Source organism: Trachypithecus francoisi, unplaced genomic scaffold (genome assembly GCF_009764315.1).
Source record: "Trachypithecus francoisi isolate TF-2019V2 unplaced genomic scaffold, Tfra_2.0 Lachesis_group17, whole genome shotgun sequence".
NCBI classification, from domain to species: Eukaryota; Metazoa; Chordata; class Mammalia; order Primates; family Cercopithecidae; genus Trachypithecus; species Trachypithecus francoisi.
In genome coordinates, this window is record NW_022681462.1 from 91,897,177 (window position 1) to 92,473,892 (window position 576,716).

Genomic DNA, 576,716 nt, shown 5'->3' on the forward strand with positions numbered 1-576,716 from the left:
GGTCTTAGCCTGTGTGATAAGATAAGAAAAATAAATTAAGAGGAATAAGAATTTGAAAGACAAAGTAACAGCTACACTTACCTGCAATTAATGTGACTGTCTACATTAAGGGTTGAAAAATTGTATCTGTGAAAAACCAGAAGTAAATATGTTTGACTTTTTAGGACATACATTCTCTATCACAACTACTCAGCTCTGCCACTGAAGCATAAAAACAGTCATAGACCAGCCTGGGCGACAGAGCAAGACTCCGCCTCAAAAAAAAAAAAAAAAAAAAAAAAAAAAAAAAAACAGTCATAGATCATAAACAAATGAATTAATTTAGCTATGCTCCAATATAACTTTATTTATAAAAACATATGGGCTACATTTGATCCAAAGGTCATAATCTGCAAACTTCTGATTTATACAGGAAAAAAAAGAAAAACACTGAAAATCAATAAAAGAGTTCATCAGGATTGCTGCAAATAAAGTAACAATATATAAATCAATAACTTTTTACATGTTGGCAATAACTAACTAAAACTCCCTTATTCACAATATCAAAATGATCCATTCACAATAGCAATAAAAATTATAAAGTGCCTAAATTAAATCTAAAGACTATAAGCAATACTGTTACAAACAAAATTACTAAAAATTATTATTTAAAAGAAAAACAATAAATGAGAATATATGTTAATACTATGTTCATAGAAGGAACTATAAGATATCATAATTATGTCAGTTCACCCTATGTTAATTGAAAAAATACCAAAACATTCTCATCAAAAAGCCAGTATGTATTCATGTGAAGTGTCTATATATACACACACATTAATATATATGTATGACTATTTGCATGTGAACATATATATATATATATATGTATTCTTAAGCCCATATCAAAAAGAAAATTTTAAAGAAAGCCAATAAATTTGTATAAAAATCAGGAAAAAATCACTTCTCAGCCTTTTGGCTAAGATCAAATATAAAAATCAGGGAAAAAAGTGGGCACATTAAATATCACAGATGAAGATGTATTATAAAAATAGATTAATCAGAACAATGTAGTATGTGAACAGGGATAAATGTGAACTTGGTCTACATTAGAAGAGGTATTAGAAAACAAAATGTAAAAGATGGGGTTGGCACAAATGGCTTTTTCTAAAAGAAAATAATTAAATCCCTTTCTTATACTATTTTCTCAAACATATTTTATACATGTCAAAGTGAAAAATAAACTTTAACATTAAATGTAAACATTGAAAAAATATATTTTTGACTTTTGGTCAGAAAAAGCTTCTTTAAAGAAGAAACAAACAAACAAACAAAAACAGGAAGTATAAAAGGTTGTAATTTGGCTTCAACAAAATTAAGCCCTTCTATATGATAAAAGATGCCACAAAGTGAAAAGGAAAGCCACAGATTAGATAAATTAGCAACACATATAGTAAGTGATTAATTAATATTTAGAAAATATGTGACTTTCATAAATAATAATAAACTATAAAATTATAAATTATAAAAGACACAATAACTATAATTATAAAGGATAGGTTTAGATATTTTTCAGAAAAGAAAACCTGAAAAATCAGTAAACATATGAAAAGATGCTCAGTTTTCAGTCTCTCATTAGTAATTAAGAAAATGTCAATGAAAACAATAAAATTACATCTCACAAATAAAAAACATCAGAAAATTTGACAACAGAAATATTGGAATATATGTGGAGACATCAATATGCTGGTGCATTGTTACTGTGAGTAATGAAATGGTAGAACCATTTTAAAGAGGAATTTGTCACTATCTGGTAAAACTGAATATGTATATAGTCTACAGAATCATATAGTCATCATGAAGGAGCATTCTAAAAGCCCTTACTGTTGAGTGAAGAAACAAAAGAACCATAATATTACATGATAGCATTTACATCAACTTTAAAACCATGCACTATATTAAGTGTATATAGCTGTTTAAGGAATGTGCAGATAGTGTGAATGGAAAGATTCCCAACAAATTCAAGATAGTTTTTGTCTCCGGAAGGAGAGAATGGCAATGGGGCTGGAAGATGCATCAGCTGGGTTAAGTACGGTTATAATAACTCCAACATACTACAGGAGGGGTACAAGTTGTTGAAGCATCTTACATTGCTCACATTCCCAGTTAAGGCTTCCAACCCAGCAGTGATTTATGACTGCCCACAAACCAGTGGTCAGAACTGATCACATGACCCTGCAAAGGTGGCAGGGAAATGTATCTTCTCAGTGCTCCTAAAAAGAGAACAACCAGAAGTGACTTGGCATTGATTTTTAATTTTCAGTTGAACATTAATCTTATTACTTAAGAGGAAACATTGAAGCGCAAATAACAAAATGTTAATATTCTGGGTGACAAGAACATAGATGTTTGTTATATTAAGGTTTGTCAATATATTCCTTAGAATGAGGTAAGCACCTCTCAATCATTATTCCTTAGTGTGAATTAGATTATCAGTGCTTGGATCAAGACAAAAAATAAAAAAGAAATGAAAGCATGCTGAAATCACACTTTAGTTACTGGCACATTCCCCCATCACTTTCAACAACTAGTAGAATCTCCTTAGAAAGTCAGAAAATTTATCTATAATGGCCACTCTCTAAATCTCCCATCATTTCAGTCAACCTGAAGTATTCATAATGTTCTGAGTAAACTCACATCTGGGTACATTGGTTGTTATTTCTAACTTTCTCCCCTTTTCCCTCTGGGTCAGTTCTACTCAGCCTAAATATGTAAAAATATAAAATGTATTCCAAACGTCAGTGACATTTGGTAGGAAAAAAAAAAAAACCCTTGACCACCTGCAGGAAATGAGCATCAAATTAGTATGCATGCCACTTTGGCAATAAACAAAACCAACATATTCTGCTGTGCTTCTTCTACTACGTGAAATAATGATTTTTCGTTTTGCTTTTCGCAGTCCTTTCACTTCTGTCACTTTATATGATTCTTTCAACACTCTTATGAGGTTGGCAGGACAGGCATTTATTATACAGAGTGAACAAATAAAGATATCAAGACAAGAGAAGTTTGCTGACCCATCCAAAATCATACAAGGAATTCCCCACCACCAAGGCTGAAGACTGCAAGCTCTTCCCACTAGATCACTCTGCCTGTTTAGAAGGGCAGTTTCTGATTTTTGTCCACGTATTAGGCCAGGGCCTTCCACTATATACACTCATCCTTCTTGGAGACAAGACTTAATGGAAGCCAATGGAATCCATGAGAAATTGTGGAGGAACTCAATAATTTACAAACAGAAGAAGAGCATCCTAGATATGCAACATTCTGCAAACTTCAGTGCTCATATCAGAAGGCGGGGTGAATGTTCAGTATCAGGGACACCCAAAAACAGCAGCCTGGAAGCAGCACATGATTGCTGTGGTTTTGAATCCCACCTCTGCCACTTACTTGCCTTATGACTTTGGGAAATCATCTTCCCTCTCTGGGCCTCAGTTTCTCTGTCTGTCAAATGAATAAATAGGTTTAGATTGTGTCTAAAGCCCCTTCTCCTCTGAGATTCTAAGAGCCGGAGATGATTAACTATGTATACTGAAAGGTAATATTCCTTTTTTCTTTCTAGAAAAAAAACCCACCTTAAGTGGATTCACTGAAATCTAGGTATAGATGAAACATAGAAATCAGAAAATTAACAGCATTTATATACATAAACATAAAAAACACCAGATTTTCTAAAATTTTCCATTTTCTCTCCCACTAACAGATGGGAAGCAGTTTGATGGAGTTTATCAGAGGAAGCAGCTGCCATCCTACATGAGTGACACTAATGAGACAGGTGAAATATTCAAGAGCCCAAGACTGTCTTCAAGAAACTACTGCAGCTCTGCCAGGGTCATATTGGGCATGCCTGGAGGTTTGTCTTCTGCTCTAAAAATAGACTGTGTAAATACTATTTTTTTATAACGATGATGACTATTATTTAGAGCTTGCCCCAGCCTCCAGGCAAATGTCCCAAGAAGAACAAAAGGACGCTTAGTATAATTAAAACAAAGAAAATGTAGAGGTGTTGGCATGTGAGAAAAGGAAGTGTTTCGACATCAGAAGCCAAGAACTATTTGTTGGATTTGATTAATAATCACTAATGTGGATTTTATTTTAAGATCATACAACAGTGTGGAGTTTTGCTTTATTTATATGCACACAAAAGCAGTCAAACAGCTCTCTTTATGAAAAAGTTATTACATTGCCCTTCCAGGCTTGATTGTACTTTTCCAGAAATAATTTGAAAGGGCAATTTTTCTAACCTCTGGATCTTGAGGATTCAGTGTAATTCAGATCAACTCAGAGTGGATATGAATTAAGTTTATGGTAGATGTCAATATTAAGTTTCAGTTATGTTAAGTTTATATTAGATATTTAGATGTCAAATATCGTGTGTTTTTGTGTGTATGTATAATTTCCAATTTTCAGGAGCCCAGGAAGCAATGGACAGAATTAAAACACTGTGAGATGCATTCTAGGAAGAGGAAATAATAGGAATAAAAACAGATAGAAGTGATATAATATTTCGAGTTAAAGAGTGGAGAGAAATGCAGCAAGAGAGAAAGAACAAGTAAAAGCAGGTTATAATTTGGCCATATGAGTTCTGCAGGGAATGTAAGACTCTGGTCTACTGTAATGGGGAGCCACTGAAGAGTTTCAATAAAGGGATTCCATGATCATAGTTGTCTTTTAGAAAGGTCACTTGGGCTTCAGGGTGGACAGTGAATTAGATAGGCTAAATATGAAGGAGGGGAGACCAACCAGAAACCTGTTGAAATAACTGTGGTGAAAATTGATAAGGGGTTGATCTGGGCAGTGACTGAAGGGGGGATAATAAAGAAGATACAATAAATATGACTTCTAAAGATAGCAAGTTTTCTCCAATTATCACTATTCTAAGACATTTCTCAAGTAGTTACAGGGTTAAAAGGCAAACACAATAGGCTGAAAACCATGAATATAGCCATTTATGTAGCTGTCGCATGTAGTAATGAGCATTTAAACATAAAATATTAATATAGTATTAGCATAGCTTACGAAGAAGCTCTACAGAGTCAACCATTCTGTTTGATGATAGTTTTAACACTGTGTTAGTACTGAAATTGTATTTTTCAGCTGCCAAAGATTAGGATCAACTGACCTTTGAAAAAGTATCACTGGATCTGGACTTGAAACAGAAGTCATTTGTTGAAACTTTTCAAATAAGACAGAAAGAGAAATAGAGACAGTGGATAGTAAGAGAGAATCCTGGCCTATGTCTGAATCAAACCTGCCCACTTGCTCACTAATGTATTTTCTGAAAAGCAAAGACAGTATTTGCAAAGAAAAGGAAGAAGATTTGGTTGTCCAAATAATTCAAGAGTTGGCCCTAAACTATGAGTCATGACACTCGTGTTTTAATTTCTTGGCTGTGGCTGTAACTCAGTTGATGACTTGAACAAGCTACATCAAGCCTTAATTTCCAGGCTATAAATGGGTATAGTCATAAGTGACCCCTACTTACCTGTTTGTGTAGCTGAATGGATGACTAGGATGTGCTTGTTAAATGCTCTAAGCCTCTGCTCAAAGGCTTCCATATAGGTGTCATGACTTCATTGGTAGTGATTTTGGAGACTGTGAGCTTTGAAGGTGGTGAGTTTGAGTCCCCTAAAGGGGCAGACTCATTTTGTCAAAGGTGCCAACAATAGATGCAATCAGCAATTTCTGGGTTTACCTGGCCAGCCAAAGAATGAGGTCAACTGACCTGTAAAAAAGTATCAGAAGATTTGGACTTAGAGGAAACATGTTGAGAGTTTGCAAATCAGAGAGATAGAAAAGAGACAGAAATAAATTTTTTTAAAAAAAGTTTGCAGGTGAAAATAACTATAATCACTTTTTAAACTTGGTAGCTGGGTGAGGTGATTTGAATCTGTGTCTCCACCAAATCTCATGTCGAATTGTAATCTCCAGTGTTGGAGGTGAGGCCTGGTGAGAGGTGATTAGTTCATGGGGAGTGGGCTCTATGAATGGTTTAGCACCATCCCCTCTGTGCTGTTCCCATGATAGTGAGTGCATAACTTCTCAGGAGATCTGGATGTTTTAAAAGTGGGTAATACCTCCTTCACTTTCTCTCTTACTTTTTCTCTGGCCATGTAAGACATGCCTGCCCCCCCTTCACCTTCAGCCATGGTTGTAAGTTTGCTGAGGCCTCCGCAGAAGCTGGGCGGATGGCCAACATCATGCTTCCTGTACAGCCTGCAGAACTGTGAGCCAGTTAAATCTCTTTTCTTTATAAATTACCCAGTCTCAGGTATTTGTTTGTAGCAATGTGAAAACAAACTAATACACTGGGTTACATCAGGCACTGGGCTAGCTACTCATTAATTGTCTGCACATTGATGATCTTATTAACATTTCTGTCTAGCACACAGTAGGCCCTCAATAAACATTAGCTGCATAAACAACTCCTTGTGGCAAGTCCTGTTACAACATTTTATTTATGAATGTGAGAAACAAGACTGAGGGCAATTAAATAACCTGCTCAAAGTCATACTGCTGTTAGGTGTGAGGAGGGTGCTCAGATTTATATCTGGACCACAATGCAAAGTTCCTACATGGTTCCTCTAACTTCCCTGCCTCCACTTTCCTTCCCTACTCTCACTGTGTCACCAGCGACCCTTAAAGTTCCTGGGCTATGTAATTTTTCTTCATTGTTGGCTATCATTTGACTCTATTTTTCCAGATCCTGAGAATTCATGCCCCACTTCTCTTTTTGGGGGAGAAAGGTGGATGGTGCTGTTTATACTCTTCCCCACTTTGGAAGTCAACATATGTATTATCCAGATTTGTTACATATGAGAAATCTACTCTAAATAGAATGCTCTTTACATCCAGAATTGTCAAACAACTGGCAGGAACCAAGTCAGGTCTTTGATATTCATATGGGAAAAGAACCTGCAACATTCTTTCTGCTTTATTAATGTAAGTTTATAAATTGTTGGTAAAAACCTAAAGAAATGCAAGGCCAGATGAAATGATTCACTCATTCAATTGGCATTTGTTAAATATTAATTTTTTTAATGTATCAGGTGCTCTTCCAGGTGTTGAGGAGATACAAAGACCAATAATAAAGCATAAATCCTGGCCTCGAAGAGCTCATAGTCTATTCGGGAGGCACATAGAGTTGCTGTTCATTCTTAGGAGATTCTATATTTGTGATATTGCCTACTTGTGAAAATGTATTAGTAACCACAAATCAATATTCTCATTGCTTTTGTGATCTATATATAGACATGCACCAAACATGAAACACTTGAGGCACCCAGACATGCATGTTCTGAGCTGAGGTCCAACAAGACCGTATTCTGCCTTCTTGTTTCAGCTTTCATACAGTGTGCTTTTTGTGATCTATTTAGTGCTACACTTCTTTCACATTTTTGTACTTGTTGACAGTGATTTCACTGTTTAAAATGACCTCTGGGGGCCCCGCGCGGTGGTGCACACCTGTAATTCCAGAACTTTGGGAGGCCGAGGCAGGCAGATTACAAGGTCAAGAGATCGAGACCATCCTGGCCAACATGGTGAAACCCCATCTCTACCAAAAATAGAAAAAAATTAGCTGGGCGTGGTGGTGCGCGCCTGTAGTCCCAGCTACTCAGGAGACTGAGGCAGTAGAATCACTTGAACCTGGGAGGCAGAGGTTGCAGTGAGCCGAGATTCCACCACTGCACTCCAGCCTGGCAACAGAGTGAGACTCCATCTCAAAGAAAAGACCTCTGAGCACAGTGCTGAAGTGTCATCTAGTGTTTCTAAGCACAAGAAGGCTGTGAGGTTCCTTACAGAGAAAATACATGTGTTAAATAAACTTCGTTCAGGCATGAGTTATAGTGCTGTTGACCATGAGTTCAATATTAATGAATCAATATTGTATATTAAATAAAGTATCTTTGTTTTTTGTTTTGTTTTGTTTTGTTTTGTTTTTTTGAGATAGAGTTTAGCTCTGTCGCCCAGGCTGGAGTGCAGTGGTGTGATCTCGGCTCACTGCCAGCTCCGCCTCCCAAGTTCACGCCATTCTCCTCCCTCAGCCTCCCGAGTAGCTGGGACTACAGGTGCCCGCCATCACACCCAGCTAATTTTTTATATTTTTAGTAGAGATGGGGTTTCACCATGTTAGCCAGGATGGTCTCGATCTCCTGACCTCGTGATCCGCCCACTTTGACCTCCCAAAGTGCTGGGATTACAGATGTAAGCCACCATGCCCAGCCTAAATAAAGTGTGCTTAAACATAAACACACATAAAGCAAGGTTATGTGTTGATTAGTTGACAATTATGTGACCAAAGGCTTGCAGGAACTTAACCCTACATATCTCCTGGAAGCTATCGCTCAGCATTTATTCAGTGTTTAAGATGATTTCATAGAATATAGCTACTGTACATAAAATGAATCGACTGTTTAGAAACTGATCCAATCATCATAGCTTGGTGAGTGCTCCTGTAGAGGTGTGAGTGCTATTCTATGGAAGCACACAGGAAAGAACAGTTGACTTGGTCTTGGAGAGTTGAAGGAGTCATTATAGAGGGGTTGCTTTTGAATCGGGTTTCAAAATAATGAGTAGAAACTCAAAGAATGGACCAGGTTGAAAGGTCATTCAAGACAGTGGTGAATCATGTGCGAAGGAAGGAAGGTCTGAAAGAGCTTGACACGTTCAGTGATTAAAAAGCAAGTAAAGTCAGAGCTCTTAAGTCGTGTGCTCCAACTCAGCCACAGGCAAGGATTTCCAGCCATTACAAAGTTTCTCTACACAGTTTGGGCTGTGATTTTTGCAGTAAGGAAGTGTGCAGCATGTCAGCTGTGAAAATTGGCTCAATGTTCATAATCAAGTCTATTATGCTCCCTCTGAAGCCTAGTCCATGTTTCCGTAGAAACCCCTAGTTAGATAAAGGGACCCCGGCCAGCAATTGGCAAGAAAACCCACCACCTTTGTAAGCCATTATAGTAATGCCAGGGGGAAAACATTATATAATTTCTGCTGGAGGTTAGTGGGCTTGGAGGGCAAAAATAAAGATTCATTCCTTGCAGAGTAGTAAGCAGAGAGTGCTTCAGGGCCTCACGACACAGGATCCCTCCGTCTCCCCACCACATCCTTATCTATGAATTAACCCACTAGCCAGTGGGTTCTTTCCTGTGCTTATTAACGCTCTGGCTAGTGGGTTAATAAGCACTTTCACAGTTTGTAATGAGCACTTCCTACATGCTCAGTCCAATTCAAGGCACCACAAGGCCACACACACACATACACACACACACACCACTTTACATATTTTTTCTTTCACAGCTACAAAGCGGTTTATAATAGCCTTCACATCAACCTTCCCAGGTAGATTGTATTACTCCAATTTTATGGAAGAGGAAACAAAAGCACCAAATGATAAAGTATCCAGTAAGTGGCAGAATTAGGATTTATGCTCGGCTTTGACTTCAAATCTACGATTTCATCCGTGTCTCAGAAAAAAAAAAAAAAAAAAAATTCCCTGTCCTTGAGAAAGTTGTGTATGTGAAAAGTCCTGCATGCCACTCCTGAGAAAGAGCTGTCACACATGATGTATCAGAGGAGTAAGTGGTTCAGACTGTCAGTTTTATAGAAATATTCAGAGGACAGAAGTTTTAGCCCAAAGTATCACACTGTCCCCAAGGTGCATCACTAGCACTGGAAGAGATAAGTTTTGATAGCTGACATGGCAGAGGTAGGTATGTCAGCAAAAGTCCACAAGCAGAAAGGATCCTTTCAAGAGACAAGGGAGTCAGGTGGTAAAGGGAAATCTAAGTTGTTGAGGGATTTAGAGGGAATGTTTCACATCCCCTTGGATAGGTCTCAGTGGGTGGAGAGGCGCCCTGGTTAGAATCAGCCGTGTGGGGTTTACCATTTTCACGGCTGCCTCCTCTTCCTTCTTCATTCATTGTTGCTAAGGACCTTAACCTATCATCAGTCTCCTTATTAGGGGCTCTGGTTAAGGCCACTCAGTCCCCAGGTGCTCCCAGGATCAGGTGCAGATTCTCAGGCTGATGTTCTAGCTCTCCACTCTCTGTCCCATGTTGCGGGATCTGCCTGGTACGTTGGCCACCCCAGACCCCTTTTCACACAGGCCTCCACTTTGTCTCTCTACTTGGAGTGTCTTTGTCCCCATTGCCTGCCTATTGAAGTCTAACTTCCCACCTCAAATTTTAGCTTAAAACTGCCCTTTTCAAGAATCTGCTCTCAGTTTCCCCCAATCACAAAGAATCCTTTCTTTTCCTGGGTCCGCACGGCAAATATCTCTATGTTAGCCTTTTTCCACAGGCAACCTGCCTGTGTCCTCCTCAAGACCAGGGAACTGCGTCCTTGTTTCGTAACTTAGCACAGTGCCTGGCACTTTGTCCATGCTCCATCACTCTCTTTTTAAAAATAAATACATGAAAAACATGTCCTTGAAACTAGAACAGCTCAGTTTACATTTAATTTAATTAAGATATTAAGGTTCGTTTTAGCAAACACATTGTGAGCAACAACCATCTAAAATTCAATCTCAACTTACCTGCCTCCTAAATGGCAGTTTAATTTCACTATAATCTTTGTTATAATAACCTTTAAACTTGTTATTAGTATTACTGATAAAGTTAAAAAGACTTTCATCTGGTAATTGCGTCTTAGGAAACATTCAATTATTAAATTCCACACTGATCATTAGAAAACCCTATCATTTCATAATAGGCTGGGCAATAGCATGAAGGTATCTCTCAATTATTGAAACAGAAGCCATCTCTAAGGGTGTGGAAGTGAAATCTCACACATCAAATCGTCTACTCACAAACTTAAGCTGTATCACTACAGACAGATGGGTGTAAAGTGAAAAGTCCTCTCATGGTCTGAAATGATAGTGTTTTATGGGGATGAATGGTGTTTGTGGCTGATTAGTTCTCACTCTTCCCAAAACCTGGCCAAGCTCAAGGTGGACAGATTAAGCCAGAAAATATTAGGGGTGTGTGTAGTAATAGTAGTAGTAGTAGTAGTAGTAGTAGTAGTAGTAGCAGCAGCAGACATGGTTTACCTCATGGCAAGAAGGCTTTTCTCATAGAGCTACTCACAGATAAAACACCTTTGCCAGGCACAGTGGCTCACGCCTGTAATCCCAGCACTTTGGGAGGCCAAGGCGGGTGGATCACGAGGTCAAGAGTTCAAGACCAGCCTGACAAAGATGGTGAAACCCCATCTCTACTAAAAATACAAAATACAAAAATTAGCCAGGTGCGGTGGCAGGTGCCTGTAATCCCAGCTACTCAGGAGGCTGAGGTAGGAGAATTGCTTGAACCCCAGGGGATGGAGGTTGCAGTAAGCCGAGATCGCCTCACTGCACTCCAGCCTGGGCGACTGAGTGAGATTTCTCAAAAAACAAAAACAAAAAAACACCTTTGCAGGAATTGACAACAGAGGCTGGTCTAGGGCATAGGGAGAACTCAAAAAGATAATGGGAAAGTGTTTCTTCTGGTCCTAAGGATCCCTTCCAAGTGAGAAACTATTTCACTCTAACTAGACAGTGCCTTCCTGCTCTCTGAATTTTTGCCAAAAAACAGACCAAGAGCCTCTGTGGCCAGCTCAGGAGAGCCTTTCAGAGCGCAAAGGAAGCTTGGGCAGCAAGTCCTCCCAGGGGAAACACCCTGGATCTCAGAAAGGAGAGGGGCCTGACCACGTTCTCCTGATGCTTCCCACCTCCTGTGATCCCAACCCACACAGGGCCCCAACCCATTCAGCTTCGGGCACATACCTTGGCACACTATGCGGATTTAACACGTGTTTCATGATGTTCTGGCTGATGGACTGGGAAAGGAAGCAGCCGAAGCCGGGGTCCCCAGGAGCTCTCCCTCCCCTCAACAGGAGCTCTGACTCACAACCTGTTTGGCACTGCTGAGTTCTCTCTGGTTTCCTGAATCTCCCTCTCTCTAATGCAAAAAGCCTCCATGGCAGATGTTTTAGAACAATGATCACGTCAATGATGCTGTAACCCACTACTTTCTTTTTGCATCATAGAATTTTGTAAGTGTTTTTGCAGACTTACTCTTTAAGGTTAATTACATTTTTTTTGATTGAGCCTTTGGGAAGACTTTACGGTGGTCCCATCAGATAACTGCAGCCCCTAAGGCTGGATATCTGTTAATGGGATGGGCAGAAAGGGACTGGGAGCGAGGCTGGGTTCAGAATCTCAAGTAATTTGGGAGTGTGCCTAGGGACTGGGACGAATTGGCTGGGCATTAATTTGAAGGTGAATATACGTCTAGAGATTGCGGGGACTTCTCCTTTTTCTTGGAGGGCAACCGTGGGTGTGGAGGAATTCGGTGTGCAGAAACAAAAAGGTCTGGTTCAGGCTTCCCCTGGGAAGGCAAGGCCAAGAGGCCAAGGCTGAGAAGGGGCAGGAGCGACCCTGCTGGGGCGGGTCCGCACCAGCTCCTAGGAGCAAAGGGCAGAGCCGGGCAAGGACATGGGGTTGTCCAGGCGAGGGTGAGGACGTGGTCGGTGACAGCGCGGGTGGGGATCCCCGGGGGCCGGGGCGGGGCGGCTGCCGCGAGCCGGGCTGGGGGCGGGGCGGGGCGGGGCGGGGCGGGGCTCCGGGGCCGTCTCGCAGGCTGCGGCGGCCGCGGGAGAGGCGTCCACGGCGGCGGCGGAGCGGGCGGCCGAGCAGGGCGGCGGCGACTCGGTGAGCGCGGCGCGGCTGGGGGCGCGGCAGGGGCGCGAGCGGGGATCTGCGGGCGCGGGGCTCAGGCTGCGCAGGGCACCGCGGGGCACCGCGGGGCGGGGCGGGCGCCTCCCGGCTATCCTTCTCCTCCCGGACGCCCCTGCAGCCTTCGGGAGGGAGGGAGAGCGGAGGACACCGTCCAGGAGCCCTTCTCCAGCGGTCGCCGGCCAGAAGTCCGGCTTTGTGCCCCGTTGCCCTCTTTCTGCGTGTTCCTGATTGTGTTCCTTTCCCAGACCACCCTCCCTCGTCCCTCACTCACTTACTCCCCACCCCAGGTATCCATAAGCTCCATTCTTGCAGGGGACCCCTAACCCTCCCCTTCCCACCACCTGAGGCCCCGGGCTCCTGTGTACTCTCTACAGCCCCAAAGGGAGGGATGACCCCCTCCCCAGCCCCTGCACACCTGGATCCTTCTGCTGCCACCTGCCACAGACGTTCTTAGCCAGTCAGAAAGCTGCTGTGCCTAGGACCCAGCACTCCTTGCCGTCACCCTCTCTCCTCCCCCAGAACCCAGAACCCCAGTCTGGCAAAAGGCGCTTTTCCAATACTGAGCTTTGGGAACAATTTGACCCACTTCCCAAAATGCTGGTCCCAGGCCAGCCATGCTTTTTGGTGGAGACACCTGCCTTGTCTGCCAGGAGATATTCTCTGTCAAAACAGACCAGCCCGTCCGTGGGTCCTCCTCCAAGCTGCTCCTACTCTCTAGCCAATGTCCTCAGAGACCAGTGCCAAGATCTTTGTCATTTAAGGCCTCCAAAGCTATTTCCCCACCCATCCCCAGAATTCCCCCAGCCACTGTTTTGGGAGTGCCAGGTCCAGAACTGATGGAGCAAGCTTTCTGGGTACAGGGCCTCATGTCCTCTCCCACACCCTTGTTTACCTGCCTGCTCCCCAGGGAACCCAAGACAGGGTCATGGGGCTGGAGGTTAGGGCCCTGATCTCCCCTGAAGCTCTGTGACCCTCCTTTTCTCCCTGTTAGAAACTTTCCTCTCTGCACCAGTCACTACCTCCTCTGGATGGGACCTTGGCCATCTGCACAGTATCGAGTCCCCAGGGCACAGAATGCTGATCTGGGACCCTGGAAGGCTGGGACTTGTACTGGGGCAGCAGGGGGAGAGTGGCTGCTAGCCAGGTCTGGGCTTGGGTACCAGGGTTCTTTGGGTGGATCCTTGTCGGCTTTCACTGATCTCCGGTTGGGGTTCGAGGGCTTGCTTTGCAGTGGAGACAGGAGGCAGAGCAGGGGCTGTTTTCCCTGCATGCTTCTGACTGTCTTGTGTTGCTATGGTGACAATTTTGCCTGTCTTCCTCCTTCTGACTCTTCTGGGAGCTGGTTTTTATTGGTCCGTTGTCCTGTCTTTCATGGCTCTAATTTCTCCTTTCTACTTGCTCTGAAATAAACAGTCATAAACATGGGCGCTGGGCCCAGGCTGGGGGCTGGCAGAACTTCACCTCCTGCTGGCCCTGGGTTCCTGTGAGGGGAGAGTGGGAAAGCGAGGTGGAAACAGACCTGCCCACATTCCCTCCTGCCTCTGGGCTCTGACTCTGGGAAGGAGGCAGCAGCAGCATCACGGGTTTGGGCATATAGTGGGCGCATACTGCCTTGGTGCTAAAAATAGGTACCAAATGTGGCGAAGGACCTCACTGGTGTTACTTCCTTTCACCTTCACAATAGCCCCGTGGGGCAGGGGCTCTTTCCACTTTGCAGATGAGGAAACTAAGCTCAGAGCAAGTGAGTTATTTCCCTAAGGTGACATTGATTTGAGCACACAGTCAGCCCTCAGTTTTGGTTGAATGAATGGAAAAGTGATGAAGCTGACATACACGCATCCCTGTTGGACTCCCTGGTCCTGTCCCAGAGGGGTCACAGGGACTTCCTTAGTCCAGCTGCCTAAACCCACACTACAGGAGGCTCTTTGGAAGGTGTCTCCACTTTTTCTGTCCCTGCTGGACTACTGTGGAGGGAGCTGCCAGGAAGCTGTCTGGAGTGTCCCAAGTGTACCCTTGACCTGAACTGTTGAGGACCCCAGCTGAGAGCAGAGCAAAGCCACTTGTGACTTCCTGTTTTTACTCAGCACCAAGAAGAATTCAGTTTGCGTTTACTCCCAGGCCTAGATGCAACTGGATAAGTCAGGGATCCAGAGTCAAGTAGACCCTTCCAAGCCAGCCCTAGGCAAGGAGTTCATAGCTCCCCAGGGCCATAAGGGCACCCACTGTCAGCTGTCAGTGACACTCTCCAGTGAGGGAGGCTGTTCCTTCCCTTCCCTGGTGTTTTTTTTCTTCAGTACACTCTCTTCTTTTCCATTCCCTGCCACTCCCTTCACATTGCCATGCTCTAGGTTTGTTAAAAATAAGCTGAGCATGTATTATGGTAGCACGAAAAAAACAGAGAATCAGCAGCTTCAGTGTCAAATGTTGGCCCTGAGAAAGTCAGTTCTCTCATATAGCCTCAGTTTCTCTGTCTTTAAAATGGGGTTGACAGTATCTATCCTACTGGCCACATTGTCTTGTTCTTTTAGGATGGCATAGAATAGCCTACAGGGAGCGTTTTGAACACTTTGAAAGGTGGAAGGACCCCTAATGTCCTAGTTCTATTGGGAGATCTCAATCTTAAAGAGAGCCCTGGACCACTGTCCAGAAATTGAAAACCAATTTAGGAGTAATTAAGCTGTAAAATCTCAGGGTTAGAGGCATCCTCTAGAGGCATTTTGCCCAGCCTTGATGTTGAATCCTTTAATTTATTTATGTACCTTACATTTATTGAGTATCTGCTCTGTACCAAATATGGTTTTGGGAACTAGGGATTCAAAAAATGAACAGTATTTCTGTTTTCAAAAAACAACTTAGTCATGGAAAAAGATCCTTGTAATACAGTTAGAGAGGTGGTAGGATAAAAGGAAGGTCAGGCCCAGAGATGGCCACTTGACTAGGTCACCCATGAGGGTTAAATCAGGTGATTTGTGCTTTGGGGCTGAAATACATTTGTCCTTCCACTGCTCACTTGAGGAGCAATGGAGTGATGGTTGGAGAGCCACACATCAGCCCTTGTGAGCAGGGTAGGGGGGAGAAGCATGGCCGGGAGCCAGGGCTGCCTTTCTCACTGAGTTTTGACTCATCCTGTCATAGAAGCCTCCGGTTCCCACTTCATCGCGGTTAAAATCTTGTCTCAGGAGCTGCATGAATTACCTGACAAGGCATCATGGTGATTGGAAAGAAAGTGGTCTTAAGAGTCAGGCATGAGTTCAAACCCCACTACTGCTTTGTCTTAACTGTGGTTGAAGGTACATCTAACCTCTCTGGGTCTCAGTTCTTACATCTGAGAAATTGCAATGATTATACTTGCCTTCTAAGATTTAAATGATCTTATGTATTTAAAGGGTCTGGCATGGTGCCCGCCTCACAGTAGACTTGCTGTTATTTAGTTATATTGATTAGAAAAGCGTTCTCAGTTACTGGACCTCTGGGTCCCCTTAAAACCATGGTACAAAACTCTTTGGATGAATTCTAGCCTTTGGAGATCCATTCATTATCTGAGAAGGTTGAAAATTGCCCATTCTCAGGCTCCTAGCATTGCTGGTTAATTTTCAAGTTATCTCTCACTAGATAAGCTATGTTCTGCAATACCACAACAATGCACGAATCACCAACACTTTTTTTTTCAAAGGAGAACAAATTTGAAGTGGCAACAAACACCCTGTGTTTTAGAAACATATTCTGTGAGAATACTTTAAAATGAATGCCTCATATTTTTTACTCTGAGCACTTTGAACGTCTTTTTTTTAAAGTTACTATAAACATTAATATACATTTTTCTCAATTATCACTACAATTCTGTGACATTAGTATTATTGTCCCCATTTTACAGTTAAGAAAATGGGGAAAGGTAAAGTCCCTTGCCTCGTGTCTAGAAGCTAGGAAGTGGCAGGACCAGAATTTAAAGCTAGGTTCTACTTGCTCTTTGTGCTGTAGTACACAGTCTTGTCATTTCCTTGGCTGGCATGTCAGTGACCTAAAATAATTGTGTTTGGAGAATGCAGGCAGATTTTAACAAGGGTGGAACCGGTCAGTGTTGTAACTCAGTCTCTTAGTAAATATTTAGAGTTTATTTGCTCTCACCACAGCCTTAAGAATTGCTTCTGCAGTTGGCTGAGATTTTATTTCTATAAGTGATGAATAGAAGAGGAGTTTGACACATCTGAGTTAAGGGAAAATGTTTGATGATGCTAGAAGTAGCTTCCTTTGCACGAGAATGGATTGCTGATTTGTCACTGAAATAAACTGAACCTTTAAGCAGGCCAAGATTTTATGATTGAACTTATGAAGGGAAAGCATAAGAGTTGCTTTCCAGGGATACAGAGACAGGAGAAACAAGGTCAGAACATGTGGGTGGATGGCTCTTCAAATACAAAGGTGATTTGGATTCAGTTTATTTATTTTTTCTTTTTTTGAGACAGGGTCTCGCTCTGTCACTCAGGCTAGAGTGCAGGGGTGCCATCGTGGCTCACTACAGCCTCGACCTCCTCAGCTCAAGTGATTCTCCCACCCCAGCCTCCCGAGTAGCTGGAACCATAGGTGTGCACCACCAAGATCTTTTCATTTTTTTGTAGAGGTGGGTTTTGCCATGTTGCCCAGGCTGGTCTTGAACTCCTGGGCTCAAGTAGTCCTTCCACTTTAGCCTCCCAGATTGCTGGGATTCAGTCTGTCAGTATAGCTTTCACCTAGGAAGTTGGAGGGATTGAAAAGCAGTTATAGAATTGCTCATTAGCCTTTCTTGGGTAATTTAGAATCCTAATTTCCCTGGCTTAAGAACCCCATTTGCCCCACGAATCCAAGTGCTGAAAATGGGTGCCATGTTTCCCAGCAGTGTGTTTACCAGGTCCAGCTGAGCACTGCAGTCAGATGCGTTTCTATTTGCAATTATCTCAGGGCCTGAGTCTGGTGTCTGCTTATTTAATGACTTCACTTTCTAATAAAAATTCTGTATGGCATAGATAATTAGATTTTTTAAATGAAACTGGGGAAATGGAGTGCCCCAAAGAGTTTAATTGAAGTTTTATGATGGATCAAGCGTAAATGAGATTATTCATTTGACAAATATGTACAGGGTGGGTTCCTGCCCTGTGCTGTGCTAGGATACAGTGATCAACATGACGTTACCCCTGCCCTCAGGTAGCTCTCCCTCTATGGGAGAATCAGGGTAGGAAACACATGGCCAAGTGGAACGTGGTCAGTGTTATACAGAGTGTAGTGTGCCGGGGGAAGAGGGAAGCATTGTTTTGACTCTTACTGCAATAGAGTCAATTTCCCTCCACATAGGCGCTCTCCGTGGAGCACCTGAATTACACCTGATGTTGCACGGAGAGGGAGTACGAAACAGAAACATGCATGTCCTGGAAGGCTGCCCACCTAAACTCAGTTGTCAGCTGCAGTCCTCACTTCCTCATAAGGGAGGAGCAGGTCTCTCTGCTTCAGTTTCGCTGCTGGTGGAATCGGAAGGCTGGATTTGATGACTTGAAAGTGCCTTTCCACATCTAGCCTGATGATTCTAATAAGCTCATGGTCTCATTTCCTCTACTGACAGGTGAAGAGGCAAAATCTAGCTGTTTTAGTTAGCAGGGTTGCCAAGAGAGAGCTGGGATACAGAGAACCAAGTGTGTTTTCAAGGAATCCTCTTAAGGAGGTGAGAAGCCCTGTTTTCCTTCCCAGAAAGGAAACCACTTTCTGGCTGAGCATCCCGATAAAAGGCTGATGACAGTGGGAAGAGACAAGGAGAGACACAGGAGTGGCACAGAGGCACAAGCTTACTCCCGTATTCCAGAGCCTTCACCACAGTGAATGCAGAAGAAGGTTGACCTCACAGATGCCTTGGTTACTGCAATGTGCTCTTCTGTTTTAAGTTAATGTTGTTTTTTAAAAATCATTATTTAAGTTTGATGATTCCTGAGTTTCAAAATTAAATTCACAATCATTTTTTGATCATGAGGAACAATGAGTGACACACGCTTATCCCAACACTCTTCAAGTTCTCTCCTTCGCATTGGCAACCAGATGCAGGTCTTTCCAGCCACAACGATGAGGCTGGCTCCCAGTCACCTCATGTGAGAAGCTTCGTGCTGTGGTCGGGGCAAGAGCAAGTGGAGAGTCCAGGAAGACCCGGGGTCTCCTGAGTCTTGTGTTCCTACTGAGCCATGTAGGGTATTGTCAGCAGGACAACGATAAACATTTTGTACCCACTTTTAGCAATCTTCTGAAGAACTTTTGAAACAGATATTATCCCCATTTTATGGGTGGGGAAATGGAAGTCCAGAGGTGTTAAGGAATTTGCAGAATGTCACCTCATTAGAAAGGTGACATAGCTGGTATCTGAAACCACATCTGTGTGCCTTCAAAGCCTGATCTCTCTGTACCGCCCACACTATAAATAAGAGCTATCCATATGTGAGGAGCGTGGAGTTAATTAGCGTGTGTCTTGGGTAGAACACTCATCTCAAAGAGGTGGTAAGTTTCTGCTAGCTAGAGGAGCCTCCATACCTTAAAACTGAATGAAATATAGCTTGCGTTTCAAGTGCTTCCCTGTGGCTGGTGTGTCTGTGTTTGGCTGACGTCCTTCAGGGTGTCCTTCACTCAGCCCACCTCCACGGAGGATGCCACCCAGAAGTAATGAGCTGAGCCTGCAGTGAGTGCAGCTTCTGGCCTTGCTGAGCTGTGGATGGCTCCCAGTCGAGGCAGGTGGTATCCAACTTACTTCTCAGGCCCTTCCTTGGGACAGCTTGCAGTCCTGGGAAGGAACACAAGATAACTATGTTCTCAGCTTACAGAGTGACAGGCATGCACGCTGGTGAATACCCCTGCTCTTTCTCCTCTATTCCACAGAAACTGAGGGATTAGATAGGTAGGTAGATGGATGGAATTAAGAGAAAAGGAAAGGAGGAAGGAAAAGAAAAAAAGGAGAGGAAAGAAAGGGAAAGACAGGAAAAGAGGAAGAAAGAGAAACTGAGACCAGTGACTTTTCCAAGGCTGAGACAAGAACTCAGCTACCACAACTCTTTGAAATCCAGACAAGTGACATCTGCTCCTTGAAGTCCTGGAGCGAGTGTTTGGAAGCAAACAGACCTGGGTTGGATGGAATCTTGGCCCTTTCCTTGGACAAATTCCTTAAGCTTGCTAAGTTTTCCAGTTTGTGAACTAAAGTTAATAATGTTTGTGTCTCAGGAATATTGTGAGGAATATGTGAATTAAATATACATCCATCTTCCTTTTTGCCTGACCTTTGAATAAAATTTGTCTGTAAAGTTTTTGCTATGTCCTCTAGGTTCCTCTTTATTTGTTTTTCTGGGTGGGAAATGACATGAAACTTCTCCTTTCTCTGACAACACATTCCTGAATTGTCCCTGAAAAAGCCCCACTTAGTCAACCCCTCTAGACTTCTGTTTCTAGCTTTTGAGCTTTCAATTTATGCCTGAAGAGAAACTAGCCACATTATTTCCTAGATTGTAGCAAGTGTAATGATTCTCTCATCAGTACCAAGCACTGTACGTGAACTATATGATCAATCTCCTTATCCTAAGTCTTTTTCTTATTTTTTAAAAGTGTATTTTTTTCTGGAATCTTGCAGTTTTGAATCCAGGTCCTTGAATATCTTCAGAAGTAATAAATGGGGTCATAAGCTATTTTTTTTGACACATGCACATTCGCTTATTTTTAACTCCAAAATCCAAAAAGCTCTGAAAATGGGAAGTTTATTTCATCATGCATTTGAAAGCAAAAGCTGGCCCAGAGACTCTATAACTTTTATGTATTACACTCAAGATGAATGAGGTTTTCAGCACAAAGATGAGTGTCCCAGACCCTGCTGGGCACGTACGTAATATATGGCTTATGCACTCTTCACCTTTCTAAAAGATGTTTCTGAATTTGGAAGCACATCTGAGTAAAGAGTCTCAAAGAAGGGTTTGTGGATCTTGCAAAAGGCCTAAAAGAACTGACTGTGTCGGCAAAATCCAGATGATACAAGTGAACATCCTACCTTTGGATATCAGAGGGTATGGTGACATGGCCCATCTCATGCTTATCAAAGACATTAGTGGCCATTTTTATATTTTGTCAATTAACTGAATTAAATGACCATGCTTGGCATAAAAACAAAACAAGAGCCAAAAAAAAAAAAAAAATTAAAAAACATGGGCTCTCAAATTTCACTGGAACAAAGTCATTTAAAAAAGAAAATTTCCTGAGAAGTAAAAATAAGCTGGGAATTTTTTATTGAGTGTGGCTTATAATTAAGTTTCGGTTTTGGCCTTGTGGGGGCATGGTAGAGGGAATTTTTAAATCTTACTCATCATTTTACCCATGTGAGGAAGAGCCAGGGCTAGAAGAGTGAACATGGGGAAGTGAAAAGCCTCAGCTGAGTGTGAGAACGTTTTGGTTCTTATTTTGGGTCTGCTTTGGGGTTGTTAAGTGAGCCTGAGCTTGTCACTTCCCTTCCTTGGCCCCTAGGAACTGAGTGTCTAAGTAAATTACTTCTTCCTTTGTCTCTCTGAGAATTAAGACATGGAAGCTAGGACATCAAAAGAGGAGGAGAGTGGGAAGCACTGAGCTCTCTGGCTGGCTGTACTGGTAACTTCTGCCAGCCCCAGGCTGACCTCTGAGGGATGTAGAAAGTTGCCCTGTGCTCTACTGGGTTCCCTCCTGGGTCTTCCTTTACTTCTTCCACAGCTCTAGTGTTTCTGCCCTTTGGCTGGTTTGCATCAGATGTATTTTGGCCCTGGTGCCTCTACTGCCATTCATACCACTGATGCTCACGAGGTCTTGTTGGCTGCTTGACCAAGCATGGCCGTTGGCCGTGGCCTTAATGGCAATGGCCATTCCAGCGATTGCTCTGCATTTCTCTCCTGTGTTCTCTTTCTTTATATCTTTGTCTTTGAGTTTATTATTAATGTATCATAATTGTGACATTTCCCAGATCAAAAGCTTAGCATTTCTTTTAGAATCTGATGATGCTTAAAAATCAGCAGCTCCTCCTCTCTGAGGACCCACTGTGCCCTTCTGGAGGAGGGTCTCACCCACTCATAACCAGTGATAGCCATGTGGCTTCCACCATGGAGGAGTGACCTTAACAGGCAGGATCCTGAAGGCCTTTGGTTTGCATCGACTATTGGAACCACTAGGGAGCTGTAAATATGGTTCACATCAGGGCACATGGAGAAGAGGTGCCTCTGGGGATGGCTGGCCCTTAGAAACTAGAGAGGCCGGCCGGGCGCGGTGGCTCAAGCCTGTAATCCCAGCACTTTGGGAGGCCGAGACGGGCGGATCGCGAGGTCAGGAGATCGAGACCATCCTGGCTAACACGGTGAAACCCCGTCTCTACTAAAAATACAAAAACTAGCCGGGCGAGATGGCAGGCGCCTGTAGTCCCAGCTACTCGGGAGGCTGAGGCTGGAGAATGGCGTAAACCCGGGAGGGGGAGCTTGCAGTGAGCTGAGATCCGGCCACTGCACTCCAGTCCGGGCAACAGAGCGAGACTCCGCCTCAAAAAAAAAAAAAAAAAAAAGAAAAAAAAAAAGAAACTAGAGAGGCCTGGACTTGTGAATGTGTAAGTGTGATGTGTGTGGTTTGAATGTATGTGTGTTTATGTGTGTCTTGTGAGTGGGTGGGTGGGTGTGGATATGTGGATGTTTATAGCTGTGTGTGTATAGGTATGTGTGGGTGTGGGTGGTGTGAATATGGGTGTGTGTGTGTGGTTTGTGAGTGGGTGTGTGGGGGTGAATATGTGGATGTGTACAGGTGTATGTGTAAGCGCGTACATGTGCATTGGGGGAATCCTTTTAGTTCCAAGGAAGTGATGCAGAGGGCAGGAATCTGCCAGGCGCTCTCTGGACAAGGCTCTGCCCTGGCCTTTGTGTAGCTCACAGGTGGAACTGACTACTCAGATGCCCCTGCAAGCCAAGGGACCTTTTGTCTTTCAAGGACCAGTGACCAACAAGAAAGGCAATTCTGACATTAACTGGCAGAAAGCAACTGAATTACATTTCTTAGGGAGAAATATCCAATTCTACTGCTTCAGAAACATAGAACCCTGTAAATCCTATGCTACACATTTTAAAAACACCCAAATCATTTGCACATGCGACTTTAGAAATAAAAATAAGTGAAAGAAAAACCCAATACAGGTTAAAAAAAAAAAAAAAAAAGGACCAAGAACGCATTCAATTTTATGTAATAGTCAGTTGGAGAAAGTAGGAAAAAGATTATGAAAGAGAAAAGAAAGGGAGGGGGCAGGAGAAGCACTGAGGGAGAAGCCGCGCTGCAGCTGTCTGAGCCCCTGTGTGACCAGGCCGTGCTCCAGCTGCCGCACATTTGCAACTCCTTCAGGTTCAAGTTCTTTAGGGTTAAACCCAAGCAGGGCTTAGCAGAGTTGAGACACTGGATGTGAGGGAGAAGGAACAGAAGAGGATGTGAAAGACTGTTGCAGTTTTGCTTACCAAACTGGAGGATCCGGAAGACCATGTGGGCAGTGGAGCGAGCACTGTCCAAGGACTCCCCTGGGTATAAGCCTAGCTCTGCCACTGACCCCCTGCCTAACTTGTTGTAAGCCCCCCCCCTCCCTGAGCCTCAGTTCCTCCATTTTTAACAAGTGTGTTTGACTAGATGAAGTTTAAAGCCATTCCTGGGTTGGTGAGGCAAGCCCACACACTGGGCCCCACACTCCAGGCCCAGAGGCATTCTCGAGATGGAGAGGAGATTGTTCAGCTCTGGCTTGCAATTACTGAAGCCAAGAGCCCTCTTCCCCATGGTTCTGAATTGGGGTTTCCTCTTTCATCACTCGGGGCGAGCGAGTGAGCTTGTGCGGGTGTGGATGAAATGCTAAGTGCATATCTCCTATTTTTTCTCCCTTTAAAACATCTGTGTGTCAAGGCCTCATCCCTCTTTCTCCTTTTCACACTGCATGTCCAGTAACCTGCTAGTAAGGTCATGGGTTGTGTAAATTTATCTGTTAAACCTCAGATTCAGGAAATAGATCGAGTAGCTCATAGAAACTAAAATAGCTACAGTGTGATCGTTATTTGTGGTATATGAATGTGAGTTTTTTTTTTCTAACCAGTGACTTATAGGTTGCCCAGTCCAGACATGACCCTTAATTTTTCATAGTATTCCCAAATTTTTAATTATGTTAACAACAGTGAATTAGGCTATTCAGCATACATTTAGCACCTATTCATCCTAACTATTTGGATAGTATTTTTGTATACATTTTTTCATCCCACAGGCACCTTCTAAGGTGATATTTTCATTTCTCTTTTAAAGATAAAGACAATGAAGCTAAGAAGGTTTTTTAAAATTTGCTTTAAGACATAGGACTGAAAAGGGCTGAAAATGGGGCACCAGGATTTGGTTGAAGTCTGCCTGGCTCTAAAACTTCTACACGTTTCCATACCACACAGCTCACACTGCTTCCAGGCCACAATTTTATTTCATTTTTTAAGAAAATAAAATCCTTTTTCCTGCCATGACTGGAGTCTCTTAAGCCTCAGAAAATATGATCATAGCTTGATTTCTTATCCTTTTTCCAGAATGGAGCCCCATGGCACTCCCTACCTTAATGTAAATTTCATTCAAATAGTATATGGTGTTTCTGCTTAACAAACTTTGACCATGTATTCCCAAAGTGCCAGACCGTTTTCTGGATACTTCCAGATGTGTCATTCAATGGAAGAAGAAGTTGTGCTCTTTATTAGATAGAGAGCAAAACCAAGACTCGGAGAGATGCAAACATTGTGGCTTGCTTGGTGAATCAGTGATTCACAGGCTGCAGTTTTATAGAGTGCTTAGAGTTTTGCCTTGCCCTGGGACAGAAACACTCCTTGTTGAACCAGGAGATCAAGCTGACTCACCAGCTCCCACCTCACAGGGCCGGGCTTCCCCAGTATCTGTCTGCTGGTCGTAACTCAATCTGCTGGCTGTGGAGAAAGGCAACTTCCTCTTGTTTCTTCCCATGTTGTTTCAGCCTGCCCCACTATTGGCTCAGTTTAGCTCACCCAAAGTCCTTTTTCAGTTTCATGGTTCATCACAGACTTGCAAATACTATGCATTAGCTTCGTATTACAGAAGAGAAAATGGTAATGTGATTTACCCAGAATCACACATGAGCTACATCCTCTTTTCAAAATGCCCTTTCTTTGCTTGGACAGACCCTTTGAGATTCGCTTCTGGTATAACATTCACCAAAACCTTCCCCTGGTCCCCATCAAATTCATCCATCCATCCATCCATCCATCTATCCATCCATCCATCCATCCCTCCATCCACTTATTCAACAGATATGTATTGAGCACCTACAATGAGTTGCACACTTCTCTGGGTCTGTTTCTGGGGATTTAGCAGTAAACCAAACACACAAAACTCCCTAACCCATGGAGCTTATATTTTGTTGGGGAAAGATGAACCATAAACACATAAACGAGTAAAATGTATATCATGTTAGATGGTGATAAGTTCCATGAAGAAAAACGAAGCAGGGATGAGTATACAGAAGGATGGGTGGTTGACGGGAAGTTTGGGGAAAGACTTGCCATTTTAAATAGGGTTGTCAGAGAAGGTGAGGATTGAGTGAAGGCCTGAAAGATGTAAGAGAATAATCCATGTGGATAATCGGGGGAAACTGTTCCAGTCTGAACCTCAGCGAGGGCCAAACCAGAGTAGAGTGTGCCTAGCCAGGTGAAGAAACTGCAGGGAGGCCAGGGCCGAGGCTGAGTGGACAAGTGACCGGTTGCAGGCCATGGGGTCATGGAGACATCACAGGCCAGTCTGTGATTTCAAGGCCCTCCTGGTGCTCCCTCTGACCCAGAACGTTTTTGCTGTCTCCAGTTCACTGGCCTGTTCTCACGCTGGCCTGTGCACCATGCAGGGCAGGCCTAGGCTTGTCTTCAATCTTCACATCCCCAGCACATAGTACAGGATCTGGGATAGAAAGAGAGCCCAGCTTTTACGAAGACCTCTGCTCCTATTTATTTTTTTTAAGTCCAAGAGTCCTAGTTAAATATTATTTGTGATTTTTTAAAAATAAACATTGGAACTTTGAAGAAACGCTGGCTCTAAATCCCCATTAATCAGCTGGACCACCATCAGATGGGCAGGATTGCTAAGGAAAGGATAAGGTGCCGGGAGAAAGCTGGAAGTGAAAGCTGTGGAGAGGAGAGTGTTAATTGGAGTCCAGGGGAAGAGGGCTTCTTCAGAATCCCCAGGGATGAACTGCTTGTCCAGTCTCTGCTGGGGACTGGTGTTTATAAAAAGTGACCAAAGACTGGAACAGGGAGGCTCTCGAGAAACTCTCAAAGTGTGTCAGGATCTCAGCCAAGACTTTCCACTCCCCACTTTGCTGGCGCAGGAGGTAGCAGGGGGAGCCTGTGGGACCTGGAAGACTTTGTTGCTGCAGACCTTTCCAGAAGGAAAAGAACCTCCCCTGGCAGGGCCTTTCCCTTCACAGAGCAAAATGCCAGTCTATGAGAAGTCTGAGTTTCTTCAAATGCAGGGAAAAATCCTAGCAAATGTAATGGGGCTAAAGCAAGGGGAGAGAGGAGGGCTAAGGAAAGCATTTGGCCCCAGTGAGGCTTGGGGACCTCTGGAGGCTGCCATCTCCCACCTCATATCCTCTCCGCATCTGAATCCTGCTCCTCAGGACAAAAAGTGGCTTACAACAACTTGGACCAACTTAGAGCAAGTGGAACATGTAGCTCAATAGGGTTAGAGTGTGAGGGGGGTGGGTAGAGCTCAGTCTTGAAGATGTGGGAAGCTGTTAGGGAATTTTCACAAAGGAGCGATGGAGATGGATTTCCAACCAGAGGTATCTGTGGGTGTCAAATGATGGACCCCATAGTTACAAAGTTGTGGAGTGTCCATTAATGAGAGCTGGGGAGGGAAGATTGCTTTCAGCTGCTGGATCAGGTAGTAGGTTTGCTTAAAAATATTAAAAAGGGAAAAAGCAAAGACTTGCATTTTCCTTTTTCAACAGCTGTTTTTTTGAGAACTGAGTGTGCTTAGGTGCTGGGGTTGTTCCAACAGATAAACCCTGCCCTCATGGAACCCATTCCAAGCGGCCTCCTTGAAGAAGCTTACTTGAAGGTACTTGAGATAAGATGACTGGAATTTGCTGCATTCAACCGCATATTACAAGTTTTTTAAATGGGGAAATTAAAAAAAAAATCATGGCACCTAATATTAAAATAATAAAAAGTTAATTCTTGGTCTGCCAATGACCTGCTCAAAGTGGGTGGACAGCCTCCCTGGGTCTTCATCTCCTCATCCTCCAGTGGAGCTAATCTTCCCTCCTGTCTCCCTCTCAGGAATATTTTGAAGATAACAAGCTTTGAAAACAAGTTGAAAGCTCTGTACAAATTGCAGGGTGTGACTCACATCCTTGTGAGAGACCCATGTTCACAAGGTGCTACCTGGTGAGAGGTTTTGGATGAAGGATAGAGTCTGTTCACAGACCACTTTTTATCAACTTTACTTCTCCAGGTTTGTCTGCAACTGTTTGGGGATGTTTTGCAGCTGTCAGAAATACTTTTCCTGAGTTTATATTAATATTTGACTTCTGCACTGCAGTGCAGTGCTTTACAATCATGCACATGTATATGTTTACCTAATTGCTCTAGGATGATAATTTAATGTAGTTGATATGACAGTATAAGAAGGCAAAGGGCAGGATTGTTGCTCCAGGTCTGAGGAGGCTTGAAAACAGCATCTGTGGGTATACAGGAGTGGGAGGTGCCAGAAGTCAGCCTAGCTTGGGTCAGGGTAGGAAACCAAGGGTGTGAATTGTCATGAAAAGCCACATGAAAGGTGCCAACCCTCCCAGACCCCCCAGAAATAGCTGTTGAAAATTGGGCTTTCTGGTGAAAAGATCAGCTGCTGCAGAATGCCTTCCGTATATGTCAGCAAGTGGGACCGGATAGCATAGAGCGAGCCTGAAATGTGTCTAAATAAATGATTATGGTGACTCACTCGCCCCCATTGAATGGAATGTTTTTTTTAAAGTGAAAGTAAGAGAGAAAGAAGATAACAAAGCAAAGAAAAAGAACAATAAGGTTTGAATTTAAAACAATATGAGCAAAAAATTGAATTAGTCACTCATGTCAAATCCTGTGAGCCTCTGTCCTGAATCGCTACCTTCCTCCTTGACTTCCCTTAAGGTCACGGTCTTTCTGTTTGAATTTCCTGGTGAAATAACACACCCTCTGATTGTTGCCATTCCCAGTGCCAGTTGTAGGCATGTAATGGGCATTCTGGGATATTTGTCACAGAGCCACTACAGAGCTTATCTGTTGAGCCCAGAAGGCCTTTCCATGGCCAGAGAGGAGCATCCAGTCTCTCTGAGATGTTTACGGTTGCTTTGTGGAGCCTCTGGGTGTGAGAGCTGGGGCTGCCAGCCCATGAAGCTTAACGGAGAAGATTCTGCATTTATTCTATTGTAGGCCTCTTGGTCTGTTGTTGCGTCATCCCTGATATTAGGAACTGGCCCAGAGACCAGTGAAACCTTTATGATTTGCTAGTGTTTTAATCGATCTGCAGTTTGCAGAGATGTTTACGTTAAAGTGAGTCAGTCTTGTTTTATACTGTGTACTCATTCAGCTGAGTATATAGCTTTGCTCCTCTTTTTGGTTGATTTCTGGGTCATTGCTTAACCACTCTTACGCCTTAGGGATCTCATCCATAAAATGGACCTAATTTCTTCTTCAGACCCCAACATAATACCTATGAACATAAAATTATTTAATCTGGAAAAAATGTGGAGTATGTCACTTTTGCTGTAGTCAGAAATAACCCCCAAATCTTAGTGGCTGATGGCGACGACTGTCTTATTGTGCCCCGAGTCAGAGGCTGCAGGTTGGTTTTTGTGGCACTAGTGTACATTTCTTCTCATTCTGGAACCTGGTTTGAGGAGGTGTCTGCTTCTTGGAATGTGTCATGCTCATGACAGAGCGATCGAGCAAGGTGGCAGAAACTTGAGACTCTTCTTGAATAAATAGAATAAAGAAAGAAATAGAATAAAGAAAGCCACATCTTCTACTGGGATGTGGCTTTCTTTATTCTATTCTCACTCCATTTGGTAAACAAGGCAAATGTCCAAGTCCTATGCCAATTGTAACCTCCTCCCAGGGAGGGGAAGTGGTACGTCCAAGTTATCTGGCAACCAGCAAGACTATACTGTACAACCGTGCCCTGTACTGTACAACCATCCCTTCTACTATATAACCATGCCCTACACTGTACGACCATGCCCTGTACTGTATAACTGTCCCCTGTACTGTACAACCATGTCCTGTACTGTACAACTCTCCTCTGTGCTGTACTACCCATGCCCTGTACTATACAACTGTCTCCTGTACTGTACAACCATGCCCTGTACTGTACAACCGTCTCCTGTACTGTACAACCATGCCCTGTACTGTACAACCGTCTTCTGTACTGTATAACCATGACCTGTACTGTACAACCATCTCCTGTACTGTACAACCATGCCCTGTACTGTACAACTGTCCACTGTACTGTATAAACATGCCCTGTATTGTACAACTAACTGTCCTCTGCACAGTACAACCATGCCCTGTACTGTACAACTGTCCCCTATACTGTATAACCATGTCCTGTACTGTATAACTGTCCCCTGTACTATATAACCATGTCTTGTACTGTACAACTGTCCCCTGTACTGTATAACCATGTCCTGTACTGTACAACTAACTGTCCCCCACACTGTGTAACCATGCCTTGTACTGTACAACCATCCCCTGTACTGTATAACTGTCCCCTGTAGTGTACAACCATCCCCTGTAGTGTACAACCATCCCCTATACTGTACAACCATCCCCTGTGCTGTATATCCTTCCCCTGTACTATAATCATCCCTGGGAGAGAGACGACCCCTCTCCCAAGATACTGAAATCTGCAGATGATCAAGTCCCTTATATAAAATGACATAGTATAGTATTTGCATATAACCTATGTATCTCCTCCTATATACTTTCAATAATCTCTAGATTACAATAGCTAATACAATGTAAATGCGAAGTAAATAGTTGTTATACTATGTTGTTTTTTAAATTTTTATTATGCTTTATTGTTGTTTTTTTTTTATTTTTTTTTTCTGAGTATTTTCCAACCTTGGTTGGTTGAATTCCAAGGATGTGGAACTGTGGATATGAAAGGCTGACTATAAAATCTTTTACAATTGAGGAAATAATACAGTGTAACAAGTACATTGTAAGCTTATTAAACATGGTATGAACATTATGTTCTTAGTAAAATACTATTTGACTGAATACTAAGAATGGAGCTTATGTCTGGTATCAATCTTTATTGGGAAGTATCATGCTAGAATGTAGTGGTCTATGATGGAGGAAATTTTGTGTCAGCCACCCCTACATTTTAAAAGCAAGGCCTAGACTGTCTTCTTATCGTATAGTAGGTATTCAGTACATACTAGTCGTTCTGAGTAAATTCATGAGATCCCAGCTGCTCAATACTCTGGGAACCCAAGACAGTAAAATATAATTCAAGTCTCTGAAGTCTATTTAAGATTAGAAAACAGCAAAGCCAAATTTTCAACTGCATGCTAGAGAGATAAACAGGTTTATCAATTTATTTCTTAAATTCAAGTGTAATCACATTGGCAAAGCCTTTTGCTGAAATTCCCCTTTTGATGAAACTCATGTCATCACATCAAATAACTCCAGTGGCACAGACTTAACTCCAGGTCCCCAGCGTTGTTGATGGGCAGTAACCTTGACAGGGAGGGTATTGACATAATGCTTTTGATCATTGTTGTGTCTTTCTTTGGGGCCGTCCCAAATGCTTACTGTTCATTACATTCTTTTTGTTGCTGTTGTTGTTGTTGTTCCTACCCTGTCTTCCTGGGAGCAATGGTAACCTCTTAAATTTAGAAACAACAGAACCAAGGCCACAACATGTGAAGGCAGGGCCAGGCTATGCAGTGGGTGTGGCAGAGACTCCATCCCTCCTGGCTGAGTTTCTCCCATATAGATAAGACCAGCTGGGACACTTCTCCATTCACTAGCTGTGTGACTTTAGGCAAATTACTTAACCTTTCTGTGCCTCATTAGTCAGAGTAATAGAATGAAGATAATAATAGTAGCATTTTCTCTTAGGGGTGCTGCGAGGATTTAATGAAGTGATACATGTAAAGTGTTTAGAGCCCAGGAGGTCAGGGGGATGAGATGAGCATCCTGGTTGGACAGGACCATGGGCCTCAGACTATGTAGTGGTGGTTCCAACAGGAACTTCTCAAAGTAATGCTCATTGGAAGCACAAAGGCCATTCACAGGGACATTATCATTCACCTCGATATGAGTGGGTCAGGGAAGGCAGTCTGATGAACAGACATCTGGAAGAAGTGTTTGAACTGCAGGGTTGTGGGGGTTGGGTGAGCCATGCCAGAATCTGAAGGAAAACTGTGGATTGTACAAGGCAGAGGAGAAAGAACGTGGGGAGAGCCCAAGATGAGAGTGTGCTTTACTAATTCAAAGAAAAGCAAGAGGTCAGTATATATGGCAAGGAGTAAATGAAGATAGCAGTGATAGGGTCAAGAGGGAGACTGGGCCTGCAGGGCCTTGTAGTATGGGTTTTGATCAAGGAGAAAGGAAACTAGCACTTACTGAGGACACATCGTGTGCTAAGCTCTGGGCTGGATCTAATCTTTTTAATAATTCTGCAAGAGCAACTGGTACAGATGAGAAAGAGGAGCTTACATTCTTGCATATAATCAATCAGGTGGCTCACACATGGCAAAACCAGAATGTAGACAAGCTCTTTTGGATTTCAGAGCATGCTCCAGACCTGCTTCAAATTTAGGCATTTGTTAATTATCTAGTATTTGAATATACTTGTTCATTTCTTTGCTTCAAGTCAACTGAGATGATACAAGAAAGCTAAATTTCAACTCCCTATTTTGCATGAACACAATTAATGACTGTAAAAAATCTTTTTGGAAGGAAGATTGTACCAGGTGTAGTTTCATTGCCTGAGCAAATTAACACATCCCTGTTACCTGGTATGCATTAACCGGGACTCTTCATAGAAACAGAACCAGTAGGAGATAGACACAGATATGGATGTGGCTACAGATATAAAGAGATTTATTTAAGTAATTAACCAACATGGTTATGGGGGCTATGATGTCCCAAGATCTGCATCTGGCAAGCTGGAGAGCGGGTCATATAGTTCCAGCCTAAGTCAGAAAGGCTGAGAACCAGGAGAGCTAATGGTGTAAGTCTGGTTCAAGTCTGAATCCAAATGCAGGAGAAGATTCATCTTCTAGCTTAAAGACATAGAGGCAAGGAGAGAAAATCCCCCCCTATAATTCACCTTTTGTTCTAATCAGGCCTTTAAGGGAGCTGTTGAGGCCCATCCATCTTAAAGAGTGCCACCTGCTTTACTCTTTCTACTGATTTAAATGTTAATTTCTTCCAGAGATACCGTCACAGCAACAAACAGAATAATGTTTAAACAAATACCTGGGTACCCTGTGCTCCAGTCAAGTTGATACATAAAATTAACCATCACAAAGACCATTTTTTATGAATGTAAGTACAATTAAAGAAAATGTCAAGTTGCAACAAGGAGACTCCCACACTGCACATGGCTTCTCCGGTCTTGCAGGGAGGCCTGAGCTTGGCGTGTCCCAGAGCCCCATTTTTCCTTGCCGCTTCTCTAGATTCCTGAGACTTTTTTTGCCTATACAAGTCCTCTCCATTTTCAAAAGCTCTGCCTCATAGGTCAACTAAACAGGCAGCATTCTTTAAGATAATCCTGATCAGGGATTTTCAAAATGTGCTATGTCATGGCTGCATGGAAACTGGTCCTCTTTGTACAGCACACAGAAGAAATGGATGAAGCTGCTTATAGCCACAGAGGAGTGGCCTGGTGGGGGAGGAGGAATTCTAGACACCTGATTCTACCAACTGTGCCCCTAGACCACAAGTGTACCTTTGCTACATGGTTGGAAAAATCTGATTTAAATCAAGCCATCTATCTTATAGGTGGGAATACTGAGGCCCAGAGAGGGAAAGACCAGGGTAGAGTCACCTGGTTTTCTCCTGGGACCTGCCTGCGCAGTTCTGGTCATACTGCATTGCCTGCCTGATCCTTTTCTGCCTCCTCATTTCTGAATTATTCATTGGGCATTTGTCACAGACTGTCAGGGACAGCTGACTTGTGTGGGTGTGTGGGTGCGCGCGTGTATAAGCACATATGATCTTTACCCAATTAGATAAAAAATCATCTGGGGACAGGGTCTTTGTCGTGTTCTCTTTCTTTTCTTACACCCTACAAATTACCAGGCATATCAGATCGTACTTTTCTATGTATTAAAGTATAAATGAATAATCATCCACCATTAGCCTTTAAAATAAACTATAGCATCCTCCTACTTCAAATGCCTTTTCTTCCAGAAAGTATTTGCTGATACCTAGCTGTCAATGATCTCTGGTTTGTCTCACCTTGCAAAGCATTTTCTTTGTGACATCATAGAGTTTTTACCACTTTCCACCTTATATTAGAGTCATAGGTAGAAATATCCCGTCTTCTTTTCCAATGACGTGACCACCTTGAAGGTAGAATACATGTGGCTCGTGTAAGACAGTGGTGTTTACTTCACAGGCATTCAATTCTAACTCCACATTTTAAAATGTCTGTTACATATCAGATACTGCACTAGCTGTGTCATTGCAGGAGCTCATTTAAACTCCGCAGCAGCTATACAAGGTGCATATCAGCTTCGTTTTTATTATATAAGGAAACTGATGTTCAAAGAGGGGAGGTACCTAGTTCCAGACTGAGGTGAAGCCAAACCTCTGGTTCCAAATGCCATACCCTTGTTTTAGCCCAGGATAGTTGCCTGCTTACCTTAGCAAACGTTTGTGGAATAAATATGCAAGCCAAGAATAGGTGAGTTAATTCATTTGAAGGCTAGCAAATGCTGAACATATGTCATTTGTGGCTTTTGGAAATAGTTGTGAAAATACCTTTATACTGTATAAAATGAAAAGAACGTCGATTCTCAAGGATCAGTTCTGCTCGCCTACAGATCGTCCCTGAAACATCTGCAAGTTCAATTGAAATATGACTTTCAGATGAAAGAATGCTATCACTTTCCCAAGGCTTTCTTTCCTGATTTCTACAAACATCAAAGCTGAAGTTTATACTTTTTCATTTTGATGATAATCGGTTTCCTTAATAAGTCTTGTCTTTAAGAGGTAAATTCAATCAGCTGCTGTCTGCTACAAGACTGAGTGGTTGTGGCTCCCTGTGTTGGGGGTTGGTGGGTCAGGGCTGTCTTTAGTTTTCTGCTCTATTTTCTTCTTATTTCCCATAGCAACAATTGACCCCCTTGCACGTTAAAGACTCCCGCAAAGGTAGAAGAAGCATCATATGCCGTGATGCTGGAATCGTCTTCCATGTGATTATCTAAGTGTGGCCTCCAAGGAAGTTACTTCTAGAGCCCAGTTAATTTCTGACTTAATCAGAGCCTGGAAGCCCCAATCATGCTTCTGAATTTGGTAATGACAAGTGTCTTTGCAAACATCTGGGAAGAAAACAAGCTTAGAGGAAGCTTTGACAGACAACAGTAGTTAAGCCCCAACAACAGTGTGACAGATGCCGGTTGAGCAGTGTGATAGGCTCCAGCTCATGGGTGGACGTGGCAAGGACTGTCCAGAGGAGAAATGGTCACCTGAGACTGGAATGTAACAAGGGCAGTCTTCCAGTATGACTAAACACTGAAGTTTTGATGACTCAGCCCATCCACCAAAGGGACTGATCTTAAGAGTTTCAGTCCTAACCTCCCTGTGTGATGGGACAGACACATCAACTAAGTGGGATGTGTGACTTCACTCACATTGGCTCTCTACCTGGGGTCAAACCAGGCATTCAATTCTAACTCTGCATTTTAAATGTCTATTACATATCAAATACTGCACTAGCTGTGTCATCGTAGGAGCTCGTTTAAACTCCACAGCAGCTATATAAGTGCATATCAGCTTTGTTTTATTATATAAGGAAATTGATACTCAAAGAGGGGAGGTACCTAGTTCCAGACTGACTTGAAGTCAAACCAAGTCAAACCTCTGGCTTGGCAGCAGGGTAGAGAGCACTGAGTTGCTGGCACAGAGAGTTGAGGAGTCGCTTTTATTATGCCCAGGCCTGCAGGTAGATGAGCTTGATCTTCAGTCAACAGATAGTTAAAGAATGTCTGCAGGCACTGTGCTTGGCACTGGGGCTAATCATGGTTAATGCATTTTCTGCCCATAGGTGAAGTCTAGTGGAATGCTGTTTCTCAGAATATATTCTTGCGTCATGGAACTTGTCCTAGCAGGAGATGCTCAGAAGGCATTCATTCATCTCTTCATTTATTGAACAAAGGCTTTAAAACAGTATGTCTGGGTGGGCTCTCGGAACATAACAGTGGGCAACACTGATGTGAGTCTGGCCCTGGAAGCCTGCAGGGTGTCTAATTATGGGCGAATGCAGATAGAACTGGGGATACAGTCTTTGTAATCATTTTTAAAGATGTGAATATATGTGTAATGCAAAGAAAATTGTAGAGGGAACGTGTACACAATTATTGACTAACTTTAGTGTGTTTCATTTTCATCGTGACTATATGTCTTAAAAGTTTTTTTAAAAAGCATTGCTGCATATCGAAGTCTCTCGAAACTGTCCATGGCAGGTTTGGGCTCAGCAGTGCTTCTCTAGTGGTGTCCTTTAATTTAGGCAGGCTTGTGCAACACTGTCCCATCTTGAAGTATTGAAGAAGACTGTATCTCCAGGCCCTGGCTCCTCAAGCTCCGCCAGCCTACAGGAGCCTTTCAGCTGCCTTTCTCTGTGGCTCAATGTCATTCATTGTTTAAACTACAGTTCAAGGATGAACGACTAAAGTGATTCATTCCGGCATTTGACAGATATTTATTGAATGCCTACTTCATGCCAGGCATAGCTCTAGGCAGTAAGGATGTGACATACCGGTTAAGGAAAAAAAAGTAAGTAATAAATAATAACTTTAATAATGTTAAAGTAATAATAATAGTATTTTATTATGGTAATAATAACATTAAGAAAAAAGTACTAAAGTAATGTATTATCTTATTTAAGTAACAATTATATTTTATATATAGTATACTATTATAAATAATAATAATAACTTTAAGGTAAGGTAATAAAGGAATATTTATTGCCTTCTAGTGTATTAGTAGGTCAAAAGGTCAGTGGGAAAAATGGAGCCGAACCAAGGAGATTATGGCTGCTGCAGGGAAGGCCATTGTAGTTGAAAAGGGAAGTCAGGATGGTTCTCATTGAGAAAATGACATTTGAACAAAAACTATTAAAAGGTGAAGGAGTGAGCACACATATATCTGGGAGAAATGTGTTCTAGGCAAAGAGAAATGGCATTGGGGCTGATAAATTTGAGGAGAAGCTAGGAGGTCAATGTGGTGGACCTGATAGAACAAAGGAAGAAGAGTAGCTGTGGATGAGGTCAGCAAGGTCCTGGGGAGGCGAGGCCTTCCACCCTGAGTCTGACGAAGGGCGCTCCTGGAGAGCATGTACTAGCAGAGGGTCCCAGTGGGACTCACATTTTAGTGGCATCACTCTGGCTGCTCTATGGCAAGTAAACCACAGGGTATCAGGGATGGAATCGGGGGACCCTGGTGGCAGCATGTTCTTGATGGACTAGTATGGAAGGTATGCAGGGATGCCAGATGTATTTTCAAGGTAAAGGCAAAAGAATTTTCTGAAAGATTGAATTTGGGGCGTGAAATAAAGAGGAGGCTCAGATGACTCAGCATTTTTGTCCTAGCAACTGGAAGGATGGAATTGTCATTAGCTGGCGTGAGAAATAACGTGGGTAGAGCAGGATTGGGAAGAAAGAGGAGGAGTTCTGTTTTGGGCCACGCTGAGTTTGAGTGAGGCATCGGAGTATAGCTTCTGAGTAGACTGCTGGTTATTGCTGGCAAGGGAGAGGTCAAAGCTGGAAATATAAATATGGTATTTATCAAAATAGAGATGATATTTAAAGGTGTGAAACTAAGGCAAGATCACTAAAGGAGTGAGTCCTGGTAGAGTAGAGAGGCTGAAGGGCCGAGTCCTGTGAAGTGCCAATGTTAAGAATTTAGAAAAAGAGAAAGAAGCAACCAAAAAGACTGAGAAGGAGCAGACATTGACTAGGAGGAAAATTAAGAGCCCTTGACCTCCTAGTGGTCAAGTAAATAAAGACTTTCTAAAAGGGATGATAACTCAATTGTATTGATTATTACTAATGGGTTTAATAACGATGAAGACAGAATTGACCATTGGCTTCAGCATCGTGGAGATCATCGTGTCCTCTGCTCTCACCCCCAGCCCACCCAGCCCACCTCCTTTGTATGCTGTCATGGCATGATCTGCTTATGTAGCTGCATCTCCTGCAAAATATTTTTCTCTCTGCCATCCTGCAATCACGCTCACTTGTGTGCTTATGCAACATTGGTGAGCACCTCCCATGTATCAGGAACTGTGCTAGATGGAATGAGTATGCAGAGTTAAACTTGGTATTTTTCTACCCTCAGATGTCTTACAGCCTAAGGAGAAAAGCAAGGTGTCTAGAATCTGTTACAGCAGAAGAAAGAGATTGAGGGATAGTAAAATTACGAGAGTTCAGAGGACAAAGAAACTTTCTCTGGGAGTCAAGGTTGAGTCCATGGCTGAAGTGGCCTTTAAATTTGGCCTTGAATGCTGGATAGGATTTAGATTTAAAGAAATGGAGGAGAAAAGAATATTTTAGAAAAAGGGGTGTATAGGAGTAAGGGCATGCAGGTGGGAAGGCTGGAAAGGGGACCCTGGACTGAAGGCATGGCATAGGGAGGAGAAGGAGGAGTGGAGAATGAGGCTAGGATTTGGGCCGGGGACCCAATGAAGAGGGCCTTAGAAAATAGAGGCTGGGCTTTATTTCTTAGTCAATGGAGGAATCATTAAAGGTTTTTGAGCCATAGAGTGATGCAATAATAGCCGTGCTGCTTTGGGAAGAGTCATCTGGCTGTATGTGCAGAACTGTCCAGGAGAAAGATAATAAGGGCCTAAATTAGGGCAGCAGAAGTGGGAGCAGAGGAGGGGGCGGATGTGAGGCACTGCAGGAGCAGAGTTCACGGGCTCAGCACTCCAGAGGGATGGGCACATGGTGTGGATCTGGGGCCCTGGGCCCTCCCTGAGAAACTCATCGGCCTTTTGAGGTTAGTGGCCTTGGCTGTCCCTCGTGCTTGTCATCCCCACCCCCACCCCATCCTCTTCCAAGCCCATGTGTGCTCAAGCTTCACCTCATTAATGAAATGAAGCTGCTTGTTTTTGGAACTCTGTGATTAACACAGTTGCTGTGTTTAGGAAACAAAAGAACCCTGTGCCTTTTTCAGGACTCTCTACCTGCACTGTGTCCACCTAAAAAGGTGAGAGCTGGCGCATCCTGGTCATCTCTGGCCTCCAATCTCTGATCTTCTGTTGCACCTGATCTGTTCCATTGCATGCAGCATTGCCAGTCATTGTTGAGCAAAAGCAGCTCTGGAGGCCTAGAGAGGGCGATACACAGTGCCACCCGACCAGCAGCACCATAGAAAAGGTCAAGCAACCAGATGGGGCTCTCCACTCTGCCTCCATAAAGCTAGGCAGGCTACTTGCCCATTTTCCCTAGAAAAACAGCCTAGTCGTTTGGCCAATTGTGCCAGAGAATGGAAGCCCTCTCAATGCCCTGCGGTTCTCCCAGCCCCCAGCTGGGGCTGGCAGGCTACGGCCCCCAGTGGTATCATCACTGATTTCAGGAGGCTAGAACCCTAGCGCTGTGGGGGAAGGGCTGGCCTGCTGCCAGTCCCAGCATCCCAATTCCTATGGTAGTTCAGGGGGAAGAGCCTCTGTGGGGGCGAGGCTGGCTTCCTCCTGAATCTGCCCATAAAAGGATAAAAGTGCTGCTATCTGGTCGGCATTGGTAGGATTGCTGATGATAAATTTTTTAAAAGTGTGGATTTTTCCCCCTTTTTGCAAGGATATGTGTGTGTATGCATGCAGGCGCACACGTTCGGGTGTGCCTGCGTTCACACAGTTTGCAGCCTGTATGTGCTAACAGATGGATTCAGCCTCATCTTTTATCCGGTGTTACAGAAGATAAAACTGAAACTGGATGATATGCTGCCTCTTCAATTTAAAAGAGAAAAAATAAAATAAAAAGCTCTTAAAGGGGAGCCCTTATGGTAGAAAAGAATGGTCCAAAATATTGTCAGGCTTTGCTCAAAAGGCAAAGAACAGCAGAGCCATTTGAAAGTAATTTTTCCTTCCTCCTCCCTCTTTGACTTCTCCAAAATATATCATCTATGTGTCAGAAGTAGGGCAAGCTTTAAGGCTATTATGAATTATATATCAAGGGACATCATTTCCCAGGAGTCTTGAACAAATGCCCAATGGTTTAAATTTTACAGACATGCTCTTCCCCCCAGTGGCAACAATTTCTGTCACTGCAGTCTTCCTGAGATGGAATGGGAAAGTGTTTTGCAAAATGTACAATGAGACATTATGCTAATAAAGGTAATTGTGCAGTGGTTGGAAACTATTCCTTCCTGAAAGAGGCTTTTATCCTCCACAGACTGCCCCACACTGCAGGTACTTAGGCAGCAGGCTGCTTCCACTGGTCTTGCCTTCTTTTAGCTGGAGTCAAATAAGTCCAGGGTGAGGACAGATTGAAAGAGCGAAACTGAAATCAACTGGGCATTTCTGTGCCCATCGCGTAAGACAAAGACCTTGCCATTTCATTTGACTATCAGATATGCTTTGCCTATCTATTTATTGTTCTGTAAGATTCAGGAAGAGCTTTGTGAAAGTCATTCTTTTATCTAAAATTGGAAACATACATTCATTGGCTAAATAAGAAAGGTGGGTTTGAGGGTCTTGGTATTTTGCTTCCTTACCACTATTGGATGGATCAGAAAGTTAGCCCAGAACACGGGAGCAGAGGATGAGCAATTGTCAGAGTGCATTGCTGGGCAGGGCCTTCCAGACAGTGACAGCGACAGCTGCAGGAAGTGGCCTTCTCTGCTCCGTACTTCATACTCTCCCTCCCAATTTATTCTTTTGAAGTGGATATTTTAAAGTTCTGAGCTTTACTGTATGTGGCCTTGAGAGAATCCAGATATAATTATTTATATAAGTTTGTTGATTTCTTAATCTTTAATAATTATTTATTAGTTACCTCACTTTATTCTTACAACACTTTTGAGATATGGAGGGCCCATCATGTTTTTCCCATTTGAGAGAGAAAATAACTGAAGGAGGGGTGAAGTCACTTGACCACGGGTGCTACTGCCAGAGGAGTGATATTACGTAGATCTAGATCTAGATCTACACACACAACACTCCACACTCACACGGTATAAAATACAAACCTGACAACAGCACCCTGTCTCTGCGAAATAATAAAAGGTAAAACCCTACATTCAAAATCCTTTACAAGGATTTGCTGGGCCCTCTGATCCTCCCAGCCCCTGCCTCACACATGGTGCAAGCCTCCCTCCCACTCTATCCCATCAATTTCTTATGCTCCAGTCACACCCCTTCACGCAGAGTTCCTCACATGAGGAGCTTCATCACTTGTTCATTTTCAAGGCCCATGCTCTCTGTCTGAACACCCTATTCCCACTTCACATCCTCACTGCCTCCCTTAGTGGTATATGGAATTCTCACTCTGATTAGGCCCCAGCCCCTCCAGGAAGCTTTTCCCGGCCAGATCCCGTCGCACAGGTGGAGTCGGGTGCCCACCACGGATACTTCCACACCAGCCCGTGCAACTGCCACACTGTACTTAATCATCATTTCCTGTGTTTAAATTTCCTGGAAGCTTATGGGCTGTTAGCAAACAAGATGGAGGTACCATACCTTGTTCTCTGAATCTTCATCCCCAGGGATGGAAGAAATCCAGGAAGCCAGTGACAGCCTGCAGGGAGGGCTCCAATGAGATTCCTTCTCCTTCTCACTGCCCCTCTGTCTGAATGCACCTCAAAGCCTTTACTAACAGGTAGGCTTCGGGAACTGTGTGCCATTCAGGTGTGTGACTCCTTCCAAACCCCAAGATGAGATCACTACTGCCACCCCACCCATCACCCTCTATTACCCAGACCCTCAGCACCATGCTCAGCAGACATGTTAATGAAAGATACTGATTTCCAGGGTCTGTGGCATCTGATTGGTCCCTAAGTGGACACAGTCCCTGGTGAAGGACACAGAGTTCAGGATCAGACACCCTTCTGCCGTTGACTGGCTGTGTGATCTCAGAAATTTCACCTGAGCACTCTGGATCTTTGTCTCTGCATCAGTAAAATGAGAGTGGTAGATGCTACTTGAAGCTATTTTGTTAATGAGAAATTATTTTGTATAATGAAAAGTACATAAATCATATGCATAAGTATTAGCCATTATTAGCATGAAAAAATTCAAGTTTGCAATCCAATATATTAGGAGTTTACTAATAATATATGGTAAAATTATTTTGTCATTACTGAAGAAGTCATTGGCTTAGTCAGTTCAGGATCCTGTAAGAGATTACATAGACTGGAGTACTTAAATAACAGAAATACATTTCTCACAGTTCTGGAGGCTGTAAAGTCCAAGTTCTGGAGGCTGTGAAGTCCAAGATCAAGGTGTGGGCAGATCCAGTGTCTGGTGAGGGCTGGCTTCCTGGCTTGCAGATGGCTGTTTCCTCATTGCATCCTCATATGGTGAAGAGAGAAAAACATCATCTCTGTAGTGTCTCTTTTGGGAAGGCCGCTAATCTCATTCACAAAGCTCCATCCTCATGACCTGATTCTTCCCAAAGAATCTTCCCTCACCTCCAAATACCATTACATTGGGAATTTAGGCTCCAACATATGAATTTAGGGGGATACAAACACTCAGTCCCTAGAAGTCATCTTGTTGCTGCTTTAGATGTTACAACTTTTAAGTTAAAAAGAAAAGAGTTTGATGAGCGTTGCATCAAAGAAATCCATTAGTTGTTTGGCCAAGCAGATTTCTTTATCTCACTTAGCCTGGGCATCAGAAGACCCACTGTGCTGGGATGTGGATGTGAGGAATGAATGACAGAGGAGTGATGGAAGGGGCCAAGCTCAGCCCAGCAGATAGCCAGCTCCTGGTATGTGGGGGTTCTGGAAATTTCTTTTCTATTTTTTGTTGTTTGAAATGGGGTCTTGCTGTGTCACCCAGGCTGGAGTACAGAGGCATGATCATGGCTCACCACAGCCTCACCTTCCCAGGCTCAGGTGATTCTACCACCTCAGCCTTCCTCGTAGCTGGGACTACAGGCACATGCCACCATGCCCAGCTAATGTTTTGTATTTCTTTTTTTTTTTTTTTTTTTTTTTTTGGCAAGGGGTTAGGGGAGAGATAGGATCTTACTATGTTACCCAGGCAGGGGTAATTCTTTCCCTGAAGTTGTCCTACTTCCAACCTGTGACCCTAGGTCCCAGATGGATTGTAACCAGCTTGTCTTGAGTTCTGAGTAAGCCTTGCAGAGGGAGTATAGAGACCTCAACAAAAACATTTTCTCCGAATAGGTAGGTGACTCAGCACTGGACACCAAGAAAGCTGCATTTTGCTGAAAGTCAGTAAGAAACTCGGGACCAGGTCTGGGGCAGTCAGCCTCCTATCCTGGACCATGGTCTCCTCATCCGCAAAGCAAGGGGCTGGGCAGAGAGTTGCCCAGGTGGCTTCCAGCTCTGGCATTCAGTGCATCTAATTTATAGTTGAGTGAGTTGTCATTTATAGACCAGGAAGGGTGAAATTATCCCCATTAATCTGCTCACAGTTCTGGTGCTTGAGAAACTACTGGGTCTTGCCACATCTCGAATTAGCTCTAGGCCCTTGGGCTTTTAATTAAAGGGCTTTGTGAGTCAGATGGTTTATGGTCAGATTGACATCTTCAGGGAGACACAGAGGGAGGTCCTCTGTTCTGTCATCGCTTGTTTAGAAATCAGCTACCTCTCTCAGTGTGAGAACTCAGAATCCAGAGTCTTGCAAGGGACTTCCAGGAACGGCTTGTGGTTACGACTCACCCCTGACTTTCGCTGACTCCAGGCCCCAGAGGCTGGGGGACAGCAGATATGCTGCCTGCCATTGCCTCTTTCCTTGTGTGTGTCTGAGTGGTGCCAGCCTGATCAGATTCTGTTGCAGTTCCCCGTGCTTGCCACAACGTCGGTCGCGTTTCTTACCCAACTCTGCTTCCGCTTCTGGTGGTTTGTGCTAAATGCATTTTCAATCCCAAGCGGTACAGAGAATAAAAGGATTGTCTTTAAAAAGTGGCTTTGAATGTGTCAAAAGTAAGGTTGCCTGCTGTGTGTTTTTGACAATTGCTTCCCCAGAGGAGCCTTTGAAAACCTCACTTTTCAAGATGCTTCAACTCCTATTAGAAAATGACTTAAATAAAATTGCTCTTCTGACCATCGCTCCTCTGGATGCCAGGCTAGTGATTATTTGTCTAACTTGAATCTCCAGGGCTGGAACTTCACACCGTGTCTTTTCACTACCCTCCCAGAGAAGGGGAGAGGAGGTGAATAGACACTTGTCAGATTCTTCTGCCTGGTGTCACTGTAGGGGATGCACACACACTGGAGTACAGGCTTGCTAAAGAGAGACTGCGTTGTTATTTCAACTAGACACATTTGCTTTTTCCGCAGGTGATTACTGAGCACCTATGGTGTGCCCGGCGCCATGTTAGGTCAAGACATCTACCTCATCCTTGCATTGTAAATCTGTAGCATCCGTGGCAATGTTTTGCACCACTGCCCTCCCAGGGTTCCTGCCAGCTGACTCCAGTTCATTTTATTTTCCTTCTGCATGCTGATGGGTTCAAGGTATTTCAATGGGCTACTGTGAGACTATCTCCCTGTCAGGATCTCTCAACCTTGGCACTAGTAAGAGAGTCTGGGGCAAAGTAGGTCTCTGTTAAGGGAGGAGGAGTGGTGTTCCTGTGTGTGGTCGGATGCTTAGCAGCATCTCTGTCCAGTAGCACCACATCTACCTCAGTTGTGACAACCAAAAATGTCTGCAGGCATTGCCAAATGTCTCCTCCCTGTTTTACATTTACCAAAGTGCTGTTTATGTCCTTTACAGTTAAGGAAACTTAGGTGCCAGGAAGAAACTTGCCCAAGTCAAACAGTGAGTTAGCGGTAGAGCTTTAGCTACAATTTAAGTCTTGTCTTCCCAACCCAGTGTTCATCTTGTGGATCCATTCATTGGTGTGCTCCTAAATGTTTAATAACAAATTCTCTGGGATAAACAAAAGCCAAACAAACTTGCTGGGAGCATGGGACAATTTCCATGGTGTAAATACTTCCACCATGGCTGGTTTCAAGCTACTTCCATGGCCTCACTGAATGTGAAGTTGGGAAGGGATCTGTACAGTTGGCCCTGGTGAGCTAGTGCCAGCCGGCTCAGAATGCTCCTGGGTCCATGTGTGCTGCTCATCACATGTTAGTCTTGCTCTCCTCTGGACCTTGTTCTGCCACCCCCAGACACATGCGCTTATCACTGTGATGTCCTGGGGAGAAAGCAGTCGCCTGGTAAGAGTTTTTGATAACTTCTCTGGATAAACATAAAGCAGTTAGAGTGGAGTTTTCCCTCTCTTCTGTTAAATGAAAGTTTCTTTTCACAGTCTTTCCATTGAAGAAGTTGGAAAAGTCATGGGATAGCTCTGGTCTTTGAGCAGAAATGAAGTTCCCCAGAAGGGGGTCTTGGACAGAATGGTGTCTTGGGCAGAGACTAGATGCTGTTACTTGCCATCAGATGTGTCTACTGTAAGATGCTTGGGAGGCATCAAAGTGGTGACAGTGGGGGGATGTTGGATTTTACCATTCTGGAATATAAGAGAAGGGGTGTGGCTGGTGTTTTAGTCCCGATAGCAGCTATGACCACTGGGAGTCTCATTTTCCACACCTACAAAAGGAGAAATAGTGATCCCCTTCCCACTGTTGATGAAAGAGCAGATGAACCTCTGCCTGAGTCTCAGACGCCTACTGCCCACTTGGTTGCTTGGTGGATCGGCTGGCTATCGACAGTGTAAGCTTATCAAGCCTAAAGACTTAGTAGGTCTTGACTTTCTCACCTTGACCATGACTCAGTGTCATGTGCTCCTAGTCATCCTGTCTGTGGTCCAACGTTAGCCTGGGAAGTACCAGGGACTGAGGGAAGAACCCTCAGCTAGTCATCAGGCGATCCAGGTTCTCCTCCTGCCTTTGATATCACCTCATTACATAACCTTGGGAAACACTTTGGTGTGACTAGAACGTGGATACTCCCAGGAGAAGGGTAGGAGCATGGTAGGGCATTTGGACTTTATCATGAAGGTGGTAGGAAATACTTGAAGGGTTTTAAGCAGGGATGACACATCATCAAATGTGTGTTTTGAAAAGTTGTTTCTGCAGAGGACAGGGCCACAGCCCAAGCAGGATCAAACCAGTTAGGGGATTGGTGTAACAGTCCTGTCAGAAAGTGATGAGGTAGCTGGGTGAGGTGACCCACGCCTGTAATCCCAGCACTGTAGGAGGCTGAGGCTGGCAGATAGTTCGAGACCAGCCCTTCGCAACATGGTGAAACTCCCTTTCTACAAAAAAAAAAAAAAAAAAAAAGTCAGAGATGGTGACCTGCATCTATAATCCCAACTATTCAAGGTGGAGGTTGCAGTGAGCCGAGATCACTCCCCTGAATTCCAGCCTCAGTGACAGAATGAAACCCTGTCTCAAAAATGAATAAATAAATAAATAAAAGTCATGAGACAACTCATAGGCACTAAATGCTGAGTGGCACAGACAGAAGGTTCTATGAGAGTTCAGAAAAGGGAGAGGTCAGGATGGATTGCGGTCTTAGGTGGGTGTCAGAGAACACTTCATGGAGGAAGTAAGACTCAATGCTGCTGGCCTTGAAGGATAGTAGAGAGGGTGGGGGGTGAAAGTCTAGGCTGCAGGGCAGGGCAAGAGAGTACAAAGCTGCAGTAAATCACATTTGGGCTTAAGCTGGGAGTTTACATAAAGGATGGCTCTAATTAGTATGCAGTCATTTATGGAAGAACTTGTACCCTCGGCTAAGGAATATGGATTTTGTTAGAGGTGGTGATTCTCACATGGAAACTGCATTTTCCTGTAGTCAATTTCTGTGGGGATCTTATCCTTATCCATTATTCTATCCACTGCTCCCCTGATTGGGATGGGGGGTGTGCACCCCCCTCCTGTAGCCCTGTGCTGTTGGGGAAGGCAGAATCCCTTTGCGTCTTGGGGACAAATGCAATGCTGAATACTGATCATATGACCCCTGCTTTGCCTCACAGCAGGGAGCCCAGGAACAAGAGCAGCTGTGCTATTGTCTGGAGCGCGATTGCCAGTGTTTGTCTGCTGAGGCCAGGGGTGACCCTTGCCAGCATCGTAGATAAGCCGGCTCCCAGCTGTCATGGGTACATTCTCAATCAGTCCTCATCCTATGGATTCTGACTCTCTCCTGCTTCCCAAGAATGATGGAAGTTTTTCATTTTCCCCTGTGCCTGCTTTGTGAAAGTGTGTCTGGCTCTGCCCACAAAAATGAAGGATGATCGACCTCAGAGTATCCCAATAAAATGAGATTTGTATTTTCTGTGAGGTGTTAAGAAACAGTTTGCTAGAAAATAGTATGAGCGATATATTGTTGCCTCTGAGGCTCACATGAGGAGATTGAGGCTCATCGGTGTGTAATGATTCACATGAGGTAGCACAGACAGGAATTGGTCAGGCGGAAACTAGAAACCAGGGACCCTCTGAACTTCAGCATATTCCTGTTGGGTTTGAACAGGAGCATTCTATAGAAGGGGCTTCATTGTCAGGGTAGTTTTAGCAGAGGTTTGCCTGATAAGAACATGACTTTCTCGAATGGCAGTGCATATCTTAGGTTAAGCTCTTACAGAAACACTCCACTGAAGGGCACTTCCACACATTGAGAGTCCCAAGACTGTTCAGCCACTGTGCACAGGGCAAGTCACTTGCCATGTAGAACTGGAACCCAAATCTCCTGCTTCTTAGCCCAGAGTGCTGTGCCTCCTAGTCGGCCTTATGGCATCAGTGGTCTCTACAGAACACCCAACAGAAGCCACCTAACAGTGTCCCTTGTAGATAGTGCTGTAGGCTGGGGCACTGGGAAGCTTTGAGGTGGTCTATGGGACTCAGGGTGTGTTTGCCATGTGACACCATGTGGCCTTTGGGTACACGAGGGCTGTAGATGTTCACAGGATATGCCGGAGCATACCAGGATTGCTGGAAACTTGGACAGCACATGACTCTAGTCAGACTGACTCTAGACTCTAGATTGTCCTCACTGCAGTATGGCCATGGTACCATTGCTTAGTTTCTCACTCCAAGGCATCACTGGCCTAGAACCTCTGTAACATGCCTTTACACCTGATAGTCAAGGTCAACTTGACCTCACTCATTTAGGGCAGTAGTATTTGCTGAAATTCAAATAGATGCCAAATACCGCACTGGTCACTTTAAATACTAGGTACCCCTAATGACCCTGGAATAAACCTGTTATTCTCATTTTGCAGATAAGGCAACTAAGGCTCAGCTCCAAAGACCGGAGACTGAGGTTCATGATTGCTGGGCTTGAGACCCCAGGCTCTTTCCACAGCACCATCCTCCACTAATGCTTACTAAAGCATTTGGGATATCAGCTTACCATCCAGCTACAGATGAAATGTAGAAGCATTGGTATGTGTAAAGTCCTCCACAGCCTGACAACAGCCTCTTTTTCCACTCACTGTATCTCTGCCACCTCTTTCCTTCATCCCCAGCTATGCTGGGCTGTTCACTGCCCTCAGAGAAGCTGAATTTTACAAATTCAACCATCAACTCCTCATTTGTGCAGGGCTCTGGGCTAGTTACAATCGTTTGTAAAGATGAATGAGACATGACCTCTCCTATTAAGTAACTTTCCACCCAATGGTGGAGATAAAACATGAACAAAAATGTAATAGCTCATTTGGTTTTCAAAGTAGTCCAAAGAGGCTTGCTGATATATATCTCCATATGATCTGCATTTAACAGGTGTTGTATCTGAGGATCTGACCATAGTGACTGACTAAACGTCACACAGCCCAGCCAAGGCCAAGTTAGGGGTAGACCCAGGTCAAGACTAAGTTAAAGCATTCTCCTGGCTTGCATCACCTGGGGGTGGTCAGGCTCAGACTCCACAGCCCAGACTGCTGGTTTTTGTCTTATTGCTGCCTTCCTGATGGAGACAAGGCAGGCTGTCAGCTGCTGACATCTCAAACCTGCTTAAGGTGTGCCCCTTACCCCTCCCGAATGGTGATGCTCCTATAGTTGGAGCCCTGGATGGGAAGAGGGGAGGTAAAAATGCCCCTTTATCTGGCATCCAATTGTGTTATTGGTTGTCAGAGAAGAGGAAGCTGGTCTCCTTGGGTTTCTAATGTGTCTCCCACTTCCTCACTCAGAGGAGACCTGGTGTAACTGACATTCTGAAATGCAGTCTCAAGGAGAAGGAACCCATCCCAGTGGTTGTGTTCAGGCAGTGCAATGTGAACTCATCGAAAAGCTTGGTGGAGTTTCCTGAATGCTGCAGCCAGTTTGGCAGGTGTTCTCCTGCCCTGAACATGGGTGCACTCACCTTAATGGCTATTCAGGTGTTACAAAGACCACAGAGAGATGTTAAACCACAGCCTTGGGAAATGGAACTAATGTGAGCCCAGGAGTAGAGATCTGGGCTCTCGTTCTGGTTCTGATACCAGCTGGGAGCTGGCAGGCTTCTCTGGGGCCTCTGAAAATCCCTGACCTCGAGGCCCTGTGATGCTCCACGATTAAACATATGCCAGAAACGGTCCCTTCAGAGAACAGACAAATTCCCTCTGCTTTCTCATTGGCACTGCACTTTACCTGTATTGATGGGAGAGTTTGTTAAGACTGAGTTCCTGCCTTGCATCCCAGGGATGAAGCCCACTTGATCATGGTGGATAAGCTTTTTGATGTGCTGCTGAATCCGGTTTGCCAGTATTTTATTGAGGATTTTTGCATCGATGTTCATCAGGGATATTGGTCTAAAATTTTCTTTTTTTGTTGTGTCTCTGCCAGGCTTTGGTATCAGGATGATGTTGGCCTCATAAAATGAGTGAGGGAGGATTCCCTCTTTTTCAATTGATTGGAATAGTTTCAGAAGGAATGGTACCAGCTCCTCCTTGTACCTCTGGTAGAATTCAGCTGTGAATCCGTCTGGTCCTGGACTTTTTTTGGTTGGTAGGCTATTAATTATTGCCTCAATTTCAGAGCCTGCTATTGGTCTATTCGGGGATTCAACTTCTTCCTGGTTTAGTCTTGGAAGAGTGTAAGTGTCCAGGAAATTATCCATTTCTTCTAGATTTTCTAGTTGATTTGCGTAGAGGTGTTTATAGTATTCTCTGATGGTAGTTTGTATTTCTGTGGGGTCCGTGGTGATATCCCCTTTATCATTTTTTATTGCGTCTATTTGATTCTTCTCTCTTTTCTTCTTTATTAGTCTTGCTAGCGGTCTGTCAATTTTGTTGATTTTTTCAAAAAACCAACTCCTGGATTCATTGATTTTTTGGAGGTTTTTTGTGTCTCTATCTCCTTCAGTTCTGCTCTGATCTTAGTTATTTCTTGCCTTCTGCTAGCTTTTGAATGTGTTTGCTCTTGCTTCTCCAGTTCTTTTAATTGTGATGTTAGGGTGTCAATTTTAGATCTTTCCAGCTTTCTCTTGTGAGCATTTAGTGCTATAGATTTCCCTCTACACACTGCTTTAAATGTGTCCCAGAGATTCTGGTATGTTGTATCTTTGTTCTCATTGGTTTCAAAGAACATCTTTATTTCTGCCTTCATTTCATTATGTACCCAGTAGTCATTCGGGAGCAGGTTGTTCAGTTTCCATGTAGTTGAGTGGTTTTGATTGAGTTTCTTAGTCCTGAGTTCTAGTTTGATTGCACTGTGGTCTGAGAGACAGTTTGTTATAATTTCTGTTCTTTTACATTTGCTAAGGAGTGCTTTACTTCCACTTATGTGGTCAATTTTGGAATAAGTGCGATGTGGTGCTGAGAAGAATGTATATTCTCTTGATTTGGGGTGGAGAGTTCTATAGATGTCTATTAGGTCCGCTTGGTGCAGAGATGAGTTCAATTCCTGGATATCCTTGTTAACCTTCTGTCTCGTTGATCTGTCTAATGTTGACAGTGGAGTGTTGAAGTCTAAACGTAATCCAGCATATAAACAGAACCAAAGACAGGAACCACATGATTATCTCAATAGATGCAGAAAAGGCTTTTGACAAAATTCAACAGCCCTTCATGCTAAAAACGCTCAATAAATTCGGTATTGATGGAACGTACCTCAAAATAATAAGAGCTATTTATGACAAACCCACAGCCAATATCATACTGAATGGGCAAAAACTGGAAAAATTCCCTTTGAAAACTGGCACAAGACAGGGATGCCCTCTCTCACCACTCCTATTCAACATAGTGTTGGAAGTTCTGGCTAGGGCAATCAGGCAAGAGAAAGAAATCAAGGGTATCCAGTTAGGAAAAGAAGAAGTCAAATTGTCCCTGTTTGCAGATGACATGATTGTATATTTAGAAAACCCCATTGTCTCAGCCCAAAATCTCCTTAAGCTGATAAGCAACTTCAGCAAAGTCTCAAGATACAAAATTAATGTGCAAAAATCACAAGCATTCTTATACACCAGTAACAGACAAACAGAGAGCCAAATCAGGAATGAACTTCCATTCACAATTGCTTCAAAGAGAATAAAATACCTAGGAATCCAACTTACAAGAGATGTAAAGGACCTCTTCAAGGAGAACTACAAACCACTGCTCAGTGAAATAAAAGAGGACACTAACAAATGGAAGAACATACCATGCTCATGGATAGGAAGAATCAATATCGTGAAAATGGCCATACTGCCCAAGGTTATTTATAGATTCAATGCCATCCCCATCAAGCTACCAATGACTTTCTTCACAGAATTGGAAAAAATGGCTTTAAAGTTCATATGGAACCAAAAAAGAGCCCGCATTGCCAAGACAATACTATGTCATAAGAACAAAGCTGGAGGCATCACGCTACCTGACTTCAAACTATACTACAAGGCTACAGTAACCAAAACAGCATGGTACTGGTACCAAAACAGAGATATAGACCAATGGAACAGAACAGAGTCCTCAGAAATAATACCACACATCTACAGCCATCTGATCTTTGACAAACCTGAGAGAAACAAGAAATGGGGAAAGGATTCCCTATTTAATAAATGGTGCTGAGAGAATTGGCTAGCCATAAGTAGAAAGCTGAAACTGGATCCTTTCCTTACTCCTTATACAAAAATTAATTCAAGATAGATTAGAGACTTAAATGTTAGACCTAATACCATAAAAACCCTAGAAGAAAATCTAGGTAGTACCATTCAGGACATAGGCATGGGCAAGGACTTCATGTCTAAAACACCAAAAGCAATGGCAGCAAAAGCCAAAATTGACAAATGGGATCTAATTAAACTAAAGAGCTTCTGCACAGCAAAAGAAACTACCATCAGAGTGAACAGGCAACCTATAGAATGGGAGAACATTTTTGCAATCTACTCATCTGACAAAGGGCTAATATCTAGAATCTACAAAGAACTCAAACAAATTTACAAGAAAAAAACAAACAACCCCATCAAAAAGTGGGGAAAGGATATGAACAGACATTTCTCAAAAGAAGACATTCATACAGCCAACAGACACATGAAAAAATGCTCATCATCACTGGCCATCAGAGAAATGCAAATCAAAACCACAATGAGATACCATCTCATACCAGTTAGAATGGCAATCATTAAAAAGTCAGACAACAACAGGTGCTGGAGAGAATGTGGAGAAATAGGAACACTTTTACACTGTTGGTGGGACCGTAAACTAGTTCAACAATTATGGAAAACAGTATGGCGGTTCCTCAAGGATCTAGAACTAGATGTACCATATGACCCAGCCATCCCACTACTGGGTATATACCCAAAGGATTATAAATCATGCTGCTATAAAGACACATGCACACGTATGTTTATTGCGGCACTATTCACAATAGCAAAGACTTGGAATCAACCCAAATGTCCATCTGTGACAGACTGGATTAAGAAAATGTGGCACATATACACCATGGAATACTATGCAGCCATAGAAAAGGATGAGTTTGTGTCCTTTGTAGGGACATGGATGCAGCTGGAAACCATCATTCTTAGCAAACTACCACAAGAACAGAAAACCAAACACTGCATGTTCTCACCATAGGTGGGAACTGAACAATGAGATCACTTGGACTCGGGAAGGGGAACATCACACATCGGGGCCTATCATGGGGAGGGGGGAGGGGGAAGGGATTGCATTGGGAGTTATACCTGATATAAATGACGAATTGATGGGTGCTGACGAGTTGATGGGTGCAGCACACCAGCATGGCACAAGTATACATATGTAACAAACCTGCACGTTATGCACATGTACCCTAGAACTTAAAGTATAATACATAAATAAATAAATAAATAAATATATAAATAAATAAAAGACTGAGTTCCTGGCTTCAAAAAAACAGCAGATTCTTCCTTCCTCTTGGTCAGAGGTTCCTAAGAAGGCAGATTCTTAGGGAAAGAGCAAAACAAAAACAAGCTTTAAATGCCACCTCCTTCCCCACTGGGCCCAGTCAGGGGGAAAGGGGAAGATCTCTCACCAGGCTAGAGCTGCTCACCCCCAGGCATGATCGGTGCCTGCTGGCAGCAGAAAAAGGCCAGGCCTTGTCTCAGAGATGTGCCTGTCCCCCGAGGACCCCAGGTCTGTGTCCTCCCAGTAGACTGCGGTTTCTCCAGCAGGCCCAATACTGGTGGCAGCTGTACTCCTGTGCTGGTTTCCCGTCTGCTTGCCTCAGGCAGTCCTCAGTGGGAGAGCCACAGAGCCCTCACACTTAAGGGACTTGACTGGCTGCTTATCAGAACATCTGGGTATTCGGGTTCCGGGCTGCCAGGGCACAAGGAACCCACCAGTCTCTTTAAATACACTGTTTCAATTAGTGACACCCTCCCTTCTCAAACCATAGCATGTCTGCTTTATAACCAAGTGGCATCAGTCTGTTTCTCTATAAGGCCAACGAGCTCCATGAATTCCGAAGACAGGCAGGTGAACACAGGGAGAGTGAATTATTGCAAAGAAGTATTTGTGTGGATTGGGAAGCAAGGCATTGTCTGGGAGAGTTCTCTACCAACACAACTGGATATAAAAGTAACCAGCCACGGGAGGCTGAGGCAGGAGAATGGTGTGAACCCGGGAGGCGGAGCTTGTAGTGAGCTGAGATCCGGCCACTGCACTCCAGCCTGGGCGACAGAGCGAGACTCCGTCTCAAAAAAAAAAAAAAAAAAAAAAAAAAGTAACCAGCCTGTGGGAGTGTGGACTGTATTCAGGTGACCGCTTGTTCTTACATGCCTAGGACAGTCCTGGTGTCTGCCTGTTGTCCCAGCAATATTATTAAAAGGGCCCCCTTTCACTCTCAGAGGTATCCTGGTTTGGATGATAAACCATTAAGTCACCCCAATTGTTTGTCTGTGTATATAAAAGTGGTTAGCAGCACTTAGTGTGGATGTGTAGTGTAGGGAGTATGCGGACGTAAAAGCCTGTGCCCATGTGCTCTGACAGCCCAGAAGCTGGCTGTGGGTTAGCACGGCTGCACGGTCGTGGGCAAGTCACTTAACCATTTCACAGCACACACGGCTTTGAGGTGAGATCAGGGGCCTCACAGTCCGATAAATGGTGGTTCAGGTCCTTTCTCATAGCCTGCTAGCTTTGACCTTTGCAGAATTACTTAGCTTTTCTCAACTGTAAATTAAGAATAATCATATGGACCTCTCAGAGTCGTTATTGTTTTTATATAATCTATATACAGCATCTAGCATATTTACTGACAAATCATAACCTGCCAACAAATGGTGACTGCTGTTATTGTTGTTATTGTTCTAGGGCTGTGATGGTTTTTGGCTTTAGTCTCTTCATGGGGGAAATGGTAAGAGATGACCCCTGTCTTTCCTGGCTTCCCAGGCTTCATGGGGCTGAAACCCAGTGGCATCCCCGAAGCCTGGTGTCCCGGGCCCTGCTGGTGCTGGGGATGCACAAAGGGAGTTGCCTGCCTGCCCAGCTGCTCCATCCCTCTGGGACATAGGAATTAGATTCCCAAAGCATCATCCCCTCCACCCATCCTGGTGACTCTCCCATCTCAGGCCCTCCCTTTGTCCCCTCCCTGGCCCAGCCACTCGCTCCTCCCACAGTGTTGCTGTATAAACACGAAGACCAGGATGTCATTTACTGGTGTTGGCTGACATTGGTCAGCTGCTACCCAGAGGGGACTAGGGACTAAATTCCTAATTCTGCCTGCACAACGTCTCTCAGTCTTTCCTGCCTGGAGAGTCTCCTGTCTTCCTTCTCTCCTTTTGAAGGAAGGTGTCGTCTGTTCCTAGTGTATTTGCTTTATTCTCTTTCTTTCCGCTATTTGACTTTGCAGAATTTGAGCCAGACTGCCTACATTCACACCTTGACTCTATCACTCAAAAGCTAAATCCCATGGACAAGTAACTTAATCATTCTGTGCCTCAGTTACCTCATCTGTAAAAGGGGACAATAATAATGCCTATGTAGTTTGGTTGCCATGAGGTTTCAGGGAGTCACTATATGTACGGTGCTAAACAAAGCCCAATACGCAGTAAGTACTTGATCAATGTTAGCCATTTTTATTATCTAAACACCTGCCCCTTCTGGTTTCTCAGTGTTGGTCTGTGCTGCTAGTATTGAGGGACTCAGTCTAAGCTCTGCTGCTGGTAAACTGTGGGCACAAGCATGCCCCACCCTGGGCTTTGGGTCTCTTCACTGCCCACCCCGGAGGGTGAGGATGTGGTCTTTGGGGCTCTTTTGGCCTCTCGTAGTGGATATTGCCTTCCCTTCTGTTGCCCTGCCTTGCTTTTCAATTTCCAGAACCATTCAGAAGGGGAAGGCAGCAGCCATTTGATGCTGTTCTCTAGCCCTACCCTGAATGGGGTGGGGAGGGACAGGACACAGGGAAAGGTCACTAGACTGGAAGACAGGAGATGCCTATTTCAGGCCCTAGTTCTGTTTTGAGACTCTGGATAAGGCACCTCCTGTCTCTGATTTCGGCTTCTCCATTTATAAACTGGGGTGATTACCCCTCAGCTTTGTACCTCTCTCAAAATGAGCAAAGATGAAAAGATATGGGAAAGCATTTTGCCAGCTGCCAGGTGCTACAGAAGGGCAAATTCCTGGTTGTGTTGGGTTGTGTGCATCCCCACCAGGCCAGGCACGGGGCATAGCACTGTGGAAGTAGCCTGGGCCGAGCATGGCTGCTTGGATGGCAGCAAATGCATGCTGGTGTTGCTGGTGATATGTGAGGTTGTGCAGTCTGTGGAGATGAGAGACGAGAGTTTTCAGTTTCTTTCCCGCGCTTGCTCTCTGTTCTCCCTAATGGACACTTGGCCCCGGGGTGACTCACACAGTAAACCATCAGCAATTGCTTCAGAAGGCTTGGAGTCCTCTCAAACATATACTGACTTTTTGTTCTATGTTTGGTTTGGAGGAGTGGGGCAGATCCCTGGGAGGCCATTAGCTGTGGGACCTGGAGTGAGCCCCTTCCCTTGGAGAGCCTTTGTGGTTGCATCTGTAAGCTGGGAGAAGGTGGGGTGAGGGTGAGAACTGAGTTGGGGTCCATGTTAACTGAATGCTAGTCCATGGATCAGAGCCAGATTGGTGACACTAAAACCCTCTGAGAAGATTTTTAACCATACAAGTTTCCTGATCGCTACTCTGGATTGTGTCTGTATTTTTTGTTAGCTTCTTAGATGCATAGCCAGTATGGGGGACCCGCTGGCGTAGGGGGGACCGGTATGTGATGGCTTACCCATAAGGGGGCTCTGCATTCTCTATGCCCTGGTGCCCATCAGAGGTCTATGAATAGTATTAGTATGAGTAGAAGTGGTATTTGATTATTAAGTTATTATTAGGGTCATCTCTATGTGTGGTGTGTGGTTGTTTAAGTTACCAGGTGACTGTCATTCTTTATGATGTGCATTTGGAGTTGGGGAATTTCTGTAAGCCTCAGTAAGTAAATGGAGTGAACAAAATGGATAGGAAAACAAGCAGGAGATGCCTTAGAATCATGATCAGGAGGAAACCCAGTGTTCCGCCTGACTGACCCTCTTGGTTTTGTGGTGGAAGATAGCAGCATTCATGCTGAACCCAGCTGAGTGAATCCGTCCCAGTCATGCACTCTGAAAATGGGTTCAATTTTGAGGACATTTGAGAAAAAAAAAAAGCAGTGAGGATGGGATAGCTCTCCCTGATACCTGATCACTTTCCAGATCCTTTTGTGACACGCCTGTCCCCTCAGCCACAGTCAGGAGGTGAGGAACATGGCCTTCCCCCAGATTCCTTCTTTGGAAATTCATCACCTTCCGTGTCTACACCTGAGTGTATGGAAAACAACCCTGTACCAGGCTGTGCTTGGTGGTGGGAAATGGAATTTGTGGACCCCAACCCTGAGTTCGGAGGAAGTAAACGTCTTGGCCCCGCCCCATTACCATCACAATCCGGTTTCCCAAAATGCAGGGCCCAGTTCCACTAATGTCCACTCAGAAATCACTTTCTCATCAAGCCAAGGACATTTCAGGGTTGCTATGTTTTCTCTATCATTTCCTTCCCTCCTCCCCCACTTCACTTCCTGTTTTTTCTTCCTCTTTCTCCACCCCCACCCCATCTCTCCTGGCATGTCCCTTGTTGTCTGAGAACAGGAACAAAGCCTTGAGCCAGAGAGCATTGATAATTGTGACTTCCTGAGGTGCCCTCTTGCTGCTGGCCCTGCTGCTGAGAGCCAGAACCAGCCCAGCCTCTAGGGGCCTGGGAGCCTGGCAGGAAGTCTTGGATTGTAGACCCCCTCCTTCCCCCACAAGCCCCACCACCATCCCCCACCCCCATCAGAAAGAGAATCTAATAAGAGTAATCTTTCATGCCCTTGTAACAATTTCAGCTTCCAAAGAACTGTCTCATGCATTTGAGCTGAAACACTGGAAAAAACAGGCAACTCTAGTGTTTTGCCCTAGAAACAAACTATAGTTCAGTTTAGATAGCAAAAAGTAGATTTAGGAGGCATGGGTTTATTTCTGGTTCTGCATTGTGTCTCTTTTTGACTCTGCAAATCATTCTAGCTCTTGAAAGACTGATTTCCTACCTCTTTGGAAAAATGGAATTAACGGTATCTCACTGGGATTTTTTAAGGGCAAATTAATAAGAAAGTTTATCTATACAATTCTCATGGTATGCCTGACAGATATTTGCTTAATAAGTGAGAGCTCCCCTCTGTTTTCTGTGATTTGGTTTTCTGCATAAAGGAGTGGCCATTCAAATGCACAGGAGCCAGGAAGAAAACCCTGCAATAAATGATACTCATGGAAAAAGAGTCCATGTCTGTTGCTGTGTTTCTCTGAAACATGGAGAGAGAGGGACAGAGAGAGAGACCTGGGGCCACATACGCTTCTCACTGAAGGGCAGCACTCACTCCCCACTGTGTCACTGTGTTCATGGGTCATGGTATTTTATAACAATATTTTTCTAGTGAGAAGCAGGGAGAACCATCCCAATCACATGCCTGAGGTGGGCTGTTTTACTAATTTAGCTCCCAGGGGTGAAACTACAAAAACAGCAATCTGGAAAAAGTGCCACCCCCCTTTTTCAAAATCTGTTCAACAAAAAATAAAAAATAAAAAGACTTCCCATTCAAGGTCAATGACCACGTGTTTGAGAAGTCAACCTCACCATGTGGCTGCATTTAAAAAATATGTCAAAGGCCAGAGAGTCAGAGATATGTTCCAATGTGTATTCGACTCCCAAACTGCTGAGTCCCCGAGTGAGGCTGCTTCTTCTCTGAGCCTCAACCTCCTAATTATAAAATGAAAGAATTAGACAAGATTATCTCTTAGATGTCCTTCAGGCCTGATAATCTATGATCCTGTGACTCTCTGCTCTCCTTAAAAAATATATTGTGACTAGAGGAGAATAGGAAATTGCTTCTCACAGTAACATGACTTGCATTCCCTTTTTAGCAGGGTACCACCATCTTAAAGGACAGAAAAGCTACAGGACTTTAGGAGGCCACCGTCCTGATTTGGGAACCCCAACTTCCTTTGGCCAGACAGCAGCTAAGCTGATTCATCCCATCAGCCTGGATTGGTGAAACTGAATCACAGGAGATATTTCCAGGTAAGAAACAATTGACTTTGGTTATGGCGTGTAGCACAGTGATAACTGTCATTGTACTACAGGAAATATGTCATATGCATGCTTATATTATGAAAGACATGAAAGTATCAAGGAAGGCGTCCAAGGCTCTGGGTTCTATAGCTGTATTCTGAATGGGATCTGTGCTATCTTGAGTCTTTGGGGGTTAAGGAATGAAAGAAGGTAGCTGAGAATTACATGCAGGGGAAGAACAGGTTCGAGCTGTAGATCTAGGTTCCTTTTTCCTTGCTGAACCATTTAGTGTTCCTTTCTGCCCAACTAGATTTAGACAATAGGAGGAGAGGTCCTTTGGTAGCCCATCTGAGATGGAATTTAGATCCCATGTCAGATAACTGACTTGCATCCCACCCGCTACAACATCTTTAGAAACAAATTCAGTTCATGAAGTTTCATCCAAGAGCACTTGCAGCAGACAGGCTGCAGCTAACCACGCTCATCGCCCGCTTCCCTGACCGCCAACACAATGGCTCTGTCTGCTTATTGCTCTTCTCTCTCCCCTCCTCCCAATCACCTATGGATCCTTTCCTTCTTATGTGCAAGGAATGTGGCCACATCTACTAGAATGTCTTCACTGGAACTGCACCTGATGTAGGCTGACATCCCTCCCAGATGACTAAAGTTTGGTCAAGGGTTCAGCTGCCTGGACTGTGGTATATTAACACATCTCCCTTAAGCAGGCCCAGCGTAAGGACTCACGGTTAGGAATCATCAAAAAAAAAAAAAAAAAAAAGCCAACACACTGAGATGGCCACACATCTTCACTCTTGCACTAGTTTTTGGTGTTATCGTCTGCTATCCTCTGTCTTGAAGCTCTTCTTTTTCAGCTAGATACCTTGACTTTTCTTGAAAACTAAAACCAGAAGCGTTTCATAAAGCTAAGCATAGGACAGAAGGTAAGACCAGGTGATATCTAAAGCTTGTTTTGCATTCCCAGGATTGTCTTAACCTAGACTTGTTTCTTATGCCAGACTCTTATTCTTGGGGAACATGTTTATCTCATGCCTGCTTCCTTTCTTCCTCTTGTGGTTTCTTTCTCTATGGTGGTTTCTGAGCTATAGCATAATTCAGAGGAAGGAGAGAAGCTTTGCAACTTAGACACACCTGACTTCAGATCTCAGCTGTGCTATGTGTTGACTCAGTGATTTTGCTTAAATCACCATTTTAAATCCCCAAGCTTCTGTTTCCCCACCTGTAAGGTAGGGATAGTACACTCCATGTTATAAGCTTGTGTTGGGGCTTAAGTGAGATCATGCATGAGCATGGTTTCTTGCTTATAGGAGACCTCAGCAAATACCAGCTCCTTTCCCTACCCACCCTTTTTTAGAGCTACTTAAATAGACCTTTGATCCCATATCTGGATTTCATTTGAGCCTTGTGCCTAAAATCTAGGACAGGCCTTGTCCACAAATACTGTTAAGTCCCAACAATTTAAAAAGGAGAGAAACTGTGAACAGCCTATTTTATTTCAGAGCTCTTCATCCATAGAAGCCTTTTCTCACCTGGATTTTAGCCAGATTGCCTCTCCAACCTGGTCATTGGAAGGTTTTCTCTACCATACCCAAAGTTAGATCCACGACTTTCCTACCCCTTTGTCCCATGAGGTATTAGCTGAAAACTAACTCCCTCCTGGTAGCTTTTCCCCTTCAGACTAGCCTACATCCAAGACCAAGAGTAAGGGTCAATTGATTTGGGGCAGGTGTCCTGGCCTGGCACTCAGCAAGACAGTCAGGGTCCAAGCATATGCTCATTCAGGGCTTTCTTCCTTGCCTGTTACCTTTTCTAAGGCAGTCATTCACCCAGTCATTCATTCAGTCAATAGATGTTCATGGAACATGAACCATGCAGTGGGTGGCTCGCGCTGATCTTGGTGCCAGGGATACAGGACAGAACAAAACCAAGTTCTTGTTCTCAAGGAGCTTGCATTCAAGTAGAGTCAAGGGATCATCAACAAGTAACACACATGCATGTATTACATCAGGCAGTATTAGGTGCTATGAAAAAAGTAAAGCAGAAAAAAATAAAGCTAAATCAGAGAGCTAGAGAGTTGAGGGAAATGGGCATTAGTGTTTTATATACAGTGCCAGGGAACACCTCTGGATAAGGCATTATTTGGGCAGGATCTGGAGAAAGTAAGGGAGCAAGGCTAGAAGGAAGAGCCAGAACTAAAGCTCTGAGCAGGGAATGTGCTTAGGCTTTACCCAAACTTGAGTGACCAGTAAGATTGGAGCAGAAGGAATGAGGAGCCTGTGGAATGAAGCAAGGGCATAAAGGACTTGGGCGTTTATGTTCTGACTGGCTTTTCTGGAGATTCTTCTATGCCTCCTTTCTCTTCCCCAGAGCTCTTACGCAATGTTGTGTTAGTCATTCATTCGAAAATCTTTACTGGGCCCTAGCTACTGAGACTGCAGATTAATGAGTCTGGGTCCCTTTCTTAGGACTCCATGGCCTGGTGCTATCAAGGCTTCTTGAGGAAGTTGCATCAATAAAGTAAGTTGAACTAAACAGTTGTCTTAAGTTGATCATCATAGAGCCAATTTGTTAGAGTAGGAATTTTCCAGTGGAACCTCCCATAGGTCACTTTTACCTGTCCTCTTGGAATTTACTTACATGATAGACATTTGGTCTAGCTTTACAGAGACCTGAGTCTGCTTCTTGCCTTCAGGGTAGAAGGAGGATCATTCATTCAGCAGATATATGAGTGCCTCTTCTATGTGGATGCTGCACCAGGCGCTGGGGATAACTGAGGACGAGGTCAGCCCCTGTGGTTGAGTTGCTTCTGGTTTTACGAGGAGACACGCTAATGGCTAGACAACACACTTTCATCAGTGTTGCAGTAGGAATGGGTGTTTGGGGAGCTCAGAGAAGGAGTCCCCTGACCCAGATAGAGGGGTGCAACCACGGAAGCTTCCTAGGAGTAGGTTATCTGCACTCAGTCCTGGAGATGAGATGTAGCCAGGCAGGTACCAAGCAAGGAGGTCAAGATGCTTCAGGGAAGGGTGTTAGGAATTTCCAGGCTGGGAGATGGAGATACATAGGCAAGAGCTGTGCCTTGGGGAACCCTGTGCACCTTCACCTCCTTCCTGAGACTGTGGAATTTGGAGAGGTGAGTCTGAGAGACCAAGGGACTCACTTAGGGAGGGAGGCGAGGGTATGAATGAGGGATTTTCCAGACCAAGCCGAGTGGTTTGAGTCTATTTTGAGGACAGCTCAGAGATGCTCACAGTTTTAAGCAAAAATGGATGAGTTGATAAGATTGGAGTTTTAAGAGGCAAAGAGCCTAATTTTATTTGAAACCCTGGTTCCTTAAAATGCTTATTTTATACCTCTTTCATATATTATTATAAGATTATATCTTCCTTGGCTGTAAAATAAGTTCACACAGATCAACTGAATGAGATGGCTATGGGTAGTAGATGCAGACAATGACCCTTCCCACCATTGGTGCTGTAGTGAATGTTAAACATCATCATTTCATGCACAGTCTTTAGTACACAAATAACTGTGAAATGGTTAGAACATAAGTTTTGTTTCTCATAGAATTGGCTGGCAAAAACTTAACTATTCTAGTAGAAATGTTGGGATTTAGGTCTTGTTACATTTTCTTCCCATCAGAAAAGGAATGAGTAATATCCATTCCTTAACCATCTCTCCAGTGAATACTAAAATCAGAGTGTTCTTTTAGAAATTACACACTCATTAAACAGGTAATATCTGAGTATCTACCAAGGGCCACACCCTGTGTTGGGCCATGAACATCAGGACAAATGAGACATGGTCAGCACCTCAAGGAGTTTCTAATCACGTGACAAAGACAAAAGCAGCCAACAGTCAGAGGAGCACATGGCAGATAAGAACCCAGACATGAACAAAGCGATGCGGATGCAGAGGATGGAATCTGTTCTCTGCCCAGGACAGTCAGACAAGGCTCCAAAAGGAGCCATATGATTTGGGCATTGAAGGATGAGTAGGAGTTGGGAGCTGGAAGAGAGATACTCAGGTACAGAACTGCACTCTATAAATAAGGGCCAACATTGATTTCTCTGTCATGGGTGAGGAGGAAATAGCCAGCCTGCTCATCATGCTCAGATAATGCCTCAACTCTGCTTTTCAAAAATCCATTAGTAGCCACCTCCTCATCCTCCCACTTTGTTCCCAACAGTGACTAAAAAGAAGCAAATTGACTAATTTGAATTGATCTTTTCTCTGACCCTTTGGAGGTGTTAGTGAGCAGAATAGGGTAAGAGGACCAAGAAAAGAAGTAGACAGAAGAGGAGGAGGAATTCGTCTTTAATATCCAGAAACACTGATTTAACAGCATGGATTGCACCATAGCTCTCTGGTGGTAAAATGCAGCTTTACAGAGACCCGAGTCTGCTTCTACTAAGTGAAAACTGTATTTCCCCTGCTACCTTCTTTTTGGAACTCGGGGTGGAATACGTATATGTGTGTGTGTGTGTATGTATATGTATATGTATACACACACACATAGGGTTTTATGTATGTGTGTATGTACATATGCATGTACGTAAGTGTGTGCATATATGAGTATATGTGTGTATGTATATATGTGTACATTATGTAGAATTTATTCTAGAACCTAGCTCAGAGCATGGTGCAGTTGACTTCCCATCACCCCTGCTGGCTGGAAGATGAATGGATGCACTAGACTTAATCTTTCACCTGCAAACTTTCCCGGATGTGCCAAGATCTCAGCACTTCATGGTATTGGATGTTCACGAGCTCCAGGAGGTAGCCTGGGACCAAGTACAGAAGATGAGACTGAAGCTCAGGGAGGAAATGGCTTGATCAAAGCCCACAGCTATGAGGCCATCAGGATCAAAACTTTTGTCTAATTGTCCCCTCTTGCACTGTTCAGGCTGTGTATCATCCTCTCCACAAGCAGATGGGGCTTCAGGCAGACCAAGGAGGAAACTATGAAACTAAGCATTGTGTTTGGACTTGAGTCTCACCTAAACTCCAAAATGCAGGACTGGGCAAGCAGTGAGGTCAGAGCAGCGTATGTCTAGAAGCCCTCTGAAAGCTATATCTTTCCCTTCGGTGTCCGCTCACACACTTCCAGGAATGGGGAACTCACCACCTTGCAAGGAAGCTGGTTCTAGTTCTAGAGACTGGGCAGTCATCCCTCCTTACAGAATCATCTCTAAACCTAACCATGCCTCAGTCCTAGTTGGCATAAACATCTCAACAGCGAGGGGCTTTTGGGTGAGTGCTTTGCTCTGATGGAATCTTTTGGAGACAAGGGCAGCTCTATGACATGCCCTTTACCGAACTGCATTTACAACCACTTGCCCTCCTTACAGTGAGGCTGTCTGGTTTCTTGTTCTTAGGGGCCCTATTTGTTCTTCCTAACGGACTGGGCTGGAGGCAAGACCTATGACCTGGGTTTCTTCTCTTCTTCCTCTAAGGAAAAGTAGACCTCAACACGTGTTTTCTCTGACCCCATTCTCTCCAAAACCCTGGCTGCAGCCAGGGGGAGTGAGCATTCCTTTGACATCAGGTGACGTTCAAAAGGATAGTTTAAAAAGAGAAAGAAAGAGAAGATGCTGGGAAAAGGGAGTGAGGGCAGTGTTCTTTTCAGAGGCAGCATCCTCCTGCCCCTGCTCCTGCACTGAGGCATGTTCGAGCACACTCTCATCCTGGCCCGGGCTCTGTAGTCCTCCACGTCCTCAGAATCCACACCAAAGACCACCTCCCCAAAGAAGCCTGACTTGATAGCCCAGCCGAAAAGAGTTCCTTTCTCCTTCAAAACCCCACAGTGCTGCCTCTCTGTAGCACTTTCTTGATACAACAGGGATACAGATTTAAAAATAAACAAAAAGGGAGAGCGGAAGAAAAACAAAAAGTGACCATGCTATCTGGGGTTAACGTGGATTCTAGTCCAAACTGCCACTGACTCACCAATTAACCTTGGTCAGCCCTCCTCCCTTCATCATAACTATGAGGGAATTGGGCTTGATCATGCAGCTTCTTCCATCTCTGAACTTGTCTTTAAGACACCCAACTCCCAAAAGAGTCCTTGAGTCCTGTTGAATCCCACATGGCCTGGCAGGACCCTAATGTGGGGTTTGCACTTAAACCACCACCAACAGGAAGCCCCGCTGGAGGGAGATAAATTACCCCTCACCTCTTCATGGCAGGCAGGGCCTCTGTCAGCCCTCAACAGACAACAGCTGATCTAGCTCACAAAGTGAAATGGGGCTAGCTTGTACCCCACTCTCCCAGCTGCAGGCCTGAATGAGGCAGCTACCAGCCCTATGCTGAGAGCTCTGGCACAGCTACAATGTTCAGTTCCTTAGTTTCAGTTCTCTCTCCTTCTTCCAACCCTGTCTTTGTTCCTTCTTTGGGTTGGAATCCAGGAGAACCAGCTTGGCAGGGGCTTTTAGCCTAGGCCTGATGGCAAGCCTGCCTTTTTCTGTTTGGAGCTATAAGCTGGCAGCACACTGGCCCCAGGAGGGACACTGCACTGACCCAGAAGTAGGTAGAGTCCGGGAGTTGGGACCAGGTGCACACTAGCAGAGGAGTTATGAAGAACTGTGACTGCTGAAACCAACTTGGCCAGTGTTTCCTCTAAGATCCCCACTTGGTCATCAGTGCCCCTCTTAGGACCTTCTTTCTCGTACCTCAGCTCTTTCCTGTCTCCAGACCTGAAGGCTTTACTATGCTGCACATCAAGGAAGAAGGGGAACAGCCATCTATCAATTGTCTTCAGTTGCTATAACATGTAATACAAGGAGCCTATAAACTTGATGACATTTGCAGAGGCACACGTACCTAGTCTCAGGACCCCCATATAACAAATATTGTACATGTTAGTGGGCTTCAGGTAAGATTTGCTTTAATTGTGGTCTTGATATAATACTTTGTAGTGCTGCGTTTAAGAGTCCAGGCTCTGGAGCTAGACTGCCTGGATTGGAATCCTCTTCAGCCCCCTACCGGCTGATGCTCTTGGGCAAGTTATCAAACCTCTTCATAGGACAGTTTCTTCATCTCTAAAATGAGAAGACTAATAGCACCAACCTTGTAAGGGTTCTGTGATCTCTACATGAGTTAATACAGGTAAGCATTTAGAAAGGTGCCTGTGGACTCTGTGATTGTGACCGATTTTTATTTTGACTTAAAGCCTCAGTTGAATTTTCTGTTAGAAACAAGCGTCTGCAGTACGAAGTAGGTTCAAACACTTGCTGACCATTTGTGAAGCATCTCCTGGATGATTGAGTTGCAAAGCCGAGGCCAGCATCCTGACAGATATCAGGTTGAACACCCAGCAGACATCCCTAGTGTGTGACACTATCTGTTCCCTTCAGACAACCAACAAAAGGCCTTAGGAGACCAGAGGCGGGGCGGTCCTCTGAGCGATGAGTCCTCTTAGAGGGAGTGAGAGGCCCAGAGTCAGTGTGGAAGCAGGAGCCCGGGGGAGCCAGGGAAGGCTGGAGAGTTGACAAAGGGTGACATAGGAAAGGATGCCATTGTGAATGGGACAGTGGGAAACCAGCCAAAGGGAGAGGAATTGTTCAACAAAGAGTTTTTGGTGCTAGTGTGAGCAGTAAGTTGTGCTTGAAGCCTTTTCAGTGCAAATTCCTGCAGGCCCCAGGAGCAGATCCCTCCACTTTGCCCAGTCCTGGAGTCAGGAGGAGGGGGATGTAGAATGTTCAAGTGGCGGGTTCCCACCATGAAGGATGGAGCAGGCCACCACTCTACGGCCGAGTGAGCACAGGCCTCCTCTGTGTGCAGCCTGAGCCAGGCCGGCCTCGTCCCCTTGAGGGACCTGACAAAGACTGGCTTGTTCTCCCCTGACATCAGGCCTCGCCCTCAGGATTGCTCTGTCCTTCTGGGGCAAGATCTCACACAGTGATAATCGAGTGAAACGGAAGCGAAGAATTGAGTGAAGATGGTCCCAGGCGTCACCATGCCAACCCTGGGCCTGGGGAGGGTGCCTGCCCTGTGTCCTGTCTGCACCTCCCAGTTTGCACCAGGGACATCCCAGTGGTAGAGCTGCTGGTATCGGTTCAGAAAGACCAGCTGCCGGGTCACTGAGCCACCAAATGTTACAGTAACATTCAGTAAGAGCTGCAATAAGTAGGTTGACTGTTTTCTGCTTTTGCATTGCATTTAGCGATGTAGATTTTCTATTATAACAGAGATTTCTGTGGAGAGTTGAACCTTGGAAATTTCATAAGGCTTATTTTTGGAGGGATCTGAGGGATCATTGGGTCTATCTCTGTGCGATCCCATTTGCAGGTGAAGAAGCAGGCTGCGAGAGTGGAGGTAGTGTTGGTTGTGGAAAGAGTGAAGACTTCATAGCCATCTAGTCCAGCTCAAGGACTGCAATATTGTATGTAAAGCACTTAGTACAAAGCCCAGCCTGCAGTGGGGGCTCAGTAAGTCCTATCCCTGGTTACAATGTAAACTTTCATTTGGGCCAAGTGGGACAAATAAAGGGGCCTATTTGTAAAACCAAATGCATACTAAACCGGTAGGAGAGGAACTCCCGATTTAGGGACCAATCCTAAAACAACCACTGGGTACTTGGGGGATGCAGAAAAAAGGGGATATGACACTGGGACTTCAGATCTTTAGTCAAGTGCAGTGGTTCTCAAACTCGAGGCCACTGAGGATTCGATTAAAACAGAGACTTGCGTTCAGCAGTTCTGAGGTGGGGCTTGAGAGACTGCATTTGTAACAGGTGGATGCCAACCTCCAGACCATGCTGAGAGCAGTAACAGCCTAGAACACTCAACGAAAAAAAAAATCCCTTTTGTATTTCATGGTTAGAAACAATTTGTGCAGAATTCATTGCCAGAGCTCCTTTATGGACAAGAACCACTGGCTCCTGTTTGGAGCCGGATTCAGTCCATCTAGTGGAGTCACACAGAAGGCAATGGTCTTCGTGAGTTCCAGAGTCTTGCTGTGCCGCAGTTTCCTTATCTAAAAACACTACTCTGCAGAGAGATTTTAAAGATGAGTAAGAGCCAGCAAAGAGCTTGGCATCTAGTAGGCATTCAAGAAAAGGCAGCCGTGGAGAGGGATGTGGCACCTTGCCAAGGCCATACAGCTGCTACGTGGCAGGTGACCGGTGTGACCACACTCCCTGCTCAGTGTATTTTCCATCCTCCACTGAGCGCCAGAGGACCTGAGGTTATTTTGTGTAGTTGAGCTGGGTTGTCAGATGCTATGAGCTGGGGAGCAACTCACACCTCATGTTGGAATCACAATTTGCTGTCTTCAAGTGGAATGAAGAAATAGCCCAAACAGTGCTTGATCTGTCTGGGAGGCTTGCAAGCTCTCCAGAGGGTGAAAGGCAAAGTGTTCAAATGTAGAGGGCTCTGTGGCTACAGACTGCAGCCTGGGAACCCCGACGACAGGGGAAAGTTTAAATCAGGATAGAGCATGGCTGAGTCATCAGGAGCCGGGCTGGGCTTACACAGAAATTCGGAGATAAACTTTGTGCATTTGTTTGTTTGGTTTAATTGTGGTCTTGGCTTATCAATCTAAACAGGGAAGTTCCACAAGGACTTTGCTCTCTTCTCTTTTGGATTGCAGATTTCCTGCAGGGACATCCTCCATGGGAGCAGCTTATACCTTTGTCCATCTCCCGTCTTTCCAGAAGAGCAGGCTCGGGTATACAGATCATGAATTGAGGGTCGTCAACTATGTGCATGTCCATTTCCAGAGTATTTTCCAGACCCAAAATACAATTTTAAGTGGAGGTTTTGTTTAAATGAGTTATAGAAACTCATCCTGATAAGGTCGAGGTAGGATTCTAACCTTTCTTTTTATCCTTAACTTGAGTGAAGTTGATTCAGCTACAACACAGATGTTTTCCTCAGTGGAAAACGTGACTTAAGAAATTAGTTGAAGGGGCTGGAGAGGATAATTACTAAGCCAAATGGCTAAGTCTATTCATGTTTCTTTCTCAAATGTCATAGCCCCATTTTCTGGCAAAGTGGTCAAAACAGATGCTTTTGAAATGATCTTGAAGCGGGAATTGAGTTACTATATTAGTAAGTATTGGCTACTACAACTGTGAAGTTAAACACTTTTTACAAATGACAGGAATCACGTTTATTCAGGATGTTGAACTTGATACCTCTGCTTTGTCCCTTTTTCACAAATTTCTACATTTATATTAAGTACCTACCTGACCAGGCCTGGCATTTTTAATGTGAGATGATAATGCCCCTTAGTGGATAAAGTACTTAACTGCAAGGTCTTGCATTTGCTCAAAGAAAAGCTCTCCAATTTAGCAGAAATATACAATACAGTAACTCTTCAAACTAACCTACTGGAGGGTAATCGTGAGAATTAAATGACGGCATTTGTGTGTAGCACTTAACATAGTATCGAGTGCAGGGCTGACACTCAGCAGATGGCTGCTGTTAGTATAGTTATTGGATCATGAGAATTTGACTTAGATAAAGGCCTTTTGAAAGCAGGGGAATGAGTCTCCTTGGGATTTCAGTGTCAGGGTCCTCTGTGTCTGCTCTGCTATGCATTAGGAAAAGGGACTGAAGAGAATCATGTCCTCTCCTGGGACAGCACTACCCGCTGGCTCTCCTGCCCAGAGGTGGAGGCAGTAAATATCTGAAAATGCACTCCTAAAAATGCTTGGAAGTCTCCCAGCCTTCAGCGTTCTTCGAAATTCCTTCAGCTGGAATTTTGACTTAAAGGAGTGTATTAGTTCATTCTCTTATAAGCAGCAGTTCATGCTGCTTATAAAGACATACCCAAGACTGGGTAATTTATAAGGGAAAGAGGTTTAATTGACTCACAGTTCCACATGGCTGGGGAGGCCTCACAATCAAGGAGGAAGGTGAATGAGGAGCAAAGTCATGTCTTACATGGCAGCAAGCAAGAAAGCTTGTGCAGGGGAACTCCCATTTATAAAACCATCAGATCTCACGAGACACATGCACTACCATGAGAACAGTATGGGGGAACTGCCACCATGATTCAATTACCTCCCATACAGGCCCCTCCCACGACACGTCGGGATTATGGGACCTACAATTCCAGATGAGATTTTGGGTGGGGATACCATCAAACCATATCAAGGAGCATCCATAAAATGAGCATACACCTCCACTTGGTGGGGAGACATTGTTATTTTGCAACGTCTGTCCTTGAAGTTGGACTTCTCATGCAGCTCAGCCTCCTGCAGCTGATTGGCTGCTTCAGAGGCCAGAGCAGAGATGGTTCTGCAGGCCTCTCATCGTGAAAGTAAGTCTCTGGCCATCACATCCTAGCAGTGGGAGGCAGGCTCTTCTCAAATCCTGCTGTCTTTTTTACAAGTTAATTTGTGCATCATTGAAGACATATTTCACTTTTCTGTTAACTCAAATTGCCTTTCTTTTAACTTTCAAGCGTAGCATGAGATCTTTAGCTATATCTTTATTAAACTGAGTGTCACCATGGTGGAATCATTTTTATTCCTCCCCTCCCTTCATCCCACCCTCTTTTTTCCTCCTTTTCTCTTTCTTCCTTGTTTCCTTCCTTCCTTCTTCCTATCCTCTCACCCTTTCCCCTGCCACCCATCCACATGCCCTCCCTTCCTTCCCTCTTCCTCTCTTTCTAAGTAGTTACCTGGAAGGACCTCAGGCTGCAGGCACTTGGATTCTGATTGTGGCCTTCACACCATCTTTCTTCACTCATTCTTTCATGTATTCAGCCACACACATTTCCTGGGTGGCTTGCTGTGGATTCAATCACAAGTAAGTTCCAGTTCCCATCCAAGGGGTCTTCACATCCTAGGAGGAAAGACAGGCAGGCAAGCGGGAGTGACCAGGAATGTGGAAATGTGGTGGAAGAGAGGATACAGGGGGCTGTGGCACAAGGCGCAGAGGGCCAGGAGTCGCACCTGCAGGACTGGGACAGGCATTGTGGCCTGGCAGGAGACTACTTTCAGAGCAGACTTAAGAGCCACACCGGAAAACAGGTCCCACTGCTTCAACATAGCCAGAAGACCGGGAGCCGCCAGTAGCTTGGCTTTCACAGATCTTAAAGCCATCCCTTTCACAGCTGCCACTCCAGAGACCCCTCATGTCCAACTGCTACCCGCCGCCCAGTACGTGTGATCTCAGCAGATCCCAAAGTAAAGGACACTGGGCTCCCTTCTTCACAGCTCACAGGCTTCTTGGCAGTGGGATGTTCACTCTCCTCCACCTCGAGCTATAATCCCTATCTGCAGGAAACCCTTTCAGACTATTCTAGTCCAGTTGAGGCACCTCTTCTTTCAGACTCCTTTCCCCAAACACTTTGCCTTTACCCAGATCACAGTCCTCACTGGAGTCTTCCTCCCCATTACAGTTATCTTTGAACACAGATTCTTGACCTTACTGGTCCTTACTGCGGGAGCCACGTTTTATTTAGCTCTAGTCTCTAAAAAGAGCAATGCTCATGTATTTATTTCTTTGACTAGTCACCAGATTTTTAATTTTTTAATTTTTTTATTTTTTGAGATGGAGTCTCTCTCTGTCACCAGGCTGGAGTGCGGTGGTGCAATCTCGGCTCACTGCAACCTCCACCTCCTGGGTTCAAGTGATTCTCCTGCCTCAGCCTTCCAAGTAGCTGGGACTACGGGTACATGCCACCACACCCAGCTAACTTTTTGTATTTTTAGTAGAGACATGGTTTCACCATGTTGGCCAGGATGTTCTCGATCTCTTGACCTTGTGACCTGCCTGCCTCAGCCTCCCAAAGTGCTGGGATTTCAGGCGTGAGCCACGGCCCTTGGCTTGGTCACCAGATTTCAACACTGTATTAAGAACTGTGCTAAGTACAGAGGATGGATTGATGATTAACACCTGTCCTTAAGGAGTTCAACAGACAGGTGTGAATATTATATTTTTGATAGAAATATATGCAAGATATACAGGGTGTATATATATATATGGACTAAAAGAAGTAAATCTTACCTTTGGGGCAAGTGTCAAGGATGATGAGGGGTGTTGGATTGAGGGAGGATCAGCAGAATTGAATAAAATGGGAAGTGAAATGTGGGTAGTTAGATAACTAAGCAAAGCCAATATAGTTTTGCCAACTATTCAGAAATTTTGGTTATGCTTATAATTTCTAGAAACTTCACAAAAGTTTATCATGTGTTCCAACTCCATGGTGCAGTGTACATAGGCTGCCGAGGCCTTGGGATTTTTAGTCTCATCTTTATCGTCTGTAACTCAACAGGACTGGGCCACTGGGCTGGATCAGGGACATCAGGGACACTCCTCCCTGTTCCAGCATTCTAGGGTTTTATACAACGAGAATGTCAACAATTCGCAAAAATGTATTCAGGCAACCTAATGCCAAACCATGTGCTAATAAGTTAATTAGGAAGAAGACACAATTTGCTATGAGTTTCCACAGCCCTCTTGCCCTGACCAAAGGCCACAGGCCATGTCTTAAGCCATTTTCTGTTTCCCAAAAACATCTAATAATAGCACAGGAGTATTCTACAAAATAACATAGTGGCTTAGAGTGTGAGTTTTCTGGTATGATGGGTTGTGTTTGAATTCCTGTTCTGCTGGTGATTAACTGAGTTACCTTAGGCAAGTTATTTACTTGCTTCAGTGTTCTCATTTCTAAAAGGGAGATGGTAGTAGCACAGAATCTTGAGTTTGCTTTTGGCATTAAAGATGACACTATATGTATTTAGCACAATGCTTAGCACAGAATATATGCACACTCTGTGGAAGTCGTCATTATTATTCATCTTACTAAGTAAGCAGTAAGTACTCAATTACATTTTTTGTTGGCTGCAAATCAGTACATATTGGCAATATGCTCTGTCTGCCAAAATTCCTCAGTACCATCTTGGGTTACATCAGTAGAGGTTTAGTGTCCAGATGGAAGCGAGATGGAGTCCTTCTGGTCAGACCATACTCAGAGGCCTGGAAACAGTTCTGGATACTACATGGTAGTAAATTCTCTGACCAGTGAGAGTGTGTGAATAAAATATCAGGATGATGTGAGAACCTCTTTTCCCCTGTGATGTGGAGGAAGCAGCTTACGTTTTGTTTTCGGAACAGAAGCGACAGGGGAGTCATGGAAGATGTCTTTATTTATTCCACTCATATGTATGGCATTCCTTCTATGTGTCAGGCCCTATTCTAGGAGTTGAGGATACATAAATAAATTATGATATATACTAAAAAGAAAAGCAGAGTTACTGGGGAGTGGGGGTAAAGTAGTATTTTGGACAGAACAGTTAGGTTGAACTCCACTGAAAAATAAATCCCGAATGAAGACGTAAAGAAAGTCTGTGCAGACTGTGGACAAGCATTCCAGGCAGAAGGACTAGCAAGTGCAAGGGTCCAGTGGTAGAAACATGTGGTCTCCAGTTAGAAGCTGAGGTCTGAACAGGGGTGAGATGACATGCCCAGGGTCTTGTAGTAAATCCATGTTACAACTGAGATGTTGATATTTAAAGTCAGGCTTTTCGGACAGCAAAGCTCATGCCTATTGCACTGTACTCTTTAGACAGGGAAGGGAGAGAAGAGCCTGGGGCCCCAGGGGTTCCCCTTGTGTGCTTTATCCCCTGTATTCCTGGTCTGCAGTTCCAGAGATGACCAGCAGAGGGTACCGTGCACCGGGTTTCCGCAGCCACTGCCTGAAGCCATGTTGAATGAGCAAATGTCTGCAGCCGCCTCTGTGAGATCTAAATGTCTCCTTGGCAGGAAATCCGCGAGGAGCACGGCGGGGTTGTGCAAACAGCCTTACAATGTCCGCTTGTGTATGTGCACTCGCCTTCGCCTGCATCGCCCACAATGCTCTGTGTTTTTTTTTGGATAATGGGGCTCTGTGGACCCATGTGCCTTGTCATGCAAAGGGAGTGACCTGCGTTTGTCATAAATGGGCTCTTGTATGATTAATAGCCATGTGAATGATCCCGTCGCAGCAGCAGTTCAGCACCCAGCTTCACCTCTTCACTGACGTGGTGGTCTGAGTAGGCTTTCTTCTCCAGCTCCAAAGCAACAGTGCAGGATTTATTGCTAAAAGGGCAATGACATGTTTGCACTGTGGTTGCAATGTTTAAAATGCAAGGCAGGGGGCGCAGATACTTATTTGTTCTCGGGACCTACTGCATGCCAGATGCTAACACTAAGAACTTCTACCTGCATTATCTTAGTAACAATACTAAAAAGGAAATATTTTGATTTGGATTTTACTAACAAGGGAAACTCAGATTCAAAAGAGTCCAATGACTCTCCCAACGTCTCCAAAGCTCATGCTGTTTCCATGAAATGATTCCCTTTCCTTTTTAGAGTAACTTAGCCCGTGGTCCACACACTACAAAACGCCGTCCTCATTCCACTTGGCCATCTATAAACTGAAATTTGCGATCTTAAAATAGATGAGGGATTCCCTCGTTTCTGGGCTTCCGTGTATTTATTTTACCTCCTGAAAATATATCAGTCTGCATGTGTGCATTTTTCTGAGAAAGCCAGTTTTCTTTAGACTTTCAAAGTAGTTTGTGGTCCTAAAACAAAAGGACCAATCACCCAAAAGTGTTTATATTTGGGGAAATGCTTATTTTTCTCTGACCTGTTTCTCTCACCAATGACTGTTTTCTCTGCTCAGTCTGTGTGGTTGACATCTTTGTTGTTGTTGCTGGATAGTGATTACTTATCCAGCCCTTTCTGTTCAGTGGCCATAAATGAATAATGTGATGTGTGGGACCCTGCTTGATGGTTGGGCGGGGAGGAGTGAGGAGGAGTGGTTGCAATGGCTAAAACACGGACAGCCAGTCAGAGATAGCCCCTGCAAGAATCCACAACAGCAAAGGTGCTTACTTATGCCTGGGATTTGGGGAGGAGGTTACTAGGAGAAACTATAGGCCGTCTTTAGGTGTTCAAGGCAAAAGGAACAGCATGAGCAAAAAAACAGAGGCAAGGACCGGGCTCTGGCTCACACCTGTAATCCCAGCACTTTGGGAGGCCTAGGCCGGTGGATTACTTGAGGCTAAGAGTTCAAGACCCGCCTGACCAAGATGGTGAAACCCTGTCTCTACTAAAAATATGAAAATTAGCCAGGTGTGGTGGCATGCACCTGTAATCCCAGCTGCTTGGAAGGCTAAGGCAGGAGAATGCTTGAACCCAGGAGGCGGAGGTTGCAGTGCGCCGAGATAGTGCCATTGCACTCTCTCCTGGATGACAGAGCAGACTCCATCTCAACAACAACAAAAAAAAGACAGAAGCAAGGAGGCAGGAGCCCTTCCACTGTCATATTCTGGTGTGGCTTATGTACACAGTGATCAGAGGAGCTTCGGCAGAGGGGCAGAATCTTGAAAGAGAGCTCTAAGCCAGGTTTATAGCCTTGCATACCAAGTAAAAAATTTACCCACCTTTATTTGACAGCCAGCTTAGCAAGCGTTTATGCTAACCATGGCTAACTTCGTCGACCCAGCTAACTCTGTTCTATTTGATCCCTGGATTCTGTCTCAGGAAGTAGCAGCCCCCACACGCCCCTCCCTGCCTGACGGGCCTACCTCCCACCACTCTACAGACTCTCACCTCATCCAGCTTTCCCAGCCTTAGGTTGACTGCCTGCACAGCTTGCTCGGATACCAAGCCAGGGCTTTTATTTTAACGTGTTCGTTTTGTTTGCAATGTTGAGTATGTTGAAACAAGGGCAATTGCTCCTTTCAGAAGCTAGAAACAAAGGCAGAGCCGCACCTGTCTCTGAGATTTCAAGTGAGGTTTTGACACTCTGGACATTCTTGATGCTTGAGATTTCACAGAGCATGCTAATCTTTCTTGGCCTCAAATTCTTCAGGTTTTTTTTGTATGTGATGGCTTTTATTGGATTGTTTTTTTGTTTCGGTACCAAAATAATTTGTTATATCCCCCTGCACTTTTCAAAATAAATTTGATCTAGGAGCAAATTTCCTTTGCTCCTTTGCTTTGACGTGTCAAATCCAAAGCCTCCTTTGGTACCCAGATGAGCTCCAGTTTAAGTAAACTCAACATCTAAAAACCTTCTTAGATGTCAAGTCATCCCATGGTCCTGGGGCCATTGAATTCTGCTAGGCCTTTTACTTGCCAGAAGGACCGTTTACATCAGGACTCACCTCCTGGTCCCTTGACGTGATAGGTTATATTTTATCACTTGCCAGAGAACTATGGAGGCAGATAAACTTCAAGAACAAATGCATAATGCAGTTGCCCGTGGAATGAAAGCTGAGCAGGGAAAAGGAGAAGGCCTCTTTTTCATTTTGTTTTGTTTTTTAGTTATATTGTAAGACAACAGGAATGGAAGAGATTTAATTCCACAGAATTCATTGTATATGTTACATTCTGTGTAGCATGTTCAGAGACTAGTGAATGATCCCAGGGGTCTCAAGTATCCAACATAAGAGTGGGCAAAGGAGAGAGGGAGAGACTGGAGAGAGAGAGGATGAGGACACCAAAGAGAAGGGCATAGGGAAGAGGAATGGATCTAAGGGAGACGTGGAGAGAGTTTGGTAGGAGAGTGGATGAAGGGGTACAGCAGGTAGAGAAATCTCAGGTGGTGCCCAGGGCTCTGGTTATGTCATTGGAAGGATATTAATGCCTTTTGTTGGATGAGGGAGGAGGAGGAGATTTTGGAAAGGGTGGAAAGTGAGGTTTCTATGGCCTTCCCTGAATGGCTATGCTTGTATCACTTGGATTGATGGGCCTGGAGCTGGGGACAGAAGTCCAATATAGAGCCAGAGGTTGAGAGTCATCCGCCTATGGGTGGAAATTAGAGTCAGAAGTGTCTCACCAGGGAGTACGAGAAAAGGCTGAAGAAAGAACATGGAGACCAAGACTTAAAGGCCAGATGGAGAAAGCAGAAAACTTGAGGAGGAACTTCCAGAGAGATGAGAGATGAGGAAGGGGATGGGTCCCAAGCGTCTCAGCAAGGAGGAGTTGATCAGCGGTGCCCATGACAAGCCTTCACCTACAGCTCTGCTCTCAGAGGGTTAGAGGGTCTTGGCTGTTGTTTATTTAAATACTTGAGAACGAATTCTGGAGAAAGGAGGTTTGTAATCCAGAGAACTGACAGCCTATTTAAGTGAATTCACTGTCAGAACAGCCCAAATTTGAGGTAACTTCTAGGCGTTCCCTTTTACTTTCTAGACTGGAGTTGAAGCCAACCAACTTGCTCAACATGACACTAAGTGAATGGTGTCTCCAAGATGAGCACTTGGGTCTCCAGGGCCCCTTGCCCTGCACGGTGTCCCTTTCCCTTTGAAATTAAGCAGAACAGGCCTGGGTGGGCTGAGAGTGCCTGCCTAGGTAAGCAGCAGATGTCTCAAGCAGTTTCCTCATAAGCATGTTCTTGATTTCCCAAGAGAAAGGGGATAGATTCACTAGTGACTTCCCAGTGGTGGCCTGGGCCAGAACTGAGCCCAGTTTGATTGCTCCCATGTCACTAAAGTTTGAAATTGGGGGACACATTGACTTTCTTTCCCTAAAAAAGAATCTGATTTTGCCCTCATTTCTTAGGTACTTTTTGCTGCTGTACTATTGATGTTTATGGAAAAATTAGCTATAATGAGGTAATAGTCTATTTTAGAAAACTGAACTCAGATATTGAAAGAGCTATTTTAAACCTGCACTTAATTGTTCAATTCCATAATGGTTTCATGGTATTTTTTTTAGAATTCCCACGAATTGCCTTACAACTGGACTCTAGCAGCTTGTATTCCATGGGGAATGCCAAGCCCTTTTGAGGGACACCATAGTATTAATGATCGATGAGAATATTCAAGGCATTTTCTCATTTGAGTGCCATTACTTGTAGTGTTAAAACGTTTTGAAAACACATTTTAGCCATTAACTCATTTTTATTGTCAGATGAAAGTGCTTAATAGACTCACTCCACTTCAGTTTTCTTCCTTCATCTTGGAATGAAATCATCTGTTGGATTCTTGGCAATACATTCGGCAATGGAACGGAAAACCTCATGACTTCATTGCAAAAAACGGCAGATGGAGCAGCGATGTGCAGCCCAGCCCTGCCATCTAAAATCGCTAACCTGATTTAGCAAATACAGGCTCCCAGAGTGTATCAACTGAGCTACTTCATTCCACTGGTGCATATTTTTCCCCAGAAAAGCAGCTGCTTCTATCATTTAAGAAATGTACCTTTCGATGAGAAGTATTTTTTAACACCAACTATTTTGTATCTGGCATATTGTAAGCTGATGATTAAATGGAAGTGGGTAGTTTGTTTTGCTTGTAGTTCAAAACAGTCAAGTGGTGTACATATTGTATACGGGCTTCTGTGGTGACCAGGAGAAAGCGTGTCTGAGTCATCTGAATACTAGACATGTCAGGGCTGGGCCCCTTCCTCCTGGGACACCCACTGGATACCAGCCAATGGTTGGGAGAAACCAGAAGTGCTGCTGGCTTTGCAGAGCACTGTGGGACATCTACAAGCCTTTGACGTCATTGACAGCAGTGGCCACCCTGGCTGCCCATCAGGATTTCTCTAACTCTGAACCTTGCTGATCAACGTGAAAGGTAGATTGTCTTAATCGCCCTCCTAAAATCACATCCAGTCTCCAGAAACATTCCTAAATCCAAAACTGGACTGTTTCCCTCTACTCTGTTTTCTTCTACCCTGCTGGGGAAATCTTGGGGCCCCATTGCAGCTAGAAGGTAACACTTACGGTAAAATGAAGCGAGGTAGCAGGTGCAGGTGAAGGCGCTGGCCCGACGACGTGAGAGACCAGGTCGCGCTTGTAGGTCTGCTCCCAGTCCTGCACAAGGCATAGCCCGGGTGCGCGTTCCGAGACTTCAGGATTTCAAAAACCAGTAACGTTTCCAAATAAATCTGGCAAATTTAGGATATAATGACAACATCATTTTCCAAGATAAATAAAAACCTTGTAACATAGAAATGTCTGAATAACTTTCTGAAAGGCTCATGATGTAGGCTTTATTTTTCTCATTTTGCCTTGGAGGGCTTGGGAACCACCAGTCAGAACAATCCCAAGGATTTACTTTTTAGTGCTTACTACATGCCAGGCCTGTCCTTAAGTACTGGGAATACAAGGAGGTGTAAAAGTGGCCCTGCCCCAGGAGACAGGGAGATACAGGAGAAAGTATATGTAATTATGGTTTGCTGTGATAGGCACCATCGCATGGCACACAAGGCATGTTAGGTGAGCAGAAAGGAGGAGCTCACTCACGCGAGTGGCTTTTGTTTTTACTGGTGTAGAATAGAAGGGGAGGGAGGGCTCAGGGGGTCCTTCCAAGGGTCCTCATTTTCACCCTCCTACATGAACGGAGGTGTAGGGGAAGCACTTGCCAAGAGCTGGTGCTTAGATGTCAGGTAGAAGGGGATTCCAGTGACCCTGATCTGTCACTGGTGAAATGCAATAAGTTTCTAAGTCTTTAAGATTCTTTCTTTATCTCTGAAATTGGGATAATAGCAGTAACTATTTCATATGGTTGTCGTAAAAATTAAAAAATGGTAATACATAAAGCACCCTCCTCACTCTGGCCTGCAGATCATTAAGAATGTGAAGCAGACAGAGCAGCGTGTGCAAGGGCCCTGAGGCAGTCAAGAGCAGAGCCACTCTAGGGACAGGATGTGCAGGGCAAGGCTGGAATAAAGGGGGCAGGGTCCAGGCTTTCTGTGCCCAGTGCATGCATTTGAATGCGTTGTATCCAGCAGGCACTGGGAAGCCACAGAAGCATATTAAGCTAGGAAATAACATCTCAGATTTGTGATTAGGAAAATGGCTCTGCCAGCAGCATGGAAATGAGTAGAAGGGACACAAGACTCATGTCAGGAAGATCAAGTTGGAGGCTATTTGCAGGATACTGGCAAGCTCTGCCAAGGGTATGAATCAGGAAAATCGAGTTGAGAAGGAAGGGAAGTGTGCAAATTTATTCTGGACCACCAGTGAGGGTGTCCTTATTAGGGAGCAGAGAGCATTCTGAGTTCATCATGTCTTAGAAAATGAACTTGATGTCCCACTTACTCTTTGTATTAATGGACAGAGCATGAGATTTAGAGCCACAACATCTCTCCTCTAGTCCCTTCTTTGACCCTAATGTGCTGTGGATTATTGGGCCCATCCTTTTTTTGTAAAATGAGAGCTTTAAAAAGATGACCCCAGTTCTAATGTGGAGTGTATTCAGATTAAATTTGGGGATGAAGGGGGCCTGTATATTATGAAGACCAGGACCCATCTGGAGGACCTTGGGAAGGACACTTACTATACCTGGTCATGGAGTTCTTATACCTGCAAAATGGGTCCAATGATAACTTTTCTCCCTTTGACACATGCTCATACTGAAGATAAATGCAGTCAGACACATCTTTGACAAATATGTGAAATTATATAAATATATGGCATTGCTGTATTCATGGTCAGTCTGTAGGTTAAATGCTATGTTGCCAAAAAAATTGGACGAATCAGGACTTCCATATTCCCAAAGTGTTGAGTTATAGGTAATTGAGTCTTTGATTTCTTAAAGTCTTTGCACCAGAGATGCTAAAGATGATAGATTCTGGAAGGTATTGGGTCATTCAAAATGGTAAGAAAATCTACCCCTTCTGATAGAGGTCTTATTCTCTGTTAGAGATGAGTATTCTTGTCTTGGACTTTCAAAAAAGGTTAGAAAATAAATCCTGGTAGGGCTGCTGTGGTATTGATTTATTTTCTCACCTTCTGTTCATTATTGATAAAAAATAGCATTGGCTTAGGAATTCTCCTTTCAAATAGTCGTAACCAAAAAAAGAAATCTCCTAGGAGCTTGTGATCTAATCATGAAGGTTGAGCATTGAAATTTTGGTATACACAGGCAGAGGTCATCATTCACACCCCCGTTCCCTGGGCCTGCTTCCTTTGATATGTCTTATTTATAGAAAACAAATGAATTTCTCCATAAACCATAGTCACTTCTTTTTAAAATAAACCCTGCTTGATTTCATTTGGTTTTATATTCTGGGAGTGCAGCTAATGCTATCAACTTATTTTTTTTCTTCTAAAAAATAATAGGGTTCCAAATAGTGAAAAACAGTGTCCATATATATGAATTCTCTTCTCTTTTTTGAAACTGGAAATGTGACTAGATAATTATTTCTTAAAGAGAGTCATGGTTTTCCACTGAGTAACCTTAAAGCCAACTCTCATAGAAGTGGCTTTGAACTGACAGCCAAGGAAGTGGTCATAGAAAATACCATGAGTACATCCAAAATTGTCACCCCTTAAAGATGAGTGCCTCCCTTGGCAAGAGCATACAGGCGGGCTTTAGAGGCACTGCTGCCACTCCTAAAGTCATAGAGAACACCCTTCCTCTAGACTATTTGGGGGAAAAAAATTGAAGAACCTATTTCAAAATACTAGTGCAGACAATGAATCTTGAGGAAGAAATCTTCTGTTTTTGGAGGATTGAGGAGTCACCCAATGTGTATTCTCTGTTCCCTTCACACTCAGAATCTGTCCCCTAGCTGGAGGGCTTCTCTCAGTCAACCCGGATTCCCAGTATTCTTCGCATCTGGATGGCAGCTTGCTTCTATGGAACAGACTCTTCCAGAAGACTTCACCCACATAGTTTTCTCTTTTCCTTCATTTCCTAAAGAAACGCCTCCCTTCCTGTACATGCTATTGCATAACACTAGTGTAGAGCCAGACCCTTTGGAATCTAACGGAAGCTATGGGCTCTCTCCCCAGAAAAATGAGCATGTTCATTCAACAGTACAACACCCTACACACGCCTTCAGCTGACCACACTCTCTGAAGTCCCCAAGCAGGGGCCTCCTAGGGATGTGGAGCCCCAGGACTTCTACTGTGCAGAAAAGAGCATAGACGTCAGATTCACAGATTTTCAATGTCAAATGTGACTCTTGTATTTTCTTGTAGTATTTGGAAAATTGTTTAGATATTTGAGCCTCCTTTTCATCCCCCCAATCAATGTGAAGATAATTATAGTTACCTGATGTTTGATGTAAGGTTTGAATGAAATAAAGTGTGTGAAGGCTTCAAGTATAGTGCCACACACACAGTGGGCACTCAATAGAATGCTGATGTTCCTGTTTCTCTCATAAATCATAGTATTAATAACTATAATTACTCTGTTACTTAATATGTACTGGGGACATAATGTTATTTTCATATTCAATTAATATCTTTGAGTACTTACAATTTATCAGGAATGTGATATGTGCTTTTAGATAGATTAAATTGTTTAATTAAACTCGTGCTGTTTCCCTAAATAGAATGTGCATCACCTGAATACTGAAGCCATGTCTTCTCTCAGTGCATACACCACCTGTAAGTGCCCTGGGGATTGAGTAATTCTCTCAGAGTAATTGTTAAAGGTAGCATGTTCATTAGAGAACCAAAGGAGGAAGAAGAAACTTGCCACCCAAACTATTATCAGATTGGCTTTTCATGGGATAGGCATTGCTTTTTCCTTTTATTTAGGTAGGTCGCTCTCACCAGGAGAGTCAGTGTTGTGGAAGATAAACCAGATCTCCTAGGACCAGAGCGGGCAGCCACCCCAAGTCCCCCACTTCAGATTGATAGAAAATCTACGTGTTAACTCTTTGTACTTTGGCATTTCATTTCTTTTCAGTAGAAGTATTTATGAACCACTTTGGTTGGGTTTTCTTTGTTAGACATTTATTTTCCTTAGACTTTGTGCTATATGACATGGGGTACACATAGACACAATTATTTGGTTAAAAAGTAAAATCTGGCCAGGCGCGGTGGCTCACGCCTGTAATCCCAGCACTTTGGGAGGCCAAGGCAGGTCGATCACCTGAGGTCAGGAGTTCAAGACCATCCTAGCCAACATGGTGAACCCTCGTCTCTACTAAAAATACAAAAATTAGCTGGGCGTGGTGGCAGGTGCCTGTAATCCCAGCTACTCAGGAAGCTAAGGCAGGAGAATCACTTGGACCTGGGAGGCGGAGGTTGCAGTGAGCCGAGATTGTGCTACTGCACTCCAGCTGGGCAACAGAGTGAGACTCTGTCCCAAAAAAAAAAAAAAGTAAAATCTTTGATGATAATCCTAGTATTATTAAGAGAGTGACCTCACTGTTCATATTCTTAAAAGCATTTGTTTATGTTTGGGAATTTTGCATTGAAAATGGGTTTTAATTTTTGTAGAATTACCTGAAGCCTCTATCACAAACTTATATAAAAATTGTTCTTTTGAAAATTTAGTTGTCTTTCATAAGAATTTATGTTTTTTAATCAGCTTCTACACTTAATTTTAATAATTCTTAGTTTTCCAATCTCTAATAATACATATCTTCCCCCAAGCACCTTTTGAATATGAAATAAGAAAACATATCTAAAATACAGTGTCTTGCATGTAGAAAAGTCTCTTTCAGCTATTAATGCCGCTAAGCATTTACCTGGTTATAGTTTAATGTGGAAAATGTATACATAAAGGACCATGGATCTTAGGACACCAATATTGAAAAATAAAGAAAAATGGAAATCATATGGAATCATACCATGCTGGGGACATTAATCCATTTGTCAGATTCCCTGAATATCTTAAACTATAAGAGGAGTTGTAATGTTGAACAATTATAGGTAATATTTGCCCAGTCCTTTATGGTATACATGGTGCTTTCACACCCAGTTCATTTAGTCCTGACAAGAGTTCCATGCAGGAGATCCTATTATCATACTGTTGTGCAAATGAGGAACCCAAGACTCACAGCTACAATGACTTGCTCTGGAGTAACAGGCAGTTAGATGGTGCCTTATATTTTTGAGGCTCTTTCAAGCACTCTTTTCTATGATGCTATTCGCGTATTACTTACAGTACATACCTTTTGGGGTAAAATTTGGTGTTCAGAAAATACAAACAGGTCAAACTAGAAAAGTACAGCTTTTTTAATGAAAAACAAGGAAAAAGAGTCATGGCTAAGAGAGAGTCAAGACAAAGAGAAACCTCCTCTGGTTTCTAAGAGAAGAAGCTGTTTCGCAGAAGTCATGTTTGAGAATGAGCTGAGTCAACACATTGTATTGTTACTTTGGCCTACTCTGTGCTTCAGATTCTCAAGACTGTGTCTTAATCTCTGTAAGTTAGTCCCAGCTTGCAATGCATGGGAAAATAGACCCAGCCAATGCCAGGGACCCGGTGACCCAGATGCCCAGACACCTTCACTTCATTAGAGAAGGAGCAGAGTCCTGGAAAATCTAAGCAGGGAAGACTGGCACCTCTAAGAGTAAAAGGCCTCCCAGAGAGGACATGGATGAAAGGAGGACCACCTTCCAATGCCACTCTCCAAAGCAGGAAACATCCAAATAAAGGATATTGATTTTCAGGACCCCATCGCTTCACGAGTGCTTATCCAACTGGTATATCCTCTCCTGTCTCTTAATCTGACAGCCAAGACCTTGTATAGGTTGAGTATCCTTTATCTAAAATGCTTGGGGCCAGAAGTGTTTTGAATTTCAGATTTTTTTTATTTTGGAATATTTATATCATACCTCTTGGTTGAACCTTGCAGATACAAAAATCTGGAGTCCAGTGAATATTTCCTTTGAGTGTCATGTGAGTGCTCAAAAAGTTTTAGATTTTGGAGCATTTCAGATTTCAGGTTTTTGAAATTGGGGAATACTCAACCTGTACTCTCTGTTCTTGCTCCACCCCTACCAGACCCTCCCCACAGGAATGAATTTAGATCTGAAAACTTTCATGTGCACCAGTGTAGCTGCATTATGTCCCAGTAGGGCTTCAACTTAGAAATGATTTCTGAACATGCCAAGGGAGTCATTGTGTGTTTGTGTGTGTGTGTGTGTGTACATATTTGTATATGTGTGTCTAAAGTAAGCCTAAACTTTACAGTATACACAACATACTATATTTAAGTAATAAACTCAGATACTCAGATTAAAGTCATCCTAGGGAGCTCAGAGTGCCCGCTGGATTGCTGTATTCCTTCTGATATAAGCTCCTACACCATAGGGAAAGGTGGTAAACTGACGTCCCTTGGGATAGACCCAACAGCAGGTCACATTAGGAGGGTATCCATGGAATCACCAAAATAGAATATAGAAACCAGAGTTCCCAGCCCTTCAGAGTACACCCCAACCAAGCTACTCTGCCACCCATTTGGATGTGTAACCACAGCTCTGCCCGTGGGAGCCCTGAGACTCATCTCGTCCTCAAATATGACTTCCTCTGTGAAACAGCTTCTCCTTTAGAAAACCAAGGAGAGGAGATTTCTCATTGTCTTGACTCTCTGTTAGCCATGACTCTCTCTCTTTTTTATCAATCAAAAAAAAAAAAAAAAAAAGCTATACTTCTCTAGTATAACCTGTTTGTATTTTCTGAGCACCAAATATTGAAGGGGACATTTCTTTGCTTTGTCTATCCAAGGGCAAACGATAAGCCATCTCCAACAAATGTTCTAGATAGGATGGCTTATAATTAATCTACTTCTTGCCTCTACCTTTATGTTACTATTTCACTTTTACTCTCCTACTCCCCCTACTTCCACTGTTTATTTGCATTCTCTAATAGTGCATAATAACCAGTTATTTTATTGAATGAGATAAAATAATAAAAAATAAGCTGTATATGAATTAATTTAGCTATTTCCCGAGTACTGTGGTAATAGCAATATATATATTGTTTTTTTTTTTTTTTTTTTTTTTTTGAGACGGTGTCTGGCTCTGTCGCCCAGGCTGGAGTGCAGTGGCCGGATATCAGCTCACTGCAAGCTCCGCCTCCCGGGTTTACGCCATTCTCCTGCCTCAGCCTCCCGAGTAGCTGGGACTACAGGCGCCCGCCACCTCGCCCGGCTAGTTTTTTGTATTTTTTAGTAGAGACGGGGTTTCACCGTGTTAGCCAGGATGGTCTCGATCTCCTGACCTCGTGATCCACCCGTCTCGGCCTCCCAAAGTGCTGGGATTACAGGCTTGAGCCACCGCGCCCGGCCAGCAATATATATTTTGTATTCACTGACGAGCTGCTTGAAAAATTTGGAGAGTAATCTGTCATGTAGAATATGGATGAGAGGCCTTTCCAAGTGAAACTCTGGGTCCAATTAAAAATAACTGTGGTGTCTACTAGGTGACCATCTGTGTGATGATGGACCAATTCACTTTGCAGGTCCCCCTAAACCAGAAGACACCCGCATGAATTCTTATCAACCTTGGAGTGGGGCAGTAAGCATCATATCATTAGGCCATAATGAGATGAAACACTTGTTTTCTAGGTTCCATGGGACTAGACTTGTACTCTATGTCTACACAGTGTCCACAGTCATTGTTCTAGAGGTCCCTCCTTGAGAGGTGACACATCTAGAATCCTAGGATTTTCAAGTAATTAACTTTTGTTCATGTTAGAATGATGCTCAAAAATATCTGCTGATATCAGTCAATCCACTGAGATAACCTTTTGAAGAGAGAGAATTCCACAGCTAATATTTGGACATACTTTTAGATGTGTTTGTTTCTATCTGTTATGAGTTTCAAAGGCTTGGCATATCTTCTACTCAGGTACTCTGACAGTAAAATCACATACAGGACAGATTTTTAGGGGGAAGCCCAATCCATGCAAGTCTCCTTTGACACATTCATAGCACAAAACTAGGAAAATTAAGAATATTTAACTGGCCGGGCGCGGTGGCTCAAGCCTGTAATCCCAGCACTTTGGGAGGGCGAGACGGGCGGATCACGAGGTCAGGAGTTCGAGACCATCCTGGCTAACACGGTGAAACCCTGTCTCTACTAAAAAATACAAAAAAAGCTAGCCGGGCGAGGTGGCTGGCGCCTGTAGTCCCAGCTACTTGGGAGGCTGAGGCAGGAGGATGGCGTAAACCCGGGAGGCGGAGCTTGCAGTGAGCTGAGATCCGGCCACTGCACTCCAGCCTGGGCGACAGAGCGAGACTCCGTCTCAAAAAAAAAAAAAAAATATTTAACTTCCATTAAAGCACTTTGTATGAAAATCAGTACTCCTAAAAACAGTAAAATCATCTTCTTACAAGAAGTGACTCCAGGCCTAATCTGAAATTGTCCATTAATCTGGAAACAGATCATTTCCTAGAGACCCAGGAGGGGTAGTGAGTGCTGCCCAGTGGCAAGGATGGACTCTACCAGCCCAACCTTTAATTCAGCAGAACCTACTGCACACAAGGTTTTGCTAAAAAATATCTTAAAAGGAAATGTGCATAAAGGCAGGGAAGGAATGGAAGAATGACAGAAAGGACAAAGAATAATTTTTGAGAAGAGAGAAATATGATGTTTGCTTTCCAGCGTGTGTGTATATGTGTGCATGTGCGTGCATGCCCAAATATATTCCTACACCTCAAGGTGGGAGATGTCTAGGATGGGTCCAGTCCAGCCTTCTGCCCCACACATAACTCATTTTTCCAATGATGTTAAGGGCTGATATAGTATTTTTCTACTTAACTATCACCAGCGAGAGAAAACTCACTATCTCACTAGGCAAGTCACTTAATATTCAGACGACTATAATGGTTAGAATATTTTTCTCATCATTTCTCTGTTAGTCTTCTCTTTCCTAGCACAACATACAGCTTATTATAATCCGTCTTTCATAGCCTAATCCTACACAAGCATTTGAAGGCTATTAGGATAATCATGTAGATGACGATGATGATGGTAACTATCATCATCAATAGTAAAAGTACGTATTTTTTCTTGAGCACTTCCTGTAAGTGCTGTGCTAAGCATTTTATACTTTTATCTCATTAAGTCTCACAACTCGATGAAATAGAACCTTTTCAAAAGTTTATTTTACAGATGAGGAAACTGAGGGTTACAGAGATGAAATCTCTTGGCCTGGATAACAGAGGTAGTAGAAAACAGCTGGGATTAGACACCGGCCATCTAACAAAGGATAGACTGCTTAAACAGTCTGTCTTCTGGTTTCATTTAGTGATTTATATCGGGGAGTATGTCTGCAAATCCCAGTGGAGGATTACGGAGACCAGATTCCACCACTTGCTACATATTCTCATGCACAGAGTCATCCTTTTAGTGCATTCTTCTCTCGCCACATCTTGCTTAGAGTGGTGTGTTTTTTAAAATTCCTTGTATCAACATAAATATTGTTAGAAACTATAGCCATAGAAAATTGAAGCCCAGCAGTTTCCTTGCACCAGTTAAGTAATTTTTCAAATTGATCCTTTACAAACTGAGATATCTGAGGCACAAGAGTTCACTTACAGAGAGTTAGAGGAATGTCTTCCCAAGAGCACAGTGCCCAGCATCTAATTGCTCATCTGTAAATATGTGTTGAATGAATGTGTGGATTGGTGACTTCCCTAAGAAGATAGTTTAATGTCTAGAGCTGAGAGCAGTAGAAATTTTCTGTTTATTAAAAAAAAAAAAAACCCTACATGTTAGCTATTCTTTTTGTTAGGCTGCTGATATGTAATAGATTTATATTTTTCTGTTGATTTGACTCACCTTTGCAAATATCTTAGGCTGCAATTTTACGGAGAGTAACTTTTTGGGAATTATGGCTTTTCATTGTTAAGCTTCCAGAAGTATCCAATGTCATTACCATTGAAATATCAGATCACAAGATCCTCTAAGTTGCCAGGGGCCACTCCTCTGAGAAATCTGGCCTCTTATACATGTTAAGAGGAGTTCCTGGCAGTGTAAATCTATGTTTTCTAAACTCTATTCCTCATAAGCTTTCAGGAACTTACTTTTTTGGACAGTTATTTTTGAAATGCCCTCTTTGTTGTCTTGTCCACTGATGTGACATGTTCCACATCTATCTAAAGGAAACAAAGCAAAGCCGAAACTTTTGTTGTAAGGATCCAGGGGATTAGGAAAAGTGGAAGGGAGGCACTCTGGAGAATATTCCTAAACTTTGTCTCCTATAACGAAAATACCAGATTCTTTTCATAGACTATTATTTATGTTTTTTTTAATATGGTGAACGAGATATGGACTGCATGTGTATTCTCAAGAGAGAGCTTGTAACACTTCTATCATTGTCATACTTTGTATGACTTAGGCCACATGTCCCTAAGTTTTAGAGACCCAGCACCTCAGAGATATTTATCTGTCACCAATTCAGAAATGAGTTGCTACGTTATTGCTCAGTCCCTGGGTTGGAGATGCTTCTGGTATTCAAAGGTAGCGATGGGGGGCCCAGAGATATTCATGCAAGTCTGTTTTTTTTTATGTTGCTAATGGTATTTGGTTTCATGTTGCCTTTCCTAGGTGTGCTGGGATGGGAAACCTGCTCAAAGTCCTTACCAGGGAAATTGAAAACTATCCACACTTTTTCCTGGATTTTGAAAGTAAGTTCCAAAAATTATAATAATGGAAACTTTTTTACATTCCTTATAGTTTGTTGATAAGGAAGTTATAACATAAAGATTTTTTATCATAGTTGAATCAAATCCAAAGGTCACTGTATTAGCCTGTTCTCATGCTGCTAATAAAGACATGCCTGGGACTGGATAATTTATAAAGGAAAGAGGTTTAATTGACTCACGATTCCACATGGCTCAGGAGGCCTCACAATCATAGTGGAAGAGCAGGGGACATCTTACATGGCGGCAGGCAAGAGAGAGCTTGTGTAGGGGAACTCCCCTTTATAAAACCATCAGCGTGAAACTCCTATTCACTGTCATGAGAACAGTATGGGAAAGACCCATCTCCATGATTCAGTTACCTCCCATCGGGTCCCTCTCACAACACATGGGAATTATGGGAGCTACAATTCAAGTTGAGATTTGAGTGGGGATACAGCCAAATCATATCAGTCATTATGCATTTTTTTCTGAAATCATTTCTAATGTCATTTTCCTCTTTTTTTCCCCTAATTTTTAAGAAACCCAATGGAAAATGTGTTTAATATACCCATGGTTTTCTTTGATTTTAGAAGTAATCAACTTTTGTAGCTCTAGCATAAACAGAGGACATTTTAGTCTTTGCTTTCCTTTTGAAGGTCGTAAGCCCACAATTATTAAGTACATACAAAAGAAAAAAGATGTGAAGAAAACATCATGTATTTTTCCTTAAAATGTTTATGAATTACTGTATCACGTTCCAAAGAAAATACTAAGGACAGTAATTTACAAAGATTCATATAAAACAAATATTGCTAAATGTGAAAGAAAATCATGATCAATACCAGAAATAAGGCTTACAGAATATTTTTAGTCACTTCCTTTTTTCTTTATGTATTATTTGATTGTACAAACCATTTCAGGATTTTGACATATATGTCTTTTATCCTAAAGGTTATGCTTCTCTTATCAAAAACTTTAATTTTTTTCTCAGGTGAAATGGCTTAAGAATCATGACTGAAAAAAGACAGAGACTTTTTCTTATTTTTTGATTGAATATATTGACAAACGAGAATGAGTACATGAATGAGGAACGTTTATGTCTGCTCAAACTAAGCTCGTGTTTCTTCCATAACTCTCATGTTCACCCCTTTTCAAAATTCCAATTTCACAATAGCAAGCACAGTTAAATGTCTTTTTTACCCAGCGATCAACATCTGTTGCAAACTCTAATGTGCTTTAAACTTTAATTTTTCTTTTTTTTTTGAGATGGAGTCTTGCTCTATCGCCCAGGCTGGTGTGCAGTGGCAGGATCTCGGCTCACTGCAAGCTCTGCCTCCCGGGTTCATGCCATTCTCGTGCCTCAGCCTCCCGAGTAGGTGGGACTACAGACGCCCGCCACCAATTTTGTGTATTTTTACTAGAGATGGGGTTTCACCGTATTAGCCAGGATGGTCTCGATCTTCTGACATCGTGATCCGCCCACCTCGGCCTCTGAAAGTGCTGGGATTACAGGCGTGAGCCACCGCGCCCGGCCTAAACTTTAATTTTTTCAAGTATTTTATCTCTATTAAAAATAATAATTGGAACTTCCTTGCATATAGATTAAACCTTCTAGCAGAATTTTGCTAAGGAAATGCTATAAGACTCTTTGAAGGTGCACTAAACCAAAAGCATAAGCTCTGTATGTGTATTTTTTTTTTTTTTTTTGGTGTCTTTGTCAGGTTTTAAATAGCTACTTGAAAAGGAAAAGTGTCCCCAAAGCTTGTATGTCCTGAAAACACATTTAATCTAGTTTATAGTCAATGAAAGATGCCTTGCTTCTGATTTAACTCAGCGTGCTATGTTGTTGTTATTGTTTGGCTTGGTTTGGTTTGGTAAGGGGTTTAACCAGAGGCAGAGCAAGTTGATGTATCAAACAAATGGGCTTTTTTACTGGTTTACCTTTTGATATTCCTCTAAAAAAAAGTACACACACACATACACATACACAAGATAATTTATATATTTTATATATATGTTTAACACACATATATGTTGTTAAAAATGGTTTATTAAATGTTTTAAAAATTACAAAACAAATTATCTATAATCTTACCACCCTTCTTTTACTATTTACATGTTTAATTGTTCCCCTCCATTTCTTATCAGATGCATTTTACATTGTTGCGTTCAGTGTGTACAAAGGCCAAAATAGTGGTAACATGTCCCATTTATTCACAACTGTGGGTGTGTATAAACGCCTGGGAGTAGGAGACTAATGTGCTTGTTATGTTTTGGAAACCCTAAATTCCATATGCATCTGTGCATGCTCATGTGTACCTCCCAGAATTCAGTGGCCCCACTTGCCTGTTTAGCTGTTCTTGGAGTCTCAGCTTTCCATGCTTCCAGAAAGACCAGTGTTGAATTCTTGGTCAAGTCTAATCTCAAAAGCCTTTAAAGTGATCCAAGTAGAATTTGCAGGTATTTAAAACTGGTTTTCAACTGGTATTCTCCTGAGCATCAGATTTCTGAGTCTGTGTTTGAAAACTCTGTCCCCCACCACCATAGCATGTAGGGAGGCATTGAGAGGGGCTTCTGTGCCCCCCCACCCACTACTACCAGAGTACTCTGCTTTGCCCAGTCTGGTACTTTGAATATTTTCTTAATGTTTTATGTAAAGAAAGGTCATGGTGGCTAAACAGAGCATTTAGAAGTCTCCAATTTTGATGATAGTTTATGGTACTAAAACTCCATTTGTCGATGTAATTTCCTCAAGAAGAAGAAGTGTGGACTGGATTCCCATGCCCGGTGGCTTATTACTGGGACTAGAGCTATAGTATTTAAGGAAGATATAGAACTATAAATTTATAAACATATGTAAAATCCTGCTTATTTTCTCATCAGTCCTATGGAGAAGATTAACTTTATTCCACTGAGACTCTGAGAAGATAAATAAGTAGGGTGAAGTCACACAGGAAATGACTAGGAAATCAAGATGGGAACACGGATCTCTTCGGCTCTCCTCCTCCCCTGGTTTTACTTCCCCTAAGTGCTCACCACCAGCAGCTGCCTAGAAGAGCTACAGCAATCGTTCTATCCCTGACCAGAGAGGGATATCTTAGTTGTCTGCAAACTAAGACATTTCATGGAAAAGAAAATTATCTTGAAAATCCTATTTCCTAAAGAATTTTCAAGAAATGATGATGGGCCAGAGGGGTAGGGGAGGTGGGCTGCTATCATGATTTCTCCTTCAGTCTCTGGATTTCAATTCAGTCCACTAAGGGCATGTTGAGTATGGTTGTGAGTGTACTTGTAAGTTACTCAGTGTTAGGGACACAGAAGTAAACAAGAGCAGTCATTGCCTAATGAAATCTCAGGTTAGAGTGGAGGACAATATAGTCACTCAGATTAAGATGAAATAAATAAAGGACTTACAAAAGCACAGAGTGGCATGAGAGTAAGGAAGGAAAAAGAGCATACATCTAGTTTTGGGAAACAGAAGGCCATGGAAGGAATTGGAGAAATCTTCTTGCAAGAGGTGACATTTGGAATGGGCTTTAAAGAATGAGTGATTTTTCTACGGGCACAGATAGGGAGAGTTTTTTTAGCAGATGGAAACAGTATGATTAAAGGCATGGAAACTGGAATAGGAAGGGCCTGTCTGAAGAACAGCAAGAGGTCCAATTTAGACAAAACACCAAATGCTTGCTGGAGAGAAACGGGGAATGAAATGGAAGGCTGGCTTGGGTTAGACCATGGAAGGCAAGGCTGCCAAGCTTAGGAGCTTAGGGCTAGATGTCCAGGACTGGGGCTCACCTCCAAAGAGAATAGCTGACATCCCTGAGAGAAAACCAGAGAACTGAGAAGATGGGAACATTAGGTGTGCTTATGTTAAAGGGGGCTTGAGCAGTCCGAGAATCTATGAGAGAGGTCAGACTGTAGAAGGAGGACATCTTATTAAATTGAAATTCCTGGAGGCAGGGTCCAGGCCCACTTCAGTTTTGTGACTCAGCACTTAACCCATGAATGAACCTCAATAACAGATGCTGATCCCATGAGGGAACAGAGTGAAGTGGGCTCTATCCAGGCAGTCACGAGAGCACAGGTGATCAAGAAGGAGGGAGTGTAAATGGATTCAATGCTGCAGAGCTGTCAAGAAGAATGAAGTTTGAGAAGGGACTGATAAATTAGGCAGTGAGCTGTCCAGTCACTAGTGGCCACTAGGGGAGGAGATTTCAAATTTGTTGCTTTGAATATAGAGGCTGGGTTGTAAAGAGTTAAGGAGGAAGAGGTGGCGGGAAGGAGGAAGGCTGAATAGCATGTAGTAACAACTTTAATGAATTTGGCACCTCTACTTTGAGTGTTAAATATTCTTTTTGAAGTTAGTGATAGAATATAATTGAACTGGGTCAAATAGATATAATTAAGCTGGGTTAAAACACAATACAAAATTAGACACATCTGTCCTTAGGTTTTCCTGTTGCATAGATCTGATTTAAATTCTCATCTGACCTTTACAATGCATTCTATAAACTTGGTATCCACATTTCTCCACAACCACTTAACTAAATCTTCTTTATTGTTGTTTTTTATCCCTCTACTTCTTTTTGTTCTCTCTCTACTTCCTTGCCATGTCTCCATGTCCAAGTCTTTGAAGTCTGGGAGACAGGGAGGAATTAAAGATTGATGCAGCAAACTAATTTTTCATGAGTGATGACTTCAGTTTACAAGAATAAGTATGTCTGAAGTTCTACTCAAGATTGTGCAATCAGACCCACCATTATGGCGCCCAACATGGGCAGCAGGCATTAACCTTTCAATGAAGTAGTTTCAGTAATTCTAAGGCTGAAATGATCGTTAGAAACATCTGGTGAACCTTCTTTTTATATGGTTACCTGAGACTCACCGAAAAATTCAGAGTCAGTTGTTTAGTCCCAAGAATCCATTTTTCCCACATTTCCAGGTGCTTCTGATGATAAGCTGCTTTGTGAACCATCTTTAATTCATGCATCCAGGTGAGGATACATAGTGTTTACAACAGGAGAGCTAACCCATGCAACTTTTGGAGCTCCAAGATCCAAAGCTTGGAGTGGAAGATCTCCAAGTTAGGTAGAGGTTCAAGTAAATTAAAATCTATGCATTCTCACTTCACATAAACTATTTTATTTTCAATCAGCAAATAACTTGATCTATCAAAGATTTCTTTGGGATCGAGTCGACATTTCTCCAAAGAAAATAAACAAATGGCCAATAAGCACATGAAAAGATGTTCACTATCATTAGTCATGAAGGAAATGCAAATCAAAATGACAATGAGATCGAGTTTCACACCCACTAGGATTGTTCTAATCAAAAAGAGAGATAATAAGTGTTAGTGGGGATGTGAAAAAAAAACAGGATTATCATACACCACTGGTAGGATTGTAAAATTGTACATCTGCTTTGGAAAACAGTCTGAAAATTCTTCAAAAGGTTAAACATAAAGCTACCATATGACCCAGCTATTCCACTCCTAGATATATATGCAAGAAAAATGAAAATATATGTCCACACGAGAAATTGCACATTAATGTTCATAGCAGGATTATTTATAATAGCTGAAAAGTGAGAACAGCCCAAATGCCCATCAGCTGATGAATGGGCAAATAAAATGTTGTGTCAATTCACTGCAATATTATTGATCAATTTAAAAAATGAAGTACTGATAGGTGATATGACATGGATGAACCTTGAAATCATTGTGCTAAGTGAAAGATGCTAGTTACAAAGACCACACACTGTTGATTTCATCTGTATGAAATGTCTAGAATAGGCAAATTTGTCAAGACAGAAAGGTTAGTTGTCTAGACCTGGAGGTGGGGAGAGGGTTGGAGAGCAATGAGAAGTGGCTGCTAATGGGTACAACATCTTTTTGGGGTGTTAATGAAAATGTTCTAAAACTGATTGTAATGATGGTTGAACAACACTAAGAATATATTTTAAACCGTTTATGCACTTTAAATGGGTGAATCATATGGCACATGAATTAAATCTCAACAAAGTCGTAAAATTGTTTTTAAAAAAGGATTCCTTTGGAAGATCCAATTCTTTTCTTCTGGTTAATGCTGACATTATTCCATCTTCACAGAATATATTATTTCTTCTTTTCCTGATAACTCCACTTTTTAAATTTTATTTTCATTAGGACATAATTTACATACACTAAGATGCACTGGATCTAAAATAAACATAAAAATTAAAATAATAATAAACATGCTTATACATACAAAAAAAAAAACTGTGAAAACAGCTTTCCAAATGAGATGTGCTATTTTACATTCCTACCAACAACTAAGCAACTCCAAGTGTTCTCCATCTTCTCCGACTTTTGGTATTGTCAGTCTTTTTCCTGTTAGCTGTTCTAGCAGTGGTGGGGTAGTATCTCATGGTGTTTTTAATTTGCATTTCCATAATAACTGACAGTGTTGCGCTCTTTTACATGTACTTATTGTATAGTTGTTTATCTGTTTAAGCAAATTTCTTGTCATGTCTTTTGCCTAGTTTTAGTTAGGTTGTTTGTCTTCGTATTGGTAAATTGTAGGAGTTCTTTATTGTAGTTTGGATACATGTGTTTTGTGAGATATATCTTGCAAATATTTTTACCTAGTAGGCTTACCTACTTATTTTCTTAATGATATCTTTTCATGAATGGAAGTTTCAAGTTTTGATGAAGTACAGTTTATAATTTTTAAATTTTATGCTAAGCACTTTCTGTATTCTAAGAAATTATGATGTATACCAAGGTCACAAAGATATTTTGCTTTGTCTTCTTCTGAAAGCTGTATTATTTTAAGCTTTACACTTAGATCAGTGACTGATCTTGAACTAATTTTTGTATATGTTGTGAAAAAGCTATTAGGTTTCTTATTTTTTCATAGTCTATAATATTGTAGTAGCACAGGTGGATTGCTTTAATGTCCATTTCATAAATGTGCTAATTGTAGTATGTGTGATACGGGCTACTTCAGGATTCTCTGTTTTCTCTGATTGATCTACCTTCTCACCAATTAATACCAAATATAACAAATAATAGGTCTTAGAGTCAATAAAGAGTAAGTCTTTTAACTCTTTTGCAAGATTGTTTTGGCTATTCTAACTCCTTTACTTTTCTAAATAAATTTTCTAATTAGTCATCAGTTTCTACAATAAAAAATTCTACTGGGATATTGATTATAATTGCATCAAATCTATGGAACAATTAGGGGAGAATTGCCATCTGCATAATATTGATTTTTCCTATCTATGAATATGGCACATCTTTCCTTTTATTTATATATCGTTTAATTTTACTCACTAATATTTTACAGTTTTTAATATAGAAGTGCTGCACATCTTTTGTCAAATACACCCCTAAGCATTTTATATTTTGACTATACCAGCCTTTGTATGGTTAGTGTTTAACATGGCATATATTTTCCCATTCTTTTGCTTTCATCCTGTTTATGTCTTTATCATTATAGTGTGTTTCTTGTAAACAACATATAGCTGGTCCTAGCTTTTTCATCCAGGCTGATAATATCTGCCTTTAGGCTGAGCACAGTGGCTCATACCACCATACCTTTGGGAGGCTGAGGCTGGCAGATTGCAAATTAACACCTTTTCACTTTGTGCTTTTGTTATATATGTTGCTTCTATACATGCCATAAACTTCTCATTGCAATGTGGTTTTTTTTAATTTAAACTGTCAATTATCACTTAAGAGTGTATGTGTGCGTGTGTGTGCACGTGCATGCATGTCATTTTAATAAGGCCTTCATATTTACTTGCATAATTATTTACTTGTTCTGGTGGTCTTCATTCCTTTTCACATAACAAGGTCTCTCTGGTGTCATTTTCCCAAGTCTAAAAAACTTATTTTAATGTTTCTTTTAGTTCAAGTCTACTGGAAACAAATTCTTTGAGTTTTTATCTGTCTAGATATATTGCCATTTAATTTTCATTTTTAAATGATACTTACGTAGAGTTCTAGATCCACAGGTTTGGGGGATTTTGGAGTTGCAGTTATTGTTTGCTTTGTTTTTCTTAAAACACTTGAAAGAAATGATTCCATTGTCTTCTGACTTTCATTGTTTCTGATGAGAAGCCATTTTTATCATTGCTCCCCTAAATGTAATATGCTTTTCTCTGGCTGCTGTTAATCATTTATCTTTATTTTTGTTTTGTAGTAGTTTGACTTTGATGTGCCTGTGTATGTTTTCTTTGTCATTATCCTGTTTATGGTTCTCTAGTTTTCTGGATCTATGAATTAATACCTGTCATTAATTTTGAACATTCTTGCTTTATTATCTTTTCAAATGTCTTTTTCTGTGGTTTTCTTTTTCTTCTGGGACACCAATTATATAAGTAAGGTAATTTGACATTGCTTCACAGATCTCAGATACTCTGTTCTATTTTTTTAATTCTTTTTTTATTTGTATACAGTTTGTATAATTTTTATTGGTGTGTCTTCAAGTTTACTGATACTTTCTACTAATGATAAACTTATCAAGGAGCTTATCATTAGTAGAAACCATCTAATGTGGAATTTTTCATTTTTAGCATTTCTGTTTTCAATGGCAAAAACAGCAATTACTCTTGCACCACCTAATAAATAGTTTCAAAGGATTTTCTGAAATTTTCCATTTTTACACATACATTATTCAACATTATAGATTCTTTAACATATTTTTATAGTTATTTTAGGATCCTAATCTATACATTTCAGCCTCTGGGCTATCTCTAGACTGTATTATTGAATTGTTACTTTTTTAGTGGTATTTTCTTGCTTTGTGTTTGGTAATTTTTTCCTTTGCTTTTTTTTAACAAATGTCAAGCAGCAGAACAGTGATGACTGATGTGAATAATATGTGCACTCAGAAAATCACATGCCTTTTCTTCTGTCAGTCCACTAGTGTGGTTGAGTCCATCCAATCTGGATCTAGGCTACACTATTGCTTGTTATACCTGGTTCACTGTAAATTTCAGATATTGGAGGGAAGGATCAAAGCAAGTCCTTTACCAGAGCTGGGGATCTGAAGAGTTTGTCTCAGTTTTCCTGTCGCATCTTCAGCCTTCAGAAGGCCCTCTAGTGCACCTGCTTCTCAGGATGGCTTTTCTCAACCTCCTTGGCCTCACCAGGCAGACAGTTGTTCTTTACTTACTGGGGACTGCCTGGTGGCTTTCTCTTCATTTTTCTGCTCTGTCTGCCACAGCAGGCCTGGCATGCTGGGCCCTAGAGGGCACCTTCCCAATGCTCCTCCCCTCCCGTGGTCATGCTTCACCCTTAAGTAAGACTGAGAGTGCAGGAGCATTTCTCTTGTGTATCTTCCCCTAACCCAGAGGGTTTCTTTTTTAAAATCTTTTTTCCTTTCTTATTCTCAACTTCTTTTGTTAGCATTTGGTGAAGGTTCATGGAAGAGACTCTGCAGGTTGACATAGACTGTCCTTCTGCCTGGAACTCCCAGGGACTCTCAGCTTTCATGACACTTCACACTCTTCCTTTTACAGTGTGTGAAAATGTCAGCTATTTTCTTGTTACCTGCATTTATGGCAGCTTTCTCCTCTTACCATTTCTCTGTAAAACTTGAAATCACCTGTGGTCTCATATCTCCCAGGAAAGTCTTGTCACCTTATGGATTATAATTCATTAAGGACTTTTGCAACCTCCACTTTCTTATAGTTGAAAATAACAAGGATTTGTAGAGAATCGAACTTGTTCTCTTGTTAGGGCGAGAGCAATATTCTTTGTGAATTTTACCTTTTTTTAAAAAAAATGTGAAAATGTGTTACATATTTATATCTAAATGTGTTACAGATATATATCTAAATCGACATTATTTTGTATCATCTAATATATAGTATGTATAGATATTTCTCCGATTTTCTCAAATGGCATTTAATAGGTTTTTTTTTTTTACTGTAATCAGAACTGAAATGAATTCACACAATATATTGGATTATGTTTCTTTTCTTTTTTATTATGGTAAGAAGACCTACCATGAGATCTACCCTCTGATCAGATTTTAAGTGTATAATACAGTATTTTTAACTATAGGCAAGTTGTTGTAGCATAGATCTCTACAACTTATTTGTCTTGCATAATGGAAACTTTATACCCGTTGATTAGCAACTCTCATTTTCCCTTCCCCATGCCCAGGAAACTACCATTCCACTCTCTGTTTCTATGAATTTGACTCCTTGAAATACCTCATGTAAGTGGAATCATGCAGTTTGTGTTCTGCTGTTAACTTGTTTATTTTGCTTAGCATAATATCCTCAAGGTTCATTCATGTTGTTGCATATGGCAAGATTTCCTTCTTTTTTTAAGACTGAATAATATTCCATTGTATGTATAGTCTACATTTCCTTTATCTGTTTATTGTAAATGGAAACAACTCAATACTTTTGGTTCAATTTTTCACATTATCATAAAAGGGGTATTCTATGTGCTAAGCTTCTGCTAGTTGTGGTGTGAACAGCTGCAAGTTTACACTCTACTGGAGGAGGCAGACATGATGCCCAGCATCAATAATGCAATATTGGTAGATGCTGTAGCAGGGACACGACCTGTGTCCCAGGATTCACAGGAGAGAATAACTAATTTGATCTGAGATAAGACAGAAGAGACAGTTGCAGAACGACAAGTCTGGGAAGATTTCCAAGAAAGGGTGAAATAATAGCTTCAGTGATGCCATATTTTACATCTTCCTTTCTGAGAGACTTTTTTAACTTCCACTTAGGTTGTTCCTGAAAAAAGTCTCTACATTCAATGCCCTTTAGCTCTCACTGCATGATGACTTTTATTATACTGTTTTACTAAATTATTACTGATAGTTTGTACTTTCACTTTAGGATGTCAGTCTTATTTTATCAATTACTTCATCCCCCTCATCACCTGTCACTGTGGCAGGCATATAACAAGTACCCAATAAATGCTTTCTGAATCTCATGATCCTGTCCTTACCCTCCTAAGATCCTTGAGGACAGGAACTTTATTGTTGGATCCATATCTCCCAAAAGCATCTGGCATCATTGGCACTTAATAGTTAATTAGTCCATTTTCACACTGCTGATAAAGTCATACCTGAGACTGGGCAATTTACAAAAGAGAAAGGTTTAATGGACTTACAGTTCCATTTGGCTAGGGAGGCCTCACAATTATGACAGATGGCAAGGAGGAGCAAGTCATGTCTCTTACATGGATGGCAGCAGGCAAAGAGAGAGAGCTTGTTGTGCAGGGGAACTGCTCTTTATAAAACCATCAGATCATGTGAGACTTATTCACTATCACAAGAACAGCTTAGGAAAGACTTACCCCCATGATTTAATTACCTCCCACTAGGTCCCTCCCACAACATGTGGGAATTCAAGATGAGATTTGGGTGGGGGTACAGCCAAATCATATCATTCTACCTCTGGTCCTTCCCAAATCTCATGTCCTCACATTTCAAAACCAATCATGCCTTCCCAACAGTCCCCCAAAGTCTTAACTCATTTCAGCATTAACTCAAAAGTCCAAAGACCAAAGTCTCATCATGGACAAGGCAAGTCCCTTCCACCTATGAACTTGTAAAATCAAAAGCAAGTTAGTTACTTCCTAGACACAATGGGGGTACAGGCATTGGGTAAATACAGCCATTCCAAATGGGAGAAATTGGCCAAAACAGAGGGGCTACAACATGATCTCTTTTGGCTCCATGTCTCACATCCAGGTCACACTGATGCAAGAGGTGCGCTTCCATGGCCTGCCTTTGGCTTTGCAGGGTATAGCACCCTTCCTGGCTACTTTCACAGGCTGCTGTTGAGTGTCTGTGGCTTTTCCAGGCACACAGTGTAAGCTCTTGGTGGATCTGCCATGCTCGGGTCTGGAGGATGGTGGCCCTCTTCTCACAGCTTCACTAGGCAGCACCCCAGTGGGGACTCTGTGTGGGGGTGCCCATCCCACATTTCCCTGCTGCACTGCCCTAGCGGAGATCCTCCATGAGTGCCCCACCCCTGCAGCAAATTTCTGCCTGGACATCCAGGCATTTTCGTACATCCTCTGAAATCTAAGTGGGAGATTCCCAAACCTCAGTTTTTGATTTCTGTGTACCTGCAGACTCAGCACCACATGTGAGCCACCATGGCTTGGGACTTGCACCCTCTGAAGCCACAGTCTGAGCTGTACCTTGGTCCCTTTTAGTCACAGCTAGAGCAGGTTGGATGCACGAAACCAAGTCCCTAGACTGCACACAGCGGAGGGACCATGGGCCTGGCCCACAAAACCATTTTTTCCTCCTAGGCTTCCAGGCCTGTGATGGGGAAGTTCTCTGACATGCCCTGGAGACTTTTTCCCCATTGTTGTCTTGGCGATTAACATTTGGCTCGTAGTTACTTACACATATTTCTGCAGCCCACTTGAATTTCTCCTCAGACAATGGGATTTTCTTTTCTATCACGTTGTCAGGGTGCACATTTTCCAAACTTTTATGCTCTGTTTTCCATTTTAAACTGAATGTCTTTAACAGCTCCCAAGTTGCATCTTGAACGCTTTGCTGCTTAGAAATTTCCTCCACCAGGTACCCTAAATCATCTCTCTCAAGTTCAAAGTTCCACAAATCTCTGGGGTAAGGGCAAAATGCTGCCGGCTTTTTTGCTAAAACATAACAAGAGTCACCTTTGCTCCAGTTCCCAAGTTTTTCATCTCCACCTGAGACCACCTCAGCCTGGATTTCATTGTCCCTATCATTGTCAGCATTTTGGTCAAAGCTATTCAACAAGTCTCTAGGGAGTTCTAAACTTTTTCCACATTTTCCTGTCTTCTGAGTCCTCCAAACTGTTCCAACCTCTGTCTGTTATCCAGTTCCAAAGTTGCTTCCACATTTTCAGGTATCTTTTCAGCCGTGCTCCACTGTACTGGTACCAATTTACCGTATTAGTCTGTTTTCACGAGCTACTGATAAAGACATACCTGAGGTTGGACAATTTACAAAATAAGGAGGTTTAATGGACTTACAGTTCCACATGGCTAGAGAGGCCTCACAATTATGGCAGAAGGCAAAGAGGAGCAAGTCACTTCTTACGTGGATGGCAGCAAAGAGAGGGAGCTTGTGCAGGGGAACTCCTCTTTATAAAACCATCAGATCTCATGAGACTTATTCATTATCACAAGAACAGCATGGGAAAGACTTGCTGTCATGATTCAATTACCTCCCACTGGGTCCCTCCCACAACACGTGGGAAATCAAGATGAGATTTGGGTGGGGACACAACCAAACCGTATCATAGGTGCTCGATAAATATGCTTCATTGATTTTCCTATTATCTCATAATATTCTACTCTCTGTTTTCAATTCTGGATTTTATCTTTCTCTCATACCTTGGCTAGGTACTACTTTGGAAATATAGAATATTTGATCAGTGTGTTAGAATTAATTGCAGGGAGAAGTCATCTGTTAGTGCCAAGAATCAGTCATCTGGTGGTTAATCACCAACTGTCTGAGACACTGTCAGGGATCAAGACTGGGTAGTTTTCTTCTGCAAATGTATGTTTGTCTCCTTACTGGTGTGCACATCCCTGAGGGGAGAATTTAGATGGCATTTTATGCTTATATTATTCTGTGTCTTATTCAGTGTCCAGCCTAGGGCTGAGCATGAAATGTAAGCTGAGGAACACTGACTTTGATTGATAGTTACCAATGAAGAAACTATATGCAGAACATCTCTTGCATTCCTCAGGCAGAAACAGCAGCAGTGGGGTGTGGATTCTTAGTGTGGCAGGGGTCCTGGAGGGATGAGATATAGCACATAAATATAGGGACATTAGAAGAACATGATCTCTTGTTCAAGAAGCATATAATTTTATTAAGGTGATAAGATGTAAGCATATGCAAGAGACAGTAGTACAGGTAGTAGGGAAGAAGTCTGTAACAGAGCAGAGAGCAAGGGATCTGCTAGCCAGAAGTACAGGTTCTAGATTGGACTAAAGAAATGTTTCTTAGAAGATAGTGGCTGAAAAAAATGGTTTTCTTGCAAGACAAACTCACATTAATTAACATAATAGGAATGCCAAGATCAGTAATGGATGTGGTGGGGGCTGGGGTGTAAAGAAAGAAATTCTGAAGTCTTCAAATCATTGTACTCTTAAAAATGCCCTGACTATGTTGACCTATTTGGAATATAGACTCCTACTCTTTAAAACAAGGGTGTTGAGTCAAATCAACCTGTTATCTGGGATTGTTGCTATTGTTGCTAACTCAGACCACTCCCTGCCACTATTGATTTCTTCTTTCATCAGTTCTTCTCTGCTACCCTCCCATCTGCTAAGCTGTTCAGAGGAGGCTTGATAATCTTAGAAGTGGGGAAATGTCAGAAAATATCAGATGTCTTTTGTCTCACTTTACAAAAGGAAACAAACAAAAAGAGAACATACCTGAGAAGCAGTTTATTGATGGCAACACAAAGATTCTGTGACCAAAAAAAAAAAAAAAAACTTCAATTTTTGGCACTTTAGCTTCTTCTTCTTTTTTTTTTTTTTTGACGGAGTCTCACTCTGTCGCCCAGGCTGCAGTGCAGTGGTGTGATCTGGGCTCACTGCAAGCTCCGCCTCCCAGGTTCACACCATTCTCCTGCCTCAGCCTCCCGAGTAGCTGGCACTACAGACATCCGCCATCACGCCTGGCTAATTTTTTGTATTTTTAGTAGAAACGGGGTTTCACCATGTTAACCAAGATGGTCTCAATCTCCTGACCTCGTGATCCGCCCGCCTCAGCCTCCCAAAGTGCTCGGCCTCCCAAAGTACCCGGCCTCCCAAAGTGATTTACAGGCGTGAGCCACTGTGCCTGGCCAGCACTTTTGCTTTTTAAGTACTTTAAATCTATTCCATCATCTTCATTATAACCCTGCAGGTAGGGAGGAAACAGGCTATTCTTAGCTTCCCTCTCTTTTAGCAAGAGTGAATCTGGGCCCAGGGAGATTACTTGACTTACCCTGAGGTCTAATTTGAGTAGCAGTGAAACCTGGTCTCAAAAGCGCCATCCTTGGACTGCTGCCACCACAGTGTCCCACTGCATGTGAAGGAAATAGACAGCCTGCAGGAACTTTGACCCTCATACTCTTTTCAGTCCTACTGTGGTTGTTCCATAGGAAAGGGCTTTGGGCCCTGGTGTAAGATGACTAATGTCCTCTAAGAATAAATATGTCAGACCTGTCACACTTATATTTTCCGGCAGACTTTTGCAATTTTATGCTGTTTTCATAAGCAGTTAGTATTCTGCTATAAATCACTTCATTTTACATCCTCAAATATTAATAACAGATAATTATTTATGCTTCTTAGTTTCTCCTGAAGGGGAGAGAGATTGGAGGAGAGAGAAAGTGGGTGGGAAAGAAGGGCAGAATTTAATTTACTGCTTTGGTGAATCCATTGTGCTGTACTTTTTTACAGTGTTTATACAACAGTCATGGGACACAGAGATAGCTATATATCCTATTGATGAAATGCCAGGGCATCTTTCTAAACCAAAGACATCTCTATGTAAATGGTGTTTTCTACTCACATTATCTTAGGTTAATTTGATTCTCTGTCAAATTGTCCATACAGTCCTAAATAGGTTGTTAGGAAAATGTGTATATGTTCCTGGTGCATTTGGAGACAGTGTAAGTCCTTGGCCGATTTATAAAAATTAGAACACATGGATTTAATAGCACTTCTCCAGTGCAAGCCCTGCTGTTGTGCCCTGTGGCAGGTTCAACAAAGACCTTCCCAACAAACAAAGCACATAGCCACCTTCTTCTCCATTAGCATCAAGGAGTGCCATGCATTGGTTTAAATAAATATCACTGTTCTCCACAATGAAATCTTCCACCGTGCCTCAGGTGACAGCAAAGTATTGACAGCTAATATTCACCATCATTAACAAATGAAGCCCCTGCAAAAAGATGAATCCTGTTTAACTATCTTAATGTATAAGGTACTTACGCTATTGTAAATTCTAGACACTTGGAATTTAGTGAGTTCTTGACATCAAATGTGTATGTGTGTAAGGTCGCAGGGTACATGATACATTTTCATACTCTCCACAGTAGCGAGTCCAGAACAGGACTTTAAATCATCCCCCCCCCCACCCAGATAATGTCCTGGATACACTTGTTCCAGGGCTCCTAGAAGTATTGGTTTCTGAAATTGCCTGTGTAAATCACAGATTCGTAACAGCTTTATTGTTAGACAGGAGTAACCCCAGCTTTATGTAACCATTCTCCTCAATTTCAGTGAAATAATTGGCAATGGTTAGAAGTTTAGAATGTGGTTCTTAGAAGGAACATTACCAAAGAAAACACTGGCTGCAACTAGAGATAAGGACCCCTTTTCACCAATAACATTGTTGGTGTGTGTGTGGTGAGGAGTGTTTGTACCTTTCTTTGACTAAAAGTCAGTCTTTGTGTTAAAAATAGAAAAGCCAAGCTCACAGTTCAGAGTTCCTGTTCACTCAGCAGATGCTTTAAGGGGTTGCTGATAGCTTAAATTTAGTAACCTTTTCAATCACTAATTCTTCAGGGTTCCTTTCAAGATGTCTTTCTATGACATCTGAAAACACAATAAATTTTAAAAACGTGTTCACCACTTGAATCTGAATATGGAGAAGGCCAAGTGCAGACTCCAAAGCCTCTCAAAGGGATTCTCCAGATGGCAAAATGATAACAGTTTTCAGATTAAAAAAGTAAACATAAGTGCAGTTTTTCACTGTGTCAGACTCAACAAATACCCTATTAGTGTGTTAACCACACTGATGAGACATTCAGGCCATAGATCAATAATGGATGATTTGAGAACATAGATGTTAATGAAAGAGTGGATGGCCAATTTGACTGTAGGTAAATACCTACATCTTAACGGTAACCAGGAGAGACGTAACCATACAAGAGCCATTTGACTGCAGTGAGCTATGATGATACCACTGCATTCCAGCCTGGAAAGAGCCAGACCCTGTCATTAAAAAAAATAAAATAAAGTCATTTTGGGAGTAGAGACAGAGGACAGGATCTAAACGTAATAGGACCTTTACTTACTACACTGCTTTCAAGTACCCAGCATTCTATCCCACCTTACCAATTTCTTCATGTATTCATTGATTCATGACACGTTTATTGCCTGTCTCCAATGGCCTTCTCAAAAGATCTCAGAATTCAAAGACAAGTAGAAAAAAAATCACAAAACAGTGTGAGTAGTATATTTAAATTATTTGTTCAACTGTTCAGCAAATTTTTCTTGAACATCTACTATGTGCTAGGCCCTGTGCCAGACCCTAGAAATACAATGTCAAGTGAAACAAATATGACCAGAGTCCTACAGTCTAATGGATAAGATTTTCATTAATTAGCTCTGACTGTATGATCAGTTAGCTGGGGGATGAAAATAGAATGAATCATGGACTTCCATAGGGATTTAGACCAATGTCACATGTCACTGTGGACCACACAGTTCTTTTCCCATTTGAAAAGAGAGACAGACCGACAGATAGAAAGACAGACTGACAGACTAGAGCTTCTCCCAGTTGTCACTCTCTTCCTTGGAAGCTGACACCACTTGTGATTTGAATCCCCTGAGAATCTTACAGCACTCTGGCCCGTAAGGCAGGAACTGTGCTGCCCGTCTATAGCTGGAAGAGGTGACTTCAGTTTCATGACAGGAAAGAAGGAAGAAATTGGGCATCCAATAAAACCAACAAATTTTGGATGAAAATGAGGCAACATATTTCTAAGCCTGGATGAAAGACGGAAATTATGGAGTGGCTTTCTCCTACTGCATCCCACCACTGCTAAACCACATGAGAAATATTTCTAATAGGGACCAGGAAATCTGCCAAAAGAAACAGTTTCTTAGAGAGGGAGGCTGAGGACTGAGGTTCCTGTCTTATAGATCACCTCAGCTGCCAGGAGAGAATTACTGTAGGATGGAAGGTATTTGTTTACCACAGCCCCTGAAGTCCGCCTCCTCTGGGAGAGAAGTGGTACCAGCCCCCTGGTTACTCATGCAACTCTGTGGTCATATAAATGTCAATGTTGATTTGTTGAAAGGACCCCTTCACCTGGGATGGAGAGCGCAGTTTGTCTGTCTCTAGTGCCAGTACCTTTTTCAGGTCACCCTATCAGAAACAGTCTTATTTTTGAAACAGTTAAGAAAGGCCTCTATTTTTAAAGACTGACTTGAAATCTTTCTTTTTTTTTCTGTTTAAGTAATCATCAACAGGATTTAAAAAAAAAAATTTCCAGCTGTCCTCTCTGGCTCACTTAGTTTTAATGCTGTTTTGTCTAAAACTTATCAAGTGGTGACTTGCTAGGGTGGAGCCAGGTGACAGTTGAGATTAGAAGGCTTTCTGTTCTGGCCTCAAAGTGCCTTCTTCTTTCCCATACCATTCTATAATTACATTCAAATAGTCATAGCCCTGAGAATCTTGGTCACAGATTATCTTGCTTTTCTTCTTCTCCAAATAAATACATGTCTAGGAAACTGTCTTTGTTTAGCTTTTGATTTTTCAAAAGGAGAAAGGATTTGAATAGTCAGTGTTTTATTTTTATTTGTTTTCTAGGATCATTGCTTTGCATTTTTCCTTATGTTTTCTTCCCTGACACTTTTCTTATCAGAAACTGCCAGCCTGACCCCAGAATTCTATTCTACCAAAACACTTTCTCCAGTTATGGGCTTCCTAACTTGCGGATTTTTTGGTTTCTGTTTAAAACACTTGCTTCACTTTGAGAAAAGTTTGAGAAAGCAGAAAAAGGTAAAATACAAAGTGATTAATATTGTGAGTAACATCGTATCTGAGAAAACTTACCAGATGTTTTTGGGAAACACTGATAGGCCATAAAAACCTAAAAAAGTTCAGGTTGAATACCCCTTATCCAAAAATGCTTAGGACCTGAAGTGTTGCAGACGTGGGTTTTTTGTTTCAGATTTTGAAACAAAATTGCATTATACTTACCAGTTGAGCATCCCAAATCCAAAAAGCCGAAATGCAAAATATTCCAGTGAGACTTTTCTTTGTGTACCATGTGGGCATTTAAAAACATTTCAGATGGTGGAGCAGTTCAGATTTTTGGATATAGGAAGCTCAACCTGTAATAAATGTCTTTTTCCCTCACTGTCTCCGGTAGATTCTGTTTCCTAACCTAGCAGATTTGTTTGTTTGTTTGTTTGTTTCTTAGCCTCGCTTTCTCCAGCTGCCACACCTTTTTCCAAGCCATACTCTCTTCATGAATATACTCCATTTCACCTTCCATTGCCCCAGCTCAAGTCCTATCCCTTACGTGTAACTGTTTCCACTCTTCCCAGACCACATTCATCTTCTCTTTCTCTGAGTCCTGATGCACATACACTCTAGTACCTCCTTACTTCCCAGTTGAAATGGTCTTATCCTTTGAATGTATAGTTTGCAAGATTTGTGAATAACCTATGAGGACCTATGATCTTTTCTTCAAAGAGAATTGCCATGGCACTGATGATTTTCACTCTTCATTTCTTAGGAAACTCTACCAGTTTCTTAAGTCTTAGGCAGGACCCAGTGAGTCAACTAGTCTAAAAGTCTCCATGGGCTCCAGTCATGGAGAGTTTAGGTAACTGAATCAGGAGCAGCCACCCTGCCTCAATTCCTCCTCTTACCTCGGCATTTGCAAACACCAAGTCAGCATAGCCAGTGCCCCACTTCACCATCACTTACCTTGTGGATTCTGTCTTTTTTTTTTCTTTTTTTTTTGAGATGGAGTCTCGGCTCTGTTGCCAGGCTGGAGTGCATTGATGTGATCTCAGTTCATTGAAACCTCTGCCTCCAGGATTCAGGCAATTCTCCTGCCTCAGCCTCCCAAGTAGCTAGGACTACAGGCACGCACCACCACGCCCAGCTAATTTTTATATATATTTTTTTTTTTTTTTTTTTTTTTTTTTTTGAGACGGAGTCTTGCTCTGCCGCCCAGGCTGGAGTGCAGTGGCCGGGTCTCAGCTCACTGCAAGCTCCGCCTCCCGGGTTTACGCCATTCTCCTGCCTCAGCCTCCCAAGCAGCTGGGACTACAGGCGCCCGCCACGTCGCCCGGCTAGTTTTTTTTGTATTTTTTAGTAGAGACGGGGTTTCACCATGTTAGCCAGGATGGTCTCGATCTCCTGACCTCGTGATCCGCCCGTCTCGGCCTCCAAAAGTGCTGGGAGCCACCGCGCCCGGCGGTGTCTTTTTTTTAACCCCCAGAGAAACACTGGTGCAAAACCCTCTTACAGGATCAGCCCTTTGTACTTCCATAAGGATTAGTTAAAACTGAGATTTGATCTGGGGAGGGTTAGACCAGGTGTAAACTCAGCCTTCACCCTCTGTTAGTGAGGTCTGCTGCAAGTATGCAGTGCCTCAGGATCTTGATATTTGAAAACAGAGTTTTATAAGATAACATCTGTCGCCTCTCCATGAGCAGTGCCTTTGTTTTAGATGGAGAGATGAGCTTCCCTACTAGGCCAGGGAGATAACCTATTGCATAGGAATTGCAAGATAAATAAAACCCAATCTTTCCTACCTCTCCACCACCACCCACCAGCTCCCGTGAAATGCTCGCTGGAACAATACATACTGGCTCCAGGAAGGTAATCAAGTGGGTGCTTCTGCGACTGTTAGAATATTGTTTTCATTATGGAAGCTTCAGTGTGTCACTTATTTTTGTGGGTAACAGTCATGGTCAAGACCAAAGATAAACAGAACATTTGTCTTTAAAATGAACTCCCTGCATGTCTTTGCCAAACCTCCTGAACATGAGATCAGGTTCAATGAGAAGTGCTTTCTACACACCCATGTGTTCAGGAATGGTAAGTCATGATTTGAAGGATTTTAGTTATCCAGTTTTTAAGCATATTTTTAAATATGGAAATACAAGGCGGACTGTTTTTCCCGTCCACACTCAGATTCACATATTTTCAATCAAAGCAGAAATATTTAGTTGCTTCTCCTTTAAAAAGAAGACCAATACAGAGTTTCTGTTTTACAAGATGAAAAGAGTCATGGAGATGGAGTGTAGCGATGGTTGTACAACATTATGAACGTATTTAATATCAATGAACAGTACACTTAAAAGTGGCTAAGATGGTAAATTTTATGTTTTGTGTATTTAACCACAATAAAAATAGTAATTTAAAAAATAATAAAATAATAAAAAGACCAAAAAATGTGGGCTCAAAAACACAATGTTTATTCTTTCTATCACCCAGTACACTGTTTTACGTAGGAGGTGTGCAAAAAAATCGTTCCACATAAATAAGTGACTATAATGATTCCTGTATACTTGTTTTATGACTATAAAAATATCATTGACTATTTTGAACTGAGTAATGGGCAAAAGTTGCATCAGTTTTCCCTTCCTAGCAGCTTATTAGGTTAAAGAGTAAATACCAGAGCAGCAGGAATACGATAGGATTGTCAAGCAGGTAAAACTGAATATCCATCCTCCTCCCAAGCTATTTGTAAACACCAGCACTCTATGTCTCTCGGTTTCCCTGTTTCTTAGATGCTCAGCCTACAGAAGGAGAGAGAGAAATCTGGAACCAGATCAGCGCCGTCCTTCAGGATTCTGAGAGCATCCTTGCAGACCTGCAGGCTTACAAAGGCGCAGGCCCAGAGATCCGAGACGTATGTTAATGATCACACTGAACTGACAGCACCCTAGGAACGGAGGGAAAACCACACATGCACACAGACATACACAGCCAAATTAAGTAATAGCTATAGTATTTCCTAGAGTACCAGGAAGAACAAGGAGGGTAATGTGTCCTTAAAAACAAAATGCATAGGCCGGGCGCAGTGGCTCACACCTGTAATCCCAGTAGCTTGGGAGGCCGAGGGGGTGGATCACCTGAGGTCAGGAGTTCAAGACCAGGCTGGCCAACATGGTGAAACCCCATATCAATTAAAACTACAAAAAAAATTAGCTGGGCATGGTGGCAGGTGCCTGTAATCCCAGCTACTTCGGGAGGCTGAGGCAGGAGAATCACTTGAACCTGGGAGGTGGAGGTTGCAGCGAGCTGAGGTTGCATGTCACACTATTGCACTCCAGCCTGGGCAACAAGAGTGAAACTCTGTCTCAAAAAAAAAAAAAAAAGAGTTAAAAAAAAGCATGAATGGCCCCTTTTATTCTAATGCATTAATCTGCACACACAATGCTATAAATTAACATTACCCATTCTCTTCCTAAACACACAAGTGATATTGCAGGACTCACATTTAAACAATAACGTGTCAATATATTATTTCATTTAAGGGAAACAATGTAAAGTCTGTGAACAACAGTTGAAATATGGACCATGAAGTCTGGGTGGACATGTACTTTCTAGCATTTGGTAATTACTGAGGCAGGTTCCACCAGTGTGATACACAAGAGCCAAAATCACCTTGCTTTCAGTTTGTCATCTTAAATGTCTTAGGAGATTTTCTAAAATTAACAAAAAACAAAACAACAACAAAAACAGAAAAGAAAATCACCACTTTGATTTTTGCAACTTCCCAATACCTTAAAAGCAAGAAACTTCACACTCGTTTTATTTGAAAACATTAGTTTTGTGGCAAAACCAACACATACATATATGCATGCAAATACACACATACACACACACACGTACACATGAACACATGCACACAGTACTGCCACTGCCCCCAGGCTTCTGAAAAGCACACCACCACCACCATTATAATCCTCAAGTTGCTGAAACTCAGACACGGCGGAGTTTCTAAGAAAGTAACAGTCTAGTAAGAGGTGATTTTTCTACTTAGGGGTCACCATTTAATTTAGATAATTTAGGTAACATTACAAACTGGCAGGAATGCAATACCTATTAAAGAGAAAGGAAATGTCTACAGAATTTGCACTTTACAATGAGCACTAATTCCACTTTAGAGGAGTCAAATGGTGATGGAGAGGGCTGAGTTTCTTCCCACTTAGATGTGAATTTTTTGTATTCAAAATAACAGAAACAAGTAAGATGACACAGGATGTAATTGTAGAACCACTTGCGGTGTGTTCAAGTGTTAAAATTTCCATTCAGAATGAGCATGTTGGAGGACAGTCCAATGAAGCGGTGTTGATTTAAGTAGTATACATCAGCAAAGTATAGCGGGGATTGTATTTTAAACTAAATCTTAGGGCATTTTGATGTGGAGCTTACCACTTCTTTTTAAACAGTCAGCTCTACTGTGTTTTTGTAGGCAATTCAAAATCCCAATGACATTCAGCTTCAAGAAAAAGCTTGGAATGCAGTGTGCCCTCTCGTTGTGAGGCTAAAGAGATTTTACGAGTTTTCCATTAGACTAGGTGAGTATGTGTTTGTAGTTTTCATGGCCCACATACTGAGTTCTGCTTTGGTGTTTGAGTAGGTAGTGGGAACAGCTTGGCATATTGGAAAATGTCCCACATCCATCCACTGTGTCAAATGAGAGGCCATGTATGAACAACAACTCTTGTCATGTTCATTTCTTTCAGTCCACCACAAAGTTTCTTCCCCAGAAGTTACTGGCACATTTAGTGTGTCTCTACTAGTGATTTTTCTTCTTAGTCCTGTTCTCATCTGTGTTCAACTCTTAATAGTTTTACTGCAGGCTGATCACATTTCTGAATAACAGAGAAGTTGAAAGATAACAGTTTACCTGCTCACCCAACAAAGAACTTGCTTGTCTGGAGTCATATGATAAATGTAATAGAGTAAAATGTAAGAAAAACAAATATAATATTTTTCCTTAGGCTTTAGAAAACTGTGCAAGTACAGGAAGTACAGGATGGCTTTGTAGATGTTGAGCAATGCCAAATCTGATTGGAAATAAGATCGATATGACCAGCAGTAGGACAGAATCACTCCCCAGGGAGGAGGCTTCATTGGTTAATACAGTATATCTTGAATGAGGAAGGCACGTTCTACTCTGCTTTTGCCATAAAATGAGTGCCACAGATTAAGAGGAAAACAGAGAACTCGAAATACATTGGGGGAGTGATGACCATGATATTGAGAGGACTAGAAGCTAAGATCAAGGGAGGTACTTGAATGAACCAAACTGGTTTTCCAAGAAGAGAAGTTTTCTGATGACTCTCAGATAGAAGAGAGTAGAAAAGAACATAGACTTCTGTGTTTCCTTAAATGGTAGACCCAGTGAATGGAAATTCTGAGGAACCAAACTTTTGCTCAACAGAAGGAGAGCAGGCCAAGGTAGACCTGGCTGCCTCAGAAGAGAGTGTATTCTTATAGATGGAAATACCTCAAAAAGGCCAGAGACATCCCTGTAGAAATGCTGTAAAAGTTATGTAAGAACTATATAGAGCAGATGTCTGCAAACTTTTCTGTAAAGGGCCAAATCATAAATACTTTAGAGTTGTGGGCCATCCTGTCTTTTTTGCAACTACTTGCCTCTCCCACTCTCACGTAAAGGCAACCCTAGTGATTACATAACAGAGTGAGCATGTCTGTGTTTTAATAAAACTTGTGTTTATTTACAAAACACAAGTAATGGACCAGATTTGGCCGATGGGCCATACCTTGCCAATCCCTGCTTTAGAGGATTGGTTAAATGACTCTGTGCTATTAGAAATATATTGGAGAACAAGCTATAAGGGAATGTTTGGAAACAGACAAGTGGGAGTGGTGAAACTGTTGCAAGAACAATAATGGAGGTAGATAAGGCAATGGGTTCATAGAAAAATATTCTTGGGATTGAGTTAGTGTAGATGCAGAGAAAAGTTCAATAGGGGCAGAAGTCTTTTCTTGCAAAACCAGTCATCTAACCCATGTGTTTAGGGCACTGTCTCACCTCATCCTGAATCATGAATGGCTGTCTCATGCACATGACCCAAAAACACATATTTGTGGTTTTCTAACAGTGTCAGAAATTGAGATTACTAAATACGTCCAGGTCCAGCTGAGCGTATAGAGAAATTTACAAAATACTGTGGCCATGGGGGGTTTCCGCAGGGGAGACCCCCTGCCTGGTCATGTGGGATTCCTTCTCTTCCTGGTCCACATGCAGCACACCTCACATAGTTATCGGGAAAGACCCAAGCAGGTGATCTCTGAGATTGTCAACTGAGTCTGGGAATTGTGTTATTTGGACTTTGTTGGGCCACCCCCAATATATCTATTTATCCCTTTGATTTTCAGAAAAAGCTCTTCAGAGTTTATTGGAATCTCTGACTTGTCCACCCTACACACCAACCCAACACCTGGAAAGGGAGCAGGCCCTGGCAAAGGAGTTTGCCGAAATTTTACATTTTACCCTTCGATTCGATGAGCTGAAGGTTAGGCCAAATGTGCTGTGAAAATTTAACGAACTTGTACTGAGTACCTACTGTTTACAGCTGCTCTGTTAGTGCTGTGGGGTGGGTGGGTAGAGAAATGAGTAAAATGTAATTCCTTCCCTAGAGAGACATATAATGTGGTGAGAATTTGCATTCCATGTGGTGAAAGTAATTTAAGATGATGATTTGTATATGGAAATTTTAAATCTGCCAAATGAAATCAGAGAAAACCTTTTCAAGTATCTGTTCCGCATTGAGACCAAATATACTTTCCCTGAAATCTAGCCCACAGGGCATATTTTAAAATAATGAAGTTGTGGGTCCTTATTTTTAACCAAAAGTTGCTTTGGCTCTTATGTAACAAAGAGAAGTACTGGAGTATTATAAAATCCAGTGTCTGGGCTCCCAATGCATATCCCCCAGCTGATACTGAGAGATGACCTTCACTCTTGTCTTCTGAATTTCAGATGAGGAACCCAGCTATTCAGAATGACTTCAGCTACTACAGAAGAACGATCAGTCGCAACCGCATCAACAACATGCACGTGAGTCCCTGGGTCGCCTTGAACTTTGCACCATTCTCCATGGCTCTTTTGATTTCTGCATCAGGCAGAGCACAGAGAGAAGACAATGTCCTTGTCTGTAATTCAGTTTCAGAGAAGAGTATTTGGAGTGTTTGACTTTCTCTTTATAAATCCGTCTTCTCTTCTTATTTTCATCAGCTAGACATTGAGAATGAAGTCAATAATGAAATGGCCAATCGAATGTCCCTCTTCTATGCAGAAGCCACACCAATGCTGAAAACCCTTAGCAATGCCACAATGCACTTTGTCTCAGAAGTAAGTGAAGTTGAGCAACGAGGTTCTTTTTTTCTTAATTCCATACAAGAGCTGCAAGCAGAGCTAATGTACATTTGTGTCTCCCATTTAGAACAAAACCCTGCCAATAGAGAACACCACAGACTGTCTCAGCACAATGACAAGTGTCTGTAAAGTCATGCTGGAAACTCCGTAAGTTAAATCAGAGGTGTATTCATGGTTGAGACTTCATCCAGCCAGTGTCTGTTAAGATGATGATGTTAATGACATGTACCATTTGGGTCAACACCTTAAAGTTTTCATGTATATTATCTGCTTTAATTTCATTAAGAACTCTGGGTGTTAGGTGTCACTATCACTATTGCATAGCTGAAGAAGCTGAGGCCCAAAGTGGTTGACTGACATCCCAAAGACTACATAGCTTGTTAGGTGGCAGAACCAAGGCTCAGATCAAAGATGCTGTAGAAGATGTGTAAGAGCCAAATGGAGAGTGTGTTAAATGATGGGGCATCATGATAAATATATTGTAGAGAAGATGTAAAACCAAGAGTTGACATGATAAGACTGTTTCAAGAGTGAGAATGGAGGTCTCTCTCTCTCTTTCTCTGTCTCTCTCTCTCTCCAAGTTTTTTTTTTTGTACCTGAGCTAGTTACTACTAGTTAGATTTAAAAATTATTGAGACTACTGGGGATGAAGCTGCATGGTAATCTGTGCTCGAAATTCTGAATGCCACTTATGTCTGTAGCCCCTGCTATGCCTGTAAATAACTGGCCTGACTTCCTGAGCCTTGGTTTCCTCATCTAATGAAGTTTCCATAAGGCCATCTACTTTGCAGAGTCTTTAGGAAGACCAAAGGCATCCAAAGTACCTTATAAAATCTGATAGCCTGTTCAAATGTAAGATGACACTAGTTTCAAATATTTCACTTGTACCAAAGTTAAGATTTATTCCAAGGCAGAAATAGTAATCATCTTCATTGCAGAGCTAATTCATAATGAAATAGATGTAAGAAAGCCTCTAGAAAAAAAGCCTCTAGAATTGGCCTGAATTATCTGAATCATCAGTGACCCTGTCAAGGTAAGTGAACAAAATTCAAACTCTACAAATACTCTTGGATGCTCAATGAATGGTACATAATTTTTTTAGGTATTTTTACCAATGCAATACAATCTGCAGCCTGTGTTTTAACAAAGGAAGTTACTCTGACTGGAGACATGATAGCTGCTCCGTAGAAATGAGCCTGATTCTTTTTCTCTGTAATGAAGCCATTACTCTCTATAATCTTGGACAGCCAGAGGGACCTGCTATAAAATATTCAAGATTGATGGGTGGAGGAGTGATGTACATGATGAGCTAGCCTGCTGAAGGGCAGATGAGAAGGGAATTTACTGCCCTTTAATTTACCTTATTTTCACACTGAATTGCTGGTTGAATAGATTCAAGGAGAATTATCATCATAGATTTACTCAGGAACATATTAACTGGTTGTTGCAGGTCTGGGATTGTTCCCAAGAGAGATTGGAGGCATCTAAAGTATCCAGTTGTGGGGCCAAAGAACGCACATGTTCTGACAAGGAAGTGATGCTCCTGCTGTTTCTTCTCTTGCAGGGAGTACAGAAGTAGGTTTACGAGTGAAGAGACCCTGATGTTCTGCATGAGGGTGATGGTGGGAGTCATCATCCTCTATGACCATGTCCACCCTGTGGGAGCTTTCTGCAAGACGTCCAAGATCGATGTAAGAATAGTAGTGAAATGTGCTTTCCAAATAAAGGGCCCGTGAGTGTTGCCAAACAGACCTCGTTTCTCTTCCTCAGGCTCCTCAAGACCACTCCACTGACAGTGATCTTTCTAATATGTACAGCCCATCCTGGCAGCTGTCCTCACAGCAAGATGTCCAGGCTTTTTCATGTGCTTAGGACAAAACACTCAACCTCAAAAGCACAGTAGCAATGCTACAATGCTGATCCCCTCAGCTCTAATGGAGCTGAGCAGCTGGACAGTCACTTAGCTGCACGCAGTCCCTTCATTCACCCAGTGTGCTGTACAAATAGATGGTTTCTATTCTATATGTGTCCTGTTGTGAAGAGTTGGGAGATACTGCATTACAAGACACCATGGTCAAATCCCAGATTACCCTTTCACTTCCTCTCCCTCCACTCCCTACCTGTTGCTCCACTCAAGTCCCATGCCTTTCCTCATCATTTGGATATACATGATATGTGTGAGTCCTTTCTCCTGCCCAGAGAGCCCTTCCTCTTCCTCTCTGATGGGTGGGTTCCTTTCAGGCATGCTTCAAACGTCACCTCATCTAAGAACACATTTTCTGCATGGGATGAGCCTTCCTGCTTCTCTGGCCCCCAGAGCACTCACTGTTTTGTATTTTCTGACTCCCCCACAGACAATTTCTTGACAAGGACAGAGACCATAATCTATACACCTCATGTCTGCTCTATTGCCTCACACAGTACCTGGCACATAGTGGGTGGCACTCAACAGACACCCTGTAGGGGTTTTGATGGATGGATGGATGAATGAATGAATGAATGAATGAAGATAATTGAAAACACATGATTTTGTCACACAGTTGCTTTTCTGTTGATTGTGGCATAAAGCACACCTCCTCTTCATCCAGCACTTGCCTGCAGCACCAACCCAATAGTGTATCCCATGTACTCATTTAAAGCCTTTAAAGTGCAGAATAGCACCTCTTGGTAGTAACTTACTTACTCTAGAATAGCTGAGTCTGGGTGGCACACTGTGTTCACTCATCTCCAGAGAACAATGTCCTGATGCTCTGGCCCTATGCAAGAGAAAGTCTACATGCCCAGGAGGGCCATAAGTCTGAAGAATGCAAGATGATGTATCAATGAAAAATGTAACTTGGGTTACTTATTTTGAGTTTCTGGGTTCATAGTATGGTTAGTCATGTTTCTTCATAGACTCTTTATTATTTTTAATGTAATCATTTCCATTTACCAAGAAAATAAGTATTTATGTTAAAAAATTTTGACATTTAGGAAATTAAGACATAGTAAATTAAATATATCTGTAATAACCTCACCATAGGCGGAGGATCACCATTCATACAGCAGCATACATGTGTACTGTCTTTTAATATAGATGCTTGTGTGAGTGTGTGTGTGGATGTCCTTAACAAATTAGGACCCTGCTTTACACGCTATTTTGAAACATATTTCATTTACATAGAAGTATATTATGGGCATTTTTATACCAATAAATATTTTTACTGTATCCTTTGTGAGGCTTTAACATTTTCATACTATAGATTGAGTATTAATAACTCTATAAATATTATTTGACTATGGATTGAGTTCATTACCTGAGACTCATAAGATATTCTTATTACCATAGCCATTTGTTAACTTGTCACAGAGTCAACAATTAAAAATACACTGGGTAAAATTATGCCTTGTAGCCCTAATCTTTAAAAAGCTTGGCTTTATATGTTATTTACTGAGTCTTTCAGTCGAGGCTGTAAACAGTACATCATGTTAAGTCTTCACACATAGTCTTGATGAAGTTTGCTTTTGTCCATGGAGGTAGTAGTGAGCTACGTAAGGTTTGTTCATATGGACGTTTGCATATACCTCTAAGAAAGTTTCAGGTTTACCAAGCACAATAAACCATTTGAGACTGACCTTTTTTTTTTATGACATATAGGGTCTCCATTCGGATGCTAGTCTGTTTCTAAGTCAGTAGTTATAGGCACTGGGCTTATAAATCATTAGGGCATCAGCATCAACTGTGAAAACCCCAGGATCTCTTTCTGAGGGCCTGGGGGAGGCACTGTGTGTGTACTTACAGAGGGCATGCTTTGGAGTGCAGAATAGACATGCAGTGAGCTCTGGAAAGCCAGGGGAGGGAGAAACTCATGTTGCTGAAGAGCAGAGACAGAGGGTGATGTTTGAGGTGGACCTTGAAGAAGATGTAGGATTTTCCCAGGAGGACAGAGGGAAAGCAGAGTCCTCCAGGTAGGGGGAATCATCAAAGTGGCCGCCAAGGCGGCACAAGCCATTTAGAGAAGAGATGCTAATTGTGGACGTCAGGAAAGGAGGGTTGGGGTGAGGTGGTGTTTTCAATTGATTTCCTTGGAATCTTTTGAAATGGCCCAATAAGGAATCACCTCTTAATCCCTGTCCCCATCTCAGATTTTATCCAGAATTCCAGACCCCATTTCCCATGGACCCCTGAAATATGGCCATCCCCAAACCAGAGATTCCCCCCACCAAACCTGTTCCTTCTGCTGGGTTCCTGTCTCAGGTATTTCATCACCCTCCAACAAGTCTAATCCAGAGCCTAGAATTGTCCCTGAGAATGAGGAATGATTTCTTCACCCCATATCTCATCAGTCACCAAATCCTATGGAGTTGACCTCAGATTAGTCCCTGTCTCTCCCTGCTCCTCCATGCCCACTGCTGCTTCCACACTTCACACCCTCAGGGGCTCTCACTGCCCCTCCTCTCTCTGTTCTTGCTTCCTTCTGGTCCATTTCCATATTAACCGCATCACTAGATTATTTAACACCTATCAAGGATGTTTTCCACAGGTAAAGGCCCCCAACTCCTGAATATGCTGTTGAATTCACACTGCATCTGGCCCCAACTGCATCCTTGACAGCATCTTGTTATTCACACCTACAGTTTTAATCACCCTAAGTGGAACTCCAGATTCCCAAACAGCATTCCCTGCTCTTCCACCCCTTCCACATCTGCGTTCTCACTGCTTCTTAGGCCTGGTTCACAAGAACACTTCTGCACTATGATAATCAACTATGCAAGAGGGACAGAATCTCTGCATCCCTGGGCCTGATGCCATCTCAGACCTGGGGTGGCACATACCTGGCATGCTTGTAGCTTCTCCCAATCCGGTATCCATAACAGACATCTCTCGTTTGCCATGACTTTCTTTTTTGATGAACTTATAGTGATCCTCACATGATTCCCAACCCTGTGTTCTGATAGCTTCCATCAGTCTATCAGGGTCTATCAGGCCTGTAAGATAAAGCTTTTGACATACAAGAAGCACAATGATGGAAAATGTTTCTAAGGGCTGTCATAAAAGGGGCCCTTAGTATAACCAAATCCAATATATAACAGTGTGTGAATAGCTTTGCAGAAAGATTCTTGCCTTGCCAAAAAATACTCCAAGATATGCATGATGAAATGTGATCTCTATAAATTCAGTTTCCATGCACTTCCCAAATTATGGGTCAACTGTATTATACGGACACAAAAAGCTAAGACACTTGCCTAGGTTTGTGAAGATACTAAAAAAACAAGCATGAAGGAAACTCAGGCATTTAGCCTCTGTGAAGTTCACATTCTGAACAGTGGCCCTTCATCAGTGCTCTCAAAGACGATTGAGACATAGACCTGGACCTCCAGGTGCTCCTGGTCTAGTGAAGGAAAGAAGTTAATATGGGCACTAAATTCTCCAAGTTTCTCTGATAAATGACAGAGCAGTTTTGGGAGCACAGAAAGGTGTTGGTTGCTTCTATCTAATGAAGGTAATGAGGTCAGAATACGATTCTAGGGGGTGCTGGTCTTCAACTGGGTATAAAATAAGTGTTAAGGGTTTGCCAGTCAAACAGGTGAAGGACAGAAAACATTCAGGGCAGAAGAATGGCTTAAAATTATTCCGATTTTATTCAGTAAATCTCAACTGAGCACTGAGTGGATGGAAGGCCCTGCATTTGGCTCCATAGTACAAGGCAAGATCAAAGTCTCAAGTCTTTGTCCTTAAAGCCAGACAAGTGAAATGTACAATTACAATATGGTATGAAAGTTGATAATGATTGCAGTCATACAGAATCCTCTAGAAGCCCAGAGGAACTGCTCACCAGCCTGAGGGGGTAGGAAAGCCCGTTGGTCATTTCTGTGTTGAATTTCTATGAGAAGAAATAATGTGACATTATGGGCATGTGTTTTTGTAGGTAGATATTGGCATAGACAGTATTACTAAGATATTAACAAACATTGTGCTTTCTCCTCCTAGATGAAAGGCTGCATAAAAGTTTTGAAGGAGCAGGCCCCAGACAGTGTGGAGGGGCTGCTAAATGCCCTCAGGTGAGCTTCAACCCTGTGCCAGGCTCACAGGGAACAGCCAACATTTCAGGGCTATAGCAAATTTAAATACTGGTGTGGATAGCACCAAACTTAACCCTTGCATATTTTAACACATTGAATCTTCCTCACAATCTTTTGAGGTCAGCACCATTTTTATCATTCCCCTTTTTAAAAATGGAAAAAAATGAGATTTAAGGAAGTCAAATAACTTGCCAAAAGTCACACAGTAAATGGCCAAGCTAGGACCTAAACCCAGGTTTGGGTGACCCCACGAGTCATGGACCTAATTCTCAGCCACACTGCTTTGGGGCTTATAGGGACTCCTCAGAACAAGAGGCTTCCAGGCTCTCACTTTCCACTTTACCAGTGGTTCCCAAACCTGGCTGCACTTGAGGATTATGTGGGTACCCTTTGAAAACATTCCATGTGATTCTGACTGCATGTGACTCAGACCAAATGAATTGGAATCTCTGGGCTAGGGTCTCAGGTATCCATTTTGTGTTTCTTTGTTTATTCTAAAGCTCCCCAGGTGGTTCACATGTGCAGCTACCAGAATTGAGAACCCACTGTCTAGATGCCTGAGTATTTGGCCAGCTGTGGCATGTTTCAGCTTCTCACTGCTAACAAGTGATGCCTACACAACTGTTTTCTTCCCAGGGATGCATGTGCTTCATCCGTTTCAGAGAGGGGATGCTTTTTTTAACTTTGACACATCTACAAGAATTGCTTGAATCCACTGCTATGTAAATCATTCTGATACTAGATTGCAGTCTAGAAGGTTTATGGTCCCTGTTGTCTTATTCATCTTTGATTTCCCTGTGTTCCTCTCAGTGTTGTACATGCAGTAAGTGTTCAATAAGTCTAAGTGGGATGGATCAATAATGCTCTACCTATGTACACAACACTCATGTTTTATACTCCACTTCTAATCACATTGTCTCATTTAATCATCACAAGTTAAAGAAGCAAGGCCGATCTGTTACCCCCACTTAATAAATGAAGAAACTGAGACATACATAAAATGAACAAAATAGACCCTGAGGTTGATGCTGTTTTGCTGAGTTGCTAAGTCATCATCCTTTAGAAGAGACTCAGTATTAATATAAGAGCCTTCCAGAGTCTATGGGAGAAATCAAGGTTTTCTCCTGGTGTCCATTGCACACCAGGATGACTTTTTATACACAGGAATAAAGCTTTAACTTCTGAATGTGTTGAGCTTTCCAGCTTCATTCAATCAAGCAAAACCCTGTACTAGGCCATGAGTCCCATCTGATTTGTTAGAATTTGTGCCTCCTGGAGGCACTGTGATGATGTCAGAGGAGAACAGGCTTTCCAGATAGTAAAATATGGGTTTGAATCAGAAATCACAAATCTCAAATCAGTAACCTTGTGATCTGGAATAGGTCATTTAACCTCTCTGAATCTTAGTTTTCTTTTCTATAAAATGAAGGCAATAACCTTACCTTTACAAAGTTATTGTAACACGAAACTTAACATGGAGTGCCCACGACCTGGCCAAAGTTTTATTACGTGTTATTTCTCTTTTCTTTCTTTTGCATAAATGATTTCTACACCTGGCTATTGGGAGGCTGCAGATTGCACCATTTTTGTGGGTTTGCTTACCTGGATTTGTGCCCTCTTGTGGTGGCAATGAGGTTAATTAAGCATTGCCAGGAAAGTGGAGAACCATAAACATTCAGGTTCTGGGCAATGTTGCTATGCAAATCTCTATTCTGAAATTTGTGAGTCAGCAGGGGCAGCCTCAATGGTCAGGATTCTGCACTCAATCCTGTGAAATCCACCTCCCTGGAAAATGAGACCGCTCATATCTCCTCTGTGTAATTATTTGATTATGTAAAATATCTACTTGGTTTAATAACCATAATACAAAATTCCTTTGGAAGGAAGAATCAAATATTAAATCTGTCTGAGATGACTCTGAGCATTGAAGTGTGGATTTTTGTCCAAAGAAATAAGCCCACATATCAATTGTGTTTCCCAAGGTAAAGTTGGGCCGGAGCTTACACAGAGCACTGTTTGCCGCTAACCTCTACCATTCTGTCTCCGTCCAGGTTCACTACAAAGCACTTGAATGATGAATCGACTTCCAAACAGATTCGAGCAATGCTTCAGTAGAGCTCTGCTCCAAGAAGAGGATCTATGTGCTGACCTCAGAAGATGTATATGTTTACATAATTTAATACAGATTGATGTTAATACTTGTGTATTTACATAACCGTTTCCTTCTTGTCACTGAAATATATGGACCTTAATTTGTATCCTGACTGACTCAACCCAGCAGAGCATAAATTGACTGAGAGCCTTACCTTTGATGTCTGAAATGAAACCCCCTTCTCCAAAGGCAAAATTCAGAGACTTTGATCTTTGCTACTGGAGTCCTTTAACAACACCTGTAACGATAAAAAATTCCTAATTGTTTGTGGTAGTATTTTAATTCTAGACGTGTTATCTCTCTGGGACGTATAGTTTATAGAAACACAAAATATTTGATTTCCTGTGTCGGCTCAGCTACAAGAAACACAACTGTTATCTTGACAGAGGAAGAGGGGAATCCAAGAAAAATGCATGTGAATTAAACCCAAGTGTTCTGAATTCAGCACACCCCCTCTCTGTCCTCAGACTGGAATCCACACGTGCAACTTTTCTGTTTGCACGTGTTTTATTAATCAGCATATTCCTTTTCTGTTTGGATTTATATCCCTCTAATGTTCTCCTTTAATTTCACAAGAAAAAAAAAAACTCCTGTATTTTAATCAGTTAGTAGGAGAGCAGCAGAAATAGATGTGCTGTTGCCACTGGACTGATGAAGGTGGCTGTCTTGGAACTGGGAGACAGGTCCACAGAGGTGCACTCAGGCAACAGGACAGCCATCTCTCTGCTTCAGCCCTCTACCTATAGGGATTAGGGAAATGGAGCTCTGGTTTTGAAGTTATTTGTGAGTTTAGCAACTTCCAGTTACCTGCAGAGTGCTGGGTGCACAGCACCCCCTCATAGGAGCCCTGTTCTCTGAAGACCCTACAAGAACAAAGGTCTAGGGTACTCCATTAGCTGCCAGAATGGTATAGGGGAATTTAGAGGGGGAAAAAAATCCATGTTTTCTGTTTCCCAGGTTTTTAAAAAGTAGCTCTTCCCCAACCCTGTTGCTAGCTTGTTGGAATGTGAAAGCTCTGGTGCACCTGAATTTACTCCTGGCCTTACTAATGATTCGTAGTGTGATCTTGGGAAACGTTTTTAAGCTTTCTGAGTCTTAACCTCCTTGTCTCTAAAATGGGCAATTAAAACAATCTTCAAGAGGCCTGTAAGGTTAACGCCAATAAAACGACTGACTCTGCCCCTCTTCCTTAGGAAGTAGTATCCAGCAAGCATTGCCTCACCTTGTCTTGTTGATGAACAATATTATAAAGCCTGCAGTCATTCTGTCTGTAGATCAGAGCTTAGTTCGAATGGAACCATGAAAATCTTTGATTCTGACCTCCTAAGGAAAATGAAACCCAGAGGGTGTGGTCATACTGGATGGCTCCCATGCGGGCCTAGAACCCAGGATGCTTCACTCTTGACTCCATGCTCTTCCTTTTATACCATATGGCTGTGAATACATACTATGGTATGGGATTCAACCCTTCTAAGTAAATCCTCAGTCTGGTCTATATTGTTACTTGCCTGTTCCCAGTAGAGGGAGCCACCTAGACGTTTAGTGAATGATAATCCTAGAAGTTGAGTCTGAGTACATCAGAGTTTGGCATTATTTGCAACATCCCAGGAATGAGCTGTAAGACACCATTGCTTTCTGGACTTTAGTGACCAGCTGATCTACCCTTGGATCCTCCAAGAAAAGGGAAAAAACACTTGTCTTATGTTGTTCTAGCAAGGGAGTTCAGTCAAGTGGCAGGAAAGATTCCCTGGTCTCCATCTAAACATCAGTCCACAGAGAAGGAAAAGGCTCTTTTACTTGGAGATTTTCAAGTTGAAGAAGTACAGCTGCTTGGATGGAGGGTCTGTCATCAGAATAGAAATATGCTAGATGGTCTTCAAGATGTTTTTGAACCTATGGATTCTAAACCCTAGAGGAAGCTAGAATATGTGATCATATCAGCTGAGGAAAGTTAGGAGATATTCATCTTAAGAGATATTCTATTTGGCAGTCACTTGTTACACTTGAGCAACAATTGTCTAGACTAGAAATATAGAACCACACAATGTTTATCATCATTGGGTCAATTTCTCCCCCTCTATCGAGTGAGGAGATTAAGGCTTGAAGAAAGGAAAGGACTTGCCAACCACCACAGGGCTCATGAGGGACTTGAACCCATGTCGTGTGTCTCTACCACAGCTGACTCTCAGCTGGCTAAAGGAGAAAATGTGAAGAATTACCTGTCAAATTAGATTGAGCTCAGAGTAAATAGATGAGCACATTGATAACTCTAAATTAGACTTTCTATCAAATGGGACCAAACATATGGAAGGAGCTGCTGGCCTGCCTCAATTTAGCCAGGCCACCTTGTCTCAAAGCCAAGACTCAGCAGTACATGGATTCTGAGAAGTCCAGGGTCTGAACTGTCTCTGATTACTGGAAGGACAGGTTAACTGAGTGTCTGTGATCACTAACAGGTGATGGGCTTTGTGCCCACTCCAGAGATATTGTGGGAGACAAATTCTAACAGGCTGTCCTCCCGGCATCAGGAGTCATTGAACAATCATGGATTATTGTGTTTGGGTTTGTTTGTTTGTTTGTTTTTGCTTTTGTTTTGTTTTGTTTTTGCTTTGTTTTTGTTTTTTTGTGTGTATGTGTGTGTGCTGCATGCACATGCGTCCAAGACTTATGGTGGTTTAGGGGAAAGTGCTAGCAACAGTGTCAATGTCATTGTTAACTATATTTCATATTTGAGGTCTCATTGTTTTCAAACAAACAGTGTTTTCCATGACTGAGATATTTATTTTTGGGAAAGCAACAAGGTAAAAATTATGTTTCTCAGATGCACTGCTACTTTGACGTTATGACTCTGTTCTCAGAAACTCTTTGTGCACCACTAGGAATTAGTAGTAAAAAAAAAAAAACAAAAAAAAAAACTGGAAATGGATGTCTTCAAATGTACTAATCATTAGGGGTGGAGTATTAACAACCAGAAAGAAAGGTTTGGATATTACCTTTTAACTACTAGTTAATATCATGCTTGATCAACATTTGTTCCTAGTTATCACCATTAAATTAAGACATTAATGGTAAACTGAGGTTACTGATGCATCATCACATTTAAGTAAAAATAATTTCATGTTTTCCCCAAAGAAAAATTAAGCCTCCCAATCTTGGGATCCAATTGTGCAGTGGAATTCAGAGATTTCTCATTTAATCTTATATCCTGTACAGCTACAAATATTTTTTAAATGTTAGGAATAAACATTGAAATTTTGTCTTAAAGAGTTCAAAACCTTGGAAGCCAGTTTTCTCACTACATCTGTAAGGGCCATTACAGACCCAAAGCTGTTTTGAAGTTTTCATATGTTGTTTGCTGAAGTCATTGTAACTTTTTGCCTGCTTTGCCTCTTTTTGTACAGGAGTTTTGAGTGTGAAATGAAAATTAAAATTTGGTACATATATTTAAAAATGCACCTCTATTTTATATGATGCTGAGGGTTGAGTGGGTGATAAGCACATGATGATTAGTCTACATAGATATTTGCTAGACACGTACTCTGAGAAAACCACACCAGCAGCCCTTCACCTCTTTGTACCTGAATTTCTTTTAGAAAAAAAAAAAAAAAAAACTAAAACCCAAAATGTGCTACTCTTGGTAGCAGCTGTCTTTTGTTCATTTTGGCAAGAGAACCCTGAATAACAGCCAAAAGGCAGAAAATTACAAAAAAGGGCAGAAAATGAACAGAGACATGATTGATATCTAGAGATGCATGAGCCCTACTTGTCCAGAGATGCTAAGAAACACTAATAAATGATCTTGTATGCTTTCTTTTGAGTGCAGTAGTACTTTATGGGTTTGGCAAGATCAGCAAATAACCTGTTTTACACTGAGTATATTTTTCAGACAATGTAAGCCCTGAAATAATTTTTTTAGCTATTCAACTTTGAGGCTTTCCTAGACCATTACTTTTAATCCCTGCACTTCTGAAGCTGATCACCTGAGACCTAATTGTGTGTACTTGCAGTGGTTCAGAATTCCCAAGAGAGACCTTCCATGATGCCCTGTGCAAAAGACAAAGGCACAATTATTAGGATTATTTGTGGCACAAAGTGAAAAAAATAGAAATGGGAATTTTTCTGTAAATTGACAAATGGACAAATTTAAAGAGTCAAAAGCTAGAAGGAAAGAGAAGGAAAAGGGGCCCTGAAGAGTGTGCATATGTGTGTCCCTAATTAAATGAGTGTTGAGAGTCAAAGACATGAATAAATAAGGAAGAGAGAATATGTGTAACTGTCAAGAGAAATACAGATAGTGAGGAACTGATGGATGATGGATGTGCAATTCAGAATAGTCTTTATACCAGCCAGAAAGCTGACTGTTATTCAGGGTTCTCTTGAAAGGATGGGGATGAGAAGCACAGCTAGCCAGATTCGTGAAACCTGGTGAATATTTGCAGTCTGTCTTCACACCTGATTTCACCTTTTGGCTTATCAATGTGTAGATAGAATTTCTAGGTGTTTTCTGTTTGAAAGGTCTATGTTGTATTTGACCATCACAACTTAAGTGACTGATTAAATGATACTGAATTGTATTGATCAATTTATTTAAGGTATTCATATTCTTTAAATACAATAATCCATCCAATACCTAAATCCTGGTGCAGACTGGCCCAATACCATGCTGACCTCACCTTCATAGTGCTTCTTACGTCATAAATAAATTTCTCGGCTATTCTGTGTGCTTCTGCTCAGAAGCCAAACTCTAAAGAAGAGAGGTTTTCTGTGCTGGTCCCATCAGGTTCCTGAGGTTGTGTCTTTGATGCTCTAGTGCTTTCCTTGCCTATTTCTCTTACATAAATGTCTGAAAATTCTGGAACTGTTGGAAATTGATAGTCTGAAAATATGTGCTGCAAAATACCTCCATCAGATTGCCATTTGAAATTCTGCTATGTAGAATTTTAGGTAAATCTCAGAATTTAATTTTAAAAGAGTGTCTTTGGAGACAGTTTTAGAAACTCAACTTAAGAAAATCTTTTCTTGGCAGGGCGCGGTGGCTCCTGCCTGTAATCCCAGCACTTTGGAAGGCTGAGATGGGTGGATCACATGAGGTCAGGAGTTCAAGACCAATCTGGCCAACATAGTGAAACCCCATCTCTATTAAAAATGCAAAAATTAGCTGGGCATGGCTGTGCGCACCTGAAATCCCAGCTACTCGGGAGGCTGAGGCAGAAGAATTGCTTGAATTCAGGGGGCAAAGATTGCAGTGAGCTGAGATCGTGCCATTGTACTCCAAACTGGATGACAAGAGTGAAACTCCATCAAAAAAAAAGAAAAACGGAAAAGAAAAAGAAAAGAAAATCTTTTCTCTATGAAGTCCTCCACTTTCTCCCATCAAATCTCACACTTCCAGATTATTTGTTTTATCTGCCGACATTTCCTGTGTATCTTTAAATGTTTCTTGTTTGCACTATGATGTGCTTTGTTACAAGATGGGAGCTATATTTTATTGGCCATTCTTAAGTCACCCAAGATGTAAAGTTGGCAGTGCTGTGATTTGAGGAACAGAAGTTTTAAGAGGCTCCCTACACCTTGAAGAACATGCCTCTAGAAAATATCAAAAGCACTTGGGCGAGTCCATCAAATTATTTTCTTCCAAATGTCAATATATTTGAAAATATATTCCTTTTATATGAGACAAATAATAAAATAACTGTGGGGAAAGGTACAGTAGCAGTGGGGCTCCATGCAGATGTGAGTGGGAGTATAAGCTAGACTGTGCATAGAGATGATAGGGAGCTCTGGGCTGAACGAAGTGAGTATTTATTATCTCTAGGATGTGTCATGGGCATTTCCACACCTATGGTGCTGTGATTAATGCACACCCTCTTTTTTTGGTCTATATGAAGTCTACTTGTGTACATCAAGGCCCAGGTCATTCTCTACCTCCTTTGTGAAGCTTTCCCTAATTATGTCAGCACATGATAATCTTTCCTTTTCTGGGTCCCTAATGCATTTAATTTATTTAATACTAAATACAGGCCACTTTATAGCACTTGAAATAAGCATTTTCTACTACATTTTGATTTCCTAAGTGTGTCCCTTAGAAGACTGAGCTCAACATAAGCCAGTAGCCAAGAGGCTGCCTGCCAATGGGAAACTTCAGGTTCCTGAGACCTGATACACTAAAACAAACCCTGAGAATTAATTTCTACAGCTCACCAACTATCCACGATAACAAATTATCTGCTCCCTTGGCTGGTCAATTTTATTTCAAGAGGAAATATTTACCTACCTGTCAGGATATTTTCAACTTCTGTGGATGCAGGCTGCAGCTTGTGGTTGCTCTGCCAGGAGTCCAGATGAGAAATCAGGCTGTTGTCTTGATCAAAAGTCAGTCAGCTAGTCCTAGCAAGGGCAGGAAGCCAAAATAGTAGTTAAATTATGTCTTGGGACATCAGTCTGGGACAAGGCTACTACTTTATAAGAGAGCTGAGTTTGACACACTCAGAGGGAGAAAGGCACCAGAAGCAGCGAAGTTCACAGAATCATACAAATTGGTTCAGCACCTTGGAGAGCAACCTAGGTGTCGCGCCCTAACAGCAGTCTTCATACCGCATTCTACATGCCCTATTAGCTGTTTCAACTTTGTCTCTAGAACTCTAATCATCAAAGACAATATGCTCCTTCTAAAAATAAAGTTACTAGGTAGCTAGAAACCCACTTTCTTCTTTGTGGAACTTCTGAATGTCATACAAGACGGGCAGAAAGAAGTTGTTGAAAGGCCGAGGAATCACCTTAAGTGTTCATATTTATGGTGTTTTCAGATTTAAGCCAAACTTATAGGCATGACTCTTCCTTCTTCTTTAGCCCCACACCTCTTAGTCATACATATTTTTTTCAAAAGAGCTCTCAAAATATAGCAACTTCTCCCTAGTTGGTTTGCTTTATTTTCTCAAACCATCATCATCTCCTCCCTAGATCACCCAGCCTTTTCTGTTGCTGCTGCATTTTTTTCTCCACGCAGCCAACACTCATTTTGCTGACACATATCTGACTATACTAATGTCTTTAGAAAGTTTCCTGAAATACGTTCTCAGAGTTGTTAATTGCTTTTCAGTGTGTGAGGTGAGAGGAAGATATCAATTTCCAAGTATTTGTGAAACAAGATTAAATGCATTATTTTATTGTTGTTTTTACTACCGGATTTTTTTTTATATATTGCCAATCTCCATGGAAGGGTATACCATATGATATATATCAATTCTCAAGTCTATTTGTCTAAAGACTCTTGTATATTTTACAAAACATCTATAATTTCTCATGGACATTGGCATTCTGTAAAAACATTACTAAGTCAAACCCAATAGCTTGAGATACAAGGCCTTCTATGAGATAAATTGCTTAATTCTCCTATCTCACTTCTATCAAACATGTATCCCATTTTCCCATGCTACAAAACTGGTCACAGTTTTCTCACATACCATCAAATTTTTCATAATTATATGTTGCTAATAATGCTTCCCCTTCTGCCTGAAATTCTACTTCCTTTCATATGCCTTATAAAATTCTGTTCATTCTTCAAGGCCCTGCTCAAATGTTTCTTCTTCTTTGGACCTTTCTGTGTCCTATCCCAAAAAAGTTTGGACTCTTTTCTGTGGTTCTCATCCCTCTCCTCTCTCTCTCTCTGTCTCTCTCTCTCTCTCTATCTCTCTCTCTATTGATCTGTCTATATACACACACATACATAATACATGTACTTTAATATATATGCAGTTTTATATATAACCTATATATAATATGGTATTTATATTATATTAAAGATGAGTGAGATGGGAGAAATAAGCATATAAAGAGTCAAATATAAATGAAAACATGTTATATACGGATGTTCATCATAATATTTTTCACTTATGTGTTTACTTATGCTTTCTTCCCTGAACAATGGATTCCTTAAAGGCATTGACTATGTCTAATTTCTCTCTTAACCTCTCTATTCACATAATCTAATGGAATGCATAACATTCAATGTCTGCTAAGGGCATATTTAAATGAATTCCCTTATCTCGCTTAGAGCTGAAGCCCAGGCCATCCCACCACTCAAAGTAAGATGATCTTGTGTGCTTTTGCACAAACGCAGTTCTGCCTGCTGATCTCCCTCTGGTGGGAGCTTCACTTTGCCAAAGACACTGGTCCAGAACTGCTATGTAAGATTCAAAATAGATGTCATGGTCATGGATATTGCTCTACTCTCCAAGCCATGATTCTGGCATGGACTGTGCTAGCCTGGAAGAAGGAGCATCTTTTTGTGTTCTCACAAAGCAAGCATGAATGATGACAGCCATGCACCAGGCCATCCAGACACTATTGGCTCCCTGTTACTCCTGTTAGTGTATTTGATACTGCCAGTGTACTCTGCTACTCTCACCTGAATAAATCTCCCCAGGATATGTCAATAAGATGCTGATAGGATTTTCCAACAGGAACATTTCCCCAAGATGTTCATGCTAGAGCAGGTCTCAGATATGGGTTGTTGTTCAATGACACATGTGGGCAAGGAAGAATAACAAAACCTAATCACAAATGTTCATCACTGATCTCTATGGTAATAGTCAAATTTAAGGGTGGTAGCAAGGGTGAGCCACCTTTAATGCTGAAAGCTGACTGTGCCACTCTAAAGTTCTTGGGGTACCAGAATGGATACATCACCACAGATCCAGATATACCACAGAGTTGTATTCCAATGCAATCATACAATATGGACACAGAGACAAGATTACCAGGTGGCATAGCATTTGGGCTGGTTGGCCTAAGAAGGTAGAGATCGTCCTCAACAAGGTGAAGTATAAACATACATATAAGGTGGTAGGCTTCCACTATGGAAGGTGAACTTATTTAGAGAATAGCTCTCTTTGCTGGGTTGTGAAACCCAGTTATCTTCAAAGTTCCTGGGTCAACAACGATGAATGCCTAGGCACTGAGTAAGATGATGGAGGATTAGCCACTGCACTAGGGGAGCGATAACTAAAGCCACTTTCAGGATTGATCCCATCCACTGGCCTACAGTGAAAAGCTTCAGGCTTGATATAAGTGAATTGTAGAAAAATATCTTTAAAACAAATAATGGTTTCCCATAATATGCCATTATTTTAAAACTTTTAATATTTTGGCATATTTTATTTATTATTATTATTGTTTACATGAAATAAAAAATTCTTATTTTCATATAGATTCAAACTACATATAATTATGTGTCTTGACTTTTAATTTAAAATATATAATGAACACCTTTTCAGGCCAGTGAGTGTGTGCATATGAGAGTGGGGCAGGTGTATATATTAGCACACACATACATACACATTATACATACAATTTGTTTTTTTATATAATTAATCCAATTTATTTTCACTTACTTTTTAAACAGACTTATTGAGGCTCAATTGACGAACAGCAGACTGAACCTATTTAATGCATACATTTGTGAGTTTTGACATGTATGCACACTCACACGTAATGTGAAACCATAACCACATTACAATAAACGTGTTCATTATCCTGTTTCCTCATGCCCCTTCTTAATCTTCTTCTCCCATTCCAACCCCTGCCATTCTCAAATGACCATTGATCTGCTTGCGGTCATTATAAGTACATTTTTATTTCCTAGAATTGTTTTAAGTACAATAGTACAATACTTATTCTTTTCTGTTTCATTTTGTTCACTCATCATAAACACTTTTTTTTTTTTTTTTTTTTCGAGACAGAGTTTTGCTCTTGTCACCCAGGCTGGAGTGCAGTGGCATGATCTCAGCTCACTGCAACCTCCGCCTCCTGAGTTCAAGCAACTATCCTGCCTCAGCCTCCTGAGTAGCTGGGATTACAGGCACCTGCCACAACGCCCAGCTAATTTTTGTATTTTTAGTAGAGATGGGGTTTCATCATGTTGTCCAGGTTGGTCTCAAACTCCTGACCTCAAGTAATCCACCCGCCTCGGCCTCCCAAAGTACTGGAATTACCAGCATGAGCCACTGCACCTGGCCACGAATGCTTTTTTTTTTTTTTTTTTTGAGACAGAGTCTCGCTCTGTCGCCCAGGCTGCAGTGCAGTGGCGTGATCTCAGCTCACTGCTGCCTCCGCCACCCCGGTCCACGCCATTCTCCTGCCTCAGCTTCCCGAGTAGCTGGGACTACAGGCGTCTGCCACCGCGACTGGCTAATTTTTTGTATTTTTAGTGGAGACAGGCTTTCTCCGTGTTCGCCAGGATGGTCTCGATCTCCTGACCTTGTGATCCGCCCACCTCGGCCTCCCAAAGTGTTGGGATTACAGGCGTGAGCCACCGCGCCCGGCCTGTTGACTATTATTCTATTGCATGCAGGTAACACAGTTTTTCACACATCCATACATTTAAATTATTTGGCTATCACAAATTAAGATATTATAAACATCCATTTGTAAGTTTTATATGGACATATGCTTTATTTACTTAGGAGTACTATGACTGGACCATATGGCAAAAATATTTAAAGTTCTTGAGAAACTATAAAATTGCTTTTCAAAATGACTGTATCATTTTAAATTCCCACAAGCAGTGTATGAGTGTTTCAGTTGCCAACAAAGCCTCACCAACAATTGGTACCACCAGCCTTTTTAAATTTAGCCATTCTAATAAGTAGGGGTAGTATCTTATTGTGGTTTTAATTTGCATTTCGCTGAAGACGAATGGTGTTTAGATGTACTTCATTTGCTATTCATATGTCTTGTTTGTTTGTTTGGTAAAGAGTCTTTTCATATCTTCTGCTTTTGTTATTGTCTTCATTGTTTTCTTATTATTGGGTTTTCAGACTTATTTATGTGTAATGAATACAAGTCCTTTATCAGATACAAGATTTTCAAATAATTTCTCATAGTCTGTGGTTGTCACTTCATTATCTTTACAGTAGCTTTAGAAAAGCAGTACTTGTTGATTCTGATGAAGTCCAATTTATCAACTCTTTTTCTCTTCTATTGCACTTTTGGAGTTGTATCTAAAAAATCGTGTCTAACCCAATGTCACAAACATAATCTCCTAAGTTTTATTCTAAAAGATTTAACATTTCCAGTTTTACATTTAGGTCCATAATCGATTTGTGTTGGTGTTTGTCTATTTGTGTCTATGGTGTTAGGGACGGTTTGAATTTCATTATTTGCATACAGATTCCAGTAGTTCCTACATAACTGCTAAAGACTGTCCTTTCTCCACTGAATGGCCTTTGCATCTTTGTCAAATACAAATTGACAGTATATATGTGGATCTAATTCCAGTTCCCAGTCAATTCCATTGATCTATTTGTATAACTTAATAACTTAGCATAAATACCCCACTGTCTTGATTAATGTAGCTTGATAATAAATCTTGAACTCAGATAATGGAAATTCTCCAATTTTGTTCATTTTCAAATTAATTTTGGCTGTTCTGGATGCTCTCAATTCCTTTATGAATTTTAGAATTAGCTTGTCAATTCCTGCCAAAAAAATTATCCTCCTGAGACTTTTATTGAGGCTCCTTAGAATATATATATATATTAATTTGGGGAGAATAGACATGTAAACCATATTGAGTTTTCCGATCCATTTTTAAAAAGTAGTAAATCTCTCCATTTGTTTAGGTCTTTAATTTTGTAACATGTTCTACATAGATAATTTTTGAATACATTTTCTTCATCAGTTGGAATCCCTTTTATTTATTTACTTTTTAACTTAGAACACTAACTAAAATCTTTAGCACGATGTTGAATAGAAGTTGCAAGAGTAGACATTCCTATCTAGTTCCTGATCTTAGGGGAATTCATTCAGTCTTTCATCTTAAGAATGACGTTAATTGCAGGTTTTATGTAGACACACTTTATCAACTTGAGAAATTTCCTTTTTATTTTGCTAAGTACTTATCAGGAATGCATACTGGATTGTGTCCGATATTTTTATGAATCTATGAAAATGGCCATATTATTTTTTTCTTTTTAAATCTGTCTAAAATATGGTGAATTATATTAATCGACTTTTGAATGTTAAACCAAACTTGCATTACTGAGGTTAACTCCACTTAGTTATAATTTATTATCTTTTTATACATTTTAATATTGATTTTCTTAAAATTTGTTAATAACTTTTGCATCTGTTTATAAGGAATATTGGTCTGTAGTTTCTTATCTTTGTAATATCGGTCTGGTTTTGGTATCAGAGTAGTGCTGGCCTCATAGAAATGAGTTAGAAAATTTTTCATCCTCTTCAATTTTCTGGAAGATTTGAGTAACAGTCACCCTGCTTCAAACTCCTTAAACTGGAACTCTTCAATCATTTTGCATTAGCTTAAGTATCACTTTCTTGGGACATCTCATCTAGAATTCTTAGGTTTTTTACATCCTTCCTAGTTATGTGTTACCATGATCCACTATATTTTTTCTTTCATTAACGCACACGCCATCTATAAGTGCTTTATTATTATTAATTTTCCCTGCCAGACTTTAAACTTCACGAAGTCAGGGTCCTTTTCTGTGTTGCTCATTGCCTTATTACTATTGTCCAGTAATACCCAGTCCATAGTAAGGCTGGAAAACTTCATAGTTGAGTAAATTAATAATTTTTTGACCAAATGCTCTTAAGTATCTAATGGGAAGATCATTTCCCCCATGAAATAAAATGTAATCAAGAGCAAAATTATGCAAGTTTCTAGTTTCCTAATATATACAATTCATATGTCCTGAAATGAATTCTATACAGTCATACTGTACAATTTTTTACAATACAGTAGTGTATACTTCTGGGTTCCCCTTGGTTTAGTTTTATTTAGCAATTTTATCAGTATTCATATTAATACTAGCATATTATATATGTGTGCACATGTGCAGCTTCACAATCTTTGTTAGAGACTTTAAAAGAATCAGAGATTTATTTTTTCTATCCACTCTAGCATAAAAAAAAAACAAACTATAGAATATACGTTGTTTGAAAATCTGAAACAAGAATACCCTCTCAACCCCATTTTTTTAGGGGAGGAATTCTCAGTCGATATTCTCAATTTCTTCTGCATTTGTGAACCTTGTTCATGTAGTCTATATATTTCTTTTGATTTTCAGTGATTTGTATTTTCACAGAAAATGATACGTTTTATCCACATTTAAAAATATTTAGTAAAAACTTTTACACTTTTTAAAATCTTTGTAATTATTTTCTCTTTACTTGTGGTTATATTCAGTTCCTTGGAACTATTTTCTTTTTTGAATTTTTGTTTTTTGTTTTATTTACCTTGATTAGACAAATATAGTATTTATCTATTTGTGTGTAAGTATTTGTGCACTCTTGGTTGTATGTGTGTGTGTTGTAATAAGTAGCTATTGGACAATAGTAAATGGTTTGAGAGAGAAAGGGATATTTTAAATGCAGACATCCTAGGTTTTTATTTAAGTTTCATGACTTATTAAATGTACACTCTTGGGCAATTTTATTTGTACCTCAATTTAATGGACTGTTAATGTGGACTGTTGGGCTGTTAATTACAAAAATGTAATAAAGGTCTTGTAGGTAGTAACCAATCAATGATTATTAGTTATAATTATTAATATACCTGTTGTAGTAACTTTTATCTTTATTTTCTACCATCTTAAATTTTCTACTCTTATTAACTTTCTTATTTCTTATTTTCATAACTTATTTTGTGGACTATTTCATGCTTTTTTCTCTGTTTATGGGAAATCTCTTTCAGGAAATGCATTTTTCTATGGCAATATATTTAGCTGCATTTCATAATTATTTTTACCAGGCTGTTTTGTACTCTGTATATTTTTTTATCCATTTAAGTGTTATTTAGGAGTGATTTAAAAAATCCAAGTAGTTGAGGATTTTGTTGGGCTTTGCATTCTAATTTTGTCATTAATGTTAGTATTATTGCATCATGATCAGAATGTGTGATCTATACTATCATTACCACTTTGGAATTCACCAAGGTTTTCTGTGTAGCCTAATATAGTGAATTCCCCTGAAAACAGAGTTGGATACCAGGACTTAGGCCCAGATCATTTGCTTGGAAAGAAACCCAGGAAGCAGGGGCAAGAGGACAGAGGGAGTGAGACAGGGAAAGCGGAGCACCTGACAACAGATGCGTTGTTGAGCAAGTTGCTTCTGTGGGAAACTAGCGCTCAGTCCTTTCAAAACCCTCTGAGGAGCCACCTAGGAAACTCTTAAGTATTGTCTTTTCAAAGGACTGATGCTAGGGCATCTATCCACTGTTTCCTAGCCTCCATTAACTGAACTTTGCCTGGGGTGAGGGTGGTATTTGTGCCCTGTCCTTCTGAGATGCACCTGTGCATGGATAGAGTAAGCCTCAAGCCTCTTTGACTTCAGAGAAAGCTGGGAAACTGAACAGCGGAGGCAGATAGTTCAATGTCTGGGTAGGTGTCATAGTTGTTAGGTTGTCATAGGTGTTAAGGTTGCTATAACTGTATGTCATAGATGAGTTCACAAACAACCAAAATTTATTTCTCACAGTTCTGGAAGCAAGTCTGGGATCAAGGTACCAGGCACCAGCAGATTCGTTGTCTGGGCGGGGGCTCAGTTTCTGGTGCATAGACAATGCTTTCTCACTCTATTATCACGTGCTGGAAGGGGAACAGGCGAAGGAGCTCCCTTGGTCCTTTTTTTTTTATAAGGGCACTAATCCCATTTCTCAGGACTCTGCCCTCATGGCTTAATCACCTCCCAAAGGCTCCACTTCTTAACACTATCACATTGAGGGTTAGGATTTCAGTAAAGAGATTTTTGGACAGGACATGTACATTTAGTCTGCAGCAGTAGGCCACTGACAATGCACGTGAACTGTCGACCACAGCTGCAGCTGACATCATGTTTGCCTCAGGGAGTCTGGAGACCTAGATGACAGGTTATGCATAAAGTCACTTGCATTTTCGAAGTGTGCCAATAATAATGTTTTGTTTTATAAGGATGTTTTTGAGGCATAATTTCCAATCTTTGCTTCTAATCTTGCACTGAGGGGAAGTTGAATACATCACAAGGAAGACAATTATATTTTGGTATATATAATAGCATAATCATGCTACGAGAAATAGGAGTATAATTCTGTATCTTCTTATTTAACAAATGATGAATATTTTTCTCATTTATTTGACTAAGTTTATTTATGTAAAACTGGAACTTGAAGAGTAAATAACACTTTGGTATTAATTAAGAATAGATAGAACAGATACATTCTGAAATAATTAACATTAATAATTTCCTGAAAATGTGTTGTCTTCTTTCCTGTTATTACAAATAGTAACACTCACCTGACAGAGCAACTTCTTGTCTAGGCAAAAATGATAACCCTGTAAGAAAATCACATTTGTAATATTATACTATTAGAGGGGAAAACTTGATTGCCTCTCCTAATTATCAGACTTGTTCTTTTTTCTTTGATTTCAATATAAGTTACTATTACATCCTATTCTACTGGAAAGTCATTCTAAAAAATTTTAGACAGTTTCTTAATATGATAAAGTTCATATAACATTAATTATGACAAGTAAAGAGCATACACTTAGAAGAACAGAAAGGGGAGCAAAGTAGAGTATACGAAGAACATCTAAAAATATTTAAGACAGATGATGGATTAACACTGCTACTGGTAATAGGGAATCTTATGTAACATAAGATGTTACAGATGGCAGGAATTACGGATATGAAAGGTTTCACATTGACAGACTTTGCTAGTGTTTTTAATAAATGTCCCATTCTAGCTTTAGACAGAGTTGGGTTGTTTGAGAAGCAGCCATGCATGGTATGTTGACTTCAACTACCTGTTATTAAGTCATTTTGCAGTCTTGAGATAGCAGGACTCTAACTGTGGAATTACAGTTTTCTGTGCACCATTTTTTTCAGAGGATTGTCAGTTTAGCATCCCTGAATTCCTGTTGTTGTACATGAATATCATTGACATGGGATAGAGAGGAAGCTCTCAGTAGAAACAGCCTTCATTTCTTCTCCTGAGCTCAGGCACTTAGGCATTCATTGTAGTGTTACTAAGTTACTTATACTTAGTGTAAGACCAGGTGCTAATTGCCAAGAATATGGTTTATGAAAGTCATACAATTCACATGCTAGTTGTCAGCGGGCGAGGCATAAAAGTATGATTCAATTGGATAAGTATTGTGATAGAGATAAACACAAGTCATTGAACAGGAATAACATGGGAAATCTAACCTAGCCTGGGTGAGGTTGGGGGCAAGTCAAGAAATCTACCCAGGATGTGACAACGGAGCTAAGCTTTGAAGACTGGAGGTTAAAACATCCAAAGAGGGAAGGATGAGGCTGCCTGTCTCTGATAGAGGTCGCAGCATGTGCGACTTCAGTCAGTCCCTGATGTTGGAAGATTGAAGCCAGGTGAGATTTCCGCTGAGAAGAGGTATCAAACTATCACCTCAATCAAAATACAGTTTTTCATGAGAGGGGAAAAAAGAATCCTTTACCAAGTGCATCTGGATATCCTGGCTGGTTAGGAGGACACACTACCCTAGATCGGAATAATACCTCTTGCTGGATTACTAAGTTTGGCTCAGTTTCATGCGGGAGCCAATGTTATCGCATTCACCTGCAGCAAGTCCTGGGCTTTTACTGTTATCTGTTAATGAAGTAATGTTTCCTTTCTTTTCCTTTCTTTTTTTTTTGAAACAGGATCTCCCTCTGTCACCCAGGCTAGAGTGCAGTGGTGCAACCATGGCTCACTGCAGCCTCGATCTCCCATGCTCAAGAGATTCTCCCACCTCCACCTCCAGAGTAGCTGGACTACAAGCATGTGCCACCACACCCAGCTAATTTTTCTAAAAAATTTTTTGTAGAGACTATGTTGCCTGGGGTGGTCTCAAACTCCCAGGCTCAAGCAATCATCCTGCCTCAGTCTCCCCAAGTGCTGGGATTACAGACACGAGCCATCACACCCAACCAGGAACTAATATTTCTAAACTTATTTTACAATCTATGAGGAATGATTAATACACAGTAGCGGCGGAGACAGACATCAAATCATTCTCATTCTTACTCCCCAACTTAACACAGAGTTATCGGCAGCTACACAGAGCAACTCATCCAAATATGGCAGATAATGTCTATAACGCCACCACTGGGGCAATGCCCTTGTAGATGAGGTATTTTATCCTTAGTAAAATGCAAGTGTGTTTGGCACAGAGTGTTTCTTCCCCTGGGTTGAGCCATGGCTGAGCACTGAAGTAGATGATCATCAATGTGTGCAAGGATATTTATTGAGTTCCATCCCTTGTTCTGGATCCTGCCAGCTCTGACATTCAATAGCATGCCTCTTATTTTAAACTACAGTGAGGACACTGTATGAATGAATGAATGAATGAATGAACAAAACAAGGAAAGAATGTTATTCGTTTAAACCTTTATTCTTTTGGGGATTTTATTTGTAACCTACAGGGCAAACCATATTTACTTAACTTTATCAGAATGACATTTACTTCCTTAAATTAAGAATTTTAATTAACTAATGAAGAGTTCATGTGTCTTCTCTTAATGTTCGTATTAGTGTAGGCCATTTTGATGACAACTTTTATAGCTATAATTAAATAGTCCTAATAGATTTAGTTAGAATTTGCAAATAATAAGGAATATTTCATCTGTAATTTATAATTCATGACATGTCCAAATTAGCCTTGCAGTGGTCACCCGGCTTTCTGTGTCTTCCCTTATTCCCTTTCACAAGTCTGTGCTTTACTTAGGGAAAAACCTTGAGGTACTGATAAAACACAGCTGTAATGTCCATGAAATTCAGAGATGGAACCACAAAGGAAGTGTCCTTTCCCTGCTTTGATATGTAGGGTAATGCCACCCCACAAGGCCACCGCACATATATCTCTCACAACTTAATCAGCATTAATCCAGATAGTGACAGCTTGGCATGTGTTCCCTGGGTTCTATGCTGGTCAGAAATGCTCTTTTATGACATTCCTGGGAGAGGGTCATTATGCTGATGTCTTAGTTTCTCAGTGCTGGAGTGTCTATGCCTCTAAAAGAACACTCGTTAATTAACTGTGTGACTTTGACTTTTAATGAGTTTATATTCAGCCAAAATACTTCTTGTTCTTACCTTATACTTGTCTGACTCTGCTGTTTGGATCCATTCATTAATTCATTCAAACATTCATTTACTCTCCATTACATTCCAAGCAGTGGAATGGATATAAACTGGGCCAAACAAAGCAAGGCGACCCTCTGTTCCCAGAGGTCTGAGGACAGTGACTAAGCCCTGTCTACATTTCTTTTCTTTCCTGCATCTTCAATTGTCCCTCACATGGCATGTTGTCTGGCTCTATCATTATCCTGGTCTTTTTCCTTTAGTATGTGGCAATGAACTACTTACTGTGGAGGGTCAGATCCCTGCCTGTTTTCTGCTATCTCCAAAACAACATACCTTTACAATTAACAAAAATATAAATCTGGTCATCCGAGATGAGAATGAAAGGACAATCTCCTTGTGGATGGTCAACTAGACTCCTCATCCATGGTATGTCCCAAGGAGTCCCTCTCCCATAACGCCACTTTGACTCTCCAGCTGGACAGCAGCTCAGCTTCCAGAGGATGGTCCCAGAGTCAGGCTGCATCAGATTCGAATGTACCCCAACTGGGATGCAGACACAACATAATCTGCCTCTTCCCAAGCACATTGCCCTGCAAGGGCTGCAGTACTTTTTATGGTATTTGTGACCAACCAACTACTACCAATGCTCAGAAGCCTAAAATATGACTGGTGCTGTGAAAGTCAGAGTCCAAAAGGAAGAAAAAAGCCCCCAGTTTTTCTTCCCATGCTGATTTGACCTGGGTAATCTCTTCCAAGAAAACTGGGCACCACTCTCCCTAGATTGCTGTTTTCGGATCCTCCAAGAGGGCACTTTGTACACACTGAGCTTTAAAGCACGTGGAACTAGCATCCTAAACTCTCTGAGCTGGAAGGACACTTACAGGTTGTCCAGTGCCAGCCTTTCACCAGCAGGCAGGACAGCATGCTCCCCAAGGGGAAATGATTGTCCAAGGGCTGAGCCACAGGCTTGGCCAGAATTCCTGGTCAAAATACTACTGTATTTGGTCAAAATATTGTCACTAAGAGTTTCAGCCATAGGTGTGAGCGTTGGTCACCTCCCTAAGATTAGGAGTCATCTCTCAAGAAAGGGGCAGACATTCCCATTATAATCACTTCAAATGAGAAGTCTGGTCCTCTGTCAAGAAACTAGAATTTACAAGAAGACAGTTCACTTCCAGCTGTGGTCACTCTTAGTCTTCTGAGGCTTAGTTTTCTTAAATCTAGACACTGATACAGGCAAATGTGGGTGCCTCGGAGTAGAATGCAAAGACAATGCTGATCAAGTGTTAGGAGCAGAAAGGAGACACCACAGCCCTGGGCCTAGGCTGAAGACGATCAGGTTGTGCTTTACACGCTGGTAGTCAGTGCCCTGTCAGGAGCTGGAGCAGCCCTAGGCACCTGTGGGGCTTGTGTCAAGCTCCACTGATCTCATGATCCTGATCTCTAGCCTGGCTTTCACTCTTGATCTAATGCCTGCCTCTTCTGTCACCCACCCCAACTCCACTGTCTTGACCTCCTCAAACACTGGCACCCCTTCAGCTCCAACCAAAGCCCTCTCTTTGCCTTCCAAGGAACACTTTCACCCCTCCATCCCCTATGAGTTTCTCTCACCTGAGGGCCATAGTTCTGGCTGTCTGTGCTGCTTACTTTCTCACTGTTTCAGGGCAACTCCTTTCCTGAGGAATTATTTTTTTTTATTCACTTTTTACTTGGATCTCTGTGTCTTTCTCCCTAGCAGAGCTATAGTCTCCTAGGGATATGGAGATAATGAGACTTATAATTTTCTGTGTCTCCTTACTATGCCAACCCCACATCTCCTGCCAGCTCACAGTTTCCAGGCTGAGGCTCTGTACAAGACAGGGCTTGAAAATGCAGATGCACCAACCGGGACATGAAACTCTGGAGGCTTTTGCATACAGGAAAGTAAAACAAATTGAATCTGTCACTGGCCCACCCTTTCTAGGGATTCTCATGGTGCTCTTGACTCTCTTGGGTTGCCAATGGGATCTTTGAAGCCTGGAAACCAAATTTCTTTTGCTAAAGTATTGTGTTCCTTTATACTCAATTATTTAAAGCCCCATCTGCACTGGATACATCCTCTTTCATGGGCATTCATGTTAGATATAAACAACTTTACAGTCCATGCTGATGCTGGTAAGTCCATTCACATAGCTTTTCCTCTGACTTCCTTGTCAGTTTCTTTCAATCCTGTTTTCTCCAGCAAAACACTAGCAATTGTTTACAAATCAGTGTAGTTCTCACTTCTGGCATCATGGAAATCATGTACTGCTCTATGCTCTACCCACTGGGAGGATTTTCTTCACCACTGTCCTTTAGGGTTGCCCTGAGCAAGGTTGTGTTGCTTCAGCCATCCACTTTTGAGTAGTACTGGCATCTGTAAACCAGTTTTGAATTGTCTCTTCCTGAGTCAGCTGATCAAGAAACACCCCAGGGGTGTTCCTTTCTTAATCCATAGCCATGAATTGAGAGAGAGAAGGTGATACAACAGGAGTCTATTTTGAAAGAGTCTGAGGCACCTGGTCATGCAGCCTACTTGTACCTTCTAGCCTTGTCCAAGCTTTCTCTATGAAATACAATTTGCTATTTGTTGTTAGACCGCTGTTGTGCAAGAACACTTTTATCACTAGGTAAGTCAGAGAATACTTAGTTGAATATGGGAAGCTCAGGTCTCATAGTTGCCTAATAGTCATGGCTGGGTACTCAGATTCTATCAAGTAGAAAGAAACCCAGTAGCAAGCCAGAAGCTATTTCTCAAAAGAACAATAATTGCATGCAGAAGAAGGCAAAGATTTGTACTTGAATTGTAGAAGTCTTTGCTGTAATTCTTCCACAGATGCTTTCCAGATGCTCCATACAGTTCCCCTATTTTCCAAGGCCATTTAAAATATCCACAGATCTGTTGAATGATAAGGAACAAGTGGTAGTGCAACTCTCATTACAAACTGAACTTGCCAGTGAATTTTCTACTGTTTTCTTACTCTCAAATGTGGTGGTCTTACAAGTGACTCTGACAGTAGGTCAACATGGCACACTCAAATGTGATATGTGCTGCCTCCAAAATCCAAAATGCACTTTTAAATTTTGCCCCTCTTTTGTCATCCTAGGTAGTATGAGGTCCATCAACTTCTCTTTCTACCCTGGAGGGAATATTTCCAGATGCTCCATAATAGTTAAAGAAACTTTACTGAGTCTAAGATGGTGGGCCCATGAATTTTTGTGGAGTTTGTCTCTACCCACTAGTTTACATGTCTTACTGAGGCATCAAAAATACTTGTCATTTTCTGCCCATGAGATCTAATCAATACAAAGTTATCAGTATAGGGGACGTGTGTGATACTTTGTGGAATGTCAAATGACTCTGGACAGAAGAATCAACATAGTGTCAAGGCAAGACTGTGATAGCATACTGTTAGCCATGCCAGATAAAAACCAATTGGCTGTTATGGTCCTTGCAAATTAAGGTGGAGATAAATGAATTATCCATATTAATAACATTATACCAAGTATCAAAACCTGCATTGATTTAATCTAATAATAATGCTACATTTGGCATAGCAGCTAAAATTGCAGTTAACATCTGATTAAGTTTACATGATCCAGTTATTCTCTAAGACCTATTTGATTTCAACAGAAGCCAAATTGTTGAGTTAAATGAATAGATAGTAGGTAACACCACTTTTCTTCTTTCAAGTCTTTAATGTTGTCATTAATCTTTGCAATTATGCAGTATAGCTTCTAGTTTACTACCTTGGTAGGAAGAGAAGTTCTGGGTACTTCTACTTAGCCCTCTCTACCATTAACATCCTCATTCCTTGGGTTAGAGAGTCAATGTGAAGATTCTGCCAGTTGCCAAATATGTCTATTCCAACTGTAGATTCAAGAAAGGGAAATACCCACAGGGTGCATCCTGGACCAATTATGCCCACTGAGAGTTAGACTTAGGCTAAGACCCCATCTATCACCTGTCCACCATAAGTACCATTTTTGATTAGTGGGACACAGTGTCTATTAGGGTCCCCAGGAATTAACATCAATTCAGAACAAACACCTAATAATTGCAAAATGTCTGAGTATTTCTACTTCACAAATGCACATGCACTCCTGTAAATGGCCACATTTCCTTTTGGAAATACTTGGAGGAATATTTATGGTATGTACTTGAAGAAATGGTTCAGAGTCTTTTCTCAAGGAGACCTGGTCTCATTTCAATGCATAGTTTCTGTGGTTATGATTTTACTTAACTCTGGAAAGAGTCCTAGAGTGCCCACTTTGGTGATGAAAGTCAAGTTTTTTTTTTCTCTCTCTCTCTTTTTCAATCAGATATAATAGGAGTTTTCCTCTTACACATTCAGCAATAGTTGATATCCTACTAGATCTTTGTCATATGAAAGATCTCTGTGGCCCGAATCAATCCAAGCCCTGGTACTTCCCTGGTGCCCTTCATGATAGAGGCCCCCACTTTGTCCTTAGCAGGTAAGTGCAGTCATTTGGCCTCTTTTTCTACAAGAGTCTTGCATCTTCATTAAAATAAGGAAACACATCATAATGGTGGCATCCCCTACATTCATGACTGATCTGTAAATGACAAGAACCACAATTTTTCAAGGGTAAAGGTGCTCCCCTTAGTAATGCATTTGTCAGTGTCTTAGTGAAGGAATTATACTCCCAGCCTCCTCATGGAACATAGCTGGGAAATGATGTGCAGATTACACATAATTGAGTTCAGTCACAATATCTCCCCAACCATACAGGGAAACTATGTCATTTTATCCTCATTAAATGTAGCCCAGGAGTCAGAAAACTTTTTCTGAAGGGTCACAGAGTAAATCTCTCAGGCTTACAGGCCACATGATCTCTGTCACAATTACTCAACTCTTGTTGTAGCATGAAAACTGTCATAGACAATACTCAAATGATGAAGTATGCCTGTGTTCATGTTCCAATAAAACTTTATTTATGAAATCAGGGAGCTTGCTCACAGTCTGAAGTTTATCAACCCCTAATATAGGCCACTATTGAGACCAAGTTTCAGTCAACCAACCAAGTAAGCTTTTAAAGACCCCTCTAGATGCATGAGCAAACACGTTATCTGGAATATCTAGTAATATCAAAGAACTTGATCCTGTCTATTCTTATATTCTATCCTCCTTAATCTAACACCCATAAAATCAACTTCTTGTCCCTCTGGTTTCTGCCAATTTTTATTTGCACAATTTCAATCCGTTTTGGTGTAAGCTATTCCTATCTGGACATAGAGGGATATGGCTACAGCTATGAGTCTAGTGGCAACAAAGGGTAGTTGTGGTGGGTTTTGAAGAGATTGATTGTCCACCAATAAGGCATTAACACTGGGTAAGGTTATAATAAGGTTTATCAAGGAAAGGGAGGCTAGTCTCCTAAGGCACTGAAAGGCCAACTAATCTCAATGTCAAGGGAAACTCAGAAAAATTTGGAAGTTCAGTGTTATTGGTTTCATCAGGGTCCAATGAGATGTTCTCATTTCAAGTTTTAGTATCCTAACCTTTCCCAATAAGTGTCCTTTTACATGAGAAACTTGTAAAGACTCTGAATGCAACTGTCATTATAATTCAGCAACTTGCACAACAAATTTTGTATCAGATTTTAGCAATATCAGCCCTTTCGCTATAAGAAGTAAGAGCATATTTTAGGACTACCTTGGAAGCTCCTTGATTCCCAATCTGTGACTTGAGCTGATAGTCAAAGAACCAGAACTTGTCATTTTCTTTCTGTGGTTGCTTGAGCACATTTAGAGGAATCCATCCCACACCACAGTCTCTAGAGTCCTTGTGACACTAGAGCTCCCAAGGCATGTCCTCAGTGGGCATTTCATCACATTCAGCCACAGGTGACAGCTCTATCAATCATGATGCCATTGCATGTCATGGATTAGCATCTCACTTCCTATTGCAAAAATAAAAAACAGCACTACACTCAAGGTTAAAAACACAACTAAACCAATCCCCAAATCCCAGCTTTGTGTCTATCTTCCTAGACAACTACTAACAGCAATACTGTATCAGTCAGGGTCCAGTCAGGAAATAGAAACCATAGGGTTATTTGAACAGAGAAAGTTTAACATAAGGGATTCTTATCTATAACAGTTGCAGTTAACCTATAAAGGAGTAAAAAATACTTGAAAGGATTCCGTAAGATTGATGGAGAACATTTAAAAAAGAAACAAACATGGAAGGAAGGGTCTCTTCCCAAAGGATGGACTCCCTTCATTGGGAAGGTGGGGTTTGCACTCTGCTGGGTGGCCAGGAGGTTCCCTAAGTCACCCCACATTAGAGCTAGTCCACAGATACCGGGCTGAGGCTGATGAGCAGGGAACCATGGCTGAACGTGGCAGAAAAAAAAAATACCCCTCTCAGATACAGGTAGGCTGACACAGGTGAGCAGAGACCCACAGAAGGAACTGGAAAGCAAGAAATGCACCTCTGGGGTGCATGTGGGCCACAGTTGGCAGACAGTTACCCACACTATGACTGGTAAACTGGGAACCCGTCATGGTGCAGGCAAGGCCGGGGAGTTAGCCCTAAGTGCCCATAAGAATCACTGGGGATCTGCCACAGGGGTACCACTGAAGATTAATAGAATATGCTCCACAGGGATGCCACCGAAAATTGATGGGGCTGCGAACCAGTGGCTGTCCTCCAAATGCCACGCTCCAAGTGTACACCAGAATCCAGAATCCAGAAGAGAAGCCCTCCTCCTGACATGTTCCTGCAGCGCCCTCTACTGAAGGAGCTAAATATTGCCCAAAGTGGCAAGGCAGACACATTTACAGGGTCCTTCTCCATTATCACAGAGCAAGCAATGAAAGGTGGATACGAAACTATAAAACAATAAATCGCTATTTGCACAACAGCATGAATTATTATGATAGTAACAAACGTTCTACATTTTATCAAATCACTTGTACATTTTTTATTACCTTATTTAATTCCTCGAATTATTAACTTCATTTAAAGGATGGGGAAATTGACTGTCAAAGGTGTTTACTAATTCAGAGTCCCACAGCTGGTAAACACAGGGTTCGAATGAGATTTTTGGATGTAACATGAATTTTTTCTACCAAACTCACTGCCTTCCACTAGGGGGACTAGAAGGAATAGAGAATACGTTGATTTTCCGTAGACAAATATTAAACACACACTCCAAGCCAGGCACCAAGTCAGGTATTGAGAAGCAGAGTAGATAAAAGAGACACAGTCTCTGCTCTCCTGGAGCTTACAGTCTGGAGCAGGATCAGCAAACTTTATCTTCAAATAGGCTGGCGGATCACCTGAGGTAAGGAGTTTAAGACAAGCCAGGAGTAATTTGAGACATGGCCAAACCCCATCTTTAACAAAAAATACAAAAATTAGCCAGGTGTGGTGGCATTCACCTGTAATCCCAGCTACTGGGGAGGCTGAGCAGGAAAATCGCTTGAACTTGGGAGGCGGAGGTTGCATTGAGCCGAGATGCACTCCAGTCTGGGCAACAGAGAGAGACTCTGTTTCAAAAAAAAAAAGATAAACACGAAAATATTTTAGGGCTCATGAAGCAAAGAATCAAAACTGAGGATATGACATAGGTGTTTATATAAATATTTGAAATATAACTACTTAAGATGTAAAAACTATTCTTAACCATTGGCAACTTGGTCTCAGCTAAGCAGTTTATTGCACTAATAGTTTGTTGATTGCTGGTCTAGACAAAGAGATAGATAATGAAATAAATACATACGCTAGTGCAAAATGTAAGAAAGGCACAAACAAAAGGAAATAATTCTATGAGAGAAGTAATGAGTAATTAATTGTGACTAAGAAAGGACATTTGAACCAAGACCTAAAGAGTGAGTTGTTAGCTGGGCAAAGATGGGGAGTTCTGGGCAGAAGCAACAGTTCCAAGAGAGGCAAGAGCTTGGTGCATTCAAGAAGGAATCAGAACACAACATCAACAACAATCAGACATACACACACATGCATGCACACACAAACACACACACACAAAGCAGTGGAGCTGGAGTATGCAGCTCAAGGGAGAAGAACGTGGAACTAATATGAGGAAGGTGGGGCGGTAACCCAGGGTCCGGTGTAGGGACCAGCCTGGAGGTAGCCATGCCTGGGAACAATCAAAAGTGGAGGGGAAGGAAGAAGACAGGAGGGGAGCAAGCGAAGAGCAGAAGCCTGATTCAGCAGCGGGGACCTCACAACCTCCCAGTGGTGCGTGAAATGTCGTTATGTGTGTCAACCTTCAGGGGAGGGCCTGTCTCTTGTGCCCCCAACCCTCACCAGCAACATTCCTTTCAGGTCTGGACTTTGATGCATTCAAGGAGATTTCAAAACATCTTTCTCTTTCATAATTTAATCTGTTGTCCAGGCCAGACAGAAAGCACAGGAAAGCAGCCAACGGCCTCCCCTGTAGAAGTCGGGGCAACTCATGGTCCCAGAGAAGGACCTGGAAGCAGGAGTGAGAAGACCTGGATCTTGGCTCTGGCTCACCCTGGATCTCACCTTTCACCTTTGCATCTGCGTTCTGATTTAATTGGTCACAGAGACAGAATCATGTCATGGTTAAGAGCATAGGCTCCAGAATCAAACACTTAGGTTCAAATCAAGCCTCTATTATCTTCCAACTCCATAATTTGCTCATGTAAACTATATCGCTCATGAATGTCCCTCATCTTGAGAATGAAATCGTTATTGTACCTAAGCGGCAGGACTGCTGTGAGGAGCGAATGGGTTGCATGAAGGATTAGAACATTCGGAAAGTAAGCGCTCAGTAAATGTTTGCTAGAATAACTGTTTCTTCACTCAGTCCTTCAGTAATCACTGATATAGGTAGGGCAGCAATTACTATCCCATTTTATGGGCCATGTACTCAAGGTGCAAAAAGATCATGGCCATTGTGTCACAGCTCATGGCAGAGCTAGTTCTCAAACTCACATCTTCCATACTCTAAGCCTCAAATCCTCCAACACTCAAGTCCCAGCAGTGTCCTTGGGCAAGTCACTGCAGCCGTGTGGGCCTCAGTTTACCCAACAGTAAGATAATGGGGGTGAGAATGGACACGAGCTCCACATTCTCTTTCCATTCTAACCATCCACATGCCTACAATCCCACCCTGGAGACATGATCATTTTCAGACTAATTCTGGTTCTGGTGATGTGCTGTTCCTAGTTTGTCAGAGGGACACTAAGAGCGAGGCCCAGCTCTCTAAGCACCAGCACTTTTCCAGGAAAGGTCTGTGTCAGCTGTCAGCCCCTGCTCTGTGTGCTGCAAGTTCCCTTGTCACATAAAATTCTCCTTCTGACACTGTTTCCCTTTAGAAAGAAAGTAAATCATAACTTTTCACTTAAGCATTTCTGCTTCTAGTCAGACCTGCTTTAGTCTGAAGTTGAAAAAGAGTATGTTTGGTTGGATCACATTTCAACTCAGTCTAATAGATATTTGCTTAAGGGGGAAAGGGGTTGAAGAAAAAAGGGAAATGTCAAAACGGAATAATAAAATGGTCTATAAACAGAAGCAGGTTTTCTGTGATACGTTACCCCGATAAACCCGATAATGGTTCCCAAATGCACTGTCCTGGGCTGATGCCAGGCTGGGCAGTGGGGGGCTCTAGGTTATTTTTAATTTTACTGTAGCCAAACCATGACCTCATCCTGATGGAATTCTCTCCCACCAAAGAGCTGTATCGAGTTATTTGTCGGCCGAAATTCATTTGAATGTGGATTCATCGGAAACATATGTGGCCACAGAAGCAGCCGAGAGGGAAATGTGGGGGAGGCAAGAGTGGGATTTTCAAGGAAACCCTTCCTTTTGTTTGAATGAAACATGCCAGTCCTTGCAGGGCCTCAGGCTTTGATAATGTGGGTCTTGGGCCTGCTGTTCTCTGTGACCGCTCTGTGCCCTCAGCAGCCCCAGATCAGATCCTTGCTCTTCCCCCAGTACAGGAAATGCAGCTGTCCCCAGCACCGACCAGGGGCAGGCCCTGGGCAGCCACCCTGTTCTGTCAGAACAGGCAGCTGACACAGACCTTTCCTGGAAAAGTGCTGGTGCTTAGAGAGCTGGGCCTCGTCTCTTAGTGTCCCTGTGACAAACTAGGAACAGCACATCACCAGAACCAGAATTAGTCTGAAAATGGATGAGGGCAAGAGCCTCAGCCAACACCCAGCAAATTCACAGACAGTAGAGTATACCCGCATAAATAACAAGAGCAATTCCTATTCTATCAAGCGCCTACTGTGTGTACGGTGGAACTGCTTTGCATATGTCAGCTCTGATCTTTACAACAAAGTAGGTGGTATGATCATTCTCCCTTTCACAGATTTAAAAACTGAGGCTCAAGATGTTAACTCAAGAGTACCTGGTTATTTAGTGGCTTAATCAAATTTCAAGGCCAAACCTGTTTTATATAAAACTTCTCCTCTAACCTCAATGCTTTTCCAAACAGAAGTCTTAAAGGGATTTAAAGAAAAATAAGATGGCTTTAGACTGGCAGGTCAAGGAAGGCTTCATACAGGAGTGGCATCTGAGTGAGGTATGAAGAACAGGCAGTAGTATTTGGACAAAGCGAGATATATTCCAGACAGAATAAAAGTCAAGAAGAGACAGGAAGTATCAGGAAAATGTGAGTTGAATCCTACAAGAGTCAAGAGCCTGGTTTGACTCCCAAAGGAGAGAAGTAGGGCGTGAAATGGGAGATGCCCCATGAGCGTGCAGCATAGAGGGTATCTGAGTTTTAGGTGACTGGACAGGCTTGATCAGAAGGATTATGGGGAGTCACTGACAGACATTGAAAAGTAAAGTGCCGTGAACCATCCTCCAGCCTTAGATGAAGAAAAGATGGTGCAGGACATCCAGGGAGGAGAGAGGGAGAAGGAAGGGGCTGAGTAGGGGCAGACCCACCGAGTGCAGAAGAAAGCTCTGGAGGACTTAGTGATTGATGATATGTGGGGAGAAAAGACAGGGAAAGATCCAGAATGAATCCCAGGTCTGGTATGAGTGACTGGGTGGAGTGGAGGGTCACGCACTGAAACAGGAGTGAGTTGTGGGCAAAAGGAGCAGATCAAGCTTTTGAACATGTAGCTTGAGTTATGCTATTTCTGTTGCCTCAGCTGCCATGGGGATGGACTAAATCATGCTCCTCTTTGATTCCTGCAGGCTCCGAGCCTCAGCATGTAGGATCTGCTCAGGGGAAAGCACTGAATGATAGATTGGCACTATCACCCCATTCCCTGTGGCCTAATAGAACTGACCCACCAAGAGAGCTGGATTAGGCAAGACTCAACATCCAGATTGTGCAGCAGCAAAAGCACTGTGTCAGCCAGCAGCTAAAAACTACATTCTCAGTGCAGGCAGAACCAGAGGAGCTGTTTTCTGAGATTGTCACATGGCAGTATTTTGAGTGGGAAGAGATCTGGCATCAGCAAAGGACCCTGCCTGTTGTCAACTTCCATGCAGTGATGGATCCGTGCTACCAGCAAGCCATCATGGCCAAAGATTTCAAAGGACCAGGAAGAAAAGCTTGCTCAGAGCAGATGCGAGGTGGAAACACCTACTTGAGTTTTCAATCAAGCTCTTTTCCTGAACAAAGCAAGCTTGTAGGAAACTGATTATTCTATTTCCTTCTCAGAAGTGCAGACTCCAATGTGAGGGAGAATGGCTTCCTATGAATACTGTAAGTTGTTTCTAGTGTCTTCTGTGATTTATGCACAGAAGGCTTGAAAAACAGGATTGAGTATCTCATCATGTCCCGGTTGGACAGAGGTCTCTCATTGCATGTGGCTCTCCCGTCTTCTGTGTCTAATGGCAGATGGCATGTGGGTTGCTCATTGCATATGGTCTTCTTTCTGAGGGACCATGTTTGCCTGTAAAACCCTATGTAAACCAGAGAGCAAGAACAAGTCCCAATAAGGACACATCTGTTTTGAAATTTTTTGTTTTTAGGACTCTCGATTACTGAGAAGATGTGCTCCGTTTTGAACTTGGGTGTCTCTATTTCGGAAAAGACACAATTACAAGCCTGTGACATGAAGTTTTCCAGATGTTAGCTAGGTAAGGAAAGTAATATGGTGAACCTCCAGGTATCCATCACTCAATTTCAACATCTTCCAGTATTTGCCCATTCTTGCTTCATCTATAACTCTCCACAGACTTTCACTTGCTATGATTCTCCCCGAATTGTGAATTGATTGTGCCAGGGAGCAAGGTACAGTAGAGTCTCAGCAGAATCACAGGAGGCTCCGCTGCTGCTAGGTTAGTAGACCTTGACAGCAAATGTCATGTTTATCTTTGTACCCCTGGGCTTACACAGGACCTAATATGCAGTTGACACTCAAAGAATGACATGACTGCTCCGCACTAGGTGTTTGATTTTGGAAACATCCTTTAATCTCTTCAGCCTTGGAGTTCTTATTTGAAAAGTATAAACAAGAAATCTGCCTGACTGAACAGTGCTGAGCATTAAATCAGACCATGTATGGAAACTGTTTAGCACCATGCTGAGTGGTAGTAAGCTCAGTCATGCTATTCCCTCTTCTTTCTCCATTACTCTTTGACTATTAGAGCCTAGGCCTTCTTAAGACATAGGAATTCAAATGAGTAGGTAGAAAGGAAGAGAAAAAGAAAGGCAGAGTTAAAGTGATGAGGAATAAAGAAGGTGGAGACAAAAGAAGAAAAGCAGAGAACAATGTGGGTTTAATAGAAGGGGAACAAGAGAGAAGGCTCTTCTAGGTATCCTGAAATCCAGCTTCATGACATATCCATGGAAGAATGTGGCATGCCTAAAAACATCTCTCTTGAGTCCCTTATGTCCTCTGTTAAAAGAAAGCCAAAAGGCTTGGCACTGTTTGTCCCCCAGGCAATGCCCCTTTCTCCCCTCACGCTCACCCCAGCCATCTACGGTCCTTGTGTGCTTTTCTCAATTGTCCCTTCAGAACTTGCTCCCTAAAGAGCATCAAAAGAAAGCTCCAAATGGGAGTATGAAGGATGGTGGGTTCTAAGGTGCCCAGGGAGGGGAAAGAGCATGCATTCCCTTCCTTCTGGTCTGTGTGAGGTCCTGCGTGTAGACCGTCAGAGCATGGGGTGATGAAAACTATGGCAGAGCTCAGTTTGCTGAGAGGTCGCTGTAGAGGGATCAAAGTGGTTGGTATACTCACGGTCAGAGAAAGCTTCTCTAGGACAATGGGGGATGTTAAGCTGTGTCTTGAGTGAACGGCAAATGTTTACCCAGTAGAGAAAGCATTTCAGAAGAGGTAAAAGTCCTATATTTGATTAGCCCAAAGGTTAAGCTGATTTTTTTTATTTACATGCACATATTCTCATTGACAGATAAGTATAATATTGCCCCAATATCATGGACCTCAAATTTCTTTTTACTGTCCACCCTAGCTTTGGATAGCCCAAGATTGTTTCCCCCACCCTGGAGACTAATCAACTGAGCTTTAGATTCTTTCCCATTGCCTTACTAGACTACAACTTCTCAAGCTCCAGATCACTAGTTGCCTATGACTAGCTGTTGGGAACCCCTCTGTGAGCCAACCCCTGGATCTAGAACCTTCACCTGGCGCTCTTTGCCTTGGGTAGAATTACCTGTGAACTTGCCGCTCATTCCTCTAGCTTTCAAGTTTCTCCACGATGAGAATCATTAATCTCTCTATCCCCTGCCACCAACACAGACTCTAGTAAAATGTTGGTGTAAACAAATGTTTCTTGAATTTAAAGTAACTGAACCTTAACCCAAGGATAAAAAGTGAAAACTTCAACAGTCACCAGATGGTCTGCATTCTTCTGGCAAACACTGCCATGTGAAGAACACCCAAATATGTAAGCTGGCTTTTGCATATTTCATCCAGATGTTCGGCTTCAGGTAGAAGCAGACGAGGAAATCCTTAATGAACAGACTAGTGTTTCTTAACATGTCTAACCTCCAGACCTCCCTGTTGTCTCCTGTACTAACACTGCAGCTTACTCAACATTCTTAAATGGGCTGCAAAATAAAGTGCCTCGTGTTAGAACCGCAAGCAACGAGAGAAGTGGAGGGAGAGCAGAGGTACCTCCAAAGCCCCGTGGCATGAGTACCCCAGCTGTTGTCTTGGAATCAGGAGGCTCTGTGGCTGGAATAAGGTGGGCAGAGGGCAGGAAAGTGGAGAGCTAGGAGTGGGGTCTGGGCCATGACAGAGCCGGCAGTGCCTTACTAGATTGGGACTCTGAGTGCCCTGAGTGAAATGGTGAGACTCTATAGTTTTGAACAGAGGAATGACATGGTATGAATTACCTTTTCAAAAGAAGATGCTGACTTATTTAAATGAGACTAGCCTGTGAGGTAGGGCAGGGGAAAAGAAGGAAAGTGGGGAGAGCACTTAGGAAGCTACCATGGTCATCCAGGTAAGAAGTGATGGCAACTTGGACTGGGGAGGTCATGGCAGGAGTGGTGAGGAACGGCTGAATTCTGGATGAATTTTGCCTTCTATTTCCCAATTGTCTGTGCTCTGCCTCCAGACAAATACCTATCCAAGAATGCTGCTCTATACTAGAAACCACACAGTAGGGCAATAACATGTTTTATTTTCAGTAAGTGAACAAACAAACAGATACACCAGATCCAATATGATCTAGATGCTGGTTCTCAGAGATACACTCCAAGATATCTCACTTTGGCTTTATCCTGCCTCTTTGAAGGACCCAGAAGCTGAAGGAACAGAAACTGTGAATTATGCCTCCAACTGTGGCATGGGACAAGAAGAACTGTTGCCAGAAGAAAATATATACATATAAAGAGAACTGGTTGAATTTATTTTTTGATGCTTTTCTCACTTTGTGCCAGAAACATAAGCAGAGAGAATAAAAGTGGGAATTTTGATCCCCTGAATGTAATTTAACAGAGAAGTCAATACCTGTAGGGAATGTGAGTGACAATGAGGGACAAAGAAGGCTGGCTGATAGGGACAGAAACCAACAGAGGGAGGAACACTATTGGGAGGAAATGACCAGATGCAGGTCCTCACAGTTAAGGAGTGTGAAAGGTCTGGTCTCAGAAAGACCATTCAGATGAGCTTGTACATCCTGGGCTCCTCAGGGTGGTCTTCTCAGCTTCCCACACTCTGATGCAATGTCAAGCACTGTTTCCTCACCTGGCCAACTTCCAGTGTGAAGAGGCAATTTATTGTGTGCAGTGCACAAGTGGTTCCATCCGCACTCCAATTCAAACCGTGCAGCACCCTGGTGAGGCAGGTTATTTCATCTTACAAAGAAAATAGAGGCCCCAAGTTTGGAAGGGACATACGGAGAATCATGTAGCAAGTAAAAGAGACCCAGTCTGTGAGTCACATTTGAGCCTCCTCTCTTCAGAATTGTCGGGGCTTCCCAGCAGGGCCAGCAGACTATCTCTGTGAGCAGTGTGAAGGAATTTGGATGGGCTAGGGTGAGCAAGATGTCATGGGTAGGTCCAAGCACTGAGTCTCTTAGCCATGGGAGTAGCAATGCCTAACAGTCATTCCTCCAGACAGTCCCATAGCAAGAAGCCAGAGTGCTTGTCCTCTTGCTTCCCTTTTTGGAGAATATGAGCCAGATCCATTTAAATGAGCCATTCTGATGACTGCAAAACTCTTTCTAGAACAATGGCACCTAACCTTGGCTGCACATCAGAATCACCTGGGCAGCTTGAATAAATACTGATACCACTTTTATCCTGACTTTTTCATTTAATTTCTCCAGGGCATTCTAGTGGAGAGTTAAGGTGAAAATAACAGCACATTAGAAAGTCTTCTTTCAGTGTCTATACACATGTTGTCTATGCAAGAATTAGGATAACTAAAATATTTAATTATGCATTTATTCAGCAATATGTAAGCTATTATAAATACTATTGCAATTTTAACATCCAAAAATATAACACTTTCCCCCACTGTTTTGGATTCTCTTGATAGCATAAATTTCCAAGAACAGAATTAGCTTATTGAATTAGCAGAATTAGCTGATTGAAACATATGAACAATTTTAAAGTTCCTGATGCAAATTGACAAATGATCCTCAAAAATTGTGCACCAATTTGTGTTCCCTTAATTTTTGAAAAATAGGAATGCTCATGTCCAGCTTCCCCGTCACCACAGCTTTTCAGTCGTGGAACAGGCTTTCTTAGGAGGTAGGGAGCTTCTCATTATTAGGGATGTTCAAGTGTATCTAAAGGGCAATTTGCTGAATGTGAACTGTATGCAGCCACTCCCCGAGTTTGGGTGGGAAATGCAGGACACACAGAAAGCTCGACTGCAAGACCCCGCCCCTGGTCCTGGCTATTTACTATTTCAGGGAGAGCCTAAATCCACAAGGCTGTTTTCAGGCGATTGATGGGCAGGTCCAGGGTGGAAAGGCAGGTTTACTATGGAAAATGCTCAGAAGAGGCTGGGATCCATCAGTGTTCAGGAAACACTGCTGGAATCAACGTGTGTGAGAATGGCCGAGAGCAAGGTAATGAAGGTGACAAAATGGAAAGGAAGATTGTGAGCTTCCTAAAAGGCTTCCCTGGGCTTACATTATCTTTCAGCAAAGAGGCTCATCCAATATTTCAGGTGGTTTTACCATTGGTTATGACTGACACACATTTGGAGTGGAGGAAAAAATTTGAAATAATTCTAAGATGTGTTGTGCATCTCTCCAAAACAGGCAGCATGGGCTAATAGAAAAATCAGGGTATACAGAGTCAGACAGACCTGGGTTTGAAGGCTCTCCCAGACAGATCCCCTGGACTGTGTACAAGATGCTTGTATTATCTGAGCCCTAGTAAAATGATGGTAATAATGTTCTCTCCATGTTCTTGGGATAACTACCATGCTAATTTGTATGTGAAGCACTAGAAAGAGACTTGGCATATAGTTTATAATCAATAAGAGGGATCCGTTATTGTATTATTAATTAGAACATGCTTACATCCTTCACTTTACACACAGGTAATTAAATGGTGAGAATGATGGCATTCATGATCATTATAATAACAGTTACAAAAGCAACCTCCTATTGGGGACCTAGTATGTGCTAGACATTGCCAATTGTGTAAATACAACCTCTTCTATTTATCTGGTACGTTAATAATTGTCTAAGAAGTTTTATCTTTGTCAAAAAAAGAACTAAATAAATCTTATAAAGTCAGTAGAGACTATACTGTAAATGAAGAATCAAGTGGTTCTGATGATTTGTCTAAGGGAATAGGGAAAGTATGTTAAACATTTTTGGTAAGTAAATTGAATCCTACTCTGCAATCTCTAGGTCCTGTTATTTAAAATATTGTAAAAAAAAAATGTTTTGTAATGTAATTAAGATAAACCTTCACTTTTATCTTATATATCTTATAAAATTTATAATATACAATTATATATTATATTAAGAAAATAAAGCTTGTCTACTGGTGTTTTAATTCCATCTTTATGATTTTTAGAATAAGATCTGATGTCAAAGATACTGTTGGTGCTCCCAGCATCTCTGGTTTTTGGGTCTTCCCCCTTTGCTCCAGGAAGTTTCATTATTGACTCCAGATTCCAGCAAATCCCCAGAGCTCAGGCATTTTACGTGTCTGTGGTAGGGAGAGACAAAGAGCCTGTTTCCCAGGCCAGGTTCTGTTTACACTTCCTTGATCAGGGATAATGATTTGTTTACAGGAGACATTCTGTCTTCATTAAACTCACTTCTGGACAATCAGTGAAGGGACTAAGATGACAGGACACATGTGTGTTTGAAGTTCACACATCCTGCCTTGCTCAAGCAGGACCAAGGCTCAGCCAAGACTTTCTTGTCCTGACACCTAGGATCAGGAAGAAAGGATGACCCTTCCCAAAGGAACATAAATAAAGTCTCAACAAATGATTTTGCTAATTATTATTCTCTGATTCCTGTAACTCAGCGTAGGGCAGATCCTGCCTATTATATTTCACATACAGTGCAGTCTGCCTTCCATTCCTATTTTAAAAATCATACTTTCAGGTGTTCAATAAATTAAAAGCATTTCTGTAATTAAATTAGGTGCTTATCTTTGCAAGCTCTATACAGAGAAGCAGCCACCAACCTTAATTGGCTGATATGCCTTATAAACGGCAAGGCTCATGATTTAATTTGAGATTAAATCAGAATAAAAGAATTTACACTAATCTTTCCTTCAAAAAAGTGGAATATTTTTAACTAGCTAGGCATAATACTTTGTAAAACTTCTTATTTATGAAGATACTTTACAGTGCAAGGTTAAAAAAATAAGCACAATGTAGTTCCTTTGTTATTAATCACTGGTTTGCAATCACTTGTTTGTCTCTTCCTAGTTTTCTTCTCCAAGCTAAAATATAATTCTTCCTTCTAATTTGCCTTAGACCTCCTTATCACATATGTCATTTACCACATTCATTCTCATGGGTGTGTAGTGGTGTCTCATCATGGTTTTAATCTGCATTCGTCAAATGGTGAATGATGCTGAGTATATTTTCGTGAGTTTATTCACCATTCATCATATCCTCTTTGATGACATGTCTATTCACGTCTTTTGCACTTTTTGAGTTATATTATTTGTCTTATATTATTAAATTGTTAAAGTTCTTTGTAAATTCTGGATAAGTCTTTTATTTGATACATATTTTGCAAAAATTTTCTCCCAGTACGTTGCTTTTTTATTTTTTCACTTTCTTGGTATGTTTTTTTGAAGTGCAAAAGTGTTTCATTTTGATTGGGTTAATTTCAGTTTTTTTTTTTTCTTCTATGAACTGTGCTTTTGGTATAGTATCTAAGAAATCTCTGCAGGACTCAAGGTCTCAAACATTTTCTTTTATGTTTTCTTCTAAAAGTTTTTATTGCTTTAGCTCTTACCTTTAATTCTATGATATATTTAGAGTTCAGCTTTGTGCACGGTTTAAGATGAAGGTCTGAGCTCATCTTTTTTAAAATTTTTATTCATTTTTATTTTTTCTTTCAATAGGTTTTGGGAAAACAGGTGGTGTTCTGATACATGCATAAGTTCTTTAGCGATTATTTCTGATACTTTGGTGCACTCCTCACCTGAGCAGTCTACACTATACCTAATGCGTAGTCTTATCCCTCACCCCTTCCCACTCTTTCCCCCAAGCCTCCAAAGTCCGTTGTATCATACTTATGCCTTTGCGACCTGGTAGCTTAGCTCCCACTTACGAGTGTGAGAACATACGATGTTTGGTTTTCTATTCCTGAATTATTTCCTCAGATGATGAGGCTTTACTACTTGAACCCTAAGACTATACTTAGGTCTGACATCCTGTTTCTACTGCATAGCAGGTGAACAGATTGATGCATTAAGAATAGGGAGGATCTTTTCCATGACATGTAGATAGTAGGAAGTATTTAAAGCAATTGCATTGGTCAATAATAACCTGGGGACAAAAGAAAAGCAATTCCATTGAGCTTGTGACCAGCTTGAAAACTCTGCTGAAGCAGCTCTCTGAGGTCTTTCCTCTTCGTGAACAGATTGAATCCTTGTATTAATGAAGGTGTGAAAAATGCATTTATTTGGTTTTTTGTTGTTGTTGTTTTAAAAAAAGGTGTTTCTGAGTGACAGATGAGCATCTCGTGGGTACTCTCCACTCCGCCTAGGCATCACATGAAGGTTGCTCACAGTCTAGAGGACCTCAGAGGTCAATGGCAACAGCTGCAACCAGGACAAGGTGGCAGCCTTTATTTCTGAGAACCATCTTAAGTTTGGACCCACACGTTTTCCTACTGTGAACTGAAAACTGTGGTTTGAAGAATTGTGGCTAAGACTATTATGTGAGTGGTAAATTGGAGTTAGGGTTTTAATTGAAGTCTTTATGACACCAAACGTGAGTCCTTTTTCCCTTGCCATAATTTATCATGAAAAGGCAAGTGGGTTTGAAGTGTGGGGCAAGTTGGGTTCTTGCTCAGCCAGTGCCCAGAGGTCTCAGCTCCTTTGAAGTAGTACCCAGATGTCATTGTTTTTTTCCGAGAAAGAAAGAATTGGAAAGCAGCCTCACCCGTAAAGTTGAAAATCTTAGCACTTCACTCCTGGCCAGAAAAATCACTGGGAATACACAACTCCCTGTTAAGAGATCTGGACCCTAATGCTGGCTCCACTCCCAACCAAGCGACCCTGACTAAGACATTTCAACTACCTAGGCCCCAGTCTCCTTATTTACAAATTTGTGATGTCAATTTGTGGTCTACCTACTTCTTGGTGATAACATGTTTAAAAGATGATATCTGGAGAAGGCAATACTTAATCAAAGAGGCTCTGTGATGCATATAATCTCTTTTTTCTAATCCTAGTTCCGTCAACACTTCTGGCTGGCCATGGAAAACCATCCTCTCTTCCTGGGCCTCTCTTTAACTGTATAATGGAAAGGGTGATCTAAATGCCTTCTGGAGTTCATCTAGCTCTGAAAATTGATGACCCTTGGCCTCTCCTGGGTCCTGGCTTTTTGGCAAGGCCCAGCACATTTTGCCAATTCATCGCACAGGGATGTGGCTGTCTTTCGAAGAAGAGATGAGACAAGTTTTCCCATTGAATCTGTCAGTGCAGAGAAGACAAGGGTCTAATTGCCTTCACTGGAGAACCTGTGGCACTGGCCCAGGTCTGACAAAGGGCACCATGTGGGTATACCTAACCAGGCAGTGTGATGTCATGCCCACCAGAGACCACAGACTTAGCTTGGGGATCAGGGAGCAAAAACAGACCCATTGGCTCTAACACACTTTTACCAGAGTTTGGGCATTTGGGGTTGGGGGAAGAGGAGAGGGGCAACGGTGATATGGCAGGGAAGGGAGCTGTCCTTTAAGTAGTACTGGAAGTAAAAATGCCATGTCTCCCACAGGTTGCAAGTATGGCTCATGCTTGAAACAGAGAAACAACCCCACCAGAAAGAAGAATAATGGGACAAACAGACTTTAGAGCAAGGCAGAGCTGGATTGGAATCCCAGTTCTTTCACCCTCTGGTTGTTGTATGACCTTGTGTAAGGCTCTTAGCCTGGCCGCTGGCAGTTTCCCTCTCTATGGTGACAGAGTATCTGGGAAAGCAAGCTTCATTCTTTGTTTACTTATCTTAGTGAGAGGAATGACAGGTTTTCTCCATCTAGATGGCTCAGGGATCTTCTCTGCTAGGTTGACCAACTAGCTTCCCTTGGTTAGGTAAAACACTAGGAAAGTTGTCATTAATTGCTCTCTAAGAAGGAAGTTTGGGATTTTTTTTCTGGCCTATCAAAGCTGGCCCTTCCTGACACTTTGGTCAGAGTAGTTGATTATTTTAAAAAAAGAACAAACAGTAGACACATTTTCACAAGGGCCAAACAACCTTCTGGAAAGAAAAGCTCCTAACTCCAGTAATAGCAAACCTCAGAAGAGGACTGAAAAGCCTTTCCAGAAAGGGTTCTGATAAGAAAGCCTTCTTAAAGGAAAGGCTCCTCACTCCTATTCTGAGGTTTACTGTTACTAGATCCTCTCTGAGGAAATGAGACAGCCCTTACTATCAGGAGGGCAGAGGATCTTAGTGGTCCAGGCAGAAGGCTAGGTGCACTGTGAGGGAAAGGTGTGATCTTGTAGCACTTGTGGCTGAGGATGGATGGACTGCACCCTAGCAGACTCAGCCTTGGTGGCCCAGGAGACAGCATTTAGCTCAATGACTGAATGTATCAGTAGAAACTGCAAACGCTATAAGCTTGGGAGCACTGTGATCATGGAGGACCAGGGCAACAAGAGCACCACGCAGGGGACTCATCAGTCTCTCCAGGGCCAGTTTTCCATGGAAGTCCACTATAGTGCTGACCAGACTCCAGCTCTCTCTCCATCTGGCATTTGGAAGCAGAACTAATAGTCACTTTGTCCTCAGCAAGACCTAAAGGTTTTTGAGAGGTTGTTGGACAATTGGAGGTGGGACGGGGTTGATTTTGAGAAAGAAAAAAACTTCCTTCTAAGTGGGCAAATGGACTTTGGATGATTAACTGGAAATATTAGACACGTTTTCACATATTCCCAAGCTGGTGAAATAGTTCCTACCAGTCCCATGCATAATAGGATTCATGCACTCTGCCTATACAGATGTGTTGGGACACTTTGTCAGTGCATCATCTGGGTCTGGCAGAACACCTGGCACATAGTATGTCATCAGCCAATGTTTGTGGCCTTAAGCTCCTGAAGTGACATAGATGGAAGGAAGGCTTGATGCCCCCATGTAAACACTGCTATCACTTCAAAAGTGTTTCTAGGAAACTCTCTCTTTGTTGAGACAGGAGTATGTTGGGGTAGGAGTAGGGTTTGCAATACAGAGAGTGGACAGAACTATCTGAGATCTCAAGAGGCTTACGGTTCCTGAGAAACAAGTCTAATCCCTAGGAAGTGGTTCTACGATGAGCAAATGGATGCGGACTCTATTCGTTACTGTTGGATTGTAAGAGATGAAGTGCCTTTGCTTACCTGAAGTGACGGGGATTATTCAGAGCTGATGAGAGTCACAGAAAGGTGTACCCATGACTGGCCCAGCATTTCCCAAGGAGACCTGAATTACACAGCTCATCAAAATCACCTGGCTTTGCAAGAAAGGGATGCAAAAATGTTCCCACAGGTTTTGGCAGCCACAGGTTGACTATCAGGATATCTTTGAGAGAAAGGCACACAAGGATGTTAGGGATGCGAGGAGCAGCCGGGCAGCCTTCGGGAGACGACGGATGCAGGGCAGCTTTGGGGAGGAGGCTATCCGTCATGCCATGCATGTGGCAGCAGGGCTTCTTCATCCATCTGTTTCTGTTGCTTCTTTTGCTAAAACCCAACCACTCTACCCTCTCCCCACATATCCCTTCTTTGCCCTGTACTTTTGCCTACTCATTCACATGTTAGGCCCCTGAGATTTAGAGAGAGCCTTTGAGTTTCTCTGGGTCTTCTCTTTTCCAGAACACACCATCCCACTTTCTTCTTCTTCAGGGCTGCACCCTCCACTGGAGTTCAGTAAACCTTGTGCTTCAGACCATCCGGGATCTCCTGAGGGAGGCCCCCAGCCCAGGAGAGGGAGCTCTGAGCACATTTCACCCAGGATTGCAACTCTGAGAAAGTGCCCAAGTCTCTTTGTGCCTCAATTTTCTCAGCTATAAAACGGAGATAATAACATGGGCTGCAAGCCTCAAAGCCAGGGTCTAAGGGAAATTTGCCTCTGCCTGGGGGTTCTGGAGCTCTGCGCTTGTAAGGGTGATAATTGGACAGGTTTATGGAGCTAACTCTGTCTTCAGAGGCCCTTCCCTCTTGATCCTCACTGTGGCTCACATCCTCTGAAACCTTTTCACGGTTGAGACCTGCCTCCCTGAGAGCCCAGAGGAAGGCAGGCCTTGGGATGATCCCTAAGGTGAAGTGAGTGACACAGCTGAGTTTCAAAGCGGTCCCGTGACTTGATCATACAGAAAGTAGCTAGCAGAGGCCAAGGAGTAGGACAAGCTGTCCCACTGAGTGTGGCCTATCAGGATAAACTGCCCTCTCCCAGGCCGCACAGCCAAGGCGTTACACGCAGATTAGGAGCTCAAATGCACCTGGTTTTGATTCTTGGTTCTGTCCCCAGAACTATATCCATTGGCACAAGTTACTTAACCCCCTCAGAGCCTCAGTTTCCCTCCTTGCCTCTTAGCGACTGTGAAGACGATCAATCCCCTTCATTCAGGGATTAAGACTGTACAAGTGAGGACACCTGACAGGAGTGGCCCCGGTTGTCGCCTTCACACTAATCCTGGAAACCAAGGCCAGAGTTTGGAAACATTTGCCCAGGGCCAGGCAGCGACACACGGATGCCAGCAGAGCGCCCTTCCTGCTGTTGTAGAGCCCCTAGATGGTGCTGGTGCACCGGGCAGCGCCGCCACGCGCCCCGCCCGCCCATGCCCGCTCCCAGGCGGCCGCAGACGCCGCAGCGGCGGGGCAGGGACAAAGGAAGGAGCGGCGTGGGGCGGGCTACCCTGTGGTCCCGTGGGACTCCTGCAATGTAGACCCTCGCTGCTCAGCCGAGGGAGCCCCCGGGCCGGGCGGGAGCGGGCGGGCCTGGGGAGCGGGGAGTGCGGGCCGCCTGGCACCACCCACCCCGCCCGCCACCGCTGCAGGGAGCAGGTGGGCTGAGCGCGCTCGGCTTGCAGGGCTCTGGGAGCCGGGTTGTTGAAGCTTCCTTCGTGCCAGGCCTCACAGTGGGGGGATCTTGGAAAGTCCCTTCGTGTCACTTGCTAACCCAGGTTCCTGTGGCTTTCACCTTTTGCATCATTGACCCAGAGATTCTGGGCTGCAACGGACAAGCCCAGCGCCTGGGGGAAGAAGCAACCGTGGCGAGCCAAGGAGTCCCTCCGCCGCCCACAGCGTCAGTCTCCCCACCTGCAAAGTGGGCGTGATGATGCCCGCCCCGCCTTGTTGACTTCCTCACTTAGCAAACGGTTCCCGCGCTCCTGCTCATGCCCAGCAGCGGCGCCGGGCTCTGGGACATCCCTGAAGAATAAGAGCAGCCTTTCCTCTGAAGGGGGCCCAGTGGACCGGCCAGACAGACAGGAGCTTCAGAGGCACAGATAGAGAGGCTGGTGAGAGGAGAATCTCCAAGGAGGATAAAGAAAGCTTGGAGAAATGCCCTGAGAACCACACCGCTGCTGTGAGAATTATTATTCCAACAAGTTAGGGCGAGTGATTTTAAAGCACTTTTCACCATTGTTCTGAGACTGAGTCTACAGGGTGGGTGTTCCCAGCTCTCACTCCACATTGCTCCTCTCAGGTACCTAACAGGACTGGATGCTGATTAAAGGAAAGCTCGGAGCCAAACTGGATATGAACCTTTGCTCTACCCCACTTGCTAACTAAGTGATGTTGGGCAGGTTAATTCAATTCTCCAAGCCTGGATTTCCTATCTGTAAAATGGAGGTTAAAAAAGGCTATGTTGCTAGATTTTAGGGAGATTTGTAGTAATATGTATTGCTACATTACGTTTAGTTGCTAAGTAATGCAGCAGAGAGACTTGGGAATCAGGAAATATGGATCCTGGTTCCACCAGTGTGACTACCTGGTAGAAGGGTCTGGGAGAAGCCTTTTCTCCTTAGCTATTGGGTTACCCATGCATGCAAGCTAGACGCATGAAGGGCATGAGGCTGTCTGGAGACCAGAGTCCCCTCCAGCCCACTCCCACGGCCTATGTGCTTACAGACAGGCTGGAAGACCACTTTCTTCCATCCCATAAGGGGAAATAGTGTAATGGTGAAGGACATGTACTCTGGGGCAGGACGGCCTGCATAAATTCCAGCTGCACCATGTTCTAGGTGTGACCTTCGGCAAGTTACCAGTGCCTCAGTTTGCTCATCTGTAGGATGATAATAGTAATAGTATAAAATTTGGCTCCAATGGGCTAGGTGGTAGTAACAAGAAAATTCAAGCATGATTATCTCAACATAAAAGAAGTTTATGTCTTAAAATGGGCCAAGGTAGTTTTAGATGAGCAGGGGATTCTGTTCCTTTAATTCAGGGGACTCAGGCTGGCCGTTGTTCTGTCAGCTGTAACACTTGATTTCTAAAGAGGTCCTGAGGGAGAGGAGTATGGAGGGGAGCTCATGGGAGCTCTAAGGCCTGCCACTTTAGGGAGGCACCTGTACCTTCCACTCCCATTCCATTGGCCAGCACCAAGTCACATGACACCCTCCCTCAACCCAGGGCTAGGCTGGGACAGGGAGCCTTGGCTGTGAGCCCAGGAAGAAGATGCCAATGGACTACAAAAACCAGGCAGCAGCCTTTGTCACAGTGACCTATGTCAGAGGGTTATTTTGAGGATAACATTACAGTTTAATGTTTGTAAAGTACTTAGAACAGTGCCTGCCACATGTTGACACTACATAAATATTTGCTATTATTATTTTTATCGCTATTCTTGTCTCTTAAGAATCCACTGAATATATAAACTGGGAAGCCACCTAGAATTCCAGCCAGCACTGCAGAACATTTTTTGGGCAGCCTCAGAACACTCCCCTCTCCCTTGTCAATCTCAGCAAATTCAGGCCATGTGAGCTTCTCGCTAATGCATTTTGTTTCTGTACTGACAGGGAGGCGTGCTGGAAAATATATCTTTCTGGAGGCTCTTTATGTCATTCTGATGCTTGAGGAGAGCCTCTAGCTGTGCTGACTCTGGTCTTCACCTTTAAATGCACATACAGATCCTGGGCGATGTTTGCACACATGCCTCCTCTGCTCTTCAGGTACCAGCTCTCAGGTGCTACCTCTTGCACGGTGCTATAGGAGCAAAAAGACAGGATCACAGAGGTTCCTAAGGACAGCTAACAATTGGATCTGACAAATGTTGGTTATTAAAAGTTACTTAAGGCCCAGTGTGGTGGCTCATGCCTGTAATCCCAGCACTTTGGGAGGCTGAGGTGGGGGGATCACTTGAGATCAGGAGTTCGAGACCAGCCTGGCCGACATGGTAAAACCCCCATCTCTACGAAACATACAAAAAATTAACTGGGCATGGTGGCGGGCACCTGAAATCTGAGATACTCAGGTGACTGAGACAGGAGAATCGCTTGAACTCAGGGGGCGGAGGTTGCAGTGAGCTGAGGTCACTGCACCTCAGTCTAGGAGACAGAGCAAGACTCTGGGTCAAAAAACAAAACAAAAAAAGTCACTTAACACCTTTGCCCCTCAGTTTACTTATCTGTAAAATAAAGTCGAAAACAATAATGGCTGCAGAGAGCTATTTAAAGCTCCCTGCAGGTGACATGAGGTGAAAGTTAATATACATGAAGCCCCAAGCACTGTGTTAGGCATAGAGCACGCTCTTAATACTTAGAGGCAACTTCTGCTCCATCGGTCTTAAACTTTGACTCATTCTTGCCTCTGCATTTATGGAGTGCTTAATGTGCACCACGCAGAGGTAAAATAGGTTGGTGTAAGTGGGCTGCCAGGATCCTAGCCTTTAAAAATGTCCACCTCCTTGTCCTGGTCTGAGGTCTCATGCCTCAGACACCCAAACTTTCAGGAGAGAAAGTCAGAGCTTGACGTACAGGGCACTTCTGTCAGCCTGCTCCCTCCTTTCTGAGCTCTACCCCATGGCTTAAGCACAGTACTGCCAACTTGCGCCATGCTTCTGCCTTGCTAGGTAGGAGTCCTCAATGCCAAAGGCAGTAGTCAGTAATTTTTGTTTGGAGATAAGGAATGAAGTGTGTGTTAGGAAGTGATTTTTAAAAAACAGTATTGGTGAAAAGAATGAGTGCTTTAAAATAACCTTACAACATTATGGAATCTTGACATACAGTCTTCAAATCACTTAACTATAGCATCTACCCTGTGCCGAAAACTGTCTTGACCCATTGTCACCAATGGTGACATTATGTACACGCCTCCATGTACCAGCTCTCCAGGAAAAATATATATGCATATATTTTTATAACTTGCATATAGATATATAAATTGAGTATGAATTTACTAATGTAAAGTATGTATACTATAATTTTAAAATAATAACAAAATAATTTTCTTTATTTTAAATTCCATATAACCAATTTATTCTAATAGAAGTCAATTGCTTTCATTGATTTTTGCCAAACTCTTATATTTGTTGCCAATCTGTGATGGCTATTGAGAATGCATGTAGTTTACACATGAATATTAGTTGATACTCTCATTTTAGTTAAGATGAAAGTGAAATAATGAAGACGTATGTTTGACTCTCATGTGTTCCTCAATGACATGAGCAACTCCTTTGCTAACCCAGAGAATTGTTTTGGAATAGCAAAACAATATTTTCTCAAAAATGTTTTATATTATTCACAATGTAACTGATAAAGATGTAACACACTTTTAAGAGTCTTTATTAAGATTTTATCCATCACTCTTTTACATATATACAACTAACAAATCAATAAACTGAGCCCTGATTTGTAAGGTTTGCTTATTTTCATGGAGTAAATACTTCCGACAATGACAAGTTAAAGCTACTAAGGTCACTTCACTGAACATGAGGTTACTTATATCACTGTATCTGGATGGTGAAAATACTATATCATGGTGTGCATTTATCTTTTCAATTTCATCTGCAGTTTACGATTGGATAATAGCAAACAGTTGTAAAATAATTAGGAAGTGGTGATTTTGAGTATTTGTTACTGTTGATTTCACTATTATTGCATTATAAGTTATATAATTCAATTTTTCGTAATGGCCGTGTTTAACAACCAACTCAGAAAATTTCTAAAAATATAACAATCAACTTGGGAACTGGCTGTTAGCACACCACTGCCAAGAGTCTAATGTTATTTTCACTGGAAACTGGGTCAAAACAGTACTATTTCTCGATACTGTTCAATAAAGGAAAAAAGAGAGACCAAGAAAGCAGGTAGGAGGAAAGGGAGTTGATGGAGATGTTCAGTTTCAACTGACCAGACCTCATCTGTGCCAACAGAAACAAACCATCAGCGTAGGCACTGAACTCTTTGAAAATCCTGCCTCCACAGAAGTCCATTCTATATCCCAATTTTGCTTTTGCCCAGACGTGTATAACAGCTCAGCCTCTGGCTATGGCGGGGCACTCAGCTTCCCCATTCACCAACATTGAGTGCTGGCTGAAAGGCACAGAGTGTCAGCTGCGCGTGCTTCTTCACACCCATCTCTGCCCCCAACGCCATCTCCTGGCTCATTCATTCTCATTCCTAGTGTGAGAGCAGAGGGCCAGGCTGCCAGCATTTGTCCATGGTGCCATGGTCTGAATGTTTGTGTCCCCTCCAAAATTTATCTTGAAACCTAATCCTCAATGCAGTAGCATTAACAGGTATGTCCTTTGGGTGGTAATTAAGCCATGAGAGCTCTACCCTCTTGAATGAAATTAATGCCTTATAAAAGGGATGGAGGGAGCTTTCTTAGGCACTTTTTGATCTCCCATCCCTTCCACCATGTGAGGACACCTAGACGGCACCATCTATTAGAAATGAACCTTCTCCAGACACCTGCTGGAGCCTTGATTTGGACTTCCCAGAATCCAGAGCTGTGAGAAATAAATTTTTGTTGTTTATAAATTACCTAGTGGCTGGTATTTTGTTATAGCAGCACAAATAGACTTATACACATGAGCATTCTGTCTTCTACAAGCAGGCCTCTCTCCGTCTCAATAATGGGGCATCCTATTCCTCAAGCTCTAGGGAAATGTGAATGATGTCATGCGACCCGAAGAAGAAGGCCTTGTCCCAAATTCCCATCTGGTTTCCCCAGAAATTCCCCATAGACATCCTTCTAGGACTTCAACCTTTTGCTTCTGTGTCTTGTACTTTAGAGATGAACAGGAAAGCAATGGAAGAAACATCTAATGAGGAAAGAAAAAAAGGCCAAAAAGACCAGCTGAATCTCTCCCTATTTACTTCTCATTGCTAATCAGCCCACTGGAATTCATTTTCCCCATGTGTTTCCTCTGGATTTGAGATGGAAAGGACTTTGGGGAACACTTATTCCAATAATCCTGGCATATGAGAAAACCCAGACCCTTAGAACACTTCCCAAATGGCCTCCATGCCTTTTCACAGAGTGGGTAGCAAGAAAATTCTTCAGAATCAACTCTTTAAACACCTTGAGATTTTCCTCCTCCTTCTCCTCTTCCTTCCATTTCCAGAAACTCTGAGTGTGCTCTGAGTGTTACAACTTTCCATCAAATCTGTCCCCACCTGCAGCTCACTAGACTCCAACGCCTTCAGTGATATAAACCATGCCCTAGACATCCCTGATGCAGTAGAAAGAGCAAAGGCTTAGAATCCACAAACTTGGAGTTTTAGCCACAGTTCAGCCTAGCTGTGTGGCTTGAGCAAGCTGTTTACCCTTTGCCTCTGAGCTTCAGTCTCCATAACTAGAGATGAGAATGACAATACTTATTACAGGGGTCTTCTGAATATTAAATACAATGATATATATAGACTTCCTAATACTCTGGCTGGCTCCTGGGAGCAACAAAACAAATGTTTCTTTTCATGGTGCCTATATCCTTATATTTCCAGTGGATGTGGGAGAGCCTAGAGGAAAACACTCAGGAAAAGAAACTAAATAAGTGAAGTTATTAAATAATGAAAATTTGTCACCAAACCCCTATAGTTTTTTCTTCAAAACATCCCTATTTTTTCCTTCACCATTCTTCCAGTGATTGTCCTCCTTTGGTCCCAATTTCTCACCTCAACTACTACAGACAATGCATGCCAAGTTTCTGCCTTTAGCCCAACCCATGGTTCTCATCTATCTTATATGAACATCTGAATTACTCTTCCTAAGGCAGAGCTCAAGGTCAGGGTCTGTGTCTTACACATCATCTCTATGATTTCCAAAGGTGTTTGGTGAACATCTGATTGATACAATACACAAAGAAGATACAGCATTATAGATGAAACAATCAAAATATGTATTTTCAATTCTCCTCCTCTTTCGCCTTTCTTCTATCCTTCCAAATTCTTTCTATTATCACTTAAACATTATCTTCAGCATTAGCAAAAGTTTAGCAGGTATGTACTAACAATAATTGCATTTCTGGTACTATACTAAGCGCTGTACAGGCTTTATCTCATTTAATTACGACTGCAGCCCCATAAGGTTGCAGGAAAGATGTCATGTGTGTTCTCAGCATATAAACACTCTTCACAGAGGTTCGGCTAAATGCCGGGCAACAGTGGCAAATGCAGTCTTAATCACTATTTGGTACCCTGAAAATGTGCACTAGAATATGGAGGGGTGAGATAGGAATGGGCAAGAAGATTCCTTTATGGAAACTCTCTTTGTAGTTGTGTGGCCTTGAGCAAGAATATCTACAGTGGCTTTCATTAGCATCTCACAGTTGGTAAAATTTATCACCACCCTCCCTTACATTGTTTAACTGAACTGTAAGTTTCTTGAGACTGGAAGGATGGACATCTTGGTCATTACATGACCACAATCATATGCATAGGGGAGGCTTCAGCAACTTTGGCCCTTGCAAATGTAATAGAGGTGAAATAGCCATTGCCTGTCCACTTTGTGGATGAGAGAAACTGAACCTCAGGTAGGTGAAGCTCCATAGCCAAGATGTGATCACAAAACTCCTGATGTTTACTCAGGCCCTCTTCAGTTCCTTAAAATTATCATTCAAGGACCCTTTGAAAAAACTGCTTATCATTTTAGAAATTATTTGGAAAAATATGTCACAACTTAGGATATAATTTCATAGGCCTTCTGAAACTTTCTATAACTTCACAATTCATTCATTCATTTGAAAAATATTTGTTGAGTTTTTCGTGAGCCAGTCACTGTTTTCAGCACTGGGGATATGGCAATAAAATAAGAACCTCGGCACTTAAAAAACCAGTATTTTAGAGGCTGGCGAGAGTCGATAAAGGAAGGACAGTAAACAGACATACAAATAAATAAATATATCAAGTATTAGCTGGTGATAAGTGCCAGGAAGAAAAATGAATCAGTAAGAGAGGCATTCAGAGTTTCGTGGAGTTATTTTGCATAGGATGCTCAGAGGAACCCTGTCTGATGAGGTGACATTTTAGCACAATTAGAAAGAAAAACAGAAAGAAATTATGTAGGTATTTTGGAGAAAAGAATTCCAGGCAGAAGAAGAAGCAAGGACAAAGGTCCTGGAGTCTAAGCAGGGAGGAGAATGGAAGGAGACCAAAGCCGGATCATAGTGAATCCTGTAGGTCTTGACAAGGACGCATTTTGCTCCCAGTAAGATGGGAAGTCACTAGAAGGAGGGGAAACAGGGTGTGCCTGGTATTCTAAAAGGACCACCTGACTCCACATGGAGCCAGGACAGGGGTGAAAGCAGAGTGAGCAATTTGGGGATTGTTGCAAAAACTCAGGTGAGAAGTGGAGATGAGTACAGGATAGTGGGGTAGGATGGTGTAAGCAATGATCGGTTTGGATACATGATTCAAAAATAGAAGTGACAAGATTTGCCAATATAGTAGGAGAGAAAGGAAGATGAAAGAAAGTAGAATTCCAAGGTTGAAACTGGAGAGCTCAAAATTCTTGCCTTAGAAGAACATAGCATTTGGAGACACACTTGTGTTAAAGCTGATAATCGAAGAGACATTCAACAAGAGTGTGTTTTCTGTGGAAAATGCTGAGAGGAGTAGAGCACTTTGCATGGGCAATGTTGTCTCTGTTTGACCTTCAGTTTGCTTCAATAAGGACTTCTCATCTCCCTGTTGTACTCCAAGCACAGGGCTCAGTGTGGGCGTGAAAGACCCAGTTCCCTAAGGCTGACTGACACAAGCAGAAGGGACTGTCACTAACACTGTTACTAACAAGCAGTGGATAGACAGGACTTAGCCATAGAGAGGAGGTCAACACTTGAACTCAAGGCTCTACAACAATCAACAGACCATGGTCTTTGGTATAAAAAACATGGGTACATGCCGTTTGTGGGATACTTTTGCCAGCTTCAAACTCAGGTCACTTGAGTGACTGTCTCCCAAAGACCCAATGAGAGGTTTTCTATAATGCATGAGAGGAGATCCCCGCCTTGCACTCTGCAGGTCAGAGGGAGGTTTCTGGGCCACCAGGAGGTTTTTAGAAAGGAGTAAAAAACTGTGAGCTCAAGGAATTTGTGTTGTATTCAAACTAGGTGAACTGGTGGTCAAACTCTCGTTTAATGGCCCATTTCTGTTTTGCAATGTTATTGAAGGCAGCTACCAGAAATTTTACCAGATTACATCATAGTCAAGGGGTACTGGAGCCATTTAATCAGCATTCACTTAGCTCCTAGTCTTCTGAGCAGATCCTGGACTCCTCCAGGATCCTCCATCCCAGCGGGGAGGAGGAAAATGTTCCCCGGAGTACGGGCTGAATGTGGGCATGATCAACTTTGGAAATACAGGCAGTGGGAAGTTTGGTGTCCTGAGGACTGTGAAGGTGGGGAAGGCGGAAGAGGACATCAACCTTCTGGCCCAGTGCAGTGGCCCCTGGAGTTCTGCTCAGGGGAATTGAGTCCTCATGAGTCATTGTCATCACTGTTTTTGCATTATTTATTTGTTTATTCACCCAGGAAGTTAGCTTCCTTATTCAGGCCTTTTCTGGTATTTTAACATATCATGGCCCAATCCAGAAAGTCTAGTGTATTCTTGATTCTGGAGAGGTTATGGAGAAAAAAGAATGCTTACACACTGGTTGGGAGTGTAAATTAGCTCAACCATTGTGGAAGACAGTGTGGTGATTCCTCAAAGACCTAAAGACAGAAATACCATTTGACCTAGCAACCTCATTATTGGGTATATACACAAAGGAATATAAATCATTTCATTATAAAGACACATGCACACATATGTTCACTGCAGCACTATCACAGTAGCAAAGACATGGAATCCACTTAAATGCCCATTAATAACAAACTGGATAAAGAAAATGTGGTAATATATACCACAGAATACTACGCATCCATGAAAAAGAACAAGATCATGTCCTTTGCAGGGACGTAGACAGAACTGGAGGCCATTATCCTTAGAAAACTAATGCAGGAGCAGAAAACCAAATACCACCTATTCTTGCTTATAAGTGACAGTTAAATGATGAGAACACATGGACATATAGAGAGGAACAACACACAATGGGGCCTATTGGAGGGTGGAGGGTGGGAGGAGGGAGAGATCAGGAAAAAATACTAATGGGTACTAGGCTTAATACCTGGGTGATGAAATAATCTGTGCAACAAATCCCCATGACACAAATTTACTGATGTAAAAAACCTGCACATATATCCCTGAACTTAAAGTAAAAGTTTAAATAAAAGAAAGTCTAGTGTATTCTTTCTCTGCTTCTGTGTCCTTGGACCTAGAAGAAATTAATTCATTCTGAACTTGTATCCCTCTGGTTTTTCCCTTAGTCAGCAAGTCTTTATGAGTTTTCTGAAAGTTGTCTTTCATCTCCTGTGTCTACCCTTATGCACTAGCAGAAGACAAAGGGAAGGAAGACTGTGATGGTCTCAGGAACAAGGAATGAGGGTGGCAAGGATGGTGGACAAAAGCATCACAGAACCGTTTTGAGAATCACCTCCATTTGCTCCTCCAGTTCGACTTTGTACCCTTCTCATCCCTGCTCTGTGCCCTGGGCAGTGATCTGGATGGACTCCACTATTTGACTTCCTTGCCCTCAAGTTCCAGTTGGGTTTGTCAGGATATTAATGAGCACCCTCACGCCCACCACCCCTACCCTCACCACCTCTGGGCTGCAGGTTTAACAATGCCTGTGTTCCTCTACTCTTGGCCAGAGCAATCCCTGTCCTATCACTACAGCTCTCAGATTGCAGGGGTAACCACTCCTCTTCTTAGGCTTTCAGGCCTACAGATGGTATCAACTTTCCAATCTTGATGGTCTTTGGATGCTTCATCTTCCCTTTCTGAAACTCTTTACCCTTCTTGTACTTATGTAATTATTGCCTTTATAGCCTGCTGGTATAAAACAAGCTACAAATGAAATATTTAATGGAACAGATTATGTGCAAATGCAGAGGAGAAAGGTCATGTACAAGATAATGATAATCCTGGACTTGGAGTCAGGGTATTGAGATCTGGATTCTAGTCTCAGCTCCATCACTAGTGCTACATCACTTTGCTTCTCTAATACATAGTTTCTCTATCTGTGAAATAAATTAGTTGAATCTTTCTGAGATGAAATAGTCAAAGCAAGATCCTACAGAGGAAGACCAGAGCCTGTTAATCTGTGCCGTGCAGTCTGTACACTCTGCTGCCTGAGTCTCAGGTTGTGGTTGGTTGATAGGACAAAGAGATGTAGACGGATTCCATGCAACCAGGCTACTTGTGACTTGATCATCTAGTGGAAACCAGACTAGATAATTGCCCTACTCACTTCTCAGCTCATTTATTTCTCTTTCTTGCCTTCTACATCTAGATCCAGGTACTTCTGCCTAACTGTCAATAGTCCCCAAATCCAACATGCTATGCAATATGTTATCCTACTTGATACTCTACTGAACTGCTGATATCAGTTACTCTGGCCAGTCTTGCCTCACAGCCTTTACTTGAGTGGCCCCCAGCAGGTGGAGAATCTTCTCTTCCCTTACCTTTACTAATCTTGACCTTCTTAGTCTGCAAGAGTTCACCCAAGTACCACCTCTTGCAGGAAGCCTCCCTCCCCTATCTCTTTTAGCCTAGCTTGATCTCTCCTCCCTCTGCTAATGGCCTGTCACTCACTGATCTGTTCCAGTCCATTGGGTGCTAACTTGTACTCTGACCATTTTTGCTGTGCCAGCTTTGCCTCTTCACTCCCTTGAAGGTCCAGCCTTTCATTTGTCACAGTACATGTTGCACAGTGCTGGGTGTATGATAGCATTTAATCAAATCTTGTCAGTTTATAATTTGAGGTAATGTCTCATTCATCTGGCACCTTGGGCTTTTCCAGATAACTGAAGTTGAGCTTGTCAAACACCAAACAAGTATAGTAAGCTCTTTTTAATAGACATCTTTCTGAAATGTATTTGACATTTCCAGAAATTCTGAATTCCCATCTGCCATACATAACTACGTAATTTCAAAACCACTCAGAGATGTCATTCTAAACACCCATTAGCATCCTGAGCAGTAATGCAGATCTGTATCTGGTTTTAAGTCCTTTGTCTCCTCCCTCAGTATCTTGCAATGTCAACTGTGATTTTTCTTAGGACTCACATAACTGTCTCTCCTGAATGCCTTCTTCAACTATTCTTTTCCTAGGTACTGTGTTTCTTTTGCTAAGGTCCAGGAAACCAAATCACTAGAAGTTTCCAGAAAACACTCCCTACACATCAATTTGATGCCAGGGAATAGTGTAAATAAAGCATGACACAGGCATCAACAAGCTTCAACTCTCAACAGCAGAGCCACAATACAGAATGGCAAAGGCCATATGGAAGGTACAACCTAGAAGACGGAGCAACAAACTCTGTAGGCAGCAGGAAGACGTAGTTGTAGCTCAGGGACCAAGGACATTTGAGATAAACTCTGAAAATATGCAGTTCACCTGGAAGAACAAACAGGAATACAATTTCCAGCGGAAGAAACAGCATTCTTGAGTAATTGATGGAAAACAAGAATCTAGATTTCATAAGGCTTTGCAAAAGGGTACGAGCAACAATGCACATAGTCATTAATGCTAGGACTTTCAACAGCTAATGTGGGTACTCAGGGGACTCTTTTGATGAGCTCAGGATCAAAAGGTTCTGAATGAGTCAGGTTTCTGGGAAACGGACCTGTGGATAAATGGCCTCTAACTGTGCTTTGGCATGTTAGCTATTTGGAAGGACCTTGGTCATCGCTGTGGTAAAGAGTAATGTTCTTAAGACCTGCAAATACAATGGTATTTCTGAAATAATTAACATTAGCCAGTGTCAAAAAACATGCCTAGAGAATTTTTTATGGGATTCTAGGATGTCAGAGTTGGAAGGTCTTTTATAACTGATTTCTTTTACCCTCTTTATTGATGAGTTGGTGGTTAATTGAATATGCAGATCAAGCATGGGCCTTGCCTGAATTAACATAGCTGGTGGCAGAGCCCAGGGACCAGCATTCTAGATCTCCTGATGCTGAATCCTCTGTGCTTATTCTCCTATGAATACGTGCCTTTTAAATCAGTGGCTGTATTCACCACTCAATTTAACAAACTTGATTGAGTGTATTCATCACCTAGTTTAACAAACATTTGTGGGCTGGATATGAAAGAACCCAGTCCTTATCTGCAAGTTGCTGACAATACAGTGTGAAGGAAACGTGCTTGGTCATAGCTCCTATAGCAGCAAGGCGTCTCCTGGTGTTGTAGGCATCGGTAACTGCACTGATGATTCATTCACCCTTCCCTGTCATCTTTTGAGTTGCTTCTGCCTCTGAGCCTGTTCTCTCCAGATGCTTCTGGCATTGTCAAATGCCATTATCCCCCTCCTAGGATGATCTCTCTAGGCTGACTCTCCTTTCTCGTTCACTAGGGGTCAGTTCCCAGACCATGGCTTCTCCCCTCAGTGTTTTTGCATCCCATAATACACTGTTCGTGTTCCACCTCTGAACGTACACAATGACTTCTGGTTATCTTTTCTTATACAAGAACTTTGAGCTAAAAGACAAAGAATGGGTCTCTTTAAATTCTAACTTCCCCTTTCCCCTCCTCACCCTCGCTCATTTGAGGACACAGTGAGAGAGCAGTCATCCGTAAGCCAGGCAGAGTCTGGAACAATTACTCATGCAGGATAATAGACACTCAGTGCATATATGAGTGCAACTAAGAGTTGGAAAAGGAGATGAAAGACAAGGGAGCCATACTGCCTTTAGTGGGATGAGGTTCTGAACCAAACTCCTGGGTACGGAGTGGTGCATTGTGCCATCTAAACTTGTAAAGAGCAGTGAATACTTCCAAATGTGTTATTTAATTATGCCTTTAGAAATAATTATTGGAACCCACTAGATGCTGGGGATAGAATAATGAACGAACTCACAAGGCTCCTGTCATCATGGAACTGACATTTCTTGGAAACAGAGGTACTTGCATACACACATAACATACATAAATATTGTGATTTCCACTATATTGTTAGGACACTGGTAAATGCTGAGAAGACAAATGAATAAGAGAAAGAAGATAGAAAGTGACAGGAAGTTCTATTTTAGACACAATGATCAGGGAAGGCCTCCTGAGGAGGTGACATCTAGACAGAGACCTAGATGCAGTGAAGAATTGGTCCATGTGGCCTTGAGGGAAGAGCGTGCCTGGCAGCCAGGAGGGAAGTGCAAAGGCCCTGAGGTGGGAGATTGCTTGGTGTGTCTCAAGAATAGTAAGATTGCCCAAGTAGCTGGGACAGAATGATCAAGGGGAGAGTGTCAGGAGAGGGTCAGACGGGGGTGGGAGCCAGGTCATGAAGAACTGTAAGCTGTAATAGGAGAGTCAAGGATAGAGAAAAGCATCTTTGGACCGGGAAACCAAAGCCTCAGATTATAGTATTTTCTCTGTCACTGACTTCCTGTATGACTGGTCGTCTAATTTCATATCTATATGATAAAGGAACTATAGATGATGACTCTAAGCACCTCCCAGCCTTATGATCTGGAGATCTTGATTCTGCATTTTTGACGTGCCCCTAGGATAGACAGGGAACACTCAAATGGACACACAGCCTTTGGTGTGAATTTGCAAGAGGAATGGCAGCATGGGCTGTCCACACTCCTGAACCATCCAGCAGTCTCGTTACAGGCAGTCAGAGAGGGGGTAGCTTAAGACGCGTAAACTCTTTCAACCACAGACCTTCTTTAACAGTTTGATGCTCATTTGCAGTGAATGTCATCTATCAACAGAAGCTATAAAAACGCTGGAGGCCACCAGCAAACACACTTCTCCTGGTGGGATGTCACTGTATGTCTCTTTTTATAATGGTTTTGAAACCACGTCTTTTGCAACTTGTGCATCATCCATGAAGACTTTCCTTCTCTAATGATCAGCTGTCACTCTGTCTTTGTAAGGTGGGTAATGGAATTATTTTTAAAGCTTTCACTTAACAAGCTTGTATCTTGTAAAAGACCTGCTTGAGAAATGCAAGCATTTGTAGGTAGGGAAGTGACAACTCTCTGACATGAAAAAGATCTCTTTCCTACCTGTCCTATTAAACATGAAAAATCAAATTCCCCTTCTCTGTGACAATGCTTTTGACTTGTGCTATATGTTGTACAGGACACAGCTAGAGTGCATGACTAGGAAGGACACAAGCTAGATCAGGGTTAGGTTTAAAGGCCCTTTAACCAGGCTGTTAAAAAAAAAAAAAAAAAAAAAAAAGGGCTGCCTCTGGAGGTTAGGAGTTTCTCATTACTGGAGATAATCAAGAAAAAACCATTGGGCAGGATATTGTCAATAGAAACTGTGTGTCAGTGGGCAAACTGAACAAGCCGTTGTCAAAAAGCCCTTCCCACTCTAATATCTTTCCCCTTAGCATAATCTTCCCTTAATCTGAATTTTCTATTTTGTAAGAACAGATCAAAAGATTGTCAATGACCTTTTCATTGCCGTGTGCTTTTGCCAATAAGGTCCAGCAAGGTCTCACTGAAAATATGTGCAGCCCCAGAAATGGGTTTGAAGTCGCAGGCAATGATTTAGAGGCTCATGTTACCCATTGGAAGAGAAGAGAGTGAGTGTGTGCACACACTAGTGAATTCCTGTGTGCATGTGTGTGTACATGCATGTGTGACTGACTTCCATCTGTACTTACCAGTGCTGAGTTCTTTGTCTTCTAGGTCTTAATTTTTTATTTTTAAAAATCCCAGGTTTAAATTGATCTCAGTAGTTTGGACTCAGAAATGATTTTGGTACTACAGTTTAACTCTTATCCAAGTGTCGTATTTCTCTGGGATTAAATACTATAAGCTGTATCTTTTTTTTTTTTTTTTGAGACGGAGTCTCACTCTGTTGCCCAGGCTGGAGGTGCAGTGGCCGGATCTCGGCTCACTGCAAGCTCCGCCTCCCGGGTTCAAGCCATTCTCCTGCCTCAGCCTCCCGAGTAGCTGGGAGTACAGGCGCCCGCCACTTCGCCTGGCTAGTTTTTTTTGTATTTTTCAGTAGAGACAGGGTTTCACCGTGTTAGCCAGGATGGTCTCAATCTCCTGACCTCGTGATCCACCCGTCTAGGCCTCTCAAAATAAGCTGTATTTTTTAAATTTCTATTTTAGATTTGGTGGTACATGTGAAGGTTCGTTACATATATAAACACATGCCACAGGGGTTTGTTGTACAGATTACTTCATCACCAGGTACTAAGCCCAGTGCCTAATAGTTATCTCTTCTGCTTCTCTCTTTCCTCCCACCCTCCCCCTTCAAATAGCCCCCAGTGTCTGCTGTTTCCTTCTGTGTGTTCATAAGTTCTTATCATTTAGCTCCCACTTATGAGTGAGAACATGTGGTATTTGGTTTTCTGTTCCTGTATTAGTTTCCTAAGGATAATGGCCCCCAGCTCCATGCATGTTCCCACAAAAGACATGAACTTATTATTTTTTACGCCTGTGTAATATACCATAGTGTACATGTACCACATTTTCTTTATTCAATCTGTCATTGATGGGCATTTGGGTTGACTCTATGTCTTTGTTATTGTGAATAGTGCTGCAATGAACACTTGTGCCCATATGTCTTTATGATAGAGTAGTTTACATTTCCCTAGGTATACATCCAGTAATGGGATTGCGGGATTGAATGGTATTTCTGGTCTTTGAGGAATTGCCATACTGCTTTCTACAATGGTTAAACTAATTTACACTCCCACCAACAGTGTATAAGTGTTCCCTTTTCTCTGTAACCTCACCAGTATCTGTTATTTTTTGATTTTTTAATAACATTAAAAAATTTTTAAATAACATTCTGATTTTTTAATAACATTCTGACTGGTGTGAGATGGTATCTCACTGTGGTTTTGATTTGCATTTCTCTAATGATCAGTGATATTGAGGTTTTTATCATATGCTTGTTGGCCACATGTATATCTTCTTTTGAGAAGTGTCTGTTCATGTCCTTTGCTCACTTTTTGATGGGGTTGTTTGTTTTTCTCTTGTAAATTTGTTTAAGATTGTTATAGATGCTGGCTATTAGACCTTTGTCAGATGCATAGTTTGCAGATATTTTCTCCCATTCTCTAGGTTATCTGTTTACTCTGTTAATGGTTTCTTTCATTGTGCAGAAGCTCTTAAGTTTAATTAGATCCCATTGCCAATTTTTGCTTTTGTTGTGATTGCTTTTGGTGTCTTTGATATGAAATCTTTGCCCATTCTTATGTCCAGGATGATATTGTCAACAGGAAGTTGTTTTCCGGGGTTTCCATAGTTTTTATAACCTGTATTTTAAAATGTTCTTTCCTCATAATAAAATGATTAGAGGTGCTATGGACAGAATTATGTCCCCTCAAAATTCTTATGTTAAAAGCCTAGGCCCCAAAGTGACTATGTCTGCAGATAGGGTCTTTAGGAGGTAATTAAGGTTAACTAGGTCCTAAGGGTGGGGCTCTGGAGTTATAGGAGGCTATCTTTCTCTTCCTCTTTCTCCCTCCCACTCTGCCTCTCCCCCACCCCTCTCATGTGAGTACACAATGAGAAGGCAGCCTTCTGTAAGCCAGGAAAGGAAGAGGCCTTTACCAGGAACCAAATTACCTGGTACCTTGATCTTGGACTTTCCTCCACACTTTGAGAAATAAATTTATGTTGTTTAAGGCACCCAGTCTGTGGTATTTTGCTATGACAGCCTAAGCAGACTAAGACAGAGAACTATGAAAAAAAAATGTCAAAGATTTTATATAATCTCTTCAAAAGTTTACAGTATTTTAAAAAATGATTGGGTGTTTCTTGTTCATAATGGAGACCTGAACATGCATATTGACCTGCAATTTCTTCTCAATTTCTGTTGGAATATAGAAAAATAAACACCAGGGCATAAAACAATAATGTAGAAAAACAAAGTAGGCACACCAAAATACTGGGAAATTCAAGTAACTTCTGAAAGTTGAAAAACAGATTAATTCAAGTAAGTGGCTAATCCATAAGAAAGTAGATAACCAAAAGAGAGAGGAGAAGGCCGTGTGAGAGGCAGGCGCTGGTTTAATTAACAGATCCCTAAACAGGTGCAAAACTTGAAGTTGGTGGGTAAGAAAGGCCAAGAATGAAGGAGTCTTATCTACATTATTTAATCAAAAGTCTCTTTGTGGACCATCTGAACTACTCAACCTATACAGAGCAACCTGTGTGACTTGCCTCTGGGCAGAGCACTCCCTACCACATGCTATAGAAATAGAACAGGTGCCGTGAGTAGTCTTGGGGGCCAAGTGTTAGAGATGTCCTCAGAGTAAAACTCTTATTTGACAGGCTGGTGGGAGGTGGGAAGGTGCAGGCAGGGCAGTCTGCTCCCGAAGTTCAATCTAATACTTGCCAGTCAACACGCGCACACAAACACTCACACATAGTTCACAATCAGTTGCCCCCTTCAGGAGAAGGGCTTGCTGGGCAAACAAATCTGCAGAACATTGAAAGAAACCCAGGGCAGCTATCTGTTTTAATGAAGGAATTCTTCATTCATAAATATGAATGGGCACCTAAGATTTGCTCTACACCTAGATGGTAAGCAAGATAAGAAATGAAAATTACTCATCTCTTGAAGAGGAAATAAAGTTAATCCAGAGAGCAAACGAGAATGTAAAAGTATGATTATTGTTAGATAAATTTTAAATAACTTTAAAATTTTTGCAACAATGAGAATCACTAAAAAAGAACACTTGCTCAATAAGAAAAAATGTATTTGAAATTTATTTTAAAATCATGATTGGTCAAACAGTTTAAAAAGTGTGAAAGATAAAAATCAGGAATTTCTCACAAAAAGTAGAACAAACATCAAAAATAGGTAAATGAAAGAGAAAAAGTAAAAGATAAGACCAATTCAGGGTAACCACAATACAGCTAAGAGATGTTTCAGAAAAGAAGAACAGAAAATAAAAAAGAGAAATGTATCAAATAAATAAAAGAACAAATATTTTCAGAGTCAAAGACCAGCATTCTTTAGGTTGCAAGGTCCACTGAAGCTCAAGCAGAAGGAATGGAACATGATCTACATTCTCATGCATGCATCCTTATAAAAGTTCAGCATGTTAAGAACAAAAAAGACAAGCTTAGGCGCCGAGAAAGAGAGAGAGAGAAAGAGAGAGAGAAAGAGAGAATTAAACAAAAAGAAAAAACAAAAAATTAAGCCAAAAAGTGATCAGTTTCACAACTGACTTCTCATCAACAACATGAGAAACAACCAGAGAAATCCTAAAACATTGTGGAATAAAGACATTTTCATTTACATAAGAACTCAGAAAGTTACTTTTTATCCACTCTTTCTGGTGATAAAATACTGGAGAATATTGCAGCAAAACCATAAACACATACACACTAAAAAGAAAGACATGAGATTCAAGAAACAAGTCCAGGATTGATTTTTATTTAATCTCAGTCAGACAACAATGCAGCAGCTGGGAAAGCAATCAGTCCAAATAGGACCGCTAGATAATTAATATGATTAATTTAAAATATAGATATTATTATAGATATTGTAAATAAGGGATATGTTTCTTTGATAATCAAGAAAAAAGCAACTAGAAATAGTAAGATCAATATAAAACTATATTGTAAATTTAAGAATCAAGCATAAAGCAAACTAAAATGTGTGATGCTTCAAAGTATTAAAGGAAAGAAAAAAATGACTCTGAATATATTGCTTGGATCATTATCTTTTAACATTAAAGTATTAATGACAAATAATTCTATTTTCTTTCCACCTTGGTCAAGATACCATACTTGGTCTAGCACTTACTAGTATTGATATGATCAAATATTTTACAAATCGCTTATTGGTTTCCATGTACAGATCAACCTACAGACATAAAAAAAATCATTTCATTATAGTAGGTGATAAAATGTAATTACGTTGTGAACCTGGACAATGTAAAAGTAATTGTAGAGCTTCCATATTTGACTGTGAAAGTGTTACATGAATAAGAGATGGTGGGTGATAATTTTCTCATTCTATCACATAAGAGAAGAAATTGCCAAAATTTGATAGAATAAAAACTGAAAGTTGAAGTATATTGTTTAAAGTAACTAAGTGAATAAATAAATGAATAAAACCACAATAATAATATTTAGAATTATGGAACTAATGATGAGAATAATAGAAATCAGAAAAGGTTAAAAATGATTATCACTGGGGAAGGGCATTAGGAAGAGAATAATCTTTTTTTTTCATTAACTCTGCATCTTTTTGAAATTTTTATCATGTTCATGAGTTAGTTTTGAAATGATAAAAATAATATTAAAATATTAAATGGTCCTGCTCAAGGAAGGAGGGACACGACATTTATTGAGCCTCTGATATGTTGGAAATAGACACATCGTCTTGGCTTACTATTCATGAAATGCATACAATGTGATTATTATCTTAGCCTGCTTTTTCTCATTGGTCAAATTTAGATGATACATTGGTCAAATAGTTGATAGTGTTAAGGCCAGGGTTTGATGGGAGCCTCGCCATGTGCTCTTTCCACAACTTTGCAAGCCTTCCTCAGTGTGGTCCTCCACACCAACCAATGTGCTGAAGCTAAACAGACTCAAGTTCTAAACCTTTCTGTATGATGTATGCCTTTGAGCACTTCGTGCGTCACCTCGGTGTTCTTTTCTTTTCTTTTTTTTCTTTTATGAAATGAATGACTATGAACAGACAAATGCCTAGGACTTTGTATGTTTTAAATGTAATCTATTATATATACACATACACAGCAAATTACATGCTTTAGAATTAGACTTACTAGTTTTGGAACTTTGGGCAGGCTACTTCACTTCTCGGAGCCTGTTTCTTCACCTACAAAGGGAAGTCAGTAAGTAAACTCTAATTTCTTCATCGTTATTTTCATTTTGCTTTTTTTGTGTGGCCAGTTGGGGGCATTGTCTCCCTTGGCATCGGTCAGCCAATAATTTGTAGTTGTGCAATGCCTGGCATCTGGAAGGAAGACGTAAGAGGCTGCTTGTTACCCAGCTTCTAATTCAAGAGCAGAGCATCCCCTCCTAGGTGACAGGATTGTAATACAAACTGTTCATTTAGTTTCTTAATCAAACACAAAGAAAGACTGTCCTTCCCAGAAAATAATGATTTCATAGTTGCATGAGGTCAAAATTGACAAAGGAACCAAATTGGTGATCTTCTCTCATAGATAGAAAATCGTAGATTGGGCACGGTGGCCCACACCTGTAATCCCAGCACTTTGGGAGGCAGAGGTGGGCGGATCACTTCAGGTCAGGAGTTCGAAACCAGCCCGGCTAACATGGCAAAACTCCATCTCTACTAAAAATACAAAAATTAGCTGGGCGTGGTGGTGTGCACCTGTGATTCCTGCTACTCAGGAGGCTGAGGCACAAGAACTGCTTGAACCCAAGAGGCAAAGGTTGCAGTGAACTGAGATTGCACCACTGCACTCCAGCCTGGGAGACAGAGTGAGACTCTGTCTCAATAAATAGAAACAGAAGAAAGAAAGAAAAGAAAAGAAAAAAGAAAAGAAAGAAAGAAAGAAAGAAAGAAAGAAAGAAAGAAAGAAAGAGAAAGAGAGAAAGAAAGAAAGGGAGAGAGAGAAAGAGAGAGAAAGAAAGAAAAAAGAAAGAAAGAGAAAGAAAGAGGAAGAAAGAAAGAAAAAGAAAGAAAGAAAGAAAGAAAGAAAGAGAAAGAATCTTCAGAGATGTAATTTCAATTGTGTTCAAGGTCTTGGGACTTAAGGAGGTCTGGGCCGCCTGCTCTAGGTATGACAACATACAGAAGTCCCTGAGAATGCAGCCTCCTTGCCAATTGTATTTCCTCACAAAATTGTCATTTGGATTTGTGCACAAATGTCTCAAGACCTTCTTCTTTTCTCTGTTCTCTTAGGCTCAGATCAGACCAAAAAAAGAGGGGGATTTAGTTAAATTTTGTAGGTTAAAGCTCTCCACACCAAAAACTTAGTTAAGAACAGCAAAAGGAATACTATGCAGCCATAAAAAAGGATGAGTTTGCGTCCTTTGTAGGGACATGGATGCAGCTGGAAACCATCATTCTTAGCAAACTATCACAAGAAGAGAAAACCAAACACCGCATGTTCTCACTCATAGGTGGGAACTGAACAATGAGATCACTTGGACTCGGGAAGGGGAACATCACACACTGGGGCCTATCATGGGGAGGGGGGAGGAGGGAGGGATTGCATTGGGGAGTTATACATGATATAAACGTCATGCACATGTACCCTAGAACTTAAAGTATAATAAAAAATAAATAAATAAGTAAATAAATAAAAAGAACAGCAAAAGAGCAATTGGTCCCTCACTGCATTTCTCAATGAGAGTGGAGAAGAAGACTCGTTGGAGGTTTTTGTAACAGTATCAAATAAGCTAATTTCGCCTGGTCTCATATTTATAGATTGCTGTTAAAACTTCCAAAGCTATGGCTAATGAAGCTGGATGATCGAAAGGATGCTTAAATGGTTAATGCGACTTTTCTCTTATACCATATGGTAGACCCTTTTTGCCCACAGTTGGAGGAATGTCATTAGCATTTGAACCCATTAGTCTTTTGAAGTGGAGATAAACAGAACTCCTCCACCTGAGATATTTGGAGTTGAGGTTGTACAAAACATTTGGAATAATGAACAAGCTTTGGATGTATATGAAAGTTTCTTAGTCAAACTCAGAGGCAACATATAAAAATGCTTAGTGAATTACATGCCCATAAGATGACAGAATTTGAAGGGAATTTTGACATCATCTGATCACACTGGCTCATTTTAAAGATGATTAAACTAAGGTTAAAGTAAGTGACATAGTTTGCCCAGGTCCACACATTTTGTATGTGTTGTAAAAGGCCCCAATTAATTCACTTATTCATCTATTTATTAAAGCAATAAATATTTATTGAGCACCTACTTAGTCCTACTCATAATGTCAGGCCATTGCAAAGCAGATAGGGATATGAGATAGTCTTCCACCTTCTAAGAGCTTCTGGTCTGAAGGGGAGACAGGCATGTTTCAGTTCCAGCGCAACCTAAGGACATGTAATAGAGAGATGACAGCCAAGTGTTCTAGAGCACAGCAGAGAACTCTGATGCTTCTGAGGGTCTGGGAAAGTCCTCATAAAGAACATCTTATTTGAGTGTGATCATGCCAGATGAGATGGAGGGGAGAAAAGAAACATTCCAGGTAGAAGAAGCAATATCATCAGTATTTTTATAGGTCAAAGCAATCATAAAGTGTCAGTAACCCAGGTGGGATCCTAGGTAGCATTCCTATCCAGGTAGAAGAAGGGCCCTAGATTGCAAATCTTCTAGGTTAAAAGCACATCATGTCTCAAAAAAAAAAAGAAAGAAAGAAAGAAAGAAAGAAAGAAAGAAAGAAAGAGAAAGAAAAAAAAGAAAAGAAAGAAAGAAAATGTGGAGATGAAAAACTTGGGTGTGAGCCAGTGCATATTTACAATGACTTCATCACATGACAAGAAAATCAGAGCAGATCTTGAAGGTAATGAGAAGAGGCCATTTCAGGGGATCTAATGTTTATAGGAACTTTTGCTCCAAACATGAGCTCTGCCTTCTGCTCTCTAAATCTCTTTAATGGACCCCAAACATTCACAGCTACAATCCCTTAAAAATGGGACTAAAGAGTACATACCCTGGAGGGTAGGAGCCCAGGGACATATAACTTTTTATAAGAAGGCACATCCATTAATATACAGAGCATGTCAGTACCCACACCCAATATTTGAAACAGGAGTATTCTGAAATTATTCCTTTTTAAAAATCTCAGTGGAAGGCATCAAGGAAAAGGACTGTGCATTAATGTACGAAGATCACCATCTTCTGCTTTCCTAGAATTTGAAAGAAAAGATCTTTATTGCTGTGGGGTTATAACCACAACACTAAGCATAGTTGGGAGATACTATTGTGTAGTGACCTAGGAATGGGTCATAGTTGGGAAGTTGTATTGTGTAGTGAGCTTAGTGGCTCTGGAACCAGGCAGCTTTGGTTTAAAACCTGCCTTGGCCATTTATTAGTTTTGTGAACATAGACAAGCTGCCCAACTTTTCAGTGCTTCAGGTATAATAATAATATTTACCTTATAGATGTTTTGCAGTTCCTTACATATGCACTCAGTAATATAAAACCTGGCACATGATATTCACTCAATATTTTTTCTAACATTATTATCATTATTTTATTATTAATTTATTATTCTCTCCAAAGTGCTGCAATGAGTGGTCTCAGTTATGGTTAAATTGATTGGCCAGCCAGTGACCACAAGATTTTGATCTTTCATCAAGCATTCCAATATTATATGCCTTGCGGAAGAATGAGACATAGATTTTGCCTCAAGGAATTTATAATCAGATTCAGAATATTTAATGATCATCTTTCATCCTTAGAAAGTAATGTAAATATGAAAAACATGTATCTCAATGCTCTTGTTCTAGCTGAAATCTCCCATTCTCCTTCCTCTTTGCTTATCCAAATTCTATTCATTCCTCAGTACCCAGTGCAGTAGCTGGGTGTATCAGTCAGGGTCCAATCAGTAGAGGAAAATCACACAGCGATTTAAACAGGGAATATCTAAAATAAGAACTTATCAACTATGATGAGGGACTGGCTAGTCAGAAGTAAAGGGAGCATCAGGGAATATAGGAATAGGAAACACAAAGAGGAGTCACTACACCTAAGGTACAACACCCAAGCAAGAGGTTCCTCAGGACAGAGATCCAGACCTTATTGGAGAGGCCAGCGTTCACAAGACAGAGGAGAAGCCATTGTGCTGCCACACCAGCAAAACTTGCTAGAAACCTGCCCTTTTGGGTACCAGGGGAAGCTGCTCAACGGGAAGTGTTTCATGAGAGACAATGTACTATAAACACATCTGAGGCTGGGAGTACCAGGGGGTGCTAGCCCTGGGTGCTGCTGGCCTCCATGCACTGCAAAAACTTTGCATGCCATAGGAGCCTGCTGCTATGAAAGCCACCCTGGAGGCAGGAGATGGTCCTGGGGAAGCTGTGTGCATGGCACGGACCTACTGAGCAAGCACACAGGGATCAGGAAACAAGACTTTTCTCCTACAGCTCTCTCTACAGCTCTTTAATGGTAAAACCTAGCCTCCATTTCCTTTAACAAAAGATAAATACTTAAAGGGTTCAGCTGCACTTTCACAGAGCAGGCAAAAAATGAGTATTTGGAACTAAGAGACGATAAATTGATAACCAGAACAGTCCACGCTGTGACTGTTCAGCTTCCATATGCAATTCTTTATATCAAGCTGACGTCTGTGCAGCTGTAACTTCCACTGATGCAGTCTTAGAGTTGACCTCCTGGACCTCTGAGAACATGTCTTCTACAACACGTTAATCATGATACTTAAACTTATTGATGAGCACAGAGCTGAGTAGGACCCAGAGAACTTCAGTATAGATGGCATTTCTCTGGTCCTGAAGCATGCTATCATGGTAGGGGCCTTGACTGTTGTATCACATTGGTGATTGGTGACTTTTATTAAGCTTACTTCCAATTAAAACTTTGAGTAATGTTGTTTTAAATCTACACTGCACCCTTTTGTGGCATTTGTGTAGTCTGGGCATTCATTTGTTTAATCAATGAATATTCATCAAATGCCTATTCTTGCTAGGTGAGAAGGGCTGCTTCCTCTCTATCTGTGGAGCTGCTGCCCTGGCTGGGTCCTTAGGTTCTTACCAAAGGCTCCTTGCAAAACTCATCCTTTCCAAACCCTGGAGGCCCACCTCCTACCCTTTGTAAAAACTTACATCTTTATCATTATGGAAAGTGAAGATTTTCCCTTCTCTACCACCTACGTAAGCTTTGAAACCTCTCTGAATAATCATAAGCTACTGTCATTTCCAATTTGATTGGGCCTAAATCCAATGAGATTTATCCTCACACGGGAAAAAGTGTATAAGAGGTTGGAGCAAATTATCTGTGCCTGTGCCCATGCATGCTTTTTCCATTACTTCAAAGTATTGTAAAGATTTCTGGACTTGAGCCAGAGATTTCTCGCCCCAAATTTAAAATCTGCCAGAGGACCAAGAATAGGATCTTTAGTGCTGGAGCAAATACATTTTCACACCATTCTCATGTGGAAGTGGGATTTCAGGAGAGCCAGAAAGGTTCCAGGGTTCAGGAAAGGGGAGAGAGATGGCTCCAGGCAATGGGGCAGAGTGGGAAAAGTGGGAAGGAAGACAGGTGATTGTCAAGGAAGCGGAAAGAGATTTTGACCACTTGAGAGAATTAATACTCTGTGGAGGGAGACAGAAAGTCTAGCATTCAGAAAATATCTTAAGGTAACCTTATCCTTGTTATTTTTCTAACACTGTCTAAATTGTGAACTGTGAAAGTGTGTAGGTGTTTGCCTGAAGAGCAAAATCCCAACCCTCTGTGCTTTTATTTTTTTGTGTCTTCAAGTTTCTTTTAGGGAGCCAGGTGTCTCTCCTTTTTGAAAAGCAGCAATAGCACATAGCAGGACGAATTTCCATTACACCTGGCTGATTCTCCGGGGGCCCACATTTATCCCCTAGAGAGGATGTCATAGAGACCCTGGCCACACTGGGGTCTCTACATCCCAGGCTGCCCATTGCAGCAGCATCTACGGATGCTTGGTTCTTCCCAGTTTCCTGCTCAGCTCTCTGAGATAGGAGTGAACGTTTGTGGTAATTAAAACAGTGTGAAATTTGCAGTGTCAGGAAACACAGCTATTTTTTTCATCTGCCAACCATCATGCTATTTATAGAACCACACTTCACCATTTATTTGCTGGGCAATGACATCGAGAAACAAATATTAAGCAAAGAAGCCAATTTACTCCATAAAAACATCCATTATCTTTATCACCAATAAAGACTGAAAAACAATCAATTAGAATGCTTCACTTGGGAGTGATTAATTGAATTGTTAAATATCTAGTATCGGAGAAGTCATCCTGGGAGCCTAAATATTAATTCATGTAACAGGTGGGACCTATTCTAATGAAACTACAAATTGATACTACTTAGTGCATCAGATCACATTCATCAATGGGCTCAGGTTACAACTCAAAATTCTTTATTCTGAAACTACTGTGTTTGAATCTGAGCATGTTCCATAGGAAGTGCTATCCTTTCATAGAAAATGTGTTCATCATGAAACATTCATCTCTGTTTCCTAAACACTCTGTTATAAGAATATCCCGGACCAGGCATGGCGGCTCATGCCTGTAATCCCAGCACTTTGGGAGGCCAAGGCAGGAGGATCACTTGAGGTCAGGAGTTCAAGACCAGCCTGGCCAACATGGAGAAACCTTGTCTCTACTAAATACACAAAAATTAGCCAGGTGTAGTCGTGGGTGCCTGTAATCCCAGCTACTCGAGAGGTTGAGGCACAAGAATCACTTGAACCTGGGAGGCAGAAGTTGCAGTGAGCTGAGATGGAGCTACTATACTCCAGATCAGGTGACACAGTGAGACTCCATCTCAAAAAAAAAAAAAAGAAATCCCTCAGATAATGTCCATAATTAACACAACCTAAGATGCACAGTTACACAGTCTCATGTGCGCACACACACACACACACGACTCCCAGCTTTTGAATATCTACAAAACTTAGGGAAGCATATTCTTACAGACAGAACTTGCGGCCCAAGTAATATAGTTCAGCCAAAGAGCTGGGAGCAAAAAATTCTTTTCCACTGTTTATCTTAACAGTGAATTTCTTTATTTGATATACTAATATGTATTGCATGCCTAGAACCATAGATTCTTAGGAAATGCAGATGTGAAGGAGATGACTAATAGCCTCAAGGAACCCACAGTACAGTGAGGAAGCTAGGCATAGAGACTGGTCATGACAGCACAGGTTGATGAATGCTATCATAGGGATATGTACAGGCAGCTTTGGGATCAGCAAACAACTGGCATGTTGGGTAAGTCTGGCGGTGGACTTAGTTAAGTGAAAAAGCATGAAAGAAGGGCATTCCAGGCAGAAGCAGTGCCTATTTCAAAAGAGAGAGGTTTGCAAGTGCCGATATATTTGGATAATATATTATGTGCAGAGCATAGAATTTGAGGTGGAATGTAGAGAACTTGAGAAACCGAAGGACTCTGCTTACTGTGCTATGAGCCTTGACCTCCTTCCTGGGAATGCTGGGAAGCTCCTGAAATGTTTTAAGCATAGCAGTAATCTGATGAGATTATAGGGAGATCACTCTGGCCCTAGTCGGGGCAATAAATGGGAGAATGAGGGCGGGACAGAGAATGGGGAAGAGAAGGTGGGAAGAAGCTGGAGAAGAGAAACCAACGAGGATATTTTTGTGAAGAAATGAAGCAGACTGAGCCAGGTGACTGGAAGAAGAGGAGGCAAAGGTGTTAGGAAGAGAGAGCTGACAAGCTGTGCAAGAGGAGGAGGTTGGCACTACCCAGGTTTCTGGGTTGAATCAAGAGGTGCTTCTTAAAGTGATCAACTCAGATGAAGAAGGCAAGAGGAAAATCCATCCTAGGAGAAAAGATGGGTTCTGGAGATGTTGAAGGTGCAATAGATGTGGGTGGATAAATACACATCAGACTGACGAGGTCAGATCCAGGGGATGCATGCGTGCACTTCCTTGAGCCTTCAGACCAGACAAAGCCATCCTGCCTACTTTCCGCGCTTTCACTTCCGATAGAATCCTCTGCTTGGTGATGTGTGGGGTGAAGGAGGGTTCTCTTTCCTACCTACTCTAACTCCTCCTGAAGTAGGTAAACTGAAGACACTTAAACCTGGAGAGGTCACCAATAGGCCCTAGATCCTTTCACGAATCTAAAGTGAAGCGGATGACTCCCCCTTCAAACATCCCACTTTTAGAATAAAGACACTCTTCTCAGGAGGACTGTGTAAATAGAACAGGATACATTACCTCAAAAATCCAGTTGCCTTTTAATCATTTTTAAAATTTGTTTAGGAGGACTCTAATTTTAAAATGCAGAGGTTTCAGAGAATACATTTCTTTTCCTTTTACTCAAACTGTTCTCCTCCTCCTTCTTTCTTCCTCATTAACCTGGGCCATGACCTGTTCTGTGGCCAGGTGGAAGCTCTCCCAGGCCACCCATAGGGAAGGACCTTGGCAGCGATGAACTAACCTGACCTTCCTCCCTACCAAATACCAGTCTTTTTTTTCTCTCTAAGTCAAATGACCTTCAACAGAAATCACCGTTTCAGAACTCAAAGTAAGGACAGGCTGCCTGTGTTTTGCATCTGCATATATCTACCCCGGTAACAGAGAAAGTGAGGTTCTTTTAGCTAAGAACATGAATTCTGTGAAGTTGGTCTTGATTTTATTTTGCTGAGGCTTTCAGTGCTCCCAAAGCACCGGAAAAACACATCCATTCAAATATGGCCCTGGGTCTGGGGTCCCACCATCTCCAGTTTCATTGCATGTTTTTCCAAAGAGAGATTTAAAGTTCTCACCCTCTCACATCAAGAAAGCACACTTTATAAGTAAAAAAGGGGTGGGTGCTGGCACTGAATCCAGTTTCAGTGTTTTGTGTTTTTTTCTGAAATTGAGAAGAAGGAAAAGGCAAACATTAACATAGTCATGAAATAAATTAGGCTAGGATGGTGAAACTGGGAGGCTCTCTTTTAGATCTATGCTAAGCAGCCACTTCTACTCATTCCTTCAAACATGTATTGAAAAACAAAGCCAAGGTCTAAATTTAGAGTCTTAATGTTCTTATACTCTTTTGCCCCAGCAAATTTCAGTTCTGGAATTATATCTTTGAGAAGTAATCATAAAAGTAAGAGAGACTTTTGTATATGGAGATGTTCATCACACTATTGCGTAGGGCAGCAAAAAGGACAGGGAGTAAAATACTGTGGCCAGAAAATATTGTGGCAGGAAAATTATGGCATAACATCAAATAAAGCAAGATTAAAAATGTTTATTCTGTCTGCAATTATGAACTATTAGGAGCAAAAGCTTGAAGGACACATGCCAAAATATCTGAGGTTGGTAGCATTATGGTTTCCAAATCTACAATGAACAACCAAAGAATAGTACGAGAGTATAAGAGTTTTATTTTCTGCAAAAAAAGTTCAACATTAAGAAAATCATCAACACTCTTCAACATTAAAAAATAACTGATCAAAAATAGAATGTGTATACAATGAGGACAGTCAATTTTTTCTGCTTTCAACAGGGTAGAGTCCAGAGGAGTGGAACATTTTGTGATAGTCCCAGAGTATGACATTTTACCATAGTTCTGGAACTACAGGAGATACTCAGTGCATGTACATACCTCTTACCACAAATTGAGCCAGATACTAGGATTATGAGAGGGAGATGAGGGAACTCAGCTATGACTGACTCATAGTCTAAGGTGTTGGGATATTGGTCAAGACTAAAAAAGACCACAATGCAGGAGTCATGAGAGAAATGCAACCCAAGCACTTTAAGGGGAGACCATACTCCATAGGCGTTGATGGATGGAAATGACTTGACTTGAAATATAACTTTTACAAAGAAGAGTGTGATAAATCATGTTTAGCAGTTCTTACACCTTGCCCAATGCCCAGTACAGAGCAGAAACACAATACAAAACGTTTATCAAACTGCTGACCAGCATGTAGAGCTCTGTTGGGTTTGGCTGGACTATAGACATTAAGGGTGAGGATTAGTATTTCATTCTGTAGTCAATGGATACTCACTGGAAAGTGTTTGAGAAGTGAAGGACATGAGCTTTGTTTTAAGATAAGATGTTTATGTCTGTGTCATAACAAGCAGAAGGGATTGGAGGAAGCAGGCTGAAGGTAGATGCTGCAGTGAGAGTGTGGAGAGATGTGAAGGCAACAGCAGGAATAATGATAAGATTGATTGTGAGGTATTGTATAGATGAGATGGATGGGACCAGAGATGCATCTGAGAGCAGGGGGAAAAGGAGAGGAAAATGGTCATGTGGGCGCTAGATAGTACTGCATAACCTCTCCTTTTGAATTTAAGGTACCTGCCAAGAGTAGCTTTTCCATTTCACAACCATCACACTTTCCTGTGAGTTCAGAGTTAATGAAGACATGTGGGTGCAAAAGGAAAACTTGCAGAGCAAAATCATTGCCAAACAGGTGAGTTTCCTCAGGAAATTATGAAGGGGTCTCTTTCAATTTCCACTCCCACCCATCTTTCACCTGGGTTCCTGTCACACGCTGCAAGAACTTTGGCAGAGGGATCTCACAGAGCTTTGATCCTTTTACGAGGCAGCTCGTCGGGACTTGCAGCACCCGCCTCCTCCTTTCCCGGGCCCCCACCTCCTATTCCCATCTACTCTGAGTGTGCTTTAGGAATCCATCACATACTATGTATGTGTAACTTCTGGCCCAGGTGGTCCTCCATGGTACAAACAAACCTGGAATCTCCCTGAATAAAATCAACCCTCAGCTTTATAAATATACAGGGGATATTTTTGCTTGCCTATCTAGAATCTCTTTCTCCCTTCATTCTTGACTTTTATTTTGATATCCACACATCCCCCACCCACTTCTGTGCTTTCTAGATAGCTGACCTTACTCAGTTCCAAGAGTGGGTCTGATTGGTTCAAGTAATTCCCCTGATGGACTCAGAAATTGTAAGGCTACAACTTGATCCAGTGAGACCTGAAACATACTTCCTGATGTTTCTGCAAAAGAAATTTCTTCACTCTAGAAAGCCACCAGAAGAGATGGTGTTTCTCTCTCTCTCTCTGGACAAGGTTTTGCATAGATCAGAGTCCCAGGACTGCTGCAGCCATCTTCCTGGTAGAGGTTGAAACCACTGCACAGGGAAGGCCTGAGAGAAAAATGTAAAATCCCCTTCAAAATTTAAGTCAGTTTGAATTGACCTGAAGATGTTTTTTAATGAGTACCATCTTGAAAAATCAAACACACATTTCTGTTGTCAAAATAATTAGGGGTGGGGGTGCTACTGACATTTAATATATGGAGACCAAGAAGCGAGATAGAATTTGTGGGATAAGTCTGCATGACAAAGAATCTTCCCTCATATTGCACAATTTTTTAATGACCCATTAGACTTCCGGGTAGGTGAAAAATTCCTTTATTACCTGAGCCTAGAGCCAAACTCCATTTTGCACATATGTTAAGTGTTTTTACTTTGTATCCCTTCTGATACACACTGGATTTTCCACCGTTTAAATCAAGGGAAGATTGTGCTTTTGTTTGAAACACTTTCAAGATTTGTTCACCTTTTCAGATAATCATGTTACCAATGGTAATGCCACTTATGAAGCTTGAGTTGCCAACAAAATATGTTTCTATTAGTCTGCATTTATTGTCACATGGTGATTCTATCTCAAGTTCGAAACTCTTGATGACTTAATCATGTGTTCTAGTGCAATTATGAACAACATTTATATGTTAATACATACATGTCTTTCAATTATACATTACTTTCCTTTCATTTCTCCACTATACTACTGTTAGGGCATGATATACTTTTTAATTATATGATGGATGGGTTAAATTATCTATGAGCTCAATTACAGAGTAGTAAAGGAGATATTACAAACTAATTAAAATTAAAAGGTGGTGGGTGTCTGCTGGGGGAGAGGATGAGAGGATAGTCATCCTCCTAAAGAATCCTAACTGATATAAAATTAGGTTTCAAGAAGTGGGAATTTTTAAAAGAAAAGGCCCTACAATGGAGAGTTGGCTCAATTGTGAGAGTGAGTGAAAAAGAATGCTAAGACTCCTCTAGGTCAGGCTGGGATGTTAGAGGTGCCTGGTTGTGCATCTGAAAACCTTTAGTGGTACCAACATTATACTTACTTTGGAATGATGATCATGTACCCATAAAGCAGTAGACTTAGAGGAGGTGGTTTAAAAATTCAGAGAAGTGTTGGCTGTCTTGCAGCATTCTGTCAGGCCTTATAGAAAAGAGAAAAGTCTTCAACTTATTAGTGTGTAAGCAGAGTGAGAAGGGAGGCCTTTACTAAGGGAGGCTTTCTCCCACTGTGGATTATAAAGCCTGGAAATACATAGTCAGCAGAGTTGGAATCAGCAAACACTATCCCAGCTGAAGTATGTGGGCAAAGAAGCAGAAAAATTAGTGTCTTATATGAAGATAAAAGGTGGGTCCAAGCCAAGCACGATCCCCTGAACATCCCCTATTGGACATTCTCAGTCCGACAGGAAGACACCCGTGCTCATGCTGAAGAGGCAGCTGTGATGTAAGCAGTGACAAGGACCCAGTATCAGGACCTTCCCAGCCCCATGTGAAGCTATTGTCTCATCTTGTCCAGGTGTACATAACTTGTGGAGTTCAGATCTAGGAGAAGCCGGGCTAAAAAGAGGTAGATGTTGCTTTTTCATCTAAAGCCTCCCTACCTGGCCCAATTTTTTACCTGATCTTTTATCTAAGGCCTTTCTACCTGATCCAAATTTCTCTTGTTCCTGGGAACTTGGCCGGGCGCGGTGGCTCAAGCCTGTAATCCCAGCACTTTGGGAGGCCGAGACGGGCGGATCACGAGGTCAGGAGATCAAGACCATCCTGGCTAACACGGTGAAACCCCGTCTCTACTAAAAAATACAAAAAACTAGCCGGGCGAGGTGGCGGGCGCCTTTAGTCCCAGCTACTCGGGAGGCTGAGGCAGGAGAATGACATGAACCCGGGAGGCAGAGCTTGCAGTGAGCTGAGATCCGGCCACTGCACTCCAGCCCCGGCGACAGAGTGAGACTCCATCTCAAAAATAAATAAATAAATAAATAAACTTCTAATAGTTTTTATATTTGTCCTCTTCAAATCCCTTGTTGAAATGTGATCCGCAATGTTGGAGACAGGGCTTAGTGGGAAACGTTTGAGTCATGGGGGCGGCTCCCTCATGAATGACTTGTGCTGAAGTAACACATTCTCTTTCTATTAGTTCAGGTGAAAGCTGGTTGTTTCAATAGTGGTACCTTCTACCCTCTCTCTTGCTCCCTCTCTATCTCCATGTGACACACCAGCTCCCGTTGCCTTCTGCTGTGAGTAAAAGCTTCCCGAAGTCCTCACTAGAAGCCAAGGAAGATGCCAGTGCCATGCTTCCTGTACAGGCTGCAGAACCACAAGTCAAATCTCTTTTCCTTACAAATTGCCCAGTCTCAGGTATTCCTTTATCGCAATGCAAAATGGAATAATAGAACTCATCTAGGGAAGACTTACAGGGAAGTCGCTTGGCGTGTGGCCACAATAGGACTCTCATTAGAGTAGGGTAGCCACCCCACTAGTCATCTGAAAGAACCCACACCTCTGGAATAGTAGCTTTTTCATTTTATCAAGCCCAAAGATATGTAAACCTTATCCCTCAGCAATTTAATCGCTGGCATGTACATTAAACAAATGCAAGTCCATGTGTGTAACAGAACATGTACACAAAAAGCTCATAGCCACATTGCTTGTGAAAGCGAAAATGCAAAGTACTCCTTGCCTGGGATTGAGAGGACCCTGAAAACAGGCAGAGGAAGGAATCCCTAGTAATGTTACCAGTCACATCATGCCTCTATTTCAAGTGCAAAATTATTTCATACAGGCTGCATTGCCAGATTTTCCTGATGGTGACCATGATCGTGATTCTTAGAATTTATAAAACACGCGGGTGGTCAGTCTCTAATTTGAGCTTCACTACAATCCAACAGGAGAGAAGCAGGATTGGAGCAGTTTTTCCCTATTTATAGAGGGAGAAAGCATGGCACAGATAGGAAAAGCACAAGAATTTATGGCCAGCAAGTAAGAAAGCATGAACGCCAATCGTTTCTTCTTAATTCAAGGTTACGTATGACTCAATCTTGTGCTTCTCACCTGAAGCTTAGCATTTCAGGTATATTATATCCATGTCTTTTATATGTATATAACCCTATATTTTTATTTGGGATTAAAATGTTTTTACTATATATTAACACTTTCTCTTCTTCTTAGAAGAGATTTTACTTCACATAAACTAATCTTTTCCTGATGTCTCTTGTTTACCATGTGGATATATATTACCATGGTGTGAGGAATCTTAGATCTAGACTTACACTGGACTTTCTTTTGATTTTGTCTTCAAAGTCAGACTATCTATTCTCCAGTGGGGATGGGGTCATCTCCACACTGCATTGTCCTACATTGCTTTGAGCTGAATTTGTAAATAGTTGAACTTGTAAATATTTGCATGCTAAGTAAAAATTACTAAGGTCATCATCTCACATTTTGTACATTCATGTTTTTAGACTCTTTAGAGTACAAAGACATGTTCTTTTAGCATTAACTACTTCAACTAAGCCTTGGCTTTAACTCTTCACAGGTAAACAGGAGGTTTGAGCCCTTTTCCTCTGCGCTGATGCTCCATGAATGAAAATGAATTCACACTCTTTCCTGTCCCCGTCTCACAGACTTATGCCTCTCCTGACTGTTCACACAGGATTAGGCTTGCAGTAAATGTTCCAGTGAGGTGCAGAGGAGCATGGACAAGCACGGGAGTTGGCTGAATTTCTTGCAGCCTTGTGTAAGTCTCTTCACTGCTTTTAGTGTCAGTTTCCCCCTCCATCATATGGTGATGCTATCACATACCTTTCAACATTGGGAGGATGGTGTGTGATTTTGGTAAGACACATAGCTCAGTGCCTAGCAGAGGGTTGGCACTCCCTACCTAATGGTTTTCATTTTCTCTCTCCCTCCCTCCACTCCTTATAAGCACACACTTGTGTTCATATCCCACACCATTTCCCCATTTCCCTTGCATACACACACTGTACACACTATTCCCATGGCTTTTTTATCTTGATGAGATTGTCTTCAAAAGCAGTATCACAAAACTCTACCATCTCTTGTCACAGCAAACAGAATGAGGTCAGATGCGGTGGTCCCCCAATGTTGGCTCAGAGCATCAGTGAGGACAATCTCTCTGGATCCAATCAATCTTACACAGCCGAAATGAAGGCTGCCAACCACTGAGCACGTGCCTTTTGTGGTCCAGCCAAAGCAGTGCTTTATTTACAAAAAATAAATTGAATTAATGAGTATGTCTCTTGGCAATTAATCTTACATTCTTCAATAAAAAAGTAAGAATAATGAAATATTTTGCAGTGAAATTCAAATAATAACCATTTCTGTCCATTTTTATTTTATTTTATTTTGTTTTTTTGAGATGGAGTCTCACTCTGTCACCCAGGCTGGAGTGCAGTGGCGTGATCTCGGCTCACTGCAACCTCCACTTTCTGAGTTCAAGCGATTCTCTTGCCTCAGCCTCTCAAGTAGCTGGAATTACAGGCATGTACCACCACATCCAGCTAATTTAATATTTTTTGTAGAAATGGGGCTTCACCATGTTGGCCAGAGTGGTCTAAAACTCCTGACCTCAGGTGATCCACCCACATCTGCCTCCTAAAGTGCTGGTATTACAGGTGTGAGCCACCATGGTTGGCCTGTCAATGTATTTTTACCACATGGTTTAATAGGTTATTTTGAGCTTAGCAAAGGAGTTAGAAATAAGACACTCAAAGAAATTCCAGAGTCTTTGTCTCCAATTAATTTTTTGGCTAAGAATTCTATTGCAGAATGTTTTGTGGCCTTGTCTTTTTATAAACGAAGTGAGGAAGCGATGGCTGAATAACTTGAAATTCATAGTACTGGCCCCATGGAAGGATTGACCTGCCTTTATGCAATGAAAGAGTCTGGAGTAAGATTCTGTTTTAGTAAGGATTCTCCAGAGAAACACAACCAACAGGATGTCTATTTATCTATCTGTTCACATCCACACACACATATATATACACACATATACACATATATATATATGCACACACATATATCTATATACATATATGGAGATTTGTTATAGGAATTGGCTCATACAGTTATGGAGAACAAGAAGTCCCACAATCTGCTGACTGCAAGCCGGAGAACCAGGAAAGCTGGTGGTGTCATTCAGTTTCAGTCTGAAGACCTGAGAGTCAGGGGCTGATGCTGTAAGTCCTAGTCTGAGTCCATAAGCACTAGAACCAGGGGCACTGATGTCTGAGGGCAGGAGAAGATGAGCATCTCAGATCAAGCACAGACCAAATTTGCCCCTCCTCTGCTTTTTTCTCCTATTCATGTCCTCAACTAATTGGGTGAGAGAAGGTTTCTTTTCTCAGTCTACTGATTCCAGTGCTAACCTTTTCTGGAAACCCTCAGAGACACACCCAGCTTCTTGGCCATTCCTAGCCCAGTCAGGTTAACACACGAAATCAACTCTCACAGATTCCATTGCTGATGTGAGACATGGTTGAATAAAGGAAAGAGTACCTGGCAGTGTCGGTAACAGGCAGATTTGGAACACACCTCCTGCTCTATTACTGGCTGTGTGACATTGGTCAGAATCCTAATCTGAGCTTCCATAGAAGGTAGCTAGCAACTTTTACCTTGTGGATTCACGTGACCATATAAAACACAATCAAAATAAAGCACCTAGTAAAATATCCTACCATCCAATCAGCACTCAAAGTATTGGTTATGTTATTATCATTACAATTATGATTTTTTCATCATTATCACTTTCATGTGGAAATTTTCCCTGGAGTCCAGGTCCTGGCTCTGAAGATGTCTCCTCTAGCATCCTCCTGCTCTGATCCTCTGGACTTCCCCAACACCTATAGGCCAGACGATGCTCATGTCACGTTGCTGGTTTTACATCATTTCTGTGTTGTTTCCCACTGCACTGCATGTTAATGCCATCTCCTTTACTATAAGCTGTTCCACTTAAGAAAAGGGAAACTTCATCTTCTGTCTCCTAGAGTTCCTGGGAGTATGTCAGCACCTGTGCTCAGCCAAGATTTCAACTACACTGTCACAGGCAGAGCTTGCACTTGAAACCAGGAGACCAGACTTGGAATGCAGTGTTCCATCTTCTATGTCACACTACGTTTAGGGAAGAACATCACCAACAGGGATGTCTAGAAAACTCCAGGACTTGGGGATGTTAAGCATGGGCCTTGGGGATCCAGGAAAAGAGCTTCTTTAGAAATAAGCCTTAGCTATAGATAAACTTCCCTTCTTCCCCTAACTGCATAGCCACCCACACCCCATGCACATGAAACAATACACTGGGTCTTTGCACAGTAATGCCATAAGGTCTATTACGCTGGAAAACCTACACTACATGGAAAGTTCAGTGGGGAGAGGATATGTTATAGGAAAGGAAGGTTCAGGAGAAGTAGGAGAGAACAGAATAAGAGGCCCAGATAAGCCAAGGAAAAATCATGGGCCAGCTTCATCCCAAGCCCTTGGAATGGCTCCAACCCACCAAATAACTCATCATAGGGGACACAGAGAGGCCCAGCCATGCTCAGCTGTACCCTGTTTCTGATACTCACCCAGAGAACCTCCTACACATCTTTCCTCCTGCTGTTTCTTTTTCTCATTCTCACTGTCTCTCCCACACCTTGACTGTTATCTGATTCCTCACATAAGCCTCAGGCCCTCCTTGTTTTGACAACCCATTTGGACCTTTTCTCCAGTTTAATTATCCACAGATCTCAACTTGCACATCACCAAACACCTCCCTTCTACAACTGTGGTAGGAGATGCTCTCCCTACTTACCTGAACCCCACAGGACCTTGGTGTTTGCTCAGCCTCCCCTGATAATGGTGGGGAGTTGTCAGGGGAGGTGGAAAAAAAGAGATAGGAGGAGGGAACAGTCTACTTAATTCAGGTGTTACCTGCAGTCAGAAGCTTTAATAATCTCTTTATGGTTTAGAGCTGGCATTGATTTATAGTTGTATGTTAAAATTTTCAAACTCACGACTCTTTTTTTAATTATGTAAGACTTTGTGTTTTTTAAAGCAGGTTTAGCTTCCCAGTATAATTGAGAGGAAGGTACAGAGATTTCCTCTACACTCCCCTATCCCTACATATGCACAGCCTCCCCCCATTATCAACATCCCCCACTAGAGTGATACATTTATTATAATCAATGAGCCTACATTGACACATGTAAATCACCCAAGTCTCTAGTTGACTGTAAGGTTCACTCTTGGTGTTGTACATTCTACAGGTTTGAACATATGTAAAATGACATACATCATGATGGCATTGTACAGTGTATTTGCACTGCCCTAAAATTCCCGCATGCTTTGCCTATTCACCCCAACTTTCCCACTCCCAACCCCTGGCAACCACTGATCCTTTTATCATATCCATAGTTTTTACATTTCCAGAATGTCACACAATATATACCCTTTTCAGATGTGCTTCTTTCACTTAGTAATGTGCATTTAAGTTTCCTCTATGTCTTTTCATGGCTTGCAAACTCATTCCTTTTTAGTGTTGAATAATAATCCATTGTCTGGATGTAGTTTGGTTTACTTATTCATTCACCTACTGAAGGACATCTTGGTTGCTTCCAAGTTCTAGCAACGATAAGCAGAACTGTTATAAACATCCTCGTACAGGTTTTTGTGTTGACATACATTTTCACTTCCTTTGGGTAAATACCAAGGACAATGATTGCTGGATCTTATGGTAAGAATATGTTTAGTTTCATAAGAAACTGCCAAATTGTTGTCCAGGGTGGCTATACCATTTTGCATCTCCACCAACAATGAATGAGAGTTTCTACTGCTCCACATCCTCACCAGCTTTTTTGACGACTTTCAATTCTTAAGAATTTATTTAGTCCTTTCAAGCAAGAAAACATGGTAGAAATTATGTCTTACCATTCTCTCTCTTTGCCCAGGTTGTTTAGCCTGACCTATGAAATGTTGCAAAGAAGGACAATCCCAGTTTCAGGGAAGATGACTTGATAACACCACAGAGCAGGTGTGTAAATTCCACAATAATTTGTGGAAAGGCCAGGTGACCACAGATGCATTTTGCCAAGACATGCAAAAATTTAAAAAGGGAAAGAGTCCAATTCAACTTAGTAATGGTAGGTTCAAACAGTGTCAAATGAAGTAGAGTCTGGAATCGTACAGGATATAGTCTTCAGATTGGCTTTTCAGATCCTCGAAACTGAAAATTCATAGCAGCAGATCATGAACCTGCAGCATTTCTTCCTAAGCAACAGAAAGAGAATTACCTCCAAGATTCAACTTCTAACTTGAACAAAACTGGCTTTTTTTGACAGTGATTTTTCCTAGAAGTTTTGTTTACTGCATTTAGAAATCTATTTCTAATGCACTTTCAATTTTTCCCTAACACCTTATTTTCAGTAAGACCTTTATTCTTCTTGCCAAATAAGGATTTTCAGCCAGTGTTTTTTTGCAGAAATGCCCACAGTTGGTGAGAGGTTATTGTGTGTATGTCCTTCTAAACACTGACCCTGCATTTTAGCTGAGCCTAGATTAGGCCAAATGAGCCAACTGGTTAGGCTGACTGAGCCATAGCGCATACAGTAGGCCCTATGTATATATGAGTACCACATCCACGGATTCAACTAACCTGGAAAGCAAACTATCTTAAGCATCTACAAACTATGGTATCTGAGAAGGTCCTGAAACCTATCCCCTATGGAGACAAAGGGTCTACTGTATACTACATAAGCAATTCAGATTTTGTTTTCTGAAAATAACACTTATTGAGATAAAGCACAATAATTAATGAATACAACATGTGAATATTTCTAGCTTTCATTTCTCCACCTAATTTTACAAAAGGATTTCAGATGATAGCTATTGTTTCACATGTGTGATTAAGAGATATTACAACTTAGAGCAAGATTTTATATTTCCATATGGTGAGAACAATTTGTTCATCCATTCATTTGTTCAACAAATAATTAAGGAATATGTTCTTGGGCTAGGCATTGGTGATACTGTGGTGAAAGTAACACAATCCAACCCCTCAAAAGAGCTGAAAGAATATGAAAATTTAAGATATATGAAAATGTAGATCAAGGATTCCAAGGTTATTACTGTAACCAGAAATGACCTAGTCAGTCTCTTGTTCATCTAGACAGCTTGCCCATCATGATTACATCAAACGGTGTCTTGGCCAAATAAAAGATGGTAGTAAATGGATCAGAGTCATGCTGATTTCAAGCAGAAAGGACCCTTCGAACTCCCCTCCCAGAAACACTGAGGTGGAGAGATAGGGAGTGACTTGTATAAGGTCATGCAGCTTGCAGATCAGAAGATGGAGATGGTTGGGAATCTGCTGGATGTGTGTGCTGGGGAAGGGCAAGGCTTGAGAGGAAGACTGCCTTCCTCTGGATTCAGCACATGCAAATCTGGAAGACAAACATGACATCAATGTCATCACCATTCATGTGCTCTCAGCTTTCTTCCCCTGAGACTTTTCTGAAGAACATTCTTTCCTCTCAAGAATCACTTTCTATTGCTGGTTTCAAAAGACTATAGACTTTGTTTCCACCTCTCTTGTTCTGTTGTTTTTGTTTGCTCTTTGATTTGTGCTGTGATTATTTTATGTTTGCTTCTCTATTTAATATCAATAGTTTCTATTAAAAAAGGAGAAATGTTATTAAATAATTGGAACCCTGAACCCAGAAATAAAATTAAGTAAAGGTGCATAAAAAAGTTTTCCAAACTTTTCACCCTCCATTTCTAAAGAGGCTATATGGCTTGACCTAAGAAATATTGCAGAGAGAATATCCAAGTTTGAGGGCCGATGACTGTAACCACTGCAAAACAGGCCTCTAAGTTTCACAACAGCCTGTGAAAAGGTCAGGGGATAGCAGATGAATTTTAGTCAAATTTGCAAAAATAAAGGAAAATAAAACTGTATTCCTGCCTGTATTTTCTTCTTGACTGGCACCAATGCTCTCAAAGGCAGGTCAGTAAGTCAAGATGCCCAATCTATTTACCAAACCAGGGTAGCTTACCAGACTACACATGGCTCTTCAGCCCAAGTTTTCAAGGCAAACGTATCTTTTATATAAAGTCCTCTGCTACTCAGAGGGGAGATGTGGAGAAAGTAGGGCAACTGTATAACTTATTGTCCAAACCAGAACACTTTTGAAAGTGAAGGGAGCCATAGTAATTATTCCTAGATAGAAGACATGAATTAGAACTAAAAGAGCTTCGGATTTGAGATCAGCCAGACCTGGGATGGAATCTGCACTTGAGACCCTACAGGCTGAATTGGTAGCTGGAGTGCAGTGGCGCAATCTCTGCTCACTGCAAGCTCTGCCTCCCGGGTTCACGCCATTCTCCTGCCTCAGCCTCCCGTGCTCTGCACCACATGCTCTGCAGGGCATTGTTTGAGATTTTCCAGTTATGTATTTAAAGATCCTAGAACACGGTAGGCTTTCAACTAGAGTAGCCATAGCTAACATAGCAAATCTATGAGGTGGGTTATTAGTGTTCAGTTAAAAACTTTAGGAAATGGAGGCACAACAGGTTAAATAAATTGTACATGGCCACAGAGCCAGTCAATGGCAAAACTGGGAAGTGCCAGACTGACTGTTTATCTTCATCATCTGTTCATTTCCCTTCTCCGCTGTCTGGGCTCTTGGTATATGTGAAGTGTGTAATGTGAAATCCATATGTACACAAGTTATGTGTTCAGTCAACCTGGTAGCATGGTCCAGAGTAGTTTGTGGGGAATGTGTCCAGGTGGAGTGAGGGCGGGGAGGGCTGGAAGCATGTGACACTGTGAACTTCTCAGGATCAGGTGTGCTGGACCACAGTCTTGAGCATTGGCAGGACTAGTTTTCTTTCTCCTTTCTCTTTGCAATGCAAAGGTAAGTGCCCTAAGGTTCACTTGCATAGCCATCATGAAAAATCCGTCCTGTTAAGATCAGTTTCATCTGTAAGTGAGGATGTTGTGGGGAATGACACCTCTCGTGCTGCTGTCTGTTCTCCAACACCAACTTCTTCTGTTTCACTTCAGCCTATGAGTCGACTTCTGGTCACGCCTCTGAGGACCTGGAAAGCCTGGCAAGGCCCTGCATTGCCCTGTCTCCCAGGAGGAGTGGGCTTGCCTTCTCCTTATACTGCCCCAGGAAAGAACTAGCATACTGGGTTGTGTGGGTATGGAGCGGATTCCCACACACCCACACCTCGGCCAGCCAGAGAGACTGACCACCCATGCTCAGGCCTGCCTTGGCCACATCAATCGACAGCCTGGGTGGCCTCGTTGTCACTGCAGGCAGAGCTGTCCACCGAGATTAGTGGGACAGCCACAGTGGCTCTTGCCCAGCTCCTGGTTCCTGTGGGTTCTAGTGCAAGGCATTCATCTCACAACTCTTCCGGCAGCTTGTTAGAAAGAAGCTCACTGTGAAAAGCAACAAAATCTCCTTAAGGGGAAATATATCTGTTCTGGCAAGATGTTCTGAGCATGCACGTGAATCAGACTTTGGAAATATCATAAGTAGAAAGCCCCAGAGAGATACCGTAATCATTCTCATTCATTCATTGGTGTATTCAGTAAATGTTTCCTTAACATCTACCATGTGCTGGATACCATACTAGATATCAGAGATTGAAAGATGACTCAGACATGAACTTAAAATCAAAACAAAAATGAAACCTCATAGACATTATAAGAGGAACTATTTTAAAAAGATGATTTCTTTGTAAGTCAAAATGCAGTGATGATATTTATAAGCGATTACGGGACCTCAGAGGGGAAACACTGAAGGCACCTTCGCTGAGGAAGGGTAGAGCACACAATGGCCAGAGATGATTTCTTAAGCAAAAGAAATTCATGACATAGGTCTTATGGTAGAAATCAGATGGGTGAAAGCAAGTTGAGAAAGGGTGATATAGACAGAGATGAGAGACATCTGGGTATGAGCCATATTGATAGGTCTGTGGCATGGTGTATGGAGGAAGGAAGAACAAGAAATGGGGCTGGAGAGGCAGGTGAGTACCAGCTCATGGAGGACCATATGAGCCAGGCTAATAAGTGTGGCCTCTATCTTTTGGGGAATGGGAAGCCATTAAAGTGTTTTAGGTTAGCAGGTGTAACACGGAGGTCTGTGTCATGGAAAGGCCACTCTGGCAGCTGTGCACACACAATGACTCTCAAGGGGGCCTGGAAGCAGAAAAACTAGTAAGGAATCCATGTTTCAACCCACTGCAAGGCAGTGAGTCCCCAGTTGAGTGCAGAGTCACAGAGGGAGAGAGGACTAACAGGACTGACACACAATGCATTAGTCACAGAGCAGAAAGGAGAATTCAATTCTCCTGCTTCCTAAGCCAATGCTTTTCTAGTTCCATAAAGATGCAGTTCTCAAAGGAAAAGAAAAGTTCTAAGGAAGAAAACACTAGACTAATTCTAGACGAGCTCAGCAAACTGGCCCTATGACACTTCCCCAATCAGCTAGACCTTCAGAGGCTCAACTTCCTCATCTGTAAAATGGGATTATTGCCATTATACCCCAGAACTGTTACAAGGACCAGGTGCAACAAGTGCTGAAAAAGGTTTCGTAGAGGAAGATGCAGATCTAAGGGACTAGTTTATCATTTCATGTACAAAATCAGTGTGACATAGATGATTAGGAAAAATACCTAAGAAGCACATGTTTTAGGTTAATGTCTTTGCTCTCATAGTCCTTTGCACCAAGGATGCTGCCTGCATTTTAGGAGTGCCATTCAAATGCTGCGTTTCATATACATACCTTTACCTAAGCCACATCTTCATTGGCAAGCATCTGCATTATAAAATATAAAGCTCCCTATATTGCAAGTTTTTTGTGTTCAAAATGTAATTTAATTTCCAGAAGTACAACTGATAAATATATTCAACAAAACAGCTCTTCTACATAAATTAATATATTCTGAAGTTTTCTCTCAATTTAAAAACATAGATTTGCCCCTAAACAATGCAGAGGAAGCTGTTATCAAACATTCTTCCTTGGCCATTCAGAAAGAACAAGATGGCCCAAGCCCCACAGAGCATTTTTCACTGACAGCTGCCCCTTCATTTGCTCTCTGCACAACTGGCCTGTTCCGTCTTTTGTGATCTAAGCTGTGGCCTTTGCCTCTTGTTACTTTGATTTGGGTGGACTTTTGGGGCTTTACTTAGTCATGAGCTTGCATTTTCTAGGAGCTTTGTTTACATTCCTGCTTTCAGGGTTTCTTTCTGTCTCTAAAGTGAGAAATGGGCTACCTCTATCTTTTGACATCCTAGAGAAAAAAAATGTGACTTGCATGGATGACAGTAGTTACATTTGTGTATAGGTGACAAGTAACATCAGGCTTACATTTATCTGAACACAGATTAGGCCACATGAGCCAATTACATAGGTTGCTTTGATTCCAACTGTTACCCTTGCAATACTCCTCTCGATTTCAGGCATCATACTGAAAAAGCCTTTCCCACACCCACAATTCTGTTACAAGTGGGGTGACAGGTTTGCTCAGTAGCCCTACCAGCACATGAGCATAGGCTGACTTCATTCGGTGCACTGTGAGTGTGACATGTCTGCATGTTCATCTTGGCGAACAATTATCTCTTTTTTTTTTTAATTTTATTTATTTATTTATTTGCTTGTGTCATTTATTTTATTACATACAGTGCAATGTGAGGGCATTTCTACATTACATAAATGAACATAATCATACTTTTCTTACAAAATAGGAATTATATTATTTACTCTTTAAAAAATCACAGGATGATTTTGCTCCTTTTGTTTCAAAACATTTTTTAGGTGGATAAATTTTACTAACTCAGCTCATTTTGAAATATCTGGCTCATATAGCCACTTCTCTTTTTTTACGTTTATATAGGACTTTAAGGTTTATAAAACAGTTTCACATTTTTTCTTTGTTTTTTCAGGTTTCTCACAATGACCTTAAACTACACCTCCATTAGACAGGTAAAAAAAAGCGAGACACAGACAGGAGAAGTGATTCACCCAAATATCCACTATCAGATGGTGCTGGAGCTTGGGCTCAAACCTAGGTCTGTCTGACTCAAAGTCTGCATTGATTCTACATGTAGCCAGCTATTAGAGGGGTTTTGAAGAGAGAATCTACAAAAAGGAAAGTCCTTTGCAGAATGAAAAAGCCCAGATAGGTGAGAGTGTCCAAATGTTCACTCTTGAGAACAAGAATTTTTGAGGAAATCAACACTGTGTCTCATGGAAATTCCTAAGCAGCTGTAAGGATGCATGGACCATGGTGGGATGGGCTCACCATGGATGGGCCTTACAAATAGTTTTGCAAAGGAATCTGAGGATGTTCTGTCCACTGGAGTCAAGAATAGATGCACATTCTGTCCTGCGAATAAAGGATGGTATTTCAGTCTGTGTTGCTGAGAACTGATGAGCACAGCACACTGAGCTTACTTTTGGGTTGAAAGTGTTGGGAGAAATAAAAATGCTCTTCTGACTGTAAATACTCATATTTTTTTTACCTTCCAAATCTTTATCCAATTGGCATAGGCATTTTTTATCATTCCTTTTTTCATATCATTTCAGAGAGGTCAAATAAAAAGAATAAAAGATTACCTTAAAGTGACACTGATACTTTTACAATTTATCTTTTAAAAGAAAATTTCCTGGGCTATGTGTCATAATTGAAGTGCTTGATTCTAAGGGTGTGGGTTTTTTTTTTTTTGTTTGTTTGTTTGATGTCTCAGTGATGCAATGACTTCATCAGTTAAATGGGAATGGCCTCTTCCAGAAAGCAGGGAGCTGGTTCAGACAGTGATTTGTGGGTTCTTGCTGTTCCCAGGACTGTGATGTGAGCCTAGCTGGCTGGCATACCCAGCTGGTCTAACGTTATCTGAGCCTGTAATGGAGCAGCACTTTGTACTCAGCCGAGTACATTTCTGCGTGGAGATTTCTCAGGTGCAAAACAATTGCATAAGCTGCTGCTAGTTAGCTTAATTGGCACATTCAGGATAGTCATGTAGACGAGGTTCTTTTTATATTTTGCCAATCTTTCGTAGTTTAACAGGACTGTTCCCATGTTAAGAATTTCAAGTAAGTGTTTCGTGGTGTGATTAGAATCTAAGTAGACCATACTCAACAATTACCTGTGAACACGTTGACTCTTGTGCCTGATGGTAGATAAAGGGAGTTCAGAAGGCACTTCCATGCCCCCTTCATTGCCTCCTTGGAGCAAGAGAGAGACCAGCTGTGCTGGGGTTAAAGCTCCATGGAGCACTTCTGGGAGGTTGGAAGCTGTGACATGCTGGGCCTATACAGACTCAGTGCCTTTTTCTGCCACCAACCATCATCAGTCACCAAATGTGCTGCTGCTTTATATTCTTGGATCCATAAACTTCTCTTTGTCTCCAAGACTATCACTTCAGGCCACTGCCTCCCTGTCTCTGTCCCACATGATGGCAATTGACTCCTAACTTGTTCTGCTTAACCCCAGCTTCACAGAGTATGGGGATGATCTCTGGAAATGCAAATCTGAAAATCTCACAAACTCTTCTTAGGTGGTTCCTCACTGCCCCTAGAATGGGCATAGAAGAAAGTTTAAACAAATTTTCATGGCCTGGGCCCCCAACTGCTTGTAAAATCTCATTTCTCTCCACTGCTGTCTTTCTCTTTAGACTACAGAGAAAACCAGTCCCCATGGGGGTCAAGGAGCCGTTCAATCTCTTAGGCAGGAAGATATACCTGTTGGCTTCTCGAGCAGGGTTACATGGTGGGACATCTGTGGGGTTTACCTCTAGGAACTCCTCTAAATTTTCAAAGTAAAGAAAGATCCAAAGCCAAAAAACATCCCTGTCTACCTCTAGGGGAAAATGTGGAAGGGAAGAGGAAGGAAGTCACCATTTTAAAGTAGCCCAGAGTGTTCTCCATGAGGAAGACCTGCTGTCCAGGGAAAAGACTCTACAGAGCCTAATCTCAACGAGGGCGAGACCATTTCTCTCATTCCAGCCTCTTGGCTTCCTGCATCACCTAAAGAGGGAAACAAGCTAAGAAAATACAGTCAGTTAGGAATTTCTTGTGGATTGCAAGAGGCATGGGAGTCTAAAGGATTAAAGAAAATGCTGTACGGAACTGGGCTCATCTGCAGGATCAAACTGTGGCTGTCCTGCAGATGTCAGAACCCCACTTACTTCAATGAAACCTCAGTCCGTTGTTAACTTCTAACTCAGAGCTTCTTCCATTCTACTGTGCACTTCATTAAAATGTGAAGTAGCAGTACCTGGGGATGGGGAGGGAGGACTCCTATGAGAAGAAATGCCCCAGGGAAAAGCCTCGTCCACATCAATAGCACTTCCAAGGTGACTACAGGGAAGCCAGCTACAGCCTTCCTGGCTCTCACACTCACAGACACCAGTAATAGATTCTTCTCTCATAGGCAATCTATGGTACATGTAATGGCTAAGTTTATGTGTCAACTTGAGCGTGCTGTGGGGTGCCCAGATTAAACATTATTTCTGGGTGTCTTTGTGAGGATGTTTCTGGATGACTAGCATTTGGATTGGTGGACCCAGTGAAGTAGATTGCCCTCCCCAATATGGGTGGACATCATCCAAATAAAACAAAAAGGAAGAGGAAGGAGGAATTCATTGCTTTTCGCTTCCTGCCTTCCTGCTTGAGCTGGGACATCAGTCTCTTCCCCCTCTTAGACTGGAATTATAACACCAGCTTTCCTTGGTCTCCAGGTTACAGATAGCAGACTGTGGGACTTCTCAGCCTCCATAATTACATAAACCAAACCCTCATAATAAACCTTCGTTTATATCTCTATCTCTGTCTATCTATCTATCTATCTATCTATCTATCTATCTATCTATCTATCTATCATCTATCTCTCTCTATCTCTATTACTGCTATCTATCTCTACCTCTCTCTGTCTGTCTGTCTCCTATTGGTTCTGTTTCTGTAGAGAAACCTGACTAACACGATAGGGGTCACTAACCAGGGGTCCAAAACCTGGAATCTATGCAGACTGTTAGTATATGGACACATGTGCAGTTTTCTGAGGTCATAAGATCTATTATGGTCTTTCAGATTTCTAAGGGTTTGTTAAGCAAAAAAGGCAAAGTACCTCTAAAAAGAAGCCCTTTCTTTGAAATGTGCCCTGGGAGGAATGTCCTTTAGGAAAACTATTGAAAACAAAATAAATCCATCTACTCTGTCACAGAAAAGCATCTTTCATGAGATGGGATGTAAGCCAGAAACCATAAAGGAAACAACTGATATATTTGACTACGTATAAAATCAGAAGAGTATTCATGGCACAAACTCTGGCCTTCCCCTCAACACACTCCATATTGCAACCACCACAGACAAGGTTGACACTTGCATAATACCTTGGAAAAATCACTTGTAATATAAACGACAGGGAAAGAATAATATCAGTAATCTATTGTAGTCCCCCCTTATCTGGCTTCACTTACCCATGCTAAAGTGTGGTCTGGAAATAGGTGGGTATAGTATAATAAGATATTTTGAGAGAGATAAAGAGAGAGATGATATTTGTATAACTTTTATTACAGTATGTTATTATACTTGTTATTTTATTGTGAGTTATTATTGTTAATCTCTTACTGTGCCTAGTTTATAAACTAAACTTTACCAAGGGTATGTGGTGTAAGAAAAAAACAGAATATATAAGGTCCAATACATCTGTGGTTTAAGGAATCTACTGGGGTCCTGGAATGGACCCTCTCGGATAAAGGGGAACTACTGTGTAAAGAGCTACTGCAAACCTATCAGGAAAAAGCAAATTGCTCAAAGAGAAAAAGAGGGGTAAAAAAATCTCAACCAGGCTAGTCTAAAGAAAAATGCAACTGGTCAGTAAATATAAAAAGTCATTCAACCTCACAAATCATTGAAGCTCAAAGAATGTATGCATCATTTTTTATGTAAAGAATTGACAAGGATTTAAAAGGCAAGCAAAACTGGTATTGATGAGTGTCTAAAGCACTTGCTCTCCACCCTGGCTGTACAACGGAGTAACCCATAGAAATTTATGAAATATTGATGCCAACATCTGTTTCTGACCATGAAGGATGAACTGTTATGGGAACTGCCCTCTTACATAAACAGCTAGAAAACCAGACAAATACATGAAACAACTGTTTTCAGATACTGGGCAATAGCAGAGCAAGTCTTCTGTCCCTGAGAGAAGAGAAACAAATGAGGTGAGCCCTACAATAGCCCAGTTTGCTCCCTGGAGGCAGTTTCAGTACACAGTGCAGGAAAGGGAACCGAAATGAGACCCAGCAGTCTCACTGAGTTGAGGACAGAAATCAGAATTCCAGAAAGCCAACTTGCAGGCAAAATACTGAAAAAAAAAAAGGAAGCTGCAGAGAGAGGTCTGGAGATCTGCAAAGGGGCCAGCCCTAACTCTTTGACTGACTAGTTAGCTCTTCATGCACAGGAAAAACTCCATGAAATGAGGGGAAGAGGAAGAAGAAACATCAGAAACTAGAAGGCTAAAGAATTCTGGGAGCTCATGAAAATTGGTTAATAGTTGATACAAACATCCAAAAAGTATTGACTTAGTAATGGGGTTAAATTAGCCCTAGAATAAAAGTTACTGTAGGTTCTCCCAAAACAAAGTTTAAAAGCAGTCCTAGAGAGGGTCAAGCTTATACTATTACTCAACTACATGTCAGGAAAAAAAAGAGTTCATGTTAAAGAATTATAACAAAACCCAGAACCTAACAGCATAAAATACACAGTGTTGGGCATCTAGTAAAAATTGGCAGGCTTAGCTGACATGCAGAGAAGCATAAAAATACAAACCAGGGCTAGCAGCAAAGTCAATCAGTAGAAACAGATACTAAAAATGACAGAGCGGATGATATTAGCAGACAGAACATTAAAACAGCTATTATAAATTTACATTAATAATTCGAGAATGTAAAAAGCATGAATATGATGAGAAGATAAATAGAAGATACTAAAAATACCCAATAAAACTTCAAAAGATGGCTAGGCATGGTGGTTCACACTAGCACTTTGGGAGGTAAGAAGTTCGAGACCAGCTTGGCCAACATGGCAAAACCCCAACTCTACTAAACAATACAAAAACTAGCCAAGTGTGGTGACACATGCCTGTAATCCCAGCTACTCTGGAGGCTGAGGCATGAGAATCACTTGACTCCAGAAGGCAGAGGTTGCAGTGAGCCCAGATTGTGCCACTGCACTCCAGCCCGGATGATAAAGTGAGACTCTGTCTCAGAAACAAAAACAAAACAACAACAAAAAAAAAAAAGAAAAAAGAAAGAAAAGACTTTGAGAGATGAAAAAGACAATATCTGACATGAAAAATATGGCCAAAGGGATTAGCAGCACATTAAACATGTGGAAGAAATCACCAGTGAACATGAAAACAAGTAAATGGAAACTATCCAAAATGAAACATAGAAAGAAAAAGAATAAAAATAAAGAAATAACACAGCATCAGTGACCTGTGGAACAATATCAAGTTGACTAACATACATGTAAGTGCGTTCACAGAAGGAGAAGACAGAGATGTGGGGTGGAAAAGGATGTTTGAAGAAATAATAGCTGAATATTTTTTCTAAAGTTGCTGAAAACTATTAAGCACACAGTTCAGAAAACCTCAATGAATCTATTCAAAAGAAACACAAAGAAAACCACACCAGAGCACATCATAATGAAATTTCTAAACAACAGTGATGAAGAAAACTTTTTGGAGCTAACGGAAAAAAAATTCATGTCATATAGAGGAACAAAAAATTACGGCAGACTTATTACAAAAGTTATAAAAAACAGAAGACAATGAGAAACACTTTTAAGGCAGTAAAAGAATAAGTGTAAATCTAGAACTTACTAGGTGAATTTTTAAAATAATGATGGAATGAAAACTTCCCAGACAAAGAAAAATTGAAAAAAACTTATTGGCAGCTGACTCACGCTATTAAAATTGTTGAAGGGGCCGGGCGCGGTGGCTCACACCTGCAAGCCCAGCACTTTGGGAGGCCGAGGTGGGCGGATCACGAGGTCAGGAGATCGAGACCATCCTGGCTAACACAGTGAAACCCCCATCTCCACTAAAAAATACAAAAAATTAGCCAGGCTTGGCGGCAGGTGCCTGTAGTCCCAGCTACTCGGGAGGCTGAGGCAGGAGAATGGCATGAATCAGGGAGGCGGAGCTTGCAGTGAGCCGAGATTGTGCCACTGCACTCCAGCCTGGCGGACAGAGTGAGACTCCGTCTCAATAAAAGAAAAAAAATTGTTGAGGGAAGTAACAGTGTTTAGGCAAAAGGAAAATAATACCAGATAGAAATGTGAATCTATATAAATGAATGAAAAGCATCAGAAATGATAAATATACAGGTAAATATATAAAAGATATTTTCTCCATCAGGCACAGTGGCTCACACCTGTAATCCCAGCACTTTGGAAGGCTGAGGTGGGCTGACTGCTTGAGCACAGGTGTTTGAGATCAGCCTGAAAAACATGGCAAAACCCCGTCTCTATAAAAGATACAAAAATTAGCCACTCATGGTGGCATGCACCTAGAGTCCCCGCTACTCAGGAGGCTGAGGTTTTCATTTGCCAAAATTATTCATAATATTTTCAGTGAAAAAGTCAGTTGTGAAAAACATGTATAGTATCCCATTTTTGTGACATTTTCGTATGAAAGGTATATATTTACAATAAATGTGTGAAACGATGGTCATGAAAATGTTAACGAAGTTACTTCCTAGTGGGAGGATATCAGGTGAGCTTTCTTTGTATTTTAACACATGAACTTTACACAACATGCCAAGTATATTCATTATCAGAAAAAAATCATAAGCTAAAATAAAGATTAAACAGTGAAGAACAAATTATTCACTTATTTGAGTTATTTATCAAATGTCCTCTAGGTGCCAGAAACTCTGCTAGAGGCTGGAGATCAATGAATTAATAGGAGTTTGATGACTGAAGTTCAAATCTCATCTCTTTCACCTGCTAGCTCAAGCACTGTCAGTCAAGAGCAATGGTTCTATCTCCACTTCCTCATCTGTAAAAATGGGTATAATAGTACATATCTGATAAGAGCATTATGACAAGTAAGTGAGATAATGGACAAAGGGGCTCTTTCCCCATTCACCTTTGGTCTCTGAGAACAAGGAGTGTTCCACACCCAATTCTGAACACAGATGGATACAGACAGGTAGAAAAGGTCTTGATGTTTCTGAGGCTCCATTCACTCCTATGTGACACAAAAGTGGAGACAAGAGCCAATGGACTTGTAGGGGAGGCACCCTGGAGACAGGGGAGGTGACTCTGGAGTGGGGGCTAGTGATAGACAGCCCAGCCCACGGGTCTGATGGGAGACATGCCAGAGATGCAGAAAGGTCTCCATGGTCATTGAGAGGGGGTGGGAGGTTCAGTCAGCAAGAAAAGCCACTGAGCCCTGGTCAAGCCAAATTTTACATTTGCCAAATAAGAGTGTTAAAACACAAAACACACCTATAAATAACTATCATTTCACAAAATAAAGAGTTTCAAAAAGATGAGACTGGTATTACCCCAGAGTCAAGAAACATGCTTTTAATAAATCAAATCAGTTCAATCTAATTTAGCTTTTTGAACAAAACCTGCTATGGTGCACTTCTTTTGTGTCATTTAGCCATGGACCAGTTGAAACGAGGCAGCATGGACCAGCGCAGGTCCCTGGGCACATGCTTGGAAGCCATTGCTGTGTGCCGTGTTGTGAATCCTAAAAGTGATGTAGATTTACAACATCTCAAGTAGAAAAGTGACATTGTCAAATTTGCAAGTGAGACAGCTCTTTCTGGCCTCTATATTCAGGAGGGCTTGCTTTTAGGGGAGTGAGAGGCCAGTTAAGAGGTTCTTTTAATCATCTAAGCCAAAGGCCTTAAGGCCCTGAGTTAAAGAAGACCATTGGTTATTTCTTTAATGAGACAGTTATTTTGACTTTTTTTCCTTTTCTAGTTGAAATAAACCTTGCATTTTCTTTTTAAATCACCAATAAAACCCTGTGTAAGGTCATCGTTTTCCGTATTTTGGGTAATTGCTAGAGGCACCATGCTTAACACAAGCTAGTGTTAGGCAAGTAATTCTATGTGATCCTTTTTTGGAGACTCTTCTTTGGGCCTCTGGAAGATATTTTAAGGATTTCTTACACTCAGTCTTTAAGATTAGTCCTTCAACTTCCTCTTTACTGGTTAGGTGTTTAGAACACATTTACGTATCTTAAAGGCAATGCTGCTCTGGCTTGCATGTGTCACTGTGTATCGGGTTTGATTAACAGTATTGAAAAATTAATAGATTATTATAGTTGATGTTTTAATTAACACATAGAAATGCATTTTGAAGACACGTTTTCTAAACCAATTTTTCCCTCTTCCAAACAAAATGAGTTAAGATTGAAGAAGTGACTTGAAGCATGAATTTGTTCTCCTTTATGCAAATGCAGGTTTTGGTGCGAAAATTGAAATTGTCTGGAAAAATTAGTTCAAAATAACTTTTACCCAAGTATCTCAGTTACTGCCTTATAAATGAAGTGTAAAAATCGACTTATTCAGTTATTGCCTCATAAATGAAGTATAAAAACCACTTGAGTTTTACCAGTTACAGAAGAGGTTTCTGGAAAACATAGAGGAGAAATGAATTATCACTATCTCTTACCATTAATAACAGAAATATGAGGAGGAGCATTAAAGTAGATGTGATTGTTTTGTATTTTAAAATTATTCCTTTGGCAATAATTAGTGTGATGGTGCTCTACAATGATTGAGAAATTAAAAATGCCTCCGCATGTGCCTTTGATTCTGTAGAATGGAAATGTCTATATTTGGAGTTATGTCTTTGACTATATACATTGAATTTTCTTTCAGCAAATATTGTAGCATATTTACTACATGCTAGGCAGGAAATATTTGTGTGGAGAGGGAGAGGACTAGAGACAAATAACACAGATTTTATTTGGAAGGAACTCACTGTCTAGTGATTGGGTCAAGCATAAAATACAACTATCTATAATTATAAGGCAGAAATAAATGAAGACTGTATTTAATAATCATTGTGGACTATGGGCTTCCCGAAGACAAGGGCTGTCTCTTTATTTACAGAACTTTTAAAAGACCCATCACAGAGGGAAAGCCCCATCACTGACAATGAGTATTAATAAATCTCAGACTACAAACTCCATGACCATAAAGTCAGGTTTTATGCATATCCGTACTCCCAGTATGTAATACAGACCAGGCACATTGCAAGTGTTCACTAAGACTTTGAGAAATTAGGGAACCCTGAATAAATGAATTAGTGATTGAATACTGTGGAACATAGGAGGAGAACTCACAACTCAACTGGACTCAGATGATTCAGGGTAATGAGGGGAGTCTTTAAGAATTGCGTGTCATGTCAAATATAGGTCTTGAAGAAGAACCTCAGTGTCAATTCCATGTTTGTTTGCATACTCAAAATGGACCTCTAAAAATACCAAGCAATAGGTAAATCAAACTGAATCATCTAGTATTCAGCCAGGCTAGATGAAAATCCCAAGAATTACTTTCCAAACCTAACAACCTGAAGTTAGCTTCATAATTAAATAAAGCGCCTCACAGTGGCCTCATCTCTTCAATCCAAACATCTTCCTTTATTCAGCAGCCACTACTCACCATTCCAGCTAGGCTGGTCTCCCTGCCGTGGAGCTCGCCATTCTTAGTCCTGTCACAAGCCATTCACTGATGAACCAGGGGAAGCCACAGAAGTTTCCAGATCAGAGAACTGCTGTGATCTAATTTGAGCTTTAACCACATAAAGATAAGTTTCTGTAATAGGATATTGGTTTAGGGACTTTAACAATGAGCAAAATAAAAGTGCCTGAAACAAAGTAGCTTTTTTTTTCTTCCCCCTCACCCCAGATGGAGTCTCACTCTTTCGCCCAGGCTAGAGTGAAGTGCCGCGATCTTGGCTCACTGCAACCTTCACCTCCCAGATTCAAATGATTCTCCTGCCTCAACCTCTGAGTAGCTGGGATTATAGGCACCCGCCACCGTGCTTGACTGATTTTTGTATTTTTAGTAGAGATGGATTTTCGTCATGTTGGCCAGGCTGGTCTCGAATGCCTGACCTCAGATGATCCAGCCATCTCGGCCTCCCAAAGTGCTAGGATTACAGGCATGAAACGCCATGCCTAGTCATCTTTATTTATTTGTTTATTTATTTATTTAAGATGGAGTCTCGCTCTGTTGCCCAGGCTGGAGTGCAGGGGTGCGATCTCGGCTCACTGCAACCTCCTTCTCCTGCGTTCAAGCGATTCTCCTGCTTCAGCCTCCTGAGTGGCTGGGACTACAGGCACATGCCACCACGCCTGGCTATTTTTTTGTATTTTTAATAGAGACGAGGTTTCACTGTGTTAGCCAGGATGGTCTCGATCTCCTGACCTTGTAATCTGCCTGCCTCAGCCTCCCAAAGTGCTGAGATTACAGAGGTGAGCCACCGCACCTGGCCCTTTATTTTATCTCTCCTGTAAAAGTCTGAAGTGTAGATAGTTCCAGAAGTATAGGAAGGTCTGCTCCACAAAAGTCATCCAGGGACCCAGGCTCCTTCTATTTTGTTGTCCCTATATTCACTGGGGTGTTGACTTCATCTGTAGGGTAAAATGGCCTCACTACCATTGTGTACATGTTCTTGCCAATGGAAGGAGAGAAAGAGGTGGAGCACATGTGGCCTGATACCGAAATCGCATATATCACTTCTACTCACATCTCTTTGGACATAACCTAGTCATATGGCAAAGATGCAGGGAAAGATATCCTCTAGCTGAACAGTTCTGTGCCCAGTGAGAACCTGGGGATTCTATTACAAAAAGGAAGAATAGCTATTGGGAAATATTTCATTGACTCTAACATGGTTTCCTTCCCTTCTCCTCTAAACTACTATAAGATATATCATCTCAACAATGACACTGACCTCCTGATGTGTGAATATACCACCTAGCAAATAAAACAGTGTGTGTATTGAGAGTATGTGTGTGAGAGAGAGGGTTCAGAGTTTCTTATGTGCCTGGAGTGTTTCCATGCCACAGTAAGTGTTTCACATGCTGTATTACAATCAATTCTCATCAATAAAGGTAGATATTATATAATATATACCTATATATAGTATCTACAAAAGTAGATATTATTATTCCCAATATAGTTAAGGAATCAATGTTCAAAAATTCATGGCCACTGAACTATGAAGTTGTAGAAACTAGATTTGCACTCAGGTGTATTGCACTCCAATTCCCTTTACGATAATGTTTTCTACTTAATGTCATATTCAGGACTGACCAATAAACTTAAGCATCTTTTCCTCTTCTAATCCAGGCAAGCAAAAATATTTTTTCCAGATACTTAATAATGATCCATGACTGCAGGAAAACTCAGTCCATACATTGTCTAACTCGTTGTCCTTGAATAGCTTGACATTGAATATAATATGGTGTTTTATCACTAACCAATACCTGAGAAACGGTGGTAATTTTAGCAAATACTAGATTTCCCATTCCAGGGACCACACAAGGAAAGCTAAATCTTCTGGGGCTTTTTGTTTGTTTTTGTTTTTGTTTTCAGTCAAATGAGAAAACACTCTGTTTGGTTTTAACTTTCTGACTATGTTTTGGGGTTGTAAAACTCTGCAAATGAGTTCTGCATCATACATGAGAATTCATATTTATATTTCATAAACAGCAAGTGAAAATCACCCTCTTGGTTGCACACTGAGCATCCTGATCTATGAAACAGGTCCCCTGATCACTCCCTCCATGGGGCCAGGATGCAATTTGCTAGCAAATTGGAATCAGAATTGGGTTTTTAAAGAGAACCTTCCCACAGTTGTAAACATCCTTAATTTTTACAGCAACACATTGACTTCAAACCGGACCCCTAATTATTGCAATATTTCTTTTAAAAGCCTGCATTGTAGATTCAGCAAGCTTCAGACATCTGCTTCAAATCCAGAAATTTCTTTCCTTTCTCAAAAAGGTTGCTCTCCTCCAATTAGCCTCAACAGAGCAGCAGGAGCAAGTGGAGCTCTGTAGATGGGGTTTCATATTTACTGCACACATTCCAGCCTCACCCGCCTTTTCCCACATGGGACCATAATAACTGCTTTGCCTGAATGGGCCTAAGACCAAGTGGCTTTTGAACTACAAAAAGGAAATATCCTGAGTCTCTTTAAAATATCTGCTTGTAAATCTTTGGTTTATCATAAGCAAATGCCGTTTACCTAAGACAACATATCCCCTGACATTTCTGATTTAAGTGTCAGAAATACATTTTAAGTATTTGAGAGAAAACGTTTCTTGATGTTGTTGATGATGACTATGTTGTTGTTATTGCTGTTGTTATTGAGGTCTATTTTTACACATCTGAAACACAAAATTCTGGAGGCTGCTTGGCTGAAGCTGGTGGTTAGAGGCAGCAACTGTGATTATCCAAAACCAAGAGGCAGTGGTAATGATAGTTAAACTTGTCTTTCATCCCCAGTGATTTCAAAGTTCCCAATAAATGGCTTTACATTAAATGCTAACATGGTTAATTGAATTATTCCAACTTAAGCCCACTCTCTCCGAGAAGCCTATATTTAAAAATCATAGGTAGAGTCTTCAGAAAAATGTGGGTTTATATCTCAACTCTGTTCTTAATGTGAGTGACTTTAGAAGAGACTTTCACCCCCTGGGTTTGGCTTCCATAAGCCTTGGGACTCATTTTCCCCATCTTTACATGAGGAGTATTAAGGTTTTTAGGGGTCATATGAAACATGTCTGTTTCATCAGTTAACCTCCAAGTTTAGAACCAATTGTTCACAGTTGAGCAGAGAATGAAATTTCAATTCATCGCCGATAAGGGGACTTGGAGAGACTGAGGCACATGTATGACACAGTCAGCCAGAGCTGTCCAGTTGGCTCCAAGTGTGGGTCTGGAGCTCAAGGGAGAAATCTGGGTTGAAGCTAAGATGGAGAAATTATCAGTTTCTATCTTGTAACTGAAGCTATGAGAGGAGAAGAGCACACAGAGGTTGTTCAGACTGAAAAAAGAAAAAAGCGGTAATTCAGACAGGCAGAGTAGAGTAACCTGGGAAGGAGCATGAGTCACAGCTAGATCGGAAGAACCCCCTTCACCTGGTCCAGTCCTAGCTGGGAGAGACTATTGAAAGCAAACCTGCTCCCTCTGCTCAGCCTGCTGGCAGCCTTCTTTAGACCCAAGGGGGCAAGATCAGTTACTGCTCAGCTTCAAAGTGGGTGCAGGTCTGGCTTGTGGTCTCACTCCCCCTGCAGTGACATTCGATGTTGGGGCCTTGTTATCAATTAGCTCTGATGCTCCAAAAATACTGAATAAAAATGATTCCTACTCCTCTCACCCACTTCTTCCCCCATCCTTCACAAAAATCCCAATGCAACAACTCTCTTTTAATTACATTGTTTGTTGGGATTTTGTTATGTACATCAATATCATCAATTTTTACAGTCCCCCCAGAATAGCCCAACTCTTCAGCTGGCTCCTCTCCTCATCACCCTCTATTCAAGCCTTCTGGATTTTTTTTCTCTTACCCATCATGGCATTTCCTTTCAATCCATCACTTACAGGTTACATAATCTTTGGCAACTTCTAAGCGTCAATTTTGTCCTCCATAAAATGAAGATAATAATAATACTTCGATGATTAACCTCAACTAAAATTGACCAGAAAGGTACCTATAAGTAATAGAAAAGCAATAATTCTTTCTCCCCTGTCTCTTCCCCCCTTTTCTCTTCCCTTTTCTGTGGTTTTCCTTCTTTCCCTCCTTCCCTTCTATCCCCCTCCCTTCCTTCCTTCTTCAATACAAACATCACTTAAAAGCTACCAATAAGCTATTAGCTAGAGAAGATAAACTGAAAAGACAAACGACCTCTGTCCTCCTGGAGCTCAGTCTTTGGTGTAAAGGGAAAGTTAGGGTCAGTTATTCGACCAGGATGATTATAACACTAGGACAGGGGGCAGTGGAATGACTCGTAACTGTTAATTCTGCCTGCAAACATCAAGAAGGGCTCGAAGGAGGAAGTGTGCTTTGAGCTTAACCTTGAAAGCTGAAGAAGAGGGCCTTGCAGGCTGGGGAGGCATCATCAGTGAAGGCTGGGGAGGCATGAAGATAGATGAAGACAGAAACTGGGTCCTAAAATCCATATAATCAGTTGCTTATTTGTTTATTAGAATGTCTATTCTTTGAGGGAAAGACTGTGGGAGTGGTCTCAAGAAACATTTGGATCACTTTTCCTAGCACAAGCATGTCTGTTTGTTTCCATTTCTTTCTAACAGAAATTAAAATAGAAATTGAGGTTTGTGCTGCTGACTCTGTGACATCATGTCATGATTTGAGGAAAAAACATATTATTAACACTGTCTTTTTGAAGGGGTTGATATGCCTTGTGTCCCTCAAAATTTTAAATTTAAAGTGTCAGTTGAATCTTAATGTATTAAATGTCACCTTGGCAAAAATTCAACATAAGCAGCTCTCTACTAAATCTCCCACTTGCCCCAAAGCAACACTTCCAAAATAACGACAAATAAACAAAAGCAGTTTTGTTCATACATATCTGCTCTTTAATGCTCACAACAACTGTATTAGTCAGTTTTCACACTGCTATAAAGATACTACTACCTGAGGCCAGGCATGGTGGTTCACACCTGTAATCCCAGCACTTTGGGAGGCCAAGGTGGGTGAATCACTTGAGGTCAGGAGTTTGAGATCAGCCTGACCAACATGGTGAAACCTCATCTCTACTAAAAACACAAAATTAGCTGAGCATGATGATGCATGCCTGTAATCCCAGCTAGTTGAGAGGCTGAGGCAGGAGAATCACTTGAATCGGGGAGGCGGAGGTTGCAGTGAGCCGAGATCGCACCATTGCACTCCAGCCTGGGCAACAAGAGCAAAGCTCCCTCTCGAAAGAAGAAAGAAAGAAGAAAGAAAGAGAGAGAGGGAGGGAGGGAGGAGGGAGGGAGGGAGAGGGAGGGAAGGAGGGAGGGAGGGAGGGAGAGAGAGAGAGAGAGAGAGAAGGAAGGAAGCAAGGAAGGAAGGAAGAAGGAAGGAAGAAAGAAAGAAAGAAAGAAAGAAAGGAAGGAAGGAAGGAAGGAAGGAAGGAGGAAGGAAGGAAGGAAGGAAGGAAGAAAGAAAGAAAGAAAGAAAGAAAGAAAGAAAGAAAGAAAGAAAGAAAGAAAGAAAGAAAGAAAACTACCTGAGACTGGGTAATTTATGAAGTGAAGAGGTTTGATTGACTCACAATTCCACATGACTGGGGAGGCCTCAGGAAAGTTAAAATCATGGTGGCCAGCAAAACAGAAGCAGGCACCTTCTTCACCAGGCAGCAGGAGAGAGAGAGAAGGCTGAAGCGCCAGACACTTATCAAATAACCATATCTTGTGGGAGCTCATTATCACAAGAACAGCAAGGAGGAAACCTGCCCCCATAATCCAATCACCTCCCACCAAGTCACTCCCTTGACATGTGAGGATTACAATTCGAGATGAGATTTGGGTGGGGACACAGAACCAGACCATATCAACAACCCTACAAGTTCTCTTTATTATCATTATCTCCACTGTATAGATAAGGAAACTGAGGCTGAGAGATGATGAAGTCTCTTGCCTAAGGTGACACCAGCAGTTAGAGGCAGAGCAAGATTCTAAACTCCAGAGGTCCTTCCACCATCCCACACTACCTCCAAAACATCTCTCTTGCTGCAACTGTCAAAAACTTTGGTACCAAGAACTCTCTTTCATTTTGCATGAAAATTCTGGTGACACTTTTTTTCTGGTGATAAACAGGTAGTATTATGGAACAACTGTCTTTATCACCCTCACCACAAAGAACCAGTCTGGCTATGTAGGCTTTAACTGAACCAAGCAGTTACTGTATACTCTGGGCCTTGGTATTGCCTCACTGAACAAACTAGAGAATTTCTCTATGTGCCTGAGCTGTAATGTCTTGTACAGGTTATTTGAGTCAAGCCCCTTTTCACAAATGAGAAACCTAAGGCCTGGGGTCAGGAAACAAGTCCCTTGGCCAAAGTGGTGCAACGTGTAACGATACCATAGGGATTGATCCTGGGTCTTCTGACCTTATGCCAGGGCTCCTTAAGATATGACTGCCTTTTAATTTTATTTTGTTTATTGCTTCTTAATTTATCAGTTTTTTGATCAAGAGGCACATTATGTCATCAATACAATACAATAGGCATCTATTGTAATATAAAAATTATTGTAAAGTGCAGCAGCCTCAAACAATAGTAAATATTATTATTTCTCATAATTTTTGTGGGTCAAAAATTTGGAAGCAGCTTAGCTGCATGGCTGTAGGTTAGGGTCTCTCAGGAGATGGTTTGATGAAGCCTGGAGGATCCACTTACAAGGTAGCCTGTCACCAGATGCCAAGTTATTACTAGTTGCAGGCAAGAAGCCTCGGTTCATCACCAAAAGACTTCTCCCAATGGCTGAATGTCCTCACAGCATGGAAGCTCTGCCTTCCACCAGAGCAAGGATCCAAGACAGAGCCAGGTGGAAACTGCAGTGTCTTTTACAACCCAGCCTCAAAGTCACACACCATTATTTTTACGAATGTGTTGTGTCAGTGACACAGGTCAGTTTTATTCCAAGTGGGAAGGAGCCATACAAGGGCATGGACCTCAGGTGCAAGAATCATCAGAGCCTTCTGGGAGGCTGCCTACCCTGTGATTCATGTTGCACATGCAAAACATGCTCACTGTCTGCCCAGGCCCCCAAAATCTCATCCCATTATAGCATCAGTTCCACATCCAAGAGCTCATTATCTAAATCAGGTGCAGACACATCTCCTTAGACCTGGTTCTTTAAATACAACCTCTCCAAATCAGTTTATCTAAAACTGAAGACACCAGTTATCTCCCTCCACACACCCAACAAATAAACAATAGTCGGGCAGGAGTAGGATGACTACTTTAGACACATGTCCTCAATAAAGGGGTAAATGGAGGCTCATGGGAGTCACTGATTAAGGGCAATTCTGAAATCCAGCCAGGTCCTCATTGAAAGTTCCTTAAGATTCCATTTCATTCCTATCCAACAATTATTCTCCATGGCTCTTGATTCCATCTTCTGAGCTCTTGATTCTATTGTTTTAGTCATTCTTCCTTTTCCACGAAGGCAGCATATTTTTGTAGCTGATTACTCTTTGTGGTCTCTTTCCTGCCTTCAGAAGTTTAGGTGTCCAAAGACCCCTTTCCATTTTATACTTTCTCCTTTCTATGTAAGTTTGGCAGTGTTTCTGCCAACACAACTTGAGTCAAAACTTTGCAGGTCACTAATAAATCAGTTTCTTACCATGTGGACCAACTGATAGAGCTTCTCTGTTGACCTTGCCAGATAGCAGCTAGCTTCCCCTACAGCAAGTGATTTAAAAGAGCAAGAAGGAAGGCACAGGTTTTGGAACTCAGTCTTATTCAGTGTTTGATGTTCATACAATGGCATGGACGTCAGGAAGTAGAGATTGGGGGAACCATTTTAGGGGATGGCTTTATATTGGGCTAGGGTTTATGAGGCAAGTTAATAACATTTAATATCTATTATGAAATAAGTGTTTGTGTTCCCACCCCCAAATTTGTATGTTGAAGTGCTAACACTCAACGTGACTATATTTGGAGATAGGGCTTGTGATGAGGTGGTAAGCATTAGATGAGATCACAAGAACCTAAAGTCAGAAGATGCATTAGTCCGGTTGGGCTGGTGCCCTTATAAGAGGAAGAAGATACAAGTGGGGCTCACTCTCTCTCTCTCTTGCACTCTCCACCATGTGGGGACACAAAGAAAAGGTGGATGCCTGCAAGCCTGAAAGAGAGCCTTTACTAGGAAATGAACTGGCTGGCACTTTGATCTTGGATTTTTCAGCCTCCAGAACTACGAGAAGATTAATTTTTGTTGCTTAACCCCGCAGTCTGTGGTATTTTGTTATGGCAGACTGAGTTGGTGGAATATGATGTCTTTTTAGTGCCTTATCTGTATAATCTTTGAATGCCCCCAGCTTTTCAAGATCACTCCAATATGCTGTTAAGTTTATTCTTTTCGATAAAAATTATTTAATCATTTAACTAAAAAAATGTATTTTTGCACTTTTTAAGAGTATGCACTAACAGTGACATCGTAAATCAAAAAGTCTTTTGCTAACCATGGGTCTTGATTTTTATTCCAGAAGAGAAGATCACCACAATTTATACATGTCCTTTCCAATCAGAAAACAACCTATCCAACTGAACCATGGAGTTATGTTACAGGAAGTACAGGATTACTCTGGTAGATCTGAAGCTCTCCCCAGGCAGAGTTGCCACTCATCACTGCGTAGTTTATGCACTGTTCAACTCTAGGGAGCTCCATTTAATTAGGGTGTACCTGAATATCACCTGGTAGAGTTTATACAAGTGGCATCTTCTAAATTTGAGCAGAGTACTACCTGCATAACCATATGCAGAGGTCTTAAAGCCAATACAAGAAACTGTGCTTGCTTTCAGTAAAGTCAACCAGATACCACTGCTCAGCCTTGAGCCTTACCAGCTGCAAGCAGCTTTTACTTTCCGAAGAAAATGTCATCTCTCCATTAAATTCTCCATGGATGAGGCCACTAGGCTATAGTTAGAGAGAAGTACTTCTCCAGGGTTCTCCTACCCACCTAATTCTAGCTAGAGCCAGAAAGATCTGTCTTCTGAAACAGCTACGGCTGATTTTTTAGAGCATTGGCCAATCTCTTGTTTTGCTAGTAAAGTTGCAGAAAGACTTACAGTTGAGCCTGAGCACAAGAAGTTGCCGGCTATGGGAGCTCCCCTTTCATGCTCTTAACTTCTTCCTCCTACAGGTCCATCTCTCTTTCATTACCTAGAGGCCTACACCACTCTTTATTCACATAATCCCTGAAAAAGATGCAGAGAAACTTACATGCCCCGGGAGATGAGCAACTGATTAAGGGGAAGGGAGGAAGAATATACAAGGGAACTCAAAGAGGAGAAGAGAGAAAGGGACAGCTTTCTGGTGTGGGGTGGGGAACAAACTTATTCACCCCATCTTGGTGATGACAGATTGTACCTAAGATGCAGACAGTCCCTCGCTAATTGCTTCTGCCTGTGTGGATTTCACTTCAAATATCTTTGTTCTTGAACCCACAAAATATGTTAATCTCCTAAATGCATCTCAATATTGCTAAGTGCCACCTCCCTTTCCCATAGGTACCAATTATTTCTGACAATGTTTGCCATTTCAACATAAGTCTGGAGCTCTCTGAATCACTGAGAGAGCGTTGAGGCTAAAGGTAGAAAACGTTTTTATCCTGCAGTTTTATCAATTGTGAATGAGTGGTAGTGGTTCCCTGGAGTGCTACTTTGACTAGAATCCAGATGCTTCAGCTAGGAAGGCTTGTTTCCAGATTCTAAAAAAATGTGCATTTCTTAACCCTTAGCTGAACTGTGTTGGTGGTGAGGCAGTCCTGTTTAGATCCAATAATGGTCATTACTGGAGTGCCCTGAAACTTCTCAGTGGGAGAAATGCCATGGTTTATGAGGAATTGAGCCAGTGAAGATCTACAGTGAAGGAAGGAATTTGGCTGAGCTACTGTAGTACTCAGAACTGTCTGGAGCTTCTGGAGTGGAGAGTGCAATGATAGGACATAATCCCTGACCTTCAAGGAGCTCTTAGTCCAATAAGATAGATAGCTATGTAAACATACAGTGGTGACAGAGTCATAAGAGCTACGGTGCAGTAGGCATGCAGAAAAGAATGTGATCAATTCTTCCTGTGGTCTAGGAACTGAGTCATGTGAGTGACATGGAGCAAAGTTTTGTAGGGCAGGAAGGATTTTGTATTCGAGAAGGAAAGGGAAGGGTACCTGGCACATTCACGCAAAGGTCTAGAAACAAACAGGGCAATACTATGGCATACAATTGGAATGTTAGCGGCATGGCAGGGAGTACTGGGAGCTTAAGCTTGGGGCCAGACTGTGGAAGGCCTGGTTTAACAGGCTAGGAAGTGGTGAGTCAATGAAGGATGTTTCAACAACAGCAGTGATTGAATCACATTCTTGCTTTAAAAAAACAGTAACTGCAGAATGGAGATTGAGAGAAGATGTCAGTCTGGAAGCAGGGAGGAAGGTTAGGAAGCTGTCAGGGTAATCTGGGCACTAAATGATGAAGAATGAAAAGCACAGAAGTTGAAGCAGAGAGGAAGCAATAGGCAGAATATTTAGGGGGTGGACTCCAAAGAAAAATTTGGTGAACTGGAAAGAGGTGTGTCAAATGGTGATGAGGGAGCAAGAGAACTCCGGGATAACTCTGACTAGGAGTTCGATTCTCTGAAGGAAGGAAAAGAGGAAAGGTGGAGTACACTGCAGGTGTGGCCCCCATGGAAGCAGGAGACGTGGAAGGAAATGCTGTCCCCTGCTGTCATCAGGGAATGAGGTCTGCACTTGTCTGGAGTGCGAAGCTTCAGCCTTACCTCACCTGCCACTTACTCTTCCGACTCTAAGTTACTACCTTATGGAAAGGCTGTGTCAGGGAGTGTGGGAAGCTTCTAACTGAGTTGAACCTTCCCCTTTCACTGCACGGGATGATTCTACACCTAGAAATAATGTTCTAAATGCAACTGCTGAGCTATTCCAAAATTCTGTAAAAAAATAAAAGGAAAGATGGAACTCTGAAAAGTCAAATAAATTTGTCTAAATAATTCTACCAATAACAACAATAAAATAATTTAAATTAATGTCTGCTGACAGTTTAAGTGTCTAAACAATTAATGTTTATCTAAATACTACTACTATCTAATAACACACTTTTCCTTCTGCACCCCTTCCCCTCTTTCCTGGGCCTGGCGCACACACACACACACACAAATATATATATAGATATATTTTTTTTTTACATTTAAATTTATTTATTTACTTATTTTTTGAGATGGAGTCTCACTCTGTCGCCTGGCCAGGCTGGAGTACAGTGGCACGATCTTGGCTCACTGCAACCTCTGTCTCCCGGGTTCAAGAGACTCTCCTGCCTCAGCCTTCCGAGTAGCTGGGACTACAGGTGTGCACTATCACACCCAGCTAATTTTTGTGTTTTTAGTAGAGATGGGGTTTCACCATGTTGGCCTGTCTGGTCTCAAACTCCTGACCTCAGGAGATCCGCCTGTCTCAGTCTCCCAAAGTGCTAGGGTTATAGGTGTGAGCCACTGTGCCCTGCCAATATACATATAATCTCTTATAAACGTATGTGTTATAAGCTGAATATCAAATAAAAACTTACAAAAAAAAGATATTCTAATCTTTCCCCATATCCCTAAAGCTCATTTTGCAAAATCTTAGTGTGCATCTACTATATCCAACTGAGTATTTATCTAATGGATTTGTCTAATCAAATCTAATACAATAGATTGTGCTTAAAGGGATAAATCATATTTATATTTTTTTAAATCATGAAGTGGTTAAGATAGAGGAGACTGAAACAATAGTAAGAAGGTGAGCAAGACCGTCTCCTGGGCCTGCTGTTCTCAGAGTGAGGGACTGTTTTAGTTTAGAGGACCAGGAGAGCCTTGCTGTGTGGCGAGAGGATGACACTGTGGTGTGACAGAGCCTCACTGGTATCCACCTTGATTGGTTGAGCAGGGAGAGGGTCTGGAGAGCCAGCCCCGAGTCACTTTTCTCCTTTCTTTGTGATGAAAGGTAGACTTCCTAGCCCCCATCATTCCATCACCACACTTAAAGTGTCTCCTTGCAAGTGAAGGTCTTGGCCAGACTGGGCAGCGCTCCCCACTTGGGGTCCACGCATAGGTGTTTCTGCGTCAGAAAACCATTGCACTTTGGGATTTGGTGGAAACAGCAGATGTATCCAAATTCCGTACAAAAACATACCTAGGTTTCATTTTCCTTTTTCTTAGACCTGGTTCTCAGGTTAATACAGGTAGAGACATTTAGGTGGCAACCTACATATGCTCCTTTGCTTCAGATAGTTCTTGTTGAAGACCCACACTATAAATATTTCATCTTAAAAATTTGCTTAACTCTTTGAACCTGTTTGTAAACATTTTTTAAAAATACTATTTTCCTGATAGAGTTTTTCTGGGCATTAAATGAGAGAACAAATGTAAGCATCTATTACAGTTCTTCAACACATAGCAGACATTCACTAGTCAACACTAGCAGCTCCTCCAGGTTGTATGTGGTGTCCGTAATGCCACACAGCCTGCCCCAGAGAGGTGACTGCCAGGTGGTAAAGGCAACATCATGAATCATGTGGGGGAAAAGGAAGGACTGGAGGATAAGTTTCAGTTATGAAGGCTGAATTGCTTGAACTTTAGCATTGTCGATACTGTTTGTGTGTGTTGGGGGAGGGGACATCCATGCTTAGGGGCCGTTGGAAATGTATACAAAGGGTGCTCCTGAAGCCACCGCAAGGCGAGGGTGCTTCAACTCTCACGCCTGGCGGTCCTTTGATAACAGTGATATTTTATCAGTGTGGGCTCAGTTTTTCCTTTGGTTAAACTTCCCCTGTACCACACTGAGCACAGCCATTGTCCTCAGAAAGAAGAATTATGTGGTAGGGAAACCACTTCTTCAGGAGAGTTGATTGTGACCAATTTATTCCTGGGCCCAAAGCAAAGCCAAGGGTTCCGTTCGAAGAAAGAAACAGTTCTCATGAATCATGAATTACGTTTTTGGTGTGTCAAGGGCAGTTGACTGAGGGAAGACGCCTGTTTCTTTCACTACAGGATGCCAGAGCTCATAACTCTCTCTGAAGCCGCAGGGTCTGTCTGTCTTGTGGGGTGATTCAGAAGCAGGGGGACTGGCTGAGCCCTGGACTCACAGTTTGTGGCCTTGGTCTGGAGTGCCTGCAACTTGGGTCGGCTTAAAGACTGAACTAATAAACCTTGGAGGTCAGTGGCTCCTGACCCATCAATTTCATTAACCATCTCAGAGCTGTGGGCAGCAGAGAGAAAGTCCTTATTTCTCCAATGTCTTTCATACTCTGTGCTCTGGGAAAGGGCTTAGAGTGAAGTCCTTGCTTGTTTCGATGGCATTTTCTTGAGACCTGGGGATGAGCGTTTACTCTGTATGAGCCCAGACACCTCCCAGTTTATAGACTTGGCCCAGAGCAGGGCCTGCCTGAGCTGGTTTTGAACTCTGAGTTAAGTGTGCGTCCCTGCATCTAGCACACAACTGCTCCCAGTATGCCCAGCATTTCACTCTCTTCCCAGAGAAAAAGGCAATCCTAAAAGAATGGGACATGATATATCTTAGTGGTTGAGAGTATAATCTTATAATTCAAAATAAGTAGGCTTCAATTTCTGGTCCTACCATATAGGAGATATTTTGGCAGGAGATTTCCCTTCTCTAATTCTAGGTTTCTTCATTTATAAAGGGAATAATATAAAACGACCTAGCCAGCTCATTAAATTACAATGAACATTTTATGAGATAAATGCGTGAGAATCAGCACAATTCCTGGCACATAGTAAGACTCGGGAAGTAAGACTTGGGAAGAGTTGGTTTCTATGTTAACCTTGCACACTGCAACTGGGACATAGAGCCCCATCCCACATGTACTGATAGACTGAACTGTGTCCATAGGACAGGGTCCAGTCTTGGAGAATACCCCAAGTCAGGTCCCATAATTAAGAAAAGATGAGATTGACCACCCTACGTGAGACTCCAGGAAACTTAAGAACAACTACTTCATTCAACTAACTGAAAAGTTCAACCTACTCAGCTATCTCCACCCTTTACCAGGAAGTTTTCTCCAGCCTCCTGAGCTAAATGTCTCTTGTCTGGAGTTTTCAGCTCCTGGACTTCTTTGCTTCAGTGCATCTTCTCTGGGTGCTACATCACGTTGATTCACCTATCTACCCTCTCACCCATCCCAGGCTCTGAGTGCAGGGACAAAGTCATACCTATTCATTCCCTAGCACAGAGCCTGGGACGTAACAACTCAGTTTTTGAATGAGTGCTGAGACACCGTCATTCTTTTTTTTTTTTTTTTTTTTTGAGGCGGAGTCTCGCTCTGTCGCCCGGACTGGAGTGCAGTGGCCGGATCTCAGCTCACTGCAAGCTCCGCCTCCCAGGTTTTTACGCCATTCTCCTGCCTCAGCCTCCCGAGTAGCTGGGACTACAGACGCCCACCACCTCGCCCGGCTAGTTTTTGTATTTTTTAGTAGAGACGGGGTTTCACTGTGTTAGCCAGGATGGTCTCGATCTCCTGACCTCGTGATCCGCCCGTCTCGGCCTCCCAAAGTGCTGGGATGACACCGTCATTCTTGAATATGTCTTACTACAAACTATTCCCTACAAGTCACTCTTTAGTCCTCCTTAAAAAAAGATTTTTTCAGTTCCATCTTTCAGTTCTGTCCTGCCCCTTTCCCAGAATGAGTCACTGAAGATGCAGGCAAATCAGAATTTTTGAAGACCAAAGTAGAATGAAAGAGTGGCAGAGATCAGAAAGTAGCACCTGAGGTGCTTGTGAAGCAAACCACAAAGTCCCAAAGAACCGTCAAGGAGCTTTGCACCTGGGCTTGCCAGGAACTACAGATTTCGGGAGACAGGAGGAAGGGAGTGGAGGTGAAGGAAGCATAAGCTAAAATGACTGGTTTGGTTGAATATCAAAATGGGAAACATTTGAGCCTCCAAGTCTCCTCCCAGACCTTAAATAACCAAGCAAGGGACCACAGTTTAGTTTTTTTAGAGAAACTGAAAGGGTGACCTGTAGCCTAAGACACCAGATATGGGAGAGGGAGGGACAAAAGGCAGTGCAGAAAACAAGAGGGTTAAGGGGAAATGGATTCAGTCTTCTTCCCGAAAACTCTGGCAAGCCAGATATGCGCTCCTCAGGATAGAAAATTCAGGAGTCTTGTCTATAGGAATGAAAGAGCTCAGATACGAGATGTCCAGATGTGGGCACCCGGGAATGTCCTAACCAGTGGCCAGCTCATCTCACCCTCCCTCCCACTGTCACCGCACAGTGAAGTCAAGCAACCAAGCAACTTGGTCACAAAGAAACAGAGGGTTCCAGTGACCTGCTTTTAATTGGAATGAAAGACAAGGATACTAAAAGATAATGGAGTCCAGCCTTCATCATTCTGAGATAAAAATCCCAACTCAAAGTAGAATTCTTCATCTAGCCAAATGTTAAGGGTGTGAGTATAGAATAAAGACATCTGTAGATATCAAGGTCTTAAAAAAAAACCTCATTTTCTTTATTTTTTTCTTGGGAGTTTACTGGAGAAGGTTCTCCTGGGGAGTGAAAAAAAGGTATATACCAAGGAAAGAGAAGATGGAGAAGATATAGGATTCAAGAAACGGTGACCCGGCGAAGCACCAGAATGGCATTTGTCCCTGGAGACAGAAGGTAAGGTGTAACAGAAAGCCAGAGGGACCCAGGAAAGAGGTCTCTGAGATGAAAAAGGAGCAGGTGCATTACATGATAGTCTTGATATTTTAAAAGGAATATTAATAGACATACGATACATTGACTACAGCCTGGCAAAGACTGAGAATTGATGAACACCTGGACTGGTGAGTACAATTATTAATGTCAGATTTTTTAAAAGTTGTACAAAAAAGGGAATATTATCACAAGACTTAAACCCACAATAAAAAATATTTACTTAATCATAACAATGCAAAAAATTATTACTCATTTTGCCAAAATGTAAATGCTACTGTTTTGGAAGGGTACGTAAGGGTATGGCAAACATTCTGTAAAAGGCAAGATAGTAAATATTTTAGGTTTTGTGGGCTACATACAGGCTTTATAGCATATTTTTGTTTTTGTGTCTATTCACAGCTTTATAAAAATGTAAAAACCATCCTGATCTAAGGAACTACAGAAAAACAGGCAGGTGGCTGGATTCGGCCTGTAGGCAGTAGTGTGCAGACCCCAGGAATCAGGGAAAGAGTATGTGTGGGTAGTGGTGGTGGAGGCAGAAACAAGATGCTAAATCCTCACCCGTCAGTAGAGAAATGTCATATATAATATGTAAATATATTCATCAGAAAAAGATCAATGTAAGTGTGTTACTTAAAGACAAACAGCTAAATCCAACGAGAAATAGTTAAAAGATTTTTAAGGATTGCCTCTAAGACTTGAGACCCGGAGTTAGGGGAGGGAGAATTGCTCTTCATTTTGTCAGCATAAGCATGCAAACACAAACTGATTTCTGTTAAACTATGTGCATGTCAATTTCAAGTAACATGGATTAAAATAGCAGGAAGAGTTAGTTATAATCTGGTCTTGGCTACTGTTGCCTCCAGAACATCATTCTGTCTTCCCACTGTAGACCGGCAGTGTGTTTTCATGCTGCTCATCTGAGAACTCTGCTTGGCCTAAGACCGTCCTGGTACCTCCGACCCCTTCTAGAGATGGTAATGTGCAGGATCCCATCCTTAAATCCATCACCCAATGGCATTTCGCTGACAACAGTTATTGGGCCAAGGTTGTGCATCTACATTAGCCCCATACAGAAGGTTGTATGGTTTGAAGAGAGGCATAGACAAGAAAGTGAGTAGGCCCATTTACTATTGGCAACCAGTTTAACTTAGCAAGGGCTTCAGGTTGGAACTGAGGTTGTATTTGGTAGAGCGGAGAGATGGGTCTTCAGTGACATATTTAACTGGCTGAATAAACAACCTGACACCCACCCAGCTGTTATGTCCTCCTCTCAATTTAGGCTTTTTTAAAGTCCCTTACTGATCTCTGCATTGCCAGTGCCTGGTATTGGCTGTTCTTGTTATTGCTTTTGCATAAATGAATGACTCTACCTAGAGAAACAAAAAGGAAAAATGATAACAATAACTAAATAATTAAGGTTTACAAATTTAACTGGGTGTGCCTCCGGCCCCTACCAGAGGACACCCCATTCAGTCTCAGTGCCCCCCAAGCCCCAGTTGCAGGTTGGGGCTCTTGACCTCTCTTCTTCAGCTCCCAAATGCCCTCTGCCCTGTGACCTGGGCTAAGCAGCCCCAGTGGCATGTAAAAAGAAATGTCAGTTGCTCTTTTTCTGGTGTATAAATGTTGCTTTGCATCAGAAATAGTTTTGGACCAAAACAAGCTTTGAAAGAGCAAAAAGCTTAGCTCAATCAAGAGCTACCTTGAAGATAGGCATTTTGGTTCCATTCCTGTTGCTGTTGCCATGTGCTTCATGGGAGCCTCTGACTCATTTTCTATTCATTCCCAGGCCGATCAAGAATAATGATCTTGGTTAGATTCACATCCCTGCCAAGTTTCCTCACAGCCTCACAGGTCTGCCAGGTGAATCTCTTTCTGTACTCCATGGCAATGGGAACACCTGGCTGAAATAGTTCCTGAAAGAAATGACTCAAAATGGTATTTCTCTTCGAAACAGTGACTTTTCATTTGCACACTTCAACACCAGGCAAACTTTCAGGTAAACAGAAAGGGTTGTTCCTGGGCAGCCAGCTCTCCTGAGCTGAATGTATCATTTGCTGTGTTCCTGGTACTAAAGGCAGAACTTCAAGGGAGAAGTTGATGAGAGAAAGCTCTGGGAGTCCAGGGCCTGAATCTGGGGTCTTGCCTCAGAAGCTGGGAAGGCTCAGAGCTGAGAGCGGGGCCAGCTCGCCCCCTGGAGAAATGATTCTGCACCTAGTGACTGCAGGAGATCTCCAAGGGGGCATTTCTCACCGAAAAATCCAGCCTTGATGTTGGCTCCCGAGGGTCAAGAAGTGTAGCTGCTATGTGGGTAAAATGAGAGAAGGTCAAAGTAAGTATTTCAGTTTGACTTTGGAAACGTCAAACTACAGATTCATGATTTATTTTCCAAACATTTTGCTTTGAAAACCTTTATGACCGATTCGTGTTTGTTTCTGAGGTGAGCACTGAGTATTGATGATGACGTGGTTTGCATGAATACCAGACGTTACGGATTGAATCATATCCTCCCAAATTTATAAGTTGAATCCCTAGCTCCCACTGTGACTGTATTTGGAGATAGGGCCTTTGAGGAGGTAATTAAGGTTAAATGAGATTATAAGGGGCAGTGGGGGGTTAAGTCTTGTAAAAAGAGAAAGAGACACCAGGGACATGCACACACACAGAAAAGGTCACCTGAGGACACAGTGAGAAGGCAGAGCTGTCTGCAAGCCAAGGAGAAAGGCCTCACTGGAAAATAACCAACCATGCTGGTTCCTTGATCTTGGATTGCCAACCTCCAGAACTGTGAGAAAATAAATTTTTGTTGGTCAACTCACCCAGCCAGTGATATTTTGTTATGACAGCCTGAGTTGACCAACACGCTGGGGTTTATCATACACAGAATTGATTCCTGTACTTTATTTTAATCTGTTCCTTATCATAGTCCTGAAAGAAGGAGATAATTATTATCCTAATTTTACAAATGAGATTGCTGAGACTGAAGAGATAGACACAGACCTTCTGACAGTAAATGCAGGCCTCTTTCAGACGGTGGTAATGATGGAAGTATGCAAATACCCTCTTTATCACCCTGTCCGGTTGTAAATGCCTCCTCAATTGGCTTCCCCCGGCACCTGGGCCTTCACCAGAGCGCTGCCCATTTAGATTAAGACACTGACACTCTGGAAGGCCTCTAAGAAAGAGACAATGCCTTCCTTGGCTGGGCAAGGGCACAAATATACTTGGCTCCTTCTAACAGAGGAGCCTATATTAGTTAATCTGCACTCTTTACACAAGCTGAGCTCATCAAAGGCCATGGCTGCTTCTGCCAGTCAAGGGCACCCAGGAAGAAGCTGTTAGAGGAGGAATTCAGCAGTGATCTGGGTGGGACAAGGCCAAGGAAAGAAAATGAGAAAGCGGCAGAGGCATCCCCATGGGTTCTGATGGGGGCCGGGGTAGAGGGGATGCTGTGGGTGTCCTTCCCAACAGGAAATGATGGGTTTCTTGGAAGTGTGTAAATATGAATAATTCTTAGAATGTGCGAAGGTATGGCACATCATAGGGTTTCAATTATTATTTGTTGAAGGAATGAATGATCTCTAAAGTGGGTCAAATGAAAAGTTTCATGTCCTTTAGAACTAAGACCTTTGTTGTTGTTTTATGTTTTCTGTTTTGTTTGTATTTGTTTTTCATAATTTGCTGTTTACAAGATACTTTCCCATGCCTGGTTCTCATTTGACCCTCACAATAGCCTTGTAGTGTTTGTAGGATTAACATTATTTAAAAGTAAGGAAAGCGAGTTCCAAGAGAAAAAACGAATTCTTCAACTTTCCAGGCTCCGTGGATGGTGGAAGCAGATTTTGAATCCAGGTGCCCATCCTTCCTCTGTGCCATGTGTCCTCCTCTCTTCCTGTGGAAGGGCCATTGCAGGAGATGGCTGTTCCCATGCTCCTGTCCTAAGAAATGACAAAATGAGGTTTTCTTCACTGTCCTCACAGCTTTGGAGGGAACATCACCATGTGCTGGAGCTAAGGATGGGCTGATATGCTGCCAGGAGGCTCCAGCTGTTTACCTGGGCCAGTGTCTGATCCAGTTGGTCAATTCACACCAACTGTTGTCATTGCTGAATAACTTGCATGCATCTCTTCAGGCTGGAAACTGAGTGGTGATCCGGGCAGAAGAGGAAAAGCAGTCCCTGCTTTTCTGGGCTGGTAGGAATGATGTGACCTGACTGGGGTCCTGAGCACGGTGTTCCCAGTCTTCGTAGGCTGACCCCGGTCTGCCTCATCTTCTCCACACCCCTACGGCACCACTCCACACCCTCCTTTCTGCTACAGAGTTGGAAGAATTATTAGCAATTTACCCCAACAGGTCTTGCTCTCCCTTGCCTGTGCCCTCGCATACACTTTCCCTTCTACCTGGTGGCCCTTCCTCTCCTCTCCTTCACCTAGGCAGTTTACAACCGTTTCAAAACCCAGGAAGCAGGTCTAAGTCCTGTCCTGGGCTTCCACCTTATGTCCCTCTTACCACACCACATCACACTCATTCTTTTTTGCCTTCTTACTCAAGTCCACCTTTTTTGAAGGCACCTGACATTCATCTGCTCATTCCTAACACCTAGCACAGTGTCTACCACCTGGTAGACTGACAGCAAATACCTGTGAAATAAGTAAGTGGGCCAATATCAATGGTTGGAGACTGGTTCACGTAACCACAGCGAGTCTCTGCCTTCATGCTATAGGAAGCACAACACAGTGTTTAAGACAAGGACTCTAGAGTCAGCATGTGTGGGTTCAAATCCTAGCTCTGTCACTTATAAGATGTCTGAACTTAGGCAAGACACTTAACCTCTCTCTATCTCAGTTGTTTCATCTGTTAAATGCAATTGTTATGAAGCTATTAATAACATTAATAACAGAGAATCAACTCATTTAATCCTCTCCTTGAATCCATGTTGGAAACTCCATAGCAACATGGAGTTCAGGTGAGGATTAAATGAGTTAATCCACTAAAGCACTTGGTGTAGTGCCTGTTATGTAAGAGCTCAAGAAACAGCAGTTCTGATTATGATCTACCACCCAGATCCTGAGCCACCACTGGGGAGCCCGCAGCCCCTGACCTGTCAGGGCAGATCCGTGGATTCATTCTGGACAAGGGCCAAGCAAAATCCTCCATCAGCATCTTTCCGGGTGAGCAGAGAGTCCAAGCCTTGTTGAGTCTCCCCACAGTGGCTACATCCCAGATTCTATCCCTGAGCTCCTCCCGGAATCTTGCTCACCTGTTTGTTTTATTTTGTTTTTGTTTTCAGTAAATAGTACTGAGTGTCTGCTTTTGTGCAGCAACGTAGCCTATAGTCAAGAACCGGACAGATGTGGTTTCTGCCTTCATGAGATGGCAGAATAACTGGAAGGAGACAAATTGAACATAATATTTGTGGTGATTGTTACAAGACTGAAGCATGAGAATTTAGGAAAGTGGGCACTTAACTTCAGCAGTGGATACAGACAAGCCTTCTTGGAGGAAAAGCCATGAGAGTGTGAACATGTGAGCTATCTCTAGGTATTCTCAAAAGGCCCATCCAGTCATAGATGGATGCCAGGGAGGTCAGTGAGATCCTGGGGTACATTTCAGGGCCCTGTGGATCCCTTTAAGGATTTTCAACTTTGTCTTTAAAAACTTTGTCTTAAAACAAAGCCACTGGACATTGTGGGTAAGCGAGTAGGAGGTGTTGGGATTGCCTCCATGTTTTTAGTTTGGGAACTAGCAGAGTCGTGGTACTATGCCTTGAGATAAATGGTTCAGAAGAAGCATCACATTTTGGAGGGCAGTTAGTGAGTTTGGTATACCCAGGGGTGTATTGGTTTCCTACTACTGATGTAAAAAATTCCTGCAAACTAAGTGGCTTAAAACCACTCACATTGATTATTATACAGTTTTGAAGATTAGAAGTGTGATGCAGTCTTAGGCTAAAACCAAGGTGTTGGCAGAGTTGAATTCCTTCTGGAATTGAGTTGCATTCCACAGGGGCATTTGTCCCTTTCCTTCTCTAGCTTCTAGGGTCTGCCCACATTCCTTGGCTCATAGCCCTTCATCACTCCGACCTCTGCTTCTGTCATCACATCTCCTCTGAGTCTAAGCCTTTTGCCTCCCTCTTCAGTGGTTCCTTGTGATGCCCTTGGGCTCACCTGGATAATCCAGGACCATCTCTTTGTCTCAAGATCCTTAACTTAATCACATTGGCAAGGTATCTTTTGCTATGTAAAGATAACTTATTCACATGTTTTGAGGATTCACATGTTTTGGGGTTCCTTCCTCAAAATTCCCAGGGGTTTGTGTTATATCCATGCCTCCAACTTCCCAGGGTCCTGACTGCTCATACTACAGATGCCCACAGGCTGCCTGCTGAAAGAGAGCTCCAGCAGGGACCAGAGCCCATGCAGGGATCTCACTGCACTCTGCTCTGTAATCAATCACTTGCCTTTGCTTGTCTTTCTCCCAACCCACCAGCAGGGTTGGAGATGCCCTTCTTAGTCTCCCAAGCACATCCATAGAACAAGGAGTCTAAAGGTCTTCTGTTCCCGACTGTCTGGGTCTTCAGCCCCGAGCATATGCTGAGAGTCATTAGCCCAGATTTTCCAATCTGTTATGCTGCTGGCTTTTGAATCTTAGTTCTTATGTGAATGTTGAAGTTTTTAGAAAAGAAAGCATGAAACAGGCATGAAACACCTGGGATCACTTTCCCAGTCCTAGAAATACCAGGACTTGAGGTGAGTGCCTCTTAGAGTTTCTAATTAATAAAACACTATTTCTTGCTGTGGGGGTGTAATATAGGAAAACCTCTTGCCCAAGACGTGACCCAGGCAGGAAATGTAAATAATTTCGAGAGTTGTAGACATAGTCCTAGCTGACAGTCTGGCTGAAAGTCAGTGAGGCAAGGTGTGGAGCATAGGGATAGTCCTAGTCTTGAAGGGGAGGTGTGGTCTGCAAGCCGTGTGCTATCGTTCTGCAATGAGATAAGTACAGATATTGACAGTAAGCATTCAGAAGAGCTTTCCAGAAATTGATATGGTCAGGACATCAAAGTGCATAATCATTTTTCTAGTAATTCATTTTGATTACATTTTATAAAAGTATCCATTTACAACAGAATTTTTAAGAACCTGATCCTTCCTTACAGATCATTTGACAAACACAGGTGTAGAGGATTTCCACAGCCCATTCCTCCAAATCTGACCCTTGTGCAGAGGGAGAACAGAGGTGATTTGTCCAGTGGAAGTAGGGAGTGGGGGTGTTTAGTAGAGATTGTGCTGATGTTACAACCCAAACCCTAAGAATTCATTTGACTGGGGTCTAGCTTCAGCTTCACAGCACACTGATGCATGGTAGTAAATGGTGACCCTTATTACATGCCTGTTTTAGCAGGGAGAAAAGTAATTGCACCCTTCTGTACAGAATTTCAGAAGGAAGGACCAATCATTGTTACTATTGACTGGCAGGTCCAGAATTTGGATTTTGCTTTCCTCAGGTTTTTTCTCATGCTGCTTCTCCCACCCAGCAAGCTCTTCCTAAACCATCTCCTATTACCATGATGACTTACTGCATTCATTTCAGAGTTAGGCTCTGCATTTATTCCTGAGGCATCTCTCCTGCCTGTCCCCTCCATTCAGCCAAGTTTTCATGGCTCCCTGCACATCTCTCGGATCACACAGCTAACTGTGCAATTAGTTGTTTAATTTTATTGTTTCGCTAAACTGTGAGTTTCCTTGGTACAAAGCGCTAATCTTTCTTCACTTTTAGGTCCTCATAGCCCAGCACCCTGCTAGACACACACACAGTAGGTATTTAATACATATTTGTTGAGCAAAGGAATGGATGGATAAATAAGCAAATGAATGAGTTAATGAATGGAAATAATAATAGCCTCTTCCCCATAGTTGGAAGTTCTGCTTAGCAGTCTATTATCTCACTTTTCTGTCTCTTCCATACATTTCAGTACTGGTTCTGCCAACACTGAAATAAAACAGTCGACAGGCTAAAGTTCCAACTCCCTTGCCAGCAGATCCTTATGCCATGCTGACATGGGAAAACTCGACCCCTTGCCACCCCTCTCTGCACCCCTGCCCCTGTGCGTTCCCCTCTAGGGAGATTCAAAGAGGGTGAGCAGCAGCAGTCATAATCATTTGCTATCATAATGTAAATTTGCAAACCTATGTAATGTACCAATCTAATTTCCTTTGAAAAACATATACCCGGATAGTCGTTAAGTCGCGAACAATGTTTTGTTTCATTTTGCAGATATTTAAGAAATATGAAGCAGGAATTGTTAATAATAGGAGGAAAAGAGTGGCCTCTTGTGTAAAGCCCGGAGTGCTGAGCTTGTGTGTGCATGCATTTACCGCCATTAATGATAATAGGAGTTAGGTGTATAATGGGTGTTCCTGTAAATCTATCCAGAGGATAATATACCCCTTAATTTAAAATAGCTGATAAAGTGTGAATAAAGGCCTCTCATCTTTACAACTTCTCATTTCTATTAAGAAAGGAATCACATAACATTTTAGGGCTCTCAACTAATTAACTGTGCATATGGATTTGGAGGGCACGTGCTTTGTGCACAATAGGCTATTTCCCCGTCTACATTCATAGGAGGCTGAAGCTCTAGGGCTGAGAACCCTAGATGTGACTGAACTTCATAGCACCGGCTCTGATTGGAAGGGGGTGTCTGCTTATCGCTTGTCAAAGGAGAGGAATCGCTACATCAGCGGTAGAGACGGAAGGACTGGGAACTGAGGCAAACAAGAGAGCTAAAGGAGAGAGACTTGGCACAAGTATACATATGTAACAAACCTGCACATTATGCACATGTACTCTAGAACTTAATGTATAATAAAAAAAAATTTAAAAAAAGAAGAAGAGAGACTACATCCTTTGGAAGATTCTAAGTGTCTGCTACATTGCCTTGAAAATCTAACACATGCTAGGAGACCCTGAAACCTGTTCATAGTGGCAATTCTGCTGTAAAACTACTTCTTAGATATCCACCATATGAAAATCTGGCTGTTTGAAACATAGAACATGCAAAAAAGAACAAAGAAAATTTGATTCAATATAAACATATGAAAAGGTCTATATGCTTTCCACTGGCTATACTGTATTTTATTTGTGATCCACCCAGCTCTTGATGTGTGCCAGGTCCTTCTGGCTAATGTCGACATTAGCTGATGTTTGGTCTTTAGCTGTGACATATATAATTAACAAACAAGATAAATATACACTTTGCCATTCTGATATAAGTGGTGTAATTAGATATTTCTCCTTACATTCCTTCCTTAGAGAGAGATTCACAATCAGCAAAAGGATGATTAAAACAACAAACCGATATATTTCCAGAATTCAACAAAAGAAACAATTTCTGTAAAAGCCACTAATTCAAAACCAAAGAAATTGTTTGATATGAACACTTAGTAAGCACTCAATGAAGATGTGTTCAATTAAATGGAATTGAATTGAAAATTCAAAGGAATCATTCATATTCAATTCAAAACAGTGCTTTTCAAATGTCAGGAAGTTGGAAGCTACTCCTTTATTCACAATTTCCATGTAGTTTAGAAAAAAAAAGTATTTGTCTTCTATTATTTCTTATTCTTCCCTGTGTAATTAGAGGAAGGCTATAAAGTCTTATTAAGACAGTCTCTAGACTTTTTAAATCACATGAACAATATAAAGCAAATAGGCCGTTTTAGGGAGAGGGATTTTTTTAAAGATTTGCATTTCCCGCAGAGTCACGAGTAACAGAGCCAGTGTCAAGGAGAGTGGGTGCCACCAGCATCCAATGAAGAAATTGTATGATCTGCCATTTAGCAATTTCACTTCTGTGTCTTTTTTCTTTCCCCTCAACCTAAACCCCCAACTCAGTTTCTTTTTTTTTTTTTTTTCTGTTGCTGATCCAGATGCTCCCAAGAAACCAATATTTCTTGATTTTAGGACACATGCAGTAAATCTGGAGTATTCTCAGCTTGAAGGTGTTTCTCTCTACCCCTGCTGAATAACATGGTGACTTCGCTACTCAGAGTTTAGGTGAGGCAACATGTGACTCCAAGGCATGTCTGTAAAAATGCCCATGGAGCAAGAAGGAGACTCATAACGTCGCTTTTTCAAAGTGCAATAAAACACCCAAATCTACCAAGAGCTAGTGGGCCCTTGCACATGACAATTAAACATTAACAGCCCCAGGGCCCTGGGAGCAGGGCCCAGCAACCCTTTGAAGCCCTGTTTGCCAATTAAACACCGTCTGACATTCGAGTCAAGGTGGCAGGGATCCAAAGCAGAGATAGGAACGTCAACCACTTCAGGGGCATTCATTAGCTCCCCAGACATTCCTGGCGTGGCCTGTTTCTTTACTATTGCCAAATCCACACCCTGCTCTGGAACTCAGGGGCTCTGAGAAAGTTTACTCAGATAAGCTTATTATGGAAATAGCACTTTGTCACCGTTTACTACTCACTCCTTGTTCAATTATCTTTTATCTGTTTAGAGTATTTGCCAGCTCTCCCAAGGTTCCCCGGGATGAGGCCACTGGATTGAAAGTCCTCACTGGGGCTGTAGAGGGGGTAGGGGGAGGTACCACCCTGTGCTTGCCTTTCTGGTCCAAGAATGCTGAGCTCTCTCCAGCATTTTGGAAACTGCTAAGAGGGTACTAGTAAAAGATCTTGTATTTTCTGATCATGGGAAAAACTGCCCAGCCTTAAGACAGAGACCTAGGTATCCTGAGGCCTCACAGTCAGTAGAAAGAAGGATGGTGTGTCATTTTGATTATAATAGTGAGCACTTAATGCATATTACTAGGGCAGAATTACGAGCAGGGAATTTCACCTACTCCTTCCCACCATACGTATTAGATGCTCTCTCTCCAAATTTATGAATAGCTATGGAACCAATATAATTGAGGTTTTCGTTGGTGAGCCTCAGTCAAATCCCAGTCCCCACCATCACCATGGTTCCTATTGAGTCATCAGGTCTATTATCCTTGTGGAGTACCATTTTTGTATTTTAATGCCTTCAGATTGCATGATTTCTCTATGGTGAACTCATCCCAGATGTCAGGATGTATGTTGCATTTTTGCTGCTGTGATGGTTTTAAAATATGCCCATAAGTTCTTTGATACTCCTCCCATCAAAAGGTAGAGATTAATTACCCTTCCTCTGAGTATGGGCTGAACTTACTGACTCACTTCTAACCAAGAGAATGTATTGGAAATGATGGAGTGTGGCATCCAAGTTTAGGTAATACAAGTCATTGAAGCTTCTGTCCTGCTCTTTCTCTCTTATTGCTGGCTCTAGTGGAAGCTGCTACCAAACCATAAGGAGATGCAAGAAGCCCTGTGGATAGGTCTCTGTGGAGTGGTCCACATGGGGAGGAACTGAGGCCTTCTGCCGAAGACCATGCAACGGAGCTTAGATACAGATCCTGCAGCCCCACGCAAGCCTTAGATGGTTTGGCCTAGTTGGCAGCTTCACTGCAATCTCAGCAGAGCCAGGACCACTCAGCTGATCTGCTCCTAAATTTGGGATAATTTGTTATGCAGCAACAGATAACTAATACACCTGCCTCAACTAATTGCCAAGGAACTGCAAAAGGATCCCAGGCAGAGAGTCACCAGACCTTGTTATTTACAGGCTGTGTGACCTTGGAAGATTTACTTACCTGCTCTGGACTTCAGATTCCTCTGTTGATACTTGCTGTTCTAGTTGGTGTGAGAGTCAGATGAAATATTTTTGAGAAATTAAGAGTTCTCTGATATCATAATTGTATTGTTGTCCAGAATATCTTCTTCTGCAGTGATTCTCCCTCTTGCTTTCATGCTTTAGCTAAATTAACCATTTCTCCTCAAATGAGGCAGCCTCACTTTTGCCCTATTTAGAATGTCCTCTCCCTATTCTGATTATCTAAAAAACGAAATATCTCTGTGCATAATGTGCTCAGCTGTTCACCTGCAGCACAATGCCGTTATGTTCATTCTTCCTTCTAACAGAACCCAGATCACTTTTAGAAAGTCACCTGCTCCCAAGCTACTCCCTATCCCCAGTTCTAAGAGGAAATTTTGATTGATTTAAGCCAATCAGAGTTATCTCCCTCCCTTTGTCAGTGATTGGTTTAGTATCTGTCATGTAATGCAATTCTGGCCAATGCACTGGGGGAATTTTGGGAATGTTTTTCTTGCTTCAAATAATGAGAAAAAGACATTTCTGTTCTTCCCATGGGCTTTCCGTCCTGTCTGGATTTGGCTCCTGGGACTTCGGTGTCATTTTGCTACAACCCAAAACTCAGAGGGTGCAACTGAGACTCATTGCAGAGAAGTGGAGCTGGAGTCCTGGCCCCACAGCACCGTAAGTCTGCCCCTATAAGACAATCTTAATATTTGGGATTGCTTTCCTGTCAGAGCCAGTTTGAGTAAGGATGATCTACTGTGGCTAAATCAGGCTTCAGAGCCAGGGCAAAGCTCATCTCCTGCAATATGTCTGCATGGGCCCACCTACCCTTGAAGGCTTTTCTCCGCTTAGAGTTCCACTGCCTGGGTGGGCAGCTCCAGTGGTCATCACTGAATGCACACAGCTTTGTTCCAGTATTCAACTTCAATGCATCACACCCCCACTTACCACTGCACCCACCACAATAACAGCCTCATAGAGAAAGGGCAGATTATTAGTGTCTGAATTCCCCATACTAGTACCAATCCTATGCACGAATAGGTTCAGTAAGCCCAAAAGATTGTGTTGAACCTTCCTCTAACCCAGTGGGTACCTACTGACCTAACAGTTCCATAACTTAGGAAGGCACACAAATGATTCCTCAAATAATATGCATCATTTGTTCTATGATATTGGTATCTCTGCCTATTCAGAGAAGCAGCTGGGATTTTTTTAAATTGCCATATATTAGTTACCTCATTATAAATGGATGAATCCAGGCAACAAAGCCACTTATTTTCTGTTCAAAGCCTCTATTGGTTATTTAATCTTAACTATGTGAGTTGAAAATTATAATCTACCGACAATGTGTAAGAATTGAATGAGATTATGCATGCCAAAACCCATAGCATAGTACATGGGAAGCAATCAGAGATCTATGAATTGCAGGGGTTCTACAAAGTGAATGATGCCTAAATAGTAAACACTAGGCCAAATCTAGATAAATCAATGGAAAGGGAGAGCCTGTTCACGGGGATTAGTACTAAGCAATGAACATTCCAGGTCTTCACTAAGAAGAGCAATTAATTATGGGGAATGACTGAGAGTTTATTGGAAGACATGAAAGGCTGACATGTATCATTGCCCCATTCTTTGTATCTTCAATTGAAGGTTTTACTCTGTTATGATCAGGTACTGCAATAAAATGACTACAACTTGGAAATCAAACTTTCTCTTCCATACAGTTGCTGAATGAAATCTGTCATATTTCCAAAGTTGAATATACTATCTGGTGTCTGCTTTTCATTTTCCCAAATGGGAAATTTTCCTGAGCAAGGAGAGTCAAGAGGATGGCCTCAGATGTATGAAACTCATCACTATTAACCATAGGGCGCACCTTCCCAATCTTTAATGTTTCAAAAGCATGAGAACTCTCAGAAAGGTCCCCTTTTTGCTTAAATTGAAATGAGAAATTAGTGTTAGTATTTAATTCAGCCTTGAAATCAATTTTTCCAACTTCCTTCCCTCTCCCTGCCCTCTCACAAGCAAGTTTATAATCACCCAACTTTAAACTAAAAGAATTGTTTCTATGGGTTATGATTGAGAACAGTGTGTCAGAGACCAAGACTGAAGTTGAGATTGGATCCCCACAAGATCATGTCATTTTTCACAGAAAAAGGGCTTTAACCCAGATACAATAGGCAACCTCATGAGCAAAGGCGACCATTGATCACATTGGTCAAAGGGTACTGGGCAAGAGTGTGGGGGCTCTCACATAGACTTTGACCATGAGGTCTCAAGAGACAGGCACAAGGTCTGCTTCATCTCTGACTCTCCACTACACACCCCATAGTGCCTGAACCACACATACTCAGAAAATGCTTTCGCTCTGAATCTTCATTTCCCCAAAGCCAATGGGATATTTAATCGCTTCATTAAATACATGTAGAAACTGTGGATCTCATAGGAAATTGAAACAAAATTAGAAACATTCTGAAATATGCATAAACTTTAGATGTTTCTCTTTAGCCATATCATTCTGAGTGTTGTATAGAAGTGAATCAGTTACTGCAGGCAGAGAGAAGAGAGAAAACGTGTTAGTATTTCTTCCCGTCAAGTAGCATTTAAATACACTAAAGATCCCCTAATATGTACGTACGCCAGCACACTTCTGAATCAGTTGTTCGAGGGACCACTTAAAAAAAAAATCTAAAGAATACAAAGCTATTAAGAACATACTGGACAAAAATATTTTGGGACCCAGAGGAGATAAAATACATATTCAATTTATAGACTCATCATGCTTTATAACCAAATCAGATAATACCTACAGCTGAGAAGGAACATTACAAAGTCTTTGCATTATGGTGCTTCTTTCCTTCTATTTACAAAGAAAAGTGTTGGAGTAAGACTTTAACTTTATTATGGATATCAGTCCCTGAAAAAGCTCTGTGAGTTTGAGTCTCTAGTGTAAAATTCAAAACTCAAAAAATTTACAAGTTTTTTGTTTTCATTTTTACCGTGATAATCTTGATCAACCATTGTGGCTCAAAACAAGAAAGACATTCCTATGGGGATCTTTCCTACAACTGCATTGTTAAACCCAGCACTATTTGTTGCATAGCCATTCCTTCCCTATGGGGTTGTAATGAAACCTTTATTGTATGCTGCCATCTGCTTGAAGGCAATATCTTCTGTTTCTATTAAAATGTTAGGTGGGTTTTGCACCAAAATCACATATGTAATTTTTTAATAACTGTAGCTTTATAGTGTTTGATATCTGGTAGGGAAATTCCTTCCCTTCCTTTCTATTAAAAAAGCAACCATTTAAAGTAAACTATAACAAAAATTTAAATTATTTATCTGTTTATCTTCCAGATGAATTGCCAAATTATTTTGTCATGAGTTTTGAAATCTTTATGGAATTTCTGACATCAATATTATATTCAATCTATAAATAGATTTGGAAGGAATTGATATCTTTACAACACATATTCTTCTCTTGAAGGATATCAATCATTATTTTTACTCATTCATGTGGGTCCTCCTTTATATTTATCAGTAAATTTTTTCTTTTTTTGTTCTCATGCATTTCTTTTTTATGTTACTGTTGGGTATTTTATATTCTTTTGCTATTATGAATACACTAGCATCTTCTTTTGCCGAAATATAGGATCTCCATATACAATATTTGATAATTTGGCTTTTTGTTGAATTCTTAATAATTTAAAAGAATTTTCCATGATCATCTTTGGTTTTCTAGGTAGATGACTGTATTTCCAGCAAATGAGAGCACTGTGCTCCTCCTTCCAATATCCTTCCTGTCAATTCTGTTCCATATACTAATGTGCTGGCTGAACCGGTCCACTTCTCTTCCCCACCAGTACCACTCTTGTCCAAGTTCATGTCAGCTCTCACCTTCACTGAGGCCAGAGCTTCCTACCAAGTCTACCCTCTTTCCCCACGACAGCCTCCTAGTTTATTCTCAGCACTGTCACCTAGACAATCTTCAACATGAAATGATCATGCCACCTGAATGCATCAAATGTCAATGTCTTTCTGTTTCTTTCCAGATAATGACAAAGCTCCATACTGTGGCCTGTAGTGCACAGCATAGCTGGTTCTTATCTACTTCACCAGCCTCTGCTCCCACTGCAAACACCCACTCATCCAAGCCCCCTCTAACATGACATTTCTAGAACTGTTCTAAGTACCCCTCTTCACCTAGTAAACTCTTAACATCTTTCCACTTCAGTTCTAGACTCACTTTCTCTGGGAAGCCTTTCTTCTAGATCAACTCCTTCAGTCATACCTGCTCAAAGTACCCATGGAGCTCTCCTTTGCAACTTTATCATTAATTCTGTTTCACATGCACATAGGATTACTTAATGAATGGCTGTCTATCCCCCTTACAAACTGGACACTGCATGAGGCTAGGTACCCTATAAGTTTTTCACATCGTTTTGTTCCCAATACTTAACACAATACCTGGCACTTTAATTAGCCAGATGGATTAAACATCTGCAAATACGCGACAACTGCAAAATAAAAGTTAAGTAATAACTGTAATTTTTATTTTTTCCTGATTTTGGAAGGAACACACATAGCATTTCACCATGAAGTATGTTTGCAGTCAGCTGCTGACTTGAACGCAGATATTCTTTTCATGTTAAGGAAGTTTTCTCCAGGTCCAAAATTATTGTTTGGCTACATGGGTACAGATTGAAGCTTCTGCTCAGGTCAGGCCTTCTGCACTTCTTTTCTGTCCTCAGCCTCGCCTAGAGTGCTTTGCTTCTGATACTGACACGTCTGTAAAGGCAATCTATAGCCAGTCCTCTTCTATCATTTGTCTTTTGTTTTGTTTAATATCTCTTAACAGATAGTGAAGGGAAGCTTCTGATGAGGACGGTGGAGAACAGTAATGTTACACAAAAAGGTCACTTTTTAAAAATGGACTGCGTCATAAAAGAAGGTCAGAATGGCTAGGTACCATTCTCATATGCAACCATTGGGTGCCTAGACCCTGGTAATACAGTGCATGGGGAGAAGCATACCAGTGCCCCACCTTCATTCCAGGGTGGCTGTGCTGATCTTTTTCAGGTGGCAAAGCGTTTACCAATTACAAATCATCATTCTCAGCTTCTCTGCCTTGTGTTCTAGTTGACTGATGATTTTTTTCCACTCTCCCAAGAGTTCAACTGCCTTTATAATGTGAGATTATGAGAGCTTATATTAGGGACGCTTTGAAGCAGAAGTCCTTAAATGATATCAAAAACAATGATTATCCTCCTAAAGTAGAGCAAGGGATCCAGAGATTGGCTCTCAACTAATCGGTGCTTTTTCAAGAGTGGGCATTGATGAGGAGGAAAGAAAGAAAGAAATCTCTAGAAACTGGAGACTCAAGCATGGGAAGGAAGGAAAAGTGAGAAACATGTCACAAACAGCTATTATGCTCTGGGAGTCTTCAAATCAGGGACTGAGGTGTCACCAGCTCTGTTCTCTAAGACTTAGTGGCAGCTCATTTATGAAAAATAAATAAACAAGTTTTGATGTCAGATAGAATGTCTATTCCATGAAAACTCTTGTTGCATCTGGCCATAGAAAGCTGTATTCCTGGACAATCATCCCTCATCAATCCTGTGAGGAACACTTTGGCATTATAAGCATGGCTGACACCAAGAGGTTTTATAGTCTCTCTGTTATACCTATTATAAAAATGCTATTAAGAACTTGGTTCAGAACAACACAGCAAGTTGTCTCTATGGAACCCCGTAGTAACAATTTCTCCATGTCCCAAGTCTAAGAATATACGTTTTTCCCGAGCAACTAATATACATTCATCATGCATGATTGAATTAGGTAACTGATCATACTTCTGTCTACACTGGTTGCTGGGAAATTCAGAGTCCACACTGCAGCTCAACCTAAATGACTGCAGGACATTAGAGCATGCCACTAGATATTATCATTATTCTTCTAATTTTGCAAGTTTTACTGTGTTGATAATTATGTGCTTTTAATGGTGTTCTGTTTTTATCTAAGTTTATTTTTCGTATCTCTGTAAGCTACCTCAGGTTTTTTTGGAAAGGGGTCAAATATAAGTAATAATTAAGAATTGTCATCTTTGTATCCCTCCACGGTATGTATGGTCTCAACTTAGTCTAGAATGTGGATGCCCAGAAACAATTTATAAAAAAGAAAGAGAACATTCACAAGCACCCAGACTCATGCCTGTCAGCTGCGCCTGAACTCCTGAAGGGACATGATATGCACCCCTTCCCATATGGCCAGCTCCACTTCAGCTTATTTGCTTGATGTGTGTGTGTAGAGGGCACAGCCCCGTGTCTGGCACACAGAAGCACTTTTGATAAATTTTGAAAACAAAAGTGCAATTTCTGCCTTGGTTCCTAAGTTTGCACAAGCCATCTCTTTAGAAGGACGGCAACACCCAATGTTGCAGGCAGAACAGATGGGCTATCCTAGGACTCCAGGTCCAGTAGCAATTTGGCAGTTTTACCTCTAAAATCCTTTTCTAAAAATGAGTAATTCAAATTTTATAACTCAAATCCCCATGAAAATAAAACAGGTGGGGAAAACCATTTTTGGCTACTATTCTCCTATCTTTGCCAAGCCAGAAATAAGGTAACATGTTTCTTTGGTATGGTGCAGTGTTCAAAGTCTCTGTGGTACCTGCAGTCATCCACAGACATTGACCCAGAAATGCTTGCAGGTAAGAAACTTGCCCCAAAATGCCACTATCTACCCATTTAGCATGTGAAGCTCATTGCAGTGCAACCATTCATTCATTGGACAAACACTTGTTGGCCACTTGCTATACTACCTACCATGTGCCAGTTCACACACTCTAAGTTGGAAATAAAGTTTCAGAAATAGATCTTACATGTGCTTGTATTTTCTTTCATTTTGTCTTTTGGAAATATATGGGTTTATAGAAATCAATTTTGATATTAAGATAGGTCTGCCAATACAATCAGTAATATCAGAGGTATGGAAAGCCATGGACATCTGGCAGCTATATTGTTCTGTTCCAGAGTGCCATAGTTATATTAGACTTGCTGTTATAAAATTAAACTCAAAGACAATCAACACAGCTATAGAATTACACTTTAACAGGTATTGGCTTAACAAAATCAAAAGTTGTTTTCTAGTTCATGTTGACAGTCTTGGGAAAGTAAATAAGTGCATGAGATTTCCCTCCTTCCCTTGGTAATTCTGGGATCCAGAACTCCTTCCAAATTTTTCTGTGGTTCTGCTGCTAAGGCTGCATCATTGTCTGGGTTCAGCTGACTGAGATAAATAAGTATGAGGGCACTCACGCCCAAGGATTTTATGGGCCAGGCCTTGTAGGGGCATCAGTTTGCCTGTATTTCCTCAGTTGTAATTAAGGTGCATGTCCACACTGCCACACCCAACTGCAGAGGAGACAAACAGATGGAACCCAGCTGTGGTCCAAAAAGAAGACAATTAAAATTTTGATGAACAATTGGCAACTTCTGTTCACAGAAAGAAAAACTAGTTCCAGTAGGTGTTAAATGGAAGACACATTTGAGCTCAGTAAAAAGCAAAACCACTTAAAAATTATAAATGTCCAACGGTACAACACAGTGCTTTGTGATGTTGTGAGATGTTTCACATCCTTCTTCAAGCCACGATGAGACAATCTATGGGGCAGGGCTGCTGCAAATATTGTTTTGGCCTACGGTGCAAATGAAGAGCGAGCATTGGCTTATAATAACTAACAATATAAAATAGTTTAATTTTTACAAAATATTACTTCAGATCTTCAATTAAATGTTCTCATCTTCGAAGTCCCCACTTCCTAAAAAATAGTCTCCATCTCCTTCTGCCATCTTTCTTTAGTTTACCAGTACCTGGATTTATTTATATTTAGTAGTAGTAGTAGTAGTAGTAGTAGCAGCAGCAGCAGTAGTAGTAGTAGTAGTAGCAGCAGTAGTATTTTGAGAGAGGATCTCACTCTGTTACCCAGGCTGGAGTGCAGTGGTGCAGTCTCAGCTCACTGCAACCTCTGCCTCCTGGGTTCAAGTGATTCTCATGCCTCAGCCTCCCAAGCAGCCGGGATTACAGGTGCCCGCCATGATACCCCACTAATTTTTGTATTTTTAGTAGAGATGGGGTTTCACCATGTTGGTCAAGCTGATCTTTAACTCCTGACTTCAAATGATCCACACACCTCGGCCTCCCAAAGTGCTGGGATTACAGGCATGCACCACCGCACCTGGCCCCCAGATTTATATTGTATGCTCTGCTTGTTTGTTTATGGCCTGTTTCCCATTCTGATTCTGGGATGTTAGCTTCTTGAGGGCAATTACTTTGACTCTGTTGTTTAATGCTATTTACCTATTCCTAGGACAGTGCTTGGGCACAAATATGTACAAACATGTGTTAAATGGGACAAATAGATAAAGAAAATGTGGTATATGTACACGATGAAACACTATTCAGCTGTATAAAAGAATAAAATTCTACCATGTGTGACAGAATGGACTAACCTGAAGGGCATTGTGTTAAGTGAAATAAGCCAGGCATGGAAATACAAATATGACATGATCTCAGTCCTATGTGGAACTTTAAAAAGTTGAGCTCATAGAAGTCGAGTAAAATAGATGTTACTAAAGGCTGGAGGACACAGTGGTGAAGGGGTTGGGGAGAGGTTAGACAACTGGTACGGTGTTTCAGTTCAACAGGTGAAAGAAGCTCTGGTGTTCCAGTGCACAGCAGGCCCACTATAGCAACACTAATTTATGTATGTTTCACAAAAGAAGTTAGAAGAGAGCAATATGATTGCACTCACCACAAAGAACTCATAAATGTTTGAGGTGATTAGATATGCTGATTACTGTGATTCTATCATTGCACAATGTATCCATGTATTGAAACATTCTGTTGTACCCCACATATGTATACTATTATTATGTGTCAATTAAAAACGTTCTTAAAATAGAAAAATAAATCCGGTAAATGAATAAATATAAGAAAGATAAAACCAGAAACAATCTACACAAATGATTCACCTATAGTGCAATCTTCACATAAATTTAAGATCAAAGAGCTGAAAGAGCTTAGAGTACTTTGAATTCAGCATCTTCATCCCTTCATTCTTTTGTTTGTACTACCAGTCAATAAGCATTTGAAAGAGGGAAAGAAAAGAGGGGGAGAGAGATCTCTGGAGGTCCTTCATAAGATGGAGCTAACCCCACTCATGGGGGCTCCACCCTTAGGACCTAATCATCTCCCAAAGTCCTCACCTTCAAATTCCATCACACTGGGGTTTAGGACGATGACACAGGAATTTTGTAGGGACACAAACATTAACTTCATAGAAACAAATGTGTGTTGACGTGAGATTTCATAGTGCCGGTGTGTCCTCTTTTTATTTTTATTTTTTTTTGTTTTGAGACGGAATTTTTGCTCTGTTGCTCAAGCAGGAGTGCGATGGCATGATCCCGGCTCACTGCAACCTCTGCCTCCTGGGTTCAAGAGATTCTCTTGCCTCAGCCTCCCACGTAGCTGGGATTACAGGCACCTACCACACGCCCAGCTAATTTTTGTATTTTTAGCAGACACGAAGTTTCACCATGTTGACTAGGCTGGTCTCAAACTCTTGACCTCAGATGATCCAACCCACCTCGGCCTCCCAAAGTGCTAGGATTACAGGCCTGAGCCAGCACACCTGGCCAGTGTGTCCTCTTTTAAGTTTCCATACTCCTATGGGTAAAGAAAGATGGCTTTCATATGTGACATAGATGGACTAAGGAGAAATCACAGGACTTGAAATCAGAAAAATCCAGAGCTTGGTTCTGATAATTTCACGTGACAATTGTGCAATACTGTGATATCCGCTTCACCAATAAGACACTACAATTCCTCATCTGCAAACTAGGTCCATAAATATTTCCTCAGTTGATATATCTTATAATTTATCTTAGAGGCCTGGATCATAGTAATAAATCAACAGAATATCAGGTGAACTAAATAAGATCAGGAGACACAGTCAGCTACACTTCAGAATTGCAGAAATGCTGTCTTGCCTTGCTCCATGACTGCATGAGTAAATAACAAGTCTGCTCACTCCTTGCACATAATGGCTCTGCCCCACACACTCTAACCCTCGAAGTGCTGAACACATGTTGGGTTTAACATAAGTAGTCAGTAAATCATTGTTGATTGTTTGGAGTTTATTAAGTCATATCTCACAGATTTGCATTAGATAGTCACTCATTCTTTGTTGTTGTGTATAATCATAGGAATTACCCTATACTGTCTTTCTAACTGATAAAATCACTCACATTTGTGGTTTTATTCTATCCAAATTTCAATCTTAAAAAAGTAGACACTTTTATCACCACTGTACAGAAAAGAAAATTGAAGTGTTTAGAGGTTAAGAAATTTGGCCAATGTAAAAGACTTTCAAATTACAGAGACATAACCTCAAATCCTCTTCTCACCCCCAATCTATGCTTGTCCATCCCCAGGAGGGTTCCCCAAGCCACTCATAGGCCATAGAACACCATGGGAACACAAAGAAATCTTTGTTGGCTAAAAACAACTTATAAATTCCTTCGTAAGGCTTCCAAACATTGTCTGCTAATGAGGTGTCCCCGGGTTAAACGGCATCACTCGCCAGCTTCCCTGAGATGGTACAGCTTGTTTCAGACCTTGACATCATGTCTGTAGGATTATCTTCTCCTCTATTATATAAAAATAGTCCTTACACTCATCATAGCCACAGCCACGGCACATGATGCCTCCTTATCTGGGACATGCAGGCCTCTCCTGCAGTGAGCTCCACTTAGCCATGTGCCCTGGGAACCTCTGACCGCTGGTCAGCAGCACGGAAGCTGAAACATCCTGGGCTGTTCTGCGGCTGCCTCTTCCTGATGGTTTCTCAAGTCTATCTCTGGCTGCCAGTGTTTTCTTTTTAAGAGTAGAGAATGTTACTCACTGTCTGAACTGATCAGTAGTTCATACTTAATGATTTATTAATTGGACAAATATTTGTTGAGTGCCTTCACTGAGCCAGGCTTTGTTCATGGCATGTGGGATACATCAGTGAACAGAAGAGACAATCATCCCTGTCCCAGGGGATTTTACATTCCAGTAAAGGGAAATGAACTAACAGCAACAGATATAACAGTTAACTGAAGAATCTAGCATAATGGAAGGGGACAAATACTATGGGGAAAAATAACTCATGGAGGAAAAAACTGCTGAAGAAGTCAGTCAGCAATTTTAATGAAGTAAAAGGTAAATAGTCCTCATTGAGCAGGCAATATTTAAGCAAAGACTTGCATATCTGCAGGAAGTGAGTTTCAGACATAGGAGACAATCAGTGCAAAAGTCCTGCAGTATCAGGGTGCCTACCATGTTCAAGGCATTGAAGAAGGTTAGTGTGGCTGGAGCAGAGTGAGGGGTGAAGAGCAGAGAGGAGATCAAAATGGTAGGGCCAGGTCATGTTGAACCAGGTGACATAAGAGTCCTACCAGCCTGTTGAAGGACTTTGGCTTTTACTATGAGAGAAATTGGGAGCCATTGGAGAGAACTAAGGAAAGGAGGGATACAATCGGACCTATTTTTAAAAGAGTAGCTGACTACTCTGTTATCAATAAAATAAAATGAGGACGTGGTGAGTAGGGGCTTGGTGGGGAGTCGGCAAGCAACTGTAGGAGCAGAGAAAACAGGAAGCAATTGTAGTAATCCAGGAGAGAGATGCTTGGAGACTTGTAGGTAGCAGAGCAAAGGACAAGATGATATAACTGGTGTGCTTTCCTAATAGATTGGATATGGGATGTTAAAGAAGAGATGTGAATGACTGAGGTGTGGGGCTTACACAGGATAAGTGCCTCAATTACTGTGCATATGAGGAGGAGTTATTAAAGTTTCCATTTTCATTATGTTAATGTTAAGATATCTCATCCACAGTCACATATATCTGTTGGGCAGGCAGTGAGATACAAGCCTTATAAAAAGAGAAAGTACTGGGGCAGAGGTAAAAATCTGGGGATCTTCTGCATATAGGTAGTATTTAAAGCCATGTGACTTGCTGTGAACTGAATGTGTGACCCTCAAATTCATATGTTGAATCTCTAATCTCCAATATGATGGTATCTGGTGACTGGACCTCTCAGAGGTCATCAGCTTTAGACGAGTCACCAGGGCAAGGCCTTCATGATGGAATTACTGTATCTCTCTCTGTGCCTGCACCAAGGAAATATCATGAGAGGATACAGCTAAAGAGAGGCTCTCACCATGCTGGCACCCTGATCTTGGGCTTCCAGACTTCTGAACCCTGAGGAATAAATGTTGTTTAAGTCACCCAGCCTAGGCTAATTGGTTACAGCAGCCTGAAGTGACTACGACAAAAGTAAATGAGAGAATCAAGGAAGTGGGTGAAGAGAGAACCGAAGACCAAGGACTGCATCTGAAACTCTCCAAAGGTTAGACTACGGGAGAAGTGGAGGAATCAGACAAAAGACTGAGAAGGAACAGCAGGGAGGTGGGAGGGAGATGTGGAAGTTCTGTGTTCTGGAAGTCAGGTGAGGAAAAGGAGTAAAGACAGAAGGGGGCAGGAGGATTTATTGTGTCAACTGTTGAAGAGAGGTCAAGTAAGATGAAGACCAAGAACTGGCCATTGGATCTGGCCAACTGAAGGTCATCAGTGATGTTAACAAAAACAGTTTCAACGTTGGAGTAACTACAAGAAAGAGTAGCAGAACTGGAATCAGAGTTGGCAACTCTTTTGAAATGTTCCACTGCAAAGAAGTATTGAGAAGTGGGCAGCAACTGGTGGAATAAGAGGGGCCAGAAGAAGGTTTTGTTTTGTATTCTAAAATGTGAGAAATAACAGCATGTTTATAATCTGATGGAATAATCCAGTAGAGTGTGCAAAATTGATGAAGGGAAACTAATCGAAATGGTGTTCTTGAGTAGATGGGGGAATAAGATCTAGTGCACAAGTAGAGGGCATGGCTATAGACAGGCACAATCGTCCATTTATAATAACAGGATCTAAGGCAGAATCTAGGGCAGAGGCCAGGACACTTTTCCTCAAGGGCAGGATATTGCTATTTTGGGTTTTGCAGGCCATATGTTTTCTGTTGGAACTACTCAAGTCTGCTGATGTAGCTCTAAAGTGGTCATAGGTGATATTTAAATGATGGGTGTGGTTGTCTTCCAACACAATCCTATTAACAAATATAGGTGGCTTGATTTGGGCTATAGTTTGCTGGCCCCCTAGTGGTCTAGGGTACAATCATGGGATAACATTCTCAAATCTGTTATCTACGTGTAAGTTCAAACATTTGGCCCAATGTTTGAGTTGGAAGATAGAGCTCAAAAACTTTGGAGACGAAAAAAAAAAAAAATTAGGAAGAGTTTTTCCTGATGTTATTTGCACCAAAATCTCAATAATCACCACTAAAGAACTTACCCTTGTAACCAAAACCACGGTTCTCCCAAAACTGTTGAAATAAAATAAAATTTAAAAATGAAGAATCAAGAATTCACTTCTACAGAGATCCAATGAAGTGTAGCATTTACCAGACTGTAGACCCCAACAGCAGGGAATGAAATTTATTTATCTCTATTATGCCACCATCTAGCCCCAAGCTAGCACATGGTATAGTAGGTGCTGTCTTTCGTAACTACAGAGCACTACATGGTATAGTAGTGACTGTTTATTGATAGAGTGAATGACCAAATAACCATTCTCACTCTCTCAGACTCATTTCCCTTGGTTTCTCAGATAAAACTGGGTCTTCTGTGCTGCCCCTTGATAAGGTACAAGGAGAAGATTTGAAGCTAAATGAAATGATGATTATTATTTTTTACACCAAATAATTACCACCCATTGTTGAATAAAATTATTGCTTAGGAAGTGAGTGAGGATTTTTCAATGAATTAATGCAAACTCATTGCCACTGGGAACAAACTGAAAGGATAGATGTTACTCATTGCTGAGCACTGGGATTATCTTTAGGATGAAGAATGATTACGATAACGGCGATGATGATGATGGTGATGGTGATGATGGTGTTGATGATGATGGTGCTGATGGTGATAATGGTATTGATGGTGCTGATGGTGATAACGGTGGTGATGGTGGTGATGATGATGGTGATTATGGTGATGATGATGGTAATGATGGAGGTGATGTTGGAGATGATAGTTGTGAGTTTGGTGGTTGTGATGATGGTGATAACAGTAATGCTGAAGGCGTTGATGAGGGTGATGATAATGATGATGGAGAAAGTGAAGGAGGAAAAGTGGCAGCTGCCACTACAGCAGCTCTTATAATCATTGCTTCCTTCTGCTAACAGGCAAGGAATATCACAGAGCTAGAATCAGAAGGTTTGGATCTGAATTCCAGCCCTGTGACATGTTAGCTCCTCATCTATGAGCTGAAGACTTTGGCTTTCCAAAATATCACAGCTTCCTCATTAATATCACAGTAACAAATATAATCCTTGCCTGCCTGATAAACTCAGTGAGCAACAAATCAGCACATGCATTAAAATGAAAAGCACTGCATGTACCAGGCTCACAATTACTATCATAAGTCAGACTTTCCCTACTGAGTCTTTTGTAGGATCTCATTCTTCCTCTAGATGATTAGCTTTGAAAGAGAGAAGCTGACCCAAAAGTCACTTAATGTAGCAGCAATTATTATCAGTTCAGGTATCACTGTATAGGAACATATCATATATTTTATCAGTCCTAGTCTGCCCAGTCCCTCCTAGCAACCATTAAAAATACCTACCTGCCTGCAGACTCAGCCCACTCTGACCTTTTTGGCTTTATAGGACTCCTGTAAACCTCTTCCAGTGCACTCCAGAATTATTCTCTACTGCCTTAGCAGATGTTCATTGGGCTGAACTTCACCACCACACCTGCATTACCCTAAAGCCACAGTCTCCTTATCTTACTCCTATTGTGTGGCAGTAGTTTCTCTGCCTGCCCAGACTTCCAGCAGGTGGCCATTTCTTGTCAGTTTCCACTTACAGGTGAATTCCAACCCTGAGCCCTGGGCTGGTGAGCAGGGGCCTTCACCTCTGATCAACATCCTGACAGCCCCTTTCCAGAGTTCCTTTCCTGGGTACGGATGGATCTTCTTGATCTATGCTTGACATAGAAATCCTTACTCAGCACTGAAAATGGCTGGTGCCAAAAAATTCCATGCATTGCCCCCAAATATCAACTCATTGGTACTGCCACAGATTCCCATGCGCTTTGGAGATTATAAACTCCTGCCTGGAGCAGAGGCAACCCTATGCCCTGGGCTACTCTGTTCAGGAACCTGCATTCCAACAGCTTTATCTCACTTCTCTTCCCTCCTGAGAACACTCCTATGCCATGGGTACAGAGCCAAGGGACCATCTGTAATGCGGCCTATAGCAGAGACCATTTCTGCTTAGCAAATATTTCATGTGCTCCCCTACATTTTCCAGTTTCCCTTGTGATTAGAATATGGTCATATTCACAGTTTTGATCAGAACGAATGGAAGTAATTTATATCACTTGTGGCTGAAGCTATCCCAGGCGTGTATGCCTCTTACTAGGTTGTCAAAATCTTGGATGAACAGTCCTCACATCATGGCCACAAGATGGAGTAAGGATGCTCACCCTCATCTGGTGTCCCCTGAGTGAGGAATAACTCTTCTTGTGTTAAGCTATTTCAATTTAAGTGTTTGATTCTTGGGACTGCTAAAACTAATTATCCTGATGATCTATCCTCCAACTTAGACCCAAGGAGGAGGATGTTTTCAAAATATTTTCTCCTACCATGTATGTAAATATTTCAAGAAAATGCTCTCTTGTGAAAAAAGTTTTAGGACATGGTTATGTCTGCTTCTGTGAACAAAAACTACCAAGAGAATACTTGCACATCTTTTATATATCAAAGTCTCCAGCTCCTTGGGCTGCAATTCTATCAACAAATGTTACAAATACATTTGGATTCTTGATCTCATAACACAATCTAAATACACACCGGTGAGATCTTCTTCAGTGCTTTCGCAGTGCTAAATACAGTGATGAAAATAAAAATAATGTTTTTTGTAACCAGATACTCTATGTGGAAAGAATTATATTGCTTAATCATTTCATTAATGGCTTCTTTCCTTTGTCCTGGAAAACGTTGTTTTGTCTCTTCTTTTGATGTCCTTCCCCAGCATGTTTGCTATAAGACGACTCTAACCCTCCCTCCAATCTGCTTTCCTAACCAGAATTGCAGATGAATTCTGTGCAGATGCTGAAAGGCAATATAGAAAGAGGAGGTGGTCTTCGAAGCCGTGTGCCAGAAATGACCACATATCCCCAAAGCAGCATTGGGAGCCACAGCAAACATTTACTTAGCACCCACCTTATGCCAGGCACTTTGCTAAGAGCTTTATCCCTTGCCCCCATAGCAACTCTACAAATTGGGCCTGCTATCACCATTGTAAGAGGGAGGACACTGAGTCTCAGAGAGGCTTAAAAACGAAGAGCTGTCACACTCCAAAGCCATGCCTTTTCCATGACATCATGGGCCTTCCATTCAGATGCCTTTGCCACTAGCCAGATGCCTCCAAGACATCTGGCTGTTGGCCAGTCTAAGAAGGGAGTAGGGTGGGGACAGGAGCTAGCCCCCTGAGCACCTACTAAGTGCCAGGGCTGTGCTAAGTAAGGCTTTCCCCAGCTCAACCTGCTGCCTAACCTTGCGCCTGGGGATCAGATGACTCGGGGCCTCCTTCCAGGTCACACGCGCCTCCTTTATTAATGTGATAGCTGCCACTGCACTTCTTTTTAGTGAAATATTTTGGGCCACTCAGTCGGTTGTTTGGGTTCAATGAGAAATTGATGCCTCTTTATTCAAAGCTCTGTCAGGAGCTTGGAAAACATCATGCTACTTTGAAAAATGAGGGTTTTTTAAGATTAAAAAAAAAGCCCCGATGATTTAAGAACTTCTCTGGTTGCCAGTTGGCCCCACTCCTCCTCTGGGAGCCAATCGGGAGCGGCCATGGTAATAAAAGAGTCCCTCTCCCCCTTCCTGGCTGCTTTCAAGAGTGATTAGTGGAGGGGATTCATAGGCCTTGGTTTTGTGTTGTTTTGTTTTGGGGGGGGGGTTCTTTTTTCCTTGCACTTGGAGAATAAGTTAATTATGATTGGTTAAAATTTGTGTGTTTTTGCTTTTATCCCTGAACCACAATTAGAGCTCCTGACAGCCTCCTGGCCCTCAGAAATTCCAGCTGGTATAATAATTGATAACCGTGGTTATGAATAGATTGGAAACAAGACTGTGAAAGAATGCCCAGCCACTTCAGAGGGTCATTTATAGCGTGCTGAAGGGAAAAGAGAATTTCAGGCCTGGAAAGCTTAGAAACAGAACGAGTTTTTATCAGTTTCCTTGACACTGGCAGATCAAAGCCTGGGTTGCGCTCTCTAAGGGTTACAGATAATGGGGTGGCCGCTAATTCATTCGGCTGCTGGAGCTGAGGCCTATTCAGAAGGGTAAACCAGGGAGTTTTCATGGTGCTGCTTTGTAGTCTTTATCATAGGACCAATGCAAGAATCACCTTTTTATTTTAATGAGACATTTGAAAAGTATTTGATTCCCTCTGGCTAGGGGCTCTTTCTCCTGGCTGAGACAGTAAGAAAGGATTGCCCAGTGGAGCCGGATTCTCTGAAAGCAAGAGTATCTGCATTCTACCCACCTGCCCCCCTTGTCAGTTTAATAATTTCAGTGCAGGCGAAAGCTGGGCACGTGGGAAAGGAACAGAATTTCAGAGAATATCCTGAAAACAGAATATTTTCACTTGCTTTTTTTCTAACAATGAGGTTGGCCACAGAGACGCAAGTTCGATCCCGACTCCGCCGTTCTCTATGTACCACTTTGGGAGTAGATTTACATCCCTTCCTAAACCTCCTCTTCCCCATCTGCGAAATGGAAATAATGACAACAAGCCTGTCATGTTGCTGCAATGTTCAAATGTATCTAAAGCACTCAAGTATCTAAAGGATGCGTCTTCGGTCAGCATTTTGTGATTGAAAGAATGAATGAGTTGTCTCCATCAAGCCTCACAAAACTCCCTTCACTGTAGTGAGTAGATATTTTTAATACTATAAACATGTATTAAGCATTGTCATGAGCTGAATTATATCTCCCCTAAATCCGTATGTGGATATCCTAACCCCCAGAGCCTCACATTGTGACTGCATTTGAAGATAGGGTCTTTAAAGAGGCAATTAAGTTAAAAGAAGGTCATATAGGTGGGCCCTAACACATGATGACTGATATCCTTTTAAGAAAAGGAGATTAGGACACAGACACACAGAGGGAAGACCACGTGAAGGCGCAGCAAGGAGACGACCATCTATAAGCCAAGGAGAGAAGCCTCAGAAGAAACCAATTCTAGCCTCAAGAATTGTAGAAAATAAATGTCTTGCTTAAAGTATCTAACCTGTGGAATTTTGTTATCAGCAGACTAATAACAAGCATCTACTATGTTATTGTCTTTAAGTTTACAAATTCTAATATTGATGGGTTTTTAGGCTCAAGGGACTTCTCTATTTTCGCACAAAGGGACATAGGAACTGCAGATAGAAGACTTGGGCTATGGTCCCAGCTCTGCCACTGTTTTCAGAGCAGGTACAACATCCTAACTGAGTTTCAGTTCCCTCACCTAAGAAACTGTGAGGTTGAATGAACAATGTCTTATAACAGAGAAAGGCTGCACACATGTCATTGTTCCCAGGATCACCCCAGGTGGAGCCCGCAGTTCACCCAGGCCTCCCATCTCCTGGCCTCAGTTTCTCTTCTCAGCACATCTCACAGGCACTTAAGATGCAAAGCTCGCCACTGTCCAAGAGCTGCCTCAAACTGTAAGGCATCAGATAACACCTAGAACTGCTGATTTCTCAGGTTACAGGAAGGAAAAAGCTCAGGGGGGTTGTAAAACCAAGTGAAACTTGGTCATGTATTGCTACTATTGGAAGAGTCAGTGAGAGGTTTCACCTGCTCTGGGTGGGCAGCTAGCTGTGCCCCATGGTGAGCACTTCTACCTCCAGGAGAAGAGTACAACCTGACACCCATGGAAGCATCATCTCTGTGTGTCTGTGATCCGTAATTATACAGGTGTCTGTGCCCCAACAGTTCTGAAACTGTTCCACTGAGGCGCAGTTCCCAGTAGGATGTCAGAACTTCAATGCTAGTTCCACTAAAGGTCTTGCTCAAGAATGACTTCCAGGGCTAGAAAGCATCTCATTCCCAAGGTCCCTGTCCCAGAAGTCCCTTTTTTCTACTTTTCTCCACTTCAGAACCCAGCTGCAAGATGCCTGCCAGCCAAGGCCTCTGTCAACTCAACGCAGAGCCCAGCAGGAAAGATGAGTCTCCTGGGACTAGGATCATTCATAGATTTCACCCACCCATGAGATGGGAAAAAAGCCAAAGGGGAACAAATCCACATCTTACGCCTTTTCTTTGTCATCCGCATAGTCTCGCAGCATGCTGTGTGCACAATCAGTGCTCAGTAAATATTGTGAGCTGAGTTTAATTTCTCATAAGTTTGGTGTTATATGTGAAACAGCTTACTGGCATTTTCAGTTTGATTGGAAATAAATTTAAACACACAAAGTAGTTTATGAGTGTAGACACTCATAATGATTCAAAATAAATTCTGACCTCATGTGTAAAAGGCATCAGAGTCCCAGAAATTGTCATTCTGCCTCAGAGATTGGAAACTGATTATCCTGAACCAATGCAGCTGTCCCCTAACTGTACTGTCTACCACAATCCCCAGTCCATCTCTCCAACTGCTTCTGGTGGGGGTAATGCAAAAACATAAATCTGATCACACCATTCTCTCAGCTTAATACCTTTCTTTTCCTAGGAGAAAAGCCAAGTTCCTTATAAGGCATTGCAAATCTCTACAGCATCAAGGCAGTCAACATCTCCATCCTCATGGGCTAACTTTCTGAGCTTCTACCACATCCCCACGTACCTTTCTCTGAATACGCTTTGCCCATGACCTCTGTGTAGTTGTTCATGTGCTTCTCCCAGGCTGGAAGGCAGTTGCCTACGTTCCCTACCTATCCAAACCATTCTCGCCTGTTCAAGGCTCAGCTCAAATTCTACTTCCCATTTGTAGTTCTGATTGAGAGCTTGTGCCTCCTTCTTCACTTGTTCAAATGTTCCATTCATCCTTGCATCCACCATATTGTTATGGAGTGGAAAGGGAAGGTGGATGGGGAGGAGATAAAGATGAGAATGAGACTCAGATGCTTTCTAGATAAGCCAACTGGTTCCAGGCAGGGCTCGTAAGAACAATACCATGATGGAAGATTGTCTCCTTCAGATTTTGACCCTGATCTGTTGACATTCCCAGAAGAATCTCAGTGGCAGAATCAAATTAACTAAAAGTGCAAAAGGTTATAAATAATCAGAATGCAAACCCAGTCATTGATAAGTGAGGATACCTATGTGTGGGCATGAAATTACTTGAACACCCTATTGAAGATACGGCATACCCTGCCTCATCCTGGCATCCTGGTACCTTAGAATTAAAATTATTTCCACACATGTTGTTTGGTGATCCTATATTCAAAGAAGAGAAGTAGAAGGATTGGGGGAGGATATTACACATGGACTTAGAAAGTCAGACATGCTGTTCCTCAAAAGGGCAACCTCCACAGTAACCTAATGGCTGAGGGCTCAGGTGCCCATCACTTGGACACTGTGAGATGGATTCTGACATTTGTCTCTCTTAATCCTGATTTTCTATGTCCATGATCTTCCTATTGGTACCCTTTCTTTAAATGTATTAATGCCACATCAAATCATAATCAAGTGACGGGTCTTGGTCTGGAAACATTCTGCTACCTCCTATTCATCGAATATTTATTGAATCACTCTAAGAATTCTAGATGTCCTCATTGGAGCTGTGTTTGGCATTAGAGTTATTTGTCAATAAGTGGATGCCTCCCAACCTTGACGGAGGGCCGAGTGAAGAAAGAGTTTGTGTTCTATTGTCTCTGTTTCATTCAATTGTTAGCTCGGTGCCTGGCATAAAGCACGTGGTAAATAGACTTTGAATGAGTAGACGGCATAATGGATGGATGTGTCAGTGAAGGAAGGCCTGGATGGATGAGTGGATAGATGAGCAGATGGATGAGGAAATAAATGTTACTGGAATCCTAATTCTACCCTTGCTTTAGAAAGAGAGTCAGTAAGAAAACAAACAAAAAGCTTTGATGTGCTGCCATGATGGATGGCGTAGAATTTCCCACAGTGATAAAGTGGATAGTTTAGAAAAATCCAGTTAATGCTTTTACCCCATACCACCTAAAATTACCATACACTTACAAAATGCCAACTTTCTAGTTTGACCAAGGAGCCGTGTTTCTCATTGATCCAACGAATTTTTAACAGAGAGCCATACTGGAATTACCAGAGTTCAAGGCATCCACATGCAAGAAAACATGGAGCACAAAGATTACACAAAGATCAATTTACTCTGTCTCTGGAAATTCAGAAGCCCTTTCAGTCTCTTTCAAAATATGAATTTGAATCTGGAAAATCAGCATCTAAATCCTGACTCTGCTATTGACTAGCTGTGCAGCCTCTGGCCAATGTTACCTCTGTGACAACAGTTTCCCCAACTGTCAAGTGGGGGTCATAATTTCTGTCTGGTAGAGCTGGTGGAGTTAGTTGTTGAAGAGTGACATCCCAAAAGCCCACTGCATGTGATAAAGTATTAAAGGAATGACCTTGTATAGAGAGATGCGTGTAGTTTACCTGTCATGTCTGCCTCCTTTGGGAAAATGCCACTATCTCCTCTGACTGCGTGGTGCAAATACTCCCAGGACAGCTCTGGCTTCTCACAGATTCAGCCTTGCTGCACATTTGTGGCAGACCCAGAAAAGAACACACAGCCCATCTGGGTGCATCAGTGCCCTTCCCCAACTTATTTAAACTGGGACCACAGAGAGACAGATGCAGTCCCTGCCTGACAATAACATTGAGATCTGTTGGGCCTAGAGGGAGCGGTAAGCAAAATGAAGAACAATTTGAGGAGCTGGAGCCTGTTCAACAAGAGAGGTCAAGAGGAGGAGAAGAAAGCACAGTCTAGTCTGCAGTGTCTAGATGGCTCACTCTAGACATCCCTGAGACCAACTACACTGCTCTTCACCTAGATGGGAGAGGGAACACATGTTCCCTGTCCACGTCCCAGTGAATCAAGCCACGTTGTCTCCACCTGAAACAAAACATCCTTCTCAGGGAAACAGGATCATTGACAATTAATCACTTATCACTTCATTTAAGCTACATAAAGACATGGACATTTGCAAATTATTTCACTCTCTATTCCCTGTGCCTGCACATAGCAGGCACACAATAAATAATTGTTCAATAAATCATGATAGTATTATGATTATAATAACTACTGGAATATAAAAAGCTCTAATTATCAGTAAGCAAATTTAGACAGCTTTTAGAGAACAGTGATAGCCTTCTCAAAGTCTTCCTCTGTCCACACAAAGCACCTGCATTTTCATATTTTGATGTATTGTCAATGAAAAGCAACTAATTCAAAACAGCATTAGCAGCAATGTGGCTGTGGCCCATAATTTTAAACTCGATCTCTCCATAACTGAAGTCATGTTTTCACTGGCTACCATGGTGATCAGAACAAGTAGATTAGAAGGCTCAGGTTTGAAGCCCAGCTTTTCACTTGAAAAACTAGTTAAACTCTCCCCACATCTGTAAAATGGGTTTGATACCTGTATCAGCGTTTTTGCAAGGATTCAATTAGGTCACAAAAACTAAAAGGTAGTCAAGACATAAACTCTCTATTTTATGTATGTTACGTATGTACACACTCATATATATGTGTGTGTGTATATATTATATATGTAACATAAACACACATAAATATACACACATACATAAACTTATATATATAAGTTTATATATAATATATAAATATATATTATATATAGTATACATAAGCTACTATAAACATATATATAAGTTTATATATAAACTTTATATATATTAAACACACATATAAAAACACAAGTGTATATATATATATATATATATATAAACTCTGTAGTATGTTATCTTAAGTACCTACAAGCTGAAATTTCTTCAAATTGTGTTCTCAAAGATATTTAGATTCTATCATGCACGCCACCTCCTGTCACTGCAAATCAAAAGGGAACTTTGGAAAACTTTCCAAAGCCACCTGAAACAGGTTTCTTTAGTGTGAGTTGCTTCCCCAAAAGAAACACTGTCAGCTTGTGTCCTCCCTGTGGCCCCTTGTGTGGCCCCCAGCAGAGTGTCATGCTAAAGGGTCGTGTTGTCCCCAGAAGCAGTGCACTGGCCATGGCTCACCACATTCAGCCCTGGCAGTGGCCCCAGTGGGGTAAACCACCGGTATCCCCAGGCTTCTTTGCTCAAGTGCTGGGAAAATCCCCTGTGTGGTTGCCAGGGATCTGATGCCTTTGAAGAGCTGGTGGTTATCTTTATGGCTCCTTCTGGGCAGAGCCTAAGAATAAGAAAGGTCACGACCTACTCTTCCAGTCTCCCTGAGAAGAGAAAAAAAAGGAAATGGCCAAGAATTACAGAAAGAGATTTTAGGTTGATAAATGAAGCCACTTCCCAGCCACGCTAAGCAGGTTGACAGCTTCTTGGACAGAGTTGTCCAATGGGCTCAAGCCATCCTCCCCCTCAGGGTTATAGGCCCTAATCTTGTTCTGACAAACCATGGCCTGCTTGGGATCAATTACGTGTGACACAGTTGAGGTGTCTGGCCCTCTACAGCCTTCAGTCAAGCTCGTGTTTGCGGCTGCATGTCAGGCACAAGTGTTTATATTTCCCACAGTGGGTTCTCCTAAGACATGGGCATCTGAAAATAATTTCACATTTGAAATAAATGCATATTAATATGTTTATAATCACATATATGTTTATTGTGTGCACATTTATTAATGTCTCTATAGAATATTTTATATTATATGAAATCTGATTGGCATCAGATAGTAAATTGGCTTACAAACTAAATGAGTACATCTTGAACCACTGGATAGGTATATTTTGATATGCATAGTTTCTTCTTCTTTTTTTTTTTGAGAAGGAGTCTTGCACTGTCGCCCAGCCTGGGGTGCAGTGGCATCATGTCGGCTCACTGCAACCTCAGCCTCCCGGGTTCAAGTGATTCTCCTGCCTCAGCCTCCCAAGTAGCTAGGATTACAGGTACATGTCACTATGCCCAGCCAATTTTTGTATTCTTACTAGAGACTGGGTTTCACCATGTTGGCCAGGCTGCTCTCAAACTCCTGACCTCGTGAACCACCGACCTCGGCCTCTCAAAGTGCTGAGATTACAGGCATGAGCCACCACACCCAGCCCCAAATGTATAGTTTCTAGTATGCTTATGAGGCCATAAATAGTTCTCTTATTTATATTTGAAAATATATGTATATATTATATGCTGTGCATATAAACACCCATATCTCCACACACAAATACAAACCTTATGTTTAATTAGAATCTAAAAAATTACATCTGGTTTAAACTTTGAACTCTTGATCTCATCTGTATATTTATTTAAAGAATGATAGAATTGACCATTGTAACGTGATTTTAAAATTCTTTTAAGAAACAATGAAACTCCGTGGTAACTATAATTGAGATGAAATGAATGAAATAGCTACTGCCTCTTTATACTGACTTTTTATAAGTTGTGGGAACCAAATGTCTTATGAACTTATAATATTTACTGTTCACTCAATAATTACTAATTATTATTGTTAATAATAATATGATGATAATGATACGAGAAGCTACTATGCAACATTTACTATATGCCATACAATGCTAGGTACATTATAGACATCATATCTTTAAACCTCAACAGCATCATAACCATTTATATATGAGAAATCCCAGTTTAAAGGTTATGAAATAGCTTCAGAGAAGTTCAGAGAAGCACACATCTACTCCAATATGCAACCGAGAGTTGAACCAAGCTCTGTTGAACACCAGAGACCTTGTTCTTCCTTCTACGCTGCACCATCCACCACCCCACCCCATTATAAACTGATTGAGCGAAAGACTGGCCACTATTCCCTGCACCTGTGAACATCTAGTCTAGTCCCTGTGGTCATTTTTCAGACAAAGGAAACAGTAATAAGTGAGGCAGAAATGCTACTACTTTTCCTGGCTGAGTTAGACCTGATTTGTTAAGAATTCAAGACAAATGTAAACACTGCTCAAAAAATGCTGACTTGGGTCATTTAATGGGTAATCCCATATTTCTAGGAAGGCATAAGAATGAGTTAGAAAGAAAATAAAAAGCAATAACTGAAAATTCTTATAGTATGAATATGTTTTTGTTTAGGAAAATGCTCTTTAACTTAAATGACAAAAAACAGAATACATTTTCCAAGTGGTCATATTTTATTGTGAGACAGAGCTCTATTTTCAAATATCTGCTTTTAACTCTCACCAAAATAAGAAAAGCAAACCTTCTATATCACTAATGGTGGGTACATCTGCGTATAAAATGCAGTTTTCTAGATTTTGCTTCCCCAGGTAACTTCAACTTAAAAGCTTCATCTTCTGTGCAGAAAACCACTGGGGAGTGGGGGATTAGAGTCTGAAACTAGTCACCATCCCTCCAGGGATCCCTGAGCCACCCGCCTCCAGATAGCTTCACCATGTCGGGTTCTTTCCTTCAACCCTTCAAGACGTACTTTCTAGAGACAAACTGCCTACTGTGTGCCAAACATGCAAAGTGATAAAGGTGACTGGATGGATGGCTACAAGGAGCTCACATGTGTCTGTCTGGAGGGAGAAACAGACACATAAACACGTGGTCACTAATACAGTGTGAGGGGGGGCTGGAAGAGTGCTGCCTGCAGGGGGAAGTGTGGGTTTCCAAGAGGCAGCCACCCACTCAAATTAGGGATACACTGTCCACAAGAAGCATCGAGTCCACCTTGAGCTAGACCTATTTGCCAAGAGAAAAGGGGGTGAGTCCAAGCAAATGGATAAGACCACTCTCTATAACGTCTCACAAGGCAATGATTAGGCCTGAAGGAGCCCAACCTCTCAGGGTGGCAGACAGAAAGCAAGATACCTATCTATTCTGTACAATCCGTCCCAAGGCCAGCTTCTCTCAGAAGCCTTTTTCATTCCCTGGAGTGGATGTGACCTCACTTGCGTGCAACTTCATGAGGCTTTCCTTGTACATCTCTCCTGTGACACACGGCATCGACTCTAGCTTTCTTGTGGCACTTCCTTTGCCCACAAAATTTCCAGCCAGAGACAGGACCAGAAAATGCAACTTAGTTCAATGATTCAGTAAATCTTTCCTATACACATACTCTGAGCCATGTACTGTGCTAAGAGTTGGAAATTAAAGTGCTCAGAGTCTAGTGGAGAGAACACACTCACTAATCTACATCAATTGGTATCTGCTCTATGGCAGTGGGATCCCCACGGCATATTGGCATAGCAGGGGCACTGGGACACCAAGATAAGCCTTCACACAATAGAAGGTGATGAATTTGGGTCTGGAAGGCTCCACTAGAGTTTCTGGGCAAATTAGTTTAAGTTTTCCAGCAGGTAAATAAGTATTAGCTACTTCAAACATACCAGGATCACTGGCTAGGCATAGACCTTTCACAGTATGGGTAGAGTCAGCTCATGGCCACACTGCAACCCCAGGGAGTAGGGGAGTGGAGGCTCAGCAGGGTGGCCAGGTGCCTTGCTGGTTGCCAACACCATGGTCACTTGGCTACTGGCCTTTACAGGCTGGCCAGGCACTACCACCAAACCTCCTTCTAGCCACATTCCCTCTTTCTCCCATCTTCATCTGACTCCCTTACTCAGGGACACCCCCAAGAATCTGGAAAATAAAAACAGATTATCCTGAAAACACTGTCTAAAAAAGTTGTGGCATTGTGGAAAACAGAGAAGGGCAGAGCCCTGGATTCAGCGTTCAGGAGCACCAGTGCTCATCCCAGTGTCCCAGCTCCTCTGGGAAGCGAACATGAAAAAAAAAAAAAAGAAAGAAAGAAAGAAAAGAAAAGAAAGAAACAAAAGCATGCAGTTGATTTTGATCTAGACCTTACCATTAGGAAGACACCTCCTGAACCCCTTAATAATCCTTGGTAGCACATGATCTATTACCTCCTTTTCCGACGATTGCAGATATTCAAGAAGGGATTTTTTTCTACCAGTAAAAAATAAATAAAATACCCACACAGATAGCAATAAGCTCTCAGCTTTGATCTTTTCCTGCACCTCTACGTGTTTCCTGTCATTTGCTTTTTGCATTTAGCTCCATTTTACAGATGGGGAACCTGAGGCCCAGATCACGGAGACTCTTGCTCAAGGCCACAGAGGAAGTCAATGATGGGGCCTGCAGTAAGGGCCACACTTCCACCATGCCTGGCCCTTCCCCACTCTCTTGGTCTCAATGCCCATCGCAGGAGGGATTTTCCCTCTGATCTGATCTCAGGTCCTGCGGGCTCCAGGGTCTGGGAAGCTCCTATGCAAATACCAACTGCCTTTCTCCCTGCACTGCCCCTTCTCTTTTCCATCCCTGGCTCAGTCCAGGGATGCCTCCGCTAAGCCAGCCTGGAGGCTTCAGGGGGGTGTCCACACTTGGGTGTGTGCAGCACGTGCACATGACGTGCCTCTCATAGTTGTTTGCCTGCCTGTGTGTCCATGTTTTTGGGCACAAAGATTGGAATGTTTCTTCCTTTTGTAACAGATGAGTGTGTGTGTGTGTGTAGATGTCTCCGTGGGGGGTGTGTGTGTGTACATCTGTCTGTGGGGTATGTATGTATGTAGATGTCCCTGTGGCAGGCGTGTGTGTGTGATGTTCCCATGGTGTGTGTGTGTGTGTGCAGTATGTGCAGGTGTCTCTGTGGTATGTAGTTCTGTGGTATGTGCCTGGTGTGGTTTGTGTGTGTGCAGCATATCTCTGTGGGGTACTTGTATGTGTCTCTGTAGTGTGTGTAGAGATGGAGAAACAGATAGAGCTATGCAGATGTCTGAGATCTATGTATATGCAGACATTCCTGTGTGTGTGTCATGGTGTGTGTGTCTAACTCTAGAGTATTTGTGTCATTATGTGTGTGTGTGTGTGCATATCTCTATGGTGTTGTTGCATGGTGTCTCTGTGTAGATGTCCCTCTGTGTATGTGTGGTGTGTATATCTATATCTGTGTTTAATTAGATTTATATAGAGATATGTATAGATACAGAGGTGTCTCTGGAATATGTGTGTATCTCTAAGGTGTATATGTGTGTCTCTGTCATGTGTGAGGTGTGTGTCTCTGTGGTCTGTGTGGTGTGTGAGGGTCTCTATGGTGTGTGAGGGTCTCTGTGGTGTGTGAGGTGTGTGTGGGGTGTGTGTCTCTATGGTGTGTGAGGTGTGTGTGTCTCTATGGTGTGTGAGGTGTGTGTGGGGTGTGTGTGTCTCTATGGTGTGTGTGGGGTGTGTGTGTCTCTATGGTGTGTGAGGTGTGTGTGAGGTGTGTGTATGAGGTGTGTGTGTCTCTGTGGTGTGTGAAGTGTGTGTGTCTCTGTGGTGTGTGAGGTGTGTGTGGTGTGTGTGTGTCTCTATGGTGTATGTGGTGTGTGTTTTCCTCTTTGGTGTATGAGGTGTGTTTGTATCTGTTGTGTGTGAGGTGTGTGTGTCTCTGGAGTGTGTGGTGTGTGTGTGTGTGTGGTGTGTGCGTGTCTGTATGGTGTGTGTATATCTCTGCTGTGTGTGTAATGCGTGTGTCTTTATGTGGTGTGAAGTGTGTGTGCATCTCTATGGTGTGTGTGTGTCTCTATGGTGTGTGTGTGTCTCTATGGTGTGTGTGTGTCTCAGTGGTGTGTGTATCTCTATACTGTGTGTGTCTCTCTATAGTGTGTGAGGTGTGTGTGTGTCTGTATGGTGTGTATCTCTATGCTGTGTGTGTAATGCGTGTGTGTCTTTATGTGGTGTGAAGTGTGTGTGTCTCTATGGTGTGTATATGTCTCTGTGGTGTGTGTGTATATCTCTATACTGTGTGTGTGTCTCCATAGTGTGTGAGGTGTGTGTGTGTCTGTATGGTGTGTGTGTATCTCTATGCTGTGTGTGTGTGTATGTGTGTGTGTGTGTGTGTGTGTGTGTGGCATGTGCTCCGCTAGGATGACTGCTGAGCTGGCTTCTCCGGAGCGTGGGGACACAGCTGACACAGCAGGAGGCTGAGAGAGAAGTCTGGGGAGGCGGCCACACCAGCCGTTCTTGCTTACTCAGGCTGAGCCACGGAGCAGCTGCTCATGTGTTTTCCAGGGAGGAGAGGGTTCCCAGCCCTTGCTTCCCGGAACCCAGAAAGGGGCAATGGCACTCACAGTCAGGGGGTCCTGTGGTCCCTCTGAGGGGTCCACGTCCGACAGGCAGGGGCTGGTCCAGGAGGACTGAAGACGTGCCCTGGAAGGCAGAGGAGTGCAAAGGGCCTGGGAGGCAGAGGAAGGGAGGTGGCATTCTGGGCAGAACTGAAGCTGGGGGGGGCACCCGAGGCAGAGGCACCTGGGAGGCAGAGGCACCTGGGAGGCACGGGGCAGTGAGTGTGTGTGTGTATATGCATGTGTGCTGTGTGTGCCTGTGTGCTGTGTGTGTGCATATGTGTGTACACCCAGACACATTTACATACAGGCGCCACATAATTTCAATTCTTTCTCCTCCCACTTCTAGTTCACTAAGCAGCGTAACGCTTCACCTTCTGGCAGGGCAGGGACCACTCAGCTTCTTTCCTGCTTCTGCCCCCAGCCCTTCCCAAGAAGATGACACCCTGTTACTGTGCAGGCTGCTAGGGACTCCATCATGCTATTGTCAGAACCCCAAGGTTTGGAGACTGTCGGAGGCCACATAATTTCCAGGCAGGTAGGCCTTTTTTTCAGGTCACTTAAAATGCTTTTATCGGTAGGTTTGCCTTGAACAAAATCCTGTTCAAATGGTACAAACCTGACGATAAACTCAACCTTTCAGATTACAGTTTAAACTCCACTGCCGCACCAGGGAGAAGAAAAAGCAGAATTCCTGTGCGTTTCAGAAAACCTCTCGGAATAATCCCTTGAGCCTCCCTACAGGGCTCCAGTCCCCTAATGGATGCTTTGATGACAGCAGATAAAGGCCAAAGGTACTTTTATTCTCTCAGAAATTGCTCCAAATAAACAACCTTGATGATTAAAGCAATAGAAATCCTCGGAAGATTGATGGCTTGGAAAATGCTGCTGAGTGAATGAATAACTTCCCCCTTTATTTCCAAGAGCTAATATTTGTCCACATTTGCTGCCTTTTAGGAAAAAAAAAAGTGCAACCTTTTTTTGTGCTGAGTTTGGTCAGGGACAAATAGGCACCATCCAGTTATGACTTGAACTTTAAACCAAGCTCCATTTGTGAGCCACTGAGGCTGCTTGTCAGTGGCCTCCCACTTGTCAGGCACAGGCATGAAACCTGCACACGGAAACACCATATCTGGGTGAGGTCAGACACCGAAACTCCTTTTGAAGGCTTTAAAATGCTCCATGTGCTCTTCTGCTTCCCCCATATCCCCAGGCACAAGTCTGGAAGCATTTCTCAATGCGCCTCCTGTGTCTAAACAAAACCTGCCATCGAATGCCAAGAAGTAGCCTTCAGCCAACGATGGCAGCTGCTCTGTCCTGGCTGACCCAGGGGCTGGGGCTCCCCAGTCATGCTGCTGAGGGCTCCACTGGAGGATGAATTGCTGTCTTCAAGGGCTGTCCCTGGAGAGCAGGTGATGGGATAGGCTCAGCACCAGGAGTCAGGGACTCTGGGAAGAATCTGGCTCAACAGAGCCCTGCAGAGGCTTGATGAGAGTGGCACATTGCCAAATTACCAAAGCTCAGAGGCCGAATCCCTGGCATACACATGTACACTCCAGTTCCCCTGCTTCTCCACACTGGAGGGATACATGTCCACTGTTCCGAGCCAGCTGCACAGCTTCCTGAACAGCGTCCTCTGGCTGAGGAGCTTGACTCCCAGATCTCAGGATTTCTCCCCACCCTTTCCCTGAGTGACGTCAACCTTTCCTTCCATCCCATTTCAGTCACCCATTCCCATGACTTCACCTTGGAACTCGCATTCCCTGGAGTTGCCCCAGATCTAAAACCCTGAGTGCAGACCTGTCTGTCTCTGATCACAGCTCTCAAACCCATCCAGCTTTTTCTCAGTTCATTCTGCTACCTTAGCATTCCACTAATTTGACTTCACAGACACCACTTATCTCAGCCCCTCTGCTTTCTCCTTGTCCATCAGCTTGTCAGGAGGTCAGTTGTTCTTTTCTTTAAACTTATCTGGAAACATTAAGACCCTGGATCCAGCCAGCCAGTCATCTTCTCTGCACCCACATCCAGAGTGTGGTGCATTCCTGCAGAAAATCACAGGGACACAGGTCGCCATTGTTACAAACTGATAGTCTCTCGCCATCTGGGTCTGCGACTTTGCCTGAAATTCTTCCATGCCTCCTGCACCTGGCCCATGCCCATCCTCCTCAGTCCATATCAAATGACCCTCTCTCTCTCAGACCTCCCACCTCATGAGCTGGCCCTGACTAAGAGCAAGTGTCAGTCATGGTGTCACACACAAATTAGAAACAACCAGAAAGACGGGAATGTAAACTAGTACAACCAGTATGGAAAACAGTGTGGAGATTCCTTAAAGAACTGAAAGTAGAATGATTATTTGATCCAGCAATCCCGCTACCGGGTATCCACCCAGAGGAAAAGAAGTCATTATACAAAAAAGATACTTGCATATGCATGTTTATGGCAGCACAATTCACAATTGCAAAAATGTGGAACCAACCCAAATGCCCATCAATCAATGAGTGGATAAAGAAATCATAGTATATATATATATATACAGTGGAATACTACTCAGTCGTAAAAAGGAATGAATTGATAGCATTCACAGAAACCTAGATGGGATTGGAGACTATTATTCTAAACGAAGTAACTCAGCAATGGAAAATCAAACATTGTATGTTCTCACTCATAAGTAGTAGCTAAACTGTGAGGATGCAAAGGCATAAGAATGATACAATGGACTTTGGTAACTCAGGGGGAAAAGGTGGGAGAAGGATGAAGGATAAAAGGCTACAAATTGGGTTCAGTGTATACAGCTGGGGTCATGGATACACCAAAATCTCACAAATCACTGCTAAAGAACTTACTCATGTAATCAAATATTGCCTGTTCCCCCAAAAACCTATGGAAAGAAGGAAGGAAGGAAGGAAGGAAGGAAGGAAGGAAGGAAGGAAGGAAGGAAGGAAGGAAGGAAGGGATTCCTAGAAAGAAAATCCAACAACATCTTGCCGAATCCTCCGCAAACTTACCTACATCCCTGGTCTTTCCAGTCTTCCTCAAGTTTTACTAGAAGAGTCGGGAGTTCTCCTGTCTAAGGCCAGACCTTCTAGCCTTATTGTTTCCTTGAAATTACTTTCCAGAACCTCTCTGTTGCTAAGCCATCGGAGGTGTTTCTGCTGTGTTCTTCTTCCTTGAATTCTGCAGTGTTCAAAACTACTGACCCTCTCCCTGCTCCGGGTTTCTATACTCCCATGCTCTTCAGTTCTTCCTCCTACCTATGCAAGGAGCCCTCCTCAGGCTTCTCCTTCCTTGCCTTCATCAAGGTGGCTGTCTTTTTAGTATACACTTTCTGAGTATTTTCATCTGCTTTGGGGCTCACAGAATGGGTTTGTGCTGAGGACTCCAAACAGGTGTTTCTAACTCCAGAGTTTCTCCTGACGCCCAGACAGATGCATTTCTCTCCTGCCCAGCATCTCCACATGGACACCCTGCAAGCATCTCACATCTTGTATGGTCAAAATTGAACTTTATCTTCTTCCCACCCTAAACCTGGCCCTTCTCCTGGGTTCCTCCTCTCCATGGTTGAGTCGATTCCATCCTTTTCCTGATTTATAAAGCCAGAAACCTGGGCATGGTTTTTGATTTCTTTCTTTTCTACACTCCTCAGACTAAGCCGACACCTGTTGCTTGCATGTGTGCCCGTCTCCCCTTCTATTCTCTACGGTCCTCTAGGGCAAGGACATATCTGAGTTATCTCAGCAGTTTAGCACCCAGATTCTTGCCAGGAACTAACAAAGCTCTCAATAAATGTTGAGTGAATGAGAGAACCAGGGTATTGTCACCCTCCTGATACAGATGACTGAGGCTCAGAAAAGTGAAATAGGTTGACCAAAGTCATACAGTTATCAGAGGAGCTAAGCTTTGTCTAAATCCAAAACCAAACACTTCTTTTGTCCTGTGTCAGGTTTAGGGATGTGGCATTTTCATGTGCCAACAATTCTGCCCAAATGTATGGAAAGTTAAAAGCTAAGCATATAAGAAATTAGTATTTGAACTTGGAAACAAACTTTCACTTTAATCTCTGAAGCTTTAGGATTCCATTCTGTCTCTGCCATGATTTCCGCCAGATACAGCCCAAGACCCTCCATAGCATTGTGAAAGCTGCCTTAATTACTTCTGCCTGCCACTGGCTCCAGCTCCTCAGCTAACCTCTCCTTCATCCTTCTCTCTAGATAGTGGCTACATGCCACCTGGCAGTTGTGACCATAGCCCCATATTATCAAATGTGCTCCATCTCTAACAGAGAACAGTAGAACCTAGAGCTGCCACACACACATGCACAAATACACACACACACATATGCACATGCACATACACACACATACACATAAACACACACACACACACACACACACACACAGGGCTGTTCTGGGTAGAGTCAAGGCTGCTGTGCCCGAGCTTCACTATATTGTACAGAAATTGGCTGGGGCCCTAGAGAGGCCAAACTGTTTTTGAGCAACCCTTATGTGCCAGGTCTTGTAGAATAGGAAGAAATGTCCAGCAGACTGGACACATGGCTCAGGGGCAAGTCTAAGTGCAGGGGGAACAGAATTCATTGGCTTGTAACTAGCAACCACAAGCAGGAGCTCAACCAGGGACAGCAGGAAGAGTAAGATGAAGAAAGGACCAGAGAGAGACTCCCAGGGAATACTGATCTTGGGAGAAAGAAGACAGAGGCCTATGGAGATTGGGGGAATCGTCAGAGGATGAGAGCACTAAGATGATAGATATCATGAAATCTAAAAGATGGGAATGGTCAGTGGTGTCAAATTCACCTGGAAGTCCCTGAAATAATGATAGCAACCATTATAATAATGAGGAGGAGGAGGAGGAAGGAAAAGAGAATCATTTGCAGAACTGTTATTCTGTGATAGGTCTGTGTACCCAGCAGTTCCATACATTTATGCACTGATTCTTAAAACAACCTAATAGGCACTAAGAGCTAAGCATTAATATACCTATCTTACTGAAGAAGGACTGAAAAATATCCATGAATTTGGGCAGCAGTAAGGTAACCTTAGCAAATCGAATCTTATTAAAGGAATGTGACTGGGAGACAGATTGAAATGGGTTGAGCAACGAATGGGAGGTAAGAGTGGAGACAGACAATAACACTCAAGAAGTTTGGGTGACAAGGAAAGAAGTGAGATCACAGCATGACTAGAAGGAAATAAAGTGTGGGAAGAGATTGTGCTTTAGTGTAGAAGAGGCTTCAACAGATTTCTGGTCTGAGAAGAAAGCAACAGAAAGGGAATTTAAGATACAGGAAGGAGTAGTTGTGGTGAGAAATTAATGTACCTGATACAGTGAGGAAACTCAGGTCAAGGACATGAGAAGAGATGTCTTCAAGCAGGAGGAAAGGGGCCTCATTCCCAGAGACTAGAGAAAAGGAATTGGAGAGGGGTGGATGTATTAAGTTAACTCATGGCTGATAGATGGCAAGTCCAGCGAGATCTTGGAATTTTCTTTTTCTTTTTTTTTTAGACGGAGTTTTGCTCTTTTTGCCCAGGCTGGAGTGCAGTGGCACCATGTCGGCTCACTGCAAGCTCTGCCCCCTGGGTTCAAGCGATTCTCCTGCCTCAGCCTCCCAAGTAGCTGGGATTACAGGCACCCGCCACCACGTCTGGCTAATTTTTTGTATGTTTAGTAGAGACAGGATTTCGCCATGTTGGCCAGGATGGTCTCAAACTCCTGACCTCATATGATTCACCCACCTCGGCCTCCCAAAATGCTGGGATTACAGGCATGAGTCACCACACCTGACCTCTTTTTTTTTTTATTCAGAGTGTCACTCTGCTACCCAGGCTGTAGCACAGTGGTATGGTCATAACTCACTGCAGCTTCAATCTCCTGGGCTCAAGTGATTCTACTGCCTCAGCCTCGTGAGTAGCTGGAACTACAGGCGAACACCACCATGCCCGACTGAGTTTTTAATTTTTTGTAGAGATAGAGTCTTGTTATGTTGCCCAGACTGGTCTGAAACTCCTGACCTCAAGTGCTACTCCTGCCTCAGACTCTCAAAGTGCTGAGATTACAGGTGTTATCACCATGGTAGGACACAATGTTTTTAATGAAGAAAGAATAGGAATTTTGTTTGAGAGTGAAGAGCTGGAGGAAGATAAAGAGCTTGAAGAGAGAAGCAAATGATGCGCTTCTTGGGGGGTGAAAGAGAGAGGAAGCAGTCCCCAAAATGAAAAGTCCCACTGATCACAGAGCATGCGAATGTGTAGTGGCTGTAGGCACATTGTGTTTTATTCCTTCAGCTGCCCAGATGCTGGTGCAGAGAGGCAGGTTAATGTCCTGATCTCAAGATGAAATACATCTAAGTGCCTTCAGTGGAAGGAACCAGATGCATGGTGAAGATGAAATGAGAAGGCCTAAGTTGAATGCCAGCACAGCATTCAACACATCTCGTATGCTCCGAGAATACCAACCTCCTCCCTCTGCAGAGTTTTCTCAGCAATAAAATGAGGAAGCTGTATAGAGATTGCCAGCTCTGACAATTTGGATTTACGTGGGCATCTCGGAGAAGTCTAAATTCAGTGTTTCTCAGTGTGTGGCCATATGGCCTACCTCCAGCTAGAGAGTTTCTAGAAATTCAGATTTGGGGGCTGCTGCCTACAAAGTCAGAATCTTTGAGGGGAGGGCCGGGGTCTCTACATTTTAATAAACACCACCAGGGAGTCCTTCACCGAGTCAAGTTTGAGAGTTACTGCTTCCATGGTTAGGTACCCTGGCCCCAACTGACTTATGCAGAAACATTATTTGCCTGTTGACTCCAGTATTCATTGTGAAATGATGACAAGAAACACCAAGACCAGGTATGGCGATTTTGATGTGCAATGATGGAATTCTGGATAAGTAAGAATCCCAGGATGGAATTTAATATTAGCTCTTTTCCTAGGACTTTCCTGGTAAAATGTTGGGGCGGGTGGCTTGTTTATGGCCCACTGAGTCCTGGATTTACCCCTTCTCTTGGATGTGGGCATTTGTCAAAATGCCCTTTAGTCCAACTTCACTCTTGTCTGTTCTGGGGTTCTGTTTGTAAACAGCATGTCTTATTCATGTTTCTCTCCTTCACCTTGCCTGGCCACTAGGAAAGGATCCTTAGGAAAAGATCAACACGTGTTTCCTTATGATTCTCCTTTATTCTATTTGTGTATCTCTTTAAAGCTCACAGAGTACTTCAACACCCGTTATTCTCATACCCTACCATTCTGCAACATGTATAAAGATGGTCATTTCCCTTCAGAATTAAGTTAACAAAAGTCCAAAGTGATTAGGCAGTGTGCACATTGTCAAAAGATAAGATAGTAGCAGAGTTGGAGGTCACACCATGGTTTTCTGTCTCCAAGTCTTGAGTTCTGCTCAGACAAATAATGAGTTAATTAATTAATTAATTAATTAAAAGCAGATCAAGACCTTCTGTCACCAGACTCTGTAGCCTACATTCTCTGAAGCCTCCCTGGCCCTCACCTCCCCAGCTCCAGTCTCTTTCCCAGTCCCTCTTTAGGTTGGGTGTCAGCCTCTGGCCTGGAAGGAGGCCAGCAGAGCTGTGCCCTGGCTTGAAAGGGCTTTCAGAGGAGCATCTCGGCGCACAGGGGTCATGTCACCCTGGCATGGGCAACCACAATCCTTCCGGGCTCTCACTCCCCGACTCTTTACTCCCCTGGAACATGACAGCTGATATTGCTATTGAGGCTGCAGTAGAGACCAACAAGAACACTGTGGGGAAGAAAAGGTCATGGCAGAAGCCCATGAACGGGGCTGAAGGAACCCCACGGAGGCATCTGTCCTGGTGCTGAAGTGCTTTGTCACTTTGGCGGTCGGTTAAAAGGTGTTGGACTATGTAAATGGTTGCTAACTTCATGACTAAAGTTTCAAACCTAATTTTTTGAAACTTTAGAAAATATATTTGAAAAGCTCTTTAAATGGAAACTTTTTCTCTGCCAAGTTCCACCATAGCACACATTTTTACAGCCCTTATAATTCCTTGAAAAAACTCAATGTATAATAGAAGTGCTGACAGATGCTGGGCCATAGCAGCTCGCCTAACAGCTCAGCTGTATTTATTTTTCATTACACTTGACTCTAATTGGTGCCAGTTTAACTGTGGCTCATACTAGCAAGAACCTTTTAACTCAAACATCAGCCCAGGGAAATTGGCTTTTTTCCCTGTATCTTGGCTCTTAATATTAGCAACTGCCCATATTTCTTCCTCATCAAACTATCTTTATGTTTCTTGAGAAGCAGTCAGAGTCATTCTTTAAAAAGCAAAGGATTCAGAATAAAATACGTATCTACATTCTAATCCAGGCTTTTTCATCCATCAAGTGACCTTTGGAAAGGGGTTTGACCTTTGTGAGCCTCAGTTCCTTCATCTATAAATAGAAACCGTAAGTCCTGTCTTGCACAGTGTGGTGAGGGTTAGATATAAACCCAGCCAAGTGCCTGGAGCATAATAGGAGTTTGATACTTGATATTATTTTATTCATACTCCATTCATATTCTATTCATATTGTTTTATTCATATTCTAAAGTATGAGCATTATAATTCAGGATGATAATATTTTACATAGCAAAGAATGAACTGTCTGATTGGTTCGTGTGGTGTTCTCTGCTACTGTGATGACTTGTAAAGCCACAAACTAACATCTGGAGAGCCACTTTGACAATCCCACACAGACCATTCAAAAGCTAGCATTCCAAGGCAAGACATGGGCCTGAGGTTCAAGGTTGCCTGGGTCTTCCCAGCTGGTCTGAGATGCTCTTAGGTGTGGGAATTCTTCAGATGACTCTCAAGTGGCCTCCTTACAGATGTTGACAGGTCCAATCAAACTCTCTTCTCCTGGGCTCAGAGATGAAAGGAAGTGACAGAGGTGTCCAAGAAATTAAAAAGGTGCCCCAGATAATCCCAAGGAAGTTCTCTTGGAACAGAGCGATACACAGATCAAGTTCTTGAGTTCTTGGCGGTATATATCCTCAAAAGAGGCAATGTTCACACAAAGACTGTCTGCTCATTTAAATAAAACTTTTGAATCGAGGTCAGAGACCCTTTAGCTGTAGGAAAGGGCCCCCTAAGGAAATCCAAAGTGGACTTACTCTGTCCACCCACCTGGGTTTACTTCATAAAAGGCAGGGGGAAGAAGAACTTTCTCATTTAGTAACTGCTATGCACAAAGGACTTCACTTAGGTTACCTTGACTGAGCCTCACATCAACCACTTCAAATCCAGTATGATTATTTTGCTGCTGAGGATGTGAGACTTGGAGAGGTAGAGTGGCTTATGAAAGCCACACTGGAACAGAAAGGGCCTGCATTTGAACCTCGGTCTCCAAGAATGAAAGCTCTTGACCACACTCCCGGATGTGAAGGAATCGAAGGAATTCAAGAAGTCATGATAAATTTTATTCCACAAAAACATAACATCCAAAATAGAAATTTTAAAATAAAAAACAGAATCACACAGAATTCTACCACCTTATCAAACCGCTTTTTATTTTCTATGCTTCCTTCATCCTGGGCAGAGGCAGAACTGTAATTACACAGGTGAGGATGATTTCGGGAAAGATGTATTAAGCACCTACTGTATGCAGTAACTCCTGGATCTAGATGGTATATGCCAGTGTTGGATGACATGTTCTTTGTCATGTACTGGTTGGGATGACATAAGCAGCCATCAGGGTCCCTAAACAAGGCAGAACACACACGATCTACTGATCATGAAGCACATACCTGAACAGAGAGTGTTGAAAAGAAGAAGACCACTGTGGGCTGTCATCATGATCTTAGAGGTTTTAAGGAGCCTGACTGCCGTCCTATGTAACTGGCAGCATCAGTGGAGCCCGAGTCCCTACATTTTGGTACAGAAAGGAAGAGACACACATAAGTGATGAAGTGCCTCTTCCAAGCTCAACATAGTGAGTGGACTTTTGCTTTTATTATACCACTCACATTTTTCTGCTCATCATCAATATAATGTATATTCATTATAAAAAACTTAAAGTTTATGAAAGTATTTATTTAGCAATTTAACCATTCATAGTAACGCCATCCGGAGAACAGTTGGTATTATTTTATGTTAGTTCCTTCCAGCCTGTTTATATGCCTATTTTTACTTAGTTGAGATTATATACAAGTACAGTTTAAAAAATCTTATCTTTCCAGTTAACATTATAACATTAGAATTTTCAAATGTCATTAAAATTATTTCAAAAACATTAAAAGGCTGCACAAAATTCCATGGTATGAAAGTACTGAACGTAGTTAACCATTTCTCTATGCTTAATATTTAGGTTGTTTCAAAAGTTTTACTATGAAAATTAATGCTGGCTTTCAGTCAAGATGGTCCTGTGAGTTCCCAAATAAACCACTTTATTCCACCTTTGTACTCCAGATGCATCTCATAATAGATAATTGGTTAAAAATACGTCAAAAGAGAACCATGCTTAACAATAATACTGTTAACTCCATGAGCTGTAAATGATGAAACTATACACTGGGAAGATGAAATGTAATCTTTCTGGACCCCATAACCCAAACAGGCAGAAGCAGCAGGAATTAGACATGTTCAGAAGTAGATATGGAAGACCAGAGCAAGCAGGACTACCATGTGTGGTTGGCCAGGTGGTGCACTGCCCAACTGCTAGAGATGCCAGTCATAGCATAAGTAAATGCTTCTCACCCTCAAAACTGCCCCCCAACCTCTGCCAAGAAGTTGTGTTAAGAGAGAGTTTCCTTATATGATGAACAGTAATGGAAATCTACCACTTGTGAACAGGAGGCACAAAGAGCAGCAAACCCTCCCCAAAGGTACAGCTGATACTAACTTGCTGCCTAGAAATTAGGAAAGAAAGAGATATCTGATTGACCAGGACACTGTACTAGCTTTCCCATTTCTGAAAATTGCTTTACAGTATCTTTGCAAGATGAAAACTCAAACCTCTAATAATAATACATGACCTAGTTCTGAACAAGGAAAACTACTGCACCAGGGAGAAGGCACTATAAAACTGCCAGAAACCATAGAGAAAAGAAGAAATGAAATTCACACAGAAGACAAGTTTGCGATTGAAATTATCAAAGCATATGGAAGAAATTTGCATCATAATAGATGATGACAATTATAAAATAACATTAAAAGCACTCATTCATTGAATGCTCCCAATATGCCAGAGACTATCGTGTTTTACATGTATTTTATCTCTTTTGGTACTAGAACAATCAGATATTGACTTGAAAATCAGAGAAACCGAAAAAACTCAGTGGAACCCAAAGCTGATTCTTAAGAAGATCAATAAAATCGATAAAGCTTCAGTCAGACTGATCACAAAAAAAGATAAAAGACACAAACTACAAACATCTGAAAGAGAGGTGACAATGCAACAGACTCTACATATAATAAAATAATGAGAAGAAAATATTACTAATAAATTTATGCCAAAAAATGAGAACTTAGATGAAATGGAAAAAATTCCTTGAAATATACACACTACCAAAATTCACTCAAGAGTCAGATAATCTGAATAGCCAGGTATCTATTTCGTATTAAAACTAAATTTGTAATTTAAAGCTTTCCACAAAAATAACCTCATGCCAAGTTGGCTTCACTGATGAATTATATCAAATAGTTAAAAAAAAAAAAAAAAGAAATCATATCAGTTTTACAACTCTCTTCCAAACAGTTGTAGAGGCTGAAAGAATTTCCAACACATTCTATGAGGTGATCATTAGCCTGACGCCAAAACCAGACAAGAACATTACACGAAAATAAAACTATATGTTAATCTTGCATCATGAACCTAGATGTAAAAAATCTTAACAAAATTTTAACAAATTGCATCTCTCAATTTATAAGAAAGGTAATATGTCATAACTGACTTATTATCATCCTGGAAATACAAAGCTGGTTCAGCTTTTGAAAACCAATCAATGCAATTCACCATATACCAATAGACTAGAAAAGAAAAACTCAACAAATGCAAGAAAATTGTCATTTTGCATTTGCCATCTCAACAAATGCTAAAAAATTATTTGAAAATTCGACATCTACTGAAAACTGTCATTTTGCATTTGCCATCTCAACAAATGTTAAAAAATTATTTGAAAATTTGACATCTACTTAGGACAAAAAAGAGAGGAAAACTGTCATTACTCATTTTATGGAATTGGTTTACTTTATCCAAAACAAGATAAGTATGTTATGAGAAAATAAGAGTATATCCCAATGTCACTGGTGAATATAAATGTAAAAATCCAAGTGTTAGCAAATTGGATCCAGAAATGTACTTTTAAAAGCATAATACATCAGATTAAATAACATTTACCTTGTGACTATAAAGATGGTTAATATCAGAAAAAAACTATTAATTAAATTTATGTCATAATAAATGTAAAGATACATAGTAGTCTCAGTACTTGCAAGAAATAAAATATTTAACAAAATTTCATAGTTATGAATGTAAAACAAATAAAATATCTATAAGCAAACAAGAAATAAAAAGAAACTTCTTTAACTTGAGTGCCTGTGAAAAAGTAGAGCAACATTGCATTAAATGATGAGACTCTGGTAACATTTTCAATAAAATCAGAAACAAAACAAAGGTGCTGGCTAGTATCCTCTGTTGTCTACAGTCCCCCATTATATCGGAGGTCCTAACCAATGGAGAGTGAAACAAAGGAGAAGGAAGAGAAGAAGGAAGAAAAGGTATATGATGGGAAAGAAGAGCCAGGTTTTCCTTATTTGTGGACAGTACTATAGTCCACATAGACAATACAAAAGAATCGACAAAGTAATAAAATTAACAAGTGGGTTTCCCTAAGTTTTTGATTATAAAATCAATATACAAAGTAAAGAGCAATGATCATTTGGAAATTTATGCAGAAAAAAGAAAAACATCTTATAATAGCAAATATATATATATATATATAAGGAATAAAAGCAAAACAAAACAAAATTGCAAGACCATTAAAGAGGAAGGACAAAACTAAATACATCTTTTGCATATGTGAAAATACATATATATCTGAATCGTCGGGGCCTGTAGGGTGGGGGGTTAGGGGAGGAATAGCATTAGGAGAAATACTTAACGTAGACGATGGGTTGATGGGTGCAGCAACCCACCATGGTACATGTAACAAACCTGCATGTTCTGCACATGTATCCGAGAACTTAAAGTATAATAATACAACTAAATGTAATTTAAAAATCTTAATCATCTCTGATTTAATCTAGAAATTCAATGTAATTCCAATCAAAATTTTATCAGGAATTTTTGTGGAACTTGGCAAATTCTTAGGTTCAGGAAATGACCAACAATAACTAAAATATGCATTTACTAGATCGTACAGCAAGGCACTTAGGACGCTACAACAAACTGACAAGGGTTCCATAAGCTATTTTTACATTTCAAGGGAAATCTAGCAACATCTATTGGACATCCCATGAACTACTCAAGAAAGAGTAGTTTCAAGAAAGGTATCAGTTTCAACACCAGATCAAGCTGTATTCCTGTACATGATGTGATATTTGCAAATTTGAGTTTACACTGGCTGCTATAATAAAAAGTAAGTACCTCACAAAAACAAACGTGGGACAGGAAATGAGGGTGATGGCGTCTATTCTCACTGCAAGGTTTGAGAAGCTGCACAAAGTTCAACAGCCACACACCTTTCATTAGTAAGTGATTGTGGCATTTACAGATGAAATAAAAATAGTTTTTTCTTTTAATGTGAGTATATTTTTTCAAATGGCCACTAAGCTGTTAGTACACAAAACCTCATTAAGTCGTTGGGAACTTAACTATTTAATAGAAACAATAGTTAGTTACGTCTTTTGGCCTAGGCACTGTGACAAATCTTTATCATAATCCATGAAATGCTAGGAACCTCTTGTCCAGAGAATAAGGAAAATTAAGATGAAGGATAATTTGACTTATCTGATGTTAAGGCTTATAAGAAAGTAATAGAATGTGATAGAATGTGATTATTCTATTACAAAGATACATGCTCGTATATGTTCATTGCTACACTCTTCGTAATAGCAATTGGGTCAATCCAAATGCCCATCAATGATAGACTGGATAAAGAAAATGTGGTACATATACATCATGGATGACTATGCATCCACAAAAAGGAATGCGATCATGTTCTTTGCAGGGACATGGATGGAGCTGGAAGTCATTATCCTCAGCACACTAACACAGGAAACAGAAAACCAAACACCGTGTGTTCTCACTTATAAGTGGGAGCTGAACAGTGAGAACGCTTGGAGACAGGGAGAGGAACAACACACACGGAAACCTATTGTGGGTGTGGAGGGAGGGAGAGTACCAGGATAAATAGCTAATGTGTGCGGGGCTTAATACCTAAGTGATGAGTTGATAGGCGCAGCAAACCACCGTGGCACACGCTTACATAGGAAACAAACCTGCGCATCCTGCAGTTGCATCCCAGAGCTTAAAATAAAATAAAATTAAAAATTTTTAAAGTAATGGAATGTGATTAAAACAGCATAATTAATTAAAGCAGATAGATCAATGGAACAAAAAGAGAGTCCCCAAACAAATTCAAGTATCAATGGGAATTTAGGATATTATAGCTGTGGCATTGTAAGTCAGTGGTAACAATATAGACCTCTCAGATGTTAGGATCACTGGTTTCAGTTGTAGGAGAAAAACAGATTCTTACATCAAGTCAAAAACAAAAATTAATTTTGAATGTATTCTTCTCCATTTGGGTGGCTAATACATATCTCAAACTTAATGATACCAAAACTTCTGAACTATCCACACCCTTCCTCCACTCAACTGATGATGACTTTATCCACTCAGTTCAATTACTCAAACTAAACTCCTTAGAATTATCCTTGATTCTTTTCCTTAATTTACACATTTAATTCATCAGAAAATCCTGTTGGCTCCATCTTAAAAATAGGTCCAAATTCCAACTAGTTCTCATGACCCCTACTGCCACTGCCCTGGCACAACTACCATCATCTTTTGCGTGAATGAATGCAATAGTTTCTCTGTCTCCACAATTACTCTTTTATGATCTATTATCAACAGAGGAGCCAAAACTATTTTTAAGTATATTTAACCAAGTCAGTAATTAGCTCCAAACCTTCTTCAATGACTTCCTGTTTGACTCCTTATATGAGCCTACAAGGTGCTCTAGGATCTGGCTCCTGTAAGGTCTCTGACGTTCACTCAGTTTGAACCCCACTGGCCTCCTTGCCATTCCTTAAGCCCACCAAGCATGGTCTCCCACTCAAGGCCTTTGCACTTGCTCTTCCCTCCAACTTGACATCTCATGGGAATCCACCTGACTCACTTGTTTACCTCCTTCAAGTCTTTGCTCAAGTATCATTTTGTTAATGAGGTCTACCCTGACCATCCTGTTTAAAAGTTTAACCCACTCAGTCTGACACCCCACCTCTCTCAATTGCCCTTATTCTGCTCTAGTTTCTTTTTTTCCACAGCACAATCACCTTGTAAGTAATCTATAATGTTCTTGTTTAAAAATTCTTGTATGTGTGGTCTTTCTCCTTCCAGTAGAATATAAATTCCATGAAGCCAGACATATTTCTCTGTTTTATTAACTGATACAGCCTAAGTATGTAGAACAGTGCCTGCATATAGTAGATGCTCAATAAATATTTGTTACGTAAATGAATTACAGATTTATTGCAAAAAACAAAACCTTGAAATAATTAGAAAAGTAATCTATGCAATTATGTAATTTTAAATGCAAAAAATATTACATATAGCTGATATAGAGTAGTTAGAGGTATCTAAAGTTAAAAAAATTAGAAGAACATATACCATTTCATATTAATTATTCCTCCTTGGATAGAGTAGAATGGATATTAACATGATAACAAAAGGGATATAAACTTTACTTAGACTTTTATATTTTTTTAAATATAAAATAAATGACAAAATATTAAACTTTTCTTTAAATTTTTGGTAATGAATACCTTATTATTTTTCATATTAGTCTTTTCACTACTCTATTTTTTTAAATTAGTAAAAATACAAGAAAAAAATTTGTAATGAACATTCTTGTCCAAAATTATTTATTTCCCTAAGAAAAATAAATGGAGATGAAGCCGTAGCACTGATTCAACACATTTTAATCAATTGAGTATTTTAAACTTAATTTCACATTGCTTACCAGAAAAAGTTTGCCAATTTTAGTTGTTAATTATGGTGAATATGTGTAAAGAGCTATCTCCTTGCATTCTTCCCAATTTAAATAGTATCATTTTTTCACCTTTGCTAAACTATTGTATAAAAATTATTGACATCATTTTGATTATTTCCAACATTGATTTTTTTCATATATTTACATATATTTATTAGAAATATTTAAGTATGTTTCATGCATTCATTAGCCATTTGTCTTACTTTTTCTATTAACTTTATTGTTTCACACTCTTTGCTGATTTTTCTAACCAGGTGCCAGTTCTTATGTGTATAATAAAAACTGTATTTAACTTTTGCCCTATTGTTATTGCTCCAATTATTTTTTCAGTTTACTGTTTGTCTATCAAGTATTATTTTATTTTACTATTAAGCTAAGCTTACCAGTTATTTGTCATGTGAACGGCATTATCACTATTAAGCTTAAGAAATGTTTCCTCAGGTTGGGCGTGGTGGCTCATGCCTATAATTCCAGCACTTTGGGAGGCTGAGGCAGGCAGATCACCTGAGGTCAGGAGTTCGAGACCAGCCTGGCCAACATGGTGAAACCCCATCTCTACCAAAAATACAAAACTTATCTGGGCATGGTGATGGGCACCTGTAATCCCAGCTACTCGGGAGACTGAGGCAGAAGAATCACTTGAACCTGGGGGGCGAAGTTTGCAATGAGCCGGGATCGCGCTATTGCACTCCAGCCTGGGTAATAAGAGTGAAACTCCATCTCAAAAAAAAAAAAAAAAAGAAATGTTTCCTCAATGAAAGACTCCAACAAAAATTTGTCTAATTTTCATGAATTTTAAAATTTAATTCCTTTTATTATATGACATAATACATTCTCTTCATCCTCGATTTTCAGTGGTTTCCTATGATGGATGTAGGTGTGGATTTGTTTTATAATTATGCTGCTCAGAACTTAGGGGGTACATTTTACCAAGGGGTTATACCTGTGTTCAATTCTGGAAAATTCTCAGGCATTGCTTTGCCACTATTTTCATTAGGTGCATCCTGGAAGTGTGCTTCATTAGATGTGATTCATTATTTGTATTCTAACTTGATTATGTTCTAACAGTTAACCTTTTGGCATAATATCATTTATTTTAAAGCTCCACACCCTCAATGGTCTTGTGATAGAAGCTTTATCAGGATGTATTGTGATCACTTCTTTCATTCTATCCATTTATCTCTCTTTTCCTGCGTCTGTACCCCACTATTCTTACTACAGAGCATATCCCATACCGACTTCATAGCTCTTTCCTCTGTAATCTCACATTTCCATCTGATATTTTTCTGCTGCATATGGTAGTAAAACAAGACAAGTTAAACTCAAGTGTTGGCCTCAGGGGTTTACTTGAAGTAAGAAAATATAAACAATATCCATGCAACAATTAATGCTAATTAAATGCAAATGTTGTATCATTAGTCAAAAAAAAAAAAAAAGCATTGTCAGGCCAGACGTGGTGGCTCACGCCTGTAGTCCCAGCACTTTGGGAGGCTGAGGCGGGTGAATCATTTGAGGTCAGGAGTTCAAGACCAGCCTGACTAACATGGCCAAACCCTGTTTCTACTAAAAATTAAAAAAAAAAAAAAATAGCCAGGCGTGGTGGTTTGTACCTGTAATCCCAGGTACTAGGGAGGTTGAAGCAGGAGAATCTCTTGAACCCAGGAGGCAGAGGTTGCAGTGAGCCAAGTTTGGGCCACTGTACTCTAGCCTGGGCAACAGAGAAAGACCCCATCTCAAAAAAAAAAAAAAGAAAGAAAGAAAGAAAAGAAAAAGGAAAAAAAGCATAACTAACCTTTTTGCCAATTTTTTCAAAACATTTTGCAAGTATTTTCTAAATTTCTGCAGGGGTATATATGGCTTTCTACACGACTCTTTAAGGTTCTAGAAAGATGTGAAGAATAGCAGCAGAAAAGGTAAATTCTGGATAGTTGGAACTACATGAACAAAGAAAGAACTGTAGGAATAAAACTGCAAAAGCTGGGGAGAGTGCTTTAGAAAACAATAGGCCCCAAGGTCAGAGAAGCAGAATAGGTTAACAAAGACTCCATCATAGCAGCTTTACCAGGTAGATGGTAATTTCCTAGATTGGGATGTTGATTATCCCACCTATTTACATTTTTCCAGAGCTATTCCATTCATTTATTTACTCTGCAGAGTGGCTGAGACCCTATTAGGTGGTACTGATACAGAAAGGCATAACGCTTGACCCCAGTCATCAGGGTCTCCACAGTCTTGTTTGCAAGGTGACACCTACACTGATGACCAAAGATGTAAAAGGCAATTACTGGAGGCAGCTCCAAGAGTAATGTGAGCAGAGGAGAGGGAGTGATCATGCAACTCAATGTGGGAAGGTTTTCTAAAGGAGACAACTTTGAGCTGAGTCTCTAAGGTTGAAAGAAACCCACTATGCAGGGAGAAAAACAGTGTGTGTGAGCATTGCAAGCAGGAGGAAACACATAGGCAAAGGAGCAGAGGTGTGAAATGTGCGGCAGGCTCAAGAAGTCCCCAGTACATCCACCTCAGCAGTAGCCCAGGAGAAACAGGCAGCGAGAGTCTCCTTCCACTCAGCACACCTGGAGGTTTGTGCCCCGGCTTACATCAAGGTGATAGATCATGGTGATTTTTGAGCAGGAGAGTGGCCATCTGAAAACAACATCTAGCATATGATGGAAACAACAGTACATGATGGATTGGAGCTAGAGAGAAGCCAGATGAGAAGATTAAGAACATCACTGTCCAATAGAAGTAGAATGTGAGCAATACATGTCATTTAACATTTGCTAGTGACCATATTTCTTAAAATAAAAAGAAGCAGGTAAGTTGATTTTAGTAATGTATTTTATTTAACACATGTATTTCATGTATTTTATTTACTCAATACAAAAAATCGTCAATGAAATATTTTACTTTTTTTTGTTTTTATTTTTGAGGCAGAGTCTCAGTCACCCAGGTTGGAGTGCAGTGGTGTGGTCACAGCTCACTATAGCCTCAACGTCCTGAGCTCACGCAATCCTCCCACTTCAGCCTCCCTAGTAGCAGGGACTGCAGGCCTGCACCAACATATCCACCTAATTTTTGTATTTTTATTTTAGAGACCAAGTCTCCCTGTGTTGCCCAGGCTAGTCTAAAACTCCTGGGTTCAAGAGATCCTCCTGCCTTGGCCTCACAAAGTGCTGGGGTTACAGGCATGAGCCACCATACCCAACCTTACTTTTTCATACTCATTCTTCAGCATATATTTTACATTTACAGCATATCTCAATTTGGAATCGCCTTATTCCAAGTGCTCAGTAGCCACATGTGGCTAGTGTCTATGAAACTGGACACTGCAGAATGAATGAGAATGAAAAAGAACAAAGCAGACAGAAACGTTAAATGTAGGCCTATCTGATCTGTTGATAAGTCATGGAAATTGGTTGGAAAGGCAAGTATTGAGTTTCCCAGGCTTACAGGGAAGGAGAAACCAGAATCATTGAGATTTGGGGGCACACAGTTTGGATAAGAGAATGCTTTGGTTGAAAGGACTTGGGTGAAAATGAACATCCTCAAGAATTTTTCACCACCAGTTCCATTAGATTATTTTCATAAACAGGGAAAGTACTTTCAAGAAGCAAAGGAAGTCAAATGCATTCAGGGAACCAAATGAGCGACTGCTATTTAAATCTGATCACTAATAGCAATAATGCAAATAAAAATAGCCAATATTTGTAGAATGCTTTTTGCTGAGTGCCAGGTACAGTTCCAGCACCTGCATTAATTAAAATAAATTTTATCTTCATGCTAATCCTATATTATTATAGATAAGTTATACATAGGTATACATAAGACATAGGTATGTATGTTAGCATAATTCATATTTTGCAGATGAAGACATAAGTCAGAGAGACATCAAAAAACTTGATCAACCTCTCACAACAAGTTAAAAGCAGAGATGGGATTCGCCATCATTATCTTATTCAATCGTTGCAATAATTAGATAGTTATTAATAGCCACACTTTACAGATGTCCAAACCAAGACTGCAAGAGTATGGCATATAAATAGAAGCTAGATTTAAATTCTAGTCTGTCTAATTCCAAAGCCCTTGCATTTCTCCAGCACCATTATGGATATTTAATATAAAGCAAACTTAGTCCATAAACAAGTTAAAAAAAATAAGACTATTTGTTAGATTCTTTGGACCATGACCCAAGTGGATTTTTTTTTTTTAGGTAGACTGTTTCCACCTGAGTTTCTAAGAGTTTTCCAAGAATTTAGAAGAATCCTTCTGGAAAGAGTCCAGATGCAATAAAGCATCATATTTCCAGCCAAGGTTAGAATTGCATCCATCAGAACCTTAATAGTATGTAATAGTGATATTGATGATACCTTCAAGTTACAAGGAAATTCAAATAACTATTTGAACGACAAGAAGTCACCAAAAGAAACAACTTCTGCTTTTCCTGGAGAAATGGGAAAGGAGTGCTCACTGGATCCTGCAAAACTTGACTGAATGAGTTAAAAAGCTGGCAGAACATTGACGAGGACAAGGGCGCCTACCTGCCCGTCCTTCTGTGTCAACCTGAGCACAAGACTCTTCAGCAAGATAAACTCTGAAAGTCTCAGGCCTGCTCATGAGTAAGTGTCATATGCCTTGGACTTTGGCACCATGTGACTCTGGTTTAGGTGCTATATCAGCCCTGTTTTTGTTTAGTTTTTAATTATTTGAATTTAACTTATATATCATATCTTCTCTATTCACCAATGGGATAGCCTAGAACTTGGCATCTAGGAAAAAGTTGCGAAATATACCTTTCTGGAGACGAGGAGTTGTTTTTGCTCAGAAGTTATGTTTTCATGTTTGTGTTGTTGTTATTTATGTTGTATGTGGTCATATCTCACCACTGGATTATAGGCCTCTGATTTCAGGTTATTTCTTGCTCATCACAGTATTTCATTCATGTCTGGCAATGTCCCGCATGTCATGGACTCCATAAAATGTTGATAAATAAATGACAAATTTGAGATAATGAAAAGATGAGATTTGAAATTTAAAAACTCAAGTCCCAGCCCCAGCTGCCACCCTGACTGAGCCACTGTATCCACCCAGGTCTCCTAGAAGGTAGAGCCTTAGGCCAGGATGAAAGTGCTGATACTCTATGTGGAGCTGGAAGGTCAGGGTAGTGAGAATGAGGAAAAGGATGGAAATAAAGTAAATAAGGTGCAGGGTAATGTCATGTGATGCTTCACTACCCTGCCACCCAGGGCTTTACCCGGATTTGTTAGCAAACATAGCAGCTCACTCCCAGCAGATGTGCTTGACTCCCATGGGGTCTTCTCCAGAGGTGTGTGTTATGGCCTGAATTGTGACCCCCCTCCAAAAATTCATAAGTGGAAGCCCTAACCCTGAGTAGCTCTGAAAGTGATTATATTTGGAGATGGAGTCTTTAAACAGGCAATTCAGTTGAAACAAGGCCCTTTCAGTAGGCCTAATCCAATCTGAGTGGTATCCTTCCAAGACATGGTATGCAAAAAGGGACTCCAGAGATACTAGTGCATAAGGAAAGACCATGTGATGACACCGTGAGAAAGCAGCCATCCACACGCCATGGAGAGAGCCCTCAGGAGAGACCAACCATGCTGACACCTTGATCTTGAACTTCCAGCCGCCAGTATTGGGAGGAAATAAATTTCTGTTGTCTAAGCCCCCTATTCTGTGGTATTTTGTTAGGGTGACTCTAGAAAACTAAGACAATTTGGTAGAAAATCTGCACCCCAAAGCTGTATACAGAGAGGAGAAAGGATGAGAAAGCTGTTTCCTCCCAACTCTCATCTCAGTGGTCAAGATTCATTCTACAGGGAGCAAATGCCCACACACGCTGGGGCTGCATCCTCTGACGTCTAGGTGGCTGCACCCAAAGCCATGACACAGCTCGTTTGTGTGGCATTTCACCCAGGTCTGGAAGTGGAAAGTCATGAAGGAGGCCGTCGAGAAAATGTGGAAATATGAACAAGGTTTGGTTCCTATAATCACTTTCCCACTCTGAATTTCAGTTTAATATAGTATAATAATGACAACTTCATAATGTTATTGAAGGCATCAAAAAAAATCATGGTGTAAAAGGGTTTTATAAACCATAAGCTATTCACTGGCCACCAACATTATCTAGTACCAGGTAAGCTATTTCTCATGCTTGCTTCTTGGTTTTAAGAGTCTAAGGCAGTTTGTAGAGCCTCAGCTGAATTATAACACACTAAATTAGAGCTAATTAGTCCCCAGATGCCTCTAACTTGGATAGTCCATTTCAATCTTAAACAATATACTGGTGCTGGATAAGGGTACAACTCTAACTTGACACAGTCCTTTGAGTTCAACCTGGTTGGCTTTGAACAGATGCAAAAATTACATCCCTGCTTCCATCAGTGGAATGTAGACATATGAAGGCGTACAAGAACAGTAGACCACCTTCCTCTGTGGCTTGCCTTTTTGTCCATCAAGAACAGAAGGGGAAAAAAGAGAGTCAGAGAGTAGGATTTGAAAGGAGAAAATAATGACAACAATTCCTGCCATTTCTTAGCACCTATTATGTGCCAGGCACTGTGCCAGGAAATTTGCAACTTATTTGTAAGTCTCACAAAAACTCTTCAGTAAACATATTATTAGCCATATTTTAAAATAAAGATAACATGGATAATTGAGGTTACATAGCCACTAAAATCATCCAGCTAATAAGTGGTAGAGCCAAGCTTTGAATCCAAGTTTGAAAAAAAGAGAAGGGAGAAAGAGGGAGAGAAGAGTGAAGATTAAAGAGAGGAAAAAGAGGGAGGGGGGAAGGCATGAGAGAGGAAGGAAGAGGAGTTGGAGAGAAGGAAGAGAGGGAGAAAAGAAAGAAGGAAAAGGAAAAATGAAACAACCAGATATGGATCTGGATGACAGAGAAAAAAAGAAGGACCACTTAGCAAATGTGAATCTCCCTCTTGGGAAGAATGTTCAAATGGGAGAAGTCTGTTCTTTACTGGGCCTTGGCTCTCATTCTTATAGAAGAAAAAGACTCTCATTAGAATTTCACTGTCACCAAAATAATCTGATGTTTCAAATTCACTTATGCTCCTTCCCAAGAAAACAAATGTTCAAGATCACAATTCTCAAAAGTCTATGCCTTTAGAAAGCAACTGCCCATGCTCCAAGGTGCCCAGTGGTTCTAAGGATGCCTTGACTCCAGAGGCCTTTGCACTGAGATGTTGTCTAAGTAAAATCATGGTTTCTGAAGTTTTGGCAGTATAAGATGAGCCCTGAACTTATAGGATAAACTGTCAAGATCTGTATTAGGTGTTCACTACAGTGCAAAATTCAAGGTACTTGAATATATGAGGCAACTTTGATTTAGAAGCTACAAGTTTAAGGAAAGCTACAGATCTTATATTCTGTGTAACAAGACTTTGTTTCAACAGAAAGAAAGATTTGCTAGAAAGAATAATAATAATAATAAATGTGACAAATAGAAACACAAAATAAAGCAGAAGAAAAAAACACTGGTTAGGCATGGTGATCACACCTGTAATCCCAGCACTTTGGGAAGCCGAGGCAGGAGGATTGCTTGAGTCCAGGAGTTCAAGACCAACCTGGGCAACATAGTGGAATTCCATTCCTACAAAAAAGGCAAAAAATTAGCTGGGCATGGTGGTGCACTTCTGTAGTCTCAGCTACTGCAGGGGCTGAGGCAGGAGAATCACTTGAGCTCAAGAGGTCGAGGCTGCAGTGAGCTGAGATCAAACCATTGCACTCCAGCCTGGGTGACAGAGTTAGATCTTGTCTCAAAAGAAGATAGATCAGTTGTCACAATAGATCTAAAGAAAGAACTAAATTCTCTAGTCTGTACGCTGAGATAATCATTCTTTTTCTTTGAGAAATTTAGTTACATAATGATTACAAGAAGAGATACCTTACAATATAGGACATTTTTTACTATAAACTATAAAGCTAAAATAAGTCAATGGATGTTCGATGTAAGAACCAGAAGTTAGAAACAGAAGTTATACATAAGCAAGAAGTGTAGAACTAATCTTGTGGCACTAGATTAGAATTGGGCATATCAGCATGAACTTATGCTTAGTTTAATATAGATACAGATTTATATGTAAAGAGAAATAATTATAGATATATGTGCATACATGGGTTAGTATATATACTCTCATTTTTTAGCTCTGTCCACTGAAAAGTCCTAGAAGCAGTTACACCCCAGTAGCAATAAACACAGCCAGCACCCACATCTTGGTTTCTAAATACCATTTTCTAACAAAAAAGAACCAGAGCTTTTTGAAGAAATGGTTGGTTCTCTAACTCCATTCATCTCTACTCCAACATAAAATATAAGTTAAGCCTGGAGCATGCCATAGTGCCAGAAAGTATGGAAACGCTCAAAAAACAAAAAGATGAGAGCATGTCAAAGAAGCACAGAAGTTAACCTGAAAGAACTCCCAATGGCCAAAGCTAATACAGTCTGAGCAACAAAATAAATAATGTACTTGGGTCACAGAAGAAATCAAAAGAAAATGTAAAATGTATAAATAAATAAATAATGTAATATTGAATAATAATCCACTTCTAACCTAAAGTATAAAATAAGTGTGTATTAGATCATACCAATACAAATAGATTATGGAATACATTAATAAATGGGGGGGAGAGAGAAAGTTTCCTTATGGAAGAATATCACATAATATATGTAAGATACTCCCCATCTGGGAGGTGGAGTTTAACCTTGTCCGCCTCCCAGGGGTGGGCTAGAGTTAGTAGTTCACTTTGGATGAAAAGAGCAGAGAAAGGGAAAAATAGTAACTCTGCAGTAGATAAGCCTGGAAAACACCATCTTAACCAAGTGCTGAATGTTAACATTACCAGCGATGTCATGTGGATCTCATATGCCCTCTAATATGATATGAAGAGAGGGGCACATCACCCCTGTGAGGTTCTTCCCAAAACTCATATCTCAATTCTAATCACGGGAAAAGCAACAGACAAACCAAGTTGGGGACATTCTGCAGGCTGCCTGGCCAGTACTCCTCAAGTTATCAAGATCGTGAAAAACAAAGAAAGACTGAAAAACTGTTACAGACCAGAGGAGGCTAAGGTCATATGACAAATAAATACAATGTGGCACCTTCAACTAGATCCTGCAACAGAACTGGTTCCTTCATTTTGCAATCATGCCTTGGCAATGTAAGAGATTCACAACAGGGGAAACTTAGTGAGGAATATATAGGAACTGTCTTTACTTAGTGATGTCTCTGTAAATCCAAAACTCTTCCCACAAAAAAAATTATCTTAAAAAAGGTAGAGCACAGAAATGAAAACAATAGTCTTTAAAAATATAGAACATAGAAAAGAAAATGATAGTCTGATCTTACATATCAGTAAAATAAAAGAGATCGAATAGTAGCCTATAAAAAAAATCCAACACAGAATAAACAATAACAATACATTCACACATCTATACGTAACACACACATCATAGCCAAGCAGGGTGTTTTAGTAATGTGGGCTGATTGAATAAGAGAAAAGCTTTTAATGTAATTAAAGGTAATCTTATCATCATCTCAACTGTTGCAGAAAAATATTTTTTAAATTTGATACCATTAAAAACAACAGCAACCAGAGTCTGGGAAGGGTAGTGGATAGGGGGAGAAAGAAAGGGGTTGGGTAATGGGTATAAACACATAATTAGAAGGAATCAAATCTACCATTTGGGAGCACAATAAAATGACTATAGGAAACAATAGTTTATTGTGTATTGCAAAATAATGAAAAGAGTGGAATTAGAGCATCCCTAACACAAAGAAATGATCAATGTTTGAGGTGGTAGATACCCCAGTTACCTTGATTTTATTGCTACACATCATATGCTTGTACCAAAAATCACATGAATCCCATAAATATGTACAATTAGTAGTATTCATAATAATTAAAAATAGAAAATTAAGCACCAACAACCTCTTAGCAAATTAGAATAGACAGCAATCTTATTAACTGCGTAAAATATTTTTTCAAATACTTACAGTGAACATCATATTTAATGGTGAATTATTAGAAGCAAGAATAAGATAAAAATGCCCACTATTAACATTTTGACTTAATATTTCATTGGAGGTCTTAGCATAAAAAGCAAGAAAAATAAATAGTATAAAAATTTAAGATAAGAAAACTAAACTGCCATTATTCACAAATATATTTGTTGTTCATATAGAAAAGTTAAAACAGTAGTTAAATTATTAAACTTAATAAGACAATTTAGCAAGAAAATAAAGTCGTTATCCAAAGATGAATTTTATTTCTATATGCTAACAGGAAAAGTCAGAAAATATCATTTTAAAAATATAATTTATAAAAAGCAACAAACAGCTTTCAAATATGCAAAGGACTTACATGGAATATAAGAATAAATTTCAAATATATAAAAGATTTATACAGATAAATGAATTAAATATATTGAAGACTAGTAAATAAGACCTATATAAATGGTAAAACATACCAGAGCTGTAGATGGGAAGAACTAGTATCATAAAGACATCAAATGAGAAACTGATTGCAATTCTAACCAAAATCCTAATGGCTTTTTCATGGAACATAACTGATTTAAAACTTAAAATATAATGCAATGGGCAAGGATGAGCCAGGACATGCCTGAGGAAGATCAGTTTGGAAGGAGTTGCCCTAATTGCTATCAAAACTTAAACGAAAGCTATAATAATTCAGAAACTGTTTTTTTTTTGTTCAGAGATTAATGAATACATGAAAGTAATAAAGTAAAGAGCTCAGAAATTGATTCTGATCCTCACTTTGCTGTCTGGTGGGGAAAAGGGTAGTCATTTAGTAAACAGAGCTGGGAGGATTGGTTTGCCATGCAAGAAAAAAACTTAATTTGGATCTTTATCTCATGCCACATACAAAAATCAGTTTCATGTAGATTAAAGACTTTACCGTGAAAGACAAAACTAGAAAACATATGAGTACAGGTTACAATACTATTATTACAATCTCAGGGTTATACAGAAATAGAGTAACCAAAGGAATAAATGTTGAATACACGGACATGGATTTCACATAGGCAATGTCCAGCCAACATGAAACTGACAAAGTCTACTTTCCTGAAAAATGTTATGAAATTTCATATATGTTATATTTAATTTATAATATGTAAAAAGATACCTTAGTACAACAATTTTAAAATAACTATAAAATAAACACCTAAGTCTCCAACTTATTCAATTCATGAAACAAGAGGTTGGTGCGTTCTCTCATTCAAACCCTTCTGTAAATGGTAGATATATTTACACACTATGGTTATACAACATATTACCTAAAACACTATTAATTCTGTAGTGGTTACATAAAACTGGCAAAGTTTCTGCCTTCACAGTACAAATTCTTAATGTTTTCAGTAATGACCTCCCTTATAATAGCCAGGATGCAGGCATCAACCACACTCCCACGACTCCACCCCACAGGCACTGCACTTCCTTCACTGTGGGGTCAGCTATTGCTAGAGTGACCATAAGTCTCATTTGTACAAGGCAGTCACAGTGTATTCCCAGAGCCCAGGATTAATCATTAATAATGTCTTCTTTCACTCTCAGAATAATTCCAATCACCCTAGTTGTTTCAACCTCATATCCATGTGCTTCATTTATTCTGAAGCCATCTGCAAGACCTGGCCAATGCTTCCTTTTGTTCAAATAACACATTTTGCCCTTCTGTCACTTTATATCTTTTGTTCTCTACCTTTCTACAAGGCCCTCCCTTCCCTGGGACTTCTCATAAGACCATTGATGCACTGTGGCTTTACTCTTCCCAGTATGTACAACTTTGCAGGTGCAATGTCATAAAGAGATGACCCAGACCGAAAATAAGGTGAATTCCAAAGGAGGTATGGTCTTGTTATTCCTAAGCCCCCTTTATGGACTGGCAGCTGAGTTAGACTTTCTTCCTCCAAACCAGAAGTCTATCCTCTGCATATCTAGCCATTGAAACCTACAGCTTGCATATACCATGCTTGGCAATGAACATGCATACACCCTCAGTAAAGGGGAAGAAAGCTAGCCAGTTGTGTAGAGCTGGCAGAGAAAGGTCGATCAAGACCAGATTGTGTCCTTGCTCTTAGCTCCTGCTTCAGCCTTTCACTCTAAAGCTCTCTTCTTTTTTTGTGTGCAAGATTTGCTATAATTTTATCCAAAATTAGGAACTTTTCTGCACAAGACATTGAAGAAGTGATTCATATACATAGTAAACTACCCTCCTCCTTGACTTCTTCTTGACTCACCATTAGGCTAGAGACATGATTGTCAATAATTTCATATCAACTAAGAGTTACTGGTTTTAAATATACAACTGAGAGTTCTTATTGTTTCTTTGGAATGACCTGAGACTTTTTTTGTTTATTTCTTATTTTTTGTCTGTATACTGCTCAGGAAAGTTGCTGAAGAGTTATATTCTGTAAATATAACCCTGTAAATATAATCAAATGATTCTGTTTCTAATCAAAGTGTTGGGGACACTTAATAGGCACTTGTTTATTAATTGAATTGATACTTGCATTTTTTTCTCTTTCCTAAGAATTCTTGTTCAAGTCTGTATTTATGTTTATATTTAAATAAAAAAGGCATTCACTAAGCAAGGATTTTGTCAAAAGACAAATTTAAAGTAATTTAACTCAACATAGGGAGATCGCTTCATGATATATTTATAAGGACATGTAAGTTTAGGCAGCAAATTGTGCTAAAAATGAAATAAATGTTAGAATAAGTTATTAATCTTACATTTAACAAAAGGTTATAGCTGCAGTGAGATAAATCTTAGAATTTGAAGGGGCATTGTTTTTCCAAGCAAAATTGTATCACAGTATACTATGACAATTTTCAATTCACATTTGGATTGTACTGTATCATAATAAAATCACATATTTTTAGGAAAAAAAAACAAAACAGGGAGGGACTTCATTAATTTCTCCAAGGGCTTTGATGTTTAAATCAACCTCCTTTGAACACCTATCCTGTCGCCATTATTTTTTAAAATTTTCTATGTTTCAACTGGATAGTCTCTGCCAGTTACTGATATGCCAACAACTTTGTGTATGATCTAAGTAGTATCCAATATTAATCTTATGTCTTTTACAAAAAGACATCTCACTTTGCAATTGATTTGGATAGCATGGTTGGTAGTTTATAACAAATATTTGATATCTAAAGGATAGCAAACAACTGATAGCTACTGAAGCAATGGATAGGAATAGATGTTAGTGTTAAGTGGAGAAGGGTATTTATAGACTAATTTATAAATGATTACTACTGTTTCAAAGACTGTCATTTCCTTTTGGAACCTGATAATTATAAGACCCATATAATGTACTCTGGTCTGATAACGAGAAACTTGTACTTACATGATACACAGTTAGAGTATACATGTGAATTCTACTTAATGAAATTATCTTAGACTGTATTTTTCTGATATTTCATTCCTGTAGTTGGGCATTTCCTAGACCGTGAATTTCATCACTTCAAATACATTTTCAATACTGTTCACATTATTGAATTTACCAGAAAGTGTGCACCAAATTTCGTTTCTTTTTTGAATAGCAGTTCATGTGTTATTTAAGACCATTGTGTTATTTGAGCCACAGACATAAGTCTTGGGAGAAAAACATAAAATAAATACATTGATGCTATATGTCTTGAACATAACTCTGAGAGCTTCTGAACTGTCCTAAAACCTTACTTTCCTTTCTGGTTAGTAAATTTCTTTGGCTCCATTTTGTTATTATGGTGTCAGTTACTTTTCATCAGAGCAAATAAGACACTGTATTAGAGTGGTTAAAAATGTAAATTTGGGAAGCAAGTGATTTTGATTAAGTTGTGTATCTGAATGCTTCAACTTCCTCATCTCCAAAAGTGAAAACAACAATAGCACCTACTTCAAAGGATTGTTGTGAAGGTTCAATAAGTCAAGACATACAGAGTACTTAAATAGTGCCTGATACATAGTAAGTGCTTTACAGATACTAGCACTTAGGGCATCTAGTTGCTGTTAAAAGTCTGCTAAATCTTTTAATGACCATTTTGAGGTGAAGCTAAAAACAAAGACAGTACCCAGATAGCAAATGAGCAGGAATAGCTGATTCTTCACGCAAGGTTACTCTCAAAATCTCAGGGAGAAATGTTAAGAGAGGGCATGGCTGCAGTAACAGCTGGCTAGGTAAGGGCTCCATCTCCAATTTGTGTGTGGCCCCGGTTGACTCCCTTGCTTTTTCTGAATCTTCTCCCTCAGCAAAATAAAGAGCCTGAATTAGTTGGCCCTAGTGGTCCTTCTTCATTCTGGAATCTCACAGCTTAATCTGCCCCCAAATGGGCAAGACCAAAAGAGTGAAAACAAATGTGGTTTAGTCAAGGACCTGTACTAAGTAACTGTAGTGCTCTCCCTGTTCTGTGAGGGATGTCTTCCCATTTGAGGCCATCCTCAGAAGACTGGACATGTCTGATCTTTTTTTAATAGTGAGAGTGGTAAAGCCTATGCTTAGTGATCTGGGGCCTCAAGAGAACTGAAGTCCTCACTGGTAAAAAAAAAAAAAAAAAAAAAAAACACCCCTACAAGGAAGAATATATTTGGAGAACAAACTATGGGAGCTGCCTGCAAAGTCTCTTCTTGCTCTCATCTTAGCCACTTGCAAGGGAGGGAAAAAAAAAGCTGTTATCTACTAATTGCTTAATGTGTGCCAACCACTGTGCTAGACATTTAATAGATATGACAAGAGCCATACAAGGTGGAGTTTATTTTTCCTATTTTACAAATGTGGAACTTAAGGCTCAAAGAGGGAAAGTGATTTTCTAAGTATACACAACAAGTAAATGGAAGAACCAGAATTTGAATTGCAATCTTTCTGCTTTCTGCTCTTTTTCACTCCAGCAGGTTGCCATGGGCTCCACCTTACCTACTCCCATGGCCAATGGGAACAAGACCTGATGGTATGTGACTATCCAACCCCACCAGCTGGTAGGTGGCAGAATGAGTCTGTGGCCCAAAGCCCATTCTCTGAATGCCAAGGACAAGCCTACAGATGCTTGCATATTTCATCTTCACTCTGTGTTCCAAAGCCTGTCTTCCAACTATAAGAAATGCCTAAATTAAATTATAGAATTATTCTTACATTGATCTTAGTCCAGCTCCAATTCTTAAAGATGTGAATTAATTCAATTTGGATGATTTAGAAAAACAATATAATATAGTAGAAAGAACACAGAATTTGGATTCATATCCTGGCCTCCACCACTTACAAACTGGATGAGACTAAGCAAGTCACACAATCTCCTTGAGCTTTGGTTTCCTCATATGTGAAGTGTGGATAATGATGCATGATTCAGAGGTTATTGCCAGGATTAAAGGATGAAATGCATGTAAATTGCCCAATACAATGCTTGATAGATTCTTGGTAACTGCCAATGCCCCTTTTGCACCAATTATGAGCATTTCATCATCCTGACTCTCTTCCTATATGGAAATTAAGGTCCATAAGGGAGCGAAAATGAGAACACAGAAACAGATCCATTTATATACGGAATTTTCACATATGACAAAGGAGGCATAAAAGAGAAGAGTGAAAAGGCAGAGACACTGGTCTGAAAAAAATATTTTTTTACATGCAAAGATTAAATGGAATGCTACCTCACACCACACACAAATAGCAAATTTGGATTCAAAGTTAAGAACAAAAGTGCAAAATTTTTGGAAGAAAATATAAAAGTAAACATATTGGGCCTTAGCATAGATCAAAATTTCTTAAAAATGATACATCAATGTTAACCATAAGATAAATTTGATTCGCTTGACTGCATTAAAAAATAAAAATTCTGTTCATGAAAATCCTCCTTTAAATTTTTTTAAGAAAATTAACAAACTGGAAAGACACTTGTCATGATACATCAGACAAAGGGAAAAAAGTATATAAAGTACTTTTTTAAAAAAACATAATAAAAAAGACCAAAGTCAATTGAAAAATAAAGATGTGAGCAGGCATGTCAAAGAAGAGGAAAAACCAATAAAAAGATGAAGATGCATTGAAATTCATTCTTACTCAAGGAAATGAAATCCAAGCCACAATGATATATCCCTTCTGACTGACAAAAACTGAATAGTTAGACAATAAAAAGTGATGGGGAAAATCTGAAACAATGGCTCTCATACATAGCTAGTAACAATAATGATTTGGGGCTATCTCATAAAGTTTAACTTTTGCATGCTTTATGGTTATGCAATTACATTCCTATACCTAAGGAACATGTTTCACATGTGCCCAAGAGAAATGTACAATAATGTTTGTAGAAGTACTTTGTGTAATAACAAAAAATTAAAAACTAACTATATCAATCAGGGTCTAGTCAAGAGACATAAATCACACAGTAATTTGAACAGGGACTTTTATACATGAATAAAATATTAATTATAATGGGGGATTAGAGTAACAGGGGCTTGGTTATTCAGAGGTTAAGAGAACCGTAAAGGATATAAGAATAGAAGATATAAGGTATAGCCAGTACCCCTATAGCTGAATTAGAGCACTAAAGAAAAGAATACACCTAAAATAGTACCCCTTCCCCAAAGTTAAGATGCAGACACCACTGGAAAGGGCTCTGCTGTGGCTCACAGGATAGTAGAGAAGTGCACTGAGGTGTCCGATGGGAATCCACTCTCTAGGATGCCGGTAGAAACCACTCATAGGGAGGCAATGTGGCTCAGAACTCATAGTGTAGCCACCTGAGGGGTACCATGGGAAGCTTCCTAAACAGGAGCTCCACATGTTGCCAGCCCCATGTGCTGCTGCCTACCATGTACTACAATAACCAGCACTGGAGCTGGTGCTGGAGAAGCCTTTCTGAGGGGCACACTGGCACTGGAAGAGAAGTCTTGTGTTGCCATCTAGTACCCATCACTGACAAAGGTGAAATGTTTACAGGGTCTGTACTCATTGTCACAGAACAGCAATGAAGGGTGGCTCTGAACAGAGACAATGAAATAATGGCTGACACACATCCCAAATGCCCGTTAAGAAGAAAATAAGGACATTCACATCAGAGAATATTGTCACCATGGAAGTGAATGAACAACTTTAAGCAACAATATCCATAGCTAAAACATGGGTGATTCTTAGTGACATAAAGTTAAGAGAGGTGAAAGGATAGCAGATAGGATCATGGAGGAGGCCTCAGGTAGTTGTAATGGAATTGATCTGATTCCTGGGTTGGGTGGTGATTCATCAGTGTTTATTATAGTATTATATCATATCATTATGTAAAATGAAAGATGATCATGCATGATGCTGAGACTGCATCAGAAACAATAGGTTATGAAAAACACAACTCACGTCTATGTATGTGAGGTACCAAAAAAGTTTACAAAGATAAAAAATTAAATAATTAGAAATATAGTCTGACAAAATTTCACATTATTACATTACTCTGTGAGTACCATGTCTTTCAGTTTGTGCTATAACTGCAAAGAAAAAAATTTAATAAATTTCTCAATTTCTCTAGTATTTCCTAGTGCAGTGCTTCTCAAACTGTGTCAAAGGAGCAATTTGTTTGCTTGTTTTTTTGTTTTTCCCAATTGTGATGTGCTGATGCTTTTGTACCTCTACTCTGTTCAAAGCAATGAGTACAATGATCATGATCTTATTTGTAGGGGCAATGTCAAATTGCTATAACTTCAAATGGTTTCTCTTTGATTCTGTACTCATCTAGGATGGACCAGTAACAAACAGTCCCAAGCCTGGCACAAGTCCTTTCTCTAACGGTTAGAAACACGTGCTTCAGAATCAGATAGGCTTAGGTTTGATTTCCTCCTCTATCACTCACGACCTACTTGGATAAGCAGATTAGCTCTCTGGGCCTTTGTTTTTTCCATTGTAAAATGAGAATGAAAAAGATTTGAGAGAACGATTAAAAGGAAGGTCTGGAACAAGATGAACCAAGCACTCGCTCTCAGGGTCCTACAAGTGCAGGGTTTGCAGCTGAGAGTGAGGCCTCTCAAAACTTTGCATCCTAGGTGTCTTGCTTGCTTTACCTAGTCTGTGAGGGCTAAATGAAACTGGGTAAATAAAGTGCTTAAACGATGTGTGGTACAGAGTAAGATCTTCTGTAATGGTGTTCATAATTATGATTCCAATTTACTCTTAATACTATTGATACTATTTTTGTTGTGTTATTAGTATCAACTGGGCTTAATTTCTTAGCTCTCCATTTCTGTTCATTAAGCTAGAAATATAATGAAAATTCCTTTGGAGGGAAAATGTTCATGTAGAAAAAGCAAAAGATTAAACTTTACTCTTCCCTCATCCATTTATTCATTTGGCAACACTTTATACAGTGCCTAATATATGTCAGAACTATGTTGTTTCCTGAAGATAGAGAATGAATAAGGCACAGTCTGTGTATTCTCAAAGAACTCACAGCCTGATGTCAAGTGGGGGTACATTTAGGAAGTGATGGCAAAATGGCAACTGCTATAACAGAGGTTAAGTCGGGTCTAAGTTAACCCAGAGGAGGAATCACCTATGTTTGGTGAATCACTGCCAGAAGGCAGTGATCACGGTGGACTTGAGTCTTGAAAAATGAGTGATACTTTTACAAACCTTCCAAAATATAATGGTTTCATTTCCCCCCTGTGTGTTCTTCCATACAGCAAAAATGCATAACACATAGAGGAAAAAAAAATAACACTTCTGAGATGAAATAGATTGCAGAGATCATCACGTGCCAGTGGTAATCAACCAGAGAAAGTACCACCCTCTAAGGGACATTTGAAAACATGCTGGAGTGTGTTTCGTTGTCATAACTGCGGTTGGGTTACTAGCATTTTGTGGGCAGGGAGTTCAAGATGGTAAACATCCTGTAATATACAGGACAGTCCAACACAAGGAAAAATTGCATTTACGAAATACCAATAGTGTTTCCTTTGAGGAGCACTGAAGACAGTTCATGACTTACAGATCTACACAAGGTCACATAGGGGGAAACAAATATGCCAAAGTCATTCACACAATTACGTGTACCCTATAGTGACAACGGTCTTCCTGGAGCTAGTCTAAGCCTTCAAGCATCCTCTTGTTTGTGCATCACAAACACTGCTGAGTGCACATCAGTGACTATGCAACATGGGCCTTGGTCCTCTTTTCTACAAAGTATGGCCCTCCTTGTCAATACGCCACCAAGCTGGACATTCCAAACCATGTTGACTGGCAATTTTACATGGTAACAGACAAATGTATTGTGGTTTGTTAGTTTAGTGTCCCTGATATCTTTCCTTCTTCCACATCAGTCATTCTTTCTAAGCTTCAAGAAATACCTTTCTTTCCCTTCTGTCAATATCCCATTCCTTCTCAAAGATCCACATTTGTGATGATCTCTATGTTTAAGATGAAAGATTTTAAATTTTTTATTTTCTTTTACTGAAATTCAAAAGTTATTTATTAAGCCAGGAGGAATTAATTTTAATGTTGTTTTTAACATGTTCTATTGCATGAATAGCCAGTTTTCATTTAGCTAAGACCCACAACGCACCAGGAATTTTTATACAGGAATTTAAGGAATTTTACTTATACTGAAGTATGACCATAGGAAGTTTTTACCTAGAAAATGTGCAAATGTTACTAGACAGCATTGAGGAGTATTTTCCATAATTATCTACAAATCACTAATAATCTTTATGACTGCAAAAAGTTTACATAAAAGGTATTATAAAAACTAACTCAATGAAAAACTCAGCATGTTCAACATATTTTTTTATTTCTGGAATAAAATAAATAAAATCTTTTTTTAAAAGTTTTGCTACTTTAGAATAAGTCTGTAAATTTTTAACAATATGCACTATAGTATTTGTATATTTTACCAGTTGTGTATACTTCCTGGCTTGGCAAACACTGGTATGATATATAGAAATTGTTGTAGTTTGTGTCAAATCAGCAGTCCATCAGATCTGTCATTATGTGTTTTAGATCTGATTCTAAAGATTCTATTGTATAGTCATTGTGGCAAGACCTTGTTTGACAGCCACTGGAAGAAGAAAAGCCAAGGTGACTATGACCTGCCCATAAAATTGGGAAGCAGATGGTTATTGCTGTGGCTCTAAGAATGAGTCTAGCTTTCTTTGTAGCTTATCACAAATATTTCTACAAAAACATAGTATTATAGAGTTATAAGAGACTCAACTTCATTCCAACTAGAAAAATTTGTTTTCCAGAGCTGGAAGACACTATCGAGATTTTCCAAATAGATTTCCTATATGGCTCAGTGCAAACTCACATAATGAGATAATGGGAGAGCCAGAATAGGAAATCACATTGGTCTCAATTGAGACATATAGACTCAACATTAGAAAAGCCCTATGGGTCATGTGGTAACCAGCACTCCCCATCCCCACTGTCCTCTGCTTTCTGACAGCCAGGCCAAGGGTGTATCAGCATTCTGTGACTTCCCAGAGACCCACACTGATGATGATCTCTGTACATAAATTGAAGAGATTTAAAATGTTTATTTTTCATTACTGAAATGCACAAATTAAATTATTTCTTATACCTTGAAAAAGCAAGAAAATATCTGAGCATGCCAAAAATGTCATTAAACTCATGGTCATAATTAACTGGACATATTCCAGTCTTCTATATGAAGCCTGTCAATATTTTCTTTCTGCATACATTTACTAAACAGATCAGTCAGGAAGAAAACACCAGAAGCAAGAGTTGATAACTGAAAATCTGACCATGAGGACTGAGACAGAAAAATTTAAAAGATAGAAATGAATTTAAGAAACTTAATTATGACCATTAAGAGGTGGAGTCATTCATATCCCAGTAGATGTTTGTAAAGTGGGAGAGAAAAGGTCTCAATTATCTGGGCCATAAGTTTATTGGCACAGGAGCCACGCAGAATTATTGTCAATAAGCTCATCTCCATTTTCTTGATTACACCTAAAAAAGTGTGTTTTGCCTGGCCAGGCGCAGTGGCTCATGCCTGTAATCCTACACTTTGGGAGGCCAAAGCGTGTAGATCACCTGAGGTCGGAAGTTTGAGACCAGCCTGACCAAAATAGAGAAACCCTGTCTCTACTAAAAATACAAAATTAGCCAGGAATGGTGGCGCATGCCCGTAATCCCAGCTACTCAGGAGGCTGAGGCAGGAGAATCACTTGAACCCGGGAGGCAGAGGTTGCGGTGAGCTGAGATTGCGCCATTGCACTCCAACCTGGGCAACAAAAGCGAAACTCCATCTCAAAAGAAAAAAAAAGAAAGAAAAAGAACTATGTGTTTTGCCCAATGGAGACTAAAGCCACTAAAAAGAAATATTTAAGTAAGTAGTACAGATACATTTGCCAGAAATAGAAAAAGCTGAAAGACTGCAGAATGAAAGAAGAGAGATAAGTGGTGAAAACTAGATCAGGATACATTATCATGAAATTAACAATATCAAGAGAAAATTATAAAAGTTTCAAAGGAAAAGTACAAATTATTTATGAAGGAACAAGAATAAGATGACATTTGGTTTTTTTCAGCAGCAATACTGATGCAAGAAGATAATGAAAGTAGTATTTTTAGAGTACTGAAGAAAAAGAACTTAGAATCCAGAATGTAATTTCTAGCCAAACTGTCATTCATACATGAAGTCATGATAAAAATATTACCTGGCATAAAAAGTTTCAAAAGTTTTTCTTCACAAGGGCACACATTGAAAAGGGATCAAGGCCGGGCGCGGTGGCTCAAGCCTGTAATCCCAGCACTTTGGGAGGCCGAGACGGGCAGATCACGAGGTCAAGAGATCGAGATGAGACCATCCTGGCTAACACGGTGAAACCCCGTCTCTACTAAAAAAAAAAAAAAAAAAAAAATACAAAAAAAAACTAGCCGGGCGAGGTGGCGGGCGCCTGTAGTCCCAGCTACTCAGGAGGCTGAGGCAGGAGAATGGCGTAAACCCAGGAGGCGGAGCTTGCAGTGAGCTGAGATCGGGCCACTGCACTCCAGCCTGGGCCGCGACAGAGCAAGACTCCGTCTCAAAAAAAAAAAAAAAGAAAAAAGAAAAGGGATCTAATATTTGGTAAAATTTGTAATTATCTAGAAAATAACTTAAGAATAAAGGAAAAGAGAAATATAACTATAATAATAAATAGTTTATCCACAGTTAAAAAATGTAGGCACTACCAACATGGTGAGTGTGAATGGGGCACTCCAGGGATCTTGAGAGGCTACTAAGTTCTTATTTTAGATAGATAGATAGATAGATAGATAGATAGATAGATAGATAGATAATAGATATTTAAAAATATAAAAAAGGAGTTTTTTAATTTCAGTTGGTTTTTGGGGAATAGCTGGCGTTCGGTGACACGAATATGTTCTTTAGTAGTGATTTCTGAGATTTTGGTGCACCTATCACTCAAGCAGTGTACACTGTACCCAATCTATAGTCTTAAAAAAGGAGTTTTTAATCATAAAAGGTGGGACACACTGAAATAAATCTAGTAGAATGGCAGAAACAAGCCCAAATATATCAATAATTTAGCTAAAATTAAATTGATTAATTCATCAAAGAAAAGAAAAGATTAGATTGATTTTATAAATCCATGATGTTTACCAAAGACATGCATAAAAATAAGATTAAAATTAGGCTGGGCGCAGTGGCACATGCCTGTAATCCCAGCACTTTGGGAGGTGGAGGCAGGCAGATCACCTGAAGTCAGGAGTTCGAGATTAGACTGGTCAACATGGTGAAACCGCATCTGTACTAAAAATACAAAAGTTAGCTGGGCAAGGTGTGGGGTACCGTAATCCCAGCTACTCAGGAGGCGGAGGCAGGAGAATCTCTTGAACCCAGAAGGCAGAGGTTGCAGTGAGCCGAGGTTGCATCACTGCACTCCAGCCTGGGCAACAGAGTGAGACTACATCTCAAAAATAAATAAATAAATAAATAAATAAATAAATAAATAAATAAATTTTAAAGATTAAAATTAAAAAGATAAAGTAAATACAAGACAAATGTTAACTAAAAGAAAGCTGCTTTAACTAAGCTTTTTAAAACCTACGTTAAACAAGTAAAGCTAATTTTGAAGTATAAAGCATTACTAAGAATGTAGTGAATTATTTTCTAATGATTGAGCCATCCTTGCATGACTAGAATAGTCATTTCAATGAATTTAGAAGCTACTGTAACTTTTAAATATTTTGACCTTAATAAAAATGTATCAATAAGTGAAGCAAAATATACAAAGAAAAGTGAACAAATTTCCTATTATATTTTAAGATTTCAACACATCTCTCTTGATTATTGATCACACAAGCTGAAAAAAATTAGAAAGGATATAGAAGAACTGAAAAATGTCTCAGTTGTATAGTCATTGTAGCGAGACCTTGTTTGACAGGCACTGGAACAAGAAAGCTAAAATTATGATGGCCAGCCCATAAAATTGGGAGGCAGGTGGTAATTGGTCTGGCTCTAAAAATGGGTCTAGTTTTCTTTGTAGCTTATTATAGATATTTCTGCAAAATCATAGTATTACAGAGAATTAATTAAGAATCTTGACTAATGAGCAAATACAAAGTATCCTTCCTATAGTCAGATAATACCTACTTTTTTCAACTATAGTATAGGTCATTTAGAAAAACTGAGCAGGTGGTTGGGCACAGTGGCTCATACCTGTAATCTCAACATTTCAGGGGACCAAGGTGGGAGAATCTCTTGAGACCAGGAGGTCAAGACCAGGCTGGGCAACAGAGTGAGACCTCATCCCTACAAAAAAAATAATAAATACATATTAGCCACACATGGTGGCATGCACTTGTAGTCCCAGCTACTCAGGAGGCTGAGGCAGGAGGATTACTCGAGCTCAAGAGATCAAGGCTGCCATGAGCTAAGATCATGCCACTGTACCCCATCTTAGGTGACAAAGCAAGACCCTATCTCTGAAAAAAAAAGAAAAGAGAGAGAGAGAGAGAGAGAGAGAACTGAGCAGGTATTAGCAAAAGAAAGCCTTAATAAATTAAATTTCAAAAAGAATTATACAGGCCATAACTTTTGAACACAATATAATAAAATTATGTTTAGAAAATGTTTTAAGTTTCCATTTTAAAATTTGAATATAAACACTAAAAAATTATGTTACTGAAGAAATCGTAATTAATTTTCTTAATATTTAAAACCCAACAATAAGGAAAACAAAATATATCAAAACTTGTGTGAGATATCATAATATATTTTTTAATACAAGCCATAAATAATATTAGAAAGGAAGAAGGTCTTAAAATTAAGGAGCTAAGTGTCCCTCTTAAGAAATCAGAATGAGAGAATGAAACCATGGAGAGCAGAAGCAGAAAATAATAAAATTAAGAGCAGAGATCAACACAATAAATACAAAGATATAATTTAAAATATCAAAAACTCAAAAGTTGGAAAAAAACAAACATGATAAGATCTATCAAGAGAAGAAGATAAAAGACACAAATTAATAATGAAAAGTGGGGTATAATTTGGGCCATAAAGACAGATAAACAAGAGATTACAAAGGACAAAAAACAAATATAACAACTATTTCTCTGCAGCTTTGAAAACTTAGGTAAAATGGACAAATATTTTTGAAAAATATAAACAGAACTAACTCAAGAAAAAATGAATTGGATAGTCTTATAATTATTAGATAAACTAATGCAGCAATTAAAATCTTCCCACAAAGAAAACACCAGAGCCAGATGATTTTACATTCAAGTTCTACCAAACTTTAAATGAATATATTCTTTTAGACAGCAGAAAAAGAGAGAATGACCCAATTTCTTCAATGAAGCCAGTGTAACCTTAATCCTCAAAACAACCATTTATTTTACCAACATTTGGTACAATTCATACTCATTCTTCTTTTTTTTTTTTTTTAATTGAGATGGACTCTTGCTCTGTCACCCAGGCTGGAGTGCAGTGCCGTGATCACGGCTCACTGCAACCTCCACCTCCCAGGTTCAAGCAACTCTTCTGTCTCAGCCTCCCAAGTAGATGAGATTACAGGTGCCTGCCACCACGCCCAGCCAATTTTTGTACTTTTAGTAGAGACAGGGTTTCACCATGTTAGCCAGGCTGGTCTCAAACAGCTGTCCTTGTGACTGTCCTGCCTCGGCCTCCCAAAGTGCTGGAATTACAGACCTGAGCCACTGCGCCCGGCCTCAACACTGTTCTTAATAAGACTCTTAGAAAATTTGAAATAAATAAAGCCAATAAACAATGTACATTAAATATTTAAAGCAAAACTTCCCCTATATGAAAAATTGTTGGAGGCATTCTCTTCTAAGTTAGGAATGGAAATTAAAAAATTATTCTATTGCCACATTTAGGCAACAATGTATTGAAGAGTTTTGCCAGGGCAATAAAACCAGAAAAAATAAAAAGATACATAAAAACTTTTTAAGCTGATAAAAAGCTGTCAATACTTGCAGACGATAATGCTTTTTACTTACAAAACCAAAAGGACCTACCTGTACCTGATTAGAAATAACAGGAGAGTTTGCTGGGTGCGTTGGCTGACGCCTGTAATCCCGGCACTTTGGGAGGCCAAGGAGGGTGGATCACCTGAAGTCAGGAGTTCAAGACCAGACTGGCCAACATGGTGAAACCCCATCTCTACTAAAAATACAAAAATTAGCTGGGCATGGTGGTGGGCACCTGTAATCCCAGCTACTCAGGAGGCTGAGACAGGAGAATCGCTTGAACCCAGGAGGCAGAGGTTGCAGTGAGCCAAGATTGTACCACTGTACTTCAGCCTGGGCAACAAAGAGAGAGACTCTGTCTCAAAAAAATAAAAAAGAAAGAAAAGAAAAAAAATATATAGGACAGTTTGGCAGGGTAACTGGGTACAAGATCAATATAAAAATGTCAACTGCTGTTCTAAACACAACCTGAAACATAGAAAACACAAAGAAAAGACAATAAATTACAACTGTCAGAAGATGTTTCAGATCTCTATAATTTTTTCAGTTTACTGAGATATTAAAGAAAATGCATATAAATAGAGAAATACATTCATGAGTAGACTACTTACATGCTATCAGTTCTCCCCAATCAATCTATTGATTCAAATGGATTCAATGCAATTTAAATAAAAATCCCACCTAGGGTATTGTTAAATGAATTTTAAGAAGATGATTATAAAATATACATGAAAGAGTTAAGGGCTAAAAGTACTCTAATAAGGATGCTTCTGAAAAAGAACAAGAATAAGGAACTTGCCTTACCAAACATCACCTCACTATGAAGCTATAGTAATTAGGTCAGTCGGGTATTGATGCAAGGATGGCCACATTGACCAGTGGAATAGAATAGAGAGCTCAGAAACAAACGAATGCATGTAAATAACCTTATGATGTGGCAGAGGCACCGTGTCCTATCAGAATGGAAAAGAGAAACTATTGGAGGATATAGGATACATGTACCAAAGTACCCATTACAGCAATGTTCTCATGGCAAAAACAATTAGAAACAACCCAAATGCCTGTCAAAGGGAGAGTAAATGCAGTGTTATATATTCCCACACTTGTATATTATACAGCAGTTATAAAAGAAATGTAGAGAAATGTAACAATATGTATTAATCTTGAAAATGTAAAGTTAAGTAAAAGAAGTAAATCTCAAAGGGTTACATACAGTATAATATCCTTTTGGTAAAAATAAAAACAACTAAAGTGAATATGTTTGCATTTACACACAATTATATATAATATGTACATACTATATAATATCTATATACAATGCGTTACATAGAGAGGCAATAAAACTTTATAATAAAGGAAGCAAGTGAACCAACACAGGATCTCAGACATTGGTTGCCTTGTGAGAGGGAATAAGGAGGCAGAAGGATGGGTTGGTTTTTGGTGGGCTGGGGAGAATCTCATTGTTAGACATAGGTTATGGTCAAGGTCTTAGCTTTTGTTTTAGATGGTGTTTTCAAGAATACTTGCTGCATTATTAAAAATAATTAAGGATAAGTAAATAAAAGTCACCAATAATGGACCAATAATTAGTGTATATCAGGATTATAATTAATCCAAGTCTATGCGATCTGAGATCCAATAAAATAAAACAATAAAATAAAGGGTAGACCATTGTAGAAATACAAGGCCATGTTAGTAGTACTAATCCTGTTGCAGTTTTTCTTTAGAGACTTCCTTGGTCCCAGGGTCAGGATGGGATGCCATGGTTATTTGCTTGTGTCCCCATCCAGTTCTTGTGGAAGCATTTTCAACTGGACAGTAAGCCATTCCTCTGGTTAAAGCAACAGTAACATCAGCTCCTCAGACTTCACAAGATGACAGAGCCCTACTCATTCCCCGATCAGGGCTCCACATTGATCCTATTATTTTCCAGGCCCTGGGGTCACTTTCTAGCCCTTCTCTTGACCTAGGAACTTCTTATCATTCCCCTTCATCAAGTCAGTTAAACATCTCTGCATGTCAGTTGCACCTGCATTGGTCACTGGTTTTGTTTTGAGTGGTTCATTCCATGGATGGAGGACTCAGTTTCCCCAGCAGTCACAACTTAATGAAAATGGCAAACGAGTTAAACTGGCTAGATATCACTCAAGAACAAAATTGACAGCCGTGGTCTGACTTATCCACTATTCCCCTTACAGTCAGTGATGTCCATGTGTATTAGTTCATTCTCACACTACTATAAAGAACTACCTGAGACTGGGTAATTTATGGAGAAAAAAGGTTTAATTGACTCACAGTTCTGCAGACTGTTCAAAAGTCTTCAGGAGACTTACAATCATGGCAGAAGGGTGAGAGGATGTCCTACCATGGTGGAGCAGAAGAAAGAGAGCAAAGGGGGAAGTGCTATGCACTTAAAAAAAACAAATCTTATGAAAACTCACTCACTATCATGAGAACAGCAAGAGGGAAATCTGCCCCCATGATTCAATCATCTCGCACCAGGTTCCTCCCCCAACATTGGGAATTACAATTTGACATGAGATTTGAGTGGGGACACAAAGGCAAAACGTATTACTCAGCCTCTGGCCCCCCCCAAATCTCATGTCCTTCTCACATTTCAAAACATAATCATGCCTTCCCAACAGATCCTCAAAGTCTTAACTCATTCTAGCATTAACTCAAAAGTCCAAGTCCAAAGTCTCATCTGAGACAAGGTAAGTTCCTTCTGCCTACGAGTTTGTAAAATCACAAACAAGTTAGCTACTTCCAAGACACAATGAGGGCATGGGCATTGGTAAGCCCCCATTCCGAAAGGGAGCAACTGGCCAAAACAAAGGGACTACAGGCTCCATAGAAGTCCAAAAACCAGCAGGGCAGTCATTAAATCTTAAAGTTAAAAAATAATTTCCTTTAACTCCATGTCACACATCCAGGTCACACTGATACAAGGGGTGGGTTCCCAGCACCTTGAGCTGCTCCAGCCCTGTGGCTCTGCAGGGTAAAGCCCCTGCAGAGTGCCTGCAGTTTTTCCAGGTGCATGGTGCAAGCTATCAATGGATCTGCCATTCTGGGTTCTAGAGGATGGTGGCTCTCTTCTCACAGCTATACTAGGCAGTGCCTCAGTGGGGACTCTGTGTGGGGGCTCCAACCCCACATTTCCCTTCCTCATTGCACTAGTAGATGTTCATGAGGGCTCTGCTCCTGCAGCAGACTTCTGCCTGGACATCCAGGCATTTCCACACATTCTCTGAAATCTAGGCAGAGGCTCCCAAACCTCAACTCAAGCCTTCTGCATACCCACAGGCCCAACACTACATGAAAGCCACCAAGGCTTGGAGCTTACACCCTCTGAAGCAGTGAACTGAGCTGTACCTTGGCCCATTTTAGCCACAGCTGGAATTGGAGTGACTGGAACGCAGGGCACCATGTCCAGAGGCTGCACAGGGCAGCAGGACCTTGGGCCTGGCCCATGAGACCATTTTCCCCTCCTAGGCCTCCAGGCCTGTGATGGGAGGGGCTGCCTCCAAGGTCCCTGAAATGCCCTGGAGGCATTTTCCCCATTGTCTTGGCTATGAATATTTAGCTCTTCTTTATTTATGCAAATTTCTGCAGCTTTGAATTCCTCCTGAGAACATTTTTGTTATTGTTGTTTGTCTTATCACATGGTCAGACTGCAAATTTTCCAAATATAAGTTCTAGTTTCAGGTAATTTATTTGTTTATGCAAATGGGCATAGGCTTTTAGATGCAGCCAGGCCACATCTTGAACAGTTTGCTGCTTAGAAATTTCTTCTGCTAAATACCTTAAATTATCTCTCTTATGTTTAAAGTTCCACAGATCTCTAGAACAGGGCACAACACCACCAGTCTGTTTGCTAAAGCATAGCAAGAGTGACCTTTATTCCAATTCCCAGTAAGTTCTTCATCTCCATTTGAGACCATCTCAGCCTGGACTTCACTGTCTATATCACTATGAGCATTTTGGTCACAACCATTTGACAAGTCTCTAGGAAGTTCCAAACTTTCCCTCATCTTCTTGCCTTTTTCTGAGCCCTCCAAACTGTTCCAACCTCTCCCCATTACCCAGTTTCAAAGCCACTTTCATATTTTCAGGTATCTTTATAGCAATGCCCTGCTTCTGTAGTACCAATATTCTATATAGTCCATTCTCACTGGAAGTATGACTGAAAGGTCTCAGGAAACTTACAATCATGGCAGAAGGGTGAACGGAAACCAAGCATCTCTTACCATAGCAGAGCAGGAGAGAGAGAGAGCAAGGCAGAAAGTGCTATACATTTTTAAATGACCAGTTCTCATGAGAACTCACTCACTATCATGAGAACAGCAAGGGGAAAATCTGCCCCCATGATCCAATCACCTCCCATCATATCCCTCCCCCAACATTGGGAATTACTATTCGACATGAAATTTGGGTGGAAACACAGATCCAAATCATATCCCCACACAATCTTGCCCTGGTGTAAGAGACACCATATGCAATGAATGTGCAGATTAGAAAAGGAGTCAGACTAGGAAAACCTCCCATGCATTGATTGTTTTGTTTCCTCACTTTTATTATAGCTTACCCATCCTTCCCTACCTCCAGAGGTATGATTTTGAAAACTAAATCCAAAGAAAGTCAACAGCTAATGGTGGCTCCCACAAATAGCTGTTTCTCAAAGGGTTTACAAAACCTGATTGATTATCAGAGCCATCTGAGGAGGGTTTTCAATGCAGAACAGTGGTTCTCAAGGGATGGTCCCTGGACCAGCAGTATCAGCATCACCTGGGAGCTTGTTATGAATGCAGATTCTCAGATGACACCTCAGACTCACTGAATCAGAAACTCTGGGGTTGGGTCCAGCCATCTGCAGTTTTATAGGTAATTTTAAAGGAAGGTAAAAATTGAGAGACCCTGAGAGCATCTCAAGTCCTGCTACTGAAGAGTTGGGAGTTCCAGAGGGGCCCAAGTTTCAGAATGTTAACAAGATCCCTCTGGTAGATGCTAAAGACTACCAGATGGCTCTCAAGAGCCTGAAGCCATTTGTCTTTCTTTCTAGGAATATAAATTACAAATACACCACTAACTGATGAGGATCTCTCCTCCTACCCTGCTCTATTTTCTGTCTTGTTGATCTCACTCTGGACTCAAGGCAGTTGAATCTGTTCCCCAAAAGTCTATTTCTGTGTGATGTTCTGGTGTTAACAGAGAATTGCACATAGTTTCTTGGTGGAAAAAAAAATGAATCAAATTTCTGCTTTTTCAAGCCTAAATTATATATTCTTTTTAGGTACTATTTTCCAATTATCAAAAACAAACTTCGCACAATTGTTCCAGATTTCTCACTTTGTCGACAGAGGTTTCATGAAGATATTTACAAAAACTTTGAGAAAGATTAAGGCCACAGCAGCCTGGTCCAGGGAATACAACTTGGGGTTGGCCACAGGCCACGGGAGCCCTGGTGCACAGGTAGAGATCAAGGTTCCTCTGAGTAAGACTGCTTGCCTCAAACCCACATCCCATGACCCTGCCCTGTCTCAGTCCTGAAAGCTACAGAAATAACACTACATCTTCAGACTAAGATTTAGTCTTTTGGTCTTAGAACTCTCCCTATAACAACCCCTCTGCCTTTTCTTTTTTTATTGCAGTAAAGTATACATAATGTAAAATTTATTGTTTTATCTATTTATTTATTTATTTTGACACAGGGTCTCACTCTCTTGACCAGACTGGAGTGCAGTGGTGCAAGCTCAGCTCACTGCAGCCTCGACCTCCCTGGACTCAGGTGATCCTCCCATCTTACCCTCCTGAGCAGCTAGGACTATGGGCATCTGCCACCACGCCTGGCTAATTTTTTTATTTCTCGCAGAGACAGGGTTTCACTATGTTGCCCAGTTGGTCTCAAACTCCTGGGCTCAAAAGATCTGCCCTCCTAAATTTACCATTTTAACCATTTTTAAGTTTACATTTCAATGGCATTAAGCACATTCATATTGCTATGCAACCATCCCAAACGTCTATCTTCAGAATTTTTTTTATCCCAAACTGGCATTCTGGACCCATTAATCACTCATTATCCCCTCCTCCCAGCTCCTGGCAAACCCTAGTTTACTTTCCTTCTATATGAACTTGACTTGTGGATATCTCTTATAAGAAGAATCATACACGCCAGGCGCAGTAGCTCATGCCTGTAATCCCAGCATTTTGGGAGGCCTAGGCAGGTGGGTCACTTGAAGTCAGGAGTTCAAGACCCACCTGGCCAACATGGTAAAACACTGTCTCTACTAAAAATACAAAAATTAGCTGGGCATGGTGGCGGATGCCTGTAATCCCAGCTACTTGAGAGGTTGAGGCAGGAGAATCACTTGAGCCAGGGAGGCAAAGGTTGCCATGAGCGGAGATCGTGCCACTATATTCCAGCCTAGGAAACAGAGCGAGACTCTGTCTCAAAAAAGAAAAGAAAGAATTATCATGCAATGTTTGCCCTTATGTGTTTGGCTTACTTCACTCATTTAGCATAATGTTCTTAAGGCTGATAGAAGTTGTAGCATCTATCAGAATTTTGTTCTTTCTTAAGGCTGAAAAATATTCCATGGCATATACATACAATCTTTTTTAATCCTTTTATTTTGATAGACATATGAGTTATTTTCACTTTTTGTCTATTGAAAATAATGCTGCTATGAACATGGGTGAAAAAGTATCTGTTCAACTACCTTCTTTCAGTTCTTTGGAGGTATATATGTAGAAATGGGACTTCTGAATCATGTGGTAATTCTATGTTACTTTTTGAGGAACTGCTAGACTATTTTCCACAGTGCTGCACCATTTGACATTCCTGCCAGCAAGGCACAACGGTTCCAATTTGTCCACATCCATGTCCATATCCATCTTGGCGCATTTGTAAAAGGTATTTATTACCCGGCAACAACAAAAGGAAGAAACAGTGTCTTGCTCATGTCTGTCATGCTAGCAATGAGCACACAGTCTCCTACAGAGCAAGTTGAGTGAATATTTTGCAGATTGACATAGATTGAGGGAAGTAACACACATGTGGTCTTTCTTTCATTAAATTCCTAGAAATCCCCACCTGTGGGGCCTTCCTACTTTTTGTATTCTATAGTAATTTACACTTCTCTTAAACTACACATCACATTTTACTTTACTCAGTTTTCAGAGTCATGGGACTTGCATCTTATTTTTCTCTAAGACTATGAGTCTCTTAAGGGGAGAATCTGAAGATAGGCTCTCCTTGAGTTGTTCACATCTTTCCCATTCTTCAGGACCTAAGTCTTCTTTCCCTAGAATATCTTTTTTAACTATTGCACTCAGAGAACTTTTGCCCCACAGAGTAATAGTTTTTATTTAATTGGCCTGATCATTGACAGCCTCAATCAATATCAAATGACTCAATGAATCAAAAACTAAAGGAAAAAATGAGCAAATAAATAACCCATTTAACATAAATTATTCTCTAAGTTAACATAAGTTGCTAACTACCCACCATGTGCTAGGTGCTTGGGAATATCAGAGGAATAACACACCGTCCTTGCCCTTCAGAAAAACATCTAATATTTATTTATCTCATTAATGGGAGGCTGTGTAGGTAACCATAAGAGTGCAAAGATACCAGACAGTGTCCTAAATAAGGGAATAAGATGCAAGGTGTATAAAAGTCTTCATGGAGTAGATACTTTTTGAGATCAATCTTTAAAAAGTAGAATTTTCTAAATATACAAAGCAGGGACTTTGCATTCCAAGCAAAAGGAATGGGAGGAGGAAAATACAAAACCATAACATAGACTGACCTTGTTAGCAGCCTACAAGTGGGGCAGCCTTGTTGAAGTGGAGAGGTGGAGAGTGAAAAGAGTATGTGGCAAGCTGTGACTTCCTTATCCAGACACATCTCATCCGGCTGATACACATACCCATATCCCTGTCACATTGGTCACTGTGTTCACCAAACATGCAATGTTTGCCCCTGCCTCTGTTTGTGTCAACCCCAGCTTCCTACTTGGAATACTTGTCCTCACTTCCTTTTTCTGGATCCATGAGTTTCTAGTTTTGTGACCCACAAATCTAGGTATGGTTTGATGAGTCAACTAATTATTCAGAACAGAGAGTGATCACTGAGAAAAAGAGGAGAATAAAAGTCAAAAGAGATTCTGAAGATTATGGAAACTACTTTGGTTTGCTCTACGTTTGAGTTATCAGTGTTATGACTAGAGATTTGTACAATGCTGAAGAGACAAAGAAATAATTCTAACACTTCCATTCAAGATGGTAGACTGAGCATATATACTACCTTCAGCTCCTTCCAGAAACTCCAGTAATGTGTCAATAAACTGATTTTTTTTACAAGAACAACAACAATTGGTAAAAAGGACAATTGCAACAAAATTTTGGCAGCTCTGGAGCAGGAGGATCAGTGGATTAGTGACTTGGCTAAGTCCAGAAAACTGTATCTTAAGCCAGTGATGGAGAAAGCTTCCAGAAACAGAAGAAATCTCAAAAGGTTCTGGAATTTGTGGCTCTATGTACATCTAAAAGTGAAGATACAGGTGAAGTTAAAAACAGGAGGATCAATTAAAATGGTATTTGTTGCTGTAAAACCCTAGATTTCTTCCTTCACTTCGGCAGAAGAATAAAGACTTATTCTTTGTTGATTGCAAAACAGGCTCCCTTGGCATATGAAGAGAAGTATAGCTGAGAATAAGTGGAAGTTGAACTCCCACCCCTAACCCTACCACCATTCAGCTCTCTTCTCTCACTCAGCCTCAGAAAGGGAAGCCAAACTTACAAAGCTTAGCAGGAATTTGGAAGAGTCTCTATTCGGGAAGTTGACCAGCCCAAGAATAAACCTAGAGGCACTGACATGAAGGGTTCCTGCAACATAAAACTCAACAGGAGTTGCACTCTAAGAGCAACCTGAGTTGATAAGCCTTATGCTCCCCATACAAACACCAACAGCTACCAATGAACCTTTTGGTGCCCCATTCTTAAAAACAAATGGAGAGCTCAGTGTCACTACTGTCTTGTACATTTCAGCTTTGATGAACTTTCAACATTTTGATCAACTGTAGCCTCCTTCTGGCCTGATCAGATTTGCATAGCAAAGAAACATTTAAGCCACCAACTAGTTAGTACATACAGGCAAAGTGTCAATGTGATGAAATCAATAGGCAGAAGCCATTTTTGCATTTGAGGTCACAGTTAAGACTCTTTGTATCTTTTTTTTTTTTTTTAATTTTGCCACAGAGTCTCACTCTGTCACCAGGCTGGAGTCCAGTGGTGTGATCTTGGCTCACTGCAATGTCCACCTCCCAGGTTCAGGCAATTCTTCTGCCTCAGCCCCCCAAGTAGCTGAGACTACAGGCATACACTACCACACCCAGCTAATTTTTGTATTTTTAGTAAAGATGGAGTTTCACCATGTTGACCAGGATGGTCTAGATCTCTTGACCTCAAGTGATCCACCTGCCTCAGCCTCCCAAAGTGCTGGGATTACAGGCATAAGCCACCGCACCCGGTTGACCCACTGTATCTTAATGAGAATGGTGGTCTGAGAAGTCATAGAGCTGTAGTCTAGAAGCTGTGCTTTTGTGCAATCTCTAAAATAATATATAATCTTTTTTATTTTTAAAAAGTGTTTATTGTTACATAGTATTTTAGATATTCATGGGGTGCATGTGATATTTTGTTAGATAGAATGCATGCATAATGATCACGTCAAGGTATTTAGGGTATGCATTGCATTGATTATTTATAATTTCTAGATAATGGGAACATTTCGAGTTCTTTCCTCTAAGAGCTACTTGAACTATACAATTCTTTGTTGTTAATTATAGATACCCTACTCTGCTATCAAACATTAGAACTTATACCTTCTATCTGTCTGTATGTTTGTGCCCATTGGCCAACCTCTCTTTATTCCCCCTCTCACCCACATGCCCTTTGCAGCCTCTGGTATCCATCATTCTGTTCTCTACCTTCATGAGATCAAGTTTTCTAGCTCCCACATATGAGTGATAATGTGTGAAATTTGTCTTTCTATGTCTGGCTTATTCCACTTACCACAATCACCTCAAGTTCCTATAAATGACAGGATTTCATTCTTTTTTATGCTCAAATAATATTTTATTGTGTATATATGTCATTTTTTCTTTAGTAATTCATCCACTGATGGACATTCAGATTGATTCATATTTTTGTTATTGCATATAGTCCTACAACAAACATGCAAGTGCAGATATCCCTTTGGTATGTTGATTTATTTTCCTTTGGAAATCCCAGTAGTGGTATTGCTGCATCATTTGGTAGTTCTACTTTTAGTTTTTGAGAAATCCCTATTTTGTTTTCCATTGTGGTTGTACTAATTTATATTCCCACCAACAGTGCATAGGAGATCCCTTTTCTCTGTATCCTCATCAAAATCTGTTTTTTTCTCATTAGTAATAGCCATTCTAACTAGAGTAAGATGATATATCATTGTGGTTTTGATTTGCATTTCCCTGATAATGATGTTGAGAATTATTTCATATACAAGTTGGTCATTTGTATGTCTTCTTTTGAAAAGTGTCTATTCATGTCCTTTGCCCACTTTTTAACGGAAATTACTTGTTTTTACACTATTGAGTGGTAAATGTATTCTAGATATTAGTCTCTTGTCAGGTGAATGGTTTGCATATATTTTCTCCCATTCAACAAGTTTTTCATCATTCTACTCATTGTTTTCTTTGTTGCAAAGAAGCCTTTTAATTTAATATAGTTCCATTTGCCTATTTTTGTTTTTATTGTCTGTGCTTTCAAGGTCTTAGTCATAAAATCTTTGCCTAAACCAATGTCCTGAACTGTTTTCTGTATGTCCTCTTCTAGTAGTTTTATAGTTTCAGATCTTACTTTTAAGTCTTTAATCCATCTTTAGTTGATTTTTGTTTATGGTGAGAGATAGGGATCCAGTCTCATTCTTCTGCATATGGACATTCAATTTTTCCAGAGCTATTATTGAAGAGTGTGTCTTTTCCCCAGTATATGTTCTTGACACCTTTATCAAAAATTAGTCGGCTACAGATGCATGGAATTATTTCTGGATTCTCTATTCTGTTCCATTGATCTGTGTGTCTGTTTTTTACACCAATATCTTTGTTTTACCTTGTAGTATATTTTGAATAGTGTGATGCCTCCAGCTTTGTTCTCTTTTGCTCAGAATTGCTTTGGCTATTTGAGCACTTTTTTTATTCCATACATATTTTAGGATTATTTTTTCGATTTCATGTAAAACATGGCATTGGTATTTTGATAGGAATTCCATTGAATCTGTAGATTGCTTTGGGCAGTATGGCCATTTTAATAATATTAATTCTTCTGATACACGAGCATGGGATGTCTTTTTATTTGCTTATGTCCTCTACAATTTCTTTCATTAGTGTTTTGTTATTTTTCATGTACAGATCTTTTACACCCTTGGTTAAATTTATTCCTAATCATTTTATTTTATTTTTGTAGCTATTGTAAATGGGATTGCCCTCGTCATTCCTTTCCCAGTTGGTTCAGTATGAACGTACAGAAATGCTACTGATTTTTGTATGTTGATTTGTATCCTGCAAACTTACCGAATTTATTTATCAAACCTAAGAGTTGCTTGGTGGAGTGTTTAGTTTTTTTCTGGCTGTAGGATCATATCAACAACAAAGAGGTACAATTTGATCGCTTTTCCAATTTGGATGCTTGCCTTTTCTTTCTTTCTCTTGCCTGATTGCTCTGGCTAGGACTTCCAGTACTAGGTTGACTAGGAGTCACAAAATTGGGCCATCCAGTGTGATGTTAGCTTTGGATTTGCCATATATGGCCTTTATTATTTGTAGGTATTTTCCTTCTATGCCCCATTCGTTGACAGTTTTTATCATAAAGCAATGTTGAATTTTATCAAATGCTTTTTCTACATCTTTTGAGATGGTCATATGGTTTTTGTCCTTCATTCTGTTGATGTGACGTATCACCTTTATTTATTTCCATATGTTGAACCATCCTTGCAACCTGGGGAAAATTCCACTTGATCATGGCACATATATACATTTTTTTTTTATGTGCTGTTGGATTCAGTGTGCTCAATTCTTAAGAATTGTTGCATCTATGTTCATCAGAGATAATGGCCTGCAGTTTTTTTCTTGTCATTGCATTCCTGTCTGGTTTCGGTATTAGGGTAATGGTCGTCTCATAGAATGAGTAAAAGGGATAATTACATCCTCTTCGATTTCTTAGAATAGTTTGAGGAAAATTGGTGTTATTTCTTCTTTGAAAGTTTGGTAGGATTTAGCAGCTAAGTCATCTGGTCCTACACTTTACTTTTAGGGGAGACTTTTTATTACAGATTCAATCTCATTATTTGTTATTGGTCTGTTCAGATTTCCTATTTCTTCCTAATTCAATCTTGGTAGGTTGTATGTGTCCAGGACTTTATCTGTTTCCTTTAGGTTTTCTAGGTTGTGCACATGCATTTGTTTGTGACGGTCTCTGATCATCATTTGTATTTCTGTGGTATCAACTGCAATGTCTCTATTTTTATTTCTGATTTTGTTTATTTGGGTCTTTTCTCCCTTTTTGGTTGGTCTAGCAAGTAGTTTATCAGCTTTGTTTATATTTTTAAGAAGGCAACTTTTCATTTTGTTGAACCTTTAGATTGTTTCAGTCTCTATTTCTTTTAGTTCTGTTCTGATTTGTTGTTGTTGTTGTTGTTGTTGTTCCTTCTATTAATTTTGGGTTTGTTATCTTCTTGCTTTGCTAGCCTCTTCAGGTGCATTGTTGATGGTTTACTTGAAATATTTCCACTTTTTTATGTTGGCATTTATTGCCATAAACTTCTCTCCTGGGATTTTTTTTTGCTGTATCCCATACATTTTGATATGTTGTGCTGTGATTTTCATTTGTTTCAAAAAATGTTTTTCAACATTGGTGCAAAAGTAATTGCAGTTTCAAAGCATGATTTTTAAATCATTATAACTAGGCTCAAACATATCTTTATTAAAGAAAATAGGAACCATTACAATCAACACATTTTTGCAAACAAGAAATAAGTTTGTTCCTTCCTGTAGCATAAAAATCCATGCTTCAGGATTCGATGAACTCTTGGGAAGCATTTTCTGCATCCTGCTGGTTGTGGAAGCATTTTATCTGCAAAAAGTAATTAAGATGCTTGAAGAAGGGGTAGTTGATTGGCAAGAGGTGAGGGGAATATGGCAGATGAGGCAAAACTTTGTAGCCTAATTTGTTCAACTTTTGAAGCATTGGTTGTGTAACGTGTCATCAAGTGTTGTTGTGGAGAGTTGGGCCATTTCTGTTGACCAATGCAGGCTGCAGGCATTGCAATTTTCAGTGCATCTCATTGATTTGCTGAGCATACATCTCAGATGTAATGGTTTCACTGGGATTCAGAAAGTTGTAGTGGATCAAACCGGCAGCCGACCGCCAAACAGGGACCATTACTTTTTCTGGTGCAAATTTGGCTTTGGGAAGTGTTTTGGAGCTTCTTCTCGGTCTAACCACTGAGTTGGTCACAGCCAGTTACTGTATAAAATCTACTTTTCATCACACATCACGACCTGACCAAGAAATGGTTCATTGTTGTTGCATAAGAGAAGATGGCACTTCAAAATAATTATTTTTTAAATCTTCAGTCAGTTAATGAGGCACCCATTTATGGAGCTTCCTCACCTTTCCAGTTTGCTTCAAATGCTAAATGACCATAGAGTGGTTGATGTTGAGTTCTTTGGCAACTTCTTGTGTAGTTGTAAGACAATTATCTTCTGTGATTGCCCTCAATTGGTCATTGTCAATTTCCAATGGCCGCCACTATGTTCTTCATCTTCAAGTCTCTCATCTCCTTTGAAAAACATATTGAACCACTACTGCACTGTATTTCATTAGAAGATACTGGGCAAAATATATTGTTAATATTGTGAGTTGTCTCCACTGCTTTACAACACATTTTGAACTCGAATAAGAAAATCATTCAAATTTACTTTTTGCCTAACATTATTTCCAGGGTTTAAAATAAACAGCAAGAAATAAGTCACTAGCAAAAAAAACATAAAGCAAGAAGTGCCCATTAAAATGATGTATAATACAACCACATTTATTTAGGAATGTATTCCAATATCAAATAGCAAATTCCAACAATGCAAAAATTGCAATTACTTTTGCACTCACCTAATATATCCTCCTTAGTTTACTTCTTAACCCAATGGTCATTCAAGAGCATGTTGTTTAATTTCTATGTATTTGTACTTTTTCTAAAGTTCCTCTTGTATTGATTTCCAGTTTTATTCCATTGTAGTCTCAGAAGATACTTGGTATGATTTTGAGTTTTTAAAATTTTGTTATGACTTGTTTGTGTTCTAACATATGTTCTATTCTGGAGAATGTTTTGTGTGTTGATGAGAATATGCATTCTGTAGCTATTGAATGAAATGTTATTTAAATGGCTTTTAGATCCATTTGATCTAATTTGCAGTTTAAATCTGAAGTTTGTTGAATTTTTGTCTAGATGATCTGCCTAATGCTGAAAGTGGGATGGTAAAGTCCTCAACTATTATTGTATTAGAGTCTATCTCTCCCTTTGAATCTAATGATACTTGTTTCATATATCTGAGCACTCTGATGTTGGGTGCATCTATGTTTAGAACTGTTATATCCTTTTGCTGAATTCTTCCTTTTATCATTACATAATGACCTTCTTTATCTCTTTTTACTGCTTTTTGACTTAACGTCTGTTTCATCTGATACAAATATAGCTACTCCTACTCACTTTTAGTTTCCATTTGAATGGAATATCTTTATCCCTTTACTTGCAGTATATATGTGTCTTTACAGGTGAGATGAGTTTCTTGTAGATAACACACAGTTGGGTCATGTTTTTTAATCCATTTAGTCAGTCTATATTTTTTAAGTGCAAAGTTTAATCTGTTTACATTCAAGGTTATTACTGATATATGAGGGCTTATTTCTGTCATTTGATTAAGTAAATTCTGGTTATTTTGTATATCTTTTGTTCCTCTCTCTTTCTCTCATATTGTTTATCATTGTGGTTTGGTAGTGTTCCGTAGTGGTAACATTTTAGTTTTTTCTCTTACTTGTTTATGAGCTTGCTCTGCCAGTGGTTTTTATATTTTCATGTCTTCATGATGGTTGGTATTGTTCTTTCACTTCCAAGTGTAGCACTCAATTAAGCATTTCTGGTAGGGTCAGTCTAGTGGTAATGATTTTCCTCAGCTTTTGCTTAGAGAATGAAAAAAACTATTTATCTTTCCCTTATAAAAGATAACATTGCTGAGTATAGTATCCTGGGTCACCAGGGTTTTTTTTTTTTTTTTTTTCTCAGCACTTTTAATATATCATCCCATCCTCTCCTGCCTGTAAGACTTCTGCTGAGATATCTGCTGTTAGTCTCATGGGGGTTCCTTTATAAGTTATTAGGTGATTTTCTCTTGCTGTTTGTAAAAATTTACTTTGTCTTTGACTTGACAGTTTGACCATAATATGCCATGGAGGAGAATTTTTTAAATTGTATTTATTTGAGAATCTTTGAGCCTCCTATATTCAGATGTCTAATTTTTTAATAAACTTGGGAAGTTTTCATCTATTGTTTCATTAAATATGTTTTCTTACCCTTTCATTTTCTGTTTGCCTTCTGGGCCAAACATTCAAATATTTGGTCATTTTATGGTGTCCCATATTATCAATGTAAGCTTTGCTCATTCTTATGTCCTCATTTTTATCTGACTGGGTTATTGCAAAAAACCTATCTTCTAGTTCTAAGATTCTTTCTTCCATTTGATCTAGTCTATTGTTGCAGCTCTTGAATGTATTTTGTATTTAATTTATTAAATTTTTCAGTTATGGAATTTCTATTTGGTTATTTTTTATAATATCTATCTCTTTGGTAAATTTCTCATTCATATCATGAATCACTTTTCTGACTTTTTTGTATTGTTTTTCAGATTTCATAAATTTCTTTTTGATTGTGATCTTTTGCTAGAGAATTCTTCTGTTCCTTTGGAGGTGTCATAGTTCCTTGCTTTTTGATGTTTCCTGTGTCCTTATGTTGATATCTGCACATCTAGCATAACAGTCTCTTCTTCTAATTTTTTAATTTGATTTTTTTAGGGGAGGACATTTTCCCGAAGATGTATCTGTGGTGTTGGTTGGGTATGGTACTTCGGGTTTGATTCTGGGATTGTGCAGTAGTGTAGTCTCTGTATGATTTCTTTGGCTAAAAACAGCATCAGTGTTATCTGTGATTTCCTCATTGGCTTAGGGGGTAGTTGTTAGTGGAGACAGTGGTGAAGTTTTGCTGGGGACTGAGACGTCATGTGGGCCAATCTTCAGGCCCCAGTGATGGCAGCAGCAGGCTGAGCATGCTTATCCTTGGGCACCAGGGTGGTGTATGCTGGCATGTGTTAGCCAGTCCAGGTAGGTTGATTATTGGCCTTCCAGATGGCTTGCCCAGGTGCCAGGAATGGCAGTGGTGGGCTGGGCAGGTGGGTTATTGAGCCCCTGGGCAACAGGTGTGGCATGGGCAATCATGGTAGCAGTGGTGGGACAATCTTTGGGACGCAAGAGATCCATGCTGTTTTTGATGATGGCTACAATGGGCTGGATGGGCCAGTCCCATCCAGGTCCTCAGATGGCACATGCAGATGAGTGGCAACCGTGGTGGTGGTGGCAGGTTCAGGGGGTCCAACCTCAAATACCAGAAGGACTGCTCAGATAACAGTGGTAGACTAGTTTGAGTGATACCCAAGCCCCTGGATGGTGTCCTCAAAGTTTCAGTCTTTGAGGATGAACCTCCTACAGTCATGTGTCTCTTAACAACAGGAATATGTTCTGATAAATGCATTGTTAGATGATTTCATTGTTGTACAAACATCACACTTACACAAACCTAGGATGGTGTAGCCTACTACAAACCTAGGCTACATGGTATAGCCTATCGCTCCTAGGCTACAAACCTGGACAGCATGTTAATGTACTGAGTACTGTACGCAATTATAACATTATGGTAATTATTTGTGTACCTAAACATATCTAAACATAGGGAAGGTACAGTAAAATATAGTACAAAAGGTTTTTTTCAATGGTACACCTGTATAGGGCACTTACCGTGAACAGAGCTTGCAGGACTGAAAGTTGGTCTGGGTGAGTCAATGAGTGAGTGGTGAGTGAATGTGAAGGCCTAAGATATTAATGTATAAACTTTATAAACATGGTACACTTAGGATACTGAAATTTATGAGAAAAATAAAGTAATTGAACAATGATATGGTGGCTACAACATCAACAGGGAATAAGAATTTTTCAGCTCCATTATAATCTTATGGGACCACCATTATATAAGTGGTCCATCGTTGATAGAAATATCCTCATGTGGTGTGTGACTATCATTTGTAAAGCAACTGGTAACTGTTGGAAGATAGCAAATGGAGAGAACTGTTTCCCAAACTGCCCCTTACCCATCACAGTCAGCCCCTAACACAGGCCCCCACTAATTCCTTTGAGCCTGATGACAGCAGACTCCTTAATGCTTGTGTCTATCTCTGACATACTTAATGCTTGTGTCTATCTCTGACATAGCTCTCTCCTAACATACTTACAACTCCATGGCAAAGTGAGATCAGAGCCGTCCAGAGGAGATTAGTAAAGCAGACAGGAGGACAGGTTAAGCTGCCCCGACCTCTTATGCCACTCCCACCACCCAGACCCCACCCTCTAGTTTGCTCTTGGGTGTGCAGAGGTGCTCTCTCCTCTTCCCTTCTGCTGTGCTTTCCCCAAGTGACTAAGCCGACCTATTTTATCATTATTGAAAATCAAGCAAGTTGTACTCTATGAGTGCCCTCGCTGGCTGGGGATCTTTCTCTGATGAAGTTTGGTGTGGCTGCCAAGTATGGAGAGTGCAGAAGAGGCCACAGATACTGTTTCATGAACTCAACAAGACCTACGTTTTTGAACAGTGTGTTGCAGCACCAGAGATGCTTCAGGTATGTAAGGAGATTCTCTTTGTCTGGCTTCTTGAAAATCCCAAGCATAAGTATTGCAAGTCAGCATGGTTCTGCAGGAAGAGTATGGGTTAGAAGGTAGGAATCCTGGGCCCCACATGGCACCAGGGATGACAAGTCCCATTCCCTTTAGATTTTAGTTTCCTCATCTATGGCATCCCATGACTAAATGCATATTTAAAGCTCCACTCCTTTTAGCATCCTGTGTTTCTAAGAAGACTCTTTGAGAAAATTGAGATGTACACTGGGAATGGCCACCAGGAAGGCAGGCCAGAAGGTGTTTGCCTGATGACCCTTTGGTAATTGGCAACAATGTATTTCTCCTTTTATACTTTCCAAGAATTCTAATGGACCATCAAGTATCAAATCAGGACCATTGGAACGTCTCTAAATGAGTTATCTTTAATCTTCCTCCATTCTTAAGTCTCGCTCGTTTAAGTTCAGCTGAAATTGCATCCTACTCTGTGGTTTGTAGAAAAAGTCCACAGTGGTTTTTGTCTCCTGGTTTCAATTTAGGGTCCACTCTCCTCTAATCACTAGATGCCAGTGTGTTTTCTAATAATTCCTGTTTTGCCAGTTTCTGAGTTAACAGACTTCCTCTGCCCCTGGGTCTGAAGCTCTGCCCTGCCAGTGGCAGCTGAGACACTTCAGCCTTAATTATGAGATATCTTTCTAAGCTCTGGATGAAGCCAAAATAACAATTAGCTTCATGTAAATATTGAGCCATGGCATTTCTTTCTCATGTTCTGGAGAAGGTATGAGCTTGTCCTGGTAAAATGCCTGGGCATATACAAAATTTCATTTCTTCTGGATGCTTGAATCCTGAATCCTAACCAGGGTTCCTCAAAAAGCATTCTCTGTGAGTCTTGTGGAGATGGGCGGGGTCACTCTGGGGGCTGCTCCCCCCATGCCACATGTGTTGGGCACTTTGTGGTGGTGGTAGTTCTCTGGGTCAGCACCTCCCCCGCTACCCATATGCCTAGTGATGCTTTGCAATACTGGCTGCCCTATAGTCTGTGGCTATGTCTACTGGGACAGTTTGCTGTGGGATCCTCAGGCTCAGTTTCATCTTGGGGATCTGCTGCCCTCCAAGGGAATCACATTGTTTGTTTATTTTGTTTGTCTGTTTGTTTGTTTTGGTAATGCAAATACCCAGGCCATTTCCTGAATTGGTCTTTGGGCTTAATTCAATACACTCAGAAGCAATTGCCTGGGCTATCTAGATTAATCTGATTGTGTCCCCAGAGCCTTCTACTCAAAACAATCTGCTTAATGTCTAAGTTTTAAGAGTTAACTCCTAACACTACTGACAGCCTGGCTCTCTGCTGTATCAGTGTGCTTCAGTACCAGGGTTCCTAGCCCCAATCTCCAAGACTATAGGGGCCAAATCAGGAAAAAATATTCTCAACTCTGGATAATATCCCTGAAAGCCAATATAAGCATTCCTTTATTTTATGGGATCTTATCCCTACGGAAAACAGGGAAAAAACAAGCAAGAAATACAGTGTCCCAGGCTGGGTCCTCTGGAAGCAGACACTGAGAGGGAGTTTGGAGAGGAAGACATTTATTAAGGATCAATCCCTGTGAAGGAGGAAGATTGGGCAGATGGAGAAGTTTAACTGTAATGCAGTCCCAGCAAAGTCTCCGCTATCCAGTAGAGGCTCTCTGTAGAGTGTATTATCCCTCACAACTTCCCATGTTGGAGTGAAATGGCTGGGCTTTTGTGTCCTTCTTGCCTTGCAAAGGCACCTGATACAGGCCGTCCTCAAATCAGGCACCTGTACCAACACATTACATGAAGTATTGTTCCCTGCAGCTGCAGGAGACTTTAAAATAGCTAAAGGTTGTCCATTGACCTTGGTCGTAATGACTGTCAATGAGTCTTTTCTTGAAGGATCTGGGTGGCACATCTGTATGTCTATTTCTGGGAGGGTTGTGAAAAGAAAGTTTATAGCACTGATAGTCACTGCTCCTGATCTGTAACTCGTGGTTCCACTAAAGCCTCTGTTTAATGTCCAAGGATGGGTTGCAGCAATTCTTCCCTCTCCCTTAGACAAAGCATTCAAGAACTGATGGAGAAGGTGGACCAGATAATGCTGCCACCCCAGATTGTGTGTCTGGTGGGCATCTGACATCTGCAAGCATGGAAACCTGGAGTGCTGCTCAGTCCCCTGGGCCTCTGGCCAGTTCCAGAACAAGGAACTTGGAGCATTTCCCCCCAGCACTAGGCTGGATGCATCTCTTAGTTCAGCTGAAGTCCCTTTGCACCTAACAGCCAATACTGCAGTGATGGAATAAGGAGATGAATTTCTCTGCTTTCATTAGATATGACTCTTACTGTAAAATGTGGTTAGAAATGAGCACATGGACCAGACGCTGTGGCTCACGCCTGTAATCCCAGCACTTTGGGAGGCCGAGGCAGGCAGATCACAATGTCAGGAGATCGAGACTATGCTGGCTAACACAGTGAAACCCCGTCTCTACTAAAAATACAAAAAATTAGCCAGGCGTGGTGGCGGGCGCCTGTAGTCCCAGCTATTGGGAAGGCTGAGGCAGGAGAATGGCATGAACCCGGCAGGCGGAGCTTGCAGTGAGCTGAGATTGCACCCCTGCACTCCAGCCTTGGTGACAGAGCAAGACTACCTCTTAAAAAAGAGAGAGAAATGAGCACATGTTCAATATATATGGGTAGGCATTGTGTAGTATGAAATGGATGACATTCGCTTTCCTTAGACTTCTGCAAAAGTGTTTATTTTTACAAAAGGAGTTTGTCAAACTGCAAATTAGCATGCACATATCCCTTCCTGTTCTCTGCTCCCATCTGGCTTATGCACAGAAATTACACTTCTTCTCAGTTTGCCCAAACTGTTAGCACACAATTCAGCTCCCACTTGCTTGGTGTCAATTTAATATTGCATTAATTAGACAATTAGGGAGGGGCTAAAGAAGATTCCCAGCTAAAGTACTTTAAGTGGGAGTCAAGTTGATTGGAAATTGTTTTTTATTTTTTAATTTTAAAATAGTTTGGTCTTGCCTTAGCACAGAAATTTTAGTTGACTAAAGTCTTAGAAGTTACTAATGAATTGACTCAATGAGATTAAGGTATTTCCTTGGAATCAGTACTCTAAGAAAAGCATCTGACCCTTCCGATCGTTACTGTGTGCCACCTTGGAAAAAAAGAGTAACTCATAGATTTGTTTATAACATGCAAATAGCCAGAAGAAAAGTGAAAGATTCAGTCTGATGGATGAGGCTACAGCTCTCCTTAGTTCCAGCATGATTGCATTGGATTGTAGTTAAGGTCCGGAGAAATCTGTTACTGCAGTACAGAGGTCAGGACACTAGGCTCCAGCCCCAGCATTCTGTAGCTGTAAAATCAGGGGCTGTTTTTCTCTCAGTCTCAGTTTCTGCACCTGGGAAGGTGGTGGTGATTATGCCAACTTTGCAGGATCATCACCAGGATCTAAAACAGAGGTTAGGTTACACTGACATGGCATATTTAGATAAAATTGCACAATCTAAAAATGGCATGGAACTTTATAAACCTAGGCAACAGGGCCTTGTCTTTCTGTTTTTATTCAAATTTGGCAAACGTGGGACTATTCTATTTAGTAATGATTATGAAACTATCCGGTGTGTTCTGGTACTCTCATGATATCATGAAATGCTCCCCCTGGAACAAGACTTAAAGCCAGTCTACTCTAGTAGCTTCATTTGTGAAACGCTGAAAGAATTGAAGGGGCTTAGAAATACACATGTGGCATGTTGAGCTACTACCCCAGGCCTGTGGCTCAACCACAGGGATCTGGCCACTATGCCGGACCTTTGCCAAACCTGATCAGCTCAGGTAAACCTTGTTAGAAGGAGCTTTGCTCTGGAAATGTTTGCATGGAGATGTCATGAGATTACCTAAAGTGAAAATATATACATATTACATGTGTGTATGTATATCTCTGTGTGTGTATATCTCTGTGTGTGTTATGTGTATATATGTCTGTCTCTCCTTGTCTGTGTGTGTGTATATCTGTGTGTGTGTATATGTGTGTGTCTCTCTCTCTCCGTGTATATCTCTCTCTGTGTCTCTGTGTGTGTATTTGTGTGTATATATATCTCTGTGTCTCTGTATGTCTATGTGTGTATAGATATATGTATGTGTATATATATATATAATGTTTCTCTGTGTGTTTGTGTGTATATATATTTCTGTGTGTATCTGTCTGTGTGTGTGTGTGTGTGTATATCTGTGTGTGTGTATATATGTATGTATATATATATATCTCCGTGTGTGTGTGTGTGTGTATATATATATATCTCCGTATGTGTGTGTGTGTGTATGTGTGTGTATATATATCTCTGTCTCTCTGTATGTCTATGTGTGTGTATATATATGTATGTATATAATATATATAATGTTTCTCTGTGTGTTTGTGTATATATATATCTCCGTGTGTGTGTGTATGTGTGTGTATATATATCTCTGTCTCTCTGTATGTCTATGTGTGTGTATATATATGTATGTATATATATATATATAATGTTTCTCTGTGTGTTTGTGTGTATATATATATTTCTGTGTGTATATGTCTGTGTGTGTGAGGGTATATGTGTATCTCTGGGTGTGTGTATGTATCTATTTCTATCTCTGTGTATATGTGTGTGTGTGTGTATATATATCCGTGTGTGTGTGTGTGTGTATATATATCCGTGTGCGTGTGTGTGTGTGTATATATCCGTGTGTGTGTGTGTGTGTGTGTCTATCAAATCGAAGAACCTTCTGGACTGGATTTGGCCAAGGCTGCCTGGCTGAGTCTATCTGCCAGTGGATATTTGGCCTTCTCTGGCTTGCCCTCAAACTAAGGTCTGTCGAGATTTCAAAGACAAACTTAACAAAGTTCAAGTCTGCTCTCCAGCCCTGGGTTTTCTGGCAGAGATGAGCTGAGGGCTTTTCTAGTGACAGCTGACCTCAGTCTTCTATCTTAACATCAGTTCGTTACCCTGGTTGAACCTGGAATGTAGGCAGGTGCATGGCTTGCTGCATGTGCTTATGGCCAAGGAGCAGCCCACCCTGGTAGCAGAGTGGAAACGGGGTCTGAAACAGAAACCACATTCCCTCAGTCAGGTGCAGGCAGGCAGGCATGGCCAGCATCTATCAGAGGGTCCCTGGTAGAAATAACAAACTTGCTTTTCCACTTCAAATTCTCACACTTAACACTGAGAACATCAGCTCTTCCCTTTCTCTGTTATAGAGACGCTAATCATATGAAAACACACTGGAGAGAAAATGGTACCTGAGATTATGCCATTCTGGTCTACAACAGGAGAATGCAGAGTATGTTTTGAATAAATGAATAAGTAAATGAATTCCCTAAATGCATAATAATCAAGCCATGATTACATTTATAAGTTGAAAAGGGAAACTTAGGACCAGGAATGAATTGAATCAAGTTGCACTATTTCAAATTTAAATGTTTTAACTTAAATGTCTGAAGGGGGTCTTACCGGACGGAGCCCAGCATCAACTATGTAACTGCAGAAAGTCAAAAACTGGGTTGGAAATTACATGTGTTTGGTATTTATTACATATTTGATACTTTCTGCTAGCTCACAATGGTCCCTGTAGGAACCTTCAAGAGCCCCATGGAGTAGGAATTTTGCTGCCTTCTTCATCAACCACAAGAGATCAGTTAGAAACTTTCGGTATCTGTAAAACCAATGCGGAGGAGCACCCGCATTCAGTCCACACGTGGCCTGGAGTTTCCTGCCTTTGCATCTGCATCCTGTGGCAGGTCTGGGTGCGTGGAATTTGCTCTGAGAGTCCTGCCAAGCCCTGGCAGGTGGTCAAGGCCTTGTGGATGCTGGAATCTCTTTGCTAAGTGGCCTGCCCTCCTCTCCCACTGCCCCCACCATATGCATCCTAGAGAAACAGAACCACTTTCCCTTTCCAGACCCAAGCATCATCAAGCCTGTGGCCCATGAATCTGGGCAAATGTAATCCCATTCTATATAAACGTAGATAAATAAAGTCCCCGCCTTCTTTTCCTAAGGACAGACATTGAGGTATATGCAGAATCCCACTATCCCAGGGGTCAGAAGTCCTGGCTAGTGGACCCAGCGCTTCCACTAGCCCCCAGAACGTCATTGGGCAAGTCACTTTCCCTTTCTGGGCTCGATGGCCCAGGCTGTAAAAAAGAGAGGTGCTCCGAAAGGGTTACACTCTGGGATGCAAAGATGGGGGATGGGGGAGCACATTCCTGGGGAGTGACACAATTCCAAACACGGAGATCAAAGGAGCCCCACGGAGGGAGGCCCCAACCAGGAGCTTGCAGGCCTGCGTCTGGGGGTCGGTAATTAGCTCCTGCAGCCACCTTCCTCTCCCGTGGGCTCAGGGCAGGCGGGTGGGCGAGCACTGTGGGCCCTGAGACGGGTCCTTCCTAAAGCAGAAGGAGGTGGGTGGGGGCCAGGGGGAGGGAAGAGAGAGCCCACCAGGAACTGTGACATCTGTATTGAACTTTCTGTTAGACAGATGCAAAGTTTAAACATTTTAACAAAAAGCAGTCCACTCCAGGCTTTCTCGGCACCAGTGTGAGAACTGCACTGTGCGGATACCTCTTAAAGTATTTGATGAGAGACTAAAAGGCTGACAGGCTAACACTTCACTTCCTTCCAATTAGGGGCCTTTAACATCAAAGGCCCAGGCCCCACTCAGCCGGGCTTACTTGAATGAATTAGGGAAGAGAATGAGTCCAGGAGTTGCTTCGTTCTCTCCCTTGCAGAGACGTGGGGCTCTAGGGGCTTTAATAAGATGTTTGAGGTCAAAAGGGTCAGGTCTCTGACTGGGAGCACCGGGAAACTGCCAGAGTGTTTCAATATGTGTGGTGTTTGTCATGCAATCAGGCTCTCCAAAGCCTCCCCTTGTGGGGCCCTGTCTTTCGGGGACCCTTCCGGAGATGGAGCACTCAGGCAGGCAGGCAGGAGGGGCCCCTAGGTCCCACTCTGGTGGGTGTTCGAGGCCTGGGTGCAGGAGGAGCTAGGCCTGTGGGTCTAGCTTTTTCCCGAAAGCCCCAGCCTAAGATCTGGGAGGTGAGGTGCCGAGAAGCAGCCATATTAGGTGGCCTTGCATTAGCTTTGGAGGATTATTGTGGAGACACAGGCTTCAAGAAGGTGAGAGGGATTCTTCGCCACTGAGCTGGCCCTCAGCGTCAGTCAGAGAGAGAATGCAATTCCGTGGGCCATCAGGGCCAGGAGAGAACAAGAGCATTTCTTTTGATTTCACTTAACTTTATTATCACAAGAGGCCCGAATCTACTCCACAGCAGCCCCTGCCAATGGTTTTCACTTCCTGCCTGCACATTTCAGCATCCAGGCAGCTCACTGTCCTCAAAGACTCTGCGCGTTCCGTAGCGAGCAGCTCTCCTTGTCTGGAGGAGTAAGAAGATGCCTTCCTGCAATGCCCATCGATCACACTTCATCTTGCTTTATGTAACTGAATGAACAGCAGGATCTCTGGAGCTAGATAGACATGGGTTCAAAACCTGGATCCACTGAAGCCTTTGTTTCCCTGGCCTAAAAACTTAGGCACGTGACTTCATCTTTACACTTCTGCTTCCTCATTGGAAAAATGCAACTTTAGCATTGACTTTTGAGAGTGAGAAAACAGTGTTTGTAAAGTACCCATCAGAGAATCTTGTACATAGTAGGGATTTAATGAAAGGCATGTATTTATGTCCTGTTCACAGCTCAGGAGGCTTCCCTTTACCCAGCTTAACTTCCCTCATCCCTGACCCCTACTTTGCTGCAGGGTGAGGAAGGCCTGGTACAGGCCACAGAGAGAGTAGCTTCTGGTCTCAGGCAGTAGAGTGACGATAGAGGCCTTCCACAGTGAGGGCAGGTGAGTTGGTTCCAAGATGTTCAAATGAAGTTGAGTAAAATGGGGAAGCACATAGTAGGGAGGGAACAGCAGCAACACAGAGGAAAAGCCTGAAATGCACAAAAGATGTGCAGAGGACAGTTGGGGGGGGGGGGCTTGTCCAACCCTCTAACCCACAGCCCAAGGGCTGCATGCAGCCCAGGATGGCTTGTGGCCCAACACAAATTAGTAAACTTTCTTAAAACATTATGAGATGTTTTTGCAACTTTTTTTTTTAAGATCATCAGCTATCATTAGTGTTAGTGTATTTTATGTGTGGCCCAGGACAATTCTTCTTCCAATGTGGCCCAGGGAAGCCAAAAATTGGACACCTCTGGTCTAGATCATTGGCGAAGGGAAGGAAAGAAGGCCCTCAGCTAGGCCAGGACTCTTGGGGAAAGAGCTCTGTGCGCCATGTTAAGGCACTTCAGGAGTGTCCACTGTACCCCAGAACTGGGCTTTTGCCATCAACATGAGAACACTTTTGATCCTCAAAACAAAGCCAAAAAGTATTGTTATCCCCATAGTTTAGATGTGGATACTGAGGCTAAGAGCATTTCAGCGACTTGTCCCAGTCACAGTAAATAGTGCAATTCCCTAGAACCTAAGTTTCGTAACGTCAAATCCAGATTCATGAAATGATTCATGACCTTGCTGAAAATACAAAAGCAATATAAACAGACAATAAAAATGGAGAAGGGAGGGTTCAGGGTGGGCTGCGCTATGAAGGAAAAGCTTCCTGGAAAGGTGGGCCATGCATACAGTCTTCTGCACACAGGGCTCTCCTGGCTCTTTAAAATCACCCACCTACCCTTCAGGTCTAAGGAGCAACAGTCAGTTATGGAACACGAGTTCAGATTTTGCCTCAGAAATATTCAAGGGGTCAGGCAAATCATGGAAAGTATTATTGTATGAGTGTCAAAAAACAGAGGTGGCTATGCTGTATAGACTAACATTAATTAGACACCTACTATTCGCTAGGAGTTTTGTTTTTTTTTTTTTTTTTTTGAGACGGAGTCTCGCTCTGCCGCCCAGGCTGGAGTGCAGTGGCCAGATCTCAGCTCACTGCAAGCTCCGCCTCCCGGGTTCACGCCATTCTCCTGCCTCAGCCTCCCAAGTAGCTGGGACTACAGGCGCCCGCCACCTCGCCCGGCTAGTTTTTTGTATTTTTTAGTAGAGACGGGGTTTCACCGTGTTAGCCAGGATGGTCTCGATCTCCTGACCTCGTGATCCGCCCGTCTCGGCCTCCCAAAGTGCTGGGATTACAGGCTTGAGCCACCGCGCACGGCCTCGCTAGGAGTTTTTTAAAAAGCTCTGTGGGCCGGGCGCGGTGGCTCATGCCTGTAACCCCAGCACTTTGGGAGGCTGAGGCAGGTGGATCACTTGAAGTCAGGAGTTTGAGACCAGCCTGGCCAACATGGTGAAACCCCCATCTCTATTAAAAATATAAAAATCTGCCAGGCGTGGTGGCGGGCACCTGTAATCCCAGCTACTCGGGAGGCTGAAGCAGGAGAATCACTTGAAACCCGGAGACAGAGGTTGCAGTGAGTCGAAATCACTCCACTGCACTCCAGCCCGGGCAACAGAGAGAGACTTCATCTCAAAAACTAATAATTAAAAAATAAATAAAATAAAATAAAAAGTTCTCTGTGTTCGTTTTGATTCAGCCGTGGAGGGTTGACATTTTTGTCTCCAAAGAGGAAACTGAATGACAAAAAGTTAAGTCCCCTGTCCAAAGTCAAAGCTTTGGTCTAAAACATGGGTCTCTTTGGTCCCAGTGGAGGACTCTTTCCACCCATTTATTTCACTCCCGAACTAAGAAGCTATGCTTTGTCTGGGATCACATCACATGGAACTTGTACCCAGTGACCTCACAGCTCCAAAGCCACAGACAGGAAACAAAGTGATATCACCTGTGCTTCCGTTTCCTGGAGCAGAAGCCAAGTGACAGGCACCAGCCCACTTGGCCACTCTGATTTCCTATTTATGCTCTGAATGAAAAGATCCTGAGGACATCTCCAGGAGCCCTATTGTATTTCACCATTAATTAGCTGGGTCATTATTTTTAAAGCCCTGTCAATATTCCCCTGTGGCAAAGTCAGCTTTAACCCACGACATTTACATACAAATTGCAAGGCATCTCTACACCTTAGTCACTTCCACTAGGAAGAGCTACTGTGATCATTTTGCTCCTTCCTCTTTGTAGCAGCAACAAAAGAGAACTCCAACCAGAATGCATGGAGCGTGTACTATTTCCAGGACTCCTGGGTCCATGGGGAGCCAGGATCTAGGACCCCCAAAGAGCTGTGGGTTTAAATGGGGTGACAATGATCAGAACAAAAGCAGAAAACAGAAGAGTAAATGTAGTGAATGCTTTTCTGTGTTAGATATACACATACCAGCAGTTTCTCAGCATTGCATGAAACCACGACTGCTCCAATAAGCTAGAGCTTTCCTCTCGGGGGACCCCTTAGATTGGAGCAATCAGACACCAACATGAGAGCTGGTTTCATTATTTTCTGCAGTAAGCATAAAGCACTGCAATGATAGCATCACATCACCAAGCATCAAGATGTGGTTAGCTCTCCCTTTTCTTTTTCTTGGCCTTTATAGCAGCACCCACTGAGCTAGACTCAGTATCTATGCAACATGAATAGAGCAAAGATTACAAATTCAGTAGACAAGGACGTTGTAAAGTCAGAAGAGAAAAAAAGCAATTTGTGTATAAAGTACACATGTTGTATGTAACTTGTTATTTCTGTTTATTATGAGCCTCAGTTCCTAATGGGGAAAAAAAAGGAGAAGTTGTTTTTATTTGGTAAGTCACTGTGGAGAGGGACTCGGAGAGTTAGCAATCCAGATGGGCTTCCTGGAGTCAATGGGGCTTGGGCCTTGAAGGTGAGGCAGGATTCTCTAGGACGTGAGCAGTGGGAAGGGCGAAGGAAGAGGGGATCACACCCTGGATAGAATGAGGTGATATGTGGGGCAGTGAGACCCGGCCGAAGTTCTCAGCAAGGGGAGTGTCTGGAGAGAGAAGCGGTGATCAGATGGTGGCCTGCCCTGAGTGTCAGGCTGCAGAGGAGCCACCTGGCTTCTAAGGGTGCATCTAGGAGCACCCCCAAAGGTGATTTTATGAGAACCTGAAATCCTGTGCGTAGTACCAAAGCCAGAGAGTCTTGCTCCCTGAGAGAGACCACTGGATACACTTCCCTGCAGCCAAAGCACTGTTCCTGCTGGACCCCCGCATGCCTAGGATGCTGGTCACTCGAGGCTGTGTGTACTGCTCCCACCACCTGGGACATCCCCTGTGCCTTTCAGCTTACACCAAACCCAATCATCTTGTAAAATTTGGTTCAACTCATTCTCTCTCCACTCTCCAAGCCTCCACTTTTCATCTGTAAAATGAGAGGAATGACCTCCCTGTTCTCTGTGGGAAAGGACTGTTCCCCACAGGAGGGAAAACGGCCTGTGCACTAGAAGGCACTATCTTCAGGGAGTAGCAGCACTGAGGAAAGAGCCAGAAAGGCCCAGACAGTCCTCTTTTCAGAACAACCTGGGAGAGTGAAATGAGCCCTCGGAGCTGCACTGTCATCATCTGGCACAGGAGGCACGGAGGCCTATGCCCAAGAGCCATCGGGAAGTCAAGTGCAGCACAATGGGCAAACGGACTCAGCTTCCTTCCCTGCCAGAGGCAGCAGCCTCTCTGTTGCTATCATTATCTTTTTTCTCTTCCCTTCCTTTACTCTGAGAACAGAGCCAAGTCCTGTCTCCATTTTCCCTAACCCAGATGGGGATCTCATAGTTTTATAGATTACAGAGCTAGTCCTTGGAGAGCAACAGCTCCCAATTTTTCCCCAACTGTGGGTGCTGACACATGATTCACTAGGATGTTGGGTAATTACAACATGTTACTGAGTCTCTGTCTCCTCCCCACCACCCATCCCAGGTGGATGTGCTGGCCTCTATAGCAACCATCAAACAGCAAGCTCATAAAGCCAGCTCATCTTCCAGGGAACAGGGCAGCTCCAGGGGCCATATTGCAAATGTTTGACCCCAGGTACCTCCAGGTCATGGGGATTTATTAGTTGGAATCTGCAGTTCAGCACATGACATTTTAAAAGGCGTTTTATTGCTCGTGACCTGTGTGCATTGCAGGGTAATTCTGAGGCTTTGTGTCTGCAGCAACTGTCCAACCTGAAATGCCCCCACTGTGTTGCAGCCCTGCTTGATCCACACAGGAAATCCAGGTGAGGCCACCCTACCCCCGTCCTCAGTGCCAGTGTCCAAAATGTCAGACTCCTCTCCACCCCAAGCCCAACCCAGGGACAGGGCTTTCTTGCAGAAAACCTGGCTAGAAGGAGATTCTCATCAAATCTTCCCAAATGCCAAATGTGAGGGGACTTAACCAAAGTCAGGCAGCTCATATATGATAAAGTTCACAGGGGAACCCAGGGATGGCCTTATCATCATTTCTCTTCTCCAGCTACAGCTGCAAAATCTTTCCATTTTGCTCTTTCTTTAAAAGCAGTGATCCAAATAAAGGGATGGAGGAAGATCTACCAAGCAAATGGAGAACAAAAAAAAGCAGGGGTTGCAATCCTAGTCTCTGATAAAACAGACTTTAAACCATCAAAGATCAAAAGAGACAAAGAAGGCCATTACATCATGGTAAAGGGATCAATTCAACAGGAAGAGCTAAATCTCCTAAATATATATGCACCCAATACAGGAGCACCCAGATTCATAAAGCAAGTCCTTAGAGACCTACAAAGAGACTTAGACTCCCATACAATAATAATGGGAGACTTCAACACTCCACTGTCAACATTAGACAGATCAACGAGACAGAAAGTTAACAAGGATATCCAGGAATTGAACTCATCTCTGCACCAAGCAGACCTAATAGACATCTATAGAACTCTCCACCCCAAATCAACAGAATATACATTCTTCTCAGCACCACATCGCACTTATTCCAAAATTGACCACATAATTGGAAGTAAAGCACTCCTCAGCAAATGTACAAGAACAGAAATTATAACAAACTGTCTCTCAGACCACAGTGCAATCAAACTAGAACTCAGGACTAAGAAACTCAATCAAAACCGCTCAACTACATGGAAACTGAACAACCTGCTCCTGAATGACTACTGGGTACATAACGAAATGAAAGCAGAAATAAAGATGTTCTTTGAAACCAATGAGAACAAAGATACAACATACCAGAATCTCTGGGACACATTTAAAGCAGTGTGTAGAGGGAAATTTATAGCACTAAATGCCCACAAGAGAAAGCAGGAGAGATCTAAAATTGACACTCTAACATCACAATTAAAAGAACTAGAGTGGCAAGAGCAAACACATTCAAAAGCTAGCAGAAGGCAAGAAATAACTAAGATCAGAGCAGAACTGAAGGAGATAGAGACACAAAAAACCCTCCAAAAAATCAATGAATCCAGGAGTTGGTTTTTTGAAAAGATCAACAAAATTGACAGACCGCTAGCTAGACTAATAAAGAAGAAAAGAGAGAGGAATCAAATAGATGCAATAAAAAATGATAAAGGGGATATCACCACCGACCCCACAGAAATACAAACTACCATCAGAGAATACTATAAACACCTCTACGCAAATCAACTAGAAAATCTAGAAGAAATGGATAATTTCCTGGACACTTACACTCTCCCAAGACTAAACCAGGAAGAAGTTGAATCCCTGAATAGACCAATAGCAGGCTCTGAAATTGAGGCAACAATTAATAGCCTACCCACCAAAAAAAGTCCAGGACCAGATGGATTCACAGCTGAATTCTACCAGAGGTACAAGGTGGAGCTGGTACCATTCCTTCTGAAACTATTTCAATCAATAGAAAAAGAGGGAATCCTCCCTAACTCATTTTATGAGGCCAACATCATCCTGATACCAAAGCCTGGCAGAGACACAACAAAAAGAGAGAATTTTAGACCAATATCCCTGATGAACATCGATGCAAAAATCCTCAATAAAATACTGGCAAACCGGATTCAGCAGCACATCAAAAAGCTTATCCACCATGATCAAGTGGGCTTCATCCCTGGGATGCAAGGCTGGTTCAACATTCGCAAATCAATAAACGTAATCCAGCATATAAACAGAACCAAAGACAAGAACCACATGATTATCTCAATAGATGCAGAAAAGGCTTTTGACAAAATTCAACAGCCCTTTATGCTAAAAACGCTCAATAAATTGGTATTGATGGAACGTACCTCAAAATAATAAGAGCTATTTATGACAAACCCACAGCTAATATCATACTGAATGGGCAAAAACTGGAAAAATTCCCTTTGAAAACTGGCACAAGACAGGGATGCCCTCTCTCACCACTCCTATTCAACATAGTGTTGGAAGTTCTGGCTAGGGCAATCAGGCAAGAGAAAGAAATCAAGGGTATCCAGTTAGGAAAAGAAGAAGTCAAATTGTCCCTGTTTGCAGATGACATGATTGTATATTTAGAAAACCCCATTGTCTCAGCCCAAAATCTCCTTAAGCTGATAAGCAACTTCAGCAAAGTCTCAGGATACAAAATTAATGTGCAAAAATCACAAGCATTCTTATACACCAGTAACAGACAAGCAGAGAGCCAAATCAGGAATCAACTTCCATTCACAATTGCTTCAAAGAGAATCAAATACCTAGGAATCCAGCTTACAAGGGATGTAAAGGACCTCTTCAAGGAGAACTACAAACCACTGCTCAGTGAAATCAAAGAGGACACAAACAAATGGAAGAACATACCATGCTCATGGATAGGAAGAATCAATATCGTGAAAATGGCCATACTGCCCAAGGTGATTTATAGATTCAATGCCATCCCCATCAAGCTACCAATGACTTTCTTCACAGAATTGGAAAAAACTGCTTTAAAGTTCATATGGAACCAAAAAAGAGCCCGCATTGCCAAGACAATCCTAAGTCAAAAGGACAAAGCTGGAGGCGTCACGCTACCTGACTTCAAACTATACTACAAGGCTACAGTAACCAAAACAGCATGGTACTGGTACCAAAACAGAGATATAGACCAATGGAACAGAACAGAGTCCTCAGAAATAATACCACACATCTACAGCCATCTGATCTTTGACAAACCTGAGAGAAACAAGAAATGGGGAAAGGATTCCCTATTTAATAAATGGTGCTGGGAAAATTGGCTAGCCATAAGTAGAAAGCTGAAACTGGATCCTTTCCTTACCCCTTATACGAAGATTAATTCAAGATGGATCAGAGACTTAAATGTTAGACCTAATACCATAAAAACCCTAGAAGAAAATCTAGGTAGTACCATTCAGGACATAGGCATGGGCAAGGACTTCATGTCTAAAACACCAAAAGCAACGGCAGCAAAAGCAAAAATTGATACATGGGATCTAATTAAACTAAAGAGCTTTTGCACAGCCAAAGAAACTACCATCAGAGTGAACAGGCAACCTACAGAATGGGAAAAAATTTTTGCAATCTACTCATCTGACAAAGGGCTAATATCCAGAATCTACCAAGAACTCAAACAAATATACAAGAAAAAAGCAAACAACCCCATCAAAAAGTGGGGAAAGGATATGAACAGACATTTCTCAAAAGAAGACATCCATACAGCCAACAGACACATGAAAAAATGCTCATCATCACTGGCCATCAGAGAAATGCAAATCAAAACCACAATGAGATACCATCTCACACCAGTTAGAATGGCAATCATTAAGAAGTCAGGAAACAACAGGTGTTGGAGAGGATGTGGAGAAATAGGAACACTTTTACACTGTTGGTGGGATTGTAAACTAGTTCAACCATTATGGAAAACAGTATGGCGATTCCTCAAGGATCTAGAACTAGATGTACCATATGACCCAGCCATCCCACTACTGGGTATATACCCAAAGGATTATAAATTACTCTACTACAAAGACACATGCACACGTTTGTTTATTGCGGCACTATTCACAATAGCAAAGACTTGGAATCACCCAAATGTCCATCTGTGACAGACTGGATTAAGAAAATGTGGCACATATACACCATGGAATACTATGCAGCCATCAAAAAGGATGAGTTTGCGTCCTTTGTAGGGACATGGATGCAGCTGGAAACCATCATTCTTAGCAAACTATCACAAGAAGAGAAAACCAAACACCGCATGTTCTCACTCATAGGTGGGAACTGAACAATGAGATCACTTGGACTCGGGAAGGGGAACATCACACACTGGGGCCTATCATGGGGAGGGGGGAGGAGGGAGGGATTGCATTGGGGAGTTATACATGATATAAACGTCATGCACATGTACCCTAGAACTTAAAGTATAATAAAAAAAATAATAATAATAAAATAAAATAAAAGCAGTGATCCAGAGGGCATGGCTTGAAGGGTGACTCCTGGCTTAGCATTAGCAGTGACCCTACTGCAGAAAGTGGCCTGGAGGCCAGGCTATTAAGGAAGATGCAGAGGGAACTTGTCTCTGTATGGGGGACAGACTGACTGGGTGATCTGTAGCCTCTCAAAGCAGTAGGGTGCATTGTACACAGCAGCACAGCCTGTCTGCTGGCCAAGCAGCAGTTCCCTCTGCCCATTCCCCTGGTTAATTTCTGGCAGTCCTTGGAAAAGGAGCATGGGAGCCTCCTCCTCTCGATCAGAGGCTGTCCTTCAGGCCCTCGAGTTTCCCTGGATTATGGCATCATCCCCTGTGTTACAATTATCTACATTGTCTTCTGATCCTGCCCCTGACTATGACCATCTGCGGGCAGAGATTGGGAATGATTCACCCTTACCCTTTGCTACCCAAGACCTCCTCTATGTGTGGCTCATCCCCTGGTGGGACTCATAGCAAATGTTCATTCTATGGTGGATGTATTGAGTTGAGCTCCAAATACGCCACCCTCAGGGGATGATGTCTCTTCCCTGGTGTGTACCTCTGGCAAGTAATACAAGTGTTGAAGAAGATGCTTCCAACCCAAAGACGTGCACTAATGTGTGTGATCCAAATCCTGCAAGGCTTGGCCCATTCTTGGTTTCAGATTAAGATGATAAAAATCACACACACACACACACACACACACACACACTGCTATTTTGTCAAGCAGCCTCCTTGGTAGCAGAGACATGTGAACTCCTTCACTGGCTTCTCATTCAAAATCAATGAAACACATAGTTTAACCCAAAGAGGTAAAGATCTTCTCTCAAGGTTGCCAGCCGCTCCTTTTTCCCTGAGCCGACTCAATCTTGGCTCAGTTCAACAGACTCTTACTGACTGTCTAATCTGAGCCAGCAACTGATTGAGACACTCAGATGACAAAATAAAGAAGGTAAAATACCTACTTTCAGAAGTCCGTCCGTCTACCAGAACCAAAGAATAAGAAATCAGATCATCAGGGTGTAAAGGAATATTTGCTGTATGGAAAGGGGACTGCCAGTATACAGAAGCACTGAGGTAGGGCTGTGAACTTGGGTGCTCATGGAGTCATCTTCCACTGGAGTGATGCCTGGACTGTATATCAGAATAAGTAGAAGTGGTTTTGTGAAGGAGAGCTCAGAAGGGCATCGTAGGCAGTGTTGACAGCATGAGCAAGGGTATGGAGGTGTGTACAAGGAACTTCTGACTTTTCTGTGTCACTGGAGTGAAGAGTTTAAATTAGGGAGAGGAAGATTTAGAAAAACAGGCAGAAACTCCATCACAGAGTCTTGTAGGGCAACCTAGGAAGATTCACCTCTGTGCTATAGGCAAGAGGGAGTCATTACAGGACTTCGAATATGGCAGTGAAGACTTAAGTGCCACCTGTAATCCCAGCACTTCAGGAGGCCAAGGTGGGCAGACGGCTTGAGCCCAGGAGTTTGACACCAGCCTGGGCATCATGGTGAAACTTCATTTCTACAAAAAATACAAAAAGTAGGCAGGCATAGTGGTGCACCTGTAGTCCTAGCTACCGGGAAGGCTGAGGTGGAAGGATCACCTGAGACTGCAGTGAGTCGTGATTGCACCACTGCACTTCAGCTTGGGTCACAGAGTGAGATCCTGTCTCAAAAAAATATAAATAAATAAATAAATAAACAAATAAATAAATGATGAAAGATTTGCTTTCCCTCGAAGATCCCTTTGGTGGTCATGGAAAGGGTAGATTGCAGTCAGAGTTGGTGGAGGAAGGGGGATCATTTATGGGACAGTTGTAACATACCAGAGGGAATATAGTGAGGTCTGAATTGAGCAATGGAGATGGAGTGGAGAGAAACAGAAGGCTCTTGGGCTATCCAGGGGATTTAGGATAATCAGGCTTAGGCATGCAGTTAAACATGCAGAACCTGGTCTTCCTTCCTGATAAAGCTCCCCGACAAAGGACAAGCTCCTGGTCTGTGGAGCATTCAAGGCCTGTAGGTGGGCACACATGATATGCACAAGCCAGTTGGAAATATGCCAGGTGGAGCCCTGTCCCTTAGACTGACTGGGCAGAACTCAGGGCATCAAGAACGAAGGGAAAGCAGCCAACATCTTGGGAGAAGAACTGCAGGATCATAAAGACCACATGTGCTGGCCTGTCAGTTACTGACTCTATAACTCCCCGGCTCTCTAAAGGGGCACTGTGGTTACGGGCACGGCAGGGTTCATTTAATTGGTAGCCTTTGAAATGTTTTTGCTCCCCAATCTTCATAAAAAGGAAATGAGGGCTGTGGTGGGTGGACGAGGTGTTGAGCTGTTCTGGCTACAAGGAAAGAGATCAGGCCTTTGATGAGCCGGGGAAATAATCAGTAGCACATGTCCACAACACACTGCTCAATTCACACAGGACCCCAGGAATGCTAAGGGAAGTGGTGAGGAGAGGCGAGGGAGGGAAGACGTTGTCAGGTGGCTAACTGGATGGTTTGCCAGTTTCAGTGATGATCCTAAGAGCTGGTTCAAGGCAATGAAATAGGAGAGCATTTGCCCTTGAAATTGGTACGAGGCCGGGCAGAGCAAGATGGCCGAATAGGAACAGCTCCAGTCTCCAACTCCCAGCGTTTGCAACACAGAAGACCGGTGATTTCTGCATTTTCAACTGAGGTACTGGGGTCATCTCACTGGGGAGTGCCGGACAATTGGTGCTGGTCAGCTGCTGCAGCCCGACCAGCAAGAGCTGAAGCAGGGCGAGGCATTGCCTCACCTGGGAAGCGCAAGGGGGAAGGGAATCCCTTTTCCCAGCCAGGCAAACTGAGACACACAACACCTGGAAAATCGGGTAATTCCCACCCCAATACTGCGCTTTAAGCAAACGGGCACACCAGGAGATTATACCCACACCTGGCCGGGAGGGTCCCACGGCCACGGAGCCTCCCTCATTGCTAGCACAGCAGTCTGTCATCTAACCGAAACGGCAGCAGCAAGGCTGGGGGAGGGGCGCCCGCCATTGCTGAGGCTTAAGTAGGTAAACAAAGCCACTGGGAAGCTCGAACTGGGTGGAGCTCACAGCAGCTCAAGGAAACCTGCCTGTCTCTGTAGACTCCACCTCTGGGGACAGGGCACAGCTAAACAACAAAAGGGGAAGCAGCAGAGGCCTGTGCAGATGCAAACGACTCTGTCTGACAGCTTTGAAGAGAGCAGTGGATCTCCCAACACGGAGGTTGAGATCTGAGAATGGACACACTGCCTGCTCAAGTGGGTCCCTGACCCCTGAGTAGCCTAACTGGGAGACATCCCTCACTAGGGGCAGTCTGACACCCCACACCTCACAGGGTGGAGTACACTCCTGAAAGGAAGCTTCCAAAGTAAGAATCAGACAGGTACACTCGCTGTTCAGCAATATTCTATCTTCAGCAACCTCTGCTGCTGATACCCAGGCAAACAGGGTCTGGAGTGGACCTCAAGCAATCTCCAACAGACCTACAGCTGAGGGTCCTGACTATTAGAAGGAAAACTATCAAACAGGAAGAACACCTATACCAAAACCCCATCAGTACATCACCATCATCAAAGACCAGAGGCAGATAAAACACGAAGATGGGGAAGAAGCAGGGCAGAAAAGCTGGAAATTCAAGAAATAAGAGCGCATCTCCCCCTGCAAAGGAGCGCAGCTCATCGCCAGCAACGGATCAAAGCTGGTCAGAGAATGACTTTGACGAAATGAGAGAAGAAGGCTTCAGTCCATCAAACTTCTCAGAGCTAAAGGAGGAATTACGTACCCAGCACAAAGAAACTAAAAATCTTGAAAAAAGAGTGGAAGAATTGATAGCTAGAATAATTAATGCAGAGAAGGTCATAAACGAAATGACAGAGATGAAAACCATGACACGAGAAATACGTGACAAATCCACAAGCTTCAGTAACCGACTCGATCAACTGGAAGAAAGAGTATCAGCGATTGAGGATCAAATGAATGAAATGAAGCGAGAAGAGAAACCAAAAGAAAAAAGAAGAAAAAGAAATGAACAAAGCCTGCAAGAAGTATGGGATCATGTAAAAAGACCAAATCTACGTCTGATTGGGGTGCCTGAAAGTGAGGGGGAAAATGGAACCAAGTTGGAAAACACTCTTCAGGATATCATCCAGGAGAACTTCCCCAACCTAGTAGGGCAGGCCAACATTCAAATTCAGGAAATACAGAGAACACCACAAAGATACTCCTCCAGAAGAGCAACTCCAAGACACATAATTGCCAGATTCACCAAAGTTGAAATGAAGGAAAAAATCTTAAGGTCAGCCAGAGAGAAAGGTCGGGTTACCCACAAAGGGAAGCCCATCAGACTAACAGCAGACCTCTCAGCAGAAACTCTACAAGCCAGAAGAGAGTGGGGGCCAATATTCAACGTTCTTAAAGAAAAGAATTTTAAACCAGAATTTCATATCCAGCCAAACTAAGTTCATAAGTGAAGGAGAAATAAAATCCGTTACAGATAAGCAAATGCTTAGAGATTTTGTCACCACCAGGCCTGCCTTACAAGAGACCCTGAAGGAAGCCCTAAACATGGAAAGGAACAACTGGTACCAGCCTTTGCAAAAACATGCCAAAATGTAAAGACCATCAAGGCTAGGAAGAAACTACATCAACTAACGAGCAAAATAACCAGTTAATATCATAATGGCAGGATCAAGTTCACACATAACAATATTAACCTTAAATGTTAATGGACTAAATGCTCCAATTAAAAGACACAGACTGGCAAACTGGATAAAGAGTCAAGACCCATCAGTCTGCTGTATTCAGGAGACCCATCTCACATGCAGAGACATACATAGGCTCAAAATAAAGGGATGGAGGAAGATCTACCAAGCAAATGGAGAACAAAAAAAAGCAGGGGTTGCAATCCTAGTCTCTGATAAAACAGACTTTAAACCATCAAAGATCAAAGGAGACAAAGAAGGCCATTACATAATGGTAAAGGGATCAATTCAACAGGAAGAGCTAACTATCCTAAATACATATGCACCCAATACAGGAGCACCCAAATTCATAAAGCAAGTCCTTAGAGACTTACAAAGAGACTTAGACTCCCATACAATAATAATGGGAGACTTCAACACTCCACTGTCAACATTAGACAGATCAACAAGACAGAAAGTTAACAAGGATATCCAGGAATTGAACTCATCTCTACACCAAGCGGACCTAATAGACATCTATAGAACTCTCCACCCCAAATCAACAGAATATACATTCTTCTCAGCACCACATCACACTTATTCCAAAATTGACCACATAATTGGAAGTAAAGCACTCCTCAGCAAATATAAAAGAGCAGAAATTATAACAAACTGTCTCTCAGACCACAGTGCAATCAAACTAGAACTCAGGACTAAGAAACTCAATCAAAACTGCTCAACTACATGGAAACTGAACAATCTGCTCCCGAATGACTACTGGGTACATAACGAAATGAAGGCAGAAATAAAGATGTTCTTTGAAACCAATGAGAACAAAGATACAACATACCAGAATCTCTGGGACACATTTAAAGCAGTGTGTAGAGGGAAATTTATAGCACTAAATGCCCACAAGAGAAAGCTGGGAAGATCTAAAATTGACACTCTAACATCACAATTAAAAGAACTGGAGAAGCAAGAGCAAACACATTCAAAAGCTAGCAGAAGGCAAGAAATAACTAAGATCAGAGCAGAACTGAAGGAGATAGAGACACAAAAAACTCTCCAAAAATCAATGAATCCAGGAGTTGGTTTTTGAAAAGATCAACAAAATTGACAGACCGCTAGCAAGACTAATAAAGAAGAAGAGAGAAGAATCAAATAGACTCAATAAAAAATGATAAAGGGGATATCACCACAGACCCCACAGAATACAACTACCATCAGAGAATACTATAAACACCTCTATGCAAATCAACTAGAAAATCAAGAAGAAATGGATAATTTCCTGGACACTTACACTCTTCTAAGACTAAACCAGGAAGAAGTTGAATCCCTAAGTACACCAATAGCAGGCTCTGAAATTGAGGCAATAATTAATAGCCTACCAACCAAAAAAAGTCCAGGACCAGATGGATTCACAGCTGAATTCTACCAGAGGTACAAGGAGAAGCTGGTACCATTCCTTCTGAAACTATTCCAATCATTGAAAAAGAGGAATCCTCCCTAACTCATTTTATGAGGCCAACATCATCCTGATACCAAAGCCTGGCAGAGACACCACAAAAAAAAAATTTTAGACCAATATCCTGATGAACATCGATGCAAAAATCCTCAATAAAATACTGGCAAACCGGATTCAGCAGCACATCAAAAAGCTTATCCACCATGATCAAGTGGGCTTCATCCCTGGGATGCAAGGCTGGTTCAACATTCGCAAATCAATAAACGTAATCCAGCATATAAACAGAACCAAAGACAAGAACCACATGATTATCTCAATAGATGCAGAAAAGGCTTTTGACAAAATTCAACAGCCCTTCATGCTAAAAACGCTCAATAAATTCGGTATTGATGGAATGTACCTCAAAATAATAAGCTATTTATGACAAACCCACAGCCATATCATACTGAATGGGCAAAAACTGGAAAAATTCCCTTTGAAAACTGGCACAAGACAGGGATGCCTCTCTCACCACTGCTATTCAACATAGTGTTGGAAGTTCTGGCTAGGGCAATCAGGCAAGAGAAAGAAATCAAGGGTATCCAGTTAGGAAAAGAAGAAGTCAAATTGTCCCTGTTTGCAGATGACATGATTGTATATTTAGAAAACCCCATTGTCTCAGCCCAAAATCTCCTTAAGCTGATAAGCAACTTCAGCAAAGTCTCAGGATACAAAATTAATGTGCAAAAATCACAAGCATTCTTTACACCAGTAACAGACAACAGAGAGCCAAATCAGGAATGAACTCCATTCACAATTGCTTCAAAGAGAATAAAATACCTAGGAATCCAACTTACAAGGGATGTAAAGGACCTCTTCAAGGAGAACTACAAACCACTGCTCAGTGAAATCAAAGAGGACACAAACAAATGGAAGAACATACCATGCTCATGGATAGGAAGAATCAATATCGTGAAAATGGCCATACTGCCCAAGGTGATTTATAGATTCAATGCCATCCCCATCAAGCTACCAATGACTTTCTTCACAGAATTGGAAAAAAAGGCTTTAAAGTTCATATGGAACCAAAAAAGAGCCCGCATTGCCAAGACAATCCTACGTCATAAGAACAAAGCTGGAGGCATCACGCTACCTGACTTCAAACTATACTACAAGTCTACAGTAACCAAAACAGCATGGTACTGGTACCAAAACAGAGATATAGACCAGTGGAACAGAACAGAGTCCTCAGAAATAATACCACACATCTACAGCCATCTGATCTTTGACAAACCTGAGAGAAACAAGAAATGGGGAAAGGATTCCCTATTTCATAAATGGTGCTGGGAAAATTGGCTAGCCATAAGTAGAAAGCTGAAACTGGATCCTTTCCTTACTCCTTATACGAAAATTAATTCAAGATGGATTAGAGACTTAAATGTTAGACCTAATACCATAAAAACCCTAGAAGAAAACCTAGGTAGTACCATTCAGGACATAGGCATGGGCAAGGACTTCATGTCTAAAACACCAAAAGCAACGGCAACAAAAGCCAAAATTGACAAATGGGATCTAATTCAACTAAAGAGCTTCTGCACAGCAAAAGAAACTACCATCAGAGTGAACAGCAACCTACAGAATGGGAGAAAATTTTTGCAATCTACTCATCTGACAAAGGGCTAATATCCAGAATCTACAAAGAACTCAAACAAATTTACAAGAAAAAAACACAACCCCCATCAAAAAGGGGAAAGGATATGAACAGACATTTCTCAAAAGAAGACATTCATACAGCCAACAGACACATGAAAAAATGCTCATCATCACTGGCCATCAGAGAGATGCAAATCAAAACCACAATGAGATACCATCTCACACCAGTTAGAATGGCAATCATTAAAAGTCAGGAAACAACAGGTGTTGGAGAGGATGTGGAGAAATAGGAACACTTTTACACTGTTGGTGGGATTGTAAACTAGTTCAACCATTATGGAAAACAGTATGACAATTCTCAAGGATCTAGAACTAGATGTACCATATGACCCAGCCATCCCACTACTGGATATACCCAAAGGATTATAAATCATGCTGCTATAAAGACACATGCACACGTATGTTTATTGTGGCACTATTCACAATAGCAAAGACTTGGAATCAACCCAAATGTCCATCTGTGACAGACTGGATTAAGAAAATGTGGCACATATACACCATGGAATATATGCAGCCATCAAAAAGGATGAGTTTGCGTCCTTTGTAGGGACATGGATGCAGCTGGAAACCATCATTCTTAGCAAACTATCACAAGAACAGAAAACCAAACACCGCATGTTCTCACTCATAGGTGGGAACTGAACAATGACATCACTTGGACTCGGGAAGGGGAACATCACACATCGGGGCCTATCATGGGGAGGGGGGAGGGGGGAGGGATTGCATTGGGAGTTATACCTGATATAAATGACGAATTGATGGGCTGACGAGCTGATGGGTGCAGCACACCAACATGGCACAAGTATACATATGTAACAAACCTGCACGTTATGCACATGTACCCTAGAACTTAAAGTATAATAAAAAAAAAAAACAAAGTTAAAAAAAAAAAAAGAGCCAGTACACCCCTCTCAATAAAATTTCATTGTTCCAGTGGCATCTGAGCTATTATCAAGCACTTGTGATACCACTGTGCCAAAGCCCATCAACTTTTGTAAACTGCTGAGACAGTCTGATTTTGGAAAGTAACCAAGTTCAACTGTTATACATGTTCATAACTAAGTTCTATTACTTACACAGTAGTATATCCCCTCAAAAGCTCTTGGAAAATAAAATCTGAAAATACAGTGTTAAAAAAAAAAAAAGAAAGAAAGAAAGAAATTGGGACGAGGCCAACATAGAGGTCCTGCCCTTACTACTGACCAGCTTTTGGGCACTGAAAGACCCTGTCTTTTCTCCTGACCTGTTCACTCATCTGCTTAGATGGGGATCCTCGTGCCTACTTCACAAGTTTTCAATGACAATCCAGTGAGGGGCAGCAGAGGATAGTGGTTAAGAAGCATAAGCCCGGGGCGAGGTGGTCAGACTGCCTCAGCTCAAATCCCGGTTCCATCACTTACAGGCGGCGTTACCTTGGACAAGTCACCTTACCTGCCTAAATCTCTGTCTATCCTTCTAAAAACTGGGGTTACAATAGTGCTCATATCATAGGCTGAATCTTGAGATTAAAGTAGACACCACATGTGTGTGGTGGCACCTACACAGTGCTCCCTCATAGGGCGCGTGCTTGTGAAATGAAAGGGCTGAGCACTGGATCCAAACAGGGAAGAGGTCTATTGTGCCCTGGGCCTGGACAGAACAGGAGGACAGGAGTTTACCTCCAATTCAGTGTCAAATATATTCTAGGCATAATCCATTTTTGTCATCATTTAGCTCCAGTTCCAACACTGTTATAGTCATTTTACAAACAAGGCTAGAGGCATGAAGAAATTAAGTGACTTGCCCAGGGTCGCACTCGCAAGGATTTGAACTCAGAGCCCATGCTCTTGCCCATCAGGTGGCACGCTTGGTCATGGCATTGTAATGGCTGCTGGTTCCTGTACTGGGGAGCTGACACTGAATTGTCCTTCCATTGGCCTGGCATTTACTGGGAGGCTGTGGTATGCCCAGCATGTGCCAGGGACTTCACACATCTTGTTGCATCTTCATAGCCATGTGAGCGGACTATGGTTGTCCCCATCTTACAGACCATGTAAGAGATCTGAGAGGCAGCTCCCGGCTGCCTCGGGACTGCAGTTTGGACCTGGGCCTGTCCAGGCTTCCTTCCTCACCCCCACCATGTTCCTGACGCTGCGACAGAGTGCAGCGGAAGGATGACAGCCCTGAGCAGGCTTGCTTGCATTTTCCCTCAAGGTCCTTCCACAAACCTTTTCTTTTCTGTACAAAGCAGATATTGTCATTCCTGTTATACACGAAGAAACTGAGAATGAAGCGTATTAAGTCATTTCCCAAGGTCCCAAAGCAAGCCTGCAGCACCTTTCTCAATATGCAGGGAGTAGCATTTAACTCACAGCTTGCCCCCAAAAGGAAGGCATTTTTTGTGTCCCATCCCAGACAACCAGCTTTCGTTGAGAATTTGGGAAAGCGCCTCAAGAGGGGAAGGCCACGCGCCCCTGGCCACTAGGAGCTGCACGCATGGCCCCTACCTATGGGCTGGCAGCGTTGGATGCGGCTTTAATTAGATCACCATGGTAACGAGCTACAGGAGAACAATAGACAGTTGTGTACTTGCAAGAATACTCAGCCTCAGATAAGGCCCTGCTAAACTGTAATTACGCTGGAGTGGAAGCGGTCTTCGTTTCTGGGAGGGAAATAAACTGCCATCCTGGTCTCATTATCTTCCCATGTTATTCCAACATCAGGGTTCAGGATTCCAAGTGGGTTTATTTTGTCTTATTTTATTTATTTATTTATTTATTTAGACAGAGTTTCACTCTTGTTGCCGAGGCTGGAGTGCAATGGTGCTATCTCAGCTCACTGCAACCTCCACTTCCTGGGTTCAATCAATTATCCTGCCTCAGCCTCCTGAGTAGCTGAGATTACAGGCACACCACCATGCCCCACAATGTTGTGTGTGTGTGTGTGTGTGTGTTTAGTAGAGATGGGGTTTCACCATGTTGGCCAGGCTAGTCTTGAACTCCCGATCTCAAGTGATCCACCTGCCTTAGCCTCCCAAAGTGCTGGGATTACAGGCATGAGCCACCGTGCCTGTCCCCAAGTTGGTTTATTGTTTGAATTTATATTTTAGAAGTGGTCAAGCCCCATATAAAGATGATTATAGTTTCATCCTGGGTTCTGAGTGGTGTAATCCCAGAGGGGAGATGAGGCCAAGGTAAAGAAGGTCATAATAATCACACAGGTAGCATTTATTGACTATTAGATGTACTGGATGTTCCCTATGACTTCCCCTACTGTCACTATGAGCATCTATGGCGGGTGTTGTGAGCCCCACTTTGCAAGGCAGGAAGTCGGCTGAGGGTCGTGCCTGGTGCCCTCATCACTGAGGCCGCGAAGGTCTGACCTCACGGACCAAAGGCATTGGCCTGAGCTCACATCGCTGTTCAGGGGCAAAAGGAGATGAACCAGTTCAGCTGCCCTTCTGAGACATCGGGGTTCTTAGTTCTCCTTTTGGTGACATGTGAGGGATGCCCTTTAATCCAGTTAGTTTTGCTGGTCTGATAAGATGCAGTTCACCCTGGCCATCAGAGTCGGCGAGACCAGTAAATAACAGAAAGATCATTGAAAAATAAATTACCGACTGAAAGCAGGGAAGACGCGTCCATGGATTGCTGCTCTCCAGGCCTGCCATAAATCTGTTGTCTTTTTGACTCGGCAGTGGCCAGGGTCACAGACCATAAAGAGTTTCCACAGAAAAATTTGAAAAATCCTAGCAAGATGGGACACGCCGGAGTCATAGGAAAGGCATCTGGTTTTCTGCCTTGGCCCCGGTTGAAGGATGGAGCCCGCTGGCTGGGCCGGCAGGATAGGGTGGGCACACACGTGGGAGCCAGCTGCGGCCCTGCCCTCAGGGATTTCAGGGGCGTCATGTAAAGACTCCAGTCCCTGTAACATGTTCTGGTGCTTGACCCACTTTTTCTGAAAGGAACGGCATTTCCTGTCTCACTGCAGCATGAAGCTAACATTTCCCTTTGGAAATTGGACCCTGTGACCCCAATTCATGGGACTGAGAGTGAGTCTGATTTCATATTTTAATTTTCCAGAGAACTCAGTTGTTTCCGAAGAGAGGGGAGATGGAAAGAGGTGTCAGAGAGCACTGTTCAGGGGTGAGGAGCGCTGGAAGGTGGAGATGGCAGAAGGCAAACATGGGGCGCTCCTAAAGGCAGCCCTGGCTGTGATGTGAGAGAGCAGGGTGGCATGGTGGCCTCAGGGAGCCTTTGCACAGGTAACGAAGCAGGTGTCAATGCCTGTTGCCTCTTTGGGTTGTGTCAATGATCAAGTGAAATGGTGCCTCCAGCCTTCTGCTCAGAAAGCCACCGTGAGTGGATTACCTCCGTACCTGTGCTTGGAGCAGCTCCAGGGGCATGTCACCCTACCTCCAGATGGTGTCAGGGTCCCCTCCCCTTCCTCGCATACTTTAACAGCCAGCAGGAACACTTTAAGAATGCATGACTCACTGAGAAGGTCCAGAATCGCAAGCCATTGGCAATTTGAGCTGCAAGTACCTTTCCAGATTGTTAGATGAGTGGCTTAAAACTCTGGGGCTGTTAACTTCACAGAGGATGTGCTGAGAGCCAAGAACCTTTTTCCCTGTGGGAAAAAGGCATCTGTGGACATAGGTTCAACCATTTGTGTACAATCTCAGAGTCTCTCCCACCCCTTGACCCCCATCCATAGACTCCCTCAGAGGACTCAGACTCCAACTGAAAAATCCTTCCCCTGGCCCAGCCTCCTCTTTTTATAGCTGGTTAAACAGAAAGAGGAAGTGACTGCCTCCAGGTCAGAGAGCCAGGGAGCCCCACGCTGCTCCGGCCCCATTCCTCCCTATCTCTCCCTGCACAAACTGCTACAACCACTTCCAGTTCCACTTAGCCTCGCTGCAATGTATTCTCTACACAGCAAATAAAGTAGCCCTTTACAAATACAAATCCCACCCTGCACCTCTCCCATTCAAAATCCTTGACGATTCTCCACTACTCTTGAGATTAGATCCACTGTTTTCTGTGACCCACAGGCGAGGGCACTGCATGACACGCCTTCAGAGAGGTCATTCTTGCCATGGCACCACCCTAGGAAAGTCAGGGCACCCCATATACAGCCATGGCCAGGCCTTGCCTAAGAGGTCCCCCTCAGCACACCCCTCCAGCCTCATCAGGTGCCACGCTGCCCCCGCTCCAGCTGCAGAGGTCTTCTCATGGTTCCTGTAATGTCAGAAGTGTATTCACACCACAGAGCCTTTGCACACCCTTTTCCTTCTTCCTGCCACACTCTTCCTTCCTCTCTTTGCCTGGCTGCCTCCTATTCATTCTCCACTTCTCAGCTTTGTCACTTTCCCAAGAAGGCCTTCCCCAGGTTGAGCTGACCTGAATCAGTCGGGGGCCAGAGAGGACCCAGAAGCCATGATAAGTTATTCCGACCAGAGGGGATTTAATACAGGAGATGTGTGCTACAGATTTAATACAGGAGATGTGTGCTACAGATTTAATACAGGAGATGTGTGCTACAGGCATGGGAAGGCTGAAAAGGTTTTTAAAAATTAGCTCTGTATTTACTCAGAGAAGGTTGGGGGAACAAAAGGGAAGAGGTGGGGTTACCAGGACCTAGACATTCAGAGACGGGGAGTGTGGGGGGCAAGTGCTCTGACCACCAAGCAGCTGCCACATGTCTGTGGCCAGGGCCTCCTCAAGGGTCCTGCAGAGTCGGCGCTTGAATCTTTGAGTGGACAGGGGACACTTTCATAGGCAGCACTGGCTCCTCAGAGGGCCTTCGCACACCTGGGTGGCTGCTGCTCAAAGTACAGTGTAAGGCACAGCTGTGTCCAGGTTGCCACAAACCCTGAGTGGCTGGAGCTCTGCACTGCTCCTTTGAGAGGTGGAAGAATGGGAAGGGTGTCCCTTTGATCCCACCTGGGATTCTAACCTGTTGGCAAGGGATTCTGGGAAATGTGGTTCTCAGACTCCCAGCCCTATCATTTCAGAGTATGGAATGGGCTTGGCTGAGAGACTCAAGTCAATGACTGGCACAGCCCACACCGCATGGTATTTATCTATTGACCTTTGCATCCGAGTATGGGCTCTATGAAGGTTGTCCAAAACCGTGGCATATCTCTATTCTTGGCTCAAAGCCTCGACTGTCAGCACTCAATCAATGTAGACTGCACAATTGAATAGGGGGAATCAGATATTTCTGAGCCTCAGTTTCCAAACTGCAAAGTAGAGAGAAATCACACTCCACAGAATTATCATGACGATACAAAGATAACGGACGTGAGCGGGTATGTACTGCCTGGATGTGGGTCAGGAAGGAACCTGAGAGCCCTTAATGGAGAATGTCTGGCTTCACCAGGCGCCATGTTCGAAGTTGGTTCTTAACAGTGTGTGAGGATGCTGAGGAAAGAGTGTGAAGCCCACTTACTGCCTATCTGCCTCTAAAGAATTTCAAAAGCTCCTTCTGCCTATTTTTGTCCTGTGGTGCTTGAGTGACTATGTGGGTTATCGCCTGTGACAAACACTTTTATATGAGTGCTGACATTTCTGGTGTTTCCTGATAGGACGACATCACCTACAGAGCCCTGTGAAAAGAAGTCAGCAAATGCTCTGACCTCAGAGTGCTGGGGGAGAAGACAGCAGACAGAGAGAGGAAGATCTGGGCCCAGAATTCCTTGTTGGTGTCCGGAAAACTATAAACACAGTGAATTCCTTCAAACCTATCTGCAAAGCCCGCTGGGCAGTTTATGTCACAGAACGTCTCAGAGATTAGAGCATTTTGCATGCACCAAGACTCCTGATCAAAGATGTATCTAAACATGCCCTGTGGGTGTGCAATTTCTCTGGAGCCAGTTTGGGAGGCTGTTTGTCACCTGTCCTCACCCTAGTGAGGAAAGGCCCCCCTGGACCAGACATTCGGGAGACTTGAGTTCTGGTCTCCTCTTACTGTCGACCTCAGTGAGCTTGGATGAATCCCCTCTGCATTTGTCTTGATTGGTTCTCAGCCCAAGCTCTGCATTTGTTTTTTGTTTGTTTGTTTGTTTGTTTTTGAGACAGAGTTTTGCTTTGTTGCCCAGGCTGGAGTGCAGTGGTACGATCTCGGCTCATTGCAAGCTCCACCTCCCGGATTCACACCATTCTCCTGCCTCAGCCTCCCGAGTAGGTGGGACTACAGGTGCCCACCACAATGCCCGGCTAATTTTTTTTGTATTTTTAGTAGAGATGGAGTTTCACCACGTTAGCCAGGATGGTCTCAATCTCCTGACCTCGTGATTCACCTGCCTCGGACTCCCAAAGTGCTGGGATTACAGGCGTGAGCCACCGCGCCCGGCCCCAAGCTCTGCATTTGAATCGCCTGTGTCACTTACCGCCCGAGATCTGATTTAATTGGTTTGCGGCGGGCAGCAGAGATGATAGAGTTTGGAAAGCTTCCCAGGTGATTGTAATGCGCATCCCGGACAAGACCACTGCTCTAGCACACCTTATTGTTCATCCATCGAATCACTTGCAGTGCTTGTAAAGCTCAGCTGCTTGGCCACTCACCCAAAGTTTCTGCTTCACTCCGTCTGCAGTGGAGCCTTAGAATCTGCCTTCCTTGTAAGTTCCCAGGTGCTGCTGAGGCTATCAGGCTGGGACCAGTTTTTGAGCACCCCTGCTCTAATCCAGAGATTCTCAATGGTAGAGCGGTTATTCCCCCCGCAGGGAACATCTGGGGGATGTCTGTTTTCACAAGTGGGAAGGGAATGCTGCTGGCATCTAGTGGGTAGAGGCCAGGGATGCTGCTAAACACTCAACAATGCACAGGACATCCCCTCAAAATAAAGAATTATTTAGGCTGAATATCAATAGTGTCTCTGCTTCTGCGATTTTAATATGCAGTCAATTTTAATATGAGTTGCCTGGAGATTGTGTTAGATTACAGATTCTGATACAGTCAGCCCAGGAAGGACCTAAAGATTTTGCATTTTTATAAACTCCAACGCAATGTCCAAGGTGCCAATCTTCCAGAACTCATTCCTTCAGCTCTAAAGACATTCTCCCTCAGCCTGAGATAACACTGTCATTCACTGTTCTATCGTAGAGCCTGCCATAGTGTAATGGCTGACATGGGAAGCACTCCATGATATCAGGAGGACAAAAGACACTCACAATGTGTGAGCCGAATGGGCTTTGCCCAACCACCGCCACCCTTCCACCAGGAGCACTGGACAGTCAGAATCTTGTCTAGTTCTTTATTCCTCCAAAGCTGGACACAGAGCTTGACACAGATCAGGTGTTTCCTATATGTCTTTTGTACAAAATTAGACCGATGCCGTAAGCACTAGCATTCTTGGAATTGCAGGTTATCATTTTCCAAGCTGCTGCTATTGATTCTTCCTTCAAAATGAACCCCTTTTCTGGCCACTGTGCTTCTTGTTTATGCGGTACTTTAACTTGCATTTTCTCAACTGATGCTCATCACAAAATTAGGAGGACAGCCAGGCCCAGTCCCACTTGTGGATGGGAAAACTGAAGTACAACAATGTGTAGAACCTCAACTTGAGTCAAAGCCCAGCATCCCCTGTCATCTGAGGCAGCTCACTCTGCTCCAGGCCTTCTCCACTAAGTCCTGCCTTCTCTTCACTGAGGTCACACCTTCTACCCTTTCTTCCCCATCTTTTCTGTCTTTCAGTTGCTCCCACTCTGTGCATCAGAGAGCCACCCCCTCTGTCTAACTGGCTTCCTTTCTAAGGCTTTCTGATAGAACACTTTGGGCGGCTGAGGGCTTCCTGAAATGCCAACCAGAGGCAGAGGTTCACTTCAGTTGGTGGAGGAAAGTCAAGGTCCTCCCTGGTTTTCTGGCCCCTGTCCACCTGCTCCAGCTGGTCCCATTAGGTGTTCCTAATGTAGAGGTTCTAGTCTACCAGGTGTGCTGTCTGAGATGCTTCTCACCGCAAAGCAGACACATGGCTTTGTGCCAGGCCCTGTGGTAGCCTGCAAAGAGGCACAGATTTATAACCTACAGTGCTTCCCCACAATATGATGTTTAAAAAGGAGGTTGGGTTCAGATTTCCATCTAAATCCCAACCCTTGATTCTACAACCACTAGCTGCTCCTTCTCTCTCTTTTGCTGATTTCTCATTGTTCTTCCTGGTTGCTCAATGCTAGAGAATCCAGGGCCCTATCTTCTGACCTTCTATGTTCCATCTACACTCAATCCTTAGGGAGCCTCACCAACATCCCTGTCCCACCAACAACTTAGTGATTCACAGCTGAAGCACCAACCTCTCTTCTGAACTCCAGACTGATATAGGCAAACAATTACTTAACATCATCATTTTGATGTCTAATAGAAAACATAGGAATATGTATCCAAAACGAAATTCTAGATTGCCTCCCACTGCCTCAAGCATGCCCTTCCCACAGTTACCCTCATCTCTTTTAGTGCTAATTTCCTTCCATATTTGGAGCAATCTTTGTCACCTCTCCTAAGTTTTATTCCAATTTGACTCTATGTTTGGAATATGTGCTTCTCCGCTTCCCCACCCTGGCCCAAGCCACATCTCTCACTGGATGATTGTATGAGCCCCTTAACTGGTCTTCCTTCTCCACCCTAACCCTCCTGCAGAGTCTCACAGTATGATTTGAAACAAAAAGTGAGATTCCTTCACTTTGTAGAGCAGGTTAAATCGTTGCCCAAAGATAAATATATGGCCACATCCTAATACCTGGACCTAGTGAACATGACCTTCTTTGGAAGAAAGGTCTTTATGGATGTAATGAAATAAAACACCTTGAGGTGAGATTATCCCAGATTTTCTGGATGGGCCCTAGATCCAAGGACAAATGTCTTTAGAAGAGACAGAAAAAGAAGACAAACACACAGAAGAGAAGCTGATGTAAAGCTGGAGGAAGAGACTGGAGTTATGCAGCCACAAGTCAAAAGATTCCTGGAGCCCCAACCAATTGCAAGAGGCAAAGGAAGGATTCACCCCTAGAGCCTGTGGAGGCAGCCCAGCCCTGCTGACACCTACATTTCAGACTTCTGACCTCCAAAACTGTGAGAAAATAAATTTCTGCTGTTTTAAGCCACCGAGATTTGGCAGCTCAAGGAAACTAATATGTAGACTTCATAAGTCAGATCACATTCGTTTTCTGTTTTTAATCCCCCAGTGTTATTTCATGTCATTTTCAGTATAATCTAAATTCCACGTCGTGGCCCATAGGACCTTGCGTGAGCTGCCGCACACTCTCCCTCTGGCTGTGTCTCCCTCCACGCTCCCTCTCATGCGTCTGCCCTAGCAGCATTGTCCTCCTTGATGCATCTTGACAACCCCAGTGTGTCCCCACCTCCGAGACTTTGCAATTCACTCTGTCTACCCAGAAGAGCTTTTCTCCGATATCCACGGCTCGCTCCCTTACTTCCCTCTGGTCTCTGTTAGAAAAGCAGAGGCCTCCACCAGAGCCTGGTGTAAGTAAGACACCCCTTCCTCACGTGCTATTTCCACCATAGTGTGCATCACCAGTTAACATAAAGTGTAGTCATTATTAGTCTGTTTGTTTATCTGTCTCTTACCAATAGAATGAAAGAACCATAAGGGTAAGAAATTTGCTTTCTTCACTGTTGTCTTCCCGGTGCAAAAAAGTGCCTGGCACATCCCAGGCACTCAAAACATGTCTGCTGAATGGATGTCTCTTGCCATCTGCAAGACCACGTACACATCACTTAACCTCTCCAGCCTCAGTGGTAGAACAGGGACAACAGTAACCGCAAGGGCAGTGGAGTTTCCCAGCACCACACCATAATGCCCTGAATGGCTGGACTGGGTCTCTTTGATGTCCTCCCTTCAGCTTTCACAGAGGGACCCAACAGCCTTGTGAGACCAGCTCCTTTCCTTGCTGTAGGGACGCCATCCAGGCCTTGAGTCACACCTTCTTTTTGTGTCCTCACTGTGACATCACACAGCAAAACACTTACTTTAAATTAGAGAACTAGAAAAAGCTTGGCTGTGCTGGTGGGCTTCTGTGTTTTTCCTTTAAGGATAAGGAGGAACATGTAATTCACAGTTTTTGTTTCTTCTTTAGCCTCCAAGATGCCCAACCTTTAGCGACTGAGGAGGTCCTTATGAATGAACATCCATGACCCACTTCCCCCTGCTTCATCTCCACGGTGATAATTTACACGTTCTCTGCTCCCGGTGTTTTACTTCTTATTTATATTTTACTATTTTCTTCAGTAGAATACCTACATGTAGATGGAGACTGGATAAATAGCTCAACAAACAAAATAACCAAATTCATAATCTGTGGTCAAGAGGGAGCTACCCAAACAGAAATCATTATAGTACAATGAGCTGGATCCGTAGCGACCTTCCAAAAAGGGCACTGAAGGAGAGTCTCAGAGAAGGAAGCAACTAACTGCCCAAGTGAGTCAGAGGATGCCACAGAGAGAGAGACAGTGTGTGTGTGTGTGTGTGTCTGAGCCAGGACTCAAAGATTAATTAAAGTTTTTCAGGCAGAGACAGTGAGGAAAGGTAAAAAGAGCCTGGAGTGTTTGGGAAATGGTACAATGTCCTAGGTCCCTGGAGCACAGGGTACAAATGTGTACAAAGGAAGGCAGAGATAAGCAGGAGGGAGCTTGGTCCAGGTTCTGAAGCATGTTAGGCTTCGTGTAAAGATATTTGATTCTCTCATCTTAGAAAAATATGTGCCTGAATCAAGGAAAGAAAAAGTAATTTTATTATTTTTTTAAAAAGAAGGCTTAGCTTTTTTTTTTTTTTTTTTCAAATATCAGGGTTATAGAGAACTTTTCTGACCATCTTGGGCTCTAAGTCAACTTCCTCATTTTGGAGATTTGAATTTCAAGGCACAGAGAGGGGATGATCATTACTCAATGTCAGGCAAAACGCTTAAAAGAGCCCCCATCTGTTTTCTCCTAGTCCAAGATTCCTTCCCATTAGCAATAGCCTTTGTTTACTACTGTTGGTAACTGTCAGATCTAGGACAGAGTGACCCTTCTAAAGGATGCCTAAGTCCCTTGACCCCAGGCTGACCAGGCATCCAGGCAGAACCCGGGTGGTGAATTCGACCCTCCTCTGATCTCTTAGCCCCTCACTGTGGTGCAGTGGGATCACCTCCTGTCTGTACCCACTCATCTCCCCAACCCTCATACCTACCTCTCTACTTCATTTCAATCTACTTTATTGAGTATAATTTAGATGCAATAAAATGATACTTTGCAATGTGTATAGTTTGATTACTTTGAGTGTTCAATGACTTTGGCTTTACATCCACCACAATCCAGAAGCAGAACATTTGCCACTCCCCAAAAACTTCCTCTTGCTCCTTGACAATCCATCTCTCCCTTCATCCATGGCCCCAGAAAACGACTGGTTGGCTTTTTTTTTTTTTTTGCTATAAATTAATGTATTATTTTATAATTTTATATAAATGGCTTCATAGACCATGTGATATCTATATTTGCTTGACTTTTTTTACTCTGTGGAATTGTTTTGAGATTCACCCAAGTTGTATTTATAAATAGATTATTTCTTTTTATTACTGCTGATAAGTGTTCTATTGTATGGAACTCCTCATTCACTCACTGATCAACATTTGCATTGTTTCCCATTTTCCACTATTCCAAACAAAGCTGCTTTGAATATTTGACTACGTCTTTTTGTAGACATATGCTTTTATTTCTCTTGCGGAGATAACTTGGAGTGGATGTTATAGTGTATGTTTACCTTTTATAAAAATTGCTGTTCTCCAAAACGAGTATATGACTTAGCAGTATATGAGAATTCCAGTTAACTTCACATCTTTACCAACATCTGTTATTGTTAATCTTTTTCACTTTAGCCCACCTAGACAGTTTATAATGGTATTGCATAGTTTTTAATTTGTAAATTTCAGGTAACTAATGAGGCTGAACATTTTGCCATGTGCTTTTTCATGAAGTGTCTTTTCCTTTGTGAAGGGTCTTTTCAAGCCTGTTGTCCATTTTAAAATTATCTTGTTTTGAAGTTCTAATCGTTCTTTGTATATTCTGCATTCAAGTCTTTTGTCAAAAACAGGCTTGCAAATATTTTCTCTGTGGTTCATGTTTTAATTTAACTGTGTCTTTTAAAGAAAACATTGTGCTTTTTAAAAAATGTTGATAAAATCAGGCTGGGCACTGTGGCTCATGACTATAATCCCAGGACTTTGGGAGGCCAAGGTGCTTGGACCACTTGAGGTCAGGAGTTTGAGACCAGCCTGGCCAACATAGCAAAACCCCCTCTTTACTAAAAATACAAAACAAAATTAGCCAGGCACGATGGCATATGCCTGTAGTCCCAGCTACTCAGGAAGCTGAGGCAGGAAAATGGCTTGAACCTGGGAGGCAGAGGTTGCAATGAGCCAAGATTGTGCCTCTGCACTCCAGTCTGGCCAACAGAGCAAAACTCCATCTCAAAATAACTAAATAAAAATAAAAAGTTAGTGAAATCTAATTTCTTTTTCTTTATGTTTGTGCTTTTAGTGATCTAAAAAGTATTTGTCTTCTTAGATCCCAGAGTCAAAAAGATTTTTTATTATGTTTCCCTTCAAAACTTTTAGTGTTAGCTCTTTCATTTAGATCACCCATTTTAATTAATTTTTTTGTGTACAGTGTGGGGTAAGAGCTGATGTCTGTTTGTTCATTTGTTTCCTGTCAGAGTTGTTTCACCATCATTTGTGGAAAAGATTCCCCTTTCTCCATTGAATTGAAATCTTTGTCACAAATTAATTGGCCATGTATGTGTGGGTTTATTTCAGAACTCTCTATCCTGTCTTGTGATCTGTATATATAGCCTTTACTGATACTGTGATATCATGATTATTGTAACTTTATATTAAGTCACAAAATCAGGCAGGATAAACCTTAACTTTATTCTTTTTTCTAAACATTGCTTTGTCTATGCTAGGTTATTCACATTTTTATATAAATTTTAGAATCAGCTTGTCAAAATCTATTTTTAAGAAAAGCCTATTAGAATTTTTATTTCAATTGTATCTATAGAGAAATTTGAGCATAATTTACATTATAACACTATTTATTCTTCTTCTGATCCATGAACATAGTATATTTCTCCATTTCAATATTTTTAAATTTCTCTCAGTAATAGCTTATAGTTTTCAATGCAAGGGATCTGGCATATCTTTTGTTAAATTTATTCCCAGATTTGTTGGGTTTTGATGCTATTGCAAATGGAACTTTTTAAGGTTTTAAAATGGTTTACTGCATGTATGTATGTATTACATATAAATATAATACAGTTAATTATTATTAGTTCTAATAGCTGTTTCTTAGATTCCGTAGAGTCTAGAGCATTTTCTGTGTAAGCAATTAAGTTATCTGCAAATAGAGAATCTTCCACTTATTTCTTTACTTTTTTTTTTTTTGCAATTGCTAGGATTTCCAGGACAGTTATGAATAAAAATGAGAGTGGACATGCTTAGCTTATTCCTAAGATTAGAGAAAAAGTGTTCAATACTTCACTATTAAATGTATTGTTAGCCAGAGTTTATTCATAGATGACCTTTATCAGATTGAGGGAGTTCACTTCTAGTTTTTCCCTAACTACCTCTTCCACTCAAGGCTCCAAGGAAAAATGGTGTTTCTTATGAAAAGGATGGCTCAAGTGCTGAGCAGTGCTGAGCAATCAACACTGCAGAAGCTTTAAAAAGAAGCAAGACTGTCCTCAAGAAAAAACCCTCAGCTTTCCAGACCTGGGATGGACTCTGTCCATAAGCTACTGATTGAGCTTATCATAAATCAGGGCTAATTTAGCACATCATAAATGATCATAAATCATTTGACCCATTATAAATCATTTTGATTGAGGACTGAGAAAGTCTTTAACAGGAGGTAACCTTTTGTTATGCTCTGGTTTCAGGGTCAAAAAATAACTTTAAAAAATCCTTTTTTTGTACCACCTAAGACCAATTAGAATGGCTGCTTTAAAAAAAAAAAAAAGAAATTAGCACATGTTAGTAAGGGTGTAAAAGCAAATTCTTATGCACTTTCAGTGTAAATGTACAATGGTGCAACCACTATGAAAAACAGTATGTCAATTTCTTGAAATATTAAAAATAGAATCACCATATGATCCAGCAATTCTATTTGCAGCAAAACACCCAAAATAATTGACAGTAGTATCTCAAAGAGGTATTTGTCCACCCATGTTCATAGCAGCATTATTCACAATAACCAAAGATAAAAATAACCCAAATGTCTATCAATGGTGAATGAATAACAAAATGTGAAACATACACACAATGAAATATTATTCAGCCTTTAAAAAGGAATAAATTCTGATATATGCTACAACCTAGATGAACCTTTAAAACATCATACTAAGTGAAATCAGCCAAAGGGCCAAATACTATATTATTCTAGTTATATGAGGTACACAGAATAGTAAAATCCATAAGCACAGCAAGCGGAATGGGGATTGCCAGGGGCCAGGGGAAGGTGAAAATGGGGAATTGTTGTTTAAGGAGTACAGAGTTTCAGCTTTGTACGATGAAAAGAGTTCTGGAGATTGGTTGCAAGACAATGTGAATGTATTTAACACTATTGAATTGTACACTAAGAAATGGTTAGGAGGGTTTATTTTATGTTATATATATTTTACCATAATGAAAACAATATTATCACACACCGGGTCCTATAGTGGGGAGGGGGGAGGGGAGGGATAGCATTAGGAGATATACCTAATGTAAATGACGAGTTAATGGGTGCAGCACACCAACATGGCACATGTATACATATGTAACAAGTCTGCACATTGTGCACATGTACCCTAGAACTTAAAGTATAATTTTAAAAAAAAAATTAAATGGTTTTTTACTCTTGACCCAATATCTACATTCCAATCCATCCTCTACCCTCCTTCCCCCAGTCACTGTCCATTACCTTGACCCTAATTTCTTTTGTTTTGTTTTGTTTTTGTTTTTGTTTTTGTTTTTGTTTTTGTTTTGAGACCGAGTCTCACTCTGCCTGTCGCCCAGGCTGGAGTGCAGTGGCGTGATCTCAGTTCACTGCAAGCTCCACCTCCCAGGTTCACGCCATTCTCCTGCCTCAGCCTCCCAAGTAGCTAGGAATACAGGCGCCCAGAGCCACGCCCGGCTAATATTTTGTATTTTTACTCGAGACAGGGTTTCACGTTGTTAGCCAGGAATGTCTTGATCTCCCGAACTCGTGATCCACCCGCCTCAGCCTCCCAAAGTGCTGGGATTACAGGCGTGAGCCACCACGCCTAGCCAGACCCTAATTTATTTTCTTTAGTTACATTGGTTCATTCTTCTATTATCTGTTAGACACATCAGAATATATGCTCCACTATGGCAACAGTCTTGTCTTTCCAGATTTAGAGAAGTACCCAGCTTATAGAAGATACTGAATAAAATGCACTAAATAGAGTCTTGAATCCAGAAAATGTCAAAAATCAATGTGAACTCCTTTTCATAAGAATGGGGTAAGAGAACTTCTCTATCTCACTGCCACACCAGAACTGAAAGCAAACAGACCTGAACTTAAATCTCAGACTTACCACTTTTGACCTCTGTGACTTCAAACCAGTCACTTTATATCCCTAAGCCTCAACTTTTCTTCCCATGAATAATGAAGATAAAAACACCTGATATCTATCATAGGATGATAATAAAATATACAAAGGTATATTTATAAGTCTTTAGTAGACTATAGTCTTTGGGGCCCAAATGACTAAATTCAGTCAGTGTGTCCCAAGAGTGAAACTGGCCTCTGACTTGTGTCACAGGAGATAAGTTCAACTGTCCCTGCAACTAATCAGGGTATTTTGATGGAATTGGGGTGAGATAATCAATTCTGATAAATTGCTTGTATTTATTAGCAAGATGTTGTCTATGTAATCTATAAAAGGTTCATACTTCCAAAATACAATCTCTGCTCTATTTTCACTAATATGCATTGATCACACAAGCTGTCAGATTTAAAGAACAAGCTCCAGAGAAAGCATAATCAGAAGTAGTGAGCTTATTCAACGATGCCGATGTACAGACTGACATCTGAGCAGAACTTCAGTGTCTCTCCATTGTCTACAGGATCCCGTGTAAACTTTTTGGTCCGACATTTTTTATTTATGACCATCCGTAACCTGGTTCCAACAATCTAATCTAGTTTTCTGCCCTCCCCACCCAAGACTCAAGACCCAACTCTTCACCCACTCCCTTAACACATACACAGACACACACATAATTTTTGGTCTGGCTACAAGCCACTAAAGCCCATTATTGCTCTGTACATTTTGTGTCTATGTTCTTTATTCATTGCAAGGCATACATACCTTTTGCAAATGTATCTGTGTAGCAAACACCTACTTATCCTTAAAGACCAAAATCAAATGTTCTCTCCTTTGTGAAAACTGTCAAACTTACCCATAAGAAAATTTGTTCCTTCCAGTGTGTTCTCACAATCCAATCCTCTATACAGCTTCAAGTGCAACACCTTTTTCATTGTTCTGTGATAAACCATTTGATTCCTTTCTTCCTTACTGACCATAGACTCCAAGAGTCTTACTCATTTTTGTATTTGATATTCTTACATTGCACCATGCCTAGACCACAGTAGACATTCAGTAAATCTTCTTTTGAAAGAAAGAACAAATAAATTATGAGTAGATAGATAGATAAATGGATGGATGGATATATGACTATCTGTAGTAATGGTCTGGAGTTTCAGCGTCTTTCTTCGTGGCATCTGTGTAAACCCATTCTCAGAGACACACCTCATATCTGATGTTTGAGGACTATCTACTCTGAGAGTTTTATATCTTGGAAGAACCACTGATTTTTCTTCCTTTGTTTGGCCTTTCATTTGCAATTCTATTGGTGTTCATCAGAAGGATAAGAGGAACAAGGGTGAGAGAGTTTTTAAGAACTCAAAAAGTCAAAATCAGATCATTAGGGATGCAGATATCTCCAAATTTTTCCTGGCTTCCTCTGAATAACCACCAAGTTTTTAACATTAACTCTGCTATCTATCTTGGTGATAATTCCTTTCCTGCTCATACAAATGGTAGAAATCTGCCCCCTCTGTTCTTAAATCTGTCCCCTCTGTTCTTAAATCCCACTAGGACTGGGGTTCTGGAAGGATTCCAATATTATCAGAATCGAATGTGATTCTGTTTCCTATTTGGGGTAAGGAAGTAGCATGGTGAAAAGTAAATAATTCCATGTTTAGAATCTGTGACCTGAACTAGAGTTCCTGCTCTCCTACTTAGTCACTGGACAAGGCCATAACCTGCCTTAGCCTTAGTTTTTTCCTCTGAAAATGGAGGCAATATTACCTACCCTGAAAATAAAATTATAATCATCAAAATCCAGGAAGTCAACAGAAAGACCTCACTCTAACTACAGCAAAGTTTGTGCTTAATGGGTTGGCTCTTTTCTTCTCCTCTCCACTCCTCCAAATCACATCTTTATGCAGAATACCTTGATTTCTGCCTCCACTTTCTGCCTCTTCATTGCCTATCACTTGAAGCCTTTTGTCTAGCCAAGTGGAGACCTTGAGAATCCATGGCCAAGGATAGGGGGAGCCTGGAGGAGTGTCAGGCAGGAGAGCACTGACAATGGGGAGGAAGAGTCTTCAACACTCTGCAAGATATGGGGGCATGAAGGGTTGCTTTATATTGTTTCATTGGTTTATTTGTTTTAAATATGTAGCCTACATAAGTACCTGGCACAACAGAGGTGGTCAAAAAACTGTAGCTGTGATCATCAGTGTCATCATATGAAAACAAGAGAGCATACACCTTCACAAACATAACAGGTGAGCATGTGGCAGGGCAGGAAAGGTGCTGAGATGGCAGGTGAGTATTTGAACTTTGATTTCAACAAAACATCTTTCCTGGTTTACTGTGTTCAGAAACTCAACCACTCAGCAACCCTATAAGGTGGCTGGGGTGAAGCTCCCACAGACGCTCATTATTTTAAGTTTATAAAGATCTGATATCATTGCTTATCAAGTTCCCTAATGCACACCCCAACTCACGTGCACTGCTCCCAGAAACCTTGACTCAAAGTCAGCAAGATTTGAAACAGGACCAAGGCTCAGAGAGAAGAAATGTCTGGGTTTTGTATCTTTGGGGACCAAATATTCCAAACTCTCTCTCTTTCTGCTTTTGTTCCATGAAGCAGAGGAGATTTCAGCAGTTCTGCCACGAAATTCTGCCAACCTTTCAGACTTAGGTTGAGACCAATTTAAATAAATTAAGTGAAGGAAACAGAACATGTTGCTTACCTTCATTCACTCATTTCCTTATTCACTCATTCACCTATATATGCTACATTCATTCCTATACTCTTCCATCCATTGGTCCACCTGCCTACTTAACATTTACTAAGCCCCTGTTGTTTTCCAGGTATTGTAGATACAAAGATGAACAAGCCAAAATTTCTGACCTGAAAGAATTCTTATCACATTAAAACAGCAAATATTAATTTATTTTGGTATAAAATAATTATAGAGAACCAATTATGTTTCTGTTTGGACCCTAGTCTCTGTAATAGAATGCCAATTATAATAAACTTGTTATCTGACCTAATGGAACCAACACTTTAGTAAGGGAAAGAGATTTTAAAAAGCAAACCAAAAAGTAATAAATACTAGTTGTGATCTGTGCCATGAAAACAAAGACCAGCCAGAGAATAATGGAGGAGGGGTTTCTTTAGACTGGATGCTTAGCGAAGGCCTCCGTGAGAAGGTGAGTACATTTAGTTTGAGTCTTGAAGGATGAGTAGTTGCTAACATGCACAGAAAGGGAAGAAAGAGCAGGCTGTGTAGAGGGAATAACAAAATCAACAATGTCCCTGATTCGGGAAATAACTCAGTGTGTCCTAGGAACTGAAAAGCAAACAAACAAAAGGTCAAGATGTATGCAGGGTAACAAGAAAAGGGAACAGCTCATGCTGCCTCTGGTGGACCACAGTAGGGCACCTGTAATTATTCTAGGGGTCGAGAGGGGTCTATGAAAGGTGTTAAGCAGGCTGGTGGCATAATTGCTACTATTGCCTCATGGTGAATAGATTAGAAGGCTGCAGGGAACACCTGCTAGGATGCTACAGGAAAAGTTTCAGTGAGCGATATTATAGGCTTGGACTAGAAATGAGGAAAAGTGTGCAGATCCAAGATACATTTTGGAGCCTAAACTTGCAGGTTTCTTGTTGGATTGGATGAGGTGTGCAGAAGGAGTAATGAGAAGGAGATTCAAAGATGACTTTTATAATCCTGGAATGGCCAACATGCAGATGTAGGTGTCAGGGTTCCATTTATTTAGTGGTCGGGTGAGGGAGGGTGTTGAATCAATCATCCCACTGACATGCTAATTTGAGATGGCAGTGAGACAACCAAGTAAAGATGAGAGCATGCAGTCAGGTGGACGAGGCTGGAGCTCAGCAAAGCCTGAGCTGAAGAGTCACGTTGGATCGGGAATCAACACTGATAGCCTGTCCTGGGTGCAATGACAGACGACAAGTAAGCCACTGGGGCAGAGGAGAGAACAGGGCCCAGCTGCAAAGCCCGAGGCAGAGGAAAGTTACAGAGGAAGTAGGAAGAGCCCAAGAAGGAGCTAGAAAACGAAAGCAAATGAGATGGAAGAAAGCCCAAACTGGAGGTGCTGATGGGGAAGCCAGGAGAGAAGAGGATTTCAGGAACGGGGAGAGGTCACCTGTGAGGGACAAAGGTACCAGGGCTCACCAGTTGGAAACATACAGGCTTCCTGGCGTGCTGCAAGCAAGCAGTTTCCTGTGTCTTGTCACGCAGAGGTAGCTACAATGGAAAGGGTTGGTGCCCATGTGCAGGCTAATTTACAAGCAGTGATATATGTAGAAAGGTTTAGAGTTTCTAGGTGATGCGTGATGTGCTCCCTTAAGACAGCCGGTACTTGTCAGGCAGCATCAGTGGAGGCATAGCGTCTAGAACAAGGGAGGTGATGCTCTGTCCTGCTTACTCTGTCACGTTCTGCTTCTCTGAGCTTGGAGAGGAACAATAACCACCCGGGGTTGTCGGGAGGAATGACTAGGATTGGAGGGAAGCTGTCCTGTGAGGACATGCAGCATGGCAAAAATAAAGAAGTGAGAGTGTTTATCCCAAAGAAAAGACCACTTAGAAAATATAATTGGTTCCTTCAAAAAGCTTAAGGACTTTTAAAGAAAACCAATCATGTGAAAAACAAGGCAGGCACCCTGTATAGCCCCAGACGGTTGATGGGAGTAAATTACATGGTGAAGATATCAGCTTAATATAGGAAGACTTGTCTTAATGATCAGAGCTGCCCAACACAGGGGTTGAAAACTACAGCTGGCCGGCCAATCTTCCCTGCCACCTATTTTTGTTGGTCTAGAGAGCTAAGAGCAGTTTTAATATTTTGTAATGGTTGGGAAAAAGCAAAGGAAGAATAATATTTTACAGCACACAAAAATTACATGGAATTCAAATTTCAGTGTCCATAAGTAATGTTTTCTGAGAACACACCTACACCCGTTTGCTTACATGTTGTCTATGGCAGCTTTGCACTACAATTGCAGAATTGAGTACTTGTGACAGAAGCCATACCATCTGAAAAGCCTGGAATATATTTACAATCTGACCCTTTCCTGAAAGTTTGTTAACCTCTTTTCTTAGCAGTGGTTCTCAGAATCACCTGGAAGCTGGTTAAAACCCAGTTTGCTGGACCCTCCCTTAGAATTTCTAACTCAGCAGCTCTGAAGTGGGCCAAGAATTTGCACCAAATCTCCAAAGGATGTTGGTGCCTTTGATCCAGGGACCACACTGCTCAAGAGGCGCTCATCACATGAAAAGTCAACTCATCTCCATGGAGCCTATGTTCCCTGCAAGCCCATACTCTCCCCAAGAGCAGGAACTTCAGCTCTGCTTTTTTCCACAACAGGACAATGCTGGAGACTTCTTAAGTATTTGTTGAATGAATTAATGAATCCTGTTAATTATTTTGACTTTTTGATCTTTGAGGACTTTCTAATTTCCCTTGATTGCAGGGCAAATGCTCTAGGAAAGAAGATCCAAAGGAAAGGAGAAAAGAAAACAAGAGAAGAAAAGAAGGGGGAAAAGGAAAGAGCTCTTTTCACAAAGCAAGACTTTTCAGTAGTGCCTAGGGGTGTCCTTGTGCCTCTGCTTCAGTGTTCAAAGGTATATAATATTCTCTTCTGCTTTCCCAGTCAGTTTGAATGAGGGAGATTGTAGGCAGGAGGGTAGACTGCATATAACACTCCTCACTCCAAAGACCCAGCCCGTGGCATAATGATGCTTTGTGTCTCCATAATGACCTTTGGATTCTGAAGGTATTATATATGCATATCTATTTTTAATGATCTGATGTATTTCTCCCAATCTCTTTTGTAGACATTTTATTTTCTTATTAAAGATTGTATTCCACCGATAATTTTATGTCCTTTTAAATTTAACATTGGCTCAAAATACTTTTCCTATGACATTATAAATTCTATATAATAATATCCTTTTTATACAGAATATTGTCTCATGTGTACATACATAATCTATTTAGCTACACCCCTACTGTTAGATATCTATGTTTCTGCTGCCACTCATGCTTTTCCTGGTTGTTCTGCTATTATCTTCATTGCCATGTGAATCATTATTAGCCAATTCTCCTTCTGATTTTGAAAATTATTCTTTAGAATAGAGGTTCACAAAAAAAGGCTATCAAAAAGAAATGGAAGAAATAAAATGTTAAAGTCATAAGGGACTATCTTGCTACAACTCTGTGCAAGTAAATAAGAAAAAATAGATAAAATAGGCATTATAGAAAAAACACAGCTTACCAAAAATAATACTTACAAAGACAGAAAGTTTGAACTAACCATTTTTCTTAGAGAAAATAATGAATACTAAAGAACTCCCCTACAATAAAAACACCAACCCTGAATATTTTTACACAGGAATTCTATCACATTTGCAAAAATCAAGAATCCCAACTGCTCCTGAAACTATTTTACTACACAGAAAAGCAAAGAAAATCCTCCAGTTCTTTTCTATAAAGAATGTGTCATTAAAAGCAAAAACTAACTGCATCAAAAAAAGAGGACAGATCAATCTTACTAAAGAATATCAAAGAGTGCCAGGTGCAGTGGCAGGTACCTGTTGTTCTAGCTACTCAGGAGGCTGATGTGAGAGGATCACTTGAGCCCAGAGATAGTATGCTGTAAATGTATTTGTGAATAGCCACTGCACTCCAGTCTGGAAAACATAATGAGACCTCATATCTTCAAAAAGTATATACATATATCAAATAAAGCATTAGCAAACAGAATCTGTCAGCATAAACAAATAATTAAAAAACAAAAAACAACAGTGGTTTTCCTGGCATGTCACATCCAGGAATGCAAAGATGGTTCAACACTAGGAAATCTCTCAATAGAACCCATTATTATAGCTAAGGAGGGAAAAAATGACATACTTATCTTCCATTTACTAACTATATCTCAAATTCACCACTCATCTATGTAAAAATTACTCAACAAAATAAGAGCTGACAGTTAATGCTGCATGATTATATTATGATTACACATACACATACATAAATGTCAACACAAAAGCCAGCAAACTACTTAATGATGAACTAAGAAACACTAGAAGCTTTATCTCTAAACTTAGAAACAACACAAGATATCTACCATCTCTATTAGTTTTTACCACTGTTTCAGTAATTAACCAATGTAAATAGACAAAAATAATGAAACTAAAGGTTAAGAATTGAATAATAAAAATAAGACTTTATCAATTACCTTGAGAACCAAAAGAATCAATTTAAAGCTACTGTGGACCATGAGAATTTAGTAATTAATAACTTAATATATGCAAATTAATAACCTTTATATATTGAATACAAAGACAGTTAAAAGACATGGTAAAAGAGAAATATGTTACCTAGGCATAAGCTTAAACATAAAACTTCCATAAGAATAACCTTCTGAAAGATATAGAAGTAGTCACTCCAGTCCAGGTGATGGAGTGAGACTCTATCTCAAAAAATAAAATGAAAATTAGAAAAATAAAATAAAATTGCGTGTATATATATATACCCTTTGACCCAGCAAAAGACAAAAGGGTGTTTAGAGAGAGATATATAAGTAACTCACATATATATGTGATACACACACACACACACACACACACACACACATAGAATTTAAATAAAAAATTATGTAAGGTTGATGAGAGCCAAGGTTTTCGGCATAAAAAAAGAGACATGATATCTAAAAACTAACAACCCAGTAATTCTAAATTTGAATTTGAAATACTAGTATGCATTCATGTTATATTTCCTAGCTCTGTTCACTAGAAAGATCTAGAGAAAAATGACCAACCCAGTAGCAATGAGCACCCTACCACTCAAATTGTGGTCTCTGAATAGCATTTCTCAATGAAAGAGACAAGAACTCCTTGAAAGAATGCCTCCTCCTAGAAAAAGTACAAGATAAACCCAGAATACCATATTATACATAAAGTGCAAGCAGTTATCCCTATGATTCTGGCTAGAAGACATAGGAGCCAATCAAGTAATTTGAGCCTCTAAAAGAATATGGATAGAAACATCAAATATTCAAAAACACAGGGTTATTGTGTTGGTTTCATATTGCTATTATCACAAATTATCACAAAGTTAGTGGCTTAGCAAACCATCAATTTATTATTGTACAGTTCTGGAGGTCAGAACTCTAAAATGGGTGTGCCTGGCATTGTTCCTTCCAGAGGACCTAGTGGAGAATTCATGTCTTTGCCTTTTCCAGCTTCTAGAGGCTGCTCACATTCCTTGGCTCATGGTTCACATCACCAAGACTTCTGCTCTGTCTTCACATCCTCTATGACTCAGAACCTTTTGTCTCTCTCTTCAGCTGTCCTTTGTGATAACACTGGGCCAGCAGGAGAATCTAAGATCATCTCCTCATCTCAAGATCCTTAACTTGATCACTTCTGCAGAATCCCTCTGCCATGTAAGGTGACATTGTTTCTGGGGATTAAGTTGTGCATATCGGGGGCTATTATTCTGGCAAGCACAGTCATCATTCTAGGCTTCTACAGAACCAACTCATTATTCAAACCAACTCAAAATTGGTAAATAAAAGACAGGATGAAGTATTTATCCTGCCTTTTTCTCTACAAACTCTACCTTGGAATTGTCAAATAGTTAATGAAAGAAAGTTCCTTTTTAAATAAATAGCCTAACTAATAAGCTATGAGAGGACGAAAGATCAGAATATCACCATTATGCAACCTAATGAAGTAATGTATCTAACAATGGTCATCAATTACTGCTAAAACCATTTGATGGAAAGCTCTTGGTAAACTTTATATTAATTGGCTCACCTGGATGCACTGGCCAATGTTAATATCACAAAAGGAGAGGCAACCAGGTATCATATGCCCCCCATGATAGTACAACAGTACTTTTGAAGTTTTCTTACCAAAAAATCAAACCTGGGGATGAAAATCCCCCTATTGCTAACCACTAGTCTGTAAGTAACACAGGAAAGCAGCAAAATACACAATGTGGGAAAACTACATTACAAACAACCCAGTATCTTCAACAAATAGATAGCAAGGGAAAAAAAAAAGGGCGGGGGGAAGACGAACAGAAAGTTAAGACATTTAAGAGGCATTTCAACTGAATCCAATGCATGGATCTTGTTTGAATTTTTATTGAACAAACCTGGCATAAAGAGTATTTAGAAATAATCAGAGACTTTTGAACACTGACAGAATACCTGATGATATCAAGGAATTGTGATTTTTTCTTGGGTGATAATAAGATGGTGTTTATTTTTTAAACTCCATTTAAATTCCATTCCATTCCTTTTTTTTTAATCTTTTTTTCAGAGTCTCCAGCTTGCAGAAAATTCCATGTCTTTTAAGGATATGTGCTGAAATATTTACAGAAGAAATGATATGATGTCTTAGATTTGCTTCAAAATAATCCAGTTGTGGAGAGATGGCTAGGTATATTAAAATAAGGTTGGCCATAAATTAAGAATTGTAGAAGCTAGAGGTTGGGTACATGGAAGTTTATTATTCTCTTCTATTCTTGTATTGGTTTGAAATTTCCCATAATGACAAGTTTAAAAAAATAAATAAACAATATGCACACAGAAATAAAATTATTGGGTATGAGTATTTCCAAGGCATTTAAAATGTATTGTCAAATTGCTTTCCACAAAGGCTGTAGCAACTTATAGTTCCACTAGTAGCAAATGAGAATGCTGAAGATATAATATTTTAAAGAATATACAATCACTTGGATAAATGGAGGAACACATATTTCTCAGTAGTCCATGCCTTTGGAAAGGCTAATGGCCTATTATGGGATATTATGGCCCAGTCGTGACTACATACCTGGAGGCCTTGTACCTGAACAGCAGGGAAAAAATTCAAAGAGTAAATGGAGTTCAGCATGACAGTCTTGCCAATTCAAATTTATACAAATCTAAATTACCTAAATGAGGGGTTTCTCTGTTATTCCTGACACCATTGCAGAGGATCTTTCTGAATATCTATTGAGGTATTAGTTTAATGGGAAAATCTACCATTGTATCTTCTCAGTGAAATCTGATTATCTTCAAGAGGCTTCCTCACATAAAAAAGAGCGGGGGGTGGGGAGGGGAGGAATCAATGCCTGGGTTTCTCTGCCTAGCATGAAAAATAATTTTCTGCTATAGGGTAATTTTGAGCTCCTGTAATCTTCCAATTATGTTTGATTGCAGTGCCTCCTTCCTGTCTCAGTATTAAAGGATGGTCAGCACTTTTCTGCAACCAAAACCGACTTTCAGATGAAGCCGCCACTTATTTCAATGGCTTGTTTATAATCAGCAGCTCTTTGAGCATATGGAGCATCCCCACCTTGGAGGAGGAGCCCACCTCAGGACCTCTGCCTGACTGTTAGCCAACCTGTTAACACATCGCAGGGGTTAGGGGTCTACTAGGCGAGATGAGCCTTCAGGTACGGTGTATGGACATGAAGAATAATGAGTTGGGTATCTGCCCCCTAGGAGGGCACCATGCTAGTGGGAGAGTCTTAGGCATAGGTGTGAAAAATCACACTCCTAGAAGGCGCCATGCCAGTGAGAGAGTTACAGGTACGTATGTGAAAAGTCACATAACGATTGAGCCAGTCATTCATTCCACAGATACTAAGCATGCTGGAAGTTGGTAGCAAAGAGATGAATAAGTCAGAATCCCTGCACTTAAAGTATTCATCTTGTAAGAAAACAGAAATATGAACAAATAGTTAAAATGCCACTTGGTAAGTGTAGTGCTGGAGGAATGTGTCAAGGTTTGTAGTGAAATAGAAGGGAATTCTGACAATTCAAGGAAACTTCCTGGAGGATGAGAAGGTTGGACTTAAAAGGCGGTCAGTGAGAGGAGGTGCCCTCCAGGCAGAAAGAATTGTAGGTGGAAAGGGAGGGAGGCTTGAAATCATGTGAATCTTTGAGTGGAATGGAAATTCATTTGCTCTGGAGCAAAGTTAGAGGATGGGTAGGGAAGGGACAGAAGATGAGACTGGGAAGGTAGGAAATGCTAGATACTAGAGGGCCTTGTCTGCAATGCAGAGGCATTTGTTTGTTTTTTAAACTATGCTAAAGTGTGATTTTGTAGAGCTGGACAACTGAGTGATTGAAGAGTGGAGAGGTACCCAAGAATTGCACGTTGCCTTATATGAGAACCTAGTGTCTTGAGAGGATCAGGGAGGAATGTCATGCTGAGAGTAGCCCTGGGACATGCCAAGCCCGAGGAGAAGAGATAAAACTCCCATGCAGAATTACTTGATGCAAATCATCCATGCAGATACCCTACCACCTAGGGGCTGGAGCATGACTCCTTATTCCTTAGGAGGCAGCTGCTTCCAGTGACTTTTTTCCAAGGGTGCAGTGTGGAACGGGGGGGGGCAGAAGTCAGAGAGAGTAATTTCACAATGAAGAAACACGACAAGCTCAGCTTCAGCCAGGGGGCCAAGGTCAACATCAACAGTCATAAATCGTGTCAATGGTAGGTAACCTTGATATGAGATGATAACATTGGCACTTTATCTCTGTGGTCTCCCTCTTGATAACCCACAACCCCAGTTTAATTATGAGAGAAAACATCAGACAAATCCTAGGAGAGGGACATTCTTCAAAATACTTGACCAGTATTCCCGAAACTGTTAAGGTCGTCAAAAACAAGGAAAGTCTTAGAAACTATCACAGCAAGAGGAGCCTAAGAAGACATGATGGCTAAATGTAACGTGGTATCTTGGATGGGATTCTGCGACAGAAAAAAAATCATGAGGTGAAAACAAAGAAGGCTGATTGTGGTGTGGTGACTCACGCCTGTAATCCCAGCACTTTGGGAGGCCGAGGCGGGTGGATCATGAGGTCAGGAGTTCGAGACCAGCCTGGCCAACATGGTGAAACCCCATCTCTACTAAAAATACAAAAAGTAGCCAGGCATGGTGGTGGGCACCTGTAATCCCAGCCACTCAGGAGGCTGAGGCAGGAGAATCGCTTGAACCCGGGAGGCAGAGGTTGTAGTGAGCTGAGATCATACCACTGCATTCCAGCCCAGGCAACAGAGCAACACACCATCTCAAAAAAAAAAAAAAAAATCTGACTAGAATATGGACTTTAGCTAATAATCATATGTCAACATTGGTTTATTAGTTGTAGCAAAGGTACCGTCCTCAGGCAAGATGTTAATTTTAAGGGAAACTGTGTGTTGTAGGAGGGACCTAGCTGTACCATCATCTCAATGTTTCTGTAAAACAAAAACTACTGTAAAAAAAAAATAATCTTTTTTAAAATAAATCCAGGCAAGTCAATCCATGGACTTAATCCCAGGAGGACCTGCAGGTAGGAGCCTCGAGACACTGGAAGGGTAGAGACGAGAGTGAGTTTGCTTGCTGGAGGGAAAGCATTTGAGAGAATAGGAGAGAAAAATATCCAGGACTAGGAAGAAGGAGAGAATCCGGGGCTAAGGGGAGACTGAAGCAAGCATGAAACAGAGGAAGTAGCCCCCAGGCTGAGTCTTAAAGCATGGAAAGAATTCAGGTAGGCAGAAATGGAGGTAGTCCTCTTAGAAACTTAGAAAAATGCGAATGATGAAAGATCTCAAAAGGAATGTGCCATGACCAGAAGAATCCATGGCTGCATTATGCTTTAAGTGGCTTTTTGTTTAATATATACGGTGAACCAAGCTTGGGGAAAACCACTTTGGATCACAGGGGTGATGACAAGGAGGAAGAGGCTGAGCAAAAAGAGGAGATACCATTCCGCGAACTTTTTTTTTAACACATTCAAGACCTAGTTTTAAAATACAAACATTGTAAAGGAAATAATTAATGGGAACATGTTAATGGGAGGGAATAAATTCTGAAATCTCTCATGGGGATTTCTAAACTCTAATTACCCTTCTTTCCTCTCAGGTAAAGTTTGAGAGCTTGTCAGTATTCCCTGGAAGAGGGAAATCTGTCTTGACATATAGAGGCCAAGACACAGAATTTTATAACTAAAAATTGTTTGTTGAGTGAATCAATGAAATAATAGCAATTGTCAGCAGCCCTAAGTGTAACTGTTCTTACAAAGGTTTCACAGTTGGTGTTAAATCAAAATTGATCTACTTTATTCATTCATACAAGTCTGATTCTAAATGCTACTGTGATTTTAGTGTAGCCAAATCTTTTTTAAAGCAGGAGAGGGAATAATTCATTAAAACTGCCTTATTGAAAGTCTTTTTGCTAATAGAAATAATTTTTGCTAAAAGAAAATAATTACTACAGAAACCTATCTGTCTGAAATGATCAAATTAGTGATTGGCTTGTTTTTCACTAAGCAGGTCCACCAGAAGTTATTCCAGCCAAGAATTGGTCCCCTTTGTGGCACTGCCATCAGATCTTTAAATGCAGCCAAGAATTCAGCAGGTACCATCCACAAATACAACCCTTCCATTTACTTCTAGGCTTTGTTTGAACTCTTATGTATTAAGACAGACAGAGACACGGAGAGGGTATAGAAAAGCAATTGTTATTCAGAACTGAATAATGCTTCTAACAGTCTAGAACTTCTAATTGTTTTTACCCCAATCTGAGATGATTAGCTCAAAGTAGTCCCGACGTTTATCGGATGGTTATGAAAAGAAAGCAAAACTGGTCATGACCAAAAGGCCCATTTCTGCAGAAGTTCACATTCAGTACACCCAGTCGGTAGCCCCCCGGGACTTGAGGAGAAAAGAGGAGGTCTGTAATGCAGCTGCCACACGGCGATCAGGCCCATCAGAGGGCTGCTGAAGCTGATCTGGTGTCCAGATAAATGTGGCATTCATGCTAGCCATCTGTCCACAGGTCAGTGGGGACAGAAACTCAAAATCATTATCTCTAATGAATGAATATACAATGACAGTCTTGTGTGTGGCAAAGGATCATCACATAGGAACATGGTTGGGGGAAATCAGGCATTGGAAAGCAGCACTAATCTTGCAAGGGAAAACAGTTGTTGTGTGTGTGTGTGTTTACTGTTAACCCTTAGTGTCTGGGATAAGCTTGCAAGAGAGATGCTTTCACTTGGCACCATTGCCCTTTCTTTATCCAGGGCAGCACTGATATTTTGCAGAGATGGTTCAGTTGACAAGTTTCAGGATAGCATATATTTTTCTTCAGACATGAATGTCCATCTTGTTACCCCATTTTTATTTTGCTCCTCTGGGGGGAAAGCTCTGTGACTTCCTACCTTTCCTCTGCAATGCCACACATAAAACTTAAAAAATTAAATCCTTTTCTTCTAGCTGTATCATGATTTTAGTTGAAATAGCAAGTTCCTATTCTATATTCCTTTTTATTATTTCCCAAAGTGAACTAAAATATCATATTTATGTTATTATATGGTTATCATATATTATATACTACATATTATATTTTATATATTATACAGCATATTTTATATATTATATATTTTGTATATTATGTATTCTTATATATTTATATATTATATATTTTATAATATATGTATTATATATGATTTACTGAGCACCTACTCCATACTAGGCATAAAAGCTGGGGAGATGAAGAAAATGTTTCCTGATCTTAAGAATTTTCCAGTTAAATTCAGAAGATAAATGTTATAAAGAATTATAAAGAAAATTAAATAGGAAGAGAACTACAGTAAATCAGTAATAAGTAGTAAGCAAAACAGAAGTAAAAAATCAACATGCTGAAGGAATACGGAGAAAGGAAGGAGCAGGGAAGTGACACTTATCAGGCATACATACCTATGTAGGGCACTTTAAAGACATCATTGCTTTTACTTTTGACGTCTTCCTTCCAAGGCAGGAATCATTGTCCCTGTTTTGTAGTCAGGCAAGTTAAATCACAGAAGGGTTGAGTGAAAAATGCAATGTCACACAGTAAAGGAAAAGCAGATCTGGAATTTGAACTCAAGTCTGCCTGACTTCCAAACCTATGCCAGTGGGAATCCATGGAGAGCTTATGGAGAAGAAGTCATTAGAGTTGGAGAAACCACAAAGACCCACTTTGCTCCAGAAGGATGGGACAGATGAGGCAAAGACTGGGGGGAAGGTCTGGAGATGATGACACGCCCTTAGGAAGAGCCAGAGGTGCGACGTGCTGGAAACAGGCTGGGGGCTGGGAAATGTAGTGACATGCAGCCAGTGCTGCCACGCACATTGTGGAGGGCCTTGATGCTACACCAAGGAATTTGGACTTGATGCTGTGAGGGCTGACGACCTATTGGAATGGAATCCCAGAATCCGGGAGTGAGTTTGGTCTTTAAGTGTGGTCATGTCCAGGGCTATCTGGACAGCTGATGGGATAGACCCAGAAGGATCTATGTGCAATAATCTCCTCGAATGGGCCATGATGAAACCCTTGGGATCTCACTTTCAGGTATGACTGTAAGGAGCAGGAACACCGCCAGTCCCCAAGTGGTGTACGGCGCTGGGTAAGGACCCTCACTGGGTAGAAGTGAGGCAAGCACAGGACTCAAATGGGACAACACTTGGAAATCAAAGGAGAGACCGTTAAGTATATCATAAAGTGCTGACATTTAAAGTTTCTTCTGGTCCAGATAGCTGGACTAACATCTTTGGGAGGGGGCCTTGATGAAAGCCGGTCACCTTCATACCTGGAGCACCCAAGTTTCTCCATGAATGCGAAGGCAGGATGTGATGGAGCTCTGTGGCCTCAAAATTGGTACTTCCCAGGTAAGAAAGGTATGTTCATCATGTTTTACTATGTGGTCCACTGGAAGTGGGAAGGGGAAAGGACTTGTCGCGGGAATAAAAGGCACACACAGGACACCTAGACACACTCAGAGAACTTATCACAGCAGGACTATAGGTGCACACATTGTGGAAGGCCTTGAATGCTTTACTTAATTCTGTGAGCACTGGGGGCTCATTGTGAAAAGACGGCAGATGGATGTGGATGACAAATACTGCTGATTGTGGGGAGGGGTTCAAGAGCCACACATGGAAAGGATGTAGTTCCAAGTAAGTCAGGGTTTCCCCAAGTGTGGTCTACAGGTTCCTGGTGGCTCCCAGTGGCCTCACAAGTGGTGTGTAGGTGGTGGAATGGTTTCAAGTGAAAGCATGATGAAACAACCATGTTCGTATACATTTCACAAATTTGCAATGTAAGATTAATGTAATTTTTCCACGAAATCTCTTCCATAATTATTACATGCTTTACAGTTTTACACGTACTATAGGGATGTCGTCAGTTCACCTAAGGTACTCTGTTAATAAGATATCTTACCTATTGTTTCTTCATCTCATTGCACACACTTGTACATTTTGGGAAATATATATGGTACTGTGCTGTTGCTATTGTTTTGTTGTGTGTTAATGAGAACACTGGTGGCTGGCAGCCCCTAGGAGGCTTCTGAATGTGGCTGGTCACTTTTAGCCCCACCTCCTAACATCTGGGGAGGGAAGAAGGGCTGAAGGTTGAGTTGATCACCAATGGCTAAAGATGTAATCAATCATGCCTATGTAATGAAGCTTTTATAAAAACTCAAAGGACTGGATTCTGGAAATGCCTGAGTTGACGAACACACCAATGTGCTGGAAGGTGGCACACCCCAGCTCCATGGGGACAGAAGCTTCTGTGCTCAGGACCCTCCAGACCCAGCCCAGTAAATCTCTGCATTTGGCTGTTCATTTGCTTCCTTCGTTACATCTTGTATTAATAAACCAGTAAATGTAAGTAAAGTGTTTCCCCGAGTTCTGTGAGCCACTCTAACAGATTAATCGAACCCAAAGAGGGGGTTATGGAAACCAAAATTTATAGCCAATTGTTCAGAAATTCCGAAAGCCCAAGCTTATGACTGGCAGCTGAAATGAGAGGTGGTCCTATGGGACTGAGCCCTCAACCTGTGGGATCTGATGCTATCTCCACATAGTCAGTGTCAGAACTGAATTGAATTGAATTGAATTAGAGGACATCCAGCTGATGTCTACTGGAGAATAAGCCGATAGGATCATTTGCATGATATGTGGGAAAATCCCACACCCATTTGGTCACAGAAGCATTCTGTGTTGTGAGATGATGTAGGAAAAACTGAGTTTATGTTTTCCTCTATCTCTACAGTCATAAATGAGCCAGGGGACACAACTATGGATCAAATATAAAACGTGATTTCATATACTGGAGTGCATGGATGCTCTCATTGACAATTTTACTCAAGCAGCAAAAAAAAAAAAAAAAAGAAAGAAAGAAACATGGCCAATAAGTGTAACAATATACATGCAAAAACTGAAGCTTTTGGATAGAGGATCCATTTGTCCTTAGTTCCTAGCACACTGTAATAGAACTTTGTCCTAAAATCATTTTTCAGCAAAGTCTGATGACCTTTCTATTAATCCAATCAGAACAGTTTAGAACTAATTGAGCAAAACATTGTCCACAAGAAATTAATGAATTTTTATCACTAAATGTAGAAAAGAAAGGAAAATCAAGAAAGTGTAATTCAAAGTTAAATTTTCATAGCACAAAAACACGTACAATTATACTGTTGCCAAGGAGCTTGTACACCACCCACAAAGTTAATGGCAAATGTTGTGCTCAGAGAGAGTGACAAAGCAACACATTTCTTTTATGAACTAATATTGATGGATTAGAGATCATATCAGTAGCAATGATTATGGCCCCTGATAGGACAGTAATGAATGAGTAATGAATGCTCTAATATTTTGTGATAATATGATCAGAGAACAGAATACTTTTCATCTTTTTAACATGTTTAGTCTTCAGATCCTGTTTAGAATCTGAATATTAATTGGCATACATATAGCATAGCAACAAGGGGAAAGTGGCTGGGAACTTTTTGTTGTTTTGTTGCTGAAAACCAAACAACAAACAGGCAAATGGTGTTTTCATATTGGTAATGATTGCTTTGTGGACTTTAATGCAGAGAGAAAGAAGGCAGAGGACTCACCATGTATATCACAAGAAGGGGCGTGATCACATAAAATAAGAGGTCACGTATGAATGTGAGCTCACCCATTGTTTATCCACAGCTAGACAGCAATTATATATCTCCTGGCCTTGGTTCAAAATATAAAGAAATTGTGAAAATGGTGATCATTTCGCTCTCTCATATTTAATAATAATCTGCTTGTGTAAGGAAGAGGTATTCGATCAAGGTATGAAACAAGTGGTCCGATTGAAATGTTTCTTTAAGTTATAAACAATACAAGTAAAGATCATTATTTAAAATGACTTCCTTAAGTAAGTTATATCTCAGGAATATCTCGAACCTATCACTTCAAGGGCATAAAATCGTGTGTGTGTGTGTGTGTGTGTGTGTGTGTGCGCGCGCACGCTCATGTTGAGAATAATATGAAGATTTCTTAAGATTGAATTTTGGTTCATCAACTTTTGATGATTTTTTTTATGATTTTCTTTGCTTGTCTGAAAAAAAAAGCTGTAATATTAGAAAACTACATCTGAATCCAATAAGAGCAGAATAAATGCATCTCAAAGCCAAATACTATCAAAGAGCTGTTGAGACGTCCTTTTGCAAGTTGCAACATTGAGCCTACCAGAAACCTCCATCTAACTGGTGTGAAAGAGGGCCAACACAAAATTACTGTTTATCATTGTTTCTTGTTCTACCTTGAAACCAGTTGCCAGGGAAACACCTGTTAGAGAGGTTGGCCTTGTATCTTCTATGCTTGACAGAGCACTTAGTGCATAGTCACTCAGAAAAACATTACTAAATACGCAAGTGAATGGACTATCAAGAGAATCTAGCTCTAATATATTGTGATAACATGATCAGAGAATAGAATACTTTTCATCTTTTTAACATGTTTAGTCTTCAGATCCTGTTTAGAATCTCTCTGCTGCCCTACCTTCTCTTTGACTCCCTGGGCTTATTTCCAAAGCAAAGCTATCCAGTATCTTTCAGGTATCCAAGTGGGGCAAACAACGGGTTTTACCCCCTGAGAATCCCCCTGCTGGTTGTGATAGCTGAGGACCACTCACAGCGTCTCTCAAAATTGGCATCTCTCCACGTCAAACACAACAACCCCGTTAAGAATATCCATCTGTGTGTTCTTGCTGTTGCAAGCTAAGGACAGGGGTTCTTTGGATTTTTATTCCTAGATCCAGCCTCTAATGGAAGGGCAGATGTTATTCTCGATGAATGGATGTTAATTCCTTGTAATCACTGAACTCTTCTCAAAATACTAACAATCTGCTTCCTATCCTGCTCTAGAATTCTGCAGCAAATCAGCATTCATCTCCTCCATCTATAGCTTCCATAATCCTTGATTTTGTACATTGTGAAAATGGAATAGTATTGACTATTTCCAGTGTTCAGACAGACCTCTGGCACTTTAGTAATTTTGGACAGACGACAATAGAGGCTCCAGAGCAAAATCTCAGAATCCTTCAAATCTAATCTCCAGAACAGAAGGCAGTCAGGCACAGACTCTCCAGCCCTTTGCAATGACTGTGAGTGCCTCTATCAGGGCCCATTCCAAGGACCAGAGCCAGACAAATACGCCAGCTCCATTACTCTGGAGAGGCAAAGGGTCAGATGGAGATGTCCACTCACGTAACTAAAAAGGTAAGAGAAGACGTCCCAGGGAATATGCTAGTCTTGGAAGAATGAAAGAGCAACTTAGCTTTTCCAGGGTACCCCTTGCCTGTTCATCTGGAATTCTCCTAATGGAACGTTAGTTTTGCTCCCTCCAATCCAACTTGTATGGGTCAGTATGATCCCTGTAAAGCATAGACTGATCAGTTTAACCTTCATCTAAAATGTATGGATGGGTTGCCATTATTGCCAAAGTAGGTGAAGCCCAAATCTCTTATCATGATATAAAATATCCTCTATGGCCTGCCAGCTGCATTCCTCTGTAGAAGCTGGGTGCCACGATTTGGCTTCTCTTAATACATAACTGCACATACCGCTGCGTGCTTGTTCGTGCTATGTCCTCAGTCTTTTCCATCAGTCACCTGCCTGGGTCTTAACCATCGTTCAAAACTGAAGTTGACATCTGCTTCTCCAGGGAACCTTCTCCCCAGCTTGGTGAGCTTCCCACCCTCTGGACTTCCAGGAGGTCTTGTGCTCACCTGCATACCAGAGCCCAAACACTCCCACGGGCTAGAGTCCACAACTGTCACCACCTCCAAAATTTGTAAATGCCATTATAGCATGTCATTTCTGCATAAAATATGGTAAAAATAACTCTGTTACCATTTATATGATGGCAGGTATAGACTATATCACTTATTGATGAGCAAGTGTTTGGCAATTGACGAGGTCATGGTTGGCCAGGTGGCATCCCCTCTTGCCATTTTCCTATGCACGGTTCAGACTGTGCCCTATGTCAGATTCCTTTTGCTGCTGTAACAAATTATTACTAACTTGGTGGCTTAAAATGATAACAATTTTACTAGCTTACACTTCTGGAGTCAGAAATCCAAAATCCTGCTAGCTAAAATCAAGGTTCTGTGATGCTTTGTTCCTTCTGGAGGGTCTGGATTCTCCATTTTCTTGCCTTTTTCAGCTTCTAGAAATTGTCCGCATTGCTGGGCTCATGGCCCTGCATCACTCTGGCCTCTGCCGTATCATCACATCTCCTTTTCTATACTACGTGGGCATCTTTGAAAGTGGGGAGGCGTTACTCTGCCTATCACATTTCACAGTAAGTTACAAGAAACTATCACGAACCTTTGAGTTTTCTTTTAACAATTTAGACCATAAACGGTAAAACCAAGACTGTGGAAAAGTGTTCTCTTACCTGTTAATCCCCTTCTGATTATGAGCTGTTGGAGGCAAGGCCCTCATCGAAGTCACGTCTGGGCATCCCTGGCTCATGGATATGCTCTAAAAACATTCGCTGAACTGAAATTCTTGCTTTTACTGAGATCAGGGACTCTTCGAGGTCATTTAGGGAAACTCTTTGAAATTTGGCTAAGGACTGAGCTGCATGATCCTTTTATCCAAGCACATAAAACAAACATGTTTTCACTTATAATATCACATTCGGCACTGTCTTCTCCATTCTGATCAGACTAGAATCTCTACACAAGTTGCTACATGAGACTGTGTTTTCAACCCTTCAGCTTCCGTTCCTGGGCTGAGTGAGAAATGCACGTGGCAATTAAAAATAACAGCCTCAGTGGAGGAAACAGAACCACTTCTGAACGCCAGCCATCTGGAGCCATCCTGGGCTTGCAGCAATGGCTACTTCTCCACAGCTTGGTCAACAGCCACCTGCCTGTTTCTTCTCAGCCCCCACCGCTTCAGTGTCCTCTTCCTGCAGGGAGACCACAGCCTCAACACCAGCCAGGCTGCATGACATGTGTCTAGAAGAGAGTTTGACTTTCAGCAGGTGTTCAATAAGTGTGTGCTCCTGCTCTTAAAGTCTCAGCCCATTTAGTCTACTCACTACACAGGGCACCCTGAGGGGTGAAGTTTTGGGTGGAGATGACGGCATGGGAAATTATATGTCTCATGCCTTGGCTTCAGGTGTGCTGGACTCCAGCTGAGCTGGACAGAGAGTCACATTGTGCAAGGCCTGCTGTCCCATTTGCCGTGGTCCTGGACTCTCAGCAGTGTAAAAAGTCATGTTCCCATTTAAGCCACTGCGTGTAGGCATCGTCTAATCTGCTTCTGTGCTGCAAACATTGCTCCCTCCTTATACTTTAGTTGTCAGCATCTTCATTACATGGGGGTCAGAACTGGCTACCTGAATGCAGGAGTGTTTCCTGACCTGCCCAGGGACTGTAGGAACCACCATTGCTTGCACCACCTGGGGACCCACAATCGCATCTTAGAGACCTGTGTTTCTCATCTGTAAAGTGGAGACAATAATATGTTTCCAAAAGGGCCTCTGCATGGAATAAAGTGGTAGAAATAAATAACCTACTGTTACCTGACACAAAGCAGGTGGTTGATAAATGGTAGATTTATTGTTATTACAGTCATAGTTATTTCTACAGCACCATTTTATTCTGGCTTCTCTTTTGCAGACAGGAGCCTGGATAACAGGGAAGATGATTCGGGAAATGAACCACAATGCAGACCCTCCACCATCTCCTCCCAGGCAGCACCCTGGCGACAGCCGCAACTTTCTTCACTCGTCAGAGCTAATCTCTCTAAGAGTGGGATTAGCTGTGTCTGTGCCCTCTCACCGCTGGGCCATATGCTCCTGAATGACAGCTGTTTGACAGCCTATGCTGGGGGAACATGGTCTTTTCAATCCAAATTTGATAAACATACATTTCTTCTATCTGTCCTACTTTGGGCCATCTGTCAGTGTGGCATGGTGCCTTCGCCTGGACTGGCAAGATGCTGACATTGGACCACCAAGGAAGGCTCAAGGAGAATGTTGCTGCCATGGGGAGTGGGAGGTGAGGCCTCCTCGGGGCCCAGGCGAGGCATGGCTTGGGCTGTCCAACCCTCACTTGCAGGAAGAAGAACACCTGAGACCTGGGTTGGCCTTCACAGCCAGCTTGGTCCCAGCTCTTGGACAAGAGATATTGCTACAAAGTGTTATAAAGCAGTGCTTCTCAACCATGCATATGCTTACAGATTGCCTGAGGATCTTGTTAAGATGCAGATTCCAATTCAATGGATCAGGGATGGGGCCCAAGATTCTGCATTCCTAATGAGCTCCCAGGTGAGGGTGATGTTGATGCTGCTGGTCAGAGGACCATAAAAGCAAGGTTATAAAGGATATCTGATGTGGGGTCAGACAATCTGGATCCTATAGACAACCTCTTGCCAAGGGAATGCTTTGTAAACATGATTCCTGAAGAGACAAAACACACACACACACACACACACACACACACACACAACACAGAAAATAAGAGGTTGAGCTACCACAGGTTTCCTGAGTGAGTGTCCTGAACTTCTAAAGTTGTAGTAGGTTTCACTCGGTCACTACCATGCCCAAACACTGCTAAATCCACCAGCCCAGAACAGCTTAACAGCTGTATTACCTTTTATAGCATCTAATACAGACTCCAAAGAGGCACCTAACGCACAGGAAGTTAGAAGAACAACACTGGGCACGGTGGCTCACACCTGTAATCCCAGCATTTTGGGAGGCCGGGGCAGGTGGATCACCTGAGGTCAGGAGTTCAAGACCAGCCTGACCAACATGGTGAAACCCCGCCTCTACTAAAAATACAAAAATTAGACAGGCTTGGTGGCACATGCCTGTAATTCCAGCTAGTCAGGAGGCTGAGGTAGGAGAATCGCTTTAACCCGGGAGGTGGAGGTTGCCGAGACTGCGCCACTGCACTCCAGCCTGGGCAACAAGAGTGAAACTTTGTATAAAGGAAAAAAAGAAAAAAGGATGTTAGAAGAACGATAGCTACAACTTCTGTATCTACTGGGCACCTGCAGAGTGCAAAGGGAAGATGAGGCAGGTCCTGGGATGTGGGAAGAGAGGCAGGGGGGCCAGGCACTGCAAAGGAGAAGCTCCAGAGCCCACAAGGTAGAACCTCCCTGTTTCCAGTGAGTCCCAGGCTCTGGAAGAATCAATTGAAAGGCAACCTGGAAGTGCTTCCTTTCAAGACGGTAAGAAAGGAGGCAGAATAATGGGAGCAATTTCCCAAATTGACGTTGGCAGCCCAGAATTTCGGCGGAGATGGTGGACGGTGACATCAATCTGCCCAAATTGCTTTTGAAGATGGAGGGCTCAAGATCTCATAACTCTTCTTTAATTGTTAAGGAACTAATTAAATCTGTAGCATCTCTGTTAACTGAGTTTTATTATGTTAATTTCACTACTGGACAAGCTAAGTCAAGCACTGGTAGACTGCACTGTGGGCTTCTGGCTCCTGACGAAAGGCGTTAATGATATCTTCAACGAACACAGCGCCTGTACCCACAGAATCCCAAGTGATTTACCAACAGTTTCCTGCCAGTTCCCACATGGCTGAGGCCTGGCAGCTGAGTATCACCCTGCCAGCCTCGTTCGACGAAGTCCTTCCAATTCAGAGCATATGCACACAGGTGTGTCTGTGCAGGTACACACATTTGCCTCGTGGCATAGAACAAACACGGACCACCAGACTAGGTGAAGATTTAAACAATGTACAATTTGGAATTGTGTTTACATTTCTCTTTTACTTGCTGATAATTCCTTGCTTTTAATTGATACATGGGCATTAATTATGGGCATTAGTGGCTCTCTGTATGAGATCATAGCCATCCCATTGGCTCTGTCTACCTTCCCTGCACTTCCCCAGCCTGCTCCAGGCCCAGGCACCTGTATGTGTGCTCACCCACCCGATCCACAGCAGCGAAGTTTCAGTGCAGCCTTGGACATCCTTCCAACAACCCTGCAAGCATGCAGAGCCCATGGGCGTGGGATGGCATGGGACACCTGCGTATCTTGGACCCGTCCCACTCCAATGCATGATGCTGCCCAAACTGACAAACTCGTTAGGAGCAAGACAAGTTACTTGGCTTACCAGGGAAGAAGCAGAGTGTGAATGAAAACCCCTATCAGTTAACTCCTAGTGTTCGAGAATAATGGGATAGAATGAAGCTTAGATATCTTGAAACTCTTTCATTTCTACCACCTTCTTGCAAAAGAAGAAACTATGCTTGGCAGATAAAAGACACTCAGTTGCTGAAGAATACCTAGAGCAGTGTGCTCATGATAATTTGGAATCCGGTCTCCTATCTGCCAGGTCAGAGTTCATACAGCAAACATTCCCTAGTCAATGCCAAGTGCAATTCCAGAAATGTAAAGCCGCACATGGCCTGGCCTGTTTGGGGGCAGTTGGGTTTCTCCGGGATAGAAACAAGCCTAAACTCTGTCCTCCTAGGTAGTGAGCTGACAGGTCCTGGTAGAAGATCCCCCGCAGCCCTCCATCCTCTCTATCCCCATAGCTGAACCCTCAGACCACCATGAGTGTGGGGAGATGAGAGCAGCTTTGAGAAATCTGCTCGGGAGCCATGACCCAGAGAGACAAAGGCACACGCTCAGGGAGGATCTCCATATTTCCCTCATGGGAGAAAAAGCCCTAAACACACCCCTTCTTTTCCTTGCTTTCTTTTCCAAACAAAATAAAGCCAAAAAAAAAAAAAAATCCAAAAACTCTAAGAGCCTCTGAAACTCGGCTGCCCATACATTTTCCTGAAGCCTGCTTCTTCACCTCAAAAACAAAAGCAAAAGGGAAAGACAAACCAGGCCAAGGACTTCGTCTACTTCTGCCCTTGCTTCCTGATGGAGCAAATCCCTCATGAATTATGCACTTTCAGCTGCTGCCGCCCCAGGCCCTCCAGGCTCCGCCAAGGTAACCAGCTCCTCCCGAGCTCCTGGTGTGATCTCAGCCCCAGGAAGGGCATCGGCACGGTCTTGATAGAAGAATGCCGAGTCCAGCCCTAACTTACCACTGACCTTCCCAGGTGAGCTCTGCAGAGAGATGCCCACAGCCAGGGGGCTGTGCCTGGTCATCGATTTTCAGCCTAGTTTCTAGGGGAAGGGAGGAACCAAGAATCAGATAGGAGCTAGAGTTGGGAGGAAAAAGGAGTAAACCAATCACCAGAAGGTGGTGCTATACTTTAAGACAGACTAGACAGAAGGGGAGAAGCCTCCGTGAGAAAGATCATAACATTTCAGAGAGGGGAGGGTGTCTAAAGATAAAATACAAAGCAATGCAATGCTATGCAATGAATGAAATGAAGTCAGAGCTGAAAAGACTCTAAAATATCATTCTAGAATAATCTCATATCACTGATGGGAAAACTGAGGCCCAGAGACAGAGGTGTGCCCACCGTTGTACCTACCAGAGGCAGAACTCAGTCTGTCGCCTCTGTAGGTTCTCCAAAGGCTGCCTGCTTTTTGGCAAACCCGAGGTTAGAGAATAAAACATGAGGATTGGCTCACAGTAGAGAAACATTGGGTTCAGGAATTGATGCTCCGATGAGGCAGAAGGAGCCACAGTCCCTTCCCAGGGAACAATCCATGGAGCCCTCCCAGAGAAAAGCCGAAACTACCAAAGAGTCACTCCAGTGTCTATGGCCTTAGCAACATCACTGCTCAGCCTCACGAGTCTCCACAGGATGGCCAAATTAAAACCATGGGCTGTGGCTGGGTACAGTGGTTCATGCCTGTAGTCCCAACACTTGGGGAGGTGAAGGCGGGCAGATAATGAGGTCAGGAATTTGAGACCAGCCTGGCCGATATGGTGAAACCCCATCTCTACTTTCAAAATATACAAAACTTAGCTGGGCATGGTGGCACATGCCTGTAGTCCCATCTACTCAGGAGGCTGAGGGAGGAGAATCGCTTGAATCTGGGAGGCTGAGGTTGCAGTGAGCCGAGATCACACCACTGCACTCCAACCTGGCAACAGAGTAAGACTCCGTCTCTAAAAAAAAAAAAAAAAAACAAAAACATGAAAACCATGGGCTTCACCACTTACTAGCTGTGGGTATTCCTGTAACATCTCTAAGCTTTGACATCTCCATCAGTAAAATGGCATAAAAATATCTCCCTCTCAGAAACACTTCTGAGAATTAAAGATCCTTGTGCAAAGGGTCTAGCACAATCCTGGCATATGGTAAGTTCCCATGGCAGAACTTTCCCTACCCTTCTTGACTGTGCTAAGAGGAGCCTTCTCCTAAGTATCACGCATGTGGTCTGGAAATGCCAAGTGCTCTGCAGGTGGAAGAGCCTGGCCTTATGACACGGCTCATTGCCAAGGACCCCAATCACAGAAGTTAGAGGATGGGTTGCAGGAGGAGGAGTAAGTACAGGGCAGAGTTCATCCCACAGAGTCACTGGGGAGAAACTGACATCACTGTCAGGCCTTCCTGCCTGTGAACAGCTCAGTTGTAAAGAACAAATTCCCTGGCAGAACCACTGAATGCCTACAGACACCTGCACACACACACACACAACTAACATACACATGCCCAGATCAGCAAGGAGGGCGTGATATGGTTGCCCAAGTGCTGCGTCAGGAGACCCCAGCTTTCGTGGTGGGCTCAGATCCAGCAGCAAACCACACTGCAAATGCCTTTCCACATTCTTTTCAATCACTAGCTCTCACTCAGGGTCTGCAGGAGCCAGAAAGCATTATCACCATCCCCTCCTCAGGCAATAGGCCCAAGCCCTTGAAGGGCTTCCTCAGGACTACGTAGCAAGGCAGTCCATTGAGCAGGTGAATCTGCTGGGAAGTGGACAAGGCCCAAGCCCCGCCTCACTTATCTTCTTGGTTTCTCCTATTACATCCCCACAAGGGGCCTGAGCCACAGTTCCCTGGCTGAGAGGTAAGAGAGTAAGAGAGGGTGGAAGAACATACCCTGCTTGAGATTGCAGCCACTCCATGGCCCCCTGGCTGCTGGACCAGTCCAGCCAGTCCCTTCACCTCTGTCTAAGGGAAACAGCCCCAGAATCCCTAAGGGGCCACTAATCTAGAACCCATTTCACAGAGACTGAACTTTTGGGGCCATCTTTTAGAACAGCAGTGAGGAAGAGACAGATATTACCTACCAGGGTAGGGGGAAACTGACTCTCATCCCTTCACATCCAATACTCAACTATTCATTCATGGGCTTGTGTGCCTCTACCCACACCTGTGCCAGGAATGCTCGCTGAATGCTCCCTGCCATTACAACTTGCTGATAATGCTGTGCCCTCATTCAACAACCAGCCTGGCTCCTGTTTTGCAGTCAGAGAAATGATCCTTGAGGAGGAGTCTGTGTCTGATGCACATCTGTGCTGCTGCAACACGTCACTCACAGTGGCTGTTGATGGGGGTGGTGAAGGGTACGGATGCTGGACTGCTGGGCTCCAACTCTGATTCCCCACCTGCTAGCTTGCGTAGCCATAGGCAGGCAATTTCATCCTCCAGGATTTCTGTTTCCTTCATGATTAATTGGGGATAATGGTGGTCTACTTTATAACCCATGTAACATATTATAGTAGCTAGTTTGTAGCACTTAATAAATTTTAACGAAGATTATTGGTGTTTCTCACATGCAATCATTTGACATTTGTAGTTTGCCTACTATGTGTAGGAATCATTGAGATCCTTCAACCTCAGGAACAAGAGCTGTGGCTTCCACACTGTAGGACCAAGAAGGAAGCAAGACAGGCCAGTGTAGACGCTAAGCGAAGGTGACTCTCTCCTTCTCCCTTCTCCCTGTCAGAATGCTTCTCAGACTTTCAGTGCTCCACATATGGGGAACATTTGTGAGGTCATCGTAGTTTGTCCTTGGCAGTCTCCAGACTCCCCTCTCTGTGCCAACTGCTTCCTCTATCCCCGAAGACACACAGTCCTCCTGAACGTGCTGTGACCAACCTTGTTCTTTGTTCTGAGAAGAATTCTCTTTAATTCTATATTTTTTGGAAAAAAAAAAAAAAAAGAAGTTCTGCCTCAGCTTCCCACAGCGCTGGGATTATAGGTATGGGTGTGAGTCACCGTACCCAGTTGAATTCTCCTCTTGATTTATGCTTTCAAAACCCCTAGAGTGTCCCCACTACATGATGACAATAGCATGGTAGGCTTTGGAGAAGAAATAGAGATGGCTGACACAGGATCCCTGTCCTTGAAAATCCCACATCTTACTATATGTTCTTTTTTTTTTTTTTTTTTGAGATGGAGCCTCACTCTATCTCCAGGTTGGAGTGCAGTGGCACTATCTTGGCTCATTGCAACCTCCGCCTCCTGGGTTCAAGCGATTCTCATGCCTCAGCCTCCCGAGTAACTGGTATTACAGGCATGTGCCACCATGCCCAGCTAATTTTTGTATTTTTAGTAGAGACAGAGTTTCATCATGTTGGGCAGGCTGGTCTTGAACTCCTGACCTCAAGTGATCCACCTGCCTCGGCCTTCCAAAGTGCTGGGATTACAGGTGTGAGCCACTGTGCCTGGCCCTGCTACACATTCTTTTTTCTCAAAAGGTATTTATTGGACAGTTACTAGGTGTCAGGCACATGCATAGTTGTGAACAAGATGGATGGAGTGTCTTTCCTCCTGAAGCTTACAATCAAGTGGGGAACAATCTGTAAGCAAAGCATGACAATTGTAATGAGAGCAGAATGCAGGGCTTCGTGGGAGCCCACAGGAGACAACAGATAATAATGACAAAGGGAGATAAAAGTTGCAGAGAAGGGAGGATGGAGGCTGCTGAAAAACATAGCAAGAGGCCAGCTCTTGTTGAGGCCAGAGCTCAGGAAAGCTTCAGAGATAAAAGAAACAACAGAGCATTGCTGTCGAAATCACAGATCCTAGAATCAGGCATCTGGTTTCAAATACCAGGTCGGACACTTACCTGGCTGATAGAGTTAACTTGGGCAAGGATTTGACCCTTCTAAGGTCTGTTTTCACATCTGCTACAACAGGAATAACATCAGTCCTTAAAGTACAGCACTGAGGTGGGGATTGAAGGAGCTGACCCACAGAGAATGAGCAGCACTGTGCCTGTTGACACACAGATGGGCTCGATTTGAGTTTGTCCTTATTGCTCTCACTGAGTGATGTGAGCTGGAATTAGGGATTGCCTTGAGGTGATTATGGAGAAAAGCATCTTGTACTCTGCCCTGAATGGAGGCCCTGGACATGGACAAGTCATTTCCTTTCTCTGGGCCTTAATTTTCCCATCTATGAAATAAGTGGGTCTGATGACTTATCGCTGAGTTTTCTTTCCACTATAAAATGCTATGACTGGGCCGGATGCGGTGGCTCATGCCTGTAATCCAGTGCTTTGGAAGGCCAAGGTGGGCAGATCACTTGAGGTCGGGATTTCAAGACCAGCCTGGTCAACATGGTGAAACTCCATCTCTACTAAAAATACAAGTTAGCTGGGGATAGTGGTGGGCGCCTGTAATCCCAGCTACTTGGGAAACTGAGGCAGGAGAATCACTTGAACCCAGGAAGTGGAGGCTTCAGTGAGCTGAAATCACACCACAGCACTCCAGCTTGAGGGACAAAGCAAGACACACACACACACACACACAAAGGCTATGACTGTTTTGCTCTGACCTTTTGAAGTCTATGACCACACAGAATAATCACCCTTTTACATGGCATCTTAATACCTATGTTCACGCAGACCATGGACAAAACCACATCCTTGGTAATGGCAAGGATGCCAATGTAAAGATCTGATGCAACTTGGAGGCGGTGCTGTATTCTGCATAAGCCAGTCCCCGATGCTGGTGAACTCTCCTGTCTGTTTACGTTCAGTCTCAGCCTGAATCTTCACAGCCAACTCATTCACCACCAAAACTACAGGTGCCCAACAGAAGTGAAGACAGAACTGTCATAACATGTATTCTGATTCAAGAGGCATGTGGTTTCAATATGCCCCATTGTGTTCATGACATTGTGGTCGATACTTTATTGTCTGCCTTTCAACAGAATCCTTTCTCTAGGGTTTGAGCCAAGTGACCAAAACCACACAAATTTGACTGGATGTTGAATTTTTGCCCTCTGGCTTCTGCATGGATTTTGGAAAAAGGCTTTTCTTTTGTTTTCTGTCTTGTTAAATAGCATCAATATCTACCTAAGACAGAAGCTGGGAGTCATTCTAGACTTCTGGTCCTCATGTTCAATAATTAGGCAATAACTAAACACAATAAATTCTACCTCCACATCATCTTTCAGATGAGTCCAGTGAGGTTTTACCCTCATTGCTACATCCTGGCTGAGATACACATCATGTCCTTGCTCAGATTTTTGCAATAAAGTTGATTTACTGTTCTCCACTGACTCCAGTGTCTCTCCCATTTCAGGCAAGAACTTTCCAAAATGCGTGTGAATGACCATTTCAGTCCACTACCTAACACTTTTCATTCATATTTTTTACTTTTTTTTTATGAGATGGAGTCTCACTCTGTCTCCCAGGCTGAAGTGCAGTGACGTGATCTCGGCTCACTGCAACCTCTGCCTCCTAGGTTCAAGTGATTCTCCTGCCTCAGCCTCCCGAGTACCTGGGATTACAGGCGTGCACCACCATGCCCAGCTAATTTCTATATTTTTAGTAGAGATGAAGTCTTGCCATGTTGGCCAGGCTGGTCTTGAACTCTTGACCTCAAGTGATCTGCCCACCTCAGCCTCCCAAAGTGCTGGGATTACAGGTGTGAGCCACCGCGCCCAGCCCTAACACTTTTCAACTAGCTCCCCATGCCCTACACCAGCAGTTTCCAAACTGGAGCATGCATCAGAGCCATGTGGAGGGCTGGTTAAAACACAGATCGGTGAGCCTCACACCCAGAGTTTCTGACTAAGTTTAGGACAGGGCCTGGAAGTTTGCATTTGTAACAAGTTGCTGGGTGATGCTGATACTGCTTTTCCAGGGACCACCCTTGAAGTACTACTGCACTACTCTACAAGACATAAACCCCTGGGCCTGGCACGCAAGACTCTTGACAATTGTACCCAGTAGAGTTTTTTATGTTATTTTATGTCACACACTTATGCATCTAATATTTGTGGCTAAAAAAGCCAAAAATCCTTGTAGAACAGAGACTTTCTAGTTTGAGCAGAGAATCTAGACTGTAGCTATAAAGCTCACACCCTTGTGAGGCAAGTAGCAGCGATCAGGCAGAATTCAATGGGCAGCCCAGGACTCCTCCACCCAGCCAGAGCCTGGCAAGCATTGACACCCAAGTTTCATAACTGTGCTTCGATGTAGATGCCATCCAAAATGCTGTCTTCATCTGATGCCTTGAATCCATGTGGCAAAATAAACACCACAGCCAACTCATGATTTAAGCCAAACATAAATAAGATCTAAAACCAAATAGGGTGGACAGAAGCCACATGGAAAGGTAGTTTAAGATTATGAAACCTGGCTTGAAAACCACATGTTGTCTGAACTTGTAAACATCAAAGAGCCAGACTGGAAAACTGTAATAATAGAATAATAATTAATAATAATAAAATCATGCCTTCCTCACTGTTACCCCAGGATATAAAACCATTAAAAAAATTAAGATGTGATAGGCCTATTAAGTCATTTACTCGGTCCCCCACTAGAGAAGATTGGCTCCATTTGCAGGATCTTAAAAACCTTCTGTTCCAGGGAGGACTCCAGATGCCTAGAAGTCTGGGGGAACCTCAGAAAAGGTAACAGTACAAAAACCCAGCTAACCGGCTATAGAGCAGCCTTCATTTCTCCTGCTTTGGAATTCTGGGCTGCTGTTATACAAAAACAAGGCCTTTTCCCACCTCCTTGGAAGGAAAAGGGAAGCGCCGACCTCCACCCTTACAGGGTAGTTTTCAGTTGCCACGTCCAGGGGAATTTTGTGGAGGATGGTGACTGTGATCCTGATGACCACACGTGTTCCCAGTGCAGGACCCCTGAGATGGAGTTGCTAACACTGACCGTCCTTAAAGAACTGACCAGAATTTATCTTGACCATTTGGACAACTTGTGCGCACTTGCCTGTTTCTTTTAGGGCTCATAATGAAAACAACTTGAAAATTCAGAGTTAACCATGAAATAAATGATTCTTGTATAATCAACATGATGGCAATACTCAAATCATTCATTCTTTCGAGGCAAATTTTTTAAAAATTCGGTAAATATTAATTTATCTTTATCTATCTTAGGAATAACTTTCTTCCTGTCCCACAAAACAGCAACAAAAACCATCTGGCAGTTGGAATCATTCAATAATGCTTTAGCTGATTGTATAATATTTATTTGATATAAATGTCTGTCTTTTCTGCTATCATAATATGTATTTGCCTATATTATCTCATGTATCATAAAATAAGCTCTTTGCTGACTCAATCAGTGCTTTGTTGACCTGTGAGAAGAGTTTCTTGCAACTTATATCTTAATCATCTTCACACTTTTTGAGTAGCTATTGGTCAAATGGATTTATAGCATTTTAAGTTTCTCAGGGAATCACTGTAATTTCTTTTTTAGAGCTGTGCCATCCAATATGGTAGTCACTAGCCACACATGGCAATTTAAGCTGAAGTGTAAATAAAATTAAATAAAGCAAGAAAGGAGATCCCTTAGTCACACACCTAGGGAGATATTAAATATTTCAAAGCCACATGCAGTTAGCAACTACCATCTTGGATATTGCAGATATAGAAAATATTTATTATCACAGAAAGTTCTATGCCTCAGCTGTGTTTCTACCTTCTTCACAAAAGTCATTTTGTTCTTTTACTTAAAAATAAATTTGGCTCATGCCTGTAATGCCAGTACTTTGGGAGGCTGAGGCGGGCAGATCACCTGAGGTCAGGAGTTCGAGACCAGCCTGGCCAATATGGTAAAAACTCCGTCTCTACTAAAAATGCAAAAATTAGCTGGGTGTAGTGGCTCACACCTCTAATCTCAGCTACTTGAGAGGCTGAGGTAGGAGAACCACTTGAACTGAGGAGGTGGAGGTTGCAGTGAGCCGAGATTGTGCCACTGGACTCCAGCCTGATGACAGAGCGAGACTCTACCTCAAAAAATAATCAATCAATCAATCAATCAATAAATGTGGGCCACTCACAGTGGCTAATACCTGTAATCCTGGCACTTTGGGAGACTGAGGCAAGAGAATCACTTGATCCCATGGGTTCAAGACCAGCCTGGGCAATGTGGCAAAACCATCTCTACAAAAAATTTAAAAATTAGTCAGGCATGGTGGCACATACCTGTAATCCCAACTACTCAGGAGGCTGAGGTGGGAGGATCACTTGAGTCCAGGAAGTCATGGCTGTAGTGAGCCAAGATTGCACCACTGCACTCCAGCCTGGGTGATAGAGTGAAACCCTATTTCAACAACAAAACAAAACAAAACATTTTGTTCTAGTCTGAGGTTTATCCCATGATCCTTGCCTCTCCCATCCCAGATCTCTGCTGTCAGAACCCACCCTCCCTATCAACTTCTCATCCCCTCTTTGACAAATACAGTTACTTCTTCACTTATGCCTATAGACCTGGGCCTATCCAATCCTGAGAACTATCCCTATCCTGGCAATCATACAAAACAGTTGCTAAAGTCAATTAACAATTCAGAACCAGACTCAAATTCCAACACTTTAATGATTGGTGTCTTGATCCCATTAATGTTTTTGAACATTTTCTTTCCTTTGTCCTTAGATGCATTTCTATCCCCTACTTACCAGAATTTCTATCTCCCTGCCTGCTCTGACCTCGAATAGCTCCCAGCTGCAAATCTTTGAGAATTGCTCTGTCCTTTAGGCACGTTCTTGGTGTCTCTCGGCCTATGGCTGGCCATGGGTTCAGTGTCACATAGGAAGGTCTGGAAAATGCATATCCAGGCTATGAGTGCTCACTAGTTTTCATCTAAAAGGTCTTATGTCTGCTCAAATTAGAAGATGGCAAAGTAGAAAGGACACTACTGGTCATGGAATTCTAACCCCATTTTTTCATTTCTAGCTCTGTGAATTTGGGGCAAGCAACAAAATGTCTCTGAGACTCCTTGGCCTCACCTGGGGGATAATAATAGCAACCATGGGCTTAATTGCGGATTATATGACACAGGATATTAAACAATCAGCTCAGCGGTGAGTTTATATAAATCTAGACACTCAATAAAATCATTCCCTTTCAATGTTTCTCTTTAAAAATATATGAATTAGTGGTAACAGAATAATGCAGCGGATAGTTGGTGTTTTCTTTAAGCTGTTAAAAGACACAGCTCTTAAGAGTAACTATTTAATTAATATCTTGCTTTTGTTCATATTACTACAAAAAGTCTGTGTTAGCTATGCTCTGCAAAGTTAATCGTTCAGAAAAAAATGTGTGTCATTTGAAATTTTACATGGAAAACAATCCTTTAAAAGGCCAGCACTTTGAGAGCTAACTTCAAATTAGTGAGGCTCACGTACTCTCTGCCCACTCTAGGTTTCTAATCACTGAGGTTATTCCTGTCCCAAACTTCTCCACGAAAACAAAAGCAGGACAGGCAGCATGGCCCAGTGAGGAAAGAGCCAACTGCCTGAGGTGAAATCTTGACTTGGGCCCTTCCTGGTTGCAGATTACATAAAATAATACTCTAGAATGCATCTGGCATCAGGCGGTGCTTTCTCCCTAAATCTGTGTATGAGATTTTATGCTCATACTCCAAAGACCCTGGGAAACTCACCAGATATATTGTGATCACTGGGAAAAATATTCAGACTCAGGCTTTTAGCAATTCTTACCAATAATGGTAGGGATTTGTTAATCAGTTGCTTGGGCCAGGCCCTGTGCAAAGTGCTTTAGCTGCATCCTTCCATTTCTTTAAGTTTCAACCTATGAGCCCTTGGGCAAATTTCCCAAAGAGCCCAGAGCAAAACCAGAATTCAGTACAAGAAAATCTGACTCTAAAACCCAGACTCTTAACTTCGGTGTGTTTCTGCCTCTCCCAGTAGGCACGTGTCGGAGGCCTCCCGACCTAGGAGTGACGCTGAAGCCTCACGTACTGGGTTCAGTTCCTGGTTCCACAACTTGCTATCTCTGTCAGCTTGCAATTTCCTCTGAGTAATCTGTTTCCTAATATGTAACATAAGGATGATACTACAATGTTGGGGGGGGGGTTCCTATGACAATGCATTGAAATAAAGTGTGCAAAGCACCTAGCCACACAGTAGGCACACAGCAAATAGGAACCGCCTGAACAAAGAACTAGCGTGCCCACGATCTACAGAGGGAAGTAAATTACTTTTTCACCCCGGGAGCTGACAATGGTCTAAGTTCTCATTGGAGCAGTTAAGTGGGTAATTGCTTTAGCAAAAGGGGGAACTAATTATGAAAGTGGAAGTCCTGGGAAAAGCAGGCTTTGTATGTTCCTGCCTGGCTTGGTGTCGTCCGTTGTCTCTGGGCCTCCAGTTTCCAACCTGCTGGGTTCTCTCTGGAGGTTCTGAGGCATTTAACAGAAAGAGAGGCCATACATTTTTTAAAACTGCTCTCTGTGAACTGCAACTTTTGCAACAACTCAAGTCCCTGAAAATCTTTGTGTTGATATTCCCTGAGGTCGCCTGTTTTGCCAGGATGCCTGCTCTTAAAAGTAAAGTCCCACAAAATGATTTTTATACTTTTGGCCATATTTTCACTTTCTGGGCTCTGTAATTACTCCAAGTGGTGGCTGAATCTACTCAAAAGGATGCTGTAGAGCAGGAGACACGCCAGAATGCTCCCACCCTACAAGCTGCTCTTCCTCCCTTGGACGTCCACCCTCCAATGTAACTTCCAGACAAGTAGCTCCAGTGATCTTTCCAGACAATCAAATGCCGTAAACCCATTGCTTAACTGGTTCTCCATTGTCTATAGGGTCTATAGTATAGGGTCCAGCTCTTTCTATAATCTGGCCCTACCCATGACCTCTCCCACTGATATGGCACTCAACCCCTCCAGACCTCTTATAATGAATGAACTTCTGTAGTTTCTGAAAGGTTTCATGTTTTCTGCCTGTGTGCTTTGGCCCCACAGTCTTCTCTTTGCCAGGACACTCTCCCTTCCCCATTCACTTCTTGCTAAGTCCAAACAGTTAATGCCTTGATGCTCAGCTCAGTACCACCCTGAGGTAGATTGGAGCTTCCTTCTTGGTGTTCCCACAGTGCCTTGTCCCCTTTTTTATAGTTCTAATGGCACCAACTGTGAATTGATTCTGCCTCCCCGATGAGACCACAAGACCCTCAAAGTTAGGGATCCTATGTCATATCACAAATGTAGGGTCATGTGCAGAGAAGGTGCCCGATAAATACTTGGAGAGGGAAAGGAAGGGAAAGGAAAAGGAGAGGAGGAGAGAGGTAAGGAGGAGGGTGAAGAGAGGGGAAGCAAAATATGAATTACAAACAAAAGCCAGAGACTCAGCTCTGACATCTCTGGCTTGAGCAGCTCCCCCTGGCTCCTCCTGGCATGAGGTGTTTTGGATCATGGACCTCCAGGACTCACCTGGCACACATGCAGGTTAGGCTTTCCAACTTGACCAGCACAGTCTGGACTCCACGATTTTACCTGTGCCCATACAGCTTTCTGCCTTTTGAAACAAAGTCATGGCTAGAACATCAGCATCGAAATTCCTGGCAACCGGCCCACGCCAAGCACAACCACCAACTCAGAAGGGAATCTACAGACTCCTGGCCAGCAGTGGGAGGGGTCGCAAGACTGCCACACCTGTAATCCCACAGACAGCTGGCATTGTCTTCTGAATCTATGGGGTTGAAAATTTTCAGGTACCCCAGAAACTTCTTACTGGTTAGTCCTCAACGGACCTTCCCTAAGGATTTACCCTTGCTCTTGCTGCTTGTATTAAGCACGATCTCTACTCTTTCTCAGTCTGTTCCCCGGTGTTCTTTATACATTTATCCCCCAAGAATTGCTGTAGAACAGGCCATCGCACCAATTCCATGTTTCCCAGCGTCTCCAAAAAGCCCATGGAATCCTAGTCTTTTAAGAGAATATTAAAAGATGCCTGGCATAGGAAAAAATCATTAGCTTAGTTGTCAGTAGAACCTGGGCTTGCTTTTGAACTCCCACAGGTACTGGGCAAGTAACTTGATTGCTCTAAGTCAGTTTCCTTGTGTATAACATGGGAGGGTAGGAGTGTTAAGAGCACCTCCCTCATAGAACTGCTGTAATGATTGGGTGTCATCTGAGCAGGGCTTCTCACACATGGTAGGTACTCAACCAACTGTAGCTAAAACAATAATAATTATTTCAAATTTTAACCTTAAATAATTTAAAATAATAATTAAATAATTAAGCACCACCATACAAACCATAACTAACAAAAACAACCAATGAGAAGAAGTTACAAAGATTCAAGAAATCTGACAGTCTGTTTGTAATCACTAGTCTCAAATTTGTCACTATTCCCCTAGAAGGTTTTGAATGCTCTCTTAGCTTGCTATGGTCTTCCTAGATCTTCATCCTCAAATCTCATCAAACCATCCACCCTCAGTCCCTTATCCTTCATTAGGGTTGAAGAATCCCTTCATCCATAGGACTCCCTCTTTCTTGCATTTAGTGCTTAAGATACCACTGAATATATATTTATGCACATACACACCATTGAATAAGCTTTTATGTAATTGATATTTGATTTGCAATAGTATTCAAGTCTCTAGCAAATTATAGTGGACCAGAGGTTAAAAGCCATATGATGTTTACAGAAAGGGCAAAAGTAAAATGGGGAAGGGAGTAGTATTGTAAGAATATTGAGAAAACCAAAGTGTTTTGTTCTACTGTTTCGCTCAACGATCAACACAGAATATTTCTCCTCCAGACACCAAGTGTGTGGAGATTTCTCCCCACCAGCAACCAATCAATCAATTGTGCAGCAGACACCAGCCAGGTGTCCTCTAATTCAGTTCAATCCTGACACTGTTTACCTGAGATAGCATCAGATCTCACAGGTGGAGGGCTCAGTCTCACAAGACTACCTCCCACTTCCAATGACAATTGTAAGACTCAGGTAAGACTCAGGTTGTGACCTGTGCTTCTGACTGACTGGCTATAATTGAGGCTTCCACCCCTTCCTCTGCTTCAATTAATTAGCTAGAGCACAGAACTCAGAGAAACACTTACTTACATATGCTGGTGTAATATAAAGGATATTACAAAAGATACAGATGAAGACACAGATAGGGCGAGGTACAGGAAGGAACTGGGAGCTTCCATGCCCTCCCTGGACACATCACCTCTAAGAGACCTCCTATCAGCTATCAGGAAGGTCTCAAAACCCAATTGTTTTGGGTTCTTATGGAGGCCTGAATTGTGTAGTCTGGATTGATTAAACCATCGGCCATTGACCAATGAACCTCTAGTCTCTCTTCCTTCCCTGGAGGTCTGGGGGTGTGACTGAAAGTCCCAATGCTCTCATCCTGCCTTGGTCTTACCAGTAACCAACCTCTATCCTGAAGCTACCTAGGGGTTGCCACCACCAATCAACTTATTGGCATACAAAAAGACACTATCACTTTGGAGAGTCCAAGGATTTTAGAAGTTGTAGGCCAGGAAACCGGATGAAGACAAAATAGATATTTTACAATGTCCCAAGAACATAACAACCAAGAAGGCCAGCCAACATTCAGAAAGGAGGGAGGTGAAATACCAGCTACGGAGATAGCACTCTGGAGCCATTTAGTGCCAGGGCAAGAGGCAAGACCCCCTCCACACTCACATATGCACACACCACCACCACAAAGATAACAGGAACAGTATATAGCAGGCCAGTGAAATAATCAAAGTATGTGACAACTACCAGGCAGGTGTGGCACATGGCATGTCCAGCCTAATGAGGGTCCTTTGAGTTTCTCAAGTCCAGTTGTTCAGTGAACAGCTCAAGACCCAGGAAGGATAACAGACTCATTTTTTCCCTCCCAAAGTAAAATCCCTCAGAAAATGGTAAACTTGGTTTAATTATCTTGCTTATTGTGTGTAATGATGCTTGTGATAAAATCTACATGTGCTAACTGCTTGCTATAGGCCAGGCTTTGTTCTACTTGCATTAACTTATTTCATATCCAAAATAATCCTTAGAGGCAGAGATGATTATCAGTTCCAGGGAGTGAAACTGTGGCAGAGAGAAGTCAAACAACTTCCCTAAGGTAACATGGCTAATAAGGGATGGCACGTGGAGAAGACACGTGTTATTGATTCTTAGAATAACTTCTATTAAAAATCTTAAAACATAGATAATATTTGCACTTTTGTTATCTGAAAAATCAATTTATATGATACATCAGTTTCCCTAAAGATAATAATGATACGCTGATCTGTTATCCTTCTCCACATTTGACTGATAATCTGTCTCATCAAATCAAACATGTGTTGCTTCTCTGCAGGAGTGAGCCTTCTTGTTCTGCCTAACTCTGCCTGAGCAGCAGTAATTCAGTTTCAATCTGAAATTATTTCCATCCTGTTTAATTCAATAGCCATTAATTCCCTGACTTCACTCCCTAACCCCTGAACATCTGCTTCTTCAAATGCCTGTTTTTAGCTCATTGGTGGGTTTGATGGCCTCTGCTAAGCACTTACTTCTCACATACTTGACTAAAATCTTTAAAGCAAATGATGATCAAGGGTTTTTTTCTGAAATCTTAAGACATATTCTGAGCTCACTGGAAAATAGATAACAGGATTTCAGTTTAAGTCAAGAGATAAGGCTGGAGGTTATAAATTTTGATTATTCAATATCCACACCCTTTTGCTGTCTGCCTAATATTCTCTCTTCATCCTTAAAGACTCATTCTGAAAGAGTCACCTCGCACAGGAGGCATCCTAGACTGCCCATTCTGGGTCAGGAGTTCCTCCTTGACTCTTCCCACACCCTGTGCCTTATTTTCTCCTATATAGTGTCTCCCCCGTATCCTTGAGAGATGGGTTCTATGACCCCCAGCAGATACCCAAATCCAAAGATGCTAAAGTCCCAGAGAGAAAGTGGCATAACATTTGCAAAGAACCTAATGCAATGCTCCCCTGTACTTTGTCATCTCTAGATTATTTATAATACCTAATACATTGTAAATGCTGTATAAATAGTTGTCATACTATATTTTTTATTTGTTTTATTTGTGATCTTGTTGTTATTTTTTCCTAATATTTTCTATCTGTGGTTGGCTGAATTCATGGAAGCAGCACCCAGGGAGGGTCTACTGTACTTTTTTTTTTTTTTTGTAAGACCAAACAAGATTGGGCATGGTGGCTCACACCTATAATCTCAGCACTTTGTCATGCCAAGACGAATGGATCGCTTGAGCCCAGGAGTTTGAGGCCAGCCTGGGCAACATGATGAAACCCCATCTCTACACAAAAATATCAAACTTAGCTGGGCAAGGTGGCGTATGCCTGTAATCCCAGCTACTCAGGGGGCTGAGGTGGAAGGATCAATTAAGCCTGAGAGGTCAAGGCTACAGTGAGCCGTGATTGTGCTACTGCATTCTAACCTGGGCAACAAAGTGAGTCAGGTCTCAAAACAAAGCAAAACAAAAGAGCAAATAGGATCATGACTTACTGATTATTTCACAACTTAATTTTTTAAAAACAATCTCAACTTTCATTTTAGATTCAGGGAGTACATGTGCAGTTTGTTACCTGGGTACATTGTATGGTTTGGGGACAAGGGTTGAAAAACTATCTCTCAGGTACTATGCTCAGTACTTGAGTGATGGGATCAACCACATGGGATTTACCACATCATTAAATTTTCTTTTTCTTTCTTTCTTTTTTTTTTTTTTTGAGATGGACTATTGTTCTTGTCACCCAGGCTGGAGTGCAATGGTGCAATCTTGGTTCACTGCAACCTCTGCCCCTCTGCCTCCCAGGTACAAGCAATTCTCCTGCCTCAGCCTCCCAAGTAGCTGGGATTACAGGCACGCACCACCATATCCGGCTAATTTTTGTATTTATAGTACAGATAGGGTTTCACCATGTTGGCCAGGCTGGTCTCGGACTCCTGACCTCAGGTGATCCTCCCACCTCGGCCTCCCAAAGTGCTGGGATTGTAGGCGTGAGCCACCACGCCTGGCTACACTGTTAAATTTTCAATGAGTCTCCCTTGCTAGACTTTGAGGCTCTTAATGACAAGGATTATCTATTTTTTACCTCCTTTTCTCCCAGTCTTAGCAGAGGTTCTGGCACACGGTTGATATTAAATGTTTATGAGATTTCATGAATTAATAAACTTCAAATTTCAGAAACGTAGAATTTGGGTCATAAGCTAGTTCCATACGCTCCAACTATCCTTCCTGGTTTCCAGCTTCCACCTCTAAATTGTGCATAGTAAGATGCATCATGCAGGTATTGTGGGATATAAGTGCAATCACAAGTATAAAGTACCTTGTAAATGATAAGTTGTATAAAGTGATAAATATTAATGTTAACAGTATTATTTATTTTGCTCAGCAAACTGTGATTAACTGAATTAGTTGATTGATCAATTAGTAACTAATTTATTAGAAAATATATGATTTTTACACATTGGTGCCATTTAACCCATTCCTGTGCCTCTCCTTTAAAGTACTCAAGTGAAAGCAAGAAAGTTCCAGCATCCCAAGGTTTCCAAATATCCAAGCACTGGGCAGTATAAGCGTGTGGGGTTTGGATGTTTGGCCAGGAGTCTCATCTGTCTCCAGGAGGTTTTCCTCCATCTCATCTTGGTTTCTGTAAAGCAGTAGGTTGAGACGCAGAGACAGAGCAAAACCCTGCACATCTGAACACCAGGGTGCAAGCACAGAACTGTCCTCAGGCAGGAGGGACTCTGAGAAGACTAGATAGTCCAGAGCACTGGCCTAGTTTGACTACAGCTCCAAAGAAATGGCAGTCACAAGACTGCAGCTCACAGATTTGAAATATGGCTTTGATGTGATCTTACCACAGCCCCTTGCACACCCCTCCTTTAGAGTCAGAGTCAGGAAGCAACCATGAAGATACAGGGAGGAACTGGAAGTGTGGAAAGAGCCAGGAGGTTTGCGTCTTGGTATAACTCTAGCACTCCATGCTGATGTGAGTGTAAGCAAGCCACTCCCCTTTCCTCTATTTTCATCTATGAAATGAAAGCGTGACTCTCTCACCTACAAATGAGAGATCAGAGGTGGCAATGAGCAGCATGCATGTGTGCTTCCCCTGCTGAGGCCTCTGGGGATAATGGCCAATTCACCTCTCTATTCTTTTCCACTGGCTTTGAGATGTTGGTCTCAGAGTGCTCTTCAACACCAAATTCCAGGCAACTGCTCAACCCAGCAAAGCTGTCTTTGGAGATGAAACCTACTGGTCACCTCTGGTCACTAGAAGACTTCTAAGTTTCTTCAAGTTGTAAGATTCAGAACCTTCTCACGGATGAACATTTAAACCAATCTGTAGCGTGTAAAGATCGTGCAACCTCCACATGCTTCTTTGTGAGCATAGATGAACCCTATGTCAATCAAATGCTTTCTCTGAGTATTAATATTATGTGCCTTGAAATGCTTACTTGGCAAATCTGCTCTTCCAGGCCCCGGGAAACAAGGCCCTGAATCAATCTCTTGAATGTACCTAGAAATGGGTTTACTTGTGCTTTGTTCTGTGAACAGACTCAAAAACAACTACCACCACAGCAAAGGCTTGGGTAGAAAAGGCTATTTCAATTGCCCTGTGTGCAGTTGACTCTAAACTTCTTTAAAAAATTTAGTTTGCTTAAAAAAAAAAAAATCTGTAAAGACAAATATTTCTCCTAAGAGGAAATATAGATAACTGATAAACACCAGGACAAAATGTTTTTCTCACTAATAATCAAAGAAAGCAAATTAAAGTTACCCATGAGATATCATTTCATTATCAAAAAAAGTCACTAAAATTTTTAAGAACTTGATAACCCCCAATGCTGACAAAGTTAGGTGAAACTAGTAAACATATACTGGCGTTGACATTATAAATTGACTCAACCTTTTTGGAAATAGCATGTAGCAAAAGTCACGAGGTAGTCATGTCTTTTATGACATTTTTTCTTTTCTGAAAGTGTATATTAAGGATACAATTTAGCAAAATTTAGCTACCTTTGGGAAAATAGCAAATATTTTAAATATTTCCAAAACAGAAGATGGCCATCCATATATATGGATATCGTGAAGCCATCAAAAATAGTAACTTTTAAGCAATCATAAAGTATTCCTAGTGTAATACTAAGAATAAAAATCAACACACAAAATGTCACATTTTTCATGATTAGGGTTTTGTAAAGGTATGCATATGTATGAACAGAGACCGACATTTTCAAGAAAAATAAAAAATGATTGGGTTAGAGTGGGATTAGTTCTTTTTCTTTTAAAATCCGATCTTCTATATTTTTTTTTTATTTTTTAACCAAAAAGGTCAGCTAGCTCTATTTGATGTTGCTATGCACTCTCTCCTCTGTCTAAGGGGGGATTGTGGACATCACTGTGAAAGATGCCATCGTGGGAAGCCAAGGATCAAGGTTTCATGCACATGATTGCTGGATGCCTGGACAGAATATCTCTGGGTTAGCCTTCAGATGCTTTTTGCTGTTCAGGGAATTGTAAAGCAAATCCCAAAAGTTGCAACATGCCAAGCTGCAAGATGAATATTGTTTTGGACTTGGGGGAAAAAAAAGGGCAGAAATAATCTTATTTTAGATCTTGCTGGTTCTCAAGGTAACACACAATTGATACGCACTTGGCCAGTGGAGAACAGAACACTCATTAAACCTCCACATTTTGGCGCCATCATAAGGCTAATTTTGACCACCTCAGAGCAAGAGCCTCAGCATTCATGGCAGATAATTCTGACTTGAGGACGGGGTTCTAGACACTCTTTGATTCAAAAACAATAAATAGCAATTAACTGAGGCAATTAATTTGCCAATCTTCGCATCAACTGGAAACTGCGATTTAGCAGAGCAGTCTGGTATTTCGGTGTAAGTTAACCTTTCCGAGGTGTTTGCCTCCGCCTAACTACTGACCACCCCTCTTTAAAATTCAACTGCATCTCAGGAAACGGGGAACTTTCCAAGCACAGAACTTCCCCCTGGACTCGTATTCACTAGCTTGTCAATCAGATGTTCAACCTTCCTTTAAAGTTTAAGCCTTATTAACCTACACACTGGATTTGACTGGTGATAGGCCATTGCAGACAAAAAGAAACCCCTCTCAGGTTCCAAATCCTGTCGTCCTGGTTCAGCTCCCCACAAATTCCCTGGAAGGGATGAAAGGATCACTCACATGTCTGATCCTTCAAACACAAGCAATGAGAGGATGGTGTTAGAAAAAAAAAAAAGTTTGCGGAGGCCCTGCTGATTGAGACATCTTGGAGAAAAAACAGCTCTGCTCCTAACCAAATTCTGCCCAGAGCAAGCGGGAGTACCCAGCCTCAGTCTTCACAGACCCTGTTGCAAGCATGCTGTGCACACCATATGCAAGATCCAAACCAAACATATAGTTGGCAAAGGTACTTGTTTCAGAGATGGGCATGCCAGGGTTGCCCAGATACTGGTACAAAGTCAGCTCCAGAGCTGGGAGTGTCTAGTCGAGAAGATTCTAACTGAAAAGTCAGTAGAATTATTCATGGAGGCAGCTTGGATGTCACAAATATGGTCTCTATGACTGGGGAAGAGGAAAAGGCAATCTGGGACCCCACTCATCCCACCACCATCCCCAGGGATTTCACATCCTTTGATTTCTTTTTCTTTGTTCCATCACAGCAGAACGTTACCTTGGTTCTGAACAGCTTTTTCATGCATTTCCATGAGGCTTGGCACCTCTGTCAATTTCCACACTCACCGACTTAAAAACAAAACAATATGCATGTCCCTAATGAGTGGAAACTAACTGGAAGACATTGAAATATGTGGTGTTATAGACAGGGAAATACAGAAATAAGGATCCATTTGTCACTTTCAGAGCCCTGCTCCTCTCCAAGGCCAGGTGCAGCAAGTGGAGAGGAAGGGCACTCAGAGTTTCACTATGTTCTCATGATATTTATTTTACCCGCCTTTTAGAATTTCAGAACCAACTATACATTCCTGGGATTCCTAGTTATCCTAGGAATAGGCATGAACTTGGAGGGAGCTGTTGGAAGCTATTCTTGCCCCAGACCCACTCACTGGGTCACAGGCACTGGAGCTCTCAGTTGGCAGGCTTGGATACTCTTCCAGGCAGATGGAACAATGGAGGGACCCCTTCTCCCAGAAGGATTTTCATGGCCTCAGAACTCCACTCCCATGCCAGACCCAGGGCAGGAGAATGGGAAAAGCAGAGCACTTGCATTTTATTCTGTTCTATTTGTTCCTTCTCTTTGACTCTATTTTAAGTCACATTTATTGGGCAACTACAATTTTTCTTTTTTAGACACAGAGTCTTGCTCCATCTTGCTCCACTACACAGGCTGGAGTGCACTGGTGTGATCTCAGCTCACTGCAACCTCAGCCTCCAGAGTTCAAGCAATCCTCCTGCCTCAGCCTCCTGAGTAGCTGGGACTACAGGCACGTGCCACTGCATCTGGCTAATTTTTGTACTTTTAGTAGGGACAAGGTTTCGCCCTTTTAGCCAGGCTGGTCTTGAACTCCTGATCTCAGGTGATCTGCTTGCCTTGGCCTCCCAAAGTGCTCGGATTACAGGCATGAGCCACCTTGAGCAGCTCTAAAAATTTTTTAAGAGGTGGCAGTAGCTGGTAGGTGTCAAAAACAAGTTTATGCTGCTGCATCTCCTAACCAGTATCCTATGAGCATGAATGGCAGCCTGAACCCGATCACACTAAATAGCATCTGTAGCCCTGATGAGCAAGCTGGGGGTGACCATGGTGGGAGAGGCCAAGAGCAGCCAAGATGCTCCAGTCTGACAGCACCAGTTATTAACGTTGAGATGCCTCAGTACTGACTGGCAATAAATGATGTTACCCTGGGCCTCCCAAGTCTCTTGATTGGTGGGCGCCAGGTGACACAGATAGGAAACATTGTATTATATTACTGCTAGTCAAACCTACAGGATCCATCAGCTCCCCTAGCTTAGGCCCTGTTTGTTCCTCTTCCCACATAACCAAGACCCAAGAAGCCTAGATGGAGGAGCTTCCTATGGTTTATGACTGGAAGAAAATCTCCACTATTGCTGGTAATTAACTCTGGAATTACATGGTGAATCTTTGTTAAACACCCCTCTGCCAAAAGTCAGGAGGCTGAATAAATATTAAAACATTATACTTTTATCAGGCATAAAAAGCAGACTTCATTCCCACAACCTCTATTAAAGGTGCCATAGTGTTTTATTTTTAAGGGAAAAAAATAACAAAAAACAAGTCACATTTTCTGTTGCAAGAAACATGACTTTCAGATAGACTATTATTTAGTTAATCTATAGGCCCTCCCTTCAGGTTTTAAAGTAAATAGTGAAAATGCGCCACAACGAAAGAAAGACTATTATGATTCATTTAGTGCTTATTGAAGGTACAACAGACATTATGGATTTTTCTCTCAAAGAGAAGTTTATAAAAAAAAAAGAGGAAGAAAAAATTTTCACTCTAAGGTTGCACATGTTGCTAGCTTATGATGCCGTTTCCAGACCATGGGATCACAAGAGAATTATTTGTATGGATGATTGGAAAGCCATTAGAGAGAACACAAAGACCAAAGACTTTAAGTATTTTTTTTTTTTTTTTTTTTTTTCAAAAAGCCCATGGCACAGCCCCACTTTCTCGCCTGCCCATTCCATGTCTTTCTGAGGTAGCCAAGTCCAAGAAGGCATGAAGGAAAAAGATTCCCTAGCTCTGGTGACTCCTCCTGTCCAAAGCCCAGAGCTTGGCATGGTGGATTGGCATGAGAGCTGCAAGGGCAGTAGGAGCACCGGTGGGAATTACACAGAGCATGTGAAGGTCAAGGCCACAGCTGTCCTTCCACTCTGCAGGCTCTGTGTTATCAGGGTAATTTATTAGCAGGTGAAATTTCTCACTCCCATCCGGAGCCAGCCATGTTCCTCCAAGGGCACACTTGCAGGAAAGTGTACTGAGTTATGAGCACTCAGGGTCAACACAGGGGAGGTGCTGACATGGCAGAGATGAGCAGAGGAGATTAGGTGTGACTTTCTAGGATTAGCTGTTAGTCACTCTCATTGGGAATCTACCCCTGGCGGTATGACCTCCCAGCTTCCACAGTTATATAAACCAACTGTTCAATAGAACTAACTGGGTAATTCAAAATATTGTTGGATAAATGAAGCAGCCTGATTTAGCAGGAAAAGCAAAAGGTTTTGAAGTCAAACTTAAAAGTCATGAGCTGTCTGATTTGAGACTCCATGAACTTTATTTTATTTACCTGCATAACAGGGACAGTACCTCCATAAGTGAATAGCCCCATAACCTTGGAGGTGGAGAAGGCCTTTGTAAACACAAAATCAAAGCACTGAAACATAAATGGAAGATGAAGGTGACTGCCGTCTTCAAAAAATATAAAGAAATTAAAAGAAAATGCCAAATTAGAAAAATGGTTGGCAACTTTACATGTACATAATGGATTCGTATTTTCAATATAGAGATCACTTGCAAGTCAATAATAGAAATCATAAGCAACAAAAATTTTCAGTGAGCAGCAGACATAAAAACACATTCATAAGAGATATATAAATGACCAATAAGCATGTGAAAAAAGTTCAAACTCACTAAGTATCAAAATATTATAAATTATACCAAAGTAAGATTCCATATTTGGCCTATCAAATTAGAAAAAAAAATGTTTTAAATACCAAGGTTAGGCTGGGGTGGAAGAAAATGTATATTATCCTGTACTATAGGTGGAAGTGTAAATTAGCATAACCTTATTGGGAACTATTTGAAAGTTCTAGAGATGCTCATACTGTTTAACCAAACAGTTCCACTCTTGAGGATTGATCTTAAGGAAATAATTACGGATGTGTTAATGATTTAGCTAAAAGGATGTTTGCTGCAGTGCTGTTTGTAATAGCAAATATTTAGAAACACAACCTAACTTTTCAGCATTCATTCAAGTAAGTCATTCCACAAATATTTACCAAGCACTTAGTAAACAGTGGGCCATGGACACAGTAGACCAAGTAAATCACGGCATTTCAATGTAATAAAATACTCTACAGCATTAAAATGAGATACAATATTTAATGACAGAAGAAAAGGTGGCCATAATATATTGTTAGCAAAACAAGGTTAAAAAAGGATATACAATATAATTGCATTTGGGGAGAAATATTAATCTATATTTTCACAAAATTTTGGAACTAATGAGAAGGATTTTTAAAGTAGTTATTGCTCGGTGATGGGATATGGTTGTTTAAATTTCCTTAATTTTGCTTTCCCTGCATTACAACTTTTTCTCTTTCCATGAATTGTTTTACGATTTTTTTAAGTCACTAATTTACTAAAAGCATGTATCTTCTGTTTTAAAGATCAAATAAGAAAAGTATCTGGTACATAATGAGTGTCCCCTCCCCAAACATTTAATTTGTCTACCTGTTTATGGATTATTCCAGTACCTTCAGTTACTAACCTGGAAACTAGCTTATTTGGGTCTCAGCTCAAGCATCCAGTGAGGAGTTAGATCTTTGTGAATGACATCCTTGAACACACAGTCTGTGGAGTCATTCAAGCAGTTCACAAATATGCCAGTTCTCTCATTTGTGAAGGACTGCCCTGCTTTGCTGCTCTTTTTGTTCCATTCTTTGTTGTTATTGCTAGTGTACTTGTATCTCTGTAATAGCTTTACCTTTTCTCTGTTTCTTTCTTGATTTCTGCCAGCTTGTTTTTAATCTCCTTGTGTTGACTTTAATCTAGTCTTTCAACTCTCAAGTTTCTTCTTTGAGCTTTGAAAAAATAGTAATAAAATGAATACTGTGTATAATGTTTTGGTAACTTTAGGGAGTTGTTTAAACTTTGTTTCCTTAGATCATATGTGTTCTCCATGTGCCTTTTATCCCTTTCCTCCTTTCTCTTTGCAGTATTTATGTAAGGGTTGTATGTTGGGCTCTTTCTTCACGTCCTTTATCTTTAAATATGGCCAAATGCTGACTAAGAGTTTGTGAGAGTGCAAGAGAAGTGAACTAAATCAATATGCAGTTTTGCATTAGATTTGCTACCTCTCCATCTGTTCAGGACATCTATGACTCCTTTACTTTTGGAGAGTCTCTGCCCACGACTTTGGTGCTTAAGAGATTGGTTCAGCTCACCTAAATGCCCTTTAGGATAGTCCTTCTCAAGGTTTAAAATGCATACTAGTCCCCTGGAGACCTTGCTAAGATGCGGGTTCTGATTCAATGGGTCTGAGGTGTGGTCTGAAGTTCTGCGTTTCCGACAAGCCCCCAGGCAAGGCTAATGCTGTGGGTCCTCAAAGCACACTTTGAATTAGCAAGGTGTTGACATAGGAATGCATGCAACTTTAGCTCCCTGGCCTCCAGCATCTGCCTCATCTAGGTGACTGGTCAGAGAGAACAGGTTTGCTGTGTCTCTATTGTGTCTTCTTCAGGCTCACTTGCCCTGAAGTCTCTAGAGGGATATGTTCCTTGCTCTAGAGGTCTGCCCAGTTTCTTAGACCATGCGGCTCTCATCAGAGAACCACTGGATAAGACTCTTAAGACCTGATTGTTACTTCTAGAAAAATGTGTTCTCTGCTCACGGTCTGAAAATAAATGTGAGCATGTCAGATTTGTACCTCATTTTGGTGCAGATTTCGCAGTATTTGGCTAGTACACTTCATAGCTTATGGTTTGTGGTTATAGCTTTTTTTTTTTTTTTTGTCTTAGTGAAAATAAAGTTTTATTTGTTTATTTTTCTGTTTTTCATTCTCTTTTCTGGATTTCAAGGAAGGAAAGGGGAAAAAAAGAAGCTTCTGTATCTTTAAATGGAAATCAAGCCGCAACTTTCAGTGAATTTCCCCAGGTAATCAGTTTCATGGAGCCTTGCCAGAAGGCCGCTCTGGAGGGAAGAGTTGAACTAGGCAGGCCTCCCCCTCAGCTGGTCCTTCAGCTGTGCCTGCCAATCCTCTTCTCTGCTTCCCAGCCCCCTCTGCCATTCTTCTCAGCAACTTTCCAACTGTATTGCTTTCCCCAGGCCTCCTCCACCCTTTCTGCATCTTCTCAGAAGACCTTGACTTTTATTTTGAAGAGAAAATTTAGCCTCTCCAGCCCCCACAAGGTCTCTCAGTTTTCATTCTCTACATGATAAACTTAAACACAGTTTATTCTCATGATTCACAAATTTTGTATTTGTAAATTCACCTACTCAGTAAGATTTATTTGTAACCCCTCCAAATAAATACTCACAGTGCTTTTGCAGTCATCCATGGACACACACAAAGTGGTAAAAAGAATCTGAGTCTCCAATACTCATGTCCACCGCCCCCGCCAGGTGGAGTGGCATGGTACTCTGCCTTCTCACGTGGCTCAGGTTGGTGCAAAAGTAATTGCAGTTTCAGATTGTGAGTTTTAAGCCATTGTAACTAGGCTCAAACACATCTTTATTAGTCAAAATAGGCACCATGACAATCAGCACATTTTTGCCAATGAGAAGTAAGTTTGTTTATTCCTGTAGCATAAAAACCTATGCTTCCGGATTCAACAAACACTTGGAAAGCATTTTCTGCATCCTCCTGGTTGTGGAAGAGTTTTCCCTGCAAAAAGTTGTCAAGATGCTTGAAGAAGTGGTAGTCAGTTGGCAAGAGGTCGGGTAATTATGGCGGATGGGACAAAACTTTGTACCCCAATTCATTCAACTTTTGAAGCATTGGTTGTGAGACATGTGGTCAGTTGTTGTCATGAGGAAGAATTGGGCCCTTTTGGTTGACCAGTGCCAGCTGCAGGCATTGCAGTTTTCAGTGTATCTCATCAATTTGCGTAGCATACTTCTCAGACGTAATGGTTTCACCAGGATTCAGAAAGCTATAGTGGATCAGACTGGCAGCAGACCACCAAACAGTGACGATGACTTTTTTTGGTGCAAATTTGGCTTTGGGAGGTGTTTTGGAGCTTCTTCTCTGTCCAGCCACTGAGCTGGTCGTCACCGATTGTTGTATAAAGTCCACTTTTTGTTGCAAGTCACAATCTGATTGAGAAATGGTTCGTTGTTGCACAGAATAAGAGAAGATGACACTTCAAAATTAGGATGTTTTTCATTTTTGCTCAGCTCATGAGGCACCTACTTATCGAGATTTTTCTCCATTTCAATTTGCTTCAAATGTCAAATGATCATAGAATAGTTGATGTTGAGTTCTTTAGCAACTTCTCACATAGTTATGAGAGGATCAGCTTTGATGATTGCTCCCAATTGGTTGTTGTCAACTTCCGATAGTCAACCATTACACTCCTCATCTTCAAGGTTCTCGTATCCTTTGCAAAACTTCTTGAACCACCACCACACTGTATGTTCATTAGCAGTTCCTGGGCCAAATGCATTATTGATGTTGCAAGTTGTTGCCACTGCTTTACAACCCATTTTGAACTCAAATAATAAAATCACTCAAATTTGCTTTTTGTCTAACGTCTTTTCCATAGTTTAAAATAAATATAAAATAAACAGCAAGTAATAAGTCATTAGCAAAAAAAAAAGAGTGAGAATTGCACATTAAAATGATGTATAACATAACCACATTTATGTAAGAATGTGTTCCAATAACGAATGGCAAATTTCAGTAATGCAAAAACCTCAATTACATTTGCACCCACCTAATACTATGAAGATGTGTCGATTTTGTGGGTTATTTAGTGTCATGTTTTTTACATTTTTTGTGCTCTTTATTGGAGATTTCACTGCTTAGCCTCCAAATACAATGCTGAAGTGCCATCTACTATTTCTAAGCACCAGAGGGCTGCCATGTGCCTTATGGAGAAAATGCATGTGTTAGGTAAGCTCATTCAGGCGTGAGTCATAGTGCTGTTGGCTCTGAGTTTGATGCTAGTGAATCAACAATATGTATTAAATACAGCATCTTTAAACAGCAGCACACATAAAACAAGGTTATGTATTAATTGATTAACAAAAATGCTGTGACAGAGGCTCATGGGAACCTAACTCTGTTTCTCCTAGGAGCAATGATTGCACTATTCACTAAGTCAGTGTTTTTCAAGGTGACTATAGAACAAAACTACTGCAAATAAGGAGAATCAATGGTACAGCTTTGACCATTCTCACTTTTTCTCATCTCAAGACTCAGAACCATCCTCTCCCGTGTCCTCAACCCCGTCCCTTCCTCAAGTCCTCACTCCATCAGTTATCTCCATGTTCCATGCTTTTCACTTCCCTCTCCCCTGTTTCCATCAACTTGCATGTCAACTGAAGAATGATGAGGTTCAGAATTTGGAAAGGAGAGCTTTATTTCTCACAAACAATTGCAGCCTGCAGTGTGGCCATTCTGACAGGCTGGGAAACGTAGCCTCCAGCCAGAAACCAGAAACAATTCAAGGGTAGGAAGAATAAAAAAGGGATTTATGCTGAGTAAAGTGGCCAAATATATATACATATTCAATAAGCTATAGGAGGAATCATGAGTATTTATGAGAAGAGAAACATGCTAATGCACAATTGAGCCTCATGCCTCTCCCTGGGGCCCATGTTCAAAAAATGATCTGAGGGCCCATGTTCAAAAAATGATCTGAGGATAGAGTTTTCAGCCCTCTGATGTCAAAAAGTGAAGCAGAGGACACAAAATCCTCTTTGCACATCCTCCATAGACTGGCAAGACCCACTCCATGGTCATGGTCAGTGGTCTCTTATAGGAAGGGATGCTGGGTGTTGTGCTGAAAGGGAGGGGCAGCATCAGGAAGTCAATTGCTATCAGGGATGGAGTCTTTCCAAAGATCTGATGTCTGTTCTGCCCTTAGGGAAGAATACCTCATGGTAGTTAGCCAGGGAGGGAGCATAATGAGGCAGCTTTAACCTCTTTTCCTGTCATGGCTGGGAATTCAGTTTTTAAAATTTCTCTGGGGTCCCTTCCCTTAGCCAAGAAGGGTCCATTCACTCAGTTTGAGGGGTAGAATTTTATTCTTATTTCTCACACATATAGGCTGAAGTTCCTCCTATCCTAAAAAGCAGTCATTATCAACTTATATTAACTGTACCGTGCCTTTGACACTGAGCTAAGTGCTTTACATCCTTGATTTCTTCGACTCCTCAGACCCACTCTATAAGCGGAAGACACAATCCCCACTTGACAAAGACAATAAAGTGTAAAGATGTTAAGTAATTGGTCCAAGGTTGTAGAGCTCGTAAGTATTGAAGGACACATCCTCCTTTAGCGACTATCCAGATTTCTCTCATGCAAACTCCATAAAAATAAAATATAATTCATGGCTCTATGTTATTGCCTGACATTCATTTGCCCTCACTACTCCCCTGGAACAGCTCTCACCAATTAGCCAAGACAATCCATTCCAACAGGTCTCCTTATCTTCCCCAATCTGGACCTTGCATTTGACCCTACTGTCATAGCAACACCTTGAAACCTTTCCTTTGGTTCCCAGGACCCTAGCCTCTTCCTTCTCTCTGCCTATGCTAGAGGTTCCCCTTGTGTCACCATTATGGCCAACATGTCCCAGTATGTGACCTTGTTCACAAGAGTTCCACCCCGGGCCCATTGCTCTTTTTGCCCTATGAAACTGTACCTGACACAGGCTTCTGCACCTCGGAGAAGGAAAGGTTGAGAGCCCCAGTCTCCACCTGCTGAAGAGGAATTTGCAATCTAGCTGGGAAGGCAAGACCCCTATAGCTGAAAGTGCACTGTTGTAGCCTGCATCAGATTCAGCCCTGACTGCACCTGCTACAGACACCCAGGGGAGGGAGAGATCCCCGAAGACTGCAGCAGTGTGGGAAGGCTTCCTAGAAGGGGCATCATGGGCCTTGAAGGATTTGGCTTCAAAGAGAATTTGGCTACGAAGATACAAGAAGGGACACATTCCATGAGGAACAGAGAAATTTCAACTCCTTCACTGATATATTCCCCTCCTATGCCACAGTGACGCCTCTGACATCTGAGCTGTGGCAGTGTTGGTCATCTGCACCTAATTTGCATGGTGACCCCACGACTTCACTTTATCTTGTACTGCTGTGGCCTGGTACATGTGGCCTGCTCCAGGGGATGGTGAGCACCCTGGGGTGGGGGCAGGGAGTAGGGAATTGGTAGTGTTGGTGTGTAGTTGGCACAAGCCAGAAAGCCAAGAGGGCCTGGTTTTGCACTTCAGTGTGACCACTCAGCAATCTGTGACCAGGAGCCAGTCACCTCTCTCAGCCTGTTTCCTCACTCATTTAAAAGTAGCCTTCATAGGGCTCTTGTGAGGACCACATAAGGTAAAGCAAGTCACACACGGTGGCTGATGTGCAAGTCCATGCTGGAGAAATGTCTGACATCATTATTCATCTCTGGATCCACCCTGCATGGACCTCATCCCAGGCCTAGCATACGGAAGGGAATGTGTCTTTTCTTTTGAAACCTGGATTCCCCCATCAGACTATGTCTCACAAGGATGAGGCTGCATATTTATCTCAGGATCTCCCACCATGTTAGTACAGGAATCTTCAGAGAGTAAAGGGCAGAGGATAATCAGAGAAATGAGAACTATTTGTGCAGATTGGCTTTGTGCGGTCTTTGTGACTAAATATACTTCTCAAAAGTGCTAAGTGCTTGAGAAATATCTTCCCAGAAGGAAGGGCTTGGAGGAATGCAAGTAGCCTCAGCCCAGCCCAGGGCGGAGCTTCAAAGCATGAAAGAAGGAGCCGGTGGTGGCCCAGGGGTCTCCAACCACAGCACCCTGTGGCTCCAGGAGGCTCATGTCCTCCACACTGAGCATAAGTAGGATGCCACCAGCGCTGAGGGCCCAGACAGGAGGCACGCCACGTTCTTCCCGAATCAACGGCTTTCAATCCAGTTTCATTCTAGGGATTTCTAAGAATGTAGGGGCCCTGCAATCATTATTAGCCTGTAAGCAAAAGGGTAAAAGGGAAAAGAAGAAAAAAAGAACTCCTCAAGAAAATGTTTCCCCTGGAGTATTTTAAAATCTGGTGGAAACACTTTTCTCCAGATGCGTTTTCCCGGCAGGGTGACCCTCCGTGGCGGCAGGCAGTGCCGGAGAGGAGTCTTCCCATAGCTCAGCACACAAAGCTGGTGTTGTTGAAATGAGAGCCGTGTAATCAGCTAAAGAATTCCTGAGCAGAACCAAGGGCAGCAGATACTCAAACCTTGAACTTCTTTACCTCCCCGCATTTTTCAAGTGCTTCCTGGAGAAAGGAGCACCCAGGGGCCTGGATTCTCTTCTAACTTAATTAGGGGCATGCAGAAACGGGAGTGACCCTGAGAATTGTCTCTGGAGGCCCAGGGCTCTGAATATTCCTGCTCGGAGACAGCAAGAGCCTTGGTGGGTGTTTGTGTTAAAGGGATGTCATGGACTTTTCCAGTGCCCTGATTCCGGAATGATGGGGAAATGGCGATCTCCTCCCCAACAGGCTATCTGGAGGCCCTCTCCACAGGTTCTCCACAAGAGGCTGACATTTCTCTACCACTGCAACAAGCACATGCTCTGACACAAGACTGCCTGCATGAGTCTGATTCCTGGCTCTGCCACTAGCTGTGTGGCCTTGGACCAGTCACTTAGCCTCTCTGAGCCTCAGTTTCTTTGTTCATAAAATGGGGATAGTAATAATAGCTACTCATAGAAATGTGGTGACAATTACAATGTGATGTTTCTAACATCCTTAGGACAGTACGCAGCAATTAGAAAATGCCCAGTTAAGGTCAGCTGTTATTATGAATACTTTATTATGGGAGGCAGAGTCCTGAAGAAACAGGTCCACAATCCCACAGGAATTAACTCATGACACTTGTGTTTGAAGCTCACAGGCTCTAATGCTGTGAAATGGGACGCCCTTGGACCTACCTGTGAAGCAAAATTTGATTCAGTTAAATAAGCACTGTATAAGGAACTACTTAGTCTGTGCCAGACCCGCACGAGATGGGAGGGGCTCCAGAACCAGACTGGTCCCTGCTCTCTAACTGCTTTGGGTCTGTGGCAGAGGCTGAAGTGTAAATAAGAAACCACAAAACATTGTAACTAGTGACTCAGCTACAGGAATGAAATCAAGAGAAAATGAGAGGCTCTGAGAAACTCATCACCCCTGGTTCGTAGCATTTTCCTAGACGAGGCAAGAGGGTTGGAAAGCATGCTTTTTTATACTTTATGAACAGGAATTGCTGCTTTGCAGTTACTCGGGCAGGTTGGCCAATAAATATTTATTGGATTCGTTTTTACAGAATTCCATTTTCCATTGGTACCATTCTCTGGCCACGTTCTCATCCACCTCAAGAGCTCCCCCGCCATTCCCACTGCTGAGAGTTCTGCCCCTGGGGACTCCTGGGTCTGAACCAGGCTGGCATGACTCTGCTCTCTGCCCGTCATTCCCCGCGCACTCCTGGGGTCCGCGTCTCTGTGTGTCTGTGCAGCACATCACACGGGTAGGGCTCACTGGGGGTTTGCAGCCTTTTTGTGAGAAGTCGCCATAGACGACTTTTGCTAAAGCTGCAGGTCAATGGCATGCACCCTACAAGCAACTGAATTTGAGGCCTTGCAACTCCTTGGAGATAATTACCTTCACGCCCGCTACGTAACGGAAAAACTGAGACTCGACATAGGAAATAGACCTCTCCACAGTGGCATCTCAGCAGGTGCCCAGGGGAGTTGGAACTGGAGCCCTGGAATCCTGATACAGCCCCTGCTCCCTCAATGGCTGGGCTGTCATGTGTGAATGCATCCAGAACACGTAGCCTGCCTATTTCACTGACCCTTGCCTGTCCCTGCCTGGCTCTTCCTGGGGATCCTCAGGACCTCCTCCACCTCACCTCCACTCTGAAGGGAGTCTCAGATTCTGTCTCCAGGTGTTGCTGTGGGCTAGCTTTGAGGCTGGCCAGGCTGGGCAGGCCAGCGGCAACGGGAGCTCAAACCTGTAAGTCTGAGGCTTGGAGACAGCTGGCCTCCACCTCTGCTTCTGCCTCCAGTGCAGCTGGGGTGCTGAAAGGCTAGTGGAAACCCTGAGTTCCAGCACTGCCCAGACATCACACACCGAGAGACTCTGGGCCTCAGTTTCTCCACCCATAAGATAAGCAGGCTAGCCAAGCTGCTGGAGCACTCTCCCAGCTGCGAACATCTGCATCTCCACCTCCCCTGACGCCCCGCACCCTCCCCCCCACACACACACTCAGTAGCAGTCACAACAACACATTCCCCTCTCCAAGGTGGATGGGGAAGAGAATATGCAAACATGCCTCATTAGAGCTGGAAGTCAAAATAGCTTCTCTGTGTGATTCACCCAATCCCACAGCATTCTACAGAAAGCAGAGCAAAGGGAGCTTTCATCACGTGCCAGATTGAAGCGTGGGCAGCCGAGGTAAAAGAACAATTTCTCTAGTTCCAAACATGTTTTGGGGTGCCGGCATCCCCTGTTAGCTCGCCTTACCGTCTCCCTCCCCATCTCCAGGCACTCGATTACCCCTGCCCCCAGAAGCATTCCTAGTCTTGAACTTTCTAATCATGGCCTGCCTTTGTCTGAGCACTTGGGATCATATGGCATCAATTGAGAACGTAACCCGACTCAGGTTTGGTATTTAACATACCTGCTGCAGAGGAAGTGTCTTTGAAGGCGAGGTCCTGTGCGGTGGCCCCCGACCCTCCCTTCTGCACGGCCCAACCCCGCACCTCTTAATCAGTCTCCTGAACTCACCACGGAGGTCCCACAATGGAAGGGCAATTATGAGGGCAGGCAGATGAAAGAGGCAGCCCCGATGGTCCGAAAGGTTCTTTTGCTTTTAAATTATCCATGATTTACCTGAATAAAAGGAGAGGAAGTGCCTGAAGATTATTCTAATTGAGCCAGACTTTTCAAATCATGGAAATACCAGCATTTCCAAGGGGAAATCCAATCCGTTCAAATTGCCCCCGTGAGTAACTCATACAAACAGAAGGAAAGAGGGGGCTTTCATTTGCCAATGTGGGTCTGATCAGTGTAAATTGGATAAATGGTGAGGGCCAGAAGGGCATGAAGCTCCCAGAGTCCTCTGCCCATGTTTTCTTAGCCAGGTTTGTAAAAGGGATCATTCTGGAGCAGAGGGCGTTTGAGGAAATTCCTCTATTTCGGCACCAAGCCTCCTCCTCCTGTTATTGAAAACAGGCCAGGCGGAGGGTGTTTTCTCCTGGCTGATGCATGTCCTTCCAACTTCCAGCTTCTCTGCCCTGAAGGTCTGCAGATAACAGGCATCTTTAAAGGGCAGACACGAATTGTCTATGCCTGTATTTCAGTTAAAGAGTTCAAGACAAGAAGAAGACAAAAACTTGGTATGACTGCATGGCCTCCCTCCTGGGAGAAGCTGAAAGCCTCTGTATGAATGGACACCTCTGTGAATGAGACAAGCTGGAGAGGAGGAATTTGAGGCAGAGAAATTAAGTACCTTCCATAAGGTCAGAGTTCCAGTCCCTGGGAAAGCTAGGGCAAGACCTTCCTGCTTTTGGGTTCCCTGCTTACCCTAAGTTGAGACAATGGGCCTTTTCTTTGGAGCACTCAAAGCCATATATGTTTAGGAACATTTGTATTAAAACTCCATGTGTGTTCACAGGGGCTGCCTAAATATATGAAACTTTGGTTCAAAAATTTCCCTGGGCATCAAAATAAGTATTATTTAGAAATAAGTGGAATATATATATCCCACATTGGTAGTTCTCAGCATGCCAAAAGAAGCCTACTTCTATGAGTTCATATATATATATATATATATATATAAAGTGTGAGTGTGTGTGTTTATATATAAGCCATATATATTACATTTCTATGCATCAGGATCACACTTACCATGATTTAAAAATAAACTGCAGATAACAACCCTTGATACACAAGGCCATATTTTAGGATAGATAGTTCTACTTGTTAAACAATAAAACCTGCCTTTGCTAAGCTAGGATGCTACAGTATTTTTGTTTTTGTTTTGTTTTTCCAATAATAATAATAATAATAACCTTAGCTTTGCTAGACCCTGTGACTCAGGCTTCTGTTTAACAAACAAAACAAACTGTATGGCACCTTGAAACTCCCAGGGTGCTTTCACACACCTCGCCCAATTTTGCAACCTTCGCAGTAATGCTGAGAAGAAGTCGGGGTGTCGTTTCTACTCCCATGTTGCAGAGGAAGAAACGGAGCCAGGGAACTGGGGGAGCCACACCTGCAGGCAGCCTCCCAGATCCTCAGCTAGCACTTCATGATGAAGGTGCTCGAACTGGCCCAGAATCCCAAAGTGAGGCGATTCCAAACCCACCCAGTTTCTCCACCTCCCACATCCCCACCCACGCATTGGTGGCTATCTACAGAGCAGGATGACCTAGCCAAAGTGGAATTTATTCTCATGTACTTAAGTATGAGAAGCTGAGGTCAAGCATTCTTTGAACTATTTCCAAAACCTCAAGAACATTAAGAAGTGACTCCACAAAGACATGTTGGGACAGTTAAATTTAGCAGTCATGAAAGTCTAGGGATCCAGAGTTTATTTAAAACAGCAGCAACATGTTAGTGGTAGCCCCAGCTCTGCTGTTGGGATGGATATTTATGGGATGTAAATAACTTCTGTCTCCAAGAACATTAATGGAGCTGCTCATGCTCGTGCCCATTTGTGTGAAAAGCACACTGCAACAGCTCTGCAAAATCTAGGACACATATCTGTACTCCCCTGTTTTCATGCCACTTAATTGTATGGAATCCCTTGTTGGGAGTGGAAAGGGAGTGGAAAGAGCTTCACAAGGCGTCATTTTGGCTCAATATTTCAGACATGAAGATAAACTGAAAAGAGGCTCAACACACTTAGAGTTGTGGCCTCTGTTCTCAACTTTGCCTCCACTGGGCAGCAGTCTTGGGCTGCTCATTGTCTGGGTGAGGGAGAAGGGACAAGATGGAGGAAGGTGAACAAGATGGAGCAGTACCTGTTGTTTCCGAGTTCTTCATCACCAACTTACCCCGGCGCGGGAAAAGGCAGCCTGCGCCCGGGAAAATGCAGATCAACCGAGCATGCGCCAGGTGACGTCAATCCGAAGCGCTCAAAACTTACCCGGCCACGCCTATGGAGACGCCCCTATCACGCCCTTATCCCGCCCACTTCCCCCCCCTTCCAGTACCAATGCATAAAAGTCAGGTGCCAGCAGGAGCCCACGTGACTTCTTCGGCCCCCGCATTCCTGGACCGGAGAACATCACCCGAGAGAACCGGCGTGACTTCCCTGGCTCCCCCCCCCCCAACCTGAGGACCAGAGAGCCTCGCCAGAGAGTGTGTGCATATTTGCAATAAAAGGCTGCTGCTTTCTTATGTACTTTGGCCTCATGTTTAATTACTTAGCTCTCCTAAATTAAGTTACATTAAATTAAGACACTCATATCACCTGAGCCTCAGTTTCCATTCCCTCATTCCCTTAGGTGATTGTAATCCCTTCCCAGGCTGCCTCCCACAGCTCCACAAAGATCTAAAGACAGCGTAGCAATGCCCATATGGAGGGACGCTAGCAGGTAAGTCCCATCCACTGATTAAGGGGGCTTCTGTGGGAGAATAGGAGGGGCTCCAAGAGCGGAGTATTTCAGGCTTCCCTCTACGTTACCGATATCAATTTGCAGATTCCATCATTGCAAATTCATGTCCTTGCTAAATGTATCTGCAACCACAACACTAATACCTGCAGCTCTTTCCCTGCTATTTGTGGACATGGGCAGAGCAGTGAAGCAGTTGGGTCACTCATTCTAAGCTGAGGTCAAAAGAGGCCCTACTGTGCCTTCTTTCATTTTTCAAGTTTTTATTTTTTTATTTTTAATAGAGACGGGGGTCTCACTATGCTCCCTAGGCTAGTCTCTAACTCCTGGGCTCAAGTGATCCTCCCACCTCAGCCTCCCAAAGTGCTGGGATTACAGGTGCGAGCCACCATGCCTAGCCCTGATCTGTCTTCTTGTTTCAGCACTCATGCTATAAACAAGTGTTCCTTTTGCAGTTCATTTCATGTTACATTTTCCATGTTTTTGCCCTTTTTTGTGACTTCACTGCTTAAAAATGGCCCCCAAGGAAAGGGCTGAAATGCTGTCTCGTTTTCCTCTATGCAAGACTGTGATGTGCCTTATGGAGAAAATGTGTTTTAGGTAAGCTTCATGTGGACATGAGTTCCAGTGCTGTTGGCAATGAGTTCAATGTGAATAAATCAATAAAATATATTAAATAAGGTGTCTTCCAATAGAAACTCACAACACACACAATACAAGATTCTGCATTGATAGGTTGACTAAAACATTGTGGCCAGAGGCTTGCAGGAACCTAACCCTGTGTTTCCTCTAGGAGCCATGGTTCAGTGTTGGCTAATTCAGTGTTTTTGGTGCCTTATAGAACATAACTGCCTCAAATAACACAACTCCACTGTACTCATCAAGCATCTCAATCCTGACAAGAAAGACCCAAATCCTTCAGGCAGGCAGACGAGGCTCTGCCGACCTTGCTCTTGTTTTCTTACTGATGTAGGTGCTGCTGCATGTCTGGTGTGCCTGGCCCCAGGTGCCAGGCTATCAGAACCACCCCTGATACTGGCCCTCCCCTTTCCCTGGAGAGGCTTTCCCATGTCTCAGGCTTCAAGCCCCAGCTCCTGACCACCCTCTGTAAACTCCTCCCAGTCCCTGCAGCCAAACCAATGTCCCCCTCTCTGTACTCTGGTGTCCCCATATTGTGCCACCACACAATGCTGGATGGCACATCTCCCAGAAGGCAGAGAGCAGAGTGACCAGGTGCACCGTGGTGAGGAGAGTGACTGCACTTGCCCCTGAGGGCTGCAGTGAGAATGAACCGGTGTGGGACCCACACAACATTTAGAACAGTGCTTGGCCTACAGTTAGCACCGAGTTAGTCATATTTTATCCATCTGCTTCCTCCCATAACCTCCAGGATTCTTGAGGACAAGAATCTGCCCTTCTTACCCTTATGTGCCCAGTACATAAGTGTCAGTGAATGAACTAAGTCACTGTCTCCTTCACTGTGACAATAGAAAATGTGGAGATTTAAGTAAACAAAAACAAAAAGATGCTTTTCTGCAGTGAAGATGCTGAAACATTTCAGAAGTCAGGCTCTGCAGGCAGTGGGGGACACAGCGGGGAAGGATGAAAGGCTTCTTTGACGTTGGTGATGCTTGCAAAATTGACATACATTGTTGGTTCTCCTGTTCCTGGGACCCCTTGGGCTGGGTAGGTGATAGGGAAGGAAGGGGTGATTTGGTTGGAATGGCAAATAGGACACAGAAGAGAAGCCTGGAGGGGAAGAAGGAGTGAAGGAAGTTAGAACAGGGACTGTGGATCTGCGGAGAGAAGACTCATCAACGCAGAGGGCACAGAGGAGAGTGCGTGTCCTAGACTCAGAAGCTGGCCCTGGATGCTCTTGCTGCCTTGCTGGACTGCGGCCTATGGGCACTATTCCCACTCCAGGCCACAGCTTATACACCTGGGACAGAGGTCGTAGTTTCCACCCGTACAATGCTGCCTAGTTCAAATGAGATAAGGAGCATGAAGGTCTAGGAGTTTTTTGGCACAGACCAGGAGCTCATTACCACTAGTTTCCTTCTTTCCATGGACTCAGCATTGATTGAAGAAAGGTGTTTCCTTGGGGTCCCCACAGCTGCCTTGCTGGGAGGTTTCCATAATACCGACAGTGCTGCCTGCCATCAGAGGGAACAGGACCTCCAAACCTCAGCAGCCCCAAGGACACAGGGCCCCCTGTGTTAAGACAGATGAACAGTATCTCTACTGAATCACTCCCCTACCTGGCCTGGCCCAGCCCAGGCCCCACAGCAGGACCTCTAGCTCTTCTGACTTGCTCAAGGCATCGGAGGCTCAAGGTAGAAACAGAATCTGAAAGCAGGCAGGTACCATAAGGCCTTGTAGGCTGCAGTGCTCACCTCCCTGGTCCAGTGACCTTTTGGTGTCCCCCGTGGTAATAACACCCTACGATTTTACAGCAACTTTCCCAAAGGAGCTCAAAGCCCAGGGAGAGACATGACCTCATTAGTTCTCACTCTGGCAGGGTTAAGGCAGTCAGTTCCAGCAAGTCTCATTCATGGTAGGGAAGGTGAGGCCCCATGAGTCACTGGCAGGAACAGACACAGATTTCTCAGGACCAGAAGCTGCTGAGACTCTTCTCCTCCTCCTTTCCCTCCTCCCACCAGGCCCACGGAGATTTGCTACCAGCTATTCCTGCAGCACTATGTGTGCCCAGTCCTGCCCTGGGGCACCTGGGCTTTTGTTCTGACTTCTGCTACCGCATATTCCCTAGCTTCCTGAGCTTGTCCTTTTGGGGTTGAAAGTAATTTTCCTTATCCAAGCCTGACCTTGCTCTGTTCAAATCAAGGGCCTTTCTCATGGTCAAACCAGACAGCCTGTTCTAGTCAGCATAGCATTCCTGGGGGCAGGACCTATGGTGATAGGCAACATAAGAGCGATTTATTACCTGAGAGCTGAAGAAGGTGCTAAGAATAAAAATAAACTGGATCCCCTTTCCAAAGTGAAGCATGTGCCTTCCTAATGGACTGGTTTTCACACTCGGGTTTTGAAGACGTGTTTTCCCAGTACTCTCACATTCCACCCATACCCATACCACACAGACGCGTCCGTTCTCTTTATGTGGACACAAAATACACTGTGTACATCCGCAGCTTTCTTAATGCGTATTTGCTGACACAGAAGCCCACAGCATGAGCACTCCTGATGCACACCTATGCACCCTGGCCACATGGATGTGTTTGCATGCACTCCGATGTCACATGGGGAGACACATACAGACACACGCACTCCTAGGGGACATGCCATCCCCTCACATCCTCTCTTGCTTAAGTTGCATCTCCCTCTTGCAGACATCTAGAGTACAGTACATTCACTGCCCCAAAACCTGACTTCAAGGGTAGTCCTTTTTGGACCCTTGGCCTCTGTTTCCCCAACACAAGACCCCAGCCCCCAACATGTGACAAAGTGGAGGCTCCTCTGACTCTAAATCCAGGACTCCCCCATCTGGGACCTCACAGCCCCCTTCTAGCTGTCCAGTCAAGCAATTCCTTAATGCAAGGCCATTGCATTTTCTGAGTATGGCCTCACTGTTCAGCCTGGGCTGCTCTGGGCCAGCAGGCACTGTGGACATCATGGCACTAGAGTTCCACCTTGCATGGCAGCCCACTGTGCTGACCAGACAGCCAACAAAAGAGGGCTGTCAGGGATATTAAAGATGTCGAATGACAGAAACAATCCTAGACTGAGAGACAGAGGCCCCCATCCACTCTCCTGTTCTTTCACACTACTCCGGAGAATTTTCTCCAGTTCTTTAATCTCTTTGGGCTTGTTTTCTTATCTCTAAAACTATGAAAATGTTAACAGCCTCAAGAGACTTCTGTGCTGGCAGGATGAAGTAGCGTAAGCAAAACACCTAGTCCTGTGTGTGGTCTGTGGAAGGCACCCGACAAATATAATCACTTTTCTTTCCTTATAACCAAATCCCCTGCACAGCCAGTGTGGTTGGATCTGTAGGTCTTTGGTCTGTAAAGCCAGAAGAGACAGGACTTCCAGGTCACATTGTTCAACCTGTTATCCTACAGATGTGGAAATGAGGGAAGAAGGGCTCATAAGCGAGCAAGAAGGCTCGCCAAGGTCACACCTCTGTGAATTTACTGGACTTAATTTGAGATCAAGCTCCAAGTGTCGGGCTGGAAAGGGTCTTAGAAGCCATTTCTTCACAAGGTTGACAAGACATTCTGCAAAGCTCAGCTTTCCTTGGTGGGACCCCTTAGGGAGCAAGGGGTGGACTAGCAAGAGATCTCAGCTCTCTACCCCTACTGCAACCATTTCAACTCTTCCTAGGAAGTGGTGAAATATTGCTGAAGTTGTCCACATCTCTCATGTGATAGCTGAGTAAACCAACATCCATGGAGGACAAGTGAGGACTCATCACAAACTTGGGTTTCTTGACTACTATAAGACCAGGGTGCTCTTCTGTCTCTATCTTACTAAACAGAACCGGGTCATCACACACTCCTCGTGAACAGAATTGAGCCACCCTAAAAACTTGGTTAAGACTTTGTAAACAAAGTAGAATGTGTCTCATCATAATGTAATACACCCACATTCCTGTCATTGGTCTGTTCCTGATGTTAACTTCTAAAATGCAGTTCAAACACCACCTCCTCCCTGAAGCCTTTTTTAACCACCCCTAGCTAGAGAGAATGGATGACTTCCTTCATTGTGCCTCGCCCCCTGCTGCTCAGATTTTTTCCAGGGTGCCCATGACTCTCTTTTGCATCAAGTCCCTTGCACACTCATCTTCTATACCAAAATCTTGTGGCTCTTTGTTCCCTGAGAAATGGAGAAATGCAAGACCTGGCACAGAAAAGAACTTACTAAATGTTTTAATGAGCAAATCAATCAATTAAACAATGAATGAATCTGCTCTCCTAATGCATGACCCCCCCAACACCCGTCATCTGTCCAGAGTAACCTCTCATCACTCAGCAGCTAAACATGGGGAAGTCATTACTGTCCGGTGCCATTCAGTGCCAACATGTCCCAAAAAGAACCAGTGCCAAGCCCAGCACCAGCGCTCTGAGTAGTCTGACACTCTCCCCTAGGGTATCCCATGGAATCCCAATGCCACCCACACAGAATGAAGAGGGTGCAAATTCTTTGCCCCCATTAATAATGGGCCCATTTCTCATCTGGCTTCAGAGCCTGTGAAGCCAATCCAGGCGCAGAAACTTCAAAGGGAGCTCAGAGCTGGAATTGGCCCCAGAGGGCACAGAGCAAGACAAAACACAGGCCACAGTTTTTATACTGTAGCTGGTATATAGGAAGTCATTGTTACCAAGAGCTTGCCCTGCCAAGTCTACCAGATTGAAGGAGCTGAATATCTCCCATCTCTGCATAGTTTAGCAGTTAGTGCACAAACTATTTTGGCTCCAAGGCCCACCAGACTGAAATGGGAATTGCAATGTGGGGTTTTATTCTCTCATGGAAAACTCCTTCCACACCTAAAAAAGAATCAGACTCTAAAATCAAGTCTACCCAACGTGACCTTAAAAACAATGTAGTAAGCCAGAGTTATTTAAAACAAACTAGAATAATCCTAACTGGGTAAGAACCTATTCCCTCTGGGCTGGGGAGGCCTGATCCCAGAGAGAGACCCCTCCTCCTCTTCCCTAGGTCTTTTGGCCCCATGCTCCAGTAGTCTCCTACAAGCCTTGATTTCAATATGAGCAAAGCCAGGTGGAAACTCTGAGTTTGAATGAATCTCCCCACTAGACTGTAAGCAACTTGCAGAGAGCACTTTTTTCATCTCCTTACTTCTTTAACACTTGCAAAGTTCTTGACTCAACACTGTTTAAAATTATCTTTCTTATTTATCGGTTTACTTGTCTATTATCTGTCTTCCCTACCACTAGACTTAAAGAACCATGAAATAAGAAACATGTTCTATTTTGCTTGTCACTATATCCCCAAAGGCTGGAGAAGAGGCTAAATCATAGTCAGCACTAATAAATATATGATGAACAACTGTCGAATGCTTGGCATATGACCTGGATGACCTTGGACCAATCCAGTTCTCCCGTTTCAGAATGCACTGAGAATCAGCCTGGGCAACATAGCAAGACTCTGTCTCTACAAAAACTTAAAAAAAAATTAGCCAGGCATGGTGTGCATACCAGTAGTCTCAGCTACTCTGGAGGCTGACGGGGGAGGATTGTGTAAGCCTGGGAGATCAAGGCTGCAGTGAGCCACCACTGCACCAAGGCACTCCAGCTAGGGCAGCAGAGACACTATCTCAAAAAAAAACAAAAAATTTAGAATGTGCTGAGAATGCCACATCCTTGAAATAGAGAGGAGCTGGCTTGAATAGCCAGAGTTCTGTTCCAGTCTCCCTCAGAAACAAGATTCCATCAGTGTTTCAGCCCCGCATGTCATGTGACTGTAGGGCGTAAAACCCATGCAATGCTGCTTTCCAGGGTCCCTCTGCAGTTCTGAAAATGGAGCATGTGCAGTTGAAGCTCTATCCACCCCAGGCAGCTTCCCTGAGTCTTGGGGGATGGGTTCACAACAGGTCCTTGGCATCTCTTTTCCCTTGCTATCTATCTGTAAGTAATAAACTCTCTTTTTGTAACCTGTTATATGCATGGGTGTTCTGCCTCATGAGACTAGACAAGATGGTAACTAGTGCCTGGTGAGCCAGCTGCACAGTATGCACTCATGAGTGAAGCAGTGGGTGGGTGACCAAATGAAGTGTCCATCCATGTGGATGATACAGATTATGGGAGATTTTCATAAATGGAAAGAAAACCAAATCCAGGTAATTCAGAAAGAAGTGGGGTTATTCTGATGAATAAACCTAGGACAAAAGGGAAGAGGTTGTTTCCAAAATCCATGAAAGAGGAATGGGATGTCATGGGCTGCAGGATCTAGAGCAAGACTGATGGTTGCATGTAGTAGAGGAGTGGAGGAAGAGAAGGAACTAACAGTAAAATGTGAGACCTCAGTGGCAGTCCAAGATGACCACCAATCATCACGGTCCTTAAAAATCTTTGCAGCATTTGGGTTTCTTAGCAATGCCCCTATTAACCTATAGGGAATCTTTGTGCAAATTAGGAAAAGGTATCTCCTTGCATGGATGCAGCCCTGGAGGCACACTCCATAGGCTGGGGGAGTCATACAAAGAAAAAGGTGTCTTTCCCTTGGAGCTTGGACTGGATTTCAGCCTCCACGTGCCTCCTTAGATGTGTGCAATGCTAAAGTGCAGCATTTGGGGGAACTGCCCTATTGGGGAGACCAGTGACTGCAGGGGTCCCCAGACATGCTGCCATAGAAATCTGGGGAGATTCTTCAAAAACACAGTCTCCTCCAGAAATGCTGATTCATTCATTCATTCATTCATTCATTCTGCTGCTGCTGTTTTTTGTTGTTGTTGTTGCTCTGTCTCTGATGCCCACATGACACTGGTGATCATTCAGATCTGGGAATGGCTGGGCTGAATGACCTCTGTGAATTCTTTCAATTTCAAGATCTTGATTGTTGTTGACACATTGTGGGGACCTCCAGCTCCTCGGAAAGGGGATTTCATTTAGAATCTGACACATTGCTTCTTCTTTTAGGAAAAGTCAATAAAAGCTTTTCAAAGAAAAACTCTCCAAAGCAATACAATTTGAGAGACAAAAACAAAAAAGAGAGAGCTCATTGATTTAAACCAACTTAGTAGAACCCTAGCAAAGACCAGTTCAGGGCAAATCAAATCAATTGTTGACTGAATAATGCCAAATACTCATATTTTTAGGGTCATGTAGATAAAAAGGAAAAGAAAAGACATTATTTAGCCACTTAGTCACTTCTTGTCATATATCCAAAGTCCAACCGGTAAGCAAAGATCTTGATGAATGGCTGCTTTCTTCCTGCATACTCTGCAAATCTGCAAGGCTCATAACACAACTGTAGCCAGGGAGTGTTACCACTCTGCAAACTAAAACCTGGTTATAGAGCCAGGGGTGGGGGCACAGGCCTGTAATCTCAGTTACTCTGGAGGCTGAGGCAGTAGAATCACCTGGGCAACATAGCAAACCTCAACTCTGGGAAAAAAAAAAATTAGTGAAACTTATTTCTGAAAAAAAAAAAAGGAAAAGGAAAAAGAATTTTTTTTTTTTTAATGAAACGAAAGTTGGTTCTCATCTCCAACTATTTTTTTAAGCCATCTTTGTTCAAGGCCAGTGTCCAAGAGGACAGGCAAGATTTTCCCCAGGAATGAAAGGAGAGGGAAGAAAGAGGACAAAAAAGGAAGTAAATCCAAGTTCCTAGAAGGCCTGCCTTTGATCACACAATACCTATTTTAGGTAACCTTGGGGGCTGCAGACTCCTCAGCCAGGCTGCCTGCCCTCAGGAATTCGACCTGCTCCTGCAAGCTCACCTTCTTCTGCTCTGGTCATGCCAACACCCTCACTCACTGCCTTGGCCACATGGGATGCCCACTCACCCCTACCAGTGGAGTTTGTTTATAAAGAGCTTAAGAGGCTTAAATATTACCTCTGCCTCTTACTAGCCATACCATCCTTTGCTTACATTTTTCTCATCTGTATAATGGGGATCATAAATGCTCCTATTTCAAAGAGAGATAATAAATGTGAGAATTAAATGTCCAAATACATGCAAAGCATGAGAACAGGACAGTGTGCACAGTGAGTGTGAGGTGAATGCATGCTCTGGTTATTTTAAATCGCATGATTTTCATGTTTGAGGCCACCCTCCCCATGCTGACTTTTTTCATCACATGCCTCATTGCGTGGCAATTTTTCCATGACTGTTGCCTGCTCTAGCTGACGTGCTCCCTGTGGGAAAGGTCGACTTAAATATAAATCTCCAGAACTAACACAAGGGTTGGCCCAAAGAGCACTTAACGAATATTGAGGAAATAAATGAATCAACAGAAAGTCAGTGGTTTAAGGCATTTAAACACCTATGTGAATCTCACAACTACCCCATGAGATGAGATAAGCAATTATTATCCTTCCTATTTTATGGTTTGAACAACTAAGGCCCTGAGAGATTAAATAATTTGTTTAAGGCCAGGCGAGGTGGCTCATGCCTGTAATCCCAGCACTTTGGGAAGCCAAGACAGGCGGATCACTTGAGCCCAAGAGTTTGAGACCAGCCTGGGTTTGCACATGCCTGTAGTCCCAGCTACTCGGGAGGCTGAGATGGGTGAATCGCTTGAGCCTGGGAGCCAGAGGTGGCAGTGAGCCTCAATCAAGCCACTGCACACTCAGCCTGAATAACAGAGCCAGATCCTGTTTCAAAAAAAAAGGAAAAGGAAAAGAAAAGATCTGTTTAAAGTCCCATGGGTAATAAAGGGGAAATAAGCTTCTTGTGGGTTGTCTGACACCATGAGGTTTTTTGCAGGTCTGACTCCATATTCTTGCTGATGGGGAGATGTGGATAGTCTTAGAAAGAAGGGCTTTAACTCTTAATGTTAGTGAAGCATTTTCTAGGTGGAGAACATAAATAATGACACTCTAGGTGAAGGATGCTGCATGGTCATAGGCAATGGCAAGCATGCAGGGGGAATACAGCACTTCTCTACTAGATTCCAAGTTTCATGAGGCCAGGGGCTTCATTGTTCCCCCAATGATTGCCACCACAGAGCTCAAGTGTCTGGCACAGAGCAAGCAAGCAATTGCCTGTTGAAAGAATGGGTGGATGGGTGGGTGGGTGGATGGATGGATGGATGGATGAATGGGTAAATGGATGAATGGATGGATAGATGGATAAATGGGAGGATAGATGGATGGATGAATGAATGGATGGATGGATGATGAGTTGATGGATAAAGAGTGGAGAAAATCAGAGTAAAAGAAGCTCCTCTGCTTACAGAAAAGTTGGTTCCTAGAGTGTTCTTAAGTCCAAAGTGATATTTCACAAGCACCTTCTCATGCAATCTGTTGGTAGTGGTGAGAGTTGATGCGTTCAATTCTGGTACATGACTTTGTTTTCTTTTTTTTTCTTTTTCTTTTTTTTTTGAGACAGGGTCTTGCTCTGTCACCCAGACAATGACATCATCACAGCTCACTGCAGCCTCAACCTCCCAAGTAGCTGGGATTACAGATATGCACCACCATGCCTGGCTAATTGTTTTAAATTATTTTTTGTAAAGATGGAGTCTCACTATGTTACCCAGGCTGGTCTCAAACTTCTGGGCTCTAGCAATCCTCCCACTTCGGCCTCCCAAAGTGCTGGGATTACAGGCATGAGCCAAGACATCTAACCTGTTTTCATTTTAACTCAAAAGTACACAATAGAAGAAATCTTATACTGAAAAAGCAAGAAAGAAACAACGATCAGCTTATTGAGGGTTTCATGATACTGTGCCTGGACACTAAATCTGGAGGTAGTGAAACCCCAGAGTGTTGGAAGCAAGATTCAGTCTGTGTGTCTCTGTTCCAGAATGATCTCTTAGGTTGCAGTGGAGAGGGTGAGCTATGAGAGAACAGATTAAAGACAGGGGCCCAGGTAAGGAACAGCTATCATGGGGTAAGGTATAGGTGGAAATTGAGTCCTAATATCTTTTCAACCATCCAGGACACCTAGTCTGTCCTACATGTTTCTACGAAGATGTACAATAGAGGTTGGGTGATGTGATGTCAGTTAGGGCCTCTGACAAGCCTTCTCAAGAGCCTGGGAGGTGAGTTGCCCCCATACATATTCTCATCAAGTCATCTTTCTCTCCATCTACCCCAAAGAATGGGAGTTAGACAGCCAAAGAGAATTCAAACAATGTGAGCATTCAAAATCGGCAAAGCAGATTTTCTGGAAGTTTAGCAATTGCCAAGTGGAAAACTTGAAGGCTCATCTAATACTTTAAGGTGATATACCTAATGAAAAGTACATGTAGGAAGAATGGAAGTGGATTTTTATGCAAAAATGCCTGGAATGACTTGCATGTGGCCTATGACACGCCATCAACATCTTCTATCTCCTCACCCCCAAGACTGCTGGTAGCTTCTATTTTTGCTAAAGCAGACCAACCTACTTCTATGTGCCCTTTATTTTCCTGGGATTTGGAAGGTTGTGCCATAGCATTTGTGGATAGAACATCTTCATGGTAGCAAGATACTGAGAGGAAAGAGGGCATCCGTTGGCGTTGCTGACGGTTTTCTGGGAGCTCTCTCACAAGCAGGCAGCCTTGAGATGTCCAGGGTTCAACAGCAACAGATCCTTGACACATTGCTTAGAACCTGCTATTAATTAAAAAGTGATACTACAGCTATACAAGCAAAAATGACTAAGCTTTACACATAGAATGACCATATAATGTATTGTCCAAGCCAGAACACTTTTGAGAGTGAAAGAGCACACTATTAATAATTGTGGCGGGACAAGAGAAGTAAACCTGGACTGTCTCCTGCGAACAAGGAAAGGTTTCCATATGTCCCTGCCTTACTGCTCTGTTCACATGTAAAATGAAACACTTCACATAGGTAACTTTTCCAGGTAACTGAAATGTACCTTATATGAATACCTTAACTGAATATTACCTTATATGAGCTTTTATTTGTTTTCCTGTGAATGAAAACCTTTCTAAAAAGTTAGGCTACTGATCAATAACCAATATATTTTATCTTTCTCTCAGTGGTTTGGAACCACCTTTTGCCTGACACAGAGTTGACTTGCAGAGTAGTTGAATGAATCACTAAACTATTATAAACATTTATTATGGTGTATTGTACAATATACTACAAGCACTCACAGGGAATTTGAGTAAGTTATTTTGCCTCTCTTGACCCAGTTTCCTTAGATCTAAAATTGAGAGCTAAAGAGAGAAGGGTCTTGCAGGTCGCTTCAAATTCTAATAGTCTATGTTTGAATTTATTAATTTGCTCCCGGAAGTGATCGTCATTTTAATGAAGCTACCTGTGAAAATTATTTTAAAGAGGAATAGAAGACACAGCATGTAATTTGCCAGGAGCCCACGTGGCTCTAAAGTAGCCATTTTCCATTTGGAAAGGACTTGGTTACACTGTTGTGCCAAAAGTAGTGACTTAGCAATGCAAAGGAGACAGCATTTTCCTACCTCTGTGGTTCCCTTGCTTTCTCATGCATCCAATAGTCACTTCCTGCTCGCCTGTTTCCTGAGGGGATGCCATTGTGAATCCACTAAGTCCTGCAGCCCCAGGAGGACAGGTACTAGAAATGGAGAACCAACAGGGATACACATGGCTTTCATCCAAGACAGAAAGAGTAGGGTCAGAAGATGAGGCAAAGGATTGCTGTGGGAGTTTGGAGGCTGCGATCAGTTCCAGCTATGGGGTGAGGCGGAAAACCGGGGGAGGCTTCATGAAGGAGGCCTCACTGCAACTGTGGACAGTTAATAAAAGTGCATGTTCAGAAATGCAGAGAAGGCCTTCCAGGTGGAGAAAGTAGTGTGTGTAAAAGCACGGAGGTGGAAAAATGTTTCAGCAACAACAACCAGTCAGATGTGCCTGGGATATGCAGTCCTCAAAAGCAAAGGTTGTGTCATATTTATCTAGTTTTTTGTCTCCAGAATCTATTGTCTAATAAATCCTCAATGATGACTGATTGATGGTATGAATGAATGAATGGAAGAAAAGTAATAGGAATAAGTTTGGGATGGTTGTACTTCGCTTCGTGGAGAGCCTATCACAGGCATACGAGAGGATGCAGAAGAGCTTGACAGGTCTTGAATGCTGGACTAAAAAGCCAGACTGGATCCATAGGTAATGGGAGCCACTGAAGATCTCTTTCCAGCAAGAAGACTGTTAAGATGTTAGGATACCTGGAGTGGAGAAAGTCAGTGAGCCAGTATGCAAGACACAGAAGGGAGAAAACTGACAGTGGTCAGGGAAGGTGGGCAGAGGGGCTATTATATATTTATGTATTTATTTATTTATTTTACTCTTAGGCTGAAGAATTTTAAAGTATTTCTCACAAGCATGCTGTGATAATAAAATGAAAACAATGTACAAAGAGAGGATTTAAAGATTTCATTAGTGGTTACAAAATTTTTTTACCTGGGATACCAAAGGTAGCTCTACCTTTTATGTCTTGCTTCAGAAAAGGTGTCGTGGTACACCCGGATTTCTTGAACCAGAAGTTATTGAGTTCAAGTGCTGGTAAGGGAGGAGAACGACATGGGGTGGGGCAGGGGGCCCAGGAAGGACGACTGTCAAGTGAGGCGGGAACTGAGAGATGCTGGCATGTCCCATTCCTCCCTCACCTTTAGAACAACTTCCTGAGGCCTCATGTTCTTTCTGTCTGTCATCAGAGGCTGAGCGGCACAGCAGTTGAGAGAAGAGGCTCAGGAACCAGGTGACCCACGTACGAATCTTGGCTCTGCCACTTAACTGCATGAGTTTGGAAAAGTTTCTTGTCCCCATTGGTGTCAGGCATCCTGCTTGTGCACTGACCTCATGACTGCCCCCAGCTCTGTGTTCAGGGACCTCCCGTGGGAAGCCGGTACTCGAGTGTGGTAGGAGTGTGGACACCACAAAAGTGGCAAATGCTGCAATGCTCAGGGCTAGTTTTTTAATTTTTTTCTGGAGAGCAATTGTTAACACGGACAGCCACAGCCCACCACTGTTTATACATACGTTTCCCATCATTAAAGCAGGGATATAATAATAATAATACAGACCTCATGAGGTTATTAGAATCATTAAATTAGTTGATGTGAATCAAATGCTTAGAAGAGTGCCTGGCACATAGTTGGCACTCAATAAATATTACCCGCGATCATCCCAGGTTTTTGTATAGGTGTCTGTGTTCTGGAAAACAGAGAAGGACTCTGATGCATGTCTCTTAAAGGAGCTGGCTGTTTATCTCCACCTCACCAACCAGCACGGAGCCCAATGGCCAGGCACAGGAAGTGTGGGCCCATTTGAAATCATCCCCCAAAGGAGGTGAATTTGCGAAGCACCAACGTCCCCTGTAGGGATCAGCATTAGCATTAGGGGGCCTTGCTCCTTTCATTAACAAACCAGGCGTAACTTTTACTCCTTCATTAACAAACAGGCGTAACTTTTACTCCTTCATAACAAACCAGGCGTAACTTTTACTCCCTTCATTAACAAACCAGGCGTAACTTTTACTCCCTCATTAACAAAAAGGCGTAACTTTTACTCCCTTCATTAACAAACCAGGCGTAACTTTTACTCCCTTCATTAACAAACCAGGCGTAACTTTTACTCCCTTCATTAAAAACCAGGCGTAACTTTTACTCCCTTCATAACAAACCAGGCGTAACTTTTACTCCCTTCATTAACAAACCAGGCGTAACTTTACTCCCTTCATTAACAAACCAGGCGTAACTTTTACTCCCTTCATTAACAAACCAGGCGTAACTTTTACTCCCTTCATTAACAAACCAGGCGTAACTTTACTCCCTTCATTAACAAACCAGGCGTAACTTACTCCCTTCATTAACAAACCAGGCGTAACTTTTACTCCCTTCATTAACAAACCAGGCGTAACTTTTACTCCCTTCATTAACAAACCAGGCGTAACTTTTACTCCCTTCATTAACAAACCAGGCGTAACTTTTACTCCCTCATTAACAAACCAGGCGTAACTTTTACTCCCTTCATTAACAAACCAGGCGTAACTTTTACTCCCTTCATTAACAAACCAGGCGTAACTTTTACTCCCTTCATTAACAAACCAGGCGTAACTTTTACTCCCTTCATTAACAAACCAGGCGTAACTTTTACTCCCTTCATTAACAAACCAGGCGTAACTTTTACTCCCTTCATTAACAAACCAGGCGTAACTTTTACTCCCTTCATTAACAACCAGGCGTAACTTTTACTCCCTTCATTAACAAACCAGGCGTAACTTTCTCCTTCATTAACAACCAGGCGTAACTTTTCTCCCTTTTAACAAACCAGGCGTAACTTTTACTCCCTTCATTAACAAACCAGGCGTAACTTTTACTCCCTTCATTAACAAACCAGGCGTAACTTTTACTCCGCAGCCTGTCCTCTCCTGCTTCTCCTTCTTTCTTTTAACTCCAGTTCTTTAACAAATCCCTCTTTTCAGGAATGGGAAGCTGATCTGTTTGGGGACGTGCCAGTGAAGCGGTGTGCGTTGGCACCACCAGCGGCTGTCATTCTCAGGAGACAATGGGATTGGAGCGCCAAGGGGGAGAGTTCTCCATGCAGAATTTCCCTGCTTAATCCGCTCTTGTGTGCTGGCACCAAGTCAACAAAGGAAAGGAACCAAATTACCCGGGCGGCTTTGGCAGGCTGCACCACTGTCAGCGGGCCAGAAGTTAATTCCCTCATCTTCCCCCGTGCCACCAACTCAGGGGGCAGGTCTGGCCGGGCTGGCTTTCTGTGTTAGGCTGTCAGGTGGCGTGAAGGGGAAAGAACAGGCGGGCAGAGGGTGGTCCAATCACCGGTGCAGCTTCACAGACAGACGGACAGACAGATGTCCTGTAGCAGCCCTGTCCCGCTCCCTGCCCCCAAAGCCTCAGTACCAGGTTCTGTCTCATGCACCAGGGGAAGGAGGAGGAGGGTACCTGATGTGCAGCATCTACAGTCCACATATAAAAATGGGGAGTGAGGCCGGGCGCGGTGGCTCAAGCCTGTAATCCCAGCACTTTGGGAGGCCGAGACGGGTGGATCGCGAGGTCAGGAGATCGAGACCATCCTGGCTAACACGGTGAAACCCCGTCTCTACTAAAAATACAAAAACTAGCCGGGCGAGATGGCGGGCGCCTGTAGTCCCAGCTACTCGGGAGGCTGAGGCAGGAGAATGGCGTAAACCCGGGAGGCGGAGCTTGCAGTGAGCTGAGATCCGGCCACTGCACTCCAGTCCGGGCGACAGAGCGAGACTCCGCCTCAAAAAAAAAAAAAAAAAAAAAAAAATGGGGAGTGGACCTTAACTTCAGTGGAGACAGGGCGTAGAGACCTCAAACAGAGCAACTGGCAGCTCATCCTGGCACCAAGATGGGCTGTTGTGGGGGTAATGGTACCCCATTACTGGGGAAGGCGGGGGACTGGCGCCTGGGCTGTCCACCATGAAACATTCCTTCCCCAGCACAGCTTGGGCGGGGAAAGGGGTCAGGGAGTGAGTATTTAGTGAGCCTGCTCGATGCACCAACCCACTTCATATGCTTCATCTCCTGCGACCCTCACAGAGGTCCCATCAGGCCTGTGACACTGACCTCACCTAAGAGATGAGGAAGCTGAGGTTCAAGAGTGAACAACTTACTCAGGGGCCTGGAGCAGCCGTTTGAACCCCATTCTGCCCAAGCACAGGACTGAGTCTATTTCAGAGACTGAAATACCACAGCAGAATTTCTGAACATTAATAACCATACAATAAAAATTATTTTGTGTAATATTGCACTATAGGTCTACATACACAAAAGTTTACTGAAATGATGTACACCTTACAGTGTGAAATGCACTTTGTTTTCTATTCTATTGTATACTCCTCTATTTATATTTTTAATTCAATTTGGGGGGGGATGGAGTCTCACTCCATCTCCCAGGCTGCAGTGTAATGGCACAATTTCAGCTCACTGCAACCTCTGCCTCCCGGGTTCAGATGATTCTCCTGCCTCCTGAGAAGCTGGGATTACAGACACCTGCCACCACCCCCGGCTAATTTTTGTATTTTTAGTAGAGACAGGGTTTCACTTTGTTGCCCAGGCTGGTCTCGAGCTCCTGACCTCAAGTGATCCACCTGCCTTGGCCTCCCAAAGTGCTGGGATTACAGGTGTGAGCCACCACGCCCGGCCACTCCTCTATATTTTTAAATGCAGAGGTTAACATATCAAATTGACATCAGGACCCACTAATGAGTCACAGCCATAGTTAGAAAAACACTGTGCTACCGACCGGGATATTTCCTCTACGGAGGGATACTCTCCCAGCCAGCACTGCAGCCTGGCCCTCTTCTGGCAGGCAGGGTGAGGGCACTCACTGCAATGTAACTGGGTGGCCACTTGTAGGGCTATATCTAATGTCTGAGCCTTGGTTGTGCCTACAAGCCCTTTCCTTCCCTTTCGCCTGACTTCTCGGGCCCGCATGGAGTCCTCCAGCTGCCTCTGATGCTCCTGTTCCCATCAATCATGCTCTCAGGAAGGATTTGCTGTTCCGTGTGCTCCCCAGCCACACACCCCTCCAGGGACACTGTCTGCCCCAGATCACTCACGGGGATCTAGAGGTATGTTGTTTGGGGAGCTACCATGGACCCTCCTTAGTCCTGCTTTAATTCTGAACACCGGGCTGTGGCTTGCTGGTAACTGCCCAGGGTAAGTGCAGCGGCACAGGCAAGTTCAAAGGGGCCCCTTTGCATAGACTCACCTGGCAGATAGCCTAGGGGGCGCCATTGAGGTAGAAGGTACAGCAGGTGCTGACATGCAGCCACCCTGGCTGAAGGAGGATGAGGCTAACCAGATCCCCAGGGAGATCAGTGGGGACCGCTGGGGACCATCCCCAAAAGTGTGGATCCACCCGAGGGCCATGTGGATCTTCAAGGAGTGGGGAGTAGACCCTGAACCATGTGGGCTTCTAGCAGTTCCCTGGGCCCGGCTAGTTGCTGGGGTCTGGAGAAGGCATTACAGGCTTACAGGTGTGCATTCCTACAGGGCAGGGCCAAGGGCCCCGGCAGAAGAGCTCAGCTTCAAGAAAAGGTCAGTTTGGACTTGCTTCAGAGCCCCACCATGAGCGAGGCCCCCAGGCTGCCAGAAGAATCCCCTGGGAACTCTGCCGTCAGTCAGAGCCTCCTGTTCACCACCCCAGCACCAAAGACACAAAACCCAGGTGCATTCCTCTCAGAACAGAAGCTATGCTGCGCAGGACAAGCCCTGAGGCTCTGCCACTCTGGTTGTGTGAGCCTGGGTGAGTCGGCTTTGCCCTTTGAGCCTGTCTCCTCATCTTTTAAATGAGGAGGTTAAATTGATCCCTGTCACTTTAGGATGGGATTAGCACACAGATGCTTTATAAACCCTTGCTTACTATTCGAGCAATTTAAGGCGAGGCTAATACAGAGCAGTGACTGGACAGCAGACATTGTGCTGATTCTCTTTTAATCCTCATAACCCCCATTAATAGTCAGATGTGATTGAAGCCCAGAGAGGTAGATGACTCGCCCAGGTCACCAAGTCAACAGCAGCAGGGTGGGACACAAACCCAGGAGCCTCGGTTCCAGAGCCACAACCTCTCGCTGCTGTGCAGCTCTGCCTCTGTGCAGCTGTCTGTCCGCACTAGTCACCCTGCCTTATAGCTCTGGTTTCTGTGTCTGTCTCCTTCCCTGGATTCTAAATATCTTAAGGACAATGTCTTATTCATCTTCAAAGGAAGGAGCAGTCGGAGTCGAGCAGTGCATGGCACGTAAGAGGAGCCACCAGCATTTACTAAATGCCACTGAATTCTTGATGTGCCACTGAATGGCTCATTCAAAGGAATAATTTTGCCCAGAGATATGAACCCTCTTACCAATTTCCCTGGTTTTCTGGAATTTGCTGCTCCCTGAAGAGGTCTCTGTCCTTCCTCAGGGACGGGGCTCTTCAACAGGGCCACCATGGAATTCCAGCTCTGTGGACACGTTCTCAAGGAATGTGAGCTGAGGCAGCCACACCACTCCACCCCAGAGGGTCCCAGTCTCCCCTCTGCCTGTCAGAAAACAGCCTTCCCTGCCTGGCACATGTGCCTTTCAGAAGCCTTCCAGGAGCAGCTCAGCCCACTCAGACCTCCCCCCTGTTGGAGCCCAGAGCGCTTAATGTCCGTGACTCACTGGGTAAGGACTGCCCTTGCCTGGCACCACTGCAAGGCAGCGTGCCCTCCTAGGAGGGACCGCCCTGCCAGGATAGACTGTGGACTGTGGACTGTGATGGCGCGTGACCTGCACAGGCCCCAGATATCTGGACCATCCCGCCCCATGGAGATGTCGCATCTGGAGTCTGCCCCCAGATTTTTGCTCTCGTTCCCTTCCATGGCCTCTGTCGTCCCCAGCAGGATGACAGGCTCACCCTCTGTTCAGACATCGGGCCTCGTCTCTTCCCCAGGGACTGCTCTGACAATTCCTCCCCCAGACACAAACCTTCTTTCAGCAGCGCTGAGACTCTAAGCCCCTCTCCCCTTCAGCCAAGAGCCATTGTATCAGCTGTGATTTATGTAAAGGCTTTTGTTGGACTCCTGGTTTTGACAGTCTCTGTGTTTTCGAATGGTAATAATTACGGGGCCTTTCATCCTTTATTTACGGGATTGCTCTGGGGGTAGAGAGGCCTGGTGTTGGGGGAGGGAGGCTGGGGAGGGCAGACTCATTTTCTGAGCCTCAGAAGCAAAGGAGTAGGGGTCCTTTGGAAGTTATAAATAGCAGTTCCCAAGAATAAAGAAGTCACCTCTCCAGGCTAAGGGAGCTCACAGAGGACAAAGGATGCCGAGAGCTGGGAACACCAGGCTTCTTCAAGACTGACAGGGCTAAACGGGAGTTTCCAGGGCCCGGCCTCTTGTTTTCAAGAAGCTGATTTTTGTCTGAACTCAAGTCTCTGGCCGAGGTGAAGGGAAGCAACTTAATTTCCATCGGCTAGCCAGTTGTGAGTCTCTTCTTCCATCACGAACTCTGATTGTTAGGAAGTGCTTCCCAAAACCGAGTGGAAGCCGACCTCTCATCCAGGTGCTCATCCAAGGCCCAGAAGCTCCTAAACGTTTCTCAGCCTCCCTTGCAGATGGGATGGGTCGTGTGGCTGGTTCTGGATAATCGGATGGGTGGAAGTGGCACGTGCCACTTCCAGGCCTGGTTTAACAGCATCTCATGTGTTTCTACAGCTCTCTCTTCCCTTCTCTGGGAAGGGAGGAAGCCATTTCTGATGGCAATGCTTGAAACGACATGACTGAGGCTAATTGCATGACCATCACCCAACTTTAACATGAGCAACAAATGAACCCCCTTTGTGCTTAGCCACCAGGATTTTTCAGGCTTTATTCGTTCCTGCAGCAGAGCTAGTCCTGTCTGACTAGCCCCAGCTATTGTTCTGAGGTTCCTGGACACATGGATGACTAAGACTGGCTTCTGCCCTCCATAGGCTCACAGTCTGACAGAGGAAATAGTCACATGACACAGTCCAGAGGCTGCCATTGCCAGAGGCCAGGACCGTACTGGCACAGAGAAGGGTCCTTACCTGACTTGGAGGGCCCAGGTGTGCTTCCTGGAAAGAGGCAGCATGTGGAATGCCTTGGGAAATGATGCAGGTCTTGGCCAGCGGAGCAGAGGTGGGGAAGATTTTGGGCAGGAGAACAGCACAGAAAAGGCATGGAGGGGAGACACACCAGTGTCATGGAAGATGCTGTTCTCTGCTCAACGTTGGCCCTCCCTAGAGCAGGGTTAAATCCAGCCTCAACTGCCCACAGGCTTTGTCGAGAGAAGAAACAGCTACCCTCCCTACCATGATCAGAGCAGGCTTTTGTGGGGAGCTAGAGTTTAGATCACAAGAAGGATGTGGATCAAAGGAAAGATGTGCATCACAGGGTGGACGTGGATCACAAGGGGGATGTGGATCACGGGATAAATGTGGGTCACAGGGAGGATATATATCACAGGGAGGATGTGGATCATAGGGAGGATGTGAATCATGCAGAAGATGTAAACCATGGGGTGGATGTGGATCACGAGGTGGATGTGGATCACGGAGAGAATGTGGATCACGGGGAGGATGTGGATCACGGGGAGGATGTAGATCACAGGATTGATGTGGATCATGGGATGGACATGGGGCACAGGGTGGATGTGGATCATAGGGAGGGTGTGAATCACAGGGAGGATGTTGATCACAGGGAGAATGTGGATGATGGGGAAGATATGGATCATGGGGAAGACAGAAATCATGGGGAGGATGTGGATCACAAGGTGAGTGTAGATCATGGGGAGAACATGGATCATGGGGTGAACATGGATCACAGGCAGGATGTGGATCATGGGGAGAACATGGATCATGGGGTGAACATGGATCACAGGGAGGATGTGAATCATGGGGAGGATGTGCATCATGGGGATGATGTGGGTCACGAGGTGAACATGGGTCACAGGGAGGATGTGGATCACAGGGAGGATGTGCATCATGGAGAGGATGTGCATCATGGAGAGGATGTGGATCATGGGGAGGATGTGGATCACAGGGAGGATGTGGATCATGGGGAGGACATGGATCACGGGGTGGACATGGATCACAGGGAGGATGTGGTTCATGGGGTGGACGTGGATCACAGGAAGGAAGTGGACCATGGGGAAGATATGAATCATGGAGTGGTCATGGGGCACAAGGAGGATGTGGACCATGGGGAGGACATGGATCATGGGGTGGACACAGATCACAGGAAGGATCTGGATCATGGGAAGGATGTAGATCACAGGAAAGATGTGGATCTTGAGAGGATGTGGATCATGGGATGGATATGGGGCACAGGAAAAATGTGGATCATGGTGTGGTCATAGGGCACAGGGAGGATATGGATCATGGGGTGGACATGGATCACAGGAAGGATAGGTATCATGGGGAGGATATGGATCATGGGATGTTCATGGGGCATAGGGATGGCATGGATCATGAGGAGGATACGGATCATGGGAAGGTCATGGGGCAGAGGGAATGTGGATCATGGGGAGGATATGGATCATGGGGTGGTCATGGGACACAGGAAGGATGTGAATCATGAGGAGGACGTGGATCATAGGGTAGGCATGGAACACAGGGAGGATGTGGATTGTGGAGAATATATGGATCATGGGGTGGACATGGGGGCAGGAAGGACGTGAATCATGGGGAGGATGTGGATCATGGAGAGGACACGGATCATGGGGAAGATGTGGATCGTAGAGTGGTCACAGGGCACAACGAGGATATGGATCATAGGGTGGTCATGAGACACAGGGAGGGTATAGATCATGGGGTGGTCATGGGGCACAGGAAGGATATGGATCATGGGGAGGATGTGGGTTATGGAATAGACGTGGATCACTGGTGATTGTGGATCATGGGGAGGATGTGGATCATGGGGAGGATGTTGAGCAACACATGGATGTAGGTCACAGGGACAACATGAACCACAGGATGGACAAGGATCATGGAGAGGACATGGATCACAGGGTGGATGAGGATCACAGGGAGGATGAGGATCATGGAGAGCACAGGGGTCACATGGAGGATGTGGATCATGGGGATGCAAGGACCACAGGGTGCATGAGGGTCTCAGGGTAGGTGTGGGTTTTGGGAAGAATGTGCAGCACAGGGAGGATGTGGATCTCAGCAAGGGCCTGACAGTCCCTCCTGGTGGGTGGTGGACGATGGGCCCTGAGGGCCTCTGCTGGTGATGGACTATGAGGTAGCTCCAGGAAACTGACTTTTCCTCACATGGGTTTCAGGACCTCATTCAGGAAGACTGACGATAAAACAAATCATTCAATGCACCTAAGGATCAGAGACTAAGGCTTTTCATCCTACCCCCAGCCTTGTGCTCTTTTTTCTTCTTTACCTAGGAAAGCCTGTGCAGATTTACAAAAGCGCATGAGGCTAGAAGAAAGCCAGACCTGGATGAAGCTCCCAGCTGTGCCTGGTGTGAGCTGTTTGGCTTCTGAAGTCACTTAGCATCTTGTTTGGAGCCTTCGAGTCCTCTCTGTGAAATGGGGCCAATAAACTCTACCTTAAAAGTTTGTTGGCCAGACACAGTGGCTCATGCCAGTGGCTCATGCCTGTAATCCCAGCACTCTGGGAGGCTGAGGCAGGAGGATTGCTTCATCCCAGGAGCTTGAAACCAGCTTGGGCAACAGAGTGACACTCCATCTCTTCAAAAAATGAAAACAATTAGCTGAGTAAGATGGCACACACCTGTAGTCCCAGCTACTCCAGAGGCTGAGGTGGGAGGATACCTTGAGCCTGGGAGATCAAGGCTGTAGGGAGCCGTGATGGTGCCACTGCACTCCATTCTGGGTGACAGGGCAAGACCTTGCCTCAAAACAAAAAAAAAAAAAGGAAAATAAAGAAAGTTTGTTGTAAGCCACCTTGCATCCCGTCAGGCAGTGACAGGTTTACCATGGTACCTGGCAGGTGGGATCCTCAACATTTGTTGGTCACTATTATTGCTGTCATCTTTGTTATTATTTATTTTATTTTTGAGACAGAGTCTTGCTCTGTCACCCAGGCTGGAGCACAGTGTTGCAATCTCAGCTCACTGCAACCTCCACCTCCTGGGTTCAAGCGATTCTCCTGCCTCAGCCTCCCAAGTAGCTGGGACTACAGGTGCCCGCCACCATGCCTGGCTAATTTGTGTATGTGTGCGTATGTGTTTCACTATGTTTGCCAGACTAGTCTCGAACTCCTGACTTCACGATCCGCCCGCCTCGGCCTCCCAAAGTGCTGGGATTACAGGCATGAGCCACCACACCTAGCCATCTTTGTTATTATTGAACACATAACTTGAAGGGCTGATATGAAATACCCATAAGAGAAAAGGGCTTATCTGGAAAGTGTTATCTAAAGATGCAGTCTCAGCCCATAGCAGTCTCACCACCAGCAGGCCAGGTGGCACCTGGGTACTGGGTGAGCCCCACAGACCCAAGGCCCTCCTGGGCGGTGGTAGAGTTACAGAAGAGAGGCAGCAAAGACGCTGCAGCCCAGAGGGATGACTCTCAGTGAAAGCACAAGTGATGGTTGTCGGGACATTTACCAGCTGCTGCCTGTTCTGTGTAGCGGGCATTGAGCCTCTGGACAGGGGAAAGAAGTCAGTGCCCTTGACATGCCATGCCCTGAACTTAGATGATCTCGTTTACTCCTCACAATGAACCTGTGAAAAAGTGTCAGTATCCCCATCTTACCAACGGGGAAGCTTAGGCCCAGAGAGGGCAAGCAATTTGCTCACAGTCACACAGCTGGTGTGGATTTAAACTCCCACCTTAGCCTTAGCATGCCTCCAGGACCCCTGCAAATCCCTCTCACCCCGAACATGGTCCTGGGGGATCCCATCTTAGCATGAGCCAGACTGAACGGGGTGAGAGTCCTGCCATACTTGACCTTGCACTTAATAATAACAATGAGTGGGGAGGTGAAGGAACAGAGGCAGGAGGGAGAACATTACCAACATTTAGCACTCACTGGCCCTGGTACTTGCTCAGGACTTTAACTGAGCAAGTAAAGGGCCCACCCCAGCACCACCACCATCGCCCCAAGAGGGTCTTGGGTCTCAGGAGCTGACCGATCCCCTCATTCAATCCTCACAGCCCTACCAAGAAGCACTCTCATTATCCCTCCTGTATAGGTGAGGAAATAGAGGCTCAGAGCAGTTAAGCAACTTTCCCCAGGTTTAGCATCTAGCTGAGGAGTAAAGCTGGGTTTGAGCCAATGTCTGCCTGACACTACAGAGCTCTAGCTTTTATCCACTCCTACCTCTGAATTGCCCAAGGAAAAGGCCAAATGCACCAGTATACTCTAGAGAGAAAACTTGGTGGGGGCAAATCAGGGAAGACTAGTAAATGTATGGCAGGAGGACAGCCTGAAGAGAGCACAGGGCTCCCCGTAGGCTCCCTGCTGGCTGGGCTGCTGGCGAATAGATGGAGAAAGCGGTTAGCCAATATGGCCTCGACGAATCCAGGGACTCTGGAGAAAGCCCTAGGCCACTTCAGACCCATTATGTACCCACTGAGTTCCTCACACAAGCACCAGGAGTTACCACTCTGAAGTGCAAGTTGTGACTATTCCATGTTAAAGATGAGGACCAAAATTATTTAAATGACTTACTCAAAATCAGACAGAGATAGTTGCTCTCTCTCCTCTGTTCACATAACTCCCTGTGTACATTTCTATCATTCTTTCTTTTATTTTCTTTTTCTTTTTTATTTTTTTGAGTCAGAATCTCAGCTCTGTCACCTAGGCTGGAGTGCAGTGGCACCCTCACTGCAGCCTGGAACTCCTGCCTCAGCCTCCCAAGTAGGTGGGACTACAGGCATATGCCACCATGTTTGGCTGATTTTTAAATGTTTTTCTTTGTAGAGATGGGGGTCTGGCTTTGTTGCCCAGGATGGTATCAAACTGCTAGCCTGAAGCCATCCTCCCACCTCAGCCTCCCAAGTCACTGAGTTTACAGGCATGAGTCACTGCACCTGCCTGGTTTCATAATTTTTTTTTTTTTTTTTGAGATGGAGTCTTGCTCTGTCGCCCAGGCTGGAGTGCAGTGGCCGGATCTCAGCTCACTGCAAGCTCCGCCTCCCGGGTTTACACCATTCTCCTGCCTCAGCCTCCCGAGTAGCTGGGACTACAGGCGCCCGCCACCTCACCCGGCTAGTTTTTTGTATTTTTTAGTAGAGACGGGGTTTCACCGTGTTAGCCAGGATGGTCTCAATCTCCTGACCTCGTGATCCGCCCGTCTCGGCCTCCCAAAGTGCTGGGATTACAGGCTTGAGCCACCGCGCCCGGCCTCATAATTTTTTTTTTTGAGATGGAGTTTTGCTGTTTTTGCCCAGGCTGGAGTGCAGTGGCACGATCTCGGCTCACTGCAATCTCTGCCTCCCGGTGTCAAGCAATTCTCCTGTCTCAGCTTCCCGAGTAGCTGGGATTACAGGCACATGACACCAAGCTCGGCTAATTTTTGTATTTTTAGTAGAGATGGGGTTTCATCATATTGGTCAAGGTGGTCTGGAACTCCTGACCTCAGGTGATCTGCCTGCCTTGGCCTCCCAAAGTGATGGGACTACAGGCGTGAACCACCGTGCCTGGCCCTGGTTTCATGCTTCATTGTCTGTTTTCTCTAGAAGACTGGGAGCCCCTCAAGAAAAGACACCAGTATCTTTGTCATCGCTGAGTTCTAACCTCTGAACACAGTGCTAGAAACATAGTAGATAAGTAAATGAAGGAATGGAGTGAAAACTGAACGGTGATCCTCCCTCTTCCGTCCTCCCTCCCTCCCCTTGACCAAAGTATCAAACATGCAGGTTTCACTCCCAGAAGAATTACCGCTTTCATGATACAGGCACCACTGTTAATAAAAGGCATCTAGTGTTCAGGACAGTTCTGCCTTCTCGTTTTACATGTGGGGCAATGGGGACTTGGAGAGAGGAAAGCAGTTGCCTCAAAAGCTAGTGGTCCAGCTGGAGTATGGGGACATCTCTGACCCTGCCACACTAGTTGTGTGACCCTATATCGATGGCCTAACTTCTCTGTGTCTTGGTAGCTCCCCCTGTAAAATGGGCTCGACCTTCCTCACTGAAGCAGTAGTAAAGTATCATTGAGGTCCTTTTGGAGCAGAACCGTGCTGATTTCCTGGCCTCAGCTAGCTCTGGGCAGACCCCACCCTTCTGGGTCCCAGGGACTCCATCTCTGTGTATTACCCTCATTTCTCTTTGGCACTGAGAAGCTGGGACTGTCTCAGGGCATGGAGGCTTGTGAGGTCCCTGGTAGAAGAAAGATGAAGCATGCCCAGCTCTCCTGGCGTATTTCTTTCCTCGAAATTCAAATAATGCTATTTTCCCCCTCCTTTTCCTCCAAGGTGACTTGGTGATTGGACTGTGAATATGGATTTTCTATGATGTTTAAGATTTACCATAAAAATCTACATGAATTGGAGATACTATTATTAGACTAAAAGCAAAGAGGCTCATTTCTTTCTGTCAGAGGGAGCGAGATCAGAGGCTTTTCTGCTCTCTAGGTTAAAAGGTACACCTTCCCAGAAAGATGAGAGCCCACGATGGTGCCAACAAACGTCTCCTGTGAATTTACTAAAAAACAAATTATCCATCTTGAAGGAATGAAGGGATCATTTGAATGCACTCCTGCTTCTGAGGCTGGAGCAATTTTTCCTGCCTCGTGTCTGTGCACCGTCGTCTCTGATGGGGCAGCCTCTGTCTGTGAGATCAGAATTAATTAAACTGTGCTTAGTTCACGCTTTTCGTGCCGTTAGAGTCGGAGAGCTGTTTGAAATAGGATTCCTGCTGATGAATGAGTCTGTGCAATTATCGGTGACAATACGGTGCCTACCCCGAGCCCTGGGCTGAGCGTGGAGGCCCTTCCCGGCAGGGAGGTGAACCAGGCTTTGGGACAGAAACCTGTGTTCTCCCCAAAGACAGCATGGTTATTTTCTAAAAGACAAGCCCTTTTATGATCTTTTTTTAGTAGCAGGAAAGAAGGCTGCAGCTCTCTGTTGGTAGGAAAGACGGTGAGTGTGGTGGTCTGAGAGCCAGCCTTGGAGTCACACCGACCTGGGCTCAGATCCTGCCTTTCGAAGTATAGAGCTGTGAGCTGCCTCACAGCCTTTCTGAGCCTCAGTTTCCTTTTCTGTAAAATGATAATGACACCCACGGTGCAGATTGGCCCTGGGACCAGTCGTTATCGGGGAGGGGAGGCATCCAGCACCATGGCCGAGGATTCGAGGGCGCTCAGTCAGGTCTCCATTGCTTATTTTGACATTTCTAATTTGAAGTTGCTGAGGTTTGAGTGTGGCTGCCCCATGACATCAGACTGCAGAAACAGTTCTGAGAACTCCCTTCCTGCTTAATGAATGAAGACAGATTCTAACAGCTGGGGCCAGACAAAGGAACATGTGTCAGGCTCCGGAAGCTAGTTTCCAAAAGCACCCAGGGAGCAGGGAGGAATCTGGGTGAAGGGCAGGGCGGAGCGGCCCAGACTGCGTGGGCCAACACCGCTGCTTCCGCTTCCCAGAATTCCTAGGCCTGTATCAGTTCTGCCCAACTCCGCCTTCTTCCAGAGCAGTTATGAGCCCAAACAGAAGAATCTACAAACCTCCTTTTCCAAGCAGAGAAAAAGACTCCTAGCTTCATGAATAGCTTTCTTCACATGGCTCTCCATTACTGGAAGGGGTGATAGCACTGCCTCAGATATTCCACTTGGAGACGGTCAAATCTTGATCCTACAATCACACTTAGAAATACAGCAAGGATATTCAAAGTATCAATATGGAAGAGAATAATAGCTTTCTCAGAAACTATTGCTTGTGATATCCGAAAGATCACTAAAGATGTACAAAATGCCCATGCCTCTTCAATAGAGAAAATCAGAAATTCAAGCCAGCAACATCAGAATACCCTGCCAGGTACTTAAGGCAGACAAGAATTGATCTCACTTACTAGCTGTATGTTTATGGAAAAAAAAAAAACAAAAAACTTAGCTTCTCTGAGTTGTAGTTCTTACATCTCTAAAATGAGCTCTTGTAAGGATGAAATGCAAATAAATACAGTTACGTATCAGTTGACAATGGGGATACATTCTGAAATATGCTTCCTTAGGCAATTTTATCATTGTGCAAATATCATGGAATGTACTTACCCAAACCTAGATGGTAGGTATCACTGCTGCACACCTAAACTATATGGCATAGCCATTGTTCCTAGGCCACAAACCTGTGCAACATGCAACTATATTGAATACTGTAGCCAATAATAACACGATGCTAAATATTGTGTGTATCTAAATGCATCTAAACACAGAAAAGGTACAGTCAAAACACGGTGTGATAATCTTAAGGGACCACTGTCATATAGTCGGACCACTGTTGACCGAAACAACCCTATGTATTGCATGACTCTACGTAAAAATGACCAGCACTCTGCTGGTACAGCCTTCTTTAAATGTCCTCCTGGTGACAGAATTCATCTTTGCCATCAATGACCAACACTTGTAGCATTTATGAATTGGAGGTTTACAATTCTATTATGTAAAGTCTAACCAAGCAAAAGAGATTTGTAGAGGCAGCGAGAGGGGCAGTAAAGAATGGTAGACATGGCGTCCACCTAACGACTCCACATGGACTCTTAGTCCAGTGAATTTTTGAAGAGGGGAATGCATCTTAAGCGTCTATTTTTGTGGAATCAATATAAGTGGCACCATTTGTTCACCAAGATTGACAAAGGTATATAAAGATGTTGCTGGTTTTGTTTGTTTTCCTCTCTGGACAAGTGTCTAAACAAGACATGCTCCCTACTCTGCCACAAAATGAAAATGTGGGGCCCTTGTTCAAAAAGAAAGAATTTCAAGACAGTAACAGGAAAGCATTAAGCAAAATAAGATTCTCTTCTCCAAGGACAAGGCCATTGTGAGCTTAGGGCCCTGCGACATCACTGGTTTACTGCTTTACTCATTTTTTTTTTTTTTTTTTTTGAGACGGAGTCTTGCTCTGTCGCCCAGGCTGGAGTGCAGTGGCGTGATCTCGGCTCACTGCAAGCTCCGCCTCCTGGGTTCACAACATTCTCCTGCCTCAGCCTCCCCAGTAGCTGGGACTACAGGCGCCCGCCACCACGCCTGGTTAATTTTTTGTATTTTTAGTAGAGACAAAATTTCACCATGTTAGCCAGGATGGCCTCAATCTCCTGACCTCGTGATCCACCCTCCTCAGCCTCCCAAAGTGCTGGGATTACAGGCGTGAGTCACCGTGCCCGGTCTTACTGCTTTACTCTTATAAAGCCAGTCCTGAGTGTGGGACTTGGAGGAGGTGACAGTGCTGTAAGGAGACAAAAAAAAAACCTGCTCAGAGAGGCCATCTCTGCATCACTCAGTCCAGAGACATGTGGTCACATCACCCAAAGTCACTATCTTAATCAAACTTACCACTCTTGGACACGCTATAATATTTATTTGTTTACTGACTGTACTCTAGAATGTAAAAGACTTCGCTGCCTTGGCTGGGCGATTTTCTCCATCATCCACCTTCACCACCTCTAAGATACGGCCCCTTTGAGGCTCAGAACTCAATACTCCAAAATATGGCACATTGGCAATTGAGAAAAGCGCAAAACCAAGGTCACTCTGCCCCTCTCCAGCCTTTCTTACCTGACGCATAGTTGCAAAGAAATTATCTGAAGTACCTCCCCTGAAAGTAGGACATACCTCCCTTTATTCTAGAGGGGTTTTATTCAACACCCAGAGGCAAATAATGTCGTACAGAAACACAGGAAAAATCTAAACAAGCAGGCCTTGCTGAAGTTTACCCAGTTTATTACCATTAGGTTATACCTTTTTGTGTCCAATCATGTTTCTCCACAACTATACATTTCTTTCATAAGACTTATCATAAAATTACCCAGTTTTCCCTGGGTCTTCGAGTCTTCATGCCTGAAGATTCCTGTGTCACTTAAAACTTTAGTTAAATAAATTTGGTTTGCTTTTATCTTGTTAATCTGTCTTTTGTTACAGGGCTATTAGTCATGACCCTTGCAATGAGTGAAGACAAGCTATTACTTTTTCTCTCCTACAGCCTACATCCTCCTGATACAAGAATATTGCCAGAGCACCACTCATCACAGCCACATTCCAAACATCAGGATGGAGGAAGGGGACACATAGGGAGCCAGCTCTGTTTCCAGGAGTATTCCCTGTGATTTTGTTTCATTTGCCAAAACACAGCCACACCTAGCTGCAGGAGAGCCTGAGGGATGCACACTATTATCTGAGTGGAATTCTTACTAGTAAGAAAATGGGAAAATGAATATTGAAAAGCAAATTGCCTTCCAGCTAGAGTCCCAATTCCTTTCTCCAGCTCAAGGCAGTCTTCTAAGCTTTTGGCTCATATAGCAATAGCCCACTTGATCTTTCCCTTATGGCAACCAACAGTGATCTCAAATTCGCATATTTCTAAGCCAAAAATTTTTATTGTCTCTTCCTCCATCACCAAGCCTGTTCTTCCTCCAGTCTCTCATTTTTAATCAAAGTCCCACCGTTCATCCAACTACTCAAGCCAAAAAGACGTCCCAGGGACTTGTGGGCCTGAGACAATCAGAATCTCTTCCAGAAGCTGATTACTACCCCATTACAATTTGGCATGGACCCAAACATTTCTCTGCTCATAAACAAATCAACAAATCAGAAAACACCGGGAAATCAGAAAACACCGGGCATCTACAAGGTGCTCAGTCCTGGGTAAGACATCGTGAGGACACCACCAACAGAGGAGACATGGGGCCTGCCCAGGACCTTACAGTGGAGTGGCAGGAGAAGGACACACACAAAACCACAGAGGGAGCAAAGTCAGATAAACACATTCAGCGCCAAAGGACTCTGCAGACCACTGGTGTTAGGACAGCTAGAGCAGCACCGAGGATGTCCCTTCATATAAACAAAATAACACCACACCCAAAGTCCAGTTAGAAAAAGCAACTGATAAAGCTATGTTGCAGGGGCAGGCAGGAAGGCTCATGCTTCTAATCCTAGGAATTTGGGAGGCTGTGTGGGAGGATTGCTTGAGGCCAGAAGTTCGACACCAGCCTGGGCAACATAGCAACATCTCATCTCTACAAAAAATTTTAAAAATTAGCCAGGCATGGTGGTGCACACCTCTAGTTCCAGCTACTAGGGAGGCTGAGGTGAGAGGATCATTTGAGCCCAAGAGTTCGGGGTTGCAGTAAGCTATGGTCATACCACTGCACCCTAGTTATGAAGAGAGGAGGCAAAAAACAACCACCCACACTTTCCCAACACTTCAAGACAGTGGTAGAAGAGAAACCCCAAAGGCTCCATGATGAATTCATTATGCAGACTGACAATAAGGATCTTGGAGATCAGGGAAGTTTCTAGAAGATGAGCTCTGAGCGGGACTATGACAGTCAGGTAAGATTCTGCTATCTGGAGAAAGAGAAATCCTTTGGAAGAAGCTTTTGAGGACACGTGCCCCAGCTTCTCCTGGGAGTTATTGACACAGAGGAATGTGGCACAAGGGAGCCCTGGTGTGTCTGACATCTCTCCCATCAGACGGAAAGCAGAACTGGGATCAAGGAGAAAGGAAGAACAAATACTGACAGACAAATTTAGATAATCCCTAGAGTGTAAGGGTGGCAGTGTAGTTATGGGCAGTAAATTTGAGAGGGCAACTGTGGGTGGTGGATCTTGAATACAGAAAGAGGTGAGGTGTTGGATATTTTTCTCTCTAAGTCAAGGTCACAAACCCACTGCCTCCTGCAGGCTGAATCTGATCCATAGCAATTATCATCTGGTATCCAAAAGAAAGTGAATGCCTTTAGGGTGTTCTTTAGTTAAATGAAGTCCCCACCCTTTACTGTGCTCCTACTGTGGCCACTTCACACCTTTGTGATGACTCCATAGCCCAAAGGCATTTGAGTTTTTAAGCTTTGTAGGAAATTTCATGGTACTTCCAGCAAATTAAGGAGTGGCATGCTTATAACGAAATTTCTAGTGCAATGATCCAACTTCCCATGCAAGAAAGAGTGTAGCAAAGGAGAAACCTCTAGTGGGGCCCAGTATTTATACCGTAATATATGTCTTGGACATGCAAATGATGAGTCTTGATAATTCAGCTTCCTTAGCTTGGGAGTAACTTGTCCTCTGAGCTTTACTGAAAGATAAATTGGTCATTACAGGCTTAGCTCTGAGAAGACCTCCTGAAGGGCGTGAAAAAATGGTGTCGCTCCAACTGTTTCAGCTCCCAATGTTTGAGTCTTTGTGATTCTGGCTCCTGTTACTACTGATGGTGACTGTAATAGACCCAGAGCTGAGCCCAGTCAGCTCTCAGCAATGCAAGAAGTGACAGTCAAAAGAACTGTTTTTTCAACTGAGTTTTGAGATGGTTCTATAAGCAAGGAGAGACAACTAGTACCCCAGGTCTCCTCATCCCCGGCAATTCCTACTGCATCTCCATTTCTGAGGGCACACACACGAGCAGGTTTCAGAGGGCCTAGCACCATCCCAATTGCTCTGAGACCCCAGGAGGAGGCACAGGGCAGGGGAAGAAGCAGAAAACCATATCTGCAGAATGGGTGGCAGCAAGTTCTGGTGACATCTTGACCAGTGGGGTTGTTAGAGAGACCCTTTGGAAGAAGCATGTGGGGACACAAGCCCCAGGCTCTCCTAGAAGGTAACTGACATGGGGGAACATGGCATAAGGGAGCCCTGGGGTGTTTGACATCTCTCCCATCAGACCATAAAGTCTGGTCATCAGCTGAACTTCTCAGGTCCTGCAATCTTAAGAACTTGAATTAAATCAAGTTGCCTTTCTCAAAAACCATCAATGGCTCTGTTCCTTATGGGAAGAATTCTCATCTCTCCTGCCTGCACATTAAGTGTTGCAGCTCTTTCACTCCTGTAGTTCATCGAGTTCTGAGTTCTTATCCTATGACTGACAAGAATGGGGTATGGATACACTGGAGAGAGAGTAAGGCAGAGTAGAATTTATTGAGTGACAGAAAAGCTCTGGACAGTGAGAGGGGACCCAAACGTGGGTTGCCTGCTACAAGGCTGAGTCTAGGAGTTTTATGGACTTGAAATGGGGAAGTACATGCTGATTGGTCTGTGGACATGCTTGAAAAATCACCATTCAGAAATAGGCACAACAGTGTAGAGGATAAATTGGGGAAGGGTAGGTATATGTAAAATAGGTAAAGGATAAGGACCAATCAGGAGAGAGCATGCCAAATGGGAATGGCAGTTCTCAATCTGTCAGATTTATCCAGAACTCATAGCTTGGGTTTAGGGCTTTAGATTGTGTTTTGCTGGAAGGTTGAATTTCACTGAGGACCCATTCCTGTCTGCCTAAGAATTTACTTGCCTCCTGTTCTATCACCAGTAGGGCTCTAATAAACTTTTCCCATTTTGTCTGCCATGGCCATGTCTCCTTTTGAAACCAGCTTTGCAAAAGTTATAACTGAGGAAATTATGGCAATGAGATAAACTGACATGGCTGACTCTATCTTGTCTCTAGCATCACAGGTTGGTTGTGTTTTCTCAATCTTAGGTATGGGCAAAGCAAACTTTGAAAGAAATTTAGTTTATAGTTTAAATAATAGTCCTTCCCCAAAACTGAACTGTTCTTGTAAAAGTAATTAAAGGCCACCAAGTTAGGATGAGAGGGGCTTAAGTTCTAAATAACTACCAGCCATTATTCCGGAGGTCATAAAATTTGCAAATTCTGCCAATTACTCTTAAAGATAACATCACTTTTGAAAAACCCAAGATTGGCCTTTTAAGATATCTTTTAGGGATTTTGCATTTCTGACAACTGCGTAGGCCCACCTGGACCTGCCAATCAGTCCTATGGCCAGGAACTAACTCAGCACAAGAGGACAGCTTTGACTCCCTATGATTTCATCTTCTAGCAAAACAGTCAGCACTCCCGATTCACTAGCCCCATGCCCACTAAATTAACCTTTAAAACTCCAGTCCCCATATTCTCAGGGAGGCTAATTTGAATAATACTAAAACTCAAGTCTCCTGTACAGCCAGCTCTGAATGAATTAAACTCTTTCTCTATCACAATTCCCTTGTCTTGATAAATTGGCTCTCTCTAGGCAGTGGGTAAGGAGAATCCACTGGGCAGTTACACTTTCCTCCTTCTAGAAACACCTTACACAAACTGTTTCTGTGCCTTAGTTCATGACATTTCCCATAGGTAGAATATTCCCCTCCTCTCCCTCTTCTGTCCACCCTATACTTACATCCTGCTGGAGCTCAGATCTGCTCTCCTATGGAAGGTCTTTCCTGGCCACACTACCCAGTTGCCTCTGTACTCCACAGTACACTAGTGTCTACTGTTCATCCATGCATTGGTGAATCAGAGAAGGTCCCTGACGCAGGAGTTTACAGCACAGTGAAAAGAGAGGAGACAGAAAGACCACAACAATACACCTGCAGCATCAGACATTCCTTCCAACGGATAAAGCTATAACAACACCACAAAATCACATCTCTGGCCACGGTTTTTTTGCCTTGTATTTTACGGAAAAGGTAAATAAATGACTCTAAGATACACTATTTATTAACAATATTCTTTTTAAAATTGTACACATCACACTACTGGCATCTGGCACCTCTCTGTGTTTAGTTTTTCTGTGCAATATTGTATCACAGAGAAGCCAGCAACTTTATCCTTTTGTTTTTCCCTGCAACATCCATGAACGTTTTGCTATTCTGTAGGATGTCTATGTGACAGAGATCACGGATTTGATTTAAAAAAAAAAAAAAGAGGAAGGAAGGTAGGGAAAGGATAAAACCCAAACTCCTTAGTATGGCTCACCAAGTCTTTCTGAGCTGTCCTTCTTCCCTTGGCCAGTCCCACCTTCCCACCTTCCCACGTGCCCTCTTCATTCCTGGCATATGCCACCCACAGGGCAGAAGCTTCTGCGTGCTTTCATTCTTCTCTGTTCGCATTTCCTCCTTTACCTGTGGTCCCCAGCCCCACTTGTCTCCATGGTTAGGCCATAACCAAGCTCCCACTCCATCCAAGTGTGGAAACTCTCATTCAGTGCTGCCAGTGAAATGTAATTGAAAACACACCATGTGTATTAGTTTCCTAGGATTGCTGCAACAAATTACCACAAACATGGTGGCTGAAAACAACAGACACTTATTCTCTCACAGTTCAGGAGGCCAAAAGTCAGAAAACAGGGTGCCCTGAGGGTCTGTACCTTCCGGAAGCTTCAAGGGAGAATGTTCTCCCTGCAGCTCCCCTGTAGTGGTGGCTGGCAATCATCAGCTTGCAGCTACATCACTCCAACACCTGCCTCTGTCTTCACATTGCCTTCTTATGAGTACCACGGTCGTTGGATTTAGATCCCACCCTAGTCCAGCGTGATCTTATCTAACAAATTATACCTGCAACAATCCTATTTCCAAATAAGATCACATGCTGATGTTCTGGGTGGACATGAATTTGGGGTGGCACTATTCAACCCAGTACTCTACCATAGACTCTTCACCGTACTCTAGAAATCAATCACTGTCGTTCTTGCTTCAAGTGGTTACAGTGTAGGGTATGTACCTCCTGTGTAGCTCTTTCATAATGCTAACTATAGATGTTTGCATTCATCTATCTATTAATTTGTCCCCAACATGGGCAGGGACCACGTCATCTTTCTTTTTGTTTTTCCAGCTCCTTGTGCAGGGCCTGCCACTCAACTGACTTCCTAAGTAAATTGCCAACTGAAAATGCAGGAGAGCTATTTACAAGGTCTGGGGCCATAAGGACCAGTTCTCACAGAATCCCTGCCTGTGGACAGTCAGTTTTGCTCACCAGGAAAGCCTTGCAGCCCAGGGAGTCTCTATGCAAGTATCAGTTCTGCATCCGAAATCAAGGGTTGCTTGGTGCCAGGCAGACTCATTTTGAGATCTGAGATTGGAGGCCCCATGCCAGATGTGAAAACAACACCACAAAATCACATCTCTGGCCACTGCCCACTTCTAAAGCTTAGGGCAGCAGGGAACATCAGGTACTACTAGGATATCACATTCTCTCCATTTGGGTGACATATTTCTGGAAACCCTGAAAGCAAACCAGCCCTAACTCAATAAGGGTAGTCACAATGCCAGACTCACAACGAATTTGTAGGATATTTTAAAACATGTAATTATGGGTTATTGATAAGGAGGTGCCAAGGAGAAGGTAAGACCATGGTTTTGCCCAAACCAGGAACCAGTCTCTGTGCTGCATACCCACTGCAGGCTGGATATATGTGGCCTTCCAGGCATCTTCTTTGGAGGGAATGCATGTCTTTTTTTCAGCATAAGGATTTGGACTCCTTTTTAAATAGGAATGTGTTGTTCTTCAAACAAAAATTACACAACTCAAAGAATATGTGTGGCTTTTAGGGAGCGGCAACAGCTGAGAAACCTACACTGGTTCTGGAGGAAATTCAATACGGACCAACCTAATCACCATGATGGAAAATTTGGAATGAGTCTGAAATGCCTTCGCATTATTGGACAAACAGCTCTCCCTCCTTCCTAAGCAGGCTGGGGCGTTCCTGGTGAAAGCCCTTTGATAAGAAGAAGCAGCTCCTGGGAGGCGAGCCACCCACCACTTTCTTAGGCACTATTGTCCTGAGCTGGGGGATTGTGACGTGGGCTCCCGGTCCACACAATGCCGCACCTCCTGCAACGGGCCATTCATCGGCCCCAAGGTTCCCTGATGGGAGGGAGCCCATTGACCCCGGGATAATAGATGAAAGTGTTTTCTCACTTGCCTTCCCCTCCTGACCCCTTGCCACCATTTTTCATGCACTGTCTCCTCTTCAGCCAGACGGAGGAATTCTTCCTCTGATGATGAAGGCTCAATGACCCTCTCCTGCATCCTGTAAGCTGGCTGCTTGCAGAGGATTGCCCAAAGGGATCCCTGCATAATGCAACTAAACCAAGCAAGGGTCACTTCCTTTCCACCCCCGCTCTTGCGTGTGCGCACATCAACACACATCCCAAAGCACAGGAGCAGTGCTTGTAAAAAATTCAAATTAGTGCATTTATTCATTTGCTTGTTTGACTGCTTGCTTGTTGTCCAGTGTGTTTGACTTCTTGGTGAATCTACCCAACACAAAATGAGTTCCCAATTCAATGCCCAAAGTCTTCCCCATCCCCATTGTCTTCTCAAAAGGACCAGGTCACCAAGCACATGGGAGCAGCAGAGCAAGCTGCAAAGTCTATCCAGTGGACAGCACAACTGCAAGGACCATAGATCATTCAGCAAAGCCCAGGTACTCAATGGAGGGCCACCGGGGAGATGGGACTGACCAATGCCACTGGCCAATTAGCAGTTCCCCTGCAACCAGCACCCAGCTCCCCAGCTCCATGCCAGGGCTCTGACCCCTTCAGAAGGTCTCCAGAGAAGGTACGTTTGCATTAGCAGTGACAAGCAGACAAAAATCCAGCCTTGACAAGGGTGTTTTATAACATCTGAAAATCTATGAACCGTCATATATTTCTTTTTGCAACCCGTAAGTGGCAAGCAACGATACCTGGAAAGGTGCAAGCTGAGCAGAACTCAGCTGAGGAAGCTGGGGATGGCCAGGCCTGGGGTCTGGGGTGACCTTGGGTTCTTCAGTCGCTGAAGGCTCCGGGCATGAGAAGGTGGCCCTGTGTGTGCCTCTTGCTGCTTCCTCACGTCGTGTGCATGGGCTGCAGATGGGGGGATGGCCAGAGGCAGGGCTGGGGACCCTGATGCTTGACTGTCTGGGACATGCTCCGACACCTGCAGTCTGTGTGTAGGGCCTCAGCACCAAGGCCAAGCTCGGGGCAACCCCTCACCATCTTAGAGAGGGACTGTGGAGGGCCAGCATGGGGAGGGCGGCCCAGCTCCCATGGATGATTCCACAGGGAAGCTAATGGGCCTCAAGCGTTGGGCCCCTGATTGTGTCGGGTCTGCAGCATTCTCCTGAGGAGCACAAGATGAGATGCCACAAGATGCATGTGTGTGCAGAGAAAAAGAGAGCGAGAGAAAGAGAGAGAAAGAGAGAGAGATGATCAGACAGAGAGAGAGGGAGAAAAAGAGAGATGGGGAGAGAGGCAGAGAAATAAAGAGAGAGAGCCACACACACAGAGCAGCACAGAGAGAGATGACCAGACAGAGAGACAGAGATGGAGAGAGGGAGAGAGATAAAGATGGAGAGAGATAAAGAGAGACAGCGACACAGAGAGAAAGAGAAGGAGGCAGAGGGACAGAGAAAAAGAGAGAGACAGGCAGAAGAGAGACAGAGGTAGATGGAGAGAGAAATAGAGAGACAGAGAGAGAAAGACAGAGACAGAGAGAGATTTTTAGGAACTGGCCCACATGGCTGTGGAGGCTTGGGAGGACGAACTCTACAGGGTGTAGCAGCAGGCCGGAGACCCACAGAAAAGCTGCAGTTCAAGTCTGAAGGCGGCCTGCTGGCAGAGCTTCTTCCTCCCTGGGAGTGGCCGGGCCTTCAACTGATTGGGTGAGGTCCACCCACATTTTGGAGGGCAATCTGCATGACTCAGAGTTCACCAATTTAAATGTTAATCTCATCCACAAAACACCTTCACAGGAAAAGCCAGAACAATGGTTGACCAAATATCTGGGCACTGTGGCCCAGCCAAGTTGACATATGCAATCAACCATCACAGCTGCTACCTAGTTGGGCATTTACAAATTATGTTCTATCTTTTTTTCCCTTTTTAAGAAAAAATGCAAAAGCTCCCCAAATGCAAAAGCTTCAGGTCCTACAAAGCCTCTTCACACAGCAATGTCAAGGTCTTGCTAGGGTTAGAGTCCAAGGCCCCTGCCTGCCTTGGGTGCGCTGTCCAGGCCTTCACGGGAGGATCCCAGAGCGTCAGGGACCAGATATGGAGAGGGATGCCCAGAAACAGCCTGGCTGCTAGGGAGGGGCTGAATGCTTACGACCCCCTACCCCCACTCTGAGATAGCCATTGCCATCAGAAAATTCACTTTCCTGCACGGGAAATTGTGTGAGAATCCTATCATTCCCTAGAATATTTCTAATGAACAATCTGAAGCCCAGAGAGGTAGGCTGAGGGTAGAATAATCCAAGGCTGTTTGGCTGTCTGGTTTCTTACCAACTTAGAGATGCTGTCAGACCTCATTGTTAGAAGGGAAGTCCCTGGGCAAGCAGGGGCAAGTGCAGCAGGCCTGATGTGACACCTGTGCCATGGGAGCTGCCAGCCAGTGCCTGGCGAGGGCAGCCTTTGCTCCAGGGATCCTGTAAGGACAGACATACCCACAGAAGGAGCTGCCTGGTGACCCAGTGTCTGAGGCGAGAGTGCACTGGCTGGTCTGCCTGGTGGGCACAGAGCAGGTGAAGGGCTTTCAGCCAGTGGCACGTGGAAAGACTTGTGTGGACACACTTCCAACACTCTGCAAGGCCCACGGAGACTTTTCCGTGTTACTCTGGGCCCAAAGAGGGAAAGTGACCTACCCCTGATCAGAGCTGGTGGCTGGGGCAGACATTGGTTGCGTACTCGATAGTCATCACCTGCCAATGCCTTGCTGACAGGAGCCCAAATCCATTCAGTGTTCACAGGAAGAGGGTCCTGGCCCAGGACCAAATGACAATTGGTCTAATCCCTCATAACGAGCCAGTTCTTCTTTGCCAGTGATTGGTTTGGGGCTGGCCACGACACTCGGTTCTAGTCAGTGTGACATAAGATTCCCTGGGGAACTCTGGCGGAGGGTTTCAGGAAGACATCCTACCCCTGTATAGATGAGATGAGTGTTCAGAGAGTACTGATGCTCCTATTGCCCTCCCCTGCCCTCAGGGCAGGATGCACATGCCAGCCTGTCATGTGAGCAGACATGAAACAGAGACTTTCAATGTTCTCACAGACTTGGCCTTACCATTAGATCCCTGAATCTGTCATGCGATCAACATGCCGGGTTGCTGGTGAGTACAAGAAAATTAGGATGACTACAGAACAGACCTGAACCTGACCTGGAGCCTCAGAGACCAGCTGAAGCAGAAGAGTCCTGGCTGACCCGTAGGGAGACTGCAGAGAAAGAAAAAAACATGGTCTGTTGCATTAGTTGTAGGTCACTGAGTTTGGGGGGGTTTGTTACACAGGGCTGTCGTGACAGCAGCTCACTGATACACTCCCTCCTGCTGTTCAGTGAAGCGATGTGGGTGTGGGGCTTGAAGCTACGCAGCCATCTTCCATCCACACTGGAAAACCAGTAGAATCACAGAGAAGTAACCACGGAGATGCTAACTGACATCCCTAGATGTCAGGTTCCATCTTTGCTGAGTGACTTCTCAAATTTGCCAACACAGAGATGGCCTCTTTGCCTCCTCAAGGAAACGTTTTCGCCTACTTCTGTCCATGGATGCCACTGCCTTCCTATCACCAACCTCCTCAACATGTGGCTTCTCATGAATTCTAAAAACCTCTTTAAAGTGTACATTCATTTGTCTGTCATTTTATTCACTGGGTCTTTGCTGAACTGGGCTTTTAGAGCAATTAAGCACACTCTCTTCCCTCTAGGGCTGTTCATTTGGAGAACAATGATGGGTTTGCTGTGGCTGAAGCAAGTCTCTGGCACAGCCTGAGGGAAGGAGGCATCAGATGAAGCGGAGCTGTCCCTGGAGTTAGGCTGTGGAGGGCCAGGAAAGTCAGACCCAGGGGATGACGCCATAGCCGACAGGCAGTGAGAGGCTGTCAGAGGCTGAGTCAAGGGAAAGGGTCTCTCCAGCCATGAAAGTGGCTTCTGTGTGTGACCAGGACTGAGTGACAGTGTGAAGAAAATGTGGCTGGGTGGGGTGAGAGTGAGAGATCCTAATATTGCATAATACTGCATATTTTTCCCTGGGTCACATAGTTATCCAGCAATATAAACAATCCACTCTTCCCAACAGACAACAAACACCTCATCCAACATGCTTTGTAAAGCTGCCTCTAGAAACTCTATAAATGTATGAGCCAGAAATCTGCAGATGGATGAAAACTATGCCCTGCCAGAAGATGAATGAGCTGAACATTCGTTGAACAACCCTCTCATGATGTCCTAGAGAGGTGAGACAAGTGTAAAAGAACATCCAGCATCACAGACTCATGACCAGATAGAGAAAATCAAGATGCTCCATCTGCTATCATAGAATCACAGAATGTTGTAGACTGGAGGGCAGAAACCACAGACATTTAGCCCCCACGGTTCTGAAGGCTGGGGGGATGGTGGCGGCGGCAGGGAGGAAGCGGGGGAGGGAGGGAGATATCTTGCACCTGTTTCTTTTTTATAAGGCCATTAGTCCCATCATGACCTAATCTAACCCTAATTTCTTCCAAAGGCCCCACTTCCAAATACCATTACACAGAGGTTTAGGGCTTCAACATGAATTCTGAGGGGACACATTCAGTCCATAGCATGAGGCCCACCAGAAACAGCTAGGACCTGCCCAAAGCCACAGGAAGCTGTTGGCTACCTGACCATCTCCCAATTCCCAACGTGGTGGAGTTTGACATGTTCTTCATCCCAGGGTTTCTCAATCTCAGCGCAATTGACTTTTGGGCCAGATCCTTCTTTACTGTGGAGGCTGCCCTGTGCATTTTAGGATGTACAGCAGCATCCCTGACCTCTACCCATGAGATACTAGTAGCACCCCCTCACCACCAAGTCATGACAACCAAAAATGTCCCCTGACATTGATGAATGTTTCCAGGGGGCAAAATTACCCTAAGTTGAGAACTATTGGACTAACTTCTAAATTACATTCAAGGAAAGCTCAATTGAACTGCTTGATACCAGTTCAAGACTCAAGCCAAAGGTGGCCTCTTTTTCTATACAGCTTCCCCCAACTCTCTTTCCCAGGTCAGAGTAGCTGACCTTATATCTTATGACCTCCTCTGACCTTATGTCTATCATAAATAGGACTGATCCTTTCACATCCTTACTATTCTTTAGTGTTTTATGTGCCACAATAAACTGTAGGCTCTTTGAGGACAGGCTTGTGAATTTTTTTTTTTTTTTTTTTTTTTGAGATGGAGTCTGGCTCTGTTGCCCAGGCTGGTGTACAATGGTGTGATCTCTGCTCACTGCAACCTCCACCTCCCAGGTTCAAGTGATTCTCCTGCCTCAGCCTCCCAAGTAGCTGGGATTACAGGTGTGTGCCACCATGCCTGGCTAATTTTTGTACTTTTAGTAGAGATGGGGTTTCACCATGTTGGCCAGGCTGGTCTTGAACTCCTGACCTCAAGTGAGCTCCTCAGTTTCCCAAAGTGCTGGGATTACAGGCATGAGCCACCACGCCCAGCTGTGAATTATTTCTTTCTTTATTTTTTGGGGGGATCATAATATTTCTTCTTATATGTATCGAAACTCATACTGAACGATGAGCTCTTGGTTGCAAAAGAGAATTTATTTCTTGAACCTATCTGTAAGTCTGGTTGTGGATTATTTCTCCTTAGAATCCTCAGCGCATGGAACAGGACCTGGAACACGAGGAAGGTGTAAGTGGGTGGATTAATTCCACGCCCACAAGACCCTCCTAGCCTGGACACAATGCATGTTTCATTTCATGGCCCCTGACCTCATAGATTCCCAAAGGCCCAACTCACCAGACATCCCTGAGGGCCTGCCATTCACGAAATATGCCTTGGCCTTGCCCAGTCTACATCTTCCTAGTACCTTCCTTTTCTTGAAATTTCCTTCATACTCACCTCACCCTGTCCACTTCCTAAAATCCTCACATTCTCCAAGGCCTATCTCCAGTGCCTCTTCTCCAAGGAAGAATTTTCCAAATCCTCTAATTAAAAATAATCAACCATCCATGCCTCCCCCATTACCCCAGCCCCTGCTCCCAAAGTGCTTTTTAATTCTGTTATAACCATTTCCGGATACATTCTGTGTCCCTTACTAGACAGCGAACTCCCCAAAGGCAGGAACTGTCATGATCTATTTCCATATCTTCCACGGAGCCTAGCAGAGGCCTGGCACACAGCAAACATAACTCAAATCTAATTCAGGTCTCCGAGAGAGGCCAGGCCAGCGGGCGATGGTAAACGTGTGCCTGACTGATTCCTCCTTCAGTGCCTTCAAGAGAAAGATAGTCATTATTGGAAAACATGCTTCATAATACTGTTTACAAAAGAACACTGCCCTACAAAGTCATTATTCTTAATGAAAAAAAATGGGTCTGTTTTTTAAAATTGAGAATTGATATCAATCCTAAATGAAGGATTTAGCCAGAAGGTGAGAGGGAGTCCTCTGAGGCCTGTTAGACCAACCCTGGGGCCACACAAGACTACATATGTCCAAGGAGACATAATCTTCAGTTCTTGAGAACTTAAAGTCGAGTGTTGCAGTCTCCTGTTTTGGAAAACAAATGCTGGCAATTACATCCATTGTTAATAATTCATAATTAGAAATATTATTAATAATTGGAGCTGTTATTTCAGTAGCTCTTCTAAAGGAGAAATGCCTAAGTGTCTGGATTTTGGAGCAAATAATGGTACTGACTTTTACACTGGGCTTTAGAAATGATAAAGCATTCATCACCTAGCAACTTCCCTGACTCCCCCTTACTGCCGTAGGAGACAGGCAGACAGAATGGGGAGGCCCTCAACAAGTGCCCAGTGTCACTCAATGGCTGGATGAGACTCTGCCACCGCCCCTGTGTGTGTGAGCCGCTCGCAGCCCTCCCTATGAGGGAGGGGGAATGAGGAGGCCTGTTCACACCACAGCCCTGATGGCAGCTGCTGGAAAGGTGGGCTCAGTACTCGGTGAGAATAAGCCCAGGGAGGGAAAAAGGCTGCCCTTCTTTCTTTAGACAGATGAGCTCCAGAAAGTCCTGAGGCTACAGGAGAAAAGTCACTGGAACCAACAGATCAGCAGCAAGTTTTATGAGGCTTGGAGGCCACTCATCTCCAGCAGGGTGACTGGGACCAGAAAGAAGCAGCCATTCCAATAGCAGCCGTGGTCAGTCTGCAGGGCCTCAGGAGTCTACTGCTAGAGAGTGGGGAAGTGGTGGGGGCGACAAGGAGACAAGGGGGACCCCAGAGCCAGTTGTGGCCTGGACACAACTGCAGGTCGGCCTTGGACAGCTGAACAGGCTGTGTGCTGAACAAGGGACCCTGGCAGCATGGGAAGGGGTAATCCGAGCCTTGGTTTCTCATTGGCAAAAAATGTGTAATGTGAACCAGCAGAGGCCCTGGCATGGGTGGGGTAGCTGATGCACCCACACAGTGAGGTGTCCCGGGTTCCTGCCCTCCCCTACGCACGAACAAACCTCTCCCTTAGTGACTCAGGTGCCACAAATGATAATTTAGCCTCTTTTTGGAGTAAGACATGAAGCCCTTTATTAAAATGCAAAAGCCATTGTCAGTCATTACCACCTTATGGATTAACCAGCAAGGAACAGAGAATGGTGGCTGGGCACCGGCAGGGCTGCGAGGAGAAAGGAGTAGTGGGGAAGCCAGTTCAAGAGAGAGGACAGAGGTGAATGGGCATCACTCATTTGTGCCACTCCTACAACCCAGAAGGCACATAACATACATCCGCTCTTCATTCTCACAGCAACCCTCAGGGAAGACTCTGTTACACTGTTTCATGGAAGTTCAGAAAGACCCAGGTCACCCAGCGAATACAGGGCAGAATCCGCTTCCTACTCAGATGGTTCAGATCCAAGCTCCATGACCTCTGCACTATGCTGCTTTCCGGCGGGGCTTCTGCGTCGGAGGCGATGGGGTTGAAAGGCACAAGGCTGACAGCCATGTTTATTAGGGTATTCCTGGGGCAGCCCATAGATGACAAGGACTCTGCTGGGGACAGCCTGATGCCATAGACACCAATCAGATCCCTGTTTCTCCAGGTAAGAAAACAGAATTTAAGCCACACAATTTAAGCAACACACCCAAGATCTCCCCAGCATGCAGTCTGTAGAATGGGGATTTGAACCCATGGTGTGAATCAACAATTATGTCAACATCGAAAAATTTAATTAAAAAATAAACAAAGGCCAGGTGCGGTGGCTCACACCTGTAATCCCAGCACTTTGGGAAGCTGAGGCGGGCAGATCGCGAGGTCAGGAAATTGAGACCATCCCAGCTAACACGTTGAAATACCGTTTCTACTAAAAATACAAAAAATTACCCACCTGTAGTCCCAGTTACTTGGGAGGCTGAGGCAGGAGAATCATTTGAATCTGAGCTTGCAGTGAGCAAAGATCACGCCACTATACTCCAGCCTGGACGACAGAGCGAGACTCCATCTGAAAAAAAATAAAATAAAATAAACAAAGTACAACTGCGAAATGAAGGCCTCACTCTGAGCAGCCCCCTGGAATGACAGAAGGGGCCCAATGCACAGTAATTGGGGCCCAATGCAGCTCAGATTCCATCCTTCCTTCACTCCACAAATACCTTTTGAGCATTTCCTGTATGCCAAGTTCTTTTCTAGTGAAGCAAAATCCTACAAATGGCAGATCAGAAGGCTGGGTGGAGGGACCGTTTCTTAATTAAGTACAATTGGCCCTGGGTGTAACTGGCAGTCTGCACAACCTACCAGGGAAAGGGTAGAGGATAGGCTGGGAGGAAGAGGGGCTACACAGTCAAGCAGGGGAACATGTCAGTGTGGTTCCTTACTTCCTGTATGTTTCCTTGGGCATGTTCCTTCATTCCTTCCAGTCTCAGTTCCCTTATCTGCAAAACGCAGACCACAGTTCTTGCACACAAGGTGTTTTGGGGATCCCATCAGATGCCCACGTGTGTGTACATGCGACAGTGGGAAGGGGCACAAATGTAAGATGTCATTACTGTTAGGATCCCACAGGAGAACTCTAACTGGGGCCCAGGGCAGTCTCCGGCACCCCCCAACACACACCCCCCAACACATCCTCTCCAGAAGGATGCCACAACGATGCTTCTGAAAGAAACACCTGACCCCTCAGTGGCTCCCCTTCCAGACTCTTGCACGATGCCTAAGGCCTTTGAACTGCTCACTATTCCCAGATGCACCATACTTTCTTTGCACATCTTAGCCTTGGCTGTTTCTTCAACAATCTCTTCTTCAGAAAGCCTTTTCTCATCCTGAGTCTTGGTTGGGGCCACCCCATTCTGTGCCTCCAGACTTCCTGAGTGTATCATGTTATGCTGTCATTGTAGGTTTCATCTCTTGTCCCCTGGACTCTGTGTGGGCTCCTTGAAGAAAGCAGCCATGTGCTGTCCATTATTTTAACCCTCGGGGCCAAAGGAGAAAGTTGTGCTAGGCAGTGGGGGATGCAGGTAACTCCCGTGAAGAGGGCGCTTTTATTCTCTGTTCTGTACAACTTATAAAGCAACACTGACTTCGGCAGTTGGTTTACTTTTTTTTTTAGGGTTGGGATCTTGCTCTGTCACCCAGACTGGAGTGCAGTGGCATAATCATGGCTCCCTGAAGCCTCTAACTCCGGGGCTCAAGTGATTCTTTTGCCTCAGCCTCCAGAGTAGCTGGGATTCCAGGCCCCCATTCCCGTGGCTAGTCTGTAGTTCTTACGTAAACGTCATAAAATTGGGGGAACATTTTTAATGTTGTCATAGCGTCTGTAAAATCCACGATGAGGCCCTTTCTATGTCATGTATTTCAGTTTCCTGATTTGTAATCATGGTAGCTTCAGCTCAAAGCCTCTTCTAGCCAGACATTCTGGGATTCTGGGATCTGAAGAGAGGCCAAAACTTTGACCTTCAGAGAAGTCAAAGTGCTTTGAAGGCCAGGGTGGTTGATTGCACTCTCCCTGCCTACAGAAGAGCTGAGCACCCCCATCCCCTGCCACATGTCTTGCAGAGCTCCTTCGTGAGTAATATCCACCCCACCCACACCCACACCCACACCGGGCTTGGTCACATGACCTGCTTTGCCAGTGGAACATGAGCAGAAGTGACATTATCACATCTAGCAGAGGCTGCGAGATTCACTGCCTGGTTTGGCCGTTTCTGTTTTCCCCTCTGCCAAAAACTAAAGATCAGGGGCTATACTTTCAGCCTCAGAATGAGAAAGTACTGGATCAGAGCCTCAGGTGACTTGATGACCAAAAAAAAAAAATTATTTTTATTTATTTATTTATTTATTTTACAGACAGGGTCTCACACTGTTACCCAGTTACCCAGGCTAGATTGCAGTGGCAAGATCAGAGCTCACTGCAACCTCAAACTCCTGGCCTTACGTGATCCTCTTGCCTCAACCTCCCAAAGCATAGCTGGGACTCAGGCATGTACCATCATGCCCAGCTAGTGTTTTCTCTTATTGTTTGTAGAGGCAGGGGTCTCATTATGTTCCCTAGGCTTGTCTTGAACTCCTGCCTTCAAGAGATCTCCCTTCTCAGCCTCTCAAAGCTCTGAGATTTCAGGCATGAGCCCCTGCACCCTGTGTATTTGTTTTTATAATCCACTGACATTTTGATGGTATTTGTTACTAACCATAGTCTAACAAAAGCTGATTGATGCAGGTTTAATTTGCATTACTTAAAGAAAATACCATTGGTACTAAAATAAAATAAAATAATAGTTTGAACCTTTAGGTTCACATCAAGTTTAGGATATAATAATGACTAAGCAAATCCTCCAGTCATTCCAAGGCTTTGTGTCATGCGATGCTCAGCACTGTGGATACAGATATGAAAAGTCTCCCTGCCCTCTCTCATGTGTCTCTCAGTGTGAGTTTTGGCTAATCATTTGATGAATTTATTCCATAATTTTTTTTTGAGATGGAGTTTCGCTCTTGTTGCCCAGGCTGAAGTGCAATGGCACAATCTCAGCTCACTGCAACCTCCTGGGTTCAAGCGATTCTTCAGCGTCAGCCTCCCAAGTAGCTGGGATTACAGGGACCCACCACTGCAACCAGCTAATTTTTACATTTTTAGTAGAGATGGGGTTTCACCATATTGGTCAGCCTGATCTCAAACTCCTGACCTCAGGTAATACCCCTGCCTCAGCCTCCCAAAGTGCTGGGATTACAGGCGTGAGCCACCGTGAGTGGCCTGTTCCACAAATATTTATTGAGCATATACTATAGGCTTAATATTGTTTTAGGTGCTAGAGCTGCAGCAGTGAACAAAGCAAAGTGTCTGCCCCATTGGAGCTTATGAACTGGGGGAGCTTACACTCAAAAGGTACGTTTAGGAGATTATGATCACTAAGTACTGTGTGAGGTCTAAGTCAAAAATTATATTCCCCCCACTTCCGTAAAGGAAATAAGGAGACATCTCAAAAGTTGATGACATTGTTCCAGATTAAGATTGCAGCTGCATACCTGCTAGAGGGAGATTCTCTTCTTCCCTTCGCAATCCAGGAGGTCTATCAACAATCCCTCCCTTATGCGCTGCATTTCAGAGTTTACTAATTGCTTTTGCCTTCATCACCTGTTTTGATTCCTTCAACATTCTCTGCAGGTAGACAAGTTAGGATTTGTCATCCCCATTCTACAGAATAGGAAACTGAGGCTGAGGGAGGGAAAGGAATAGATTCAAGTTCAAACAGCCAATTAGAGAGCTGGTGCCCTAATTTTCAGCACAATATCCTTTTGCACTATCTTCCTGATAGTGCAAATCTTTTCATGAGAATGTGCTATGTGTTTTTGAGCAGTTTTCATTGACATATAAAGGATTTTAGAGGAATTTCTGGAGCAACTTTTTCTTTCATTTTTCTGATCCATGTATAATAAGTCTCTCTAGCTACAGTGTAATAATCAACATAAGACTGAGGAAGAAACCTCGAGTCAAGCCAAAGTGAGTTTAGGTCCTTTTCCCCTGCATAGAAACTGAATCCCAACTCAAGGTGAGAGAGTTCATATCTACTCAGAGGTAGTAGAATGAACACCGGCTTTTGCCAGGCACGGTGGCTCATGCCTGTAATCACAGCACTTTGGGAGGCCAAGGCAGGTGGATTACTTGAGGTCAGGAGTTCGAGACCAACCTAGCCAACATGGTGAAACCCCATCTCTACAAAAAAATACAAAAATTAGCCAGGCGTGGTGTCATGCACCTGTAGTCCCAGCTACTTGGGAGGCAGGGGTGGGAGAATCACTTGAACCTGGGAGGTGGAGGTTGCAGTGAGCAGAGATTACGCCGCTGCCCTCCAGCCTGGGTGACAGAGTGAAATCCTGTCTCAAAAAAAAAAAAAAAAAAAATGGGCCAGGCACGATAGCTCATGTCTGTAATCCCAGCACTTTGGGAGGCCAAGGAGGGCAGATCACCTGAGGTCAGGAGTTCAAGACCAGCCTGGCCAACATAGTGAAACCTCGTCTCTACTAAAAATACAAAAATTAGCCAGTCGTGGTGGCAGACACCTGTATTCCCAACTACTTGGGAGGCTGAGGCAGGAGAATCACTTGAACCCAGGAGGCAGAGTTTTCAGTGAGCAGAGATTGTGCCACTGCACTCCAGCCTGGGCAACAGAGTGAGACTCTGTCTCAAAAAAGAAAGAAAGAAAAAAGAATGAACACAGGCTATGGAGTAAAACAAACTTGGGCTGGAACTGTAGTTTCATTACTTAACAGCTATGAGACCATGGGCCAGTCATTTTCCTCCCTGAGCCTCAGTTCTCTCCTCCTGTGAAATGGGAGCAGCAATACTTCCCCAACAAGTGGTTATGAGATTTCCTGCGGAAAGCACTGATCAATAGTCAGTGCTCGCTAGATGCTCAGTGTTAACTTTTATTGCATGGCTGCTGTATTCAAGGCATCATGTCAGAGTTTTTGTACATACTGTATCCTCTACCTCTTTTTTTTTTTTTTTTGAGACAGAGTCTCGCTGTGTCGCCCAGGCTGGAGCGCAGTGGCCGGATCTCAGCTCACTGCAAGCTCCGCCCCCGGGTTCACGCCATTCTCCTGCCTCAGGCTCCCGGGTAGCAGGGACTGGTGGCCGGCTAATTTTTTTGTATTTTTTTTAGTAGAGACAGGGGTTTCACCATGTTAGCCAGGATGGTCTCGATCTCCTGACCTCGTGATCTGCCCACTCAGCCTCCCAAAGTGCTGGGATTACAGGTGTGAGCTGCCGCACCCAGCATCCTCTTCCCCATTTTTAAGACACTGAAATAAAGCCATTGTCATTTTACAGATAAATGATAAATTTTAGGGGTAAAGTGTTAAACCTGCAACTTACCTTCAAATGGTTCAGAAAAAAAAAGTGTATATACAGAAAGCACCCCCACGACACACACACACACACACACACGCACACACACACACTATACATGTAGAGAAAAAGTAAAACAAATACAGGAAGATGTTAATAATTGCTGGATCTAGATAAAGAATATGCAAGTGGCCAGGTGCAGTGGCTCACACCTGTAATCCCAGCATTTTGGGAGGCTGAGGCAGGCGGATCACCTGAAGTCAGCAGTTCAAGACCAGCCTGGCCAACATAGTGAAATCCTGTCTCTACTAAAAATACAAAAATTAGCCGGGTGTGGTGGCATGCGCCTGTAGTCCCAGCTACTCAGGAGGCTAAGGCAGGAGAATTGCTTGAACCTGGGAGGCGGAGGTTGCAGTGAGCCGAGGTCTTGCCACTTCACTCCAGCCTGAGCGACAGAGCAAGACTGTCTTAAAAAAGGAGCATACAAGTACTTATGGTACTATTTTTTCAACTGCTATGTAGTATAATATTTGTCAATCTAAAAATTTGGTAGAAAAAAAACTCCAATTTGAACAATAAACTATCTGGCCATGCTCCCCAGCTTTCTCGCTCCTTCTGAGCACTCTGCCCTCACACCTTTGTTCCCTCTACTTGCAACACCCTTCCCTGCCTTGCTTAGCTGGGGAACTCCAGCCATCAAGACTCCGCTGCAAAGTCATTACTTTGGGGAGTCCTTCAGACCCGGGGCCTGACTTCTCCAGGTCTCAGAGCCCCTCTCCCTTGCTTGAGGTTCCCCTGCGGGTAGATCCCGCACTTCTCTTTCTGGGGACTAATGTGCTGAGAGTGGGAGCTGCATTATTTCTGTCCTCATCCCCGGCCCAGGATGCAAAGTCATCCAAGGTTAAAAGAAAAATCTCACCTAAAATCAAATATGTTTTTCCAAAGCTTTCCAAACCTGAGAAATACCAGTGAAACATATTTTTCTAACCTGTCTCCAGCAGGCACTCAGAAGAGGCTGGTGAACAAGTGAATCAATGAACTCCACCTCTGATCCCAACTTCCAAAACCTTTTCTGGCCGGGCGCGGTGGCTCAAGCCTGTAATCCCAGCACTTTGGGAGGCCGAGACAGGCGGATCACGAGGTCAGGAGATCGAGACGATCCTGGCTAACATGGTGAAACCCTGTCTCTACTAAAAATACAAAAAACTAGCCGGGCGACGTGGCGGGCGCCTGTAGTCCCAGCTACTCGGGAGGCTGAGGCAGGAGAATGGCGTGAGCCCGGGAGGCGGAGCTTGCAGTGAGCTGAGATCCCGCCACTGCACTCCAGCCTGGGTGACAGAGCGAAACTCCGTCTCAAAAAAAAAAAAAAAAACCTTTTCTATAGGCGATGGCACAGATTCAGATGCTTCAACCCAATCTCAGGTCTGGACAACAGAAGGTGAACCAGTGGTGCCTGCCTGATAGAACCTAGGGTAGGGTGAAAGGGGCCAGGTCCTTGAACTGGCATTGAAGCTGTCAGAGGTTCACATCCTCATTCCACCAACTGCTGGTTTAATGCGAACTGGTCCTGTACTTAACCTTTCTGTAGCTCAGGTTTTCCCCTCACTGAAAAGGGAGATGATACCTGTTTTTTTGTTTTGTTTTGTTTTTATTTTTTTGAGACAGAGTCTTGCACTGTCGCCTGGGCTGGAGTACAATGTCACGATCTCGGCGCACTGCAACCTCCGCCTCTCAAGTTCATGTGATTCTCCTGCCTCAACCTCCTAAGTAGCTGGGATTACAGGTGCCCATCACCACACCCAGCTAATTTTTTGTATTTTTAGTAGAGATGGGGTTTCACTATGTTGGCCAGACTGGTCTCAAACTCCTGACCTCATGATCTGCCCACCTCGCCCTCCCAAAGTGCTGGGATTATAGGCGTGAGCCACCACACCCGGCCTGGCATCTTTTTATGTTGCATAATATTATGAACTTAGGTACTGAGCATATAAAGTGGTGCTCAGTACTCAGTGGCTCACTCCACAGAAGCTACTGGAACACTGTCCTTTGACCAGGTAACTGGGCACTCCCAGGAGGACCCACATGGTCATGAGAAAGGGGTAAAGACAGGGCAAGGTTCATGCAGCCAAGTGTGTATGTATGTGTGCATGTGTGTGCATGCTTGTGTAAGAGAGGAGAGCCACTGTCTGTCCTCTGATGCACTCTGGAAGGTCACCTGGATCAACCCAGCCCGCCCTAACCACCTGAACCATCAGACAGCAGGCTTGCTGGCTCCCAACAGGATTATAAATCATTTATTTCATTATGAGTGTGAGGAGCCGCTGTGTGTTTGAAGTGGGATTTGAAGCAAAAGAAATGGGCAGATTAATGGAGCTTGAAGAAAGCTAAGTATCACTTGCCATTCCTGCCAGAGCACACAGGAGCTGGCAGCTGAGCAACATTTGAAAAACATGTCTCTCAATTAAAAGCATTTTCTCCTGGGTGCGTCATGGTGGAGCTCACTTGAATTAATTGCATGGACATCAGAATCCACCCACCAATGTTCTGTGTTACAAAATGGTTCATGAAGGTCCAGGTCTCTCCCAGTGCAGAGCCAAGTGCTTTGAATGGCATCAAAGTCCCGCCTCTCCATCCTGCATCTCCTCTAACTTCCACCCGCCACCAGTCACCAGGAGCCACCTGAACACACATGTCTCTTGTTTCCTGTACATGCTGCTCCTTCTGGAGCATGAGGGGGTGCTCTCATGTCCCTTCCCTGCCAGGAAAATTTCTGCTCATCCTTTGAGAAACAGTTCAGCAAATACCTCCTCTGGGAAGCCTGATACCCCTGAAGAGATAAGTAGATGCTCCCTCTCTTGTGGCACCTGTTATCAGAGCACTCTGCCACTCTGTTCACCACCCTGTCACCACCTAAATGCTGAGTTCTTTGAAAGCAAAGACTGTATTATCTGTGTAGCCTGCAACTAACTGCTAGTCAATCAATGTTTGCTGTCTGAATAAATAAAGATTTATGGTCTCAAGGCTGATAGGTTAAAGGAAAAATCTCACCTGAAAATAAATGTTTTTCCAAAGTTTTCAAAGCCTGAGAAATACTAGTGAAACATATTTCTCTGACCTCTCTCCCAAATCATTTCATCTTGAATTTCTGAACACTGCTCCGCTGCTAAACACAGAGCACTGTGACATTGTTCTCACCTCCACCCTCCACATTCTGTCAGAATCCTAGATTCTCACAATGTCTCTGGTAAACATTCAGCCCTCTCCTTTCTCCAAGAAGGGGAGGATTCCTTCTCTCCCAACTGCATCAGGCCAGATCCGGGAAGGACCAGGAAGCCACACAGAGAATTTCAGACATGATCCCAGGGAGAGCCAGAATGTTGGGGGCAGGGATCCAAACTAAGGAGATGAAGAATCATTTAAGGAACTGGGAGAGCGCTGGGGAAGAGGAGGGCTCTAAGCCTGCAACACAATGTTCTTCAGATGTCAGAAGGGCTGATGTGTGGACCCAAAGCCAGGCAAGCACTCAGGATGTGGTGTGTAGGTGGGTTCCTTGTGTCCCTGTTTGCAGGGTACAGGCCCCGTTTCTGCCTGTCCCCACAACATAATTATTATGAGTCCCTGTTCACTCTCAGCAGTGTCCTGGTTTAAGCAGTAATCGCACAGTCCCTTTAGTTATAGGGACATCTTTTCCAGTTCAGTAAAGGCTGAGTTTTCTGGCAGACAGAGCTGTTCGAGGCCACAGGTCCCCAGCAGGAGGAACTGTGATGCATTCATCCTTATGGCCCAGTACTGAGCACAGGGTCTGGACCTCACATGGGGCCCTGTGCCTGTTTGTCAACTGAATGAATGACTGATTGTCTTCAAAGGGAAGGGATCCCTCGTCTCTGGGAGTATGTCCATGCAGGAGGCCTTGCAGGAGATTCGAGCATCACAAGGGAAGTACAACCAGAAGATCTCTCAGCCCTTTCTTTTCCACAGAGGTTATATGTGAGTCAAGTTCAGGGATCAAGAGCAAAGCACTGAGGAAGCAGATAGCTTGGGCTGGACCCCTAGTCCATCACTCACCAGTTGTAAAATCGTGAGCAAGTTACTTAAACTATCTGTGCCTCAGTTTCGTGATCAGTAAAGTGGGTATAAAAATATCTACCTCGGCCGGGCGCGGTGGCTCAAGCCTGTAATCCCAGCACTTTGGGAGGCCGAGACGGGCGGATCACGAGGTCAGGAGATCAAGACCATCCTGGCTAACACGGTGAAACCCCGTCTCTACTAAAAAATACAAAAAACTAGCCGGGCGAGGTGGCGGGCGCCTGTAGTCCCAGCTACTCGGGAGGCTGAGGCAGGAGAATGGTGTAAACCCGGGAGGCGGAGCTTGCAGTGAGCTGAGATCCGGCCACTGCACTCCAGCCTGGGCCACAGAGCAAGACTCCCTCTCGAAAAAAAAAAAATCTACCTCAAAGAATAGTCCAGAGAAGTCTTTAAAAATGTCATATGTGTAAAATACCTGGCCCACAGTGGGCACTTTGTAAACTATTTTCTATTATTTCTAGGATGATGAAGGTGATGGAACTGATGCTGTACTTTGTCCTTTAAACCCGGGGGAGGAGACTGCCAGTGTTGGGTCAGGGACTAACTTCTTCACAGTGGTGGCTGTGGAAGGTTAATCACATGGCGAGCCCAGTAACCAAGATTAGGAGAAAGAAAATCCCTCCAACTGCCTTTGAATTTCAGTTATGTGTATGTTTGCTTTGAACTGGTGATTCAACTCTTTCTCTTGGAGGGAGAACAAAGCGAGTGATGTGGAACTCAAATCTCATTTACCACTTAATTTTAAAACTGAGGAGATTTGCAATATTGGAAAGGCAAGGGAGCAGGAAATAAACTTTAGAGTAATTGCTCAGTCGCCTTTTAAACGTAAGGCATTGCATTGCTATTTTTGTTGATGGTATTCAAATGAGAGGATGCCACAGCTGGGGAGGAACCTAGGAGATCATTGACGGTACCTCCTTCACTGAATGAGGAAGAAATCACAGGCCAGAGACCGGAGGGTCGGTCTCCTGTCTCACAGTAAGTTAGAGACAAGACCAGAATCAGATGGCGCAGATCCTGGGGCTCCTAGACAGGTCTCGGTAGAAGCCCAGGAGTGAAATAATAGCCTCAAACAGCAACCTTACTGCCCATCTGTAAGAGAAGAGGTGGAGGGATGATATTCTGAGCACCGTGCTTACAAAAACACAAAGACACCCTCAAGAAGTAGGCTGATCACCTTCCCCAAAGAGTTTATGACAGACAGGGAAGCAGCCATTATGTATCACTTCTTAAAGTTTAGGAGCCCAGGAAGCCACATATTGTTTTATGTTCATTACATAGGCAAGTAAATTGAGGCAGGAGGGCAACTTTTGTTTTCAACCACAGAAATCCTCAGTCCTAAAGCCTATGTTTGCAGGGTTTGGAACATTAGACTAGGAGAGCTGTGTTGTCAGAAGCCCAAAACTAGCAACGCAGATAAAACCGCTGGTTTTGCTACCCCTAAGGGTGCTCTAAAGCACTAGTTTCTGTGTGTTTGTTTGTTTTGAGACAGGGTCTCACTCTGTGGCCCAGGCTGGAATGCAGTGGCGTGATCACAGCTCACTACAGCCTCTACCTCCTAGGCTCAAGCAATCCTCCCACCTCAGCCTCCCAAGTAACTGGGACTACAGGTGAGTGCCGCCATGCCTGGCCAATTTTTTTTTTTTTTTTCTTTTTTGTAGAAATAGGGTCTCACTGTGTTGCCCAGACTGGTCCTGAACTCCTGGGCTCCAGCAAAAGCATTACTTTTCAAGCTGTGCTCCTCATCAAAGGTGGAGCACGAGAGATGTTGCCCCTACCCCACTTTTGACTTGTATCGAAGCAGCCCCGTTATTTGTTTTTTATTTGAGAAATTCTGTATAAGATTCTACAGCAAAGCACTCTGGTGTTTTTGTTTGTTTGTTTGTTTGTTTGTTTAAAAAAAAAAAAACATTGCCTGAGAGCATTCAGATGATTTATCCACAACATCTTTCATTCCTGACAGTCAACTGTGGCATGTCACGCTGGCGGATGTGCTTCTACAGAGTCTGGCCGCGGTGCTAAGCTGTCCTTCGTTGGGCCACAGGGTCCCTTCCCTGTAGTCCCCAGCCAGGTGCTCCAACTGCATTCTCACCCACCAGAGGCAGCCAGTGGTTCAGGTGCACTGTAGAAACAGAGACCAACACGCAGGCCCAGGAGAAGCCCACCATGCTTCCTGATGCTCACCCTGGCTGGGCCCGATGGAATATGGTCTGTCCTTGGCTGGCAGCTCCCGCTCACCCAGCAGCAGCCAGGGCCATTTCGATTAACCCTTCACAGCCACTCCACTTTGGACATGCATGTGCTCTGTTCTTTTTGCTGATTTAATTAACATAATATAATGGAAATAAAATAATTGAAGAGGCTGCCACTTCAGAAAAGATCATCGCAGTGCTGCTCGGGAAGCATTGTTGCACGGTCTCTAGGCAACACGAGGAGGCCCGAGAGGGGCTGGCGGTCCCCGAAGCAGCCAGCTGGCCAGGCCTCACCCCACAGCCTCAGCCCAGCCTGCCTAGGCCCAGATATGTGGGCCACGGGCACAGGGATATTCCTTCAGACCCTTCCTTCTTCACATCTTTGTGCCTCTGAGTCCTGAACTGTAATTTCTCAGTTTGAAATAACTAAGAAAAATCAAACAGAGCAAATAAATACATCAGAAATTCAATCACACACATTGCACCCCCCAAGACATTTTTGATAATACTGTTCGTAAGGCCAGGATCGTACCGTGCTTTCTGGAAGTGATCCTTGAACCAAAAATTAGTATTACGTAGAGATTGCCGTGAGTGGACCCTCTCAACATTTATTTTCAAGTGATAGTTTTTGAGCTGAAGGAGATCTGGGCTCTCCCCAAGGATCTGTCTCTAATTGTCAGGAGATTTCACATTGGTGTCTTTCCTCTCTGGTACTCAGCTTCACTCCCTCCATCAGGGAGTGTGACTGAGACTCAGTTGTGCATTTTTTTCAGACTATGATGAGAAGGCAGCTATGCCAGGTTCTGATCCTCTCAGCATGGAGAGCTGCACCTGGCTGCAACCATTCTGCGGATGGAGCAGGAGGCAGAGAGGGCATCTCTAGACCCAATGCTGCATAAAGGCAGCCGATCTGCAAAGCAAAGTTCCTTCCCTGCTCCCCAGTGTAATGAGAGGTGACAATGGAAGGCGGCAGGACAGCAGAATGACAAAGAGTCTGGCAACCTGCAGGGACACATTCCTGGCCCCCCTACACGATCCTGTAGATCCTCCATGACAAATACCTTTCAACGTGATCCAGCCCCAAGGAAAAGACCCTTATTTTATGAATTTTCCAGTGGAGGAGCATTTTTAAGCCAGTGACACCAAATTATAGGCATGCTGTACAATAAAATACTATAGGGTTTTATCTGATTTTGCCAGGTTACAAAGCAGAAGCAAAAAACAAACCAAAACACTCTAACCTTTCTTCATGAAAAACAGAGTTTTCAGGCATGTTGTTGTGATCAGTGGTGGTGGTGGCTTTTCCCCCTTAGTGACAGAAATGCAAGGGAATGAGAACTAATTGTCAAAGGTTTTAATTGTGCTGTACCTTGTTAATGTTTCTCACATATTGATTCCTATTAATTAATCTAGTGTAATGGAAAAGTCAATTATGCCATATTAACACCACTTGTTGTAGAAAAGACTAAATTACTGAATGCAGATGGAGAGCAGATGTGTTATGATAAACATTTGATACGTTCCTCTGCCCGTATCCAAAGTTAATCTGGCTTAAGGTATCCAAAACATGGCCCATCTCCCTGTGGGGAGGAAGAAGCCAGTCACAGGTTGGAGAGGAGTGTGGAGATCAGATTTTTATTTAAAAAAAAAGAAAGAAAAGAAAAGGAGAGTGAAGTTGAAAAAATCAGATATCTCACTGGCTTGATTTTTCTCCTTCCACAATGCATCTGATTCTAAGGAATAAGCATGGGAACAGGAGTACGGAGACTTGGGCTCTAGTTCTGATTCTGACACAAACTCACAGCTTATGTCTCCTCACAGAACTCTCTATCGAGGTTTGTTTGTTTGTTTGTTTGTTTATTTTGAGACAAGGTCTCATTCTATCACCCAGGCCAGAGCGCAGTAGCGGGGTCATGATTCACTGCAGCCTCGAGCTCCTGGATTCAGGTGATCCTCCCACCTCAGCCTCCCCAGTAGCTGGGACTACAGGCATGCACCACCTCACCCAGCTAAGTATTATTATTAATATTATTTATAATATTAATAATTATATCAATTATTTAATACAATTAATACTCATTAATTATATAATCAATATATTATATATAATTATATATTAATATTATAATAATATTATTTATTATAATATATAATTAATATATGTTAATCTATATTATATATTATAATATATAATTAATATATGTTAATATATTATATAGTATAATATATGATTATATGTTAATATATTATAATATATAATAATATATGTTAATATATTATTATATATTATAATATATAATTAATACATGTTTATATATTATTATATAATTAGTATATGTTAATATATAATATATATATAATTAATATATATTAATTATATATACTGCAACCTCCACCTGTCTGGTTCAAGCGATTCTCCTGCCTCAGTCTTCCAAGTAGCTGGGATTACAGGCACCCACCACCACGCCTGGCTAATTTTTATATTTTTAGTAGAGACGGGGTTTCACTATGTTGGCCAGGCAGGTCTTGAACTCCTGACTTCAGGTGATCCACCCACCACAGCCTCCCAAAGTGCTGGGACTACAGGCGTGAGCCACTGCTCCCGGCACTAATTTTTTAATTTTTTTTTTTGTAGAGACATGTTGTCCCCATGTTGCCCAGGCTGGTCTCAAACTCCTGGGCTCAAGCAATCCTCCCGCCTCAGCCTCCCAAAGTGCCGGGATGATGGGTGCAAGCCACTGCATTGGCCTTTGCTGAGATTTAAATCAAAACATCCATTCATTCTTTCAATAAACACTCTTGGCTGCATATAATGACTGAGGTTCAGACATTATCTCTAACTCTCAAACATCTCAACCGGGGTTTTTTGCAGGCACATTCAATGCAGTACGGCATGCCTTCCTTCTGAGCCTCCTGAATCATCTGAGGCTCCCACCATCTCCCCAGTGTCCAAGACAGAAACCTACAAGTCATCTTGGGCTTCCCTTTTCCTCCCTACCTCCTTGGCTCCACCAACCTGAGGTTGTTAAGGTGTATTGAGGCTACCATCTAGATATTTAAATGATAATATTCAGAAAATCAAAAAGCAAATAGGAAACCGGAAAAAAAGTCAACTATAAAGAGTTAGCATGGTGAATATATTATACAAAGCCTTCTAAATAAATAAGAAAAATTATCCCATAAAAATTGGGCAAAGGAAGAGAACAATTTGCAGAAGAAATACATAATAAGGTAAATAAATATCTGAAAATGTTTTCACTTCAAAAATCAAGGAAAGTCTAATTTTAACTAAATACTTTTTTTCCCCTCTCAAAATATCTACTTCTTCTTAATCAGTCTCATTGATCATGAGGACACAGTGAGACAGGCATTATAGTGTCCTGCAGAACAGAGAATATAAAATGTGTAGAACATTTTGAGGAAGCAATTCAGCAACAGGTATTAACAGCCTTAAAAGTGTCTGTGTCTCTTCAGCCAGGAATTTTCCTTCTAAAAATCCATTCTAGGAAAATAATTAGAGATGCAAATTAAAGATATATGCATAGAGTGTTTATTACCACATTATTTTTACTGTTAAAATGTGAAAAACAGGCCAGGCACAGTGTCACTCCTGTAACCCCAGCACTTTGGGAGGCCAAGGTGGGCAGATCACTTGAGGTCAGGAGTTTGAGACCAGGCTAGCCAGCATGGCGAAATCCCATCTAATACAAAAATTAGCTGGGCGTGGTGGTGCATGCCTGTAATCCCAACTACTCAGGAGGCTGAGGCAGGAGAATCACTTGAACCCAGGAGGCAGGGGTTGAAGTGGGCTGAGATCACACCACAGCACTCCAGCCTGGATAACAGAGTGAGACTCCATCTCAAGAAAAAATAAATAAATAAACACGTCTTTCAGGGCTTCTCACCGACATGTGAACTTTAGTGATCACACGACACCCTTTGAAGTCCACTCCTGGTACCTCTGCCTCCTGAGTCCTCACTGCACCTCCCACCTCCCCACCCTCAGGTTTCAGCTCCCGCATCCTTGGCACTCCCTCGCCAGGCTTGGCTACTGGCTTTATGCTTTTGCCCCATTTCTCTGCCAGGGAGCACCTTGCTTCCCACTCTGCCTCTCCAGCACATCACTTGCTACTGACATAAACATCCACCTTCAGAACTCAGTGGACCTTCAGGACTCAGCCTGCACGTGGCCTACTCAGGATCACCTTCCCCAGCGGGATTTGTCATTATTCCACCTTGAGACCCCACCACATCCACAGACCATGGCGCTGTCAGGGGATTTCAGCGGGAGAGTGGCACGTTTTGCAGTTTCAGAAGAGAACTCTGGCAACCACATCTGCAGCAGGGGTGATCCTGGCTGGGGTGGGAGAACAAGACAGGGCCTTCAGAGGCCAGGGAGGACTCTGACTGGGACAAGGGGGTGGAGTGTTGGGACTCTACCCACTCCTGGCCAGAATTTCCAACCTGCCCTGTGGCTGTCCTGGGCACATCTGGATGGTGCTTCTCTTGCTGCCCAACTAGTCCCAGCCCTCCACAAAGGAGCTCCCATCCCTGCTAGCCCTGCCTGAGATTCTCCTTGGCCTGAGTTCTACCCTACTCCAGACCCCCATAGTACTCTCCCTTCTCCCTTAGCTCAGACCACAATGTGGGAGAGAAGCCTGAAGTGTCCTCCGTCATCAGGAATGCCGACATTCAGAACACACACCAAGTCTCTTCAGCCAGACCACACCTGGCTTCCCGGCTATGGCAGCTACGTGGGAGAATCAGGGCCCTGCAGATGCTGACACCTGGGAACAACATTGATCACCAATAGACAGTGATCCACAGCAACAGAGTGCCGGGAAGGCCACCTCAACTGGCAAGTTCCAGAGCACCTTGCTATGCTAGGCACTGGGCAGCATGCCCGCAGTGCTCTTGGAAAGCTCAGATTAGTGGCAGTGACAACAAATAAAGGAAAATGAACAGTAGTGTGTGCAGCTGGGATGTGGTGTGAGCAGGTTTCCTGCATTGCCTGGAAGTCTTTGCAGAATGCTTCTGGAAGGGGGGCCTTTATCCACAAGTCCTTAGAGAGAGAAGGCAGGGATGGCTTTCTGCAGGAAAGACAGAGTATGTGAAGCCTAAAAACACCCAAGTAAGGAAACATGTTCTCTGTGCCTCAGTTCCCCTTTGAAAATCCTGCTGGGAGAACATAGCATCATGGTGCAAACTCATGTCAAAGAACCTGAGATCCAGGCTCAGACCCACCACTCGCCAACCCCTTCACTTTGCACCCCTCATGCCTTGTTCAGAATTCCTCAGAATGGCACCATGGTTGCTAAAACAATCATTTAGCAGTTATTTTGGGGTTTAGACCACTATCGTGCTGAAGAGGGCTCAGGCCATGGTGGGGACTTCATAAATGTTTCTAGACCTTCTTGCCTTCCCAGCAAGAGAGAATCAAGGGCAAAAGCTGTGCCTTATATCTCCTTGTACCTTGGTTAGGACCAAGGACCTCGTCAGCGCCTGGCAAGGCCCTGCTGATGGATTCATTTGCTGGGGCTGTCTCATCTTTCTCATCTCATCCTCCACCAGAGCTAACTCTTTGACAGCTTCAGTGGCAATTTTCAAATTTCAAAGGCCCCTGCAAGGCTGAGGAAGGTACCCTAGGTAATGAGGTGGAAGAGCCTGACTTATCATCAGGCAGGCAGGAATCATTTGTCTGGAAAATTCACTTGGAGATCACAGAAGCAGCTGTCTACTGTGTCTCAAGCCCCTTGCAGAAGGATGGCTCCCAGGCAGGAGGAGCAATCACTTCCCCACAGCCTGGGGAGTCTGCCCGAGTCAAGCTCCTACAGGAACAGCAAGCACACTTGCCCTTCACTGCCTCCCCTGCCCCTACCTCACTTCCTCTCCTGCCTTGCTCAGACCCCCTCCCATACCTCTCCCTGGAGTCCGGAATGAGATCAGCACCTCCGGACGGGTGTGTGCCAAGTGACCTGCTTAAACTCATTTGCTCCTGGGACATAATTCCCAAGGAAGTACATTTTAATTAAACTTTCCGGTAAACACGTCTTTTGCTCTGTAATAACTCCATTAAAAAGAGATCACTATAAAGAAGCCATTCTATCCCATAAACATTGAAAACAGACAAACAGGCTCCTGAGCCAGGCTGGCAGCCCTGGAGCTGCTCCACTCCACAGCCTCAGCCTCCCTGCAGGTGCCTGCCTGGGTCCTCCTGCTTCCAGACCTTTTCTCCAGGGATTTCTCCCCACCTGGAATGCTCAGAGAGCCCCTCTGCCCTCCTCCATTAACCTTCCCTGATCAGCCCTCACCCATCTGAAGTTTTCTTGCAGCCCCAGCTGCACACCCACGTGCCGTAAAACAACCTTGCTTGTCACTATCTGCTCTCACCAAGCAAGTCGTTAAGTGAGGACAAGGAGCAGGCCACATGCTTCTTGGTCTCCCCCAAAGACCCCTTACAGAGAGCTTTATGCAGTGTAGAAACACCACTCAATAGGAGGTCAACATAGGGCCACCTAAAATCTCCAGTTGCTGACAAATAGTACCTGACAAAAAAGGATGTCTTAGAAGTCATTCAGCTATCTAGAAGAAGTTTTGTCTGATTACTACCTAGAAAAAAGAAGGTATGCGGTTGTTGATTGGTTCTCCTAAATTATTTTAAGAAATGTGCCTGGCTCTCCAAAATACAAGCCAACAATTCCTCATCTACAATTTGAAACTCCAAAAAGCCCTTTAAAAAAGAAGGCCGGGCTGCTGCTTATAGGAGCTCACGCCTGTAATCTCAGCGCTTTGGGAGGCCAAGACGGACGGGTCACTTGAAGTCAGCAGTTCGAGACCAGCCTGGCTAACATGGTGAAACCCTGTCTCTACCAAAAAATACAAAAATTAGCTGGGCGTGGTGGTACATCCTTATAATTCCAGCTACTCAGGAGGCTGAGGTAGGAGAATCACTTGAACCTGGGAGGCAGAGGTTGCAGTGAGCCGAGATCATGCCATTGCACTCCAGTTTGGGCAACAGAGCAAGACTCTGTCTAAATAAATAAATAAATAAATAAGTGTTAAAAAGCAGGAGACCTTGTAATCCCAGGACTTTGGGAGGCGGAAGCGTGTGTATCGCTTGAGTGCAAGAGTTTGAGATCAGCCTAGGCAACATGATGAAAACCTGTTTCTAGTCCCAACTACTGGGGAGGCTGAGGTGGGAGGATCAGTTGAGCCCAGGAAGTCAAGTCTGCAGTGAGCCTTGATCATGCCACTGCATTCCAGCCTAAGTTTTAGAGCAAGACCTTGTCTCAAAAAAAAAAAAAAAGAGGAGAATGTAATCCCAGCATTTTAGAAGGCCAAGGCAGAAGGATCCCTTGGGCCCAGGAGTTCAAGACCAGCTTAGACAACATAGTGAGACAAACCCCTCCCACTGCCACCAATCTCTACCGAAACAAAAAATTAGCCAGGTATGGTGGCATATGCCTGTGGTCCCAGTTACACAGGAGGATGAGGCAGCAGGATTACTTTAGCCCAGTAGGTCAAGGCTGCAGTGAGCCCTGCTCACACCACTGTACTCCAGCCTAGGCAACAGGTGTGGCTCTGTCCAAAAAAAAAAAAAAAAATCAGGGGAAGAAAAGTTTTTTTATTGTTGCTTTTTAAGCTTATTTGGCAGCAAGATCTGACTTGATCTAAATATACTTTTACAATTTTAGTAGCAAAATTTTACTTAGTGGAGAGTTGTCTGTTTTGCTGCAAAAAATATTAACATATTAATTACAAGATACTGGCCTGGATGCCGCTGGGAGTGTTATACAGTGGATTCTACATATGGACTATATTTCTCTTCTAAAAATTAAAAAAAAAAAATTGAATTCCAAAGCTATCTGACCCCAGCAGTTTCAGAAAACGGATTGTAGAGCTAGATGTGCAATGTTCAAAAGTTCCCTGTAGATATTTGTACTCTGAATTCTAGTTTTCTGATCCATGTTTTATCATTTCTAGGGCATTTATAGTAGATCTTATTATTGTTCCCAAATATCCATTTCTCTCTCCCCTATAAGAGATCTTTCTTTCATGCTTGCCATTGCCTGGGGGGTTTTCAATAACTGCCTTAAAGAGGAGAATAGCCACTGCCTCATTGACCTCAGACTTTGCCAGTGCGGTGAGAGCAGATGCACTATATACCACCTCTGAGTGAAGTTTTAAAGTCATTCTGTCAGTTTTTTGTCTTTTTCCTCTGTCATGAGAATGGCATGTCCCAGATAGAAGATGTACCTTTCACCTGGATCCTGAACTAAAGAAGATAAATGACTTCATACCACAAAGAAAAATTAAACTTAATAAATCAATGGGCTAAATATCAGAGCTAAAACAATAAAACTCTTAGAAAAAAACACAGGGGTAAATCTTTATCACCCTGAATTTGGCAATAGATTCCTAGATAGGACACAAAATGAATGAACAACAAAAGAAAATAATAGGTAAATTGAACTTCATCAAACTTAAACACTTCTGTGTATCAAAGGACATTATCTAAAAATAAAGGACATTATCAAGAAAGTGAAAAGAAAATCTACAAAATGAGAGAAAATATTTGCAAATTATGTATCTGTTAAGGGCCTAGTATCCAGCACATATAAAGAAACTTTGGGCTGGGCATGGTGGCTTATGCCTGCAATCCCAGCACTTTGAGAGGCAGAAACGGGTAGATTACTTGAGGTCAGAAGTTCCAGATCAGCCTGGCCAGCATGGAAAACCCTATGTCTACTAAAAATACAAAAACTCTCCAGGCATGGTGGCAGGCATCTGTAAACACAGCAACTTGGAAGGCTGAAGCAGGAAAATCTCTTGATGCCAGGAGGTGGGAGTTGCAGTCAGCCGAGATCATGCCACTGCACTCCAGCCTGGGCAACAGCAAGACTCCATCTCAAAATAAAAACCCACATTTGTACAACTAAACAACAAAAGACATGCAATCCAATTTTAAAACGGGCAAAGGACGTGAATTGGTATTTCTCCAAAAAGGATATACAAACAGCCAACAAGCTCATGAAAAATTGTTCATTGTCATAGAAAAATGCAAATCAAAACCTCAACGAGATACCGCTTCACATTCACTAGGATAGCTGTAATTAAAAACTGGAAAATAAAGGCCGGGAGTGGTGGCTTACGCTTGTAATCACAGCACTTTGGGAGGCCGAGGTGGGCAGATCACCTGAGGTCAGGAATTTGAGACCAGCCTGGTCAACATGGTGAAACCGCATCTTTACTAAAAATACAAAAAATTAGCCAGGTGTGGTGGTGCACGCCTGTAATCCCAGCTACTGGGGAGAAGAATCGCTTGAACCCAGGAGGCAGAGGTTACAGTGAGCTGAGATCGTGCCATTGCATTCCAGCTTGGGCAACAAGAGCGAAACTCCATCTCAAAAAAATAAATAAATAAAATAAAAAATAGTGTTAGTAAGGATGTGGAAAGATTGGAACACTGGTATATTGCTGGTGAAGTTATAAACTGGTATAGTCACTGTGAAAAATAATTTGTGGTTCCTCAAAAAAATTAACGTAGAATTCCAACTATGACCTAGCAGTTCCACCAGGACATCCCTGGTCCAAATATTAAAAACCGGTACTAAAACAAATAGATATACACACATGTTTATAGCAGGACTATTTACAGTAGCCAAAAGGTAGAAACAGCAGACATGTTCACCAATGAACGGATGGATAAACAAAGGGTGGTATACACATGTAATGGAGTTTTATTTAGCCATAAAAGAAAGGAAGTATTGATATATGTTACAAAGTGAATGAATCTCAAAACTAATGTTAAATGAAAGAAGCCAAACACAAAAGATCATGTATTGTATGATTTCATTTATGTGAAATATTCAGAATAGGGAAATCCACAGAGAGAGATCACAGATCAGTGGCTGCCAGAGGGTGAGGGAAGCAGGGAATGGGGATCAACTATGAATGGGTATGGGGTTTCTCTTTTGTCATGATGAAAATGTTCTCCAACTAGATAGAGGTGGTGGTTGTACAGCACTGTGAATGTATTAAATGCACTGAATTGTTCACTTTAATATTTAACATATATATGTAGTATAACATTGTGTTATATGAATGTCTTTTTTTTTTTTTTTTTATGTAGAGACAGGGTCTCACTATGTTGCCCAGGTTGGTCTTGAACTCTTGGCCTCAAGCAATTCTCCCACCTCAGCCTCCCAAAATGCTGGGATTATGAGTCACTGCACCTAGCCATATATTATAGGATGTCATTTCAATTTTTAAAAGGAGGGGTGAGAAAGAGGAGCAGTGAAGACAGAGAATGATCACTGGTTTGAAAAGATATCAGTCTTTTTTATTTCTCAGAGCCAAAGGCCAAAGATGGCTAGAGCCACCTGCCATTCCCTCTGGCCTGCCAAACCTAGACCATATCCCTAAGGTCACGTGATATGATCACTGTCCTGTAAGTCAAGATATGGGAAGGTTGGGGACACTGTTTTTCATGTCTCCTCCCTCACCTCCACTGAAGTCCTTCCTAGTGCCAGGCCTGAGGAGGTCCTGCACAGTGTGCTCACCATGGAGCTAGCTCTGACATCTGTTGTGGCCAGCGGGGTCCTGGCAACTGGAGGAGATATGGCAGAGATCTTGAGAGCCCCAGAGGATTCTCTTTTGCCTTGATCCTCTGTGTGATGCTTGGCCTGGAGACTCTATGCCAGACAATGCAGCATCCCCAAGGAGGCTGTATGGGAGATGATGGCTTTTATCATCATAGTGGGAGTTCCTATGCTTAAAACTTTGAGTTACTATGCTAGGGGAGACAAAGAACTGGCCATTGGAGTCTCTGTCCTTTCAGAAGAAAGACGTCATATTTTTGAAAGGTTTTGCCACATTGCAAGAGAATTTGGAGACCTTATCCTATTCACTATCCTAGATGTCAGACTCAAGAACAAACTATCAGAAATAGCAAAGGTGGCCTGTAATCCCAGCACTTTGGGAGGCCGAGGCGGGCGGATCACGAGGTCAGGAGATCGAGACCATCCCGGCTAACCTGGTGAAACCCCGTCTCTACTAAAAAAATACAAAAAACTAGCCGGGCGACGTGGCGGGCGCCTGTAGTCCCAGCTACTCGGGAGGCTGAGGCAGGAGAATGGCGTAAACCCGGAGACGGAGCTTGCAGTGAGCTGAGATCCGGCCACTGCACTCCAGCCTGGGCGACAGAGCGAGACTCCGTCTCAAAAAAAAAAAAAAAAAAAAAAAAAAAAAAAAAAAAAGAAATAGCAAAGGTGAAAACCATGAATAAAGAGTTGGAAAGCTGTAACTCTCTACTTGATCTTAGAATAGATTATTACAGAGAAGCATGAAAAAGAACAGAAATCTACATGTTTACAAGAAGTTCAGCTGATGGCTGAGATTACAAGCAAGTCCCAGTCCTTAGAAGACTCAACTAAGCAAATCTAACAAGTGGCTACAAGCAAAACATTCTTCAAAATCCCTCAAAAGTATGGAGAACAGCTTCAGGAGCACTAATAGAGACTTTGGAGGAAAATTCCAATCTTCAAAGATGCATGAAGCTGCTTTCACAAGAATCTCAAAAATGGAATGAATAAACTAATTAAAGAGAAAAAAAATCTCAGAAAACTCTACAGTGGGCTGGGAGCGGTAGCTAAAGCCTATAATCCCAGCACTTTGGGAGGCTGAAGTGGGAGGATCACCTGAACTCAGGAGTTTGAGACCAGGTTGGGCAACATGGCGAGATTTCAACTCTACAAAAAACAGAAAAATTAGCCAGGTGTGGTGGTACACACCTGTGGTCCCAGCTACCTGGGAGGCTGAGGTGGGGGAATCACTTAAGCCTGGTATATCAAAGCTGCAGTGAGCTGAAAGCATGCCACTGCACCCCAGCCTGGGCAGCAGAGTGAGAACTTGTCCCCAAAAAAAATTAAAACAAAAATTAAAAAATTAATTTTTAAAAAATCTCTAGACTGCCTGTGGAGCAAGTTCTTAACAAAAAGAATCATGTCAAGATCTAAGTGAAGACTTGCTAATGATAAACACATGGACTGCTGTTCTTGAGGAAGACAACATAGATCATGAGAACCTGGAATTGGATATATAAATGGCATCTAATGGTGATCTCTTACAAGATAATTCCAAAAGTGTTTTGAAGAAACTAATTCATGAGGTGGAGTATATATACTTATTTTTAAACTCTGCAAAACAAAATAAACAAAATGTACATGAAATTAACTAAATAAACCAAAATAATCAATGCACTTAAAGATCATATGGAAAGTCCCAAACCAAGAAAGCTTCACTGCAACCAGTAAACAGTCAGAAAAGGGGACACAAAAGCTCCTGCAGAAACATCTATTTCTTTCTAAATCGCATTGAAAAAAAGAAATGTTTACTCCATGTCCAATCTATAGAGAAGTTACCCTGTAAAAATAAAAAAGAATCTTTCCAATGCAGAAGAAAACATTAGAATGCATCTGAAGAGTTATATACCTATAAAATTCAAGCCTACATTATTTCAGAAAAATTTGGAAAAATAGCTATTATGAAAGCCTTCTTATTTCCCAAGAAAGAAAAGTTCACGATTTGGGGATGAGAGCTCTGTTAGCTGAGAAACCACAATAACATAAGAAAAGAAACTAGCTACATCACAAAGAAATTGATTGAGGCAGGGTGTGGCGGCTCACGTCTGTAATCCCAGCACTTTGGGAGGCTGAGGCGGGTGGATCACCTGAGGTCAGGAGTTCAAGACCAGCCTAGCCAATGTGGCAAAACCCCGTCTCTACTAAAAATACAAAAAATTAGCTGGGCGTGGTAGCGCACACCTGTAATCCCAGCTACTGGGGAGGTTGAGGCACGAGAATCCTTGAACCCGGGAGGCGGGGGTTGAAATGAGCCAAGATCACGCCACAGCACTCCAGCCTAAGCAACAGAGGAAGACTCCGTCTCAAAAAAAAAAAATTACAGAAAGAAATAGATTGAGCAAGAATGCAAAGGTGTGGAAAAGTAGCCTTCCGTCCTTGAAATTCCCAGTGAGGCATTTAGCAGAGGCCCAAGGGCACACTACACACTACTTGCCATGGCCAGATCCCTGGTAAAGGACAGCATCAGGCTGTGATGTGGAACATGCGGTCTGGTGCCTAGTGCTGACCACTTGCCACCCCTTAGGGCCCCTCAACAAGCAGGTTCTCAGCTTGTCATGGTGCTCCTTGTACAGGCAGCAGCTCAACCGCTGCTCTTGTTTCAACCCCTTACGAGCTAGGGGAGCAGCCAGGCTCTGATCTTCATGAGGTTCCAGAGAGAAGTTCCTTGGATAAGGACAACCAGTACTTCCCCCTCTTCTGATAGCTAGGACAAAGATCCCCCAAAGTTCCCTCTACAAAAGGGTCCTCTCTGGCCTGGCACTAGTATCCCATGGCAACCAGCAACACCTCAGCAGCGGCTGCTGGTTTCCGTCTTGTGTCCACACCACCTGGAAACAGAAGTGGCTCCCAATCCAAGTTGATCCATCTTCCATTGTGTCCACTTTGAAGATCCGGGACAACTGCAAGATGTTTTTGGTCTCTCTCTGCAAAAATATGTATTCATTGTGTCTTTGTAGTATTATTCTATTAAGAGATTATACAATGGCTCAGTTAGAAACATGATAGGCTATAATTGTTAGTATAATATGTTAGAACTGTAGAGTATAAAATATGAATCTTATAAGTTAACTGCTTCCATTTTATTTAATTTGGAGGTAGTGTACTGAGTGTAAAATATAGTAACCTGGAAGCACAGTAGATTGGGTCTTGCTATTTAACATGTCACCTGGAATATCAACTGTAATAGGAGTTTCCCATGAGAACTTTCTCCAGTGACAACATTTGAAACTCAAGGTTGATTTCTGTATAACAAGTGCTCAATACCTGCTGGTTGTAAGATTAATATTTTTACCATTATAAAATTTGGTCAATAAAAAAAGCAGAAAGCTTTTTTTAAAGGTACATGGAGCAAAGTAGAATTCTAGCAAACCTGTTGCCCAGAGTAAACATGAGTGAGCAGTAAGTCTTAGCTGGTATGAGCTCCTGAGATTTAGGCAAGGGCAGTGTTTGTCTCCACTGCCTAACCTAGGGAAAGCCAACAGCTGAAAATGCTGAATATTAAAGTGGAAGGAATTTTCAAAACTAACCTAGAGAAACAACATTTTAAAATGTTAATAGAGATGATCTCCCTCTTCTTGTCCTCTCCCAATGCTCGTAGAGCCCAGACCCAACTCATCTGAGTCAGGAATAGGCACAAAGTCTTTCTTTCTTCAGTGATTCCACTTGCAATTCTAGAGCTTGGGGTGGGGGCTGGGGAAGATGAGATGCTCCATTTCCCCTTGCAGCAGCATTTGAGAGCCACTCAAATCCTGAGTGTCCTTGAGAAAGTCTTCTTTAGGAGATCTCAACTGAGAGAAATCCATTTTTTTCAGCTAATCTTCTCTCCTGGATACTGCCCTTTCTCCCACTTTCCTCCTTACTCCTTGATCAAGGAGCTTTAAATAACTAACATTCATGTTGAGGATACCAGGCACTCTACTAATATCCTTACTTGTGTTATCTCTACACCTTTCCTGCAGTCATGAAGAAAATGCCATTAATAGCTCATTTCACAGTTAAAGAGACTGGGGCACAGGAGACTCAGTAAGTAGTTACGTGTTGGAGCCAGATTCAGATCCACAGACCCCATGCATGAGCACTTGTGCTGAGGATGAAATAACCACACTGCCTGCTCCACGCGTTGCTCTTGTTTGAGCGAGCATCCCACAGAGCTTTCAGAAACACCAGCTCACTTATCCTCTCCAGAGCTCTGAAGCGGAAACCAAGCCCAAAGTGGTTCTGGTTCTCCCACTCAAGGCCTCAGCTAGAGGCATGCAATGGGATGCTGGTTCTGGCACCTCATTCTACAGTTCACGTCCCCTTCCCCTAGCCACATGGCTGCCTGTTTCAGGAGAATCCCAGCCTTCAATTCTTGTGAACGCAAATCCAGGGCCTCCTGGAGCAGCCATCAGGCTGTTCTCCTCTACCTGGGAAGGACAGACATTCCTGGCAAGGGACCCTCAGAGTGAGGCTGAACCATCCAAGCCTCTGTGTTCACTTCCAAGAGGGAGGGATTCTGGAGGGAGGGAAACGAGCTTCACATGAAGTTCTCCAACTCTCTTTTTTCTGTGATCTTAAATACTGATAGGCACGCCAGGTCTAATTCTAATAGTTAAAGAAGGGAAGCGGGGAAGAAATGAGAAAGGAGCAGGAAGGGAAAGGAAAAGGAGGAAAGGAAAGGGAAGGGCAGGGAATAAAAAAGAGAATAATCTAAATTATTTATTTATTTATTTTTAAACTTTTATTTATTTATTTATTATTTATTTATTTTGTTATTTTTTGAGACAAAATTTCGCTCTTGTTGCCCAGGCTGGAGTGCAATGGCGCAATCTCAGCTCACCACAACCTCTGCCTCCCAGGTTCAAGCAATTCTCCTGCCTCAGCCTCCCGAGTAGCTGGGATTACAGGCATGAGCCACCACCCCGGCTAATTTTGTATTTTTAGTAGAGATGGGGTTTCTCCTTATTGGTCAGGCTGGTCTTGAACTCCTGACCTCAGGGGATCCACCCACCTCGACCTCTCAAAGTGCTGGGATTATAGGCATGAGCCACCGCGCCTGGCCGATAATCCAAATTTAAAAAGGCAAGTGAAAACTAGATATAAAAGCTGGTATTATTCCAGCATGCATGAGACACCAAATGCCTGTATACCTGCAGAGGACTGTAGAGAGATGAGGATTTCCCACATTCATCACTCAGGTTTCCACTGCATTTCTCATTTCAACACCTGCCACATGCTTATTTTTAAGATAGTATGAGATTTTAAAACCATTAATGACTCTGTAAATGAAAATCACTTAATTTTCAGTGGGCTCAATTTCATACAGGAACTTGGGCACTATAAATACTCATTAGTAATTATTTTAAAAATAATTTTCACATAAAAATAGAAAAGTAAACATGATATCTCACATTTGAAAAATGCACTTACAGTTTGAAAACCCATTTTGCAATGATTATTTTACTCGATTTTCTTGTGGGGAGGCAGGATCGAGCAGAATTCATTCACACGTGTATTTATGAAGCACCTACTGTATGCCATACAAAATGGAGACATAGAAAACCCATTGTGTGAACTGCATCATCCACAGTGTGTTAACTAACTACATCATCTGGACCACAAGGCACTTAAGGCAGTGTAGGAGACCCGAAACTGAGTATCAAAGTGATTCTTCCAAAACCACCAGGAAGTTGTTGGCAGACTTGAACCCAGAGCCCCTGACAGAGTCTAAAGCTCTCTCACCACCTCATCTCTGTACACAAGTACATGTTGAGTGTACAAGGTAGTGATTCAGAGGTAGATTCGGACAAACTACATTTTAAAAGCATATGGTTTTTCACACATTGCCAGGAAGTGAACAAATTCGATCTCTTCCTGCTCAGGAGATCCCACCTTAATCACCTACTAGAAACAAGCTGTTTCAAGAAAGTTGCAAATAATGCTGCCGGAGCCCCTGGTCTTCCTCTCATCAGAAGCCTAGAAAGAAAGAAAAAAAGAGAGAGAAAAGAAAGAAAAAAAGGAAGTAAATAAACTTTAAAAGGAAGGAAGAAAGGAAGGAAGGAGAGAAGGAAGGAAGGAAGGAAGGAAGGAAGGAAGGAATTATTTTATAGAAGATGAAGTTTACATATGTTCAAACATCTGCAAATCCAAACTTCTTATTTGTCCCGTTTGTTTGGGCAGTGGGCAGATATTCAGCAGCCCAAGCTTTCATCGTTTCTATTGGAGAATGTGAGGTGAGTTTATTGGGTTAAAATCAGCTTTGTTTGGGTTTGCACCGCCCTTGTTCCCCGGGAGCCCCACATGGGGCGCCAACATGGCCTGGAAGAGGGGCATGTCAAGTGCCCCCCATCATGCATTGTTGCTGCGCAGTGAACTGGAGTCTCAGAGGGGAAGGGAAAAAAAGTAATTCCTCATTTTCATCCTGACCAGGATTCCCCTTTTCTTTGGCGGCCCCCAGCCGCAGTAATCCGCATTCACGGCGCCCAGCCCCGGGTTCCTCTCGGAGTTCTCCCGCTCCTGTCATTGTCTTCTTATCTGGGCCGCTTCTTCCAATGGTGCTCCTTGAAAGCGCTTTCACCGACAAAAAAGGACCAGCTCCATAATGGCCAACTTGGCCCCTTTCTTCTCTCTCTCTCTCCCTCTCAGTCTTTTTTTTTAAAGCTTTCCGACGGAGCCGGGCTATTTAATCTTCTTGAGGCGTTCAAGATGTCACTTACCTCTGATGGTGGAGACAATGGGGAAATACTTCCAGCCTGAATGCCGGGCAGTGCTGAATGCCTCTGGCTGCTTTGAAGAGGGTTCTTGGAAGTCTGTTTCAGCCGTGGTGGCCCCAGTGCAGGTCTTTTTGTGCAATCGTATGCATGCCTCCAGGCCAGCCTCACCAGAGGCGCTTTAGCATAAAGGACAGTGAATGGCTTTGTCATCACACAGAACCTGGTTCAAATCCCAGTTCAGGCTTGGGCAGATCAGTCATTTAATTATCCCAGGCCTCAATTTACCTATCTGTGAAAACAGAAGTGAGAATAGGGCCTCAGTTTCCCCTCTCTGTAAAATGTAAGTGACAGTGATTCCTGCATGATCCTGTTGCAAGAATTGAATGATAATTAAAAGTACATACCCTCTGCTTCCCACCCTGAAAGTATATGTGTGTGTAATTAATTAATGGATTGATTATATAATTTCCTGGCAACTGATGAGCTAGCATGTGGAATGCTCACATTCCTTTCTGATGGAGAGGAGTAAGAGGAGTTTCATTAATTAATGAATTGGTGCAGAAGGAACCAAAGGCTCACAACCTTTGTCACCTTTGACCTCTCTCTCCCCACATCCATGAGTCACAGATCTTGTTGACCCTGCCTTTTGCAGGCCACTCCCGCCCCACTGCACTGCCCCAGGCAGGCCAGCTTGAGTCAAATGGCACTCCTGTGCTCCAGAACATTTCATCACTCCCTATTGCTTACAGGATGAAAGGCAAAGTCTTAGCCTTGATGACTGGCCTGTTTTTCCAGCCTCAACTCCTACCTTTCCCGTTCTATGAACGCCGCACTCCAGCGGAAGGATTCTCTGCAGTGCAGCTTCCTAGCTTTGTGGTGCTGTGACTGCAGCTTGGAATAATGTCCTCCCCTGCATATCAACCTCTCAAATGCCAACATCCTTCAAGGCCCATGAGAAGGCTTCATCCGGCTTGCACCACACATCTGCCCCACAGCACATGGCTCACTTCCGTTCAACAAGCACTTGATCAAGTTGCTCCTCTGAGCCCAGAAATTAGAGACTCCACAGTGACTAAGCCACAGTCCCTGACACCGAAAGGCTTACAACAGTCTGTGGGGTGCCAGTCTGTCTCTTCTTGCTCAGAAGCCCCAGTGCATGTCCTACAAAGGCAGTAGTTGCTCCAGCCTCTTCACCTAGCAGTGCTTGTTGCTTAGAAAATGCTCAGGCTCTAAGATACTGAATGAGGGAATAGGGCTTTTTTTTTCTATTGAGTACCTAGCATTTGCCAGGGGCCAAACTAATTAAGTCACGTTTGTCTCTGAGGAGTAGGCTCCATTCCCATTTTACAGCTGACGAAACTGAGGTGCAGACAAATTAGCTGACTGGACCAAGGCCAAATCTAACATGAGGCCAAGCTAATATCTAATGCAGTTTTCGCTTACAAAGAAATACTCCTGTCTCCTCCAAGAACAAATTTGGTAATTTTTACTGAGGTTATCAGGTGAGATATTTTTTCAGAAACCTCAGATTGAAGACAGAAATTTGACTGGTCAGAGACCAGTACCATACCAAGAAAATGACCCGGGGACAATCTGATGCTCACAGCTGCCCCCATCCCTGTGCTAACCTGGGTGGCACACAGGCCACTAATGTCGTGTGTATGAAATATACATTATGCACCTTCTCCGAGGCCCCGCGTGCAGTGAGGGCGAGGAGAGCCGTCCCCGAGCCGTGTACAACTTTTCATTTCCCATATCAATCATGAGAACAAGTTGAAGTTCAGATAATGGCAGCTTGGTTTCCCCTAATTGTTCAGGATTTAGACTGACTGTTTGCACTGCAGACTGCGGCCACTGGGTTCCCGGCGGGGGGCTGTGGCCGGCTCTTTCTCTAACAAACCCGTGTTCATGCGTCCATTCAGATCCATCACCCTGAGATAAACTGTGAATATTGCCCTTTGTCACCGCTGCATTCTTCCCTGCATTGTGGGGGCACTATTTACGGATTTAAAGGTTCATTTGCACAATTCTTTTGTCAGCAGCCCAGGCGCAGAATGGCAAAGTGAGGGCTGCCTCTTCTTTCTGGGTTACTGCCCCAAGCTCTCCCTGAGCAGAAGGGACATGCCTGCCCTCGGACTTAGCATGAAGAATGTCAATGCGAAAATTACATTTTTTAAATGACCTGTCTGCTTCCGTGGCCAGGGAGGTCACCGGTTCACAGAGGGCGGGGTTTACGTGTTGCCCCTCCAGCCCTTTGGCAGTGTTCGCAGACACGCAGCCTTTTGTACAACATGGCACAATTACACTAAGCAGCATTGTGATCATGTCCCATAATGAGGGCTTCAGGTTCCAGGCTCAGTACAAAGTGCTCTGCATCAGCCTCCTTAGTCCCATTTTACAGAGGGGGAAACTGAGGCACTAAGAATGTAATAATTGTTTGAGATCACAGGGCAAGAAAATGGCAGAGCTGAACTTCCAACCCACAACTTTCTGGCTCCAAAGTCTGTGCTCCTTCAAGTGTATGCTGCAAAGTTTTGATCAGAGGACTCAGAGCTGGGCTTCTGAATGAAGAGGTAAGGATGTGTGCCACAAACAATATGGCACAGAGATGCATGTGACCAGACATCAAAGAACAGGAATGCATTACTGTCTCAGTGAATGGCACAGCCCTGGGGACCTTCTGCAGGAGGCTCGTCCTCCTCCTCTCACCCTGCTGTCAGCCCTCTGACAGCATCCTGCCTCATTTGAGGTAATTCTTAACTATGAGCCTTACCCACTTCCCACTAGGTTGCAGGCTCCCTGAGGGTAGGGACTGATCTTTCCTATCTGTCTCTCCAGTGCCAGGCACGGGCCCTGGCTGATAACACACACATACTAAACATTTCAGAAAGAATGAGTAGATGAATGACTTTTCTGCAATATGGAGGATGCATATTTTGGAAATTTTACTGGGCAAAATAATTATTCTGCATGCAACTACAAGTCCTGCAGCTCTTCTGGGAAGAGATGAGAATGAAGCAGAGGACAATTTTGTGGGTTCACTTTGCTGGGGATGGAAAGGAAAAACAAAAGAAAAAAAAAAGCTGTCATCCAGACTCCCACAAAATGCAATTCTGTTTTAGAGTAAAGATCTCCTTGTATCCCTTTTGTGAAATAATACCGAACTTTCTGTTAGTCAGAATGCAACCAAATGTCTGTGGCCCTTGGGAGTCGACACTTTGTCACAGTAGATGGAAGAAAAGGAAGAGATGAAAAATTAAAAGGCAACCGGGAATTGGCGATACATGCCAATGAGACCTAAAGGGAGATTTGCCATAGTTTCTTGAGAAGGAGGAGACTAAAGTCAATACTTTCTTTTTTTTTTTTTTTTTTGAGACAGACTCTCACTCTGTCGCCCAGGCTGGAGTGCATTGGCATGATCTCTATTCACTGCAACCTCCGCCTCCCAGGTTCAAGATTCTCCTGCCTCAGTCTCCTGAGTAGCTGGAATTAAAGACTCACTGAGTAGCCTAATTTTTCTATTTTTAGTAAAGACGGGGTTTCACCATGTTTGTTAGGCTGGTCTCAAACTCCTGACCTTGTGATTCGCTCGCCTCAGCCTCCCAAAGTGCTGGGATTACAGATGTGAGCCATCACTCCCAGCCGGTCAATACTTTTTTAAGGGAGCTACTAAAAGCCACTATCGCTCTCCTGCTGGACAGACTGCTAGGTGGATATAAAGCCTAAAAGACCTGTGCAGCCATTTTGACACCATGAGGAAGATAGCATTGGGAAGACAAGCAGAGAGGTGGAAGGAAACTGGATGAGCTTAAGGGTACAGATTAGGAAGGTCTCATAGGATATGTAAAGAATTTGATCCTACTCTAAACATGAATCATCACTGAAAGGAGTTGGGCAGAGGAGTGACTTAAAAATATCTGTGTTCTTAAGAGATCGCTCTGGCTAATTACATACAAAATGGATTTGGAGATGGGAGGGCAGGAGATGGGTAAAAGTAATTTGAATAAAAGTGATGGTAGGGAATTAGAGATAAGAAGACAAATTCCAGAGATAAGAAAGAAATCAAGGCCAGGTGCAGTGGCTCATGCTTATAATCCCAGCACTTTGGGAGGTCAAGGTAGGAGAACTGCTTGAGCCCAGGAGTTTGAGACCAGTCTTGGCAACATAGTGAAGCCCTGTCTCTACATGAAATAAATAAAGAAAAAAAAATTAGCCAGGTGCAATGGTGCATGCCTGTAGTCCCAGCTACTTGGGAGGCTGAGGTGGAAGGATCACTTAAGCCCAGGAGATCAAGGTAGCAGTTAACTATGATGGCACCACCACACTCCAGCTTAAGCAACAGAGTGAGACCTTATCTCAAAAAAAAAAAAAAAAAAAAAAACAGAAAAAGAAAAAGAGAGAGATCAAAATAATGGCACTTTCCGACTGTATGAAAAAAAAAATGGAGAGAAGGAAGTAAGCAAAGATATTGGAAATGAACTTAAGGTTTAAGGCTTTCAAATTTAAATGAATGATGAAGACATTCACTGAGGTAGTAAACCCCCAAGGAAGACCAGAGTTAAGGAAAACATTGCTGAGTTCTGTGTTGGATATGTTGAGTTTGGGGAGCTTTTGTGGCACCCTGGAGGTGTCACATGAGTGACTGAACAGATGGGTCTTGAAACCTGAGGACTTGTCGTGTCTAGATGGCTCCTGGAGTCAGGGGTGTGGAGGGGATGACCTAGTAGGAAGATGAAAAGAAACCCAGGGATTAAGCCAAGGAGCTCAACGTTTAAGAATAAGATCTGAAGACATCACAGAAGAATGCTCAGACAGGTAAGAAAGCCCAGGCAAGAGAGGGCTTCGAGAAGGTGGTTGTGATTAATGATGTTAAAACATCAAGTAAGATGACCAGAAATGTGCTTTGGAATAATGATTTGAACGAGTTGGAGGCATGATGGAGGTTGGAACCCGACTGGAGCAAGTTGGCAAGTGAGTGGGCAAGGAGGATAGTATCAAATGTGGACAAATACGCATTAAGTTCTGGTATTTGGCCAAAGATGGAGAAGCTATTACGGGAACAAACTCCAGTGAGCTGGCAGCAATGAGTTCCACTCCTAGAGAAGACTGTGTTACACTCTGTGATTCTCCAGCTTCTCAACCTCGGCATATCGCTCAGCAGTGACTCCTCTTTCAGCACACTGGACACAGGGCTCTACAGATGGATGTGTCCTTCCTTCTTTGTTTACTCATTCATTTTCTGTGGATTCAATGGGTTGCCTAGAAGAGTCAATCCAGCCAGTGGTGGCATTTATTCCTAAATTTTTATTTCTAGGCATGTTCATTTTCTAGGGCTGCCATAATAAAACTGGGTGGTTTAAAACAACAGTAATTTATTGTCTCATAGTTCTTTTAGCCTTCTGTCTGAAGGTTAAAAGTCCAAATCCAGGTCTTTGATCCTTTCAGAGCCTCTAGGGAAGGATTCTTCCTTGTTCCTTCCAGCTTTTGGTGGCCCAGGCATTCTTTGGCTTAGGCAGCTTAACTCCAATTTTTGTTCTGTCTTCACAGGACCATCCTCTCTGTGTATTTCCGTGCTCAAATGTTCCTCTTCTTGGGCAGACAGCAGTCACAATGCATTAGGGACCACCCTGCTCCAGTATGACCTCATGTTAATGTAACTAATGACATTTGCAATAACTTATTTCCAAATAGCATTGTATTCTGAGGTCCTGGGGTTTGGGCTTCAACATATCTTTCTGGGGACACACATCAACCCATAACACTAGATATGAATTTTCATCATACCTAGTGTTTCACTATACTTAGGATTTGCAAGCTGGCGACATAACCACCAAGCTCCTAGGATCTGCAAGCTGGCAACATAACCAACAAGCTAAGAAGCCGTGCCTAGGGTTTGCCATATCTAGGATTTGCAAGGAGCTTGGTGCTACAGTTTGTAAATCCTAGGTATGGACACCACCTTTGTCAGCAGCCACGTTTGGTGCATTCACCATTTGGCAATGGGAAGAATGATTTTGGTTCAGGCTAGGATGTCAATGGAGAATACAATGCTTATTGAAGTGGCTCATTAAGGGCTATCCTCACAGGGTTGTCTCACCCACTCTGGGGCTCTCTACCAATTCAAATGAAGTCCATTCTTAAAGAAATCACAAGAACCACATGCTGCTTTCTGATTTTCAAAGAAATTAGAGAAAGGATAAAATGTCATCCAGTCATTCCACAACCATACCATATGCTTACCCATGTCGGCCTCTGGGGATAGACAGGCTGTGGAACCACCCTGGATATTCAGCACAGCCTCTGGCCTTGGGAATTCCTTGCCTAGTAAGAGAAATAGAATGGACACAGCAAGAGCCGAATGTTTGCTGAGCAGATAGTATTAGAAAAGCTGTGATGGCAGAAAGAGGATTTGTTCTTCTTCATCTTAATCCATGATTATGAGTTTTGTTGATTGGTTGGATGGTTAATTGGTTGGTTGGTTGAGTTTTTTTAGAGACAGGGTCTCATTCTGTTATCCAGGCTGGAGTGCAGTAGCATGATCATAGTTCACTGCAGCCTCGAACTCCTTGGCCCAAGCAATCCTCCCACCTTGGCCTCCCAAATAGCTGGGATTACAATTAAGAGTATTATCCTAACCCCAAAAATTACTAAGAGCGAGTGGCATACACCAACTGAGCCAGCCAGGAGAGTAGCTGCATTGTCACTTTTGAACATTTTTTGTCCTTATGGTTTGTTTGTATTATGAGCTTTTGGTGGCCTTCTCACAGATAATACAGTTATATTTATCTTTACACATATCCTCCATTAATGAGTTCTAACTGATCCATGCTATTAGGAAAGAAAGGCACCAGCTGCCCGGCTGCCATTTGCTGCACAGTGCAGTGGAAGAGCCCCAGCCCTGGAATGACACTCAAGTCAATGTGCCATCCATGCATCTGTTAAGAACTTCAAATCCTTATACACATTAGTAAGCTTCTCTGAGACTCGGTTTACTCCAGTGTGCCCAGTGAGCTGACTCTACCTAGCACTGTTGGAGGATTACAGATGAGGAGGATCAGAGAGGCCTCAATATAGTAGATGCTCAACAAATGTGCCTTGTCTTCACTCCTACATTTGTCCGTGTTTCACTGAGTCACAAATATTTACTGAACACTTCACACTAGACTCTGTTTTAAGTACAGGTGACAGCAAAGTGAATAAAATATTCTTGCTTTTTCAAAGCTTACATTCTTGTGGGAGCACAACAGACAATGAAGAAGGTATCTTTCTTTTTCTTTTTTTCTATTTTTTTTCTTTTTGAGATGGAGTTTCACTGAGTCACCCAGGCTGGAGTGCAGTGGCACAATCTTGGCTCACTGCAACCTCTGCCTCCTGGGTTTAAGAAATTCTCCTGTCTCAGCTTCCCAAGTAGCTGAGACTACAAGGCACCTGCAGCCATGTCTGTCTAATTTTTTTATTTTTAGTAGAGACAGGGTTTCACCATTTTGATCAGGCTGGTCTCAAACTCCTGACCTCAGGTGATCCACCCGCCTTGGCCTCCCAAAGTGCTGGGATTATAGGCATGAGCCACTGCACCAGGTAGAAGATATTCTTCAAAAGGAGATCTGTGCTGGATGGCAGGAAAGGACAGGTTAATCTGACAAGAGTGCCTTGGACAAGAAGAGACAAGGGGATGCCTCTGATAGTGTGGCCAGAGAAGGTCACTCTGAGAAGGCTGCACAGATCTGAAGGATCAGGAGGACCCAGCCTTACAGAGATCTAAGGATAGGTCATATAAGGCCAATGCAGGTGCTGGGCAGGATGAGACAGTGTGCCCAGGAGCATCAAGCCAGGCAGCAGCCAGACAGAGTGCAGTAAGTCCAGAGTCAAGAGGCGAGATGTGAGGGTGGTGAGGTGGGCAGAGGCTCCACCACCATGGAACTCTGTCAGCCACAGTCACAGTTGGGTTTTCTTCTAAAGGGGATGGGAAACCTCTGTCAGGTTTTAAGCAAGAGTGTAATGTCAAAGATCACTCTGACTACTGTGTGGAGAGTGGGTTGTCCAGAGCAACAGGGAAAGCAGGTGGGCTCTATAGGAGGCTGCTCCATTTCCCAGCATCTTAATCCATTCAGGTAGCTATAACAAAATGCCACAGACTGGGTGGCTTATGAACAACAGGAATTTACTTCTCACAGTTCCAGAATCTGGGAATTCCAAGATCAAGGCACTGGTAGATTCAGTGTGTGGTAGTGGCCTATTTCCTGGCTCACAGAGGCTGCCTTCCTGCCTTGTCCTCGTGTGGTGTAAGAGGTCTCCTTTGTAAGGGCACTAATCCCATTCATAAGGACTTCACTCTCATGACCTACTCACCTCCCCAAAGACCCCACCTTCTCATCCCATCACCTTGGGGGCTAGAATTTCAACTTCTGAATTTTGTGGGGACATAAATATTCAGACTGTAGCACTTGGTCAAGAGACAGTGGAGATGTAGACCAAATGTCTACATCTGGATGTGGTGAGAAGTGGGTAGATGTGAAGATCTTTTGAAAGATAGATTTGAGGAGAAGTTAAAAATTCAAGTTAAAGTGCTGGGGACATTATCTTCTACACTTCCAGGAGCAACACACTTTACTTAGTGAATGAAACTTATCCAAGTGTCGCAAGAACTTGGTAGGTACCCATAACTATGATCATAGTAAGAAAACAGCTAAAATGTACACTTTGCAGAATACAAGTCTTCACATGTCTTCTTTCAGATCAATAAAAATCCACACAGCAATGGAATTCTGGACAGTTTCCACGTTGATCAAATATACCAAATCACACATTCATTACATAGTCTTTGAGTCCTACTGTTGATACACACTCACTTCTTTTTATTGTCTACGTTTTCATAACATGATACCATAACACGTAATGCCACTTATTTATTCATTTTAATACTAACAGGTTAGTTTTCTCTGTGAGAAAAAGGTGCTTTATTAAAAGTTTCAGAAATAAGACAATTGAGTTAGGAATTTTGCTTAGATGTGTTATATTTATATGCCTAATTTTTAAAAAACCTGTTAGTAGCATCTGCAAGCTATTCCAAAGGGATTAAAGGACTTACAAACATTGGAAAATGTAATTTAACATATAAGTAATAATATAAGGATTTTTAAAAAGTCTTAATATACTATTTTTGAACCTTGATTATGCATGAAGTACTTTATAAAACACACTCAGCTGCACCCAACAACACAAACATATACACCCTTCTCCATTTACAATGATGGGTAAAGTGGGGAAAACTGTAAAATGAATATGGAACTATAAATTAGAAGACACCATTTGGGACTTGGCAAGCCTCATCCTGCCTCTGATTCTTCACCAATAAAAAAAATAGGCTAGGCGCTGTGGCTCACGCCTGTAATCCCAACACTTTGGGAGGCCGAGGCAGGCAGATTACTTGAGGTCAGGAGTTCGAGACCAGCCTGGCCAACATGGTGAAACCCCATCTCTACTAAAAATACAAAAATTAGCCAGACATGGTGGCGTGTGCCTGTAATGCCAGTTACTCTGGAGGCTAAAGCAGGAGAATTGCTTGAGCTCAGGAGGCAGAGGTTGCAGTGAGCTGAGATTGCACCACTGAACCCCAGCCCAGGCAAGAGAGCAAGACTCCATCTGGAAAAATAATAATAATAATATTTGTGAAAAAATTATTCACCCTGTTTACTTCACAGGTGTATTTTAAGGATGAAACAAGATAAATATATGCAAAAGTATTTCCTAAATGTTAAAATATTATACAAATATATTATTTTTTAGAGGAAAAAAAGTTAAACAGCAATTAAAATACAAAACTATTAGCCTTAAAGCCAAAATATTTGCTTGCCGTTTCACTCCCTTTTTGTATTTTTTTCTGTTTGTTTACCTAGTCTTCGGGAAAGGTTTCAAATATCCTTTAATAAATATTTTTATTGTTTGGCAGGAGGAATAAAAAAAGAAATGGTAGCGTGAATCACATTCAGAATTAACTTGTGACACACATTATCATGTAGCTTTTATGTAAGTAACTAAACTGCATATTATGCTTATTTATTCTAGACGTTACATGTCAAAATTGCATTTGTGCCTATTTTCCGTTGTTGACAGAAATAGCTGTGAAGAACGTTGTGTATTTTACTACTTTTTCACTAATCACTAGAAATAACTAATGAAATAAATGATTAAGAAAAGAAGCTTTTAAACATTTTCGGACTTGATCTTTTAACTTTCTACTGGTATTGTGCATCAGGATTCATTGTTAGATCAAATAGGAACATAGGATGTCCAAAGGATCTATAAATGTCTTGTGAAAGTAGAATGCAGTTCATTGATCATGGTAGAGAAGTCTTAAGCCAACATCTTTAATTCTTTCACCAAAGAAGTACATTCTTAAACCAAAGGAGTTGACACACCTGTTGGAATGAGCTTTGGACAAGAAATCAGAAAGTCCGTAAGTCCCAGCTTTGCCACTGACTGTGTGTCCTCAGGCAAGTTGTTTTACCTCTCTGATCCTCATCATCAGTGTGAAAAAGTTCCAAGGTGAAACGAACCAGACCTGGATTCGAGCCCCCACGTGTGGACACCACTTGCCGAGACCAGCTCCGTCGGGAAGACCCTAATAGTGACATGCTAAGGGAGTGTTTCCTCCTGTGCCTTTGGAGTCCCTATCTGACGGTGCCTGCTCCGGACTGTAACTTCACACGAAGTTAGCTCAGGCTTCATGCTCAAGAGCAGCACCAGTGACTTCCTGCCAACATCCTCTTGGGAAATGATGCCTGCTGGACTGAGCAAGCTTGCTGGACCCTCCTGAATCCAGGAGGCAAGATGCAAGGGTACTAAACTCCCCTTGCCACGGCACATTTTCAAGGTTTTGTGATTAAGAAGTTTGGAGACCAGGGGAGTGTGAAAAGTTAGCACCTTAATTGTTGAAAACTCTCAAAGATTCCAAACTTGTAAATCATAAAAGGCCACTGTTTAGCAGGCTGGAATGCTTTTGAAAAAGGCCAGCTATCAGAGATTGGCCTCGTTAATAACCACAGTAAAACTAGCTCTTGAAGCTCAAAGACACAGCTAATTAGGGCAGAAAAATTCAACCTCAAATTAAGAGAGAGAGAGTCTGTGTGTGTGTATGTGTGTGTGCGCGTGTGTGTATGTGTTTCTGAAGTGTAAAAGCTTTTCTCCCAGAGAAGTATGTCTAAGTATATATTGGACATGTTCCAAGACCCACCGTAAGACAAAGCCAGGACTGCAAAAATGTCAAGGTGGGGTTAATCAACTCCCAGAGCGTCTGCGTGCCCATCTGTCCAGTAAAAAGGAATCACCAACTTCCTCACCTAGAAACTGTCTAATCCAAAACTTTCAAAACAGAGACTCAATAGAAGAAATTCACAGAGGATATGTTATAATGCTTTCCTGGATTTTTTTGTAAAGTAGTAACATATGTATATGGCCCAGCACAGTGGGTATCTGAGAATTTATTGAGTACATCTACATGTTCTAGATAATGGGGATTTAGATAACAGTATCAGCTGGTTCCTGCCCACGAGAATCTTGTGTCTGCTGCTAAGCAGAGCCTGGTACCAAGAAGATCCTCAACATGTGTCTAGGTCTTCCATGTTATGAGAAGAGAATTTTCCCTAAGTAAAGGTCAGCTGCAATGGACTCAAAATTTGCCAGTTATAAAGATTATACAAAGGCTTAAAACCCAGTGTCTATTTGTCAGCTGTCTTCTCAGTTTAAACTTAGAGCGTTCCAACAGCCTGAAAGCATAACCTTGTCAATATCACTGCAAGATTATATTGGTTAGTGAAATGTCCTAGTAGAAAAGAAACAGAGAATTAAGATTCAGCTCAGCTGTACAACCCAATGCCCTCCATCTCATCGCTGATACCACCTACATGGTACAAACAGTCAATGATATTTTAAAAAGACATAAATTCAGAGGCACTCTGAGTCAAATTCAATGTGAGCCATGAACACAGGTCACTTTATACAAGCAGTATGTGACCAGTGCTCTCTGAGGGGAGCCAGTCCTTGGCATGGATGTGCAGGGAGAACATGGTACTTCTGACCGCAGACATTAGATGGGTTTCAAGGGTACAGGGATCTTGGCCCCGTATTTTAATGGATGGTTTGGTTTCTGATGTATGGAAATGGGGACAGAGGGTGACCCTTGTTATTGACAGTGTGGCCCATGGAGCAGAGCATGGGCATCACCTGGAAGCTTGTGAGAAATGCAGAATCTCAGGCACCATCTTATGGAATTAGAATTTGCAGTTGAGGTCCCTAGGGAATTAGTCAGTACATCGAAGTTGAGAAGTGCTCTTCTTGCTAGACCACATGGATTTTATTGTGTAGAACATAACATAGGATAGTTACAGAGAGAAAATGGGATACCTCTGTCATGTGGTCAGATTCTCCAGCTCCTCCCATCATAGTGATGAGATGCTAGAAAAATACTTTTATCTCTCTGAATCTTGGTGTCTTCGTCTGTAAAACTGGCTGATAAACTATGTTCTACCTACTTCACAAGTCTGTTTTGAGAGGCAGTGAGATAACAAATGTGAAAATACTTTAGGTCTGAGTACCCATTTTTGCTAACAAAATGGTTAACACTCTTCTCTTTCAAAGTACTCTTGTTGAAAATGAGGCTTTCAGATGTGACCACAGCTCCCCACATTAACTCTGGTAGTCATGTCTGGTGGAAACACCAGAAAAGTTTCCAGAGAATGGCCTCCCATGTGGGAGCAAACTCCAGGATAATGATGGACATGGGCAGAACAGAACCTAAGAAGTGCACAGGACTGGGAGCTAGGCCATCTGGCAATATCTGGATGTCTAGGGAATGCACAGACTAACTAAGAAAGCAGAGAGTCTGCCCTCAGGAAACCTACAATCTAATAAAATTTGTTCTATAGTAGGGCTTCAACAGATGTTCTAAAGTGCCCACCCAGCCAGGCACAGTGGTTCAGGCCTGTAACCTCAGCACTTTGGGAGGCCAAGGTGGAAAGATTGCTTAAGGCTAGGAGTTTGAGACCAGCCTGACAACATAGTGAGACACCCATCTCTACAAAAAACAAAAAAATTAGCCCGGCATAGTGGCATGTGCTTATAGTCTTAGCTACTTAGGAGGCTGAGAAGGGAGAATTGCTTGAACCCAAGAGTTAGAGGCTGCAGTGAGCTTTGATCACACCACTGCACCCCAGCCTGAATGACAGAGCAAGATCCTATGTCTAAAAGTAAATAAAATAAAATAGTAAAAATAAATAAAGTGCCTACCCAGGTCTAGGGTAGGCTCAAACTTCTTATAGATTGAGCCACCCAGAAGTGGCCCCAGTAGGCCTGGAAGGGGGCAAAGGACTGATACCGCCACCCCATGAGGTCCGGTGAAGGAAGACTAAGTTGAAAGTAAGCAAGCCATACAGATGTGTGCTCCTCTTCACTAGCTTATCTTTTATTTTCTTTACAGCACTTAAAACTGCCTATTTTTTGTATTTGTTCATTTTCTGTCTCTATCATTAAAATGTAAAATCCTCGAAAGCAGGGACTTTGAAAGTCTTGTTCATCGTGATATTTTCAGCACCTAGAACAGTGACTGGCACAAAGGAAGTGCTTAATGAGTCTGCTGAATGAATTGATTCCTTCTGCCCAGATATGGATCTTTCTGGAGCTAATTTAAACTTTTATGTTTGCAATTAGTGTTAAAATCCCCAGTGATCCATACCTCCTGGTATTTACACCTTATGCTTTGAATCAAGGTGAGTCTGTGTAACCAACAGAATATGGGAGAAGTAATGGTATGTCACTTTCAAGACTAGGTTATAAAAGCCTGCAATTTCCATTTTTGTTGCTCTGTCACTTCCTTGCTCTTGGGTTACTTGCTCTGAGGGAAATCATTTCACGAGCAACCCTAAGGAGAGAGCCACCTGGTGAGGAACTGGAATCTCCTGGGTCTCCTGCCTACTCCCACATGGGTGAGCTTGGAAATGAGTAGATCCTCACACCCACTCAAGCCTGCAGAGACTGCAGCCCCAGCTTGACGGCAATCCCATGTGAGATCCTGAGCCAGAGTCCGCACCTGAGCCCAACCAGTTCCTGACACTCAGAAACTACGGGAAAAAAATAAATTGTGGGTGTTCTAAACTGCGAAGTTTTGGGGCAATTTGTTTTACAGCAATAACTAACTAATACACTCCTACTTAATGGCCACCAACCCCCAGCCATGATCTCTGATCCCTCACTGGAGAAAAGGGATGACACCCCCCTCCACCCCACCACAAAAGGAACAGATGAAGAAGCAGGCCAAGATGCTGAGGGTATACAAACATATCTCTGTCCTTAGCAAAAATAGCATCCATCGCCTCTACATTTGCCATGGGAAGGAGACACTGCTAGACCCTGGCTCTTCCCTCTAGTGCAGAGATTTCACATCCCATTGGGGGCGGCGGGGGGGATCTTTCACTGATTTCCTAATGCTGTTTGGCATTTCGCACTCTGCTTTTAACACTCTACCAAACACAGCTGAGACCTGAATAGAACAGAGAAACACTTTACTAAAGATTTTGGGAAGATCACAAAGAAACATAGAACACTACCCGCTGACAAAATTTCATTTACAAAAAAAGACATATTTATCTTTACACTGCCTCCTTGTACCTCCAGGAACCCAGAACCCTAGAGTACCTGTATAGAAATCTCAATTTCCAACAATTACAATAGCTAAAAAGGCTACTTGAGTCCTATCTGCCTACTTAGGCAGGTGCCTATTGCTATCGAAGGCCCCAGGACTTCCCTCGCTCAACACTGAGGAGTCAGCCATAAGACAAGACTTCATCTCATGGGCTGTAGGTAACAATCAACCATCCTCAAACACCAGGATGTCACATAAACATTCTCATCCCAATGGGATGAGATCCCAGCACTAACAGAGGATGGGGCCATTTCCCCCTAAACCTCTACATCAACTAGCTTCATCTGGAAGAAACAACACTTCATCTATGTCCAAGATGTTCTCTTCCACCTTTCAGCAAAAAGAAAGGCCAAAGATTAACTGATGGTTCTAATCACAGAGTCGATGTACAAGCCAGGTCTAGGATTCTTCTCCTTGGTGGACCTGAAACTCATTTCTAGTCACACAACCTTCTGGCATCTCCCGGTAATAGGCGAATTGTACATTCTGTCCCGTGACTGTGCAACCTCAAAACTGGGATCTCAGAAGTTGTCTAGCTCAGCCACCTACGCAGTGCTGAAACTCCCGCTGCAGAACCCTCCTGGACATTCCAAGCGACAGGATGCCTACTACCTCCAGAGACCACTGATCCCATCCTAGGATGCCTCTAACATTAGATAGCTTTAGCACCTAATGAGCTGAAATTATCCCTCCACTTAATACATGCACCCAATGCCTTCCAATATTGGGTGCAGCTCTACCATCTAGCCCTATGTGACACAGCTTGTCCCTCTGCTCCTTGGCAGCCCATCAAATAAGTAGTGACAGTGCCTGGGCTACCCCAGCATTATGTCTTTACCCTTCATCTTCAGATGACATTGTTGGAGGGGTTTTCATCCAATCATTCACTCTTCGCCTCTTCCATCCTTTGGGATATGAAGAATCTAAACAGAGTACCATCCTCCAGACAAGGTCCAGCCAGTGCAAAATAAAGCTGGATTTTTACTTCCTCTGGTGTCATTACCGTAATTCGATTATACATGCAAGTTTTACACGAACTTATTTAGAAACTACATTACCCTATTTGTTCACAGTAATCTTGTAGAAAAAAACAAACAAACAAAAAACTTATTTTTGTATAAACTGCTATTAAGTCAAGTACTACCACCCAATCTTTTAAAACTCAGTTTGAGGACTTAATTCAAGATAACATATTTCGTTTAATTGAACAATTTTTTTTTTTTTTTTTTTTGAGACAGGGTCTCGTTCCTTCACCCAGGCTGGAGTGCTGGAGTTCAGCGGCGCCATCTCAGCTCACTGCAACCTCTGCCTCCCAGGCTCAAGTAATCCTCCCACTTCAGCCTCACTGAGTAACTGGGACCACAGGTACATGCCACCATGCCCAGCTAATTTTTGCATTTTTTGTAGACACAGGGTTTCACCATGTTGCTTAGGCTGATCTTGAACTCCTGGGCTCAAGCAGTTCACCTGCCTTAGCCTCCCAAAGTGCTAGGATTACAAGCATAAGCCACTGCATGTGGCCCAAAAATTCTTTATACAAAGTATTAATAGATACAGACATACAATATGGTTTTACAAATAAAATAAAAGCGTATGTATAAAGTTGTATTCATAAAGGTAAGTATGCTAAACTGAAAGCTATATGGCAATGAGAAACATTAACAGCAAATTCAAATAAAAATAAAGGTATTTTCTGAGATTGGGCGCAGAGGCTCATGACTATAATCCCAACACTTTGGGAAGCTGAGCTGGGAGGATCACTTGAGCTCAGGAGTTGGAGACCACCCTGGACAACATAGACACAATCCCTGTCTCTACAAAAAATTTTAAAATTAGTCAAGTGGTATGGTACATGTCTGTACTCCGAGCTACTCAGGAGGCTGAGGTGGGAGGATCCCTTAAGCCCAGGAGGTCAAAGCTACACTGAGCTGTGATTGTGCTGCTGAACTCCAGCCTGCATGACACAACGAGACCCCACCTCAAAAACAAACAAACAGACTGGACACGGTGGCTCGTGACTCTAATCCCAGCACTCTGGGAGGCCTAGGCAGGTGGATCACCCGAGCCCACAATTTCAAGACCAGCTATGAGTAACATTGTGAAACCTCGTCTCTATTAAAAATACAAAAATTAGCTTGGCATGGTGGCCTACACCTGTAGTCCTAGCTACTCGGGAGGCTGAGGTGGGTGGATGGCATATGCCCAGGAAGTCAAGGCTGCAGTGAGCTGTGATAGCACTACTGCATTCCAGCCTGGGCAACAGAGTGAGACCCTGTCTCAAAAAATAACAAACAACCAGGCACAGTGGCTCACACCTGTAATCCCAGCACTTTGGGAGGCCGAGGCGGGCAGATCCCCTGAGGTCAGGAGTTTGAGATCAGCCTGACCAACATGGCGAAACCCCATCTCTGCTAAAAAACAAAAATTAGCAAGGCATGGTGGTACATGCTTGTGGTCCCAGCTACTCGGGAGGCTGAGGCAGGAGAATCGCTTGAACCTAGGAGGCAGAGGTTGCAGTGAGTCAAAATTGCGCCACTGCACTCCAGCCTGGGTGACAGAGCGAAACTCCCTCCCAAAACAAACAAACAAACATACAAACAAAAAGATATTCTCATGTTTCACTAAGCAGCCAAACTTGCTGATCTTTTAGTCCTTTCCTTCTACACTATTTTGTATCCTCATTTTCTGCATCTGATTGGATTCCTGGATTTTATTTCACTTTCTGTGTGACATTCTCCACAGATACAGCTCATTGACTGCTGCTCTGGGATGGAACATCCTGTTAGTCCCTATGCAGCACAGAGACACTTCTCATTCCACACTTCCAAACAGAACTCGCCGCGTTACTGCCCAGGACTGTATGTTTATCTCTGTTGAATGTCCCTCCATTGACTCTAACCAGTAATCTCAGTCGTCAGGGATTTTTAATGAACTATTTCAAATATGCTCAAAAATATAGATGGCCGGGTGCAGTGGCTCATGCCTGTAATCCCAACACTTTGGGAGGCTGAGGTGGGTGGATCACGTGAGGTCAGGAGTTCGAGACTAGCCTGGCCAACATGGCAAAACCCGTCTCTACTAAAAATACAAAAAATTAACCAGGTGCAGTGGTGGGCGTCTGTAATCCCAGCTACTCAGGAGCCTGAGGCAGGAGAATCGCTTGAACCTGGGAGGCGGAGGTTGCAGGGAGCCAAGATGGTGCCACTGCACTCCAGCCTGGGTGACAGAGTGAGACTCCATCCCCCCAAAAAAAATTTTTATGTATATTATATATATATATATATGAGCCACCCATCTACTTGCAATTCTGCTTCAGAAAGCACATACTTCGGGTTTGATTGGAGCCTCCTCTACACCCTCCTTTGTACCACGTCTTTCCTCAAAAGAAGCTGCCATTTTGAACACGTTATTTATCATCCCGATGCATTTATTTATATTTTTACTACATCGTATTGCTTGAGTTTTAAAACTTCATATGAATAGTTTCAGATTCTACATATCCCTCTGCAACTCACTTTTTTTCACTCAAAACTGTTTTGATACTTGTGTTGATACATGTAACTATAAATTACTCATCGTACCTGCTCAGTAGTATCCCAAAGACTGGATAGGTGATTTATTTCTTTTTTAGTTGATGGTCATTAAGATTTGTTTCCAATTTCCTCTATCACAAAGAATGCTGTAATAAGCATGACTATCGATGTTTCTCTCCATACATGGACCACAGTATCTCCAGCTCTAAGCCAAAGAGGAGAATTGCTTGATCATGGATTACATGCATCTCTTGCTTCACTGGATGCTGCCAATTGGTTCCCTGAAGTTATCGAGCAAGTTACACTTCCGCTGGCAATGTAGGAGAGGTCCCGTGGCTGCACCGCTCACCCAAGGTCAGCATGTATCAGGCTTAATTATTAGCCAATCCGATGGGTGTGAAACAGTTTCTCATTTACTCCTTATTTGCCTTTAATCTTTATCTTGCCACCTCCCTTATTCATGTGGTCCATTAATTAGATACTCTTGGCTACAAATAATAAAACACTCAAAAGCAGCTGAAACACATAAAAAGAAGCCTAAAGGTAGGGTTTGTTTTATAGCTGGTCAATCGTCAATTTACTGGCACTAGGACCAGGTGTTTCCATTTTTCTTCACCATCTTGAGCTTTGGTATTCAGTTTGTCTTCTAATGATAGCAAATTCACTGCCCCACAACTCCACACAATCTCACCACAGGCAGAAAGGTAAGTCCTCCTCCTGTGTCTCTTCTTCAGTGAGAAATACCTTCCCAGAGGCCCTCTGACCAGGTGTCCCTGCTTTCCTTCATACCATATTGGTCAGAATTGCATTACACGCTCACGGCTAAAGGAATGACAAGAAAGGGGAATGGAGTTTCCTTGGTCAGTTAGATTAATCAATATTCATCCTAGGCAACAGAACGTCCCTCTCTCCAAAGCACATGGAAGGTCTCTGAACAAATTTAGGGCTCTACTAGCAATAAGGAGGAATGGGGACAATGACTGTTGGGTAACAAAGATAGGTATCTGCCACTGTTGAGAAATAAAGTCCTTTAAGGCTGAATTCTAGAAACATCCTTCATTCTGGTGATGGAGCTGCTCTTATCGCAGACAGGAATATCAGTGGTTTTTGATGTTCAACTCGCACAATGTTCGCGTCCCCTTACTTTTTCAACATGGAGCTCCATGAATTTTTCCAACCTCACTTTTTTCTCTTTTCTGTACCTACTGTTTTGATTCCAAGAATTTCTGGGTTTTTTTTTCTGAAACCTTCTCTTCACTCCATACTTTAAATCACCACTGGAAATATAAGGAGTTCTGTTTCCCACTCCCACCCCAACTCTTGTGCCTCTGAGGATATCCCTATGTCATACCCAGCACCTCTCTTTTCTTAGAATGTGAACTGACACAAATGTTTACTACTTTAGCCATCCATGGCTATTCCCAATGGCTTATGGTCTTCCACGATGAGATTTTCTGATCCAGAGTCTCAGATTGGTATTGAAGCAAATTTTTTTTGACCCTGAAAAATATTAAATGTGAGTAAACTCGGGATAGAAATAAACTTGTCCAGTATCTATCTGTTCTCTGAGACCAGAACCGAAGATCCTTTAAAACTGGCACCAGATACTAAAATAGAGATACAGACCAATGGAACAGAACAGAGTCCTCAGAAATAATACCACACATCTACAGCCATCTGATCTTTGACAAACCTGAGTAAAACAAGAAATGGGGAAAGGATTCCCTATTTAATAAATGGTGCTGGGAAAATTGGCTAGCCATAAGTAGAAAGCTGAAACTGGATCCTTTCCTTACTCCTTATATGAAAATTAATTCAAGATGGATTAGAGACTTAAATGTTAGACCTAATACCATAAAAACCCTAGAAGAAAACCTAGGTAGTACCATTTGGGACATAGGCATGGGCAAGGACTTCATGTCTAAAACACTAAAAGCAACGGCAACAAAAGCCAAAATTGACAAATGGGATCTAATTAAGCTAAAGAGCTTCTGCACAGCAAAAGAAACTACCATCAGAGTGAACAGGCAACCTACAGAATGGGAGAAAACTTTTACAATCTACTCATCTGACAAACGGCTAATATCCAGAACCTACAAAGAACTCAAACAAATTTACAAGAAAAAAACAAGCAACCCCATCAAAAAGTGGACAAAGGATATGAACAGACATTTCTCAAAAGAAGACATTCATACAGCCAACAGACACATGAAAAAATGCTGGTCATCACTGGCCATCAGAGAAATACAAATCAAAACCACAATGAGATACCATCTCACACCAGTTGGAATGGCGATCATTAAAAAGTCAGGAAACAATAGGTGCTGGAGAGGATGTGGAGAAATAGGAACACTTTTACACTGTTGGTGGGATTGTAAACTAGTTCAACCATTATGGAAAACAGTATGGGGATTCCTCAAGGATCTAGAACAAGAAATACCATGTGACCCAGCCATTGCATTACTGGGTATATACCCAAAGGATTATAAATCATGCTGCTATAAAGACACATGCACACGTATGTTTATTGTGGCACTATTCACAATAGCAAAGACTTGGAATCAACCCAAATGTCCATCAGTGACAGACTGGATTAAGAAAATGTGGCACATATACACCATAGAGTACTATGCAGCCATAAAAAAGGATGAGTTCTTGTCCTTTGTAGGGACATGGGTGCAGCTGGAAACCATCATTCTCAGCAAACTTTTGCAAGAACAGAAAACCAAACACCGCATGTTCTCACTCATAGGTGGGAATTGAACTATGAGATCACTTGGACATGGGAAGGGGAACATCACACACCGGGGCCTATTATGGGGAGGGGTGGGGAGGGACGGCACTGGGAGTTATAACTGATGTAAACGACGAGTTGATGGGTGCAGCACACCAACATGGCACATGTATACATATGTAACAAACCTGCACATTGTGCACATGTACCCTAGAACTTAAAGTACCAAAAAAACAAAAAAACAAAAAAAAACCGGCCCCAGAGACCAAAAGTTTTTCTGGGCACTGATTCATTACTCATCAGCCACATTAGTGATTAAATATTTAAGTGCCAAGGAGTTTGTGATTAAATATTAATTCCCAGCCAGTCTGCTATGAAATATTTAAGGGCTTGTGAGTCTGAAGCATGCAGCTTTCAGCCCAGAGCAGAAAAGAGCCCTGTCAAAGGCTGGATACCAGATGATGGAGCAAATGCGTGAAGATGGGTTGGTGAGGAACTGTGCCAGGCTCAAGTGCGCCCAGATGCCCTCAGGTGCTCCAAAGTGCTGAAATCATAGAGAGCATACAGGGCTGGTTCATTTGTGAGTAACAACTCACTACCATGAGGAATGAAGACCCAAGTTTATTTTGTGCATTTCAGAGATGGGAGAGCTGAGGCTCAGGGAGGTGGACGGAATCACCCCAGGTTTTAGTGTCAGCAAGGAGCGGACCTTAACTAAATTCCTGGACTCACCCGTGTGGAGGAATTGCTGTCTTCTCGGCACTAAGAGCACCAGAGATGAATAATTCTTGTGTAGTCTTTGCATCAGTAAAATATCATTTGCTCTCCAGTTTTACATGGAGGGAATTTAGTACAGGAAATTGGTTACAATAGGTTTGGAAGAATTGGAAGAGCAAAAAAGAGAATCAACTGGCATTCATGTGACCAAAAGGATGAGGGGGACATACTTAGAGATCAGAGCCCACTCTCACTGCTGAGTTCTGGGACGGCGTCTCAATGGGTTCTAGATCCGCCAAAGACACATCTTTTCAACTAGAAGAACTGCAGCTGCTGAAAAGACACTTATTCTTTCCAGCCAGGCACCCCCTCCTGCTGCCACGACATCAGCCAGCAGCGTGGCCAGCAACACCATCCCGAGTCACAGCAGAATCTTTCTCTTCCTTCCCTCTCAGGTCAATCTCCCATCTGCATCGCCTATTAGCAGAAGCAGACAGAAGCCTGTTGGCGAAGAAACCTAAGAAATGGAGTCTGCAGACTTCTATTTCCAAGAGAATATAAAAAGAAGTGTGTAGAACTAAGAAATAACATGTAAATCGCAACCACTGACCCCTTGCTACCTGAGGGAAATCACTCCAGGCTCAAGTGAAGCTTGGCCTCCCCTACCTTTTTCTGCTCTTTTACTATAAAATAGAACCTTCACAAGTTTGAGGAGTTTCTCCAGGATTTGACCCTAAAATATGGGGGATTAGCTACTTCTCTTTTTTTGATCAACTCCAAAACCAAAAGAATGATTAATTTGGTTAAAATTTGCAGATTTCATTTCTGTTTGCAAGTCTCAAATCATCACAAATTGATGTGGTTACTAAGAAAGACTTGCACAGAAAAACTTGGAAAGAGGCCAGCCCAGGTAGGCTCATAAATGCTCCATCAGAGAGGCAGCTCAACCTGTCCATTTTCTGACCAAAAACCTTAGTGCCAGAAAAGAAGTGCATGGAAAGGACTTCAGGTGACTTAGCCTGGACAGCCACAGCCCACTCTGACCATTCCGGCCTTACCTGTACTGCATCATGCCTGACAAGGGCAAGCTTGTCTTTTAACACAGACCGTCTTTTTTCCTCACCACTTTTGCATTTCTTTTATCTTGCCAGTGAATAAAAATAAGAAAGAGAATAATCCATTTTACATATTTTAGAGTTTATAAGATGTTTTTGCCATCCATTATCTCCATTGATTCCAAAGAGAACCCTGTAAACCCAAGGCCAAGGTAGTTATTCCCATCTCCAAGTGTATGGTGCACAGCAAGTTTAAGTAACTTGTTCAAGGGCACACAGTCAAGTACCTACCATATAAGAGATGCCCAGAAAGTTTTTATTGAATAAATGATCAAATAAAAAACTGAATAGGCCAGAGTCATCATTCATAAAAACCAGAGCTGAGGGAAGCGTCAGAGTTGGAGTTCAATGGGAAGAAGATTTTGTTAGGAGAGAAACCAATCATAAGGACAGGGTGGAGATGGAAGCTGGCAGGGAAATCCTGATTCCCATGCATGTGAGGGAGTAGGGAGGTGGCTCCCAGAACCCACAGGGAACTCAACATCCATCTATTTTGAGATCTGGCAAGAGGAAGATTCTAATTACAGAAACTCCTAAAAGCAGAGTGTTGCTTCTAGAATCTCTGACTCTCGCCCATCTTCCATGCACAGTGGTGAACTCTCTGCTGTTTGGGAGCATCAGCATCAGCCCAAATGCTCACGGGGTCCCAATCAGGTTTGTGATTGTTTACATTCGATTGTCCTTGTCAACCCTCGCCACGCATCCCCCACCCCTACTAACCTGCCCTTCCCTTACCCCAGAGTCTCATGAGCTTCTGCCCTCTGCAACTCTTGCCCCCTCCTCACCCTCGATCCCTCCCCACCACCACTGCTGTTATAAAAACAGACAGAACCTACTGGCTGTATTTCCCTGATCCCTAATCCAGGGTGACATTCCAGGCAAACCACCATGTCGTTTCCCTTTCTTTCCCTGTTCAGGGGCCGGCCTTTATGCTGACTCCATTGCACTTGTTTGGAGACAAGGGGGAAGATGTGCAGTCTATTACCCTTATAAACCAGCTCCTTTCTTCCTCTCTCTGCCATTTAAAAGGGCCTTTCTATTTGACTGAACAAGAAAAGGAACTCTAAGAGGGGAATTAACATTGTCCCTATTATACTGTCCAATTAACACTTGTCCCGTCAAAGGCTGAGTAGGAAGCCAGGAGCCTTGGTCAATGAGAACTTTTAATCCCTCAGGTAAATGCAAAGTCGCATTGAACACGATCAAAGGGCAGATCTCAATATATTCTCTCCCCAAACCCCTTCCCTCCCCCCTCATGCATAGGACTGTATGAGGCAGCTGAGTGCTGGTTTGAATTAGTTTCAACCTTCCTTTGTGGCCATGTTGGGTGAAAGTGTGGGGGATGGTTGGTCAGACATTTAAAAACTCACACCAAGGTTCTTAATTCCCTTCAAGACAAAGACACAAGCAGACATGTTGAAGTAATGACGACCCAACCATCTTCTTTTTTAAAAAATCTATTTCCTCTCTGCAGGTACTAGGCTCAACCCCATTATTAAAACAAAGTAAATTATGCTAATAGTTAATCCTTTTGAGGGATGGAATTTAGAGGTCAGTTTCTTCATTCTGTAGAAGGCTGCATTCATTGAGATCTGACCCATGAGAAAAGGACAGACAAATAGGAACTTCAGCTGGAGGGCAGGGACTCTGAAACACTTGGAGTTCTTCCTTCTGGGCCTAACATCTTTCTTTTTTCTTTCTTTGAGACGGAGTTTCGCTCTTGTTGCCCAGGTTGGAGTGCAATAGTGCGATCTCGGCTCACCGCAATCTCTGCCTCCCAGGTTCAAGCAATTCTCCTGCCTCAGCCTCCCGAGTAGCTGGGATTACAGGCATGTGCCATCACACCCGGCTAATTTTGTATTTTTAGTAGAGACGGCGTTTCTCCATGTTGGTCAGGCTGATCTCGAACTCCTGACCTCAGGTGATCTGCCTGCCTCAGCCTCCCAAAGTGCTGGGATTATAGGCATGAGCCTCTTGGCCTAACATACTTCTTTTGACATAGTAGGTGCTAAAAACTTATTTACAAATAAAAGTGTCTAGAAAAGTGATTTACTTAGGGATAAATTTAAGATCTAGACCACTTCAAGAAGGTTTAAACTGGTTTACTAAGATGAAAACTTAACATAGGAGAAGAGAAAGAGTAGAATGGTCAGTTGAAACCAAGGATGGGCTCATTCAGAGGAGTTCATGCTGGTTGTTCCCTCTCAGTTTTCACCGATGAGTCTCAGGGTTGATGAGGAGCTTCCTGGCAGCCAGTGCAGAGGAGAAACACGATCAGCTTTCAAGTCTGTATTGCCCAGGGAACACCTACTGAAATACACCAACAAACAAGAATGCAATATTAACAAGTGTGACATCCGGAAGCAAACATGTACTATGGGACTTCTCCTAAGGTCTGAGCCGCACTCTCTGTCTTCTGAATACACAGCCTGTTGTATGGCTTTATAAAATCATACAGATCGGTGTCGAGTGAAGATGGTATGTCCCTGAGACCTTTGCCTTGGGTAGTTCTATGGAGTGGGCTCAGCTGCACAGAGGTGGCATGGGCCTTTCTGCCATGGGTTCAGATCATTTGGGAACCTCCATCGCCCATAACAAGAGTCCAAGCAGTCCAGCCACACTGGTGTGGCTAGGAACAGGCTGATCCACGAAGCTTTGACCCAGTGCCACAGTGACGGAGAGAACCAGAGGAATGTGTGACCTGTCAATCATCAACCAGTCAACATTTACCAAGGTCCTCGGGACGTGGGCATCAGTGCCTGGCCCGGCTGTGGGCAGGACAGAGGAAGACGGCCTCAGACACTCCCAATCCACGTGCACATCAATGGCCTCTGCCTTACAAGTGACCTTGCTGTTCCTCCCTTCTTAGGGCTTTTGCACATAAAGTTCTTTGGCCTGGAATGCTTTGTCCACACCAAAGTCACTCCCTCACTTAATCAGGCCTCCGTTCAATTATCACCTTATTAGAGAAACCAGCTCTGCCCATCCCATAAAGATGGCACGAACATTCTCATTGCTCCTGCCTCACCTCAGCCTGGTTCTCCTTTTTTCACAGTCCTTACCATCAGGAAGTATTTATACATATGTGTGTGTGTGTGTGTGTGTGTATACCATATAAATATATATTATAAACATATAAAATATAATAATATGTGTTATAATATACAATATAATATAATATAAAAATATTAAAAATATAAAATATAATAAAGTGTATATTAAAAATACAAGTGTATGTGTTCATGTCTTTATTCATATAGTGTTCAGTGTATGCTGTAAATAAGTAGATATAGCTAGAGACTTCCTGTCAGTCTTCCTTTTGGTACTCCTATTTTTCCCCAGTGCCTTCACTACTCACTGGTGCATTGTAGAGGAGCATGAAATACTTGAGTGAATAAAGTGGGGAAAGGCTGGTAAAGGAGTCAGGCTGGAGAAGATGCCTAAGCACTTTGGTAGTTAGTTGCCTGGAAGAGCAGATCAGTGCAAGGTATCTGGTAGGAGGGCTTCCTGGAGAGAGTAAGGTTTCTGCTGAGCACTGAGGGTCAGGAAGCTCTCTCATTATAATAATGATAAATAGGGTAACATACAATTTATCACCCCAAATGGGACATGTATTAGTCCGTTCTTATGCTGCTAATAAGGACATACCCAAGACTGGGCAATTTATAAAGGAAAGAGTTTTAATGGATTCACAGTTCCATATGGCTGAGGAGGCCTCACAGTCATGGTGGAAGCTGAAAGAGGAGCAAAGTCACGTCCCACATGGTAGCAGGCAAAGACAGAGAACTTGTACAGGGAAACTCATCTTTACAAAACCATCAGATCTCATGAGACTCACTCATCACCATGAGAATAACATGGGAAAGATCTACCCCCATGATTCAACCACCTCCCACTGGGTCCCTCCCATGACACACGAGAACTGTGGGAGCTACAGTTCAAGATGAGATTTGGATGGAGGCACAGCCAAACCATATCAGGACACTTTGGGAGTAACAGGGGAGCTATTGGTTTATACCTAGGCAATAGGCACAAAATGGAACTGTCCCAGGCAAGCTAGAATGTATGGTGCTCTTGGTGATAGTGTACTAGTAAAAGGGAGCACCTCCTGCCAGGGTGTGTGTGGGCGTGGCTGGGTGGGTGTCTTGTTTGCAAGTGGACACAGCTGGGCTGTATTCTGAGGACTACGCTATAGGGATCTCTATGGCTACACCCCAGTGCATAGGAAGGGTCTTCCCTGGAAGGAGTGAACAGACGTGTTCATGCTGGTCATCCTAGGAAGAAGTGGGGCTCACACAGGACACGCTGACACATAATCCAAGCCTTGGGGACAAAGCACAGGGAATTGCTTTCCATGAAGTTCAGGGTTCTCCAGGTCCCACTGTCTCAGGGCCATATTTTGAGCTGAGGAGAGCTCCTGGGTAGAAACTGAGACAGTGCCCAGGAGATAGGGAGCTGGGGTGCCATGGAATTTTCTAGTCCTAGGGAATAGGTGGGCCTTGTACATCAGGCTACCTCCACACAAGTCTTTACATGTCTGCATCCCTGGTGTTATCTCTGAGACGTTATGAGTAAGGTCTGTCTGACTACAACGGCCTGGTCTCAACTGTAATGGCTGAGGGAAATACTCACTTGTCCTGCACAGATTACAGCAAGAAAGGGGAGCTGGGCCATCTGGAGGCCAAGAGGTGTCCTCCAAGGCAAATAATAAGATATCTCTTAGGACAGTGATTCAAACTGTTTTCTTAGCTGTATGGAAAATTAAAGCAAATGTTCAGAATCCCAATGTATACAGCTTGGTAAAACTGAGGGTACCAGGGTTCAATCAGAGATAGGACCTCAAATGCTCATGCTCTGTGGAGCATTGTTTGGTGACCCCCACCACACAGAGGTGACTCCTGGGGACAGTCAAGGCCACCTTCCACTGCAGCAGCAAGAGACTGAAGCTGCCAGGCAGGGATGGCTTGAATATTTTATTATTTTGTTTTATTGTATTTCATTTCACTTATGTGTTGGTGTCTCTTCCATGACATCCTTCAAAGTGTGAAAGCGAACACAAGTAAACGCCACCAGGAAGAATTATTGGCCGATCCCAAACACACAAAGACCTGGGCCTAACATACAAACAGTGTCCCGCCCACGGAGTCACTCAACGGTCCATAAACAGGCAACTTCTTGTTTCTGGGCCCCTCTGCCTTCCCTGCAAAACACCTCTTCCTGGAGCTCTCTGTGAGGTTCACGCCACACAGATCCTTAGTGTTAGTGGCCACAGCTTCTACTCCTAGTGGGTCCTGAAACCCAAACTCAGGGATTTCAGTGAGGCCAGAAGCATCTAGGGCACAAAATTTAAGGTGCATCCCTCTCAAGGTGCAACCAGTCCCTAGGTGCACCCTGTGCACCTCACTTACCTCACCCCCATCCCCATGCTGGAAGGTTCACTCTAATCTTTCGTACCCTTCAGAGTAAAGCACCTATAATTCATTTCCCTTGCTAATATTGACCTCATTGGATAACACTAGTGAGTAAGCATGCTAAAGACATCAAGGGTGGATAGAGGAAGCAATGAAGAGGGAAATAAAACACGTCATCCAAATGTATTTTTATTAGGAAAGACGTGTCTGCATACACGTAGAATTACTGACAGAACCATATGCATACATGGCCCCAGGCAATATGGACGCTCCCATGCCTGGCCACATTCTCTCTATTTCTGTGGGTACTTAAATGCCACTGGAGAAGGTTGGGTCAAAGTAGACACTAAACTTTGTGACTTGTCCATTTTAAAAACATTAAATTATTCCCAAAGCTATAAAGAATGATATAAGTGTGGAAAATGGTTGGAGAGAAGAAGGAGAATAATTTGGAAAGTCAGGTTGTTATTCCTGCCTTTGGGGCTCATGTTTTTCTAAAATGAGCTCTATCTTTATAGCAAAACCAGCAGTAGCATCATAAAAGCAATTAAATGTATGCTGCCAAAGCACCAGCAGTGCTAAGGGCCTTACACCCGTTTTCTCCTCTTACCTACCCCAAACCCTGGGAGGTAGGTGATATAGTGCCATGCTCAGCCAGACTGCTGAGTTTGAATCTCAGACCTATTCCTAGCTAGAAGTCAAATTACTTAACTTTACTGTGCCTCGGTTTCTCTATTTGTAAAAGGAAAATTTAACAGCTTTAAATTCATTGAGCTGTTGGGAGGATTAAACGAACACACATACACATGCACCGACAGTTCCTGCCTATAGAATGTGTGTAATATAATCATTAGCTTTCTTTTTAACCATTTTATCATTATTTTGCCATTTTACATCTGAGGTCACTGAGGCTTCTAGCCGGTGAGTGTCGGAACCAAGATCAGATCCAAAGTTCGTCTGACATTGCACAGCCACCATCAGCCCTGCCCATGTGCAACCAGTGTATCATAGCTCCTAAGTTTACCCTTTAGACCCTGTGCAGACCCCTGAGGCAGGCCTGGCAATAATAAGAATTACAGGCAGGGGGGCTGGTCCACAGGACCCTCTCAGACGACACCACTGCCTCCCACAGCTGCTCTGCACCAATCCTGCTAGTGGTGAAGTTTGAGATTTTAGTGTACCTGTCTCCTGAGTAGTGTACATTGTACCCAATATGTAGTTTTTTATCTCCCAGATCCTCCTACTCTCCCCACTTCTGAATCTTCAATGTCCATTATACCACTCTGAATGCCTTTGTATTCTCATAGCTTAGCTCCCACTTATAAGTGAGAATATACTGTATTTGCTTTTCCGTTCCTGAGTTATTTCACTTAGAATAATGGCCCTCAGCTCCATCCAAGTTGCTGCAAAAGACATTTCATTCTTTTTTCTGGCTGAGTAGTATTCCATGGTGTATATATGCCACATTTTCTTTATCCACTTATTGGTGGATGGGCACTTAGGCTGATCCCACATCTTTGCAATTATAAATTTTGCTGCTATAAACACAGACTTGCAGGTGTCTTTTTGGTATAATAACTGTTTTTCCTTTGGGTAAATACCCATTAGTGAGATTGCCGGGTCAAAAGGTAAATCTACTTTTAGTTCTTTAAGAAATCTCAACACTGTGAATTGCTTGAACCCGGGAGGCGGAGGTTGCAGTGAGCGAAGATCGCGCCACTGCACTCCAGCCTGGGTGACACAGCAAGACTCCGTCTCGGAAAAAAAAAAGAAAAGAAAAGAAAAAAGAAATCTCCATACTGTTCCCCATGGAGGCTGTACTAATTTACATCCCTGCCCGCAGTATAAACTCTTCCCTTTTCACCACATCCATGTCAACATCTGTTGTTTTTGGACTTTTTAATAAAGGCCATTCTGGCTGGGAAAATGTGGTATCTTATTATGGTTTTAATTTGCATTTACCTGATGATTAGTGATGTTGATTATTTTTTCATATGTTCATTAGCTATTTGCTTACCTTATTTTGAGAAGTGTCTATACATGTAATTTGTCTAATTTTTGATGGGATTATTTGTTTTTCTTGCTAATTTGTTTGAGTTCCTTGTAGATTCTGGATATTAGACCTTTGTCAGATGCATAATTTGCAAATATTTTCTCCCATTCTATGGGTTGTCTGTTTATTCTGATGACTGTTTCTTTCGCTATGCAGGTTTTTCGTTTAATTAGGTCCCATTTATTTATTTTTTGTTTTGTTGCATTTGCTTTTGAGGTCTTAGTCGTAAATTCTTTGCCTAGGTCAGTATCCAGAAGAGTTTCTACTAGGTTTTCTTGTAGAATTTTAATGATTTCAGGTCTTCGATTTAAGCTTTTGATCCATTTTGAGTTGATTTTTCCCATCTGGGGAATTTAAATATGTAACTCAATCACTTTTATTCCTTCAGCAAATATCAACTGTGTGGCTTTGGGCAAGTTACTTAACTTCTCTGAACCTTAAATGCCTCTCATCTATGAAAAAAAAAGCAGTTAGTGTTGTATATCTTACTTTGCCTTGAGAATTCGACGCAAAAAGTATATATAGAACACTTAGATGGTCAGAAAATGATAGCTGCCTTGTGCCTTTCATGTAATTATTTATTTACAAGTTGTAGTTTGAAATTATTATTGTTATTATCCAGGATCTGCTAAGTGTCAGGTACTATACCTTATGCTGAGGACACATCTGTAAACAGGACAGACAGAGTCCCTAACCTCATGACACTTACATTCTGCTGCAGGAAAAGAGACCATTTAAAAATGCTTCAAGGTAAAGTCAGGGAGAGGAACTACTTTAGATGGAGCGCCAGGGAAGGTCTAATCTGAGGAGGTGACAGGTGACAACTGAGCAGATTGCTGTATGAAGTAACACCATGAAGAGGAGAGAGGAAAGAGTTCCCACAGTCACAACGCCATCAGTGTCACCGTCCCCAACACACAGACACCTAAAAATGCACAGTTCAGAGCAGAGGTTCCGCCAAGTCCTGCTGGGAATGATATTGACAAAGTGCGCTTCCAAAGGCTTTGCTTTCCACGTCCCTGCAGGACGGATCCCAGGGTCTTCTCCCAGGTCTCCCCTGTCATAGGAAGCCACCATCAGGTCTGCCCAACCCAGTCTTCTAGACCCCAGTGGGGCATCACTCCACACTCACTCCCCCTCCCAACGGGGGCTCCACACTTCAACGGGGCAAGCTGCATTGTGCCAATTAACTGAGAGAGATGCAAGAGTTTAATGGTTCAAAGAATGGAAACCTGCCAGGACCCTAGCTCCTAAAAGGGGTCTGCATCCTATGAATCCTTCAGGTGATCTCACTCTTATGCTCCATCACGCTTCAGGAGTGCACAGAACTCGCAAAGCCCTTAAGGCCAGGCCTTGCATTTTGTGCTTCACTGTGGTATCCTGTTCTTAATTTTTTCACCTGCCCATCAGATCTCTCAAGACCGACTGCAAATAACTTCAGGGCAATAGACATGTGGGGGGTGTGTGTGTGTGTAGGTGTGTGTGTGTAGGTGTGTAGGTGTGTGTATGTGTGTACATACAATGTGTGTACACGTATGTGTGCACATGCATGTGTGTGTGTGTTTGAGTATAAACATTTTTCTCCCACTCCTCATCTCCTCTTCTTCTCCCTCACTGCCTTCTCCATCCTTTCAACACTATAATCCTTGGCACATAGGATGCCAAGGATAGATCAAGGAATGCCTCAGAATTAACAAGGAAGTGAAAGAGAAAACAGATCATATAGGAGTACCTAGTCAGTGACAGCACAGCAACGGTAAAACACGGTTCCCTTTTAGCAACCAGGATGTCTATTGTGTCTAATACTCCCCTGCCATCCCTCTGCTGTTAGATACCTTGAGCACCACTGTGCTTCTTGAATGGGGCAGGATATCGGTTAATGAGTGCTCTGGGAGGTTCTTGAAGGAGAGGCAGGGATGGCCTTGGAGACTGAGGAGCCCCACACCTGCCCCTTCAAACCCTTAGTTCCAATGGAGAACATGGAAAACTCTTCCCCAGAGCTTACCCAAGGAGGTATATCTTCACTGCCCTCCTCTTCCCAGGATCTAGTTGCTTTATTTCTATTGTATTTCACAGTCCTGGTTAATAATAACTATTAAACCCAACTGGCATTCATTCAGAAAGCAATAGTATTGATTGGTAGTAATTATTTCAATGCTATCTAATGTTTTGGTTTAACAAACATTTCATGAGGCATTTCTGAGTCTTGGGAGTAATGGCGGTGACTCAGACACAAATCCTCGCCTCCAAAAGCTTGGCATTCCGTGGTACTGTGGAAATCAAAGAGTGAATTCTGGCATGGCACAGAGACCATAGAATGCTTCCTGGAGGAGGTGCCCATTAGAAGGAGGATTGAAGGAAAAAGAAAGTGTGAATTTAAGGAAAAATACATTTCAAGCAGAAGAAAGCTAATGAAGAAATGCCTCAAGACAGAAACAGACATACAAATGTTTAGAAAATGGTGTCTGGACCTATTGGCTTGAAAATAAGCAATACAATAAGCTGCTGAGGTTAAAATAGGTGAGATCTTCTTCTATAAAGGGCATTACTCTTGCAAATGTGGGTGTTATTTTAAAGGTTGGAAAGGCAAATTGTGGACAAGTGAGAAGTTTCAAATGCCACACTAAAAATTGTATTTCTGGTCAATTAGGAACTAGCATGGGGCTTCTACAGGAGGCTGGTAGGGTCAGACCGTGGCTCCAGAGGAATCTTCTGTAGACTAGGTGGTGAGGGGCCTGGGGAGAGATGAGAGGAATATTAAATGGCACCAGGGACAGCTAATGAAGTCCTAAACCAAAGCAGGGAAGAGATGAGACCATAGATGTGGCTGATGAAAAACGCAGCGTCCATCAGGAAAGGTGTGGAGTTTCCCGGGAGCACATGGCTACACAATCAGACAAATACTAGTGCTTCCTCCTCCACTCACCTCTGTTACTACTCACAGTACTTTAGGTAAAACTCTGAACCTCAGTTTCTAATCTTGACTGATGCAAAAACGCAGCATCCATCAGGGACGGTGTGGGTTCACCCAGGAGGACATGGCTACACAATCAGACAAATATGAGTGCTTCCTCCCCCACTCACCTGTTACTGCTCATAGGTCTGAACCTGTTTCTCATCCTGGCTGATGCAAAAACACAGCATCCATCGGGGAAGGTGTGGGGTCACCCAGAAGCCATGTCCTAATGGTCCATGCATTATTCAGAAGCCACGTCTTCCTGGGTAACCTCACACCTTCCCCGATGGACGCTGTGTTTTTGCATCAGCCACATCTATGGTCTTGTCTCCTCCCTGCCTTGGTTCAGGACTTCATCAGCTTTCACTGGTGACATTTAATATTGGTCTCCTCTCTCCCCAGCCCCCTCACCACCTATTCTTCAGAAAGTTCTTCTGGAATGACAGTTTGACCTACCAGCCTCCTGTTGAAGCCCCATTAGCCCCAAAGATGCTAATACCTCCTGCTCCCTGGGGTTGCTCTGTGGACTAAATGAAATTTTGTACCTCACTTAGAATAGTGTCCAGGTCAGCTAGTTCCCCTCCCTCTACTTTCACAAACAGGAAAACTAAGAAGGAGCACATCTTTCCCCAAAGGTCCACAGCTTAGACGTGTTCTGTGGTCTTCATTAGTCAGCCTGTTATCTTTGCATGTTTCCAAGCTTCTGTGACATTCCTTTTATTATATACCAAATGCAATTCTTGTTGGCAAATCATTTTTAAAAAATGAATCACAAGGTAAAAGTATCTGTTAGTCACTCACACGCAGAAATCACTTCTGTTAGATCTAGCAGCACAAAGAAAATTTTAAGATACACTAGAAATAAATACATTCTGGGCAGCTGTTACATTGCATCTGAGTGAAGGTTATGTACTCTGTGAGGAACAAGTGACTTGAGTGTGTTTTTCTCACTACGGCTGGCTGACGCTCTGCCCTGGCATGCTGCAGGAAGCTCACGAGACATTTCCAGATAGTCGCTATCCAGAGATGTGGCCACAAACCAAGGTCCCACAGGCTCCTTGTGACACGAGGGAGTCAATGTTTCCTTTGCATGACCCCAAGCAAGTCTCCAGTTTGTTGGAAAGCAGCTCTCCTCTTATCAGTTGGGCTAACAAAGTGAGGGAACCAGCCCTCCATCCAGGAACAACGAGCCCAGCACAGGGGGAGATCAGAGGGAAACCAAGGTCGTTGGCCTGCACGGTCCAGGGTTGACCTTGACTGTGGAAGACCAGAAGATGGGTCAGAGGGAATCCCAGCTCCACAACCTCCTAGAGGTGTGCCCCTGTGCAGGTTGCACAAAATTGTGGAGCCTCAGTTTCCTCACTTCTAAACTGTGAACAATAGTACCTACACTGAAGGGCGGTTTGGAGGTTAAAGGGGCTAGTAGCTATAAAAGTACTTTGGAAATTGGAAAATGTTGTCCCTGTAGGAGACATTACTTTGATGACAGTAGAGATCCCTGGCTAAGGGGCTCTCAGGCTTGGCACATCAAAGGAGAGGAGGGCCGGGCAGGATGAATTGATATCTCAGAACACTCATTCGGGTTCCATTCAACCAGCAGTCTTTCCCTCCCTGGCCACACCGGCTCTCCAAGACATACAATCCTTAGTAAGCCACTTCGCTTCTTCAAGCATCACCGCCCCTTACCAATCTAACGGACACAGTGATATATGCCCCACCCAGCATGTGAATTTATGGCTAAGACCATTCACAAGATGCACAGGTGCTTTGAAAGAAAGAACTCAGCACACATGGCATGCTAAAATATTACCCCTGCCCCGTCCTTCCCGGTGTATGAACTGGGTGAACTTAGGCAAGGCGTATGACCACTCTGAGTCTCAGTGTCCTCTTCTATAAATGGATATTACAGTACTTAATCCCCAGGCCCACATGAAATGAATAACCTAATAGAGCAAGTACCCAGCACCATCCCTGGTCCACGGCAGCTGCTTCACAAGTGGTGATCTCATTTCTCCCCTCTCATTCCCATCCCCTACTCTGCCCCCAAGGTGGTTTCAATCTTTACGTTGCTCCCCCAGACCTTTGGTAAACTACAAAGCAGCCTGAAAAGCTTCTTCAATCTCCTTTATCCAGGGTTTAATTATGCCCTTCCTTGATGAGGAAAAGCTATGTCTAGTACCTGTATACTCGTCTTGCTCCAGTAAAAAGGCCAGAACTAGTCAGTCAAGATAAGTGACAGAGGGGCCTAAACCCTGCCTCCAGTGTTTATATGGAGCAGGACCGTGCAAATCACCTTTGATCCACAAACCCCCAAGCTTAGAGGACCAGATAAAAATAAGGACTCATCTCAAAGTCATTATAAGATAAATGGAAATCCTCTCTCAGTATATAACCTAGCTTTATTTTAGGAAGTGGATCCAACCATTCCTTATGTGGGCAGAGTAGTATGAAAAGTTGAGTGACTAATCCGAGATTAATATTGGCTCAGTGCCTGCTGGGTAACAAGCATCGTGCTAAGCACTTGGCATGCAATGGTGAAGAAAACAGAGTGATTGCTGTCCTTGTAGAGAAAACCAACAATAAAACCAGAAGAACCAGTGTCACAAATGTCAAGGAAAGAAAAATAAAGAGTGCCAGAACCTAAACTCATCCTGGGAGCCCAAGAAGGCTTTTGCTGAGACCTGAAGGATGAGGATTGAGGCAGGGAGAGGCTAGGGGGAAGGTGTTCCAGGCAGATGGGTGGAGAGCTAGTGAAGTTTGGATTTACATGTGAGTCTGTCTGAATTCAGAAACTGGGCTCAATTCAGTATAAGAGGCCACTAGCAAGGAGGTCGGGGACCCTCCAGGACCTGCCGAGATTGCTTGCAAGTCTTTGTGTTTGTGCACATGTGCGGTTTCTGGGGAGCATCTGTAGCATCCTTGGACACAGAAAAGAATCCATTACCTCCCTCCTCGCCCCCAGGCCAAGAACAACTGCACAGGGATATTGACACACCATTTCCTGCTGGGAAACCATCCTGTGCATTGTCAGGTGGGTAACCAGAGTCACTCTGGACTCTCCCTAGTGAGGCAGCAGCCTCAGTGGGCTCAGAGCCTCTTCTCAGCCATTCTATCAACATTTTGGAAAAACTCTGCTTCCCACACCCAACCCAGTCCAAGCCTGTGTGCCGGGGGCAGAAGCTGCATGGAGGGGGGCTCCTCAGGGGTGATATCAGGGTCACTAATGGGGGGAGTGTCCTCACCGACCCCTTCCCTAAGTGCTCATCTATTATTCATGGCTAGTAAGAGGCCAAGCTTCCTTCCAAGAGAGAAACCCACTGACTCAGAGTGCAGTGGCTCAGGCCAGGGGAGGAGGGCTCCAGGGACAGCCCCGGGAAGCAGTGCGAAGTCCTCGTGGTGGAGGCACAGGGCTGGAGGCAGCCTCTTGTAGGGGGGAAGCGGGGGACAGGGCCAGGTCAGGCTGACCCCCAGCCTCCTCCTGCAGGCACAATGCTGCCTCTAATGCAGCACTCGCCGCCTGCTGGCGGATGTGTCCGTCCCATAAATAATTTACACCCGCCAGGAAATGGACCACAGAGATGCCAAAGCCATTAGAGGTCCACGGATGGGGGAAGGAGACACAGAAGGGGAGAAAACACGGAGGCTCTGGGTTGGGCAGGGCAGCATTTCTGGCCCATTCCAGCTGCAGGTCAACCAAGCAGGCTCACGCCCACATTCTCATCTGAGGTCAAAACTGCCCCACTAGGTGTATCATTTGTATTTTCCAGGTGAAGAAAACGAGGCTCAGAGAGGCTCAGGGATTTGCCACAGGATGCACTTTTTGACCACATTCAAACCAGACCTCACACCAGGTCCTCAGGTGCTGAATTTGTCTTTCAAGCAGAAGGATTTCACTAAGAAACCATGGTTTCGTCTTTATCGCTATTACCCCCAAGGCATGTGTGCCACAGTCACTGGGGAGGTGGCTTCCATGTGACAGCAGATCCTTGCCTCCACCTCTAGCCCTCCCAGCCTAGTCCCAGGCATCCCTGCCCTGTCTGGACCATCAGAGGGGCCATACCCCACTGGGACTCAGAGGAGGAATGAGCTCTGACAGGCCACAGGTGCGACCATCATATCTGTGGGGAACCTGAGGTCCAGGAAGGAGGTGTGGCTTGTCCAATACCACACGGAGAGGAAGAATGTGGGATCCAACAGCCTGGACTTCAGATCCTAATTCCCCTTTCTTTTTACAGCGCTGCCTCTGGTGTCAGACCACAGTCCCAGTTTTTAAAACATCCAATTTGGAAGTACAGCTGATTGTGTTTCTGCCCTCCACCCCCAAAATAAAAGGCAATTGCCAGGACCTCTGTGCCTTCTAAGAGGCCAAGAATATCTCCCCAGTGGCCTATGCAAAACCGGGGCCCCCCCACCCCCCATAGCAGAGACAATCTCAGACTCCCACAAGCTGGGCTAGATTGTCAAAATCAAGCTCAGGCTGAAAAACAAGCTCTCTATCTGACCCACACAAGGGAAATAAAATGCAACTCCAGGGTAGACGCAGAGACATACCTGAGGTGTATTGATCATTTCTCAGAAGTGAGACCCATGCTGGAGAAGAGTGTTGCTGTATCGGTGTGTGCAGGCACATGACCCACACACGCTGGCCCCACGCTGGCTGCACAGGAGAGGAGGCAATACCAGACCATATGTGCTTATTTCCTAGGGCTGCTGGAACAAAGCACCACAAACCTAGGGGCTTCGAACAGCAGAGATTTATTCTGTTCTCCCAATTCTAAAGGATACATGAGGGTTTGAATGTTCTCCCAGTTCTAAAGGATGAAAGTCTACAATCGAGGTGTCATCTGGCGATGCTCCCTCTTGAAGCCTCCAGAAGAGGATCCTTCCTAGCCTTTGCCAGCTCCTGGCAGCCCCAGGGGTTCCTTGGCTTGTCACAGCTCCTGCTCCAATCTCTGCCTCTGTCCTTCCTTTCTGTTTCCATGTACAAATTTCTCTCCTCTAATAAAGACACCAGTCATATTTCAGTAGGAGTCCACATGATCCAATGTAGCCCCAACTTAGCTAATGACATCTACAATGACTCTACGACCCTATTTCCAAATAAAGCCACATTCTGAAGTAGTGAGGGTTAGGATGTCAACAATATTTCTGGGGGACATAATTTTGTTTTTGTTTGCTTGAGACCGAGTCACTCTGTTGCCCAGGCTGGAGTGCAGTAGGGCTATCTCAGCTCACTGCAACCACTGCCTCCAAGGTTCAAGAGATTCTCCTGCCTCAGCCTCCCAAGTAGCTGGAACTTTAGGTGTGCACTACCACACTGGCCAATTTTTGTGTTTTTAGTAGAGATGGGGTTTCACCATGTTGGTCAGGCTGGTCTCAAACTCCTGAACTCAAGTAATCTGCCCTCATCAGCCTCCCAAAGCTCTAGGATTATAGGCGTGAGCCACCATTCCTGGCCTAGGGGACGTAATTCAATCTGTGACAACATACCAAATAGAAAAATCTTGGTTATGAGAGTTGGGCAAGATTCAGTGAATCCTGGCCTTCTTCTCCCACTGCAAGGACTGTGGCTGCCTCTCTGTTGCAGGGCCTTCTGGCTCAGGACTGCAGAGCATGCACAGGACAGAGTACTGGGCAGGGAGTCTGCAGCAGCAATGGGACCAGAGCCATCTGTTGCTAGCTGCTTTTGAAAACTTTATTGGCAAATTACCTTTTCACCCAAGGTTTTGCAAGGTTTTCTCTTCATCGGAATCCAAATGATGATATTCCTTTGGTTCAAAAAAATATTTCCTGAGCAATTGCTGTGTGCTAGCTCCTGTACAGAGCACTGGAGATATAGCAATGGATAAAATGCTGTCTGCTCCCACTCCCACTCGGAGCTCAGACTCCAGAGGCACAAGCATTTGAGTGAGTAGATAATTAAACCACTGAAAGATAAATGCTGTAATAAAAGGGTGTCCTGAATGCCACAGGGTACAGAACAGCAACAAGCTGATCTCCGAGTTGTCGTTATCACTCACACTACCAAGCTCGACCTGACCCAAAATGGATATATTGCCTCCAGCGGAATATGCACAAATTTGGGTTTCTTTTGACATTAACAGGTGGCTTGCTGCAGAACCACATGGTACTCTAGATAGGTAATGAGGCTCAAAAGCTCACTACTAGAGACTTCAGTATTGCACACCATGGAGTCAGAGAAGAAAGGGGCAAGTTCAGGTCAAGCAGCCCACAATATCCCAGTGCAACATGGCATTATGGTACCCACTTTCCTCTTGGTCACAGCAGGGCCTTATACCACTGCAAAATTGAAAGCCCTTAAAATGCTTCCATCACATATAGCAAATAACCCCCAGGGCACAAGTGCTGTAGCGTTCAGGGACCTGGAGGTGACTGCATGAATGGAGCCTCAGGTCTGAGATTCCATGTCCTCCCATGTAGATGAGCTGTCTATAGCAGAGCCCTGGCAATGCCACCCTGGCGACAGCTGCAGTGATGGCCATGTGAGGCAGCCTGTCCTATAGGCATTTTTATCAGAGATGACAGCTTCCCTACTGCACAGCTCACATCCCATGGGAGGCAAGGAGCAGCTGGTCATCCACAAAAGAACTTTGATGTCAATATCAATTCTCTAGACCATGAACAGTCAGTTCACATGCAAAAAAGAAAAAAAAAAGGGAAGGAAAAAGTCAATAAGTGCATGACAAATGTTCAGCCTATCTCATACTCAAGGAAATGCAAATTAAAACAACAACAGGTTTTCCGATTTGTGTTTATTAAAGTAACTCTATAAACATATATATACTTGACTGTGCTCAACTCAGGAAAGATGCAATAAAATAAGCAGTGCCTGGAAAAGAAACAAATTTGACAATATATACCACCACCCCCTAAAAATGCACAAAATTTGTTCTATTAAGCTATGTTAAGAAGATAATCTAAATATGTTTTTGAAAGGTGGTTCTCCTAGAGCTACTTACAATAAAACAAAACAGGAAACAACATAATTGTCCAAAAAAAGGAAAAGATTACATAAATAATGGTACATCAATAAAATAAAATATTATGTCATTAAAAACTACGTTTTTAAAAACAATTTAATAAATGTGAAAATGTTTATTAATATAGAAAGGGCAGGCAGGGCTCTGTGGCTCATGCCTGTAATCCCAGTATTTTGGGAGGCAGAGGTAGGTAGATTACTTGAGGCCAGGAGTTCAAGACCAGTCTGGCCAACATGGCAAAACTCTGTCTCTACTAAAAATACAAAACTTAGCCAGGCATGGTGGTACATCCCTGCAATCCCAGCTACTTAGGAGGCTGAGGAAGGAGAATCATTTGAACAGGGAGGCAGAGGTTGCAGTGCGCTGAGATTGCACTCCAGCATGGGTGACAGAGCAAGACCTTGTCTAAAACAAAAAGGGCAAAAGAATTACACAAATTATATTTACCATTTGATACTTATCATGTAAATATGTGTTTTTAAAAGACTGGAAAAATATATTAAAATAGTAATAGTGACTGCTTCTGTAAGTGGGATTATAGATTAGATGAGAAATGTTTCTTCTTTGTAATTTCCAACTATTCTTCAATAACTACAGACTTTTGTGCTAGTTTGAAAGACGTTTATAGTAATTTAACTTGTTTTAAAAATACATGGGTTTGTTCACATATTTCATTACTCTGACAAGACTAGCTATTGCCCAACAAGGAATATTTATGTAGGTGAAAGAGATAGTGATGACTTCTTCAAAATTTTACTCAATACATTTGACCTTTGTGTTAAATTGTTGGTTGTCAGTTGGGTGCAGTGTCTCACACCACCTGTAATCCCAGGACTTTGGGAGGCTGAGGTAGGAAAATTGCTTGAGCTCAGGAGTTCAAAACCAGCCTAGGTGATATAGTGAGACATCGTCTCTACAAAAATAAAAATAAAAATAATTAGCCAGATATGGTGGCATGCACCTGTGGTCCCAACTACTTACAAAGCCGAGGGTGCGAGTATGGCTTAAGCCTGGGAAGTCAAAGTTTCAGTGATTGCACTATTGCACTCCAGCCTGGGTAACAGAGGAAGATCCTGTCTCAAAAAAAAAAAAAAGATTGTTTGTTGCTGTACTACTTCCTACATGTGTTGCTGCGTCTGGGTCAACTGAAATACTGCTAACTTTTCAAGGCCCTGCTCATGTTTTATCTCTTACTGAAAGACTCCACAAAAATTCAGTCCACAGGAACTTCCTCCCCTCCTTGGACATTTTTTGAGTGTGACATACTGTATAATCTAATGAGCAGTAAATATACATTACGCAGCCATGTCTTTTCATTCTATGTGTGTGTTATCTCTTAGTTGCTGGTTTTTGCACTCTCGAGAACATATATATCAATTAGCTATCGCTGCATAACAAACCAGTTCAAAAGTTAGTGGCTTAAAATCACAAATCTTTGAGTTGCCTAGGAAGCTGGAATTAGCTGTTCTTGGCTGAACTCACTCATGTGTCCATGGTTAGCTGGCAGATTGACTAAGGGCTAACTGGTCTACAGTGAAGCCTCAGTTGGTACAACTTGTCTTTGCTCCATGTATCTTAACTTCCAACATTCTAACCTGGGCTTTTTACTATGTGGAGGCATGACTCAAAGAAGTTAAGTGGAAACACAGAGGGCCTTTTGAGGTCTAGGCTCAGAACCGGCACTATCACTTCTGCTATATTTTATTAGCCAAAATAAGTCACAGGGCAAGCCAAGATTCAAGAAATGAAGAAGTAGGGCCCACCTCTTAGTGAGAGGAGCTGAAAAGTCGTATTGCAAGGATAAAGGAAGGAAAGAAAGTAGGATCCTTGAGTGATGAGGCTCAATTTTTTTCAATTCTATATTATGCCTAGTAACTTATCTGATGTATAATATAGGCACCATCCATTTTACAGATTGCTAACAGCTCCGTTCCCAGTTCCTTCCCCCCTCCCCCTCACTCTTTCTTTCTCTACTCAGAATTGCAGGAGCCTGGAAGCCTGAAAACTACACACATGCCCAGCCCAGATTCCCTTGCCAGTTGGCTTTAGATAGGTCTTTAGATAGGAGACACTGCCTGGAGACACTCCTCCTGAAAGGCAGGAGAAAGTGAGAAGCTATTTTGTTTCTCCTACTTTTGCTTCTAGCAGCAGCAACAAAAGTGGCAGGCAAGTGTGGACCCTGGGTTTCTGATACTCAGGCAGCACAGATCCTTTGGTAATGACACTATGGAAGGGATGTGCCAGCAGCATGGCACTCACAAACTCTGACTCTAGCAGTGGCAGCAGCATGTCAGCAATCTGAGGGGCCTGGTACCTGAGGGTTCTAACTCTGGAGGAACAGAACTGAGGCAGGCCACCGTGGCCTCCCAAGAGCCTGTGCTGTTAACAGCAGCAGTCATCTGATTTCCTGGAAAGCAATGTGTTTGCAGCAATAGCACCAGTCATTCCAACAGCTCTTTGGCATCAATAGTCTTGGACCCTGGTAACCAACTTCAAAATTGAGAACCTGAGATTAGTTATCTAGATGTCTAGTGAAAACAGCATACTAGCTGGGTGTGGTGGCTCACCCCTGTAATCCCAGCACTTTGGGAGGCCAAGGTGAGTGGATCACCTGAGGTTGGGAGCTCAAGACCATCCTGGATAACACAGTGATTCTCTACTAAAAATACAAAAAATTAGCTGGGCATGGTGGTACATGCCTGTAATTCCAGCTACTCGGGTGGCTGAGGCAGGAGAATCACTTGAACCCAGGAGGCAGAGGTTGCAGTGAGCCGAGATTGTGCCACTGCACTCCAGCCTGGGCAACAAGAGCAAAATTCCATCTAAAAAAAAAAAAAAGAGAGAGAGAGAGAAAGAAAATGGCATACCAGCAGACAAGTTTCAAATACTAGTAGACCACAACTGTAACCGTGTAGGGACAAAGCAGTTGCTTATGTTACTACGGGTGGTTGTCTGTGATAATGTCCTCACTGAAAGCAAAGTTCTAAGAGATCAAGTTACTGTTGATGTAGAGAATAATAATTACAACAACTTGGATGGATAGAGAGGAGCTGTTTCTGATTGCACTGAAGAGTTTACATGAAGAGAATGAAAAGATCTGACTTTAAACACCTAGCTTAAAGCACAATCTGAAAACCAGAAAACTTCTATGTAAGCCCTAAAGGAATCTCCACTTTATTATATCTTCAGGACTGATACAGATGAAAGTGAAACCCAAAATTTAATCCTACAGGTTGCAGAATTACAACAGAAGTTGAATTCACAGCCTTGCCAAGTTTAGTAAATGACATTGACTAAGAAAGAGTGGAATTCAGAAAATTAGAACAAATACATTTAGATGATATATTAGATCATTTTCATACTACTATAAAAACTACCTGAGCCTGGGTAATTTATAAAGAAAAGAGGTTGAATTGACTCACAGTTCCACATGGCTGGGGAGGCCCCAGGAAACTTACAATTATTGTAGAAGGCGAAAGGCAGATAAGGCAGCAAGGCACATCTTACATGGTGGCAGGAGACAGAGAGAGAGTGAGTGGGGAACTGCCACATACTTTTAAACCATCAGATCTCATGAGAACTCACTCACTATCATGAGAACAGCATGGGGGAAACCACCTCCAAGATCCAATCACCTCTGACCAGGTCCCTCCCCTGACACATGGGGATTAAAATTCCAAATGAGATTTGGGTGAGAACACAGCCAAATTATATCAGGTAGCTTTAAATAAATGTGAAAATCTAGTCCTATCAAATACTGTTGAGACTTTTTAGTTTTGGTTTTGGTTTTTGTAGAGGCAGCCTGTCCTTCCATATCTGAGGAATCCCAATAATCCAAAATCACTATCATGATATAATATATAAAATGATTATAGACTGATGGATTTATAATTTTCACAATAAAGGATTCCTAAAGAAATTGTAGAAAGAACAGACTAAGGTCTAAAAAAAAAAAATCCCATCTATCCTCCTTAGTCCACAGTTAGGTAAACTGAGTCCCAGAGAACCCAAGTTCCTCCATCATGTTCCTCAAATGGAAGGAGAACTAAGAGTTTGCAGGTTCAAATTGAGTCACTGTTTTTTGTTTTGTTTTGTTTTAGTTTTTGAGACAGAGTCTTGCTCTGTTGCCTAGGCCGGAATGCAGTGGTGGGAACACAGCTCACTGCAGCAGCCTCAGTATCCTGAGTTCAAGAGACCTTCCTGCCTCAGCCTCCTGAGTACCTGGGACCAGAGGCACACTACCATACCTGACTAATTTTTTTATTTTTTTTGTAGAGACAGGGTCTCACTATGTTGCCTAGGCTTGAGGGCACTTTCATCAGGCTCAGCCAAGGGAGATTCTCTGTTGCTCATTTCTCAGTTTAATCGTTACCAAAAATCCCACAGTAGTATGACATTAGCTTATCAACTCTCACTATTAAACTGCTATATTTTCTTAGCGTGTGTTCTAGCTTGGGTTTCTAAACACTTATTCAAAGGTTATTAATTCTGATACATACCTGTAGAAGGTGAACAATCACTCTCTATGGAAAAACACAAAATTCAACTTTAACTTTCACAGGGAAAGTTGGCCTTGCCCAGCATGATGTTCCAGTAATTGAGTAGCTATCATCTTCTAAAAACAAATATTCTTTCAACTAAATTTCTGGTATGCCAGTCTCAATGTGATACTGTAACTTCACTTCTTTGTAGATTTGCTCTACTTGATATATTTTCCATGGCAATAGGAGGTAATTTAGTCACTGCTAAACTTGATATCACTAATCTATCAACACTCTCCTTTACCAAATGACTGCTCATGCTTCATGTCTCCATCTTAGAAGCATAGAAGTTGGTCAGAACATTTTCCACCATGTGTTGTGTAATGATGTCCAGGTATATTTTTATATATATATATATGTTATTAACTTAAGGATAACAAAGTTATCTTGGGCTGGGCACAGTGGCTTGTGCCTGTAATCTCAGCACTTTGGGAGGCCCAAGCAGGTGGATTACTTGAGTTCAGGAGTTTGAGACCAGCCTGGCCAGCATGGTGAAACTCTGTCTCTACTAAAAATATAAATTAGCCAGTTGTGGTAGCGTATGCCTGTAATCCCAGCTACTTGGAAGGTGACTCAGGAGAATCTCTTGAACCCAGGAGTCAGAGGTTGCAGTGAGCCTAGATCGTACCACTGCACTCCAGCCTGGATGACAAAGTGAGACTGTCTCAAAAATAAAAATAAAAATAAAAAAGGTTATTTTGGATGCTGAACAGTAACAAAAGCCTGCAGTTCTAGCCAGAGTCCCAGAGTACCAAAGTGATTTGGCCTCATCCTATGTAAAGTTAACACCCAATGAAACCCCATTTACACTAGACTATAACTGACCTACAGGAAATATTAGGACTGGGAGGAAGGTTGGCAATCAAGTATCACAACCGCCATGAAGTGTACCTCATCACCACTGGACTAAGTTAAATGCTATCCCTGGGCTTCTAAAGATCTGTTACAGCATCTGTCACGGAGGAAGAGAAGGAAGCATGAGCTTTATAGTCAGAGTAATCCATATTCAGATCCAGTTTAGACTATTCACTAACTTTGTGATCAAAGTCTAGTTATAGAACCTCAATTTCCAATTTCCTTAAATGTGAAATGAGAGTAGCAACAGCCTTGAAGGGGTGTTGCAAAGATGAAACTGTACGCAAAGGGCATGCTGGAGTGGCTGCCACCTAATAGCTGCACGGCCCATCATAACGATTACTTTATCATTGTGAAGACAGACAACCTGTGTACGCATCTGTCACAGGGGTGCTTGAAAAATGGCCCTTCATGAACCACATCCTACTATAGTCACCCCCCTCTGTAGACTCTTCCACATTCAATGTGGGTTGCCTCTGTGAATTGTTTTAGCCAACAAAATGGGCCAAAGTGGGGGCAGAGGAGGGCGGGTGAGAAGGGTGAATAGGTACAAAAATGTAGTTAGAATGAATAAGATCTAGTATTTGCTAGCACAACAGGGTGACTACAGTCAACAATAATGTATTGTACTGTATTCTATTGTATTTATTTAGAGATGCTAAAGAGAATAACCTTGGACTTGCTGAGAAGGACGCAAGGGCTGATGATTATGAGAGGCCTTTAGAAGACCGCTTCTAGAACCTGAATAGATTGTCTACCAAATCCTTGCCCTTACCCTGTCTACACTGACTCATTCCTTTTCACACCTCTGCCTCCATAGGTTCTCTATTGAGTGAAGAGTGAAACATCCATTTCAGCATACCCAATCAGGAATCTGGACATTTATCTGGACCTCGTTCTCCTTCAGCCCCCACATCAGTTAGAAACCATCCCACCGTCATCATCCCTATCATCTCTATCAATTCGTGAGTGTTTCCTTTATGAAAAACAACTCCATGAGATGGGGCTCATTTTTATTATCATGCCTGTTTTACAGAGTAGCATGCTAGAGCAGAGACTCGCTCAAGGTCAGAGACTTGCCCAAGGTTAGAGCTAAGATGGCAAGAGGGTGGGATGAGTTCTAAGCACCTCCCCATATTGCCTCCCTATAGTGATATTCCTAAAATATTCCTTGACAGTGTCCCCCACCCCCCATCTCTACTTCCTCTTCCACTGGTGGGTTATCCCAATGCTCTCTCTACTCCTTAACTAAATCCTCCTTTGCAAAATTCCTCCACACGGCCTCCAGGGTGAGCTTTCTAAAATGTCAGTCTGACCAGCTGCTTCTGCGAATGGCTCCCCCAGGTTTGCAGAGTGAATTCCAAAGAACAGCCAGCACGCATTCTGTCCATCATCCTGCCCCTGCTGTCACACCTGCAAATAATCCTGAGTTCCAGCGGTGCAGAACGGCTTGGAGTTCCCCAAATACATCAGCTCTCATGTCTCTTCTTGTCTCTGTCTTCTCTCATCATATCCCCACTGCCACCATTGCTCCCTTCACCACCCAGGACAACCCACCCTGGCCAGGATTCCTCCAGCTTCCCCTCCAAGACTCAGTTGGCCCCAGGTCCCCGTCTTTGGGAAGCATTCTCAGGCCTTCCGATCTTTCTGTTCCACCACTTAAAGTGTAGGCCTATTCTAATACACATCACAGCATAGCATGCTTGTGTATTTATAGAACTCTTAAGTGTGGGTGCTCCCTGGCCCTATCTCTGCCTCCTACCATAACGTCTGACACTTAGTAGGTACTCAGCACTATTTAATGGATGGATGGATGCTGTTTTCTTTCCCTGAAAGAGAATTACCTCTCACCCACCCCAGCCCCCATCAGACTACATTTTTTTCTCAATCCTGCAAATTAGAGGATATTATTGCTTCTATCAGTGATAGTTTCAGAAATGTAAAGATTAATACGACGAGCAGCAAATGTTTCATCCTTAAGGTGCCACAGGAATAACATTTGCTAATTTGTATTTGCATTTGAAATTGAAACACAAATTGGCACAAGAACTATTACACATCCCGGCTAATTAATGTTCTAAAAATGAATTATGCAAATCAGCCTCAACAGGCCTCAGAAGCTCTTTCCATGTATAATAAATGACTTGGAATGTGAACCTTGTTTAAGGGCTGGTTCTGACAAGGGCTGTATAGTGGAAAGGGCACAGGCTTTGGAGTCAGACTCAGCACAATCTCCCTGGGCCTCAGTTTCTTTATTTGTGAACTGGAAATGAGAATGCCTGCCTAACAGGGTTTCAGAGAGGACCAAAGAAACAACCATTGCAGAATTCCTGGCTTAAAGTAGCTGCTTCTCAGCGTTTGTTTCCTTTGACCTTTGGATCCTTCAGGACGTCCTCCCTCTTCCCACACGGCCCCTTCCCCTCCTCCTTGGTTAACAGCAGTCTTGTCTCAAACATCCGACCATGCCCTCCATAGCCCTAATACTGTGTGTGTTTTCATTTAGTGCACCAGGAGTCCACTGAACCACGTGAACGTCTAGCTTGGCCAGAGCATTTCTTAGGCCTTGGGAAGGGAATGTCAGAGCAGCTGGAGGGGGGCCTAGCGACTGCTTGGGTGGTAGAGCCGGCAGCAGTGGGGTTCTGGGCAGCCATCTGTGTGGTCTGCACAGGGCTCTGATAACCCATCATCCGGGCCGGTAGCATCTCACGGCTCAGCTGGGCCTCGACCAGCGCCACAAGCCCATCTGCACAGCACAACGTCATAGCATAGACTGGGGCCACATGGCTCAGAAAGGACTTGGGAGCTGAGCCCGCCGTAGGCAGGTCTGATGATGACCAGGATGATGAGAAAGAGCACATGCAGACCCCTCAAGGAGCCCAGCAAGGATAGCGTTGAGTTTCGAACTCACCCCTCACTCTTGCTTCCAACAGGGTCAATGAAAGCTCCATTGATTCCTGCCTGACAATAATGACTATGCAAATATTATTAACATCAATCACAGAGGAGGACCTTGGAGCAGAGGAGAGTCCATACTGAGCGTGCTTGTGCCAGCGTTGGAACCTGGGTCCAATGACTTTAATGCTGGTGCTGTCTCCACAGCTGCCCAGGCCACATCGCCCCAGAGTCCAGTTTCAGGTCTGTCCATCTCACCACCATGACACCCCGCGCAGGGCCTGGCAAGCAGTGGGTCCTGAGCAAATGTCTCCAGCTGTCACCAGCACTGCAGAGGAGCCTCCGAACGATCAATGCCAGCATCTTCCCACGTCCCCTGAATGGGCCCAGCAAAGCCTTGTCCTGTGCCAGCGTCACTGCTGACCCTCTTTACTCCCACAGCTGCAGGCCAAAAGCTACAGAGAACATTTAATTTCACAACTGTGCAAACTGCTGCAATACCGACCTGTGGTCGCCAACCTCGGGGATCCCTGAGGAGCCTCTCCACCTGTCTCTGGATAGCTCCCTCCCATTCCTCAAAGATGAGTCTAAGCCTGTACCCCAAGCCCTCAGCTCAACTCTCACCCCACCCTCACAGACGTCCTCGCCATCTATGACATCAGGAAGAACAGGCTACCAGACTAGGCCCTTCTTCGACTCTATCCTGAGGGTCCTGTGTGCTGCCTAACTCTTCCACCTGTGCCCTGGTCTTCCTCTCTTCCTGCCGCCCCTGGAATAGTGACCATCTCTCACACACACACACACACACACACACACACAGACACACAGATGCACAGACAGGGACACACATAGACACAGACACACATAGACACACACTCACATAAGACACATAGAGACACACACACAGACACACAGACACACTCATAGACACACATACACACAGATACAGATACAGACACACACACACGGAGACACACATAGGCACAAACATATAGACACACACAGACAGGAACACACATAGACATAGATACACACAGACACACACAAAGACACACAGAGACACACACACAGACACAGATACACACACTTTAGACATACACAGACACAGACACACACAGGGACACCCACAGACACAGATACACACACACACAGATATACACACAGATACACACATACACACAGATGCACGCAAAGACATACAGAGACACACACAGGCACACAGACACACAGTGATAGACATACACACAGACACACAGACATACATGCAGGCACACACACACTCAGATACAGACACACATACACATACACACAGAGGCAGAAACATAGATACACACAGACACACAAACACATAGATATACATTCACAGATACAGAGACACACAAACACACACAGAGAGACACAGACACACGCACTCAGTCACACACACAAGACATATACTCACAGACACATAGACACACACACATACACTCAAAAACACATACATAGTCACAGACATACACGCAGACACACGCAGACACACATTCAGACACAAACACAGACACAAACACAGAGACAGACACACTCTTAGACACACAAAACACACACATACACACATACTCACACAGAGAGACACAAACACACAGACACACACACGGAGACATGGAGAGAGAAACACAGGCATACACACATACCAACACAGAGAGAGACTGACACGTCCACACAGAGACACACGCGCACACACCATGCCTTTAACTGCTTCCTCTCTTGCAGCCCTGCTCCTCTAGGATGCAGTGGGCTCAGATCTCCTCCACCCTGAAAGACCCTTCCCTTGACACCACATCTCTATCTCTCATGTATCTCTCTCATTTTTCAATAGGCAAAAAAGGGTAGTCTACACTCTAACATGGGTTCCACAGATCCCAAGTTGACGATGTTCTTAGTGTTCCAAAGAACTTACATTCCTCCAACCCCTGCCAGGCACCACTCACTCATCAGACCCAGTGGAATGCTTTCAGTCCTCATCTCACGGCACCCTCCACCGTATCTGACTCTGTTGACCACTTTCTTTATCTTGAAGCTCTTTTCTTAGAGTTCTTGAAGTCAGACCCCCTGGGATTGCTTCCTTCTCAGCGAACAGTCCCTCTGTCCATCCCTCAAACAGAGCTGTCTCCTCAGCCCTGTTCTGAACCAATGTCTTCTTGCCCTAAAAGCTCACTCTTGGTTATTCCATTAACAATTTACATGGGTGACTCTGTCTGACCTTCTTCTGCCATTGTGACTTGAAGTAGGCTAGAAGAGAATTCTCTGACTTTCCTCTAAACTAGGTCCAGACAGCAACATGTTCAAAGGTGTGGTGTCCTGAAGCAGCTCAGTGTTGCTGGAGTGTGAACTGTGAGGAAGGGGAGGAGGCCACAAGGCCTCCATTCCCAGCTGTGATCTGCTGGAATTCCAACTCGGATGACCAGCTGCCAGCAAGACAGCTCCAGCAGGACAGGCCACTGACCTGCCATCCACCTCCACACGCCCAACACTGAACTCATGGTGGCTCCTGTGCCCCTGTGTACTTTGTGTGAGGTGGAGCAGCCAAAAGAGGCCCCTGCAAATTTCCTCCAAACTCTACATCCAAACCAGAGCTCACTCCTGTTTCACTTTCTACTTATTTCTAGGAGCCTTGTCAGCCTCTTCTCTCCTTCTATCCCTGCCCCATTCAAGCCCTTCTCACCTCTCACCTGCACTCTCTGCAACCCCCTCCAGGCTGGCCACCCTACTTCCCCGTCTTCCATGACAATTCATCCCCTACAATAGGCTACTGCTCGCCCCAGGCCCCTCCCTGCCGCCCTCCACTGAATGTCTTTTGGAGGCTCCACGTTGTCTCTACAACAAAGCCCAACCTCCCAGCCGCCGTGTGAAGGACCTCCATGACCTTCCTGGCCTGGGGCTTCAGGTGTGCCTTGCTGGCCTCCTCCCCTTCCTCACACTTCACACTTCATCAACACTGAGCTGCTTCAGGACACCACACCTTTGAACACGTTGCTGTCTGGACCTACTTTAGAGGAAAGTCAGAGAATTCTCTTCTAGCCTGCTTCAAGTCACAATGGCAGAAGAAGGTCAGACAGAGACACTTTCCTGCTTCTGCTGTTTTCTCAAATACCAAGGTGTCATATTTGGGGGTAGCATATCCTGAACCCATCACTTGTTAAAAATGAAAACTCTGGAGGGTGGAGAAGACCCTCCCGGAGAATGGCTCTTCCTTCCACTCCTCTAGCTTGGCTGGGTGAATTCCTCCTCAGACCCTTTAACCACTGCTGTGCTTGAATAACTGTGGCATTGACAATGAAGATCTGTTTCCTCTCTATCTAATCAGGCAGCAAAAATGAAACTTTACCATAAGCAGTACAGTTAGAGAACATGTGAGATAGAGGAAGGCTGACTTACAGATTATCTAGTTCACCACCACATTTTGGAGATTTATGAATAGATAAATCAATAACATGCCGAGGGGAGAAATATTGTCCCAAAGGCCACCTCGATGTCAGCAGAGTGAAATTCGAACCCAGACATCCAGGCTTTTGGTGTGGAGTTCTTCCAGTAGCTCAGAAGTTAGATGTTTCTAAAGGAGTCACATCCCAAATGGAAGCTGAATTAAAGCAAGCAGCAAGGCAACCGATGCATGTAAGAAAGCCAAAAGAAACAATTCTCCCCCACCAAAAAAAAAGAATAATAAGCAAAACAAAACAGACAAACCCGTGACCTTGGGGCTTCATTCCAAATTTTTAAAGGCTTCCAATTAAAAGTTATTGAATAAAGACCTAGTTTTCATTAAGTTTAGCTTTGAAATGAAAAAGAGAACCTGCCATTATCGTGCCTTGTTTTACCATCCATTTATTCATTCATTCACCAAGTACATTCTGAGCACTCATCCTGCACCGGGTTCCCTGTCAGGCACAGAGGACTCAGAGAGGATGACACAAAGTCACTGCCTGGGGTGTCTCATGGCCCAAGAGGAACGTGACCCTTACCTGGAGAAATGGGAGACAAATCAGAGCATACCAAGTGGAGCAGAGTCTACATGTGTGCTCTGGGAATTCAGAGAAAGAAAAACAAAAGATTGGCTGGGCATGTGCCCATGCACTCAAGACCACTGCAGATTTAAGGATATAAAAGCCCCATCGGGCTTTGCAGCTGGGGCATGCCATTGAAGGTTGGTTCCAGCATTTACACCTGATGCGGAGCTGTACCTACCTCTACATTAGTGATGCAATAAAGGGGAAGTCTGATGCCGGAGAATCAAAGGCAGCCATAGGGCCATATGTATTGAAATCTGCCCCCTGGCCAGTCAGTCTGATAGGGACCCCTTTCATAGGCTGAAATTAAAGACACAGGGAAACATTGAGAGCTAGAGGCTAGAGCAGATGGCAGGAATGTGACCACTGGGACAAATTAAGGATTTTCCAAAAAGGTGCTCTGGTCAGTGTAGCTCCAAGACCTTGTGACTGAGGCCATGAGCATGTCCATCTCGTCTTCATAAGCTGTACATATACGAGTAAGGGTGGCAGCATGAAACGTACCATTCTGTTGCACACAGTAACTAGCCTGACCTGAACACACAGAGCCCCCACGAGGTGGTGGCACCAATGGCAAGGCCAAGACCGACAGTGCCTCTGGCCAGCCTTCTGCTTCTAGTTTAGAGGAAATGCCCAACCTCCTGCTGAGGAAGAAGATCACATCCCAAGGGCACATTGCAAGTATTTAACTGCTGCAGGTGTCATCTATACAAATAGGCATCAGCATCTTTGCCTCTTGAGTGAAGAGAGTTTGGTTCCTTTCCATTTATTCGTTTGATTGAAAAGTTCAAGTTAAATGACCCATTCATGTATTATTTAAATCGAAGAAACAGAACTAAGATAAAAACCATCTGCTCCCAATGTTGGTGCCAGGAAAGGTCCCCCGCGATGGAGAGAACTGCCCTCTGTCACCCTGACACTTGTTACACGTCTCAGAGGTATAAAGAAGAGATAAGCTTTGGGGTTTTCTGTGCTAGACAGTAGAAGTGATCCCAGAATTGAAGTATTTTAAATAGAAATCATAAGAGAAAATTAGGAAGTCTCACAAGAGAAATGGTCTCTACAACATTTGTGGTCAGTGCCACATAATTTCATACTTAATTTTGGAGACAGTACAGTGAAGCGGCAAGAGAATCAACTTTGAAGTCAGACATTCCAGCCTGAATCCAGCTCCATCACTCACTGCCCATGTGACCTGGGAAGAGGCGTCTTACCATCGCGTTCATTTCCTCAGCTACAAAATGTGGTTTATACCACACTCTAGGACTGCTCATTGATCCAAGAGGCATCTAGAATACCTGTTACAGAAGGGAAGAAAAGATATGTTTCCTCACCCATCACAAGATTCATAGCTGAGGCACTGATTTGTTTTTCTAAGACCACCAGAGCGGGCACAAAAGAACCAGCGAGTAGGCAAGTGTAGGAGCAAAACTGCAAGTTTATTTTGGTCACCTAAGGTGTGGGGAAGAGGTCTGTCGGCCTCCTGCAAAGAAGGCTGACAGAGTACCCTGGTGGGGCTCTTGGACAGAGTTCCTGCAGTCCCGACATCCCGACAGGAGTGGAGGACTGAGGAAGGCCTCGCGTGGCGTCCGTCCCCAGCGGCTTTTCTAGGAGTGGGAGGGCAATAGGCGAGGCACGGGCGTGTCCGGGGGCGTTCCGCAGGTGCGACCAGGTAAATCTTGGTCTCTTCGGATTGACGTCACCTGGCGCATGCATGGTTGGTCTGCACCCTCCCTGGGCGCTGGCTGCATTTTCGCGCGCACGGGAAGGGAAAAGTTGGTGAAGAAGAACCCGGAAGTGCACCGTCTTGCCTCCGTTCCTCCAAACAAGGCACCTATAACAAAAGACTGATTGACAGGAGAAAAACGTACAAATTTATGTAAGTTTTACGTGACACAAAGCCTTCAGAAATGAAGACCCAAAGAAACCAGGAGAACTGTATTTTTATGGACAGTCATCCCGAAGTGTGATTGAAGGACAAAATGGTCTGATCTAATGTGAACAAGCCGGCCGGGCGTGGTGCTCACGCCTGTAATCCCAGCACTTTGGGAGGCCAAGGTGGGCAGATCACCTAAGGTCAGGAGCTTCAGACCAGCCTGGTCAAGAAGATGAAACCCTGTCTCTACAGAAAATATAAAAATTAGCCAGAGTAGTGGCATGCGCCTGTAATCCCAGCACATTGGAAGGCCGAGGCAGGCGGATCACCTGAGGTCAGGAGTTTGAGACCAGCCTGGCCAACATGGTAAAACCCTGTCTCTACTGAAAATACAAAAATATTAGCCAGGTGTGGTGGTGCATGCCTGTAATCCCAACTTCTCAGTAGGATGAGGCAAGAGAATTGCTTGAATCCGGGAGGTGTAGTGAGCTGAGATCATACCACTGCACTCCAACCTGGGCAACAAGGGCAAAAACTCTGTCTCAAATAAAATAAAAATAAAAATAAAAAATAATGTGAATAAACTGCAGTGGCAGGGATCTTAGTAAGACTCATTTATCCAGATTATTCTCTGTCTCTGTGTCTTCATTCCTTTCTTCTGGGTATAAGGAGGATCCCTCTGGACCCACTTTAGAGGAAGGTCAGAGAATTCTTTCTGGCCTGCTTCAGGGGAGAATGGCAGAAGGTCAGGAAGACTTCCCTTCTTCTGGTGTTTTCTAAAATGCCAAGGTGCCATATTTGGGGTAGCATATCCTGAACCCACAACTGTTAAAAGTGAAAAATCTGGACACAAATCGCCAAAGTTTGAATCCTGGTTCCAATACTGTCTAGCTGGGTGGCCTTTGGCAAGTTTCTTTGCTATCCCTCAGTTTCCTTCACAAACAATGTATTAGCTATTAATGTATTAGCTCATTTAACATTCCCACTAATCTTAGGAGGTATCAACTGTCTAATATTAATATCACTTCATATTAAGTAACCTAATACATTAATACAATATCTGTGCTTAGTAGGTTCTCCTGTGTTAACTGTTGAGATTATTGACTTCTTCAAACATTCAGTGTTTCCTCCAAGCTACGTGCTGTCCTATGCACCAGAACTCTGAGGTGACTAGAACACGATCCCCACAAAGCTCCCTGACCAGTAGACAAAATGGCACATATGCAAATAATTGCACAGTGTGAGGGCTTCATAAGACAACTCGACCCAGACTAGAGAATTCCTGAAAAGGCGACACTTGAGGTGAGCTTTGAAGGCTAGCAAAAACTGTCCAAGAGGGTACAAAAGTGGAAATGCATTCCAAAGAGCGGGAGGTAGAATGTGCAAAGACACGGAGGTGAGAAAAGCAGGCTGTATGGGAGCTGCAGCTGCGAGTGCCTCAGAGTCTGGAGGGAGCTGTGCCTGGTCCAACCTGGGAGGATTTCTTTTGGATTTTATCCCAAGTGATCACAAGTCCAGAGACTTTGGTTACAAACCCTCCCAAGAACCAAGCCTAACTCCAGGGAATTTGGATTAATTTCCCAATTTACAAAACGAGAGTTTTAAAAGAGATGACCCTTGCAGTCCCTCGAAGCGCTGAAGCAATTTAATTATCCCCAGATAGCTGGAAAGAGGCAGATTGCACGCTCCATTCCCCAATTCCCCTAGTACACCTCAGGGCAGCGAAAGGCTTGGTGCCCAAGCAATGCCTTTTCCTCTTTCTGAATTTTCTAAAGTCTATGCTAGCTCAGAAACTTCTCATTTTAACAGTTTCCTCACAGTCAGGTTCCAGAAAGCATGCATTTATGAAATTTATCAGCTCTGAATCTTTATTGTATGCGTTTTCTCATTAAAACAAATCAAAAATGCCTGTGCAGATGATGTCAAGGCTTTTAAAATTCAAAACCAAAATGTAGCTATCATCTGAATTGTCTCATGCGCAGGCTGCTGAGATCCGAGAGCCTCGTTTGACAGACAACCTGGGACTCCACAAAGTAGAGAACCTGGGAGACAGGAGAGAGCTGCTTCCAGCCTGGCTCCTCAGCCTGATAAAATTAGCCAAAAGATGATCTCCATGGCAACAGGAAATTTGTTTCTTAAAGAAGGTTAGAAATAATGCCTTTGGAAGAAACTCCACGGCAGATAGAATATTCTCAGATTACACATAAATGGTGTCTATGCCAACAAAATGACGGGCCAGGCGGCTCAATTATCTGGATAATTTAGGTCTGAACCAGTGATTTGTAAAAGAATAGGAGGCTTTTAAGACCTGAAGAATGGAATGTGGCAGGCCTGGGCCCAGACTCAGGGGAATGGGAAGCCCGGCCCCTCCCAGGAGCGTTCTCTGCTGGTGTCAGGACTCAGAACCGGACTCGCATGCTCAGGGTGTGGGCCTCTGCCAGCTACTTTCCAAGAAGCAATGAGACCTGCTTGGAATTCTTAGTGGGATTATCAGGAAGTTGCGGGCAGAGGGGGTTGGGTGCTGGAGGAAGGAACAGGCAGAGAGATCACGTGTCTCAGGTGCTACAAGGGAGGAGACCCCATTTCCCTTCCCTGTTCTGTATTTCTTTCTTCTCTCCCTCTGTCTTTAGCTCCTTCACTCTATCCTTCCTTGGAAGATGAATAATCACTTTGTAACCTGAATTCCATTTTGCTGGGATCCGTTTTGCAGGGAGACAGCATAGCATGGCACCGACGTTGCCGCCAGGCTGTGCAGAGTCAAATTCTTCACCACATGCTGGCTGTGTGGGCTTAAACTTCGTGTCTCAGTTCCTTGACAGTAAAGGAGTGGAACTGAGGTGAGTATTAAATAAGTTAGTATGTGTGGACATACAGAACGGTGCCTTGCCCTGACAGCTATCTAAGCATTTGATCCAAAATACACGAGCACCTACAGTGGCTAGGCTGAAATCCCAGATGCAGAGGGACCATGGTAGTTCCTGGATTGAAATCTCTCTCACTGTGAATCGTTTGAGAATTCTAGATGGTGGGAAATGCCACTTACCATCCAGCCTCCTTGTTATACGATAAGAAACTGATTCCCACCAACACACAGTACTAAGGATGTCCTACTTGTGACAAGCAGTGATTAGCAAATACTAAGTCCCTGGAGACAGGGAGGTGAGGCACCCTGTCCTAGAGCTTTGAGCTTCCTGCAGCTCCTGGCTCAGGCTGGGCTGGGTAAGTGCTCTGTAAGCATTAAGGATTTTACCTCCTTTTGGCTTTGTTTGTTTATTTATCTGTTTGTTATTTAATGAATGAAGGAATCCCTCAGACGAAGATAAGAATCCCAGTGGCCCATTTAACCCTTTCCAGCAGCTCAGCCTAAAAGTTATGTCCCGTAAAGAGTTCCTTTTAGTAGTTCTGTCTAGTAATATATTCTGAGACCACGCGGAGTGGAGATTCCACAAACCACTCCTTGTGATGCCTCAACAGCTGCAGACCCAGGAGAACTGGTGTGAGCTTTAGAAGCAAAGTGGGAATCCAGCCACTTGCTTCTCAGGTTTGTGAATCGGCCAAGCTACTTAACCTGTTACTCTATCGTGAAGTATAACAATATCCAACACGTATTGAGCACTTAGTATTTGCCAGTAACTGTGTAATGGGTTTACACTTATTATCTCATTTAATTCTCACCATTTTAGAGGAGAAGACAGGGGCACAAAGAACTTACTCACCCACTGAGCAAATAACTTGCCCAGAAGACACATTTACTTATTGGTTAATAAGTAAATAGCAGAGCTTGGTCAATTATCCTCAGCGCCCTCCTGGTGGTTGTGAGAACTAAGTTTTCTAACATTTGGGCTCACAGTGGGAGGCGGCAAATGTTGCTTCTCCTTTCCTTCTCTTCCAAAAACTCTGGACTTTGTCCAGAGGAAAAGGGACCTTGTGTTCTTCCTTACACCCTCCTTTCCTTCCACTCTTTCTTTCTTCTTTTTTCTTGGTCTCCTGTTTTATTTATTCACCCAGCATTTGTAGAAAACATTCTCAGAATTCTACACCAGCTTCCTACCTAATAACTAAGCCTACCAAAGTGAACAAGGCAGGGCTGTCCCTGCCCCTGGGCAGCTAGCAGTCGACTCTTTTGTTGTGCAAGGTTAGCTAATTCCATGGGAACAAAACGAAAAGAGGGCCGAGATCTCAAATTTCCATTTTGTTTTGTTGTCAATCGGAGGAGAAAGAAAATTTACTTGTCGAGCACCTCCCACTGGTGAGGGGTTCTATGTTCATCCCATTCGCTTACCGTAGCCAACCTTTGAGAGCTGAAACCATGTTTATTCTTTATGTTAAAAAAAAAAACAACAAAACAAACCTTGAGACCTGGGCTTCTCAGGAGCTAGTCCCGGATACACAGTGAGCAAGAAGCCGTGATGGACTTCCGCTCACTCCTCTGCAGGCCACTCTAAGCCTCGGCTTCTCAATGTCCTTCTTTCTGGGCTGACTTTACAAATGGAGACTCAAAGATGTCTAGAAATTTTCCTTTTTTAAAAAAATATTTTTTGGCCGGGCGCGGTGGCTCAAGCCTGTAATCCCAGCACTTTGGGAGGCCGAGACGGGCGGATCACGAGGTCAGGAGATCGAGACCATCCTGGCTAACACGGTGAAACCCCGTCTCTACTAAAAAATACAAAAACTAGCCGGGCGAGGTGGCGGACGCCTGTAGTCCCAGCTACACGGGAGGCTGAGGCAGGAGAATGGCGTAAATCCGGGAGGCGGAGCTTGCAGTGAGCTGAGATCCGGCCACTGCACTCCAGCCTGGGAGACAGAGCGAGACTCTGTCTCAAAAAAAAAAAATATATATATATATATATATATATATTGGATAGGTGGGTGCTGTGCCTCAAGTCTGTAATCCTAGCACTCAAGAGGTCAAAACGGGAGGACTGCTTGAGTCCAGGAGTTCAAGACAAGCCTGGGCAACAAAGTGAGATCCCTTCTCTTAAAAAAAAAAGGTGGAAAACAAAAAGTTTGGAAAGTTTTATTTGCGAAGTCTAATTAGCCACTGATATTTCCCCTGGTAAACATCCTTCTTATAAATTCCCACACTCAGTGCCTCAGTGGAGCTAGGAGCTGGGTGTGGTGGGGATCCCTGTCCTGCACCCCCTTCTGCCCAGGGCATGCTTGGCATTTGCCAGGCCCGGCTGCAGCCTCGGAGTTCGCCCTAGATTTACGGCAGTGCACACAGCTGCTTCCAGCCAAGATGAGGCCTTCCTCTTTAATGGTGCCGTTTACAAGTCAATAAAGCCCGGATGGAGTGCTGTTTCCGCCGCTGGTCCCACCTCTCCGGGCTCCGTTGTCTCACCGTGCAGTCTGGGTGCCAGGGGGCTGGCTCTGGGGACTCTTTTCTCCTGTAATGGTTCTGCTCCCACCTCAGCCTCAGAGCAACCCCACCATAAAGGCTTCCCACCCCCGGGAGGGCAGAGTTCAAAGCCCGGCTCCCCGGGATCCTCAACTGCCAGCCCCTCCTTGCTTTATGGCTCCTGCAGCCACTGGGGTCTTATCTCCTGTGCTGAGATAAAGGCTCTCAGAAAGCCCCAGTCCCTCATGATGCCTCGGCCCCTGGGCTCAGGCTCCCCACTGTTCCCTGGGGTCTGATCAATGAGCTGGAGGAAAGTGGCCTTTTCAACCCACTGAGACAATGCCCCTCTGCGTGTGGGGGTTTCCCTAAATATGACCTGCAGGGGCTCTGCCTAGGGGGAAGCTGGGACACCTCGGACCTCCCAGGACCTCCCAGCCGAGAATCCCCAAGTCCAGGCGATAACCAGGTGAGAGAAGATGGAAGCTTAATGGGCCCAGGCCTGTGGGAAAGGGGGAGCAATCCAAGGGACACAGCCCAGCAATGGCAGAGCAGAGCCAGGACTCATTCACCTGACCACTAGTTCAGGGAGCAGGGCAGAGTGCCTACTGTGTGCCCAGGGCTGTGCTCCATGCTGTGTGCTCAGCATGGGACAGAGGAAGCAGAACAGGAATCTGCTGGGCAAAGAAGAGGCCAGGGACATTTACATAAGCCAGGCAGTGAGAAAGAGACGGGTAAGGGCCCATCCCCAGAGTGGCTGCAGTGGGGGTGCACCATGGGTCCTTACAGGGCACAGGGCAGCTGGCTGCTCAATCCCTTCCTCCTAGTGTATGCCTACACCAGAGACTGGTCCCTGGAAGCCCTGTGGTGAGAGCCTGGTCACCAACCCATCACTGCAAAGTTCAGGCTGAGGCAGCCTGTACTGGGTGAACCCCAACCCAGGAACTGGGATGACCAGTAGAAATACCGTGAGCCCAGGGAGACAGGAGTCTAAGCAGGGATTTGCACACACACACGCCAGCCTACAAACATCTGCCAACATCTCACGGGTCCGGCAGCCCCAACACTTACTTTGTAAGTAAGAAGGCATCCTAAGAGCCTCCCTTCTCAGGAGAAAAAACCTCAGGCCCAGAGAAGTTCAACTGACAACAGCTAATATAAGGCCACCACTAGTCTACTTGGTCCCTTCGTGTGAACTAGAAAAAAAGGTGCCCCTGTGGGATGGGTGCAGCCCCAGGGGGCATGGCTTGTGAACAGACAGCACTTTTGTAGGAAGGAACAGGAGCGCTTTCCTCTGGTCAGATGCAGAAATGCACCCAGGCACTCAAGGTGCCAGGGAAAGTGAAGGGTGGACTTCGGCCTCCCTCGTTGGGCATCCCTGTGCAACTGTGACTACGCTGAGCTCATAAGAGAAAGTGCCCACTCCACATAACAGCGGGGGAGGCAGAGAGACCTGCGGGGCTTCTGAGTTGGGCACAAGTACAAATTCAGTCCCAGCTCTGTGACACCACTGACCAGCACTGCAGCTGTGGGCAACCCACCATTCCTGCGTCTGTAGACTAAGGTGGAAAAGACCTGCTTCAGGGGGCTTGGCAGAGATTGAAGAGTAGATGGCTGTTCTCATCATTCCAATGCCGCAAGAGCAGAAGCCGAAGGATCCCCAGAGCCTTGGATGTTTTCCTTCCTTCCTCACTTAGAAAAATGTCTTCGTTATTTGTTTCCTGCCAGAGTATAATTACAGTGCAAGGACCTCATTCTCCAGACCTGTTTTAGTGAAGGAGGAAGGAAGTCCAGGCCTTTTTACCTCAAACTCCCGGTTTGGAAATGCCATCTGGGAGTTCCACTAATCTGCTGTTGCAGCCAACAACTCCTCTGGGTTCCAGATCAAGGTGCTGTGCAGGCCACTCAGGATTGCCCTTGTCGCCATCAGTCAGCCCTGACCCGCAGGACACCCGTCTTCTCCCATGGCCCTGTGAGTTCACGGCTGGAGGAGGAAGGGAGGTCTATCCACACACTCTGAGAAGCACATCAGAGCCATTTCGGCTGATGGCCACTCCCGCCATGAGTGTGTCTGCGAAAGCAGCCATTTTGTGTCTCTCTCTGAAGGGCCAGTGCAGAGCCCTGCACCAGAAAAACACTTGCAAAAGCCTCGGAATGACTGTGAACCCATTAGAACAGGGGGCCCTGAACTTGTCCACCTGCTTCAGAGCCCAGCTTGGTGGCTCGCTGTATCCAAGGAGGACCACCGGCTTTGCTCCAGAGAAGTCCCGAGAGAGTTGTTTTCATCAAGTTGAAGGAAGGAGACATAACTGTGAGACCAGCCCTGATCTACGACCTGGAGCAAGTTCCTCTGCACTCTGCAGCAAACTCATCTATAAAATAAAGAAATAAGAATATGTGACCTCCAAGGGCCCTTTCGGACCTGATAGTCCAGGATTCTGTGGTCCTGGGAATTACAAAGCGTCCTTGCCTAATCTGCGGTGTGAATTGAAAGAGAATATTATTTGTGAAGTCTCAGCTGCTAGGGAAGAAACTTCCTTTTCAGTGAGATGACCACTGGAGTCCTTCAGCTTTTACAGAAAGAGCCATAAAGTTATTTTGCAAACAAAGATGACCTTTAATGAAGCATCTTCTGCACGTTCAAAGAAGAGAGCCCTGGTCAGTGCCACATGAGGTTGGATTCTTGTGTAAAGTGTGAACACAGCAGGAAGATCCTGACAAATGTTGTATTTCGGCTAAGATTTGAGAGATTGATTCCCCTACTCACAAGGGCCCACGTGCTCTCTGCCAGGCCTGTGCTGAAAACAGAGACACAGACACACCTGCCCTCTAAAAGGGCCTGCCCTAGGGAGAGCCATAATGAGGATTCTCCACACACCTGTTTACCAGGGATCTGGGAGAACATCACAGGCCCATGAGCAAGAATGGTCACCTGTATCTTACCAAATAGTTAACTAAGGCTCAGAGATGCATCATTTGTCTAAAGCCACACAGCCAGGGAGTGGAAAGTTTGTGAATTCCAGTCTTCTGTGTCATAGGCTAACTCTCCTGCGCCCTCTCTCTCCCCTGTGCCTTGGTGTCTATATGTAACAGAGGACTTAAGACTGAGGTTGGCCAAGCATGGTGGCTCACACCTGTAATCCCAGCACCTTGGGAGGCCAGGAGTTCCGGCAATAATCACTTGAGTCCAGGAGTTCAAGACCAGCCTGGTTAACATAGCGAGAACCCATCTCTATTTAAAGGAAAAAAGAAAAGAGACTGAGAGGTTATCATCTCTCAGGGCCTCCTGCATAGAGTAGGTGCTCAATGAATACCTGTTGAGTAAAGCCACCAGGTTCTTGGCTCCATTACTCTAGACAAAGACTTGATTGCATCTTTCTAAGCCTTTAATTTCCTTCTCTCTGGCTCTTTCATCTTGAGTTTTTGTTATGGGGTGTTTGTTACAGGATTGTGGCTTTTGCAAATGGAAAATTCTAAAAGGTATCGGTCCTGCAATTTCCTTAATCCTGCTGGTATTCCAAGCACAACTACACAGCATAGTACTAATTTCCTCTAAAAGTGACATGCACTTCTGTCCATCCACAAGGGCAGGAAGACAAAGCAGAGCCTTAGAATTAGGCAGGTCCGAGGTCTTGTCCCTATATCACTGGGGTCAAGTATTGGCCTTTCTGAGCCTCAGTGGTCTATTCTGTAGAATGGAGTGAATCTTCACTTTGAAAAGATATCAGAGGGACAAATGAGATTCCTAAAATCCGCAGTACACCATGGGTTGTGTTGGGTTTTTGGAAGTGTGAGCTCCTTTCTCTTTCCCACTCCCTAAGGAAGACTTAGGCAAGTCCCATCTATGGCCTATTTTCTTCTCTGGAAGAGTTTTTCCACCATCAGGTTCTCTGTCTCATTGGTATTTCAAAGCCATGAGCCTCCAGAATTATTTGGTAATCATCCCTGCCCAGTATGCTCCATGGGCTGAGCAGCAGCGGAGCAGTGTAAGTGACACACCTGAAAAGACAATTCGTTATGGGGAGTGATTGCTTTATGTACCTTCCACTTTGCCACTTTGGAGACACAACTATAGAGACTTTGGGGCTCTTTTTTCAAGGAAACACCAGCATCATTACAATTAGAATCATCTTATCTGTTAGGCACTAGAGCTACAGGACTGGGTTATTAGCTCTTTAGAGTCCTGCAAAATTATTTGAGATCAGAAAACAAAAAATAATTGGCCCTGGGCTGGGCACGGTGGCTCACGCTTGTAATCCTAGCACTTTGGGAGGCCTAGGCAGGCAGATCACTTGAGGTCAGGAATTTGAGACCAGCCTGGCCAACATGGTGAAACCCTGTCTCTACTAAAAATATAAAAATTAGCTGGGTGTGGTGGCAGGTGCCTGTAGTCCCAGCTGCTCAGGAGTCTGAGGCAGGAGAATCACTTGAACCTGGGAGGTGGAGGTTGTAGTGAGCCGAGATGGCGTCACTGCACTCCAGCCTGGGTGACAAAGGAAGACTCTGCCAAAAAAAAAAAAAAAAAGATTGGCCCTACAATACAAAATGAAAACTGCAAGGTCAAAGCAGAGGAATGGTAAGTTAAATGTCTGAGAAATGTAAAGTTCTTTCATACGCCACTTCCCTAATTGATGAATTTGTCATTCATGAAAATTTCATTACATTCAAAAACAGTTTGTTGATTATATTTCATTACTTTACATGAATACCCAAATAGACTGAGAAAAACTTCAAAACTTCCTGTGAAAGTAAAGTATCTATAGCCAAATAATTTCAAAGGTAAAATTACAAAATTTCTTTTAAACTTAAAAAAAAAAAAATAAAGATGATGTCTCTCTTGTCACCCAGGATGGAGCACAGTGGCACAATCACAGCTCACTGCAGCCTCCAACTCCTGGGCCCAAGCAACCCTCCCACTTTAGCCTCCTGAGTAACTGGAACTACAGGTATGTGCCACCCACCAGGCTTAAGCTTT

The 576,716-nt window shown here is 42.7% G+C and overlaps 1 protein-coding gene, 1 long non-coding RNA gene and 1 pseudogene across 8 annotated transcripts; 1 reads left to right on the forward strand and 2 right to left on the reverse strand.

Annotated features, from left to right (window-relative positions):
• The first annotated feature begins 12,632 nt into the window (after positions 1-12,632).
• CYRIA (CYFIP related Rac1 interactor A) lies at positions 12,633-126,592 on the forward strand. Of its 7 annotated transcripts, none has more exons than XM_033176510.1 (13): positions 12,633-12,727; positions 57,992-58,148; positions 81,401-81,455; positions 88,356-88,435; positions 109,941-110,062; positions 111,632-111,737; positions 113,569-113,705; positions 114,173-114,250; positions 114,428-114,544; positions 114,636-114,715; positions 116,133-116,259; positions 120,540-120,610; positions 122,683-122,841. In XM_033176510.1, exons 4-13 carry the CDS (start codon positions 88,366-88,368, stop codon positions 122,744-122,746), a joined length of 972 nt encoding a protein of 323 aa, XP_033032401.1. In that variant the 5' UTR covers positions 12,633-12,727; positions 57,992-58,148; positions 81,401-81,455; positions 88,356-88,365; the 3' UTR covers positions 122,747-122,841. The 7 variants fall into 7 exon arrangements, with proteins under 7 accessions (XP_033032401.1, XP_033032397.1, XP_033032403.1 ...); XM_033176507.1 differs by lacking the exon at positions 81,401-81,455 and adding an exon at positions 47,397-47,559 and having other exon boundaries at positions 12,667-12,727; positions 122,683-123,049; XM_033176506.1 differs by lacking the exon at positions 81,401-81,455 and having other exon boundaries at positions 122,683-123,049.
• A 2,540-nt stretch (positions 126,593-129,132) lies between these two features.
• LOC117062699 lies at positions 129,133-436,837 on the reverse strand. The gene is made up of 3 exons (XR_004428497.1): positions 436,650-436,837; positions 435,193-435,404; positions 129,133-129,170 (listed from the first exon to the last, which is right to left on the reverse strand). It is a non-coding gene; the product is annotated as an uncharacterized LOC117062699 (long non-coding RNA).
• Positions 436,838-480,619: 43,782 nt separating this feature from the next.
• On the reverse strand, positions 480,620-480,760 carry LOC117063150 (annotated as a pseudogene).
• Positions 480,761-576,716: the final 95,956 nt, after the last annotated feature.

Excerpts from the sequence above, each read along its gene's own strand:
- CYRIA (XM_033176506.1), top strand. The coding sequence starts at position 88,366 with ATGGGAAACCTGCTCAAAGTCCTTACCAGGGAAATTGAAAACTATCCA. Across the intron at positions 114,716-116,132 it reads AAAGTCATGCTGGAAACTCC|GGAGTACAGAAGTAGGTTTA; the intron begins GTAAGTTAAATC and ends CTTCTCTTGCAG. Across the intron at positions 116,260-120,539 it reads GCAAGACGTCCAAGATCGAT|ATGAAAGGCTGCATAAAAGT; the intron begins GTAAGAATAGTA and ends TTCTCCTCCTAG.